General features: G+C 43.1%; 8 protein-coding genes across 21 annotated transcripts; 4 read left to right on the forward strand and 4 right to left on the reverse strand.

Moving 5' to 3' along the window:
* Nucleotides 1-998: 998 nt before the first annotated feature.
* On the reverse strand, nt 999-38,462 carry AGK (acylglycerol kinase). Of its 3 annotated transcripts, none has more exons than XM_010410394.3 (16): nt 38,371-38,462; nt 28,559-28,598; nt 26,706-26,799; nt 24,654-24,733; nt 23,306-23,381; nt 21,849-21,941; nt 20,885-20,917; nt 18,838-18,932; nt 16,707-16,776; nt 15,840-15,919; nt 13,733-13,790; nt 11,252-11,396; nt 10,056-10,153; nt 7,763-7,833; nt 3,399-3,483; nt 999-1,474 (listed from the first exon to the last, which is right to left on the reverse strand). In XM_010410394.3, exons 1-16 carry the CDS (start codon nt 38,408-38,410, stop codon nt 1,337-1,339), a joined length of 1,296 nt encoding a protein of 431 aa, XP_010408696.1. In that variant the 5' UTR covers nt 38,411-38,462; the 3' UTR covers nt 999-1,336. The 3 variants fall into 3 exon arrangements, with proteins under 3 accessions (XP_010408696.1, XP_039426502.1, XP_039426503.1); XM_039570568.1 differs by lacking the exon at nt 38,371-38,462 and adding an exon at nt 37,571-37,674; XM_039570569.1 differs by lacking the exons at nt 26,706-26,799; nt 38,371-38,462 and adding an exon at nt 37,571-37,915.
* Nucleotides 38,463-56,068: 17,606 nt separating this feature from the next.
* Nucleotides 56,069-279,918, reverse strand: TMEM178B (transmembrane protein 178B). The gene is made up of 4 exons (XM_039570570.1): nt 278,558-279,918; nt 222,738-222,851; nt 87,207-87,344; nt 56,069-68,841 (listed from the first exon to the last, which is right to left on the reverse strand). The coding sequence occupies exons 1-4, from the start codon at nt 278,937-278,939 to the stop codon at nt 68,591-68,593; spliced, it is 885 nt and encodes a 294-aa protein (XP_039426504.1). The 5' UTR covers nt 278,940-279,918; the 3' UTR covers nt 56,069-68,590.
* Nucleotides 279,919-283,205: 3,287 nt separating this feature from the next.
* Nucleotides 283,206-299,137, forward strand: MRPS33 (mitochondrial ribosomal protein S33). 3 transcript variants are annotated; one of them, XM_010410388.3, is made up of 3 exons: nt 283,206-283,594; nt 296,883-297,138; nt 298,805-299,137. In XM_010410388.3, the coding sequence occupies exons 2-3, from the start codon at nt 296,924-296,926 to the stop codon at nt 298,908-298,910; spliced, it is 321 nt and encodes a 106-aa protein (XP_010408690.1). In that variant the 5' UTR covers nt 283,206-283,594; nt 296,883-296,923; the 3' UTR covers nt 298,911-299,137. The 3 variants fall into 3 exon arrangements, with proteins under 3 accessions (XP_010408690.1, XP_010408689.1, XP_010408693.1); XM_010410387.2 differs by lacking the exon at nt 283,206-283,594 and adding an exon at nt 294,491-294,571; XM_010410391.3 differs by lacking the exon at nt 283,206-283,594 and adding an exon at nt 294,500-294,560.
* A 12,593-nt stretch (nt 299,138-311,730) lies between these two features.
* On the forward strand, nt 311,731-391,657 carry BRAF (B-Raf proto-oncogene, serine/threonine kinase). 2 transcript variants are annotated; one of them, XM_039570908.1, is made up of 20 exons: nt 311,731-311,891; nt 327,730-327,831; nt 339,022-339,285; nt 353,814-353,917; nt 354,626-354,728; nt 356,044-356,192; nt 357,247-357,366; nt 365,559-365,718; nt 367,321-367,357; nt 368,728-368,847; nt 371,510-371,646; nt 372,352-372,469; nt 373,179-373,263; nt 374,742-374,918; nt 376,072-376,118; nt 376,683-376,801; nt 377,530-377,661; nt 380,328-380,462; nt 381,315-381,468; nt 387,100-391,657. In XM_039570908.1, exons 1-20 carry the CDS (start codon nt 311,760-311,762, stop codon nt 387,120-387,122), a joined length of 2,418 nt encoding a protein of 805 aa, XP_039426842.1. In that variant the 5' UTR covers nt 311,731-311,759; the 3' UTR covers nt 387,123-391,657. The 2 variants fall into 2 exon arrangements, with proteins under 2 accessions (XP_039426842.1, XP_039426841.1); XM_039570907.1 differs by lacking the exon at nt 368,728-368,847.
* A 5,951-nt stretch (nt 391,658-397,608) lies between these two features.
* LOC104696190 (trichohyalin-like) lies at nt 397,609-409,870 on the forward strand. Of its 5 annotated transcripts, none has more exons than XM_039570910.1 (11): nt 397,609-397,672; nt 398,234-398,559; nt 399,567-399,658; nt 399,841-400,018; nt 401,127-401,355; nt 401,903-402,471; nt 403,374-403,515; nt 404,654-404,898; nt 406,478-406,641; nt 407,081-407,330; nt 408,127-409,870. In XM_039570910.1, the coding sequence occupies exons 2-11, from the start codon at nt 398,488-398,490 to the stop codon at nt 408,349-408,351; spliced, it is 2,166 nt and encodes a 721-aa protein (XP_039426844.1). In that variant the 5' UTR covers nt 397,609-397,672; nt 398,234-398,487; the 3' UTR covers nt 408,352-409,870. The 5 variants fall into 5 exon arrangements, with proteins under 5 accessions (XP_039426844.1, XP_039426843.1, XP_039426846.1 ...); XM_039570909.1 differs by having other exon boundaries at nt 397,609-397,654; XM_039570912.1 differs by having other exon boundaries at nt 397,616-397,636.
* Nucleotides 409,871-410,385: 515 nt separating this feature from the next.
* Nucleotides 410,386-419,106, reverse strand: ADCK2 (aarF domain containing kinase 2). The gene is made up of 8 exons (XM_019292412.2): nt 418,177-419,106; nt 417,353-417,499; nt 415,714-415,842; nt 414,967-415,062; nt 412,894-413,145; nt 411,942-412,070; nt 411,775-411,828; nt 410,386-411,191 (listed from the first exon to the last, which is right to left on the reverse strand). Exons 1-8 carry the CDS (start codon nt 419,104-419,106, stop codon nt 411,048-411,050), a joined length of 1,881 nt encoding a protein of 626 aa, XP_019147957.2. The 3' UTR covers nt 410,386-411,047.
* A 975-nt stretch (nt 419,107-420,081) lies between these two features.
* On the forward strand, nt 420,082-478,444 carry DENND2A (DENN domain containing 2A). The gene is made up of 20 exons (XM_039570840.1): nt 420,082-420,164; nt 443,777-443,875; nt 445,474-446,685; nt 447,693-447,820; nt 451,057-451,178; nt 453,535-453,732; nt 455,684-455,777; nt 457,045-457,095; nt 460,016-460,203; nt 460,901-461,010; nt 461,222-461,291; nt 461,909-461,986; nt 462,484-462,624; nt 464,898-465,046; nt 472,082-472,259; nt 473,067-473,108; nt 474,451-474,568; nt 475,729-475,968; nt 476,781-476,867; nt 477,724-478,444. The coding sequence occupies exons 2-20, from the start codon at nt 443,805-443,807 to the stop codon at nt 477,753-477,755; spliced, it is 3,309 nt and encodes a 1,102-aa protein (XP_039426774.1). The 5' UTR covers nt 420,082-420,164; nt 443,777-443,804; the 3' UTR covers nt 477,756-478,444.
* A 5,116-nt stretch (nt 478,445-483,560) lies between these two features.
* LOC104696187 (pseudouridine-metabolizing bifunctional protein C1861.05-like) lies at nt 483,561-508,175 on the reverse strand. 5 transcript variants are annotated; one of them, XM_010410379.4, is made up of 19 exons: nt 508,070-508,174; nt 506,340-506,439; nt 505,697-505,811; nt 504,231-504,405; nt 503,458-503,569; nt 502,354-502,460; nt 501,434-501,560; nt 500,767-500,887; nt 500,419-500,504; nt 499,245-499,372; nt 497,999-498,058; nt 494,247-494,313; nt 493,000-493,094; nt 491,584-491,712; nt 490,008-490,122; nt 489,096-489,233; nt 488,263-488,429; nt 487,737-487,825; nt 483,561-484,766 (listed from the first exon to the last, which is right to left on the reverse strand). In XM_010410379.4, the coding sequence occupies exons 2-19, from the start codon at nt 506,431-506,433 to the stop codon at nt 484,571-484,573; spliced, it is 2,121 nt and encodes a 706-aa protein (XP_010408681.2). In that variant the 5' UTR covers nt 506,434-506,439; nt 508,070-508,174; the 3' UTR covers nt 483,561-484,570. The 5 variants fall into 5 exon arrangements, with proteins under 5 accessions (XP_010408681.2, XP_019147913.2, XP_010408680.2 ...); XM_019292368.3 differs by having other exon boundaries at nt 487,737-487,897; XM_010410378.4 differs by lacking the exon at nt 508,070-508,174 and adding an exon at nt 506,855-507,020 and having other exon boundaries at nt 487,737-487,897.
* Between the last annotated feature and the right edge of the window lie 3,560 nt (nt 508,176-511,735).

Consider the following 511,735-nt stretch of genomic DNA (forward strand, 5'->3'; position numbering starts at 1 on the left):
GTATAGTTCAGGGAAGAATAACATTCAGTTTGGTTTCAGCATCATGCAGAAACCCAACCCTGCTTCCCCTTTCGAGGCATTTTTCCTTTACGATGTCTCCAGCAGAGGATGCTGTTGGAGCACAGGCTGGCAGGATTCAGTCCTGAAGAGCTGCTGGAAGCCAACTCACTTCTGTCCATATTTTGGTAACAGCGGAGAGTCAACAGGTGAACTTAGACTAGGCCACAGTGTAACACAGGGCTACAGACAATCTCATCAGAAAAATAAGGACAACTTTTCTTCTTCCAGTAAGCAAGGCAGAATAATGTGAATTTCTAAGTTAGAATAACGGCAACAGATAGGCTTGCCTAAGTCAGTAATACTTCCTTTCAGCAATTAAAGCAAAGCTACAAACAAAAGTTCATAAAAGCAACAAAACTAATTATGGTACTGAGGCTCCAGGGGATGGAGGTTGCATATGGACTGGTGAGCACTGTTTACATTAAAGAAGAGCAATCAGACACAATAAATAATAAATGTTATTTGGATGTCCTTACTGGTGTTATACTACTGCAGGAATAAAAGGAATACTTACAAAAAAAAGGACTCAGCTTGTTAAAGAGTCTTTCCACATGCACTTCACACAGCTTAGGGTCAATGATGTTTTCTAATTTCCTTCTGTGCAATATACCTAAATTGATCAAAGGAATATATTTCTACTATATAATTACTGGAACTCTCTGCTGTTGAATCTGGCAAGATGAAAAAAGTTAGCATAAATATCTTATCCAGATACATACAGGGAATTTTTAAACTTGCTCCAAAGCTTTTTATCACCAACCTCCAATATTTGTGTATAGAGTAGATAACCAACCATCTGTTTTAACATGGCAATTCCAGTGTTTCATAGAATTACTTAGCACTACTCCCCCCCAAATAATTTTTTTTCCAGGATCCCAGGTTTTGCAAGATTTCTACATGGGTAAAGTAGGTCTAAACTCTTAGAATACAAGGACAAGTATACTTTCATTTTACTTTAATGTACAATTGCATTACAGCAGTAGCATCTGGCACACAGCACTCAGCCTGCAGTGCTGTAAATGGAACAATGATGACTTCTTAGGGGAGGGGAAAAAAAAGATGCCATCAAGTTAACATGCACTTTTCAGAATTTTCATTTGCATTTTTAACCCCTTTGAGACCAGTCAAATCATACACTTCCAATGGAAGTACCTCACACATAAAAATAGCCAAAAGGCTTATTAGTCTAGTGGGGTTAATCAAGTTAGTTAGGTCTCATGTGCCTTGAAGAGACCCTGGTAAGACTGTTTAACACTGGCCCCTCTGCCATGAATTCTCATTGTACTGCTGCCTGCAGCATCTGCTCCCTCATTCTGGGATCACAGAAGAAGCGGAGTTTCCGGGGTAAGAGCTTCACCTCCACAGGCATAGCTTCATACTCCTCATTATCAATGCCAAAGGATCCCTCAGCGCCCTGTGTGCAGACAACAGTCAAACATCACACATCATTTCAGCAAGCCTGTAATGCTGATTTTACTAACAGACTACAGGTGAATACTTAGCTGAGTCTCAACCAAGATGCCTCTGTCTTCCAGCCCATTTGCTCTCCACAACAGGGAGACCTATCCTTCACTGCACAGAATGTGTTAAGAGTCTGGTGCATAAGATGTTACCTCACTTAGTTACTAATTAGTGATAATTAAACACTAGGAAGCTTTAATGACCCACATTGTTTATACTGAAGGATTCTTTGCTATTGGAACTACAATTATGTGCACTTAGATCTTGGGTCTGCCAGTGGTGACATAAACTAATCTGCAGAAATGCCTGTTAAGTAACTTCTATTAAATCCATGTTACAAACCCCTTTCAGTATTGTTTCACTATATTGATCTGAAACATGAGATGCAAAGTAATGTACTGGCCAGGAATTACTCAACAGTAGAATTTTCTCAAGTGTTTAATGCTGATAAAGTCACCATGTGATTAAAACCATTCATCAAAATGGCAGGCTGACTTTACGTAAAAACAACTTCAGTGACTGCTTTGTATGCCCTTGACTCATGGGAGGGCTGTGCTACATGGACACTCAAACCAACTCCAAGGGAACTCAGACACCAGAACAGCACAGACTAGAGGAACTTTTACAAGTTCTAGTACAAAAGGTACAGCAAAGCAGTCCACCTCCATCAACATAAGCTGGTGAGACTCATCTGAGCTGCCCCCAGTTCCTTCACTGGAGCTGGGCCATGGAGTTGAACAGCACTGCCCTGTACCATGCACCCATGTTCCAAAGATCTCAGCAGCAGCTGCAGTATGAACAGCTCGTTTTATACCACAACCCTTACTTATGGCCCAGCTGTACTTAGCCCAGCACTGCAGAGTGTTCTTTCAGAATCACAAATCTGCCATGATCTGAATTCAGTGCAAGTATTAGGATGCCAGTTAATCATGACATCATAATTCATTATTTTTACTTGGTAGTGACAGATTTTTTTGCCTTTCAACACATTCTATTCTCCCTTAATATGGAATTATTTTGCCAAATGATAGATCATTTGAAGACAGAAATTATCTATGAGATTGATTTGATGTCCTTGTATAAACAAGAAAATGCCCTCCCAGGGCCACAATAACAGCTTAGAGGCAGGAAAAGATGAATCTAAATTACACAGGTGGGCACAGCTTTGTCTTCTTTCTCAGCTTCATCATTTCAAAGTTTTGAGGCACATCCTTATACTGATCTCAGCTTCCTTGCCCTGTCTTACCCTCCTTTGTCTCCAATATTAATCTTCTTCTCTACAGCACAGTGTTTTCTAGGGCAAAATGTACACATCTTCAATGCTAAGGAGAAGAAGATCTGCATATCACAGAATCACAGAATGGGTATGTTGGAATCAACAGTGGATCATCTGGTCCAACCTCCCTGTTCAAGCAGGGTCATCCCAGAGCACATTGCACAGGATTGTGTCCAGATGGCTCTTAGGTATTTCCAGTGAGGGAGACTCCACAACCTCTCTGTGCAGTCTGTTCCAGTGCCTGATTATCTGCACAGTAAAGTTCTTCTTCCAGAAGTTCTTCCTCATGTTCAGGTGGAACTTCCTGTTCATATGCAATACACTCAAGTAAGAGACCCTTTAACCACCAGGACTGTCTTCATAAAAGATCTGCCACTATTTCCTGGCAGAACAAAGCTCCCCCTCAGGTTTACAGACCACCTGGGGAAGTGCAGTATGTCAGTCCTGGCAAGGGCCTCATTAGCTGCACTGTGGAACTGAGTGTCTCACCTGCAGTGTAATCAATCATCTCCCAGGTTTAGAGTAGGAATTTCTTCAAGTGCAGCATCAACAGGTACAAGAAACAAAGTGAAAGAGTTTTTCAGCTCTCTCAGCTTCTCACCTCTGGAAGTTGCAAGATGCATCTGCTGGCTTGGATGCACTGACTCCCTTCAGGGCACATATGTGGATCACGCATCTTTTGACTTCTGTCCAAACCAAAAGAGAGGTAAGGTAAGGACATGTTTCTCTCAGAAACAGCCTTCTTCAAGGATGACATTTTGTTGTGGTAAATCACTATGCATTTGGTAAACTTAGAGGTTACATAAATTATACAAATATTTGTGGGTTTAACTGTGAAAAAGTAGAAGAGTCCTTCCCTCTTCTGCTGCAGTCAATACATACCAGAATGCACCGACAGCCTCCAACCAGCTTCTGCTCTGAGGCTCACTGAATATATTTGAACATAGAGCACAGTTTTGTGCTCTTCACTTCCATGCTGAACTGTGAACTTCCTGCAGTGAATACCATCTCCTCACATCCCATGCACCTAAACTTACCAGCAACCTAAACGACCCTAAGCCAAAGAAAGATAGAATTATTTGAACCATTAAATTACTATCTCAAAACTAACAAAACCCCCATGTTTTCCATATCGACACCAATCAGCAGCATGATTGGTCTTATCAGCTGCTTCTGTTATCACTCATGAAGAAACCCCCATCATTTTATCCATTCCAAGTAACATATCTGCTTTTGTCAGTTTCTCTCTTCTGGTGCCTGTGACATTCTTGTTTATGTACTGCACTTAGATAAGTGCTGCTTCCTTTCCTACTCCTGCTGATGTCAAAAGGGAGCACATGGAAGGCAGTTTTCCAAGAAACTGCTTGGTGGTGCAAGTGCCACATGGTCTTTTTCAAGTTTTAGGCTGCTTTCCTGTCACTGGCTCAGCTAGTGTAACTTGTGTTACAAAACAGCAAGTTGTGATTCCTTTTCCCCACAAGTGCTGCTGCAGAGGGAGCACAAGCTCTGGGCTGTGCTGACCTTCCTCTGGCCTCCTGACTGACCACACACGTAACCTTTTGACTGGCAAAGGGTACACTGCACCCCAGGCAGAAACCTGTCAGCTTGGGCTCCTCTCCAGACACACAGCAACACACAAATAGCAAAGAGAACAGCACAGAATTACAGTGTTAATACACCATAACTCTCAAGCATGGCAGAATTATCACAGATGTTCCTCTGATGGGCAATGCCGGCTGTCCCCAAATTTCCATCTATCCTGTAGACTGATATGAAAGCAGAGTGTATTTCAGTATTGCCCAGGAGAAGAACTCACAAAAACATGTCAGAATCTCCCTGTATACCAAGTCTTCTATGCCCTGAGGAAGGCAAGCACCTCTTAAAGTCACAGAAAATCCCAGAGAAGGAACATGAGAAGAGAGGGTTGAAACAGGAGATGCTAATCAAAGACAAAAGGAAGAAAAACTAAGGAAAGGGCAGGGAAGGACGGAAGCAATACTAACAGTGCAAGTTTGGTTTTAATCAAATATGTATACACTAAAAGATTGATGAGTGACTGTGAGGGAATTAAACATCCTCCAGCAATATAAATTATAAATCATTGATGGCATGCAATACTGTCAGTTTATACAGTGCTGTACAAACAAGCAGCAAGATTTCCCACCTAAAGTTTAACCTGCTTGGAGTTTAACATACGGGGTCCTAGATACTAGATACACACAAGGCATACTCCGGGGAGCAAGCAGATTTTTTTGGTCAATGAAGGCACATGAAGCGCTCTCTATAGAGATGTAATTATGAGGTCAAGGTAAACTCAAAAAAGCCAAGACATGGAATCAAAGATCAATCAAAGGATAACACTGGTAGAAACAAGTAAGACACAACCCCACTTGCAGTATCATCCCTCTAGCGGTCCCACATAAAAATATCGTAATTCATTTCCCTTCGACTCTGCTCCTCACTCAAGACCAGACAGCAATGTGAAACAGGAACAAGACCAGAAGTCTAACAGCAAGTTTCTATTGATTGTTGCATCCCACTCTATATGCTGAATCACAAAAATACAGGCAGAGAGAGAACCACAACACCTACAGCACATAACATACAACTGGAACCTAGTTTTCATCTCCAGAAGCTGCCAATGTGAAACAATTTAGAGTGAGGCCTCTAACAAAAACACCCCAGTTTGCTGTACTGTTGCTGATAACTGTACTCATGCCCCAGAGTGACAGCTCTCCATACGTACATATACACAATCTAAACTGGCTACCAGGATGTGGATTACTGATGCCACACTTTCCATGCCTGCTCTCCTTCCCTGCAGCACTTCTTAGTAAGCTCTCCATTGCAAACAACTCTTCTTCCCCACCTTATCTAAACATCGGCTCTATGGCTGCTGCAGATGCTCTTGTTCACACAAATTTGATCCACAGCCAGAGGGCACTTTTATACACCTGGGATGACCTCCTCCTTTCTTTGAAATTCAACAGCAGCTACCCTCCAGCACACTGATGCATCTCCACACCTCCCCAGACACACACACTGCCTGAGCCTCCATGGTAGTTTCCTGCTGGATGCATGGTTTTCTCTGTGTGACCCATCAGTTCTCAGCAGCTCATGTCAGTGCCCTCTCCAATATAAAAAACCTTTTTATATCTGCACTGATAAGGTATTTCCCCTAAAAATCTTTCCAACCCCCCAAATTCTGGTATTTAAACTATGCACTAAAAAAGAAGAAAAAAGAAAGAGCTGTTTCACACATTTCCAAAGACAAACCCTGTTGTGCTAGGCAATGGGGGGGCCTCTGATAATGGGCTTGACTCAAAACCCAGCTGGCAAAGGCACAGTGGGATCTCTGAACACCCTGATTCAGCCTTGAGAAAACAGGGCACATTTTTTCTGCTGTGACTCCTCTCTGTACAACTAACCAGTCCCTCCCACTGCTCCCCCACCCCACACACCTCTCTTTGTCTTTCTTTGTTACCTACAGGATTTTTGGCACTATTTAATCAAAAGAGCTTGTTTCTCTGAACTTTGCTTGAACAGCTCAAAGCTTCCAGTACTGCCTCTAATTAGCTCTCAACAGCAGGGCAATGCTAATGCTCCTCAGAGGCTTTTTCTGCACGACACTAACTGTAGTCAGAAAATGTACCACACTACTGCAGGAAGCATGTCCAGTCAACACAAGAGGTATTACTTACAGTGGGAATACACTTGAATATGCCTCCCTCAAGTCACACAAGCTCATCTACCTTTTTCTGCTAGCAAAGTCTTTGAGAACTCAGAACAGCATCTCCTTTGTCTCGCTCCTTTAGGAAACCAGATTCCTTTTGCTTCTAATAGGAAAACCACCTCCTCCTTTCCCTCTGTAGCCTTCAAAGCAAACAAATCAGTCCCAAGCAACCATGGTCCACATGCTCATGCAATTTAAAAGCAGTTGCAGGTGGTAACCCCACTTACAGTGTTTGCATAGGTCAGAAACTTCTATTCCCACTGAGGCTCCTGGGATGCTGAAACAAGGGGCCTGAGCTGCCATTGGTATTATAAACAAGTATCTTGCGGGAATTATTAGGGTGATGACAAGCAGGTAAAACTGCACTGAAATCCTCCCATTGTTTTCACTAGAGGGAGCTCGAAGACTGAGAAAACAGCAAATTAAAAGGTAATATGGAGAGGAGCTCCCTCGGATTTAGCAGGAAAATCTGTTGCTGATAAAACCTGCACTGAAGCCGCAATGTATTTGTGAGTGGGACTGTAAGAAGGAGCCAGAAAAGGCAGCTCTGATTTGCATCTGGTGAGAGCAGGAGGAACAAGCACACTACAAGGCAACACCACAAGCACAAAGGAAAGTGAGTAACATTCACTTTCTTCACATGCTGCTTCCTCATTCCTGCAGCCTTCTTATTCCATGTACAAGCTGGACCAATACATTTGCTTAAAGTCCCTGTTTAAATTCACATCTTCCAAAGTTCTTCCAGCTCAGACCTAATTTCTCACAAGAGCTATTGAGACAAGGAAGCTTTTTCCTTAGGGCCAAGAACTCCCAGGTACCACTAGTACAAATACACCAGCTCTGTGACCCACCTCTCAACCCACTGAGCAGCTAGGGCTCAAAGATTCTGGGGTAAGTCTGCATGGCTGCCTATAGAACTCAGTTATGACAGTAATATCCAAGCAGTACTGACTTAGAGCAACAGGGGAAAAGATGAAAGGTATAGCAAACTCAGAAGCTAGGGAGAACTCCAGGTTCTGAATACCAACACTCCAGGTTCTGTAGTTCTGCCTTGTTTAGAGAAGCAGAAAATGAGTAAGAATTTTAAAGACCAAAATCATTAGCCCCCATGAAGCATTACTGACTGCTGTGCTTTGCAGTCCTCTGCTTCTGAATTTTGCAGCACAGCATGAGAGGAAACCAGTACACTTTTCTGAGATTCTGTCCCCTTTTCACAGCATTCCCATACTCACCCTCTGTGAACAAACTCCCCTTTGCTGATACTCTCTGCTTCAATGCAAATGTCCATGAAGTCCTCAGTGCGCTGTGCAAAAAAGGATTCAGAAATCAAGCAGTTAACATTTGAAAATGCCACACCCAGGATACTGCAATATGTTCACACAACGGCCAGTCCTTTGTCCCACAAAAGGAGGCGGAAGATGCATTTCTGCATTTCATGCTTTATTCAAATCTCAACTTGAGATCTGAATTCGAAATTATAGACAGTATTTTCCCATTAATGAATATTCAATAAATACCACAAGAAGCAAAATAATGAGTCACACATTTGGCTTCTTGTTACGTTTAAAGACAATAGCAGATCTCTTAGGTTTACTAATTTAATTTCTATTCAATGGGTCTTTCATGAATTTCAGCAATAGTACAATGATACAACATTTGGCCACCAAGCACCACAGTAAGAGCATTTTAAACAATACAAATTGGAAATCAAAGTGTCCTTGGTAACAATCCTTTAAACTCCTTACTTAGCTTCTTTCCTATTTACAGCCTGACCTTAAACTGAGTATACAGTAAAGCTTTTTCTGGGAAAGCAACTTTGATTAAGATGCAACTTATTTTTTCATTTATTTTAATATTTCTGTCCTGGAAAAAGTCCTAGTGCAGATGCAATCAAAATGACGAAAGTAAAAATAAATGCATCTATTAGTATAACTTGGTCTATTCCTTTGCTGTTCTGCAGATGTAGTCTTGGCACTGCTTGTGCTGCATCTGTATGGCTTTATCAGCTTCTCTTCAATGGGGCAGCCTAGGCACGAATCTGAGGTGAGATTCGAGACAGGAGTGGCTGGCAGCAGTCAGCAGATACGGCCTGGTATCGATTCCAGAGAGTTGCTATTCAGCTTTGAGGGCTACAGGGACAATGGTTACAAGAGAGGGACTTTAGAGCAGTAGTAAGGGTCCACACTTGTAGAAAAAAAGATGCAGCATCAAGATACTTCCAACTCTACAACAGGAAAGTACAACTGGTCTAACATGAACTTGTCCATTTTTCTAGGCTGTGCAAGAGACCTGAGAACCCTACATCACTTCTTTTTTTTCCAAACCAATATTAAAGTGCATCTTGAAGGCCTGAAGGAGACAAAACCAACAACAAAAAAAGGGCATAAGGGCTAGTTTGTGCCAATCAAGATACTTTTTCAGTTCTCGGCAGGTCTGTTATTACTTTATATCACTGACTCCAATCCAGTTCAGTAACCAAATCTCTTGTGTTTGAGTGCCATCTAGAAACCACTAAAAAAACCCCAAAATACTAGTCTCTGTCTAGCTTCTACCATTACTAGGACACTGACAGTCCAAATAATAAACCACAACAAAGAAGAAACTGAAGTTCATGTGGTACATTCTAAGGAGAAAACAGGAGAACATTTTAAAAACTATACTCTCCTGTTTGGGTTTTTTTGGTCTGATCCTACAAAATAACACATCAATATCACTCAAGTTTTCATGTTCTTAAAGACCCTGAATTCTAAGGAAGAAATATGCTGCAGTGAGTTCAACACTTCCTGTTAACCTGGGTATAGTGGCAAGGGTTTCCTGAAGCCATGAGGAGGAAACGAAGGGAAGCTCACAAGTATAGGATCACTGTGTTTGCATTTTCCAGTAAAGACTGACATACATCCAAATAGCTTTCCCAGAAGTAAAACTGCACCAAAACACAGGCATAAGCCAGAGACAGGTTCTAAAACAATGAATGAACAGCATGAACATGCTGAGAAGGTTATGACAAGAACAGTTCCTTTGCTGCCTTGCTTCTATTCTTCCACAGCCACTTGCATTTCCTTTCCTTCAAATCAGTGTAGCCCCTGTCTTTTCCCTAGTACCAATTATTTTTAACTCCACTCTGAAAGTCCAAAAAAAGAGAGAAAAATCAAAAATTCCAGCTAGACATTCAGGCTCAGCTTCCTTCTAGCAGTAGTTGATGAAACAGAATCACTCTCATATAGGTAAAAAGGAAAAGGAATGCTTCTTGGTGCTTAGTTTACTGACAGGCAATCCTAAAGCTTCTGTTTGGCTACTGAAACCTTGCTGTACAAATTCTTTCTGATCCCACTGCATCCCAGTTTTACATTGGTCTCCAGTACTTTTACACTGGCTCTGAAACTTGCCCATTCCTGGATTCAATCATGGACCTCTTCTTACACGAGGTAGTAAATGTTATTTATATAGACACAAGAATGGGAGTTCAGCAAGAAAGGAAAACTCTGAGCAGGCAGCATTTGGAATCCATTTATGTTATTGTCTTACTGTTAGATCAAGCTGCCTGTTCCGAGTTGCAATGGAAAGCTCAATAGTGGATAGCTTCAGTTCTTCCCAGTCCTCTGGAGCTACCTCCTGGGGGAATTCTGCATATCAGGAAGAGAAGATACCAATCATTAAGTGGAATTTAATTACACAGATCACTACGAAGCATGACGTCAGACAGAAAAATCAGTCAGAGCCATTTTGGCCACTAGTTTTGTTTCTCTAAAATGTCAAAATCTTAAAAAGGGAAAAGGGAGCTTGGGAGTACTGAGGAAAAGAAAAAGATACCATCAGCATTTACACAGTAGCAGAAAAGACTGTCAAGCACAGTACATCACAGCTCTGTGAGTCCTTATGTCCAGGGAGTAACAGATCTCCTGGGCTGGTTACAGGAACACTTAGAAAACCCATTAAATGCTGCTGCAAAAAAACCAAGAATCCAGTGTTCAGAATGCTGTGGTAACACATATTTTCTACAGGAGGAAGCTCGATAGTTCAGTTCTCCTATCCAGGTCACTTGGTTCATGCTCCTGCATGAATCACCTCTGCTAGCCAAGGAGGAACGAGGTCTTTGTACCAGACTATGCAAAATACCCACTCTCTTTCCTCCTGTGGCCTGCCACGTGCACTGCCCAGACAACAGCCCCACCCAAGAGAGGCTCAGAGAACACAAAGTTTATGGTACAGAAAGAATTTAATGCACCCAGAGAAATTTAGGGCTTCTGCATGGCCCAAATTTTACTGTTCTATTTAAAGTAACATTTGTTGCTCTGTGTCAGCAACTCTCCCCACCCTGGAAAGCAAAGGCTGCTCCTCTCTCCCCAGCTCACTAAGAAGCCATTCTGCTGGAAGAAGATTTCAAGAAGCTCACCCAGAAGTGCCAAGTAACCTCTATGGATGCCTCCACAGCAGTGGCAACTGTGAGTCCAGAGAATACCCTGGTCTCTTTACAAATGAGTATTTGTTTATGAGACCACAAACATTGGCAGGACCACTCTGTTCCATTTCTGACAGATACCACCATAACTATCTTGACAAAAATCACAGTTTAAATAAACGAAAAAAGTAAACAAACACATAAATAATAGTAATAAAAAAGAGAGCAGTAAAGTAGACAGGCCCTCCACACAACACACCCCTGGACCTATCAGAGGAGTAGAGCCTGTCTGTGAGTTCATGCCAGAACACACCCAGCCCACCTTTGGGAGATGACCAGTACGATCGAAGCCGTCTGTAAAGCCTCACATACAAAGGAGGTCTGGACGGTTTCTCATCTGGCTCTTCTGGAGGTCTCTCAGTTGGACCCAGGTACATGAGAGCAGCTTGATGTTTCTGAGGCCACTCCTTGGATTTACACAGAAAGGAAATACAGATGATAAAAGGGCATTTTGTTTAGCACTTACCTGTTTATTCTGTTTAGTCCTGTAGCCTTTTTATTGTGTACTCACACACAGTCCTGCAGAGCTACCCAGACCCCCCCGCTGCCTCAGCCTACTTTATGGCTCTCCAGTCTCCAGATTCATGGGTGAGATGACATTTCTGCAGTTTCAAAAAGATTACCCACAGTTCCCAAATCCACTAATCTAATCCTTCCCTGCACAGAAGTGAAGGCATTTTCCCCTCTGTGAACACAGGGTGAAGGGATGTTTTCCTTGCTGCTGATGTGTGGCAGGGTGACACAGCTGCTTCTGGCTGGAGGGAACAACCCAAACCAGCAAGGTCAACATTAATGTCTGAAAGCACAGTTGGTTTCTGTATGGCACAAACGCAACCTCAAAGAGCAACTGCTCAGCAGGATCCAGTGCAAACAGACAAAGACTACAGTGCTGTGTGCAGCCAAGGGGCACTAAAACCTGACAGGCCTTTGCTCTCCAGCAACTCAAACAATCCAGACCTGGCCTGATAGTCAGGTGCTTATAAACAGCAACACAACAGGTCTCAAGGCAAGTCACATGAGCTCCACAAAGCACCTTAGGGGAAAAAAAAAAAAAAAAGAAAAAGAAAAGTACTAACACATTATTCTTGGTGATATTTCAGATTCCAGTCCCAGGGCTACAGAAGAACCTTAGCTTTTGAAATATCTCCAGATGTTGACAAAGTTTATTTCCTGTCACTGTTTTGAAAATAATTTCCAAAATGCTCCAAACACAGGACTTAGGGAGGGAATAATTTCATTGGCTTTTCAATCTATATACGAAAACAACACAGCCAAGAGCCCACATGAACTCAATACCATTATTTTTCTATGTATAAAACTTGAGAAGTAGTTTTGGATCATGTAGCATAGGTTGTTAAGCTAATTCACCTCACACCTCTGAGAACAAGGAAAGATTTCACTCTCATACTTACATAATAAGCAGGACAAACAGAGGTTGTATCAGTAGGGCCGTACACAAACAATAAATATTAATGATTAAATGGAAAAGCAGCAATGCTGTGGTAATTTAAGGCTGTGTATTTTAGAAGAGAGGATAACACTCATAACAATGCCCCTACCAATATCAGAAGTGAGCTCTTTCCAATTACACTTTTTTCAGCTACAGGCCATCCTGTTTCAAAAGACACCCACAGTAAAAACAGAAAATATGAAGTATGCAACAGCAAACACCAGCCAGGAAGCGATTAAGCTCAACAGGCTGGAGCCACTTCTTGTAGAAATTAACGAAATGCTAACATACGAGGCACATAAAAGCAATGAATACCACCATCAGGGGAGATCAGGTAGAAACTTTTCTATCTAAATAGCCGAAGAAGTGGGCACTTCTCTTTAACCTTCAGCAGGTTAAACAGATCTTTTTAATGTACAATTAACGGCTCACCAGAGAAATCCACTACCACCACCCCCAAATGAGCCTAAGGACTCAAAGGAAGCGAGAAAGGAGTTGGACAGAAATGAAGAATAGGTTTCTACCTAGAATGCCAGCACACAGAAGCTTAACCTCAGATTTTCTGGGGATGGGGGGGAAAACTCACCCCAACTTTCCTGGATACCTTACTATTAAGCCCTCCTTTACAGCAGTTTGCTATAAGGGAAGCATTGGCACTGTCACAGACAGCATGGCTAGACTGCACTATTTGATCTACTGCACCAGCTCCTGGGTATTTCCACTGCCTTTCATGAGGTTCCTTGTATGTTCAGAGAACAGGAAAACCACGTGAATGAAAATGCCTTACCTTTCATGCAGGTCAAATTTTAATCTTTCCAGGATCACTTTTAAGCAACAGGAAAGTTTAAGGCAAGATAAAAGCTATTCACCTTCATTTTACTACACAAGGAAGCCTGATTATCAATGTGCATGAGCAGTCTAATTATAGATCCTTCTGCCAGATGAATAAATCAGAGTGAAATGTTATTACAAAGACTGTTGAAAAAAGGTGGTTGAGCACTTTAGCACTTCACCACCACTGCTGCTCACCAGTTTCACAGGGGGTTATTGGCTTCCCCTGGTGATCTTGCAGCAATAGATCCCCAGTAAAGGAAATTTTTTAAAAAAGTATTTCTCTTCCCCTTCCTTTCTTCAGAAGTCTATCAACTGGTAGGCTTTTTAACAAGTTGAGTTTCACTCCCATTTTATATTGTTACCAGAATCCTTCACAAAAGCTTGCAGATAGATTATACAAAACAAAGTCAGCCTGTTCATTTCCCAAACAAAAACACTTTCCTCACAATAAATACTTACCTTAAATGTGCTGAAAAAGTGAGCTGCTTTGGTTTTCAGAGGCCCAAGGTACCAGTACCTGAAAAAGAACAGAAACAGAACTTCTAAGATATCCTGGAGTCAGTATTAGGAAAGGGGGAAACTTTGCATGAAGTCAGAGCACACAGGCTTGTTTGCCACTGAGTTAGTGCTCCCTGACAACCTTCAGCTTTTTGATACTGTCAGATAGTTTCTACACATCACCAGCAGCCTAGCAGTGACAACCTTATCCTGAGTTACACACCACCAAAATGCAGTGTATAATCTTCACTACAGGCAGCAGGACATCTACTATCAGAATTTTACCTTGTTACAGGAGACAACTGGGGATGTGGTCTAACAGCTGGTGGTGTGCATCTCCACAATATGCAATACAGCGTTTCCAAAGGAGGGAGGAAACAAACAAAAAATCAAAAGTTTCAGCGACAAAAGAACCAGCAAACATTCATTAGTCCCAAAGGATTCTCACATCAAAATCAGGGTTTTACAAAATAAAAATCCTGCCAGCCACACAGCACTGTACAGAAATCTAAAGACGTGACTGCATTTAGGCAGGCCTGGCACACATTTTGATCACCATCTTTCACCAAAGAGGGTCAACAAAGCACATTAAACAGCACCAGCTCAAGAGTACTGCAGATCTAAGGATATCATTAACCATTAAGGCATGCAACTGTCCCACCACTCCCCTCGAGCCATGAAATTGTCTGTAAAATAGTAACATAATACAGCACCGGGTCTCCAGCAGCACGCTTAGCAGAGGGATAGTCAAGCACATTTCTGCAACTGTGTCTTAAAGCTTAACTCCCTTTGAGTTCTTTTCAGTTTAAGATCAGCTGCACTAGAACACACCAAATGTTTTTAGTCCAATAACCCATCTCTCACAGGGAGCAAAAGTGGATGAAGTGGGAAAGTATAAAAACAGGACAAGCACATGTGGATCTTGTTCCAAGCAGATCTGAGCACCTGTTCATTTGTTGCTGAAGTGCTTTCCAAGCTGGATATGTTTCTCTGCATTCAAAAGCATTTATAGAAGGAAGCAAGGCTTGAGGATGTTCGTGTGCCTCACATACAAAAGTGCTGTCATGCCTCCAGCACTGAGCCCAAAGGACTCTTACAAAACGGAAGTGCTGCAGGGAAAGATGTGAAGGCTGACACCAGGAGAAAACCTGGGCATAGGCAGGAAGCCCAGTAGGAGTGTAGAGCAGAGAGAAGTGCACTTCCTTGAACTGGGGGCTGCAATTAGCAGGAGAGCCTGCAGCACAGCCAAGTCAGCACCTACACAGCCTACTAAGAATGTCCCTGGCTTCCCAGGGACAAACAACATGACCATTTACTGCATCTCTCCCATCCCACATCACTTCTCAAACCTACTCAAATGCTTTCCAAACAGACTCCAAAGGTCTGCTACCTCTTCCTTCCCGACACAGATAGCTCATTCACAAAGTACATGGTATTTCCTTACAGCTGCATTTCCTCCATAAGAGCTTGGGAGGTGAGCAGCTTTGGCCCCGCTGCTCCTCCAGCAGATAATGCTTGTCATTTGATACACAGACAGTGACATGTTAAATGTCCATTTGGAGAAAGCCCAATAATTATGAGTTTAACATTCAGAGAACAGTCATCAGATAGCACAGTCCACGCCATTTCTGGCAGGAACTGAAGGACATCTCTACTGCATCTGATGTCCCTTGTTGGAATTGAGTTTCAGAGTCCGCATGCAGCTTTTCATTGGCAGATGATGAAAAACAATGGCCAATTACTTTACTTAGACTTTACTCAGACTTTACTCAAGGGAGAGATTTTCCCATCACAATCTGAATAAAGTTCCAGAAGCAGATACCACAAGGCAAGAAGAAAATAAATACATAAAGGAATAGGTCAGCACCAAATAATTGTTTATTTCAAATTACAGAAATTCTGATACATCTTGCACTCCCATGTGTGTAATGCAAGACCTAGCAAGAGTGGGTGCCTCTGCCTGTCAGATGCCTACACCCAAAAAAAGACTTACTTGAGAGAGGGGGATGTGTCTTTTTAGGCAACAGATGCTAAAAAAGGTACGGTTTCAAAAACCAGTTTTTCTTACTTGCTAACTTTAACTCCTGCATCTCTGTAAGATCCCCATCTTAAACCAGAGACTGCAAACACAGGCTGTTCCTTTTCTCCCTGTAAAGAAAAAGAAACACTGCAAAATTGCTTTCTCTTACCTTGTTTCCAACTTTATTTTCTGAAGTTGGAAAAATAGCATTTCTACATAAAAACTGATTTGTGATTAATCCCAAAAGGGAAGTTTAACAGAAGAGGTATGACAAACAGCTAACAGCAATAAAGCTTAGCAGAATTTAAGCATTGTACATTCCATCTGCTCCAGAGAGGAATATAAGAGGTGAAGTTTTGAAGAGGCAGCCTGAGTTTGACTGCACACCCAGCAATGGCCATTTCATTTTGTGGATTTGACTGTCAGCCAAAAGCAAGGAGCTCTGCACAGCGACACAACACTCTCACTGCAGAAATGTTCATTCTACAACTGAACAGAAAAATAATATTCAAAAACCATACAGGGCATAGTCAAAGGTTCTCCCATTTTGTATCTTTTAGTTTGTCAAAGAAAGCTATTAACTTCACAATACACACAAATGCATCAAATCAGCAGCCAGCTACTGCTACCTCTCACCATTGCTACGGAAATAGCACTGTTATTAAGTTTTGTATTCATCAATACTCTCTGAGTCTCAAGGAAAGGTGATGTTGAGGCATTCTAGTGTTTTGTTCTGCTTAGACTGTCTGATGCCACAGCACATGGTAGAGAAATGACTGCCACCAGAACTGCTGATATCATAAACCAAAATTCGTAACAGCAATACACAGAGGAAAAGCAGTCCATGTAAACATAAACACATGAGAACAGGAAAGTTTTAGGAATGTTTGGCTCCAAATAAGTAGATGCTTTCACCTTGATCTGCAAGACATCAAGTGGAACTGTCTCTCCTTTCAAAATGGCCAACGTAGCATTAGTAATATGCCTGCAAAACAAATAGGAAAAAAGCAAAGGAAAACAAACAGGAAGAAAGGAAATGTGTAAGCTTTAAAATTACATTTCTTTTTCAGCAAATTTCAGTATGAGTCCAGGTAGGGTTTTTTTTCAGCAAACGTAAAAACCCCAGGGAAACGTGCTGCACTTAACTGAAATCAAAAAGCAAAATGGGTGGTTGCAACACATGACAAAACCTAACAAACAGCAGAATTCACAAAAAGCAAAAGGTAATTATCAGCCTAAGCTTTTGAGAGATTCCTCCTTTTTGAGCCAAGCTGGTAGGTCAGAGGCCAACTGTGTTACTTGCTGTTTCAGATACTTAATGCACTAAGGACCCAAACCATGGTTTTATTTTAGTGGTGGCAAGTATCACAGCCTGGGAGAGAAGGGGGCAGCATGACTGGTCTCAACTCATGTGTCTGAGATTGAGCTGCATTTGTATGTGCTAATTTATTCTGAAGTTTTCAATCAACATAAATCTACTTATCAGCAGTGCTCATGTCGTTTAGGTTTCCATTAAGTTGTGGACAGTAGCCAGGGTACTTCGTCATTTCAAGGTGTAAAAATTTTGTAACCAAAGTGTCTAAGTCCACTAAATAGTCTGTGTTCAAACCTTAAAGCATACATTTGATTGAAACTGCTTCCTTGTTTTCAAAGTTGGGTAATATTTAGTTTCCACATTGCATACATTTCCAGGGTCTCAGCAGGACAAGGAAAAAATGCAGTTTTCAGATCCAGCCCAATATCCATGCGAATCTGGGAGAAATTGCCCTTGGTTTCATCAGGATTTGAATACTGAGACAGATAAGGAAGCTATTCTTCCCACAGCCCATCTTCTCTCCCAGCTCTTATCTTTCTCTAAGACCTTTACAGTTCCTACACTCCAAAGTAAGAGAGTGCTGAAGGAACCAAAGCCCAAATATTTATTTGAAAATGTCACTTCTGCACTTCTTAACTCAGGTTCTGTTACTGGTGCAGGTTGTTCAGCAGCCTATTGGCCAAATTACCTTCAACTTCACCAGTGTGCTGCAGTCCCACCTGCACAGTTCACTACCTTGGGACAAGATCATCCATTTCAAACAGCTTCTTTGGAACCCAAACATAAATTATTATTTTAATCTTAGCTGCTGATTACAGCCTTGTGCACTTCTCTGAGCTTCAAAGCACTCTGGTAGTTTTAATGAAGGATGTTATGCCAGTTGACTCCTGGGTTTTATGTATGATGGCTACCAGCAAGGGTTCCACAAAGAAAAATGATAATGAGTTAGTGGGAGAGTGAGAGTGAAAAGATTTCAGGATCAAGAAGAAATATATTTATTATGATGAAAAATATATTGATTATTATTTATATCATTATTACAAGGAAGGGAAGAATTGAAAAGAAAAGAAGTGTGGGGAAAAGAAAGATTGTTTGACTTCCTTTTCTCTTTATAAGGGGACGAAACAATCCTGCAACAAACTGGACTGTAGGCAACAGATACCACCAGACTGGATCATATCCAGGATGCTGAAGGTAAGAATTGTGTTGCTGGATTACTGCCAGCATCAGTCCCACCTCAGGGAAAAGTCAGTGCTGCCCTGCAAGTCAGTAATGGGATCCAACCTTTCCCATATTCTTGTATGCCTTACTTTGCAGGTGCTAACCAGGCTATATGTGGACTGGTTTCTACAATTCTTAGACTGGAGAAGGGTCAGAAAGAGGACTTATTTTTGGCTTATTTTGTCATATCCTCGCTATATCCGTCATACCTTTTTTGCTCTTCCTAAGATGCTGATCCTTTTAATCCCTCTTTCTTTTTAAACGCTGAGCATCACACGATCACAGAGAAATTAGCCACAGCAAATGATTTCTAATAATACATACATTTCCTTCTTTTAATTTTTAGTCAGTTTTTGGAAGTCATTAACTCAGGCAAGTCCAGAGAATCATCAGGCTCTGCCCAGAGACTGCCAACTTCTATGTAACACAGAAGAAAAAGAAAAGCATCAAGCTATCAAGAAGCACTGCTCCTTGGAAACAAACCGTGTCTCAGAAACATGCAATACTTACTGGACTTGATTCGTGCACTCAGGGTACAGTGTGTGGCTCAAAGTGCAAGTTTTTCCAAGGGGTATGAATCCTATAGGAATCTTACTGAAGGCAGCCTGGACATATGAGGAGAGTAAATTAACATTTGCATGAAGCTTCCTGTGTGGAGATCACAGCTGTGTCTGGCATCACCCCGTTGGCACTGAGCAGCCAGGCACTTCCTCACACAATGACTCAGAACATGGCACCCAAATCTGTGAACCCACCACTGCCAAATGGGTACAAAGGAGCTCTCTGTAACCATTAAGAGCATTGTTACATGTTACATGTTTGGCAGCCACATCCCAACTAATGCATGGATTCTACCAGCAATCCGCCATCTTTCTTAATACTGATGGTGGCATCACAGGCTCTGAATCTCATTTACCACTGCAGAAATCCCCCTCTGACAGAGTAACCTTGCATAGCAAAGAGATTTTCTCACTTAAGGAAAGGAAATTAATTGATTCCTCTGCCATCCAAATCATGAAGCAGCAGATTTTTGGAAGTCACTGACCATGCTATTTTTCTGTACCACTGTTCAGCAGAAGGGCTTGTTGAAGGAGCAAGTTATTACCCTACACCTCATCTTAAACCTCTCTTCTTGAAGCGTGTCAGCAAATCAGTGTAAATACCACATATCCCAGTGCACCCTCTCCCTCCTGGGCGATGCTGCCAGCAGCACCTGGGCACAGCCAATCCGCAGCCACTCAGGAATTCCCGTCTCACTGCACCCCCCAGCGCTCTCCCCTGCTGTCTCTGTGTCACCTGCGAATCCTAACACTCTCAAACACCCTGCTCTGATTCTCTTCAGCCCTGCTTTACACTGTGCAGATGAGAGGCTGCTTGCAGCTCCTGCAGTCAAGCTCTGCTCCCCTGGCTGCTAGGAACAGGGCTTCTGGAATACCTCGCACAGGCTCTTCTTATGCAGGCAACAGTGGTGTGACGCCCACAAGTGAAAAGGGAAGCAGGGCACAGAGAGAGGAAGCTCAAGTGCAGATCTCTGCTCCTAGGACAGAGTGACATGAAGTACAAGAATTCCTTGCCCAAAGACACAAAGTGACACAGTGGCAATACTACAATGCGGTATTCCACCTGTAATTGTGCTGGATGCAGAATTTCCTACACTACTGCAAAACAATCCAAGCTACATCAAGATAAGAAGCCAAAAAAATAAAGAGAAACTAGCCAGTAAAGCCTCTAAAACTTTTCTTCCACTATCTTTGGATAATAAAGGTCTCAGGATCCAACTATAATAATATTCAATTTAAAACTGTGATTTCTCAGAATTGATATAACTAGCCCTCCTTTAAAAATACTGACTCGGTTGCAGAGTTCCCCTTGTCACATTCAGACAAAGCAAATGCCCAAACAGAAACAATTCAAGCTGCCAAGGGTATCATCATAATCTCGTCTGGATCATTTAATTGAGTTTTTGCCAGCTCCTGCCAGAAGGTGCTGGGAACAATGATTCCCTCCTTTCTTCAATAACACTGTCCTCCCACTTTAAAAAGAAAAATCTTTCTCCATTTCCATTCAGAGTGATCCACCTTGAGAGGTTAAAATTTGCTTAGTACAGCCATCTGCATAGGTAGGTATGCACTGCTTGAAGAAACAGCAAAGCAATCCCAAAGCAGTAAGAGTGTGACCAGAACTGAATTCGGTTTCAAGCCTGTACAAATACAAGAAAAACACGTACTTTTGCCCAATGCTTTTGCCAAACAAAGTGGCATGCACAGCTGGTCCATGGGTCTTTGAAAATTGAGCATTTGGCTTCTCCACAATCCCTGCTCTGACACTGGAAACTTTCCAAAGCCATGCCTTGGGAGTCACTGCACTCCCTCAGAAAGGGAACAAAGAACAACAGGCAGCATTGCAGGACAGTAGCCCAGCTGGCTTATTACACAGCAAGCTGGCTCCAGATTAGTAAGCAACGTGTCTGCTGAAGGCAGCTGAGGCTAAGACATCACAATGGATGCACAAGACACTCCAAGAAATAAACACAATTTTTAAAATGACACCTTCTCACCTCATCTGCTCTACGGAGAAGTCCAGTTATGACCTGAAAAACATGGCAAATGCTCAGCTCTAAGAATTTTATTTTTCAGTTACAGTAAAAAGCTATGGAATTCTTAACCATGTTTAGTCTTTGAAAAGATTTAAGGAGCAGCTACTCTTTTATGGAAGGTGCTACAGTTGTTTACACAGGAAAGGAGGAATGTTCAGCCTGCAAACATGTTGGAAACAGCAGGGTTATGAGTGTGCCCGAGTACATGCTGGCACCACAACCAATGCCAGTGTAAAGGTTTTAACACTGGATAATGCTCTGCATAATGCAAAACCAGCACCAGTAAGTGCAATTAACAAAAGGCCAGAACGAACTTGCACGTGTATTCTTATCACTTTCTCTTAAGGTCATTGCATTCATTTAGCCATTGTCTTATGAAACCAGTAGCTGGCAACCAGGAATTGCTTGAATAAAACACAGTCTTACTTGAAAAGAGAATATCCCCCAGTTCTGCTCCTGTCATTAATCATCTTGACAATAGGCATTTATTAAGTATGTTCTGTGCTTTGTTGTCATTCCCACGTAATTTTTAAATTATCTGATTCCCACTTCGCAAAATATGCATTCCTCTTGGGGAGCATATAGAAAGGAAGGAACTTTGAAAATCAAACCATTACAACTACATTACACAGAGAGAAAAAGTTAGAACCATGTCCCTCCAAAGAGTTTGCTCATTCTAGAATAAAGTTCTGGAAGACAGTTATGTCACACACTCTTTTTGTCCCCACTCTTATCATCTCTTTAAGACTAATACCAATGAGCAGAGTGTTCTGCCCCCAGAATAATATAACATTTACTGAAAATACAGATACTGAGCGGGACAGATCTCTAAGAACAGCTGCTATGATGCTGCTACATTGCACAGACTCAATCTTCTTGCCCTCAGCCCAGCTATGATTCTCAACAAACCAGGCTCCTGCAGTACCTCTTGGACTGTGCCATCTCCTCCTGCAATAATGATCAGATCCGTGTTTTCCATTAATTCCAGAAGCTTTTTTGCTTGTCCCTCATAATCAGTCTGAAGAAACAGAAACCCAAACATGAGGACTCAAATGACTATTTCTAGTGTATGTCTCTTAGACTTAGACATACTCTTAGAAAAAAAATCATCTATCCATCTGGTTAATAGTTATTTTTATACAGGCACACAGTACTGTATATTACTTACAGTCAGAGATTTTTTTTTCAACTTATAAAACCAGTTTGATGCATAATATAATATGTGCAAGCAAACACGCACACACACAGGTTAAATGAAATATCAGAGCAAATCTTACTCAATAGATCTAGAATACCATAGCAATAATCATATTTTCAGGTAATTTTACATTGAAACAAATCCAGAAGCCAACCACGCTCTTGCAGAAAAACTCCCAGTATCTTTAACAGTAAAAGTGCTCAAATGCATCTCCTGAAACACAGCATCAACGACACAACAGGCCACTGCCTGACAGCCACTGACAATGTATTTAGCAGCAAAGAGTACTGACTTTTTAAACCATCAGAACTGTTTTCTGCCAAATGAATGTCTTTTGCAGAGCCATCTCAGCCTCACTTCCTTACCCAGTCCTGTTTTGCCAGCTTTTCAGGTCTGACACTACCAAACATCAGTTTTAAGTCTTGCAAAATAATTTCTTCTCTTAGGGTGGGACTAGGTATTTTTAATGATCAGAGAAAGGGACTAATAAAAACAGCACTTTAAGACTCAACCTTGTGAAAAAGATTCCAAGGCAGAAAGATGCATATTAGAGTACTTTGCTGTTAGGACACACTGACTATTAAGCAATCCACATGTCACAGCCGCAAAAACCTGCAAAAAGATCAGAATTCCTTCATGTTTCCTTGTTCTTCTCTTTCCAAAGAAAATCTGTTTGTTAATTCATACCATTTAGAGCTCAGTGTTCTGCTTTCATGATGGGAACGTTGAATTATTTGGAGAGAGACAGAAATAATTTCAGTGTACAGATAAAATCTTATTTTTAATTAATCTGAACAGCTCAACTGCATGTCAAAATTCCTCACTTTTGAATTCTTCAAGTTTAGGCAGAAATAACAAATTCAACAGCAATGGGCACACACCACTAGCCAGCACTCACATATTTAGAATTTTCTCTCAAACATGAATTATAGAAGGGCTGCTTTAGACAGACAAACAACATATGTACTGCTTTAGCTGAAAATTAAAATCTCACTACACTGTAAACTAACTGTGAATTAAAAAGATTAGGTATCATCTTAATATCTCAGTATTTATTTCTTCCCATAATATGTCTACAGGACAACTGAGAATTTCAAATGCATACAGCTTTGAATTTCAATTCTTCAAGAGGAGAAAGCAGAGCAGTCACTATTTCTATAGTAGCAGAACCTGTCAGTTCTTACCTTAACCACAGTTACATCCAAGCCAGACAAGTGCAAAATTGGTGCAGCGTTCTTTTCAAAAAGGTTCCCAGCTTTGCTAGAAATAAGAGTAAGAACTATTTAATGACTCTGGTAGCTGAAAAAAAAAATTTAAAAGGAAAGAAACAAATGAATAGCAAGAAGAAGTCTACTTAAAACCAAGCATTCGATCTGCACAATCAGTCACTCAACATGACAGTCAGGAAAGATGAGATTTCATGTGGTTCAAATGTATTACATTTCTAGTCCCACATCTCAGTTGTCAGGGTTGTGTTGCAGTTTTAACAAATGCAAAAGATGCTATCTAGCTTTTGCCAAAAATAATTTCAAAGACCCAGAAAAAACAAATTAAGATCTCCAAAAAGAAATTTATTAGAAAATTAATTACTTACAAAGCACCAGCCTTTAAGGACCACAAAGAAGGCCCATGTAGGTTTTCAGAAACATTTAAAAAATCCCACTTATTTATTATTACATATTATTAAATCAGGTTAGAAGCAAAACTCTATCTGATCTTTTTTGTTATAGGACTGATGCATTTTATGCCTCTCATTGTATAATAAAATAATTATACCACTAACCATAAATTGTTTACAAGTAGAAATACTTCGTGTTTTCCAGTCATGAGTGTTTTGAACAAAAGCATGTGAGTCCAAGCACTTCCATGCCAGGTATATTATTCTCTTCATATTGGTAGTAAAAACTCTCTGCCCCTCCACAAATGCAGCTATTCCAAAGCTGATCAGCAGAAAGAGACACACATCATATCCAAGACTATGGTTTCTCTGCTAATGAGCACATAAAAATAGCAGCCGACCTCTTCCAGGAGTCTTGCTCCCAGCCCATATTTAGCCTCTCAGTTTGTGGGCACAGCCCTTTCAAGGGCAGGTTCCCACAGAAGTAAGATTACTTCTTGCCAACTTCAAGTCTTGAAGCTATCAAGGTCATCTCTTACTTCTATAGATTTTGAAGATGGAAATATATCACATGCAAAAGTTTGGAAGGAATACAAAGGAATTCCATATACGAAGGAATGACAAAGGCCAAAAGACAGAATTAAAGAAAGAAATAAAATATATATATATATATATATGAATATATATATATATATATATGTTTAGAAATCATTCTTCCACCTCAAGCAACTAATTCTATTTCTCATCCCAATCTTTTTGGTGAAATAAAGTTTGGCATAGTAACATAGCACCAGCTTGGCATCAGAGGGAGGCAAAAATGAGCTCAAAAATCTGGCTGGCTTTTATAGTGGATAGCAGAGCAAAAATGCAGAAAGAGTGCCTCAAATGAGAGTGCTGAAAAGGAGGAATTTTACCCTTTGCAAGCTGCTGGGTTGAGGAACACTGTTGCTTTCTTCAATGGCACAGTGGCAGGGATCAGCTGGTTGCCAAAAGCCTAAGTAAGAGAAAAAGAGCAGGGCTCAGTTTATCTTTTAAGCACACTGCTAAAACAGTTCAAAATAATGCATCTCTACAAATGTCAATGGGCTTTCAAGCCTTATGACACTCAAATGACTTCCATCTTCAGCCATTGTACAGGTCTCCTATTCAAAGACCTGCACTCTTAGCAGCAGCTCACATCACTGTCATAAGTACTCTTTAGCTCATTTTTACAATTCCACCACCATTTCGTTCCTGTCAACCTCTGGTTTTCTGCCATGGGCAGAGATCCAGGGAGCTCTCCTTGACTCCAAGGTTACTTGATTTTCTTTCCTTATGTAATTCCCATACACCTGCCTGCCACCTTCTTTCTGCATTCTTTCCAACTTCCGAATGCTAATTCCTCTATCTCTTCTACTCATTTTAGTATTTTCTATGCTTCAGTTTTTGAAGACAGGAAAGATAATTACAAGAGAATCTGCCTTGACCTAAAAGCAAGTTCACTGTTCCTCACACTTTTTTTTAACTAATCTCTCTCTATAAAATCACTCAATTCCTCTTCAACTTTTAATCCAGTTCTGACGAGGTGCCTCAATTTTAAGTTAAGAGTTCCTCCATAAAGCCTCTTGCACCTTGTACCTATTTCCAAAGCTGTTCAGCACAGGAGAGGCAAGGAAATGCGAAACTTCCAGGCATGTTACATCCCACTCTCTAAGCCTCTAGAAGGTCACTTTGAATGCACCCTCACTAACACACCAAATCAAATTGGTTTTGAATACAAGGAAGACAAGGTATTCAGCAACACCATCCAGAAGCCCCAGAAACAGAGTAGGAACCAAAGACTACTGTGCTGAACGTGGCCCAGTCAACTGTCCCTGGCTTTTTTTTCCCCTTTACCCTGAAAGTTAATTCCCTAGCAGGAATTTTTATATTGAAGAAGGTGATACTGTACACAAAGAACAGTACATTTTAGTGGTTGTTAGCTGTTCAAATCTATTATTAATTCCACTTGCAAACTTTGCTCAGGAAACCTCAATTTAAAGAAGGGTACAGCTGGCTGTGCTGCTTAAAACATCCAGATTTCTTCTTCAAGAAACAAAAAGGATGAGAGAAGTTGCTGAGAGTAAAGAAATCTTCAAAGAAAGTGAAACAAATCAATAGCTCTTAAGCTTTACTCAAAGATCAGCTGGAAAACAGACCAACTTATTATATTGCAATTGTTGGGTGGGAATTGGGGAATAGGGTACCTCTAGCATGTTACAGCTGTTAGAAACAACTGATTATTTGCTTGGGGGGCACAATGTGATGTATTTGCATGCTCCAAACAATCTAACAAGGGTCATAAAGATTTTATGAGTAATGACATAATTGCTTCTTTATGTAATATACTTAGACACTTATGTTACATACAGGGGCATTTCTAAAGCAAATGCTGATTTGTGAGACAGCAAATAAAAAAAAAAATAATGCAACATTCTAGAAGTCTTTCAGAGCAGAACATAAGTAAAGACAACTTATAGTTAAACCATAAAAATGGTTATTAAATATATATATGAAGGTATAATTTAGGTAAGCCAATGCCTTTTTCACTTTCTTGTCAAATGCACACTTCCAGGTATTGTATCTCTGGACTTCTAAAATGATAATCACTATTCTACAACTATGTATAACCCTTTATTCAAAGTTTTTATAGTGCTTTATGAATACCAGCAAAGAAACTACATTCTTTTACAGAAAACTATCCTTGAGTGAATTGTTTTCCAGATAAACAGCACCTCTAACACATGCCCAGAGCTCAGCAACAGCAAGGTCAATCAGTAAGACTGATTGGTCAAGGAAGTCCAAATCAGCTGACACTGACTTATTCCAGAGATAGGGGTGTAAAATGTCAAAAACATGATAAATGGGTTCTTTACTATAGAATCTTTCCATAATCATTTGCCACACCAAGGCTGTCATCGTGAACTGATATTTAAATTCAGACACACCTGGTGGAACCTTTGCAGGAAATACCTCCGTAGTGGATACTTTGTCAGGAAGGCAGCTCCCTCATGAATTTGATAATGTAACAGGCTCAAAAACCTAAAAATCCAATGTAAAAATGGTAAGAACTTCACACACACTCCATTCAGACTAAACTTCTTCTTTGGCGAGTTTGCCTCTATTTTTTTCCAATACTTATATACTGCACTTGTATAAAAGCAAGCAGCATTTTTCAAACAATTTTAGGTTGTTGTTATTCTGAAGAACATACCAGACACTTAATGCCTTAATGCAGTATTGCTGTGTTTTTTCAAGCACTATTTGGCACTGACACATCAGTGAGAATGGAAATTACAGCAAGAATTGATTACTAGGCTTTTTGCTTCATTCCTTTATAATGCAGGAGTCTTCTGCAGGGTATTTTCCCAGGCTTTAACCACTAAAATTGTAGGAAGCTCTACTGACAGTGCTTTTGTATTTTCATTTGTAAGAATAAGCCATAATGGAATAGAACCTGTCACTTAATAACTGGATTGAAGAAATGGGAAATTCAAGATTTCCAGAACTGAACTCTCTGCTGGTACCAGTGTTTCCCTTAGCACTCACACCTTTTTGACAATACACACAAACCACTTCCTCAGCTCCTTTTAAAAAAATTGGTTTAATTTGGTCAGCATGCTTCAAATACTGCGGTATTAATAGCTATTTTTTGTGATAGGAAAAACCTCTATGACTTTGTTATTATGCAGTAAAAATGAATATTGAAAACGTAAGACTCTGAAATTACAAATATGGTTTGTGAAAGCAGTATTTTCAGGGAAAGATTTTCCTTTCATGAGCAGTGAGTTCCCTTACATCTATTCTGCCATGAAGATCCATAGCACAAGACAAGTTGCTGTGAAAGTCTTTCCCTCAACAGCAGACAGGCTAAAATTGGGATAATTCAGGTGTACAACACTTCTCTACTGAGAAAAATAATTTTCACCCTTCTACTCGGGCCCCAGGACGTAGCAAATGACGGGAACAGTGTTACACCCTGCAAAATCTCAAAGATGTCTCATGAAGAAGCAGGTTTAGAATAAACTTTATTTGTGGGAGGTAAAAACTCTTAAAGTCCTACAGAAGTGATGTCATCCATGGGCAGCAGCACTTACACCTCCAAAAGACTGCTTATTAAGGACAAGTTTCTTTGTGGGAATACTACAGTATGGGAGTTTGTTTACTGCTGTTTGCCCACGCAGGCCACAAACTACGAAATGCAACAGTCAGTACCCTGAGAGAGCAGCTCCCTCCCCCTGAACACTGGCCTTCTTGTCACTGATCAGCAACCAGGCTGTCCCCATTCAGTTCCCACTACATGGGTCTCTAGAGAGCTGGGTCAGACAGTCATCACAGCTGGCATCCCTGATAAAGCCACTCAGGGTCAAACAGACAAGGGCAAAGTCTCTGCAGCTGAGCACTGACACAAAGCGGTTTGGGCTGCTTCTGCCCAGACTATACCCCTCCTGCTGGGGCTGGGATTTCACTCTTATCAACAAATCATCTTCCTACCAGAACTTTACAGGCACAGAGCAATTACATGTGCAGCAATGGAGGTGTGGGTAGCTCCAGCAGTGACTAAGATCACCCCAAGGATAATGCTGCACTCCCCTGCAGCAGCAGCCTGGGCACGCAAGGGGCAGTACCCGGCTGCAGGCCAGGGCCCTGTCCACCCCTGGGCATTAAGGGAAAGAACACTGATGGCATCATTATAAGGCTTGTCACGTAGGAAAGACCTGCTGGGAAAATCTCAGGAGCCCTGCACAACCGAGATAAGAGGGAGATTTTAATCTAATTTTATTACTTTAAACAGTATTACCTGGGCTTCTTGGCATGCAGCTCTTCGTAACAGGTTATCACTATCAGGTAAGACAGAAAAGAGAGCAGACATTACATTATGTAAGTTTAAAACAATTTGCTCATTTTTAAAATGTAGGCACATACCTCTTTTACACACAGTTTGACAACACTAAAACAAACAAAAAAAGAAAACAACCCAAAACATTTTAAGGATAAAACACCCCCATTTATGCACACATGCATATTTTTTCCTGCATGTACATACAAACATTCTTTCTAGAGGAAAGAAAAGCAGAAAACAAAGACCAGGATGCCAAGTGTGCTGAGATTACATAAACTCTGGCACACTGTGTAACTGTGATTTATTTGTTAAATTGCTACATAACTGTACTCCAGAGCTCAGGTGTGGGTTTTTCCAATGTTCTCGCTGCCTGGTATTTACACTGAAGGTACTTACCATTCTGGCACTGTAGAAGGGTTTTAGAGAGGACTTAAGCCTTTGTGCATCACAACTGTGAACTCCCCTCTCCATCAGTTTGCAAGCCAAGCACACGTTAAAGCAGCACCTCCCACCCACCTGAGCATGGCCCAAAGCAGTAACTCAGAGAGGTGAAAAACACTCAACTTGTTAAGTGAAGTTTAAAAACAGAAGAGAGATGGTCAGCATTAGATATGTCACGGACATCATTTCAGAAATACATTCCCGACTAATCCTTGGGCTTGTTACTGGCAAGCAGGGTATATAGATGGCAAGCACTGGAGACAGAGCTACTGAGCAAGGAACAGATGTCTGTTTCTTCCCCAACCCCAAAAATGTCCTATTTCCCCTGCAGACAAAATGGGGAGTACTGTTCTGCAGTGCCCAAAGTCTTGCCTGTCCTCGAGGTACCAGACACTCCCCATCCTTCAGCTTGCCCTTGCCAATACCTGGCAAGACCATATATTAATGTCTCAAAATACCAAGTACCAAAAACCCCACTCACAGTCAGCATACCAAAATGAACACTATACCAACCAAAAGGATTAAAGGCCAGCCAGCCAGAAACAAGTGACTGGGAGAACAGCACACTTCTGTCCCAAAGTGTGGCTCATCAGGCCAAACCCTGCCATGGAAATGGCAGAAGAGAAGGCAAGGCGAGGCCAAACCCAAGTGCCATCTATTTGATTCCACTGGTTTACAGTATTTATTTGTCACTGGAACGACATAACCTGCTCTTTTTGGCATCGCCAAGAGATGTTGCAATGCCATAAAATGAGAAGTAGGGTGACTTCATGTGAGATATAAAACTGGGTTCTGAGAAAATAACTACGGTATAAAAGCCACAGACTTATTCCTGGTAATAATGAAAAGACAAAGGAAGAGTTCAAGCATGGAAAAAGAAAATATGTGAATAACACCTCATCAGGATGACAAGTAACTGGAATGTCTGGAAAAAAAAAATCCTCAGAGGCATGCTGTCATATTTGCTCCTTAAAACCAAAGGAGTAGATAACTTGTATTAAGCACCTGCAGTATTACAGGAGTGACAGCCTTGGGTTTGATTGCAGTAATATGATGAAAGTGCACCAGTTAAAACAACTGCCCCTGAAAAGGCTGGTGCTCCAAGCTGTGGGACAGCAGTGTCACAGCTAATTCCAGCTCAATCAAGACAGCCTGACAGGCTAAGTCCACACTGTGCCACTGAGGGCATGAGCCCTCACACAGGGACATTGCCCCCTCCCCGTGACTATGTGTGGCCAAAGCAAACAGAAAACAACTGCAATTTCTATACGTAAAGTTGAAATATTATGAGATATCAAGAAACCCCCACTATCAAATGATGGCCACGCAGCTGAGAAATATCTTTGAGATTGCTGTCCTAACCTTCTGAACAAATCCCAGCCAAACCCATGTTATCTGTTTACTTCACATTGATGCTATTTTGTTCAGAAGTCAAGCTCTGTCACATTGTCTGCCAGTCTGTTTTCCTGGTGCCCCAGCTTTATGCTGCAGTGTTAATTGCCTTTAAAATGGAGTCCAGCAACACTTTCCAAATGCAAGCAGAAGATACTGTACTCTCTTTCCCAGCCTGCAAAGATCCTCAAAGCAACTGTCAAGGATTCACCTCAGCGGAGTCTTACCCATAAAAATTAAGCTTGACAATTTAGATGTCAACATTTATGCTGATTTTCTCCTGCACCGAAGCACTTAAAGAGACAGAAGAAGTCTACTTTGACACTTACCATTTTGGTGTCAAAGGAAAAGTTTAGATTCTGTGACCAGAAGAATCATTTACCATCCAGCAATTTCCAGGTGATTTGTCTCACTTCTCCAGCAGCACAGCACCCAGAATCCCATACCATCCTAGCCATACTCACAGGATTTCCACTTACTCAACTACAACATATTTCACAGTCATCTGAGTTTATCTTAAGGATGTCCCAAGTTTGGTTTAAAGATGCCAGGTAACAGGAAATTTTTTATTTCCTTAAAATATTATGTCAACACTTAACTAGCTTCAAACTCCAGAAAAAACAGCACAAGTGCACTCACAGGGCACCTGTAAGAACAGCAGTCCTCCTCCTGTATCACAGCTGTTGTCTTTCTCACCTCATGTGGCTCACCTGAAGTACCACAAGTGGGCCTGCAAGTCCTCTGCAAATCATAACAATCCATAAATACAGCTAGAAAAATTTGAAAACCAGTAAAAAGGTAACTTCTTAAAATTCTCAAAATATGATTACTCACCAGCCCCCAGAGAAGAAGAGACTAAATAATAATCATAGGATTTTGTTGAGTTTTTTGTACTTTATTCCCTACTATTAGATAGTAACAAAGCCCTTTCAACAGTGCTCAAACACGAGCAGGTGGAGGCTGAGGGAAATTGCTGCACTGCCTTAAAGGACAGAGATTTCTTCTGACTTGCACCATATCCACCGCAAACTAAAAATCAATTTTTACTTTACATTTCCCCTAAGGGCTTATCTACACAATTCGGCCTTAAAGCCAAACAGACAAGCAGTGCTGCATCCGCTGGCCAACTCAGGGCTGTCTTCCTGCTGTGAGAATAAAGCATCACACAGCTTACAGCTGGGCCAACTTGCTTAAGCAGTAAAAAATTGGGAAACGGAGAGGAACAAACAGCGGCAGCAGGGTATGGAAGAAAGAGGCTGTCCTAGGCTGAACCCACAGACAGAACATTCCCAGTAAAGCCTCAAGGGCGGCAGCCACTGCAGCACAGACTCTGTGGAGAACAGAGCAGGCTCACACCAAAGGATGGAACCAACACAGAAAGGACCCAAGAGCAACTGTGCAGAGCTCCCCACGCCCCAACCGTGCCAGGCTACCAGAACACAACGCTCTGAGAGCACAACATCCATACAACTCGCCTGGGCAGGGCTGTTTTGATTTCTCTGCAACAGCCCTGGCGCAGGACTGGTGGCCACTGCTCCTGTCCTGACCGGTTTCAGCTGGAATAGGGAATTAACACTCTTACACATAAGCACAAAGATGCACACAATTTAGTATGGATGCTCCTCAAGCTGAGACTGAGTCCTGTGCCCAAGTGCCAGCAGAAGCCAGGGTGGAAAGGACAGCTCCCATGATGAAAGGTCACCCAAAGGCAGCAATGAATGCAACAAGCAGAAGACAACAAAGTCAAACTGAAGCTGTTTGAGGCTCTCAGCTGCAGCAAGGGTCTGCCTTAGATTCAACCAAAGCAACTCCCCTAAAAGCGATCACACCACAAATGTATAAAGAAGCTCAGGATCTCATTCCGAAATGAGTTATCAGCATTAAATCTAAGACTATTAAATATACTCAAGCATGAAGAAGCCTAAAAACTCTCCATCTTCAAAGCACAGAGTTTTGTGAGGAGAAACTTGACCAAAGCTGTGCACACAGGATCAATCCTCAGGAGCTATAACAGAACTCCTGAAAAAGATTTTATCTTAGCAGAGAGCTTTTTTGGCTGCTTCTAATACGGCAAGAGCACAGAATCCTCTTTACTGGATATTAGCATTTACTTCCATCTTGGCCTTGGAAGGGCATGAAAGACAAATCTTAGGTTTCATCAGCTTTACCTAAGACTCAGAACTTCTACTCTGTTTTTTTGACAAAGTTTTGATGAAATAAAGTCAGCTACTCAGGAAGTATATGCAGAAAGGTGACAAAGTGAGTTATCAGCTGGCAAACACGCAGAGACTAACATTCAAATTGTAGATAACAGTACCACTCAGTATTACTGGCAGGCAGTCAAAGGCTCAGGTGCTTTGCCAGCACTTTCTACTGAGAATGTCAATACTTTAACACATAGAAAGTAAAACTAAGTATGTGATGAGTCCACTGCCTCAGCAGAATATCCAGGGTCTCCATCCTGACATGGTGAGGATCACTTATGCAGTGACATCACTGGAACAATCTGGTCAAATCTGACAATCAGTTAAGCTGATGTCCATGGTGCTGGAGATTTCATTTCTGCTGATTTGACAGAGCTGGTAACTCACTGCACCACCTGGGCATACAAAGAACAGCTGCAGCTCAATTCAGGAAAGGTGACCCAGGACATAAAGGGGAGAGGGGATTCCAAACTTAGTGAAAATTTTAGAACAATCATTTGGTATCTTTATTTGTGATCAACCTCACCTGTGTTATGCTAAGCAGAAGTATGTTACTGTGTATGAGCACACATCTGACAATCTGCATACCCTCCAAGCTTTGATCCAGGATATTAAATTAAGTGTCCCTTGTGCCTGCAGCATGATATGCTATAGATTAAAATGAGCCTAATACATAAATTCATGCAATCCAGAGAAATTAAAGACAACCTCACATGTAGCAACACTGAGTTATCCTCCTGCTTCTCAGATACCACAAGAGTATTTGCTATCCTAAATGCAAGACAATGGATTTTTAAAACTTATTCTTTTATGAGAACAAAAGGAATTTTAAGATTCATTACTGTTTGCAAGAATGACAGTAGGGTTTTAGTTAACAGTAGTTCAACCAGACATAACACCTATCATTTCACACATGAAAAACCTTTGCCACCTCCTGACTGACACCCCTGTTGAAGAGATACCTTCTGTACTATCCCATGCTTAGAAGGGCTGAATAACATATGGGGAGGGGGAATCAGCACAAGGTTTCCTCCTTTTATTCTACCTGCTCATCCAAAACTCCTTACTTTTGCATCAGTCAGTATTTGAACAAACACCTTCCAAACTGAAAGGCGAATACCCTGATCCAGAAACTAAATGCTGCAGGAAGAAAGTACCAAGACTAAGCAGCTCCTCGACCTTTTACAGTTATTGCCATCCACAACCTTTAGACCAACTCAGCAATGATCCATCACGTTCCAGTGCCCCTCTTCCCTTTACACCCTAGGGAGCACAAGGGCATCCACATCAGGCTCCACAGCACAGTCTTCAGGGTGCAGAAAGGGGACATCCCTGCCCATTTCCAGGCAGGGAAGAGGTGCTGGGAACAAGCCTGGAAAAGGTAACATTCTTCTTGTCCATACAGCATCCTCCAAAGTTTTAAGGAAATACTTCAGAGCTCTTCTGAAGCTCTACTTCAGAGCTTGTAGAAGCTGACTACAGAAGAGCTGCCATTTATCTGCAGGACAGATTATTTACAAAAGCTCCACTTAATACAGGCATCACGGCTGCTGCATCCAAAAGAAGGAGAAACCTTGAGAAGTCAAAAAAGCAAATCATCTTCTCCTTGCAAGAGAAATATTTTAGAAAATCCACAAGGACGGAAAGAAGGATGCAGGATGGTAAACAAAAATTCTCTTCACTACAAAGAAATGAGCAACATCTCAGCTGCTTCCAAGAAGTCAGAGGCTAATCTGAACCAATGCTGTGCTAAAGCAAGGCCCTTCATCAGGAACTTGTGATGCCAGAAACCAAAGCACAAGACCTCATTACACTTTTAAGGTGTTCTCAAAGGGTAAATACCAGTCTAGTCAGGTATGGCTCACACATAGCAATTTAGCATCCTGCTGTGGATAAGAAGAAGCCTCAGGGCCAACACAGTCCATACAGATCCTTCATTAACCTCTCCCAGTGCTGCCTGCAGCAGTCTGTGCATGGGGCAAAAGGCACCTCTGCTCCCCAGCACAACTGGGACACAGACAAAGAAACTGGGAAGAGGGAATGTACAAAAACACACCAAAAGCCATCCCCACAAGCTGCAGAGTGGGATCCTGACCTATTCCCTGCTGTCCACCTGCCACAAGGTAAGCTCCTCACCATGCAGAGTATCACAAAGGGCTGTTGAGACCACCTTGGAATTGTTTTTCACACTCTTACCATCAGGCTCTTGTTGTTCCTTGTTTTTCTCTAACCTGGATAAAACAACCCCCCACAGAGAATGGCCCAGAAATTGCTAAACAGTTGTCAGTGCTTCCCAACAGGGTTTAAAACTCTGAAAGCAGTAGCTATGGCCTACATCAAAGTCTCACTGAGCTGTTTGTCATCACAGGACTTCCCACCTTGCATTTCCAGTGTCTGCTAAGGAAATGCTGTATTTTCCTTTACAGATAAAAAGGGAGAACAGGATATATAAAAATTTTTTTCTCCCCAGTCCATCACCTGGGTTAAAGCACCACGCCTATACTTGAGGCAAACAACCTCCACGCACTAAAATTTAGATACCAGAGATTCCTTTTTGGGTTGTTTGCCTTTCATATTTTCCTCCTTATTCCCCACTGCATCCCCTGTGGCACGCTCCACATTCTCTGTGATCTGAACACAACTTCACCGTTACCACACAAGAAATCAATGCACAGCTGAAACCAACAGCACACAGGCACGAACTTCCAGACACAAAAGACACAAAGGGGACACACTGGCTGTGTCTGTCACTGTTCCCAGGCCTCCTCAAGTGCCCACTCTCCATATGCACAAGGAGCAGGTAGTCTTTTGTTAATGTCTATTTCAGTAGCTGTCCAGAGGACCCGGGCCTGACTTGCCCTCTCCTGTCATCAGTATCTGTGGCAACAGAAGACCAGTGAAGAGGCCACTTACATAAGCTGGGTACCTGGGAAGGTCCCAGGCTGCTCTGCCCCACCAGCCAGCCCCTCATATGAATGCCACCAAGCAATTTCTTCTTCCTCATTTTGTACATTGCTTATTCTTTTGGCTAAGAGGTATTTGGAATGATAGAACTTCAAATAATTACTCATTTACATTCTACTATTTTATCCAAATTCCAAGTTCAGTTTATCAGAGGACAAAGCTGAATGCAAGTTCACTGACACTATATGGAAGCGTCAAAAAACCCCAACATGGAATCAGTATTTTCAAGGAAAAAAATTTGGAGGGAGAGTTTTTTGTTGCTTGCCCTGCAGTCACAGAATCACAGAATGGGTAAGACTGGAAGGGACCACTGTGGTTCACCTGGTCCAACCTCCCTGCTCTAACCTGCAGGGTTTTCCCAGAGTATATTGTACAGGACTGTATCCAGATGGTTCTAGAATATCTCCAGTAAGGGAGACTCCACATCCTCTCAGTGCAGTCTGTTCCAGTGCCCTGTCACTTGCACAGTAAAAAAGTTCTTCCTCAGTTTCAGGTGGAACTTCCAGAGCACCCGTTTGTGCCCATTGCCTCTTGTCCTATTCCCTGGCACCACCGAACAGAGCCTGGACCCATCCTCTTGACACCCTCCCTCCCTTCAGATACTGATAAATATTAATGAAGCCCCCTCTCAGTCATCTTTTCTCAAGGCTGAACAGGCCCAGCTCCCCAAGCCAGTCCCTACGTCATCTTTGCCACCCTCTGCTGGCCCCACTCCAGGAGCTCTGTGTCTCTCTTGTCCTGAGAGCCCAGAACTGGACACAGCACTCCAGACGTGCCTCACCAGGGCTGAGTAGAGGTGCAAGATCCCCTCCCTCGACCTGCTGGCAATGCTCTTCCTAATGCCCCCCAGGATTCCACTGCCCTTCTTGGCCACAAGGGCTCACTGATGGCTCAGGGGCAGCCTGTTGTCCACCAGGATCCCCAAGCCCTTCTCTGAAAGTCAGCTGAACCTCAGTGCTTCAGGTAAGAAGCAAGCAACTAAAGTAGATGTACTATGCAAAACAAAGACTGATTTAATGCCAAAGTCCCTAGGCAAAAGGATCTGAAGAAAGAGAGTACAAAAACAACATAAGCAGATTTATTTTCCTAACTTTCCCACTGAGACTCTAGCAGCATTTCAATGTAAGCAGAAAAAAACACTGTTAAAAAACCTGACTAAACAATTAAAAAACCATTAAGACAGTGACAGTAAACAGCAGAACCAAAAGTAACAGTTTTTAAAAATAATCTGGCTACAGTTGCATTTTAGTAATATGCATTAACCATAATCTTGAAGGACAAGTATTAACATATAAACCCAGGTTTTGTTTTTTTCTTTAAATAGGATTTTGCATACTGTAAGGGACATTTGTTCCACAGGTAAGCAGTGGGAATGACACCATCAGGTGTAACTTATGGCAGGAGCAGCTGATAGGCTCCTTCCGGTTGGGTGGGCGACACCAGCGAAGACCACACCAGAGAGGAACAGCACAAGGCCGCTGCCGGTGCCAGCCTCAAGAAAGGGACAAGGACTTCTGCTACAGCAAAAAGGAGGTGGGAAAACCCACAGGCACAGGATCCCCACGTTGGGACGGGCCACCCCCAGCACATCCTGCAGGCCTGGTTCCAGTCATCCTTATAATACAGGCTAAAGCAGGCAAGCTGAACACACACGTATGGCTCACGACATTCTTTTTTAGGTTAGAAAAGAGAAAACCTCCTCCTCTCCAAGAGGCCCTAAAATGGCTCATGCCATCCAGACATCCCCTCTGTTTAAACCTCCCGCCTGAACCCGCCCCAGTCTTACAACACGGCCGAGGAGGGAAGGCATAAAAAGGCATTGAGCTTCCCACGCCCACAGCTGCTGAAGCAGGAGGGAGACCGATTCCCGCTGGCTGCCGGGGCCCTCCGAGAGGCGACCCCCGTTTTAGGCGCTCCCCCCTCCCTCCATCTCTCCCGCCCGGCCCGGCCCGCCCCCAGCCAGCATTACCAGTGCTTCCCATAGAGCCAGTGCCCACCCCAGCCCAGCAGGCAGGCCCCGAACGTGGATTTCTTCCAGTGGTTCCTGAGGGCCGCCAGCACTTTCGCCATGCCGCCCCTTGGGCCACGCCGGCCGCCCCTCGGGCCGCGCCGCCGCTGCCGTGCCCGGGCCGGCTCGGCTGGAAACGGCTCCCGCGGCCCCGGCGTTCCGCGCACGCACCCGGCGCACTGCACACAAACACACAAACAAACAAACAAAACAGCGCGAATCCCAAGGAAAAGAGCTTTCACTCTTCCCAGAGTCCCGGCGCTCGCTGCCTTGCTCCAGCCCCCGAGAGGACCTATTGTTATGGGCTCTTGGCTGCCAGCGCTGACACTGCCGGGAGCATGGGCAGATGGAGATGGAGCGTAGCAGAGGACAAAAGTGAATCGGTCTTTTTTCTACATCGATAAAAATATCCACGGTGCTTCCCCCGTCCCCACAAAAAAAGACCCAAAAAACAGACCAACCAACCAACCAACCAACCAAAATAACCCACAAAAAAAAAAAAAAAACCCAAAACCAAAAAACAAAAAAACCCCAAGAAAACTCCAGACCCAAAAAACCCCAAACCCAAACCAACCAAATAAAACACACAAAAAAAAACAAAAAACCAAAAAACAAAAAAAAAAACCAAAAAAAGCCAAAAAAAACCCAAAGAAAACCAAAACAAAACCCACAAATAAAGCAAAATCACAAACAAACAAACAAACAACAAACCGAAAATATTTCAGAATAGTCAGTTAGAAGAAATTATATCTAGAAGGTACCTGGATTTTGCAGTTTAAGTCCAACCAAGAGGATGGCCATGAGAACCTGGAGAAATGTCTCCAATCACGTATGGAAAGCACTGATCTCACAAGGATGCCATGCAGCTATGAACAGCATGAACATCCTGCCAGGGGAAGGTGGAAACATAACCAAGGGGCAAGATCTGACCTCATCATGGAAAAAGCTTTAGTGGTGGTAGCCTCTCCTAGCATTAAGTTGTAACTAGTATAGTCTATAACTATTTTTTCCAAGGTAACCCACCCAGTTGATCAAGGGAAGCCAGTACTGTAATCCATTTGGATTTCAGTAAAGCTTTTGATGCTGTCTCTCATAGCATCCTCCTGGACAAAATGTCCAGCATGCAGCTGGATAAACACATCATGTGATGGGTGAGCAGCTGGCTCACAGGTCAGGCACGAAGGGTTACAGTGAAGGGGGTGACATCAGAGTGGTGACCTGTCACTAGTGGGGTTCCACAGGGCTCCATTCTTGGCTGTGACTTGGATGCAGGACTAAACTGGGAGGAGTTCTTGACTCCCTCGAAGGCTGAAGAGGCCCTGCAGAGTGACAAACTGGAGAGTTGTCCCGCTCTGCTCTGCACTGGGGCAGCCTCACCTCGAATCCTGTGTGCAGTTTTGGGTGATGCAATATAAAAAAACCACTTAGCTATTAGAGAGTGTCCAGAGGACCATGAGGATGGTGAAGGACCTTGAGGGGAAGCTGTAGGAGAAGTGGCTGAGGTCACTTGTTCTGTTCAGTCTGGAGGAGACTGAGGGGAGACCCCATTGCAGTTACAACTTCCTCATGAGGGGAAGAGGAGGGGCAGACACTGATCTCTGCTCTGGGGTGACCAGGGACAGGACCCAAGGGAATGGCCTGATGCTGCGCTGAGAGAGGTTTAGGTTGGATATCAGGAAAAGGTTCCTCATCCAGGGCGTGCTTGTACACTGGAACTGGCTCCCCAGGGAAGTGGTCACAGCACCAAGCCTGACAGTTCAAGAAATGTTTGGACAATGCTCTCAGGCACACAGTGGGATTCTTGTGGGTGGTCCTGTGTAGGGCCAGAAGTCAGACTTTGATGATCCTTGGGGGTTCCTTCCAACTCAGGATATTCTAGGATTCTAACTCAGGCCAAGGTTTCCCATGACACATGAGGGAGGGTGAACAGCTGCAGAGATTTCATAAAAGTGCCAAGTTACTCAGAGAGACCCCATCCTATAAGAAAGGAAGAGGGATGTTGGCCATTCCTAACGAACTTTTGGCTAAATGAGGTGAGGGAGTAATGCTGCTTTTGTAGACCACTCTTGACAGGGACCTCAGGTGCAGACTCAGGAGAACAAGGATGTGCTCTGGCAGGGACCAGCAGGTCAGGGTAATGAATGTAACACTGGACAGAATTTTTTTCTGAATGTTTTTTCCCTCTTACAAAATGCCATTTTAGCAATTCAAAAACATCAAAGTCCATAAAATGGCTTTTGCCTTTTTTTGTTTTTTTTTTGGTAAAAAGCTTCCCCAAATCCTTCTGCTTAAGAATGTCAGGATGGGATATGAGTAGTAACATAAGGTGGCTGCTTGAGGCCAAATTTGGGATTCTGGGTATGCAAAAGTCTGTTCTGCAAAAATCAAGTTGACACAGAAGATGGTCCAGAAGACACTCTGCTGTTAGTGATAAGAAAAGCTGATTAAACCCTATGAATTAGTTTCCCTACTATGTTTTGGGGGTTTTTTCCCCTTTATTTTGTAAAGCAGAAGATATGGGATTTTTTTTTTTTTTTTAAAGTATGAAAACATTAAATTATCTTCTCCTGATGAATATTTCAGGCATAACCTTATACAGTAGCCATTGCTTCCCACTTAAATATTCCAGGTTCATCTGTCCAGTGCATCTCAGTGTGCTGAGTACATGCACTTGATGCAGTGCTGAATGTTCCAGGTGTGGAGTGATTAAATGTCCTACTTTTCTTTCGGTGTTTGTCCTACTTTTTTAGAGAATTCAGGTGATATGGCCAACTGCTAACAGCAGTCATAGCCACAGATATTAGTACTCTCATCCTTCTTTCCTTTACTTATGAAAAGATTTTGTGCTGATAAATGCTTTTCAAATTCATAATTCTCATGTGGTGCCACAAATAATTTACAAAAATCTGTAACTTCCTATTTTGCAGCCAAGTCTACTGAGTACAGTTATGTTCATTAACGATGTTTCCAAAACAAGCTTGGACTTTTAAAATAAAGCCTCTTTAGTATTCTAATACTTGTTCAGAGCAGTCAGAAATAATGCTTAAATGTAGGAAAGCCCTGAGTATTTCTAAGATGGCTGAATGGAAATTTTCCTGTGTTCATAACCATAAAAACACATCAGAGTTAGTATAAGTGAGAAATTTTAGCTCAATTGCTAGTTGCCTTCAGCATCCTTAGCAGAGGGACTTGACCCTGCTTTGAGCAGGGTGGCTGAACAGGGTGAGGTCCAGAGGTCCCATCCCATCTCCCCTACTGGGACTGTGAGACACTGTCTGAGATTTTGGGTTGGTGATTTTTGATGTGGGGCTTTTTGAAGAGAGCTGCCCTTAGAAGAAAGAGACAGTGCAGACAGCAACAACAGATTGTGCACTTGTCTTTTTACTTGGCTTTACTTAGAACGCAGCGTCCATTCCGAAATTCCTCCTGGCAAACACGTATGTCCTAGTTTTTGGCTGTGGCTGTCTGATCACCCTCAAGGTAGATCACACCTGCCATGCCGCTGCATGTACCAGGTACTTCTCTTTTAGCTGTCCTAGTTTTCTGCATGTCAGATCAATAGAAGCAGGTATTAGAGTGTGTGCAATGGAAAATGAGAGGAAAAAGGACTGATCTTGAGCATCCTCTAGATTATGTCTCTATTATGTAGGCCACGTAAAATTCCTGCTTTCTTTTTCATAACACAGTTCAGAGGAGGCTGGAATATTGGATTTTGTTTTCTTATGATTGCTAGGTGGTTTTTGTAAACAAAAGAATAATCCAAAAAGCTGCTCTGCAACTCTTAATACTTGACTGGAGACGTGTCACCTAAAATTATCTCACCAGTTGTGTATGAAGACAGGTGAACACCTCATCCTGGTTACTAATTTCTGACCCTTTTATGATGAGTAATTTTTTATCATCCTGTCTCTACCATCACTTCCAAGCCTGTTAGTAGGAGAAGCTTCAGATACATGATCATGCTTCAGGCACATACTTATTTGTAACTTTGGAAAAGTCACGTCCTCAGTCATCTCAGTGATCAGCCACAGAATGTAAAGGGAACAGGAGAGAGGTTTTTGTCTACTGCTTGGCAATGCCCTGCAATTGGTAAGGACAGATAATCATTTAGTTAGTCTCCATTTCTGTCCAGCACAATCTGTGCCTATGTTTGCATAAAAATAGGGACCTCCCCAGTCCAGTGTAGTTCTTCTGTCATCCTTACAGCAATGGAGAATTGGGACCCCTCAGCTGCTGGTTATTCCGGCATTTGAGACTCATCTATCCACAGTCTGGGAGTATGGAACAGCAGTGCTGTCAGCACATCCCGTACCATCATGGTGATTCTGTCTCTTCAGGTGCTTTCTTACAAGTAAAATGCAAATAGCTACTTGTTTGCAAAGAGACCAAATTTATTGCTCTGCAGGAGCTGTGTGTTTACCACAGCGATGCAAGTCCATGTTCCTGCCAGACCGAGGCAGCGTTGTCTGTTAGAGTCTGCCCACGTCCCCCCGTTTTTACGTGATTAATATCCCTGTGGCCAGAGTGACAGGGAAGAGCGTCCTCACACAACCTTCAGGCTTTTGTGCAGCTGAAGAGGAGAAAAACAGAATCTAAATCTTTCCATGTCTCTCACACAGCAAGGGAGATTATAATTTGCTTTGTTTTAATTCTACAACACCCGAACACCAAGCGTGATTTAAAGTGAGGGAGAGCCCTTTCCTTGGTGGATGTGAGCAGGAGTGACTGAGTATCTCTCCAGATCAGGCCATGGGATGGGTGCTCCAACCTTTCAGGCACATCCACCTCTGACTTTTCTTTAGCACAAGCCACGGGCATAGGCTTGGCTGCAGACAGAACTCTTTCCCTTCCTGTCCAGGAGGGTCCCTGGGCTAGCTGAAATCTCTGGTGAGCTTCCCAGTCTGTGTCTCTCTGTTTCTTTTCTCCTGGTTTTGTGTTTAGGGCCTGAAGCTTCTCTTCCACCATGTATCCCACGTCCCACTCCGTTCTACCCTGGCCAATGATTTATGTAAGAGAGAGAAGCACTGCAGCCACTGAAGCTAATCAGAGAAAGTTCCTGCCTGTGAGAGCAGAGAAAGTTCATGATGGATTCTCTTGCCCTCATTTCCAGCTCTGCCTGGAGGTGTGATTCCCTGGGGCAGTCATGTCTGCAGTCAGTGCCTGCTCCACTGGTTTGGAGAAAGAACTGAATCACACTGGCAGGGTTTTTGGTTGGGTAACTCAGAGAAGCTCTGCACAAGAATAATCTCTCCTTTCTTCCCCCTCCTTGCTCTTCCTTGTCTTGTCTGTAAGCAGAACTCGACCTGAGCTTCACCCCCTCTAGAAAGAAATTCAGGAGCAGGCCTAGCATATTTATATGGCAAAACCAACCACTTTTGCACCCTGCCCCCTCTTCCCACATCTGAGCTATTACACAGAAATATTCCCTGATTCTCTGAGTTTATTAACCTTTTCTCCAAGGGAATGAATAGAGATATTCACAGCTTTTGAACAGCAGCAGAAATCCATTAAGTTGCTCTGTGGCAATCTTGTCAGGAACTTGTTCCTTTATCAGAGACACATTTCAGAATGCTCTACACTCACTCCCAAACCATTTGGATTCAGTAAATGCAGGTGCCACTGAGGCATTAGCGTGAGCAGGCCTGGACCCTAAGCTTTGAGCGTAGTTAGATCTCCTCATGGTCTGCTCCAAATGGAGGAATAAGCCCAGGGCCCTGGGACTGGGACCTACCCATTCACCCAGCAGCACAGGGCCCTGCACAGAAACATCTAGCAGCTCCTGTGCTAATTCTACACTCTGCTTCTCAGTGACGGTCTAAGCAAGAGCTACATCAAAGACATCAGTTTTGTTGCTGGTACATGTTCCTACCCTTAAGAAAGTCCTGCAGACTGAGGCTAAGGTCTCTCCTCTCTGAGCTCATGCTGTTACTATGGTACTGCTACATATTAGAGGAATGCACAGAAAACAGTAGGGTAGAGGGAGGGAAGGAGAGAGCCCGCATGCACAGTGCAGGCCTGCTTGCAGAATGTGCATTTCCCTCTAAACAGCGGCTGTTTGGAAGGGATGTAGCTGCCACCCAGCAGGCTGGCAACACCAAACCTCTCCTGGCCTTACATCTGCAGGCAGGTATTGTCACTTCTGCACACTGAATCTGAGTGAGGGATAGGGATATAACCCATGAGACTCCTCACTCAGGCATTTAGCTTTTGGCAGAGATTAATGCTCATTGTTTAACAAAAGAAATAAGTCATATTCTCTCCTTTTATCCCCGTTGTACAGCTGGATGAGAGAGAGGGTAGGAAACTAAGGCTTTTACACTGTTCCTTGATTTCAGTGCATCCAGAAATGTTACATACTAGTTACCTATATTCACACTGAGATACTCCCTACACAAAAATCCAGCTGCTGCTATATACCATCCTGGTAATATCCCATAGCCAGATGATCTTGTATTCAGAAGAGCTCCTGAAAACTACTAATATATCTGTAGCAATGGTTCATTTTTCACTGAGGCAGTGACATCCTAATCTATGGACCAGATGGAGTGGGGCCTTGGGCAATTGTAATCAAAGAGCAACAGCCACAGTTTGAAGGAAAGAGATTCCCTGTTGGTTTTCTATTAAATGCGTCTATTTTCATTTTCTTTTGACTCAATTGTGTGCATCACCATGGCCCACTGAACACATCTGGCTGGCATCTTAGATCACATACCCAGCACATTACTGTGTTTGCTCAAAGTTTCACTCCTTCCAAAGTCAGTGGCAATGCTCTGTGATAACGACTTGTTTTATCCTTGTCCTTAGGTGGAGTTTGGGGATCAACAGAAGGAGTAGCAGGCAAAGGCAGGCTGAGAAAATCCATCACTGTAATGATGAACCACTCCCATTCCTCTCCACCAACCAAATACCTTTGCTGCTGTAGAAGGTGGAAGATTAATTTGTCTTGGATACTGGAGTGCAAAATACGACCACTTAGAAAAAGTATAATCAATCCCACTGAGTTACTATAAATTGGTCTAGTTCAGTCCCTGCCAAAAGATACATTCTGCATCTAATACTGACAAGGACCTTTGCTCACAAATTGTAACTAGCCTTTTCATCAGGCTGTGAAGTAGAGGTCTTAATGTCTTCAGGTGTTGATGAACACGTAATTGTATTTTGTCTCTTTCTTTTCTTTAAGTAAATTAGAATAAAATCTGATATTCTGCCTTTTCATTGTCTCATAGCTTTCAACTATTTAAAGGTAATCATTTTACTTTTCCTGTGAGAAAAAGTTGTTGGAGTTACAGATCCTGTCATATATACTGCTTCCCTAGGTTTGGGAAGACATTAGAGAGCTTCTAAATGTTTTCTTTACAAACTCTGTACCATTTTCAGCAAATGTATTTCAACAAGCTCTGTGGCTAGTTTGGTTTTGAACAGTTTCACGTTGCATTTATCTTCCAGAAAGTTACTAAGTGATATGGCTTTAAAAATTGCTTTTGTTATTTTCATGTTGTTAATTGACATGCTAATTATGACTGACATGGGCATTGCTTTTAAATCCCATGTTGTTTCTTTCCCTGCATACAGGGCATATTCTTTGAATTCCTTTCACATTGTGATCTAGTGTCAGTTCAAAGACTGGCTTTGCTTTTCAAGCTGTTTAGACATTCTTTTCACTTAATATGCTGCTTTAAGGATCTATGATAAGATGTTGCTGAGGGCAGTGTAAGACTCTAGGACTTGGCTAGATTAGAACAGCCATGTATTTTACATTAAATGAAAGTGGTTTGAACCACAGTAACGAGCCAATACTTGTTATCCACGCTCTCCAAATGCACAGGCATTATTGACTCCATTTATATGACATCTTCGCTTGCTTTGTTTTCTTGCTTTCCCTTGCTAAGAACAGATGGGAAGAGTAATTTAAATACCGAATACCATAAGGTACCTGGAGTAAAGTAAATTAAGAAAATACCATAAGTGAGAGAATGAAGTGTTAAATCGCTAACAGGAGATTTACAATTAAGAATTAACAGAGAAGATAAGCTTTGCCAGGAGACAGAAATCACTTCACAGAGCGAACCTTGCAGAGGATGGCAGGTTGCTGCCATTACAAATGCATGGAGAATCCCAGGTCATAGAAAAGAGGAGACTCAAGATGTCCAACATGTAAAACGGTGTATGGATTTATGCACACTGTAACAGGCAACATAAGTTGGGATCATGTCCATTCCATGATGAAAGAGGCAAGGAATACCAGACTTGACTTTGCTTCACAAAAACATGTGAACACCAACAGAAGGAATATATAGGATGGGTAATGAAAACAAGGACAGCACCACATGCTTAGATGAAAATTATACACAGTGAAAATGTACAACATAGCAGCCAAAGATGAAATTACCTAACTGGAAATAAATAAGACATTTATTTTTTAACTGTTATACAGAAGCATATGTTTTGCCAGAAATACTTTTGGAAGATACTTGTAGGAGAGTCACACGTAGCAGGAAGTAAATATGGAAACAGACTGGACAGTGATAAGCTTATTAAGCACAAAGTATGTGAACAAAACTGGAAAATAAATGGGAAATATACTGGACAAGGCATAATTTGTAATATTGACCCAGAAAAGATCTCAACTCCCTTAGCATCATGCTATGCGCTCCCTGCAATTCTTATCTTTAGAGAAGATACTCTTAAATCAGAGGCAAAGAGGGGATATTAGTAGGATCACTGAATGGAGGATGTTAAAACCACCACATTAATTTTTGTAGGAACAAAGCACAGTTTCTTCTAGTACCAGGACAAAGCTAAGCAAACCAAACAGAAAATTGTAGATAATGCAAATAATGCTTGAATAAATAACATAACATAAAAAGTGCAATGAATATGTCACGGGTGAGATGGTGGGGGAGAGCCTGTCCACAGAGACAAGGAAGATATGTAAAGATTCATTGGGAAGGTTGGAAACATTTGCCCCTAATCTGGCTGCTTGCAGCAACCACCTGGAGCACTGCTGCTCGCTGATGTTTAATGGATGTGCAGTGTCAATATTAATACAGAGTCTGAGAAACTGAAGGAGTTTATTAGGGGACTCTATTCCAATGGTTCACAGCACAAGAGTTAGGTTATGCATTTATTTCCCCAAGGACACTATTAGTGGTACTGCAAAGCTTTGCTGAAAGCTGCAAAACAATGACTTCTGTGCTACAGACGCCAATGAAATGTGATATTGGCGTGTTCTAGTAAATAAAGAGATTTGGGTTTTTTTCACAGAAAACAGTGTCTGCTGAAATTGGCCATGTCACACTACTGTGATTGCCAAGCTAGTTCATCCTGGGAATTTCTGCTTGCAGTTAGATACACAGCTGGCAGGCATTTTGGGGGCGTAGACCCACTCCCAGCTACATGTGCGAAAATGCAGTAGGTACAGCTTAGAATTACATGTTGTGTGTAATGATATGATGTAGAAAAACAACCAACCTACTATCCAAAGTTTTGTCCAACCTTGAACAGAAGACAGAGATTGCCAGAGATATGACTGAGAGACTATAGAGAAAATGTTAGTAGCCGAATTGCTATTAAAATTATGTAGAAACTCTCATTAGTTAGGATCAAAATGGATCTGTGAAAGTCCTTAAGAGAAATATACCAAAACAAGCAAGAGATTTAGATGGTGGAGGATAAGCTGCAGAGTTGTGCGTCTGCTTGTGTGTGTGCACTGTCGTTCCCATCACTTTACTAAAACACTGGGACACAAGCAGCTGTGTACTCAGTGGAGTTTGTGACCTGGAGCACACAGTTAGTTGTGTGAACACGTCCAGACCCAAGAAGGGAGGGAGGAAGGGGATGATGAGCCTGTTGTTTCAGCCAGGACAGCTGGGCGGCCTCAGGATCTGCAGGTTCATGGATATGTGAATGCTTTGTCCCCAGTCAGCCTTGCAGATCCGAGAAGCAGCACATTCCTTGCACTAATACTGATCCTGAAATGTCACTAAGCATCAATTTAGAAAGGAACACGTGGCATTAAGGTGACAACTTTGATGGCCAAGCATCCCCGTCACTGCTGTGCTGTCAGGCTTTTGTGGCCATCACCCATGAATAATGGGAGCTAGACAAGATGGAAGGCACAGATCTAGAAAGCCAGGCACAGTTTGATCCCTTGGACCTCAGCACTCACAACCCAATGTGTTCATGCGAGTCCTGCTGGTCCCACCTCAGCCACCACATCCTGGGCTGTGGGGAACCATAGCTGCTTGCCTATTCACACCCTGGGCAAGGCTTTGTCCCACAGCCTCATGAGTGGATGGGAGAGCCTGGACCAAGCATCAGTCACTGGTAATCTCACTGTAATGAAATGAGTATCCTGGTAATTTGGGAATAATTGTATCTTAGGTTAATAGCCACTGATATCTTCCCTCATCAAGTTTATTTGCTCCATGACATAGTTAGTGTCTTAAACAGAAATCACCCTCAAGGTATCATCTAATCATCTTCTCATCATTCTGCAAATCTGTTTCATATTACCAATAATCTTATTACTACAACTGCAACATTCATTAAGCAAATGGAGAACAATAAAAATACATACAGTAATAGCAATCAAATTAAGTTTGAATCTCACTGTGAGTGATGGATAATTCTGGATCAGATTGTTCTCATAGATTTTTCCCCATTAGCTCAAAAATTTTAAATGACAAGGTTCTCTTCTAGAGTCTGGCCATTTTATGTGGCCTGGTTACCACAAAATGGCACAGTCAGGACCAGAACTGGTTGCAGAAGCTTGCCCTTGTGAGCAGGGAGACCTCTCAGCAGAGACAACATTGCTGGGTTCCCATGGCAAACACCAGTCCCTGCCAGGGTGAGCTCTGTGACAGTGATCCAACATCTCTTGGGTATGTCAGACACTTCCAGGTGACATCCTGAATGGGCTTGCATGGGACTGGGAAGCCATCACTTTCTTCTTGACATGTAGTGGCTCCTGATGTTGCACTGAGCAAAGCAAAACCACAGATTTGTTCTGAGCCATCCATATTTAAAAGATCTGGGTCTTGATCCTCAGCTCAGGGGAGTAAATGGAAATGCATTCATGAAGTGCAAATGGGTAGATTTTCAAGCTGTTCTTCCCTATCAGCTGTGCCAGTTTATATTTAGCTCTGCTACACCTGCACAGAGCCACTTGAACGTGTATCAAAACAATTCCTGTCCCTAGCTGTGATCCGTACTCTCTAGTCCAACAACAGATCATCATTTGTCTCACTGGTAAAATAACTGCTGAGGAATATAAGTGGTTTTTTCCATCTGCAAATGCATGAAAATATATTTGGAACATTTTATGTGTACATTGCACACCTGATGGAAACATTTGACTGCTTCCTCTCTGGGTACATCAAAAATATCCTCAGCCAACTTCACTGTTTTTATCAACTCTACTCTTTTACTTTATGTTCATTCTGGCCTGGAATTTTTTTTTTCCTGAGCATCACAGATGAGTTTGTGACCTCTTTGGTATGGTCTGCCAAATGGTCATAGAAGAAATCCAGCCTCTGAAATACGGTAGGTCCCATTAAATCAATGAGGGGATGGTGTGATACAGGCTTATATGCATGTGTAAATTGCTGTGTGAGAGAGGGCCAAGGCAGAGAGAGATGCCTGGATCTAGTTTGGACTCAGGAGAGGCTACTGGTCATTGCCTTTTTGTGCTGGCCCAGTGCCTTCCTAGTTTGTATTCCTGCAAATAATTAAAATCCCTTTTAGTTTTAATATGCATGTTTGCATTTACCTCAATAATTCAGTACTACTACTGCAAATATAACAGAAATACAGATATGCCCAGGTACATTTTTTAGCAAAATGGGCAGAGATAATAAATAAGAGTTTTTAAAATATAAAACTTTCCTGGATCCATAAAGAAAGAACAAAATGGGAAGTCGAAAGACAATATCCCACTGCTGCTTGTATGACAGCCTGTAAATCTCTTGTCCTTATTCCATTCATGTTGTGCGACCCTCCTGTCTGGGCTGTACTTGCCTATGACTGTGCTCCTGTAGAGAAATACATCCCAGATGATGTATGCAGCCAGTTTTAGGAGGAATGAGGCAGGTCCCAGGGGCTCCCACTACGCTGTTCAGAGAGACACAAGTCTTCTGGTGTGTGAGGAGGAACAAGAGGTCAAAGGGAATAAGCTCTCTGGCCAACTCCTCCATAACTCACATCCTGCATCACATGCTGCCAGCGTTTGTTCTGCTGCAATCCTATCTGGACTCAGTCAGGAAATGCAAAAATGCAGTCTACTTTAAGAAAAAAAGTGACATGTGCCCTTGGTTCAGTGTTTGCTGCGTGTTGGGAGCCATCTGCCAGCCCAGTGCTCTGCCTGGCTGGAGGTTCCACTCAGGACCCTTTTTCATCCTCTTCCTGTCTCCTTACTGTGTCTGAAGCTGCTGAGAGAGGGGCTTCTGATCTCCAACACCCTCACACGGTTTAATGTGGGCTCTCCAGGATGCAGAATTTGTAGGAGATGCCTTTCTAGCCAAGCCTCCTAGGGGCTGCAGGAGGGAACGAGGACAGAGCAATACTTTGTCAGCTCTCACTATGGTTCACAAATTTGGAAATGAACCATGAGGAACTGGAAATCAGTAACATGGCTCCTCCTGGCCATTCTCTTGGTAGGATGGAAGCTGAGCTGCAGACCTTGGGAATCGAGTTTGCCCTCAACCTCCTCATATCTCTGCAGGCAAAGGGTGTGTGTTTTCTGAGCTGGCAGGAGCTAATGTGACAGCAAAGGAGAAATGAGAGAGGAAGGAGAATGAAGGGCTCTGCACAGAGGTGACACCCTTGAGGGCAGTGCTGGCAAGCTGAGACCTTGGTCTATTTGCACCACCATTGCATACAGACAACAGTGAGGCAGTAAAAGGCCTTTTATTTAAGGTGATGACACCTCGGGAGAAAATGAGAAAAAGAGAGGTGCTAAAAGAAAAATACATTGCTTTTCATTCTTCTGTCCTTTCCCTTCTTCCTTAAATTTTATGGGATGAACTCGCTCAATTTAAGTACTTGTCAGCAAAGGTGTGACAGGACAATCAAGAGCCATCCACCGTGCCAGCTGGGAACACTTCCAGGGGCCAAGTGCTGGCAGGTGCCTCAGCAGTGCCTGAGGGGAGAGCACTGCTTCCCTCCTCCTTCTCCCCTGTCCCCTCCCCACCAGGCAGTGAACCTGGCGCACAACCTCCTGCATTCCCATTAGCAAGTCCTGAGAGCCCCTGGGCTGCAGGAACACACTCTTTGTTCAGGAATAGATGAACATGCTCCTAATAAATGTGCAGCTTGAATCTAGCTCTGCAGAGAAGTTGTGGGGCTGGTGAAAATTAATTTGTTACTGGCAAAATGGCAGAAAGGGACTGTTTTATACAGACTGGGACTATGCCACCTGGCAACATTTGAGCAGTGCTACCTCAGTAGTTTTCACAATAAGCTCTTGCAGGTGTTAGCCTCCATCCCTGCTTACTCATGGGCAAAGCAAGGCTGGCAGGTGGGTTGTAAGGTTTCCTGCAAGGCCATTCTGGATGGTGCTGTTACAGCTGGAGGAGAGAGGAAAGCCTGGCTGACTGCCTGTCCTGAGATACAGCTCCCCTCAGGGCATCTTCTCATCTCTGCAGATGTGTTTCAACTTGCCAGGTGTATCTTGGGAGCATTCAGATCCTGATTCAGACAATGTGGGTCTCTGTTCCAACCATGAGTGTTCCCATATCATCCTCCCTGGTGGGCTTCTCTTGGGGACTCAGTCCCGGAGCAAAGATCTCAACAACGACAGAGCCTCCCAAATGAAAGGAAGAGCCGATGTGACACACCTTTGGCAGTAACAGCAATGACAGCTGCAATGGGCAAAGGTGCCACCCAGGACACAGAGCTGCTGCTGCCACCTGCGTCCGCTGAATGGCTGGGCCTCCCGGGAACCTGCGCATCTTTACGGAAAAAGCTGAGCTCTGAACATAATATTTTTAGACTGGTTTCCTAAGGAAATGAAGATTCTGCCACTTCATGTCTGCCCATCTGTCCCCATCAAACTTTGGATCCACTGGTTATTTGCAAACAAGTTTGATGGAGCATTAGAAGTTTCAAAAATATTTAGATTTCTATTTGTGAAAATCGGTAGCTGGGAAGAGACAAGAAGTGCAAGGTAATGCATGAATCTCCATCTGACAGAGGGGAAGGAAGGGAGGACTCAGCAGTCACCTGTTCTGTCTGAAAGCTCTTTACAAACCTCAGCACGCGGTATTTCTTGCTGCAAATATGGTGGGTAGAGAATTCCCAAAGGGAACGAGCTAGGTTAAATGAAGCAGAAACTGCAGCCTGTCAGAAACACCCCAAATGTGAAATTGAGAACTTGAAGCTTTGTTCAATGCACAGGGCAACACATTTCACTCAGCCTCCTTTTCTCTGACAGGTTTGCAGGAAGCTTGTAAGAAAACATAGCAGAAAAAAAGGAAATCTGCATCACTGTGAAGGTGGCTATTTGGGGTTGTTTCATGTTTTATCCACTGAGGGCCTTGTGTACCTGCGTGTGTGTGCTCACTTTATTTAGTCATTAGAAGGCACTGAAGTACCAAGTGACTTTCTGTGCATTGTGGTTTCAAATATATATGGCCAGCTCCAAGTGCCAACTGCTGCTGTGAAGACTTTGCCTTTGTGTTTTATTCCCTTCTCTCACCCTTTGGCTGCCTCTGCTTTTCCAAATCACATGCTCCTTATGGCAGGGTTTATTATTTCTCCCTTTATGTTCCTGGCATGCATTTTGAGTATTGCTGTGAACAGTTAGCAAAAGCCAAAGCAGGATACCTAGTGCCTTCAGTTGTCCTGTTTAATATCTCCTGAAATACTCACCACCACATCTGACTGAAAGGGTTGTCTCTGGGGAAGTGAGCAGGGGAGAGATGATGGCCCAAAGCTTGGACTCTGTGATCTCCCTCCAGCCATATCTGCTGGCAGTAGAGCTTTCCTGCTGCTGGGCATGCCCTTGGGCCACCAGCTCATTTCCTGGTACAGAGCTGAGCTCTGTGAGAGGGCTTTGCTATCACAGGCAATGCAGGCTTCACTCTGAGCAGCCTGCTCCCAGTGACGTCTGCTTTGAATTTCAGAACTGAGAAGGACAAGGGTTTATCTGAGGATGGGAAGAAATAGCAGGGAATTAAACAGTCAGAGGAAAAGTGCAGTTTCTTACAAAGAAGCGGTCAGTGGTCAGTCTTTGCAAGTCAATAGCAGATGCAGGGTAGCACAGACAGAGTGCTTGAGGCATGCTGAGGATGCTGGGGCAAGTCAGGGGCCTGCATGGTGAGTTCTGGGATGGCAGCAGCCTCTGTCACTCCTGGCTGGCCACAGGCTCACTGCTTTGTTTGGCATGGGTTAGCAGGCTGATAAAATCAGAGTTGAGCTGGCATAGGTCTTCTACTTCTCTCTCATGCAAATGAACAAGACCACTCTCCCTCTGAGCAGGGAGGGAGTAAAAATTTTAGTAAATGTAGCTTGTTAGGTGGTCTGGTTTTGGTCTCTGCAGGAAAAGAGCTCAGCCGTGACTCTTTAGAGGGCCCCTGGGGAAGAGCCCGATAATGTAACAGAATAATGAGTGTCGAGCTATGAAAGCATTTCATTACCAGCATCCTCACCCCATGCAGCCCCAGTCTGCTGCAGTTATCATGTGTGTCTGACAGGAAAGGTCACCGGGAGATTATCCTGCCTCTGAAACAGAGCGCTTGCATTCCAGCGAGGGGGTCCTCACTCCTGGGTGGGCACAAAACATTAGCAGATACTCAAAGCAAAGGGAAAGCTGAACTTTGGGGCGCTCCTCAGGCACACAACGAGGGATTTCTCTGCTCTGAAGAGCTGCAGTTGTTGCTGCCTGTCCCTCTGTTCAATCTGCTGGGGCCCCACTGTGTTGTAGCTGAAGCTGACAAGTGGATTTCTTTCTCCTAAACCTAATTCTCAAAATTTGCTCTTTTTTCCTTCCTAATGCAGTAGTTTTTTCTTTTCACAACCAGCTGGAATCTTGAATAGATGGTGCTGATTCAAAACAGGAGTTGGACCACAAGAGATGAGCACTCCTCCTACACTTCCCAAACAGAGCTGCCAAGTCCAGGTCCCCAGAATGGGGGGGGGGGGGGCAGTGTCTGTGTAAGACAGCCTCAGCCCTTGCGTTCTGGACTGAGACAGCCTAACAAGGGCACAGCAAACCCCTGCTCTTCCATGGGTGGCTTGTGTGATGTTGGGTTATTGAAATCCCTCTGTTCATTTCCTCTATGGTGAACTACAGTTAATGAGTTTTCCCTTCTCTTGCTGTCTGCTTTGTCTAGCTGCACTGCAGGCTTCTGTGTGACCCTGTAGCTCTGCCTGGTGTATCCTTTCGTGCCAGAGAGCCAGACCCCAAGACGTGAGCAGCAGCCTGGAAAGCACCACAGAGCTGGCAGCAGCAGGGCTGGGCAGCTTGGGCACTGCAGGGAGCAACAACGAAAGGTGGGCTTAAAATTCAGCCCTCACGTGGCTAATGCAAACCTGGACTTTTCTGCATCAATCTTTCTTGAAGTCAGGCCACTTTCTTTCTGAAATGCAAGCCCTTGCATGACAGCATCTCTAGCTCAACCTTCCAGGAGCAGCTGGCTCTTTAAGTGCATGTCCTTTTGCCCCCTTCCCTGTACAAGCGCTGAGCAGCTGAGCCCTCTCCCCCCGCAGCCGCGCTCCTGAGGCTTTCCGTGCCGTCGCTGCCACGGGAGAGGGCACCTGCTTTCTCCCTTGCCACAAAGCAAGCTCTGCAGACTTCCATTTTTAGCACGGATGAATCACGCTTCCCCTGCTGATGGCAGAGAGCGAAGACCCGAGCAGCCCCGACCACCGGCATCGCTGCTAAACCCGAGGTGTCACTGAGCAGATGAGGATGGCTGGGCGGGCGGCTGTGCTTGGTGGCACGGGCAGGAGTGGACAAGGAGAGGAGACGTTCATCAAAAAGGTTTTAACATCTCGTGGTGCTGGATATGCCACTGGAACACCTTTGCTCCCTTCATTTGCTTTGGGGGCGTTGCCAGCTTCTGCACCCCCAGCCAGCTCTTCCCTGCTCCTGCTCTCTGCTTCGCCCCACAGATTTTATTTGTAGCTGCAGCAAGGTCATAAGCACTGGCAATACAAGTGGATTCTCTTGAAACATAGCAAAAATAGGCACATTCTTGGAGTTCTGTGTTTAGTATATCACCAAGATTTCTCCCTTCCTCAGCCATTAGTGCCAGGGAAGAGGTCAAGGAATTTATGCCAGTACTGATGGGGTTTTTGACAGAGAATTTTCTTTTACAGTTCTCCATTTTGACCCTTCATTTGGTTCCTTACTACTGCTGGTATTTTAGACAGGACCGCTTTGGGGGCAGGAGGGACTCCATCCTGAAAACTGCAGGAGACTGTTTTGCTACCAAAGTCTGTCACGAAAAAACAGCTTGGAAGAACCATCAGGTGCCTCCTTATTTCTGACTGTCAAGTACATAGGTACAATGCCTAAATCAGGTAAAAAGAGAACACAGACAATTTTGACATTTAACACCATAACCAACAAAATAATCATGTTTAAAACCTTCACCTTGCCATAATTTTTTGGTAACAGTTTAGTTCTAGATTAATTCATTTAAAACTCAATAATTAAAAAAAAAATTAAAGTTGTGCTTTTCTCTTTGACCCACTCTTTTGCTTTTCTTCTGCTAGGACAGTGGTAGGCACTTTTGTCTATTTCTTTTAACTTCTTTTTTCTACATTTGAGGTAGTTTTGATGCTTTTCCATTTGTTATGAATACCCTGACCGCTGTGTGTTCAGCCTGGGACACCTGCAGCCCGACTCTGGCTGCCCACTCCGAGCCCTACAGAAAATGTGTCTGATGCATGACTGTCTGCTGCATTGTTGTTGGCCTGAGGATACAAGTGCAGTGAGGAAGCACTAATATCAGTGCAGCGTTGCCAGCCAGGTTTCCTGAAGCCCTTACAGCTGAGCACTGGAAACCCGACAGGCTCCAATCCATATTCAGTTTTAGCTGTTTGTTTGCTGGGGGAAGGTGGGAGCTAAACTACTATGATGTCTCTATACATTTCAATCAAATCACAGGCTTCAACACATTAAGTGGCTCCAAAAAGAGATTAATGGTGTTAGAGTACATGCAGTACTCTCACATCAAGGCTCCAGCAGGAATCAATCCCTTCTATGACAGACAGAAAACCTCCTCATAAACCATCACGCTGAGATCCTGGTTGTGTCTGTAATGTTTCATACCGTGTTTCTGATCAGAAGCTGTCTAATCTTTATTATTGTTTGTTTTAAAAGAGCATTTCCAGTACCCCGCAGCTCAGACACCACCCACCTTCCAGTTTTGCTCTTTCTTTGCTCTGCTTCAGTGAGGATGGGGATGGTGAGTGGTGTCCAGTCCTGCTCTGGACACAAGCAGACACAACCTCTTAAAACACACAACATGATTTTTATTTGTTTAATCAGTTTACATTCCACAACTGACAGTTTACTTATTTATTTTTTAATTTTCCATGAACAAGTTGTTTAGTTAGTTACCAGACAAGATTTTAATTGATGGAAATACAGTATTCTGTGCCAATCTGAATAAAACCAAAACAAATCAAAACAAAAGGGAAATTGTAAGATGTAGCCAGTTTTTCGATAAAGTCCTGTGATGCTTTCTGCAACTTTTGTCTTTCAAAGTTATAGGGGTTTGTTCATTCCCCCTATTATTTCCCTGATCTCAACCCTCCCACTGAAATGTTCTTTTAGGGCCTCAGTCCTGCAAACAGTGATGCACGTACACAAACACACATGTGTCTGCAGATTAGCACCTTCGATTAACAGAACAAGAAATTAGGGGTTGTTTCATGTTTAAACAAATTCTGTTCACCTCTGCTGCAACAGATTACAGGAAGAAATGGAAAAGTACAATACACTTGATGTCACATTACTTGTGAAATTAGCCACCACACTCACATCTCACCAGAACAACCTAACAAAACAGTCAGTGGTTGTTGATGTATTGTTAGCACCGATGGCCACAGGAGCCACTTCACCTCTTAGCAGCACAGAGGTCCCAACCTCACAGGACATGTCACTCTCTATTACTTCTGACAACTGGCTGTTACTACCCAAAAGTCATAAAACTCTGTGTGTATTGGCTAAAAAGTGCTCCACTTGGTCGAGCAGCTGCATACACAGTTCAAATATCCTTTACAATGCCCAAACCATAATCAGAAATGGACACAGTTCTGGACTTTTCAAAATATGTTAAAGTTTTATATATTTCATTGTAATTCCCAGTCTAGCAAAGCACTTAGGCATGTGCCTAGCTTTAAGCATGGCAATAGCATCCTTAATGGGAGATTTATGCTTGAAATTAGGCAAGTGCTTTGTGGGATCAAAGCTCTGTAGCAGTGCTCTGAAGAAATCAGAATCCTGAGTGTCCTAATCCTGGCTTTCACATTTACAGCCACTGCAGATTTGAATAAACCCAGCTACAGTCTAGATTTTCAAAAGTGCTGAAAAGAGAAGGCTCCACCTGCAGCTGGTAGAACTTGTGAGGGGGCATCAAACCACTGAACAGAAGGTCTTTTCCCAGGCTTTTGGCTTCCCATCTCCAAAATGGCTATAATACCTACCTGCCTCAGACAGGTCAGATGGGACTTGTAAAACTTTCTAAAGATAAGTGCCAGATAAATGCAATGTATTGCTGCATTTCTCTGAATATGCCTGAGTATTGTGGCATTCTAGGTCTTTCTTAATCCAGCTTTGATGTGTTTGTACTGCACTTAGAGGAAACATAAACAGCTGGCCAAGATGTACCGGCATGACAAATGTCTTGTACCAGTCATATTATTTTACTTGGGAATGTCCTAGGAAAGTGCTGACATACTTCAATTTGCAGGCATTTAAGTGAATTATTATCCTAAACCTCCCAAACTGTCAATTAGAAACAGTGATGACTGCAACTTTTATCATCATCAAAGGATGATTATGGGAATTGCTTCATTTCTTCTGAGCAAGAAAAAAAAATCATAAGGAAAAAAAGACCAATGAGGAAGTCAAGAAAGGGAAACCCTCCAAAAAGTTTTTGCCAGTGTGGTAGCACATGGTTAGGCTGAATATTACCTGGGGCAGAAGAAATCCTGAAGAGCAAATATCTTCATGACATGTACCTACTGTGGATGGTGGGAGTCCAGTGAGTCTGGCTTCCCCCTGCCCCTTGTACCCAATGCTTGTGCCCTCACACTGGAGTGTTTTGCCACATCCACACACATTTCCCATGGGCAGAAGCAGGGGAGTGAGAGACAGAGCCACATGCTGAACTGGCCAAGAGGTTCATGAGCAGCAGGGGAGCTTGCAGGGGAAGGTCACCCTGGAGCTGTGATGGCCTGAGAGCTCCACCCATTCTCCTTCCTCAGCCCCAGGATCACTCCAGTGCCAGGCATTGCTCTGTGCCATGGAGCCTGGGCATTCGCTCCCAGCAGCAGTCACAGGAGTGGTTATGGCTTTTGTTAGGAGGTGAGACGGGTTTTTTGGAGAGAAAATGGAAAGTTATCCAAGAAGATAATCCAAGTGCATCATGGGGGTGAGAGGTCAGGCAGGCCCCTCTTGGCAAGCTACACCTTGGCAAAATGAACACAGCAGGGAGAGAATGTGCATGGCTAGACACACAGGACTGTTGTAAAGAACGGGAAACAAAGATAAACTGGTACAGAGTCACCCCTTAGAGCCTCCTCCCACATGATTTTGTGCATTGACTTTATCGCCTTTTAAACGGAGGTTTTCTTTGACACTAAAACTCTGAAACATCTGAAAAATCCTTGTGGGACACAGTGAGTCAACAGTTTTGGCTTCCCATCTCTTCCCAAAAGAGCAACCTTTGAGAGTCCCACATCCCAGTACCCTCCTCATCCCTCTCACAGAGAGGGAGGGCAGGAGAGTGATAATGAGTATTTAGGAACATTCTGAAAAATCTTGCAGAAAATGGTGCTGTATTCTTAAATTTCATATATTCTCAAGCTCCTCCTCATTTCCAGAGTTCACTCTTAAAGCCTTTATTTCTTTTTCACAGACATCTCAAATAACATAACAGTCACATATGCAAGAGCTGGTATGGAATGAGATTTAGAGAAAAATGTCTTTACAGGAAGCATGTCTGTATTCTCATACACAGGGAAGAAAAGGAAGAGAGGGAGACAGAGATATATATCTTACTCCTCAAAAAAGGGAAAGGGAGAACAGGAGAAGAATGTCAGGATGATACACTACAGCTTGGGCAAGGTAGTACCATGCTGAAAGATAACACTTGATCCCTGGAACTCAGCTTTATCTTCCACTTTCTAGCTAAAATCTTTCCTTAAGTACTAGTACACAGTATTGAATCTTCACTTTACAGGTCCCTGCAGGTCAGCTAAAGTTCCTCTTGTCAAAACCTTAACAGTATTTTTAAAAATAAAGTTATTCTGAGAGATTGGTGAAGATTGTCAAATCACTGACTTAAATCTAGTTGTAGAAACAAATAGTAGTGACCATACATTGGTACAAGATCCAAAGTTCATTAAACCTTAGAGTTTTCAGAAATCAGTTTAATTTTCCCACTCCTCTGTGTTTGTTTTATTCAGGTAATATATGGGACTACACAAGAGTTCCAAAGTTCTAATACTGGATTAAATTGCTGGTCCTTCTGGATAGACTCACTATCAATATACAATTCCAAATTTTGGCTCTGAGAGACTCTCACCATGAGATGGAGATGTACGTTCAGCCTTATCAGAGCAGCTTTCTGAATAATACAGCCACAGCTCATCCTCTTGTTGAGTCCTCAGTTTGGTTTTTCTGAGGACAACTATAATCCCAACAATAAGGGATGAAATTGCAATCTCTTTAATCTCCATGTAAGCTGTTTGTAAAGCAGTTATTAACATTGAAAAAAAGAATATGAAACTACCCAGACTGTATCTTGAAGGAGAAGTTTTTGATTATCACTACCAGCTAGATGACTTTTTCAGGGATAAAGCAAGAAAAGTAACCTTTGAACAGCTCAGCTGCTCAAACTCATAAGATGTAAATTCACTCTTTGAACTGCTTCAGCAATGCCCAGGACTGGCGGAGAAAGGTGAAGAGTTCAGACCAAAGACCTCTGACCTCCAGCACTGGGACCACCCAGTCGTCCGTGCCTGGAGGCCACCACAAGGCACTCACCTCAAATGCTATTTCCAGGGGTTGGGACAAGCCCTATCCTTTGCAGTCATGTTGCATTTTGGCAGGGGAAGGCTATTGTGAACATCTCTTTTTGTTCCAACAGGCTTTCACAATGAACACCTCTGTTTTACAGGTGAGCCCAGGACACGCACCCGAAGCACACAGACACAGCTGATCTCCATATGGATGCTCTTCTGCACTAGGTACCTGATTCACCTCACCAGGATTTAAGATCTTTTAAGATCTTGTGATCACCCAAGATAGGTGAGTGGTCACTCCATGAAGCAAGAAGGAGCTCCTAAAGCTGACTTAGATGTCAATTTTGCTGGGTCACCACCTGTAAGCAACTGTCTCTCTTCACTGCCTGTACAAGAAGCCAAGGGAGATGAGCCCATTAACATAATGACCTCAGTTAAGTGCCGAAGGTTAATGGGGACAAAGGCAGGTCAGAAGATCCCGGCCTTTGGGCAGCTCAGTGTCACCCACAAAAGTGCTTCTCCCAAATGTACACCTAATGAGAACAACAGCATCCATACAAGGGCCTCCCTTATATAAAGGACAAGAGAATCAATTGAGAGAGCTAATGCTGAACAGAATTCTACCATCGCTTTTTCAGTCTATTCCTTTTCCTTAAAAAAGCCCTTGAGACCCAGTCCTTTGACTGGATGTACATGTGTGGATGTGCATGCTGCCGACTTTAGTGTGGTACCCCTCCTCAACTGGTGCAATGGCAAAATTAGGATTTTCCTGGGAAATAGTACTTTTTCATTTGTTTTGGTTTAAATCTGAGATATGTGAGGATTGTGAAAAAGAAACAGTCCTTTGCCTGAAATTCTGTACATCAACCTCAGGTTATTTCAGGCAATCATGAAGATATGGACATTTTTCATAAATTTACAAATATATATACAAATATACACATATTTACAAGTATATGTGTGTCAGCCCATGGGCTACATTTACTACTGATTTATTCCAGCCACACACAAGTATAATGGTTGTTTTTTACAAAAGGAGATTGGCAGAAAATTAGAGTGACTTAGCAGTGACTTTTCCTGCATCTATGCAAAAGATCCTTAAGTGGGCTGACATGTAAGTGCAGCCCCCTTACCTAAGTCCCCTCATCACACATACACATAAATAGGACCCAGTCTTATATCTGCTAATGAAGCACATTTCTCCTTGATTCCAATGACCTCTAATCAAAGAGAATTTTACTTGAGAATGAACTGAAAGTTCAAGCCCACTTTAGGTACAGTTTACAGTTTCCAAAGTTGTAAAGTCTGTCATACTAGGCCTCAAAATGCTCTAAAATAATTTAAGTTACTGCAGAAAAATACCTTCAAAAGTTCCCAAATATGCTTTTCTGTGTAAGTAGGGGAAATTTTGTCCTGCAAAAGATCAAACCACAAATACATAGATATAAACACTCTAAGTGATGGAAATTGCAAAGTAAAAATAGTAACAGTTTAAATTAGATATCTGTGATTGCTGTTGGTGCCCAGGAGTTATAAATAATTCAGTATGCTCTAACTGAATAGTCTAAGGCTGCACTTTTGTTGTTTTGATTACTCAAACATTTTTCTTATGATCTATATTGTTAATAACTCTTTGTAAAAAAAATACAGCCTTATGCTCTACTGCCAGAAGAAAACTCTTCTTGAGATAAAACATCACAAGAGCTTAAGCAAATTAGGAGCATATATGTTTTTTTAAAAAAAATATGTAGGCACCAAAGGTATTTAGTGTTTTATTCACCATCTAAGGAAGAATTGGATGCTGAGGCTGTTTTGTGTATCTGGCCCCAGGAGACTAAGACATGACTGATTCACACTCCTTGGAGTCTACATCATTTTGAAACTGGGGCAAAATCCTCAGGTTTTTGAAGACATTATTCTTTATTTCACCTACTGCAGAATCACTGTTACTGCTTGGGTATTTCTGACCTGCCAGCATAGTAACAAGGCCACTTGAAGGAATTGCCTTTACAGAGGTATTCCTGTGTCCTGCTGCCACAGGTAGGGCTCAGATCCACGGGATGTGAAGCTCCCTGCTGTGCCCAGCAGCTTTAACTGCAGTCTTCATGCTGCTGACAGCCCACACAAACCCTCTGTAGACTCAGGGTGTCCTGCCATAGCACTGCCTCTTGGCACAGTGGGATTGTTACACTAAGAGATCATAAACATTTCTGCTTTGGAGGGGATACATTGGCAACTCTTCCTTAAATATCCAAATACTTTTTGATGGAAAATACCAAATTTACCCCAGTTGTACTGTGCTTCCTCATGCATCTTCAGCAGAGAGTTTCCATGTGATCTGCACGCACAACCTAACACAGACACAGATGGCATCTGAATTGCATTGCGACTCCTGAGTTGAGTATAAAAGAATGGAAAACAATTATGGTGCATTTTGCTATGTATTTTCTCTCTATGTAGGACACTTTTAAAGGTTCCTGGCATCCACATCATGTGGGATGTGCACATGTGTGTGTTTAAGGAAAGAAGGGCATGAGGGTGCCCATGTGTACACACTGTATGCAAGAAAACTTTTGAAGTCAGTTTTTGCCACTGTGCAGGAGTGTTAATCAGTGAAGGAAAAATATAAAAGTGCAGTCCCACAAGGGACTGACAATTCCTGCTGATGATGCTGTGGGTGACATTGGATTATCCTCACAGAATTCTACCAGTTTTGACCTATAGCAACTGCTGTTGGGTCTCCTTTTTTTCACTCCCCCACTTTCCCCTGGAGATAACCTATCTGAGACTGATATTTTCACTGGAAGTCTTCCCTAAGCAAGGGAAGGACAATTGATCTGTGATTCTGGAGTGCTTTACTAGAGGTGACCAGCATTTCATTTCCCTGTTGCAGCCTATACTGAGGCAGTCATCCAGACTCTTTCTCCAAGTTAAATCCTAAACACGTGCAAGGCGTACTGCAATTCAATTGACAGCACTGTACCAGGCTCCAGTTCTCCCACTAATGTCAACAAGGAGCTTGTCAGAGCCCCCGGGCACCAGCAGCATTTGTTGTAAAAAGGTTGCAATCTATAACTAAGGCTCTGAAGAAGGCTGTAGGATTGGGGTGTAGTGGGGCAGACAGGATGGAAACCTGAAATCAGAGTTGGGGGCTGATAGGGAGGGAGGGGAGGTAGCATCTGATGACTTTCTTTCTAAAGCCAAAGAAGAGATACTGTGAGTGTGCAAGCACACATTTCATTTTCAGTGTTAACCAAGACAGCACTAAAATATTTTCTAAGGCACCTGAGCTTTCTATGAACCTCAACAGACTATGGAATAGTTGCATTATATTCCTGGCTGTAACTGGAAACAGTGGGACTATAAGTTTTGAGCTAAGCCCTGGTTTTTGAGTTTTCACCTTAGACTGGCAGAATCAAGATTTTATGGATCTGGCCTGGAGTTTGCAATCAAAGTTTAGGCTTTTTTGAACTTTGGTTCCTGACCTTGGAAATTCATCTGTCACTAATCTTTGCATGCTGTTTGTGTTTCATGCCCATTTTTTACTCTTTTGGTACCTGGCAAACATTCAGAGCTGTCTCAGTTTTTCACCTTGAGTCTTCCCTTGCTGGCTGGATGAGCACAGCAGCGTGGACCACGAAGGAGTGGGAAACCTGGGAGCAAGGAAATGCAGTGTTGGTTCTTGTGAATGTGCCTGAGCACTCCTGTAGCCCTTGTAGGCCTATGTAGAGACACACAGAAGAAAGGGCCTGAATAATGCATGTCTTTATTTAAGCTATACTTGGTAACATATTCTTTTCCCTCCATTTTGCTGCTGGCAGTTAGTGTGGCACTCAAGAATTAAGGACAGATTACAGTGATTTTCTTCTGAGCTCTGCTTATCAGTGGGGCTCCAGGGAGGAGCCTGATTTGGAGGTGCTGCATGGTGGGTAAATGGACAGCCGTGGAGACACAGTCTTCCAGGAATGCTTGGGAACCTGAGATCCCCCCTGCACATCAATCCTCTCCTTCACCAACTTTGCTTTATTCACCATCCAATGAACTGCACAGCTAATGTGCCATAGATAAAAATGGTCCCAAATGAATTGCATGCACCGGAAAGCGGAATACCTGCACTCTCACAATTCACTCTGGGAAGGATGAAGATCCTCTCTTTAGAGGACTCTGAGGATGCTTTTCTCCCCTTTCATTTGTTATTGCAGCTGGAATAACATTTTAAAAAGTAATGACAATTTTTCAAAAGCAATATTTCAAAGAAATTTCTCTGGTCACTGGTGGTTTGTGATCCACTTGCAACTGGGGTAGAAGGAAAAGAAAAGCCCAACTAGAAGAAGAACTGGAGGGATTGTAGTATTTAAATGAGGAAAGATAAGTTGTGTGTTTGCAGAGAGCAAGAAGGGATAGATGATATATACAGGCGGCTAATATGGGTCAGGAAATTTAACACACAAACAGCTTTAGCTTGAGGAAGGAGGTGTCTATAGGGTACACAGGATACAGGGCACATGTGCTCCTGCCACACAGCCCCTTCACATGTAGTGTCCCAGCAGGAACAGGCAGCAGAACCCCTGTAGCTAACTCGTTACAGTCACAGGGCAACACAATGGAGTCACTACACACAAAACATCAGCCTGCAGATCACAGTGGCTTGAGCCAATTCATCCTGCATCCTTAGGATGGGCATTTTAGGATATCTGTGTTCACTGCACTCCAGTGGCTCTGTGGTCTCTGGAGCATAGAGATGCGTTGTCCCAGAAGTGCAACATGAAAGGCTACATGTGGGAAGAGCCTGCCAAATATGGATCCTGTATTTCCACCTCACGGAAAGGGAGACCAAGAACATACTGGTTGCTCAGGCTAGGACAGAGTGTCACCTTAGCTACAAGGGAATGATGGGAAAAGAAGAGCGTGGGCTGGACTCTGCAGGAAGCTGAATGTCATCCAGGAAAGCACATTCTTGACTTTAAGCATATGAGTAGTCAACCAAAGTTAAGGGGATTAGTCACATGCTCCAAGTAAAGCACATGTTTAGGCACTTGGCCAGAGAAGTTCTGAGGGACAGGGTCAAGCCCCATGATGCTGGGATCACTGATAACAGATTTCTAATTAGGTGCTCCTCCGACTAAGAAACCACGCACTAGTCAAAAAGCTTCAATTTCTGTTCAGAAAGATACTTCAAAGCCTCCCCGAAATGCAGAAACTCAGAGTAGCTGTGAGTGTGCTTCAGCTCACTAAGCATCACAAATTTGGATCTGGATGTATTCTGGATCAACCCTGCTCTAAAGACAAGTCTGAGCCGACGGAAGGCGTGGTGGGGCTGAGACCCCTATTCAGGGGTATGGAAGCACATGGGACTCCTCCCAGTTCTTTGAGAAGCACAGAGGGAAAATCACAATCTCCCAAAAGGGTTCTTCCCTTACTTAAAGCAATGATGAGAGAACTGGTGTTTGGACAAATGGTCCTTTTGGGGGTCCAGTTGGAGATTAAGGTGATATGATCACCTGCTGCCTCAGACATTCCCATAGCGTTTAAGATGCTTCACAGCCACACAGGCCTTACAGACTCTATGCTAGAGCAAATGGAAATCACAGAACTGGCCCAAAGATTCAGGGTCAACACTTTTCTGCTGTAAATAAAAGTAATCATAACCCTCTTCACCACTGCCACACACAGACGGACACACAGGCTTATATACAGCTTGTAAACCAACACCATCAGAGAATACTTCATCAAGGCAAAACTGTTTTTATGCCAGCTGCAGAAAAAAAGGAAACCTTTGAAAATCCATCAAACAGCAAAATTACTTCCATTTCTTTAAATCTTCCTGCTGTACCTCTTTCAAAACTGTATCTGTAGAAGAATACGCCCTGTGAACACTCATGGACCACACACATCATCGCAGGAGCTGCTGTACTGCTTTGCCTGCCACAGGGCCTGATGGTGGACTCCAGGTAGGTACCTCTGAGAATCTGGTTTACCTGTGTCACTCCAGATATCTGTATTCACATGAAACACCTTTCCTATCGCATTCAGCACTGCAGAGGAGGAAGAAAGTTTGCATTCAAAGCTGTTTTAATGAAACAGCTGTAATTTTCCTAATAATTTCTTACCGAGAAGTTGTTTCTTTCAAAACTTTTCATGCTTTGAAGAAATGGACAATTTTTATAGGTCTTTTTTGGTTTCCAGTTATTGGTTTTCTGCATTCAGGTTTCATTTAGCTTTCCAAGGCTGTTTTTGTTTTAAATTTCCTTCTTCTGTTCAATGGTAATTCATCAACCTCCTTACCAAGTAGGCACTTGCAGTCAAATGATTTCAAAACTTTTCAAAACCACTCTATTTGAGAACCTTCCCAGAAAAAAATAAATAAAACAATCTGCTTTAAAAGGAAGTTTCTTCAAAAGGCTTGTATTTTCAACTCGAATAAGTAAGTAATTTCTCTGGTCACATCTAATGGAAAATGAAATTGTGAAACTTCAGTTGACAGGAATGGCACTTCAGTGGCAACACACTGACTTAGCAGCTGGCATTGGCATGTTTGGGGAATCTGTAGACAACAGAAAGCAAAAGCTAGGTAGTTGAGCAAGAATGGAAGAAACCCAAATCTACCCTACTCCAACATGCCCTCCAGAAACTTCATTTCTTTGAGCACTGTTAATAAAGCTACATGTGTAAGAATTATTTGTTAGCTGGATATTTTTAAACCAAGCAATACTGTTTTTCACCAGCTGTGTAAATGGCATGACCTGGAAATTAATGCCTGCATTTCTGTGCAGCAGGCACAGGCTCCTCCTCCTGGTGAGATTTTTTTAGATGGAGAATATGACTTTTTATTGACTTATGAGGACTGATACCATGCAGCTATCACGTAAGAAAGGATTGCTGGTACTTTCCCTGAATTAAGAGCATGTTGGGTTGGATTGGTTTTGGGGAGACCTTTTTTCTTTGCCCTGTCTCCCTTTGCCTGCATATTTGTCAGTGGTGCCCTCACTCCTATATATGGCAATTCAGTCATCCTTCTTCAGAGTCCCTTTGGCTACATCTTTGGCCCTTCTTCCCCACCTTTCCCTCAGCCACTGGTACCCTGCAAGGACCCATTGTCCTCACAGCCAAAATGCTTTGCTTCCTCTAATGGCATTCACCCACCTCTCCAGACTTAGCTGTTCCTTTAGCTCTTCTGGGACCTATGACCTGAACGATGGGAAGAGCAGAGGGAAGGAAAAAGGAGACAATAGGAAGAGGAGTAGCAGGAAAAAGAGAAAGACCAAAAAAAGAGAGTTCCATTTGCAGATTCACAGTTATATCATACAATGCTTAAGCTCATGGGAAATGGATCTCTGTTCTCTGCATCTGACCCTTTCACATCCATCTGTACACAGTTCTCCCAGATGGAGAGAAATGTCCAGTGAACCAGGCAGTTTCCAAAGACAAGATGTGGGAAGGTCTTATTTGGCATACATGAACAAAATGAGAGGCATCTCTTACTTCTCTCTTACAGAAATTAGCTCCCTTTCCCTCCTCCACAATGGCTTTTGCCCAGTTGTCTCAAACATCCAAAGCAGAAACTTGATGAAATCCCATTCCAGCAAATCCCTGGGAAGAACAACTACCAGGCCTCCCCCCACCTCCCTTCTCCTTGGCCAGTCTTCCCCTGGATCCACCATCCCGAAGCTCCGTGAAAAAAAAACAACCTCTTGAAATCCACCAGAGAAGATGCGCTGTCTCCGACCTGACGGCTTTCCTCCCGCTTCTGCCGTTGCGGTGCCTCAGTCTTGGGCCACAAACACAGCATGGATGGTTTAGTGGACAATCACATTGCAATGTTTTAAATTTTTCTTTTTTGTTAAAAAAAATAAATAAAGTAAGAGGGAAGAAAAAGTTATACACACATGTATCACAGCATTTTCAAAAGGCCTTCTGCTGTATTTACATTAGCAGTTCAGCCTCGGTTGTAAGCCTGGATGTAAGGCAGCTGGAAGATTAAAACCGCATTGTTGGAAAGTCCGCTGAGATGTCCTCTTGGAGTTTTTTATTGTTTTCTGGTTTTATTTTCTTAGATGTATTTTATTAATATTAATTATTATTATTATTTTCACTTGTTTGCATCTCTCTAAAGTTTGGCAGGCAAAGAGAAAATGCTTTTCTACTTTTCCTCACACATTCTGTCCATTTTGTTTTCTGCGTTTTAAGGAGAAAAAAAAAAAAAAAAACAAAACCCCAAAACCAATGACAGGACAAGCTCCTGTAATTTTGTTTTAGAAAGAAAAAGAAAGTGGATGGGTTTCTCATAATAGCCTTGAGGAGGTACGTTGCTGAAGTGGCTCAAATGCTTCATTTGTTCCTTTGCTTTCTGTTTGCATTTTCCCTTCTGGCTGCAGTGGACATGCTTTTTGTGTCATCCCCCCCATGCCTCTGCCCCCACCATGTCCTGTACAGATTCTGGTTCCAGATTCCCCACATGGATCCCCTGTTCCCCCTCCCAAATGGCAGTAGGTAGATGCAACTGTAGGTTCATTTGACCTCTAAGGTATGATGCTGAAGTTAAGAGTTGGATGGAAGAGCCACGTGAGAGAAAAGCTTTCCCATCGCTGTGAGAAAGAATGAAGCAACACAGAGTCCAGTGGAGATGTGAGTGCCATGTTGGACTCAGCTCTACCTTGGCACTGGCATTAATTTGAGATTTTATATATATATAATTATATATACATATATATGCATGTATAGGCATACATAGGCATATATATATATATGTCTGTGTGTGTGTGTACTTGTTTGCTATTTGTTTTAGCACACTGTCCCATTCTCAGGTCTAGATTTGGGGCAGTTGGTCCTGGGGACAGGTTGGACAGAAGGGGCCAGAGTGCAGAAGAAGCCAGAGATCAGAGTGAGGCCCAGGCCCCCCCACGCACAGAACATGGACCAGCCATAGCCATGGCTGATGTCGTCGGGAAGTCCGTACAGGTAGCGGGGGTAGCGGGAGAGCTCAAAGTTGATTCCAGCCACGCACGTGCACAGTGAAATGATGCAGAAGGTTCCTGGAGGAGAGTGGGAAGGGGAGAAGGAGGAAGGAAAAAAACAAAGAGAAGTTAGAAGAGTGATAGACATACCCCTTTCCAAGCTGCCTGAGAAGAGCTGGTGCAAGCGGTAAGGAAGTGCCTAAAGGAAGATGTTTGTATAGAGAATGGCTTGGTCTGGAGGCTCCACGGGGAAAGAACTGAGTGCCACCAGAGCCTTGAATATTGATCTGCTGCTGAACAGAGCTGTATGGAGAAACTTCAACAGGAACAGTTTTTCATTATGAGCACTCCCTTGGGAACCAGAATGCTTCCTGGAACCATTGATTTTTCTGAAACTTTGCTTTAGACAAATACAGAGTGAATAATCTTGTTTTGACATTTTTGGGAGGGAAAATAACCTTGAATTTTTTGTTTGATTCTGATTTTTCAGTGATAGACTTTATAGAATATTAAAGTATACTTGACATATTCTGGCTCTGTTGAAATATATGTTTAAAATTACATGGGAGATTTTCTTCATGCTTTTCTTATACCAAAATACAGAATTTTTCATTATACAGTCTCCTTTTAAATATCACTGTAAAAATCTTTAAATCCTTCACAAAACTCAGATTCTGCCCTCTGCATGACTCCAGTTTCAATCTAGATGCCCTCTGAAGTGTTGCTGAAATCTTCAAAATATCCTGTTCTTGTTTTCCATCTCTGCAGCAATATTTCATTTCTTATTTCTTCCTGGGAACACTGCGAGGACAAACTTCATAACTCTGTCAGGTGGTGTTATGGAAAGACACATGTATCAGATGAGCTGAACTTTATCCCACCCAGATGAGTCTAATTTTGATTTTTGGCCTCCAGCTTCATCGAAGCTAAACTCTGAGCTCCTGAAATGTCACAATTTTCACCCACACACCAAATAATGGATAGATACAGATGTTACACACCTGCCACAAGAGATAACGACTCAAGTCAGCGTGAAGTTGGTATTTTATTTTTCCTCTCTAATTCCTCCCTTTGTAGCCTCCCTGAATTGCCTGGAGAGCCCTGGGCACAGAAGGCAACCTACGGGACTCGTGCTACAGGACACACACGGTCAGTCCTGTGTGTCCTCCCTCTGTTCATGCATGGATCAGTAACAGGTAAAGTGTGCTACCTGCGCAGCACGTCCTGCATCTGTTCACTAACAGCTGCTGGTGACAAATCTCCTCTTCTCCCTGGTCCCATCCCTGAACCAGCACAATCTTCCAAAGCATTCACAGTCAGCCTAGTTTCAGTGACAAGCTCCTGTCTTCTGGTGTCCTTCTACTCTTTCCTGCCCCTGGTCCTGCTTCTCTTCTGCAACACTTATGCCGCTATTTCTCTGCTGCTTTGCTCTGTTTAGTTGCAGTTTCATTGAATTTGACACTCCCCACTCTGAATACAGATGTAAGATTATTTGGTGAATTCACATGGAATTTGGTTCAGAAACTGGGAGCATTTTCAGGAACATATACACATCACCAAAGTGTGTGCACTTTCCACTATACCCACTTCCTTTATTTAGTAGGAACATCACATAGCCATTGAATCTACAGGCAAATCTCTGTCATGGACCTACTGTGAGATCACTGTCACAGTTCTCCGTTCCCTCTTCTGATCACTGCTGTGTCTGTTTGGATGGTCTTTTCTCCACTGTATTTTGGAATGTCACTTGTAGATAGTCTCTGCTGTAAAGGTCAGGTGCCTTCCCTAATGCCAGGTACAGTAAATACTCATATTATGGGAGTGTCAGTGCGTACCAGTGAGGACCAGTGAGCTGCAGCAGTAGGTACTATGCCTATTTCATTCAAAACAGCCTTCTTGCCTCCCACCAGCACCCCATCAGTCTGCAATCAGTGATCTGGATTCTTGCAAAAGCCTTGTGAGATCCCAGGCTCTGGAGCTGTCTTTAGAGCTGCCCTATACTACTTGAAAGCACAGAGCAGGATAAATGGGGAGATCTCCATCCCACAATCCATTAGTCAAAAATCAGGTTATTTGATTAGAAACCACATGTCCCTTCCACATTTTACTATGTTATTTAGGTTATTCAGTAATATGAAGGTGTCTGACAAGAATGTGGCTGTTCCCTGTGTTCCGTGTCAGAATGACTAGTACATTGTGGGATCAGGGAAAAAATGATGCCTCAGAGGCACTGTGTTCTGAGGCTCATTTCAAATGGTTGTGGTTAGAAAATGACAGTGAAGGCCTTTCTTTGCTAGTAAGAACATGGTAATTTCAGCTCTCTCAAAATATAAGATTGTTAAGAGAGGTGGGGGGGGGGGGAAATCTGTGTGGCCAGACTGCAGCTGCATTTGCTAAGGACAAAAGGGAAGGAAATAACTTTGGATTTCAAATACTCCCTGTGCTTTCACGCTTTGTCTTGGCGGTTTTGATCACAAGCTCTTCAGTGCAATAAGTGTTGCTTACTTTTTGTATTTGAACAGTGCCCAATATATTGGCACTCCACCTTGCTGAGGGTATTCTGTCCCTTAACCAAGGAACAACAAAGAAGAGCAAGTAACAACAGAGAACTAAGCAAATCACAAGCATGAGACTTCCCTAAAAAAAGCCTGCCCCCTTTCTGGAGAGTGTGGTAACCCATGATGACAAATAATGACTGCCATGCACAATGTCACAGAGCAGAGTACGGTCTTCAGCCAGTCACCCCCCTATGCTTCTGCAGGATGTCTTGTACAACACAGACTTATCTGTCTCTCTAGGGCTGTTCACTGCAGACACAAAAAATGCCATTTTATGCCACCTAGAAAAATCTTTATGGCCATTTTATGAGTCCTATGTGTTGCTTGTGTTCAGCCAAGCAAGGAAGTTCCCACTTATAGTTAATCTGGCCTCTCACCAGGAAGGCTGCTGATGAAAACCGAGTAAGCTTCCTACCTCATGACTGTTCAGTAGCTTTTCATCACGAACTGGCAATCATAACACAAAGGATCATCCTTGCAAATTGCACAATTGTTGGCCATTGTAGTGAAAGAGTAATGGGTAAAAGGGATGCAGAACCTGAGCTTACCTGCGGAAATGAAGCCTCTGCTAGTCCAGGTAAGACATGGAGCTGAGGTGGCAGGAGGAGGGAGGCTGTCACTCCTGCCCATGATGCTCTGCACTACAGATATGGTGCTTCAGAGGCAGCAGGACTGCAGGAAGTCATGAGCATTCCTAACCCTGTGATTCTTTTTCTCCCCAGAAGTCAAACTGAACCCTTATGCAGTTTCCTGCCAAGTTTTTGCTGTCAGTGAGGTTCCCTCCCACATGTGCACTAATGCCCCAGATCTCCTGGAAACTGCAGCAATACAAACTTTAATTTCTTTGTGAAAACACTCCCCCGTAGCTGTGGTTCAAGCAGATGACCAGACCTGAAGGCTGGTGGTCCAGCCATGGCCCTGATGCACAGAATGTGAATGACAGGTGGTTATAAGAGCTCACTGATAGATGAAATGCACAGGGAGATAAAGGCCATCTTCAGCAGCTGGGGGAAGCAGAACTCACAAAGTTCTGTGTGCTGGGATTTACACATTATCCTCCTAAGTGAAACACTAATGAATGAGACGAGGCAACAGTGGGATTTTTGACAGGTAATTCACGTGTCACTGCAAAATGCTTCAGTCAGGTGAGAGATGAAATTTCATGTAAAGCTGTGCCTGTGCCATAGAAACTGCTGTTTGACATGTAGTCAAACCTCCATCCTGACTCCTTGTCAGGTAGCCTCCCTTCATCTTGGCCTAGTTTTGACAGTGCCTGTCCTGCTAATGGGCTGATGATCATCAGTGGTTTGAGAACCTAAGATATTAAATACCTCTTGGTTATCTTGTGCCTGTCTTTCTTATATATTACAGAGAATATTAAACATTACACTGAATGTCTCTCTCATTTAGATTGGAAGGCTTTTTAGGACAGAGATGAACTTATTTGCTATATATGTATATAAGATGGGGGTCCTGCCATCCTTGCTGCAGGGGCAGACAGAGTCTGAAGAGGGATGGCAGGGAAAGGTAATATCGGTGTTGGTCAAAGCCTAATTCCATGTGGATTATGAGTCAGAGCCCTTTGCTGTAGCTGTTTTCAAGCATGATTATATCAAGCAGTGCCATGGGCCTCTGCTGCAAGGAATTAATTTTTTCTTATTTGTAAATGTCCCTTTCTTTCCAGTCAGCCCAGCCGTGTGAGGGTCTGTAATGTCTCCACAGTTTTTAAACCTCACCTCCAGGGGAGACCAAAACTGCTTGTGAGTGAACTGATTTAAACACAAACAGGCTCAAATCATCCATATTAAATCTGTTTGAATTTTCCCTGATGCTAGTATCCCCGTGAACCATGTCAGAAGCCATGTCCTTCACCACAGACCTGGCACAACTTCCACAGTGATAGAGCTTGAAGGATTTCCCAAGGTCCGTGGTGTTTTGTGAGACAAGAACTGGTGCCTTTCTTAGATGCACTGCAGATGAAGGTGAGCCTTCGTGGTGCTAGGGCACAAACAGACCCTGCTGGCAGGAGCTTCATCTAAACATCCTCATCCTTATTATTAGGGAAGAGGTGTCTCACTGGAACCTGAAGAAGACATCACCAATTTGAAGTCATGGGAAATCCAAAAAGCCAGTAATTAAAATGATCTGGGCACCAAGCCCACCTCTGAGACCCTCCTCTCTACAGATCATTTATCTCATGATTTGGAAATCTCTTCTTTCGCATCTGACAGAATGATGCTCATTATCTCCCTTCCCCCCACAACAGATAGAAATGACTCACGAACTGTGCCGTCAGATGTACAAAGTAAACAACCCCAAAAACTGATTTTTCTCACCTTCTGTTATTTTTTAAAACATATAGAAATGTCAAGTATTACTTATAAATTAGCAGATAAAAAGAGAACCACAAAGTTCTGGATTTTATGATGTCCTTTGAAACCATGCAGTTTTCAAATAAAAGTAAATCTCTGCCTTTTAAAGTATTTCTAGTAGCTTCTTGTGGCCACTAATGTATTTGGAAGGAGTGCTGTTTACTTAATTATCATCACTTTCTTTTATTATAGGGCTATGGGAGAAAAAAAATCTCACAAGTGAAACAACATTATCTTTACTTTCTCTCTGCCCTACTAACTTTTACTGTTTTCAAGGTACATCAAACAAACAAATAAAATTAGGTCTGATCCTACAGTGGAGTATGCAGCGTTAACTATTTAAATTATATCCCAGTCAAATGAAATTATTAAAGAATACACCGAATTCCCTCCCAACACAGTGATGACAAAAGCCTTTTGGAGGGAGGGAGCAGCTTTGCAGTAAACTCCTGTGCACGGATTAAACGCCTCAGCAGCACGCAGCTCTTGAGAACACTTTATTGCTCTGTGCATACACGCATAGAATATAAATTATTGCTTAATTATGTACTGTTCCAGCAGAAGCAGCTTGCAGCATCACCAATAGGTTGCAGAACAGCAAGGGGCTTACTGGAAAATTGCCCTTATGAAAAAAGAGGAGATGGAAGGATAAATCTGACTGGGTGATAGAGATTTAGTGTGGTGTCCTTGTGAGATTACATCCCCACCTGGGCTGGGACTTAATGCATTTTTATCTTATAACATGGACCAGATAAACTGCAGGGTCTGTCATGATATTGCATTATAGCCACTCTCAGAATGTGATTTGGCCTTTGGCCTCCTGCCTCACAAGATGCCAGAGGTGCCCAGTGCATGCCAGAGCTGTGCACCTGCTGTGTGTCACCTCCCCTTTGTGCCTGTCTATGATTGCTGCTGCACAAGCTGGACCGTCTTATGGCACCAGAGGATTATGTGTCCTCAGCCACAGCCCCAAACGCATAATGGGGACCATCCTTAGGCTTGTGTAAATCAGTATCATATACATAGGAACAGTGTTACAGCAGCTGAGGGCTGAACTCCAGTTTGCTCTGCTGATACAAGTGTCAGTCCATATTTCACACTGCAGATTTGCACACGGTGACATTTCCATGACCGTCTCCCTCGGGGCATAGGACTGCACTGGGAGTAGACACCCATGCTGTGCACAGCAGCAGCCGGTGAGCTACAGCGATGAGCAAGCACTCTGAAGCTGTGAGTTGGCAAGTAAGGCAAAAGCAACACTACTTTGCTAAAGGCTCGATGGTTTGATGGACTAGGGAGAAAAGAAAGCTTTCAGATCAAAGCCTGAGTGAATAACCCTCTGATTACTTTAGCAATGGTGATTGCTATGACCCACCCAAAATAACCTAACAATAATAAAGTGAGTTGACTACAGCCATTAAGCAAACATAATGGGCCATGAACTTGCAGCCACAACACAGGAGACAGCAAAAATTGGGCAAGTTGTAGTACTGTGATATGACTCCGATTTTACTGGGAGCAGAAAGGAAAGAAAGGACCTCAACGTCAAAATGTAGAAACATTCTAATCCAAGGTTAGTGAAATTATCCCATCCATGTGCTGGCAAGCACCATGCTTGGCAACATACAGAGGCTACTGGCAGGTTCTTTCATCCCCTGCAGTGTAGTGCTCACAGCATGACCCAGGCAGAGGCCAAAAGATTAAACAGAAAGGGGCACTGGAGAGCTGAACAAACTCAAGTGACTCCATCACACCTCAGATTTGCCTCAGATGACAGCACATAAGTTTAGTATCAAGCTGTACCTTAGGCAGGTGCTTCTCACCCTAGGCATTTGCCAGAGCTAAAGGGAAACTTGTGGAGTCAGGTTGGGTTTGCCTTCTCCCAGGACATGTTCTGTAGCATGAGGCATCTGCACCACATTGCATCTGGTCTTTTGCTAATGAGGTCATCATGCCTTTCTATAAGTAAGACCATTTTCTTCCAGTCAAAAAATTGGACATCTCTCAGAAGGAGCCTCAGAGGATTCATGTAATCTTTCTTTTGTAGGAAATTTTAAATTGCTGATTGTCAAGTGATAGATGTTCTTCAAGACAAGTGAGACTGGAGAACAGGTACAGCACAAGTAAATTCAGTGCAGCCTTCTTCCATACTGCCTAGTGTGTGCCACTATAAATACTCCTAGAGGGAATACTTTCAGGTCTAAAAGGATAGTCACTCACATGCCTTTTTAATCCTTTTGTATGCTGAAAGCAGTACTAAAGAAGCCATTGGGAGCTTGGGGTGATAGTGGTGGCTACCTGATTTGGATATTTCCCCCTTTAGGTGCTCAAGAAAAGCCTATCTACTAATTTTTTTTCAAGTGACCAAAGGACTGTTTGCTTGTACAACTTTCAGGATTTTTACTGCAAAAGTCTCTGGGCTCTGTTACTGTTTCCCTGAGTTGACCTACCAGGAACAGAAAAATCCTTTCTATACATGCTGATACAGTTACTGAGATAAAATAGTCGGAAATCAAATTAAGATGCAATTTTGTCTGGTCAACAAGAACCACTTAGTGCAGGACACCACTATGAAGTTCATGTCATCCACATGAATGCTTACAAGCAACACACTAGACTGACCCTGTATAGACTTAAAGGATCATGCTGAAATCTTCTTTCCTGTTGCAGGGGAAATACCTGCTCATCCTCTGTAGCCCACACAAGTACATTGGCATGACTGATCTCTGTATGCCATGCAAGAGCCAGGTGGGGCAGAAATAAGGAAGGCCCTACTCATTCACAGTTTCCACCAGGTCCAGTTGCTTTTTAAGTAGAGTTTCCAGTGTCCAACTGGACTCTGTCCAGGCAGATTAAACCAAGCAAGTGTGGCAGTGATTTGCTCAAGGTGACTATTGTTTTTCCAACCTGACAGCCTGAGGAGCAAAGAAGGTGAATCTAAACCTTGCTTTAGCCTCTGAGTTTAACAAAAAGATCTGCCACACACAGAGATTTCTCCCCCATTCCCTGTGTAAGGATGTCTTTCTGTCTAGCAAATCATGCCCGTATTAATAGTCTTTCTGTTGCACGTGCATTCTTTCCTCTTTTATGCCAGGCATGCAAACAACTCAGCAAAATTGCCTTTTTTACCAGCCCAATAATAAATGCCAGCTTTATTTTCATTGTCTTCCTTTGGCCTTGATGCATCTTGCCATTGGAATTCAGAAGCCAGCAACAGATCAAAGACCTAGTGACATTATTAAAGGATACAGGACAACCACTGAATTTTAAAACACACAGTACTTGTTTTCCAGGGCTGGGCAGGAAAGTCTTTTGTATTTCTACGGAATCTGTCTCCTCTGCTTTATTTCTCCTTCTGTCAGCCCCTAAAGACCTACTGACATCCCTGAGAAGCAATTTGATTGCATGCCCTTCACGGACTGCACTGAGTTGTCTGTTCTCATAACTTTAGAAGGTACTGATGCTTCTGCCAGTACCTCCCATCCTGGTGAGGGAGAAATTACAAGTCAGTATAGCTGACTTAAAATGAACACACAGAGGAATATGAACAGTTCTTCTCGCTGAAAGGCCAGACAGAACTGACTCCTTAATTTACTGTACACCAAGTTCAGGGAGACAGATCTGAGCTAGCACAGAAAAACAATGAATTTAGAGACGCGCATACACTACTTGCCCTGTCTTTTGCTCCAGACTGTAAGATCTCTGCACCTCATTAAAGAAGCTTTTTCTCTCCTTCTCCTAAGTGCCAGTGCTCTCCCGTGATCAGGTACAAGGTTGGTGGAATTGTGTTGGTATTTCTTCCCCCATAGCCTGCAAGTGCACATTTAGGAGCATCAGAAATAAGCCACAGGAAAAAAAAAATCCACAACACATTTGAAGGTTGACTTTGAAGTCAGCTGATAATGTTTCCATGGAGATCAAATGCTATGGAGTTGACAATGAATTCTCTTGTTGAGCCTCCCAGGGCAAAAAAAAAGGCAAAGAACAATACTTCTAAATGACTACACTCTGCAGCACAGTAGTGTTATTGACTTGCAAAAACCACATCTATATCCCAACCCCTATTTTCTTACGGGGATGTTAACTCTTAGGTCTCAACATTTCAATGCTAGGTGTGCCAGTATTCACCTAGAGAAGCAGATATATTCGTGAGGCACTGGAAAAACAGAGCGTCTAGTGAAAATAATATTCTATGAGAAAAAAGATATAACTCTGCATTTGAACTTATGCTGTAAATGAAAATTATGATTCCCCTTGAGGAGTATTATAACATGAAATTATAAAAGAGCATGTCAGTGGCTGATATGCAGTGACACACAGATGTCCGTACTGCGAAAGTGGGTGATCTTTCATATTTCCAGAGAGTATCCTATTTCCTTTTCAAAATGAGTGCCAGCATAAGTAAATAAATGCCAAATGTGTTGTTGGCTCACCAGAAAGCAGAGAGAACTACTAGAAGTAAAGATGTAACAATGCTCTGCTTTTTTAAGCATAAAAGGCAGAGCATTGAGAGCCTTGTCCTGCTGTTACCTGAGCAACTTCTTTCTCAGCTGGGAAATGCTCAACAGGCCATCTTGGCATTATATTAACCCCAAAAGATGTCAAAGGGGATGTATGTCTGCTTGGGTGATTTCCTAAATATTTATTTTTTGAGTGAAAATAGGAAATTAGCTAGCATTCAAAAGGCAAGGGATAACAATTGCTAAAAGCTGATTACTAATGGTTCACTGGTCTGGATGAAGGTGCACCTCCAGTTCTACCCCCGTATCAGGACACATATACATATAGTGAACCTGTATCCATATATATATGTCTGGACATGTATCCATCAGTGGCCTAATTTTGAAATACATAAAAAAAGAGCCACTCTTCAGACTCCAGAAACCTGGCCTAAAATGCAACCAAGGAACATGACCTTCAACCAGGCCTGTGAGAGACGCCACAAACTGTGCAGGGAGAGATGTTTTAAAGGAATCATAGAATTACTTAGGTTGGGAAAGACCTCTAAGATCATCGAGTCCAACCATTAACCCAGTACTGCCAAATCTATCACTAAACCATGTCCCTAAGTGCCACACCTACACATCTCTTGAATGCCTCCAGGGATAGTGACTCAACCTCTTCCCTGGACAGCCTGTTTCAGTGCTTGACCACCTTTTTGGTGCAGAGAATTTTCCTATTATCCAATCTAAAGCTTCCCTGGTACAATTTGAGGCCATTTCCTCTTGTTCTATCCCTTGTTATTTGGAGAAGAGACCAACTCCTTCATAGCTACAATTTCCTGTCAGGTGGTTGTAAAGAGGAATAGTCACCCCTGACCCTTCTTTTCTCCACAGTTAACAACCCCAATTTCCTTGGCCACTCCCCATAAAGAGGGACAAATCCTTAAAAGTGAAGAAAAAGGATATTTTTAGAAACAGGTCGACTCTTTTTTCCTGAATATGCATGCTCTTGGCCTTGTTACATTACTTCCTGATGGGCACAAAACCTGCATGACTGCTCTGAGCTCTGCTTCTCCTCACAGGTCCCAGAAGACCCTCATCAGCTCCTTTTCTGCCTTCCACAACACCCTTGTCATGTGTTTGAGAGTTTTAAACAATTAAGAGCCTTTGAGAGGTTTAAACATTTAAAGCCTATTAACGCTGTATATTAACTCAAGCTCATTCCAACTCAAAGCCTTAAATCACTTTAGAGCATAATGCAAAATTTAACCAAAAGCACAAGTAGGAGCCAGAGCGTTCATGTGTGTGGTGAGGGAGGCATGGCAAAGGAGGGACTTGCTTTGTTGTGCTGAGGCTGGTCTCAAAGACTTTCATAACCCATTTATGGCATCTCTTGATACAAACCAGCCTTTGTCTCCATCTGGAGGTCAATCCACATAAGTAAGTTCTCACAGTGGTTGGTAGGGAGTTTTGCCAAATTTTTAAGCTCCTCTGCAGTCATCATTAATTTAGTACCTCCCACAGGAATAAAGCATGATTGGTATTTCATTTTTTCCAGTGTTCCAACCTTCTTGAATTATAAATACTCTTATAGGTGGCCAAAGGTATTATGCCTTTGTGAAAACTGTATTTATCCCAAGCTTCACAGTTCACATTCCAGTAACTTACTGCAGGTCTTGATTTTTCTATAGATCACTTGCTGCTGTTTAAGATCTGTATGCACACACTTCTGCACACACATATGCATTTACACTTGCCTTTCCATAGGGAAAAAAATATTTGATGTAAACTTTCTAAAACTATTCCTTTTTGGAAAGAAGCACAAGAAACTGAACTTGCAAAGAATAACGTTGTGGAAATGAAAAAATTAAATATGAACACAGGAAATACCTTCCATATTCAGTGTTGTGATTGATCATGTCACTACAAGTAAACATTCTGAAGAATGGGTAGAGACCTTGATTATTAATGAAAAATAGAAATCCTAGGTGCCCTGTGGGACCGATCATATTTCCCAATGCATTCCAAAGAATGGCTCTTACTTTCTCCCTTTGTTTATCTTTCTCTTTCCTCTTGGCAGCTACTATGAAGGTACTTCATAACTGCCTAGGAGATGTCAGTCACAGAGCTTTGCCTTACACTTGCTGCATTAAATTGCTCCATTTTTGTTTCTTAAATTATTCAGCAGTGGAACGATTATTTTGAGATGACAGGACCACAGTTGTGTAGAATAAATACTCTTATTTTCTACCGTTATGTGCTATTTTCAAAGTACAGTGAGTCTAATTTGGGCCTCAAATGACTCAACAGCTGGTAACGATCCATGGCTGCAAATACACAGATGCCTCCGTTGTCATCTCCTAACTAATGCACAGCACAGGCAGAGGAAGCACAGCACAGAGGCTCGGGGATTTGGAAGACAAGGCTCTCTGTGGAGGTGGGAAAGAAAGAGGATATGGACGTGTGCAGCTCAGCTGTACTGACAGCAGTGCAGCATGGGCTCCCAAGCCCTGTTTTGAAGCCCTACTTTCTGATGGAGTTGGCATCCCAGTCTGGTCATCAGCTCCTGGGCACAATGAGTCACGCTGTGACAGCTGATGGCACTGGCACAAAGCCCTGGGTGTGTCCTCATCCCTGCTGGCACCTTGCAACAGCCCCGCATGAAGTGGGGCACGGCTAGGGCAGGAGGTGACCCAGCCTAAATCGTCGGTCCATCCTCTGGCTGGGAGGATAATAAAGCATTTTGACTTATCCCTGGACAGAGGAAAGGAATATTTTGGAAGTATTTCTGAGAAGGCTAGAAATAACTTATAAAAAGCTGCTTCTCCCTAGTTTAAAATATAAATAAGAACACGTTCATACATACATAAGTGGGTTTTTCTTTCTTTAATAAACATTCTCTCTTGTATATCTGAAATAAAGCATTGCATTATGCCAACACACCTGCATAACTTAACTTTTTATTCTTTCTCACACATATTTCCTGCCTGCTTATCTTTACTGCAGCATTGGAAAGAAGAGGTGTTCACCTCTGCTGTTGGAAAGATTTGAAGCTTTTCTAACCCTGACCTAGGTCCTCTGAGTATGGACAGGCTACAAAGAGTAATGTCTCTGCAGCACTCTTAGAGGGGGTCAGAAGAAACCCGAATCAGTGGCAGAAGTGGAACTGGCAAATGGCACTTGAAACCCCCAGACTGGTGAGGAGGGAGGAGGAGAGGATGAAAGAAATTCTTGATGTTTTTGAAAGCGAATGCTAGGACAAAAATCAGGCCAGAAAAACTCCATACTACTACTTTATGTGTGCAGCATGACTTCCAAGTCTTTCATGCCAGTAGAAAGGGGAGTTTCAGACTCCTAAGCAAAGCTCCAAGCCCAGCACCTCATGCAAAAATATCGCTAGGCAAAGACAAGAAATGAGCTGCTACATGAGCCTCCAGATCATTTTATTACAGATCTGCATGGTCAAGCCAAATCACATGAATAAGGGCATTTAACAGCTGGAATAATTTTCAAATAGACTAATTAGAGACTGAATTATTAATGGTAAAATTTCTAATTGGCTCAAAGCAAGGTTACAGCAAGAAACTCACTTGACTTTGCAAAGAATAATGAATATTTGCAAGGCTAGTAAAATTACATGCTTCTCTAAGGAAATTGTTAGTGAATGAGGAAAAAACCCTGAAGTCATCCTAAAGTGTATGTCACAAGACAAAACTGGCAGAGACCTGATATGAGTGAAGAGAACAGGTAGAAACAGTAAACAAGCGCAGAGATGATTTATTGCATTTATTTGCAGTAAATTTGGAACAAAATAAGACAACGCAGAAGTCTCTCCCTGAAGGGGCTGCCTTGTTAGGCATGCAGTAAAACCCCAAACTATTTCACTGAAATGTGTTCTCAGTGCAAATTACAGACTTATGAAGGGAAAATACATGAATGTGCAGCTGAAGAACAGAGCTCTGGTAAGGACGATAAAACGTCATTCTTTGTCAGTCTTTTAATACATTTACAAAGGCAAGTGATGTAGCTTTCGCCAGGGATAATTGTGTGCTGAAGCAAGTACCAGAACATGATATTGGAAGTGCCATTTTGTATTTCCAGCTGGGACAACAGACAGCAGTTCAGCAGGGAGGTACACAAGGTAGGGAGGGGGAGGATGCAATCACTGCCAAAACACTGGATCATGCCACCAGGAGGCAGCCACCCCACTTTCCCCACAGCAGGCACTGATGAGGAAGAAAAGGGTTTTGAAGCATTTAGGTACAAAGTCACCCCTGCCCTCAAATTAGAAATAATGCAAGCAGTATGATATTTCAAAACAGGTGACTGAAATCAGCTGACCTGGGAAAACATCAGGCTATCCGAGATTGTCTTTAAAAGATGATTTTATAAAGCAAGTACAATAACAGAAGGTGTGGTGAGGTTGGGTTTGCATGGCTGCAAAACTAGCAGAATCTGAGATGCTGAAACAAGAAAATCCTATGGATGAATGTGCAGGAGAGCAGGTAGAAAAAACTAGGGTTAGATGGATATACAGCTTGTTTGCTGATCATGATACAGGAAATATTCATAAACAACTTGATGGAGAGCTAAAATAAGGGATTCCTAGAGCCAATGGAATTTGCCTTGGTAGAATTACCAATGTGGCAATTCGTAGCATCTCAGCTCTTGGGAGATAGAAGTAAAACTTGATGATATTGGTTAAATTAGCTGTCGGGAGAGTGAAGACACCAATCAAAAGAATTGACATGTTTGCTATGATAATAAACCCAAAAAGGTCAAGGATTTGAATACATTCAAAAGAACTGCTCAAAGCCAGAAAATGTGAACACCACTTCCTGAGAACTGATGAGGTGGCCACGTCTAGACTTGAAAAAGCAAAGGCACAGTTCTGGTGCAAATAAAACTGCTTTGGTCAACACACAGCATATGAAATGCCCCACATGCATTTCCTCAGAGAGATGTTTAACTGAATTCCTGTTAGACTAGGTACTTGATGAGCATGAAAGCATCAGGTTTGCCACAGGACTAACATTTGGAAGTAGTGTTACAGATGCTCCTAAGGTTCCACAAATAGTTATAAAATTACAAAATTACTGGATGGGGCTTTTACTGGTGCACAGATTTTCAGTAATTTGCATGAAGAGAAAACACAAGAACCTGCAAGAGGATGTGCTTGGAGTCATGTATAATTTGAGTGTGACCCACTTCTGTTACAGAATTAACTAGTCTCAAGCAAGATGAATAAAATGGACTAATCACAGTGAAATTTAAGAGCACAGTTCCCAATGGAAAAACTCTCAAAAAGATAAACTCTCCCACCTTGCAGGATAAAATGATACTGACAATACTGAAATGAAACTACAACAGATAGTACAATTCTGGGTACAGGAGGCTGTGCAACAGTACCATCATGCAAAATGAGATAAAAAGTGCTAAACATAATTTACAGTATCCATCCGGCTCTGTACAACATGAGGGACTGAAAAAAAATCCTACTGTGGACAGGCAAACGCTGTCATTCAAGATAAGGGATCCAAGTATAAACTGTACAATAAAACCAAAAATTATGGAAAAGAACTTTGGAAGCTGTAAGGGATCTGTGATTGCTGTTGATACAGATACATTTGGACTAAACAGGAAAGATGAATTATTAATAGTTTTTAGCTTGTTACAAAACATGCAGAATAGCAGTGTAAAACACACTCTAAATCACAGTTTACATGTCCTGGATTCCAGATGAGCTAATACCAGATAATAGCCAGCATTTCGTAAATGACTTGTTTCAGCAATTTGCTTGAGAAATTAGATCAAGCAAAGCAAAGCAAGTCCTTATGAGGCACTGCCACATAGGTTAGCAAGAGGATGGTTTGGTAAATATAATAAAGAACCAGAGGTCCAAGCAAACCACGTCTGATCTCGTTAGATTATTATAGCACACTTCTCAGTGCTCTGTTGAGATTTCCTGTTCAAAGAATTATGGGCAATAAGGGACAAACCCCATAGATATGTTAAGCCAGCAATGTTCAAACATTGCAAAAGAGCTATTTTTCTAGAAATAAAACCAGTACAAATACTACAAACATAGCCAAAACAAGTGGTGTTGCAAATGGAAGGGAAGGTTAGATTTCAGTCAGATTCTATAGCTACCAATTGAACACAGTCTCCTGTCAGCTGCAATGAGGTCAGATGGCAGAAACCTTCCAGAGCAGTTTTCCCATTATTGGACCTGAGAAAGAGTCAGGCAAAACTGAGAGGCACTCTGGCTCCATGTAGTTTAAGAAACAGAATGGTAATATGTTGACAGCATTCATGGCATGACAGAAGCAGTTTTGTATTCAAACACCATCCAGCAATAAAAAAGTTTAAATTAAAAGATTCATTGGCTGTAAAAGGAAGGACTGTCTAACACATGACACAGTCTGAAAACATTGATAGCTACTGACTTTTAGATTAGATGGCTCTAGTTGTGTATTTTATTAACTGACTGCTTCGGTTTGTAGATGTTACTTTATGCCCATTTGCTGTTAAAGGAAATTGGTATGGCAGTTGCTACTGACTTGTGCAAAACAAGAAAGAGAGTAACCTTTGGGTAATACTGATCCACGTGTCTGCGCTGAAGCAGAAAATAAGTTTGATCTCCTCCCAGCACATCTTTATTTATAATATTACACTTCTTGACAGAATTTGGCAGATAAAATAATCTGGTGCCTCTCATTTCAATTAGTTTCAGGTTCCAACTGCTGGATCTGGTTATTATTTTGTCTATGCAAAGAGCATACTACTATCAGATGGCTTCTCACTGCATAGGTACTTTCACTCTGTGTTCAAGTCAATTATAAACCTTCTGTTAAACAGTTTCAAACAATTGGCTTACTGTGGCATGGTGTCTGTTTCTTGTTTTTCAAACCACAAGTCATTCTTACAGCTCTTCTGCAAACCTCTCCCATTCTTTCCACATCCTTCTTTAGCATTGACACCTGATTAGGATTCCAGAAATAGCTTTGCTTAGCCCAGAGGTAACACCACCTCATGGTCTCATTGTATATTCCATAAGAAATAACCCATTTAGCAGCTGCATTGCACTGAGAGCTCCTGCACAGCTGGATGATCCCAGCACCCATGATTCCAGAGACCTTTTCAGAGTCCCTCCTCTCTGAGAGGGAGCATCTTGTTCCGTGGGGATGACTGAGGCTGTTGTGTGACCTTGGCTCTGTCTCCACTGAAATGTGTATTGTTTGAGCACACCAAAAGATGGCTTTGCAAGCTGAGTGACCCATTCCACTACACGTGGTTATATTGAATCTCTTTTCACCTGAAAACTTTTCAGTCATCTTTCAAATCACTAACAAATAATGTTGAGCCAAAAGGTAATCTCTGCAGCTGCACTAGAAACCACCCCATATATAATGCTGATTTCCAAATAGTAAACAAGACATAGCTAGTTTCTAATAAGTTTAAGTTTTCTGTATTTATTTAGTATACTCTTAATGTTTTAATCTGAATGTTGTGCTGTAGTAACTTAAATACCACACAGATATCTGAACAGATTGGAGCAAAATGGCCCCTGTGCAAACTAAGCTTTTAAATACATGAGAAACCAAGCTCATCTGGCAAGCCATTGCCCATAATGTTTTGACACCCACAACAAAACATTTACAGACATCCTCACAAAGACCAGTGTGTGCTTGCACAAGGTCCTAGCAGACTTCAAATGTGTTTGCGGGCACAGAGAGAACTTATGTCTAATGTCACCAGCACAACATCACTAGAACATAAATACTTGTTACTCCAGCACTTAACTCCTCTTCTGGGACTACGGAATCTTTCCTCTATGTGACACACTGATCTGTGTCACACCACAGTACAGATAAACAGATGATAAAGTGCACTGAAGAGGTGATCTGCCTGGAGGGCAAAAACCCAGCTAAACAAAAATTACCAGCAGAGAAAAGAAAAGATAACAGAAGTAGTGGTGTTCACTTTGAGACATTCACCCAGAGCTGTGTTTGGGTCTTGACTCTCACACCCTTCATTTCAAGTAACTGTGCCTTGAAATTTGCTGCTAACAGAAATTTGGATGGCATCTGTAGTAAGGAAGGCTGGTACATTACATGGGAAATGTTGGATGACCTTGAGGGCTGCTGTAGTAGGAATGGGAAGAAGTTCAAAAGCACAGAGTGTCAGGGCATGTACCTGGGGAATAATAAACAGAACCTCTGCTGTAAATTGGGAGAGCATCAGTAGGAAAGTACAAAGGTGGAGAAAGGCCTGGATGTATCATCCAGCTGCAGGATGACTGTGGGTCTCCAGTGTGATGCAGCATGAAAAAGCAAATACAACCACAAAATACTTCAGGCAAGGAATTACCAGCAGGGGAAGAAAACCATCACACCACTTATACAAGGTCTTGATTAGACATTGTTAGGGAATAGTCCTTCTCATCCATATTTGAGAAAGGCAAGTATGAACAAGAACAGGTGGCAGTAAGGGCTGCTGGATTGATAATTGTTCTTACAGAGACAAGTCTACAAGACAGTCTATGTAGAGTGGAAAAAGGAAAACAGAATACCATTGCTCTTCATAGGTACAGCAAAGAAAGAGACATATAAACTAAAGGTTACATTTGACTCAAGAACAACTGATGAGTAATAAATATAGATTATAACTTTCAGCACAGTTTCTAGGTATCAAAGTGTCCCACTGTGAAATAGGATAGTGGTGAGACTAACATCTACATAATATTCAGATTTTTATTACTGAGCTTACTAAGTGACAGTGTTATTTGCAACAAGAGAATACTGTACTAAAAAACTCAGATGGCCCTTTCTACTACCATGAGTTACAGATACTGTTTTGTGATAGAAGTAAAATGGCTGGGTTACTATGGAAGTAACTATGGCTGGGTGATCCTTGATGTGCACCAGAAGGAGCTCAGAATAAAACCAAGTCCAGATCAAGTAAAACAACTCTGAAAACATATTTTCAGTGACTTAGAAAAGGAGGGACATGTGGAAAGAGGGAACATGAAAACAAGAAATACACATTCCTTCAAACACCATCATCCTTACCTCCCATGAGGAAGAGAAGCCCTGCCACATACTGCATAAGGCCTCGATCCCAACAGCACCCCAGCACGCCGATAATCCATCCAAAGAGGATGATGGCCACAGCCATGCCCATGAAGCCAGCTGTCATCCTGCGCAGATCTGCAGTGGGGAAGACAGAAAAACAACATGAGTGGGAACAGTCATAAATCAGCATCATCAGGGGTTCATATCTGTCTTAATCCAAAATGCTACTGATCTGCAAGGACTTCAGTGTGTGTTGGTGTAGGATGATGTGAGTATGGATGATTCAGAGCGAGGACAAACCATAAATTAAGTCACTAGCTTGGGCTGGCAGGAGAGAGAGCAGGTGACTATTTTACCACACAATGAAGCTCAGTGCAGATGCACTCAAGTGACTTGTGACAGCTTGCTCAGGAGCTAGAAGTTGTAAAATGGCCTCAGTGCAATACTGTGCCTAATAACTCCAGTCTCTGGGCACTAGCACAACATCTGCTTACATCTTGCCTTCTCATCTCTGTCCATTACTCCACGGCATCCAAAGGATGTCCCTGCTCAAACTGATCAGCAAAGCAGTTTCTATGCTTTGTGCCAGCACAAACACGACAGAGGATTCACCTCAATTCTGACCCCCTTGGTGATCTTGGGCAAGTCACTGAGCCCCTCTGGGCCACAGGTTCCCACATGTAAGCTGGGCTGTAGCATCCAGTGGTGGTAGGAGTGAAACGCAGTCCCTCCAGAACAGCGAGGCACACAGATACTCTGGTGTCAGACATCATTAAATGCACTCCAGATACACGGCTGGGACAGAGGACACATCATTGTCCTCTCCTGTACCTAGATGGTGACCTTGCCACATGATTTTTGGTGAGGACATTTTTGAGTGCTCCAGGGAGCACTGACTGTAGGAGGAGGGCAGGGTGCTGGAGCAAAACATTTTTGTATTCAAGTGGGGACTGAGTACGTCTGATGTGGGTGAAAGGCGTTGACCTGCATTTATTTCGTAAATAAAGGAAAAGAGTCCTCATGTCCTAATGACAGGAATCCTTAAACAGAGACCTGGTTATGTTGCATATTTGCCTTCTGCAAAAAGGATGGGACTATGGGACTGCTGGGAACCCTCTTCCTGCATGTTCTGGGAAAAAAAATTCTTCACAGTTGGTTTGGATGTGAAATCTGGGCAGTGAGACCACCTGGCAACTGAAAGAGCAAGGACTATGTGAGCTAAAGAGCATCTTCACACCCTCAGATAATGAAACAGATGGGGGCATCTTCACTAACATTTGATTATTCCCTGTCCCCCTTTCATGCACGCATAAAAAGTTCAAGCACTGATATGTCAAGAGTATACATACAGAGAAAATTCCAGCCAAGTCAACTCTCTAAACATTTGTTTCCTTCTTGAAACATTTTTTTTTTCTTTGCACAGCAATGATTTTAGTTTTTTTTTCAAGAAACAGAATGCTTATGACAGAGGAGAAAGATTTGAAAACTGTGAATCATCCACCAGTCTCTATGGCAGCTTTTCTCCTTGGCTGGCCTGTGACTATTTCTCAGTTTCTGTTGTTTTTTATGCTTTTCCCACAGTGGATAAAAGGACCACTAATACCCACAGCACAGATTCAGTGAAATTTGTGAAGAGTGATAAATTATCATAATCAGGGATCTATAAAACTTCATATCCAAAATGCTAAGCGTCCACAAAGTCTATAGATATGCTGGGACAGAATAACTTGAAGGCAGTTTACTCAGGTCCCTGTTCATTATAGCACTTTGTATGCAAGATCAAGTCGCATACAAACACAAGCCCTCCCTTGAAGCTACAACTCCTTCCTGTAGAGTGTCACTCATTTTCCGAGGCATCTCTCAGACAACAAAAAGATAACCAGTTCTTCAGCCCACCAGTAACCAGGTCCTTTTAACAAGATACACATCTTAAAATAAGTACTTTTATCTTAGGTTTTGTGACTGTCCCACCACATTTGACTATGTTCAAGGAGTTCTAGTACAAAAAAAAAGAAAGTTTTTCCTGCAGAAACTTGTACTTCTCCCAGGCAATGCTAATCTCTGTTCCTTGGGAATTTCTCAGAGTGCTTTTTAAAACAAGCAGTAAATATTAGTGAGCATCTTTGATGGCTGAGTGTCTTCCTACTTTTTCAGTCCACGAAGGCTGGGCTCAATTTGAAAGATGAACGAAAACATAAAGTCTTTACTGTTTCCTATGTCATCTTCCATAACAGCACAGCACATCTCTCCGAGGTGCTGCACAGCTCTTTGTGTCAGCCCTACAAACCCCTTCCAATTTACCTTGTGACTGCTGACTCCAAGTAACACCATTTGCCTGTCCTAATGAAAACATACCCTAACAACCTGCTTCTAATGAGCTCAAATTAAATAGCTTTATTCAGCTGCAAGATGTCCAGAATTCCTCAGATCTACCCCAGTGTCTGGCTGATGGACCCAGTTTTCATAATCCCCAAAGTGGATCACAAGCATCTCCATATCTTTGTATACTAAACTAAGGAATGGTGTTTATCCTGCTAAAATCTGTGAGAATTTTGCCATCAAACAGAAGAGTTAAAGGAGCAGGAGAAACATTTCTAGGCCAAATTTTGATGTTTGTTTCCCTTGACCTCTCTTGCTGATGGAGCCTGAAATTCCCTTTCTTACAATACAATACAGCAAAAATCCAAATTGAGCTTCTTTATGAACTCTTAGTTCTCACAAGTTCAGTGAGCTTAGTTTAAGATTGTCACTGCTTAGGCCAGTTGCAAATCTGCTCCTCACAAGTCCATCCATTAGAGATTATCAGAAACAAATAAAATATAAACCTTCTTTTCTATTTAAAACTGTTTGGCTTTTGTCTTGACATAACATGCCTTGAGGGGAGCCCTTGTGAATGGCAGTACTGGGAAGGGAGTTGTAAAATGGGTTTCAATAACAGTCTGCACTTGTCCAACAGCATCTTCCTGGTGCTCCTCACCTGTCAGTGCCCACATGAAGCTGAGGTCAGTGCTGGGATCAAGTCTACTCAAAGTGATTCTTTTATGGAAAAGTCCTTCATGGATGTAAACGAATCACCACCCTCAGGCTATTTAGAGGAACAGGAGCCTATATTCCCTGGACTCAATCCCTATTAATGGGCCTGTTTATGATTACTGTTTTGTTGGTGTGGTGCTTGACATAGAAAGGACAGAAGAAAAGCAAAGATTTGCATTGTGTACTCGAGGCAGTATCTAAATTCGTTCTGCTAATTTAGGATGGAAGGATGACATATAAATAAACAATAGCTCATCAGTACAAATTGATGGGGTTTTGTCTGAGTTTGATTGGCACTGATAAGACCCTTCCTGAATGCATCCTGCAAAGGTAAAAAGGGTCATGCTGTCCATGTAACACCATTTTGTGATGTTTGAGCACATTCTGGGTTTGGTTTATTTTTCTGAAATTGCTTTTATTTATTTTTAGACTATGAAATTAATAGTTCTCTACGTTCTTTCTCTTTTTGAAAACCTCTTGAGTAATAGGATCTCAGGGTCACGGCATGACAACACCAATCAACTGAAGGAGTGACTATGCCAGCAAAATGCATGCATTGTTGAATCTTATACAGCTAAATGGGAGCTGCAGCCGCAAACAACCCTTATCTCAGCGCATTCATGTGCATTGCTTAGCTGGTCCCACAGCTGATCCTCTCCTGGGTACCCATCCCAAGTCCTCAGACTGTAACAAAGTGCACACATTGCAGGGACACTGAGTTCCCCTTCTCCACCATCTAGCAGACCAAACCTTTAGAAATGTAGCTATGAGGTGAAAGTAAGGAATGTTACATTGCTTATTCCATAACACCTGTAATACAGAAGTTGATTTTTATGCTTTGCCTTCATGACTGCTAGTTTCAATGATTGACTATGTGGACATAGATACCAACATCACTTGTGGGTGAACATACAAAATTATCTTTCCACACATGTTTTAGAAACACCTTCTTCATCCCTTTTTCTTTTTGATGTCGACTAAAAGCTATGAGTGAATATCTTCTTTTTGGGAGACTTTTCATATCTAGCACTGCTACAGGTGCTGCTGCATGTAAAAGGCAGGGAACTCAGTCCTGACTCGAAAGCAATGTGGATCATCAAGCAAGGAATACAGGTATCACGTTCATGTAGGTTGGGAACAAAAAATTCTTGACTGATAACATTGGAGAAAGGACAGGGAATCGAGTAATCCAGGTCCTGTGATGGAAGCTGAAATGGTAAATTTGAAAGCCACAAGCTTTGTGAATCGTGATGAAAAGAGAAACGTTAGCATTTTAGACAATGTTCTTAAAATACAGACAGATTCTCATAAACCAACATGTATTTCCTAAAAGCATTTTAGTTTTCTGCTGGGAATATTAACTCTATACGTTTTCTGAAGACAAAGAAAGACAGAAAAGCTGGTTAAGAGTCATTTATTTCCAAGCAACACATGATGGAAGGTTCTCTCTGTCAGTTTGCAAATGCCCCTGCCCTTCCTTTCACCCTGATATCTGTCCATCTGTATTTGTTATGGGCAATAAAGTAATTCATGCTGGTTATCGCATTGTGGCAGAAGTTTCACACCCCAGCAGCTGCAAACATAACCTGTTCTGATTCAGCTTTGCTTCTTGAAAATTTCCATATGCCTTTTTGACTTCTGATGTTCTGTCCTCTTCCTTGAAATTGCAAGTCATCTTTCTAAAGCAAGGGCTCAGTCTTCCTCTTGATATCTCTCTTGCTTTCCACAGAATTTAACAGTGCTTCCAAAAAACTAGAGATTTCTTTACTCACAACACATATATGAAGAAGCCTCTTGTGAAAGATGGGGAAAACAAGTCAAGAATAGTCAACATGCCCCCAGCTACATGAAAAGTTTGTGGAGAGTGTATAATTAAATCTGTATTACCAGGATTTCTGGACAGCACTTGAACCACACAGCACTGGTTTTGCTTTCAGAACTGCTTGTTCTCAAGTGTTTGCTAGCAGATCAAGCTACAGTGCTTGTTATCAGACCCTCAGAAAGTGCAATATTGCTGCAAATAGTATTTCAGGTAGTCCATCCTACACGTCCTCCTTCCTTCTCCCAATAGAGGAAGGTCTGCAGGAACTAAGGACCCTGAAGCTTGTATCCAGAATATCTAGAACAGCTTAGAAGACATTCTGGGTATAACACAGTTCTTTCCTGAGGTATCCCAACAAATGGGAAAATCAAAAAGGAAATCACAAATGTATTTCTGTGCCTGTCTATGAACAGATGTCAGGATATACTAACGTCACAAGTAGAAATAGACTGGGATGGCGTAATTCTTTAGCATAATCCTTCATTGCAGGTCACTGTGATCTATACCCTCCCATATTAAATTCCCTCTGATTTGTCTTTACCAGGGATCAAGAACATTTATACTTGAAAAGAGTCAAAATCACTCCTTTTCCTTCTTTTTTCCAAACAAATGTATGTATTGGAAATTGTTCAAGAACTGCATACAGCCCTAGAGCACAATTTACCAGATTTCACTGAGCTTTGTTTAAATTGCTTCTCTTATAAAGAATCAGCAGCACAGAGGTATCTTTTCCTGACATAATCCCTTCTCTTATCTCGCCCCGGAACTTCAGAGGGGACGAGATAGAATTGGGCAGATATGTCTTTTATTGAATGCCAGCCCTGGCAGCTCCCAGGTACAATGAACAAGTGAGTGTTAATGCAGGTGATTTTGAGTGGCATCTTCTGGCTCTCACTATTCTCTCTGCAGAGCTTCAAACTGTATTTTGGATGAGGTTGGCAAATAGAGGGTGAGGGTTTTAATCTTTTCTTTCCGCTTCAGGTATGAAGAGATAAGAACAGAAATATGTATTAGTCTACCTGAGACTCTGTTAAAATCTCTGAGTGCCTTTCACTGCGGCAACCCAGTCCTCAGTTTAAAGATTACTCTAATGCAATCTCAATGAGTACAACCCACTTCAACCAAGGTAATAGTAGATTATATTTACATGTATCTGCACCCAAGAGACTCAGAGATACACGTCACAAACTTACACTAAAACACAACTCCCTCAAAGCTGAGAGAAAGAACAACAGAAGACCCTCACAAAAAGGGAAACCAGCTCTGTCAAGCATGAAGTGAACCTTCATATCTCAAGAGGTACAGTGGCCTTTATAAGACACATGCATAACTTCTCCTAAACCACAAAATCCCATCACCTTCTGTTGACTAGAGATTGTTATTTGTGTGATAAAATGTTAAGTGTTTGATTGCCGGCAATGTATGAACCCGCCTACATGGAAAAGCTGATAGGAAGCTTCTGTGGTCTGTGCTAGTTAACATGTCCCTCAGGATGAGGTGTATGGAGAATAGGCATCATGAGATTTATTTATTCTTGTCAGGACAGACCACCTATATGGGCTTCCTCTGTCAGAGTTCTTAAGTGTTCTTACAGTTATTTAAAATAGAAACAATCGCAAAAGGAAGGTGCCGGCTATGCACTGCTGGCATTACAGCCTGCCTTCCTCCAGAAGAAATCCCACAATTTCAGAGTCAGGTGAATCATTCATCAAGGGAGAAATGAAGTCATGTCTTCTACAAAGGCTGACACCTTTAGAGGTTTATGCTGGCAAAAAGCAAACCCCACATGAAACTGCAATTTCTTATCTCTGGTGAACTGTCATAAAGCACCAGAGGAAAGGGGGTGTCCCAGATCACATATTGGTGTTACTGTCTGAAAGCAATTCCTCCACTATTTGGGGAAAATTGCAGGGCCTAAGAAATTCTGCAGTGGCTGAAAGTACTATTTTATTCTTGCCTTTTGCTCATGTAGAGCAGAGAAGAGGCAAAAAAGAACCCCTAAACAATAAGGGAGGGACTTAAAGAGGCACTAGAGAAGGAAGGAAGGCTTGTTTAAGTACAGGACAGAGAAGGGTGAAAAAAAGCGTCTCGTGAGGGTGAAAAGATGGATTTGTCTTCAAGAGACATTATGATACGAATATTAGAGAGTTCAGTGCATAAAGGGGACACTTGTACAGCAGGAATTTAGTACATCTGAAGCAGTTCTACTGTAGAAGGTGGAAGACTTATGTCCTGGGAGAAAGATGGCTGTGAATACCATCCCATAGAAAGGTCCGGCCTTTTGCTCCAATCCTGCTTTCCCTTACGCTCAAAAAGAAACTTTGGCCAAAGAAGAAAAAGGATATTTTTGATACCTGTTGTGTTGTCACTCAGCTCTGAGTGACAGCAGGCTAGGAAGAAAAGAAAAGCTTTGCCCTTAGAATCCCGAATCTAGCGGGCCAGAGTAGCTGAGCCTATACCAAAGCATCATTCAACTTTACTCTGTCATACCCTATTCTACTCTACCCTACACCATTCCCTCTCCTTCTCTGGTTCTGGTGAGGAGATTTTCTCTAAAAGTACCCGAAGCTCATCATTTATATTTCTTCAGTGATGTTCAAGAGCAGATCTTAGAGAGTCTTTCTCTCTCCAGATTTACTATCTGTGCTTTTAGCACTGCAATATATGATCATCTAGGAATATTTCCAAGCTTTGGACCCAGCAGAGTACACTTGCAATTTGCCCAGTCAACCTTTTCATCCCTCTTTTTCCTCTCTCCTCAGAAATAGGGAAGGAAATCTGAGGCACCTGCAATTTTGGCCACTCTTCTTCATATTCATAACTTTAATCCTTCCTGCTCCTGCTAGGTGAGGCCACACAAAGCAAACATTTCTCAGTTGTGACCAAGCTACGAGGCTTTTCGTTACACAGCTTCCATGGATTATGCACGTGTTGAAAAAACTGAGGCATTTGAAATAAAATGGCTTCTGCTCAATTTCAGTGAGGACTTTGTGACTTTATGACATCAAAGCTGTGCCTTTTTCATTTTTCTTCCTTCCTGAACTTTTGAAGAACTCAGACAGTACACACTTCTTTATGCTGGTCATCTCTTATTGTAAGTGGCCTCTACCTGGAGCCACCAGAGCACAAGTATGATCTTGATCAGGAGCAAGGACAACACAGTCCCTCAGCATCACATTATCCTGCCTAGAGAGATCCCTCCTGGATGATGTGAGACACCATCTCCCTGCTCCCAGTACCTCTACCCCGGTGGTAGTGGGAGAGGCCAGGTGGAAACTCCAGCTTTCTAAATGGAAGTTTCCCTGTATTCTCCAATAGTCTGGAAGAAGTCTGTGATGGGCTCTGGGTTCAGGTGAAAGGTGACTCCCTTCCTTGTAAAGTGCTTTCAGTGCTGGTGAGAAGTGCTGCTCTGGCACCACTAAGACTCAATACTCCATTTATCCCCCCCCAAGGTACAGTGCACAGGAGGCAATGCAGAGCAGGGCACCAGGGCCAGCTTCACCACACAACCCTGCTGCCAGGCTGTCACAGGCACCTAGAGACCCCTCAGGGGCATGGAACTGAGCATCAGTGAAGAGCCCAGTGTGCTCTGCTTTCCTTGAAATCAGTGGGAGGGTTGGGTGCTCCAAAAGCTTTCCTCTGAAAATCAGACTTTCTCCTCTCTCCCGGGGGGGGGCATGGAGGCCAGTTCACCACTTTTTCTTCATTGGCATTCAGATAATAATGACATACAGTAACAGTTGTATGAAAATAATCTGGATAAAGAAAGCAGTATAACCTATTCTACACATTAGTTACTTTATTATTCAGTTTACAGAATTGCCCTTCTACTGCAAGCAGACTCTGCCCTGTTACAGTCTGCGTTTTATATGCTGGTCATCATCACAGTATCTACATATCCACTAATCACATGGAATTTTATTAAGATTTAATCTTCAGTTAGTATCTCTTGAATTACTTCTTGCAAAGGAGGATAAGGCTCATCAGGGCCAGAAAGAAGCAGAAGAAAAAACAGAATCACTGTTTTTCTTTCCTTTTTCTTTCAATGAGGAAAGAAGAATGGACAAAAACAGATGGATAATTGACAAGAGTAATGAGAAAAATGAAAGAAAAGCTTGCATTAAAGATGAGAAATGGAGTGTGACAGGATGCAAAAAACATGGTTTATGTAAACTCCAGTATCAGACAGTGTTAAGTGTCTCTTGTAAAAAGCAGATTTACCCTAAGCTTCTCTCAAAGATAAATGAAGTTGGAGATGTGCAGCAATGGAGCACAGAAGGGACAGGAGGGGTAATACAGAAAGAGAGAGATTTGGTAACAACTCCTTTATTTTCTTCCCCCTGCATTTGACTTCCCTCCTCTGCTGCCTATCCCAGCACCAAAGCCTTGTTCACAATCAGGAGCAACTAAAACATTATGCTAAAGGTTTTTCTTCCTTTTCATCCCCTGTCCCAACCACTGCACAAGCCTGAGCATAATCCCAGCACAAAGCATTCAGAGCAGCACATTTGATAAATGGCTGGAGTGAAAAAGGCTGGAGGTGGAGGGATGGCATCTCTGTTTTATCAGTGCCCCAGCACTCTGCTCAAACATACTCATTCCACAGATCCCAGCATTAAACATTTTCATTCAGGAACTCTGAAAGACGTATTCTTGTTTTTAAAAAGACTATTTAATGCAAGTGAGGCTGGGCTGAGGTGTAGGAAGAAAGGAAGGAGGATGGAGGAGAAGGAGGGAAGAAGTAGAGAAAGACATTTAGAGCTGTGAGAAAACACTGTCCCTTATAGAGAAATTTTGATTTTGAAGTTTACTCTTCTATTAACATTTAAATTGAAAGGCGTTTCTTCCAAGCTCCACATAGGAAACCAGAAAATCTGCATTTAAATGGATACCATTTAAATGTGGGGAAAAATACATATCAGCATTGAATGCTTTCCCATTTGTCTGAAAAGAACTTCTCTTATAGATGATTATTAATTTTTTTCTTTTTTCTTTGTGTGTGCTAAAAACAGAAATTGGAAGTACATTAAAATTCTGCTTGGCACAAGGAAGAGGTGGGGGATGGTTGCTTAATTGACCCAACCCCTGATTCTGAGCTCAGATTTTCTCCAGGAGGGCTGCTGGAGCCTGCAGGAGGCAGTCCAGCCTGCTACCATGGTCAGGGCCAAAAGTGGCCTCTCCTGCCTGGTCCTGGATACACGACACCCATGACCACGGGGCTCCAACTCCCACTGCAATGCCCATCTCACTGGGGATGTCACCAGGTCCCCCATTCCCAGCTGGAGAATCAGACCTTCTGCAGTTTTGTTAGACACCTCTTTGGCTTCAGGACACCATCTAGAAAACAGGGACAGGCACCTAACTTAAAAACCACCTGTGTGGTGTGGGGTAGGGTGTCATCTGCCATAGCAGGAGAGCTCACAGCTGAGGAGTCTGTGGGGTTTTGGGAGGCTGCACTCAGAGGGTTTGGAAAGAAGTCCTGAGGCAAAAGAAAATGTCCACAAGTTGATCCATACTTCACATCATGCTCTCATTGCGTCGATGGGAAGGAGGGTTGGTGTCCCAGAGGCTCAGCTATGGGCTCTGGTGACCTTCACCCTTAGGGCACTGGTCTGAATCTGGGTCAGGCTGGTGGTGGCTGTGAGCTACAGTCCAAAAGCTAGGGCAGTGGTTCCTGTGAAACAGCTGCTCCATACAAACCCAAAGGTCAAGTACCTCTACTGTGCTTTGGCTCTTTTTAGAGAGCAACAGCATAACACAGATTTAAAATTTTGGTAGGGTCTGGGCACTTCTTCACTTCCTCCTCATGTCTCTCTAGTGCATGGCTCCAGCGCTTCCACCTGACTCTGGGGTGACTTTAAAAAAACAAGGTGGAAAAGCCAGAAGAAAAAAAAATGAGGCATGAGAAGGATAGTTCAGTAATCTAGGTACTAACACGGAGCCTGTAAAGATGCAAATACTATTCTTTGCTGTCTCACCGACTTGCATGGCAAGAAAGTCAGGCTTCCTGTACCTCAGCTCTCATAAACCAGAAAAATCTCACCTCACTAGGTCATTTTGAAGATTAACACATTAAAGACTGCGAGCAAGTTTCTCTGCAGGGATAGCCCCAGAAGCCCTAAAAAAGCTTTGGACAGATAAAAACAGAAGTATGGGAATTTTTTCAGTGGTGATCTGGAATTCATTCTGATTAAATCCCCAAAAGCAGAGAGATGTAAATAAGCAAAACAGTAGCTCTCACCTAAACACAGGCACCTATAAACTTGGGGAGAGCAACTGGAAATCATGACTGGTTTTGGGCCAAGCTGATACCATGGAACCAAGAACCCACAATCTCCCACTTTGACACTAGGTTTTCATCAGATTTTTGCAGCATGATCTCGTCTCTAGTCACTGTGTTGGTGAAGATGAACATCTGTTGTCACTCAACACTCAAATGAATTTGGCCAACTTGCTCCCATTGCCTCTCCATCTCCCTCTCCCAGCTTGCTGGAATCTCACAAAGAACAGCCTCATTCTTCATGGGGTCTCCAGCTGATTTTTCTCCTATGCAGATGGCAACCACTTTCTAAAAATATATATGTGACAAGAAGAAATGTTTAGTAGAAAAAGCAGGTGCCTGGAAAATGGATTCCCATTTGTCCTTCCCTGGCCCTCTCCAAAACCCAATCATTTCCGTGTTAATAAGCTCGCTGACTATAATGTGGCACTAACCTTACACAATTGATGCCAGTGACATTTTGACAGTTCTACATACGGGTCTGCCAAAAGCAGAAGGAAAATAAATTTGTAATTTGGTAAAAAGCTGGGTGAGCAGCCAAAACAGCTTGGGGGAAGGAGAAGAAAACTGCCAAAGAGCCAAACAAAAGCCCACTGCACAGATGTTACACAGAGCAAAAAGGAAAAGCACATCCACAGCTGGAGTACCCCTGCAAATACGTGCTCGAAAAAAGCCTTAGGCACCTATTAAGCCCAGACTAGCTTGAGATGCCTCCCAATAGATTTTCCTCATGTGGCAAATTTAGAAGTCTTTCCTAGCAGAAGGGAAATGGGATATGGCCTTTAATCTGTACAAACTATCTGGTTAACATCAGATATCACAGGATTCAGTGGTTGCTCTAACAAGGAATCTTCAATATTTGCTGTAGGGAAACAACTATTTTCTAATACTGCTTTGTGGGGTATCTCCAAATTTACTTTTCAAAGTATCACTGCACAAAACATCACTGACTGTTCACAGGTTGACTCAGCTACTTGGTGCCTGTATCACATCCCATCTTCTTCAAATTACTTATTTTGAATCTCTGACTGACTTCCAGAAAGAGGTCAGATCATCATGTGACAAAATGAAGAGAAGAAGAATGTTGCACTTAGCAGTTTGTAATTAACCCCCAGTCTGGAGAGGCAATCTATTCTTTCAGTTGGATAGGTCCAGTTTCTGCTGCCACTGATAGTTGGCAAGGTAAGTGGTGATGTGATCAGTCCCCTTCCTTCTGATTCCCATTTCAGCAACACTGAAATAACTTTTTTTCCTGAAATTAGAGGACTGTGGCTTTTACTGATGCCTTGGTAGAAAATGTGAAGTTGTGTTTGCTGCATTTGTGTATGTAAATAGTCACGTGTTGTAATGGTGTAACTGATGTACATGGCTAACCAGAGATGCAAAATTCCTACTAAAAGATAATGGCTTATTGAATTTTCTTTAGGACAATGTGGGTCTTCTTGGAAGACCAGCCACAGAGGCATCACAAGGGTCTGGATAAGCATAGCCCAGCTTGCAACTCAGAGGCAATGGAACATACTCTTCCCATATTCAGAAACACAGAGCCAAACGTGGAGCCCAAAGGAGCTCTAATAAACCTTAAAATACTCCCTAAGCAAGAGGAGGGGGAGCCACAGGTCAGCAGCTGCTGGTGGAGGTGGGCTGACACTGAAAGCACAACTTCAGAAAGCTGGGTCTTTGCACAGGCCAAGGACAGTAAGCCTGATGAAAATGTGAGATGTACTCTGTTCAAAACATTTTCCCTGAAGTGCTTTTGTGTTGAAGAAATAACTGTAGGGTAGCTGCTGGACCACTGTATTAACCATGCTCACAGGGAGTGTGAACTCTAAGACCTTTTCAAAGTCACATCACTCGATAGGCAGGGGACTGTGGCCAAGGCTGGACCACATGTGGCTGTTTGATGTGACTGCAGGACACAGGTGACTGCTTCCAGCCTGACATTTGTAAGGGGTTACACCTGATGGAATTGGGAGGATGATGGAGGTCAGAAGTGCAGAGTGTCCAGCACTTGTGACAGAGAGCACATTGGATTTCACTATGGTGAGCTTGATTTGAAGCCATTTACCTGTCAGATTTCAGGAAACATCATGGAGCTGCTTCCAAAGTCAGTATACATAGCTCTGACTGATTCTGGCAACACATTCCTTCATCTAAAATAGCTGGTAGGATCCAGCCTGGCATGTGAGACTATCTGGCCTCATCAGATTTTAAAAAAGTGAGAACTTAGTCATTATTTGGCCACAGCCCTGCAAGCAGGTAGGGTTTCCACACCTGGCATGGGACGGAGTGAGCCCCTACCTCGTTCTAGCAATGCTGCTGACACAGAATAGCCTGTAGGTGTTTAGCCAAAGCTTTCTCCTAAAGTCAGCTCGTTTTCAGTTTTGCAGAGGGTCTCCCTGTCCCAGCACCCAGTTCCCACTCCCCAGAGCACTTAATTTCTTTCCCTGGCTTCCTGAGCCCTAACAAGCTGTGCTGCTATTCATGCTTTTTCAGGAAAGACCTGTCCTTGCACAGACTTCCCTGATGGCAGCAGCAGTGGAAGCACTGGTTACCGGCAGATTTTTCTTCAGGTCATTATCAGCAGTCCTGCTGCTGATATAATTTCACAAGCCTACACCAAACTGGGGCAACTGTGGGAGATTTTCTGAGAAATGACCACATGCTAATGGAAATTGTCCAGTCTAAACAGCCTCCATGCACTGACTGACAGTGTAGGAGATCAAAAAATCTTGGAGCTGTCTGTGGTCTCACAGGACCTGTTACCTTTTCATGGAAAGCACCCCTTGATCTTTGCTAGGGAGAACAGTGAGTGCTGCTAATGCAGCAGTCCTGTGGGCAGCACTTGGACTCAGTCTGACAGAGCGGTGTGAGGCCGTAAGAGGGGGCTTGAGATCTCTGAAGGGACTGATATTTGCAAGGCAAACAGGATGGAAGAGCCCAAATTCCTGAGGATACCAGTATATATTCTAGCAAATTATCTAAGATCACTTAAGCCCAACAAACAATTCCTCCACCAACACCACCAACAGACCCTGGTGGTGTTTCCTCATACCATATATTTTTCAACTATCATCCCAAATGGTGGATTATTGGTGTTGCCATGTACTCAACACCCCTGAAACCAAAGTCCCTGTGCACCTCTGTCTCTGAAGTCTGCAGAATGCACAGCAACATGAGGACAAATCTGACCATCCCCCACCTACCTCATCAATCAGCCAGGAGCAGGGCTGATTATGTGTTTGGAGACAGGCAAGAAGAGAGACGGGGAAAGCGGTGACAGTTATAAATGTTTTGCTACCTGAATGTGACATTAATATATGTATGCAGTGTGTTCACAACGTTAGGTATTTGTGCACAACCCTAATAAATACCATGTTTGACAGCAGTTTCACAAAACAACTCAATGAGCTAGAAGAACATGCCATGAGACACTGTTTCTAGCTTTACTGTGAAAAAAGAAATATCCCTGTATTAGTCAGATCCTTGACTTAGTGGAAATCTAGAGCAAATCCAATGAGCTCCATATAAAGTTTAATTACTCAAAACCATATTGAAATGACCAGATAAGTGATAAAACCTGCTCATAAGACACATTTCATTTCTACGCCCCAGAAGAGAGCCTTAGTAAGCTTCTGAGTTAGAAAGACCAATGTAGCATGCATGGCATTGCAACATCTCCATCTCAGGAACTCTTTTTTTTGGGGCAGGCACAGTTACCCTGTTTCTTTTACTGGATGATGATCAGGTGGCTGCACTCCAGAATCAGAAAGGTCATCATACTACATGACTTGCCTCATGAGTTCACCTTAAAGGCCAAGTCTGTGACACTGATATAGATCAGAGATGTTTTTAGCACAAGTTGGAAGCTGACTGGCAAACTACCCTGGCATTTTCCTCACACTGCCCAGGTGCTGTGATGCTGCATGTGGACACATGCACACATGTAGGCCTGACTCGGTGCTGTCCTCCCTGAGGGACAGCCTCACATCTCCTTGTCTGCAGAGCACCCAAAAGCAGTCAAACAAAGTGTCTGTGTAATTATCTGCCTGATTCTTCTTTTCTATTGTTTTTGAGATGTTACAAAAGAGGGAAAGTTTAAGTATCACTTAAAAATGCTGATATACTCCACATAAAAATCCAAAAGGTCTCATATGGGCATTTTCTTACAATGCTGCTTCTGACTTTTCATTTCAAACAGCCTTTTTTAAAATTGCACTTATATCTAAAAGAAAAAGGATTCAAAAGCGTTAAGACAATCAAAGCACCTCAATTCAGCCAAGATTCTATTGGCTGCTCCAAAATAAACTGTTTTTCATTTTGCTGAAGAACTTTTAAAAGCCACCTGCAGCCCTCCCACCATGCTGTTTTATTCACTTTGCTTTTCCAGCCAGAAATTGCTTTTATTTCACCAGCTCTGTCCATCAGTGCAGCTCCTGAGAAATGGCAGAGGGCTAATAATATCTCTGGCAAGAATGAGAAGGCTAAACTGGGAAGCTAAGCTTTGACAGGAGTGGTAAAACCAGAACTGATTCTCAAATATTTGGTTTCTGAGATGACATGGTTCCATTTTTGTGCCTACACAAGTGACTCAATTGATTTGGGATCTGAAATCCTTGTAGCACATTTCTCGCTTTTAAGAAGCATCTTAGTTCATCTGTATTGGCTGGCTTGCTCACTTCCTAATGGGTCTCCCTAGATCTGATACAGCATTTGAACATGGTGGGTACATATGTGAAGGAGGGGGAACAAATGGAGGGAAGGGCCCACTGTGCATTGCTAACAGTAACACATTTCCAAAAAGCAGTGGTTAGGAGATCCCTAATTCACTTAACCTCTTTGATCTCATTGTACAGTATGAGATGCTGAAAGGGAAAGAAAAGATTGCAGGCAGCTCTTCTACGTTTGCACATCAAAACACACGCCTCAACCTGGTACAGAGCAGCAGACAGATACAGTAAACACACTTGTGAGAGATGGAAAAACAGCTTTTCACTGGGAAAGAGCTTTCTTCCTGGTTGTGTAGTGCTCGTGTATGTGCAATAAGAAAAAAACCCAGAAAACTCGGACTGTTTCAGGAAGCAATGCACACTGGGGCCAGGATTCACTTCTACTGCGCTCCACCGGGCTACAGGCGGGATTCATCTCCCTTTTTCCCTTAGTAATTAGCAGTACAGCACAAGGCAGATAGCTGTGCCTCAGACAACAATGACATGCACATTAAAAGAGCCTAGTCTGCCAAATGCTCAGGCACCAAAAGATGAGATGCATTTTATCAGGGTCCAGAATCCCATTCCCTTTTCCTTTAATTGAGACCTGTTTATCTAGAAAGCCAAGACACAAGTCCAGTGTATGCCAATACCTGTATTTTAAGAAAATATACCACCCTTCCCTCAACAGCTGCCAACCTGCCCCCTCCAGCCATCTCCCCACCTTCCCTTCTATCTGTCCCTCTATCCCCATCTCTGGTGCAAATCCCTCCTTTTCTCAACCTGCTCTTCTCTGCTTGTCTTCATTTTGCGTTATCTTTCGCTTCTCCTTTCTTAACACACACCTCCCTTTCCTTCTCAACACCCCCCTATAATTTCCTCCCATCTCCTTTCTCTCTCTCACTAGGCTGACACATCTTAACACCCTCCCTGTGACTTTCAAGACATGTGAAAAGCTGTAGTCAGGTATTAGATTCCTTATCAGGTCAAAATAAAATATTAGGGAAGTCAGTGGACAGATGCAGTGATTATGGTTCAGTGTGGACAAGAATGACATCAGTCTCCATGGTCCCAGATGGGATTTAAATTGTTGGCAAAATGCATCATCATTGATTTTCCACTTCTTCCCTTTGTGATATCTCTCCAGGGCTACGGTAAGAGACTTTGGGTACCTTATCTCTGCATTTCTTATCTCAATGCAGTTGCTTTCTCTTATATATGAAGTCAGCTATGAATATCCTGAATTTGTGCAGTTAGATATTGTCCTCTACTATTTTTATTGCTAAGTTACTGATACTCTTAACTGTAACAGCACTTGATGCTTTGCTTAGCAATTTTTTTACTTTGTTTGCTTTTATTATTTTTTTAAATCACACCTAGTGAGGCATAAGAAAGCCAAAGAGAACCCTACCTTCTGATATTTCTAGTGGCTTGATGTCCTGAAGCACTAACTTTATATCACTCCTCCTAATTTAACCTTTTTAGGACAAGTTCACTGTGTTGCTGTGGTGTCACACACCCAAAGCACGTTCGTGGCTTTGGCTTTTCACCTTTGAACAATAATTTCATCTAGGGCCCTACACATAAGCGTATCACTCAACAAGGGGTGCAGAGGATGCTCAGCTGACTCTCAGTGTCTGTGTGCAGGCTCCATCTCCCAGAGGCCGTGCTCCAGCCACAGGGAGCCATCTCCAAGGCACGGTGGTTTTCTGGGTCCTGGCATATCCCTGCCAATGGGATCTCCTCCTTCAGGGAAGGGACATCCCCAGCGCCAGCAAGTGCCTGCAGACCACTGTCCTGCTGTGTTCAACAAGCCACAAAGGAAACACAGCAACAGCTTGGGCTCCTTTGTCTGCAAATGCAAGTGACCCAAGTCTGGCACAGACCCCAATAACCACAGCATCTAGACATCATTAACGATTTACCTTAATTACATCCTAATTTCTTTACAAAGAGCCTATAAGCAAGATTTCAATTAACTTTAACTATATATAAGTTTAACGTGTCTCTATCATTCCATTAAGATGATCTGGGACAAGACAAAGATAAACACAGATGTTAACATTCTATAAAGTATGAGATTTTTAATTAATTTTAACAAAAAAATTAATCATCAAGTTATTTATAAAGCTCATAAAATTAATTTTCTACTCACAGAATGTACTATCTGTACATTTGGGATAGGTTTGTTCTGTCTCTCAAACAAAACAGAGATTTTCAACCCCTTTTGATCTAATCTGGTTTTACCATGGAGCACAATCAGCAATTCTTATTAAAAAGAGCTTTGGAACCCTCACATCAAAAACCCATCTAAGTGCAAAGTCCTATTAATGTTTTCAGTGAACATTTTTATTATCATGTGAAGAGCAAACTAAGGTTTAGCTCAGGCAGGAGCCTGTCTGACTGAACCAAAAACTCATCTTGCTGAGAGTAACAGCTGGAAATACGCCATGCCCTTAAAATGAAGCTCCTTTAAAGTCAAGCTCTGCTCTGGCCCAAAAGAAGTGCCTACGTTCCCAGGACAGGATTTGAAGCTCTGCAGGCACATCATTAAGTAGGCGTTTTCAAGCAAAGAATTCGACATGATAAATCTGAAGATGCATCAGTCTGTGGAAGAGGATGTGACCTGTGTCAAGACTTTGGATTCATTTATTAAGAGGGCAGCTCAGCTTTGGAATTGCCAGGTCAGGGTTTGCTGGCCATTAAAGCTGCCCTGTTTGCTGGCTATTAATTTTAAACATGACTGCATAAGCTGCCAACAGCCTCCCATGTGCCACGGTTGAGCCAGCAGCCAGGTTTCCTGGGCACAGAGCTCTCACTTGTAGAGACGCTCAGAGCCTGGGGCTGGCATCTCGAGGGCCCTACCCAGGGACAGCCATTGCCCACATTTGGGGCAGAGTCTGACTGCACCCACCTGCAAATACATTTATGAGGACACTTCTCAAGCTGTGGGCACGTTTTTAGTGTCCCCACAGACGATTTTGAAAAAGCCTAAGGGATTTGCTCCAGAGGAGCCAGACTTCTCTCTGTGGCACATGGCAAACGCAGTTGTACCACTGGGCTTGGTGCACTGAGAAGCCCCAACCCTGAATCTCCTTCAATCCGCCCCAGACAGGCTCTGGGGCCAGAGGCTGGGTGCTGTCTCACAGCAGCCATGCCAGCTGCCATCCCTGTAATCAGGGCCATTAGCAGGTTGCTATGGAAGTTTCCTCTCCCTGGAGAAGGTGTCAGGGCACTGCTCAGGGGAGACAGGAAATTAAAGAGGAGGAAGGGAAAATGCAGATGACTGGTGAAAAAACACTGTCTGTTGAAACTCCCCCAAAGCATTATCTCCTTGGCCAGAGCAGACCACACACTTTGTAGTCAGGACTGTGTATTTTGTCTCCAGAGAAATGCTTGCCTTGGCATGACTAATACAACAAGCAAACCCAGCACAGCAGAAATGTCACCAAAGTCCCTCCCACACAGAACCTGTAATTACCATAAGTGAGTATTCTTAACCTGCTGCACCTTTAATTGATAGTTAAGGAAAGATGGGAAGGAGAAAACGGTGCTGAATTTTAGCATCTTCCCGACTCTCGGTAAAACATGGCTTCTGGAAAAAAAGAAATTAAAATCATCAGGCAAGTTCAATTCCCTTTCTACTACTGATTCCCAGCTTCCAAGCACTGGAAAGAAACAGAGAAAATCCCTTGCACAACCATATCTCTCAACTGGGAAGAGAACACAAAGAAGACTGAGGGAGAGGTTTAGTTCCCAGCCCACACCGACTGCTGCACCAGTGGCAAAAAGCAGCTGGGGAAAGAGAGTGGGAACGAAAAGTCTTTAAATGGTTTTTGTACCTCCAGAGTCACAGGGGGTGAGAATCCATAGTCTAGGTAAATCTGGATGTAAAATGAGCAGGGACCCAGCTGGAATCAGTTTAGTGATATAAAGACACATAGTCTTAATTAAGGGAATTGTGATTTGCCAATGAAATCCCAGCAGGGCGTCTGTCTGCCTGATCAAAGACTCGACTTTCTGATGGAATCTTAAGTGCATGAGCCATGAAATTACTTTTTGAAAAGGGAACATGCAGCACAAAGAGGCAGAGTGAGAGGGGAGGAGGTAGAGGGGAGAAGGGAGGGAGGTAAGGAGGGATGGGGAGCAGATTGGAGCTCCAAGGGATGCTACTGGGAGCCTCCATTCCCTCCCTCCAAACAAAGCTAGAGAGGGGCAGCCTGGGGAAAAAATGATGCCAAACTGCCAGCAGAGTCAGCACCTAAAATCATTACCCAGCCCACTGAATAAAGATACAGTCCTAACTTGATTTTCTTTATTTTGTGTTTTGGGGTTTGGGTTTTTTTTGCAGCAACACAACATATTTCCCTCCACTTTCTTGCAGAAGAATGAATCAGTAAGAATATCTGCTCCAAAAGATATCAAGTTTTTCAGTATACATGGGAAGAGTTTTAGATCAAGTCCCAAAGTAGGCAAATCCTGCATGATCTGGAATTATAATGCTGTGGGAGCCCTAAAACACTGAAAGCTCTGTAAATCAAGACACAAAGTTGACAGAAGAGACACAATCTACCAGCTTCATTTATCATGTGTGTACCACGTAAGCATTCCCACAGCACTCAATAAACTTTCCAAATCCCATCTCCTCACGTAGCAGACTCAGTACAAAGCTACATGGAATTAACCCAGAAAAGTCTCATCTCTGTTTATGAAAGTCTAACAAGGCATCCAGGGGACATGATGTTTCCAAACATCTTCACAGGTCTTCTCTTCTCTGACATTTAAATGTGTATTTTTTAAAAAGCTCTCTCATCGCAAGAGTAAAACCCAGTGTAGTGATTACAGAAACTATTATATCAGAAAAAGCCAACTGTCACCTTGTCATGCCATCTTCCTCAAAAATGACTAAAGCAAGGGCTTCAAAGGAAGAAATCAAACACCCATATGCACCTACTGTACAGGGCAGGGCTCCATTTAATGGAGGAATAGTCCCAAGCAAACACACTGGGCTCTATTAGTGGTCAGGCAACCGCAGGAACCTAATAAATCTCCATCGATATACTGATGCCATGCCAGGATCTAAAGTAAAAGAGAAAATAAGCAATCAAGCCCTATGAATTTCTAGCTGCATTCAAAATATCTGGAAGAAAGCACTGGATGTGGTAAAATTAAAATAATAAAATAAAGATTAAATCAGTGAGAGAAAACACTCAATTTTCAAGCATCTCCAACCATTTAGCAGAAAGCCTAAGGGTTTCTGACAAGTGGCTGCACAGCACAGAGAGCAGCTCTGATCTTAGCCTGGTGTAAGGAACATGGTGCTTCCACTGCTCCCCAGTTTTCTTGGTTCTCATTGATGCTGTTAGACCTACAAGGAAAACAAATCTCAGCATCATTCCCTGAGTCAGCTCTAAAGCTCTGCTTCAGGACCGTGTAGCCCTCAAGAAAAGCTGCAGGTTGAATAAATAAATAAGTGGATCAGAGAATTGAAACATTTATCATGATTATGCTATTTAGACATGTGTCTCCCCTCATGCCCCACTCAGTAAGTGTCAGTCACCCCATTAACTGAGTAAGGTATAGTCAGTGTGCAGCAGCTGCAGAACACCCACTTCTTGAGCCCCATGGGAGCAGTCACAAACCAGAAATGGACCTCCTGGGCACGGGCGCTTTGCTTGCCTATGTGGAAGAACTTTTGAAACTTGTATTGGTGAAAGAAATAATTTCCTTGCTGCTTTTTGCCCCATGACATCTGCTGTCACGAGGCCCCTCTCTGCACAGCTTCACCACTGTGGGATGAAAAAGCCTCCTTCACCACAGCTATGGCCACTAGCTCCCTTTCACTCAACCATCTTTTCTCACCTCTCAATCTTTCAGAGCCCACAGAAATGGATTTTCTCTCTTGCCTCTGTTCCCTCTCCTCTGCCACTCTTAATGCATGCCAGCTGTTCCTGTACTTGAAAATTCCGAAGAGCAAGTTTGTATAAGAAATACAGCTCAAAGAATAAAAGAAGGTGTTTTCCAGGAGCATATAACAACAAAAAATGTTGGTTCCAAGGAGGATTAACAGCCATTTCACATATGTGCCATGTTCAAAACACTTTCTTCTCACTATTAGAACAGGCTTTACAGCAAAGCAGCAGTTCACAAGCTTAGGTTTTCCAAGCAGGTTCTGCGCTGTGCTTGAGGGGCTAATTAGAAGCACCAAAATACACTATTAATTTGTGCATCCTTAGTCATAAACTTCTGGCTCTGCTGTTCATCCCCAAGCATGCTTAAGATCTAGAGGAAAAATATCCCAACATAACTCCACCAAGATCTCAGTTACTCACACTTCATTTTCTGAGCCAAAGAGCAGCGAGCAGCCGCTCAGGGTCAGGAGAAAATCTAAGTTTCCGGTTGCCTTGACAAACAGAATTTCTTGTGCCTGGGACTTCATTTTTTCTCGAGGTTTCTGACTCAGGAGCTCCCAGCACCAGCTGTTGAGCCACCACACAAGCCAGGCTGCTGCACGTGGCTGGTTACTAACACCATGAGTGGTTAAGGCACTTAACTTACTTAAGGTATGTAAGGGCAAATCAGCACAGCTCCACTGACTCAGCAGAGCTGGGGTGTTTTACAACAGCTACATCTGTGTGCGTGCATGTGTGTGTATGGCAACTGCACACATATGGCTGTTAGTGCTAAAATATGCACACTACAGAGTCTTTGAAAGTTTCTTTTAAAGACTTCCTTTGGGATACTCTTCTATATTTCCTTGAAAAACCTAAGAGGCCAGAGTCTTGTAACTCTGCATCGAGTGTCCTCTATCACTACAAAACCCAATCAGGAGGGGGATGGTTTTCTAGTCATGGCAAAATAGGAATACCAATGCTCCTAGACTTCAGCCCTCCACTCAGGAAAATGCACATCCCTCCTGCTTTCCTTCCCTCCATCCCATAGTACTAGTCTTGACACCTTTTCAGATGCTACAGTTACATCAGACAGAATGAAAACAGGAGTGAGGTGCTCCTGCCCTTCACAGACCATGGTTGTTTTCTGCTCTCCTGCTGATGTGTTTCTGAGTGCTTCTGCTTTCTCAGAAGAACTCTGTGAGTTCAGACAGCAATTTCTCCTTTTAAGAACAGGGGTTGCTTGTAGAGAAGATGTGATCAACAGTTGCTCCCTGCTTGCAGGTTCTAGCTCTCTTGGAGTTCATACTTGTTGTGCTCATCTGCAGGTACCTTCCCCGCAAGAGATTCCCCCTCCCCCACTTTCTTATATAATGAAAAAGTCCTAATCCCTCTCTCCCCACAAACACTCTGCTTAAAATCAGTGCTCATTGTAGTTAGTCCCAAGATCTCAAAGGGCATTAATTGCTTTGGGCTTCACCTCAGAGCTGTTGAATACTGATAATAACTGGTTTGCCTGGGCTTAGTGCCTAAATAGCTGATAATTACAGCCCAAGAACAGCAAGGAGCATGCTGTCTTTCTGCCACAGCCGTCTGTCTATCTCATTTGCTAGGCATCTGTCCACCTGTCTCTAGGCAATTGTTCCTATTTCTACTTGACTTTCTTCTCCATCTCTGTCATTTCTTTTGCTTTTCAGTCTCTCTTTTTTGTGGGATTTTTTTTTTCAGAGTTTTGACATCTTTGATCTCTTGTTGACAAAGAACACAGCTACACATTCAGAGATCCAAACATTTTAAAACCCCCCAGAAGCAGGGGTGATGTGCTCACTCAGGATGCGTCAGGTGAAACGTCAGAAACAATTAGAGAAGGAGAGAGACTTTCCAGCCCCCAGGGGAACCATCCAGGCTGCATTCTGCGCTTCACCTCCTGACTGCGGGAATCAGAGCTGTAAGCTGCTGCAGCACCCATCCAGAGAGACAAGTGGGAAGAGACACAAACATGCAGGGAAGATGTTAAAGGTTTGGAAGGATAAAGGGATGTGTGTCCTGCAAGGGAAACTAGTTGGATCCTCATCTAACTTCCTCTTTAGCTGTGACAAGATGCAGTCATCCCTGTGAATCTGAGACAAATGTAGCCCCAGCAGAGACAGTTTTCATATAACCTCACTGTGTTATTGTGACCATCTGCTCCCCCACCTTTGCCAGACTCCCATGGACCAAGAGGATCACCGTACAGACCGTACAGGGAGTCAGGCACTGGAATAGAAGCACAGTGTTACAAGCCAGAAGGGCAATGCAGAAATTTGGGTCCTGCTGTAGCTCAGTGCACTGGAAACACAGAAGGATAAAAAGAGCACAGAAGCCTATTGGTAAAGTAGGCCAAAACCCAGCGTTGACATATTGATTTGCAGACCATGGTGAGAATCCATGGAGCCTCTGATGTCTCCAGAGCCTGCTGGGTACAGCAAGGAGAAGAAAGGGTTGCCATGCCTGCCACTCTGTCACACCATCTGAAGAGTCACAGGCCACCTGGGACTGCTGGGATGTGTTGTTTGTACAACCCAGAGCTCCCCTACTAGGACTGCCACATGCTGAGGGCTTTTCTAGTAAAGGAGCTTACAGAACTTTTCCTCCCCACCTGGTTGCCTGAACAGTGTAGATGGGCAGCAGAAGGAGCCCTGGACACTGCTGTACACATCTTCCCACAACTCTAAAAAAGTTCTCGTTTGAATCCTCTGTGAAAGTTTAGCTCGTAACTCCCCTCCTGCCTTCATCTCTCTCTTGCATGCACAGATTCTAAGCAGACAGCTGTTGGCTCCTGGAAGGAGCAACCTATCTCTGCCCTTGGAAATTATCTCACTCAGCTCCTCTCTTTCTCCTGTGAGTTGTGCAAAATGGTTTTCCTGCACTCTCTTCTTCCCTCTCTTTTCCTCCATAAAACTGATCCAGCAAATAGTCCTTTTCCTTCCTGACAAATAGCACCATTGCCTCCTCTGTGTGTGCACCCTGCCAGATGGCAGGGGGAAACAACTATCTGCACAAGGAAGTGTTCTGGCTCTCTCTGCACAGGGACAAGCCAAAAGGAAAAGGAAAAACACTTGCAGATGATGTGCCTCCTGACACAGACTGATACAAATCCAAGAGACTGATAGTTAAGCCTCTTGCACTTGTCCTTAATTTCATTTTTTCATGTACTTTGATCTGTGGGAATAGATGACTGCCAACCAACAGAGGCTGGAGAGAAGCAAAGGTCCAAGCTCTTACAGATGCTGAACTAGGGTTAGAGTTCCATGTCTTGGCTGCTGTTTTCCAGCCCATGGCTGTTTTTAATAAAACGGATGGGGAAAGAGAAAGCCCTTCCCACTCCAGCTTGATAGGCTTTCTCTATAAGTCATGCACTCCTGTCCAGAGGTGGGATGGAGGCTGCATTTGCCTGGATAATTGTTGCAATGTCATGGACAGAATTCCTTGTTCACTAACTTCAATCAGGCTATCTGGGACATGAGAGATGTTTAATCATGTTCTTGTCACAACATTGTGGTTCTTTACTGAGGCTGTGATGACATGGATCATGACTTCTAAGTCTTCCAGGGAAAACAGCCCCAGAGCCACTTGTATCTTCATCTAACCTGACCTTAAAGACTCCACCTTGGATTTGGACCTGAATCTGCACCTTGAGGGATTTAACCTGATGCTGACGAATGTACATACAGCAACATTACTGCTGTGGCCTAAGGCACCTCAATTATACCCTCCACCATTCTGATTTAACCAGCTCTCAGTCAGTCTGTGGAAAATATTCCATATTTGAAAATCACCTTTAAAAATGTGTGTGGTATGTGTGTTCAGATATGACTTTCCCCTGTTGTTACTGGAAGAAATTCAGTTTGAAAGTCTCCTTCAATTCACACTGTACCTAGGAGGACAAGGACGGGTTGCTTGGGAAGTGCAGATCTCTGTATTTCTAGGCTGTCTGGAGAAGAAAACTGCCTGGCATCTTAAAATTTTGAATGATTCAAGCTTTAATAGCAGTGAATGCAAAACAAAATGAGCCTGACGCCATTTTCTCCAGTGATGTGCCATGGCTTATTAGGAAGGGGTTATAAGCTGCTTTCCAGTGAACTTGTTCTCAGACAGATAAGCTGACTAGTGGGAAATCAATCACTATGAATTTTGATAGCAGCGCCTGCTGAAGTAATTACTTCAAACATCAATAATGCTGCTCACCTGCCTGTGCAGTTTTCAGTCATGCTGAAGGTTAGATTAACACCACAGAGCTCCTGGGGACTTTCATTTGTTTTGTTTATGTTTTCCCTATCCTTTTCCATCTACTTCCTTAAATATTTTTCTTAAAACACTGATTTAATTGAAATGTCACATTGTCCATTCCTCTCGTTCTCTGTCTTCTCACCCAAGTCATCAACAAGAGTTTGCTCGTATCCATGAAATTGTCTCTGCAATTCTGTGCACACAGGAGCTGCTGCTGATCCCTCCTGGCAGACTTACTGAGCATTGAAAGCTCGCATCACATCTCTCCTCAGCTGTTTGTGCCTGTGTTTAAGTTAATGCATGTTTAGAGAGAAGGTCAAAAACACTTCAGTGCCAAATGTTCTTAGAATCATGGAACAGTTTAAGTTGAAAAAGACCTTCAAGATCATTGAGCCCAAGTCTTAGGCTAGCACCCCCAAGCTCACCATTACACCATGTCCTTAGGCACCACCTTTACATAGCACCAGAAATGGTGACTCCACTGTTTCCCTGGACAGCCCGTTCCAATGTTTGACAACTATTTCAGTAAAGACATTATTCTTATATCCAATCTAAAACCTCTGCTGGAACAATGTGAGGCCATTTCCTCTTGTCCTATCACTTGCTACTTGGGAGAAATGACCAGGCTCTGAGCTTCTTTCAGGCAGTGGTAGAGAGGGATAAGGTCCCCCATGAGCCTCATACCTTTGGCCTCAGCCCATTGATCTGGCCTGTCCAGATCTTCCTGCAGAGCCTTCCTTCCCTCCAGCAGATCAACACACCTGTCCATCTTGGTGTCACCTGCAAACTGACTGAGAACACTCATCCAGGTAACTGATAATGGTATTACACAGGGCTGGCCCCAGCTGAGGGGCACTGCTAGTGACCGGCCACCAGGTGGATGTAGCACCACTCACCACAACTCCCTAGGCCTGATCATCCAGCCAGTTTTTAACCCCCCAAAGAGTGCACCTGACCAAGCCATGAGCAGCCAATTTCTGCAGGAGAATGTTGTGGGAAGTGGTATCAAAGGCTTCAACTAAAGTCTAGGTAGTCGATGTCCAGAGCCTTTCCCTCATCCTAATTGAACTGAAGATCCTCACCCTGGCCTGTGTACGTGATTTTAATTCCCACACAGATAAGCTTGTGAGTTCAGGTTTTGCAACACAGACTGGGTGCACTGATAATCCATAACTTAAAGCACATCTTACCAAAATGTTAAGGTGATACAATATCACCTAAAATGCCCCTGACTCAAAATTAATTCCCTTTGGAAGCAACAAGAGAACGTTTGGTAAAACATGTGTCCATGCTCGCATGTTCAGCATATGGTAAATTAAAGAGTGTGTTAGTCCACAGAAAAAACTAGTTATTTCATCCAGTTACTAAACACCATGATAAAATTATAACATTATCCAAAATGTTTATAATTTTCATTTTAAATACAGTGAAAATACAATAAATGATCTGAGTTTTGGACTACTGTGCTTCACAGACTGCAACCTCCTCCACTTGCCACATCTCCTAAGCCCCTGGGTATCTCCTGCTGCCTTATGCTAAATATCCTCCAGGTCTCCCACTGCTGCCACTTTTATACCCAAATTTCATGCAGCCCCAGTAGTTCTGCTCTCTCTGCTGGAGCAGCAATATATTTATTACTATATTATTATTGTATTTCAGCTCCCAGCTATAGTAAATTCCATGCTGCTGTAACCCCTACCTCCATCTACCATTAGACAGCCTGCGATTCACACAGACTTGGCAGATTTGATAGATTTGTTTATCAGCTCATCAGAACTGATGAGTGCATGGACTTACTGCCTGACTGCAGTGGAAAGCTGGCAGAGATGTGCCAGGGGGTACTTTTCTCACTTTCCTCTCCTTATCTTTCTCCATCTAGTGTGGGGAGCAAACAATGCTGATACTCCAGGAAGCATTAGTTTGCATCCAGGTTTCATTCCAATAAACAGCCCACTCCTCTCAAATTAAACATTCTGGAAGCTACTTTTACTGTCCATTATACTGAGCTATTATAGCTAATATCTAGCTTATACAATGTCCTTTGTTTATAGCAGTGATTGAATACACATCACAGATTTCAGCAGAGAAAGTCCTCCACAGACCCAATTTCAGATCCAGAAAATGTCCTGCTGATGACTGCCCACATAAGTCCAAGCAAGGAAAAAATGAAAACCAAGTGCTTTCCTGTCCGAATGACAATTTCCACTCCCAGCAGATGATATCCATCATTTTAGCACCACTTAGCTGATCACCACAGCCACAGTAAGAAGGGGAGAGAAGGGCAGGGAAGAGCACTCAAAACCATGAATAATCTGGATTTTTTCATGTAGGCTTCTTGCTTATCACTTAGCTGAAGGCAGCCACATGCAGAAGTTGAAACTGTACCGTTATCTAAATTCTACTCCCGTTACCTTAATACACACCTTTACTGAAGTAAGGTAACTGAGAACTGAATTTGGTTTGTATTGCCCATAATATTTGCTGACCTCCTGTGAGACTGTCCATTCACTTTATTAACAGGAAAGTGCTCTTGGTTGACTTGACACTGTTTATCTCATTGTTGTCAAAACTCCTCCAAAATTAACTGTTAGGAGAAATGAGGACATCTCTCCAAAGAGAAAATGAAGTAGAAGAGAGAAGCTTTTGGTGGCTGAGAAGGGAATTTCAACACTACCCAGCCAGGTAACAGCAGGTTGCCAGAATGGTTCCTAACTCTGGATTTTAAAACAGAGTTTACACTACTCCAAAATACATTTGGGATCTTTAAAAAATTCTCTTCTGTCTTTGAAGTAGCAGGAAAATTGCATGATAAAAGATCTGAGATTTCTGGTATTTGTTTAGTACTTCACATAAACATGTTTACAAGGGATCTATGAAAATGAGTGAAGAGGAGATGATTAAACCTCCAAACAATGATATTTATTTTGTTTGATCAAGAGTGAAGAAGTTGATAAAGACTTTCAGCTGAACCTGGTGAACCTGTGAATGAGCACAAAGACAAGAAATGAAACATGGTGCTGAAAAATGTAAGGTACCAGAAGGAATCATTTGAACTCATTGCACACATTACTGACTTCTAAATCATCTATGAAGTCCATGGACAGTTCAGTGTGGAATAAAGGCAGTCTTCAGGACAAATTAAATATCAAGCTCTATGAAGAAAAGAGAAAAGAACCTTGAAATATGATAGTTTCTTTATAGTAATCCATGACATCCATGTAGGGAAAGAATTTAGTTAAAAAATTCGAAGGGTACGACTGGAAGAAAAAAATCAGGGGAGTCAGCTACAGAAAGAGCAACTGTTAGAAGTCTGGAAACACTGAGGGGAAAAAGGACTATAATGACTTTTCAGAAGAGTAAACCCCATTCTGTAGGGAAGAATTGCATGAAAATAAGAAATGGTGAAGAAAAATTAAGAGATTCTATTTCTCTCTTCTTCCCATGAGAAGATAAATTAATCATTGGGTTGAAAAATGACGGTTGCCTGGAAACCAAACTATCACAACCAAATTACAATCAATAAGGGCAACAAAAGTTCAGCATCTGCAAGCAATACTTACTTACCCCTACCCACATGCATACAAACTAGATGGGTACCACTAAAAGGTCTTAAGGCTTCAAGAGAAGGTATTTGAAGAAAATTTGAGTGAAACAGAGAAGGGACCAAAGATTAGAGAGTTAACATGACTGAAAAGTGGGAGTACTTTATATAACAAGAGTTAATTAACTACTCAAAATGCTGGAATCACAGTGAAAAGCTCACAACATTGGATAAGAAAACAATGCTTGGTTTGATGGCAAATAAAGCAGTAATTAGAAATTAAAGCAACATATGGCAAAATGTAAGGCAGCAGTTACAGGTGGCAGTCAATATAAATGAAAATTATGGGGTGTAAGTAACTGCTGAGGGAATCTGAAGAATTTAGGGAAAAATACCTTGCTGACAGAGTTAAGAATAACAAAATCATAGAATCATTAAGATTGGGAAAGACCTCCAAGGTCATTGACTCCAACCCTTGACTGAACCCCACCATACCAACTACATCATAGCACTAAGTCCAATCATTTCTTGAACACTTCCAGGGTTGGTGACTCCACCACCTCCCTGGGCAGCCTATTCCAATGCCTAACCACCTTACCAGTGAAGACTTTTTCCCAATGTCCAATCTTAAACTTTCCCGGTGCAGTTTGAAGCTATGTCCTCTTGTTCTGTCACTAGCTGTAAGGCAGAAGAGGCTGGCCCCAATATTCCTTGGTCCTGCTGTCCATCCTATTGCTGATACAGGCCAGGATGTCACTGGCCTTCTTGGCCACCTGGGCACAAGCTGGCTCTTGTACAGCTGCTGTCACCAGCACTCCCAGATGCTTTTCCTTTGGGCAGTTTTCCAGCCACTCTGCCCCAGCCTGTAGCACTGCAGGGGTTGTTGTGACCCAAGGGCAGGATCTGGCCCTTGGCGTTGTTGAACCTCACACAGTTGGTCTTGGCCCATCGATACAGCCTGTCCTGATCCCTCTGCAGAGCCTTCCTGTCCTCAAGCAGATCAACACTCCCACCCAACTTGATGTCATCTGCAAACTGACTGAGGGAGCACTTGATCCCCTCATCCAGGTCATCGATAAAGACATTAAACAGGACTGGCCCCAACACTGAGCCCAGTGACTGGCCACCAACAGGATCTAACTCCATTCTGCATCATCTCATTCTCTGGCCCAGTCATCCAGCCAGTTTTTCACCCCCAAAGAGTGCTCCTGACCAAGCCACGGGCTGCCCGTTTCTCCAGGACAATGCTGAGGGTATCAAAAAACACTCTGGGAACAAAAGAAATCTACAGGTAAGTGGAAGTATGATACTAGATAAAAGTAGCAAATTTGTTAATACCAAGGAGGCAAAATGTCTTATAACCATTACAGTGGCTGTTTAACACACAGTATATATTTAATATTTACTGAGTTGCAATAATTAATTCCAAACTTATTGGGAACCAGGGACAAGTTCTGTAGGCCAAACAGCCAATACCCACAATTCTTGAAAAGCTGGCTTACAAACATCGCTCAGCACCATGATGTTAATTTTTAATACACTGTAGAATGTTGAGGAATTTGGTAGGACTGGGGGAATCTTAATGTTGAGTCAATAGTCAAAAAGGGCAAGGGAAGAAGAGAGGGTCGTCGGCCTGACAATACTCCCAGGAAAGATCACAGAAATGCTGAGTCAGTATTAAATACATAAAACTGTATCAATAAAATTCATGCCAAGAAACACAGGATTGTGGGAACAAAGTATTTTTAAAGCAATAGAGTTTCACACTCAAATTACAAATGCCATTGACAAAGGTAAGTGAATATCCTACAGAAATTTTGGCTTTTGTAGAGTTTGTGACTTATTATCTCATAGCACTGTGATTTAAATTGCATTATACATTAACAATAAAGTACCTATTCAATGAATTGAGGACTGTCTGAGGAGTCTCAAAAAGGAACAAAGAACAGAATCATCATTCAGTAGGAGGATTTGGTGTGAAGTTCTGCATAGATCATGAGTAAACAGAACGTGATTTTACATCTCATCACTAACGTAGAAATAAATGCAAAACACTTGAGGTGAACTTTGCAAAGACTGGTAGAGAAGCAGAAATTTTAAATAAAGTGGATCCCTTCTAAATTATACCTGTTCAAACTGAATACATTTTAATTCAGCCAAATAGAGAGTATTATGTTAAGGACTAAGGAATGCAGACCATGTCTACAAAGCAAAACACTGCAACTGGGAAACCAGGGACCTTGAGGAAGACTAAGGTTCACTGTGGATAAGCAGAACTATAGAAAAATGGGTGAATAAAAGCCTGTAAAGTGAAACACCTTCAAATGAGAAATGAGGCACAAATTACACTGCAAGTGTTTAACTACTGGAACAAATTACCAAGAGAAGCAGTAACTTCTCCATCTCTCAGACTCCTCACATCAAGGGTTGATGCCTTTTTGGAAAATGTGCTTTCACCAAATACAAATTATCAGCCTCCATACAAAAGGAAGTCAATGAAATTAAATAGCCTGTGTTCTATAAAAGGTCCCACCATTACAATGTCTCGTATCTTCTGGCCTTCAGATCTTTGGCTTTGCAAAAGGAGGCTTTCAATGAACCAAAAGGATAGCAACATAAAAAATGCAAATTGCAGAGATTTTCAAACCCAGAACATGGAAACTTTTTTCCCCACACTTTGTTGGCTGACTATGCTATAAGCTGCTGCATTCTCGGTCTCAGCAAGGATGCTACCTGCAAATCACTGCTGGTCTCTTTCTGGGCTTCAAAAAACTCTGCAGGCTGTGCGCAAATCCTGACCCTCTGTAACCTGCCATGACTCAGGGCTGAGGTAAACTGAGCTTCCTTGCCACATCATAACAGAACTTGGGTTTGGTTGTTTTGTTTTGGGCAAGAAAGGAGTACAGTGGGATGGCACAGAAGGACTGCTACTCTCGTGACCGAGTCTGTACCCTCACAGCTCTCTGGCCTTTGGAAAGGTGCTGAAACTATGGGCCACCTGATGCAGTTAAGTGGGAAACAGGAGCCATGGGGCTACTGAGAAAGCACATCTGTCCCACAGAAGAGAGCTCAGGAGGATGCCAGGCATAGTCCCATATCTAGAGGAGCTAATGGACCCTGGCCAGCAGTGGATGTACATCTCAGAGCAACTTTCCCAAACAGATCTGCCGATGTTCAAGGAGTGATTCCTGCAGGGAATTCTCTAACCAATTTGGCCAAAGAGGTTCAGACTGAATTAAGAGGAAGAAGTAGCTTTACCTCTCATTCTCTCTCAGTGTTTAGTATGTAAACAGTTTCCTTAGAAAATTAGAGTAGAAAACATTCAGTATTTATAGTCTCACTTCATACCTGTACTAAGCCCCCCAAAGAGTACAGTGGCCCAAGAGGGAGCATAGAACCGTAAATGCTTAGAAACAAGCTCCATCAACATACAGTACATACAATCATTCAAAACCAAGTGAAGCTATTTATATTCCATTTGGACACACAGAATTCAAGGTCTACAGCATTGAGACATGCAGACCTCTGGCACACATGCTAAAAGATGTCTTGTTGGTCCTCACACCTGACAACAGAGATAACAGAGTTGTCTGTTGTCAGGTGTGAGGGCGAAGGGAGGGCAGTATGAAGAGGAGTGGGCAAGAGGGAGTGATGGGGATGCAGTGAGTGTCTGAAGCCGGTATGGTTTATCATTACAACTTGCAGTGCCATACCCTGTTGCACTAGATCCACTTGACAAGCTTTAGGCTGGTATTGCACTCATCAGCATGAGGCAGCCGGGATTCAGGAGTCCTATCTCATGGTGTTAGTGCTGAAGTAAACCAAGCCACTCATTCCCATGACTCCATCCTGCCAAATCACTGTTGGAACAGCAAGAGCTGTTCCTGGCCATGAAAAGAATATTGTGAGAAGACACTGGAGAAGTGTAATGAGACTGAATCCTCACATCAAAGCAGGCAGTTTGTCAACTACAGTAAGAATAACACCCAGGCTTCATCTTATGACCAAATTAATTAGTTCTGGTTCAGATTATTGTGTGTGCATATACATATACACACATATATGTATGCATTGCATTATTATGATATGCATATTTATATTATTGCCTGCATGTACAGATAAATAAATATACATATACATATAACAATAGGACCCTGGCTATGCAGAACACCAGAGCAAGAACCTCTAATTTCTGGACAAGGAAGAAAAGTCCATGAAAAAAAAACCCAAAGAGAAGTGTGAAAGAGAAAAAGGGAGTAAGGGAAAAAGGGAGACACTGGTTATGTGTCAGAGACCCTGGGGAAAGCCAGGAAGGATATGTAAGGAAAAAGGGTTTGGAAAGAGCTTTTGGCTGAAGCAGAACATAAGGAAGCAGAGGCAAAAGGAAAGTACAGAAGGAGCTGAACATAATGAAAAACCAGAGAAGTAAAATAACAAACATCAGAAGGGAATTCACTGATTAAAGGATAGGAAGGGAAGAGGACATTTTTCCCTCCCTGCTCACTGGTTATACTTCTCTATCACACGTCTTTTGTTCTCTCTCATACACTTTCTTCTATTCTTACCAGTTCCTTATAGATGTTTCTCTTTAGAAACATTAATCTGCACAGATTCCCTCACTGTACCTCTGCCCCTCCGCTTCCCTCCCTCCCCAGCACACAAGGATGATAAGATAGAAGACCTCTCACCTCTTCTTCTCCCCAGTGTGAGCCTTTGTCAGCTTATGAACCACTGCCAGGTATGTGATACAAAGACAGGACAATTTACCATCAAACAGAAAGTCTCATTTTGACACACCCAAAATTTGTTTCCTTTAGAAGATATTCCCTGGAGGATGGAATTTTACAAATCATATGCAGTGTAATGTTAATTTTTGTGTGTTTCTTCAAGCTGACATGCTCTTAGATGACTGGTTTTTCCTAACAGGACTATTCCACTGGGAAGAAAATTAACTCTTAATATGCATTTCTCCTGTACTTTGCCAGGTTCCTGTTCTCTCTCGCTTTCAGTCTGCCTCATATACTCCCTCCATCTGCCATCCTCATCCTTTTCCCTGATCACTGTATCCCATTTTCATCTTTCTTACTCCTACCTTCCTTATTTTTCTTCACTACTTTTATTCCTTCTTCCATCCTGCCTCTTTCCCCTGATTTTCCCATTTTATACTTTCCTTTTTTCTTTCTTTATTTTTCTATTTTGCCAGTTTTGCTTACTCCCTCTCCTGTCCCATTCCCCACAGTGTGCACTCAGAAAATAATGTTCTAGGTAGTTCTGCAGCCATAGAGCCATAAGAAGAGTCAGCCAACCTATTTAGAAACCCAATCAGTCATTCCCATAGAGTCTTCAGCATCACATGCTATTCTATAGGCTGGTAATTTCAGCTCCCACAGGCATAAGGGAACCAGAATAAAAACCAGCACCCTCTGGAAGCAAGCATTCAACATCTTTGCGAACCTAATGCAAAAGCCTGACTGGGGCTACACAGTGCTACAGGCTTTGAGATGGATGTGCAGAGACTGCCCTTAAACTTCAGTAGTTGTCTTGTCTAACACTGCTGTATGGTGCTATAATCAGTGGGAAGAGAGGAGGGGAACAGCTCCAAAGAAGAATTATTCCATAATAAATAGTTGTCTCAGGGTGGCTGTTAAGATAGCCTTAAAATTAGCCTAAATTAATAGCCTAACTTTCAGGCAGTAAAAACTGTGTAACATGGAACACCTGAGACAGAGGACAAAATAGAAAGGGAAGTCTGCATGAGGGCAGGAAAATGGTAGAAAGTAGAGGAAAATCAAGAAAGACGTGAAAGCTACCTTGTTTACTAGTGGACAGACTAAAAAAAAAGTCTTTGCTATATCAGCAATACATAGAGGGCCAGAGTTACAGACAAGCTGAACAGCTCCCATTGATTTCTCCCACATTTCAACTGCTCAGCAATTCTAGAAGGCAGAACCCTAAAACCTCTCCTGAGCTGGGGACAAATCTAAAAGACTTGCCTTTCACAGCTACTGCTCTGGCCATGTCACCCCCAAAACGCTGACTTCGTTACATTTTGCACGGGGCTGCTCCTACTGCTGAGAACAGAGGAGCGAAAGAACAGAGAATTAACGCTAACAGGTCTCACAGAAAAGCGGGGAATAGATGAGAAATCTGTCTCAGGTTATTTCCCTCACACCCTTTTCCTCAGTATAATTTAATCTCCTGACAGCACGGCCTGTCAAGTCCCAGAAGGGAGTGCATGTGCACTCACAGGCTGCTGCGTCTGGCTGCTGAGGCAGCGGCGGCTCAGCTCTACAGAGATGTACACAGCAAACTGCCTCTTGCCAAGACTGGGAAGCACATGGGCCTTGTCGGGGGGGTAAAATCAGTACTGCCTTCTGCAGCTGGTGGGAATTGGCCATGTCATGTGTTTATCCACTCTGTATGAAGACATAGGATTTAAATCATCAAACACAGTGTTTGAGTGGAGTGGAGTGGAGTGTTGCTTAGCCAGTGGTACTGTCTGCTCAGGTTCCTATTCAAGGCTTCTCTGCAAGGCAGGGTACACAAGCATGTAGGGGACAGGGTGAAAGGTAGGAGATGGAAATTTCAATTAAATTAAGAAAGGAGGAGGCAAATATAAACCTGCAGCAGAGGCTAATAACAATTCTGAGAATAATCAAAGCCTTCTATGTGCAGCATCCCAAACCACTGCAAAATTGGCAGGTTTTATAGATGGCTTAGTCCCCAACTCCTAGAGGTCTTCACTTACTTTTTTGCAATTAAGGGACCCAACACACTACAAAAGTAATGTGGTGTTAAGAATGTTGATTCTGGCTTAGAAACAGCATAACTGCATGCTGCCTGTATCAAGACTTCTGGATACGCACAAAACGTTTGCGGCCTATAGCCTCCAAAACTCCAGATCCTGGCTTGAGGATGGCTGGGAGGAGAGGTCAATGGAGAAAACTCTTTCAGCTGTTTTGGTCTACAGAGTATTTGCTGCACAGTACCTGGGGTGTTAAGAACCAAACCTCTTGTGAAGTAAAAATTGTATCTACAGAAAGAAAAGCAAGCAATTTTCAAAATGCTTTCATAGACAAAAAAGGATATAAAATGGAATCTCTAGTATAGAGCATTTTTTACTTTTCTGGGTTTTTTCATGTTTTATTTTTTAGTTTATTTTTTACTTCACTTGTGTAAAGTATCTTCAAAATAGCCTGTGAGCTAGTAAATCAATACAGCCCTTTGTCCAGGAATGCTTTTGGTTTGGTTCCCATGCCTGGTCTCTAAGCTACGCTGCCTTTTCACCAGTCTCTGACAAGTAAGAACATCAGGACTTTTGAGCTGAGTTTAGGACATCCCAACAACAGACCCCCAGTCCTGGAGTTCATTTTCTTCATTGGCCCTGCCCAACCTGGAACTGAAGAGCAGTCACTTATATGATTTATAAGGAATTCCAGAAATCTGATTTTACCCTAATGAGAAGGTTGTTTCCATTTTCTAATACCAGTTAGTGCATAGAACTGTGTGCTATTACTACCTTAGCCTTCATGATCAAAAACACGTGACTTGTCTGTAATTTTATATTAGTCTCATCCTGTGACTATTATCTTCTCATGGTTTTTCCTGCCATAAAAGAATTTGCACTGGAGAGGCTCTAGAAAACAAAACAATTACACTATTTGAGAGTCATGGATGCTTTTACTCTATGGTCACATCTATTAAGTTAACATGTAACCTTACATGTTATCATTAACATTTGGAAGATCTATCTGGCATTTCTTTCTTTTAATTCAGTGTTAGTAAGTTTAAATAGGAAGTGTTAGTCTTGGTTAGGAAGAACCTGAGTTTGAAGGAAATGCTGTGTCTGGAAAATGCCCCAAAGGAAGGAAAAAGGATGGGACATTAAAGATCTGCCTCACAAGTAGGGGGTATGAACAGAAGCACACACAAGCACAAGCCAAGAGACACATAGAATCACAGAATAGTTCGAGTCAGGAAAGACCTCTGAGATCATCAAGTCCAACCATTAATCCAGCACTGACAAGTCCACCACTACATCATGTCCCTAAGTACCAGATCTACACGGCTTTTAAATACCTCCAGGGCTCCCCCACTTCACTGGACAATCTGTTCAAGTACTTGACAACCCTTTGAGTGAAGACATTTTTCCTAATATCCAATCTAAACCTCCCATGGTGCAACTTGAGGCCATCTCCTCTTGTCCTATCACTTGTTACTGGGGAGAAGAGACCGATCCTCACCTCACTACACCTTCCTTTCAGGCAGTTGTAGAGAGCAATAAGGTCTTCCCTGAACCTCCTTTTCTCCAGGCTAAACAACCCGAGTCCCCTCAGCTGCTCCTAGTACAACTTAAAATACATCTATTCCAATTTATTTTGTATTTAATTTGTATTTCAGAGGAAGTGGTGAATACAAACAATAGCAATGATTTCACTATTAAATATGGCTTTCTGGAAAAAAAACCAAACCAAAACAAACCAGGCACCACCTATTAGCAAGTATGAGAGGAAAGAGGAAAAAAGAGACAGTGTTTGGGCTGGATCACCTCACTGATGAAAGGAGACAAACCATTGCTTGTGTATATGTAATTTAGTGGTTTGCGGCAAATTTTCCCTCCATTTTACGATGAGGGGTGATGTTCCTCAAAGGTGTTGTCAGTGAGTAGACCAAAACCCCTTTGACTTTACTTCCCACTGTACCTTTCCTTTCAATAAAAACTACCAGCTGTGGGCCGCCTTCTCAAGCATCTCATCACACGTGTACTGACATGGCTGAACAAGATCCTCTCCCCACTCCTCATTCAGATCAGGGGGTGGAATGTGAGGAGACAAAGGGAAGAGATGACACAGAAAGTGGAGCAGAGATGGGAAAAAGACATAGATAGAAAAAAGGCTAATAGAGTGACAAAGCTATTATACTCAGTTATAGAGAACACTCACCCTCAGGAAATTAGGTAATTTGGGGCTTTTCAACAGAATTATTAAGGAAAGGTAAGAACTATTATCTAATATAATTTATTTTATAGGGGAAAACCTGAAAATCTAAATAGGATAGCTAAATAGGAAAATCAAAAAGATATGCGCATAAGGTATCCTTTGTACAGCTGGATCACAGAGGACACTAGTCCTGGAGCCCACTGTAAAATACCATTAATATGGTTAAACTAAAAGAGGAGATATTTAGATTAGATATCAGGAAGAAATTCTTTACTGTGAGGGTGGTGAGGCACTGAAACATGTTGTCCAAAGAAGTTGTGGATACTTCATCCCTGGAAGTGCTCGAGGCCAGGCTGGATGGACCAGCAAGCTAGTCTACTGACAGGTGCCCCTGCCCACAGCAGAGGTGTTGGAACTAGTTAATTTTTAAGGTCCCCTTCAGCCCAAACCATTCTATGAGTGTGTGATTGTGAGACACAAATGCTCTACACACAAGGTGCCCACCTAAAGAGTACATAGGGAGTGCAAAAGGCAAGCAATCGGTGGTAGAGGATAAGAGAAACTCTCCAGATGGGATACAAGTGAGTACACATCTATCTGCATGATTTTTTTTCTACCATGTGTACTTAAGCAACTATTTAGGAACAACGGGACGAAAAATAGCATAATTAATAACAGAGTGATTTCCATGGAAGCTGTTCTGATTCTGTAGACTGACTCTGACCCAGGCAAAAGGCCCCTTGCTTCCACATGAACACCTAAACTTGACTGAAGACTGTATTTGGGGAAACAACAGTGAAACATTATCTAGGGAAGGGACATGCACTGATCACTGCACCTTAGAGAGGAACCTCCAAGCTCTTGCTAGTTCAGGTCTGGTTGGCACCATCTCCTTTTCCTCTTCCTTTCATACACAGGCTCATGAATGATGCTATTAATCAGCATCAAGTCCCCAGAGTACCTCCTGCTCTGGAATGCCACTGATGAGCAGATGGAATTTTTGGCAAGAAATGACCTGGCACGAAAATGAACAGAGGAGAAGAGTACTAGAGGGGAGGGGAACTGCCTGAAGCTCCTCATCTAAAAGAATGGAGGAAAAGAGATTTATCTTCTCTGCCGATACCACATTCCAATGTACAATCATATAAGGAATTATCAGAAGCCACCTGTGCACATCAACACAAGCCAATTTCCTTCCTTAAGGGTCTGGTATATCTACATTTGTGTGGATATATCTAATGGGTAATGCTAGCACCTACCTACAGTGGTTCAATGCAGGTTAACCAAAAAACATTGACTCAGCCTCCTGGCTGAGCTCTACAGCTCACACTGATGTCCAGGCAGATGCTGTGCTGAGAACCTACCTGGCTATTTCAAACTAGCAGGGCCACAACTGTCTGAACTGCAGCAGTGTCAGCCTAGAAGAAATGCCTGACCTAAAGTCTTTTGAAGCCTGTTGCTCATTGCTCTTCCACATCTTTTGCTCAGCAAGTAACAGGCTTCTCCCTGACAGTCATGAAATTCACATACAGGAGGTGTGAGCCCATATTCTTCAGTCATGAAATGGGCAAAATATCTCAGGAAGTTTTTCCACATTAAACATTACAGGAAACAGCATCACTGTGAGTGAAAAGAAGATTCAGAGCTTACAGGTCAGGGAAGACTCAGTTTTAATTCTGTAAATCTCACTGGTGGTAGTGGAAGATGGGGAGATACATCCCAGGTTACAGTCTGCACTTTTGGAGTGCTACAATGTTGAAATTCACTGTTACACATCTTGGATTCAAATATGAATATCATACTTGAAAGAGCAAAAAGGACTATTTATTTCTGACCTATTTCTCCTTTTTTTTAAGGAATCTTATGTCTTCTTGCATTTGCTTATTACTGTATCCTGCAGCCATAGGGAGGAGAGAAGATCCAGCAGGCAGGAATTGTGCAGCAAGATTGATTTATTTAATTATTTTACAAACTCTTTTATAGACTTTTTTCTTCATAGTCTAACTGGTCCAAGGATCAGCCACCCCTTGGGGTGATTGGCTAAAATCCTGAAACATCCATTGTCAAAATATTTTTCTACTGTACCATAAACAAAGCTCTGCAAGGTCGCAGGTGTTCATAGTTTATATAACTCTGCTAATATCTTCCGTGAGAAAGAAAAATATCTCACGGGACTGGAAAGAAGCAAGAAAAATTCTTGCTAGCAGCAATATTGTATCCACACTTGATGAATTAAAAACACACAGCAGAACACAGTTATTCTGTCAACAAAGCCGTGTGGGTGCAGCCTAGGAGACAAGCACCTGTTCAGGGATCATTAGTGAATGGAGAGGGAAATCCCTGTCCCACGCTCTCACTTCACACACACTTTGAAGAGACACGTGGTGCATTGTTTGGTGATGCACATGGCATAGAAATACTTCCTTCTATAGCTCATGCCATACAAGGCTGGAGAAACACTTTACAAATACTAACAAATGAAGCCCCATCTCTACGACATCAGGGTAATCACCTCTCTTGATTTTATCATAAGTCTCTCAACTTTACTTGTCCTACTCTATTTTATGTGAAGCCCTAACTCTCAGAAGTCAAATGATGTGCAAGATCCATAGCTATATAGTTTGGCAGCAGCTGGCAAAAATCAAGTCTTATGATTCAGAAATCTGAAAGTAATTGAAAAAGTTTCCACTTGAGGGGAAAAAAAAAAGTCTTGGTTCTTAAGTAAATTCTCTTACTGCATGGCTGGCTTCTGATTTCTAATTTTTAGGCTGGTAAATTGGAGCATTTCTCCATTAATGGGCAAGTACTCTTATCCCTAGCTGGCAGATCAGAAAATTACAAGGCAGCACTAAACCTGGCTACAGTATAAGTGAATGAGTATTCAATGCAGGTAAATTCCTGTTACAGGCTGCAGCATTGAGCTGTGCCTGTGAAAAGGGCAAACAATGCATTTAAGAACAAAACATGGGCAAAGTCTGGAGCAAAATCCAACTGTCTTACTCTTAGCCCAGTGTTTCAACATCCAAGCGTGCTCTTGTCTAAATTTGGAATTCAGAAAAAAACCCTCCTATTTTTAAATAAAAACCTGCAAGCCTACCTACAGGGATATTTGAGGAAAGAAAAACCTAGGAAAAACCACTGGAGCCTCTCAAACCTAATTAGGGACCTGAAGAGAAAAAGGAGTACATTTTTAAAGGACTTTGAAGGTATTGCCTTCTGTTTAGATTGCAATAAACTATGGATGACTTCCTAGCCCAAGCAGCAGCAAGAACAACAGCATCACTTCTAGACCCACATGCTGCAAACCAGCTCAAAAGACAGCAGACAACAACAGGATTAGGGACATTCCCAGGAGCTAAGGAGTTAAGCAGATTTCATTCCCATTCATTACACATCATTAAAAAGTCATTACAGATCCATCTCTAGCATAGCTGGGACCCAGAGAGCTTTTGTTTAGCTTGTGTGTGACACGAGCTGGAGCCCACACAGTGTTTAGTGCCCGCTGAACAGGGTGATAGGAGCCGGCTCATGCAGTGAGGAGGTTGCACATCATTCCCAGTGAGTTGCACGTCATTCCCAGTGAGTTGCACGTCATTCCCAGTGAGTTGCACAGCACTCCCAGGGCCACTGACTTTTCACGGACAATACCTTGCTGTACAAATAAAACAAGAACCATACAATCTCCTCTGACTTATCCTGCTGTCCCCCTCTGCTCCACTTCCCCCTGGGTGAGACTGAAAGCTGGACACCTGGAGGAATAGAGCAATTGGTTTACACCACCCAAATGCGAAGGAAAAGAAACAGCAAAACAAAAATTAGGCAAATGCAAAAAATAAACAATCTCTCCCCTAAAAAGCTTCAATAATAAAGAACCCTTTGCAGGCAGTTTAATTTCAACACCTATCTAAAGGGAACAAGAGGACTGGGTGGCATTTAGGTCCATAAAGTAGGTTATAAACAGTTACACAGGCACAACACTATATATTGTGACATACAATTTTATAGAGGCCTTCAAATGAAAATAAAAACACCTGGAAGTTGGGACTCTCTCACATGACTACAAAAAGTCAGGAAAGAAGAGATGATACCAAGAACTCATAAATTATAGAGGAGAAAGAAAGCACCAGAGAGAAGGAGCTAGTAAACACTTTATTTTAAGATATTGTTCTATTTGTTTCAAAAATAATTTGGTGGGTTACTTCAATAGATTTCCAGGTTAAACAAACTGAGTAAAGCTTCTGTGAGCTCTCTTCAAGGCATAGCTGTTAAGTAATGGAAAACACCCCCTTGAGTAATAAGTAATCAAGCCAGGATATAGGAAGGGATTTTAGGAACAAAATACCCTACACAAATTAGTTAGTAGCCATCTCTCAGATGTCTTCTGTTCTCTTTTTAACCCTGGGGAAGACAAGGGGTGAAAGAGATAAAGAAACTAGAAACAAAATTATAATAATGCTGTACCCTTTTCCTTGCATCTGTCAGGATGAGAGTGAAAGCTTTTCTTGGAAGGTGAAGGTCAGGGGAGACAGCTACAACACACAGGTGTGCAAGTCCCAGAGGTCCTTCAGACTTCCCACAATGGAGGAGCTTGGCCTCATGTACCCTGCCTTGATCCGCTGGCACTTCCACACATAAAAATTGATCAGACTGAATCTATCCATGCTCACCCAAGGGATTCTGCCTCTAAGCTACTTCTGTTTGCTCCCAGAGCAGCAGATAATGTGAGCAAACTTGCCAGAGCAACAACATGGGCACTATGGCAGAGCTCACTGCCCTAGTGATTGCTGCTGTAGTGCCTTTTGAACTGGATGTTGACAGCCCCCACCTCCTCACAAACCAGAGCTGAACCCATGAGAAAAAGCACCGACTTTACACCAAATAAGGAGGACCTTCCTGATCTGTAAAAAACATCATGTGTGAGCACAGAGTACCCCTCCCAAACAACCTATAGCTTCCTGGGATGTGACCATTATCACCAACACTACACATATGGCCAACTGGAACATGCGGACCAGGTTAAAGAAGGGACAGAAATCATCCATGCATGTAAGGACAAAATCTGTCCTCCAAATGAACTGTTTCACAGACTGAATCCTTTTCTGAGAAAGTACGTTTATCATTCCCACTTTCCACAATGGGAAACAAGTCCTCCTTCTTTTCTCTCTTCCTTTCAACTTCTCTTTTTCTCCCCATCACTGGCTATTGTGTGTTGTGTGGGCCACATTCCTGTCTACTGTAAAATCCTCTGATGTTGGAGTGGGGATACTGCAACACGCATATATCAAACCAGGAGTCCCGTGGAAAGGAAATATATATGGGCAGACGGATTCTTGATAGCTGTTTCAGAGAGATGTTTATTTCTCCAGCCGCATGGCCGGAGCTCTGCTGAGGAACTGTCCCAGTCACGGGACCAAGGGTCCTTCTGCCCGCGCAGGGAACACAAACCAACCAGTGGGAACGAGGCTGAGCAGGGACAGGGAAACCCCGTGTCTGTGCCCTCAGGGCCCCTCTCCCAGGGCTACACGGCAGGGGAGAGACCCCAACACCTCACCCGTTTTATTTTAATAAAAGGAGAATGAAAACAACTGGATAAACGTACCAAGAACAGTTTCAAAACAAAACAAGCCACCCTCCTGAGTCTTTAAATGTCCAAACAGATTCTGTGGAACATCTTAGGGCTGACAGAAGGGAGACAGGACTCTCTGAGCATGCTTTGTGGGGAAACTGAGGCAGGAGAGGGTTTAACTTCTTCCCTCCCCCTTTTCATCCCCCACTCGGCATTGGAAAGGGATTTTTGGGGAAACAATTGGCAAAAGCATGGTTTTGTGAGGGAAACCATGGATGAAAAAACGGATTGGGAATACACTGGGGGTAATAGGACATAGGGTAAAAGGGAACGATGGGATTAGGAAAGGGAGACTGTAGGGGGGACTTACAATTGAGATACTGTCTAACATGACGACGATTTTTTGCGTATATACTGCCTTTTACAGGAACACCATCAGGCCCAGTAACCTGCGATGCTTGTAACCCTTTTCTACCTAGCACAATTTTGAATTCCACCATCTCTCCATCTCCCAAGTTTGGGATGCATTTTTCAGGGTTATTCTTTTTAATAGCAGTTCTATGCACGAATATGTCTTGCTGGTTGTCACATCTTGTTATAAAACCGTAATTTTGCTTAACATTATACCATTTTACTATCCCTAAGGTCTTAGTTACTATGATCTTTTCCTTTTTTCGAGTGGCTGGTGTTTTCTGCCTCGCTGCCTCTTTGCTCTCTCCTTCGGTCGCTCCCGTGTTGGAATTGTCGGGGCTGCTGGTGCCTGCGCGCTCTTCCCGGGGTCGCGTTCGGGGCTGTGCGGGCCGGGGCCGGGCCGCGCCGCTCAGTTCTCCATGCATCGCCTCCTCTGGTCGCAGCTTCGCTGCCGCTGCCAGGCGCTGCACCCACGTCTCGGCCGGGCCCCCGAGCGACGACTCCCCCGCGCCCTGCTCCAGCGCGCGTCTCGGCTGGGCGCGGCTCTGCTCCACCGCCACCGCCGCCCGCCGCCGCCCGCGCGCCGCCTCTCTCGGCCGGGCGTTCACGGGGCTCGCTCCACCACGCGCTGTGCTGGGCCGGGCGGGCACCGCCGGTCCCGCCGCGCCTCGCTCCGCCACCGACACTGCGGCTCGCGTGGCTCCGCCCGCACGCGGGAACTGCCTCGCTGCTGCTCGCAGAGCGCTCGGTGCACGTGGCCTGGGTCGCACGGTCCCCTGCACCAGGCTTCCCTTCGCCAAGACACAGCTGACATTGCTCAACAGTCTCGGTAACTAAATAATATTCACGAAAATATTCTTCCATCGGCATATATTTTGGCTCCAGCATTAACTGTGTCCAAACGGTTTTCCAAAAGCCCTTGGTAATAATTAAATCCCAAGAAACATAGAAAAAGTTCTTAAACAACCATGCCAGGAAGTGTTTCAGTTCTTTTTGAGCTTGAATCGTTGTTCAAGAATCATTTTAAGATAAATGTCCATATGCGGCTCTGAGAGCCAAGAGTCTTCCCACGGTTCCTCCATAGTTTAGATATGGAACAGCAAAACAAAACCAAGAAGAGGAATCCAAAGTTTCCAGGGTTTACTCACACAAATCAGTCGCTTAGGGATCGGGGATCGTTCTGCCCGCATTCTCTACCATTATGTTGCAGTGGGGATCCTGCAACACGCATATATCAAACCAGGAGTCCCGTGGAAAGGAAATATATATGGACAGACAGATTCTTGCTAGATGTTTCAGAGATGTTTATTTCTCCAGCCGCATGGCCGGAGCTCTGCCCAGGAACTGTTCCAGTCACCGGACCAAGGGTCCTTCTGCCCGCGCAGGGAACACAAACCAACCAATGGGAACGAGGCTGAGCAGGGGCAGGGAAGCCCCGTGTCTGTGCCCTCAGGGCCCCTCTGCCAGGGCTACACGGCGGGGGAGAGGAGACCCCAACACTCTGACTGCAAAAGAGAAGGTTGCAGCAGAAATACAACTGGCACTGAGTGCCAATTCCCTCATTTCCTCCTCTATTTCTTTCTCTCCATGACTCAAGCTCTTGCTCCCTGCTTCCACACATGCACACAGCAGGGCACAGCACCCTTCTGTATGAAAGCAACATTTTGTTAAAGCAGCCTAAATTCTAAGTGAATTCCTACTCCAGCTTTTACCCTAACACTATTCTGTTGTCCTAAATCATGTAGCTTTCATGTAGCTTTTCTCTAGGTAGTTTCAAAATAACAACACTTCCTAACTGTACCATATGGCTGTCAAGGGACAGCCAGCCATAGGTCACACTCAAGACAAATTCCAGCAAAGGCTTAGTCTCTGCAAAGAAACATTTGAGCACCTTTTATTAACACTGCTGATTGCATTAAGCTATAGAGTCATAACCTCAAATAACAGGAAACATTTGCCGAGACAAATGAAAAAACCAACGGCCTAGGTAAGGTCTAAATGCCCACTCTTTTATTCTGGCTTCTGGTTTTGAAGCCTTCACTCCCCTTTATAAACTAATTAGCTTTATATACCTAAGCTAAGATTTCTTTTCTTTACTTCTAACCACCTGGCTCAGTATTCCCAAACACACTTACATAGGAAGAGGTAACTATGCAATTACAAACGTGTCCTTTTGTAGTTCATATCATTTCAGCTTCCATGGATCCCAGTTCTCAATATCAGACAGAAGGTAAATCATCATCTCCCAGGAGTCCATATGAACAGAGCCAAGAAGCTTATTCACTTGAGACCTTGTTTATCTCCTGTTCTGATGATTAACACTGTGAGCAAGGAGGGACTGATGCAATCTGGGTTAAAACCAATATTCATTAAGTGACAGTAATGACCCTCATTCCTTCAACAGAAGCGGACAGATGCTGTGGGTCAGGCTGTTGCTTTCCTCACATATTTTATTTCAAATGAGATAATGCTGTTAAAAAGCACTGTGCTAACAGCCTTAGAGATAGAAGTCCACCATGTGCATAGACAGGTAACACAGGAAAGCAGCAGTGGTGATCAAACATCTGAAAAACCTGACAGAGGGGGTCAGAGTTTGAGGGGAATTCAGGGTGTTTAGTCTCCAGGAAGCTGAAAGGAGATACAGCAGTCTTGAGACGTGTGAAAGGAAAACTGTAGAAAGGCAAGCAATAAGCAGTTCTCCTTGCTCACAGGGAACAGGTCAAAAAACAAGTTTAAATTGAATGTAGTGAGCAAGACACAGGTTAGATCTTAGGAAATTGTCTCCAGTGGGCGTTCACCATGGGAGCAGACAACCTACGCTGACTCAGAACTTCCAGCGCAGAACAAGACATGCAAACATCTGGCAGAACAGGTGTGAGTGAGGCTGGTTCTGCCTCCACACAAGGCAATGGCCTGCGTGGCCAGCAGAGATGGGATTCAGGCCTTTTTCCAGTGACTCTCGGATGTCAACATTATAACCTTTGTATTGCCAATGTTCTTGTACTCTCGGACTAGAGATGCCAACACCAAAGTTTATGGGCTCTCTCCCTGCCCATGCCATTCAGGGGATGGATGTACTGCTCAAAGTGCCAGCAGAAATGATACACAGTGTGATTTGCACTTTAGTGTTACTGGCATCAGTCTATTTGCAAAAAAACTGAGATCAACTAGTGATGGGTATTTCAAGTGATCATTAAAAAAAAGACTGAAACAAACCACAAGTAAAAGAAATCACTTCCAAAAATCTAAATAAACAACATCCACACCGCAGTCCTCCTCCTCTTTCTGTGTTTTAAGGACACGGTCCAGACATGTCCATCAAAGAGGCCAAAAACTAACTCATGATGTAATAAGGGAGTATTAAAGGACACCCAGGCTCCAGGGGTATTGCCGTGCACTGCTGCGAGAGAAACTTGCCGTGAACTTCTCCAAATACATCTATAGCTTTACCACAATCCTGGCTAATCCAGATAGCTCTGGACTGTACTTGGTGGCTATGGACCATAGTCCTCTCTTTTGATTACGTCGCTTATGCCTAAAATATGAGGTAGAAGTACCTACAAGCCAGCAACTTTATCCTAGCCACTTGGTTGCAAAAACTTGCTGGCTCATCCTCTACAGAAGTAGCTGGAGAGATTCGGCACTGGAAAAACTGGGTACACCTATCCATGCACTGTGGACTGTGCAATGGAAGAAAATTAAGAGGACACAAGAAAAGCCAATTTGTTAGAGTTCCCATTTGATTCCAGAAAAGCTACATCAGTCTCAACAAAGTAAAAAAATCCCTCTATTTTCACCAGTGTCACCATAATCTCTGCTGTTATTGCCACTGGGACTCAATGTTCCTAGAAGCAGAGTAGAATAATCTCTGTGATCTCTGGCCCAAATTCCTCTGGTTCCCAGACACCATGTTCTGCCTTCTGAACACAATGTGTTGGGAGAAGCAGGAGAAAAACAGAAAGATGTTGGTGTCAGTGACAATGGTCCCCTTGCTGCGAATGATGAAAAATAAAGATGGCATTGACACATCATGACTACTGTGATGATTATATTGCCTGGAGTTAAATAGATAAGGGAATAAATCAGTCTTCTGTCACTGACAGGATGACAAAAGGAGTTTGTAAAGGATGTAAGTGGCACTCAATTTTCCATTTTGACTATTTCTCCTCTTCCAAGTTCCCCCACCTCTGCAGTTGTGAGTGCAAAGAGAAGTGGTAACCATTCAAGGATATGCTGACCAAGCTAACTTGCTTTACTTGCTCCCAAATCCCTCATTCATCTGCTATATCTTAAAAGGCAGCTACTAATCCACTGGTCTAACGAAGACATTATTGTTATTAAAGCAGGGTCTTTGGCATTGTAGTGCAAATTAGCATAATGGCATATACCCTGTGGGGGCATTAAAACAACTGCTTTTATCATTTCAGTTTAGGGCTTCAGAGATTGAAGCCTCTGATTGTGAAACTGCTCTCAAAAGTCTCATTGAAGTCATCCTGCTGTATCTTATTACAATGAACCAAACTCCAAAGACCACATTAGTGATTTTCTTTAGGTAATACTGAAAAGATCCATGTCCTAGGTCTTATAAAATGTTAACACGTTTACAGCTACCTTGGCTTTCCAGTTATGTAAATACATTTTATCACAAAATGATAATCTGGTTAGTTACAGTGACTTGTGCAGGGAAAAAGACACTATATAAGTGGTTGGTCCTGCACTTTGTAAACTGCCTAAAATGCAAACTGAAATTATTCTTGCACTCAACTGCAAGAGAGTAAGTTATAAATCAGCAACTTTTCAGTTACTGAATAGCCATATATTATGCCCACACATGCCGTCATTAATTTTTTTCAAAGAATAGGAATTCCCTCACCTTCAAGCATAAATGTCAGGATCCCTCCTGCCCAGTGTTCCCTGCTTACAGAAGGAACCAATGCTGTGGAAATACCCTAACTACACCATACAACTGGGGCAGGAGTTCCAGCCCCTCCTCTTTCTGGTCCCCTTTAATTACCTGCAAGTAGACTACGTGGTTTGTGAATACACCAGACAACGGCGCAGAGATGCAAGTTAGTTCAGTCTAGCTCGATACAGATGCAGCCAGGAGGGGTAACCATGACTCAAACACACAGCCCTGCTTCCAGACCAAGAATCTGTGTGTGTGCTCAGCATCCATTTGTTACGTACGCAGCTCAAAACAAGGTTTCCTCTGCCCTGTCAGTTGTGTAGAGGATCCTCCTTTTCCATGCAAAACATGTGTCTGCCGGTGGAGCAGCCAAGAAATGTTTAAGCACAGAAGTTCACCCTGCAGGATGAGACCAGCCTTAACTGCCTTCCCAAGCCTGACTATGCCCTTTCTAGGCAACTCTTCCAGCCCAGCTGTTCTGGGAAGCCCTGCCCAGGGGTGGGATCTCCACCAAGCACCTTCCTGTTTTGTACAGCTCTAAGTACTGGCTCATCCCTGAGGAACAGGTACTGGACAGGACAGACCAACAAGCTTGGTCAAAGCACCCAAGCTAGCTCTGCAGCAGGCTTGCTTTTGAGAGTGGAAACTGACATGGTCTATGGTTTTCTGTACCTGGAATTCACACTAAATGAAATATCAGGGAGTTTTCAGTGTACAGTCAGCATTGATACATCAGTGCAATTCGAAGAGTAAGCTTTCAGTACTGTTCCCATGACTATTTTAGCTGCATCCACTTCAAAACAGCTGGTTCTTTTTCAGGCCAGACCAATACAAAAGAGAATCAGACCCTTCAATGCAGCGATTTCTCTTGAAGTCTAGTCTTTGGATCTTGTTGAGTTTAAGTGGTTAAGAATAGCAGTCGTTGCATTTCTGGCTCTGGCCGGGGGACTCCCTTTGCACTGCAGTGCTCCACTTCTCAGTGCTGGAGTGAATATCATTTCTGTTCCTGGCTTTTGAGTGAGTCTCCTAAAACCACTGAATTCCAGCTGTGACACTACTGTGCAGGGCAGCAAACTCCAGCACACAGATTCTCCAGAGACGTGCAACAAACCATGTGTGTCTTGCTGAGCATCAGCTTTTTGTTGGCAAAGAGCTGCCTGTTCATAGTTCCCCACCTAAAAATACATTACATGCCCTCTTAAAGTTACTTTTTTCCTCAGTAGGCAGTTGCCACTACTGTCACAAAGAAATAATGTGTTTTCCAACATCTGAGGGTGTTTGTGCAGGATAGCAAATTGGAAGGAGAAGTGCCCAAGTAACTTTTTATATTAAAATATGGTTTGCAGTTGTGAAGGACACTAAAAAGACCTGCAGTGCAGTAGCTCAGAAGGGGTCAGTGTTATGAATTACACCTTGTCCAACATGAATAACAAGTCCTGCAGTAGTCCGGCTCAAGTGGGCCACAACAGAATGTGTATCACAGGAGGCGGAATGCCATTTCCACTCTAATTTGAGTGTCTGGATGAGAATATAACACTGGGTGCTTTCTCAGCCGGTAGGTAGGTGATACAAAGTCACTTTCATGCTGCTTTCTGTGCTTTCCTCTTGCCTTGTATTTATGTAACTGAAATAAACTGTTTTCCTGTTTTGACTTTGCCAAAGAAACCATGAGCAGCTCTACTTTGCATGTGCATCTTGCAACCCTAAGGAATCAGCCCCCAAAAGAGCCAAGGCAGAGGGGCAGTATGTCCTGCCCCTTTCTTCTGCCATCCTGAGGACAGCCTGATCCCACCTGAGAAGCTTCCTTAAGAAACTACCCCTCAGAATAGAAGCAGGCCTACTACCCAATACTGTTAACATACCTGGGTAACCTAAAATCTGCAATCAAAACAACAAATACTGGTCTGTGGTGTCAGCTGTCCAGCTACTGTGATGACAGCTCAGAATGAGCTGATGCCATACACAGCCTTGATATGAAGGTAGAATAAAATATGAGGCAGGAAGTGAGAATATCAAAAGGAAACATGAGAAGATGCTATGCAAGGTAAAGTTCTTTGAAAATATGCTGAAAGACTGAAATAAGAAATAAGAAAAGTTTTCAGCTTCCCACAGTGAGACCTCTCTGTTTTGCCCTGCAATGGGGACTCAGTATGGACTGACCCAAGCTGGGTAATTTCCATCCTATCACACAGCTCTCTCCTAGAGCCTGAAAAATGATCTTTATGATAGCTTTGCAAAAGTAATGACAAAACAACCGCAACCCAGACGATGCAGTGAAATGCTAAATTCCTGCAAAGTGTGGTGGGCAGCACCAACAGGGCAAAGGGATTTGCAAAAAGAAGGCAAACACAGAAGACCATGTGTGGAGCACTGAATGTGGCAGGTGACTCAGGTAGAAGAAGTGAAGGAAAGTGTGTGGCAGCTAAAAATGAAGAAAAAAGAGCTGGGTAGGAGGCAGGAGGAAAAGGGCATGGCTGATGCAGCCACAGAGACTGATTCATTTCAACAGCAGCTACAGTGGCACAAACCTGGGCCGTAAGGGAGCGGTGAGTCAGTCCCTTATAATTAGCCCTAATTGGCAACCTAGTGAAAGAAGGGGGGGGGGGGGGCAGGGCAGGGAGAAGGAGCAAATTCTGTCCTATATGCACTCATGCAAATCCATGATATGTAGTTTTAAAATTCATCTTATCAATGCTTTGTTCAGAAAGACTAAAAAATCCCAATACTGTATAGGCAAAGGGTTTTTTGAACCACATGGAGAATCCTAAAAGTTCACCATTTTCCTTTTGCAGTACAGCCATTTTCAGATCTTCAGGATTAATATCATGGGAGTTTCCATATTTCTAGTAGTTTTGCAGGAGACATCACAAGTAGAAAGGAAGTTATTTCTCATAGCACAACACAGACACTAAAAAACAGCCTCTAACTATTTTTCATTCAATACAACCTATTTACTTGACAAGTTAAATGTTTCAATACAAGTTGAGAACTATATTTCTTTGAAGACAGATTTTAGTGTGGAATTTTCATCAACAGCTATTTACAGAAAAGAGATGGCCCTGTGAGTCAGGACACTGGCCTCTGGGAACCTGAATTCATACTTTAACTGAGCACAATGAGTTTGATAATTTAATTCTCAGCCAAAAGAAACCCATCAATACATTTCACAAACACACATCCTTATCCAGTGCGAATGGCAACTTCTCCTCAAGATCTAAGAGTGGAGCACAGAAGCAGTTAGTGCAAGTGGAATTGTTTGGCAGATTTAATGTATTTGCAGCAGGATCTTTCATCTGTCTACCACATGGCAGCATATCAGTGGTACGACCTCTGTTCCTGTACTAATTTAATGAGAGCTAAATACAGTCATGATGTACTTACCATAGAAGAAAAGCCTTTCATGCCTAACTGGTCACAAGGACACTCAGTGTCTATGAACCCTCATGGAAATTGAACTATGAGTTCTACTCTTAGAAGTAATGGGAGACAGGCTGGGTTATACCAGACAGAGACTCTTCATGCCTTCGAGTGTTGGCTGCATGTGGAGCCCCAGTGGCTTTGAAGCTTCTAAAACCAGGTAGATCTATAACTTTTCCATGCAGAATCACTCTCCTAACACTTCTCTCTTCCCCACTAACCCCAAGCACAAGAACACCCCAGAAACCCAAGTGGTTGTGCTCCTGGTGGAGGTGATGTGGCCCTGGATGTAAAGCAGCTTCACACACACAGCATCGTGCCTCACTTAATAACCCTGCTGGGTTCAGGCTGCCCCTACATCCAAACCATGGATAACCAGCAAGCCAGGAAACACCTATGTGTTCACACTGCATCATGCAGCAACAGAGGCAAGGCAGGGCTCTCTCAGCCACTGAACTCACAAGAGAAAAAGGGAGCCTTCCCAAACTGCTCCATCCATGCTGACAGACCCCAAATGACATCCACCAACTGCAAAGATAAGTCCAAACTTCTCTTAGAAGTGGAAGACAGGAGTAAACGTGACACTCAAGTAAAGGAGGAATTTATCTCATGGAAAGGGGAAAAAGTCAGCACAGAACAACACATTCCTTGCTGTCAAGCTCATCAGCACTGGAAAGGTATCTGTTCCAGAGCTGCTACCCAAAGGCATTTATCTCACAATTATAAGTAAAATCCAGTAGCCTATCTTTGGATGACAGGTTTTTTTACAAAAAATAAATAAAATGCCCCATTCTAGAGAAAGGAAATGAACAGGAGAAGCAGCAGAAAAGGTAAGTGAAGGTGCAAGGACAGAACTGGGACTGTTTCACTGCCACATTTCCGATTTGGAAGGACAAAAAAGTGGAGAGAAGCTTTTTTTTTTAAGTCTTCTATCAATTATTCTTTCTGACTTAGAGCCTTCAAAAATCAAAAATCAAATGGGCTCAACGGTGCAGGACACCTGCTGAGCCAGAGACCATCACGCCAAACTGACCTCCAAATGTACAGGTTATTTACAAACTAATGGAGGCAGCAAGCAATTCCACTGCTGCAAGGGCTCTTTCCAGCAAGAGGCGGATCAGGAGACATCACAGCCTGATTTAATAGATCGTCGAAGGCCAGTGATTGAATTTTCGCCTCAGACATCAATCTCACTCCTCAGTCAGTCTTTATTACATAGAAACAGTTATAGAAGGACCTCTTTGAAGAAGCCAGAGAAAGACCTGCATTTCAAAGGAGTGAGTGAGTCAAGGTGGAAAAATTATACCTGTGATTCACCAGAGAAGAAAACTGCTCTTTTCAGTCAGGAGGAATTACTGACTAACCTAGGCAGAAGGAGAGGCAGGAGATTGGGGTGGCAAGGGGACCAGTGTTTAATTGCTCTTTGGATTTTTATTGATGAATAAATAATTTCCTTTTACTTTACTAAAGGCTCGTCAGTGTCTTTTGGAAGGACTTATAATGGGGTCTCCTGCTGGAGAAAAGAGAAACTTAATTCCATCTCAAACCAGTCTTCCTTCTTTCTAATTCTCCTCATTAAAGCAAGAACAGATGTCACCAACAAATTCATGTCTGACTCTTAAAAATTACTTATTTTCTGCTTGGGCCCCAAGCCTGGGAGATAACAAATGTTCTCCACTGCTATTGGACAGCGAAGCTAGGAGGAAGCCCTTGGGGAGGATTAGACACCAAATGTCACTAGTCCTGATTATCTCCCCACCACCAACTGCCACAGAGAGAAGGTTGAGGATTCCCAAGGGTGAGTAGGAAAAGGCAGAATAGGGAATGCTTAAACAAACATCTCAATCAGCTCAAGGAAATCTTTCCTCAACCCAAAATTTTGTTAGGGCTGGAGCTAGTCCCATCAAAACTGGTGACAGAGGAAAATTGGAGTCATTTGAGGGAATGATAAACAGAGAAAAACTTTAAAGACTTCTCTTTCTGACCTTCTGTATTTCACCTTCTTGTACTTCACCTTCTTGTACAGCAATTTTCTTCTCTCCTCGGTCTTTTAGAGCCAGGGCCTACAGAGTTATTTAAACAATGTATATTAACACAGCATTCACTCTATGTGCTACCAATGAGCTATTTAAATACCCTCTCACAAATGTGCAGCTGTAGAGAGCAAAACAGGAGAAGCAGGTTTGGAGGAAACACTTGGCCGAAGCAGTGGGTGTGGAGTCTGGGCCCGGCTGTCAGCAGAGTGCATCTTCAGGGGGGCTGAAGGATGAAACTAGAAGTCCTTTTCTATAGGATGCTGCATGCTGAAGAAATGATGGCAGAGCGTGGTATTTGGAGGGACCCTGGTCACAAGTCAGTAACTGGGTCTCTACACCCATCTGTGGTTTTCAAGCACCAAGAGCAAACCTGGAGAATTCTGTGGCAAAAGAGTAAATACAGAACGGTCCAACGGTAGAGAAACCTAAATGGAAAAATAAAAAATCTTTTTTACAGAACACCGAAAAGTCACTTTGCCCTTTTGTGTGTTGTTTTTGCAACTCCTAGTTCCTCCTAACCCTGACAGCACAAAATAGAACCATACATGAAAAATACATGTAGTTTAAAAAACTCCCCAAGCAACCCCAAACAAACTGAACGCTTCAAGAAAATTTCTAGTTGGAAATCTAGAGAAAAGCTCTGCCTCCCGCCCTCCTCTTTCCCCAAACACATCTGACAAGAAGACACAGGTAACAGACACTGTCAGTTCCTGATCCACGCACTCATTTTTGATGGAGAGAAATTGGAAATTCAGTTCTCACCCACCTCCACCCACCCACTGGAGCTGAAAATGATAGTTCAAATTAAAACTATGATATTTCCCTTTTAGTCTCCAGGGGAGTGGAGAGTTTTGGGGGTGGGAAGAGATATTTTACATAGTCTTTTCATTATTTTAGCATTTTTTTCCTTTTTCTTTCTTTTTTTTTTTTTTTGGACCAAGTGTGAGATAGAAAAAAGAAAGTGCTGTATTTGTTTTGTTGGGTTGTGAAAGATGTGAAAATAACCATTCCATGAGATAAGTAAAGAGCTGCTTCCCCCCTTCCATCAAAGCTACTACAACGACAGCCCATGAAGAGCAGAAACCAGTGGGAATTGGGATATGGGAGCGTGAAGAGCAGGAATACCCTGTTTTTAATTCAGAAGTTGTCTCTGGCAGTCTTTTGCCTCTCTTGTCTCTGCTGGTCTCCATGGCAACAGCAGCCCAGCAGAAGCATCCTTCTCCTGCTTGCTCCAACGCAGATGAATTCAACCAGGGGTCAAAAGCAGCATGGCTTTCAGGGAAGCAGGAAAATGTGCTGTCTTCCTTCCTTTCCACTGCCAGCCACTTTTGTGATTGGTTTTTTTTTTTCTCTTTTGGGCACCAGGATGGGGGCTAACCTGTCACACTTGTTTTTCTTCAGAAAACAACAGAAAGAAATGTGTTTTCTTTTCAATCGTCTCTCCAGACAGCCTGATTGGCCATACTGCGTATGGGTGGGGATGCTCGGGACACAGACATGCCAACAGAAAGCCAGGCTGGGATAGAGGCCTCCAGCCCAGATGCCTGGACACACGTGCCAAGAGACACGCTGTGGGAGGGCTGCCCAGGCAGCCCCCACACTGGATTCATGAATAAAATCAGGGGCTGCACCACTGAACCATTAATAATTGCTGCATTGTTATTTGTTGCCTTGTTCCTTATATATCTTGTTTGAAAACCCAGGAAGCTCAATTGACATCATCCAAACTGACAAGAGAAATTTGTTACTCTCGACTCTCCCTCTGCATTTCTTCTACTTAAAATGTTTCAGATATCTGGTTAAAGAGCAAAAGCATCACCAGAAAACCTACTCCACAGACATGTCAGTGGTGCAGCAGAGAGCAGCAACCTTCACTGAGCAAAAAGTCCCACACTACTTGGACAGTACTCAGAAAGAGGATTAGCCAAAATCAGAATCAGTTTGCAGACAGAAATGAACCATTTTCACTGAATATTTTATCTGGAGCTAAAAAATTCTCCCAATTATTTTTCTGATTTCTTTGGGTTTGACAGTAAGCTTTGTGTAAGGCTACAGAGACATAAAGATAAATTGTTAAATGGCTCAGTATTTTCTGAACATGTCTGTTACCACAGGGCACTCGTGAATATAAGTACAAGGGAACAACATTAGTCCTACATGCAAAACATATCACACTGTGCTGAGTGGTGTTCAACATCGTGCTTAATCTGAAAGAGTCCTGGGAGAGAGGAGGGTGCTAAACTGCACCTTTGGTTCTCCTCCCCTTCCCTCTCACTTTGTCTTTTATAAATTCACCAGCCCTCTCAATCCCTACCCCAGCCTCTTGCAAATTTTAAACAAGGAGATATATCTAGGTCTGCCCTGGCTCCAAGGCCAAGCTGTTTGCTGTCCCACCCTCAATCCTTGCTTCCGTTGCAGGGGTGGGCAGGAGGAGCTGGTGATGCTGCTGGGAATCAGGAGCACTTCAGGCCAATGAAGTGTCATTCATCTGCATAATGGGGAACCACCCCTGGGCAGTGGGAGACTACAAACTGTGAGACAAACATTTTTAACGCTGTCACCATACATGATGCTGTGAGGCTCTGCTGCCAAGAAGTGTGGTACCTGACAGCATTCTGGGGTCTGGTTCCTTGCTGGAGAGCAAAGCATTTAAATGCTTCTGAAATGTCTCCAGTCCTCTCTCCATCCTCTCATTACCTTCAGATGTGCCTCAGAGAGGACACTGCTCTCCAACACTGAAAAGAGAGGAAAACTGTCAGAAGTATGAATGTGGTCTTTAGGTGGCTGTGGGCCCTACCCCCTCTTGCTCCATTCCCACTCATCCCATCCGCTCCCAAACTTGTTTTCACATGTCACAACCACTCCTACTCTACTTCCGCAGGTCCCATGTAGTCTTCCTCAGCTTCCACCTGCCTCCCCCTTGCTTCCTTTCCATCTCCACTCACTCGACCCACTCCTGTTCCAGTTCTGTGCGTCATCCCGCTTCTGGCATGGGGAAGGGTTGACAGCCTTAATGCTGAGCTGTTACAGACTCTCCCCACTCCCTTCCCTTCTCTCTTCCCAACCTTGCACCTATATATATTGATGATAAACTTCCATCTCCCCTTCAGTACTGCCCTGATGGCCTGCTTCTCTAAAAAGTGTAACTACTAATTTTGATTACCCATCTGGTCTCTGTTGCACAAGCAACCCTCATGGCAGAAACGGTGAGAATATTTTGGAAAAGCTTTAAAAAATCCAGTATTTCCTTAGACCAGAGGTCATCACTACATGAAGCCCTAGGGTTACCTTTACAGCATTAAAGACAGACAACCCCAGAGCCAGCAAGGGTTTTCAGGTTTTGGCAAGGACTGTGGTGCTGCCACAGAAAGTAAAACATAGCTTTGTTTCCTCAAGATAACCAATATCAAACAAAGCCAAGGTGGGATGAAAGGGAACACAAAGGGTAAGAAGGATTGTGATGAGCTGACAGGACCTTATTCCTTCCCTGTACAGGTACACTGAGGTGCAGCTTTTCACATTTGTGGATTTTGACTGACATCCAGCACACCAGTTAATAACGTCCAGAATAGCAAAGCCTTGGATGTTTGATCAGCAAAGCTTTCACTCACAAGCATCCTCAAACTATAATGGAAACAAATGTCAATTTACCTTGGGAGGTTTCACTGTAAGAGACACTTGAGATGTCCTGAAAGGGTGTACTGAAAAACAGGAATGCACACAAGCACACACACTGTCACCTTTTGCTCTTAAATAATCACAGTGGTATGGTGGAGGTTTTAAATCATCCTGCTGAAGGGAGACGTGCACTGACTGGAATGAGGTTGACCCAGGAGATGAATTTAGAATTAGAAGCCAAGAATAATATGTCTGTTCTTCTGATTTTCAAAGTAGAAAATAAGGTGGAAAGTGAAGAAAGAGAGAGGCTGGAAGAGAAGTAGAGTACATAATTGCCTAATTAACAGGATTTTCTCCACTGATTATAATCACTTTCAAATTAAAGAGGGTTTAACTACATCATAACCAAATTTTTTCTTATGCTTTTTTGCATTAGAGAAGTGCCAGCAGTGTCCAGAAGACCACTGCAAGTTTGGAGCTCCAGAGACAGAGCTCTCATTAGTGACCTGGGGCCAAATTTTCACAGCTGGCCTAACCTGGCATGATTCCAGTGAAGTCAGCAGATTAAATATGACCTCAAGACTCATTTGCCTACTGTGCTGTGGAAGAGAGGAAATGCAAATCTTATCTGGGTTGTTTGGCAGCGTCCAAGAATGTTCAATCAAACCTCAGAAAGGATTTCAGCAATTATTTTGGAAAAAGATCCTCAGTAAGCCATACAGTATTATGCTGTGAGATGGGAGAACAGGACAAGCTCTGCAAGGCAACAGCTCAAACTTCATGAGACAAAAATTTCATGCTATGCTCCAAACTGCAGAATTTTCATGCATGTTTCTTTACTGCTGCAGACTGGTATTTGGGCATCCAAACTTTGGACTGATTGCATATTCAGCCATCATTTATTCATGTAAGTGAAACATGTGACAAATTTGCATTCATTACCTTTCAAGCTTAGCTTGCTATTGTTTTTTCTTTCAACCACAAGCAGGCAATAATAACAAAAACACTTCAAAAGCATTTTCTTTGTGAAACTTCACCTTAGTTATGGCAAAATTAAAAACTGTTGCAAGAACAGCAGGATGTTGCACCAAATCTCTGAACATTTCAAGTGAAGAGCACCCTTGGAGACACATGATAGCCCCAAAAGGGGCAGTACATAAAACGCTTTGCTTGCCCTGGTTAATTTTTTTCCCTTATGATAGCTACAGAAAGATCCAGTGATAGCTCTTTTCCAGCTGAGGAGAGGCACTGGGCACTTTAAATTAAAAATTTTTTGAGTGAAATGGACTTTCATCACTTAGATGTGGAATGACCTTATACTGCAAAATGAAGAGCCATCCTTAAATAATGAACTGATGGCTCCCTGCAGAGCCCATAATGCCATACCCTGTGCTACACAAGATCTTTCTCTTCCTTTGAGGAACTATCACAAACATTATCAACTTCCCAGCAGAAAAGAAAATGACCTTAGGAAAGTAGACTTATATTTCTCTCTATTTTACAATAAAAATGCATCTGTATGCATAATTTCTTCAATAAATCCACAATATACTTATGTTTTAAAACAAGAATACACAAAGACACACATAGTGTAAATATGCAAATTTTACATGCAAAAGTCTTCCCTATAACTCGGGTATCTACAAGCACAGACTTGGGCATATCTAACATGCATTCCCACTTGTGAAACACACACCTTACTTTAACAAGCAGTAAATAATGATGGCAAGTGTTCACCATGCTTATTCAACAAGACATTTTCGCTCCTGCCTATTCCCCCCCACACATACCTGTAGCACACTGTGTTGTGATCCCACCGCTGTAAGGTGAGTTAGCACCATGCTGTGTGAGCTACAGCCACGTCCTGATAGAATATTACATTCCTATCATGCCACACAAAGGTCCTGCACCCTTTGCTAAAACGTGCATGTGCAAATAATCCCCAGGGAATCAAAGAAAGGCATTACAAGCACAAAATCTCTTCAGGTTACCTAACCCATTCTCTGCTAGTATGGTATAACTCCCTCGAGATTGCTTCCTATTTAACACTGTGAACAACAAAGGCACATCTGACTGTACACAGAGATGCAAAGCATTTCTGAGGAGCACTGAGGGCCCAAACACATCAAAAAGCCAAGTGCACATATCAGTCTTCACAGAAGGCAACATACTATGTATTGCCTCACGTAAAGTATTTCCCCCCAGAAAAAAGAGATATGATGAATGTCTGACCCTGGTCTTCTCCCTGGGGAGCTGAAATGACATCTCTAGTTGCCTGTTTATCACCTCCAGTCCTTGACAGTACTGGCAAGACCATCCATATTGCTGACACTTTCCTCCGCCCTCACACCACTGCCACCCTCGCTTGCTATGGCTGGGTAGTCTTGCTAATGTTGCCATTTACAAGAACAGCTGAGACAGTAGTGCTGATAAAGCATTCCTAAATTGCCATTATCGATTCAACAGGCGTACAGAAAGCCAGGGGGTGCTCACAATTTGTCTGTGTACTTGTGAGAAGGAGGGAGAGTTGCAGAGTGCAGAGCTGCCTCCCTCTGTGCCGATATGCCTGGCTCCCTGCATCTCCCGAGCACACACCATACACCCAGGCTGGCCCTGGATGCTGAACACGTCTGCCAAACCCATCAGCAACTTGGCCCTTTGCCATAAATCAATAAGTTCTCTTTAGAATTCTACCTTCCAAAAATATTTACTGTACATAATTTAATATAACACTCTCCTGGAAAAAGAGCTGACATGTTTAATTACTAGCTCAAGTGTTTTTCTTCTACAGAATACTGTACACCCAGCCAGGAACATGGACAAACACACAGCAAATTTTTAATCTGTTGTGAACTTGGGGAGGGAGAAATTTTAGCCTAGAGACTCTCCTGTGACAGTGTCCACCCCTCCTAGGGTGAGTTTGGGTTTGGCCCAAGGAGGGAGCAGTATCCTGCCCGCACAGCTGGAACAGGCTCTGCCTTCCCAACACCTGAGGGGTTTTCAGGTAGGGAAGAGAGGCTGAAAAGAAAGCCCATATTTTAATCAGCTCAGCAGATCACTGTTGTCATTGATTTGACGGTATGACCACTTACGCTGGAGGGACTTCGTGACTGAAAAGCACTGGCAGAGTTGTGTATCAGCCACTACTGCTTTGCTTCAAGTATCCAGGAGCCCTGTTGATGGGCCAGCCTCATCACACAGAAGAAATCCACCATGTTTTCCTCACAACTTTTAGACTGTAGTTCTGCTTGAAAACAATTTTTTATATTTAAACCCCCATTTATCCTTTGTTTTTATCTTCCATCTCAGCATGTACATACTGTTGTTTGTCAAATGTTGCATCCTTGTCAAATGCAGTGCCTCCCCTCCCACAGTTAAGATGCAAACTTAGAGACTACCACCAGCAACTGTGGCCTGCAGTCTCTTCTGCAGTCTCCTTAGGAACAAACAACCCAGATGAGGAGTTTTAATTTCAAGATCAGGTTCTTTGATCACTTATCCCATGCTGCCTGCTCTAAATTGCATAATCTCAGTGAACCACTCTCTGAAGGCATGGTAGGAACCAGGTATGAGCTGCTGAATACAGATGCAGGAAGAGAAGGTTACATGTGAGAACACTTATAGGAGCCCCAACAAATACAGTTCACACATGCTTTTGCAGACTTTGACTTCTCAATATCCAAAAGCTCCAAAACTTAGGAAAACTCAGCAGTGCACACAGATATAAATTATCTCACGTTCACATTTGTGGGAATGAAAAGATCCCATTTTGCATATACTGCTGAGAAGTTCCTAGTGACCTCTGTGAAGGCTTCCCTTTGATGAGCAGGTGAAATGGCAGCTCTGCATCAAAAGCCAGAAACAAAGTCAACTTTCACTTAGTATGTTAAGAGAAGATGTCTTTTTTTTTCCTGCATGATACATGTCAGCAAAGCTTTCTTGGGAAATATGTATATCCCGGTTCTCTCACATTTTCATGAGGAGGTCCAAGTGATCAAGGTGTGGGTGAAGCAGCTTCTCTTTTTGTATGTTTTTGTTATTAATATTGCTGCTGTTACTGTGTGTGTCTTATTTCATTGCTGTTGTCTTTCAGTAAATTGTTATCTCAACCCACAGTCTGTGCCTTTGTCCCTCTCTTGCCAAAGCAGGTGGGGGGAAGAGCAGTGGCTTATTTGGAGTTTAATTTCTGGCTAGTGTTAATCCACCACAATCCCTTATTCAAAATGGAACCCAAATTTCATCTAGTTCTCATAAGAATCCTTTGAACTAACCCTCAGTGACTTCTGATCTCAAAGCTTGGTGATCACTACCAAATGCAAAGCAAAACGTACTTCTAAAGTAGCAGACATGCACTTTGAGCAGAAAGGTATAAATTTAGACCCCGAAATGCTTTTGCAGTAGGAGCTTTGTCAGATTTGTTGACAAATTTGCTCCCTCTCTCAATAATGCAGCTATATTCTCAGCAATGTCTGAGGGTTTTTTTGTTTGGTTGATTTTGGGGTTTTGGCACCAAGGCTGGTCTTGGTTGGTCAGATTGGTCATTAGCTTGAACACAGCCTAAACCAAAATGGAAGTAAAAGTGTCCCTGCCTCCCTTACTTCTGAGGAAAGCAGAGTGGTCCAGCACAGCGCTGTGGTGGATCTGACACCTCATGTGCAGAGCTGATGTCATGCTGCTTTGCGTGTAACGCTGTCACGCGTGACATCCCATGGTGACGACAACATGTATGCCCACAGCTCGCAAAGCTGTGAACAGGAGTCACTACATAGCTCTTGAAATGCAAGGAATATGAAAGAATTTGGAATCTCTTCTGCTAAAAACAGTCTGAAACCTTCAGAATGGCCTATCTCTGGAATAGATAGAGAAGCTTATGTTACGTGCTCAATCCAGTCATGCACCATGCGATTTCTCTACACGTAATAATAGCTCACTCTCAACAGTACACCTCAGTCCTCATCTCCAGTGCTTTCTGCTATTCTTGTCCCCAGACAGCCTTATGCAGAGGCTGCCTATCATGCCAAATTTTCTGCTAGTGACAAATATCTCACATGTAAAAATAGCCCTGAACCAAATATCTTTTTTCTGGCCAATTCCACAGGGCTGAGAGAATACAAATTGAGAACAAACATTCGGATTTTGCAGCTGAAGTTTAAAATCCTCCTAATCCATGCACTGTATAAAACCAGTACTCTTATAAACTGCATTCAGACCTGTAGTCTCCAGACCACTTCTAATGACCAGGTCTAGAGAGAAACCACAGATTTGTTTTGCTTGTGACCTAACAAAGTAACTGAAAGCAAAGAGTGGGGGTTTTGCTGCATTAAGAGGTCTGAATCAGGCACTAGATCAGCTTATGAAACAGATTTAAGATGTAGCCATTATATTTTCCACTCTGTGCTCATGTATCCTTGTCTCTGGTCCCTCTAGAAGAGAAGAAGGCTTTGCTCCTCCATAACATGCTGCATACCAGCTCCCTGTTTTTCACACAGGCTAACTCCTACTCTCCCCAGGAATAGCTTATCAGAGTCTCCGGCATTGTTTAGCTGGCTGTAAACCAGCAAGCAAGTTCTGTCTCCATGGTGAATGATTCTTTGTCATCTTTTCCTCAAAGCTTTCTAATTAGACATCCTGTAATTTGCAGCTTTTCTATAACATATTTGCAGTGGAGTGGGTGGGTGTGTGCGTAGAGAATAAAAATTAAAACATGGCAGTGAACTGGCAGTCTGTAAATAATTGCAATAAATAAACTAATTTTTAATTTTTTTGTTAATGAGATATGTACTGGACCTTCCTTCCAGGCAAGCAGCTGGTCATTTTATTCCTTCATCCTTAAATCCCCACACCAATCTGCCATAACAAAGAACAACACCAGTTTTCACCTATTCTCAACATTATGGGATGACAAGTCCCATTTTGGAGGTCCATCCCACAGTCTGGGGGTGAAGCAAGAAATGGATGCAGAGAAAAGTGAGAGCAGAATAAAATAATGTGCCATTTAGGAAAACATGTACCTCCAATTTGGAGTTTCTTCACTAGTCAACAGCTGACCAAAATTTATTAGCATTTACCAGTCATCTAGCATCCTTTGCAAAATGTGCAAATTTCATCTGGTTCGCTTTGGATAAACATTTACCTCACAAAAGCAATCTTTACAGTGGGTATTGCTTATCAGGCCACAGAGACATGCCAAAATAAAAAAGGAGATACAAAAAAAAACCCCCACACTGAAAGGGGAGGGAGCAGGAGTAGTGGGACAGAGGAGAAAAGGGAAAAAACAGATCTAGTGGTTCAAATTACTGCTTCTCCCATGAAAGATCCACACAGCTAAAATGCTTATGGTTGTGTCCCTGCCCTTCTCAGGACTATTTGGCCTCCCAGAACAGGGAGTCCTGGACACTGGTGCAGTCTTCTGAGAGGGCTCCTAGGCTGCACCAAGGGAGTGAAGACTGCACAGTCTGGCAGTTCTCCCTGGGAATCTTCAAGCATGGAGCTACTTCAAAACCTAGATCTTCCCCATGGCATAAGCAATCCTGACAGAAGAATACTACCTACTACCAATACTTTCTACTGAGGAGTATCCACCCCTTATTCAAACAATGAGTAAGCTCTCTACTACTGCCTTCTGACCTTGTCAATAAAATATTCACATAAAAAATAATCTGTTTTTACATGAAACATAGGCTTATATGTATATCGTACGTGCTCTCTCAAACTTTTTTGACATTGCTAGGAATACTGCAAAGAAAAACTGAAATTTCATCTTTGTCTCACTCATTGTCTGGCTGGAGTTGTGACCCACTGCTTCTAATAACGCACTCAACTCCACAGAAATATATTGCATTGTCACAAAGAGGGGCTTACGATTTCAATTTAGGAATAATTAGATGGAACAGATGTGAATGTCAAGAGTATCTGTGTCTGTAAATTCTTCCAATAATGCGTCTGATGACCACAAAATGTTTTATGAGGTTCATCCACAGCTAACGGCTCCTAGTTAATAGAAGCAGTCAAAGGGCAAAGAAAGGAGAGGGGGCGTTTATGAATATTTATGAAGCAAAATAAGCAGCCAAGATACTCCCTTTTAACAGGCTTCATTACTTCTTTCACTCTCCTGATGAAGTATTAAAATCCAGGCATTTGAGCATTTCTCATCTGCCACTCATAATCAGACTCATAAAATCATTTGAACACACATATATTTATATCTACAAATGGAAATAAGAAAAATCAGACACAATCTATTGTTTTTAAACTATTTTGTTGCTTGAGGACAGGACCAGATTGACAGCCTTCTTCTGTGCCTTATTCTACAAGCTGCTGAGTGCCTCCTGAAAACACTTGAGCCCTCTCAGTGCCATGAACAGAAGATGAGTGCCAAGCTTTCCTGAAAGATGTTCAGCAGTTGGCAGGATTATTTCTTTCATCCTCAAACCAGAGGTCATCTGGGAAGGCTTTACCAACATGGCTTATGTCCCTGCCCTTGGGCAGCACAGCTAACTTCTAACAGAAGGCTAATTCCTTGTCAGCTTTGCTTACTCCTTAACAGTTCTGGTGAGAAAACTGATGGGAATGGGCCTGGATGCCTACAGGCATGTAAAAACTTAGGGAGATCAAGGCCTACCAACCTTTATTACACTTATCTATCAATAGCAATGATGCACTACTTCAAGCAGGTTGGAGTTGCCTGGAACCGTACCAGCCTGCTTCTCTGAAGCACCAGGCTAACACCAGCAAGCAGTTCTACAGCTGGACTTTCTTAATTTGGTACAGTCCCTGAATGCCACAGGTTACAGGAGGACTCCCTTCACCTAGGTACGATGCCGGGCAGCCATCAGCATGCTGGAAGGCAGAAAGCGATGGGTATAGGAGTGGACAAGCCCTCTGTGTGCCAGGTTTCTTCACAGCACCATCGTAGTTCACCACAGACTGCTGCGAGAAACTGCAAACACATCAAAGCAGGCATGGAACTCAGAGTTGCTGCCCAGGTCTGCAGGACCCACACTGCAGCCCTTGCAGGCACGCTGCAGACTGTAAGAGGAGTGTGCATGCAGAAAACACACTCCATGTTCTACCACAAGATACAGAAATTGACCTAAATTCAAACCACAGCACACCGAGGTGGGTAATGATTGTAACTGCAGTGCATCTTGTCCTCTCTGCTGCTCTCAGTTGCACGCTCAACAGCGAAATGGCTCTGCAAAAACAAAGTTTTGCAAATCCTCAAATAATACTCAGACACACTAATCAAAACAACCTAATTGATACAGAGAACATTCCCTTGGGCTGAAGGCCTTGGGAGATGAAACTCGGGCTCCAACCGGCCCTTCCCTGCCTCCCATGCAGTCTTGATCCTGAAAACCTGTGGGAAGATGAGGGTAACATGAGCTCCATATGCCTGGCTATGTCCTTGCAAGCTCTAAGGATCAAACAGAGAACACTTAACAGTATGAAAAGCCTCTGTATCTCGAGCTTTGAAAGTAAGTCATAGTTGGGTCTGATTCCAGACTTTTAAATTTGAGAATGTACTGATCTGGGAGGCTCTCAAACTAAGCAACCATATAAAATCCCCATATCCTGGCCCGGCACTGTTACCTAGTCCTACCAACTCTGTTCTATGCAAAAAAGCAACAAGGAAGACAGCAAAGGGGACAAAGACTATAGCATCTTGTCTCCTGGTGTCTTTCAGTGTCTTGGTTGCCATGATGAAGTTCAAGTGGGAATATTTATGCCCATTTCCTCAGAGACTACTGCCTAGACTGGTGTGTCAGTGATGCAGAAGGTTTGAAATGGCAGCTTGAAAAGATGCTGATTTTTTCAGAGCTCAGCGGCACATGCACACAATCTACTGACACAGCCTGGCACTCCCTCAAACACCAAGCCTTCAAAAGCTCCCAAAACCATGGTGCCCCACAGACATATTGCTCAGGTCAAGGCAAAACTCCTCACTGACTTCTTTAGCCTCCAAGCTCTTCAACATTGCAGGAGGCTGAAACATGGTTTGCTTGGGTTTCTTTCCTATGGACACTTTTAACTACAAAAAATTTAGATTCTTCTCATCAAAAACTTCTACAAGTAATGAAAACTTCCATGAGAAAATAAAATTTTATAAATTTAGGTTTGGATTAAACACTTGTGTCTACATGTTCTAGGTTTTGGCTAATTATTTGTAAACATTTTCTTGTAAGAAGATGCTGAAAACAGGAACAAAAGCATAGTTTAGGCCAAAATCAAATTTCACATCAAAAAAATCTCTTGATAGGTAATTTTTTTTACCCATCTCTACCCAAAATTGTATGCATCAGATATGCCATTTTGGCACCTCTTCCACATAGGGATAAAATGGTAGATCTTTTTAGCATTTTCCTAGGGCAGCTTCTCAAGCAGATTTCAACATCTACAGCCATGTATCCTACTGTTCACACCTTCTGTTTGTAAATCTTTCAGTCTTGATTACTCCCAAATTTTCAGTGTCTATACTTTGTCACAAATGTACCCAGTCCTTTTAACAGCTCTTGAACTCTTATCCTTACCTGCACATATAAACCACATTAATTCTGGAGATTTCTAGCAAAGAGTAGAAAGTTAATAGATATTCCAGAATTAAGCATGGATCAGCCATTCTATGTCATTTTAGCCCCCTGCTGTTAAATGTGCAATGCCTCAGCAAGATATATACCCTGGAAATGGTATGGTATGGTAGAACCTGTATGGTAGAACCCAAATTGTCCTTCTTGCAGTAGCAAAATGTTCCTTCTTTCTTTAAAGCTCCCTTTAGTACACGATATTTGCTAAATGTATTTTCTTTGTGTTTGAAACAATGAATTTCATCTTTGTCTTGCATTAACATAATAAGCATGAGGCTCCTGTAATATCCGTGCAGCTATTTTTAATTTAGTCCAATAGAAAGGCAACTAGGTTTTTGTTGTGCACTTGTTTTCATACACAAGAGATTTTTTTTCCACATATTCACCACTCCTGAAAGCCAGTGCAATCCTGATAATCAGATTATATCACTTATTTGTCTAACATACAACTTTTTGCCAAGATGAGAGGAATAAGCAACAACCTTTGCTTCAGTATAAATTGGGATAGATTTGGCATTCACAGCTCACATCTGTTACACGATGCTCAATAATGCAATACTGCAAAATGTACTTAAGTCATTAATGGATTCTAAAATATATATGCATGGTCTAAACTAGAGCTCATCCATAAAGTTTTGTTCCCAATGGCTGGAAATATTTGGGGTCAAGTAAAGTTGAAGGCTATTAGTCACTTCTAAGCTCTTGATTCCAGTCTGCTCCCTCTGACACCTAGCTGCAAGCAGTGGTGGCTTCTCAAGTATTTGTGCAATTTTCTATATGGATCTCAAACCTGCCCAGCACCTTTTAATGCCTTTAATAAAAGTTTTGCTAAACATATTTAAATGGATGCTTTGTAAATTTTCAATGTACGAAGAAAAACTTAAGTTTTCATTTAGACTTGCAGTGGCCCATCTTTTGGGTTTCACGTACCGACAGTACTGGAGCTTATTAGGAAACAAATTATTTCCCAGATTAATAGAATACTGGATGTCACACTGGTACAATTTAATTTCTGAAGGATTTTTACAATGCTCAAGCCTGACAGAAGTGTTTCCATAGGGCTATGTGTTAATTTTAAAAAGGAACAGAACAGTGGAGGAATTTTAAATATAAACTAACAGTCTGCTCCAGTGATTGCATCTCTGTGTTGGGGCATAAAATCTAAAATTGAAACTGAGCAGAAAATTACTATATAGGCAAAAATGAAAACCACTAACACCTCATTAACAGAGGAAACTTGCATAGTGGTCAAAAAATATGAATACTGACAAATGAAAACTATCATTTTAATCTTCAGTTTTAATCCCCTAAGGTTATTTTAAGTACCAAAGTAAGTGCATTTGTTTCATTATTCCTTTTAAATACAGAGAAATAATTTGCTGGAACAGCTCTGTGGTATAATAGCTGCCCCATGATTTTTACCTGATCAGACCCTTTAACTTCTCTGTTTGTAAGGAAATTCCACCCTCGTTTTGACAGAACCCACTCCTCTCTTTAGCCTGAAATTCTATGCATTTTTGTGGGATTCTCTCTAGGACATAATTCAAGAAAAACTATTTGGGGATCTAGAAACTGTGGGAAATCTGAGGTCAGAAGTTTTTTATTAGAGCTTTCTAGATGATGTATCAAAGGTACTCCCCAAACAGATGTGTGAATTTCCTTTGAGAACTTCTTAACTGTATCAGAGGCTGCTCCCATTAGCTCCTTTAGAAGTCTGTGACATCTAAACAAAAATACAGGAGAAGAATTTCCCTACTTAGCTTCTTATTTGCAAACCCTTTTATAAACCTGACCTGACACCTTTTGGTTCCAGAAGCTCAGAAGTGCCGTTGCCAGTAGCCGTTTTACTTCGTGAAGAGGGTCATGGCACCTGGAAGGGCTTCATAGACCAGTGCAGGAGAGAGTGGCTAACCACAGTCACCATCTGTGACTTCTCCTAACTGGATGGGCATGGGGACTGTAGTAGAGGTTCCTCCCAGCAGAGATGATGAGTACATGATTTGGGCATTGAATAATCTCACATTAACCATTAGGCAGCTGGGTAACACAGAAATCACAGCCCACACTGGTGACCTCTCAAGCCACCAGCTTCCATTTTCAAAGCAAGTCAGCTGAGAATCTGGCACAAACCCAGACTCGGGGCAGGGTGCTGGATGCTCTTTGGTGCCCTTTGGACCAACGGACAGCCTGAAGACAGGACTTGCCCCACACTGGGAGGAGGGACAGGCATAGTGTATCTATGTTCTTCTGGTTTTCATTGTCCTGTGAGGTTGCAGGAGTGTACAGGGACATCCTTGAAGCAAGGTTTATATAGAGAGATATCTTTTATTTAGACTAACTGATACAGTTGGAAGAAACAGAGAGACCAGCTTTGAGCTTGAAAAACGTTTTTGCTTGGCTTTCCAGCTATGCCAGTTGATCTAATAAAAGGCATTCTCTCCCTATAAAACTTTCCTTACTTATGTGTTTTAGACAATCATGACTACTGAAATCCTACCACTGTTTATTTTAACCACTCTGAAATGGCCCAGGGTCCTTCCTCTCTGGTCTGAGAGGTTAATTTTTTCTTCAGCCTCCACAGACTGTGTGGGTCCATTCCTCCTATGCAGGCTGTTGGTGTTAGTGACAAAACCATTCAGCATGCAGACAACTCCAGTACGTATTATCTTCCTTATAACAAAAATAAATAGCATTGTTCCCAGGTTTTTGAACATAAGCTTGCAGAAGGAAGGAAACACCCCAAAGACCTCCCACTAACACAGCAAGTCTTCTACCAACATGCTAATCCTACATGATCTTGCAACCCATTGCCATAACAGGCATCCTTGCCTCTCCCAGCCATTCACGCCCTTCACTGTCCTGTTCCTGATGGCAGGAGACAAGATTGAGAACCAAAACCACATGCATTTAATATATCTTAGGGTCACCAAATACCAAAATAATGAAGTCAGAAAAAATGGTACCTATATCCATTTGCTGCTATATGGATTACATCCCATCTCATCAGACGTATCTGACTATTGTGCCGTTATCCATGATGTCAATATTCGCCTGTGTCGTGGTTAAACCCAGCCAGCAGCCAAGCCCCATGCAACAACTCACTCACTCCCCCAGCAGTGGGACTGGGAAGAGAATCGGAAGGATAAAAGCTGGAAAACTCATGGGTTGAGATAAAAAGAGTTTAATAGGGAAAGCAAAAGCCACAGACACAAGCAAAGCAAAACAAGGAATCAATTCCGTATTTTGCTTCCCACGGGCAAAGGAGTTCAGCCATCTCCAGGAGAGCAGGGCCCCCTCACACATGATGGTGACTTGGGAAGACAAATGCCATCACTCCAAACATCCCCCCCTTCCTCCTTCTTCCCCCCACTTTATGCACTGAGCGTGATGTCATACAGTGTGAAATATCCCTTTGGTCAGCTGGGGTCACCTGTCTTGGCTGTGTCTCCTGCCAGGCTCCAACTTCCTCACCAGTGCTACCCTATGCAAAGCAGAAAAGGCCTTAGCTCTGTGTAAGTATTACTCAGCAATACCCAAAACATCCCTATGTTATCAACCCTGCAGCACAAATCCAAAATACAGCCCCATACCAACCACTGGGAAGAAAATTAACTCTACCCCAGCCAAAGCCAGCACAGGTTGTGACAATTAGTGGTGTTTAGTTATCCAACCACATAATTAGAATAAGCTTCAGTGCATGTAAAATGAACCTGCTTACTTATTAGTAGCTATATCAGGTCATTGTACACATCGGAGACTCCTCATTAAGTTTGAGACCATTTCAATTTCTCTGTCCTCTGCTCAAGTTTTATTTTCACAGTACTGACAGCAGCTACTCAAGGGACCTCACTGTAATCTCCAAGATAACAGCACCACATCTACGCAATTACACCACTGAGTAGCAGCGGGAGGCTCACAGGATGCAACTTCTGCACACCAGAGCCATCACTCACATATTTGTTAAAAGTGCAGGTCTGCCCACATTTAGAGCTGAACACAAACCACATCCCTGTTACTGCCCATCTCTCCATGGAATTGCAAGTTGTGCTTTCACCTGCTGCACTACACCAGATACATATGCATGTACATGCACAGGCTGTGGAATGGGAAAAATTACTACTAGTATTATTTCACTCTTAATGCCTTAGCAGAAGTTCACACACTTGATGTATGAGGACATATAAGCATTCATGTGATAGCTTGATCAATCAACAGATCAATAACTCAACTGATCATCTGTCACCTTTAATACTTCCAGGATTATATCTCTTCAGGCAAAAGACAGACAGTTCTTTCAAATACCTTACAAAAAAGCAGATGTATCAGCTGTTTCTCTGGACTAAATCAGTATTAACAATCACAGGATCCTTGTAAGCTTCTACTTGTCTTCTGTATCTTTTGCTTTCTAGCAGCATTCAGTTGCTGCATGGAAACAGGTGCGCTCACATTGTTTGCTACAAACACCAAGGATTTGAATGAAGTCACAGTTGAGTCTGTGAATGATGCTCAACCCATGTTTCATTGCTTTTTATAGTAGTTCCTGTGGTAAACTGAGTTCTTTGGCTGGATTAGTTGACCAGAATGCAATCATCAAACACTGGTGCTTCCTAAACTACTTTACATCGCTCCTAACACAAGTCAGTCCAGCAGTTACAGGAACAGAGCCTAGATTCTCAGGTCCTCCTTTTTTTTTTTTATGTGGTTGCTTGCCACAGAACTTGGGAAAAAATATCCAGTCTTGCTCTGTCCCCATCACTCAGCTTACGGAATGGGTGTGTTATAGCACAGTAAGCATGGCAGGCATTGCTAACCAGCATCAGTGAAGCTGCATGTGAAAACCTCATGTCTGGCTTACAGGAGAAACTGAACAAGGGTCTTGCAAGTACTGAAGGCACTAATCCTTCCAACTTCAGGAAGATGAGAGGTTACCTATACTGCCATCTCACCCAAAGGAGGAGGCACAGAGTGCAGCCCATGGCACAGAAAAGTCAAAGCTCCTACAGTCTTCTGTACCTACAAAGGGTCCTGGCCCTGGAAAACAGCAACACAGGGATGACAGAGGAAAAAGGACAGTTTGAAGACCCCTTTCCAAAGGCAAGTCATGCTCTGGGGAAGCTCACAGAAGCAGGAAAGAGGAGGCTCTGCAGAGGGCAAGGGTTCAAAGCAGCAGGAGCTGTTATCATGGACAGTGATACAAGATCCTTAATTCACAGTGAAAGAAGAGTGCTTGGAGCAGAGGCTGGCACTTCTCCAGTACCAAAAGAAAACAAACATGAAGAAGTGATGCCAGGTCCACCCATCATATTTGGATTTCTAACCACCCCACTCAGAGTGGAGGGTCCCTGGTAAAAGAGGCTTACCGTGTTTCAAGTGAAAACATTCAATGGCAAGGATCCTTACAACAGCAACTGCTGATTCTTTAGGTCGGGATCACATCTTGACACTAAGAGCAGGCAGGCGAGACACCACAGGAAGGAGTTAAAGTAGTGTGGTTGATTTCTAGGGAAGTTGTGTTATAAACAGAGAACAGAAAGGACAGCAAAGGAATCCTCTCCAATGAAACTCTCCTCCTACTGCCAAAACAGTGATAGGTTGTGTTTTTCAGGAATTCATTTAGTCTGAATAAACTTAATGTAGAATTGGTCAGATACTTGGGTCAGCATAAATTGGTGCAGCTTTCCTGATTTTTGGGTGCCAAAACTCAGCACAGGGGACACCCAAAGTGCCAGACATTCATCATTAATGCCATAACACATCACTGCTCACTGAAGTAAAGGTTTTAGTGCTGCTTCAAGACCCACCCCGATAGAGTACATTTATCTTTCCTGCTGTTCAGTTGTTCTCTGTCTCCTTGAAATTAATGTGCAGATTTGTTAAGCTATTGTTGTAGTAATGTACTTTACTTCTACTTATTTCTGGAAAAAGTTACACTTTTTTCATTTATCTCACGACACACATAGACATTTAGAGTGTACACTATCACTTTGTAAATGTCATGTGACCCAGCTGGCTGAGAGGTGCTCTGTATCATAAATCATTCTTTATCTGCCTTGGCTCTTTTTATAAATATCATGTCTTGGCTTTGTATGTCTTAAATGCTTTGGACCATTTCTTTTGTTTAGGGGGGAAAAAAGCGATAAGAATTTGTTTATGAACAGAGAAAGAAAGACAGGTATTAATATTTTTGTGCTGTGGCTGAAAGCACAGTCCCAACAGGGGCTGAATTTCCAATCTTTTGCATAAAAGCCATTGACAACCTTTTTCACTGGGCTACCTGGGATGTTGTTTAAAGCTCAATGCACACGAGAAATTCCATGTAAATTAGCCACCTGAGGGTATCAACACGGACCCGTGATTGTAATAGAAACATATTGACATAAAAAAGGCTAATTAACTGCTTCCTTTCTGCCAGTTGCACACTGTGCACACCATGCTCACCACCTTCTGGGCTGCTGCAGACACACCAGCAAATATCCTTATTCCACGGAGCTCAGCACAGCAGCTGCTTAAAAGGTCTGCACAGATGCACAGAGGAACAGCAGTATGAGGGGATGAGTGCTCCTCAAGCAAAGGGATAGAGAGTTCAAAGCGTATCCCTTTCCTTCATGTGAGGCAAAGCTCTCTTCATGCATGCACCATTTCTGGAAAATCAGGTTTGACTTCATACGCTTTTATTCCTCAGTACAAAGTGCCACTGAACTGCTGTAGTCCTATGCAGCATGTTTGGGGCTGATAAGACTAACAGCGTGTGGGGAATTTAGTCCTTCATTTCTCACAGAGGAAGACAGACTTTGTGGCATTTTCTCGCTTAAAGACAACCCCAAAGAAAAATGTGAACTCACAGCATCTAGAGGTTGAAGTCAGGTAATTCATCCAGGAAGTTGCACATTCTGATTAGAGGATCTTAAGGTGCTAAGTAAAAACCAGTACACTTCTATAAATGCAACTGAAATAAACTGTGAATTACTGAAGTAATTCTCAAGCCATACAGGGCTTGATTGCCTTGTATAGTGATTTGCACTCACACACTGTGAGTATCAAAAGCAGGTGTAAAATGCCTGCAGTGGAGAAATAGGGGATGCTGATTAAGGGCATTTTATACACACACTGCCCTGAACTTAATAGGTATGAAAGTGTACTACAAGGTAAAGAGGAAAAAAAAATCAGTCCCTAGAACTCAAAATACACATCCTTTATGGCTATTAAGCCCTTTATATTTGCAGTTGTCCTGATATTAATGCTTACTCTTACAATGCACTAGAGAAAAGTCCATAACAAAATCTGTTCTAAGTCCCAGAAAGATCTGGACTACCTGAAACCCATTCTCAGGCTTTCCTATTCATTCACATTTTTCCAGTTTATAGTCTCTACAGTGGTTTTTGACTTGTGGTTTTTCTGTTATGCACTGCAGAAGATGAGCTCCCCTTCAGTGTTTTCCCTGTTCTGCATCCACAGCATCACCTTCCACCAAGAGAACCTTTACATAGCCATGAAGATGATGTAAGAATGAGCAGCTGCATGGGTCAGGTCAGTGGCAATGGGACAGTAAGCCTTTCATATGGGGTCACCAGCAAGAATCTAAATCATCTCAACAGAAAATGAAAGTAAAATGAAAGTGGAAAGTTGTTCCATTTAATGACTTTTTGGTCAACTGTGAAAAAGGGGTTAGCAGCTTCACAACAGACTGAAATGTCACAGAAAATAAATAAGTACAATATATAAACAGGAAGCAGAGCACTCATGTGATACCAACACTACCACACAATAATGAAATCGGGTCTGAAAACCAAGCCAGCTTCTCACCTTTTGTCTTCTAGGTAAGGATGCAGGTGCTCTGGTGGGAGGCAGAAACATGCATTTCTGTTGCCTCTGCTGTCCTCATTCAGAAGTAAAGCACAGAACTCAGTGTCTGAGAATGCAAAGCCCATACTAAAGCTGCCACACAACAGGGGAAGAGACGATGGAAATACAGGGTACCAGCAAGAGAGATTATCTGTTTGTCCCTTACACAGTTGCAGTCCAAGGAGGAGCAGAAAATGCTTCTCTGTAACATCAGGTCCTGCTGACTTAGCATTAAGATGGACAGACACACTTCTAGGGTAAAGCTCTTTACATGTCAGAGAGCACCAGAACCAAAAAGAATAATTTGTAAGCAGCCAGCACCCCTACAAAGCTAGATTATTTCCCATTTTTATATTCTCCACACTCATCTTAGAGATAACACTTTTCCCTCTGGCTAGAAATTAAAACGTCTTTTTTCTCTTTTATTTCACTGGCTCTGAGTAAAAAGCAGTGTGAGAAAGATAATGCTGTGGCAACTGCATGCTGAAAATGATAAGAGTTAACAAAAAACCCTGGCTAGGAATAGGAGATAAGGTTAAGGGCAATGACCTTCTTTTTGCTCCCGAAAACGTAGAACAAAGGTTAGCTGTTCTACTAACCCTGTTTGCTGCTATTTTTTGACTCTTCATGGCCCAAAGAAGGCCCTGAAGCAAAAAAATGCCTCAAATCTCATGGCCTATTTGAGGTGCATTCTTTGAGAACCTCTTTCTTTTATCAGATACAAAGCAGCCAATGAATGAAGCCAGCTATCCCTGTAGAAATGAGAGCACCCAGCCACACACTGGGTTTGAGGTGCTTGGAGCACTGGCAGCCATCAGCAAAAATTAGGCAATTTATTTCCCCTGTTACATCCCATCACATTAACCACTGCATGCTCAGTTGGACTGCTGCAAAAAGAGGGCCAGAGCTTCATTTCATTAGCCATCACTGACTAAAATTCCAATAAAATAGGACAGGAGAATAATGCTGGAAGGCATACTGATCTGTCGCTATCCTAACACAACTCATACTGTAGCTGACTGTAAAAAAGAAAAAATATCTCACACAGCAACTCCCCATAGGCCTCCAGACTGATTCTGACTGCTGTGACCATTCTGAATTGGCTTTTTTATCTTATTAACAGCAGCAGTGATATCTGCTTCCTCTGTCTCAGAACTCTGCTTGATATTGGAGACTTGCTTTCAAACGCCAAACAGCTTTTGTGCAAGAAGCTTGCTTGCCTCTTTTCTTCTTAGATGTCTGTCTTTAAATGAAATTGTAAGGCTGGCAGGATTGGACTGAAAAAAAGAACCATTAAACCTTGATAATTTTCTGCTAGAAGAAACAATTTAAGCCAAAATGACAGTCAGATCAGGAAAAAAACATCCACTTTGATAAGCTGGTAATTAAACAGAAGCTGGTGAGGCAGTGTGATCAGTCATCCATGCTGGCCAAGATGTTACTGTCAAGTAGGACAGCAAGTTTAAAAGGCAAATTTTACTCATCACCCACTTAGAAGATGCCACAGATACTCGACTACAGAGGAAAGGGCATGTACAGAAAACCAGGAAGAATCCTGGCCTTACAAGAGAACCCAAACCACAAGGAACATGCCAATAGAATGAAAAAGCTGAAGCAGAGAAATGTTTTTAGTACTTCATTGATTTTGTCACGTGTCTAGTGATGTGTGAGCTGAAGGATAACTGACTTGGAATCCCTCAGACAGTGTATTAAGTATTTCAAATGTCCCAGGGCAATAAGCCATCAGCTGGAGCAATCATAAAGCTGAAGACTTGGGAAAAGATGGGTTTACATGGTATATTTTGTGAGGAACAGAACTGGCCCTGAAGACCTAGGACTTTTGGGAGTGATTATGTCCCAGAGGAGTCAAAGGAAGGGACAGTAAAGAAATCTATGCAGAGGAAAGGGTTCGAAATCACATCAGCTCAGCCTATGAAAACTGAGCAAAGGCAGGTGGGAGGGTTCCCAAGATTCAGGCCTGTGAAAAGAAGCAACTCACATTAATTGTCAAGCTTTGCAGAGCTCTCCCAACCCACTATGTTTGCTAATGCTGCCAAAGCTGTTGCTACCAGTCCCTTTGTCTCCTTCCTCAGCGCCAGTCCCCAGCATGAACAAGGTACATGTGGGGAGCCTTTAGTTCAGAGCTGAATCCCCTGCTTGGGAAGGGTGCTCCACTGGCCTTCACACAAACCCTCACATTTGCCAGAGAGAAGAGTGGGACCAAGAGGTGCCACTCACTGGTGTTGTTTTGGCACATCACCTGTTCAACCATGAAAGAAGCAGCCACAAAGCCCTAGTGGCACAATTGAAAAAGAATGCTGAAAATCCAGCCTTGGTCCATTTTTTTCATCTTTCCTTGCATGTCCAGCCCTTCCATGCCCAAAAGAGACTTGGCATACAAATCACTCATTAGCATGGACACCAGCGACTTCCCAGTCCTGGTAGGTTTGAGTGAAAAACAGATGTGTGGCAACTGCAACCCCTGCGACATTACAAGTTCAGTGTGCAGCTATCCAGGTATCTCAGTTGTCATCTATCAGACTGCTAGGGAGATCAGCTTTTTTTTTTTTTTTTTTTTTTTTTTTAAGTTAAAGACAATTTTAATTGGCACAAGCTAAAAAAACAAAAATTCTACTCCTTGTAACAATATTAAGGCTTACAAAGTCTGTGTATGCAACAAAGACCATCACAACTGGTCTATTCCCTATTTAATACAAAACATAAAGGGTATAGAACATGTTTTTCATAAAGCCCAAACAATGACAAAATACAAAAAATCCACAACAATCATTAACAAGATTAACCAATGATATTTGACATCACCAGAAATTTACATTGCCTCCAATGGATACTGGATTTGACTTTTGGAGATCACTGATGGATCACAGGGAGTGAAAAATGGAGGGGAAACAGGAAAAAAAAAATAACAAATGCATAAGGAAGCTTCAAAGCTACAAGGTTCAGTTCAAGTTTCAGACCCTTCCAAATGCACAGGGATTTGAATCTCTAAAATTTAGCTTCAAATTCATAATCTAAACTTCCCCAAAACCTCCAATGATTTTTTTGATTTAAAAAATGAAGCCATATGAACTTCAAAACTGATAGAAGTTTCCTTATTGCTCTGAATAGTCTGAAACATTAAGGACCAATAACGTTTCCATTACCACAACCACAGTTTCTCTCAGAGCAAGGAGTTTCTCACTCTTTGCTCTTAGATAAGCCACAGTTTCTTGAGTGTTGGCTGCTAAACAATTGATTATTTTCCTGTGGGCTTTTCCCCATCCTTTCTTTTATGTAGGCTCACTGTGTGCCTGCACAGACAATAGGATGCATATTTTGCAGCATGCTGTTTTAGCACGCGGCTCAGCATGCAGAGCACACGCTCTCCAGACTGACTGTCAGTGTTCCCAGCATCAGGACATAGATAAATAGCTCTCAGGATAGGGCTTATTAGGCTCCACCAAATAGCCAAGAGGAGCAATAGATTCCGTGAAGTGAAAGCATTCACCAGGTGGAAAACAGTCGTCACTGGATTTGAGCAAAGACACATGTTGCTCTTAAAATACTTCCTAGTAGCTATTAAAAAAAGAGGTAGAAAACCACATTTGAATTAGTTGTCTCTGGCTTCATCTTCACTGACGGGAAGGTGCATTCTGCAGCACACCTCCAAGTCCTGGGGTCCACCTAAGCGGGGAAATCACTGCATTCCCATCTGCCTAGGTTTACTGTCCAAGGAAACAGGAGCAAGTTGGGAAATGACAGCTGCTCAGGCCCTACCCTGACAGACAGTTGTAACACCAACAAAGCTCTTGCTGCAAAGAGCTATGAAGAATTCCCAATCCCATTGTTTAGATACATGGGAGCAAATCTTACTATTTTCATGCTAAGCTCTTTGTCTGCACCCCAGAGGTCTGAAAGTGGCCAAAATGTGAACTGCACATCTTGATTCCTAAGATGCACAACTAAACACTTGAATTCACCGAGTACGTTGGAAAGTATAAGAAGAAAACAAAGGAAAATCAAGGAAACCATGCATTAGGGTACACTGTGGCAGTACAGCTCAGAGCTGCTTCCTGATGGAAAGCTAGTTCCACATCTTTATTTATAAAGAGGAGGTTTCTGGTACTTACACTAAATTTGAGAATCTCTCATGCCCCACTAAGTAAATTTGCCTGACACAGAACTAACTCAGTACAAGCAGAATAGTTCTACAGAATATTTTTTTCTTTGTGTGTTTGTTGTTGTTTGTTTTGTTTTAAACCTTCTCAGGATTACTCTAACTAGATTTAGGGGGAACTTCTGCACAAAACAGTTCTCTGGACAGCCCATGTTTGCAGGGTGAATGAGAGGCTGGAAATTTCATGCTGGAAGCACCTTCAGTGGCAGAGACTTGGAGGCTCAAGAAATTTGCCTTCAAAAAAGCTCTACCCAAATGGAGCTGGAGCAGAGAGCTGGCTCCTGACAGCAAGGGATAAATAACAGCTTGGAGAGAGTTGAAGGAAACAGTGTCAGGTCAAAAAGTGAAATCTGTGAGGAGACTGTGAAGTGACAAAAACTGCCATGCCAGAGGCCATGTCATCATCACCTTCTACCACACCCCTGCAGAGGGGGCACAGCTGGTGCCCCACCCGACATCCCCAGGGACAGGAACAGAGTGGGAGGGAGCCATCCCTGACTGCCCTCATCTCTGCCCTAGTCAAGGGGGTGGCATCAGGACTGTATCCAGCCCTCTGATACCAGAGCTGAGTGCAGCACTGCATTCCCAGAGGAGCCTTTGCCCTGCTGCTGCCAGAGCAGAGACAAGCCCACAACACGTTTACTGAGACAGGGAACCATGGTTTTTGTACTGACACTGTCCCTACTTTGGGCTTTTTATCTTTTTACTGCTGATGCCTGCCCTTGCTGAGACTAGAAGTCCCATATTTACATGAAAATGGTTTCATTTCAGGAATTATTAAGTATGTTTAAATATTAAATAGTCAATAAATGCCAAATCAAGACAAATATTCATCCAAGATGTAAATAAAAAAAAGGTTTCAAGTCAGCAAAAGCCAATGAGACTATGAGATCCCACTCAGGGGAGTGCACAGGCATGACAGCAGCAGAACAGATGTCCCATCCCAGAAGCACTGTTTCAACTTCTGTTGGCACTTGAGGACTTCTTTATGGTTTTTGTTTTGATTGCAGCCCCACCCCAAATTTACCTTCTTTCAGGAAATAAAACAGTAATAGAATGGCACGCATGCAAAATACATTTCACCCCTCACCACGTCCTAAGGGGATTTAGAAGTAGCATATAAATCATCCCAAGCCAAAATCTTTGAATGTCCAGTGTTTCATGGATGCATGGGATGAAGCAGAGGAGCACTGAACTGGACAGGTTTTGCCCCACCACTACCAGCCCCAGATATGATGTAGCATGGCAGGAGGGCTCCTGCAGGCTGTGCTCAGCCTCTGCTACCTCACAGTGGATGCAGTTGGTATCAGGCAAGCACTGAACACCCCCCAGCTGATGTTGCTGAGCACAATATTCATTGCTGAAAGAAAAATCAACACTTTCTGTATTGCTCTGCCTGTTGTGGCATGCTCATGGTGCCCACTTTCCACTGTTGCACTCATCAATATGGCAAAGCTACAAGACCCTTTAAATTGCAACCATGATTATTCATGCCTTACCTAGCACTCGCCGGCATCCAGGTTTCCTTGAGAATGTAATGGGAGGCCTAAAAGGGAAAGGTGCTGTATAGAGAAGTGTCATACCAGAGAAAAAACAGTCTATGAAGGCAGTCTTCTCAGAAGAGGATATGGTTAGCACACAAGCACACAACCTGCACAAATTGCTGGAGATCCACAGCAAGACACAGGTCACAGCTGCAGTTAGAACACAACATCGAGGTGAGGAGCAGGAAAAATGCATGCAGGGTCTGATTGAAACTCCAGAGGATTGAATTCAGAGGACTTAGGCTAAGATTCTTGCTTAACAAATCCTCCCAAGGCTTGATTTCCACACCAGTGAGGTCTGCGTGATTTTACATCGTTATGCTGAATAGTGTATGAGTCACAACACCTGCAGAAGTTTCCTAGAGGTTCTCTCTTAGGTGTCTGTAAAGCACGTATTTAAACTGCATTTCCTAAATCATAAACAAATACATAAGGCTTCTTGATTTACATTCAAAGTGGGTTTTTTTTAACGTGAAGGTCACCTTGAAAGCTGCAGTGCAAAGAGATAACTCATTTTATCTCTAGCATCGCGGTCCTGCCTCTGCCTGCCATAGCAAGAGATCCTCACCACATGAAAAACTCATTTTTAATTCTTGTTCAAAACGGACCTGCCACAGATTTTGAATATACAGCAATGATTCAAGAGCACCTGCCTGGCCACATCAAAGAGCTGGCTTGGTAGGAAAGTGCAAGATCCCTTGGGGCTTTGCTTTCTTTTGAAGTAACTTTGGAGAAGCAATATGGTTTTGGAGATAAGATGGTGGCTCTAGCAATCAGAAGACCTGCATTCTATTTCTGGCTCTGTCACTGACCTGGTGAATGACTCAAGACAAATGACTTCCGCACATCTGGTAGGTGTCAGAGAGCAAGTGCGAGACTCGCACTACCCCATTTTCCCCCAAGCTGTCCCTTCACAGCCCAGCTTCCCACACATTTGCAGCCCAGTCATGACCTCTGTTATGCCTTCTGATACCTTTTACAAGTTACAGCTTAGCAGCCACCTCCTGAAATGCCAGACTGCTGTGTCTGAGGTGCAGAACCCCAAAGCAGAAGGGAAGGTTCAGTCCTACAAGTCAGTCTTATCAAAAGCACCTTCTTCAGCTCTCTCCAAGAATTAAAGCCTGATATATCCAAGGAGGCTTTATTCCTGGAACACAGCTAATGGACTACCATCAGCAGTGCATACTCAGCGTTCACCTGCATACATCTCACAGAGATGTGGGAAGTCAAGAGATCCACTTCCAACTCTGTACCTCTATTTTTCCTTCTGCCATTTCCACTGACCTGAAAAATCCTTTGGCACAAGGATAACATTTTCATTTCCCATGGGCTGCACAGAACAAAGAGGCTCCAGCTCTCCCAAGGACACCAAATGCTTCTGTACCTTCATGACTACAGATCCATTTTTCCACCCAGTAGACCCTTCCTCCACAAAACTATCTCTGCAACCACTGAAGTACATCACTAGTGATCCCATTTCCCAGGGCTGGCACTGATTATTTGCTGAAGGACATTTGAAAAGTATTTTACTGTCCTGGGCTTATGTATCTTCTACCACAAATACATCAGTAAGAAAGGAGTGCTGTAATCTTTGACTGAAAAACCTACTTGTGAGCCACCTATTATCATTATTGTTAAATACTATGATTATTTCATTAGTTACTTCAACAGAGGAAAATATGTACTATGACTAGGAGCCACTAGGGGATTCTCTGCCCAGTCTTATATCTGACTCTTGTCTGTAAACACAGACTGCCTACAGCATGTTGATTTTTGTTTACCTTTCACAATGCAGAGGTAAAACTCTAAGGCATCCATTTCTCGATTTTTTTTTTCCACCAAAAAGTGCTACAAAGAAACATAACTACCTGTACAAATTAGACTTCAGTGCATAAATTCATTAATGTTGGTCCTCATTTGGTACCACTTGAAATCAACATAATTCCTAGTGGTAAAAAGGGAATGGAGATTCTCTCTTGCTCTGAGGGAAAAGCCCACAGCAAGCAGCAAATGACCAGCCCTTTCTGGATTTTAGTCTTTGTGTGCATGATGTAATACCAAGAGCGATACCTCTCTTCTTAAAAATACATTTCAGTTTGAATTACTTTATGCAAAGTGTCCCCACAGCCCCTGGATGGTAACAAGAGAGGAAAACACATAGCACCAAGTCATCAGCACTATAAATGGCAAATACACAGGGGAAGAGAGGGGATAACAGAACACAGAGCAGGTGGCAGGGGAAGAAAATCTCAAAGGGAACATCAACTGTCAGTGGAAAAAAACCTTCACAAGGCTTCTCCCACCAGTACTTTTGTTCTACATGTAATAACAGAAATGCCAGCAAAGCAGAGGATATCACTGAATGGGCACCGTACTTAGACAGTGACGACAGCAAGCCTGAACAGTCTAAAAACTACATGATGAAGAGACAGAAAAGGGAAACAGAAGGAAGAAGCCATCTGATGGAAGAAATACTCAAGAGGTAATTCAACATCACGGAGGAAGCCTGTTTCAGAGGCAGGAGTTTGAGATCAAGGCAGTGCCCTTGCCTGGACAGTGCCCTGACATAAGAGAAGCTGATTGTCTCTGAGTGTCCTTCAGCAGTAAGGAAGTGGGAAACTGGAACTGACTGGGGAAAAGAGTTCACCTGGCTTTGCCCTAAAATGTCTGCATCCAGAAAGCAAAGGAAGTGAGAATTTTCTTTCCTTTTAAGGAAGGACATAACTTTAAGCAAAAGTGCAGGAGTAAATACTTTGACAGGTAAGAGCCAAAGCCCTGTAATTGAGAGGCTGGATTAACCACTCACACGGGCTTCTCTTAAAACCTTGTTACGTGATTCTCATCTCTGATAGGATAGTAACTATTTTCCACAGTTTTTACCAACCTAAATAGTCCTTAGTATTTGAAAACTGGGAAACATGTAGTTCCTTCACCTTGGCTTTAAAGCAGGGTCCACAGGAGAATAGAGACCATACATCCCACTGATCTTCATTCACAAGGAATCGAATAGCAAGAAAACACTCCATCCCAAGCTTTATTCCTCAAGATTGCATGCACAGTCTTATGGGAAGACTGCTCAGTCCATGTTCCTGCCAGCCCAAGGAGCCAGGAGTTCCTCAAGGTTGGAGCTTGAGGTCCTCCTCAAGCTTACCTTGTGCAAAGAGATGTTTGTGCCTCTGCCTGTGAAGCGTGTGCCAGCAAGGATCCCACAGCTCTGTCTTACTACTACCTATTTAATGATCTTCTATTTTTGTAATGCTGCCAATCCCAACTCATTGCAGACTATACTCAGTAAATTTGCAGATTTATCTAGAGAAGCTTCTGGCTGCTCAGTGCACGAATCCTAAAAACCCTGACCTTGGGAATGCAAAAAAATGCAATGGTAACTGTCAGTATCTCAGGTCAATAACATAACAGAGGGTGTGGTCTTCCTCTACAGAGCACAGCCACAGAGTGGTGAGCAAAGGGTCCCATGGCTTGGTTATTTTGGAGGGTCAGAATACAGTTAACTATTTACAGAGAAAGACCTGTAACCAGGTTAGCTGTGCATGCCAATGAGAAGAGGGAAGAGCAGCCTACAACAGGTGAGAGCACTGTGGATCTTCCCCCAGCAAGGCCGCACTCCCCTCCAACAAGCTCAAGGCTTCAGATTCCTTACTTCCAGGTGAGTAAAACACAAGCACTGAAGAGATAGGCATGTGTAACGGGTTGGGTTTGTTCCCGGGCAGAAACACCAATTTAGTGTACTGGTTTGGTCTAAAATACTCATTACTGTTTATCTTCTGTGAGATAAGAATTAGGAGAAACGCAAAGCAGGCACCAAACTTGAAAGAATATAAAGAAGCTTATTAACAGACCTAAAAGAAGGAAAAAAAAATTATACCACCTTCAGAACTCTCCTCCTCCCCCCACCTTCCTCCCTTCTCCCACTGACAATGTAAAAAGACAACCCTTAAGATGTTCAGTCTGTTTACCACTTCCACAATAACCTTGTTCAGTCCATTTAGAAAGAGAAGTCTCTTCTTGCTCATGCTATGAAAACAGTATCACAACGAGACAGCCGCCCACTTCCAAATACTGTTCAGTCCATTTAGGAAGAGGAGTCTCTCTGCCTGCATGTGAGTCCCTTCCCCCGACTTGCAGCTTTTCCCGCAACTGCTTTCGAGGGTCCACTCTTGAACGTTTTTGGGGTACAATTTTAAGGCTGAGCCGTTCAGAAACAAAAACAGAGGCCCTTCTCCTTCCCTGGGAGCAAAGGGTCTTCATCATCTTCATTGTTAGGACTATCTCTGGGAGCATCTCTAGGAACTGAGGTTTCTCCTTTCCCATTTGGAGCAAAAGTCCTCATTTGGTCCATCTCTAGGGACTGAGGTTTTCTCCTTTCCCATTTGGAGCAAAAGTCCTCATCTGGTCCATCTCTCCCTGTCCAAACTTCTCATGAAATTACAGCTGCGTCAGCATCTGCCTATCTCAGCGCAGGTGCTTTTGCTTACGAGTTGAACACTCCACCCCCATATCTTCATGAAATTACAACGGGATACTCTGATATATCATAGCTTCACAACAGAATTTCAGCTTTAAGCATCTCCTCTCTCTCTTCCCTCAGGTTTTCAGCTCTTCACAGCAATAAAAGGGTTAATCTCACCTCGGCCTTGCAGCTTTGCAGCTGGAATGTTGAATTTTTCGTATTGCAGTGGAGAGGGGGGAGAGCCGAGCCGCTCCGGCTGCCCACGGCAAGGCAGTGGGGGGGTTCCACAGCTGGAACAGGTCCATCGGCTCCAGGATGGCCGTGGCCCGGCCCGGCCTGGCCCAAGCAGGGCCTGGCCAGGCCCGCTGGCCCCCACACGGGGCCTGCAGCCACCTGTCCCAGCGCCGGAAACGAGAGAGAGCTTGGAGGGGGAGTTTGCCTGTTCTTAAATGTGGATCACAGAGGCGGTCACAACTTTAAGTGGCTTAAAGAATTGTCCATATTCAAACTGGCCAGCTGATAGGTTCTATCAGTTCCCAGAGGAAACTGTAAGCACCCCTTAGCAAGGACATCCCCTTCCAGGACTATGCTTGCTAACCTATGACAGCATGACAGAAGGGAGAATGGAGGATTACATGGCTCTAGCAAAGCCACAGGGAACCCATCCATATGAAAGTGAAATGAACAGTTCACAAAAAAAACGTGCTGTGGATATAGGGTCTTGTTGTCAGCCCCTTCACTGCTAGCTATTGATTTTACAGTATTTGTAAGATTTATTCCCTTTTATTTTCACCAGGGGAAATTAGGCTGTCAGGATCTATTAACCTGAAACAAGCCATTATCCCTCTCATGATTATCGCCTTCCAGGGCTGGCTGCAAAAGGCTCCCAGGCTCCGTCTGACAGGGAAGGAGGCTGCCAGCTTTTACACACCCCTCACAGCCACCCTGCCTGTCCCACTCAGGGTGTGACTGGATCCAGCTGACCAACCTGCAGAGGACAAAGCCAGAAACCTGTGCCTGAAGTGACACATGTCCCCCTTCTCCACTGACACCCAAGGCCCAGCAGTTGTGCCCTACAGCTCGGACAATCCCATTGAAAAGCATCCCTCTCTCATGTCCTTGTAACAAACCAGGAGATCCTCACGGCAGGCATGGACCAGAGACATGAGTGCATGTGTGGCTCGAGACAACATTGGCATTCACACTCAAATGCAATATGAGTTTCTCCATTTACTTTTTTTTACAGTGTCTATATCTGCTCATTTCATGAGAAAGAAGCAGAGTATCAAGAGATACTCTCAAAGCCACAGGAATATAAAGTGTCCAAAAATAGAGAAACTAGTTGGCTAAACCAACCACCAAAATGGTGCTATCCTCTCACCAAATTTTGTTTGAGAAGTGTGTGGACTCATGTTAGTGGCAGTTTGAGGAGACTGGGGACTTCAGTCTGCATCTGACCTTAGTCAAGGCACTTTTGTGGAGAACAGCCATCCTCAGGGGCTGTGTTAATTCTCCTATTAAAATCTCTGCTCTACACATTCAGCAGGGGATTTTGAAAACCCCTTAAAGTGGTCAAATAAAAATTAGTCACCGTTTGGATCAGGCCCTGTGCTGTTCCCCAGTGGCGACTTTTTCCATAACAAACTGCACTCACACTCCAGCTTGCCCAGCACCAGTCAGACACACTAAATAGGAGTTGTGAAGTACAGACCTGGAAAAAGGATTCATGCCCTCTCCACTTCTAGAGCTGAGTGCATTTCTCCAGGCAGTAAGGGCATTTTGACTAGTGGAACAGCAGGCACTATGGGACACACTTTTCTTACCTTAAGTTTTTCAAGCCCGTGAAAAACAGCCTGTGCTTTTAAAGCCCTTTTGAGGCCCACCCAGTTGACTGCAGACTGAAGTTAACTCACTCACGTACAGTGCCTCATTTCTGAGATGCACACTTAAGCCCAGGAAAAACACTCCACAGTACAGGCTCAGTATGTGCTTTTCAGTGCTAATAGTGTGGTAAAATCAAACCAAATTTCCTTTGGAAAAAGGCCACACATCACTCTCCAGTGAGGAGCATTACTGCCTAAATCACAACTTTCAAACATCTGCCATTACCACTGAAAAACAGCTTAAGGAAACCATCAGCACCTAAAAGACATACCCTCCTCTTTTATTTTTCTCAGGAATAAGTAACTAACTTTCCTCTTATTTGAAAGAATAGGATAGGAAAGAAAAGAAAAAGAAAAATTTTCAGACCAGAAAGCAAGTATGACAAATCTCTACCAACTGCAGAATGCCTCCCAGGCTCGGTCTGAAAACAGGATTTCAAAATTTCAAGTACCTTAATAATCTTTAATGCAATTCTAACTGCACCAGTCCCAGCTAAAAATGTTCATTCTCTAGAATTTCTGTCACTTAAAATTCCCAGTGGATATGGGAAGAGTGAATGTGAGAAGTACATCACGGCAGATGTTTGTTGGTCATTGCTCTGCTAAGTGAAGAACAGCCAGCTTCCTCCTAACAGCTGATCACCAGACCTGGCACTGCAAGCAAGAGCAGATCCAGCCTGGGACTCAACCACTGCAGCCAGGCCATAACTCCTTGGGAAAGGCTGAGCTGCACCATCTGGGGTTGGCTCGTACCTTTGCCATGGGGGCATCTGCATTCCTCTGATGTTCAGCCTCGCTCTGCAGACACACGCAAGAAGCAAAAATAGAGACTGTACATCCTGGGGATGTGGTTTGGGTTTTCCCTCCTGACAGCAAATGGGGATCAGCCCTCTAAGTTCTGTCCAAAGGCAGGTATGTTGCCAAGAAAGCCACCAAGACAGTGTGTTTCCATGCATGTGATACCAAGGAACAGGGAGACAGGATTAAAAATAAACCTTGTAGAGCAAGCTTTGATCATGCATTTGAGGCTCTATGAGCTGTGAGCATTACAGCCATACTCATGGATTGGAATTTGACTGCTCCAGCAAAGAAAATGGTGTCCTGGAGTCACTTGTAATGAGGCACTCCCAGGGCAGTCCTGATGGCACACAGAGTGTGTAAAAGCCCAGCTGCGAAGCTAAGGGCCAGCCAGCACCCCAAAGCCACTTTGTCTTGGGGATGTTTGAGCTAGGCCTAATGTGTTGTGGAGCTTGTAACACCAAAGTGCTCTGGGGAGAAAAAAAAGGAACAGTCTCTGACATACCATTCCTCATTTAATTCCCTCAGGAGTGGGATAGTGCCAGAGCTGGCCAGAGTAATTAAGCACACCATCTGGGCCTCGGAATCTCATGTACAAATAGACTAAGCCTGCATCTAGTTAACCCTTCTGCAACCAGTCAGACACTGAGAGAAGTTACACACTAGGATGAACAAATATTTGGAGTAGGCACAAGTGGTACAGCTGTAGAGCCTTACACAGGCACACTCAGCACTGCCAGGCTGAATTAGACACTCTTCAATCCAGCCATGGGAAGGGGCAAATGAGCCAAGGATGGACACAGGGGTGCCATCTGAAAATGATCAACCACAACACTAAAAACAATGGTTGTGATCTTTCAGACTTGTCAGTAAAGGCAGTCAACCCTTTCCACAGAATGAAATTTAAAAAACCAACAAAAGTGACCCTGTCAGCAAGAGCTGGGGACTGGCCAGATCACAGCTGCCTCTACTGAAGGGTTTCCGAGGTTCAAATGCTGCAAGTCAGGAGAGGAGCCAGTGTCCAGATGGTGCACTGCAGATAGAAAGCAGCAGAAGTCCTCACAAGAGAAACCCTGAGTAAAGGCAGCAAGTGGGCCTCCTTGGACAGAGATCATAAGAAGAAAAAACCTTGGGGGCTTCTGAAGACGCTTGGAAAACTCTCACTGTATTTTGTTTCACTGTAGTCCGAGAAATAAAATTTAGTTTAATTAACTTAGGCAGAAATTAGGTTACAGCACATCTTCTCTCAATTTATTTTATTCTACTGACTTCCAATCCTAAAAAGTCCTAAAGGGCCAAACTTCAGGTGGCCACAGAAAAAGCAGCATAGCATCACCCAGATAATAGAGGTGGTCATCAGGAAAACCTCAGCTAGAGAGAAGAACAGAGGTGCTGAAATATTTGTTTACTAAAACAAATACATTTGATCACTGAGATTTTCACAATGACTGGATTCAAGAAAATGGAGAAGGCAGTCAGAGATATTGTACTTCCCAGATGACACAGATTTGCAACTGAGGATATGACACTGGTCATGTTAAGAGACTATGGAAAGACAAAACAATAGACAGGTAACACTCAGGATTGAGGAGAGAAAGATTAAGTTCAGGCATAAAGGTCTAGAGAGTCCAATCTGTGATGTGAACTGTTCTTAAACGTGCAAATACTGCGGTTCATTCCAGCAGTAACAGGCCAACTCAGTTAAGAAAAACACCTGTTAAGCCCTGCCTGAGTCACAACAGTGTTAAGGCTTAAGAAACAAACGTTTGCTTCACCTTCAAAAATGCTTCCCTGAAAAGCACTTTGGTGCTGTACAAAAACACAAGCATCCCTGGGGAAAGTGACACACGTGATAAGCATAAAGAGCTCTAGACCAGCTGAGAAAGCCCACTGCCCTCTCTCAGCCTACCTTCAGACATGAAACAGTGGACATGCAGAGAAAAGAAAGCTGACCAGTTCAAAAACACACTCATGATGTCTCCAGGCTATGTCATACAACTTTCTGGATAATCAAATATTCCTCAGTGATTCTGGAAATGGCATTGTAGTAAAATACAGGATTTATGTTCTGTTACCACACCATGTATTCAAGCAGCTTTGGAAGCCAGGGAGCACCTTCCTCCAAGGATCTCAAGGAGCACAGCCTACATATGCAAAGGAAGGAGAGCAGGAACACCATCTTGTTTCCTTCTTTTACTGCCAGGCCACACAAAAAATGCATTGCTTTATTTTAATAAGCCATGAAGCTGCCTCTTATTCCTTTACAGTCTTTTTCCTTAATATGTGCTCTGCAGTCTTTGACATGCTTGAGTGCCTTGATGAAAGCAAAGAGCAAAGAAGGAAAACATGGAGCTGTGAGCAAGGGAACCAATAAATGATGTGCAGTGGCAGACACTGCTGAGGTTCCAAGGAAAAGGTACAGCCTGATGGATAAAGCAAATGGGCAGAAATGTGCATTCTTCTCCATTTTGCTGCTGGCTTCCAAAGTGGTTATGGAGCACCCCATCTCCTTCACCTGTTAAAGGAGAACAATAATGCTAACTTACCACAGGGAAGAATAAAGATGAGCAATCTCATGTCTTTGGAGGGTGCTTTGAGAACTTGAAATGGAAGGTATTATGAAACTCCATGTCATTGTTTTTCACAAACAGTGGAAAGTACAGATAAATTTGAATGGGAACCGCTATCCATGTACATTGCCTTCATGTGGTACATCCATGGCATGCCAGGATCTGTTTAGATCTATGTTTTATTTCAGTAACATGAGAAGGGAGATTTAGTGGTAGCACAGGAGGAACAAACGAAATCCCAAGGCCTTTCTTCATTGCCAGATCTTCCTCTGTAAGTCCTGTTTACTGCATTTTCCCCTGCAGCAACAAAACCACAGCAGCAGTGGCTATTACTGTTTCCATATACAAACCATATTAGACAGAATTTACAATATTAGCTGTCAAATAATATCCTTCCCTCTACCACCCACTCCTTAATATACAGCCACTGATGTGAGAAAATGAAAATTTGGGTATTGGGAAGGGGGGCATCTCTTCAGGCAGGGATATTATCTGCAGGGCATGCCAAGAAGAAACTCAGAATTGAAAAGGAAAGATAAAAGGGCAAAATCTGAAGAATTTTCCATGGAGGATGACTGTGCTTGAATTTTCTAAGGTATGTGCTGTTACACTGCTACCAACCGCCTCTTTCAAATGATGTGAAAAGCTGTGATCTTTCTGTATTCCTACAAGAAACTGATTGCTCAAACAATGCACAATTAAAAACAAATTTTTGCTTTCCAACAAAACATAATGATACGTTTTGTGTTTACATAAGTGCTTTCAGCCTGGGATCTCAAAATAATTTTGACTTTTATTATCCTCATTGCCATAGAGCAAAAAGCTGCAGTCCCTTTTTATCAACAAGACAACTGAGGCACAAAGATGTTGTGCGAACAGGTTATGGTCACAGAGGACAGCTGCAGGATTACGAGTGGAATCCAAGTAGCCTGACTCACAGAGCCACAAAAATACAGAACCTCATCCCTCGTCCTCCATGAGTTTAGCCTAAATCAATCACATCCCCCAACCCTGTCTGCTGCCACAAATATGCCAGCTCCAGTGCAAGCACAGCTCACCTTGGACACACACACACACCTCAAAGCAAGTACAACACACCCACCCTCCCTTGTGCACAACCACTTGCTGAGAACTTCCCTGGGACAAGTGAAAGACCCAAACAGCGCCACCATCACCTGCAGCAAAGAGAGGCACAGGATCACCTCTGGTGTCCCAAAGATGTCCTGTACTGTGCATCAAAAGGGAGACCAAGCTGAACCAATGGCCCCTGAAATCCTGGTGTAGCTCTTTCTTGTACAGCGTAATACTAGAAGAGTTTATTTAGAAAGAAAACCAGACTGTCCTGGCACCACGCAGAGCCGTTCACTGGGCCTTGCAGAATGCCACCAGATCAAAATGGTAGCACTGTAAAGTCCCTTTTGCAGTGATGTACAGGACCATAGATGGCACAAGGCAGCAAGGGATCACAATCTATCCCCCAGCCATTTTCCCTGAAGATAAATCTGTTGTCAGCCACTGAGAATCCTCTCACCTCTAAAGCTACCAAAAAAAAAAAAAAAAAAACCAGGAGTCTGGCCAGTGACTTGCAGTCACTCCTTGCAGTCCTATACATGTCTATCTTTCCACAAATACCAGATTACACGGGAAGGAAAAAGCTGATACCTTCAAAATGCAAAGCTTGTGTACATGAACACACACAGTGAAAGATACCTCTGGTTGTGCTGACAGCTTTGACACTCTCCCAAATTGCTTCTGCAAATGCAATTGTTCATCTTCTGTCAAAACACAAGGAAATAAGTTTGCTCTTTGGTGGCAGTTTCTTAATGGGGAAGAGGAATTAGCATCAGCCTTCAATACAAAAATGAAGGTCCACTTCATCATCACAGTCAATTCCGTGCAGGACTATGGGGCCTAAGTGTCCACCTGCTCTCAACCCATTGATCCAGCCCATAGGGAAGGCAGGAAGGCAGAAACTATGTCAAGCAGACATTATTTCAGGGGACCCTTACACTATACTGGGATTGTGTCACTGCTGGTATTTCTACAGCAGACTGGACTACAGTTCTTCTGTGGGCATAAAATAGAATGTTTGGTGAGCTAAAAGAGACAATCTAATATTTACTATCTTAACCACCCATCCAGATAACATCAGTGTCAAGATTATTTTCGTCTCAGGAATATTAAATTGGAAGGAACTTCAAGCACTAGATTCAGGTTCATGAAGGGTCAACATGTGACACCCCCTGGATTAAAAACTTACAAATATACACATAAATCAGTGTTGTTAAAACTAGATGAAGTTAACTTTTAGTTTCACTGATAACTCTTAACATCAACTTTTAAAATAATTCCAAAAATAGATGTAAAGTTTTAAAAGGAAATTTTCATTTAGAAATGAAATTGTCTTAAAGACTTCGGGGGGGGGGGGGGGGGGGGGGGGAAGAAACCAAACCCCTTTAATTTATAAAGTAATGCTTACAGGAGTTTCCACTAACATCTGATGCTATTAAACTTGCTTAATTTGCTTACCAGGGCATCTGTTTATGGAGGTGTTTTAGAGGGTGGAGGGGGAAGAGGGTTTGTTTGTCTAGGGGTTTTTTTGTATTTTGCTTTTTAGGGTTTTTTTCCCTAAATAAGCTGCAGGATGCTGTGGGAAGAAGCATCACCTTTAGTCACTGGAAAATTCTGCCTGTCCATAAAGCCTTTGCAAGAGCCAACCATCAGGGGGAAGCACTCTGCTTCAGGAATGTGCAGAATCCGGCACTTTCCCTTGTTGAATTTCATCTGATTGGTGATTGCCCAGTCCCCGAATTTGTCAAGGTCTCTCTGCAGGGCCTCCCTGCTCTAGCAACAGCTCCTCCCAATTCTGTATTGTCTGCAAACTTGCTCAGTATCCCTTCCAGCCCCACATCCAAGTCATTAATGAAGATGTTGAAGAGCACAGGGCCGAGGATGGAGCCCTGCAGAGCCCCACTAGTGACAGGTCCCCAGCCTGATGTCACCCCATTCAGAGTAGCCCTTTGTGGAGCCAGCTGCTCACCCATTGCATGGTGATCCAGCCGTGTGCTCACACAGAGCACCCGGCCACTGCACAGGAGGAGGAACATGGCACTGCCTGGGCCACCCAGGCAGCAATTCCCCCAAGCAACAGCTAAACCCTTTTCCTCCATGCTGGAGACAATAGCAGTACTTCTTTCACTCGAAGGACAAGTATCACATGGGAAGCAGATCCAGTATTAGCATGCTCATCTCTGCAAAACATGTGGGGATACCTGCCAGGGACACATGAACTGGGGACAGAGGGAATTAAGACATAGGGTGCAGCTACAAGTCACAGCATGGGTGCTTCCCCAGCAATATCTGATGTGGGCACAGCCCTGGGTTGCTCAGTTTTAAGTAGCTATATTTTACATTTTCCTGCAAATAATTTTTTTGATACCTCTGTCCATTTCCCACAGTTATACAGCACTTTACAGACGCTAGCATAATAGGTGACACCAACCCCTTCAAGAAAGCTTGCCTGATGTTTCTTACTCCATGTACAGTCCCTAAATATTACAGTAATAAGTGTTTTGTAAAGGGCAATAAATAGAATCTACAGATTTTGACACCTGCTACTGTAACAGGCACTTTTCAAAGATGAGGAACAACAAAATGTTCAGCAAATTTCCAGTGTCCGAAAACCTAATTCCCTAAAACAGAACCTGATGTAAAAAAGGCATATATTTTTGAGAGCTATTATCACTCACAAATCCCTTCTTTTTACCAAGGCAAAGGTACTGAGCTAATGGATCTTTTATAAAATACATTTTCACTAAAAGGTTTTCTTGTGACAATTTCAAAGCCATTACAGGTGCAAAGTCCCTTACAGAAATTACTAGTCTAGACTAAAAGACTCAATTCTTAAGATCAGTCATTATTTAATATTTTTTTAAGCATCTCTCTCTTTATTTATGCACCAACAAAAATGAAATTAAATGCTTTATAAAATATTCAAAGGCTTGTAAGAATCACAAAATGAAGACATTTTGACTTAAGCAATGGTTAACATTTCTAAATGTCAACAAAGTATTTATTCATCCATAAAACATGGATAACATCTTGGGACAAACAAGCAGTGATATTTTCTCAGGCATCAGTCACAAAATACAATACTAATCTAACTTGGAACTAAGTACTAATGTACTCAACACAACAACACAAAAAGCACCACCCACAAATTCTGGAGTTCTTATAACGGCTCTCATCCTTGTTCTGTCAGGCATCGCATGGGACAGTTTCAGAGGCAGGACTAAAATTAAGGAATATTTAAAGCTGGCCTGTGTGTATGAAAATTCCTCCCTGGGGTGCTAGGTGATCCTGATATGCCAGCTGAAACAAAAAACTTCCACTCCTCATTGCAGAGGAAAAAAAATAACAATGACAAAAAAGCACCTTTAATGTTCACCCCTTTACCGCACCAGCTGCTGACCAGCAGTGCAGTGACTCATGATGTTACCACTGAAGTTTTAGTAACAGCCATCAGATCTGCACATTACCAAGACACCTCCTGACATGGCTACAAGCTATGGTTGCCTTCAGACTCAGGTGGAAACTGATGACTCTTTTTCATAATTTTCATCACAGACAGGAAGAACAGTGACTTCCTTAGAAAAAATCAAGGTGTGAAACTGGAGAACAAATATGACCTGGTTCAATTCAAGCCCCAGGAAATAAATAGCTAAGGAGTTCATAAACTGCATTCTGCCCTTGGAATAAACATATTCTTATTAAGAGGGAAAAAGTACCTTTCATCACAGCTCAGAACCCTGAAGGTGGCATGTAAAGGGATAACCACCTCAGTTTTGAGCTCTGTTTTTATTGTTTTATGAACTATGATTTTTTTTTTTAAAATGCATTTACATTTTACAAGGTATTTTCCTGTTGATTTCTTACATGTGAAGTCTGGTTATTTTCTGGAAGCTGTTATAAAGACTTGAAAAATGTGAAAGGTTATTTATCATAAGTCTAAAGCCAGGGAAACTGTAAGAGTCATTAGTGGATAGGATTGCAATCAGGCTATTTAGAAGTTTGGGGAATTGGGTGGTTGTAGTTACGATGTGTGGGTTCAGCTGTGTAAAGAAGGCTGCTTACATATTATCTTACTTTCTAATATCAATTATACAGCATTTGAAGGAGAGTAACCTATTTTTAAAGATTCTGCATCTTCATTCAGTTGTACAAAGCAGTTACAAGCTGCTGCTGGCCCACCAGGTTTTGTACTTGATCCTGACACAGGCTGAAACAGGCTGAACTCTGGACACACACCAGTGTCCTTCAAGAAGATCAGAAATTATAGTTCCCCTATTTTCAGAACTGCTTTGAACTATCACAGGCAAGCTTGAACATTCTATTGCCAGTGGACCCAAAAGGTTTGAAGGACAGTCAAAAAGCAACACTGCACAGGAAGGACACAGTAACAGCCACTGAACATTTGCCTCAGCATTGCCAGCATCAAGAGATGCCAAAAGGCTAATATTGCCCAAGACCACAGATATTACATTTTCTGATGCAAAACTTGACCAGGTGGTAAAAAGAAGTATCTATGCTACAACATAGGATTTAGGCTATCACTACTTTCTAAAATCTTTATAATTGCTTCTTCCTGAATGCCTGCATTTTGTCTGCAACGCAGGAAGTACTTTCTCAAGCCTTAAACCAATTGAAGGAAGCTTTTTGGTTTGGATCTGTCTTGCATACCCAGCATTACAACCTTAGGCATTTGCAAGGCACAAGTTTAAATGTCTTTTCTGAACAGCAGTTTGCTAATGACCTTGCTTTCCCCACCAGAGACCTTACACACAGCTCAGCATTTAGTAGAGGAAGCAAGTCCATGAGTACAACTTCCTAAAAATCACAGCTCTGTGATGAACCACAGACACACAGCACAGAATAGGAAGACTGATGTGAGGATATACAATAGAATAGAGCTTCTTCAAAGTTTTTTGGCTGTGTAGGTAAAATGCACATTTTGAGCAACAACAGAGAAAGTCTGGGGTTGGGGAGTGAGAAGCAGTGGACACCAGAGGGGTAAAGAAGGCTGGGAATGAGATGAAAGCTCTTTGGACATAGTGAACCTAGGAGCCAAGAGAGAAGAAAGGAGTTTTAGGAAATCCCTTTATTTGTACACATTCTGAACTTCCCCTTGACCCTCTCCCCCTATCCCCATCCTCTGGGACACAGCACCCTTTTTAGGGTTTAACCTGAGACCCCCTAACCTTCTGCTTGCAACCCACTTCTACCATAAAGTCTCCTCCGCCAACCTTTTTCCCCAACATAAATCTCTTTTCACTCTCTCCTGCTAGAAAATGCTTGAGAGGAGGAAAGGGCAGGGCTGGCCATTACTCCACTCTTACACATTGGGCAGAGAAAGGGTAGGATCAGGAGGGACAATGTCTCCAGAGGGCAGGGATTGAGTGGAGCAGGAGCAGAGGTGAGGGCTGTGATTTTTTGCTATTATGAGACACAACATCTCAGAGCAGTTATCATCCCAACTCCCACTGTCCCATCCCTGGCTTCCCTAACAGCCTGCCTGAACCAGCACAGCTCTGCTTACACAGTGGCCTCTCAGAGCAAAGGGTCTGCTCTGCTTTGGGGCTGGTGGAGCAGACTGCCAGGAAGTCTTCTAGCCTGGTGGCAGAGGGCTAGAAGATGTCACTGGAATAAAGTATAGCAAGGCAGGGGATGGAGGTGCAGAGCCAGGAAGAGCTCCTAAAAGGCATTGCAAAGCAGGGGCAGGGGCAGGATGGGAGAGCTCCTCACCATTTCTCAAGAAAATCAGGCCAGCTGCCATTTCAGCCAGCCTGTCCTCTGCCCTGGGTCAGCTCTGGACAGCATGGTTCACTATGGATTTGTAACACTCTGGCTTTGAGGGAAATGCTGCTTCTGCAAAGCACCCCATGGTGCTGGGTGGGCCTAATGCCAAGCACAGGTTGTCAGGTAAATTCCAGCCCCAGGCCTCAAGAAGTAACATATCCTGAAAGAATGCCAAACCAGAGGCATCTTCACAATGGGGACTACACAGCGCAGGAGATAAATGGACAACATAGTGAAACAGAATAAATCCAACAAACTGCAGCTGGACTACAAGGAACTTATTGGAAAACAGCTATTTACTGCTCTGACTGAGCCTGGCCAAACAGTGCTGTGAAGCAAACCCTGCCTCAGAAAATGATACATAAACAGACAGAACTTGCTGTGAGAAATGAAAAGGCAAGAAAGGGTAGAAAGACGATAGGTAACTTCCAGAAGCTCTTCCAAGTTTTTTGTATGTCTAGAGAGAAAATATCAAGTGCCAGATTCCAGAGCTGGGGGCTAGGGATCAACTGCCATCTCACCACAGAGTAGCTGGCACCAGCAATGCTGTCACACTAGCTTTTAACTGCTCCTTCCAGCCCTACAATTGATTTGTTTTATGAGATTCTGTGAAATGTCTAAACTATATGGGACTCAGTTTCCTTAGGTCCAAAATAAAGCAGCTGTTTATCTTTTTCATTGGGACTTTGAATTTCTGTCATTCTGTAGCCTACTCCCTCAGCTTTACCCTCATGAATACACGTGGCAGCTTAAGCTCTAACTGCTACGCTCTGATGAAGGTTCAGACTTCTGTTCATGCTGCTATTGCCAAAACAGGAGGAGAGGGCAGAAAAAATGAGAGAAAGCAGATGCTCTCAAAGTGAGCCAGTCTGAGAGATGCTCCCACTGCTCACAGCCCCTGGGTGACCATCTTCATGAAGGGAGAACATAAGTAGTGGAAGAGGAGAAGGAAACCAAAGGAGAAGATGAGAGAAGACTTAAGATAGATGTTGAAAGACAAAAGAACCATAAAGAGATGAGGAGATGGAACATAGGATAAGGAAAAAGAGAAAAAAAAAAACAGAGAAAGGGGAGTTATCTACTGAATTAAAAGTAAGAGTGTGGCCATCCTACTGGATGTCATGTGCATGTCAGTGCATTTACCATGAGCATCTGTGAAGTGTGTGCAGATCATTTTTAATATGGATGGTACTCCCCTTAAAGGGATACATGTCTTAAAGAGCTGAGCACAAGATGAAAATGATTCACAGTTTCAGTACTAGTTCTCTGGATGCCCCTGAGCCTCAACCTTTGCATCAAATGGAGAAAATCCCATTATCCTCACAAGGGATTAGTGAGCCCAAATTCAACTTTTTGTTTCTCAGGAACTTGGAAGCCAGTTCTTGGCTTTAAACTTGTTTCAGAACAGCAAAAATAAGTTGACCTGTACTAAAAATCAAGAGACCTACTTTCTCCAGGCTTAATACAGTAATACCATTAGATGGCCTGAAAATTAAACAGATTAGCTCTAGGTAGTGTTAACAGATGGCATGGCAGGGCACACACATGGCAGAGCAGCAAGGCACCACTTGGTCATCTCCCTGCTCTGCTGTTAAACTTGTGGTGCTCCAAAGTTGTATTCAGCAATGGGCATTGGCCCCAGTTTGCTCCACTGGCAAAGTCATCTTTGCCTGGAAATAGGACAAAGACTGAAGCCCCGTACTTGTCATGCAAAAGAACACATTTCAAAAGCCACTCTGGGACTCCTTGTTACAGTTCCTGCTAAAGGGACTGTAAAGTGAACTCAACTAATACCAGCAGCAGCAAAGAAACTCAAAGAGACAAGGAACAATTAGAAATGCCAGCCAGAAAGGAGCAGGGAAGGAAAGAACAACTTAAGTCGTCATTAAAGGGTTGCAAGCACACAAAGAAAGGAGCACAAAGCCCCTTCAAAAGGGGACTGCAGACAATTTTCCAAAACATCTGTTGAGAAGACACTGTCTGTATGTTGCAGGGGCAGCCCTTGAAGAAACAGTGCTGAAGGAAGGGAGCACCTTCTTGCTAGCCAGGATGGCCCGGCAGCACAAGAAACAAATATTCAAAGCAAGCTTTGCCACTTCTCAATATCCCTCTGCAAACCCTCCCCCTCCTCTCTACCTGTACCCCAGCAGAATAAGGGAGCACAACAAGCCCTGCCAGGGGCAGATTCATTACCAGCTTTCAGGGGAAGCACGATGATAGGTTTTCACTTGACTCTGAAGCAGCAATACTATGGGCATGTGGTACACAGGCAGTCCCTGTGAGTGAAGTGCACCCATTTTCCCTTCGGAAAATGTTTTGCGCGTTGCCTGCAGCAGAGCAAGTGCACTGCCATCTCGTGGTGCTTTGGAATCACTCACACCACGTAAAAAGCCAGGCTAATCAACAAAGGCAGAAATCGTACTGCATCTGTGCTGGGGCCTGAGCAGGCACACCCAGGACCGTGAGCAAAACGCCAGTGTGGGTGAACAGTAACACAATCCCTGTCATTCCCATAAGCGGTGGCTCGAGGCTCTAGGTCTCAAAAAGATCTAGTTCCCCCCCGTTCAGACAACTCATCAGATGTGCACCCAAGGAAACATAGATTCTGTTTCACACAGAGATGCCCCAGGGACCAGGACAAATGACACGAATTTGGGCAGCAACATGAGGTGGAAATATCTGACAACACAGGGCAGGCTGTGTTTAACCCAGGTAGCAAGAGATGCTCTTCTCACTGCCCACCTTCCATAAAACCTTGTGCTGCAGTGTGGCACAGCATTAAAGGCATTTCTAATCAAGACTGATTAAAGCCCAGGATCACATGCAAGATCCAAGCCCTAGAACTGTACACATACTGTGGAGAAAGCTTTTTTTTTTAAGGCCAGCACCTTCCTCATCTGAGATTGTGAAGATCCAGGGAGTTAATATAAACCAGCAGCAAATAGGGAACAAAGACCTTGTATATAAGTAGCTCATCAGTACATAGAAGGACAGCTATGCAAAAGCAAAAGGAAACAGACTTGTATATCTTATTAAATTTCATTCATCAAAAGTAGTTTTAGGATACAGTGGTGGTTCCAAAGATGTCCTAGGATTACTTTTCCTCCTCAAGATCAGCACTGGATGAATGGGTGCACATATGCTTTGGTTATGTTCTGTTATTTTAAGCTACTGGCATGGCACTAAATCCCAAATTAACATGGCCTTAGAGACTCCATTTCACCTCCATACAGAAACCTGAATTCTGACTCTTTCAATTAGCAAATGGAGCTCATTGCTGCCCTAAGATGAAAGCCTCACAAACCTTTATAGCCTACACGATGTCCAGTTCTGCTGCTGTGAAAACACACCTGGCCTGCTCAGCACCAACCCTTCTGGCCTCTGCCCTGCTGTGGGCCAGCAGACATCCCTACCAGAGAGCAAAGGTAACATTAACTCCAGTTCTGCCATCAGTGAAGGTAAAAAGCCAAGTCTCAAAAGCAGGAAAAGTTTTCTTTGGTTATCTGTGACTCGGCTATTAATTCTCCAGAAAACAAAAAATGAACTCTGTCCCCACATTTCCTCCTTTTCCTGCATATGCCTAAACAATCTTTCCTACGTAGACACTACCTCCCTCTCCCCCAACCCCCCACTCAGCCCAAACATGTCTCCAAGCAAGCTTTAGGGATAGGAAGAGTGAGCCCACTTGACTCTACAAAAGGCTGTATAGATGCATTGGTTGTCTCTTCACCCCTTCATACACCTTCTTCACTCTTAACTTTCTCATTAATATATTAATATAGTTCTTGTTTCACTGTCAAATATCCATGTGCCAGTAAAACAGTCATCAGTCAAAAATCTATGTAACTCAGATTTGAAAAATCTCAAAAAGACAAAAATGAAATAACAGGCAGTACATGTGTATGCTTAAAAAGGAAAATCCTAAACTAACATTTTAAAGGACCTTCTAAAGAAGCCAGAAATTTTTTATCCCTTTTATAAGAGAGAAGACAGAGGCAAGAGAAAGAGAGTAAGAACCTTAAAATGGATGGAGTAATGCAATTGACCAAATTCCCTCAGTGCATACAGGACACACCTGCACCCCCATACACACTGTGTGAGGGGCCTCCACGTGATCTTGAGCTTACCAGATAGAAAATGCTACACACCAGCTCTCATATACAATAGACTTGCAAGGGTAAGGATTCCCTACATTTTGTGGGAATTCTGCTGGGAAGAGATGCAAAGCCTCGTGTATCTCAAGGGTGCAAACAATCGGCAGCAGGTTAGGAAAAAAAAATCCACACAGCCTCTGAGCCTCAAAAGGTTGGCAGCCAGAGGAGGGAGAAGAGAAAGCTGTAGTTGCTTTTATTATGGTTATTCTCCTTACTGAAAGCTATAAAAAGAACACCAAAGGGAGGATGAAGATGGCAGCAAAGACTGCCAAAGCTTACAGCAATTTTAGAAGGTGCCTAAATCAGGCTCAGGGCTCTAGCACCTCTCAGCAATCGCTAAAAAATCTACAGAGTGCAATAAAGTGTAGAAAATAGAGCAAATCCTCTTCCAGATGCACAATCTGATCTTTTATTACACATTGTCCCTCCACTTACATTTGCATACATGTGTGCCATATTAATAAATACTTACACGTACACAAAGGTTTAATAGACACATATATACATAATGCTGAAATGAATTCAAACCTTTAGTGAGAAACACTGTAGACAGTGAGAATACTATGAAGTTAAGCCAGGTAGAGCTTGTTTCAATGTCTCTCACCAGAGAAAAATAGTTCAGATGACTCCCTACAGAAAACAAGCAGAATGGAATATCTACAGATTTTGTCAGGAGTTTATCCTAAGCACAACTCAGATTTATGGAGCAAGTCTCCTGGTGACTTACAAGACACAGATTAGCCACTAACCCAGACATGTGCAAGATCTACAGGGTGGAGTTCCTCTTCTGCAACCTTCAACAGCCTTTTGCTCATGGCACAGAGGAAGGATGTGATGCTGGAGTGAGTGCAGTGCCTTGCCCTAAAAGGCTCTATGGCTTTGCCCCTTGTGAAAGTTGGAGGATATGGACAGGAAAACACCTCAAGTAAATATGTCCCTTCATATTTAATAGTCAAAAAGGGAAGTGTGGAACAGACATAGCTTCAAAGAGAAGATTAAATGAATTTGTCTGCCCGGCAGAGGTTACACAGAAGGCTAAACTGATTTTTTTGTGTGTCCTACTGGTTCATAGGCATGAAAGTAAATGTCTTGGTTTAGGGGCAGTAAGTGGCTGTAATCCTTTACTGAATGTGGCTCCATTATGTGGGCTCAACATTTCATTTAATTTAAAACTGTCACGTTCGTGTATGGGTCTTTATGCCTTTTCCCTTGTTCATCTGATTAGCTATCCCAGTGAAAAACTGTGTGCAGAGATGGCAAAACAACACCAGTTCAGAGGCCCATGTGTATGAGCAGCCCTGCCTTGACACAGCAAAGCCACTTCCCCAGCTCTCACACCACTCACTGCCCATCACATGGGCTGTGGGCCTCGCTAGTGATCTGGGCTGGGAAGCTGATTCAGAAGAAAAATAAGCATTTTTCCCCCTCTGTGGGTCCTTATGAAGTAGAATCAGCTCCTTGATCCAAGTCACTGTACAGGCACCCAAGGTTTGGTCTGGCAGCAGTGAGGAGATGGCAGAGAGGAAGGAAGAGTGGCAGGGAACAGCACGCTACAGATAGAAACATGCACATCACAGGACTTCAAGTGACAACATCACGAACTGCAGTGCCTCTGTTCCATACGAAGTAGGCTTCATAGCCTACTTCCAAAACTTTATGCTATCATATATTCTCTATATGCTCCACGATAAAAAAGGTCTTTTTAGAACAATACAAAGAGCTTTCTAAAGTGCTGCTAGGACTGTGTTACTCATTTTTTCAGCACAAGCACCAGGTGCCTTAGTTATAACCACTCCAACCACAGAGGGCTCAGAGGGAGCTGTTAAAACTGGGGGGGAAAGAATTTTTAAAAAGGACATAAAAATAGCTGTCATATCCAAAAATATCTTAACTCTTATCTCAGACCTTCTGAAAGCTGTAGGAGAGAGTTTTTCCCACAGGGAAAAGAGGGTGACTTCCCACACAACTCCCATCTCAAGCTTTGCACGGCTGCAAGTTACCTGACTTGCACCACATCCTATCATTTTGTCCAAAGGATCAAGCACAAAATGATGACCATTCTAGGCCATGTTAACTACCTGGCAGAAAAGAATAATATCATGGTAGGAGAGGAAGCATTACTCTGCCAGGCTGATTATTTTTTATTTAGTGTCAGTATTTAATTTTTTTAAGATGCTGGAATACACTCAAAAAAAATAAATTACTGAACAGAAGCCAGCTGACAACGTATTTAATTGGTATCACATGACTTCTCATTTTAATATCACCTCTACATCTGTGAGAGGACATTCATGTGCATCTAATCTACAACTGCTGCCAAGAAACATTGAAAGAGTAATTTTCTCTGTTTATGTAGGTCCTATGTTGTGTTATCTTTTCCAGCTCCAAAACAAGCAGAGGGAGCATCTGTTAAATGGAAAAAAAAAAAAAACCCAAACCAATTCCCAGGGCAGAGGAGATATTATCCAACATTGTGCAGGTGTCTCAAATAATGCATTACAGCCAGGTTAATTTTACACCTATTGGAAACAAAGAATTATGGAAAAAGATTTTAAGTGACGCTCATATAATGTGTTTCCATCCCACATATACTTCATGGCATAATGGCAAAGGATGGGAACGTTATTTATATCCCTCAAGAAAGTTGACAAATATGAGAAAATATTAAAAAAAAAAAGCAAAGTAAAATCTTAGTTTTCATGCCAAAAATCTGGCTCCACTTATTAGCTCATTCAGAGTTAGTTATACAGGTGTTTCAAAGTTCCCTTTACATCCCAGAGCCAGAATTTCACAAGGGCTCATAAAGCTGCTCTTCAGAGCTTTTCTCTCTAGCTGTCCAGTCATAATCCAAAATTCAGTCTCAAGTGTTGCATATTTACCATCACTGTGTATTACATTCATGCAGGTAAGAAATCAGACTGAAGAATATGCTAGCAGTTTATCACTGGGATTAAACTGACTCTTATTTTTGTTCTTTTAAGACTGTGTTGCTTGTGGGAGGAAAAAAAGAAACCAGCGCTGCTGCCTCTGTTGGTTTTTTCTCCTTTGAACAGTTGATAAACACAACTCTATTTTCCTGTTCTTTCAAAGCCTTAGATACCAATGTTTGGTTTCTGCTATGTCCATACATAAGCATTACTATCTGTTCCTTGGACTTTCTGAAGTACCTGTGACAGCAGAAGAGCAATGACAACTTTGATAGAAAAGGTGGGTTTTTGTTAGAGCAACTGATAGAAACACCAAGATGCAGTCAGGCACACAACCTGTTCTCCCAGGGAAAGACATGACCTCTTCCTAAAAACATCATCTCTTCTTGCAAGAGTTGATGCAATTATATGCTGAAACCATCATGCCTAAAATAACACTATCAAGAGTATTTGGGTGCTGTTCATAGATGACACTCAGATCACGTTCACATAGGACTGCTTATGGTTAAGCACTTGCTTCTGCCTTTATATTCACAGCTAGATTTTTCCAGATTCCCTTTAGGGAAGTTTTCGATGAAATGGCAGATCCTGCAGTGAAACATTAAAGCAGCAAAACCTGGATCTCTTCTTGATGTACCACTGGAACCTTTCACAGAGGATGCTTCCCACTGTCACACTTCATGCACTGCCTCTACATGATGGACTGTGTTTGTCTCTTGCAGGTTCATAACTGGGCTCTGTCTGCTGCAAACGCATTGAACAACTGCAGCTTTCTGCCATGTCCTGGCAGGCTCTGAGACCACAGAGCTCCCCCTTCCACACAGGACAAGGCTCATCACACCACCTGCCCATTTCATAAGCAGAGCTGCAACTTCAACTTGAAGTTAGTGCATTCCTGGAAACTACAGACTGTTAAAGTTCCTCAGTCTTTGAGTTCCCTCAGCAGTAAAAAGTGCATCATCACCAAATGCTGTTTCTATTCAACAAAATAAGAACAGACTTTTCAAATGTTATTTTTACAAGTCTGCCATTATGAAAAATATATTGAGCAAATTTTTTAGATATTTAGATATTTGAATGTTTAGAGCAAATTTAGCTCTCCAGCTCCAGTTCTGACCAACACCCCAGAGAGCTGTGCTCACATACCTGACAGCAGAATTCAGTCCCTACAATTCAGAAGCAGGCCTAGATCAAAATACAGGGTTTGAACCTAAGGCATGCTTTTGGAGGCATATTTCTTTGGTAATAACTCAAATGTCAGAAAATGAAACTGAACCAACTCATAAATATTTAAATTTATTTAGTGCTAGCGGTTTATGTCTAATCAACTCAAAATAACTATGGTTTATGGACTTTCTCATATATATTCACTCAGCAGACTGGAATTCTCCTTCAGGTTGAACTTCTTTTCATTCTGCTCATCCTTCCCCAGTTATGTTCATCTACACTTCTGCATTATTTACAGGACCTTCATTTACATAGTATTTAAGTACCTTGTAACAACATCAATCAGGGAAGCAGCATTTATCCCAATTCTACAGAAAACAGCTGAGGTGCTGCAGTTACATGGATTGCACGCAGCCACATCAGCGGGCATCAGTGATGGAATCTGGAACTTGAGACTAAAATCAAGCCTGCACACTGCCTCTCCTTCCAGCTCATTTCTAGGAAGGTAATTCTTTTCTATGATCCTGGTTCCCTGGTATCCTGATTGTCAGCAAGGTATGTTATCAGCATGGTTTAAAATGCAGTGGATCTGATAGCAATGATATCTGTCCAGCTTATCAAGTGGTAGTGATTGACACCCATTACCTCAGGGCTGAACAGAAGCTGAAGTTCCTCATCCTTGAAAATTAAACTAAATTATGGAATCAGCAACTGGACCTATATTTCTACTACACCACTGTCTCCATTCAACAAAGGTCAAAGCCTATCACACTGAAAAAGAAGGAACAGGGACCCCTCTTTCAGAATGCCCAGATTGCTGCACTGGTTTGCTGGAGTGATGGAAGAGAAATGAGGGAGTAAGAGACTGACTGTCCAGTGCTAAATCAGTGGGTTGGCAGAGGAATCAACCCTTTCCAATCCCATCATAAGGAATGTGCCAGGGACACAAGGAGTTGCACTAGAAGTGGCTTCTAGGGTGAAAGACATTTGATAACTGAAGAGCAGCTTCTAGGACTACCCCAACTCCTGCCAGGCTACCAAATCATTTTTCCCTGCTATTTCCTGGTTGGAGCCTGTGTGCTGCACTCTTCCAATTCGCCAGTGACTTTGGTAGGAGTGAAGCTGGTTGCTGGCACAGCACTGCCTGCTTTCAGCAGAGGCAAACACAAGGACCACAGATGGCTGTGATAGCTCCAACAGGGATGTGGCAGTACATGGTACCTCTTGCAGAGAGTGTTAATGAGCGTGACAGGGAGTGCGGCTGCAGCACAGCAAAACGAGATTTTGTCCAGAGAAATCCCCCAAGGTCCACAGGTGTCAGTGCTGAAGGAAGTAGCTCAGAGGCAAGAACCCAATCCCTTATGCTGCCAGATGTTACCTAAACAGAGATGTAATAGGCAGCACGTAGGTTTTGGGGGTTTTTTAATGAATAGAAACAATTAATCAAGCAACCCTCTCCTAGGTGCTTCCTATGAGCACTTCCAGTGCTTGCTGTGTTGCCCTTTTTGGCATGGATAAGACCCGTTCTGAACATTGCATGATATTAGCAGGGAGGTGATGGGCATGCTAGCAGCTCAGCTGGGAGAGAGGAGAACCAGCAGAGAGGCAGGAACTGCTCCAGCACACAAGCCATGGCAGAACAGAGGGCTATATCTCATCAGAAATCATATTCATTTCCTCACCACTTTTTAAGCAGAGACTTGCATGAAGGAGGGTAATTGCTGTTTTACACCACTTTCAGTACTGTCAGATAAAAAGAGATAATAAACGCATTTTCCTCCTCTCCTCTTTATTCCCTGACTCACTCTTCCTTGCTGTCTCCTGCACTCTGACACTCCATCCTTTGCAACCAATTTTCACTCCCTTCACTGATTATTTTTAGCTTGTGCTACTGAATCTGTCCTTCCTTCTCTTTTTTGCACTGTCCTTTACCCTCTATCTCACTCTACACAGTCACTGGCTCCTTTTCTGTCCTTTGCCGTCCTTCCTTCCTCTTACCTCTGCTTTACCCCTACACTGCACAGAAGTACAAGTCTTTTCCTCTCTCATGTTTTTACTGGCCTTTCTAGGAGATGCTCTTAAAAATGAAGGATCCATGTAATTATCTAAGCAAATTATGAAAACAACCTAGGACCCTTTCGGCAGGTGCACCTCATGGGCAGGAGTCACCTCCTCTCATTCAGTAGTGTGCTGAACACTGCAGAGTGACCCAGATGTGGGAGACACTTCAAGGCCTGCCACTCTCCCACTATTTCATGTACATCTGTACAAATGTAAGACATCAGCTAATCCACCTGACTAGAAAGCAGCGTCTTTACAGTGTTCTGGTAAACCTCTCCTTTGAAGCAAAAAGCATTTCTGTTTCAGAACATTTCTTGCTTTGCATTATTAATAACATTTGGCATGCTATAGCCCTTAGGTAACTAATCCTTACAACCACTTCTCACCTCCAGCCTGTCAGGTAGGGAAGTGTTATCATTTCAATTTTAGCATTACAGACACCCAGAGATAGCAACTGAGCTGGTAAAAACCACTGGAAGGGGAAAATCAGAGCCAGGGAAGAAGCCAGAAATACCTATTTCCCAAAACCATTATTCCATCCTACTCTCTGGGGAAGAAGGTGGCACTAATAGCATCTCATTAGCATATGTGTAGGAAAGCTCAGTGGGAGGTATGGTTTGCTATACTCCCTTGGGGAAAGGCAAGAAGGTGACCTAGAAGAGGGATTTAAAGGCTCTGACAGGCCTGATATATGGCAATCTAGAAACAGCCTAATTGGAGGAGAAAGCTTAAGGGTAAATCCATCCCAGGGATAGCGAGAAGCTGAAACTCAGAAATAGAAACACTGGAGCATCATGCAAAGGTGGCGGAGGCAGCAGGGGACAGACTTGCTCAGCTCCCAGTGTTTGGGAGCTCCTCAGTGCTGGCACAGCGCCTCAGGGAGGCACTTCTGCTGCCCCAGGTGCAAGGTGATGCTTCCAATGGGTTTTTCACCGCACTGTACCACGTGGAATGAATAGAATTCATGTTGTTCAGGGGATCCAGTACTTTACCCTACCATAAAATGCACACGTCATCCTGGATTCAGGATAGTGCTGTATTATCTTGACCACCTCAGAACAAAATCCCAGAAAAAGGTACAAAAATTAATCTGAAACAAAATCTGTGCAGCCCCTCTCAGCTCTTCAGAGCATCTGGTTGTTTATATATACTATTACAGCTTACTGGAAAGTATGTAAAAAAAATTATGTTTTAAAGTCGGAGCCTTTTAACTCAGCATTACTCAGAAATTACAAAAAGATTTTTGTTGAAACACCTTTTTAAATAGATAATTGGATTTTTGACAAAAAGATGTGGAAAGCACTCTCTTTTCTTGAGAAAAAAAAGGCTTTAGTGGAGAAGTAAATGCTGAAGACTTTTCAGCATCTATCTGAAGTTTGGGAGGTTTCGGGAATCTGTAATTATAAAAGAGCAAGATACAAAAGGGTTTTGCCTGAACACTATAAAAGAATTGCTGGGAAACACCAACAAGCTTCTTTTTTTTTCATCAGGACCTTTAATGGAAAAACATTTTCCACTCACTCTTACTATTCATAGTTGGAGCAGTCATAACTTGATTCATTTAACCAAGCAGCTCCAGTTCATGCTTTCTCTCGTACATGATGTTATACTACCCACTTGTTTTATTCATGCAAACAAGTTCTGTTCTACTACGCTAACACAAAAAATGGATAAACTGCATTCTGCCTGGCACATCAAAGCAACTATGAGCTAATCTATTTCTGATAACTTTCCTTCATATCTTCCTGCAAAAAGCACCCACCTTGTATTTCTGAACACAGGTTTGATTTAAAGGATTTTGCAATTGGATTGTATTTTAAGTAAATTCAATAGGAAAACCAAAGCAAGTAGAGAACACTGCTGCTCTTTCCATGGATACTCTTCTATCTACAGATTCCCTCTTTACAGCTCTTTCATCCCCTATCTCATTGTTAAGAACCTGTGTGGAACTGAGGAACAAAATCCTGGTATCAGATTTTTTATGAATAATAAGGGTTTGTTTTAGAAAAGGTAATCTTGGAGGTGCATTTCACACAAAATCAGCTTAAATGTGGAATTTAGAAAGCTGGAGCAGGAGAATTTTTCTGTTGAAGTGTATTTATTAATAATTATTTTCTTCTCCTTGCTAATGTAGTGCTCCTGGAAGTTGCCAGATTGCAAGCTCTAGAGGCACAAGTCCTATTTATTCAAAAGATAGGTCAAAAATAGTCATTGAAGCAAACACTTTCCCCCACACACATCTCAGCCAAGAATGCACTGGAGTTTGTGCAGATCCAGTAGTACCAGTTTTCTGTTCTCAGCTGCTAGCAAAGATTTACTCTGCTTAATTGTGCTGTGGACATCTCCCTCCTGTGAACTATATCAGCATGTCAAATCTTTAAAGAGGCATCACATTGTAAAGGCTTTTCATCAGTTTTTGACCTGATGATTTACCTTGAGGCTCTACATCCCCTATGAACATAAAGTTACCAGTCTTTCACCCTTCACAATTCCAAAGCTGTCAGCAGTTTCTGAGTTGTTGGGGGTTTTGTACAAAACAGATGTACATAGAAAAAAAGAAGATATCCTACTGCTCTTTCTGGTGCACACACCCTTAAAAAGCAGAAGAAATAGTATGGTCATCTGGGAATCCAAGTTTCTCCATAAGAATTCTTAAGCATTAGCAGCATCCTCCCCAGCTGACAACAGAGACAACCTTTGTTAGAAGATATTCAGTTCCATCAGTCCTCAAAACAATTCTGGCTCAACACATAACTACCACCCTACTCATCCAGCATTCCACACTCACCTGTTCTATCTCTTATAAACGTGTACTGACATTCAGCAACTGTAAATTTGGCTTGGCTGTGAAATCACAGCAAGAGACATTGAAGTGTAGAGGGAAAGAAGGCAGCTCTGTGTTTAAAAAGCCTATCTGAAAAAAAATACAGGCAATAAAGAAATTTAAAGGGAAGTGATAACACATCAGAAACTGTACTGTCCTTCAAAGAGTACACATGTCAAAACAGGAAGCACTTTCTCTACCAAGATCATGTCAGTAACAAACATCCTCATCTGTACCATGACAAAAATGCAAAGCCTTTCTGCCTTCTGTGAGACAACCTGGGCCTCAGCAAGCTTGCAGGGAGTGAGGTAGGGATTGCAGAGCAGCACAAGACCACACTGTGTTGCTCTGCACCCCTCCTTAGTGAGCTGTCAGTTTTCAAAAGTTGGTGAAAAGCCAGAAGCATCTCATATTATTAAAAAGGCCCAGAAACAGTTTACAATGAATAGTCTTGAATGAGGCACATAATTTTATCTTTTAAAGCAATTCCATGAACACATCTTTTTCAGCAGCACTAACCAAAGCACCTACCAAAAACTTTCAGACGGATGAGATGCTTTCTAGTTGCAAACAAGTAAAAAGATAGATGGTGCCCTTGGTGACATGACACTTTTATTCCTTAAGTAGTTCCTCCAGTACTGCTGACTCATAATTTAAAAGCCTCAAAAAGTGCAGCCATTCCAGGATCCCGCACCCAAGTACTCATGAGCCAAATCCAATATGCATGGCATACACATGCCCTTGCCTGGTTCCACCAGCCAAACTGTATTTTATGAGATTTTAAAGACGGGGGGGGAGGGGGGGGATAAATCTGATTTTCAGAAAATGTTTTTAATATTCCCACACATGGTGGGTGCCTCATACCTGCCACTCAGGTGGTGCAGTTTTATTACCAGTTCTCTTTCCCAGCTTGCTAAAAAACACTGTGTAAAGTCACTCTTCCCTCCTGAAATCTTCTGAGGAAAGGGCTAAAGCTGCAACATTATATAAAAATTCAGCTCAAGCCTGCTCTTTATATTTCAATAAAAGGCTCAGGAACCCGCTTCAAAACCCAGTTTCTGGGGTTTATCTCAAGCAAAGTTATCCCAAGCCTACTCCCTCTCTAAAACTCTCCCCCTTTCACAGGCCAGTAGAATCCAGATAACCTCTCCGAGCAGTGTAAATACTTCCAAAACATACAGGATGACAATGAAAAGCATTGCCAAGTAACTGTTGTTGTGTAGTTTAGCGTGGGTGAAAATTTGCTGTACTGAAGTCCCCAGTTTATTTACACAGCAGAAAGAGCTCCCGGGGTGGCAGCTTGCAAGCACAGTTAAAATGAACAAGAACTCATCTCAGCCGTGACCAGGAGGGAGCTTACCTGCCAGACTGAGACCAGCACAGTCTCCTGCTTGATTCAGCTCTTGGCCTCCCTTCTCAGGCTGCTACAAGGTGCCAACTGCATAGGTAGCTGTGTGAAACAGTTGTGAAGCTCGCTGAAGGAGCAGGGAGAGCACCTGTCTCTCCACACTGAGGCACTTGCTCTTCCCTGTCTGAGCACAGGGTAAAACTCAGATGTGTTCTCACCAACAGCATTTCTATGTCAATCTTAAGTCACCCACTTAAGGGCACTACAACTTGAGTAGACAGAAATTGTGTAAGGTGTCATCACACATGTGATGAAAGTTAGAGATACCATCCATGTCTCAGACTATCCACTTGCACTGACTTCCCCAGTTCTCAGTGCAGAAAGCAGTGTTTATAGTTAGCATTAATAACAACCAAATGTTTATATTCACCTCTTGCATACATGCAACTTAGAGGCAACATGAGTCTGCCCGTAGTCCCATCTATATGCAAGTGTATGTGCTACAGATAAAAGGGAGACAGCAAGCAAAGGTAACTGCAAAGAGACTGATTCTATCAGGAATGAAAACACAAGGCTGTAACCCTGGGAGCAGGAGGAGCATTTATTATCTACACTTCTGCACTTCAACTTGGGCAATCACACCACAAAGAAGGAAAAGGTTGGTGCCTTTGAGTTCTTGCTTGAAACAACAAAGTAACAGCAATACAGAGTCCTGTGATGAGCAGAGCACTGAGGACCAAACATCAAGTATGCTCTTGGTATGACTGTCATCCCTCAAACTAGAGGGGATTTAAGACTCAAGAGGATCTGCTACAGCAGAAGTGCAAGAAGAGAGGCAGCCTCACTCTGTGTGGAATAGTTTAGGTAAGCTCAGTGGGAAAAACAAACCCCTCATCTGGAAGATGGAATATGAACTGTGAGGAGAAAAACCCAAATTAATAGATATCAGGAAAGTTCTGCTGTCACTGCCCTGTGAGAAACCATATGAAAATTCTTGTAGGATGAAAAGGGAGTACTGAAGAATAAAAAAGATACATTCTCCTGTAGAATATTTATGGCATAGGAAAAGGTAGACAACTTCAATATAAGGAGATGATTGGGAACTGGAGAAGGGTTTATCCAGACATTTTAAGGCTCTTGTCACTGTGAGAGGCAACATCAGCCTGTGCCCAGAACCCCTGAGATTGTAGCTAAAAATTTCTGCCGGAATAGACCAGAAATGCCTCAGCCAGACTGTTTTTTAAGAACACTCAACCCCCACACACACTTCCAAACTTGAACTGATATGTGTGGATAAGGAGTTATGCTTCTAAATTTATCTCTAGCCACTTAACTAATTCCAAATAAAACACCTTTGATATTTTGTTCAAGCAGTCTGCTTAAATCAAGTGTCCTGAAGAAACCCCTGACTACAGATTAATCCCTTGGGTACTCCCTGGCTATGAGTTGTTGGTTTTTATGCTTATGCATTCTTCATGGAATGCTAATGTAAAACAAAATCTGTCTTCCTTTACCAAAGGGTTAACAAAAATTCCAATAATGAAATTAGCAGCAATCAGCTAAGGAGATCCCCAGTGCCACGTCTAGTACACATCAATTCCTTTTCTCCTCCGGGATAATGGATCAGGCAAGAAAACTTCCAACTGCCCCTTGCAGGGCTGTGGCTGGCACAAATGTGTATGTGCACTGCCCCATCTCTCTCCTTCCATCCACAGCTTGACTCCAGCTCCATGTGACAGATAGGACATTACATAAAATGGGCCAACTCCCTTCTGGTTTTCCTGCTTTCCCCAGGGCTGAATCTGGCCCAACAGGATAAGAGCAGCAAGTGGTTAGAAAGTGAGACTTAAAGTGTTTTAAAAGATCCAAATACGTATTTGTCCCAAAAAATTAGAAGTTACATGTGAGGTCAGGAGAGCACCTAGAACATCTTTCAAAATCCTCCCAACCTCTCTGACAAATGCTTTCTTTCCAGCATTACCAACAGGTGAAATTGCTGGGACAGGCTCTCTCCAATGGTCACTGTTCTTTCTAACCAAGAAGAACATCCCTCCCCCCTCTATATGTTAAAATGCCAGTTAAGACCATTGAGGTGGCAATAACCATAAGATTAGATCAGCCACAGAAACTTCTCCTACACCCTTTGGATGATCAATAATCTGTCTTGTTCTGATTCTTATTAAAGGCATGTTATAAACTGGGAAACAGAGCTTTCAAGAGAGTCACATCCATGCTGGAGAGACATCCCTGACAAGAACAGAGCACAGCACTTAGTGAATAACATCACCAGGATGTTCTTAGTCAACAATTAAGGGAATTGTGCTGCATCCTGAGCAATCACTCTGCCAGTAAAATATATCAGCCTATTTAGGGCAGAGCAGGATGCAGTCCCAGAGGAGGAGGGCAGCTGCTTCTGCCCCCGGAGAAGGAAACACATGGGGTCTTTTCCAGCCAGAGATCCATGGCTCACTGCTGCTGAGGGCTTCCCAAAGACATACTGCATCATCACATTCACCCATCACTCTGGTTCTGCTACTGCCCAAAATAGTCTTGTTTATTTGTGAGCAGCCACAGCTGGAACCAGGGGTATTTGCAAAGCTTGTGCCATTATATCATAATCCTGGCAGTGAAAAGCATCCACAGTGATCATGAAAATAATTTAGGTTTCTGAAGTACATTTATAAAGCACAGTACATGCTATTTGTTTTGCACTTGGGAGTGTATGTTTGTTACTGAAAATATGAAGGTGAAAAATTCTTTGTTGAATTCAGCACTTACAAGTTGATTTAAATTTTATATCAAATGGTTATACTACAGGGATTTTGAAATTTGGAAGAATCAACAGCAATAATCAATACTAGCTGACAACATCCACCTTGCTACATACTTAAAACATGCTGAGAAAGTGAAGCCTTAAATTTGTCCCTGAGGGAGTATGAGGTGACACACAACACAGTAACAGCAAACTAACTCCATCTTTGTCATCAATATTTTTAATGTAAACTGAAAAATACAAGTTTTTTTCAATAATAACTGCATCAAAACAGTAGTACAAGCACATAGAGTGAATTATCTTCGCATTACTATTAATAAATAAATTCTATGCACTGTGAATAAATATGCTAATAGCATTCAGCTCATAATGCTGATATTCCTCAGATACTAGAACTGTGTGACAGCTGTGTCTGATTTTATTCTGTGATTCAGCTAGAATAATAACTAACTAGTTATTTTCTTCTCTTCTGTAAGAAGAATGTAACAAAAGATATCCCTGTGATGAAACTAGCACAAGATTAAGGAAGTTACATCAGAACATTACAAAAGTAATTCCATAATACAGATAGCCCCCTCATTGCTAGGTTTTGCAGCAAGCACATTGCAAAAGCTCTCTACACTTAACACACCTCTAAAGCTGAGGTTCAGGAACACAGACAAATTTTCCTAACCAAGAAATAATTTGAACAAAATTAAAATTCAAACCCTGGCTTGCTGTACCACCTGCTCTGTTGTGACACTGCGGTAGTGGAGTTTCTGCAGCTCTAAAGATAGAGTTGTGCAGTCAGAGAGCTGCCAAAGCAGCACAGGAAGGACCTGAGCAGCCCCAGGCAGGAGCGTGGACAGAGCAACTGCTGCCCACAGGATCCTGAGGCTGACAGCAAGGAGATGGGGCTGGCATTATATTGCGTGCAACATGACAAAAGACGTTTTAGAAAAAGATCTAATCAAATTATTGAATAACAAACCTGCCACAGGAGCTCAGCTGTTAAAAAAACAGAAGTCAAATTCTGCTGATTTTGGCTGGGATTGAGTTAATTTTCTCCATAGTAGCTATTATGGTGCTTTCTTTTGGATTTGTGCTGAAAACAGCATTGATAACACAAGGATGTTTTAGTTACTGCAGTGCTTAAACAGCTCCTTTTTTATTCCTCACACCACCTCACCCGTGAGTGGGCTGGAGGTGCACAAGAAGCTGGGAGGGGACACAGCCAGGAGAGCTCACCCCAAGTGACCAAATGAGTCCTGTTCCCTCCCAGAGACATCAGGGGCTCATGTTGGGCAAATGCAATGACAGCACCTCCTGAAAAATGCCCCACCCCACATGCAGCAAGTTCATCCACAAAATATTAGTTCACAAGAACTGTCTTATTACTATTTCTAGTAGCAAATTGCTGACCCTGCCTCCCTTAGGAGAGACTTCCTTCAGCTGACAAATACTCTTATCTGATGGATAAATACCCAATACTCAAATGACAGCAGGATGATAAAGCCAATGAAAGCACAGGAACAGAGCTGTCAGGAAGCAGTACCAGAATTTAATAACCATATTGTCTCTTACAGGAAGCATCCACAATGACTTTTTAAGGGAAGGATTTTAGAGTCTGGCTGCTGTGACTTTTGCATGGTAACTTCTAAATCCTATTAAGGATTTTGTTTGTTTCTTTAATTGCTATGGATTAGAAGTCAATAATAGAAAAAAACTGAGTACTAGTTCATGCTACAGCTTGGAGAAAAAACAACAGATGAGTATGATTTCTTTGTAAATGTATAAATTTGAAAATTCAACTCATTGCAAGTATATGCTATTTTGTGTAATTACAGTCCTCAATCTTCTTGTGAAAGACAAGCTGTTTTTCCTATGTTTGGTCTACAGGGAGTTCTGAAAATAAGCAGTCATCTTTTTAGAAAAATTCTGGATTATCCCAGATTTCTCTAACATGCTCTCAAAAAAATGAAACTCAAGGATAACATTTTTGTACAACGGTGTGATTTGATGATAACACGGTCAAACATTTTGCTGGGCACATATCTGTGCAAACTCAAGCCAGTAAAGTCTATGTTGCCTGAATAAACAAGACTTTGCCTGCAGTACAAACATGTTCCATTTGTAGCTAAACTGGAGTTTTGTATTACTTAGTTTGAAACAGGTCTCTGCTAGTAATCGTGGTGATCTGAAAGAGCTGTTTCAGGACTGAAAATGGGGAAAGGGGACAACAGTATATTGCATGGCCCAATAGGAAGTACTAAGTTAGTCCTGCTACACTGGCCAAGAGCTGATACCAGGCAGGCTGCTACCTGGAGGAGCGGTCACAGGCTTCAGCAGCAACTGCTGTCACCAAATGTTGCTCCCAATCTCCCCATAATCCCCACTATGGGCCACCACAATGCTGCAGATTCTTATAATCATAGAACAGTTTGGGCTGGAAGGTTGACACTAATCTCAGGTTGCTGAGAGCCCTGTCCAACCCAGCCTTGAAAGTTTCCAGGGATGAGACATCACCACCTCTCTGGGCAGATGTGTGCCAGTGTTTTACCACCCTCACTGTAAAAATCTTCCTTATATCTATACCTAGCCTAATTTGACACAGTTTAAAACCATTACCCATTGTGCTGTCACAACAGGACAAGTCACCTTCTTTATAAGCCCCCTTTAACTACTGAAAAGCCACAATAACATCTCTCCAAAGCCTTCCCCTCTCCAAGCTGAACAGCTCCAGCTCTCTCAGCCTGTCTTCACAGATAAGGTGTTCCATGTCTTTAATCATCTTTGTGACCCTCCGGATGCACTCCAGTGGGTCCTTCCTGTGCTGAGAAACCTGGAGCTGGATGCAGTATTTCAAGTTGTCCCCCATATCCCTCTGTGAGAGACATGCTAGCAAGCAAATACAGAAGGGTCTATGTTGAACCTTCTCTGCTCAGGTCCAGCTGGTAGTTTAAATGGTTTGTACCAAGAGTTATGTTGAGCTCTTTGCCCATTCATCTCGCTGAGAAGTCATCTTTGCCACCTCTCACCTCCCTCAGATCAAAGGAATATCAATCTCTTCTCTACCCATTTCCAGTCACCACAGGCGAAGGCAAGGAAATGAACCCTCAATCTTAAATACCATTGTGCTAATAACCAAAAATTCTCTCTGGTAGAGGTACCTTGCTACAAAAAAAACCAAAATCAGGCAAAGAGAAATCAGCTGGGAAGTCATCCCACAGGTATATAGAGAAAGAACAGGGATATGCATATCTCAATAATTTAAAGTTAGAAAAAATGAAATATTCATGCATTTGAGATGGATTGGGGGGGGGAAGCAGGAAATGTGAAGAAAAAATTCAAAATATTTATTGAAAGGGAAGGAAAGGGAATTCTAACTAATGAATGAATAACCCACTCCCCCAGACTGATACTCAGGCTTGTGCTGCAAGATCATTATTTCAAATAGCATTCCTGAAGGACTCAAGGTCTGCAAGATACAGATGTAGCTGTAATTATAAATACTCATCTCAAGGCAAACTTCGCACTCAGGAGGTCCTTTGACTTATGCTGCCATTTGCCACAAGCCTCCCAAGCCAGTTCCACCACTGGCATTGCCCAGAAAGTTTGCATTCATCATGTTTCATGCCGGTTCATCTGCTCTGGGAACAAAACATGGAATTTTCAAGATTCACTTGTAGCTTTCAGGGTCATTTGGGATCCCAAGTAGGCTCAGCTGCTTTTAGAAACCAACACAGTATGGTAATTTACTTCAGAATTATAGTTCTCTTGCTTTTGGAACACCAGTATTCACTGTGTGTGTGGAGGAAGGTTTCCACACATAGCAAAAAAATACCCACTACTATGGTGCAATTTTTCAGCTTTTCTCCATGAGCTGGTTCCCAGCCAAAATTCTTTCCTCCACTGAGAAAGCAGCATCTTCACTAGCAATCTTAGATCTACTAACACAGAAGTAACAAATACAGCCAAATCTGCCAAAGAGACATCTTTGCTGGGTAACTGCCTATATACTAGGAGGTAATGCTGCACATAACCATAGCCAGATGCTGACAATCTTACTCAGCCTCCTGAGGAATGCTGAGCACTTCCCACTGGCTATCAGGCCCTTTCGAGCATATTTAACATGAGACACCTCAAAATCAGGTACCCCAATTCACTTCCCTCTGAAAAAGCCCATGCTTTTATAAGGAACTCTCTCACTGATGTGACAGATATGCTCAGAACTGCTTTCTATCAAAGCTGAGAAGCACAGCTTTCTCTGTTTGCTTTTCAATGGCAGCCTAAAGGTCACATTCTTCTCTACAGCCACTAATTCTGAATGTGCAACAGAGGGTATAAAATATGCTTATGAGGTTTTGGTCTCTTCTTTGTAAATATAGCCTAGAATTCTAGTACACACACCGGCTCTCGGCACTGAAGAGCTCAAGGACATGGGAAAAATAACATTCTGCTCTCTTCCCACTTCAAGGCCCAGGGCTCACCAAAATGTAATGACTTAGAAATGGATGGAAAGCAATGCCAGTGCCACGGACAAAAGAATTTACAAAAGAATTCATAAATGACTATCACTTCTCTTGCCTCAGGACTTTTCTGGGTAAATTATTACTCTTTAAAGTAGTGCACTGTGAGTAAGCTTCCTGACTCCCATTAACATTAGTAGCAGTGGCATAGCATAAGCTTTATGTGCCAGCTCTGAGGATTAATCACAAAGTTGTATCTGTAGGGCACTTGCTTTGAACTCAGCAAATCTGCAACAGAACAACTTTTCTCTGTCAGACTCTTCTTTGAAGAAAAATCACAAGGAAGTGGGTGGGCTGCCAGCTAAGCACCTTCTTAACCCACCAGCACTGCCCCCGTAACTCCAACAAAACACTAAAGCAACAAGTGAAAACATTAAATAGCTCTCTCCCGCTGTATTTCCAGTAATGTTAGCCAAGGTAGGGGAGAAAGAAGGGATTTTTTTTTCAGCAGGAAGAAAAAAGTATAAAAGAAATTGCACAAAATTAATGCACTAAATGCACCATCAAGAAGAGACTGGAGTTTTTTTAATACAGAATGAAAGCTGGAACACTTGAGAATAATTTCCATGCATGGATTTAGAAATCTAAAAATAGCACCTCATTTAACAAAAAAAAAGACAATAACTGACCCTAAAATAGATGGTGATGAATACGTTCAACATTAAATTTGCTATTTTCTCTTCCCTTCTATGCTTGCTGGCACCTTTTCCCCAGCTCACCCCTTGTCATTTCCCTAAAGAGGGAAGAGAGGCAATCGTTTCTGAGCAGCCTCAGAGCAGCTTTAGCAGAGCATGGCAGCCACGAGGGATAAGGCTTCACAGGAGAGCAGATCCATCAACTCGGTTCTTGTTATTGTTTGCCTGAGGTGCTGGGATTTTGTCTCACTTCATGCTACACTGACAAACATCCACCTCCTCTGGTTTCCACATGATGTTGCTCCAGAAGCTTTCAGACCTCCCCTTCCCGCAGCTCTTCTGTACTGCTGCTGAGAGGAGAATCTCCCTGGCACAGGCTTTTGGTTTGGTAAAACCCCCCAAAATGATCCACACAGAGGCACCATCAGGTGAAAGGGGAGTACAGGGATGCAGCCAGCCCTCAAACCTCAGCCTTCCCATCCCAGGGGCTGGAGAAAGGCCCAAGGCCCCTCTGCACCACTGCAGTGGCACCTTCAGCCCACTTCTTGGGCAGGTCATATCCCTTCAGGTCACAGAAAGCCAAAACCACTGACACTATGCTAATGGCATTTCTCCCTCTTCAAAACTGAACAATCCTTCCTCCATAAAGATCTTGCTCTCCAGTAAAGTCTGCTGGTGCAACAAGTTCTTGGGAACATCTCTCTCAGGCCCAGTTACAACATATTTGCCTTAGGGGCCAAAGTGCTTTTAGACAGCTCTAAGATGAGAAGCATATAAATGCATCACACAGACTCTCTGCCACCAAACCAGTAGCTGGACACAGCTGAGAACCTGAAGAACAGGGCCATGAATAGAACTCATACCTTACTTAGTGTTGAACTCCTCCAGCAAAACACAGCACTGAAGGAAGACACATTCTGACCTAAGTGCAGCCCTGGGAGCCAAGCTGCATGGCTGCAACTGCAATAGTTCTACATTTTGGGAATGGCAGGGCAATACTGCAGGAGAAGGCTCAAGACACAGCAGCAAAGCTGTCTAAAGTCAAGAGAGAGCACTGCACCAACAAGGGATCAACTTTTGCTAGAGCAATAGTTTGTACACAGTGATTAAGCACAGTGGCATGGCTGTAACTGGGAAACATGCCCAGTAATTGCCTGCAGTATGCCTGGGTTTAGCTGGTGCTCTCAGCTCTCTTGCTTTCATGAGCAATACATCATTTCAGCCTTCCCCCACACATATCCCCAAATAAAGAGAAAACTCATCTTATTACAGGAGCCAATGTTCTGTTTCTTCTGCCTGTTCATTCACACCCGAGGTCCACCAGAGCAGCCATGTCCAAACACACCTCACTCACTTTTACTGATGAGGCCAGCATTGTATGAAGAGAAAACACAGAAAATTCAGGACAACTGAAATATCTGTTTTCCACTCCTTCAGGAAAAAAAAAATCAGATTCAAGTATCAGCTATTAATATTTACTAGCAGCAATATTTCACTTACACTACTTACTATGCCATGCCATTTGTTGCATATCCACCCCTGACATTCACATTCAGGTGGGTATAAGATGGGTATATACAGCAGTATCTACAATAAAGTTTTTATAACGTGGTGCTCTAAGTAGCCAGAACAACCACCAAAACAACTATTTTCTTGACTGTTCTGTGTACTGACAGACATTTTAAAAATACTTCACCAAGGCCTCTGTTTTGATACTTGACAACAGTGGGCAAGATTTTCATTATACAGCACTTGGTCAGGAAACAAACCAGTGACTCTTACACACCGCCCTCAAACCATACCTGTAAGGCTTCTTGGGGTAAATGCACTGGTTTGACAACATCCCACATGGTTGATTGAATGTTCTAATGACACCCAAATTAACTCATCATCCCACTTCCCAGCCTTCTCTGTAAGTCAGGGAACCAGATGTGCTGTATTACCGGACAGCTACAAGTGATCTGGTACCAATGAACCCAAGAGATGTTGACTAACACCAAGTATAGCCCCATCTCCATGTCACCTGCAGCTCTGCCCTGGGTGCTGTGGCCTCAGACATACGTATGCCCAAAGCATTGCAACCAGTGTCATGGACTGGTCAATAATAAAATAACAAACCTAGCCCTAGTCAAATAGTTTGGCCAGAATTTTCCACACTCATGCCACAAGGCACATTTACATGTTGTGTAATCCTCAGGCCTGTCCAAACAGACCCCATCCCTCTGATAGGGTCAGTATAAATAATGTGCAGGCAAGAGCTCTCTTCTGTGTTCCTTGGTACTTTGGTTTTGGGAGCTGCTTGCTGGCTGTTGGCTGGCAGGTGCTAAGAAAAGGTAAAAACACTTTTAATAGCTGGTTTTGTTTTGTCATTCAGTCAAAATTAAGAGATCGATCTCTATTGATCGGTGGAAAGGCTCCATCTCTCTGTTGCTTATCAGAGTTGTGCTAAGAGCTTGACACACACAAGCAGAAGTAAATTTCAAAAAATAGTGAGTGAGCAGTGGCAAACTCATGCCAGTCTCATTCACCATCAGACTTTGCTGCAAAAGGAAAGTGACAGAGGCAACAACTTCTGGTTATTGTCTCAGCACTGCCAGCAATGTCAGGAATTTGTTTGATTTTCACATAAATCTAATGTATCCACATCAAGGAATAATAAACAGAAGAGAGAAGTTCTCTCTATACACAGGAGAGCATCTAGGCATCACATTTTTATTTCCCCCAGCAGCTTTTCCATTATGCTCTGTTTTCTCTTTTAGCTTCTCCCCAGGTGTTTACACACATCACCTTGGCTCCCTTATTCATATTCTTAAAGGCACCACTAAAAAAGCTCATCCAATTGCATTCTCAACTCTCAGAAGGAAAGGCAAATCAAAAAACACACAGAGCCTCCCAGGCATACAAAGAGTTCCTCTCTGCACTCACCACTCCCCAAGGCTGTAAGATTCCTGTTCCTACACCAGGGAATGTTTTCTCTACTCATGCCTACAGCACAGGAATAAAAGACTTGGAAAGCAGCAGTGTCCCCCCAACTGCCAGCCATACCACTAAACAGCCCAACCAGATGTTTTTCCCTTTCTATCAACAAGAAGGCAGCTGTCAAAGCAGATGGCTTACTGTCCCAAACTAGCTCCCCTCAATCCCACCAAAATGAGATTGCTGTGTGGACCAGATCCCTCTGCAGATAACTTGGGGCCACATTAGCATCCTATCCACATCCTCCTTGACTAACGCTCCTGCTAACTTCATAGACAAGTTTGCAATTCCTACAGGCCATCAACTGCCTGGGGATTGGCTCTCCATGGTTTCCCTCTCAGCTAATGCATCTTCTGAGGACTGCACCAGCAGGTTTAGGAGCCCCCTAGACCTTACTACCAGGTCTTTGCCCTACAACAATATTTACTCTGCTTTCTCTAAGCATTGCTTTGGTACAGCAACAGATCAACTCATCTGCTCTATAAGGAAAGGAGAGCAAAACACTCATCATGAATCCAACAAGCCAGTGACAAATGGCCTCTCTTCTCTGGCTAGTAAAATACTGAGGGCTCCCCCAGTTGCAATAAAAAAACCACAAATATCCTTACCTTGCACGTGTCATCTGACTGCCAAAAAGTGGGGATTCATTTACTTCTGGAACTGTGCTCTTGCATAGAGGATTGGTTCCCATTGAAAGCCCATGCCAGAACTGTTAATCAGAGAATCCTACGAACTAGCAGCCAAAGAGATACATCAAACGATCTAATCCGTCCATGCATCACACAGATTTTCAAAGTGCTCCTGCCTGTGCAACCCTTTGTCTTGTCAAAAAGCTTCACCAAGCAGAGCTGTCAATTCAGCTTTTCAGGAAACCACTGATTCCTCCTGGAAAACTGGGTGGACCACTCTGAAATACTAATCCTCTTGCTATATCAAAGGGGTTTTTCTTGCATTTCTCTGCCTGGTTTCTTGTTACAAAAGCCTTTCAGTCTCAATTACTTCCACATGAAATATCTGGTCCTCTGTGGACGTGATGACACCATGGACTTTTCTACTTCATCAACTACTAAAGTCAGTACAGAGGAGTCATGCCCCAGCAAAGGGTTAAGTGTCAGAGCCAAGGCTTATTTACTGAATAAAAACCCTGCTTTCATGTAAAGACCTAAACATCAATGAAATACAGCAGAAATAATCAACACATAGGTGTTGGTACAATGAGTTCTACAAGTGATTAAGATATTCCTTAAGCAAGCTGAAGACCAGTTCAGGCTAGGTTTTTGTGGAATAAATCACAGGTAGCTCTAATTCACCCTCTGGCAGCCAATGGTTCACAGCCAGTAATCATGGTCAGGACCATCCTTGTCAACTAATCATTTCCTGACCCATGCCATTTTGGGATGGGAAGTAGAGCTGACTGTGGCCAATCTACTGGCCAAAGAGGATTTGTCACCCAGAACAGGTTCTGCCCAGGCCATATTAGGAAGGCCATTTTTACATCATATGCCTACAGTTATCCATGAAGTATGCATTTCTTTCAGATTTTATGTCTCTGTAATAGGACTGAAAATTATTATTTCTCAAAATGCACTAATTTGATTATTTTTCAAATGAAATTATGGTTAAGATTACTTGCAGGTAAAACCAAGCACCAGCACATTATTTGCGCTTTGTCACACACAAATCACCAAGGACACCGGTGTAGAGTGCAACTTACACACGGCAGAAAATCCACAGCACCTACACCTATTCTAATGGACAACCTTTGATCCTAGTTCCTCACCCAAATATCTCCAAGGACCCAGGGTTTAGCAAGTTCTGAGGAGTCCCCACTTTGTTATACCTAGTCCACTAGCAACCTTTGAAGGGGGTTTTGCTATTTTACTAGGCAAAAATTGATACCAGTGTATGTATCCATTTGGATTCTGGTTTTGGTCAGTGAGCTTTCATTTGAAAATTAATTTTTTTTAGAAAGAAACATTCTTGATATATGGTTCTGCAAGGCTTTTCTTGGAGATAGGCTGCATAATCCCTGGCACTACAGGACACAGCATCGTCTAGCACTTATAGCAGTGGGAGTCCAAAGACCTGAGTTCTGTTTTTGGCACTCCCACTCACTCTCCACATGACATTTAGCAAGTCAATTCACTTCTCTCTAACTCTTTTTGTGAAATGGGTGTACTTGGGTTTATTCCTCCTTTGGTGCCCTGTTTAGGTCCAAAGGATACTGAGTGAAAACCATTTCCTAAGTGTTTCAAGACACTAGGATAGAAGGTGCACTACACACCAGCAGCAGTAACAGAAAAGTTTAATTGTCAGATCTGTCCATTTTCATTGAAATGCCAAAAAGTCCCAGATTTCAAGGAGCCCTTTTCTTTTCCCGGTATCTCTTGAGTATTTAGCACCCAGATGCTGATTACACACCATTTTCATCTCAGAATATTTCAGTAGAATTATTTCAGTAGAATTATTATTTTGGTATGAATATAAGCCAAACCAAACTCTTAGTCCCCAGCCTATAGCTCCCTTTTGATTAGGATCTGTCTCTATAAGGATTCATGCCTTCCTCAGTGGAAGAAAAAAGATTAAGCCCTGCCTTGGCAGTTTAACACTTTTCTTCCCTTGGCAACACCATCAGGCTTAAGAGCAAGTTGTAAGGAATGGCATTACATCATGCTCAAATACATGATTATAACATGCTGCAAAATGGATTCTACAAGGAAGACTGATTTAGTGTGTGCCTATGATGATGAGTAAAGAGCAGCTGGTACTGAACTAATCCATTGCTGAAGACTGTATCAGATTAAGCCAGTAATTCAGCCACCTCCATGTCCTCTCCCATAAAATTTTAATAAATCCAATCTTACGGGAGGAAAGAAAAGACAGGGACCCTACTGAATTATTTATAACCTTAGTTATGTATGGCAAAGAAGCCCCTCTTAGTTGAGCAACTGATATTCTTCCATTGATTTTCTTCTCTGAGAATACCTAGGTGAGAATCAAGTTTGGGGGGAAAAAACCCACAAAATACACAAGGATCCAAAGGGCAAGCCAGAAAAGACAAAGTTGATGAAGGAAGAGATGAGGCAGGGTTTGTATTTACAACAAAATCCAAAGAGATATTGATCAATTGCACACACCAGTGGCAGACAGACTCAAATTAGCTGCCATAATTCCAGTGATGCAGAGGGACATGCAAGCTCAAGCTCCATTAAGTATAACCTACATCCAGAGCAGCCAGATGAGATTTGAGAGACTGAACTCTGAATTCCCACAAGAGATACCTGCAGTTGATTTATATTCCTGATTTCTTATTCCCCCACCAACTGTGCAATCAGTTCCTGGAGGTGGGTAGGGAATAATTGAACAGCTAAACTGTGATTCACCCAGCCAATTAAGGAGTCTTGGGACGGGCCCCTAGACAAATCCTTCAGCTTCCTCTGGTCTTCATGGGCCAGAACTACATTCAGCTCTCACAACATGGCCAAAATCACAATGACCCAGTTAACACTAAGAATCTAAAGATGTAAAGCTGCATTAGGGTTTCTGCACATTAATACTGACACATTTTATATTTTTTTCAAAGCAGAAGGATGTCCTGATTGTACATGAGGATCAGGTTCGTTCTGTAATTCAATGTCCAAAGAGCATCGCTGCAGAACCGTAATTAAAATGACAACCACTGCCTAGTAGCTATTGACAGATAAAACCCACCTTGTTTCAGCCTGCAGCTCCTGTCAGGTCAGAGTCAGGTTGTTTGATTCCAAGTTTCTTGCCCTCTCTCTCATGCTGGCTGCTCTGATGTTTCCCTGTGGATGGTGCATGGCTTTGTGAACAAATCAGACTAAGCTCATTTCCAAAATGTTCCACTTATGTCTATCTTCTTGCACTGAAGTAAGGAAGCACTTAACTCCTCATTACTAACTCTGTTTGTGGCATGTAATCACCTTGAAATATTTAACTGCTGGGATTTCATCTCACTAACATTGTGGGGTGGGGCATCAGACTGAAGCATAAACAAACTGGGACATAAATCATCATAAACCAGGCATTAAGTTGGTATATAAATCAAAAATTATAGAAGTCAAATGGATGAGACCCATTAGAGCCTCCTGTTTGTTCTTTCCTCTTCTCTCACCCTAAGAATGCACAAGGCATCATTCTTGATTAGCCAAGAGACAGAAGAACACCCATCTCTCCCCCTCTGTCTCTCAAGAGAGAGGGAAGGGAAACAGAGAGCTCTGTATGCATATTAATAAAGCTATATTTTGACTGGCTGAATGACTGGAAATTATTAGCTATGGTATGTTTTACCTGTCAACATCTCCACACTGCAACAGGCAGAAAGTCTCTAATACTTCTTTGCAAAAAATCACCAAGTGAGACTGGAGGGGGTTTGCTCTCAATTTTCCTGCACTCAGAACAGCTCTGTAAACACCTTAAGACTCTCTTCAACAATGAAGATAAAAATGTCTTCTTTTTTCCTGTGTAACAGTGTGAGACAATGCAAAACATCACCTAAGACACAGTGAATCCAAGTGCCTGCATTTACAAATATAACAAAAAGAAAAACAAAACCAAAAAACCCAAAACCTGTCAACATGAAGGTTGCCAAGCCAAGTGTGCCAAAGCTAGGAAATACAGGAATGAGACCCTTTGAAAGGGTTGGTGTGACAGGTGAGAGCACAAGCAACTCCTCAGCAAAGAGCAATCAGCACAGAGATCAGTCAGTTGGCAACACCTCATTCTCCCTCTCACACAGGCACTTTCCTCTTCACTTACTCTTACACTCCTGGTCATAAGTCCGTCCAAGAAATTTCTTTAGAGGTGGTCCCTAGCTGCATTTTCCTCATTTACTCGGACCCAGTGTGAGTTGGGTGGCCATTTGAAGTTTAATTACAGAGTGTGGAGCTCTTATAGTTACTCTGAAAGTCAATAGGAGCTGTGCTCTGGAAACATGTAAAACTCAAGCTTTCTTTATTTCCAACTGGACACCCAAAAACCCAAACAAGTTATCTTTGATTGTCAGGCCTAAAATGAAAATTAAAGACAACAACAAGAGGTTATTGGACATTAATATATTTATCTTTACACACCCTTCTTCAATACAATGACTAGAAATGTGACAAAGTCCATTACAATTAAAAAGGCCAACAACCATACATTCAGCAATGAAAAAGAAACCAGAGGCATCATTGAATGGAAACAGAATATCCCGAATGTATGGAACAAGGCAAGAGTATGTGATTACAATTATTAAACACTCAATAATGAGTGTGCTTAGAGGAGATAAATTAAGGCCAAGTATGCAGCCCAAACTGGGTCATCTCCTGATTTTACATGCTTGTATTTACAACCTTAAAAATGCTCATTTGATTTTAAGTGAACTTCAAGCAAACATCAAACTGCAGACCCAGAAAGTCTAGTGTGGGGTTTCTTCCTGATTCAGAAGAGTGGCAAGAGGTTCATCAGCAGAATAAGACTGTTCTCATTCACCTGTGAGCCCCATTGTGTGAGCTGGGGAAGAACCCCCTGGCTGAGGGAGCAGGACAAGACCTCCCCTCTGCCAGTGTTTCGCAGTTGCAGTAGCAGTAGTGTACGGTAAGACCTCTGACTTGTGCACTTTGAACAGGGCTTTGGAGGGGATCCTTCCCTGTTTGTTCCCCAATTCACTCCAACACAAACAACAGAGTTGGACCATTTTTGCACCTTTTCTCCAAAATTGTTCCAATGTACCACTCCAACCTTTTTCCCAATTGCAATGCTTGGTAATCCCTCATCTTACCTCTCCCCAACTCTCCAGCACTGTTTTACCTCTTTCCTTGTCCTCATTTTCTCCCTTCCCAAATCTTGGCCATATTTGCTATTCAGGCACCCCTGTCAGCTCAGGACTGGAAGATCTACTGGCCTCATCCCTTACTCCATCCCTGCTCTTCTGCCTCTCAGAAGCAAATAAAAAGTGGTATGCAGCTGGGAAATTTATTAATTAGTGTAGGTATTAAGGTCACAGGCATTAGCAGATCCTAAGACAAAGCCTAGCAGAAGGCAATAAATTCCCTTACAGATTTCAAAATAGGTTAGACTTCAATGCCAGAATAAAATTATATCTTAGCTTGAAATAGCAGGATAGAAAGAAAACCCTACAGCAGAGAGAGAAAGAGAAGGGGAAATGAGAAGGTCTGTCACTACCACCTGGTCATTAGCTATGGGAACAATGAATGCAACAAAGATCCAACAACACAAGACCTCCAGGCATGTGAGCACCTGCTGCCTGACTAACCTCTGGGATGGCTGCCCTGTCTGTTGTAATAACCAATGCATTAAGGAATGACATCATATTGTCAGCCAAATGGCACTGACCAGCAGGATGGGGCCATACATCAGGGTGTCCTTCCATCTGGGAGCCCGGGTAGCTAATTAAAAATGAAACAGGATTTCCTTGCAGAGGCACATAGGAATGGAAGGAGGCAAGAAAATACAGGAGAGAGTGAAAGAAAGGAGCAAGAAAAGTGGGATGCCACCTATTTACTTCAAACATTGTTTTCCATAGTACCCATGGGAAAAAAAAGCAAAAATTTTCTGGGGTCAGCCCTTAAAGATGCAACAATTAAATATTTATTGTTGCTTATAAAAGCGGATGGGGCCAAGTCCATGAGCCTGCTGGTGTAACCAAGGCACTGTCAAGCTATCATCTGAGCTTCTGTGAAAATCTCAACTTCATATTCCATGGAACAAGATGGCTTGGGTAGTCTGTAGAAATTAGAAGTCTAGACATTACAGAAATTCGAAGTACAGACATTTTCTTGAGTGTTAATTGTTGCTGGATATTTTTCCAGTAGTTTTACTGGTTATAAGGCAGTATTTGAATGCTTTGTTGGCTCCTGCAAAATTCAGAGCATTAAGGCCAATAAAATCCACTCAGCTTTCAGCATAGATGCTGTATGAATTAAAATTTTACCATTCTGTACATCCTGTAGAAATTATTCATTTCCTCCAATACTTGCTCCTCCCAGAATGTGCCAGGCTATTACTTTTGACTTTAGAGTTCATATTTTATGCAAATAGCTTTTAGACCACCACAAACACAGGAGTGTTGCACTTGCACAGTGCAGATAAATGCTATCATTCCAATACAAAGCATTATGATTGTTCTGACAAGGCAGTTCACCATATTTGTACTTTAAATTCAGAGCCCATGTCCTGTGGCCCTGCAGTAGAAATGTGGGGGTAGAAGAGAGGCAAAGGAGATCTCACAGTGCCAGGTAAGGAGCATTTTTTAAAAGCTCAAGAAATTCTAAACACTTAGGAAGAATCAGCTACCTGTTTATGAACTGGTTCACTGTAGAGCAGTGTGGTGACAATTTCTAAGCTGTGCAGGAAAAAAAAAAATCAGTTTCCATAGCAATTCCAGCCACTTCCTACCCAGATGCAGCACTCTTCACATTCCTGGACACAAAACACAGCTGCTGTGGAAGACAGGCTGAGGAGGCAATGGCAAGCTGGAGAAGAACATACAGACAAATACCTTCTTTTGCAGCCGTGTTAAATTCAAAGTACAAAATCAGGTTTGTGACATATTAGGAGGAAGGAAAAATAAAAGACTTATAGACCAAACTATCTACCTCACATAATAGGCTCTGTGAATCAGCAAAACAAAAGCTTTTGGAGACAAGGAAGAATTTTTTTGTCTCTCTTCTGATGTAGAGACTTTCATGCAATATAACACAAGCCACTGGGAGCTGTGCCAAAGGCCCCGAGTGCTGTGCAGCAATCATCCCATTTTCAGCTACCAAGGCAGGAGAAAGGAAAGAGGGAGTCATTGCACTTGTTCTCTGAGCGAAAAACAAATCTCACTCTTCAAGAATACACATCATCAACTTGCTTGTTTGCAGCACTTTAAAGCCACAGTAGTTTCTTCACCTACCTTGGAGACAATATGGCTCTTTTACATGAAACTGTTAATTCTCAGAGTGCAGCATAAGATGAATATAGACCCTGGGTTGCCTATAGCCTGTTAAAAAAAAAAAATAGAACAAAACAAACACACCCACACAAAGCCAAACAGGGATGAAAGCAAAATGACCTTACTACAGTCCTTCTGATGGTAAAAACAAACCGGCATCAACTCGACACGTGTTTGTTGTTCTCCAAAGAGTAAAACAGTAGACTGAACACTCCCTGGGGGGTTTGAGTGCCTTATCCCTCGCAGTGGCTTTAAGAAACAGCTCTGTTGGCTGCTGGAAGATGCTAAACTGAATACAGCACAGCCCCTCATTGCCTTGGAGGTACTACCATTTTTGTTGCAAACACAGCCTTTCACCTGCTTTGCTACAATATACCAGCTAATGGTTTCATGAAGATTTTGGGACAAGAAAAAAAATTAACATCAACATAGCCTCCCTTTTACTGTCAGCTTCCTTAAAGAACAAGCACCCAGTTGAAATGCTTAATCACCCGAAAACACTTCTCACCTTTCCCAAAGCCTGCACCACATTCTAAAGCTCAAACCCCTGCCATGAGCACATTCCCATGTGAACATATCTGTAGTATAATGAAAGTGAACCTACAGGAACAGCATAAAACACATGGAATGATATGTGAATAAATGTAGAACTGCTCACATTTTCTTGGCTTTTTACTGTAATAATACACCTCCAGTTATAAGGGCATCAATGATGCTGGTCTCATTTTTCAGAAAACAGAACTATGGATCAGGTTTTGTACTCAAGGCTAGGGCCAAAGTGTGCCAAGGTAAATGCCTAATACTGACTCAGTCATATCATTATGCCAGCATCTTCCATAAAGACAGTTACTCATGCTCAAAGTTGTCGGATACAGCTTTCCTTTGCTTCTCCCTTCCCCTCCCAGCTCATATAGATACATGTTTTGTCTAATTAAATGAACATTTATCTCCTGACAGGCAAGAGCTGACAATACTACAATCATCCTTCCCTCCATCCCTGTTTAACCAGAGATAGTTGAGAGGAGGTGATTACAGAGAAGACAAGTCCTATTTTCCCAGCTCATACTGCCATAGGCAATCAATTTGGAGCAAAGGTTCCATCTTGAAAATGTCAAACAGAATGAAAAAAGGAAAATCAAAAATTGTAAAGTCAGTTTCAACCATTCCTCTAGGACAAGCTGGTCTCTCAGGCTCTTCTAGCATAGCTAACAGCACAGCTAGAGGAATATCTGCTTTGTGTGCTGACTGGTGCCATGGGGTCCTCAGCCTCAAATTAATTGTCCCTCACCCACTCCTGCAATTTAAGAGAAACTGCTGGAGCATCAGTCCTGCCCTCCAGTCCAAAAAAAGCAGTTTGTAGCCAATGGTGGGAGCCCTCTCTCCTCTGATCCCCAGACCATTGAACATGCAAAACAATGAATTTCCTTCCCAGGCAGCACAGTTGGCTGTCCATACACTAGAAAAAGAAAATAACCACTACTGAAATACAAATATATCAAATTACAACAGTGGCTTCAGCCTGGAAGAGGCATTTTTCTTTACTAGGGTGACCAGATATTCTGCTTTCACCTTTCCAGTTCCTCTGAAGTTCTCCAAGATGCCAGTCTGCCCCCATGTTTCTTCAGGAAATACTTTTGGTTTTTTCCCATATCTCATGCTACAGATCTGAAAAATAATCCATGGCAAGAGAAAGAAGATAGCCAGGCCTGGGCCCTGCTTCTTTTGCTGCTTGTCACGACATTCACTGAAAGGAACAGGAAAATAATGGCCAGGTTGACTTGGAAATATCAGATTGACCAGTGTTGAGATGAAGTAGCTGTTTCCTGGATGAAACCAGTCCAGAGGCATAGAGCAGAGTCAGCTGCTAAGGCAGGGGCTAAAATCACAGGAACTTCCTGAAGGGACATACCCCCACTTTGCCTACTGCAATGCAAAGGGAGAAAACCCCCCTCAACCAAAGCACAATTTGAAAAGATTGTTATTGGCCTTGTCTTTTAAAACAGGTTACTGTTCCTACACAGGAAATAGTCATACAGATTCAGTTCACTGTTAAATGCAGTGACCTCCAGAATCACCGGTGGTTAGCCCCATATTATCAAAGCACTCTGTTGCACCAACTGCTCAGGAGAGGAGAGCTTCAGCAAAGTATTTCTCTCCTCCTCTGTCTTTAGATAGGTAGATGCAAACATCAGTTCTATCTACACCTCCCTATGCTTATCTGACTCCTGAAACTGGCAAGAAAATTTGGGTCAGAAATATGCACCCACACCTACACACTCTGCACAGAGGGGACAAGCAGCCTCACCCTGAGAGTGCCTCAGACCACACCAGATACGTAAGTGTGTGAGCAGTGTCTAGACTGCACCTTTGGAGGCTGACAAATGCCCTACCAACATATCAGGCTCAGGAACTTGCTGATCCTACCAAGGGATGCACACAACCTTAGATGGCCAAGTATATAACTCTTTATTTGAGCCATTGCTGAGATAAAGATTAATATAAGAATTATTTTCTAAAATTAAACAGTGAGATTCCTGCAGTACATGGTTGCAGAAAAGTCATTGTTACTCAGTGGCAAAATCACACATACACAAAAAGCATAAACCAAAGTCCCTTCCTACTGCCCCATGAGCCCTAACAGAAGATGTCTTGGGTGGGAGATGCATTTCTCTTTTTGCCCATAGATGAGTATTGTTACATTTTACATTAACATAAAACTAACACCAGCAGAGAAGACAGGTGGTAGGAGAAAACCTGAATGGAACTTAACCACTTCATCTTCTGATTTCAGGGAAAAATTAGCACAGCACAATATTTTGCAAGACCTGCCTCTTAAACCTCCTGAGAGGCATAAGTTCAATTATTCCTCTTCCTTGTCATGTGAAAATAAAAATACGTATTTATCCACAGGGACACGTTAAAAAAAAAAAAAAAAAATCAATAGGCATTTAGCAAGACCCTCTAGAATGTTCTTAATTCTTTACCAGAGTGGACCAGAAAGGCCTACAAGCACCAATGAATCTCAAACCATTCTGGACCTCACCCTCACCAATGTAGGAAATCAATTACAGCATTGCACCTTCTCCTCCCCAGAGCTTAGAAGGACCCTCCCAAAGCAACAGCTACATAAGGGAGGACTGAGACAGTGAAAGCCATGGGAACACCAGAGGTCTGGCACAGTTCCCAAACCAACAAAGTAGCAGCTCACTATCACCTTTCAAGCTTCCCAGTCAGAATCAGCATTGCCTCAACCCCTGCCACCTTCAAGGAGATGTAACTGCTTCCACCAAAACAGAACTGCTCAGGACATTCATCCCTGACTATGTAATAGCAAGAGCAATCACAGTGGCATCCTTCCTTGTGAAATCCTACCTCTTGCATTTTATCGGTGAAAACCCTTTTCCATCCCCAAGATGAGAAAGACAAAAGACTTGAGGTCAGCCAGTACCTCCCAAGGCAATTCCATCCTTGTCAGATCTTGTCACTTCAGCAAACATTACAAAGTTGGTGACCACTGGCTACAATTACCACTGAGGGATAAGCTCCTTCCTTATGCCTTAAAGGATGCAGCAATTCTGTTTCTAGATCTTCAAAGGAGAGTGATGCCACACTCACACAGGAGCTGCTGGCAGTGGGACGTATTCTACAATAAAAGCCAGCAATGAATTCTCCTGGCAGCAGGAAACTCAGCAGCAGCAAAGGCATGAGAATGTGCTCACGTACAGAGCATTCCACTGAATTAAAAAATAGGGCATTGATTTTGTTATCCATTTTTGTATTTAACTCAATATTAATCTCTGCATACAAATGCCTTTTCCCCACCGCCACATTCTCATGCCTCAGCAGAATTTCCAGTCAGCAGCAGAAACAGAGATGTAGGTCCTAAGAACAGATCGATCTGTCTGCTACAAAGACAAACTGTATGCGAGATGAGGGCTCTGAGGGGGCTGTCACTCAAAGCCTCTGTTCTCATTTATCAGGGAGCACCTCCCACCTGCACACAAGGAGAAGGGTGAAGAAAGGCAGCAACACTTACGCAAGGCGTGCCACTCATCCTGGCGGATTGTCTTGGTGATGTTGTAGGTAAGGTTCTTGGGGATGGTGGCTGAGGAGTAGTGGTACTTGATGTACGAGCACCGCTCAATTGCTCCTGGGAAAGGCAAAATGCAGAAAAGTGTGGTTAAATGAATGGAACATGTCCTGCCAGCTATAGGCCAGATGGGTTTGACAACCAAAAGCAAAGCCTAGGAGCAAAGCAATCCCTACCATCCCTGCCCACTGTGACAACCAGCACTGTCTCTGGCCCATGACAAGTAAGCTCAGATCCAAACTTATGATACAGGAAGTTTATCTTTCACACGTTCCAGGGACCTTCCAAGACTGCCCTGGAGCAGCTGCCAGTGTCTGCTTTTACCATCAGGTATCTGTGTGGCAAATTACCCCTTCTTTCATGTCTTCTCTGAACTATGAGCTAGCAACAGCCATGCAGTTACTGTATAGAAACTGTAAATTCATGTCTTAATTCTTTGTGCAGTCATGGTCATGACTCAATGCCCCTACTTCAGGAGAGACAAAACAAGCCCCTTTAATCTTTCCTTAAAAAATAAAAAATAACACGGAAAAAATTATACATATAGATAGTGAACAATTTCCTGACCCCTCCACACCCCACAGCAGAAGGATACACGACTGGCTACACTGTCTCTTGAAGGTACCCGGACACTTTTACAGCAGGTTCAGAGACAGAATTCATTTGCATCCCTGAACAATGAGGCTCAGATGGCAACATCACTGGTTGAAATGGGAAATTTTTTCCTCTATTTTCCTCAGGATTTCACCTACATTCTGCAGAAAAAAACACCATATGCTGCTTCTGATGTTTTCTGGTCACATCATTACATCTCCTTTTACAAATACTTTCCTTCCTGTAAAATAATTGCCCTTCCAGGATCTGATCTCCTGGCATCTCTCTGCATAGTTAGTGTCCTTAGAAGAATGGGGTCTGGTGTAGTCTGATGCTTTCCATGAATTATAGCCTAGCCAAATTTCACATCTGATCAGAAACCTGTAACAGTTCTTGTATCGATGAAAGCCAGTTTTCCTACATTGCTTTGGCCAGCATTCCCAGCTAACACTGGCTTTATTAGACCTTCCCACTAAGCTGTCAGATTCAAAGCTCAGAGAAGTCATTTTCCCCACTAACATTGTTATTTTGGCTCAGGCCTTTGATAACTAAATAGGTACCCTTAATGTGGTTGGCCATGCTGTTTGTTAGTAGCTACCACTAGTCAGAGAAGCAGCTATGCTGGAAATGCTTTTATGTATTAAAAATACATTAAGACAAGCACTCAATAGAATAAATTAAATGAAGCAATGAATTATATAAATAATAAAGAGCACTATACACAAGGAGGCAGGTAGAGGACACTTACTGCCAGCCCGAACTGAAAAAGCAGACCCATTAGCCTTGTATCGACAGTTCCACTGGGTAAAATATGCTTTTAAACCACAACAAATACAGGTTTCTACTAAGGGTGGTAAGATGCTACTTGGCATGAACTTAGATGATAGACCATGAATTCACAGCATGAAGAAGAAAACCAATGAAACAAGTTATTAATTACATCACAGTCTACCAGCGTCTTCCAATGTTAGTGCAATACAAAAATTTGAGGTCTTCATTGTTTGGTTCTCTTAAGTATTCTTCACATTCTGCCTTTGACAGCAATTAGATTAGACAAAGCCAAATATTATAGGGGAAAAAGGCAAAATATTTACATATGTATCCGCCTGCCCTGACAGCGTGATGGGCTTCTGTGTGAGTCTGCACCATCTGGGCACCAAATGTACGCCCAGAATTAAAGTTTCAAACTAAGAATAGTATTTAAATAAAAAGACAGCTAGTGTGCAAAGAGCTTTAAAAAAAAATCCCCAAATCACAACCTTGCCTTCTTATAGGTTTTCCTATCCCCTTTTGCTCAGTTGCTTTCATAGATTAGAAGCATCAGCAAGAAAACAACAAATGGTCATTTGTCAGAAATTAATCTTTAAGTTATCAGATACCTGCCCAAACAAGAGATTTATATAGAATAGTAGAAAGGGACATAGAGCCAAGATACAAAATAAAAGCTTACAGAAGGAAGGGAGAAAAAAATCCTGTTTATTTGCAGCTTTTCTGGAACCAAAAAGGCTAATTTCTAGTAAGGTCCATCAGATTTCTAATTCTGCAAAGACCTTTGGTAGTAATGCAGCAAGCTGTTCAATATCACTTGTACCACCAAAGCATAAAGCAGAAAGAGATTATGGGCTGAATTCAGGTCATCACTTGACCATATACATAATTTTGGGCTTTTGCTTACTTCCCCATGGCTCTAATGAGACTTAAGTACACAAAAATATCAAATAAGGCATGGGTGGGCAAATAAGGCATGGTACAGCACTTGGCATGGCAGTTCAGAGAGGGCACTGAAGCCCTGCCAGCTCCACCAGGAAGCAAGGGTGTCCACTCAGCAGAAGCAGGCAGTATCCTACTGAGGAACTCAAGGTTTTCATGGTCCAAAATGACAACACTTGTGATGGCTTGGCATTTAAACGTGAACCACTTATTTAAACCCACTCTCACAAGTGTAGGAGAGTGACTATGCTGAGTCAATGCAAGTACATCAGCATATATCTAACTAAAGGTGAGAATTAGCTTTTGAACCTAAGAAAGAGGCTTTCTGTAGCCTGGACCTGCCAGTAAAAATTAGGAGAATGGTGAGTTTATGGGCAGTGATGACTTCACACGTCTGATGTTTCCCTACTTGTTCCACATAGAAGAGAACAATGTTCAAGATGCCCAAAGATCCAAATCCTGGAGGTCCCTGTGAGAGCAGAAGCAGCAAGAGCAGCAAGGATCAGAACTACTGCTCTGCTGGAAAGACTTCTCAGAGAAGTGCTACAAAATCCTTACCTTGAGAAGAATTAATAGCTATGCTCACTCCAGTCTTTGGGGCAGGAAGAAAAGCAAGATTTCCCTTCCATACCCTCAATAGGGTAACTGCAACTTATGGAGCACCTCCAGCCTTCAGCACTAACTTAGAACGACCAAATGCAACTGCAGCTGTGCTCTGCACTTTGTTTCAATAACTGGGAACACTATTTATAGAGCAAAGCAGTGAGTGAGGGTTTTTTCACCTGTGACCTGCCATAGCAAGAGTTACAGCTGGCCACAAGAAACACAAAACCCACCACAAAGCTGCTCCAGGGACAGATGCAATATATACCATGTTTTTCTGACCAAAGCGAAATGCTTACTGAAAATACTAAAGAAAAGGAGCTGACATCTTCCAATAGAGTGCTAGGAAAAGGATCTGCAGAAGGATGCAACTAGAACCATGCAGAGCAAACCTCTGCCATACCAGCATCACAAGCACAGATGCTCAGGGGATTCAGCAGCTGTTAACTGTGGCTGGCAACCCCCTGTTCCCTGCAAAGGTCAGATGACAAGCAAATCTGAGATAAGGAAACTAGAGATAGCTTCATCCTGAGCAGCTAAGTATTCACAGCATTAAACATGCACCTCCTCTTACTGACCCACTTACCCACTCAGTTTCCTTCCCATCTCTGCTGATCATTGCTCCATACTATTGTTCCATAATACCTCCCCTCTTCTCTCCATTACAAGAAAAACTTTTAACCTGGGCCATAGCAGAAATATTGCCTGCAAACACTGATTTTTTCTATTCAATTTTCAAAACTTTACCAACCAACATCCTGATGTTAGTTCAGCTGCTAGAGAAACTCAGCTACCACTGCATTACTAGGGCTGTAAACACCATCTCAGTAGAGGTCCCAAACTGTTTGGTAATGCAGGATGTGACTGAACCATTATCCCACTCTAAACAGAAGAGGACTGAGAACAATTAAAAGCAAGATCATACTGCTGGTGTCCATACTGTATTTGTCTGGTGGGTAAACACACACCTTTTTCAGAACTTTTGGACCAGTCTTTCTTCATCACCATTTGTGCCCCCACTACTCCCTTAAATATAGTATTTCAACTCTTTCAATCTGCTCCAAGTAACAGTCTTTACCATGGTTCATTTAAGAAATAGAATGGAAATTCAAAAATGCCACCAAGGTATGGGTTACTTCTGTCCTAAGTTTTAGATCTCAGAAGCACCCAGAGGCATTTGCCCAGTGAGGTCAGTTTGACTGCTGCAAAGGTGGTTGCCAGGTTTCATGAATTTACAGCATCAGTGTGATCATATAGTTTAGTCTTCTGCTTAATACTGACCAACCCATCTGAGAGCTGGCAACAGAAAGTAGTCCTTGAGATGGTCTTTCATCAAACTGGTAATCTGTGAGAACAGTTAAGTGACAGTAATATCAGCTTCAGATCCAGCCTGAGATGGCACAGAGTTACTTTGCATGGGTTATCTGAGTGTACATCCTGCCTGTCTTGAGGACTAGAATATTTCACATTTCCCTCCTGCCTCTGCTTTCAGGGCTGCAGATTGTGGAAGCATCCTTAAAGGTTCAACTACAGATTAACTCAATACCTGTGAATAAATTACCTTTGGTAGCTAGAGGACTTGCAGATACAGATAAAGTTTTCTCCCACACTAAGATTCTTTGCAGCAGTACCTGAGTTAGAGCAATCAGGGATCTCAGATGCAGGGAGCCAGCAGTTCATTCGCTCTGGATGAACTATGGTGTAGCCACTCCCCAGACTCCACAAGCTAGGACTGAGGGTCACCTTACATTCTATAACATGCAGAGATCTGAACCAGGGGGGTACCCATTCTTCTTTTATAGTATGCATATTGATTTGTAAGAAGGATCCAGCTGTAAAACTGGTATTTGTTTTGCTACATTTCCTGTCAAAGCTTTTGCTATTATGAGCTTCCCTGAAAAGACTGGTGGGATATTCTGAGCCTTCGCTACCTCCAGGCAGCTCTCCCTTCTTCTATATTGCAGATACCTCTGGATGAACTGTTTGCAGCAAGCAATTTATTCCACAAAATTCACCCTTTGTGCTAGTTCTAATTTTCACAAATCTGTTTGAGAATTACTACACAAGCATTTCCTAGTAAAAGGAATCTTAGCTTCTGGCTTGCAAACTACATATATTTGCTCTTCATTATGAGAAACTGCCCTCTGTATGAGAGATTGCCTTAATTCCATTGTTTGGTTACTGTTCCCTCATTGGGAGACTACCTCCATAGCAGAGAGATGTAGATTGGTCATTTAGTCTCTAATTATTTCACATTATCTTCAGAAAATCTGTAGAGCAGAGAAGGTTCATAGTGGGTTGTTTTTTTCTTAGCATAACATTTCAGTAAGGTTTCCAGAGGCTATAATCATAGTTAGGACCAGGATTAGGTTACAAAAAGCAATTCCGTGTGGCATATATATCTGTTATTGTTTTAGAAGTCTTCTCCCAACTGGAAAAGTTCATTGTTTAATTGTGTTAACATTTTTGCATCCTTCAAACTATCCGTCGTCATTCAGGCTGGTGCAATTTCAGAATTATGTATGCAGATGTATGTGCTGCCCTCAGTTACTTTAATCTTTCTTTTGAGTCATCAAAACTCATCTGGAAGTACCTTAATATAGGCAAGACTGTTGCAGTTTCAGCATGAATTAACTGGTCAAATTAAACCTTGGAGGAGGATAGAAGGAGAAATTAAGTTCTACTTTGACCAGCTGCTATGACAGAACTGCAATCAGAGACTGCAATCAAATTGCAATCATGCAATCAGATATGCTGACTAGTTAATGAACACAGGATGACTTTTTTTAATGAAATCAGATACTTATTAGAAAATATTGCAACACCTTTAACAGGATTATTTTGTTACTTCTGGAGTAATACTAACCATGAAAGTACTGGTTACATATTTTTTCCGTATCTATAAATAGATTAATATAAAAATGTAGGAATGCTATTCTTCTGCATTAACCATAGAATTATTTACATTAAAAGGGTTTTCTAGATGTCAACCAGTCCAATGCCGTGCTCAAAAGAGGCACAACTTCAAAGTTAAAATCAGATCCAGAGAGTCCAAGAATGGAGGTGCACATCCTTGAGCACCTATTTCAGCATCTGACCATCCCTAATACCTAATCAGGAATTCCCTTGGTGCCACATGAATATTTTGAATAATAGAATACCTAAGAGTAAAGGGCTAAAAATCTAGGAAGAATATGCAAAAAGCACCACCTTAATCAACATATCTGGTGAATATTCATTAACTTATACGTATAAATAGAAGCCAATGTTCTAATTAATGAAGCTCAACATAGATTTTCAGTTGCAGCATGGGCCAAATTACTAGAACAAGAGACAATGTTTCTTCCTGACTGGCTCTGGCATCATCCTGCACTGAAGTTCGCTTGATCTGCCAGTAGGACTTGTTTTAACTTGTCCTAGATAAAGTGAAACAACTCCTGGTGCTCATTGTTGCTTGCCGTGAGCTGCTAGGACATTGGGTTGATGCCTCCCTTCAGTTGATGAGTTGGAGTTTGTCTGTTTGGTTTAAGGCTCAACTGCTAGTCCCTAGCTGCCTTCCCTACAAGCGGGTAGAAGTGCACTGTCAGGTTCTACTCACCTTCTGGATATCTGTGTAAAATCAGAGGGGGATCTGATCCAGTGTCCTTCCCCATTCGCAGACTGACCCAAGGGTCACATACTGGGAGAGACAATGAACATGTCTATGGGAGCACATGACAGGGATCAGCAGGACACTTCTGAAAAGGACCACCTGATCATGTCTAGTTACCTTGCTTTGGTTCAGAACACAATGTGCTGTAATGAGATCATGTCCATTAGATTCTTCACAAATAAAGTTAAATCAGAAAACATGCCAATGGAAATTCAACTAATGGTACTAGAGCAGAGCCAGTTTAACATCCCCTCCTTGAAAACACAAAGTGAACATTAGGTCCTGAGCACAAATTGTTTCTTTTAAATTCAACTCCACCGTACCACACCAGCAAAAACAAAAACAACCAGAATTCAGATCACCAGAAGTTTTGTACAGCCGCAAAACTGCATTCATCTGTAACTTATTTTGATGTCTTTAAAGAACAATTTTAAAACTCTATTTCAACTGAAAGTCTGAAAAACATACTTGGAAAATTCTACAGCATTTTTCTAAATTTCATAGGTTTTTTCAGCTGAAACCATCAGCCACCTTAGATTAAGTTCCACTAAAGGTTCTGTTCCCTTGCATGCTTTTTGCTTCAGAAACAATTTTGTACATTAAAATAAACAACAATTTCCTAACTGTACCTAAGTGTAACTAAAAATGTACTTACAAGCACATTAAGCACCTATATACTCCCTGTGGGGTAAAATGCAGAAAGCCTGTAGTGCAGTCAGCTAGGTAGCGGGTGGCAAATGGATATTTCAGTATACAATATCATTTAAATTTGCTTTTTACATGATGCCCTTACTGACCACCAAAAATGCAATGAGCACAGAACTTTGGGGAAACATACTCAGAAGATAGCAGCATTATGTTTTACCTGAAGGAAAAGCTTGCTTGTATCCACTGAGTTGAGAGCCACTGAAAGGATGAGACATAAAATAAATATTTTGTCCACAAAATGGCACATACCCAGCAAATACATTAACAGAACGCACAGCTTAAAGATTTTCATTAGGAAAGTGAGCAAACTTTTTTTTTTTTCAGAGTGAGAAGCAGAACCTCGATGTTCTTTTTTCCTTCCATTTTTCTTTTACAGCTCATCTCACTTAACTTCCAAATAAAGACTCTCTCAGAGCCTCTAGTTTAGTGCAACTTGTTAGGCAATGCTCAGCTGGTAAAGCAGTCTTGTAAAAACTTAGCAGGGGGGATGGTTGAAAGGATCCAACATACTGTACTATATTGTATTATCCATACAGAAATGGGAAAATAGACAAGAGTGCACCATTCCCAGTCTTCCCAGGTCATCTAGGATGAAAACCTGCAGGCTACCTTTCAGTACTGACCCACTAGATCTCTAGAGATACAATACACACATGGAAAAGAAGCCATCCCTAAAGAGAACAGATCTCCAGACACACAACAGCTTTGTTGTGTGTGGGTTTTATGCAACCAGATTCCACAGAGTGACTTCCACAGATTTCAGACTGTTACACCTACATTTCAATTGCTGTTTCCACACTAAAACATCTAAAGTTTCTTTTCAACCACTGTGTGAGCAAAGACAGAGGTGCAGAAGATATGTGCACATGCACTGAGCCAACAGTAACATTTTCAGAGCAGAGAAAAAAAAAATGAAGTGCTTGAGCAGCTTTTGCCAGGCCTGTTCCTCACATGCTCTCTGGATAGCCCAGCAAATAGCAGCTTGCTTAAAACCACCAGCTGGCAGAAGATAAATATTCCACCCATGATAAGAAAAGAATCCAAGTATGAGACCAAAAGCTGAATTTGCATTGGAAAGTGATGAGCTCACACTTTCTCTCCAGGGACCAAGGAAAGGGGGCTGGCAAGGAAGCAGGAGCAAGAAGATGGTTATGAAACACTTTTTTACTTTAGCTATTAATAACAGTCTCCAAGCCACAGGGCACTTGAGAGGAGGAAGACATCTCCTTGCTTCTATTAATCTTTTTGTCCACCTATTTGCTTTGGGCTGGCCACAGGGGAGAGGGAAGCAGAGCACAAATGAAAACTTAAGGAGGTTAAAAGGGCTGAAAAATATTTTCTCCTACATGTTTGGAGGCAGAAATTAAGTGATCAATAAAAAGTCAGTGAGACAGCAATTACCAGTAAAAACTCACTGATGACCCAATAGCTCATGGAACAAAGTAATATCTCAGCACTGCTGTCAAGCCAAAGAAAAAGCACAGCAAAGGCTATTCCATGGACAGGTTTCTTTTATAGCAATGTATGTATTATGATTCTCATAGTAAGATGCTCCCATGAAGCTTGGTGTTGAATGAACCAGCTTTAAAACCTATTTCAAAGAGATATCGAAGAAGCAGGGTTCCAGATCACCAAGAAGAAAATAAGGGTGGATCCACTGATATCACTCATTCTGAGTATCAGTGATCACATGCAGTGAAGTCTAAGGGTGCCTATCTCTCTGCCTTGGAAAGCTATTTTACATGCTGCTTTGCAATGTAAATGTGGCTTTCTAGACACATTTAGTCCTCAAAGTGAGAGGAACAGAAGCACTTCTCTGTATCCCGTTAGTTTACAGCAAGCACCACAAATCGCTGAGCTGGAGAAAGCATTTAACTTTCTTGTAGCACTTCAACCTTGTGTTTAAACAGCAGAAATCACAACACAACAATCATTCAGATGCTTCCATGCAACCTTATGGAAATAAGGCTGAGACCTAACCCAGACAAATCTCCCAAAAAATCCCACTTACAGAGGATCCTACACTTACATTTAGCACTACAGCAGTCTCTTAAAAACATCCCTCAAATGCAAGGACTTATGCAGGCTATGCAACTTCTTTATGACATCATTTTCTCATCGGTTTTGTCCTGCAACTAAGTGCAGGGATGGCAGGCAGTTTCACAACTTTCACTAGAACATAAGTTGTGGTGAGGAGAAAGGAGAGGGAAGAATAAAGTTTGTGGCAGGAGTCACATGGTAGGGGTTTATAGCAATCAAACTAAGGAGACAGTTTTCCCCGTCTTAATTATTGGCTTATGGTCAGAAAGCATTTTGCTTATACACTGAAGTTAAGATGCATTTTTCTAACTCACATGTTACATATAAAAGGTGAATTGGCTTGCCTTAAATTTGGGAAGTGCACCACCATTAGCATAGATCCTGTTTTGCGCATTTTAAATTAAAAGTAACTAGGAGAAGCCACAGTATTTGAAATTTTATTGATAATTTGAAATTATCTCAGTTCCAAAAGCAGAAACACCAGCAGGCAACTAGCCTATCAAAGAAATAAGTGAGGAAGAAATCCAGCATCAGCTTTTTGACCAGGTTGGGCTTTTTCCCCTGTGAGCAGACTACAGCATGGATAGACCAGAAAGAAGATATCCTGCTATTCCCATAAACTGTTCTCTCTACATCCTGTAATAAGACAGATTATATCCATCCATTGAGGACTCTACTGAGAGTTTAAAACTGTGCAAACAGAAGACTTTGGAAATATTCTCCCTTTGGTAGAAAGATTCCATTCTTAAGTACACCCTTATATTCTGGATTCACTAAGATTCATTAGTCTCTTTTTGTGCTGTCTCTACTGTAGTTATTAAAAAAAAATAGGGTACTGTGGTTGGAATAAAGACATTTTCAAGGCATCACTTCATACACAAGAAAGTATTTCCCAGACAAAGATACCTTGCAGTTATCAAATGTACGTGCAGAGATGCTAACAGATGAGATCATTCCTAAGTGAGCAGAGTTTCTTCCTGCAAGTCCATAATGTCTCTTGCCTCAAACTCTGCCAACTGAATAACTACTTAGATCACATAGCCTGATGGACAAAAGCTACTAAAATTACCTTGAAATAAACACTGAGACTTTTTCCTGGTGAGAAGAGACCATTAAATTATACAGGCAGTATGTATAATGGCTCTCCAAAGTGAGGAATAGTTTCATGTTTGGGCATGCTCTTTCCCTGTAAAGTCATCCCCTGGATTGTCCGTGTTCAAATTATTAACTGGTGAGCCACCATCACTAAATTACACGGATACTCCATCTTCCTTTGTAAAGGAGTACACATTCAGAGGGACAAAAGTCTGCACAGCTCACTGCCTTTCCCTTGCAAGGCTGTTTGCTGCACTATTGTAACTGGACTTACTATTGTACTTGAGGGCTTGAATCAAATAAAGGCCTTGAGAAACTGAATGTTATGTAGATATTTAAAAAGATGTCCTTGACTAGTCAAACAAACTGAAAGACAACTAGAAGGAAAAGGAAAGGAAGATAAAGATGGTGGTAAGAAGATCAGACAACTCTACTGTGAAATCCAAGATGAGTAAAAGCACAATTTGGTCATTCTAAAACCTATGAACCACAGATATTGTTAATCTCCTTGCAGCTGTCTGAAATCATAAGTGGTTTCTCCTGTCAGAAGGAAATGATTCTTGAAGAAGTATTTGAAATAGGAAAAGTTGGTGGATGTGATCAAAAAAATATGTTTCCAATTGACTGGACTGTGCCCTTACTTATCCTATGATGAGTTTTGCAATACCATCATATGCCCTTGTGTACAGAAGGCTTAAGCATTGAACACCTCTCCACAAATGCTACAGCAATTCATTTCTGGTGAATCAAGTTCTTGCTGCACTCAAATGTACTTCAGTCAACAACTTTGGGCTAGAATCTCAACATTGCTGCAGACACTGCACCGAATGACAACAGGTTTCACAGCAGATGAAAACACTGGAAGGATAAATGCCCTTACATGGGGGTAGAGGGAACCAGACTCAGAGAAGGGACCAACTTACCTCCAGCCCCCATCTTCCCTTTGCTTATTCCCAGTACAAATGTGCAAGGATCAGGGTATGCCAATAGCTGCCAGCTATGGCAAAGTTAGCAGTGAGATGACCTGTTGCCAGCATTATCTTGAACAAGGAATTAAGCTGTTCTAGCCAAATCTCAAAGGTATTTAGTATCCAAGCACTTTAACTAAGATTAATTTCATTTCTCTTAAGACATGGATATGATGTGCTTTAATACAGAAAAAAAAATGGCAGAAGCCAGCCCAACTTATGTAACAGGGGAGCAGATCAGAGTAGGGAAATCCCCTATAGGTCTAAAAGCATCTTATTTTTTTCCATGCCAAATAAAGTTAGATGGTTATAAAATCATGTGACCCTAGCTTAGGCTTAGAGCTGGTGTATAATTAAATGTACTAAGGTGTGGGATGAGAATTTCTCATCCCATTTACTGCTGGATCAGTGCAAATTGGAGGGCATATTGGAATTTGCTTTGGGAAGCTATTGTGACATGATGTTCCCTTGCCTATAACGTCCTCTTGTCTTTCAGTAAACGTCATCTACCACTTCTTGCACTTTCCCATCTGAAATGTCAAATCAAATCAGAGGGTCACAACATAAAGATCTCCCACTCACTGCAATGTAAGATGTTCTGACCAGGACAAGCTGGACTAAATATTTCTGCTGCCTGTCAAGAAAAATGTATAGACTGCAAGACACAATTCAAAGTGCACTGAGCAGCATTAGATAATATAACTCCATGGATGGCAGCAATAAGCATTGACTGAAAGGTGAGCACTGCATATCTGAAGACCCTTGCCACCACCCAATGCATCCCACCATCCCTGTGCCTGAAAGGCCAGCAGAATCCCGCTGGAGTTTATAGCCTGAAGTGTTATTCAGCCCTTTACAATTCAAGAACCTGCTTTATGATCCTCATTCTGACAGAGGAGGAGGCAGCCATATCCCAAAAGATCCATCACCATACACGGAACCAAAGAAGACCTCTCTTCCGAGCACCACTTGAACAGTACAGAACAGGCCTTTAAGACCACACTGGTGAAATTCAGATTTGGAGAGAAGGGGCTATGGAAACAGGCATTTATTCAGACACTGTCAGCTCAGGATTTATGTTTTTTAATCTATACTCCTAGCCTGAACTTTAACAAATGCTCATGTCTCAGTAGCCTCTGATAACACCCAATGGGACCAATGCTGTACAATTACAGTGAACAGAATCTGTGCCCTGAAAGACTTTTGCTGATCCTGTTCAGTACCTCCCCTCCTCATCTAGTTCATTTTGTATAGTATGTGAAGATAAGCCTTGAACTGCAGTGTTTGATCTTAGAAATTATAAACTCCATGAGTCAGCATCCTATGTGCTTCCAGACACATTTTTATCTGTAGAATTAATTCTAAACCCAACTGTTGTTATAGATTATTGTATTCTATGAATGCTTCACTTTCTATTCTCGTTACTTCTCTAAAAATACCTCGCACAGTCTATTTCTCAATAATATCTCAAACTATTTATTAAAGACAGTATTGCTGCCCAGCATTAATTTACATACTATTCCCCTCCCAAAAGTCAGGCCTTCTGTTTCCTACCTCTGTATACCAACACACAGACACTAACTCACAGACAGTGCAATCAGTCCCCTTTGCTATAGGTCTAAATGCAGACTTAAGTCCATCATTCTATTAACTCTAAGTTATTTAATGCAGTAGATCTCTATTCCACCCCTCCAAACATACCAATTACAAATTGAGGCAATAAAATCATGAATAGCAAGTGATTGTCCAAAGGCAGGGACCAATATCCTCCTACAACATGAAACTCTTCCTACACTAAATTTCAACATGGCTTAGGAGAAGGACTGAGCAGATGTTAACACACCCTCCCTAATTTTCTTTCCTCTTATTTTTTCAGGGGCTGTTCAGCTATTTTTCAGCTATTTGTTCAGCCGTTTAGAGTCAGAGCACAAGGCTTCAGTTCACTGAGTGCAGGATGAGCTGAAAAAGATCCAGGATGATTCTAAACATGCCTCCACTGGACCATCAGCCACTCTGATGAAAAGGATGAAGACAACATGCCAACCTAATAGAAAACACATTCTTTGGAAAACATCTAAACCTTTAAGAAAATATGCCATTAGCTTTATTCTTAGCTCCTAGGGTTCTGCTATATCAGGTTTAATTACAGCAATTGTGACAAAAACCATAGTAAAGAGCTATAACTGCAAGCTGATCTTGCCCAGAGATTCCACCCACCAAGGTAAGAGCCAAATGCAGCACCAGGAAGAAACTGCAGTACAAGCTCAGCGAGTTGTACACGCAAATCAGTTTCATCAAAAATATTTCTGAGTACAGCCTGCCTTAAAGGCAACAAGAGATTAAGGTGGCAGGCACCAGACAGATTCAGGAAGCATCCCCAGGACAAGAAGACTTCGGAAGGAGAAGCAAAATGCTCGTCTCATACTGCAGTAGAAATACAGTAAGGGTGCACAAGTGCCAGACTCACTGGCAGCACAGTCAATACCCCAAAACAAAAAACCTAAGTCTGTTGTACGACATCACTGGAATCAGCTAAAGATGACCCTTACACATCCTCAGGCAACTGATCAGCCTGATCATGTCTAGAGAAAAGAACACCCAAGTTTAGATGGTTAACAGGAGGGGTTACAGCGCTTAGGCTTGTAGCTACACAACTAGGCAACAGGCATAAAATATATGAAGAAAAAAAGAGCTAACAGCACAGAGCCCTAAAAGGAGTGAGAAATAAAAGACAAAATAGCCCAATTTCTGGAACTGAAAACATTATCATATATGTTTGTATAACTCATTTGCAAATGTGGTAGATTTTATACCATAAGGATTAAACAGTTTTTCTGAATATAGCCACAGCAGATGCAGGATAGAGGGAGAACCATTCTCAGTACAGGGACACAGTTCAAGTAAAATACTCCAATCCTGGAACAGCAGTAAGTGAACAGCTCTCAAATGTGCAGGAATGTGACTTCATCCACACAAGAGAGAAGCCTTTGCTAGGAGCACACACAAAGGCAAGACTGGATGTTGACCCTTCCTAATGGACTAAAGAAAAGATACTTGGGAAATACAGAATCATAGAAGAGGTTGGTTTGGAAAGGACCTTAAAGACCACCCAATTCTAACCCCCTTGCCACAGGCAGGGACACCTTTCACCAGGATCAGGTTGCTCAAAGCCACATCCAACCTGTCTTCGAACTCTTCCAGAGCTTTAATATTTTTCTGAGATTTAATAAACAGCTTTCCAAAATGAGTGAGCAAGTGGTCTAGAATTGTAGAGAATGGCAGAAAACACAAGTTTCCACATAGTATTTCCCACATTCCAGCAAAAAATCTTTCCCACAGGAAAATAACCAAGTTATCTTAAGAAATGAAAAATAACAGTATTCATCTGTTACTCTACAGACTTTCAACTATGGAAAAAAGATTTTACTATGAAATTGCATAACAATAACTTACTTTAAATAAGAATACGAAGTACTCTTGACATATAGACCATGATATTTAAGAACACTTAGGTTGTCTTGAAAAGGAGGGAGCAAAAGAAAATACCGTGGTTCTCTGTTTAGATTTCCTACAGACCTGGTGACATTTATTGTAATTCAGCAGTGCTGTGGCAATGACTAGGAACTTTGGTCTTGGACCAGGTTCCCATGAGCCCAGGTACTCTGTGATTGTGAAACTAATACTGCTCCAGACCCAATTTTTTCACCATTTGAAAAAAATTTCAAGTGCTTCTGCATGTCTCCAACATCACACCTATAAGCTGATTTTCTACTGGGGTAGAGAGATGTACTTAAACAGTAAAAAATAATAGCTACATATACTACTAATACTCAAGATCTAAGAAAAGACATAATCAAGTGGAATTATCTCATGATACTCAAACCATACATGCCACCCACAAGAGCTGCTACTTGAAGCCAAGTCTGTAATTTTATTATTCATATTATACCAGGGCAGAAAACAGAGTCTGAAATAGTCCTAGTTGTTTAGAAGATTTAGAATCTTGTACTCCAAAAGGCGGTAAGAACATGTAGACTCTTGAGGTCCCACAAGGAAGGAGGACATAGCCATGTAAGCTGCACATTGCCTCTGTGACCACCTTTAAGCCTCAGCTCATGCTCCTCTGATTTAGTCAGGTGCCTTTTGCCCAATTAGGATAATTTAAATCTGAGGCCTTGATCATTCTGGAGCCCTGATTCCATGCCACGAAGTACAAAAACAGTAAAGGGGTTTACTTCAAACAGTTGCACATGACCCATGGCAATAATATACTGCTTGAATCAGTTCAGCACTGGACAGCTCTGCAACTGCTCAGCACTGACACTGCAGAACCAGAGGCCCAAATATGCTGACCTGGACGCGAAGCTGAGCATGATTTCCCCTCAGCTATTACTCCTAATCCTATAAAGTGAATCTGAGAAATAATGTGGCCATTGTGCACAACAGAAGTGAGACTGGCATCCTTCAACTAATAGGAGAAAAGCAGACTCACATCACCACAGATACTCTTACTGGGAGAATATTTATGAGGAGATTTTTACATCATTTTTAAGCTATGCCAGATATAGTCAGTTACTTATCTGTATCTGGAGAACATCAGTGCCTGCTGGATCCTCAGCCCAGAGATAGAAAGGACAGGGATAATCACTCACAGGCCTTGTCAGAATTGGGTACCATCATACTTTCAGCAAGGTGCACACTTGTGGCTGTGCTGCATCAGGAATGCAGTCAGGCATTGTGAACTGCATTGCTCTGCCACATCACTTGAAAGCATGATGGAAGGTTCTGACAGTATCTTTCATTAGGGTTAGGGCTATGCTGCTCCCATTAGTCAGAAGGAAAGTGGAAGCACTGTCCTGCCAGAGTCCACAGCATGTCTTGGCAAGCAGGCCCAAGCTCCTGTATCATGAATTACCTGGTTGGAAGAATTGCAGCTTGTTGCAATATTAAAAATAAATATCCTTTCATTGGTTTAACCTTTGGTTCCTTAACCCTGCCGTTCACCTCTCTGAACTACAAACAACAATCACAGCTCATGAGTGTTTAGGGAGGGGCAGTAGCTTCTCCCTATTCCAGAAAAGTAAGGGTGAACTGCACTATTTAGCATGAACCCACACCAGATGATAATGAAATGAATTAGCAATAAAAATTTATTTCATGTATAAAAACCTTTTGAAAGAGGAATAAGCCAGGCTCCAAATTACCATTAAAATTAACTTCCATTGATGCTCTGCCAGTGCTGCTGAACTAATGTTCTTTGCAGAAGCTGAGTGGATTGATGATTGAGTGGTATCAATTAACATGAACTGTTGTGCTAGTTGCTTCATCTGGAGATCAAAGCATTTTGTTTTAAGGAGAACAGAAAAATGCAGCACCACTAAGGCTACCCCCTTCTGCATCTCTCTCCATTTCCAATACCTAGTCTCCGGCACGACTAGCATTCTTTCCCAAGCATAACTCTCTGTATTTAAGTAACCAACAACCATAAAGTCAAAACAAAAATTCCATCTTCTGGGAATTAAAGCTCTAAATAGCATGGTTCCACGGGGACCACAGGCAACCAAAGCATTGTATTACAGAGCTATGGCACAACTAACAAGTATTGGCTGAGTGATGTTCAGGCAACTGGACGCAGCCTGTGCTGGTTTCTTTCCCTGTGGCTGCCTGTTTTTTCATACATTTCCAGGCAACACTACTGAGTCTTTCAGCCCTCTTCCTTGTCAAATATCAATTTGAGAGTGTGATGCTTATATTTTCCTCAGCTTATAAGCCACCCAGTTTTTTTGATCTATGCCAGTGATCTGCAGCTGGAAGCACCTAAGCAGTGAGCAAGTTGTGACAATAGTGAAGGAGCATCAAGAAGGGGAAAACTACATACTGAAAAAGTCCTGACTGCCCCAGAAGCTCACACACATTCTGTCAGGTCACTCAAAACACTCCCAATCAGCAGCCTAAACTGAAGCAAATGTCTAGGGAACAGTGCACAAGCTATTTTGGCCTTTGTGATTAGTGCCCAGTCATTATCTGAGTGTTTTGCCATTGACCCCAGCAGGGTAGAACAGGTACACAGGCTCTGTCTCAAGGCTTGGCCTCACCAGAGTTTCTCTGTACTGACTGCAAGTCCCACTGTAGTAACCAAATTCAACTAAGTAGTCTATCTGGACTACTTACTACTTAGTCTACCTTTCAAAGCAGGCAAATTCACTACATTACACTCCAAATGTGGGGTGTTAGCAAACACACCTGCTAAAGCCACAGGAAACAGATTAATGAGATTTTTTAATATTAGCATCTATATTAGCACAAGAGTTATACCTGCAAGGAATGGGCAACTTAATACCTAAGTACATCCACTGCTTCTCTTTGCTCTTTAGGGGCAAAGAAGGATCTACTCCAGCAGCTGTAGCAAAACATGACTTCACTTGGCTCTAGCATGCTCTCCCTGCTAAATCCCAAAATATCCTGTAGAGGCAAACAAATAACAGCAGGTATGGAAAAGAGTTAAGGAACTGAAAGGCCACATTCTCTTCTCAGTTTCAAGATGAGGTGGAAAGTCAGTAAAAGAAAAAAGCTCACGCTGATGGCAAGAGCTGCAACAAAGACAACTCACATCAACAGGGCAAGACTATCAGCTATGAGAAGGCAGAGGTTAAGACTGAAGCCAAACCTAAAAAACCCCAAAGGTGCAGTCCCACATTTCAGAGGCACCCAAGAAAAAAGGGCCAAATTTTTACTTTTTCACATGTATCTTGAGACATTTATGGCTGGGCTTATACATAGCAGTTGCTTGCAATAGCAGAAGACTACACTGATTTAGTAACTCTTCCTAGTCCTGCACAGAGGTGTCACAAGAAGACAGTAAGAATGATCTGAATTTCTAGGATGTGAACAGGAAAAAAACCACAAGTGTAATTAAATATTTTAATTCTCCTCTGTAAGTTCTGCCACTATGACCTCACTACATTATTTGAAGTACTCTCTACTCAGCTAACATTTTTAATAAGAGTAAACCACCTCTAGCCTCCATTCCACTATAACCACCATTACCCACCCATAAGACTTGCTCAGCACAGCCATTCAAAGTCCTCTGAATAGGATCAGATCTATGCTGCCTTGTACAACAGAGCAGCAGGGAACACTTTAATTAGTGTTTTCTTCTGAAGGGTAAAAAAATATTCTGAAATTACTCTGCCTGATAAACTGCATCTTTCACACTACTGGAGAATTGAAACTGATTCCTACTTCATGTACTTTCCTTAGTTGAATTTTTCTGTTTTGTTTTACAGATTTGCTTCTATCATTATGAAAACTACAGGAAATATTACGAAAGCAATGGAGAAGAGAATGTCAATATTAAGGGAAATTAAGTTTTCACTTACCCTGCTAAAATAAATTAGTCAAGATGGATGGGAACAACCCCAGTAGAAAAAGAAAGCCTACAGACTAATTTATTTCCCCAAATTTCCTTTGCCTCCTTCATAGGGTGACTTGGTTCATTGACTCTGAACTCAGAGTGAAACAGAGGTCACTTCTACCTTTCAAAGCAGGTATGGCTCACACACACACGCCAGCATTGGAAGTCTTTACATGGGTCAGGTTCTGGAGCCATTCCCCTGCCAAGCTGGGCATCCAGTCACCCGCAATTACAGAAACAATTAAATACATGTTTTCCTGCTATGCAAAGAAGTGCATTTCAATAACATTCCTGCGTACTTATTAAATGTTTACCACTGGAAGATCTCCAGAATGATAAACATTCATTAATCACCACAAAACTACATGAAAACTACATCAAATAGGTGATCACAGAGCTAGAGGCCATTATGTATTAGGTCAACTTCATGCTGCTCTGCTGACACACAGCCAACTTGCTGTGAGCCATTCCAGCCCCAGAATTACCTTTCTTGCAAGAAAACACTTTGGCCAACAGCACCAATTTTGTCAATCATCCCAAAAGAGCTGGCCAAGAGAAGAAAGGGCAGATCCAGGCATCCATGAACTGATAATCTTCAGCTAACTTAGCAGCTGAGCCAGACCACAGATTGTCAGCACAAGTGACCTTCAGGAACCCTCATGGGCCAGGGGAGAGGAAGGAAGGGCACAGCCAGATCCCACATTTTCCCACAGGCCATGGGATCACAGATTTAGAGCTCAGCTAGTTGAGTCACCCACACCTCAGGAAAAGATGACAGAAACCCTTGCCATTGCAGCAGGTGGCTCTCACTGCCCACCCCTGACACAAAACATTCTCAGTGAGCTGCCCAGAGCATAAGACTTGACTGGAGTTAATAGAATCCCAAAACACACTCGGGGTAGTCTGCATTGAAATAAGGTGTTTTTACATGATTTTTGCAATAAAGGTAAAATTTTTCCTGAAAAATCATACTAGCATAAAATCCAGTACACTGTGTTACAAGCAAATCACTTGATCCTAATATAGCTTATTTTTGCTCCTGAACAGGAACAAGCTATTCTAATGGAAAAGCTGGAGTTGAAATAAGAAAGCTCAGACACTAACATTTTTTACAATTAGAGAAATTGCTAACACATCACTAGACTGTTTAAATTTTATACCCATGTAGAAGACAAGCCTTGAAACGCAGTTTACAGAGAATTTGCACTGCAGAGTGCTGCTGTGTCTGAAGCTCAATCAGAAGAACATAGATGTTTTGGTACTTTCATTTGTATACATGAGTATTTGTACAAATGCATGTTTTAATTAAGCCTTATTAATGTACTTAGTCTATTTTCTCACTATAATTATACAGTTATACAGAAGAACATTCAAAAGCCTAGATGACTCAGGAGTTTGACAGCAAGATACGAACTGCCAAATTTAGTCAACAGTACAAACCCAGCTACCCAGCTTAAATCAGTAATCTGGTGCAGACAGTCATTTAAATACAACTCTGACAAGTTTTATCCTTTTCTCTTTGTTAATTGTCTGCTAACAGGCTGCAAATAAAATCTGAAATTTATTCATTATTCAAAATGATTCATAAATGTCTTCACTGACTAACCCTCAGCCTACAAATATCTTAAGCTATGGCTGTCACAACCAAGTAAACAATTTGCAATTCATGGTGTAACTTATGTAATGAATTTCTTCACCTTATGTAACCAGCTTGAACAGTTTAAAGAGCTGACAAACACAGCATACATTTTTAATTGCACACTCCCAGTTAACAGTCAGGGTGGTTAGAGGAATCACCCTCCCAGGAAACATACAGTGCCATGTGATTTAGGTTGCAAATGCAAAATCTTTCACTTGAGAACATGCTTTGAAACTCACCTTCTTTGCCCACACCAAATGAAGCAGGCAAGCCTTCAAGCTATAAATGCTTTTCCACATATCCTTATGCTGCAGTAGTAGTATTATAAAGCTTCCAATTTAAGAGTGATTTTCTAAAACGCAGAAAATGACAATTTATCCCATCTTCTCTACAGTACGGCAAGATTTGGAAAATGCACATTTACCAGGAAGCTAATGCATTCTTTCTAGTACCATAAAGCATGCCCCATAAGCTCTGCATCAAGGGTTGGGGTCACACTAACATGGGCCACATGCTACTCTGCTCTCCTCCTGATGCTGCACTTCACTTCAGGAGTTAAAAACTAAATATATGAAACTACACTGCAGAAGATGGCTTAAAACAGTTCCTCAAACAAATTAAAAGCTTCAGGCAAGCTGAGTTTACCCTTTGTCTCAGAATCCAATTCCACAGTTTATCACCACACTCAATGCAGTCTTGTACTGAACTAAAATTTTACATTTCAGTTCATTATTAATCATTTTTTCTATACGTTTCTCCAAACTTTATTCTTATTAGAGCCACAGAGTTTGATAATCTCCTGTGTTTCCCTCCTTTTTTTGTGCCAAGGTACAAGCCAGATTTCAATACCATTAATAGGGCTCTTAGAACCCTTTAATTGTATGTTAAGTCAGAAGAAGGAAAGCGATTTTAATGGGGCTACTACTGAACATGAATAAAGCTCTGAAATCTGGACCTACCAATTTAGCTTTAAAAAAAAAATTAACTCCTAAGCCAATCATCCCTGTGTCCCAGTTTTTAGTGTTCTTTGATTTCCCCCAGTATTACTCTGACAAAAAAGTGAAATATTTCTGTGCAGCAAGGCAATAGCTATCATCAGTTCTGGAGTACTCTGATGCTTTGCCCCACTTATAACACACTTTAAAATCCAGTCAGTTTAATATCCATTCTGACACAGGTTACAACTCCTATTTTTTACTAAAAAAAACTATTCCTAGACAGGACTCTGCCCAACAGCAACAAGAGCTTTACAGGAGCCCAGGCATGAGACAGCAAGGCCCTTAAGGGCATTGGCATCACATCTATGAAGTATCTCTTGACAACAAGTATAGGGCAGTGGTGAATTGGATCCCAGGACAGTGGCCTTAAATTAAAAAAACACTTTTTATAACCACATAATCAAAGTCCTCCATGTTGTTTGGGGTTTTTTTTATTTCTGCCAACTTCCATTACTATACTTCTACAGTAACATTACTGAAAATTTCAATATAACAACTAGAAAAGAAAAATTTCATTATAACAGCTTTAAAGATTTTTAAAATGTCACTGAAATTTAAGGGAGGAAAAATAACTACCAAACTAGAACTACCAAAAAAAAAAAACCCTATCTAAAATGTCTGGTACTACCTTTCCACAACTATGCTCTCATTTTTCAGACAGTTCTCACCCCTGGGACTCTGTCTGTCCTCAAGATTTTCTTTTACCACGGGTAACATGTTCCTGATGATTTGCCCTGAAGGTATAAGCAGCCCTGTGTACTCCCCCCCATCAACACACACTCATATTTCTTTCCTTCCTTCCTGCCCATGTTCCACTGCTATTTTAGTCTATTCTTCTGTCTAGACAAATTTTACAGCTATTCATATTACTGGGCTTTCCTAATAAAAATACCCCTGTGCAATCTGCCATCACTGTGCCTGTGCCACTTAGGATAAATGTAAACACACAAAATAAAGCTGAAAAGGCACATGGGCCTCATATCTTTTGGATATACACGAGTCACATAGATATGAAATCCAAAAACAGTTATTACAGTTCTCCTGAGGAGGATTTATTAGACTGTTTTCTGAAGAAAACCCCCACAGTATAGATGATGTTCCCACCAACCCCAACTCTAGCAGTATATCCCAGGAAAATGATCTTTTTAGACAAGAGTATAGCACTAGAGTAGCATCAAATTCTGCATTAGGAGCCAACTGCAAAGCAGTAACTTTTTGTATTTTACCAACACTTCCCACAGTATTTTGTCTGTTAAGACTCAGCTCCAAGAACCTAGCAATTAAACTCATGGAGGACAGTTGAAAACCTACCCTGAATATCTGGTAATTGATCAATAACCAGAAGAAAATAAAAATAAAGCCAATATTTTTCAATCACATATATTTTTTAAATCTCAAATTTTTTAGAGCTAGATTGATTTTTCTTGCACATTTGGAATGGATGTTGTCAAATAATGCACAGAATAAAATTCAAATATCAATGAGAGTATTAAAATTCAGAACTTAGACATAAATCCTTCATGAAAGATACAGCTAAATACTTTCGCCATTTATACTATTCCTCTCAGCAACATCTGGCACAAAGTAGCAGTTATCCCCCAAAAATCTCACACAATGCGATACATATCACAATAAAATTAATTTAATATAATCACTTATAATACATAAAATGTCAATTCAATTAGACTGCCACTATTACAGCTTCCTGGTGATAGTTTGCTCTACAAAAGTGTGACCTAGTACTGTTCCTATTTGTTAGTCTAGGGAGGAAAAAAGTGGCGATATTGCACTATGTAAGGGACCATCAGAAGGTAAGAAAGCTGTCAGAGCCACTGATTTCAACCTATTGAAACTCATGGACCTATAAAGCATCTCAAATGGAGGTATGGATCCCTGAATAATGAATTCCAGCCTAATGACAATAGCCTCACTTTTCTCATTATCTTTCACAAACCCATAGAAATAGGTCCTGGACCATTGGTCGAAGACCATTACTTTAGGGCAGCAAAGAATTACATGCTGACACTTACAGTACTGCTGACTGAGTCATAAGGTGAATAATTACACACACTGCAGCAAAGCACAAACTCCTGGGGCTGGCCAGTCTGAGGCTCTGTGCTGGCACACAGGGACCTGTGTAAACAACTCCCCAGTAAGCAGAGTCAGGGCAAGAAAGGAAACTACACACAGGTGTTAAATTGCACACAGGAGTATTCACTGGGTGAAGACCTAAACAATGATGCAGGATGAGAGCTTTTAACTCCCATCCCCTCTTGCAAGGCACCAACTCCACACATTCAAAAACCCCAAACTAAAACCACAACACTAAAGAACTAGAAGAGTCCCATTAACTCAATTGAACCCACTTTTGCTGATCCCTTTGGCCCCTGAACCTTTTATGGGAAACTGTTGATAAATTCTCTGTTGTTAGAATCTATTTTCACTGACTCTGAAGTAAACATAGACCAAATATACACAAAGCAGTGTTCCCTTACTGCTCATTCACCAACTCCACTAGCCCAGTCATGCCAGGCCCTGATCCCCTTCAAGCCCATGAACACGGAGCCATCATGTCCTGCCAGAGCTGCAACAGCTTCAGGGGAAGCTCTAAGACACATGGAGATCCCAAGCTACAACCTCCCCAGATTGAAAACAAAGAAGCTGAACAGACAGCCTGCCTGGGGACAACCTCACAGGCCACTGGTTTTGTTACCAGGATCACACACAGCTGTTCTACAAGCCAAGCCTGCCCTGTGGAATCGCCCAACCCTAGCACTCCCCAGGTGGATGCCATTACCTTACGTGGCTCAGGCAAGAAACCCCCACAGCTCCTCCTAAGAGATGATGATCCCCCAAACCAACAGCCAAGTCTCCCTAGACCAAAAGAAGAGCCAGGAAAGAAAAAGATACCATGTCATGCCCAAGCTAATGTGGTGTTTCAGTTTATCAAGCTTCACAGCTATGGGCTACACAAGCCCTGAGGACATGGGGGAGGTACCTGCAGTACCATCAGGTCCCATGTCACCTCCCAGACCAGGGAAGCACCCCATTTGAGGGAGATGTCACTTCTGTACCACAGAACTACACTCCAGGGCACACAGGGGGCCTCAGCCAGCTGCTTCTTCTGCTCACACAATCCACCTGTAAGAAGAGCTCTACCCAGTCCAGGACATCACCAAAGCCTACCCTGCTGGTTTAGGCTGCAGAGGCCACACCACCTTGGTCCCCAACCCACAGAGACACCCCAGCACCAGCTCCCAGCAGCCTCAGGGGAGCCCAGGTGCACAAAACTGGGCCCTGCCTGTACCCAGCCACGCACGTACCTTGTTCAAATGGAAGGCAGAGACTCACAAGAGGCGCAGACCCACAAGACAGAGCACGAAGGGCTAATATTAGGGTCCATCATCACAGCAATGAGCAAGCCAGGACCATGGGACCCCTCAGAGTGTAAACCACCACCTCCCCAGCAGAGCTCAGGAAAGAGGCAGCAGCTGCAGGCTGAGCTGAAATGGCCCCTGGGATGGGTGTGGGGGGCCCAGGTGGTGCCAATCAGGGCCATTAGGGCCGCCAGGGCCCATGATTGCCCCCAGCTGGCACCGCCTCTGCTGCGGGGGAACTGTGCCTGCCACCAGACCTGTGTGGCGAGAGGGGCTTGTTTTCCCCACAGAGACTTGGAGGAGTCATGCCCAGAGCGGAGCTCCCCACCACTGCCTCACTCGTCACCCACAGCGCGGGTCACTGGGCTGAGGGATCGCAGCTAGTGCAAATGGCATCCAGTCAGGATCCGGCCCTGCGATGGCCAGGCTTGACTGAAATGTGGTGTTTCCTTTTCCCTCAAGAAAACTTCTATCTGATAAAAGGCAAACAAATTCCCTCATAAATTTTCCTAGGATTATTTACAACGTTCTTTCGGCAGAAGCGATTAACAACTAGGGGCCTTATGTATCTCCCCTTCCAGCAGTAAACAGCCACTGAAATAAATGAGTTGTCAAGAAAAGAACAAGAGAAAAGTGCCCAAAAATTTCCACCCCTGCACCAGTGCTCAGATGATGACATTTGTGCTTCTGTCTCTTACTTGCCTCACTCCTCCAGAAACCCCTGGCATGAACATCCTTCTGGTCATGTTCTTGGATTTTTGTCTGCACCCCACCCGCAGTCCTGTGGCAGTGCCCAGACAGGTGTCATGCCCACCGAAAATACCCTCTGGAGATATTTAGCAAGCAACGACCAAAGGACAGTCCACTGTGCTGCAGATGAACAAAATTAAAGCAGTCTGAAGTTTACTTGGGGAAGAAACCAACATTAAGAGTAACAGGGATCTCATCCCTGACTGTGTGGGGGCTCCTGCTATGGGCTACACTCAGAAGAGAAGCTGGGCCTCTGCATTGAAGAAATTTGTGAATCAGCACAATGGAAGAACAAAAAAAACAACTTTTGTTCTTTTTACCTGTGTGGCACAGTACCTGATGGGTTAGCTCACCAGATTTTCATGGGTTTAGACTAGATATTTAGATAACATATTTGAAAGATTGGGCTAAATTAACAAGATTCCTGACATTTCTACACTCACTGGGAACGTAATATGGATGTCATAACCATGTAGCAATACATTAATATGCAAGTGAGATGTGTTGGGTTAGAAGAGGTCATTTGAATAACTGGTGCAATCACAAAGACGGTATTTTTAATATTTCTTGATCATCTTGTTCTGTCAGGACAGAAGTTCACTAGTGTGAAAGGGATAACAAGCCCCTACGAGGTCTGTAGCACTAAAAGGCTCCTTTGATGATACTAATGAAGCAGATGACTGTTACTTCCGTGACTTTCCATAATATTCATTTTTGCAAATGTAACTAGTATTGATCAGTCTATATCATCTCATATGTGACAATCAACACTTCGGCATATTTTTGATTGCCAGAATATATGGAAAAGAAACTGGTAGTGTTGGAAGAAACAAAATGTGTGGTAGAGAAAAGCTCTCTCAGACAGGTGAACAGGTTATCTCCAGTTCACCTCTCTTCTAGAGCAGGCTGACTCCATGCAGCACAGCCTCCCAAGTTTTGCTTCCAGCGCCTGTTACCTACTCTGTAGATACTTCACTGACAACACAGTACTATGTGTTTTGACAGCAGAAGATTCTTTGTAGTTTTCAGACTATTTTGTCACTTCCTTCTGTGTCATTTCTTATGATATACCCCTTTGAATCACACAAAGTAATTCTTCCCCTCTTAGCATTAACACCCACCAAATATTTGTAGTCTCTTAGTGCATGCCCGCCTTCATCATCTTTTACCCACATGAAGCACACCTAATCTTTCAACCTAAATCAATTCTGAAGCCATCCTGATAATTTTTGTTGCTTTTCTTTGAACTCCTCTCAGTTTGTTGAGACGCTGCTATTAAAGTTTTGCGCAAGGCTTGACGTGATGGTTTTAGATGTGCATGCATCAGAAGTGTATAGAATTAATCTATTACCACCTTGAACTGCACTATAATGCTTCCTTATATGCAGTGCAAACACTGCTTTGCAAATTAACATAGAATGTCCTATCCTGAGTTTCTGAGCTGATCTCTAGGCTTTTGATTCTTTTTGAGAGGCATGAGTTCCAGATTATTTTCATATCTTGCTTTTTCCATTACTAGAGACACAGGCTCTGAAAAAATCTCAATAGAAGGAGCATCAGAATACAGTATAATAATCAGAAAAGAAGGCTTCAACATATTTTTCAAAGTCTCCATGGCATTTTTCCCTAAAGAAAAAACTGGTTTTGGCTAAATTCTTGTTTAGTCTCTGTGTATACAATGATTACTGCTGGGACAGCAAAGGACCACCAAATCCCACAAGCACATAATCCTGACACCACTGCAGAGCATCATCCATCACTATATACAACTCATATAGCCTTGGATTATGTATAGCTGTGTTCACATGGTGAAGGAAGCTCAGTGACAAGATCACAAGGAGATATGTGGTACAAAGTCTTGCTGATAGATGGACAGGAGATTCAGAAGACAGTGAGAAAACAGTACTGGGGCAAGGAACTCAAAGTCACCCAACTCATACATAGGACAAATGAACAAGTACACAGAGAAGGATCCTCTAGACCTCTTTAAGAGGCCCAACCTTGCCTCGTTGATAAGGTGTAAGTCTCCTCTCTTACCTGAACTGATTGCTGCCCACTTACAGTGTTGAGGCTCCCTAAGAAACCAGTTACCTGTGTGTTCCTGCTGCGAGAGGCCACGACTGCTGTGTGCTGGCCACCTCTGGTTCTTCCAAGGTAGGGAATGCTATGAGTTACACAACTTGCATGGGAAGACACAGGGTCTATGCAAAAGAGGCAGGAGATAAAGACTAGAAATAACAGGCCAACTTGAAAGGACAAGACTAATAATAACAAAATGGGACTAGGGAAAGGGACAGAAAGAAAGGGAGCAGAGAAGAGCAGGGATCAAAGGAGCAGGAAGAATAGCAGTATGGAGGCTGAGAAGAAAGGTTGTGACAGTCCCAGACTGTCACACCCCAGGGTGGCAGACTGCATCTGGCCATTAAGAGCACAATTTAGTGTCACATACAAATGTGATCCAAAGGAAGTCCTGGCAGCTTCCAAAGGGACAACCTCTGCATTTCAAACACACAGCAGGGCCCCAGACTGAGCCACTAGTAAGTGAGCTGGTGTTTGAAGGCAATAGCCAACAGCCATTTCTGCTGAGACAAAACCTGGCCACACATCTGTTCAAGAAGCCAACAAAGATCTCATCTTTCTCCAGACAGAAACTGAGTAACTGTAATAGCACTGTGACAGTAATATTCCTTTCTCTAATAGCACACTCTTTGCTAACAGATTTCAAATGCCCTACAAAGGAGGGATTTCCATTGTCACTAACAGGTAAGTTGGCTGAGGTGCAGGGGATGAAGATGCTTCTTAATCTGGTCTAGCACAGATCAGGAAATAGAGACTGGCCACCTCTCCTCTGCTCCAGTGTGCTACTTGCAAAGCAATGCCTCCTGTAAGCATGATCTGTTCCTATCTCTACTTACAGGGGATCACTTCTTCCAACTGAAGGTTTCATACAGCTACCCTGGTGATAGGATAAAAGCCAGGTGACATCCACTCTTCCCTTTAACATTCATCATCAGACATGAGGTGGGGAAGGGCCAGAGCCCTCCCAAGCAGAGAGATACCTCACTTACCCTGCACCCAGCCAGCTCCCCCCCCCTTGCCTGACTACTCAGCATGCTAAGTACATGACAAGTGGATTAAAATAACATTTTAGACAAGACCTAACACTCATTCAAAAGAGGGGAGATCTCAAGGCAAGCTCAAACTGCATCATCACCTCAACCTAAAGAGATGGAAGATGGTAGCTTGCCACACAGACTGCTGGTGGTTTCTGTCACAGCGTGTGTCAGGCTGCCACACATGTACATTAAATACACAAATGCACATGTCAAAGAGAGCAGGAGGGTGTTCAGTATCATGTGCCATACTCCATGAGGCACCATGCTCAACAAAGAGAGCTCTGGGGCCGGAAACCCTAAATCTGACTTCATCTTCCATTGACCAGCTATTCCCTTTGCCGAACAAAGCCCCAGATATTCCTATCTCGTCCCAGCACCCCCACTCCTTCCCCTTTTTAATCCCATACACACATTTTGCTTTGGAAGCTAGAAGATGGGCACAAAGGTGAGGGGAAGGAAGGCAAAGGGGATTTCTCCCAGGCCTAATACACCAGGGGTTCACCAGTGGATTTGTCTGGGAAGTACTTTGTTAAAACGAAATGCATTTGTGGTGGAGGAAAGCATTGCATAAAATCAACTCCATATTAGGACATCTGCTCTTCGGATCATCCTGTTCTGGCTTGCTTTACAGATAGCACACATTAACCAGGTAATGATGAAGAGTCAGCCTAGCTATGGATGAATGGCTTGGATTAATCTCTTTTGTCTTGTGTATGATAAACACCAACTTGTCAGCTAAATCCTGTCTATAGAACCTTTATTAAGGATGATTATGCATGAGTCAGAAAGGACACAGATTGACTTTCAGATCCTGATTTGAGTTTAAGGGCTGGCTGGTTAGAAACATCACCTTGAAAACCAAGTAAATTTGATCTGGATGCCACCGAAGAGAATAAACACGGGGTCTGGTGATGTCATTTTTCTCCAAAGTCACTTTTCTGTCTGCAGCAAAATTTTACCTTTATTTGAAGAAAAACTTTTCTTGTGACTTTTCTTGTCTTTGTACTTTATAAACTATGTTAGAAGAAAAAGAAAGCAAAAGACAGAAAAATGGAAAACATAATTGTCAGTTTGGGGCAATGACATTCTTAGCTGTGACACTACGTATAGCTGCAGAGGACAGAAACCAATAAAAGTTATTTATGGGGATTTTAAGTTGAGTAGATAAAGGTCAGGATGTTTACCTGGCCCATTACTAGAGTCAATGGGCTGGAGGATGTTTTAAAGGAACCAAAGAGGGATGAAATATTTACGTATCCATAATAAAGTTACATATTATGAAACTTTAATGCATTTAATTTTCAACTTCTTTTTGCCTTTTTTCACATTCAAGTGTGCAAGATCAAGCTACCAAAAGTTTAGATGCTGTTTTAGTAAAGAAAGATCCACCAGAAACAGATGGGAAAATGAGAAAAATCGGGAAAAAATTAAATTTGAATCAAGCTGAATAAAATTTTTAACGCTTTTCAGTGAAATGTTAAGATAAAAAATCATTTTAGGTCAAATCAGAATGTTTTGGCAAAACAATAATGAAATGCTTTGGTTTTTAACTGGATCAATTTTTCCTTGATAAATATTCCCTAAAAAATGGAAGTCTGTTTTTAGAATATTAGAAATTGTCATAATTTCCACAATTATATCTGGCATGCTGAAAAAAAATTACTTTTTCACTGCCTTGTTTCCCTCAACCCTTCCTTGACTTCTGACACTACAGTGATTATTTTGTCACTGTGCTTGACAAAAATTCACAAAACCCTCTGATTCTCCCCCACATTGATAAGCTTACCATTTATGAAAAAAATTGGACCAGTTCTGCAATGCCAATAATTCAACCATGTCATAGAGACATCATCCTTCTTTTTTTTGTATGTCTGATTACATTGACCTGAGGCTTCATTCAGAATCATAACACTGGAGACAAGAGTCTCCATTTCTCTTCATTCCCTAAGCAGACCATTACTAGAGCTATTCAGGAAGAAAGGATGCTTTTATAGCTAAAGCATAAGACTAGGGGTCAAGAGTTTTGGACACACTTCCAGCTCTAGCTCAGATTTTGTGAGACTGCAGACAAGGCACCTGAGTTTCTTGGCAAAAAAAGGAAAACTATTACCTCAATAATTCTTTCACTGTTTAGATTTTATGCTTTAAGGCAGTCTTTTTCCTCAGGACAGTAGTCAACTCAAAATTAGATACACAGTCCTTAATGGAGGACTAGGCCTTCTGCTGGCCCCTTGGTAGGTTTTAATGTTTTGAGGTGAATTTTAATGTACCCATGACTGCAGGACTACGCACAGCTGCAGAAGGAGCCTGAGTGCAGGCATGGAGCAAAGCTTTCCCCCACTGCAGGGAAAGCCAGAAGGACATGATTAAGTAACAGCAAAGAGTTGGCCTCCAAGAAGGCACTTCCCAGTGCTATCTCCCTATAGCTGTGCAGAGAGATGTTTCAAGCATGGTTCAACTGCCACGGCTTGGTGAGAGGAGAGTGGTGGAAGAGAGGAAGTTGTGGGGGTTTAGCAGAAGGTAGTACTCAATAAGTGTTTACCAAGATAAATGAATTAATAAAGCAAAATCAAAATTAAGTATCTCAGTTACTAAAACAGGGGGTTTCAGCTGACCCAAACTAAATGTCTACTTTGGTGTTTCAGTTCTGAGAAAAATCCATTATTTTGAATTTCCAGGTCACTTCTTGAAAGCCTTTCCCGGATTGAAAATCTGCTGCCTGTAGCTTAAAGCAAAATGGACCAACTGCTCTCTCTCCTCCTGGGCCATGGCTCTGGCTCTGTATCTCACCCCATCTGTACCCCATCAAAGCTGAGTACCTCTGGGTAGTCACAGCAAGTCTGATGGTTCTCTGTGGCTCAGAAAGACCTAGCATCCCTATTTGTCCACAGTGTAATATTCTGTGTAGACCAAGGCTGAGCGTGTTTTTGCATTGGCACACTTGGTAAAAACTGATGTGCTGGGCACAGCCTGGGCTGCTGGTCTCTGCTCTGCCTCAGCAGAGATGGGGGCAAAGGCTGCCAGAAAGGCTTTGTGCCACCTTGGTATCTTCTGAAGATGGGGACTGTCTGGGGAGTGTGACTGTCCCATGCATAAGTCAGAGCAACCCCAGAGACTGCTCTAATTTATGCAGACTTGAAATACCTTTTACAGCTATTTTACAGCATGTGTTACTTTCATTCTGTTGAAAGTGAACAAGCACAAAACTTAAAGTCTGTTCTCCTTGTGCTTTTGCTGATGTTTCAGTCCAACTATACTGACCCTGACTGTGCTTAGGACTTCCCAAAAAAAGCACCATTTGGGATGATGGTTTGGTAATGCAGACTACTGTCTGCTTAAAATTGACTGAGACCAATACATTTCACATAAGCCACTTATGGTAATGACTTTTGGTCACTAGTGATGTGAGCAAGGTCAAGTTAAAACCCATGGGTAAGAGACTGCAAAGCCCTTTCTGAGTCCCTGAGGACATCTGTTCTGCAGTGATGATAACCAAAGTAGCAGGGTGGCTTGCTGGGAAAACTTAATTTGCAAGCAAGAAAATATCTTGGAGCTTGTGCAGGGCTGTCAGCAAAGTGACTCTGCTGGGCTGGAAATATTCTGAGCGAATATGATAAGGTGAAACTGGCCAGCACCAAGGCCTCAGTGCCATGTCACTCCCAGAGCTCTATTTTAAGGATTTAAGAGAGATTTAAGTTGTGTGGAAAAGTTAATTTCTCCCCACAGACAGAAACTGTCTATCCCAAAAGCAAAACAAGCACCAAGTAGTTTTAATTTCTTTTTTCCCTTTTACTTGCATCCCCTCCTTTTAACTATTTACATACCTTGCTTACTCTTCCAAAATGAAACAAGGTCTGAACTCCATGTTCCCATAATGCCAGTAGAGTAGGAAACAAAAACTGACCATCCATGACCTGAATCATAACTAAATGACTCCAATCATAAAGCAAAAAGTTCAGCTCATCAATGTTTAAGGGACTTGTGGATGCTGAAAGCTTGATGCAGAGAAATTTTCCAGCTTTCTGCCAGCATCCATGTGAAAGTTTGCTTTCACACACACGCTCGCTGGGAACAGTGAAAGGTTTTTGTAAACCAATCTTTATCTTCCACCTGTAGCTTGTTATGCAGTATTGTTATGTTACTGACTGGAGAAATATTTTGAAATGGGTGTTGTAGGGTTTAACCAATCATTCTAAGAGGTGGATGGTCAAAGAACCAATAACCTTATGCCATTCAAGCAAACCAGGTTACATAAACGAGTTTGGAAATTAATAAATAATTCCATTCCCTTCTTCTGGACTGGAGTTATGCTGCTTTTCTCGGTACAACAGCGACAGAGATTCTTCCCTTCCTTTCATTTCTTGCAAAGCAGAACCATGCAGCTTCTCCAGAGGCCACCAGCTCCTCAAGAAGCATCCCAGAATCTGCTCCTGCAAAGAAGGTGCCGAGGGCAGGGGATGTAAGAGCTCAGGAGCTAAATATGGGGCCCAAAAGCACTTGTTCTCTTCTATGGGTTGCTTGAGAGGGGCTGGGCAATGAACACTCCTGAAGTTTTGGCCAGTAAGTGCAGATTCCCAGCAAACTGCACCCCATGAACACCTGCAGGCTATGGAAAAAAACCATAAATTAAGTTCTTGCTTTTTAATTGAAATACAGCAAATCTCTGGTTTTTTAATAGTCTGGTTTCCCATGTGGTATAACATCCACATAGCACTTTTTAAGTGACATGATCCAGCATGTTTGTGTTTAAAACAACAATAAAAACAATCTTATCTCAAGCCCTCAGGATGCTGAGGGGTTCAGCATTGATGAAATGTCACCCTTGCAGAGGATAGGCTGAGGAATTTGTGTGCAGTGGTAGCTTGCAATCTGAGCACAGGGGTTTAGAAAAGGGCTGCATTTCATGACCTACAAAAGAGAAAAAAATGAGATTTACATTCCAAATGTGCTGAGCAGCCCTTTCCCTTTAGTTATTAGAAGCACTCGGCGTAATTCATAATCGCCTGATGCCAAGGGGAGGGGGGAGTGCCCGCTGCCATTCAACATCAAAATCCCTCCAGGAACAGCAATAACGGGGTTCTGCTCTTATTTATATCATGACAATAAATGGTTGGTAGAAAGTTACTAGCAAATATCAGAATAAATAATTCAGTAAGTGTAACAGAAGGTCACAAAGACTAACAAACATGTTTCTGTTTCTTCTCCTTTTCTCTCTTCCCATCTTTTATGTATATGCTCTTTCCCTTCCCTCCCAAATTTCCCTGGTTTTGTGCAATACTTCTCTCCCTTCTTTTCCTTATGTACATAAAATTATGGCTTAAAATACAGCTTTCCCATTTCTCTGCTTTCTAGCCTCTGTTGTGCTGCTGATGGTTTTCCTGCATCTGTCCTTCCTTTCTAAATTTCCCTTGTATTCTTTCCCTGTTTTACTGCCTTCTCCTGTCATCACCCTCCACATCCCTTCTTGTGGGACAACTGGCAGTGCTGACTTGCCAGGCTAAACTCAGTTCTGAGTTATGTTACAGTAAAATGCTGATGACATTGATAAAATCCTCTTGGCTCAATCTTGGAGCAGCAGCAGAACGTGGCACTGCATTAAGAGCACTCCTAGGCTGCATTGCTATGGCACCAGATCCACCCAGTTACCCAAAGTGTTTATGGCTTTGGGTACTTACACACATAAAATACTCCAGTTGTTGCTCTACATTTGGGAAAGCCAGAGAACCCTCTGACTGACAGGTAAAACCTGAACTCTTGGTGTCAGGCACGCATTTTGCAGAGCCACAGCTTCTGTGTAACGTTCAGTCATAAATTATGAGTGCAGAAGGCAGCTCTGTGATCTCTCACTCAGATGCCCAGTAGAGGCCATGGGACTGTCTGGAATTCATTTCTGTTCAAACGATACAATCAAAGCTTTCAATAGAGAATTTGCCACCTCCAAGAGCAAGCTGTTCCTGGGCTTAGTACCTTCCCCACTAAATGGGCATCATTGGCCTTACATCTCTTTTGAATTCAGCTGGTTTAACCTCAGCCTTTCACCTGCGATGAACCTGGTACATGCCGGCTAGATAGAGAGTCTTCTCTGAGCAGGTTCTCTTTCCATAGGCAGTTTTATAGCCTATGATGAAGCCATCCCTCAATCCTCTCTTTGTTAAGCTTGGCCGGTTGAGCTCCATAAGCCTTGCATTACCAAGCGTGCTCTCCTCAACGATTTCCACAGAGCTACCTGGTTTGCATTATTATTTATCACTCCCCAAACTATTATTAGTATACTTTATGGATCACTTTGTCATGTTTTTCCCTAGTTCTTTAATAAAAATGATAGCTAGCCTAATGCAAAAAGCTGTTACCTGTAACATCCTGTGAAATCTGTTTTATGTCTATAGAAAATTTAATTTTAAACTCCATAATTTACCCAGCCTTTTAATCCATTTAACATGCATCGTATTGATTTCTGTAGTTTATTAATAAAAATGTCATGTGGTACCCTGTCAAGTGCCTAAAAAAAGAGAAGGAATATTCAATCAACACTAGCGCCTTTATCAACAAAAATTACTTTAATGAGATCTATTGTTATAAACCCATTTCAATTAGCATTAGTTAGCATATCTATATTTAATTCTTTATTAATTTATTCATTAATTACATTAGCTGCTACATTACTTTTCCTAGTATTGTTATATTTACACTTTTCAAGAGTTTGAAAAATATCAGCTTTCTCTAGGTCTTTGATATTTCATCAGTATCCTGGCAAATTCTAAAAATCACCATTTATATGAATTAAGTCTGGACATTTCCTTAGCCAGCCTTTTAAAATTCTTGGAATCAAATTATTCAGATCAATTATATTAAAATGACTGAATTTATTACCTGTTCTGTCAGTCTAAATTACTGCTGGAGAAGAAAGTATTTTGTTGTCATCACATGGCAAGAATATCTCATCTAGGATGTTCCCAAAAGAGAAATAAAAATTAAAATTAATTAAGCATTATTAAAGATATCCTTAACTTCTACAGGTTTTCTTAATCATTTCCATTTGGCAAAAGATAAATACTACTGTTAGCATTTCTATCATTAATATGCTTTGCTATTACAGAGCATATAATAATAATTTACTTGAAGTGTCTGAGTTTTAATAGCTTTTGGAGCTTTGCTTCCTGTATCGACACAGCTACCTATAGTTTTCCATCCTGTACTTCTTCTCCTACCTAGCTGTTATTGTTCCACGGTTTTAATTTCCAGATATTTCAGTATGTTGCCCTTTCTTCTTCCTATATGTGAGAAAAGGCCCATTCACAATTTTTATTTCCTGCTATTTTTACTTCCCCTCATAGTGAAGCTATTGTAGTTTTTAACAATATTGTCTTCTTTCTCATATATAGCACTATGGTTTTTTGCAGACATGTAGTAGAAGGTTGTGATAAGTTCCCAATTACCTGTCAAGATTGTTTAGATTTTATGTCCAAATTAATTTGGTCCTCCATTATTTTCAGCTTTGTGAAATGTTACACAGTTCTTTCTCCTTTTGCTTTCGACCTTCAGGGCTCTATTTTGTTTAGTATACTTGTGCGGTTCAGTGGGATCCATTTCTCAACAGGCAAATATCTACAACCCTTCAATATTTACCTGTCTCTGCATACACAGCTGCAGACATGCAGAGCAGGGAAATGCTCAAGCAGAGGGGATAGGAAATGTGCTGGATCCACTCTTCCAGTGCCAGACCAGCACGGAAAGACTTCACAGGCCTGAATATGCCGTCATGTCACCCCTGTGCTGCTAGCACCGCACCGACCCCAGCAGTCAGCAGCCTGGCTTTAGCTTTACTTCCCTGTACACAACTACAGAGTCATCAAAGTGTACTGAAAGCTATGAATCTCTGCTGAAAGGAACAATTTTAGTGAATTAGGCAGAATGATTTAAGTCACCCCTAGCTATGCAGTGCTCTGCCACCCATGGGTAAAGCAAGCAAGTTTTGTAAGCAAATCCTTTCCCAGCACAAGGGCTTAGTCATCAGTGAAAGCTGCTGGCTCGCTCCCATCCCAACTGTGGTTCAGCTGCTGCTTGGAGGTCAGCTCTGCAGGCACTTGATAAAGCTTCAATTAAGTGCTCTTCTTGCAGCACTCGCTGATTTACACATCTTGTGCCCGCATCGGCCATTTGCTGAATAAGCCTGCGTGACGGCAGGGACCGCACACGCACAAGTGCCCAACTTCCCCTGCCTATAGCACAATTAAGCTCCTCAAGCCTGGGCATCACCAGGCAGCTTAAAATAAATAACAATAATCAAAGAAGTGCTTAAAAGGGTGGGGGGAAATAGAGCTGCAGAGCCCATATTACAAATATTATTACAGTTGCTTCAACTGGGTAACTAATAATACATGGCATATCTATTCCAGACAGTTTCTGAGCTGGTATTTCCTCACAGAGTTGTGCATGTAGGTGTTTAGGTGCTACTGTGACGGGATGGTATAAAAATTTCAGTGACATGCGCATCATGGTATGCTTCTCTAGCCTGTGTAATAGCCTGAAAGATAAGCATCCCCCCTAAAAGGTTACGATGGAAAGGCCTGACCTTACCTGCTCATAAATGGGGGTCACACTTATCTGCCGTGAACAGCTTTTATCGAAGCCTCACGCTTGTGTTCAATTGCTTGGGCTACAAGTCAAAATGGAAAGTGACTCGTAATGATTGCAAACCCCTCTGGGAAAAATGAAAAAGTAGCAAGCATAAGATGATGGAAATTGTTTGGTTGACACAATGTGCATCAAGGAAGATCTGTGTTATTTATTTGTGAGTGAGACTGGTTGAAAGGGAACGTTTACATTCGCAGCTTTCACCGAAGAAATGAGTTCTGCAAGAGACCGCAATGTCAGAGATGTACTGGATTATTCAAGTAAAGACCCAACATTTTTATTTGTAAAGGTAGTTATATGAATTGATATAAAGTCTCAGATTATTTTTGCTTGAACTTTTTTTGGGCAGTGGTTCAGAGTAATAACCTCAAAAAATTCACTCAAACATTTATCAGCCCTGGCACAAAATCTTCTTCTTTGCCAGGAGCATAGTAAAGAAACAAATGAACATAATTTTACTCTCTCCTCAGGAAGAAAAAAAATACATATCCCAGCCAAACAGGCAAATGGAATTTGGCAAGACTGAATTGTTGACATGCTTTTATTATACCAACAAATAAAACATTAACTGCAAGTGTTACGTGGCACTTGCCTTGTATTTAGGTCATTTTCTCTAGGCAAACCTCCTGCTCCACTTCAAGGTAATATTTCATGGGACTCACATGGCAGTGGACCTATGCAAGAAGGAGTTATTAGTAAGCTCCTGGGAGGTTTAGTTTAGAAGGCCTTTCTCCATTTTTTCTTTAAGACTTTTCACAAGCAAAAATTAATGCTGGGCAAAATCTGTGTCCCACTGAAGTCAAAGGCATGTTTGCTTCCAACTTCAGCAAGGCTGACTTAGCTCCCCTGGACTTAAAAGCAGTTTTGCTTGAGCAAGAACAGAGTAAAAGCTATGTGTGATCTTCAGCACGTTGCCCTGGGCTAACTCCAGGGAACATGATCTTCTCAAAGCCCAGCTGCAGACGTGAGAACTTATTTAAGACTACTTTAAAATGCAAATTACATTGGCGTGCTCACCATATGCCTATGGATCCACTAACATGAAAATACGCACAGTTCAGAAATATCCATGATCTAACTTAATTCTCAGCACCAGGGTGCTGTGAGTTAAGAGTGAAAATCCCATATAAGCATCCATCCTGACCTTACACAACAAAGTACAGTCTATCAGCATGGATTTGCTCTGATATTTCATGCTTTTCTGGGTTTAATTCTGAACCCCTAACCTCATTTTAGTATAGATTTTCTGCAGACTCACTGACAGAACAAATGACATCCGAGGGCTGTGGTGGCCAGAGCTGATGCAGTGAATGATTACTATCACCAATTGCTTCTTGGCACTGCATTTTGTAGAAGCAATCTGATCACTGATTATTCAACGTAGAAAGGAAAGAAAACGGCACCACAATTACTTAATGATTTTGGCAACCTAAGCCTGTTCTGCCATGTTGGTGCTACCCACAGTGCCAGACCCATGGCAATGTCCCAAGGCTTACAGGCAGGACAGAGTTATCCAGGTCCCATGGAAATGGCCATCAGCAAAGCAGGAGCAGTTCCCCATGGGCAGCAGGAGCCCACACAGGCATAGCATCGCAGGGGCTCACAGTCTGCACAAGGAGGGGGTGTGTGCCACATGCCACAGCACACAGAAGGTACCAGGCCGTGCAAAGGGGAGCTGTGAAACCAGACTTCCTCCACAAATCACCCCACAGTGATGGCTGTGGAAGACCTGCATTGCCAAACATGAGCCCACAAGAACTTTGCCAGGGTTGGTGCTGACTGAAGGCTATGATCCGTCTCCTCTTCCCCTTCCCATGCTTCTTGGTCCAAGGTAAAGCTGCAGAGACCACAGAGTCCTGGAGGGTTTGTCCCCAGCCTGAGCTTGTTTGAAGGGTTAATTCCAAAAGGCTCCTGCATCCTCTCACACACTCCTCTGTACACATGCTTTGCGTTAGTCACAGCTTCCTAGCAAAGCTGTGTGCTTTGATACAGGCTAGACTCTGCCCATGACTGAAAAGGGGACATATTCAGTTATCTGTCCTAGCCCTGATGGAAACAAGCTGATGCCTGCTGTATTTTCACGAGAGCTATGTCCCATCTAATTTTAAATGTCACTTGTAATAGCTGTTTTTTCTTCCCCAAATAACTTTTGCAGCCCTGCACTTGAAGTCATCTGAAACCACAGGACTGGAGTTTGAATGGTCCCTGATATTATCAGTGAGCCGAGCCATTGCTCTGCACCTCAGCCACCATTTTCCCTTTCCCTCCTTTACTGAGATGTATGTGCAAATCCAAAGGAACCATTCAGTCAAATGTGGTGAAGCTATCAAACACACTGCTTCTCTTCCACAGCAGAAGAAGCCTGCCTAAAGCCAAGGGAATATCTAGGTAACTGCAGCCAGTAGAGGGATTTAGGGTTTTCACAAGGCATGACAAAGCTGTCATTAAAGCAATAGAGCAGTCCTGGGATCTTGAAAAAATGCAAAGACAACAGTGTAAACAATGAGGAGGACTTGTTTGATAATAAGTTATTCCCAGCAAACCACAGTATGCTCTTGAGCCTCCTGAATTCACTGCCATCTGCAATACTCGTATCCCCTTGGAGGAATTGCTGCACTATCCAGAAGCTCAATTACGCAAACTTATTCAGATCCCTTATGATGTTTGGGTTATAAGGCTCATGCTGTATATTGATTTGTCTTCTCCTCCTCCCTGCTCACCTCGGGGCCTCATTTCCCATTTTGTGTGCATTGGTTTCCTGGATTGCAGAGGGAATTGTCTCAAGGTCATACAAAGAGGCTTCAGTATGGCTCAGCTATGAAAAATGTATGTAGCCAAAAATATTGTTTAAAAGCAATAGACTGAATATATATTGCCTGTGGCCCAAAGGAGCCCTGATGTATTCAAGATACAAGGATATCGAGGCAGACTTTTAAAAACTACCCATACTTCACCAGTTAAAAGGACGAGAACAAATGAGGCTGTGATCTGTCAAGTGATCCTTCATCACTCCCAGCACAGGCCCATAATCCTCTGGTTGTGATTATGCAAAGGAATATTACATTGATCCTGTAAAATATCTCTGATTGGATCAATGTTATTTTCTCTCGCATTGACAAGGTCTTACCAGAGAATGACTGTAATTCCACTGCTAACACTGTCTTAGTGAAATCCCCCAATAAATCCTCCAAGCAGCACTGTTAGTAATACCTTTATTAGACTAACTAAACAAGATATTTATATGCAGGGCTTTCCAAAGGACTCTGGCTCCTGCTTCAGTTTCTGGAGGAAAACTTGATCAAAAGTGCTCTGCTGGAAGAACTGCCCCCAGGGAGGCTCTACAAGGACAGAAATGGCAGGTGAAATTACCTTTTGAAGATGAAAAAGGTTGGTCCCAGGTTTGCCCTTGTCCTGCCCCTACTACAGCAAGGACCCAAATGCAACTTCATCAGAAAAAAATCTCACTGTGAATCTGGTTCACAGGCATGACTGCAGTTCAGGCTCATTCCACAAACATGTCACCAGTACAACAGTTTGCTAACAGCCAAAGGGGAAACATGGTCTTTATGTACCTTTTATCACTTCAGTATTTGTTCAAGGACAGATCCTGGCCTTCACACTCAACCAAAGGCCTGCTTCCCTTGCAGCCACTGCTGTCTCTCCTTACCAGTGCTTCCATTCTCTTACACTCTTCCCCTTCTCTCTTTGCATAAGTTTCCTCTAATTTTGCTACCATTTTCTTTTCTCCACAGCTCCAAGCTTTCAGCCCCAGTGGTTTCGTTCCCACACTGACCTCCCCTTCATCACTGAATTTGAATTTTCACCTTCTGGCTTGAAACATGGTGCTCCAGTGAAATGACTGTGATCACCTTGCTAAGTCATTTTTTCAGGCTGCCCTAGGGCTCAGGCATCTACTGCATCTCTGCTTCCCCTTGGTTCACTTCAATAAAGTTACTTTAATTCATGAGAGCTACAAATTTATTTCAGACTTATCTTCCTAAACCATTAAATAGAACCATAAGAATCATGCAAAAACGAAAGTAGTGCTTCTAACATAAAGCTGGAGCACAGCTGAAAGACCAGTATATACAGCCATACATCAATTAGCAGATGAAAAAGCTACAAAGGCAAAAGATCAACAGAAAAATATCAAACAAAAAAAACAGCGTGGCAGACAATAGGCCTTCTTAAATCCTTTGAAACCAGATTAGCATCTGAAATTGGTAAACTCTGGCTCTTACACGTTTAATGTGAAAACTTTCTCCATATTCTTTACAACAATATACTAAAATGTCAGAGGAGTAACTTCTCAGCTCCCAGGCCCTTAGAAACAAAGGAAAAATAATTGATATATTATCTTAGAAAAGGAACAGCCTGATGGTAAAAGAAATTGTTAAAGACCATAGAGGGAACTCCTGACCTACTTCTTCCATTCACATCCAGTTTTTTACGTTGCCTCTACCTTTCGCTTCAAGTATTTGTGCATCAGATGCCTAAGCAATGATGTCAGCTTTGAAGATCATTGCCATAGCTTTGATGGAGAGTGAAATTTTCTCAAATTAAAACTTAAACTCAGGAGCACTGACCTGCATTTTAGCACAGACCAAAACCCTGGAAAGAAAGCATTGAAATGAATGGAGAAGTGTTCATATTTGATCCCCAAGTATTAGAATCAAGTCCTACCCTGGTGTAAATTGCCAGCAGGATAGATATAAGTGGGGCAATTTGTGCCTTCTGAGAGCTAAACAGTTAGATCTCATTTCAAAACACGGATCCTAAAGACATGCAATGAAACATTATCACAAGCAGCCTGAAAAGACTTAGTCCTCAGAGGAGGTATTTCAATGCCAAAATCATTTGCCCAAGAAGAACATTCAAACAACTTAATTTTCTAAGTGATAGGTACAATGTACCATCCAACCACAGCAATAAAGTACAAGTAACCTTAAATTTCAGGTTCAGAAACTCCCATAATGCCATGAATTACATTCAAAGGAAGGAGAATCTTTAAAGAAGCTGTGCCCGTCCAGTCATCTTAATGCCACCAGACAAAAACTCCACCCTGGTAGGACAAGCAAATGGACACCAAGACCCCTCACATGGAAGCAAGGCTGGTAGCAGGTGAAGCAGAGCTCAAGTTTGAAGATTTCCCCAAGCCTCAGCACTGTGAGCAACTTTCCATTAAAGGAAGTCCTGCATCTTTCCCCTTTCACTCTCTTTGTGCTTGTATTCTTCGTCACGTAAGGGCAAAGAGGATTTTGGTGCTAAAGAGTTCATCTGCTTGTGCTCCTGCTGCTTCTTCATTTGAAGGCATTGACAATGCAATTAGTTGCCATGTGGGCTGGATGCTAACAATAACTGATGAATAAGAGGGGAAAGATATGCAACAAGTTTTGGTGTGGCACAGAGTGCAGGGGACACCGGTAAGAACAGCGCAGGGGACAAGAAGGAAAGACTGGGGGAGAAGCAGAGGCCACCCTGTAGTGCCATCACTGTCAGTGTGAGGGAGACCATACACTGACATACACCTTTCCTCCTTCCAACCAATCAAGCAGCCTCTCCCTCCTTCCCTGGAAGACACTTAACCAAATTGCCACACTCTTCCTAATGGAACCTTCTGTTTAAAAAAATGTTTGAAAGAAGTCCCCATGCTTCCTCCAAATGGAATTTTCCAGGTGCGGAGACCAAGACATTGCACAGGCTCATTCTGCAGCCACTTCATCACTGAGAAGCATGGACCTTATGGAGTGGTCAATGAGATTTGGTCCTGCTCCCATCTCCACAACACTGAGATTTTTTTGTCCCACTGGGAGCCTGTGACTACCTTTCCCACCAGGACCAATGAGTTAGAAGGAAAAGCATTTGAAAACTGGAGGCTCCTCAGGACATCGGGTAGAAAGGATTTCTCTTTCCTCTTGGACACGAAATATTATTTCATGGAAAAAGGATGGTTTAAGTCTACACAAATGAGCCAAGAAAACCACTTATCTCTGCCCTTGTTCCAAACCCTCAGTGGCGTACAGTGGCTTAGCAGAGCATCCCTCTGCCATAAATAGATGTCTCCCAAAAAGCAGCTGTCTCATTCACACAGCTCAGCACACAGGCAAAGGATCTCACATCCAGCTGCTCCCACATATGCAACATGCCTGTAGAGGCAATGCCATCAACCTCCAGCCTCCCCTCCCTTGGTGTCTGCCACCACCCTTTCCAGCCCACTTGAAGCAGAATGGGGGCTCTTCATCAGACTGTGGTCATTCCTCAACAGAAGTAGAAAACAGAAATTCCTTCTGTGGTCCACCTTAGATACAGACCTGCTCCTACAGGTGCTCAGGCAGAGGGGCTGGGTAACAGCTCTTTCCAGTAATGCAGAAGGCAGCTTTGCTACTGGGAGTGTCAGACAAGGTTCTCTGAACTTCCAGACAGGAAGAGCATCTGCGCTTGTCTTGCTCCATACTGATGTAATCATGCTTCCACCTTTCCTGGGAGCTGAACTATAGCCCCAAAATGCTATCCTAGATGATGTTTTCTTACCTTTAGTGCTGTGGAGCCTTTATGTTCTCTGTAGGACCTTTCCCAAAAACTTCTTTGAGGATTGTGGTCTTCTGCTTCACACACAAGTGAACAAGGCCCATAGTGGGTCCTTTAGCCTTCATAAGGTGGTGGATCCTGTGCCAAAATCCACCCCACTACATGGAAATTCACCCAGCATCACCAGCCAAAGGGTTGAACATTTTGTGAACTGAAATACACATCTCATGATAATTTAAATATGCGTGGAGAAGAGTTTAATTCCGCTGCTACCAGCCATTCTGAGCACTTAAATATAGTACAGACATTCTCTTTTATTTTATATAAACTATTTTAATGAAGAAGCTGAAGGTTCTGCATTTTCCTGGCTTATGAATATAAATAGCTGAGAATCTAACAGGGTTTTGTTGTTGTTGAGCTAAGGCAATCTGAAATGAAAGCAGATGAGGGAGCCAGGAAACAAAGACCCTACTAACCACATTATTTCAAGGAAAAGTGAAGTAGGCATTAAGTGCACAGAGTCCTCATCTCTAGTCCTGGATGTGTGGGGTGACACAGGAAGGAAACAAAGTGTGGCTCAGATCTAAGTGAAAGACAAAGCAGCTGGGATAGTGCAGCTGGATTTGCCTTAGGTCCCTTCCCTCTCACCAGACACCTGTGGCTGGTATTAGGCAGCCCAGTAACAAACACTCCTTCCATCAGGTCCTGCTTGATACAGAGCTAAATATGATCTTTCTTAGGGGAAAAAAAATAAAAAGAGGAATTAACAATAATAGTAAATTAATCCTTCACAGTCCTACAGATGTTTCACAAATACAAAGTATTGGAAAGGACTCTGTTTTTCTTGCATAGTAGGCAATATATCATAGAATCATAGAAATATTTCGGTTAGAAAAGACCTTTAAGATCATCAAATCATTCTAGCTGGGCTTTGGCCCTTCTAATTTCCTTCTTGCATAACCTCATGACATCCTTGTGGTCCTCCTGAGTTGCCTGCCCCTTCTTCCAAAGGTTGTAGTCTCTCCTTCCAACACACCACCTGTGCCTTTACTGCCATATGGATCTCCATCTTCTACCCCCACTGCGATAGCAAACTGAAGGGCCTTGCTAACACACTGTCCCTAAAATATTGGTGTGCTGCCCTCAGACTTATCTCTAACAAGCCAGGTTTTATCTCTTTCCCCCTTCAAATCTAGCTTAAAGTTCTTTCAATGAGCCCTGCTAACTTCTGTGCAAAGATCCTACTGGTCCCCTACTGCAGGAATTCTACTGTTGACTTCATCTTGATCCTTCCCCTCTCAGCACTTTTTGCCTTCCCTCGGTCCGTTCCTTAAACACTCTGTAAATTGTGTCCTAATTACCGTAACATTGCAACAAACCATTTCCTTAGGGGCAGAACATAAAATCCTTTACCAAAATCCTGATAATTTAGGTATAAAGTGTTTCCTTACCTTAAACCCCAGTTATCTTCCTAGCAAAATATATCTGGGTAGTTTGGCAGACTTCAAATAGGAAAACATACGTTGCATGTTTATTTCATTTTCCCCTGTGCATTTAATTAATCTCTCCTTTAGAACTTACTTAAACACTGCTTGGTATTATTATGATCAACCTAAAAGGTCCGCTGTGGCCCAGACAACTTCTGCTCCTTTCTTTAAATATAGATTTGCTACTTTTCATTCCTAATGTACCACCCTAATTAGACAGATTTATTGAAAATCCTTTTTACTGGACTTGCAATGTCACATCTTTCAGAAGACTGAGATGGAAATTGTCCAACTTCCCAATTTGAGCCCATTAAGTTATTTGAGTTTTTTTATTTCCCCTGTTCCTGTTGGCTGGCTCCTTTGTCCCTCTGATCACTGTAACTTTCCTTCCTCTCTCTTTAACCATTACAGAATTTCATATGAACAAACCTGGACAGTCTCGGGAACTGGTAAATAGAAAGGGGGTGAAATTTAACATAATATATGTAATTAAGGATCAACAATGACAAATTTCTTTCCAATGTGAATTGTTGTCCTACAGAACTTTTGCATTGTTGAGCAACTGTCCTCTGTGTAAAACAGGGATAATTCCATTCTTCAAATTCCTTTATGTTTAAAGATCAAGAACAGTATTCAGGTACTTTCTTAATCAGGGCCACTCAAGTACCTAAGACAAAGCAATGTAATTGGATCATCAGCTACCATAAATCATCACCTCTTCAAAATCAGTCTAGTGACCCTAATTTACACCTGTAACATCTGAAAAAGTTTTTGTTTCTTTTGTTTGTTAGTTTGTTATAATATTTATGCCATTAAATGACCATTAGGCAGAAAGAAAAGATATCTACACTATAAAGGCTCTTTTGCATATTCAAAGATAGGCACTGATTAATACAGACAGAGAGACAAGAATCATACATTCATATTGAGGCAGAAAGATCTTTTCAAATAGCTTTTGTTATCCAATAAAATTAGCATAAATGTTTCATCCTATTAGAAAGTCTAGAAATACATTTAGGAAGCTTTTTTCAAATGTCAGCTGTTAAAACTCAAAACCAACAAAAGCTCTCAGAATTAAGTAAGGGCTGCAATGAGAGTTTCAGTGTCTTTCACTCGATCTGGTGTGATATCTTAACAGGATCCACATTGCTGGACACACAGGACATCCTAGAACCCCCTTTTCCTTATAAGCCCCCAGCTACGCAAATACCATTCTCCACACAGACACACACACCCCCCACTTTGTGGAAAATATCCTGAATTACTACTTGATATTTATTTATCTTCTTTGAGGTTCAAGATGAGACTGGAGTATGGCTGTTCCAAGCACTGGAGAAACTTGTTGAACTCTGCAGGAGGGAGTCATGCTTACACCTCTGTAAGGTTACACAGGATAAACCCACAGCACGAAGGCAGAGCAAGTTATAGAAGAGGCAGTGGTAGTGACTTCTCTGCCCTTTAAGCCATATGTTTTAGTGTCTCCTCTGTTCAGTGCGCAACTCTGTTTGATCCAGTCAGTCACCAAAAAGGCAGGACTTCATACTGAACCCTTTGTTTTACCCCCATTCTTCTCCTCCACCACTTGGAAAATCCCCTGGACTCTCAACAATCACCAGCCACCTCTTCACACTAAGCTTTCTTGGCCTTTTGTCACCTCAGATCATCAGCATTAAGGACTTCTTGGCTGCCCTTACTCATTTATCACCCTCTTTATCTTTCCTTTCCTTTCTCCACCTGTAGATGTTATCCGTGCTGCATTCTTTCATTCACTGACCTTTTGCCTTGCATTCCCCTAGCTATTCCTGCCCTGTACCCCAAATCCCAGCTGATCCATACCAGCTGGTCTCTGCTATGTCTCACATAGCAGAGCATCTCTGCTGGGAACCCTCCTGCCTGGCTAACTTTCTCCACTATAAATGCATTGTTTCCCCATTCAATTCTGCTCATTTCCTAGACTTACTACTCCAGCTCAGCACAGTTGAATCTCTGACTCACAGTCACAATCACCTCTCTGCCACATTTGGCTCACTCCTCAGACCCTCCTGCCTCCTCCAGCCCCCACTTCATCTGTCACACAGGATTTCACCCAGTTCTTCCATGAGAAAATGACAAACCATGATCTTCCTCTTCCAGCAGCTTTGCCTTCTGTTTCCTCTTCCTCTCCTACAGATGAAAAACCTCCTATGGGGCTCTCCTCCTTTTTTTTTATTTGCCATTCAGCCAGTCTTACCCTGCCTCCTGCCTTTCCTTATGGCTGCTCTTGTCCTCTTGTTCTCTCTTTGCCTTGACCTCTCACACCCCTCTGCCTCTTTACTCTCGTAACACAAATACCATTCAATCTCTTTCCTCTTAAAACACTCTCATCTTAAAAAAAAATTCTTTCAACTTAAAACATTTATTTTCCTCTATAAATACCATGTCTTTTCTTCTCCTCTCTTCCTCACCAACCTCTCTGAATATGCCAGCTACAAATGCTGCCTGGAGTCCTCCCCACTAGTTCACTGCAGCTTCCTCTCCTTTGCAATCACTGCCAAAATCTTTACTTAACATACTGGGCAAACTTCAGCATAGTCTGAATGCTCTGTTCTCACCTGCTGCAGCACACTGGCTACCTGCAGTAGTCTCTTGTGCAGTTTTAACCTGAAGTGCTGTCTCTCTTCAGCAACCATGGTGTTACTCACGTCTATTGCACCACCTTTGAATCTGTTCCTTTTGCATGCCCTCCAGAAGACGCTTTTCTTCTCCCAGCTCTGCTGGAGTTCATGGGGCTTTTCTCCTTCTGTATTGCCCTCCTTGATAATTTCAAGCACAAACACAGATTCCGCGCTGATCTCCACGTAGCAATTTCCAGGCTCACTCCTCTAACACAAACTCATCTCCCTAGGTCCATACCCACAGCATCTCTAATACTTTTTCATGGACACATGTATATCAAACTCAGCTTATTTTCACTAAAACAGAGTTCCTAATGGCCTTCTTCCTTCTTTACTGCATGCTCTCTTCAGTAATTCCCCTCTAGATCATCACAGACAATGCTATTAGTTTTCTTGATGCTCTGGTCAAGAACTGGAGTAACATTTTCATCTCGTATCTCTCACCATGTATACAGATCCAGGGGATGTCTAAGGTTTGCATATTCTTTCACCATCCAGGCTCTCATCACCTCGTGCCTTTATGACTACAATATTTCTTTTTCTGACCTTTACAAATGTGAACTTGCCCTCCGTGTATCCATTCAGGATGCTGCTAGAAATATCATTTTCCTAACACATCACTCTGACCACGTCATTTCTCTTAGCAGCTGTAGACTGCTGTCCCCATATCTATCTCATTAGTGTAATCTACTTGTCTTCATTAAGAAAATGTCAACTTCTTCCTACAGTCAACCAAAGAGGTCAATCCCCATCACCTACTGATTAATTTTTCAAGCAGACATGACCCATGATTTTTCTGGTGCCATCCCTCAGTCTTTGGAAGACCATCCTGTAAACATCCATACTTCTTATTCATTCTCCTTCTTTACAGCTCCTGTAGGAATCCCACACTTTGTGGTGCTCACAGGAATGTGGTTTGCCTCCTGGTGTTCTAAAGCCACTACCGCTCACGCTGAACATAATTACTTTGTAGTCTCGTTGTACTCTCTCATAAGGCTGCATTAGTTGCCAATATTTAAAGTGCAGCCACATGTCAAAAGGACAGGGACATCTTTCTGATCCGTGATTTCTGATCCATGATTAAGGCTCGTAAATCTGAGGGTAGAACACCAACTGGCATGAATAACAGTGAACGAAATCCCTATTGTACTGCTACTGAGCTGAGGCATGAGAGATTTAGTCCCTTGCCTCAGGTCATGAAGAAAGACTATGGCAGAGCTTGGACTGAATTATGGCTTTATAAGCCCCTGCCCTAACTGCAGTACTACCTTTCTTTCATCTGTTTTGGTAGTGATCTACAAAGGATTATGATTTCAGCAGGCTTAGCCGGGCAGTTCTGAGTATTTATTTATAAAAGAATTTGGCTTAATGAGAAAGAAAATGGACAAATTTCCATTTTTTTACTCTGATTTCTCTCCTGCAGGGAGAATATTTTAGTTTATGCTCTTTTATTTTAAGTGGATTCTATTCCAAATGATCTGCTAAGGGAACTTGGATTCAGAATTCACATTATTTATTTATTTACTTATTTATTCCTTAAAAACTAAGAAACACAATCTCCTATCTTTCTTTTGGTCCTATAGAGGTAAATGTGTAGTTAAGAGTTCCAGCAGCACTTTGTGAGCAACGAGCCATTAAGTAAGTCACATTATAAATGATTGTCATCATTTCTGCTAAACCTACAAAACATAAAGGCCTCTTATCTGCTGGTTCTGCAATAGTTAATGAACTCATTCCCCTCTTGAAGCTTTTCTAAATGCACAGAAATACTTTTTCAATGAGAAAAAGCAATTTTAATATGGATTTTTATTGCAGGAGATGGCAAAATAGTTCAGACCACTTCATCTCTAATAAAGTAAAATAATCTTTCATATTTTTATTTTTACTGCACTCATATGAAATCCTTCCTTCACAGTTTTTACATATTTTTAGCAGTCGGCAGAAAGAATAAAAATGCTGAGATTTCTCAAAAGGATTTGGGTGTTCAATTAAATGAACAGGAATTAAGCATGCAGTCCTGCAGGCAGCTCTGCAAATATCAGTTTCTCTTGAGAAGGGCGTGATCCCATCATTTTTGCTCAGGCAAAATTTCCATTTGTCTTCACTCACAAATTTTTTTGAAAGCCAACAGCTTGATTGAAATTTGCTCTTTAAAAAATCATGATTAAAACTAGTTGCTGTTCTGTTAAATTACATATATGTTCTCAGTATTTTTAGCAGATATATATTATCAAACTAATTATCTCAGATGTGTCAGAGGAATGTGTCAGGGTCTTATTAATTGTGGTAAAGAAACTTTTTAATGAATTGCTATTTAAATTTGATGCAATTAAAATATTAAATTGCTTATTCAAAATATGATGGGCCAAATCCTCCTGGAACTCACACGCATGAACCAGTGATTTCACCCACTAAAGGATTTCAGAAAATCCCTGAACAAGAGGATGGCTTTGCTGTATCTCAGTTGTTTGACTTCCAGTCTTACATCAACAGACTAAGAATAATTTGAGCATCAAAAACTGCAAAGGCTGAATACCTGGATAGCCTAACTCCAGTGCTGTCTACTGCTTGAACTTCAGTGGATGCCTCCAGCAGAACTCCAGCTGTGACAGGAGGGAGCACAGACCTCGCGCTGGCCTTTCTATCCAGGGACAATTTTAACCTCAAAGGAAACACTAAAGGCCTGAACTTGCTGCATCACCATGTTCAATAAAACATTTACTACTGACTTCTCTAGGATCAGAATCAAGACTTCAATAAAGTCCCTTTTTTAATGAGTCCATTTGGAAAACAATTGGGATTTCAAGCACAGATTTTAAACAAGGCATTTGAGTCTTTAATGTATAAAGGATACATGAAAAAAATGGCTGTCCTAATTTACCTGTCAAAACCACTGCATTTTAAAAGTCAAATCTAGAGCATGGCAAGTTATAGCAAGAATCTCTACAAAAATTAATCTTTTTGCTCCTAGATATAGCTGCAAGTAGCCTCTCTTCAGGCTTTTCCATTTGTGTATAAATAATCCCTAGTGACGGCTAGAGTAGTCCTGTTAAGCCTTTCTTCCTCAGTTATGCTGTGCATCTGACAAACCAAGCCAGAGAATGCTTTCATCCCAGAAATCTTGCATATTATTTGAGGTGGAGGTAGGCTGCACAGGAATTACTTAGGGTCTGGTTTTTTTTTTCAGTGGTGGCATGGCCTAAGTATACTCACAATAAAATGTTTTAAAAATAGGATTTTCTGTGACTTCCATGGATCTCGGGGGAAGAAGGAAGGTAAAAGGAGGGTTGAAATAATAAGGTCATTGTAAATTCTATTTTTTTTTAAATAAAAATTGGATTCCAATGGCAGGCAGCAGAGCCCCATCCAGTCAGGTTTAACTGGCAGCCTTCCAAAGGCAAGATGAAAGGTCCTCTGAGTAGTAATTGTCTAAATGGAACAGACTTTGGTTATTGTGCAACTTCTTCATCTACTTTATTGTACCTTTAAAATTAAATGATGCAATTCCTTTTTTTCCTTTCTTGTTTTCCTCTCATCTACTGCAGGAAAGCATCTGAGCAACATTGCCATAGGATGGAGACAGACTCTGTGGCTCCCCATATTTTTTCTGGGTCACTACAGGTTGTATACAAGGAGTTGTGAGCTGCTGGTTGCCAAAGCAGGACACAAACTCTGCCTTCTCCCAGACAACTCACCTGCATTCCAGCTCTCTGCTTGCTTAGTGCTGGAGGTGGTTGGCTCACTCAGAGTGGTTGCTTGGGTGGGGGATTGCTGCTTTTGCCAGAAACTCTGTGGAAACCAGGCACACAGAGGATCTCATAGGACAGGGTGAACACCATGCTCAAAGGGGCCTCCAGCAGCAAGGCTATTCAGTTTGTAGAGGAGACTGGACAAACATCTGAGAATAGGAAGAATTTTAGAATGTTGTGCTGAACAACCCCAGAGCCAGCATTTCCTGAGGCTGCAAGGCTTCAGGGATCAGGAGTGAGACTCCGGTCTTGAGATGCCGAAAGGCTTTCTCAGGTGTGAGAGCAGAATCAGAGCAACAGCTCTGTTAGCTCTTTCTTTGTCACTGATCCTTCTGTACCAGAGTGCTTTCCCTCACTCCAAGTAGTCCATTCCCAGAAATATGGATTATTCAGATGAGGAAAAGTTAGCAAGAGTGAGACCTCAGTTTGCATGTTCAACTCCAATAATTTCTTTACTGATTGTAACTTCCGTTTTTCTGATTTGGTTTTTTTTTCATTATGACAAAGAGAAGAAATGAACTGCCTAATTTTGATGCAGCTTTAGAATACTCCTCAGGTCTTTGGTCTCATGCTTGTCTGCCTCTCCCTGAGTATTCTTACTTGTGACAATCTCTTTTAATTCACTGCCTATTTACCTAATTGTATTATTTTGAAATATGCACATGGCTTCTATGAAAATACAAAAAAAAAAGGATAGGACAAATATAAATAGGACCAACTAATTTATTTATGTATTACTATCTATTATACCTATCTATATTAAACCTGAAGCAACAGATCTCCAGTTTTTCTAGCAAAATCCAACATAATGGCCTTGGTATATTTCCCAAAAAGTAAAAATTAACAAATACAGAACAGAATTACAGAAGTTACCCAGCCTATTCAGGAACAGAACGGGTTTTGAAAATCTCTGGTATCAGAATATTGCCAAGTACCACAGTTCCTGATCCTGCCACGAGCCATTGCCTATAGCTTGTATTAATTTCAGCAGAGTTCATAAGCAGAATAACTGCAGGGTATTTGCAAAGCTAGTTAGGCTCTTAATGACCATTTTTTGTTATCCTTTGATAGACAAATCTCAATAGACCATTCTCAATACCGGAAGTTTGGCTTAGGGAAAAATGTAGGATCTGTTTTAAACTAAATGGTTCACAGATCTTGCCCAGCTTTAGAAACAAACAAACAAAAACCCAAAACACTTAATCAAATTTACATTCAATTACATATAGCATTACGCAGAATATTTGGGGCCAGAACCTGCATTAGTTTATCCAGTTCCGGAAGAGGTGTATTACATTAAATTAACAAAGGAAAGAGAGTTAAAGCTCTATCTACCAATAACATCCTCTTTTATAAGGTATTTGCCCTGGATCTCACAGAGAGGGATTTAATCTGTGCAAGAATATGTGCCCCAGTCAGGTTATTTCAACACTACACGTGGAGAATATCTGCAGTCCCTCACACCTGCACGCAGCACGCTCTGTCCACACACCCATCCCTGAAACCTCTAACTCCCAAACAAGTATCTGTCACGGAATTAAAAACTACTTCTAGTTTTCACTTTCATGACAGATCCTGTTGGTATGAACCTGGAATACCTGCCTTGTTTTCAACTCACAGCTCTTCTCAACATTGGACAGCAACAACACTTAGTTCGCTTTCATCATGTAAGTGAGGATCAAAAAGGAAACATCTCCATTTTTATTTCTGAGCAAGTCAAACACTTTATTTTATCAAATTGCCATTACACTTGCTTTTTCTGTGTTTCAGTCTGGAGGTGCCAAAGGAACACACACCTCTCTATCATTTGTGTGTGACTCCATCATGGCTGAGAGCTATAGTACAGGCAGAAAGGCCATCAGATGAACTAAAATGCTGCTGTTCAGTGTTACGAGTCTCCCTCCTTTAACACTTCTCTCATCCTACAATGAAGTTGGTTAGAAGTGTATGAGAAAACCTCTAAAGGAGGCAAGGAGTGACACACCCCAATACTTGCACACAGCTCCCTTATGTGCACGAGTTGCACTTCTGACCTGGGGGCAGTGACTTTGCGAAGTGGCTCTCTGGCCATCTGCAGACACACACATCGAGGAGCGTGTGCGCAGGAACACTCACTGCACCTGAGCCCAGGGAATCCCTGGCTACCAGCTGGATGCTGTATGGCCAGAGGTAGTTCACATACTCATGCACACACACGAACACAAGCAGACTACAGCAAAGACTGCATTTAACCACTTCATCTTGATTTGTCACATCTTCCCTATGGTTAACACTGAGCAGAGCTGCCATTACCAATAACCTAGCGCCATGCAATTTCAGCTGTTTCTGGCAGGAGAAATGGACGTTCCTGATCCCAGGACAAAGCAGGTGGAGAAAGAGGAAAGAGTCTCACTTATTTCAGGATGAAAAACCTCTCTCATAACCGCAACTCCATTTGCAAAGGTGAGCTCTGTTGGCATGTTTGCCTGCTGTCAAGGTTGAATTTGTTTATGCCCCGAGCACAGCGAGCACACGTGGCAGAGCAATCCAGCTCTCCACGGCCAGCCCAGCACATACCATTCTCACCTAGGTGGAGAATAGGAATCACTCCCTTGGCACTGAAACCAGCAGCAGGGTGTCTGGGTGCTGACAGGCTTTGGACATGTCCACTTGTCCTTTACACATGGAGCTGAAGACACCGATCTGTCTCCTAGGAGTTGTAAAATAGCAGCTGGATATGAAGGGTCCCTTGCAACACAGGCAGGATCCCAAGCAGTGATCCAGGTACACTACCTGTTTGGACTGGTTTGGTACAAGTCTCTACCATGCTACTCACATCCACTGCACGCTCATAAAACATACAGAACAAAACCTGTAATGGGCAAAGATGTGAGAGAACACCCCTCTTGAATAAGTAGTTTTAAGCAATAATTCCACTTGTAATGTCTGAGGAGGAAATTAATGAAGGCTATCAAGAGAGTTTGGGACAGAGAACACACTTGGAGGACAAGTATTTTGAAAGATGGCACTGTGTGAGAAGCAATGATTTCACTACAATGGAAATAAACCAATGGGGAATCTTCTGATTGTAACAGAAGAACCATGGGAGGGAAATGTTATTTTGCAGTACAGAGGAACCATGAGGTGGATAGCAAAGACGCTGTCATCCTTTCCTAAAACCCTCATCATCCTACAAAAACATGCATCCTCTGTTTAGGTAGGGGGTTATGCATGTGGCCCCTTCCTAAACTTTGGATCAAAGAAACACGTGGGGCAAAATGACCATCACCTTGAACCACTACCTTGGGGGAAAAATTAAGACAAAGGATCAAAAGACTAGACAAAAAAATAGCACAAAAATGCTACAGGCGAACAGATGCATCTCCACCCCAAGAGAAAATGATTCCTTTCTAATACATTCATGTAATGTTTTGTAGATATTGAAAATATTCCAAAGCACAGCTCAGTGTAAACAGCAAGCTGGGTTTCCTCCTGCTCTTTAGCATTTCTCTTTGTTTACTCTCCATTTGAGGACAGAAAAAGCCTACATGTGAGCACTGCAAATGGTGTATTTCAGGATGGATGGGGCATTGAGAAAGGCAGTGATGAAACACAGACTTATGCAGCCTCCAGTAAAATACTATGTACTTTGCCTGAGCCACCAGGGTCAAACAAAATTTATAAAAAAAAAAAAAAATCCAGTGTCTGCTTTATGAATACTTCTTACTTGTGTGTGGAAATAATCTGATACCATGGTGATGGGAAGACTAGAGAGAGCTAGTCGCAAGCTTAGAGAGAGAGATGTGAAAAAGATATTCTGGGGTGTGTGTGTTCTCACCCCCATTGCCTTCTTGCTCCCACACCCCATGTCTCAGGATTAGAGATCCCGTGGGAAACTGCCCTGGCAGTGCTTCTGGAAGCAATGCCCAGCCAGGCCAGTTCACCCATTGCGAGGAGAGGTACTTGGCTAGAGACGCCAGCTCCCATCTGCGAGCCCAAATGGCTCTGCTCAGCCCCTGCTCATCTCAGGAGAGCCTGGCATGCTCATCTGGTAAAAAAAACAGCCCTTACCTTTGGCAATCAGCTCCTCCAGCTCTTGGTCGAATCCTTGTCGGTGGCATTTCCTCCAGAGCCCCATATTGGTGGAGTTGTACTGTCTGTTGCACTCATCGACTGCGCTCATAGCAAAGATCTGCCTCCTGTTTCTTGCCAAGAGGAGTTTCCCTTCCCAGCGGTCCAACCTAGACCTGCTGGCCCTGAGAGGCAGGTTGTTGTTGGAGTTGTAAATGAAGCCAGGATCATTTCTCTTAGTGGTGATGCTCTTGCACCTCTCTCTGTGCTTCCTGGCATCAGTTTCGTACCAATGGTCAGAGCAGATTGCCACAGCCAGCATGCCAAGGGCACACAGAGCTAAAGAGAGGCCAGCATAGAGCAGTAACCTTCCAGCAGCCATGCCTCAGCTTCACAGAAACACCATGGACATCTTCACAACAGGCAAAGCCGTTGGGGGTGAGACCACGCACAAACCTCCGAAGCAGCTGCTAGGTGTCACTTGGCAGAGACTGCCTCAAACATCCCCAACTCCCGTGGCTCACATCCACGCTGCAGAGGGATGCTGAGAGCACTACAAAGTTCTGCCCTCGAGGCAGTCTTGGGGTCTCATCTGCCTCTTCTCTGCAGAGGAGACCTAGTGAGGAGAAACACAGCCTTCCACCAGTGACCCACCTACACAAAGATGTCCTGCTCCCCTCACCGCGAGCACCCGGGCGACGGGGGCTGAAGGGATGTATCCCCCCTGAAGAGACCTGATGGCTGATCAGTCCATTAATCTCTTTCAATCTGGCCCGCTCAGAAATCCAGAAGAGATGGCTTTCAGATCAGCAAGCTCACTACAGCATCATCACAGGACAGAAAAGTTCAACAGCCTGACATCTCCCACTTGCAAAAAGCCAGTTGTCCCGGGTTCAGGAATGGGTGACTTCCCTTTTCTTTGTCAGTGGCTCAGCAAGAGCATCATCATCTGGACGGCCGGTCACTTGCTTGGGTTTAAAGCGGGGTCGAAAGGGAGGGAGCACGACGGGGGGAGCAATCTGTTGTTGTTGTTGCTGCTGCTGCAACTGCTACTTGCTGCTGCTGCTGCTGCTCCTGCTGCTGTTTGAAATCGTGGTTAAAACATCCCCTCCCCGGCTGGCTCTGGGAACGCGGGCACGCACGGGTCTCTCCCTCAGCACACTTCGCCGACAGTCACTGGCATCTTGGCTTCGGAGACACCTCGGCTTCTCTCTGCCAGCCTTGCCATTCACTCGCCTGCTCTTGTCGCCGGCGCTGTCATCCAGCAGCGAGCGTCGCGCTGCCTTCCCTCCCCGGCGCGCCGGGCAGCGCTCCGGCAGCCTCCCGGCTCCGGGCCGGGCAGGGGCGGCGGGAGCAGCCGCAGCCCGGCAGGAGCCGCCGCCGGCCGCGCACCGCCCGCTAGGCAGCGCGGGGGACAGCCCTCGGCCCCGGCATCCTTCTCCACACACACACACACAGACACACGCTGCTGCCCCCCCTTCCGCCGGCAGCTGAAAAGCTTCCTCCGTCCCCGGCGCTGGGATGTGTTGTGCACAGTTTTCCTAACACGGCGGCACGTTAGCCATCTGCAAGATGAAGGCAGGCAGGGCTACGGCTGGCGGAGAGGATGCTGAGGAACGGGGAGGGGAGGGAGGTCGGGGGAAACCGAACCAAAACAAACCGGGGCGGAGGGGCGGAGGTGGGGGGGAGCTACACACCTTACACGGGGAGAGGAAAGCAGCCCCTAACTGTTGTCAACAGCTTTCGGGCTGCACCATTTCTCTGCCATATGGCCCGATCTCCTCGGCGGAGCTGAGATTTTCTAGCACAGCAGCTTCATACGAATCGTATCCTCGGCATCAGTAGTTATATATTCAGACATATTTTTCTCTCCTTAAATTTTCACTCCCTTTCTCTTTAATGGGAATAACTCACCCATCTTGTAGAGATCAAGTGCAACAGAAGGCGAACTGGAGTCCCCAAGCTTTAGAAATCTCATTTCACCGTTTTTAACCCAAATAATAGCAAATCCAATCTTCTGTACACCTGGGAATCTTTCCTTGTTCAAACACCGAGCCCTGCAGCCTTGGCCGAAGCCTACAGACCGAGCATACAGAGCGCTGAGCCAAAAGCCAGTGATGTCACCCATGCAACGTGAGACTCATTTCTTATTTCTCTATCCTCCTTAAAGATAAACTGCACCACTTCCCAGGCAGGAAATGTCGAAGCCTTAGTCTCTTAAGAGGGAAAAATGTAAAACCTGGATTTAACTGAATCCTGACCATTCTTGATCACAAGCCCTTACATTATGTCAACCAAATCCAAAACACACAGAGCTATTTCTCACTGCACCAAAAAAAAAATCCCAACCTGCTTCAAAATACAGAGAATTAGCTTGAAAAAACCCCTGGATTGTAGACCTGTGTGATCCAGAAAGCTGAGGCCTCCAGACTGAACTGTCTGAACTGAAAAGGAAATACACATGGTCATTTCCCTTGCACCAAAAAGGTCTGGATGCTGGCACATCCTGATCTGTGAGTACCACAGCATCCTGGAGGTGACAGAGGAACCAAGTCAGCCCCATCCAGTATTTGGCTCCCAGTGATTCCACAGCATGAACAGCAAACAATGCAGTTGCTCCTACTGCACCAAAACATCCACAGCCTAATGCCTGCCCACAGATGCATGCTGCAAAAATCTACATCCATGCTGGATCCTACCAGCTTTTGGCCCCTGAATCCCAAGCTGTGTCATCTGAATTGAAAATAAGCACAGCCTTTCTGGGGCTGGTGACAGCCCTTGGCCCCAGGAAGGGAGTCCTGCGATTTCACTAGCTTTTAACCCTAGCCACCCAAATTGTACTTGCTCCAGTGGGGAGAGCAGATGTGAAATGTAGTAGCTCTTTGTGCATCAGAAATACATACCTGGATTGTCTTGTGGAATACAGTTGCAACAGGAAAAAATTAACCCACATGGCTGGATCGTAACAATTTTTGGCCTTTTTTGATAATAATTGTATTATCAAAAAAGGCAAAACAACTCCTTCCATTTTACCTGACAAAACCAGGGCCCATATCCACTGGGATTTGCAGCTATGGAAGAGTATCTGTCCCATTAAACCATTTTTGGTGTGAAATATACTGTATTCTTTAAACTCCTTGCGGGATTATGAAACTGGCAAAGAAAAGTCACTCATCCAAACCATAAAGGTTACAATCATCTGCATCTACTGAACCAGGTCTATTGCAAAATTTCAGCGTTGCATGATGAATATTAACTGTATCTGGAAAGCTCTAGGTAAAGTTCATTGTTTTACTGAAACATGGGACTGGTTTATTTTTTTTAGCAGTAACTTCCCTCTGGTGTTAATAATAACAGCCAGTACTTAAGGGTCTAAGGTTTTCTTAAAATTAGTTCTGCACAGATGGATCTACTTCTGTAACTGGATTTTTCAAGCAACTACATGTCAGTAGATAAGAAGAATTAGATGTTACAGTGGGCCTGGAGCAGCCATACTTGTTGTCTGTTCCGAGATAAAATGTAGAGGTTTGTGGTCAAAAAGCTGTTGGCTCCTATAAGAAGATGATGAACAGGTTTCTTGTATCACACCCACACAGAGATGAGAGTGCACCTGGATTTCTTTGTCAATTTTTAGCGTCAAGTCCCAAGCTGAAGGATGAGAACAGGGAATAGGCCTAATTTTACCAACCATGTATTTTGGCTGATTGTTGGATTTTCTATTTAAGCACGAGATTCCGCTGAGTTTATTCTCTATTTAGACTGAACTGGTAAACAAAACTGTTCTCTGTCTAAACACCCATTTTAGACAGAACTGGAAGACTGGGGCTAAGAGCAAAATGGAGGATCCAGCTACTAGAACTGTTTTTCTCATTATACTGGCCAAAGATATGTGAGGGGATAAGAAAATAATATAATGGAATCACACCTACATTTCTTTTTATGTTAAGCATTAGGATTACAGTCCGAAGAGCCAAGATTTGGTTGGACCCAGGGAGGTCCAGGTGCCAGGTTTTCCCATCACACTCCAAGACAGTAAGACAGTTTGGGGCAGGGGGACTTTTGTACCTGGAGAAGCCAGACTTGTTCCCTCTTCTCATTTTTAAACATGGGTTTGAAAGCCAAAAATTGTCATTCAGTTCCAGGTTTTATCTTTTCCTCTGAAAAGGCATTTCAGTGGCAGTTTCTATGCTTTTTTTTTTTTTTTTTTTTTTGCTTGCATTTGTAGCTTTATCAGATGGCAGTCTGTATCTTTCTGCAAGTCACCTTAAACATATAACTGTAGGAGAAACTGTTGGATTTTATCCCCATTTTAACTCTTAGAATTAAACATTTTTCTCCATCATCATCATTATTCCCTTCTTTTCAGGAGGGGCACAATATTGCTTGCTGCAGGCATTAGAAACCTTCCCTGTGTCTCTTCCCGGATTTTTACAGACAGCCCCTTTCTCAGCACAAACAGATCATTATTAAATTCTCCTCCTCCCACCCCACCCCCGCCTCACCACAGGGGGAAAAAAACCAGTCCTTGTCGATCTTCAGCTGCGAGAATGACATTTAAAAAAAACCCCACAACCCCTCCACCCACACTTGGGCACGCGACATGGAAACCGCTCCCGACAGTGAATTAAGGGCATCTCAGCACAGGGAGCTAATTCACGGGTCTGAAATAAATCAGGGAGTGAAAATGCACTTTCAGCGGCGGATTGAAAGCTGAGGCTTTCTTTCCTGCCAGTTACGATTTCAGTGATCCAGAGAGAAAGCTAAAGCACACGGTGCTCAGGAAAAATGTCTGAAGGCACGGGACAGAGGAGTGGAGCCCGGTGAGTCTGTTCAGAGCCAATTCCTTCTGACAAGCCGTGCGCTGCCTGCTACACCTCACTACGGATGGTGTCTTACAGCTAGGGCCAGTCTCCTCTCCATTCCCTCCCAGCATCGTCTCCGCTCTCCTTAGCATCCTCCAGCGACCATCGCCCACCGCCTCTCCAGAGAGCTCCAGACACAAAAGCAAAGCGAGCGCCTGTACAAAGGTACACAGAGGTGAGGTCTGGGGCTAGGAGGGGGGAAGGGCAGAGTAAATGGACAACCAATTGCAATTTGCTTTTCTTCGTCGGTTTTTGGGGTTTTTTCTGTTTTGGTTTTTTGGGGTCTTTTCTACATCAAAATGACCTCCACCATATTTTTCTTCCTTCGTCTTTTTTTTTTTTTTCCTTTTAAAGAAAAAGAATTCAGTGCCATCTAGTGGGGGAGGGGATTGAGCAAGTCAAGGTGCTGCCCCTTCCCAGGGATCTACACTTCTAATTTAGTTATTCAACAGAGAGAGATGACCCTCAGTATTTCCCTGCTCTCTCTGTGATCTTCACCTCCCCAGAAGTGATGTTTAATTTACATAGGCTCCAGCCTTCGTTCTTTGAAAAGAATCACCTACTGAAGTCACAGGAACTCGTCCTAGTGTTATATTACCTGAAGCAGTACTGGCTCTGGAGGCAGTTCGCTGCCTTAATTACAGGATTTCAAACACAAGACAGTAATCAAACCAAACATAGATATAACAAATTATGCCTACTAATATTTTTTATCATTCCAGTGCACCTTGGATACTGGTGTACGTGACTCCTCAGCATGCCAGCCCTTCTAATAACACAGCCATAAAAGATGCTAACATAGAAGCATCTTATGATAACTCCCACAAACACTTGACCCATCATTCAAACAGATTTTGGGTGTTCAGGTGACTCAGAACAAGCAGAGGCTCTATAAAGGAAGATCAGAACCACAAAACACCATATAAAAGTTTGTAATCTAAATCCCAGGAATTAACCAGTTGTCAATGTCCCTTCTATTTATTTTTTTAATAGAAAGAGTTTTTCAAAGGGAAGCATCAGCCAGCTGCATAAACATGGGCTGGCCACACACGCACATACACACGTGGAGACACAGAGAATAGGCACACAGCTGTCTACACACTCATGTGTAGCTGTGCACACACTGATATCTAGCTGCACACAACAGCACCTCGCTGCATGTCCTCTGCCCTCCCCACCAGCAGCTCCCAAAAGGGATTGCTTTCGCTCTCTCTAAAAAAAAGAAAACAACCCACCAACATTTGGATTGTAAAGTTAAGCAAGTTAGTGAATGCCAGATTTAAGACCACCCATGGAACACTAATTTGCCCAGCATGCAAACACACTATGATACAATCTTTAATAACATGATTTCTGTTTCCATGGGTCTCCCATTTTTTACAGTGCAAAGGATAAATGTTGCTCACTTAATGAACACTATTCAAATTTTCTCCTATCCTTATCACCCAATGTGTGGTGCATGTACTATTTATTACAGAGCATCTAGATCCTGCATTGCATACAGAATGATTAATTTCCTCATGAGTTTTTCTATAGTGGTGCTCTAATTGTAGTGTTGGAGGGCTGGGGGTTTTTTACAAACATCAAGGAACTTACCTTCACAGCTCCCTGCTGAGGAACAGAGATAAAAGGCAGTATTTTCAAACATGTCAGTGTATTTTGGGTACTCTATTAAAGGAGCTTAGAACCTAAACTTCCAGAGTACTTAGCACCTTCCTTCCTCAGAGAGCAGCTTGCAGACCCCCTGGCTTTAGACACAGTGGACAGTATTTCCACAAATTAGTGCATGGGTGACTGCAGCTGGATACACAGAAAATGGGCACCACATGGACAGAAGTTGGGAAAAATGTAATTTTTTTGAGTCACCAAGCTTCATAACAGTAACTCTCACAATGGGTGAAATAAAATCCAATTTTCAGTTTCAATTCAAATGCCCGTGACCATGATTTTTCCTACCTGTATTCATCTGCTAGGCTCACTACAGAGCCTCCAAACTGTCCACCAAACAGCCACCATCTCACGACTGCAGAGTCCTGGTTCATCTGCCATCTACTGTGATCTGGGCAGAAAGCAGGATGTGATCATGTATTTTACCTCACGACCACAAGTCACAAGTGAATGGCAATCCATGGGCAAACTTTAGTCTGGTATTCTCTTAGTCTTGATTTACTGACCTGGAGTTGTGACAAACAGGGGAAGCACACATGAGCTGAGTCAAAATTGATCAGGGGTCAGGAGCTGAATGGAGTGAACCATCAAAAGGACAGATTTGCTTTTGGAGGAAGCAAAATGAATTGTTGGGCAGAAGGCAGGAGGATGGGTAGGTGAGAAGTCCTATATCATATTTTTCAGTAAAGCAGAGGGAATGGCCAGCACCAAATGGCCTCAAACAGAGACAGGTAAAAGACAGTACACAGAGGAAAAGAACCATAGGATAATGTTGTTTTTCCAAACAGCAAAACAAAAGACTGGTGGCTTTTCCCTAAAATTGCTTCCTCCTGTGAAAACTTACTCTTCAGTATTTAGCTGTCAACTGTCAAAACCACATCACTGTTGGCCACCTAAGGCTGCACTATGGACACAGCTATGTATGATAATCACTGCTGCTCATGAGAACATCTCCAAGAGTGCTTTTAAGCTCAGACAAAACAAGGATGAACGATTTTAAACAAAACTTTTCCCCAAGCTTCCCACTGTGGACATTGTGCTTGGGAAATGTCAGCCCAAGAACTTAAAAGTGTAGCAGAGCTATAAGCTGCAGAAAAGAAGGCCTTGTAGGCAAACTCATCCCTGGCACCCCTGCACTACCTCCACACAGCCCAAGGGTCCATGGGCACTGTGGTGAACTGCAGAAGGACCTGGGAGATATCACTCCATCTCTGAAGGCATTGCCAACAGCTTTAGGTTTTTTTCAGCCAGGTGGTAGGATCTAAATCTAAATCTAATGGTAGATCATGCCACATTTAACATGTCGAGTTCTAAAGTAAAACACTGGGGAAAGACATTCCTGTCTCCTGAGTAAACACTCAAGTGCTTCCAATAACAGAGAAGCAAGAACAGATTTAAGAAAAAGAAAAGGCCTAAGCTGTACAGGTGTAAGCCTCCATTGAAAGAGAAAGTTCTGGTAGGAGACAACTCAGCTAAAGCACAAGGGCAATATTTAGCCCTCAAGGCTCTTTCAAATTCATCCCCCTGCAACAGAAAACAGATCTTAGCCCCTGCATTCACAAGCAGAGATTCAGCTCCAGTCTGCTGCTCTCTGAGATCACAGCAGCCACTCTGTGTCCTGGTTATTGTCTTGCCAGCTTGGTAATCAACATCTTCAAATTCTACAGCTTCTTCTCCTCTGAGCTTTCACACGAGCAGACCTGTTTCCCCAAAAACCTCGCTAAGAGGATTGCTGTTTCATATAAGCCCATCTCTGCTTCCCCCTGGTTACCTTTTGGATACATCAAGCCCAGCCTACCACCCAAAATCCTGCTACAGGAAAAACCCATTGCCTGCTGCAGTGAGGAAGGTGACATTGCTTTGAATGCAGGAGTTGTACAGCAAGGTCATTTGCTGCCTAAAGCCAGCTACAAAAGCAAGATGGCTCTCAACATCCCCACCATTGGGCTCAGCTGAAAACAGGAGATATCACTTCATTAAAATTCATAGATCTTGTGACTCTTACAGAAATAGCAAGAAGAATCCAGGATGGCAGAGACAAGATATTAGGGCCAAAGAGTACTGATTGAGAGCAAAAACTCAGACTTCTGTCTGCCAAAAGTAAGCATATTTGGTAAGAAGCAGCTTTTATTCCATAAGTTACATCTGATACATTGACCTTCAATATATTACCTGATTAATTATATATACCTGATTAATTCTGGTTTTTCTGAACTGCATCAATATGTAGTTCATATAGGCAGCCTAATATGAAGGTGCATCTGCAGTACTGTTAGTTTGCTTGACATGGCAAGTCACACCTTACTTTCCTAAACTTCTGACAGATTTCAGAATGCATTGTTCATTCCCTGAGAGATTTTCAGACATGGTTTCTATCAACAGTGTTTTGTGAACTAATCCAGTGAAAGACAGAGCCACAGCCTCTGTAGATGCATAACACGGTGTTTCATTGTGAGTGTATCACATCTGTGATTGGCTCCCAGCTACCAATTCAATTTGTTGCTTCTTTTAGTCACAAAAGAAAAACAAGGATTAGCTAAAAATCCAAATTCATCGATCATAAGAAACCATCACAGAAGCAACTGGAGAGAAAACCAGTAAGCAAAACAAAAAACAGCACCTGCTTAGAAAAACTATATTCTCTAAAAGCACTCTCCTTCTTTTTGGAACACGACTCAGAAGCAAGACCTCAATCTTAATTTATTCTATTTGGCTGTGAAGTCCCAGCAGGGTAGATTAATTTAAATAACTTTTTTTTTTTAAAAAGGCGTATACAAATATATTGTGTGCTGCTGTAAAAGCAGCTGACATGTAGGATGATAAACTCTCTATTAAGACACAAGCACACTGCCATCTTCAACAGTTTTGCATTTACTTCTCTACAGTTATTATCACCAAATATATTTGTATCAAAATAAAGTAGTTGGTTCTTCAGAGTTCATCCATTTGTACAGTTCATTTCCCCACCTCAAGCTTTAGAACTGTGATATCACAATTACACCTCGTATGCTGAAGTTGTTCCAGGGAAAACTTCTGGGCCCTGAAAGACAGGCACTTATTCCCCTTTGCTGCAAAGGCCTTCAGTAAGTACCCACCAAAGAAGAAACCATGGGGAGTACCAAGCTTCAATGACCATACCCTGATCATCCATGATAAAAAAACTGGCCTGCAAGAAGTTACTTCTCTTGTTTCCAGAGAAATAATGTTTCCAGGACTAAGGAATAAAATTTCCCAAGGACAAAAAAAATGAAAAAAAAAAAAAAAAGAAAATTTGGGACTCACAGAGATAAAGTCTGAAGAAGGAATTTTTCTCAGGAAAAAGGGAACAAATGTCCAGAAAGCATGTGTAGGAGCACGACTTATTCAGCCTGGGTACTAGCAAGGTCAGAGAGAAAGAACTGAATGAAAAACAGCCTCTGCAGAATGCTTCCACAGGCTGAAGCAACTGAGGCTGAGAGGTGCGTGCAGGATTGATTATGATTCGCTAGACAGGCAAATTCTAAAACAGAGAGCAGCTCTGGTTACATAACTAACAGCAGCCTCATGTCACCCACCAGGACTGCAGTGAAGAACTTCAAACTAAAACCAAAAAAAAAAAATCTGTTTCCATAACTCTGCCTTCAAAAGACTCTGTGAGGGGGAAAGATTGATCAATGATGCTTAGGTCTACAAAGAGCACTACTGAAATGACTGGGTACCTGGGAGTCCAGACAGATTTGGGAAATTGGCTGACTTACAAATCAAGGTAGTCAGAGTGGCTAACCAGAGTGCTCCCAAAGACCTAACCATGTGTCCTGTGCTCAGCACTGATCAAGATACCCTAAGACAAGAAGGGGCCTAAACCAGGAAAACATGGAGAGAAATCTCCATTGAAATGCACCATTAAAGGTCAAGAGGGATATACAATATCAGTCTGCTGAAACTCAGGGGAACCAACAGCTCACATACCCAAGAGGTCTAGATCCAAGGCAGTATCTTGAAAAGAGTTCAGCTTGAAGAAACAGAAATGTGAACTCAAACAGACCCGACTAGTCTCCTTGGATTTTCTGTTTAAGAGATTGATGTATTCCTGAAAATTCTGTTGCTGGAACATTTTTATTCACTCTGTTTTCACACTTGGTCAAACAGAATTAGAGATGAACAGTTTTTTGACCCCAGCTGAAAGCCTTGGAGGATGTCCTTTCAGATGAGGGTTGCAAGGAATGATGGAAGAGAAACTACAAGAGCTTTTATCAGCAGTGAGCCAGATGTCTCCATTATTTCTTCTCTTTTCGCTGACTCTGTCATTTTAATATTTTTCCTTTTTTTCCTCCCCTCTGCAATACTCTGTTCCAGCCAAAAAAGATGTGTCTTTGTTACTGTTGCCTTTAAAAGTTTTATGTGCATGTTGTTAGTAAAGTAACAACACTACTTCCGTAGTATGTTTTTCACTAGGGGAAGCTGAAGCATTTTCTAAGAATCAATTATTCTTCACAACCCATTTCTGAAGCAGACATCATTTTTCCCAGTTTACAGAGGGATGAAACGGCAGATAGGTTAATTAACTTGCTTAAGGTCATCCAGTGAGTTTGAAATGGAGCTGCAAAAAAACCCCAAGATTCAACAATTCCTATTCCCAATCCCTTCATCTAACCACTGAGAAATATCCCTTCTCTTCAGTCTTAAGCACTTCATTGAAATCTATCACTGACCATTTATCCCCACATATTGTTGAGCTACACATTAGTCAGTCTAAATGACAAACATGTAAGTGTGTGGAGATCCACAGCATCCTCCATCCCATGCCTGTTCAGCCTCGTGCAGCGCCTGCTATGCTGGACAGCTCATCTTCCATTAAAAATGGATGTGCCAGAGTTCTCCCAGAGAACTGCCAATATCATCTCAGGCATCACTCTGAGGGCACTGCACGAGAGACAAACAGCACTGACTCTCTTTCCCCAGGAGGAGGGAAGGCTGCCTCAACAGCCCGGCTGTTGGGGAAAGCAATAAACTCAAGATGCCAACTAGCTTTGAAAAATCATTTCTGTTTTTCTCTTATGCTGCATCTCCCTCCCAAGTGTTCCCAGTGCTAGATAGCTGGAGCAGCAGTATTTAATAGCAACATCTTTGTGGATTTCGCTCTGGCATTAGTTTGATGAGTTACTTTAAAGTCAAAATACCCTTCAAATGCCCACCCAAAGTCTGTCAGTCTCTTAACACTACACATTCTCTCCAGAGGGATTTGCAATGCAGATGTCTCCGTGGCTCAGCACGAATTGCTGTGCAACAAAATACAGTTGAAGTTTGCCAATTAATCATGAACACATAATGAATAACAAATTATTTCTAAACACGTTTGTAGCCAATGCAGTTTTAACAAATGCTCAGAGGGTCCTTCTGCTTACTCAGATGAAGATGATTTTGTTCCCTGATGTCAGTATTTATAAGAAGAAAATGTTAGAGATGATCTTACAGCACGATAGTTCTAAACATAAGACTTAGGAGTGAAGAGTTGCTCACTTTGTCATACAGGTACTACTCAAATGCCTCATTTTCAAGATCAAATGATACAAGTTCAGACTCTTTTTTCCTCTAAATGTCAATAAACAAGCACCAAGGAGCAAACTCTCACCCTGATGGGTTTTTTTTCTGGGTATACCTTTGCCTTCTCAGGACAAACAATGGATCAAGTGTTGCATTTTGTCAAAATTTTGCCTTAAAGCTGTCATTCAGTTAAAACTAAAATACATACACAAGATGAATTAACCAGATAAACAATTCCAGATCACTATTCATCAAATAATATAATTCCAGACAAAATTACTGCCAACTATTTGTAAAAAGATCTTTATTGTACTTCATCATGAGGTCTCTTCCTCCTTTTTTTTTTTTTCTATTTTGCTGCTTTCCATGTGTTCCATGCATGTCTCTCTACTCCCTTGATTTCTTTCCTCCACAACAGTCACTGTACCTAGAATGCCCATGTTGTCTTCTACCCCATGTCAACTCACTCTCCTTTAACTCCTTTCTAGGGTTTTCAGCTTTTTCACTCAGCCATCTCCCACTGATTTTCTTGCAAATAATTGCTAACAAGTCCAAACACTTTGCTCTGCTTGCAACAAAGCGCTCAGGAGGATCTAACAACAAATTCACAGAATTCAACTCATCACAAATCCATTCCCATAGTCAGTCTCTGCTGCATCCTTCCATTCCCTGTTATTATCAACCCCTAGCATGCCAAATCTAATTTGGACTGTGAAGACCTCAGAGTGGTGATGCTGAGTTTACAGTTGCTGGCAGAATCTAGGGACACACAGTGTCCCAGATACAGTGAGCAAGACCTTTTTGGCTCCATGGATTGCAAACCAGATCATTCTCTGTCTCTGCAAATTTGCAGATGTGTTGAGTTGTTGTTCTGTTGACTGATGTGACCCTGATTTTCCATCCTGAGTGTCTGTACGCTACCTTGCCGGCATGCTAACCCTGGCTGGGTGCTCTGCAAGCAATTCTCCTCATAACCACAGCAACAACAGTGCTACAGTGACATACATAGGCTTTTGCAAGTGCATATTTTTACTTAGATTAATTAATAATAATAATGGCTGACAAGGAGAAACAACTGAGCAAAAAAGGCAGAAAAATTTAACAAATGCAGAGCTGTTCATATCTGTGCTTCCATCACACCAAAAAAGCCATGCTGAAGCCTGCAGGTATAGGCAGCAACAATACTTGGAAGGAAAGAGGAAGATGTTTTCCAGTGGCCTATATGCCAATTTTCAGAGTGTGGGTAACATGCAAGTAGAATATTTTCATTGATGAGGAGGAATGAGATCAAACTGATGTAATTACGGAATCAGGCAGGATAATTTACCAAAATGGAATATTAAAATACTTTGCTCCAATCCTTTAACATAAATAAAGAAATTTGAAGACTGAGAAGGTCAGAGTGCTTATGAAACCACCATCATTATTTTAGAGGTGCAGAGACAGTAACTTGTTCAACCTAATCCTGTTGAAGAGGGGTGGAATGGAGTGGGGATGGCTGCAGAGAAACAGGCTGCTTATACCTCCAATGTACAAAAAGTGTGCTCAATTTGAAGCTGTGTGAGGAAAAAACCCCAAAAGCCAGAAGCCATGTCTCATTACACTTTCTAAAAACTCATTTTCTACGACAGAAGTTATTCCAGTCTGCATGGAAGATGTATTTTTGAACTCATAATGTTTAAACAACTTTATCATGGAACAAAAAGGGGGCGGTTGTTTAGGAGCCAGCAATCATAATTTGATTATAGCAAGGACATTTGTTATAACAAGGAAAAAGGACAGTCCCAGTCAGGGAAATTCTCTCTCTCTCTCCCTCACACACACACACACAGAGACACACACACACACAGACGGTTCAGGAAGACCTTCTCCATCAAGATGGGAGAAATGACGAGAAAATTGCGATTCAAAAATAGAGATAGAAATGCAAATGAGAATACTTATGATCTTACTCCATAAAGTCATGATTGCTTAATTAACAAAATGGCCAATTTTGGCGGAAGGACAACTTTGTCTCAGAAGCAAGGTGAAGGAAACATTCAGAAGTTAAAAGTATGGTATAGAACAACATAGAAAGGCAAAAATACAGGAAAAAAAAGTTCTGTTAATACAAAAAATGAAGACTATAGAAAATGCATAAGTGGTGTGACTACAGAAAGCAAAATGAGGAGTGCAACAATGCTGATGCACATCTAGAGATGGTAAAACAGCACAGAAATGGCAGAAATGCTAAAAACCTCTATTTCCTCCTTAGAAAGATTAAGGAAGAGGCACTTTTCTCATCGAGTAGAAAAAAAAAAAAGCAGCACTTTTCAGTCCATTAGTCAGTAATGAAAATGGTAAGCAGGATCTACTAGAGCAAACATTTTAAAATTAGGATATTTAGAGAACTTTTATAGGACAGCGTTTGAATACCTGGCTAAAGAAATTCCACGAATGTTAATTCTTAATCACAGAATCATAGAAAGGCTTGGGTCGGAAGGGACCTTAAAGATCATCTAGTTCCAATCTCCTCCCTGCCATAGGCAGGGACATCTTCCACTAGATCAGGATTATAAGGAAATTAGAGGATCATACCAACATTCAAAAAGGACAAGAAAGGGGACTGGGTTGCCCAGGCCATGAGGCTGCTCTTCCCGTGACAAGCACGGAAAATGTGACAGAAAATTAATCAGGGAAGGATGACAGAATAACAATTTGTTCAGTGCTTGGCAGAATCTGCTCTTCTAGAAAACAGGCCGAGCCAGACAAACTCAATTTCTTCCTTCGATGGCATTACACGTTTGGCATATAAATGTAATCACATAATTGTCATTTACTCAGATGTTTGCACAGAGTCTGATTTAGCACCTCCTGGCACTGATTAAAAATTAGCATAAATCAAGCACTGGGAAAGCTCATGTCTAGTGGGATTGGCAGTGGCCAAAGGGGTGCCAGGGGAAGTGTAGCAGGGTCAGGTGCCCATCTGTGTGCCTCAGGGGCTCCCCTGGGCACGCACCCCTCTCCGGGTTTGGGGCACGAAGGTGAGTGACCAACTCACCAACTTCACCAGTATCAAGAGACCAAGAGGACACTTGTGCTGAAAGACTGAGATTGTGCAGGTAAATTTGCCAAGGCAGATATATTTATGCAGCTGAATAACCATCCTTGAAAACAAGCAGCAGGAGGGAAGCAAAAGTTACGAGGGTAAGGACTGGCAAGGAGCACAGGAGACATGCGCCCTGAATTTGGAGTAGAGAAACAATCTCTCTAAGTGGTTTGGAGACAAACATTTGTGGCTCCCAAACTCTTCCTTTCATCTCCTTTCAGTAAAACCAGATTTTGACATTTGTCCCAGTTCACAGCCTGGTCAGGGCTGTGAGTGAAGACACCCGGCTTTCAGCTCTTTATGTAAACATATGCCTTCTCCCAAGAGTAAAACCAACTTGGTTTTACTAACTTCAACGCATGCTCTTATGAAGTAAGGCTGCTGACTGGACGTGTCACACCACCCTTCCCTGGCAAAACCAAAGAATAAGGCTCTACGTAGACTTGCCATCAGCTTTTAATGAGGATAACCGCTTTTCTCATTTCATTATTAGATTTAAGCATATAACTACAAAGCTGCTAACGGGAAGGCGGGGGGGAATGAGAGGAAGTCACAGCGAAAACGTTTTTGACTCAAGAGGGTGTGACCCTCTCATGGTGTGTGGCATTTCGGATTGTAGTGTGCACAGAGCCATGATCCTTGTGGCTCACTTCCAGCTCAGGATATTCTGTGATTCCGTGATTCCATGACCGCGGGGACAGCACCCGACCAGCCTGCACTGCGTGCCGGGAAGGAGGAGAAAAGCACCAGAAACCAGAGGGTGAGGAAGCAGATCCCTCCCTTCGCCGCCCGTCCCGCCCCTCGCGTCACTCGTGCGCGCCGCACGCCTCTCCGGCAGCGGCCGCCGCTCCTCGGGCCGCGGGTCAGCGCGGGGTGAGCGGGGCCGAGCGGGGCAGGAGTGGGGCTACGGGCTCCGAGGTGGCCGGGCTCCGGGCTACCGGGCTCCGAGGTGCCGGGCTCCGGGCTACCGGGCTGTGGGGTGCCGGGCGGCGGCCGTGTCCCTGGGAGCCGCAGCCCTCGGGCGCGTCCCGGCGCTCCCCTCCCGCGGGGAAGCGGGAGCCGGCGCGGGCTGACCTCCGTGGCGGCCTGGTCTTCCCCGTGTGCTCGTGGGAAAAGCCAGAAGGAACGCGGGGAAAAGAGCGTTCTCCTGGCGTGTTCCAAGTGAGAAGGGAGCGGTGTGAAGCAAGCTGGTGGATCGGGAATAAAAAATAACCTAGACCAGGACGGGAGAGCTTGGCTTTGGGTGGGAGTAGGGAGCCGGGAGCAGGTGGAGCGGCAGCACTGAACACTGGTTTTGGTGTAGGTGTGTTAATCCCCAGAGGGCGATCCTGAAGGTATCATTGCTGAAGGTGACAATAACAAAACTGCTCTGGTAACATCTCACAGAATTACCCTAGAACAGGCTTTGGATAGCTCTGGCTCTTGGGAGTCTGCAGCCTTTGCTTTGCTTCTCTCTCAAACGTTGTTAGGATTAATGGAGGTCTCCAGCCTTGGCTTGGGATGTTAAGATTCCTTTAGCGATTCAGAAGTGAAAATCAGGTTCCTCAGACCACAGGGTTGCACTGTTCAGGAGCTAAAGGTGTTTTCATTTTAAGGCTGCAGTAAGTAGAGATTAAGCAAGCAGTGTGTTTGAGTCTGGTGGTGAAGAGGTGCTTTCCAAGTCCTGTGACAAAGAGGTTGGGGGACAATTTGTTGCTTTGTCTCTGAATGTAGGAGTTCGTTCTGAAACAGATGATTTAGCAAAACTTAGTGATTTTTTCCCCCTGTAAGAGATGCTCAAGTTGAAGTGCTGCCCTGCAATCATTTAAGAGCTTCTGTCTTCTCACACTAGGCCTACTGCCTTAGCTTGAGGTTTCTGATGCTTTGCCTTCCCTTTTGTTACTTTTTCCATTATTCTCTATTCTCAAGTTACTTGTATTATTTTCATGCTTGATATTTTTTTTTCCTGCTTCCTTTAGAGTGCTTTGCTAACAGGAGTAAATCAAAGCAGGTCCTCCAATGGGCAGATATATGTAAGTGAGGTTAAGAATACTTCAGATTTGTGTTATTAAACAGCAGGCTCTGTTTAATCATACTGAAGTGGACTTAGCACTGTCTGTCTGATTACTCTTATCCATGCTCTTTAATTTGTTATGCTCATCTTCTGGAATCAGCTGTGCAATGTACTTTAAAACAAGAATTTTAAACTTTAACCTCAGTGTAATGCTCTTGAATGAACCTGCTTAATTTGTCTGAAGACTTATATTATCACTCATTCAAAAATGCAAAGTACAGACAAGATACAGCTACAAATACAGGATTATGGGATTCCTGTTCTTGTCTACTAGAACCCAAAGAAGGAGTAAAGAAGACTTAAAATGGGGAGAGTTAGAAAAGCTGAGAGAACACCCTTCTCACACTACTTTAAGAGAGTGGATGTTGTCTGGTGGCCTAATAACAACTGTTTTGTCTTCAGGGCATTTTTGTTGCAGAGGTCTTCAGGTGGGAGATGACTAAAAGAGAATGGGAAGCTGCTGATGGATTGTCTTGGAAAAAAGAATATTTTTTCATGGGAAAACTACTTTTTTCCTTTCAAAAAGAATAGTTATCATGAGAGACTGAAAAGAGAATGGAGAAAAAGCTGATGGAGATGATCAAGGGAAGGGACTTGAGATGGGAAAGATCTGTGATTCATATAAAGAAACATGATTTATTTATAGGCCATTGTTGTTAGATGGATTATAACAATATTTTAAATAGGGTGAGAAATTTTCATGAGGAAAATCTTCCAGGTTGTTTTCTCTGTATGTTCAAGTGGTGCCTTACCTTGTGTGTAGTCGGTGTATCGCACAGGTGCTGTTTTTGGCAGAGCTCACGCTGTAATTGTTCCTGTGGCTGGAGTTTAAAGGTTGTCTTGAGCAAGCTGAGAGGGATCTGCTAGTAAACCATGCTAGCCATGGCAAATTGTGGTGCAGTGTAGTTACTTTTATAGTTCGTATTGCTGTCTGTAGGCTGGGAATTGTACCTGAATTCATGTCGATGTTCTTTATGTGCAGGATTACGTACTAAGGATTAGACTGACTTTATGCGAGAAATGTGTGATGTCAAATGAGTGATCAGTGTATGATACATTCTTTTGTTTGCCTTAATTCTGGGATGGCTTGTTCTACTCAGCCATCTTAAGAGTTGTGGCTCTGTTTTGCAGGAAGGTCCGTCTGTCTGTGGGAGCCCACCGTTCCTGGGGAGATGTCCAATGTTTCCAGCTATGCCCTTCGGATGGCCCGGCTGAGTGCCCAGATATTCGGTGATGTTGTCAGGCCAACTGACTCCAAATCCATGAAAGTGGTGAAGCTGTTCAGTGAGCAGCCCCTGGCCAAGCAGGAGGAGGTGTACAACTGGTACCCCCCTCACAACACCTACTATGCTCTCATGAAGAAACTCCGCTTCCTTGGGCTCTACAGGTGCTTCCTGGGCTTGTAGGGTGGGAGCAGGACTGAACTGGGAAAGGGGTGGGTGGGAGTCTTGTTGCAGTTGTTTTCCTCAAGGGAAAGAGGAGAAATGTTTAGTTCTGAATATGGTACATGTGGAAATAGGCACGTGATTGTTGCACGGAGGGCAAGGAGAGCTAAGTGATTGCTGTGTAATTTTTACCAGAATTGGAATCTTTCGTGAGAAAGACTTGAGGTGTAGTTGTGGGCAAGCAGTTACCTAAGAAATAGTTCCTGCTTTGGCTTTGTGGGGAAGAGAAAAAAGCTTTCTCATAGACAAGAGATGGGTCTGTAGTTCTGAATATGGCAAATGAATGTGCTACAAAGAGGTGATGTTAGCACCAGTCTTACCATATATTTCTTAATCACTCCACAGGTAATAAATGAAACTTAGAAGAGAAGAAAAGTCTCTGTTAGGCCAGAGGGCCTTTTTATTCTTTAAAATAAATTAAATTCAATTCAAGGGTGATTTAAATAGTCTTGTTAATTCCAGCTTCATCCAAACTAGTTGTCTAATTTCTAAATGAATTTCCGCAGTCTGTGGCAGGGAGAATTGCACTGCTGAATAACATTAGCAGGAGTCAAATGTAGTTCTTTCACTTCAACCAGGTAGCACTAAAAATATCCTTAAAAGTGAGGCTGCAAACCCTGTATAGTCGAAACAGATTACCTGTTGCTAGTATGACAATACTAATCATCAAGGATTGCATCCAGGATGCTCTTGCTGTAGGTGGGTGTGCCAACACTTTCTAGAATAGCTGTTTGTTTAGGAAGAAAGCCTCAATGTGATGCTAATGTTCTTTACTCTTCTCCTTCCCCTATTAAGTTCCTTCTCTAGCTGCTGTGTATACAGAGTTGCTAGAGGATCAGGCTTGCAGCTCAGAAATGTGTAATGAAGAATCATAGACTAATGGGGCCGGTAATAAACCACAACTTTTTTGTTTCTATTTAGAGAAGTCGTGTTTAAAATAGCAGTGCAGCTATCTTAGGCCGCAGAGGATGCAGTTATGATTTTTGAAAGTCACTTTGCACTAAAAAATACAGGGACAGATTAATAGAGCTTATTAGAACATGATTGAGGATTAATTATCTCTGCCAGCTCCTTCATCCTCCTTCCTGTTTTATTCTCTTCTGAAGATTCTACCGGTACTGATGCCCTCTTCATAACTCCTTCCTGAAGTCACCTGAGAGCAGTGCCATGTGCTGTAATTACTGCTCAGCATGGCCCTGTTTCCTTAGGAGCTAATGACCTGAACACAGGAACACAATGTGCTGTGGCTACACTGCTGAGCTGGATAACAAGGGGGAAATCCTTATTCTTGTCTCTTGCTGATTTTTGCATTTTACTGCTCATTTAAACAAAGGGGATCAATACATGCAATTGAAATAATACATCTCTGCACACACCATATGTTGCTGAAAAGGTCAACCCTCTTAGTTCTGAAGGTATCAGAGGAAATATCTCATGTTATTATTCAGTGATACTGCCAGCAATAACATGCAGCAAGCTTCAGTATGGACTTCTTGGTTACAAAAAGTTTTGAGTTTTGTTTTCTTTATTAGCATATAGTTCAAAGAACCTTTCATATCTCTGCATCCCAAGAAGAAGAGTAAACTTTTTTCTCTCTTCACCGTCTAGGGATGAGCATCAGGACTTTAAGGAGGAGATGAGACGGTTGAAAAAGCTCCGTGGGAAGGAAAAACCAAAGAAGGGGGAAGGAAAGAGAGCTCTCAAGAAGAAATAGTGCTGTTTGAACAGTGTAACTGACTGCTCTGGAAATGCTGGGCAACAGCTGGAGAAGGCTTGGCATGTGAGCTGCGTGTGGGGCACAAGAAACACACTGTGAAATAGTGGACTCCACCTTGGGAATGCACTTGGGCCTTTGAAGTTTTACTGGGTTTGAATTTCTGTACTTTAAATATACTGTATATTGTAACAGTAATAAAGAAGTGCTCAGTGTTTTTCTCAGAACTGTTGTAGCTATTTCAGTTTTTCTTGATGTGGCAGTCTGTTTGCTTTTCATTGTCTGTTTTGCTTTCTTGTACTACTACCAGCACAATTCTGCATGTGGCCACAAAAAAACCCAAGGATTCCCACTTCTGCTGCTGCTTGTCAGTCTTACCTGTTATAATGAGTTTCATTTAAGGTAGCTCTAGTGCTAATTTTTTTTTTCAAGTTTTTTTAAGTTGCTGTTACTGTTGTTCTCTGCTTTTCACTGGACAATACTTCACAGACCACTGCTTGCCCACAGCACTCTCATCGTACCCTGAAGTTTTAGATACTACAACAGAAGAGGCTGAAATACTAATTCACTAAATCCATATAATAGTGGAACTATTATATGCAATAGGAATTTAAAATAGTTTTATTACAATAATTTTGATTGCCTGGAAGACATGTACAAAACACTACGTAAGATGATGAACATTTTTATTAGCCTTCAGTAGGGGTTTTATCACTAGGCTTCTTTGGTTACTAATATTAATGATCAGTGGATCTACATAAATTTGTAACACCAAGGTTATTAATTGAAGAGGTGCTGATTGTGTTAAAAGGTATTTCTGGTAAGCTGCACAGTTCTTGTTCAGTGTCCTTACTTCATGTTACCTGCTTTTCTAAGCTCTAAGAGAAGCTGATTTTAGGAAATCTGCAGTGTTGTGGGAGAAGCACCTGAGTTCTTACAGCAGTCAAAAAAATGCTGTAGAAGTTAGTATTTTATATGTATCTGCTCTGTACTGCAGTAGTAAGTTCCTCTCTAATTTAAAATCCTTTTAGTAACTTAGAGCCTTTGCTCAGTTCTAATGTGCTTAAGACATTTTTGTGTTCCATGTGTTGTCTGTAGGTTGTGACCTGTGTGGTACTGAAGTACCCAGAGCCTGTGATGGGCCCTCTGAGAAGTTCTTGGTTCCTGGGACATGTGCATGCAGCTGAGGGGAAGGGGTCTGGTTCCCTTGAATTCATCTTTGGCAAGAAGGGCAGCATGGAGTTGCACAATAGGAGAGGGAATATCCAAGTAGAAAGGTTGCTGCTGCCTGACGCTGTCAGGCCATCAGTGTGAGGGGTGAAGTTTTTCAGGTGCTTTGGTGAAGAGAAAGACCCATTCTGAACCTCTTCAGCAGAGCTACTGCAGCAGCTCTGCACAGCTCTTGATGCCTTCTAAAATTAAATCCAAGATAAATAAAAATGCTTTCCCTGCTACTTAAGATGAAAAGTCAGCAGCATCTCTTCTGGTGCTGTGAAACACTTAAAGCTTTCATGATATAAACAGGCAAGTGACCAAAAGTGTGCATGCATCACAAAGGGAACTGTGGCTCTGTAAAGGAAGTATGCATGGCCTTAAACTTTGTGTGTGTGGGGAGACTTGGTTATGAGTACATATACAACAATATATAAAATACAACATGGTGAAACTGATGGAAGTGCCTGTGAAGTAAGAGATGTGAGACAAATGGACTGAATTGTTGATTTTCATGTTTTTTTCTGCAGCATTTACAAAAGCAAACTGATGGAGGAAAAAAAAACCAACCCACTTTCTGAAAAAGTATGAGAGAGGTTGCCCTGCCTAATTTTTCATGATTTTTCTTCTGTAGTACTCATTTGCTAGAACTTGATCTTTTAAAAAATGGCCGTTCCCTTCCCCTAAGACTTCACCCTAAAATAATGATGACTCAGCCAGTATTGGAGCATATCCTAGTGTTAGTATAATCCATTGCTTGCTGGGAGCATTAGCATAACTATTTTCTTTCAGAAAATACAGCCTTCTGCTCTCCATAGCTGGGATAGAAACAGGCACTTTCCTGCCTCCCTTCTAAGCTGTACTCTGTCGTTTAGGAATAGGCATACCCTGAAGAAGGCTACATTTTTTGAATCCCAGGGTCTAGACAGATTGGGAGCCCATCCTGAAGCATCACACAAGGTGTATTTAGGAGAGGAAGAAGAGTTCCAGCCACATGCTGAAGGGTAAGGATAGGAACACTTATGCTTTACAGCTATTGGTATAATGGTGTTTTATGTACATCCATTTTATGTACAAATGACCCAGTTCAGTTAGATCTTTATTTTTGGCTTTCCCCTTAAAAAGTTTTTTTTCACCATTGAAACTGCTGTGTCTTATTACAAGATTCACTCTTTTCCTGATGGTATGAACTGACTGCCCTTAGAAGATGTTTAGATTGATGTTTTAATTCTTGATCGGAATAAACCTGGTTAGCTGGCCTCCAAGGGACTAACAGAGTAAAAACTAACCTCTTCCCAATCCTGAGCAGCTTTATTAAGTGCCACTGTTTCCTTATTTTGCAGTGCCTTAGCTATGCCTGTCTTTAATTAGACTCTGCTATGATGTATTCATAGCTGCTGAGCACTGCTGTGATAATCACAAGCTATTTTGTAAACAGGCTGACCCAGTTGCTGTATATATCCTATAGGGAGTGCAGCTATTGCCAAACCTCTTACTCTTGCACACAGGCAGATCACTTGCATGTGACTGTACTTTGTAATGGGGGAAGGAAAAAAAAGCCCTGTCTAGCTTTCTGGCAGAGGTACCAGTGTGTTAAAATATATGTGCTCTTCTCAGAAAAGTAATAAGTTGAAAAAAGTTTCCTCTAATTTGGAAAGAGTCTGTTTCTACTTCTTAAAACAGCATGCTGAGTTTACACAGCTCAGTGAAATGCACCTGAGTTACTCTAAAGTTTTAGATAAATGCTTTGTCTTGCTTCCCTTTGCTTCCCCAAGAGCAAAATTAGAATAATGATCACTTAGAGAACAGCGTCACAAGGTTAAGCTGCTTCTAGGATGGGAGTTTACCCCAGGAGAACCCTTTAAAGGGCAGCTTAGTCTGGTTGTGGTAGGACTTGTAGCTCTGTGTGTTTCAGAGAGGTGGTTGTATGCAACAGCTGAGGACATTTTTAACACATAAGATAAGCTGTGGTATGTTACTTTGCTAGCTGTTCTGCTTTAGATGTTTAAAATGTCAAATGCTGAAAAAAAAACTTGATTTGGTCAGAAAGTAAAAATTTTTAAAATCACAGTTATTTCTTAAACTATAAACATTTTTGACATTTTGAGGCATCTATGTACATCTTCGTCTACCACTTTGAAAGCTATTTTAGGATAATTTAAAAAAACAACAATCAACAAAGACTATGTTTTGGAAAAGAATCACAAATCTGAAAGGCTGCTTTGATGAGGGAATGACTGCTGTTGTCTGTTTTTTCTTTATTTTAAAGCAGAAAGGATAAAATGCAAGGGAAAAAATGCCATGGAAATCCCAGATCAAATCCCTTAAATTCAGTTCTCCTCCGTAACTGATTGTGGCACTTCTTGTACAATCCCTTGGCAGTAGATTCTGGAAACAAAATCCTTCAAGGGGACATTCTCTGTTCATCATCATGATATTGAGACATGTGAGAGCAGAAACTCTTCCTGGTTAACCTCTTCTAGGGGCAGCATTGTTTCTCTAAACTGTCCAAACAACAATGGAAAACTCAAAGGTTCTAAGAAAAATTTAAGAGAAAAAAAGGGATGTATGAGGCAAGTTAGAGAAAGCAGAAAGGAAAACAATACCCTTATCATAAATCCTAGAGGTATAACTTGAATTATGTGTGTGGGCCAGCTCTTTAGAATGGATCTTTCTGTGCCTGCACAGCTGGGGTTGCATGAAAAAAGATGCTTTTGTCTTTTCACGTCTTTCTTCTTTCTTTTCCTTGTCCTTTTCCTGAAGTGTAATAATAATAATAAAAATAATAATAATTTCTTGATAGCAGAGAGGAAGGAACAGACAGGAAAACATCTGAAAGAATTTCTTGAGAAGGCTCAGTCACAGTAATAATGTGTTCAAGTGGGGAAGAACATAACTGTAGCCAGATGTTAGAAGGACATCACCACCACACTGCCTGGGAAGTTGTTTAGGGTTGTCTAAGGGAATAAATATGAAGTCAACAACATAATGATCATGACATCAAAGTGTCCTTATACATACTGTGTTGAGTTATTCTGGGTGGAATACTGGGGAAAATTCCACAAAATTAAATATTTAGAAAACTGAGAAGATTCCAAGAAGTGGGTTTGGTTTATGTTGTCTGAGTCAGGCAGAGCTGGGCTGAGTCAAGTGTTATAAAATACAGCACTGGGACCACTTCTCTTCTGGAACAGGAGGAGGCAGACTGCATGACCTAATACATATTCTCATATCATAGCTAGGTCTGTGAAAAAAAATCTCACCAAGAGCTAAAAAAGGATTTTTATATCCATTAGGTTTTTTGTCTCTGCTTGAAAGTACTTCACTTCATCCCAGGGCTCCTAAAGCTGTTTGTAAATATTTCATAGAGTTCAGAGGGTCTCTCTCACTTCACTTGTTGTTTCTGTGTGTCTGATGTTTGCCTCATGGGCTGCTTCAGTAAATAGGCTTTTAATGGTATTGGAAGCAAAAACTGCCTGAGGTCCAGAAAGTCTAAAAGCCATCCTACTGCCACACACCGTGGTGTGTTGCTGCAAATACGTAATCATCATTGCATCACATTGCTCTGTTTCCACTACAGTCTTGACTGGATAAAAGTGAGTGGGGTCATTTGACTCCCACCTTTCAAAAGCAGATCTCTAAAATGTGATTCCGGGTTAAAACATCTCCACAAGTGGCCTCACTTTAGAAGCTGTGTAAATATTGAATATCTCCAACTGGTATCAATGGGATTTAACTCTGTATAGCAGGCAGGTAAATCCAGTGCCAGCCTTTGGCTTGATAGTGGTCTCTTCAAGACAGGGCTGATGAAACCTCATGTCTCCAGAGACTTGTCTGTGCATGCCAAAGGTGCTTCCCCAGGGATATTCCCCAGTTGGACTCAATGATCCTTGTGGGTCCCTTCCAGCTCAGCACATTCTGTGATGAACAGAGTGATGTGAGGCTGTGTGGGTGCCATGCAGAGAAGAGAGCCTCAGTGGCTTCAGGACAGCCTCATCTGTGCTGGCACTTGGGTGATGCTGACTTATTTACAACCAGCAACCGCTACGGACAAGGTGAGACATTTCTAATTTCTGTACTTGCATGCAAAGGAGCCTTTGTGCAACAGGCAGCATCAAGCTGCTGCTCAGAGTATTTCTGGAGGAGCAACAAGCAATGAGGGTATTGCACTCAGTATTGAACTGGCTGGTTAACACGGAAGTTTACTGTATTTTTTTAATTGTTTCTAAGATGTCAGAGTTTATGCTGGTTTTATATTTAAGTAAATGAGATATGACTGATGTTTCAGCTGATGTTACTTAGTATTGTGTTCAGTTTGTAGGCATAGGAGCATTTAAATGAAGGCTCCAACCTAAAGTGGTCTCCGTGTACTTGTCTAAACTGGCACATTTATATTGGGGAGGAGCCTGGGAATGAGGCAGTGCAGATGCCACCAGACAGAGACATTTCTGGCGTGAGTGGATGCCAGGCAGTTGATGCCCAGGCTGCATGCGAGGCAGCATGTGGTATTGCTTGGCTATTGTCTGTCCTGGGCCTGTTCGCTGCCACTGATGAGCACGTAAGTGTTGTTCATGAGCTCTAAACCTCACAAATGCTTTCTGAATCAACAGCATAAACTGAAAAGTGAAAATTAGGCTACAGAATGTCAGAGTTGTTACTGGCAACTAGAAAGTGACACTGTAGCCTCTTAATTTTTCTTCTTGTGCGCTTAGTTCTGCTTATATGCTGTGATGTTTGCCAAAATACTGCTCTGTTGCCTGACACCAATAAAGCCAACAACGTGGTATGTCTCTATTTTCAAACTCAAGTTGTTTGATAGCTTCGTCAAGTTAATTAATAAATATGATTGCCCTCTGAGGACAGATAGTAGGGTATTGGCTAGGCATGCAAACCACTTAAAAATAAGAAGAAGATCTAAGCTAGAGTCATTGTCATGGTTTCACTCCAGCTGGCAGCCAAGCCCCACACAGCCGCTCACTCACACCCCCACCAGTGGGATCAGGGAGAGAATTGGAAGGATAAAAGATGGAAAACTCGTGGGCTGAGATAAAGACAGTTTAATAGGGAAAGCAAAAAGCTGCACACACAAGAAAAGAAAAATAAGGAATTAATTCACTGCTTCCCATGGGCAGGCAGGCATTCAGCCATCTCCAGGAGAGCAGAGCCCTGTCACACTTAACAGTGACTTGGGAAGACAAATGCCATCACTTCAAATGTGATCCTTTCTCCTTCCTCCGTGCCTCCTTATCCCTCTTTCCCCCACCTTTATATACTGGCCATGATGTCATATGGTCTGGAACATCCCTTTGGTCAGCTGGGGTCACCTGTCCAGGCTGTGTCTCCTCCCAGGCACCCCCAACTTCCTCCCTAGCCTCACAAAAAGCAGAAAAGGCCTTGGTTCTTTGTAAGCCCTGCTCAGCAATAACAAACATCTCTATATTATCAACCCTGTGTTCAGCACAAATCCAAAACACAGCCCCATACCAACCGCTGTGGAGAAAATTAACTCTCCCCCAGCCAAAACCAGTAATGTGGAACACCCCAGAGGGGGGTAACAGAATTTGTGTTCATTTACCAAAACAAATGTTTTCCAGAGAAAGAGGTCTCATTATATCAGAAAGGAATCACCACATCCGAGGGCCTTCAGCATAACAGCAAGCTTCAAGCAATCCACAGTATCGAAAACATTGAGAAGCCACTGGCCACTGCACCAGAAATTTTGCTTTTGGCCAAGGGCATACTCGCAGGAATGAGTATAGAGCAACGTGGTTAGGAGACTGTCCCAATTCCCACTTGCTTGGTGAGCAGCTTTCTTTTATAGGAGAGACTAAATGTCTGTGAGGCTTGTGTTGTCTGGTAGTGAGGATTAAAAGACAAGGATGGATTATGAACTGTGATACTGACTCTGTCTGCAAAAGACACTGATGTTTTAAAACATTGTATATAAGCATTCATTTAGAGGTTATCCATCCTATCTAACCTATCCCTGCAGAACAATAACTCTTAAAACTCCAGCAACGTGCGATATTGCCCTGAGAAACATGATACGTCACCATGTTCTCTCTCTCCCACATCAAAGCTGCAGTTTCTGTATTTGATTCCTGTTATTGATTTAGGTTTTTTTAAACTCTTAAAATATCCTCTCTCCAGGCCAATACCAACCCTGATGGACTTTTTCTGCTCAGAGAAGAGGCTAGAAACTGAAAGGTGCAAGTTAGTGTCTGAACTTCTATTAGATCACAGATGTATAGTCACCAATATATCTGTAAAGTACTGGAAAATCAAATTATAGCAGGTAGTCAGGCCAGGGGAAGCTCAGCTACCCTGGATATTATGAAGGGAAATCCTAAGATTGGAACATAATTGAACAGTCATTTTCTGAACAGTAAAATGATTTGATTGAGGTGGTATCCTTTCCTGCCCTTTCTTGGAACACACTCAATCACATTAATGGGGGTTTTTGTGCCTAAGTGGGATGGGTTTGAGTTGTAGAATGTGATTATTCACACTGGAATGATAATGTGAGGAATATAAAACTGTTTAGTCCTTAAAGCTGATCAGCTTATCACTGTCCAACACAAAGGACTCAGAAATCAGATATCCAAACAAGCTGAACATGTTAAAGCGGTGACCAGGGATGCTCTGGGAACAGGAGGGTCTGGACTAATCTTTGCAAACATGAGATATGGTCCCGGTCCTAGTAAAGTACATCAGGCAGGAAAACCAGTGTTCCTTGCTCCTTTGTTTCCCTGTTTTCATCTGCTTCTCGTTTCCTAGGAGAGCTGCATCTTCTTCTCCAGTGTCTACTTCGACTACGTTCTCCCTCCATCTAATCTTTTACCCCATCCCTCCCCTTCCTTTTCCACTGGCTGCCACTTTTGTTCCCCTAATGGCGGTTTTGGGGCTTATGCTGTCACTTGAGGGTCCCTCAGATGCCACACAGGTTGGTATTCACACTGCTTTTGAATAAAATGTTGGTTTTTTCAGCTTCCCCCGCATGTACGCGAGTGAAGGCAGGAAGCAGCAGGGAGAGCAGCAGAGCCCTACAAGGCAGCGCTCACATTGTGGACCCCAAAGTCACTACTCATATAAGGAAGGAAATAGGGTTCTGGTGACACCAAACCATGTGCAGGGTATGCAAGGGGCCTAGATGTAAAGTCACTCCCATGTCCCAGTCCCAACAATTCTCATGCCTCCCACAAAGTCTCCAAAGGAAAATGTTTTGCTTTTTACTTTCTGAAGGTTTGGGCTGGGGTTTAGGGAGAGAAGAGCAACAGTTTTATAAATAATGACTGAAATAAATTACGCTTGAATCAAATGAAAGCTATGTAAATATTCCAAATATTATTACAAGAAAGTCTAGAATAGGTTATTATTTGTATATAAAATAAAGCTTGTTAGGTCAACATTGCTTTTAATGGTAGAATGAAAACAAGTTAAGAACCTGGTGGATTCACACTTTTTTCTTGTTTTCCCTATTCCTGTTTTACTGGTAGTCTCCACCCAGCCTCACCGCTTCTGCTCATGTATTTAACTCAGAGGCAAAGAGCTATGAAGTCCCCATCAGATGAAAATAACACAAATAAGAGTGTTCATCTGCAAAGTTCAAATCACCATCTGAATATTATCTAATTTCTCACTGGAGATATGAATGTTACAGAATGCTAAATGTCCTGAACTAGTTCTTAGGAAGTTCCAAAGGAAACAATACATATGCTCTGTACCAAAATAGTTTAAAGCAAAAAGGAAAAAAAAAAAAAAAAGGAAGAATCAGCCTTGTTTTCTCTATTGCTTCACAGTGGATCAATCAGACAGCAATTCCTAGAAATAGGAAAATATGTATAGTATATCTTAGAGTGGGAGAGATAATAAACTGCTATAGGTGCTAAGGAGATGCAAAAGAAAAAAATTATCTGGGTTATATCCTTAAAAAATATCTCCAACATTCGTTTCCTAGAGAGTGAAGTAATTTTCTTAAGTGTGTATTATTCTGACTAGTAATCAGAAAATGACTGAACTCTGGACAACAGCCTAATTTTTGTTCTGCTTCATATTTTCTGTCCGAGGTAACAGGGAACACAACTGGTGTCATTAGAATCTGTGTTTTTGTAAATCATCCAGACCTGTATTTCTACTGCTATGGCTCAGAATTTAAACCAGCACTTTCAAACGTGCATGCACCAAGCACAAATGCTACAACTGACAGGGCAAATACTGTTTTTGCAGTATATGAAAGGGCTAAGCAGTTTTTTTAAATTTAAAATAAATTTTAAGGGCACTTCAGACATCCTGAGTTGAATGTGTATCAAATTTTCACACCACTTTAAAAAATCATACCAATTATCACACCAATATGCAAATCTTGTAATTGTTTTCATTAAGAAACTGGAAGGCTTGGGATTTTTTGAGATACTGCTGTCTATTGAAAGACTATAATAAAGGAGACCAAGATTAAGTTTCATCTAATATCTCTTGGATATTCACATTTTGGAGCATCTCATAAAGATTTTTTTTTTTTTTTTTGAGAAGAGATGAAGTGTCCAAATGCTCATAAGGAGACAGCTGCTCTCAGGTAATCATATACATTTTCTTACTGACTCATTAAAACATTGTTCTCTGAAAGTGCAAGTGTTGATTAGGTCAAACAAACGTTCTGGTGCTGGGCAACCTAGCTGGAGAATCTTGGTCTTTTAACAGCTGGATTTGTTTTCTCATCCAAATTCAAATTAATAAAACAAAATTCTGAGGAGGATCAAACCCCAGTGGGTAACCAGGAGTTTTGGTGGGAGGTGGCAGGTTTTACATGTACAAGTTTGCTTTACCTGCTGCAATACCAGATAAACTGGCTGTGCTGCATTGCAGGAGTCAACCAGCCAGTGCCCCACAGATTTGATAGCAGAAACCTGCCTTTCACATCTAGGTTGTAATTTGATTTTGACCTATGTTGATCATGAAAACTAGTCTCTGTAAAAGACATGGATGATATCAATTATCAGTAGATAGGATTTCATATCATCAAGAGGTAGCTACAGTTATTAATGATTTATCTTTCATCATGGTGGATTAAGTAGAGAGACCAAATGGTCACCACGTGAAGGAGTAGGAAGTTCCATTTATCACTAGGTGTGGATTCCCCCAATCAAAAGGAAAGTACAGTATGAATAGTCGATTTCTGTCTCCTTCCCACACAACAACCTTTTAAAATAGTTCTTAGGTGTTTTTTTTAATCTCATGTATTTCGGGAAGTAACTCTGCTGTGTTTCCAGCATTGGACATTACTTCTCAGTTTTAGGGTTTAGAACTGCAGCTCTTCAGTGGTACATCACATGTGATAAGAAAGTCTAGCAGAATTCTAAGGGAATGAAAATCTTCTGGAAATAATCAGAACCTCAGAAAGAAGAGACCCAACACTACTAAAAGCAGTAGGAAAGGTATTAGAAGTTACAGATTGATAGTAGTCTACTAATTCCGCTGCTAGGGTTATGCCCTGGACGTAAATTGCTTGGGGAATAAAATAGGGCTATGACTATGTTCTCTACATTGAGACTAAATTATCCCTTGGTATAAATTTCATGGAAATGAATGGACTTACTCTGTTAGTTAACCTATATTACTCTGTTGGCTTTTCCACAACAGGCTGTGTGCTGGGAGAACCATCTCCTATTACCTCCGCTGCCTTTTTCTTCAGAGATCAGAGAGATTTGTCCCAGTGTTCAGTCCTCAGCATGGCTGTGATTTTCCAGAGTTTGTGTGCATTTTTTCACTACCATTACACATTCCCGCCGCATAGCAGGAATGGCTGATAATTATCCTCTTCATTAGTGGCTATTAGGGAGAAATTTCTAAACTTGGCCAACTGCTTAGTCTGTACATTAGATTCTTATGTACTCGTGTAGCCTTTCTGTTGACTGCACTGCAGGGCTCCAGTCACAGGAAACCCCAGGCTCCTCTCTTAGCAAGTGTAGAATGTAAAAAAAATCAATTAAAATCCACTGAAATATTAAATTGAAGTTGCATTTATTCACCAGTTGCAACACTGCCAGTATTGAACTGCATTTGAAATGCTTTTCCACAGTGATGGCCCCAGTGTGAAAGGTGAAATAAAAACCTCAGTTCTCTCCCCAGAATTATTAGGTTAAGAGGTTGTGTGGTTACATGTTCACAACTGAAGTGAAACAGAGAGAAGGATCTTGCACTTGCAGGATTCAACCTAGTGTCTGTTAGCTGGCTACCACAAAATATACCAGGCTGTGTTAGAACAGCCTTTCTCTGAAGTCCTGCTGCTGTTCTGGTACATCAGCTGTTCTTTGCAATGCCCTAAAATACTGTTGCCATTTTGAAATTTATAATAAAGACCTTTTCAGCAAGAAAACGGAAAACACCTGATTTAGCAGGTGTTTTATCTGCGTAAGCAGTATTTCAATGGGTGTGGCACACAGGGATGAGACGGGCCAAGGTTTTACTTTAGATGGGAACACACGGCCACTTTGGGGAAAGATGGCATTGGGAACAAGGCGGGGAGCACCTTCGGGGGACAGCAGTGGCTGCTGGCTCCAGCTCCTCCTCGCCTCCTGGCTGGAGGGAGCGGCATTCACCAATGCACCACTTTGGTCCCTGTGTCATTCCCACTAGGGCAGTGAAGGCCACGGCGATGCTGCTGTGTGCGCCCACCTCTGATCCCTGGTCAGCCAGACGTCCTGCCATGCACACCCAGGGAAGACGAGATGGACACTCGGCAGCTAGGATCTGCTCCCAGAGCTCCCAACCCAGCCAGAGGATGGCACAGCGGTGTTCCCGAGGATTAGAAGGGGTCCCCACGTCTGCTGAGCCAGACCCGACCCTTCTCTAGCTTGGAGCACCCCGTGTGAACAGAGCACCAGCTTGGGCAGCCCAAAGGCCTAAGTGCTGTCAGTGGAAAAAACACGGATGTTTCATCGATCCTAGCGATCGATTCTTTTAGTTACCACTACAGTTACAGCCAGCAGGTTAACATGGGAATTTTGGAAGCGTCTGGCGCTGCCGCACGGTTCGTGTTTGTGAGGATTCACCCCAAAGCCGCAGCGCTGCTGTTTGCTGAGGGATGCCCCGCATCCCACTCGTTTCTCGTTTGAATTCCGCCGGCACCGCGGTCCCGTGTTTACCCCGCGTTTCCCCGCTGCCGGGAAGGACCCGCAGACCCCCCGGCAGTGGCGTTCCACCCCATTCCACAGCCGGGTGTGCGCAGGGCTCCTCCTGTCCCGGCGCTCGCGGTTCCCGGCTCCCGCTCCCGGGACCGGTCCGGCGGGGGCGGTGCCGCCACTGCGCTCCCGCGCCACCAGGGGGCGCTGCTGCTGCGGCGGGCGGGGCCGCGGCGGAGGGGGCGGGGCCCGAGCCCACGTCCGAGTTCCCAGGGCGACGGGGCGGTCGCGCCGTGACGTCACGGTGCTTCCCGGTGACGTCAGGCAGGCCCATTCGCCGTGGCCGCGGCGATTCTGTGTGACGTCACGGGGCCGGTCGTGACGCGCCGGCGGCGCTGGGAGCGCGCCGGGACCGCGCTCGCCGCCCGCCCCTCGCACTACGGGTCGCGGCTGGGGCCGCCCCGGCGGCGGGGACGCGGCCGCCCCCGGCCCCGCCCTCGCCCCGGCGCTCCGGCCCAAGATGGCGGCGCTGAGCAGCGGCGGCAGCGCCGAGGGGGCCTCGCTCTTCAACGGGGACATGGAGCCCGAGCCGCCCGCGCTCGGCGCCGGCTACGCGGGGGGCGGCAGCGGGGACCCGGCCATCCCGGAGGAGGTGAGGCCACGCGGCGGCCGCGGCGGCCGCCCGCCCCGGGGCTCGGGCCCGGCCGTGCCGGGGGCGGCCCGTGCGGCGGGGGCAGGGAACGGGGGCCGCGGCGGGGATGGTGCGGGTCCCGGCCGGGTTGCAGAGAAGCCCGGCTCGCTGCCCCTGCGGCCGTGGCTGCCGTGCCCGGCGGAGGTTTTATGTGGGGCTTTGCTATCGTTTCCCCCGATGGTTTTGAAACACTCGAAATGCATCTCAAAACAAGGTTGGGTTCGCTTCGCTTTGTGGACGTGCCTTTTGTGGACGTTTCGGCACAAAGCGTCTTAGGAAATGTAGACGGACAGGGCACCGTGGAGGCAGTGAGGATGTCAGGCCTCTGGTTGGTGTCTTTCTTACATACTTCCTGTGTTTTTGGGGCTTATTACTTAACTTCCCAATCCCACGGGGAGCGAGCGGTACTACCTGTTTTGCTGGGGTTGAACTGTGAGTTGCGAACGCTTCTGAAATGTTTTCGGAAGGGGGAGTAAACTGTGCGGTAACAACACAAGGTGCTTCGCAGATTCAAGCACTGTAGGCATCCAAGGCAGACCAAACTGCCATATGCCATGCCTCGAGTCTGTTCTGGAGGTAAATACAGATGCCAGAAGCTCTGCTGTTTTGTTCTCAACGTTACTCGCTGGAGAGTGTTTCAGCTCAGCTTTCCCTGGTGTGTCTGTGCAGTTGGTACGCGACCTCTCATCTCTGAGCGGCCCTGTGGCCCTGTGAGGAGCCCAGCCCACCTGGTAACCTCCCCTTCTGGCTCTGGGGGGAGAGCTTCCAGCGGGGAAAATGAGCTGGCTTGGATCAGCCACTCTCAGAGGGGTCCAGTTTGATTTTATTTATTAATAGTATACTGGATTGTAATTGGATTAGTGAGTTGAGGAGTTTGAGAAGTGCTAGAGCTCATGCTGGGTAGATGGCCAGAAAGGAGAAATAGGAAAAGAGTCCGTCCCTTTGGATGTTTGCAAGACGTGAGGTTGATTCCCTCATCTTAAGGAGTTCCTGACTTATTTGTTGAAGGCAGGCAAAACTCAGCAGTACACATCTATTTTACACCTACCCAGCATGGTGAATAAATGCCTTGAGTAATGCCAGTCCAGTATGAACTTTCCTGAGTAAGGAGAAACCCTCAGCTGGTTGAGAAACCCAAACACCTGAAGAGTGGGGTTTAACAAACGCACGCTTTTAGCAGCAAAGTGAGGTTAAAAAGCTTCTGAATTTCTCAGTTATTTCTGCCATTTAGAATAAAATCTATGGAATTAATCCAGAAACTGGTTTATAGTGTGGCCCTCGAAACAATAACATCAATACAGCTGAGCTGCTTAGTTAAACTGTAGTATAAGAGAGAAGAGAGGGAAAAGCAGTTGCAAGAGGCAAGAATTTTTTTAAAAGTAAGTTTTCATACTAAAGGGGGTATTTGTGACACTGCACTAAGTCACTTGAACTTCAAAAATGTTTTAGAGTACGTCAGTCATTAGATTTGATTCCAGTTGGTAAATTACATAGTGTGGCTGCTTCTGCTCTCATCCTGAATATCTCCCCTGGATGAGGCAGAGAGACAAGTGGTCCACCTGCCAAGCAGAAAGGTTGATATGTTGTCAGTATGGGTGGAAGTATTTGGGAAGTGTGTGGGGGCTAGTCTTGTATTATTTAAAAGCCAGCTTCTTCTGTGTTGGAAATACTGAAGCACACAGGTCTCAAGGCAGAGCTGGTTGTAGAGTTTTTGTTTTCTGATGTGGTTTTGTTCTGTAGTTAGCTAGTTCTTCCTCAAGTTGTAGGTAATTAAGTTTTGTTTACAGTATAAGTCCACCTATTACTTCACCTAGATCTGTACCTTAATGAAGTTCAAGCCCAAAAAATTGCTGACACAGTTAAAATGGAAACTATCCTTAATACTAAAACAAGCCAACCTAAAGTGTAATGCCAGTTCAAAGTGACATAAGTCAGAAAAATACCGAAGTGCTTGTAACTGACTCATGCTTGTAATATAAGTACATGTTCTAGTGTTTTGTTTCGTTGCTTCAAGACAAGGTAAATCTAGGCTTAAAAGTAACCTTGCTATGGAAGCCTGTCAAGGAGCATGACCTTACTTACTTAAGGTGATACCTGAAAGTGTTTCAGTTCCTATAGTCTTTAGGGAAATGCAGTCCTGATTTCCAGAAGGCAAACCTTCAGTCCTGCACTCAGTTTCTGCTTTTGAAAGGGGAGCAGACAAGAAGAATTTCTGACAGATGTTGAAGTCATCTTACACACACTTGTATATTAGAGCCCTCTGGTAGAGGACATGTTCTGTACAGAGATTTTAATCAAGTGCTCTCTGTTGGTTACAGCTACATCACTGGCCCTTATGAATTCTTAAGGGTTGGAAAAAGAAGTTTAATCGATGTTGTTCAGCTCATGACCAGTTCTTAATCAAATAGTGAATTTATGTCTTTAAAAGTTGCTTTGGTAGCCTAAGTACCATTACTAAAAATCTTCTAATAGTGAGTATTATAACTCTTCTAATAAATAGTATAATAATTGCTAAACCTTTTTTTTCCCTATATAAAATTCAAAGTTGGTAAGGGTAGTTGCCCATGCAGTCATAGAGAACATGTAGGAACTGGGTACTTACTGAAGACAGAAGGATTTGGAAAGGGTAGGGGCAAGTGCATTTAGCAGGAATTTTTTCCTCTCCCACTCACGGTTTGGTTGCTGGTCCTGGGAGGCCTCGGATGTGAGCTGGCGTCTGCAGGCACAGAGGTTGGCTTCTTCCCCAGCATGGATTCTCGGGACAAGAGATTGTTTGGATGGAAGGTTTTCAGAGCATTACAGGGTTGTTGATAATAGTAAGGAGTGTGTGACAGCTGGGAGGAAGGGTTCTGCTCTTGTTGCTAGAGATTATTTACACTAATATTAAATAATTCAAATGGGATTTTCTGTACTCGGAGCTTCGTGCCCTAAACTGCTCTTTGTAAGACAAAAATTACTTTGAAGGCTGTGAAGTGAGGGCCTGAGCTGCTGGATGGTCATTTTCTAGGCAGCAGTGCTGGAATTTATCCTGCATGAATATTAGTTATAAATTTAGAAACCTTAACCCTATGGAACAGATTTAAGAGTAAAATGGAGAATGGATGAAAATATATATAACATGAAGATAGAATGAAAAGGCACCTCTAACCTTACAATATGAAGTAAGTGGTGGGTTCTCATAAGGCAATGTAGGTACATGAAGCAAAAGTGGCGTTGATTTTGTTGCAGTAACATTTAGGGAACCTCTGTTCCTGGGTATTAGAACAACTTTTCTTTAGAGTATCTATTTCTCTAAAGAGTTTACAATTAAACATGCTATTTATTTGGAAACTTGAAACCATATGAGTGGTTTTTTACTTCACTGCTTTTACAGTTTTGGGAATACATTTTATGTTCAATCTCAATTGTTTCCTTGCATTTGTATTTAGTTGTTGAACTAACTTCATAATCTGTGAACGGCATCCTATTTAATTGTGAGGACAAGTTAAAGTGGAGCTGCATGTGAAGCATCTTGTAGGTAATATTCTGCAGCAATATATCTGAAAAGATAAGTGAAATAATTGTTTCTTTTATATAGCATGGGAAAGGCCGTAGCTGAATACTATGTCTGACTTTGGGTCACAGCTTCAAGAAATGTGTGGTCTAGCTGAGGGGAGTCTAGAGCAGAATACTAGCAGTGATGTCAAGTCTGGAAGGTCAAAGCTTTGAAGACTCAATAAAATCTGAAGTTGTTTTAAAAAGAAATGGAAATTGTCAAGTCTGATGCAAAGAAGAATGCAAATAACCTGTTTGCCAGGCTTGTAGTGATTACTGCCAGAAGTAGTGAGTTTAAGTGGTGGCAAAGGAGATGGTTCCGTGTTACTATGAGATGTTTTTCTTTATGGCTAGGAATAGTGAAACATGAAAATAGACTTTCCAAACTTATCTATAAGCTGTTCATTAGTAGACTGTCACCTTAACGGGCAAATATATGTCAGGAGTGATGGGGGAAGGTTGATCCAGGTGTAAAAAAAGACAGAGACTTTGGTAACCTCTCATCTTCTTTTCCATAGGTTTTTTATGATTTATTTCTGGCAAGGTAGATTGAACATTAGAACACAACCTTGAAATACTTAGGTTTAGTGGGGGTAGTAGAAATTTCTGCTTATGATGCTTTTCCCAAAAGGGAATAGGATTAACATCTCTGTCCTGTGGTGGCTTGTTTGATTACACAAAACTTGCTTAATAGAGTGGTGGCTCCTTCTGGAAAGTTGTGATGTCTTGGGAGGCTTGTTTCTTATCTGTGTGAATATCTACAAACTGGTTGGGAACAAAATGTTTACTACTGATTTATTTTTTTTCTGATTTATGGTCTTGCTTCTTCATTCCCATTTGTATTTTGTTGTAGTTTTTAAACTCAAAGATCTTTTATTTTTAAAGCTGTTCTAATAATACCTTTCTTGACACTTGCGTAGCCAGGAACGGCAACTCTTGTTGTATGAAGTTAAAAGTACTGTAGACCAAATGAGATTTGGTTTGTGGTTGGTTGTTTTGTGTTTGGTTGTGTTTTTTTAATGCAGCTATCTTTTAACACAGACTGATAACCCCCAGAATTTCCTTAAGGCTGCAATATTCCACTAACAAATCTCTAGTTCAGTTTAATTGTTATATCTGTAGAAAAATTTGACTGCATGAAATCTTTTGGAGGGAAATTTATTTAGAAAGAAATCTAATTTTATTTTTACTTACAAGGGAAAAAAAAAAAGGTTTTGATTGACCATTAAATTGCTAATTCTCTTCCAGTCCAGCCTTCCAAGGAAGCTGTTTCAGGTTTAATGGAGGGGATTTTTTTGAAACAGTTTTGGCCAAGTGTAAGTTTTATTTTCAGTTTGAACCACTCACTTCTGAAGGGTGGTGAAATGTACAGTGTATCAGAAATGCCCTGTCATAATTGTAGTCCCTATGGTTGCTGCTGCTCCCTGTCACTGCAGTTAGATCCAAGTCAATCAAATGGCTCTGTGACACGCAGAGCTGGAGGTTTTGCCCTTTCCTGTGCCCACGTTACACCTCTCAGCCAGATCTACTCCCTTGTGCCCACGTGGTACCAGTAGGTCCTGTCCTGAATTGACTGCACTCACTAGTACTGAAGAAAATCAGCATCGGTTTTGCTGGATTCATTTTCTGCAAACTCAGTGAATGCAACCTCCTCTACATGAGGTGCACCCAGTGAGTTCCAAAATGCTTGTGACATCTGAAACTAAAGGAACGTGGTTAGGGGGAATAGTGGTAGTATGGTGTGTGTGTCCCCCCTTTTCTCTTTGGTTTTTGTAAATCATTTGTCCCTTAAAGCTGCACTGGGGCCTTAATTTTTTTTATATTTGAATGAGAAGTTTCGCTCAGATGAAACTTCCTTAGCTGGACTTGGCCAGGTTTAGGTCCTGACACCTTAGACTTTATGGTCTTGAGCTTCTCCTGCCAGATTGTAACAATCTTCTTTGGTCTCTCTGGAGTCCTTCTGAGCATGCCTTTTACAGAAATAGGATTGCATGCCATAGCTTTGCCAGTGTGCCAGGGATGTGAAGGTGTCTGTGAGCTTCTTGTGTAGCAAGTGTTCGTTTCCAACAGCCTTGACCACGTGAGAGTTCTGGGTACAGTATTTCGTTTTGTGAGGTGTGAGATGCTTTTCATCATTTTCAACTGTTCACACATCTGTGTGTGAACACAGCTACTTTCTCATAGCTAGTGCAGGATAAAGTCAGCCTGCAATATATACATTTTCCTTTGCTTCAGCTTTTTTATTCCAGTTGCTCTTGAGCTTTTTGGGCATACAATGGAATCCTCCTAATCCTCCCTCCTGTGCACGGCTTCTTTCCAAAACGATGAAACACATATTCATTCAACTGATTCTCTCTTCTGTGGCCAGTGCTAACGAAGGCTGGTTGATGCAGAATTACATGCCTTTTCTTTTTTTTTTTTTCTCCTGCTTAAGCCCCCCCTTGCTGCAAGGGTTTGGCTTGTTACTCTACCTTTTTAGCATTTGCGAGTTTTGGAGGAGTGGCAGCAGTGCCTTTCTTTATTCTGTTTCTGATGATGTTTTATGAACGTGGACCCTAGCAAGAAAGAGTAAAACAGGCAAAAGTCTAATTTGTAACCTTTCTCTTTGACTAGGTGCTGTCAGTTCAGGCAGGAGTTTTGAGGGAGCAATGCCGCCAGTTATCCCACCATGACACTCCCCAACCAACATGAGCATTTAAGATCAGAAAACAGAAACTCCCTTCAAAATGGAGTTTGTTGTGCAGTGCCAGATACAGTGCTCAGTATCAAATGAATTTTCCACACTATCTGTATGAAATTCAGGAGATCATGTGAGTGTGTTTGAGCACTGAAAGGCACTTTTGTTTTTCTAAGGTTCTGATTGAGTTAAATATTTTCGTGGGTTCTCCCAGTATACCTGCACAAAGCTTAGCATGAAGGGGCAATTCAACTTCTACGTGAAACATACCAATTTTGTTTAAAATCTTTCTTCTGGGAGACAAGCAAAAAAGGCTGGTAATGAACGACTGAACTTAGTTTTCAAAATGTATTGCATAACTAAGTGGCTATGAAATTTTTTTTTTGACCCTAGAAAGGGGGATACCAGCTCTAATATCTTGATCTGTTACATAGTGAGGCCTCTTGAACAGTATAGTTATTAGTAAAGCTGTTGTTAGATGCATCCATAAGTAATAAAGTAAGTAGTAAATACTTTCCAAATGCAGTTACATTGTGTTCAGGTAACATTTTCTGACACTTGGAGCACAGACACGGTAATTTTTTTCTCCCCTTTAGCTCAGATAAAGGGTTTGTTTTGAAGGCAGGCATTTCTGGAGGCTGAATAGTGTGTCTAGGTTTTTTTCCTCTCTTTAGTACAAGTTATTCATTAATGGTGTTTGAAAAGCGCTATAAAATCAACCTGAAATAAAATACATCATTATGATTAGGAACTTGGTAGTATCTATATGTTTGGAACTGGATGGTTGTATATTGGTACCTCAATCTTTGATCTGGTTTTGAAAATTTATTCATTAAACTTAATAGGTCAAATATTCTCTATAATAGGTTTAAGTAATGTAGATTTAAATATGAGTCTTTAGTATCATCTGAGGTAGCTTTCAGAAAAGATTTCTTTAAGCGTTCTGTGATTCTGCTAGAATAGTTTGTACTGTCTCTTGTGACATTTTTAAGCCTATGTAAATCATTGAAAATTGATGTAACTTTTTCCAGATTCTAGGTTAGGTAGTTAGTGTAATTTTTTTTAACTCTCCTAATTCTACAATGGGTGGCAAGGAGCCAATTCTGCCCTTTAATGTATTTCATTTTCCAAGGTGGTACTGGAGTTGCTAAGGCAGGGTGGTCTGCTGAGTAGAACATAGAGTGCCATTTAGGAGAATGTGGTTTCTGTGGCAGTTCCTGTTTGACTGTTTCCTTTGACTAGGAGCATATTACTTATGTTTTAAAAATAAAAAAAATAAAACAAGTAAGTTTGCTCTATTTCAGCGTGGAGATCTGTTTGTGATAAAAATAGGATACCTTAATTTCTTTATTGGATCAGACATATTTCTAAACAAGCAGAATATATTTGTACTCGACCAACAATTCCAGCTGTCTTACATTTCTAATCAGTTGGTAGGAATCTATGCACAGTAGTCACTATGTAGTAACAGTTTAGTGGTGGAATATTGCAAAGTGTATAACAAATTATTTTATGGATTGATAATATGAACTTTTAAATAGGTGCTGATTATCTTTTCTGGATAGTCTAATTAATTGTGTATTCTAGCAAGGAGAGAGAAGAATTAAATTCTGTAGTTCAGCTGAAACTGAGTTTATTTGTTTTGTCATTTTAATGAATGTGACCCAAGCTGTGTAAGAGCTCTGCTGGACGAGCATTTACTTCTCATAGGCAATTATTGTAATTAGCTGTCTGGCTGCTTGCTTTCCATCACAAATGTGACTTGTGTTCAGCTTAAGGTGTTCAGAGAAATACTCGGGTGTATTCATGATAATCTTTTTTAAATGTCATGGATGCATGGATTTAATGTTATTGAGATTCTGTGGTAGTTACCTGGCTAAAGCAAAATTGCCTTCTTAAATGGGTTAGAAGATCTGGATAGTTTATTTCCTCTTTTATTTTTTTTTTTAAGCCTATTACTGTCTCAGGAGAAGGTGTTGAATTCATGCATGTAAATACAGTGAATTGTTCCCGAACTCCGTCTGTGCGTGATCCTCGTGACTACTGAATTAGTATCAAAGTGAATAAGAGGGACTAGTAGTACTGCAGCACAAAAGCCATGAGAAATATGGAATTAAAGATTTAGTTGTGCAACTGGTGGTTAATGATTTAAATGAAGGGTAGAGGCAGCTCTTATTTTTCCACACACTGCTGTTCTACTGTGGTACAGAACATTTGTTAACTTTCCTTTTTATAGAGCTTGGAGGCAAATTCTACTTAGTGGCAAGCAGCAAAGATGGCAGGTGGTGGAAAAAGTAGGAGAATGAAAGAGAATTGAAACCTAAACAGGAAGGCTGCTGCTTCATGGTAGCCTGAATCCATCTAACTGTGAGCTATAGAGAGGAAAGGTGACTTTTTTCACCAGCTGAGGTGATCACTGGGTCCTTTGCCAAGCTGTTTTAACACAGGAGACTGGCAGAAAGCTTACCTTGACAAAGAGAACAATTTTTTACTTGTTTAACATACTGAAATGGTTCAGCCAAAGGTTTGTGTTATGGAGAAGGAGTAAGGAAGAGAGCAGGGGTAAATAGCCAAGGACAATATGATAATTGCACCCTCCATCTCAGCTGGTGTGAGCTGCAAAGCAGTCAGTGCCTAAGGCTCTGGGTGGCTTCATTCTTACAGAGAAACTGCTTGGTTATTGTTGCTAGCAACAGGTTATATTGCAAGGACAGACTTCACTGAGCTTTATGCTTTGTAATTTTTGAATTTATTTAAAATATGTTTTTAAACACTTGTAAGGAGCATTTGAAGTCTGAATTCCTTTGTTAAATAGGAGGCAACTTAAGGGCCTGACGGACTGAAAGGCTGTTTATTCTGCTTTAAGAGTAAAGCTGAATGATGAGCAATTGAGTTTGTGTTTAGAATTAATGAAAGCAGAAGACATAGATTACTCTCAGTTGCAACTGATGGTTTGCAAAGAAATGAGTTTCTGCTGTGAAGTCTTCGAAGATGGTACTTTGATACTTGAGTGTTAACTTAGTCAGATGCTTCCTAGTTTTTTGGAGAAGGGTGGAAGTTTTTGGGTGTTTGGTTTTGGTGGGATGGTTTTGTTTGACAGGAGCAGTGTCAGATGCAGCTGGAACCTGCACTGCTAGTTACAGGTTAGTCTTTCCTTCCTAAAAATTGTTACCTGTTAAACGGAAAGTAGATTCTCATCTTGAGACCCTTTTAATATTTAATTAACTGCTGTGCTTACAGCAGATGCTCACTGATCACATTACTGTATTAATTGACCTAGTTATGATCCTAGTTGTCAGACAGGATAGTACTGAAAATGTTGTACCTCTTCTTGAGGATTTTCCTTCCTAAACATAGTCTTGTACATCTTCCCTAAGGCCATTCGTCGTGAGTCTAGAAAGATACCTTCATAGGCTTTTGTGGAAAAAGAGGTAACGAATCCTTTTTCTCCTGGCTACAGTTACTTCTGTAGATATTGTTGTTTGTAACTTATTTACTAGTCTGTGGTTGTAAATTTTACTGACTCATTTTGAACTGCCTACATACAGACTTTGAGAGTGTTTCATTGTTGGCTATCTCAGACATTGTAAAGGACCTATAAATAAAAAGGATAAAAATGATTCACTGAGTTTAATAAAAAGTTGCAAACTATGAACTAGGAAAGGCAAGCTTGATGTTGACCTTCATGTCACATGTGTAAACTCTCATGTGAAAGCCATTGCAAGCTGGTTTTCAATTCAGTGAAGTTTTTCAGCTGTTGTTTTCAAGTGTTGTCACACTTGTTTTATAAAAGTTTTAACTGCACTGTTGAAAATGTGGTAAGCATGAAGAGCCAGGAGAGTAGGAAAAGTGGAGAAATTAACACAGTGGATGTGCAACTTGCAAGAAGCTTCCACGGAGGGATGGAGAGGAGCTATAGCGTGGAATATTGGCAGAAGGAAAGGACTCTCCATCCCACTGGCTGTGCTTGTTGCAGCACATGCCTGCAGAAAATGAGAAGCAAGCTTAGTAAGAGTTAAGAAGAGGACTGGGACCAAGACAAGTGAGGGGGGAAAGTACCTGAAGGAGGTACCAAAGTGTGAGAGAGAGGCAATAGTGATTGTCAGCATAGAAACTCAAACCCACATATTCTGCGTCTTGCCATGCAAATGGTTTGGTGGAGCACTCTGTTATTAACCCCATTCCTATGTCCTTTTGCCTATCTTTCACCCAAGCATCTCACTTTCAAGTCAGTTAATATGTTAGTCCAGCTAAGGACAATCTCATACATGACAGCATTCTTAAGTGTTTTCTGACAAAGTGGATCCTTGCTCAGTGGAGCAAACAATTGAATTGGTTGTGTAAGAAAGAAGCTTGAAAGGACTGATTGGAATAGTATTGGATAGATATTGATGATTTTGTCCTTCTTATGAAGCAGTTTCCAAATGAAATGCTTAATTTTTTAATTTGTTTGTTCTTTAATTACGTTGTTAGTTCTATCAGAGTATTCTCTGTCATCACTAAGTGTGGTAATCCAAATTCAGGACATACTGTTCCTGGACAAATAAAGGCTTTTTTTTATTTTCTTACAGAATAGATTTGAACTTTCAGTGTCTTCTACCAAATATGAATCATACACCTTCGAGGTGGGATGTGCTGCAAGATTTGAGTAGTGATGCCAGGTGCAGAAAGTATGAAAGATAAGTTTGCTTTGTGATGTCTCAGGCACTGCACATTTTGACAAGCAGCAAGGGATGCGAAAATAACTTTGTAACTTAACCTTGCATGTACCCGAGATTATTGTCCAAAGGCTTCTTGAGCTCTCTCAGGCTTGGTGTTGTGACCACTTCCCTGGGGGCACTGGAACAGGCTCCTGGTGTGACTCCTGGGGATGGTCCTATTCAGGGCTGGGAGTTGGACTCAGTGATCCTTGTGGGTACCTTCCAACTCAACATATTCTGTGGTTTGTGCAGCCATAGTCTTCCCTGAATAGAATGGGTTTAGGCTTCTACTGTATTTGACTTGCCTCCGGCTTGAAATAGGTCATCATCTTTATTGCATTGTAGGGGAGTGCTTATTTGCAAAATTAATGCACAATTATCCACAATAGGCAGATTCAAGTTGATATATTCCAGTGTATCTGGAATATTTCCAGTTGTCTGGCTGCCTGTGTCTATGTTAGCCTGCGTCAGCTTCCTTGTGTCAGCAGCACTAAAAGGAGAATCAAATCTAATCTCTTGTGATAGAGAATAACCTTAACCTAATGCTACAAGATAGGCCAGAAACATTTATTTGATGCTTTTTTTGGAAAAATGATATGGTTATCCAAGCTGTAAAGGATTCATTACTTTTTTATAGAACTACAGTTCAGACAGTGTCTCAAATCCCCATTCCGTTTCCTATGGAAAGGGACCGGACTCGCATGCGGGCAGTACTGGATGCACTGCAGGTTTACTTTAAAATTCATTAAGATTTCCAGCAACTGTCTCTGAGGCTGCCATCGATTTTTGTATTTCTGTAAGATACTTCACAATTGTGGTTTTACAGTTTCCTACAGGTGTGGGTTTCATAAATATAGTGGAGTGCTCATAAGAATAAGAAAAAAAATAGGTCTGTTCTTTCTTAATAACTTTCAGGCAGTTTTCTTTTACTTCTCAAAAAGTGTGAATAAAGAGTGGATAAAGGGATTACTTTAATCTTTAAAAACTTGGGTTTATCTTGTGGTGTAGGAACAAGCTCTTTGGTCCGGAACTGATTGATGAAAGGATTCCATATGCCATGTTTTCGGTGTCTCTGTTAGGCAGTTCTTTGCTGCTGTCCTGGAATGTATGTGCTTATGGGCAATGAGACCCTTGCTAGGCCAATTTTGCACAGTTGGATTTTATTTGGATAGTTTAAAGGAACCTGTGTATCTGTGAGTGCTGCTGAACTCCAGAGGTGTAATTCTTAAGAACTTAGTGCTTCAGGGTGCTTTCCACAGGGAAGATGGGGCTCTATCTTGGCTCAAGTTCTGCAAGGCTGGGCTGTGCTTATGCCACAAACTAAGCTGAGTTGTCTGAACAAGCAAATCTGCAAGGAGGAAAGATGGGCTGAAGTTGCTGGCTCTGCTGGCTGTGAAAATGCAACAGGGATGGTGAAGTTTTCGTGAAGCAAAAGCTGTGGGTGCTGTGGTGGGCAGCAGCAGACTTTTCTGAGTCACGTGAGGTCATTTGTTTTGGGTTCCAGTTAGGAAAAGACTCGAGTTCCTTCAATTGAATTGAAGTAGCAATAGATCCTACATAATAAGATGCAGCTTACCTGCACAGGGGTTAATTCTCAAGCCAGCTACTTAAGGATTGCTCTGGACCACAAAAAAATATCTTAGAGTATTCACAGATGTGGGAAGCCAGAAGGTAAATTTGCTCTAAGTAAATATAAGTTCAAGTTCTCACTTAAAAGGAAATTGTGAAGCTTGGAAATTTGTTATGGCATATGTGTTCTTGTGCTAGAATATGTGTTCTTAGGCTAGAATATGCTAGTCAATACTAGATTTGTGAAAGTTCTCATCTTGTCAGAAGACTTTTGATGAATATGGCACACAAAATAGCTTTTCCATTTCTATGAGCAACAAGTAATTATTTGTTGCTATGGCTGACTTTGATAAATTTCCTTCTGCCTTCAGCGTACTTTTAACTGTACGAGGAGCCTTTCTAAGATTATAGAAATCCATATTAAGTTTGACTGTAAGATTCACTTGTGAAAAGGCTCTTGGTTTACTGCAGAGATATATACTAGGTAATTCAGGGCAATGTTTTCTGTTCCTCTGAGAAATTTTGTCTTCCATTAAACTGTATTTTCAGCTTCTTCAAGTGAAGATATTTTTACAGTGATTTTAAAATTTCTTTCATCGATCATAAGATCACAGAATGGTTTGGGTTGGAAGGGACCTTAAAGATCATCTTGCTTCAACTGCCCTGTAATGGACAAGGAGCCTTCCACTAGACCAGGTTGCTCAAAGCCCTGTCCAACCTGGCTTTGACCATTGTCAGGGATGGGGCACCCACAATTTTGCTGGGCAACCTAAATTAGTCAGGTTCCACTTGTCATGATATTAACTTTGCAGGAAGATCTCTGCCCTTGTTAGAGGCTGTTTGATTCTCTTGCCAATGTTTTCAAAATAACGTGCTTCCATTGTGCATATTGCTGGTTGTGTTATATTTGTTATTTGGTATTTTTACTGTAAGAGAAGAGAGAAGCAAGGTTCTGGTTATGGGCACAAAACAGAAAATAACATGAGCAGGGAAGTTACTCATTGATAATGAAAAAAGTATTTGGAAACTCATGTGGCAGGGGCTCATTCTCCTTGGCACTGGTGAGGCCTTGCCTGAAGTACTCTGTCCAGTTCAGGGCTCCCCAGTACAAGAGAAACATGGTTATACTGGAGAGCTGTGCTGGCTGTACTATCCAGTGAAGAACCACAGAGATGATGGGCAATGGAAAATGGAGCCAGGCTGTCTTCAGCAGTGCCCAGTGACAAGACCAGAGGCCGTGGACACAAAATGAAACACAAGGAGGTTCCTTCTGAACATCAGGAAATATTTTTACTGTGAGGGTGACTGAGCACTGGCACAGCCTCGGGGAGGTTGTGGAGTCTCTATCCTTGGAGATGTTCAAAAACCATCTGGACATGGTCCTGGGCATCCTGCTTGAGGAGGAGCATGGACCAGATGACTTCAAGAGTTCCCTTCCAACCTCAAATCCTTCTGCAATTCTGTGTTGCTTTGTCAGTGAAGAATCTTCCCTCTTCACCTTCCTCATTGCCAGGCAGTTAAACAGTAAATTGTTCATTTTGATGAGGAAAACCTATGCTGGGTAAAATTGCCAGAATAACCAAACAATAGACATTTCATTAGGTACTAATAAACCTATTCCTGAAGGTAATCCTGAGGTAATTCCTAAGATTGCCAGGAATTTTCAGTATCTGCAGCCCAGGTTAACAGCAGCATGTTACCAATTACATGGTAAGCAAACATCCTGAGTCTTACATCGAACAGGTTAATTGATTCAGTGTTGATTCATGCTTGTTCTTTTCACCAAGCATACAACTAGCCCTTGCCATCTTGGGAAAAACCAACCAAATACAGAAAACCTTCTCTTTGCTGCTGGCTGTCAGTCCTAGGTTCAGTGATAAATGATTGCAAGTTGAGAAGCAAGTTGACTCCCACCATTGCCTCAAGGGAATTTACATACAGAATACTTGAGTAGCACATTCTTTGGTATCCCCCCACTCTCACTTTTTGTAGTTTGGTTTGCTTGTTCCTGAGTGAACTATTTTTGCTCAACTGTAGCTTCTTAATGAAACCTTTGTTCTGGTACCTGTTCAAAAAATTGGGCTAGAAGTGGATCAGTCATTAGTTTACTTCAGGAAATTGCTGGCAGATAACTGATACCTAGAAATAGAATGGGTAAATAAGGTGATGTGCAAAATGCAAGTTCAGTATTTTAGAATTTGTTTATATGTGAACTTCTCAATTTACATATTAAAACCTGGTTTGGTCCATCTTGGATTGCATCCTATTAATGGTGCCTACTTTAGAATATGAAGTTATTTGCATAGGTTTTTTTGCTGAGGTAGGTTGTCACAATTTGTACATGCAGACTTGATCTTGAGACTATGTATTATATGTTATAATCCATGAAGTAGAAAAGAGTTATCTGGAAAAGGTAACAGGAATCCTTAAACTATCTTTGGAAGAAGCATCCTAGGGTGACCCATCCTAGCTCTAAAAACTGATTGAATAATTTTTTCTGATAAGTAGTCTGAATAACAGTATGTATGAAGGAGCAATTCTCCTTTCTTCCTTCCTCGTCCTCTGCTATAAGTTTCTCATTTTGCTTGGACTTACTTCTTACATCAGTGTGGCATTATTGCTTTAAAGGTTCGGTCTTGTGCTTTGCTGCCTTTTTTAGGTATAAATTTGGATTCATAATACTGTTCACCTACAGTAGTGTCCAAGTCCTAAAGTGAACTCTTTCCAGTTGTGAAGAATGAGTAGCAACATGAGTGCTTTCACAGTTCAATGCTGTAGGTCATCTCTGTGTACAGGAGGTGAATGTCTTTTTCAGGTCATGTCCAAGGTCTGTAGCTCGCAGGGTAGACTGAATATGGAAGTTGAGATATAGAAGGTGCTCTTTAAAATCAAGACATTCTATTGCCATGTAAATTGAACACTAGGTCTGGGTTTGTGAGTGTTGTTTACATACGTTGCTTAAGGTTTCATAGTTTTTACTCCTTAACTAAATGTTGTAGTACTGTACAAATTGGCTTACTAAGTCTTGCAAGGAAAATACTTAATATGATTGATAAACAAGGAAAACAAGCCATTCTTAGAAGTTGTTTATTCAATAGGTCCTGAATTTTAAAACTAAATTTAAGGTTTTTTCTGTTTATTTCAGAAGCAAGCTGTTACTGAAACTGGATGGACAGGATAGCCTTTTGCACTCCTTTATTGATAATTAAAATTTTTATTATGGACTTCTCTTACTAAATATCAAGATATTCTTGTTTTGTTCTAGGACAGATTCTGTAGGCTTCTTTTGATGATTAAATATTTTAATTTTCTGTTCTAGGTGTGGAACATCAAACAGATGATTAAATTGACACAAGAACATATAGAAGCACTGCTAGACAAATTTGGAGGAGAGCATAACCCACCATCAATATATTTAGAGGTAAGTTTACATTCAAACAAATGTGGTTAGATTAATGTTGTGTTATCTTAATCTTACAGGAGGCATCTGAGGTCAAATCTAAGAATACCTGTAGTAAAAGGGAATATTCTCCTTGTGCATTACTTTACTCTTTTCTAAGAGATAGAAAGGAACTGTATGGGATTCAGTAGGGGAAGATCAGTGGCACGGTGTAAAATAATGTTGGTGCAATTGAAATGTCAAGCCCCTTTGTAGGGGCCAAGGGAAAGAAGATTGTGTTTATAATGGAGAAAGTCATGCTCTGTTAAAAGCCAATATATACACATGAAAACATTTTGTAAGACTAGCTTTGCCTTTAAAGCAGCTGACTTCCCTTTTTTTCTCTTTGAAAAATGATCACGTATAATCCAAAAAATTGCATAAGTAGAAGGGGACTTCTTAAAGAAATACATAAAATTGTGGGGTGGAATAAAATTTTTAAGCCATTTTTAATTTGTAAACTAACTACAAATTCAATGTCTGTATTCTTTCATCATTCCAAATTCATAGAGTTTCATTGACATAGGACCATTAAGAGCTTAAAGAGCTGCATGCAAAAGTTACCTCTATTAGGAATTAAATGGGCATCACGTGCTTCAAACCTGCCCTTTTCATGCTTCTCTCAAGTGTTGAAATAACTGGAGGTCAACCAGATTTCTTTTGTAGTCCTTTTATTTGTAATTGCTGCCTAAAGGTACTGGGTAATTAAAAATAAAGATCTCATTATTTGAGGTACTTCTAGCTTTTAGCTTAATATGTCAGAGCAGGGTGCTAGGTTGATTATACAAATGTTGACATTATGTCCTTAAGGTCAAATGAGGCCCTCAGGAGTTGCTTTACTTATTGCTAATGTGAAATGGGAGTATTGAGTCAGTGCTATCACTATTTTATCCACTCCGCTATATTTAAGCACACCTCTGTTTTCACGTGAACCAGTTCATTCCATATATCTAGAATTATTATTGCCACATGCAGTGGGTTTTGTTAGGTTGTGTATCAAACCTCAATAATAATAATGAACTTAGTCTGGATTTCAGGTAGGGAAGTTGTTAGTTCATCACAGCCATTTGTCACTTGCTTTTATTGAAACTATAACCAAGATCCATCACTGGAAGCTCTATGTTTGTTCTGTGGATCAATGATAGGGAAAAGAGCATTTGCAGTTATAAATATGTACTGGGAAATGATTACGGCAGCATAAAGAGTAAGTCTGGACTAGTTGGTGACCATAAAGCGTGAAGCTGAAAGCAGATGAGCACGTTCAAGGGATCCATGTGCCACTGAGATGAAGCTGCAGCTCTGGCTCATCAGCATGGTAGGGCAGCCCTGTGAGGCAGAGCCGGGTGTTCCTCTGCTGCAGCGAGTTCTGCTGGATCATGAGCGGGGCTTGGGACGAGTAGTGCTGGTACTGACTAGGGACCCACAAGCCATTGGGAGGAAGGTGAAAGGGGCTGACACTGTGCTTTTTCAGTTGAGTTATCCCATGGGACAGTGAGCCCTGTGGAAAGAGCCTGCCATTGTTGAAATGAAAAGCTTGTTCTTCCCAGCTCTTTGCTATGTGGTTCTTCCGCTTCCTTTGTTCACGTACTTGCAGTACTGGCAGTGACTAAGCCACTGCCAGTCACTAACCTGTAAGGAAAATATTCTGGTTTTGCTTGATTACTTTACCATCCAGGTAGTAGTTTGAACTTGATCATGATGAAGTCAGTGAGCCCCAAAGCTGGGGTTGAGATTAGGAAAGGGAAAAGAGTTTGCAGCTGTGAGCCAAGAACTAGAAGATGGTGTGAGAGAGGAAAGGAACCTTTTATTTGGATGGTCACTAGCATAGATTAGATCATCCTCAGATGCATTTATCAAGGTGAACAGGATTAAATGCTGCAGACTTGTAATTTGTTTAGTGTGTAGACTTCCTGTGGTAGAACTAAAGTGTGAAAGAAAAAAAAAGAAGAAATCTATTACTGAGTGCCAGATACAGTTAGAAGCAAGATTACTCTCTACCCTTGACTGTTCATTTCAATCCAATAGCAGTTGTCTAATGTGTCCTTTCTTCACCTTTCCCACCTTTTGGCTGCTTTTGGCTTGGTCAAGACAGGACTTGCTTTCTGTTCTCAGTATTTACTTGGCAGCAATTTATCTGAATCTAACCTGTCACTGCTAGGGCTCATGACTTTCTGTATTCCATCACTTGTCAGAGAAAGGGCCAGAAAAACTCTGGTTGCAGCATGGAAGGACAAAGCTATATGTAAAAAGTTTTGAATGTAGTGTGATAAAGTGTGAAAGAATGTGTTTGCCTCTAGGAGATGCAGAACTAAGAAAACACGGTAGTTTTGATACAAATAAAAAGATGTCTGTCTGACGTGTTAGAAATAGCAAACTTCCCATGTACAGAGTTAGTGTGTGATAGCGAGTTTGGGGCTCAAGTTCTGTACCTGGGTGTCATCACTGGCTTCTGTGGAGGGCTCCTCTTTCCCCTTAAGCTTTTACCTCTAGTCTGTGTCTAGGTCTTGGTGCTGTGGTCTGTGTACTCTCACCAAAATGCTCAAGTGGGAAGGTAATGGAACTTAAAACTCTGTCCATCATCTTCTGAGCTTTCTATTTTTATTGCTTTGCCAAAGATTCATTTCTGGCTGTAATACAGTCCTGCTTTTACACAGAATCTTTATGGGTAATTTTGCTAGTGTGTTACTTGAACTGCATCATCCTTCCCTTTGTTGCCTTAGATTCATAGAATGGGTTGGGTTGGAAGGGATCTTTAAAGGTTGTCAAGTTTAACCCCCTCTGCAATAAGCAGGGGCATCTTCAACTACATCAGGTTGCTCAGAGCCCCATCCAACCTGGCCTTGAACATTTCCAGGGATGGGGCATCTACCACCTGTGCCAGTGTTTTACCACCCTCATCATAAAAGTTTTCTTCCTTATGTCTAGTATGGATCTAATCTCTTTTAGTTTAAAACCATCACCCCTTTTCCTCTCACAGCAGGCCCTGCTAAAAAGTCTGTCCCCATCTTTCTCATAGATGACCTTAAATATCAAAGGCCCTTTAACTATTCCAGGCTGAACAACCGCAGCTCTCTCAACCTGTCTTCATAGGAGAGGTGCTCCAGCCCTCTCACCATCTTTCTCACCTTCCTTTGTACCCTCTCCAACAGGTCAATGTCCTTCTTATACTGGGAGCCCAGAGCTGGATGCAGCACTCTGGTGGGGTCTGACAAGAGCCGCACAGGGTGGCAGAATCACCTCCCTTCACCTGCTGGCCATGCTGCTTTGGATGCAGCCCAGGATGTGGTTGGCTTTCTGGGCTGAGTTCACTTTGCCAGCTCATGTCCAACTTTCCATTCACCAGTACCTGTTTTGCAGGGTTGCTCTCAATCCTTTCATCTCTCAGCCTGTATTGATACTGATTTTAAAATCCTTCTGCTGCTCTAATCTCTTTGCATTTTCCATAAAACGTGAGCGACTCTTAAGGACTCCTGTAGATTGTGTCTCTTGATCATCTCTTGAGGTTGCTATCAGCAAGCATGTTGTCTTCTTTTAGCCAAAGTTGAAATTAGCCAGAGCTAATTGCTAGGTAAGCATCTGCAAATGAACACTATTGCTTTCACCTATATTGTCTTTCACTAGATGTAAACATCTAGTTTTATTGTAATGCTTTTTGCAAAAACATGGCTTTTTTTACGCTTCTGACAAGTTTGACAGCTGTCCATCCATCTTCCAGTGTGTAGATTTTCAGTACCATAGGGTTTGTTTGGTTCTTTTGTACTCCTGTCTGGCTTTATATCTGTAATTTACTACAGTTCTCACTACCAGCTCATGTTCAGAGAACTTGCAGCACCCTGTGCACTGGCTCCTGGCCTGTGTTGGAGCTACCTCTGAAGACCTGTCAAGTGAAGTTGTGGTTGAACCTAGTGACAGCATTGCCTTCCAGTTAAAAGTGAAAGGAAGGGGTGGGGGGAGCAGAAGCTCATGAGAAAGCAGAAGAATTCAAGAAAGTAATTCTGAACATTTAGCATTCAGAGGGTATAGTAAAATTATTTGTGCATTGAATATAAAACATACATCTCTTTTTAAAAAAAAAAGGAATTTATGCCTTGGTTACAGCTGCTCAAGACTTTTTGAAGCTTTTGTTTCTATGTTCATCTGAGATTGAAGACAAAATTTTCACCCCCCTCAGTTTTTTTTTTCCTCCAAATTCAGGAGAGGGTGTCAACGCATTTTACGTCAAAAGAACGTTAAAACTGACAGCTGTTGTTGGAGCCATCATTTCGGGTTTCATCAACTGACTACGAAAGAGGAATGCTTTCCTTGAAATACCGAAAGTGATTGACATGTGCTGTGTTGAGTTCAGCATATATTTAATTATTCCTGCAAGAGGGAATACTCAGATGTAGGGGTATCTCCCTGCTTTGATCCATCACTCCTCAGTGATGGTCTTATAAAAGTGAGTGTGGAGCAGGGGGAGTAGAGCAGAGCGTGCAAGCCTGGGTGGAAAATGTAGTGTGAAGCTGGAGGGCAGCAAGTTGCTTGCCTTGGTCCTCCCTGGGCAGGAAAATTAGGGCTCAGGAGGGAGACCAGAGCTGCAGAGAGACTTCTGAGTGTTTGTCTAAGGTACAGAGGCAGGAAACAAAATGTACAGAAAAAAGAAAAGAACATTTGTCATTAACGACACAATTTTCTTCTAATCATTATAATTAGTGATAGCTTTGGGAATCTTGTCAATGTTCTCTAATATGATGTTAAGAAAACTTCTCTGTTTGTTCTGTCTGAAGGAAAGAATCAATCTAGTAATCAATGACTGTATTAAAATCCAAAAATGGCTTGTAGCCAGATTTCCTTCTTATGTAATCTTGACTTTTAACTTTTGCCAATCACTGTGTGTGACCTCAGCTCAAACAGACCCCTGGAAATCACTGTCAAACCACAGAATGGTTTGGGTTGGAAGCAACCTTCAAGATCATCAAGTTCCAACCTCCCTGCCGTGGGCTGGTAACCTTTCACTAAACCAACTAGACCAATGGCTCAAAGCCCCATCCCTAGAGCAGTTCAGGGACAGCCCGTCCTCAGTTTCTCTGGGAAACCTGTTCCATACATCACCATGCTCAGAGTGAAGAATTTCTTCCTAATATCTAATCTAAACACACCCTCTTTCAATTTAAAGCCATTGCCCCTTGTCCTGTCACTACATGCCTGTGTAAAAAGCCCCTCTCCAGCTTTCCTGTAGGGCCCCTTTAGGTGCTGTAAGGTCTCCTGGAGCCTCCTCCAAGCTGAAGAACCCCAAATCTCTCAGCCTGTCTTCATAGGAGAGGTGCTCCAAATATTTGAAATAACTGCTTGACTCAGTAGATGTAGAAATATCATTAATTGTATTTTATTTTCTCCTGGAAAGAGGCTGCAGGAGCTTCTCAATAGGTTTTACCACACTTTTTGGAAGCACTCTGTATCTCGGTAGCTGAAAACATCAATGATTTTTGTCTTCCCACATAATTTCTTAGTGCCTTATATCAGTCCTTGAAGTGCTGTTTCCCAAAATACATAGTTTGTGACTCACCATGGAAAAACCCTTTTCCTAAGGGTTTTTCTAAGCATTGTAAATATTGGAAATCTTTACTGCAAAGAAGGCTGCTATTATGATACTGGGAAAACCTGGGATTCACTAGCAAAAATGGTTAAAATATGCACTTATGTATTCTTTGGAACATCCATCAAAATTTGTATTTCTTTTGTCTCTACCAACAAAATACTGATGAAAAGGGTAACCTGAGTTAAGGCAAGGAGAATAAAGGCCTGTGTATTGGTAACAAATGTAGTGTACAAACTGAAATGGGTTGCACAGACCCAGGCTGGCCAAAAGCACTCAGCTCAAACTCAGAAGGTAGGGATCGTGGTTAAATGACTTAATCAGATTTGTTAGCTTTTGTAGACTCTTAATGACTGTTCAGGGAGGCCTTACCTTTTTAAACTTCCCAGCTGCTGTGTGTCCTTTTTACCCCATAGTCATGTGTACAGTATTACCTACCAGCGCTTCCCTCTGAGAACTGAAAGAGTTTTGGCCCGTTCGCATGGAAGTTCTTGTCTGGGATGGGGTTGCATTCTGGACCAGTAGGTTACTTCAGTTAACAGTCCAAGACTAAGCTGCCAGGTCTTTTGAGGTTTGTTTGGTTTGATTTTGGTTTTTTAATTTGGACTCCACACAAAATGGAACACTATGCAAATGCACAGAATTACAGTGGTATCAAAATAAGTTTTAATACTCGGTCAGCTTTCTAATACTGTCTTGAAGGAATCATTCTCTTTCTTACTCCTACTCTTGGAAGCAATTTAAAATGAGAATCGTGGAGGTAGAGGCATGTTTGCCCCCAGCTACCGTGATTTTTATTTTTTTCCTGGCTTTCTCTTTGCCTGGATGTGTTTTATTCAGAGGCATTGCTGTTCTCAGTTTTGAGAGTTTGGCTGTTGAACATCAGGAGGGTATTTAATTTCTTATTCCTGTGTATCTGAAGAATCGATGCAGGAGGTCAAATTAGTTAATTAAAGAAGATTACCTCTTTGCTGATCTGAAGTATGCTTATTGCAACAGCAGGCAGATACCGTCTGAAATAGATCTTGGTGATGAATCTCAGATTGTTCCAGACTGTGGGATTCCAGGAAAATGCTAACACTGCATACAGACACTGGGAAACCTGGTGGCCCTCTGGGGAATTTCAGATTGGTTTTTACCAGGCTCCTAACAGATGCTGTTCAAATATGTTGGACCAAAACTGGAGTGTCTAAAGTTAGACTAAGTACAGATTTAGGAGTCTTACTAAATGAAGAAGTCGTGACGTATGTTACTGTCTATCTTCAGCTCCCATTTAACTTAGTGGGATTTGCATTTGATCAACAGCCTAAAAGGTCAGACATGTTTTAAATAGAAACACAATCTCAGTTTCAAAGACCAGGAACCTGCAGTTCAGGCTTTTAAGTCTTGCACTGTGTGGATAGTATCTAAAGTTGACTGAGGGAGAGAGAGAGCATGGCAAAGACAGTTACCTGCTTGAATTTAGACTGGTGTTCTAACCAGATGTAGTAAGGGGCAGAGAGAAGGAGAAATCATGTTTTTCTACTTAGGTTTCTCACTGATTAATTAAAATTTTAAAATTGTTGCTTTTTATTTCCTTAGATGATGTTACTAGAATGTATAGCCTGGTCATGGCCCAAGAAAACAAATTTCAAATATAATATAAATTATATGTAAGAAAAAAATAGGCGTATTTTTGAAAAAACCCTTTGTCCTCATCTTGTCATCAGAACTCTTTTGGCGTATCTGCATTACATCTTTCAAATTCTGTTGACTTCTGAGGTCATTTTCTTTTGTCAGTAGGTTGCAACGTTTAAGAAGTAACTTTAAGGCTGCTGCTCCTGAGTATACACAACAGTTAAAACTGCAGAATGTATACAGCAGAATAAGACAGCAGTTGTATTTCAGCATGTGTGCACACTGAATATAAACATGCCATCTTATAATGCTTTAGCTGGACTTTGCAGCTTATCAGGCCTTGATGCATTTTACTTAGCTGAAGTTTCAGGGGTATTCTCACGTGTATAAGATTATTATATGGTATGCAAATATACTGATATGCAATATAATTAAAATTCACTTTTTGTTCTATTTTTGATAGCCATAGGATTATGTGTAGATTGACAAGTTCTGCCGATTTTAATCTAATATTCAACTTTTCAAATACATACTTTGTGAAATAAAACTGTAAGTTCACACTAAGCTGGGAGCAGTCTGAGCTGTCAGTGACCCACCCTGATGATACCAGCAGCAAACTGCACGCTGGGCTGCATCAGCAAATGTGGCCAGCATGAAGAGGCACCCATCCATCCACTCATTACCTGTGTGGCTGCTTTGGGGTGGTGTTCAGCACGGGGAAGAGAAGGTTCAGGAGGAATCTGCAGGCTCTTTCAATGTTAGGAGAGGGTCAGACCTATGCAGACATGCACAGCAAATGGGGAAGGGACAATGTCACACACAGTGAGCATCAAGTTCATTTCATAAGAGACAATTCCTCATCACGAGTGTGGGTTTTGAGCTCTGGAATTGGCTGCTTAGAGGTTGAGGGCTCTCCATCTTTCAAGATTTGCAAAGCTTGAAGGCTGAGCAGCCTCATTGAACTTAAAAATTTTTTTTGTGCTAAACACTTGTTTGGACTAGATGACTTCTGCGGATATCTTCCAACCTTTTTTTTTCCTTTTTTTGTTTTCTCTCTTGTAATTCTTTATCAAGCAAGATTTAAGTTTTATGTAGAACATTACTTCTTAATGGGAATATGTAAACTGATTGGATTGCAGTCTTGATTTCATAAACTCTTCCTTCTGAAATGCCTTTGGAATCCTTGATTTAATGATTTGTTTGAATATTCATCTTATTGATCTGTGACCTAATTTTAATTTTTACAGTTTGTTTTTGAAAAACACTGTCAGAAATAAACCTCATAGTTGACGTAGAGGGCCTTGGCTGACTTGAAGGTTTGTGTAGCTGTTGATGCCCATCTGCTAAGGTGGCTGTGCTGCTGCAGATCAGTTTTGTAGATAGGCCAAATCTGCAGTATAATCTTTCTTTCAGCTAGAAATACTTGCCATACGTCAGCTTTGCTGATGTAACAATCATTGAATTTAACTCTATAGAGTAATTCTTGTCTTGACTTGGTGCTGTTGCCTTAAAGTCTATTGGTGCTAATCATCAGATGAAATTTTGTTTCTCCAAAGTACTTAACCTTAGTGAAATGAAATTTTATTGGAGGTATTCTGTTTCTGCTGCACGTACTGTTGCTCTTTTTGTATAAGGAGAATTTTTTTTTTCTTTTTTTTAAAGAGCAAATTGTACTTAAAGTTCAGCAATGCATTTCTGCTTCCTTTATGTTTTACTAGGGGATCTTCTGCTATGACACTGAATTGCTGTAGCATAATTGAGAGCTTTTGTTCTCACAAAAAGTACAGAGCTTTTTGCAGAAATCGGTGGTATAGAACCCAAAGCCAGCAGCAGCTCCCAGCTTTCCATACTCATTGTTTATTCTCTTAAGATAAATCATTTGACTTTGAGTTTGCATTAGTGACAGATTAAGCTGCCAATATAAACATTGTAGGATTGAGTATTTTGAAAGTTGTGTGTAATTTTGTGAAGGAACTAACCCACAAGTGTCCGGAAGCAATGTAATGTTGCGTGTGTTTGAATAATATTTTGCAATGTTCATGAGAAAGGGAAGTAAGTATTTAGAGAAGTATTGGTGAAATGGTAACAGTTTATGTTTCCTAATTTTTGTTTACTGAAAATAATTCTTGACACATGGAGCTTTTACTCAAGTTTCCATGAGAAGTTGGTCCTGGAAGTAGGAGAGACACTTGTGTTACTCTACAGCCAAAAAATGCCATTATTTATGGTTGGGTAACCTTTCAATTTATTTTTTGACAGTACAATTGGGTTAGAGTGAAGATGTTTTGATTTTAAGTCTCAGAGTTTGGGGTCTATTTGTGAAATGCTAGACATCTTCTGTTTTTAAAAGAAATAGAAAATAGTTTTCAGTTTCTTGCAGCTTATATATGTTTATCAGAAGTGGAACCCATAAAATTTAGAATTTGCAACTGTGATGTTCACCACCATTCTTTAAAATGCTTTTTCTTTCTTATTCCTCACTGTCAAATTATCATTTTCTTTGTTAATGCTGTGGGGGTGATGACTCATTTTGAACATAGGTCCATCCTGGGAGGATGCTAAGCTTTCTTAAAAAGGGAGGGGTGAGCCACTGTTTACTCAGCAACACCAGTTTGGATTAGATGAGCCTGCACATTTAACCTGGAGAAATAAATCGGAGAAATAAACTCCTAATAAAATGTAGTACTTGTGGCTACAGTACTGAATGCTGGTTATTTTTTCTCTATTTTTCTTTTTCCACATGTAGATGCTGCAGACTTTTGGTCAGTTAAATTCTCCTGTAACTTTAATTAGCAACATGTGATGAACAAAAAACTAGGAAATCAAATAAAATAAATAATTTTAAACGACAGAACCAGAAAGTATTTTTCTTTTGTATAAATATACTTGAAAATATCATTGAAGAATTTATGCATATTGGTATCGATCTTGGCCTTGCTGTAGAGAGAAGTAGAAAATTCCGTTCCCTATTGCTTACATGTTAGGTTTGGAAGATCTTTGTTTCTTCTTTTCTGTAAAGGTCTAAGCATTCCAGTTAACACTGACATGCTTCTGTAGCGTGAAACACAGGTTGCTAAACTGTTTCAGGTTTTTAAAGATATTCTACTAATTTATATACTGAAGAAATGGTTCTAGTACTTGGATACCGACCAAAATTTTCTTGTTACAAAGTTGTGAGTAACAAACTTGAAATAAAAATATATACTGATTATGTATTTGTTTTATAGATCTTGGCACTATTGCTTAACTTCACTACATTTAATAAAGACTTAATGGGCAAATTTAATATTACTGATTTTTTTGTTTGTTTGTTTAAGAAACTTGATCTGTGTAATCAGGTTTTACATAAACATGCTGAAAAGATGTTAAAAAACTTTCAAAGGAACACTTTTCCATGTTTTTTGTTGGCTTTGAAACAGGGCAAACTATGTTGTGTTCTAAATGAAAAACATTTTTTGTCCCATTTGGTATGAAAGGATAGTGCCAGAGGTGAACGATGGTGAACAGTGAGCTAGGTGAGTTGTCAGATACAGATGATAAAAAGCAGATCTGAGCTTTCTCTTAGTTATTGCATTAGAGGTATTTAACTGTCATTCCAACAGAATGATAAATTTATCTGGAGCACAGTAATTCAGCAGTGCAGCTGACAACATTTGTTAAAGATTTCTGGGTTTTTTTAAAGAGATTATGTATTAGAATCTTCAGTGCAGGTGCTCTGAAACTGTAACTTATGATTTCTTTTATCCATTTCTTCATCTAATTTATTAAAACATTACTTGTTGGTTCAGAAGGTTTAACATGATGTATTGAAAGCCATTCCTTCATTGTGTCCTGAAAAATTTGACCAGGCCATTTTGTTCCTATTCCTGGGAAATTTGTATTAGTTTAGGAAGTGTTTTGTTTCGTGTTTGTTCCAAATTTAGATTTCTCGTTTTGTCTGAGGCTACTACTTGATTAAAACAGCTGCTGTTCCTTTACAGGCCTATGAAGAGTACACCAGCAAGCTTGATGCTCTACAGCAGAGAGAACAGCAGTTACTGGAATCCATGGGGAATGGAACTGATTTCTCTGTCTCCAGTTCAGCTTCTACAGACACAGTTGCATCATCTTCTTCCTCTAGCCTCTCTGTAGCACCTTCATCCCTTTCAGTTTATCAAAACCCTGCTGATATGTCACGGAATAACCCTAAGTCTCCACAGAAGCCTATTGTTAGAGTCTTCCTGCCCAACAAGCAAAGGACTGTGGTGAGTCAGTTTCTATTCACATACTTGTAACTTCATTATTTCCTGTATCTCTCTCCCTCTGTATGCAAAAGTTAATTTAAGAGCTGAAAAGCTACCTGTGAGGAGGTCAGAGAAAGTGTCATGATAACTGTGCTCTGCCACACTCAGTTGTTTTGATCTTGTGAATGTTTTTGACAGGATTAAGGCAAAGAAGTCCATTAGAGCAATAATACAGAATACAGAACCTTCAGGAGTTTTATAACTATGAAGATACCTCAAGAAATAGTCTTCTCAAACCAGCTTTTGGATAAATAGTAATTTACCATTTTACAATAGTTAGAAAGGGACAGTAAGTGCTATTACTTGTATTATACAAAATTATTGACTAGTTTAACAGGGCAAGATGGAGGAAGTGTTTTCTATGTTGTCAGAGTTACTAGCAGCATTGGTTCTTTAGAGCAAGAACCAGCCTCTTGCAGCTAAGAAGGGCTGTGCAGGATTGCTTGGAGGTTTTTCTTTTTTTGTTTTTCCTCCCTACTTACTGGGGTGAGTGTTTGTGTGGAGACCATGATGCTCTCAGACCTTGTGTAGAGAACTGGCATGGGGAGGGGCATGGTTGCTATTAGAGGGGTCAAGAAATGTTGCCCACAAACTGTTTGAAACCTGGCGTTTATCAGTTTTGACAATGTTACAGTGATTCCTGAAGTCATGGAAGAGTAGTTGACTTTTTGCTGCTAGAGAAGGGATTTTTTAATCAGTTAAGAGCTGCCAACTGAAGAGCCTTGATATGTGCTTTAGAGTAATACACTGCAAACTGTGATACATGAAATTATTGACAAGCCCTAGTCTAGGCTCTATTTTGCAAGGTGGTACGTAATCCAAATTTAGCAGGGGAGCTGTGTTTCCAGAGAGGGTGGGAAATGAATGGACAACAAGAGTCCATGTCAAACCAGGACGTTTTGCAGCGGTCAGTCAGGTGTCAGCTATCTCTGGATTGTTACTGCCCGTTGAAATTGAGTTGCTGGTAAAAAGAAGATAACATAAACTGAGTAGTGCTGAGCATTGGAACATGCCCTCACCCTTTCCCTACCACTTTCCTTTCATTCTTCCCCCACCCCACTGAGCAAGAGACTTAAAGTGGGAACAGCATTGGAGGGTGGTTGTTGTCACCTGATTTTCTTTTTTAATATTGCTTAATTGTTCAAGATATTGCTGAAGATTGAAAGTAATATTTGGGTTTTGACCTGGGGAATGGGAGTTTAGTGTAGACTGTGACCACTGCAGAATGTACAGTGTAAAGCCAGGTGATTCTGTTGTCTGTCTCTTGAGGAAAGTCTAAGCACACAGTACTACCCACAGAGTGAAATCTGGAGAGAAGGTACTGGATTTTGGAGGGACCCTGGTTTCTTCATGTGTTCTGTCCCACCCTGTCTGGCTATTTGCAGCCCCTGTCATGGGACTCACAAGTCGGTTTTGTTTCTTTCCTGTAAAGGATCACAGCATATCACTTCCTGAGCTGTTCTGTGCATTACCTTTTTTGTCTCTCCTATGTGTTCTCCTGTCCTCTAAACCACATAGTCTAATTCTACTCTTACTCTTTTCCCCTCATCTGCAATACTCTTGTTCTGCTTCTTTGTCTCTCCTTTTTTATGTCCTCCTCAATCCTGTTCTGTTTTTCCCAGCACTGAATCTAGGTGCTCCTTCTAGCAGGTAAATGTGGTTTAATTTCCGTATAGTCAGGTAGAGGCTCTTGATTCTGTCCCCAGCTTTCTACTGGAGGCTGAACAAGTCCAGCTCTGCAGCTAGTTTCCAGCTTGCTTTGGTTCTTTTTATTTCAGTTTTACACACTGCTTAGATCAAGTTGTATTACTAAGTTGAACTTTTTTCCTTATTTTTTTTTTCAAATACTGTTAAGTTATCTCTGGTTTAAAGCTGAGAAATGGTGCTTATAGGAGCTCTCGAGTGTGGGGGTTATTGGCCTTGGAACTGAAGTTCATTTCTCTGAAACTTGAACCAGTGCTCATTTTATTGAGAAAGTCAGGAATTTCTTGTATGGTGACTCTTAATGTAATTACTTTGTTTTTAGTATTTATTGATCCTACATGTAGTCTGTTGGAAACTGAGGAAATGCCAGGAGCAACCACAATTCAGAAGGAACTGCATCAGCTTACTGAATCCTGGGGAGCATCAAGCACAGCATCACTAGAGGTGATTCTCCTCCTCTACTCAAGTGTGGCCTCACCTTGAGCACTGTGTGCAGTTTTGGGTGCCACAGTGTAAGATTCTGTGATTTACAGTGCAGTTTTAATGGCTAGCAGTCAGATGATAGGTTACTAGCCTAAAAAAGCACCCAGCATTTTTCAGTGAACACTGAGACTGCTTCCTTCATTCTCTCAGTGGATAGAGAAGTGTTGCACACATTTGTCTTCCTTCGTAACCTCTGGCTTCAGAAGCAGACCGGTTGTGTCTCACTTGTGCCCATTAACTGAGCCATTTGCTTATGTAGCTGTGATGGTAGTTCAGGATGTTCAAGTGTACCGGGCAGCTTGTGATGGGTTGAAGCCGGAAGAAGATTCCTTGTGGAAGTACATGGTACTTGCCATTAGAGCCTTCCCCCTGCCCTAGTTCCCATTCCTTATGGCTGTTACAGTAAGGCTGATGTGTTCTACAGTCAAGCAGGTGGCTGGAAAGGAGAGATACTGGTAAAGTTGCAGTGTTGCAGCAATCTTCTCCCCACCTCAATTGCTTTCAATTAATACCTTCTTCTGAAAGAAAATCTTGTTAGTATCACCGTAATAATTTCAGTCTTTACTTCCAGTTCAGGAGGGGAGAAATGTTGTCAGATCCTAACGGGTCTGTTTATTTTTGTCTGGGAATGCCATAACATTTCTTAAACTGACTTGAAGTGACTGGAATTGAGTTGGTAATGGAGAAACAACCTTGTTATTTATCTTTGATCACTCTGAAGCAATCCCAAGTGCTCCAACAGCCTTCTGCTATTTGTTTAGAGCTCCTAAAAATGCAGGAAATGGGGGGGAGTTGCTTGCATATCTTACATTTTTGACTAGCAACTGCCTTGTTAGTTGAGAGTTCTCTATGTGTTATTGTTTGTGTAGGATCAAGCAAATACATCTGTTGGAGCTAACTCCAGTTCAAAATACAATTTAAGGAAACTGATGGGAGTACAAAGAAATGAGACCGTGGTGTTCAGTGTGATTGTGGTGCAGAGGTGGTGTAGCTGATAGGAAGTCTTTGTGTGTGTCATGACAAGGCAGAGCGTTCCACAGACCTTTTCCTAATGGAGGACAAGGTGTGAAGGTGCTTGCCTGAAAGCCTGACTGGTCTGTGGCAAAGCCTAGTGCTGCTCATCATTTGAAGTGAGCATTTTGGTTCAGCTCACTACAGGACACGGTTCAGAAGTAACTTTTTTTTGAAAGCAAAACCACATAGTCACCTCAGTTAGCTGGAGGGGAATCAATGAGTAAGTAGTGTCAGAAAAAAAGATTATTTTCCTTGTCCTTGGCCTGGAAAGGGATGAAGAGAAGTTTCTTTCTCTGAACAACTTCCTAGAAGAAACAACAGATTGTTTTTTCTTCTCTGTGCTGGGGGAATTTTATCCCCTATAATGCAGAGAGATAAACATGTATACTTCTTTCCTTATTGGCTTAGTTCAACTGGCAAGACACATGTCCTTTGGAGAAGCATTCCACACAAATATGACTGGGATAAGTCTGTGCAGGTGGGTTTGTTCCTTTTTGTTCTAGGCCAGAGAGGAGGATGCTGAAATCATAAAAATGCAAGATGGTGAAAGTCCACCTGAGATGAAAAGTTATTTTGTGGAACAAGTTGACGAGGCTTATCCAAGCAGTGGCAGAATTTGGGGAAATACTAGTTTAACACTTGTTTGGGTTAGGAATCTAAATGTCTGGTATGCGTAGTAACAACAACGCTGATTGAGGGAGAGCTTCTGGAGGTGGAAGGAAAGTATAGGAGCTCTGATATCCTGCTGGGTGCTGTAAGTCTGAGAGATCACATTACATGCTGAGACTAGGTTTTGGTAGAAGGGAGCACAGCCTTGGGCAGTCTTAGTTGTGGTGTGGATTAGGATTTTTTTTTTTCCCAAATTGTCTGATTGAATGTGCATGCAGAGAGAGAAAAGAGACAGAAGACAGTGCTCATGCAAATAAACAGAAGTAGACACATAGCTGCTTGTTGAGAAGGGACAGTAATTCAAGGAGAATGGTGATTATCAACTGATCCAGAGGTATGGAACAAATAGGATGACTTCAGGTTTATATAGGAGGAAGAAGACAGTGAAAAAGTTTAAAATGAACTGAAGGAGTTACAGGCAATGAATATAAAAGCTTTCTGTGAGTGTAAAGAATACAGGAATATGGTATTTGCATATAGGGCAGAATTTAAGCATTTTGTGGGATTGCTTTGAGTTGTGTGGGGGGTTTTTTTGGGGGGGGATTGTTGTTTTGGTTGTTTTGTTGTTTTATTTTTTGTTATTTTTTTCTTTGAGGGTTGCGGGAACATTCTTTGAGGACCTGGGTAAAGTATCTTTTGCACATCAATTTTTAACTGGTAGATTTGGGATAAGGAAAAAACCTCCATTCCCAATTGCAAAAACAGATCCAAGTTTTGCTCTGTGGAAGCTGACAAAATAGTTTAAATGATTAATCCAATTACATTGCTTGCTCACTGTAGACCTTAAAATGCTAGTACAAATTTTTAGACAGTTTTCCTGTGGCCCAGCAGTTGATGCTGGTCTCTTGGAGGAAAGCATTCTGAAACCTGGAATGGAATAAACATTTTGTGGACATATCTGGAGTATCTCTCTGTCATGATGAAAGAGCACAAGAATAGGTCAGGCATGTATGGTATTTTCCGTGGGTTGTCTTCCAAATTTGAGCTATTTGTCACTCAGGAATTTTAGGAGTTTAAGTGTTTTCTATTTGGAAACGCTCTGTTCAGCCTCCATTAAATGCATGCTATGGATGCTAGAAATTTGTGTCTTGTGGTTAGGAATTCCATGGGCGTGGTTACGTGTAGTGTGCGTAATCAGGTTCTGTGTTTGTCTGCCACATGCTACTTTATACTGAGTGACATAAGGGCTTCTGAGAAAAGCCATTTAATGCAAGGCCTGGTATAAAAAGAAGTAGCTAAAACTGGTCGTAACTCTGCAGAGGAACAATATTAGGAAGTTTTTGATGTTGTAGTGAAGTCCTAGTAAAAGGAAAGAAGGAGAGTATTCTAGGAAAGGAGAGTGCAGTGAGTGGGATTCTAACTCAAGTACTTCATGAACAAGATCATATAACGTGCTGAGTAGCAGCCCTGAATATTTCTGATTACCCAAGAAATCCCTTCTGGACAACTACTTAGAGTGGGAAAAAAACCAGTCTGAAAGCAAATGAACTCTACTGAGTGATGGTATGGCACGTGGAAAGTTACAGGAAAACAGTGTTGAAGTGTAAGAAATGATGGGCATTTGAAAGGCATCAGGTGGTGATAGGTCTTGTGCTTCATTGCTGTAGTCTGTTGCTGCTTTCTGCACATTACCAGCTTCCAGAGGAAGTGTTCACTTCATGTCTTCTGGCCTTCTTGGTGGAGTGGCTGTGAGGGTGGTAAGGAGTCTCCACTGCTCTCCCCAGTTGCATTTATAAAGGATCCTCTCCCAGCTCCAATGCCTTCTCTCTCTCTCTCAGCATGAGCAAGGAGTGGATTTGGTCAGTTTGAATTCCATTTCTATCTATAGTGATCTGGGGGGGGACAGTGAAGCAAGGGGGAACAAAAAAAAAAAACCAGATGCTGTGCATGCTTTGAGAAAGCTTGGTGGCCTCCAAATACTTCAGTTGCCTGCAGATTCTTGATAGGATCAAACCATTGTGTGTTATCACCCAGCACAAGGTCAAAAAATTTCCATGGTAGCTTCTAAACTGAAAGTAATGCTTCGGGTAACAAAAGAAGTTACCCTTTCTTCTATGTTCAACTATAGAATATTGTGTGGGCTTTGGTTGTTCTTTGTTTTGCTTTATTTTGAAGTTTAAGAGTAATTAGAGATGCTTTATGTAAAAACTCAGCATAAATCTGGGCCAGCAAAGCTTTTCTGCTTGGTTTTGTGTTGGTATGCTTCATATGTGTCTCATAGTTACACATATATTGGAAAGTTAATGGAAGTTCTCAAAATGTGAATGTGAGACTGAGTTTTTAAAAGTGACAATTTGTACATTTAAGAGTTAAAGGAACTAAACAGGACTGTGAGTGCTGTGCATGGGGACAATTCTTGAGTGTCTCACTCTTGTCACACCTTGGTTTATTAGTACATCTGCCTTTTAATTAGGTAAGCAATCATGTGATGATCTCTGCAGTCATGAAGACTAGAAGAATAAGCTATTTTTATTCTATGTAAATTCTTAGCATGAATTAATTCATCATGCATGCACAACTGGGATCCTTCAAATATTGTGTTTTTAAATCTGGTACTTGATTCATTTCTGTTGACTTCAGATTTGCATCTTGCTTTCTGTAGTTTATGTTGTGAGTTTGTGCCTCAAGCTCGCTAAGTAGTAAGCACTGGATTTCTGTAGGCATTTAAGCTGCCCTACCAGTTTCACCTGTCAAGTATAAGGAAAATTTAGAGAAGGGATGTTCAGGCAGCTGAATAAACCAGTTTCTTGCTTTTAATTACACACCTGGTTTGACATGATTAGGTTTTTCTAATCAAAAATACAATTAAAACCTCCCATGTTATATCAAACATGCAGCGGAAATTGAGTTTATTTTTAGCCTGTGCCAATGGCTGGTTGCTGAATGTATCTGAATACTTTGGAATTTTATGCATCTTATTCACAGACTGGTGGCATGAAATAAATGTTAGTTTACTTTCAAGTAAACTTCACTTGATACTTCTGTATCACTAGGAAAATTTATTCTGTCACTTATGAAATTGTCTTTTATCTTCCCAAAGGAGTTTTCTTTCTTTGTCCTTCCAGTTCTCTTCTCCCCTCCCACTGAAAAGGGAGTGAGCAACCAGCTAGGTGGTGCTTAGCTGCCTGCCAGGGATAACTCACCACAAGCTACCCTCAAATGCTGGATAAATTCAAAGGCATATGTGTTGAAAAGAGAGTAATTTAATCTACTACAGTTTTATTGACACACTGTCTTAGATTGCAAAGTGAAACACTTTTGAAAACTTGCCATTATAAAACTGATGGCCTGTCATCTGGAATGCCATGTGCAACACTGATCGCTGTTTTTTACTCAAGTAAGGAGTGTTTAGTGATTCCTTATGAGATGAAAAGTCTTTCTGTAGAAAGTAATGAATGATAGAAAAAAAATACTGTTTGGAGCATGCTTCCTTTACCTCATAATGTGCTAGGCAGGCACTCAGTGAAATGGAATGCAAGTCACAAATCTGAAAATAATCGTAATAAATGTTTTAATTCCATGTCTAGTAAGTAATACTTAAATTCATGCTTCTTGTGTTGTTTAAGCAAAGTAGCCAGAGAGAGTTTTAATATTTGTAGAGAATGTGTATACTACCTGAAGATGGTTTTAGGATCAGTTGCAAGAGTTTAGAGAAGGATGTGAATTTTAGCCCTTCTGCTGTAGTTTCTTGCCCCCACGCTGCCTTTAAAGCACTTGGAGTGTGATCAGCTGAGACAGGAATCTAAAGTGCACTCTGGGTCTGACCCATTACAAGGATTTATTTCAACTATTTTGTACCTTATATTTCTAATGCGTGTGGGTTTTGGTTTGGAGAGCAGCCAGCTGACTTTTTTGTCTCTTGAACAGAAACCACAAGGTCCTGGCGTTTCATGCCCGTTTGGTGGCTACAGCTATTTTTCTAGATGAGCATTTCTCTCAAGTCTGAAGTCTAAAGCCATATTTTCCAAACTTTATTTTACTAGAAGGTCACTGTCAGTCTTCACAATTTCTGCCACTGGTATTGACCCTAACTAAAATTTGAAGATCTGCTCTCCACTGTCCCCTTTAAAATGATCAGTACTCTCCAGAACACAGTTCAGGAGCTGTCTCTCAAAAGCTTGAAAAATTATACGTGGAGGCCATTGATTAGGTACAACAGGTTTCATCCAGTGTGGTTGAGTGATGGTATATTCTTGAGGAAGTATTTCTGCACTGACATAGATCAGTCTGTTGTGTTCTACACGCAGGGACACACAATTGCATCGGAGGTGCCAATGGGTGCTGGTAACCCATGTCTTTGCAAGTTAAAGGAAATGCATTTGATTGAATGGTAACAGCTTTGTAAAACGGGTAAATTCTGTTCAATTTCCATTGGAAAAAAGATTTAATGCAATGAAACTGCCTCTCATTTGTCTCACTAATATGCTTCATTAAGAATGTATTTTTTTGCTGCTTTCTCCTGGAAACTGGACAGAGCTTCATGTCCTGATATCCAGAACAGCTGTTTCTGAAAGCTGTGTTCTTTGTTTTCTAGAAGATGTGATGTTCAATGTCATCTTATGTCCTTTTTGCCACAAAGGAGGGTAATTTTATCTGTTAGTGCTGTAGGAAGTGGCTGACTGATTTGGTGAAGTATTTGTCCTCCCTAGGTAAGATGAAAAATTAAATGTGGATCTCGTGTTTGGATTTTACCAGAAAACCTGACATGTTGGAAGGCCAAACTAATTATTTGGCAAAAGTACAGTTTAGCTTAACTTTCTCCCAATGCAATGAATTCTATGAACATGTGGCTGAAATTTTTTAGTCTTGGGTATTGAGGGGAAAAAACTGTGATCTTTCAGGGTGTGTATGTTGTGGTAAGCAAATACTTTGAAGTGATATTTCAAATCCATTCTACTTGGCGTATTTCCACTGTTGTACCCAGTAGTCTGCTTGATTGTTTGGAATTGCTCTGAATCTCTAAGGTATATTACACATACCTTACATACCATACATACATTACACTTGGCTAAAATGAGCTGAACTACAGTGTTAGGCTGAGGGAAAAATAAAGCCAGCTAACTAGTTTTGAGAAGTATAATACTGGATATTCAGGGCTGACCAGCCTCTCCACTTTCAGGGAATACCTTTGCATTGCTTTTTTGAGGTGCTTCTCAGTCTCTTCAGTCTCTTTATTGCTCTAAAATATTGGAAACTACACTGGTGTAAGGAAGCATTTTTAACTTACTGAGACTATGCCAGTTTCTAGTCTGATGTTAGAAAAGTGATGTAAGAGTTATTTAGGGACATAGCCCTGAATTTCTTACTGAATCGGGAATGACCTGATTTACAGAAATAAATTATTTATTATGCATTGCTTAAATACTTGTGGCTGCAGTACTAAATATATATCAATAATATTGTTACAAATACTTACTGTCCTTAGAAATAGGTCAGGTGAGTAAAAGAAATGAGGACATTAAGGGCTACAGTTCTGTTTAATCTGTCTAGGTAATAAGACTGCTTTGAGAATTTTTACAATCTGGAATAATTTTCAGTCTTTTTCCCTGGAGCTCAACACTTGCAAACTTGAGCATGTGTTTTGGTGTCTCCCTGAGTTGCTACTTGCCCAATTTAGGATGCTCAAGCAAATTATCTTCTCTGGTATTTTATTAAGCTACACACTGAATACACCTTGCAGTGTGTGTTGGCAGCTTCTGTACTGTTTCTTAGTGTTGTATAGCCCACACTTTCATATTCTTCACTTTTGAAAGTTGCTTGCTGAATCAACTTTCTGATTGCTATAAAAAGCTAAACCTTTTCTGGTCTACAAATCTTAGGTATATAAGTAACCTGAAAAGAAAGCCCTTAACAGTCACAATTTGGAAGTATATCCCCTGCTCAGCGACATGAGTTTCTAGGTGGTAACCGTTGTGAAACATATTTCAATTCTCTTAGTTTTAAAACAGAGGGATCAAGAGATAATGGATGGATGCAAACAAAATAGATTTTAAATAATAGTAAACGTTGTATGTTTCAATAAAATACCAACTTTGTCCAGTGTAGTGGACTGCAGGCATAAGAGTGCTGTGTATTTTGGAGTCGATGAGAAATTTTCTCCTGGGGAACTGATTTTGTCGAAAAATGCTGATGTGATTCAGTTAAAAGGCTCTGTGGGAATCCTGGCAAAACTCTTGATGGAATTGATAACCCGCCTTGGTGCCTTCCTGCTGTGCTGGAGCTGCCGGCTCCTGGCAGGCACACGGGGGCTGCGCCATGTGGGGCTCCTGCTCCCCGCTCCCCTCCCAGGCTGTGGGGCCACACACCCTCCCTCTGCCTGGGGGTGAGGAAGAAGCTGTTCCGAAACTCCTGCTTTGGAATCAGCAGGAGTCTATTAGCCGGGAAAAAAGAGCTGGGTTTGGTTTTTGTTTTTCTAAAGACCGAGGTGGTCTCCAAATCACTTTCTTGGAACCAGCTTTTTCTTTTTATTGCCATAATTTGGGGGTGAAAAGAAGGTGGGGGCAAAAAGAGGTTTCAGAGGGAATGCTTTGGAGGGTGAGATTTCTGATTTACAGCAGGCACTAGTAGGGACTGAAGGAGGGGGCTGAAGGGCTGCATGCACAGATGGTGATAGACCATGCTGTACCAGTCTGGGAAAATGATTAATCAATACTACAGGGACTTATTCTAGCACTAAGTTCTTTTAATTTGGCCTTATGTTTCTCTGCTCAGGAGTTCTGTAAGAGAATGTTCTAAATGCGATGCTGATTCAGGATCATGATGGTTTTTGAAAGCAATAAAAACAGTTCTTTGCGTTTTTGCTGGATCTCGATGCAAATGGCAGTGAAGAGAACAAATGTTCTACCCATGTTTCTAATTGCAAGTTGCATAAATAGGACTTGGATTTTAATGAAGGGGACTTGGGATACTAATACTGAGGAGTAGCAAATGATAAGTGGTCAGGATATTTAATGCACTTGTGTTGCTGTAGGTAACCTTCATTCTGACACTTCCCAAATTTTGAGAGTTTGCATTTCCAACTTTATTGATCTCTTAAAAGAAGCCCTATAACTTCACTAGTCTTGTTTTTAGCAACATTAAAAGGAAAAAAAATTACACCAGTGTAATTAATTAATGCCATTGGAACTTTTAGGTTCCTGATGCATTTCTTTGCTTCATGAGTTACTGGAGGATGTTGTCATCATTTATGGAGGATCAGTGCTGCAGGAAGAAAATGTTTTCCAGTGACCACAAGACTGCTTATCTCTTCTTTAATGTTAGTCATCTTCCTCCTGCTTGGCTTTTCCTCCTTGTCCTGTTCCACTCCCTCACATAAGTCAAGATTTTACTAACCTGGTTGCTTTTAATCCTTACTGCTTTGGAGTTTTCTGCCTAAGCTAGAACCTCTTCCTGCTCTGTGCTGGGCTCTATTGCTGCTCTTAGGCACTTCCTTCCCCCAATGTTCCTTGTCCAAAGCAAGCCACCTTTTCTCCTAATCATAGCTTGAAAACTTCCTGTTCAGGATGTACTCCCAGTACTTCCCCAAGTGTTGGGAAACAGTTCTCCCTTCAAGGTGGTTCATCACATCTTTTTTTTTCCTGCCCTCAGCCTCAGCTCTTCAGTCTGTCCTCCCTCTGTCTTGCTTGTCTAATTCCCACCAACCTGCTGATAGCAATTCCCTCTCCCAGTATACACATGCTTTCCCCAGTAAGTTCTTAAAGTTTGTCCTGACCCTCTCCTCCCATTTCTCCTTCATGCCCAACCTCTTTCCTGACTCTCTTCATTCTCCTTTCTGTCCCCATCATCTGTCTCCCACCTTTGAAGTATTTCAGTTTCTTCTGCCACTGTGGATATCAGTGGTGAAGTGACTGAGGTTGCTGGAAAGATAGACCTGAACTATCTGTGGGGACTCAACCTCAATCCAGCAGGAGCTATACTTTGTGGAAAAATAGCCTTGAGCCAAAGAACACTTGTTTCCTGCATTGAAATGGCTCGTGACTGGATCTAATGTGTGTGGGAGGTTGGAGCACACCTCTGAAATCCTCAGAGATTTTAGATTCTTAAAAATATTTACTCTCTTGTTGTAAATATGTATATTGGAGGCAGGGAGAAGGACACTGAGGGGACAGACAGGTTCTTTCAGGGATCTTTGGCAGAATGACGATGGCACTAAATCATAGGGACAATTAAAGAGTTATTTTCTTAACAATATTATGATTAGTATAGCACAGAATTTATTATTAGAATGGCACATGAGTTCTACAAGCAGAATCAATATTGTGCAATTTATAAGTAGCATAATACAGAATTTATAATAGAACTTCAGTTATAATTTCTAATCACTTTTGCAGATTAAGACGAATCTTTAATACATGTTTTACTGTATCAATACAACAGTCATAATCTAGACTCGATATCTGTATGAAAGAATACAAGTCACACCTTCCATCCTTGGAGAATGGAGAGGACTTCCCAGGCACTGGTGGGTCCCCGGTCTCAGTGTCCAGCAGCAGCTCTGGTCCAAGACCCCCATTTGGACTGGTAACTGCTCAGTTTATACACAGTGCTCTGGGTGCTGTTAGCCATCCGTGTTCTGTGACCAGGCCAGCACCACCTCCTGGTGGCCATGTGCCCTTGGGACCTTGAGGGTTGGCAAGGGAAGGAATAGTCAGCTGGGTGCCCACGGACCTTGAGGCCAGTGGGGAGGGGAAGAAGAAATCTCTTCTGTTGGTCAACTGGGTTGGCAGGACCTTCAGTATCTGGTAATGAGGGGAAAGAGAAAAAATGTACGACCCACTCAGTCACAGGGAATGACTGCATGCCTGGTAACGTGGTGCTGGTTGTGCTAACCACGTTTCCAGGGCTTGGGAGCAAGGGGTACCCGTCACAGAACAACCCTATGAACAGTTGGTTTCAGTGTGAACAATTAATTTGAAAAAGACATAAGCAACAGAGGGCTGGTTTACAGTGGAATGTTTTTGAGCATGTTGACAATAATAGGTGCTCCCAGGCTCCCTCTTAATACCAATGATGGTATTATTAACAATTAAGGATGTTTTATGCTGGAAGAATGAGCTACAGGTGATTGAATACCATGGTGTTAACTTGTGGGATGGGAAAAAGTTACTTAGATTAATAAAAAGATACATTAAAAAAGAATGCAATGTGTAAACCAAAGTCACCTAAGGCTGAATATCAAGATTGTAAAGTAGTACGCTATAGAATGTTCTTTCAAGGAATTAATAAAAATTCCCTTTTTTTTAAATGTTTGTGTTGACCAATGAAATGCACAAATATCCTGTAAAGAGGCACTTTCACATTAATGAGAGGAAGATAGTGAAGCAAAATACTCCTTTAATTTGTATCTTCTGAAAGATCATATGTTTGAGTTCTAGAAATGCAATAGATAGTGTAACCTGAAGTGGTGTTCACAAAGCTACTTGAAACAGACTGCTACCTTGCACTGTCATGCTTAAGTAGGACATAGAGCCCCTAAATACCCATGGAAATTTAAATGCAAGGAACAAAAACTAGGCTCTGATCCAAAGCCAGCTGAAGCTGATTAAAAGACTGCTTTTGGCTACTGAGTGCTCTGGCTTAAGCCACTTGCAAGCTAGAATTGAGTTTCAGGTGTTCAGACAGACTTGTCAGGTTTGTTAAGTTGGTGGGTTTAATCTTCTGATCTGTGTTCGAGGTACTGTCCGTGATTATAGGAGATATCCCAGTGTGTACAGTGCCTGAAGCCTTAAATATTTTCACTATTGAGTTCTAAAAATAGTAGATAATATTCAATACCTTAACTACACTTAATCACCAGATCATGTATTACTCTTTTTTTATGGCTTGTCACTATACGCAGTTAAATGACAGGTATACCTAGAGATGATCTACTTACTTGTGTAAGATATACCTACAATTACAGTAGAGGTGAGGAAAATACCTTTACTTTATGTAGTGTGCAGTTCTTGATTTGGCTAGTTTTAATGTGCTCCTCCATTCTTCCCATCCTGTTAGTTATCTGAACTTTTCAAGCAAGGAAACAGAAGAGAGTAATATGTTTTTCATATAAGATGTATCTGTAGAGTTACAAATATAGGTTAAAGTGAGTGGTGATGGTCTGCCTGACTCAGATGACTGTTTTGTTTCACTTGTTTGCATGCTTATCTTCTGTTTTAGAAATAGAAAATGAAATACTTACATTTTATCGTAATGGTTTTTTGAGTGCAGTCCAAGTTAGTTCCTTCACTTAATTTCACTTGGCATGTTTCCCCACTTATGTTCAGGCCAGCCTGTAACATTAAAGCTGTATGTGGTTACTAGCTATCTGTGAGCCGTGTCTCCAGTTTCTTCTAATTGAGTGAAGTTTGAAAGTCACTTTTGGAACTGAGTGAAGATTTCGTTCTAAATGTTAAAAGAAGTGTAGAGCTTGTTCTCTCTTCTAGCTGAGCTCCTTTCCTCATATACTATTCAGCAATAAAAATTTCCTCAGTACAAAAAAGGTTTTGAAAAACTCTGGCCTACAATTCTGTAAAGCATCCTGAAGAGTGGGTTTTAGCACTTGAGGGTTAAAATGTTTGCATCAGTTTGGGGGGATAAATTGGAAATTGTTTTAACTCATTTCTTTTGTATTTGGCTTCTAGGTTCCAGCAAGATGTGGAGTGACAGTCCGAGACAGCCTAAAAAAAGCGCTGATGATGAGAGGACTTATTCCAGAATGCTGTGCTGTTTACAGAATACAAGATGGGTATGGTTTGTGTAGGGTGCTTTTTTGCTCTTAGACTCTCTTACTGGAGCTACCCAAGATGGCGAGTTGTATCCAGAAGCTGTTTACAAAGTTCAGAATTATGTGATACTTTGCACTAAACAGTTTGCACATCGCAGACGTGTTGAAAAGAATGTCTAACTCCTAGGAAAAGGCTCAGAGAAAGGAAAAATAATATGAGATTATGGCAAAACACTCATTAATCAAACTCAGGCTAACGAAACAAGTATTAGATAGGTTGTGTTAACGTCTTGGTTTTGTTTCATTTGTCCATAATGCATTCTTAACTAAAGACAGAGTTCCCTTGGGAGGAAAAGAGAAAGAGTCTTCAGCCCTAAAAATTTGTGTATTATCTTCATGTACACAATTAGCCATCTCTGTGGAACTCTTACACAACAGGTACCTTCACAAACACTCTATCTGATCAAAAAGGCATCTGCCACGTTGGAAACAAGGAATTGGCCGCTACTGGAGCTGGTTGAAAAAGTGCATGTCCTTCATGCAGTTTGTCCAGGGAAGATGTGTTTTGTTTGCTATGTACTGAGCCTAAAGTCTTGCTTCTGAAGTTTCCTGCAGGTAGACTGTGTAGCAACCCCCCACAGTGCAACTTTTTAGCTGTCTCCCAGCTTTGGCAAGAGACATGCAAGGGCCTGTGTGCTGATGCTAATGAGAGGCTTATTTGCACTTTAGAGAGAAGAAGCCCATTGGCTGGGACACAGACATTTCCTGGCTCACGGGAGAGGAGTTGCATGTGGAAGTTTTGGAGAATGTGCCACTTACGACACACAATTTCGTATGTACTGGGTTTTGTGAGATGTTGAGTGGGGTTACATCAGCTTCGTACTTTCAAATTCAAATTACCAACTTGGAATATTTTGCATCTGTGGGATGTGGTGGGAGTTGCAAAAGAAGTTTTTAATCACAGTAGCTTAAGTGAATTAGATAGAATTGTATTTGAAATAAGTGATGTTAGAGTACTTGATCACCCTTAAAACTTTCACATTTGGTTGGAATACACCCTCTAAAATCTATAAATGTAGGGGGTTTAAATCAGCACTGCATTGCAGAGCTGTAATAATAATCTACTATTTTTGTATTGCTGTATCTATAAAATGTATTCTGGGCCTCCCTGCTGGCTCTGCAGCAGCAATTAACTAATGAACTAACTATTCCCAGAGCGGTGCTGACATCATCAATGATGCAGTGCACAAATATGTTTTGACCTGATAAGGCACCAAGTAAATGGAAGCTGCTAAACAGAATCTGTCTAAATGTTTCCAGCTACATACAAAATCCTGGAAATAATGTTTGTCACATCAGGAAGAAAGACCTTCTATTTCAGTTTAAAACAGCAAAATTCTATCTGCAAGCTGAGTCAACCTGTTTAGCTCAAACAAGCTGTTTGGGCTATGGCTAGTCAAGTGTACTCTAGTAGGCTTAACATTTTGTATATCCCTCCGAAATTCTGATTATTACATGTAATAATAGAACTAAGAATGTGTTTTTAGGGTAGGTATTGCTAAATTTGAAAATTAACTAAATCATTTCCCCCCTATAATTTGGGGATGATGCATGATCACTTTTCTGTGATTCTAAATGTTTCTGAGTTTCAGTAGTCAAAATTACAACTCTATGTGTAACTGTACACTGAAGCCCTGTATATATATATATATACACACACATATATATATGCCAGGGTGTATTTCCAGTCCTGTGAGTATTGGATAGAAATGTTCTTTGGCTTCTGGAAAAATCAGAATATGAAACAATATTTCAGCAGCTTTTGTTTTTATAGGTTGTATCCAAATAAATTCTGAATGTTTATGTCTAACATGATAATAGTGATGTTTTGCTTCAGGTTTTTTGCTCTTATTCTTACTGCTAGTGAAGTAAGCATTAATTCCAAGAAACAGTTGGAAAAAGTTTTAATGCATGAGAACTGTTTAAAAAGGAGACAACCTTTTGTGTAAATCTGTTTGATACATAAAACTGTAGCTCCAGCATGACAAAAGAGGCTTGTAATTACACCTGAGGGAGGTAAGAGCAAATAGCCTATCTTGGGCTTACAGAAGGACTCTAGGTAATTGTGACTGTTTTTGACAATGTAGGTACGAAAAACGTTCTTCACGTTAGCGTTCTGCGACTTCTGTCGAAAGCTGCTTTTCCAGGGATTCCGGTGCCAGACCTGTGGCTACAAATTTCACCAGCGCTGTAGTACAGAAGTGCCACTGATGTGTGTTAATTATGACCAACTTGAGTAAGTAATCACAACTGATTTTCAAGTTGAACCTTTTAATAAGTGTACAGCTGTCAGTGATTTCTTGTGTTAAATCTGTAATTCAGGAAGTCAGAGGAGGTGCCTGAAAAAAAAAAAACAGGAGTTCAACTGTTCTTGTGAGACTGCTTAATTCATACTCTTTCTGTGCCAGCTCAGACAACCAGTTCATATTTCTTTGCTGGTCTATGAAGTGGTTTTTTTTGAAGCATGAATAGGGTTGCTGAGTACTTGACTGTATCAGACAGACTTCTCATTGTTCACAGTTGTTATTATTAATCAAAACTGGTTCTTTATTATGTGATCGCTAGGCCCCTGTTTAAAATTTAGCTGTGGGTTTATTCTCTACAACCTTAGAAAGTGTTAAGAGACACTGGTTGATTATAGTGAAATTGCAGTTGCTTTTACAATAATTGAAAATAAATCTGCTAGCAAGATTAATGCCTAGGTAAGAAACATGAAAGAGAATGTCCCAAACAGTCCAGTGTTCTTGGATTGAGTTACTGATCTATTTGTGTAAGTCTTTGATGTAGGTTTAGGATCTGGTGTAAACTGGCTCTGTTCTATTTGATTAGTTTCAGCAGAGGCTATTAAGTCTTTTAAATAGACTTTTGTGTAAGGAATAATTTAAAATGCTATTTTTCTCCCCAAGAATGAATTTAATTTCAGTTTATTTTGGTATTTGTAACTGTTTCTGCTGGCATCTCTGGAGTTTGTTCTCAGGGTATAAGTTTATGTACTCACAGATAGAAGTTGTGCATTCTTGAAGAACCAGATGTTTGAAATTCCAGCTAAAAAATTTAAAAATTAATTCCACAAAGTTTATATTTCAGGCATGATCTTTTGATCCTTTGTGAAGTAAATAATACTTCTAACAAATCTTGCAGATTTAGTGTGTTAGTGTAATCTTTACTGTAAAATTTAGAATTTAATCAATGAGGTTTTGGGGTCTTTTTTGAAATCTTTGAGTATTATATTGTGAAACTTCTGGGTTTTGCACAAGTTAGGTTGTTCTTGTTTTGTTCTTGCCTCACAGTTTGCTGTTTGTCTCCAAGTTCTTTGAACACCACCCCATACCACCGGAGGAGGCCTCCTTAGGAGAGACCACCCCAGCATCTGGATCATACCCCTCAGTGCCCCCCTCAGATTCTGTTGGGTATGACCTTATTCGTGCTGTTTAATAACATAACATTTCAGTACTGTGCTAAGAAACACTCAAATACTGCTTTGCAACTCTGCATTTTTGTAATCTGGCTTCTCATGCAGGTATATCCACCTATGCTTAACCTAAAAAAGTGAATGTTTTCATTCACATGAATTCTGTAAATTAGTAATGAGCCTAAGTTAAATGTGTGTGTAACTGTCTGTAGAATTGGGGCATTACCTGTTAAACTGATTTCTTCTACATGATACCTTAGACCTGGTCTAAACTGGAAAGATTTTATACTTAAAATTAATATAAACCAAAATTATATTCTCACAGATTCTCTTAGTTTGTTATCAAACTACAATTTATATGCCTTGAAGTGTCATACCTCAGTTTCAAAATAAACCACATTGCTATCAGGCTGATGTGAACAGGTGCCAGTTTCAGGTTCATAACACTGCTTTAGTAGCTTTTCCACATACACTGCTCTAGTATCCTCCAGACCAGCTGTCTTCTTCCTCTTCGTGTTGGGGCATACCAATAGCAATTGTTTGCTGCAGCTCCAGGTTTTGTAAAAGCAGACCTCTAAAACTGACCATACCCCTGTATTTCCAACAAAGATTCTGGACCCTTTCTCCTCGAAGAGATAAGAGACCATATTTAGATTATGTTCCCAGTAGCAAAGAGATCAATGACACCATCCACCATTAGGTAGTTGAACAAATCTCCAGGGAAGAGTAACTCAGGCATGTATATCACACTCAAGAAATCTGATGCATATTTATTAAGAGCACCAAATACAGAAGCCTTCAGAAAACCATTCCCAGGACATGTGTGCTGTGTGGAGTTGAGCTGAATGTGGCAGAAATGCTCTCCTGGAATCGTGAACATTGTTCCTAAACTAAAGCAGAAACACACTGGAAGCTATGCAGGCACTTCTAGACTCTCAACCAGAAGATAAATTCTCTGGACAGCCAAGACTGTTTTATGGAAGATCAAATACAATGTCTCCCAGGAAAACAGATTGACAGTCCTGCAGAGGATACCTCACTTGGTAAGTACAGAGATTATGTTCTTATTTGTTCTATTTTGTGCAGATTCAAGTGAATTCAAAAGTACTTCTTCAAGGTAATGAATGTTGCCTTTAGATCCTGTGGATATTAGTACACCAGAGTGTGGACAAGGCTGCTTGTCAAGTCTTTGTCAGGGTACAGCCAAAATTGTAGCTGGGCTAAAACTATTAATTCATGAAGAAACTTGTTCATACCAATTGTGTTAAATGCTAGTGGATGTCAAAGGCACTATATAGCCCTAATCCTGATATTCTGAATTGTCGTGCTTTTCAATTGCCTTAGCCTCACATTACCAGCTTGTGAGGTTACAACAATATGGATTGTCTTGATACATGCACTACTTCAGGCAGTCTTAGTTTTGTGAAGTGAAAACAGAAAGAAAAAACTTGAGACCGAAGCTGGTTAATGCCATATATGTATAAAAATGTTAATATTTAAATATACTTGCTAGTTGCTGTTTAGGAGCTTTTCCCATGTTGCATCTAGAAGTGTTTGTAATTGCAGAAGCTGTAAAAGGTTTCTAGTTTCCTCCTTTCTGTTTTGCTGTACATTTTGTTACACAAACCAAAAAAGGGCATACATCATGCCTGCAAAGCCATGTTCATTTTGAAAATGGTTTATGATTATCAGCTGGTGTTCATATGTAATATGCATGTTAGTCATACAGTTTTCCCCAAGCATCTGTGTATGTAGTATTTCCTTTCCAGAAGTAGCTCAGATGTTACTGAATGCGCATATAGCACTGTCCATCCATCTTTCCAGTTATCTTTCTTGCCTTTCTTTAATAATACTTCTCTGCTTTTTAAAAACATAATTGAGGAAATGTTAATCTAGCTGAATTTAAAAAGCTTGCCTTTTCTATAAAAATGTATACTCACCTGTGGTTTTGTTCAAGATGACTGCTACAATATGGGAAAACAGCTCAACTGGAATAAAAAAAAGGCTGACATATGAGCTTATCTTGTCCAGGAGGAGAATACAAGATTGAAATTTGAGAGTTGAAGAATGGGATGGAAAATATGAGGAACTAGCACTTTAATAACTCTCCCTAGATTAATAATTGTTCCTTTGATTTCTCTGTTCTCCTAGCATCTTTGATGGCACAGCTCACAGAGGAGGGGATGTTACTCATCGTTTGGTAAACCTGAGGAAAGAGAAGGCAATCATCCCTCTTCATCTCTAGCCTTGTGAAGGGATCCCAGCAGGAGGCAAAGTGCCCAAAAGAAGGAATTTTGTGTTGCAAGACAAGTTGGAGAGCAAAGGCGTGTGTGACATGCTGATGCACTGTCAAGAGATCAAATGGAAAAGTTTGAAAGAGAAAGGAACATAAAGGAAAAGACCATTGGACATGATGCAAAAGCTGCTAAACATGCTGGAGAACTGTTTCACTTTGCTCATGTGTAACATCCTAAAGCAAGCCTTTCATTCTTCCAACTGTGAGCCATAGGCAGTTCCTCCAGGTTTTCCACCCCAAGATGAGGGAGCACATATGGTCCCATTTCACATTTCTGAACCCCTTATAAAAATGTGTCCGGCCTCCACATTAGGTTTTGTGTCCCATTTTGCTTCTTTCCATTTGCACTATCCTGTTGTGCCAAAACAGCCATTTGAGTTACAATCTGCAGTTAACTGGAAAGAAGAGAAGTGTAGGTCTCCCTACTGAGAGCCATTTGTAATAAAATTGAAGTAAGCAAACTGTATATCATACATTGTATTTGTTTCGTTCGTTGCACTGTCATGAAGTTTCTTCTCCATCTTGGCTTGTAAAATATGAGCACAGAATTTCTGTCAACCCAGTTCCCTCAATCTCAGATACATGAAAAAGAGAGAAATAAGCAAGTTGGCAACATCTTGGCTCTTTGAAAAACAACATTTCCCAATATGCTTCATCTTCTAAGTTGGAGGAAGAAAAGGGGAATGTCTGGTGCACCATTCTTGGAAGCTTGCCAGTCCTTGCCTTTGAGCAGGCTCCAGCTTGTGATTAAACACCTCTGCTTTCCTTTCTGTCTTCCAAATGTTCACTGATCATTCTGCTTCAGCCAAAGATACTTGAATGTCTAGAAAACTTCTGAAAAGCCAAGGAAGCAAAGAATACAGTCTTACGATATTACATTTTATACTACAATGCCATTTAGATCCTGTGGTGTGTAAGTTAGCAAAAGCTTTGTGTTTTAATTCATAAAACAATGAACTTTTTCCCCTAAAGGTTCTGGCACCAGGCCTTTTCCAGGCTTCTCCCTGTAAATGTTCCCAAAGTTCCTAAAATATGCAACTTGATATGCATTCTTGCTGCACAGAAAAGGTTTGGTATCAGAATCTTTAGAAAACCCTTTCAGTCCATACAACAGGTGAGGGAAGCCTCTTGCTCTCCAAAACTTTTTTTGCAAAAACATGCTAGTGACCTGGAGCTGGTTGGAAGGACTAACAGCAACAGTGTGGGTCTCTTGATAACCCCTGGTATGTGAAGCTATCAGGAATTTTAGGTTCATCAGCTTTGATATGTTCCCAAAGGCCACTATAAATAAGTGCACCGCATTGTGATCATCCTGGCAGCTGTTTTTCACCTACAAGCCAACATGGATGAAAACAAGTTATCCTGGTGTAAAAATCTGCACTAATGTGTGAGGTAATGGCTGTTACAGAGCTGTCCCATGATGCTTCTAGACTGACTTCAAAGGGTGCTGCAAGAATGATTTTTACCTTGTAGTTCCAAATTGGTACTGCTGTCCATTTCTCCAAATCAGCGTTTGATTTGGGATTATTGAGTATTTCCAGGCTGCAGGGATGAGGAAAGAAAAAAATTAGTGTTTTCTGGCAATGTCTGTGGAGTACCTCAGTAATTAAATCAGCAGCTGTTTGGCCTCCACAGTTTAAATTTACCAGCTTGCTACTATAGCTGAAATACCATTGTATCCCAGATCCTTAGCAGTCTTTAGAAACTACTTGGAACTGGAAGTGCACTGTGTTCTTCATTAACAGCAGTAACAAAAACCAAATCCAGTCTGATGTTAACACTCTGGTGTAAAGAAAAAAAAATTAAAACCTTGATGCGCATTTTAGCTTGCAGTAGGTTTGGTTTGGATATGAGTGTGCAGCCTGCCAGGTAAATAGTGTGTGCAACACTGAGCCCCGTGGCTAAACTAAGGTGGACTTGTTCAGGCTGTGAGGAAGATAAAGAAATCTCAATCCAGGAGAGATGCTGTCATTTTAAAAAGGAACTGTTACATGCCTTATAATTGAAGCTAGGTGAATGTGAATTTTCAGTTCAAGCATTTGCTCAACTACAGCAAAATAAAAATGCAGTCAACAAAAACTTGAATCCCAAATATACCTATTGTAAGAAAAATTTCAAGAAAAATCTTTCCTGAGTAGACCAGCTCTTAAACACTTGAGAAACATCACATTGGTGAGTAAAGGACATTGAGGAAAATCTGTATTAAAATTTTCTTTTGCATTTGTAAAGTGAACTAATTTATATCATTGCAAGTTCTAAAATGAAGTAGACATACTGAATATGATTTTAAAAAAATGTTTGTTTATATGTAACATAACGTGCAGATACTTTCCTGAGTTACCTTACTGTTTCTTGTGGACCCAGTTTTGTGGAATAGTAAATCTGTGGACACATGGGCACTTGCTGTACTTGGTAAAGGGTATAAAAATTTTACATCTTATCAGTTATCCTTGTTTCCTGATAAAACATCTTTCTGTTTTGCCTGATAAAAAGGGAAGGAGCAATGTGCTAATCACAAACATATGGTCCAAGGTAAAAAGCATGTTCTGTCATACTGCCTGGAAAGGTTATAACATATTAGATTGAGATTTGATAACTATCAGCTTGTTGCCTCAGAAGCAGAGAATCGTTTGTTAAAAGAATGCCCACATCTAGGAGGCTGGGAGAAAGTGATTCATCTACTTACTTGTAAAAGGTCTCCTTTACCAAGGTGGCTGTAAACCATTCACAAAGGCCACAGGAACAACAGAAGCTGAGCTCCTGATATTCAAACTGCATGTTCCTTTAAGTCAGTTATTTTTTGGGATTTTATTTGATCTTTATTTTTGGAGAGGTTGGGTTTTTACTTGTTGGGGGTTTTTTGTGTGTTTGGTTTTTCTTGGGTTTTTTGGGGGGATTGGGGTTTTTTTTTGTTGTTTCTTGGGGTTTTTTTGCAGTGTGTTTTGTCAGCACTGTGCTTCCATAGCCTAAGAACTAGTTTTGGAACTGGCCTGGAATAGACAGTGTCACCCTTTTCCAGATGGTGAGATCTGGCCCTTTGAGCTCCAGTGTCACTTCTACTCTTCTCGAGTCGTTACAATTTAGGAATACTGTAAGAAGGGCCTTTTGGTAGCTCAGAGGATCACTGCATTCTTTGTGGTGACGTGTTCTAGATAGGTCAAGATCTTGATGCAGATCAAGATCCAGCTTTTACCACACATGGGCAGAAACTGAGCTTGTGATCTCAGTAGGCTGTCTTAGCTAGCAAACCCCTTGTCTCTTTTACTTCACTAGTTATCTTTTTCAGGAGAAATTTCCATTTAGCAGAAATAACCTACTTTTTTTCAAAGTGTCTCAAGGACACCCATTAATAAAATCATTATGGAGCACATGGCTAACGGCTTATGAGGTTCCCATCTCCAGATTCTTTGTTGTCTAAAGCCCAGAGACACTCCAAGTAATAGCTTAGAGACTGGGGAAAAAAAAAAAATTCTTTACCAGCCTGTAATTATTTTCTAAAGATCTGGACTTCCCCCAGTAAGAATTTAATTGTTAGAAAAAGCTATTCAAGTTGTTTTTAAACATGGTATGATGTAGCATGCTATCTGTGTTAGCAACATGATGGACATGATGACCTGTGACCAGAAATACAGAAGTAGCAGATGACCATTTATGACTCAAAGGAGGATGTAATTGAAACAATATTGCCTCAATCTGGTTTTCTCTCCATCGGCTTACTCATGATCACAGAATATCTGATGGCTTCTGTTTTTGTCATGTGGCAGAGCTCAGATGGTGTGTCACAGTCACTCCTGGTGCAATGTTCTGATGGATGTTGTTATATATTTCCCTTAGTTTCCTTGTTACCTGAGAGCTCTCAGGAAGTTTAAGCAGGAGTTACCTATGCCAGCAGTGACAGTACTGGCCTGGTTGAGACACTTTTTAGACTTTTGTTCTGATTCTTTTGTGTAGCATTTGACACGCTTTAATATGAAAATAGAGTGCCTTTAAATGTCAGTCAGGTCCTGCATTTGGATCTGTGCGGTGTCCCATGTCTTGATGTGTGTTCTAGTTGCATGATTTACATACAAAAACATTCAGAAGTTCAGAACTTCCTCACCTACAATATTTTACCTGAAGGCACTTGGGTAGCAGTGAATGAAGACTTCAGCTTATGTGTATGTACAACTGCATTTTAAAAAATAGTTCTGAAGTTATAAACAACTTCTGAAATGCTGGGCTTTTCAAGGCCCTTTCTCAGAGATTTGAGTATTGGTTTTTTGAGTTCATTGCTTCCCAGTATCTTTCCAATATCTATATTCTGTCATGTGACAGTAGGTAACTGCTTTTTTTTTTTAAGTTAAGCAGGGTTAAACCCCCTGCCTCTTCTCTCCTGCCCACTTCCCAATCATATTCAAGTATTTCATTGGAAGACTTACTAGACTGTTACTTGAGTTAATTTGCAAGCACCTTGTTTTGCCATTTTCAATTGTGAGATTGTTGGCCAGGAAGGAAAAGATGACAGCTACTTGGGATACAGATAGCGCTGAGTTCTGGGATCAGTGCCAAACTGGATAAACTTTTCAATGAAAGGTAGGATAGTAGGCTATAAAGCAAACATGTTGCTGAAAAAATGCCAAGGTGTCCTACTGAAAATGTTAGTTTCCCCAAAGACCTTTGGAGAGGCCAAGGAGCATTTGCTTACAGGAGGTGGCATCAGGACCTATTGCTACTATATGCTGCTGTCTGTTTTATTTCTGAAGCTTCTCCCTGTGGATGTTGCCTTTGTGGTCATGGTAATTAATCCATGAGTCATTGAATGGCTGGAGGACTCCACTCCTGTTTTAGAACTGACAAAAAGAAACCAACTCTTAAAAACCTTGTTGTCAGATACCATGTATATTTTAACATAAAGTTTTCTTTGGCAAAGGTGGCAAATGTTTTCATTAGCCTTTTGCCTTACATCCATTAGATTGGATCATTAGGCTTAACAGTGACTGACCTTGACTAGACTAAGAGATAATTGCCAGTTTATTGCACTTTAACAAAATTATGGATAACCAAAGAAGTGACTTTCTGCCTTTTTACAAACAACCCAAATGTTCAGTTGTTTTGTCTTTTGAATATTCAATTCATTATACCACAAATTAAAGACTTTATCTACATTTATGACTGGCAGCGTTTGCATTTCTTCAGGAAGCTTGTTTGTGTATTCTGAACACTTATCTTTTAAGTCAAACCTATTGCATTGTAGCACTGTAAATAACATTTGAAATGTTGTGCTATTCAAAGTTATTTCTTAAAGGTTGAGGTTAAAAGGTGATATGTTTATTTTTAGTGTCAATAATACATTGGCCGTGTTATTTTTAGTATCAATAATACATTATTATTAATCAATTAGGTTGAATGACCAGATGTAATTTTCACTCTGTCTTCTCTGAAAAATAATCCCATCCATACGTTTTGTTTTATGACATTTTCTGACTGTAACATTAATATGAGATGTTAAGCATTTTTAGTTCTCAATTGCTTACCATTAAAATGAGTGTATTGCATTGACTCAGAGGTGAGGAAACTGCAGAATACCTTGCTGTCTGCAATGCATGTTGGGCAGCATGAATTTTTCAGATCAGGATTTATTATTGCTAGTTTGGTATGGTATGGTAGAGTTTTCTTTGTTTTAACTCAGAACACTTCACAACCACGTAATTAGCTAGTTGATGCAACAGAGAGTTGTTGCAATTGATCATAGGGGAGTAGAGACCGTTCATTATCAATTGTTTTTATTCAGGGCTTTAGATCAGTTTTTTTGTGTATGTATTATTATAGTTGAAAAGGACTTACCACACCCACTATGCAGTGTTTGAAGCCATTTGTAGACCTAAATCCTCTTTTTCCTTGACTTTGTTTCTCAGACCACCAATTCTCCCTAGTCCTTCTCCTTCAAAATCCATTCCAATCCCACAGCCCCTCCGACCAGCAGATGAAGACCATCGGAATCAATTTGGGCAACGCGACCGATCCTCTTCAGCTCCCAACGTCCACATCAATACAATCGAGCCAGTCAATATTGATGTAAGTATTATTAACAATTAGATCAGGAATAGTAGATTTGATGTGTTCCTTGTGAATATCAGTGTGTTAAATTCTCTGTGTACGCACGAGTGCTGTGTTTCTAAGATAATCCTCAGTGGTCTGTCAGAATCTTCAAAGATCATTCATTTTTCTTTTTTTTCATAGATTCTTTTTTGCTGTTGACAGCTGTAAGAACACAAATAATCCATTCTCCAAAAGGAGAACTGCCTTTTGACAGTCCTGTCCTTTTCATTTTCAAAGAAACATTCTGCCCCAAACAACTGCTTTTTTTTCCCTGTCATTAGTCCCAAGGCTCATGGTGTTAGCTGTAGTAAGTAACCACTCTTGCAAACCATTCTGTGTGTTAAACACATTTTTATGCAAGACAGGGATTTTTTAGTATTTTTATTCCAAGTAATATTTTTGGCATTGGAGAAAACTAAATAATTAAATTAAGCTGAGTTCACATATACTAACAGTTCCTTAAGAGTTTAAGGAGCCCAGTATATGTTACTCTGAGACTTCCTTTGGAGTGTTCAGAAACTGCTACGCTTAAGTTTTTTTCCACAATTTTGAAATCTCTGGATGGTGAAATGTAACTAATAATAATGGTTGGTGTTAGCCTAAGAACAGTTAGGACCTTTCAAGATGTTGCCTTTTGCTGATTTTGCTAACATACACAGTTCGTATTTTAGCCCTAAGTCTGCTCTCTAGAAATTAGTCATTTGTCAGAGGAGCAGTCTTGAAATCTGCCTGGACACTGAGGCACAAAATCTGTTTTACATGTGAGCTAAGGGAAAGGTGAAATGTTGATTTTAAGAGTTGTGGCTATGTAGACATTTGCATGTGGTATATGGCAGTGGTGCAGCTGAGGCATAGCCAGTGCTTTTGGCAAAGCATAGGTGTGTAAGGGAACAAATATGATTATGGAACAAGAAGGGAACAAATATCATAATCTAACCAAAAAAAAAAAAAAGCTTCATTATGAAAACAGACATACAGAAGGAAACTGCTAGAATTTTCTACTTCTGTTTATAAAATCCTTAGTATAGTTTGCTTTTGGTCTGGACATGTTGCAAAAGATTCTCTCAGTTCACAGAGGATTGCAAATGAAGCAAGCCTTCTGCAATTAGTCATTTCTGAGAAGAACAGTGTGCCCGGCTATGCAAATCAGGTGTGTTGTTACAAGAAAAAATGAAGTAGGACTCATTTGACTGATGTACCTCAGTACAGGAAATTGATGTCCCAGGTTCTGATAAGACAATTCAATTCGTTTGTGCTACTGTAACAGGAACATTTGACTCAATATTTCTTTGTATGTTTTGGCCAACTGCGTTTTTAAATCAATATTTTCCTGTCAGCATCTCTTTTGAGTAGTGTACATTTCACTTTACTACTGGGAGATGCTGTTTTAAAGCAACTTAATTTTGAGAAATGCAGTAGTTCTTTGGAGTTATTGATATTAGTAAGTCAGGGTAGGAAACCACTTTTATTTCATGGGCATCATATGACACTATGAATTCTCAAACTTATCAGTCTCAATTGATTCCAGAATATAAATGTTAATACCTAAATTAAACACAGTTTTTTAATTTTTTACAGGACTTGATTAGAGACCAGAGTTTACGAGGAGAGGGAGGTAAGTGGCATTTAAACTAACTACTGTGTTACATTTAATTACACAACTGCTTTGTCCCTTCCCATTACCCTACTTCCTTCTACAAAACACAGACACGATGCAAAATATGACTAGAACAAAAAGTGAATTTACATTTGCTTGTCCATGAACTTAGTATTTGTTTCACAAAGAATTGAGTCATTTGCTGGTCATTCTGGGAGTGGGGGAGACAGAAGGAGAAAAAGTTTTGAAGTAGTACTTAGTTTTTTTTAGTTTTAAAATTACTTAGTACTTTCACTTTTTTACTCTCTCTCTCACACACACAGATATACACCCACACTTATTCACTCACATGGCTGCACACAGATACACTACAACTTCCCAAACATTTTTATGCCTGGTGTTACCTCTTCACCCATGGAAACAAAAGGGGTTTTCAGCGAAAACCATTGTGGTAATGGGCCTTCCATATGAACTGCTGCATCCTAAAGCGGCTTGAAATACTCCGGTTCTTCTCCCCCTCTACCCCTGCTGAAGTTGCTGCTTTGCTGTACTGCATGCCTGTGCTACTCTTGGAAGTGGATTATTAGGATCTTACACTAAAGCCAGGTCTTTTTATGTTTCCTTCAGTAACTCACTGCTCTAATTCACAGTTAAGTCAGAACTAGTGCCAGGAGGTTTATTTTTCTTCATGTGTTGTGCACGGGCCTCTTAAGTCACTTCTCCCACTGGTTGTCAAGGTCCTGAAGAGGGCTTCTTATGTGCTGTATTTATTCCTATGAATATAATAAAGCAGAAATATTGAAAATAGAGAAATAGTAAGTAGGGCAGGCATATGACAGTTTTTCCAACTCCAAATCAGTAACACAGTTGTCTCCTACTAATTATAACTTGCTTCAGCCATAAGTATGGTCTGAATTACTATAGAATACCCTTTCACTGACTTTGTTTCTCCCATGCAAATCTGGTATTTGGTAGGATGTGTTGTGTTTGATGGAGCTGTCTTTAATAATGCCAGCAAAATGCACTTTTAAAAAAGAAACTTCCTTTACTCCTGCAAGCTTGTAATTGAAAGTTGCCAGTTTAGCTATTTTTGTATGTGTTGATAGGTGTGGCTCTCCAGAGTTTTGCCCATTTTGTCCAACATTTAAATGTTGTGCAATCATGTTGGTTTTAACTTTTGATCATAAACTGTCTGCTTGGCGTCTGAAAACAATTGGCTATTCCAGTCCTGAAACGGTGTTCTTGGGAATTGACTTTTTTTCCTTCAAAGTACAGAAGCAATCTATGATTAGGAGTCAAAGCATCCTAGTTATTTCCCATGACTTCTTTCATTTCTTCTATGTGTCTGTCTTTCTGTCTCTGCCTGCCCGTCTCTTTCTCTCTAACAGCCCCTTTGAACCAGCTGATGCGCTGTCTTCGGAAATACCAATCCCGGACTCCCAGTCCCCTCCTTCATTCTGTCCCCAGTGAAATAGTGTTTGATTTTGAGCCTGGCCCAGTGTTCAGAGGTAGTTGGGCTCTTCTTTCTTGTTTTCACCCAAACAAAATAAGTAAAACCACAGATGCTGTTTGTGCCTCACCCTCACACCGTGTGTATGTAAGTGTGTGAGTTTATCAAAACACCTCTGTTTTTTGCTTGGCCTGGCTGGAATGCTTTGAATGTGCTTTTCACACATACCCACTTTCACCTTTACACGCTTGAAAATTATTGTAAGTGAAGTCTGACTTAAATCTTCAAAAGCAAGGAATTTCATAGTTGAGGTTTTTCTGTGGACCTTAACATAATTTTTCTAAACAAAGGTCATTGGATTGCATTGCAGTGATTTTAAAGATAAAATGATGCCCTTAACTTAGAATTTCCTTGACTGTTCAGTTTAAGTCAGTTCAGTGCTATAACAGTCTTCTGTATTTAATATTCTTTGTTTTGAAAAGTAATGTAGGAAATCAAATGTGAATTACGAACATTTCCATTGATATCTTGTTAGGTCTCAAGCTTTTCAAGTAATGTGTCATGTCAGCTTTCAACAAATACTTCACTTTGACAATGTGCTGTTGACACCACATCAGGGCTCTAGATGGTTTGAGTAGTTTTTATTTAGTTAGTAAATTTGACTGAAACAGTATTTCTGTCCTGTACGATGTCAAATAAGACACTTAGATTTTCATGTCATTGACCGTAGGGGTAATTCAGGCCTTAAGCTGTCAATGGATCTGTTGTATTGCACAAAATCCCAAAAAATCTCTGTGGGATTTCACCTGCTGGAGAAACCAACTATTGAGTAATAGCATGAAATGTTTGTACTTGTGTCTATACATAATACATGTAGAAATGGTTAGTTCAGTGCATGTAGTGTGGTTTTCAAATGCTACCATCTTGGCTGTTTCAAAGACTTTTGTTTCAGAATATATCAAGAGCAGTTCACCTTTTGAACTTGTAAAGATCTTCCAGAAGTCTTTGTAAGAAGACAGGTGTTCCCAGCAAGCAAACTGGCTACAGAATGAAATATGTTACATGCGGCTTCATAGTCCAAGCTATTGACTTAAATCCAGCATTATCTGAAGTGTTCTACTCTAATAACTTGGAAAACAGGCCATCTGGTATTATTATGAACAGATTAACTACAGTGTTCTGCCGTGTGCTGTGAGCGTTTTTGGTGATGGGTGAATATTGTGTTAGTGTTCCTATATTGCAGTATTAAAATCGAAGTAGGAGATTTTAGTTACCACAAAGAAAATGCATCCCAGATCTTTGCTATTGCAGAGAAAATCTGTAGCCCACTAAACTTTTGGAAAATTGCTCATGTTCTGGGAACATCATACATTTAATTCCATGTATGTTTGATTTCAGATGAATCATGTAAGAATAAATGACAGTGTAGTGGCCATAACATGATCATGAGTCCATCCTTCAGGTCACTGGCTTCCAACTGCTAATAAAAGTAGTTAGGATGCCCAATATGCATCATTATTGTTGCTTTAGTATGTGGGACAGAGTTTACAGATGCTGTGTCCCATTTTGTATTGTTGGTTGTTATTTTGTGCATCCACTTCTACGTGCATAGATTTTAGCTTACTGAGTCCAGTGATGGATACATATAGTCTAATAAATTAGCATGCACTGAGTGACTGAACTTAAGCAACAGTTTTAAAAGTCACAAAGTTGGGTTTTGAACTCTAATTGACATTAGGAGACACTTTTTACTTAAGAGGAGAGCTTCTAGGAGAATGAGGAGGAGAATTGTCTTCCACCACTTCCCAGAGCACTGATGTGAGAGAAGGCAGTGGAATGTTAGAGGTCTTGTTCAATGACATACATTGTTTAGCAAAGCAGCATGAATTTAATTAACAGTTGACCCTATTTTATGTCCTTTGCATTGGAAGGGTCAGCATAACCTTGTTACGAATAATTGTGATGTATTTTAAAAAGCAGTGTCTAGGTGAAGTGCTCTATTTGAAAAGGGCCACTGGGGCTCTGAAACAGCTCTCTTAGTAACATTTTCCTGCATAGATTTGTTTAGATAACCTACAGGCTACAGACATACTGTTCTTTTTGTGTTTCCTAGAATATGCTTCAAATAGCTAACTAAAGTACTTGTTCTTTTTTAATCCTTTCTAAAGTCTAATATTTATTTTTAAATCATAGTTCTCTGCTAACAGATAGCTTTAAAACAGCCAAATGATTTTCAGGTGGCACTTGGAGACTCAATCAGAAAACAGTTCAATTATTTGCACTTAGTCTATTTTGATTCCAAAGTACAGTAGTTCAGCTATTTGTTGGGTTCCTAAAAGCTTAGCTACAAGAACTATCAGAAGTAGATGCTGCTAACTAAAATGCTACTGTTCTTCTCAAAGAAACAAATGGAATTTAAAAAATACATTTTAAATTATTTTTTTCTTACTTAAAAAGACATTGTCCTTTTATTAATTCATGAACAAGAGACTGGGGACTATCTATACAGGGATGTTTGGTATAGACTTGTCTCTTCCTGAAATCAGACTTGAGCACTAATCTAATATTAGGGCAATATTCCTGTATATGTTTGTTCTTTCTTAACATTTACATTGATGTTTAGAGATACTGCATCTTAAACACAAATCTTGCAGCTAATGTCAATACATTCTTGTAAACTGCATTCTTACAGATAAAACTATCCTGTTTCTGAAATTTAGGCTCAGCTGCAGGCTTGTCTGCAACACCTCCCGCTTCTTTGCCTGGGTCACTAACCAATGTGAAAGCGTTACAGAAATCACCAGGACCCCAACGGGAAAGGAAATCATCCTCATCCTCAGAAGACAGAAATAGAATGGTAAGGGAAAGATCAGCTGTTTTCTTTTGTAGAAGTATTACACAGCCATATTCCTCTCACTTTTCTTTCATCCAAGTTTTCTAAATTATTTTGAAGCTGACTATGACAATGATCAAGCCTTGAAACCGATAGATAATGGAGTGGGATAACCACTTTAAAACCACTTTAAACTAGTAAATAATTGTGGGACTGATATATAAATAATTTAAATAATTGACTAAACTCACTTTGACTAGTGTGCCTCATATTGTAATGCCACTTTCCCTTCATATAAGAGCTTAACTTTTCCCACCATGATTCATAAACTTTGAAAGTAACGAATGTATGTAACAAATTTTTATGTAACAATTCATAAAAACATAAAAACATCCACTTATTTAAATTCACAGTTTAATATTATGATTAAGAATTTAAAATCAAATACTGCTTTCTTTTTGGTAAGCATTTCTTAATATTTTCTGGTTTTAACACTGCCAGAAAACTGTTGCAAATGTTTCATGCCAGGTAATAATTTGGCATACCTATGTCCTGAGGTTTTGTGTGCGGCTAACTTTAAAAGTCAAAAGACAACACGTGAAAAAGAAAACCCTTTTAGGACATTAATGATGGGAAATGCTGGTGAGAAATTTTTAACAAAGGAGCTGTTTTCAGAGACATTAATGCACTTGTTTTCTCCCTTTTTATTGTTTTTGCACATACATGAAGAAAACTCTTGGTCGACGGGATTCAAGTGATGATTGGGAGATACCAGATGGACAGATCACAGTTGGACAAAGGATAGGATCCGGATCATTTGGAACAGTCTACAAAGGAAAGTGGCATGGTATGTGGCCATCGCAGCAAGCAGCTGTTCTTGAGGAGGTCACAGTGCCTGCCCAGGCACACCCAGCTGGACAGCAGCTTCCCAGAAACACACCTGGGGTTCTGGTGGGCACCAGGCTGAAAGGGAGCCAGCACTGTGCCCATGCCACAAAGAGGGAGGATGGGGTCCTGGGCTGCAGTAGGCATTGCCAGCAGGTTAAGGGAGGCAATCCTTCTCCTCAGCACTGGTGAGGCCACACCTGGAATGCTGAGTCCAGTTCTGGGCTCCTCAGAACAAGAGAGACATGGACATAATGGGGAGAGTGCAGTGAAGGGCAGTAAATATGATTTTTAAATTAATACGTAGCGTGCTAAATAACTAGTGTAAAAACTTTATATTGCTTAGAAACTCAACTCTTGCATGTTCTTATGAATGGAGAAATGATTAGGGTAAAGATGAAACACAGAAAGGCAGGAAGAAGCATCCATCTTGATGAATGAGGATTTCAAATGTGTATTTTTAATAGCTTTGGCTTGGCTATGATTTCTCAGAGTAAAGTAAGAAGAGTATTTTTACATTTGACTGAATATTGACTTTTTTTTAAATTGTAGTGATTTATTTCATGTAAGCTAAAAATCAGGGTATCCCAGAATTTCTGATGCTCTGTATAGCATTTTCTCAAGAGAGGAGTATGTATCAATGGCTCTTACTAAAAATTGCTGTTTTAAAGGTGATGTGGCAGTGAAAATGTTGAATGTTACAGCACCCACACCTCAACAGTTGCAGGCTTTCAAAAATGAAGTAGGAGTGCTCAGGTAAGAATATTTTTAATGGCATAAAATAATGTGTGTAGATTTGTGCTTCATTAATCATTGAATTTTAGCTCTCCATTAGAACATGTTGGTCTCACTCCTACGTGACGATGCTTCAGGCAGAAAAAATAGCCATTTAAAAATATTTCTTTGTACCCACTGCTAGTCCTTCCCTGTATGTGTTTGTCTGCACATCTGTGTTGTCAGTACATGTATGTCCAAACACTCAGGACTGGTTTTTGCTATTGTACTGCCCCCAGGGTACAGTCAAGCCTAAGTGCGAGCTGTAGGCCTTTCTTTCCTCTCATTCACATTTTGAAATTGAAGGAGAGCATGACTAATGGCTGGTTTTCAGCTACAGTACTGCCCATATTATCTGTTGTTTAATAGTTTCTGTTCAGTAACATTAATTTCTCTGAGGTTTTTTTTTTTAAATGTAATTCTCATAAAGTAACTTCTTGATTTCCTTTTCTCATGTCTACTGCTTCTACTGTCTCAGAGGAGGTATTTGGTTTGGGTTCAGCTCTTAAAAGAAGATCCATCAGCATGATATGATAGAAAATATATTGTAAAGAAACATTACATCAAAGTACAATCTTGACTAGTGTCGAGCTTAATTCTGTTTTAAGAAACAAAATAGCAAGAAGGTTTTTACCCCTGGAAACCTGATGTGTTGACCTGGGCACCCATGCTGCAGAAGCATCCCAAATAAGCTACATGGTGAAAGGGAATGGTCAGCCTTTTACCCCAGGAAAATGTTAGTTCCAAAAACTCTTAAGCTCATGATTGTGGAAGTAGAGGCATTCTGAGGTGTGCAACTTTGGATATCTCTTCATTTTTTGGACAGAATTTTGACAGAACTTAAATCAAACATTTTAGTCCAGCTTTCTGCTGGGAGTCCCATAGATGGAGTCCAGCATTTTTGTTTGTTGATTGTTTCAGCACTTACATAGTCACTTGTTCTATCCTTTGACCCAGACAAGGCATATAGTTGTGCCTGTAGTTGTGCCTTCTCCATTATGATTCATCATTACATAGCTTTGTGGTAGGATTTGCAGGGAGCTGCTTATTTTTTGTTTCCTCAGCAGTTACTCTCAGCATCACTTGACAAATTCTTGAACCTGAAAAAGGCACAGTCACATAGCATAGAACTGTCCTAGTCCACATTGCTGCAAGGACAAAGGCTCTGGGACACTCTGGAATCCCATGTTAATTTTTTCATGTAAGAAATCATAAAAGAGCTCTGACATTTTTCACCTACCCCAGAGTAGTTATTCCATGTTAGTATGATAAGAAAGGCTAACTTGAGGAATCATTCATTAAATGAATCTAGCAAGAGGTTATCATGTTATCTTAGTAACAGTTGAGATTGACTCAACCCCTTCTGTTTGGAAATACTTATGTAGACTGTGGTAGATCTGCCTGGCTTTTCCTGATTTCCTGATCTGATTTCCTCCTGGTTCTTATTTTTTTGTAAACAGGAAAACACGACATGTGAATATCCTGCTTTTCATGGGTTATTCAACAAAACCCCAGTTGGCCATTGTTACACAATGGTGTGAAGGGTCCAGTTTGTATCACCATCTACACATCATTGAGACCAAATTTGAAATGATCAAGCTAATTGATATTGCACGACAGACTGCACAAGGCATGGAGTAAGTATTGAATTACTTGTCTGCAAATGAGCACTGGGGCAATGTTTACTTATCCCCTTCACACTGTGGCTGCCATTGGCAAATAAGGCCAGCTCTCTGCTCACTTTGCTGAGCCCAGGGTCCTGTGTCAATCATCAAAGCATTTGGTGAAAGTATCAGAGCTCTCTAAATAGCAGGTTTCAACATCTGAAGAAAACATACCTATTTTGTTCTAAGGATTGTAAATAATCCTTACTCCCAGAGAGGGTCATTGAGTTAGAATTTACAAAACTAGGCAAATATTGTGTGTCAAAATCAGAACACTGCTGTAAGTCCAGAGAAATCACACTCCAGCTGAAAAACCACTATGATTGCAGTTCATTGTGCCATTTTTCTACTCAGTACTCCATTACATTTTCAGTCAACAGGTGTGGAGGTGTTTGCAGCAACCAGCCTTAGCCTTCTGTTAGCCTGTGCATCTCCCCAGGCTCCATCTGTAGGTAGGGGAGATGCAGAAGCTGTTTTATGAACATGATTCAAAGCAGAGACACAAATTGGGGCTTTTCCCACAGTTTTGTGCCAATCTCATTGACTAAACAAAGAGCCATGGGAGACTAGTTGCCTAATTCAGGCTGTATCTGCTGTGGGGCAAGTACACTCCCCTGTGTTCCCTGCCATCTGTTTATCCAGGCTGCAGTCAGGGGATCTTTTTTCCACTCCTCTACTAAAAAGCAGTCAGTGTATCTGAGTACACACTGAGACTGGGAAAAACATTTAGCTCCTGCAATTTAGAAACACCGTATCTAAAGCTGTGACGGGCTCACAAAGTGTCTTGACAGTCACCATTAAGGCTGGAAGGCAGAACTTTCAGCATGGAATTGCATAAAAAAATTACTGAAGTTCTTTTTACTGTGAATATTGAGTTAGTATTGAAAAGCAGAAGTTGGAGCATAATTGTTATTCATCAGTAGCATCAGATTTGAGCTGAAAATTTTTAATTTTTTTTTTCCTGTGAATGTTGCAGAAACTGTCATGGGTAACCGAAGTTTTACTACCTGCATAAATGTGCAGTTTGAATGTCTACAGAATTTATGTTTCAGTAGTACAGTGAATTTTGAGTTGTTGATTAGTGAAGTATTACCTAACCCACCTGATCTGTGATGTTACTTTTCAGTTATTTGCATGCCAAGTCAATCATCCACAGAGACCTCAAGAGTAATAGTATCCTTTCCCAGAGCTGTAAATCTGGAAAGCGAAAGCATTCTTGGTTGTTTTTTATTTTTTTTTCTGCCAGAAATTAACTTACTGATGTGAAAAGCTGTTCATGTGTGAATATTTGCCAAAAAGAAATTTTGTTGAGAAGGGGTAATATCACTAGTAACAAAATAAGAGATGCTTACTATGTCTTTTGATTTGATTGCAATAACATAGGGAGTTTTAGTTGATATCACAAAGATTTTTCTGCATCCTTTGGTTTCTTCATGTAATGAAAAATTACGTGAGCTGGCTCATGGAACATTTTCAGCTTTTCTCATACTTGGCACTTCAAGAAGGCCACCTGGCCATGGTCTGTTCAGCACTGGCCCAGTCATTACTTATGTAACCCTTACATGCCATAATTCACCATGCTGGCTGCCTAACACCTGTGTGATATGGAAACCTTCTTCAGTGACAGTGAATGGTTAAAACTGTCGTGTTCGTGTTGCAAATTTGTACCTGTTTATTGCTTTTTTTAGGACAGGCACAGCACAGCTTGTCTGTTTTCCCTTAACATTCCCCCCTTAGATATTTTTCTTCATGAAGACCTCACAGTAAAAATAGGTGATTTTGGTCTAGCTACAGTGAAGTCACGATGGAGTGGATCCCAACAGTTTGAACAGTTGTCTGGTTCCATTCTATGGATGGTAAGCAAGGGGGAAATGGTGAGCTTGTTTCAACAAATTTATTTACCTTTGGCCAAAGTTTCTGCTTCTATGCCTCTGGCATGCTGGCTTAAGCTGGGAAAGACAAGCAGTAATGCAAAGTAGTAAATGAATGTTTTTCAGTTCTTCTTTAAGCATGTGTTTTCCAGTAGTCAGCACAAAAACTTCAGTGTCTCCATCTTTTATTCTGAGGTTTAAACTGAAGTGAAAATGGTGGCTAAGGAAAAAGAGTATCATTAATCCAGGGCTGAGAAGGTGAGAAAAGCCTTGCAAAACATCCTGCAAAAGAGTAGAGGAACTAGCTCAGCGAAAAGTAAGATGGTCTTAAGTTTTAAGGATTCAAGAAGAGTTACTTCATACTGCAATCTCCTGTGCAGCTCTACTTCCTCCTTTTCTCCCTGGAAAAAATTAAGTTCTGTTCGCTGACATTATTTTAAGTGTCATTAGAATTACAGTTTCTAAATACCTTCTCAGCCTGGACAAGGTCATTTTGATCTGTCATAGAGGAGTAAAAGGGATCAGCAAGCTGAAATGAAGCAGTGAATTTTGAGATTCACGTCAACATCCACTCTGTCTTAGGACCCAGTAACATCTGAAGGCAAGAGTGGGCCTTGCACCTGTACCCTGGACAAGTCCATATTTGTTCCTGGTATGTGAGGTGCAGCACAATGTAGAGAAATAAAAACTAATTCTTGCCTTTTATGATACAGGCACCAGAAGTTATTAGGATGCAAGATAAAAACCCATATAGCTTTCAGTCGGATGTGTATGCGTTTGGGATTGTTCTCTATGAATTGATGACTGGACAGTTGCCATACTCCAATATCAACAACAGGGACCAGGTAAGGGGAGGCATTGACTTCAGTCAAGTGTAGCCTGAAACATAGATTGATTCAGCCTTGGGTGGTGAACATTCTAATGTTCTGTGTGTTTGGTGTTTCTGATTCTGATGCTGTGAGATGACATTTCTGCATTTTCTAGATCTGCCTCAGCCACATAGCAGCAATTTACTTACTTCTCTTGAGGTATTTTTTGTGTTCTTTTTATTTTAAATATAGATTTTCAGCTTCTGAACTGGTTGCCAGGATACTTATTAGGGAGAGAGCAGATTACTTAATAGTGATCTAGTTTAGAATAGTTCTGCAAAGTGATCCCCCATATATGTGTTCAGTTATTCCTCTTGTTCCCCCCACCCCTCCACTTGCAGTGAATAACAAATAGTGCAGCTACAGGATTGACAAAACAGAAGAGCAGTCATCTCACCGAATGTTTTGTATTCATTTCTACTTTGAGAGAGCACACACACCATCTAACTGAATTGCAGGATACCAGCATTTCTCAAATCCTGCTTGATGGACTATATAACTTTCCAGAGTGTGGGAATCCTGTAAGAAGATTACTTAATTGTTAACAAATATTCCTTAAGTCTTAATGATCCCACACGCTGTAATACGTCTCCACAGGATAGGCACGTTTGGGAAGGCATACCTGATCCATTATTTCTGTCTAACCTGAAAATAGTATCTGTGCATCAAGATCTTCGGTGTAAACTATTCTGTGTCTGAGCAGTGATGTATTTATGTTGCTTCTGTGTCCTCATCCCTTGTTTTTTCACTGTCAGTACTTGAGAATTGAAACCATAGCAACGTTCATCTGTGAATGCCGTTTTAACAAGGCTGCTTCCATATCTGCCAGAACACTTCATCCCAATTCATCAAATTTGGAATGACTCCTTTTTAATTTTTTTTTTTCTTTCTTGTAATTTTGGTTTTGCCTTTTGAAAGAAAGGAGACGTCTGGATTCCTGGCCAGATGGATCCAGCCTTCTAAAAACAGTATTTGGCCTTGTTTAGCTTTTACCTTTTGAGATCTGAAAGATGAACCCAGTGATGTGGGTGCTTACAGGGAAGTGCTGAAACAAATCTTAAAATGCAAGTGAAGCCAACATATAAGATGTGATCTAATATCTTGAGTTTTGTCACTCCTTGTCTATTATCTGAGAAGTTGTGAATATTCTTCACTCTCTGGTGCATCTACATAAGCTACTATGACACAACCAAGCTTCTTAGTGAGCAAAGTGTCATTCTTGTTATACCTCAGAGTGTTTCTCTCACTTTAACAGATTTTTCTAGACTGTTCTTGTAGTGATACTCTCTTTTCTCTGGTTTAAAATAAAAGATTAGCCCCTATATTATTTGTAAAGAAACTATTTAAAACATAAACAGTAATGAATTTTGAATAATTTCAACTTGTACCATTATTTAGAAAATACTAGCTGCTAGATAATGGTAAGTCTGATTCCAGTAGAGGTAAGGGATGCAGTACACAAGTCTCTACTACAAAATCCTGCTCTGGCACGTGGGGATTTCTAAAGAAACCATATGGGAGTTTTCTGTTCCTCCTTGATGCCAGCACAGATGCGACTGAAGCAGAAAGTTAAAAAAGGACTAGGATTGTGTTAGTATAAATAACGTGTACAGCATGCTTGAGATGTGAGGGTTTTCTGTTGGTGTTTTTTTTCCCTAGTGTCAAGGTATGAAATAGTTACACTTCATTAGATAGAAGGTGTGGTATACCTGCTGGGTCTGAGTACTCAGAAAAGGCAGTGATTACTGCTGCAGCATGAATGGGTCTATGATTAGCTGGTTTGGGAGGGCTTTTTAGTGTCAGTGCTACTGCAGTACTCAAACCACGTTACAATTGACCTTGGCTTGACATAATGATGTTTGATGGTTTTTTATATATACAAGAGATGATTAACCATATTTGTTTTGTTTTCCTGCTTCCTATCTTTGTTGTTTACTTTGTTTTATGCTTAAGTTTTATCCTTAGGTGAAATATAACATGGCCTTCCATGTTCGAAGAATTACTGTAAAAATACCAAGCCTGTCTGTCTCCTCTTCTACAGAGAAGAGGCAGTTTCTCTTTTTCTTTTGTGGGTTTTTTTTTTTTCTATTTTTTTGTGGAAGTGGGGGAGGTGGTCAGATGTCAAGAATAAGCTTTTGTGTTGGAAAAGTATACGATGGAATTAATTCTCAGAAGGTGAAGGGTTTTAATATCCGAAGTCCATGTGTTTCTTAAAATACCTTTCAATGTGAAGTTGTTGTTGATTTGTAATATAAAACAGAATATTTCTTTTTACAGAATCTTTATTTTTAGACATTCTGTTGCTGCCACAGAGTTGCTTATTCTTGTTTTTGTCAGTTTTTGATACCATAGAACCATTCCTTAGATGGTTATTGCTATAAATGGTAACCATTTACTAGTGTTCAAGTTTCACAGAAATCTCCCTGAGGAGGAGGAAAGATCTGATTTTTTTTCTCTGTACTGAATAGGTTAGCAAGGATTACTCTAAGAAATTTGTCAATTCCAATACCAGATAATGCTTCCTGGGAGCAGAAAGCTTGCTGCTGCAGCTGAAATAGTCTAGCAAAATGTTCACCTTTTGTTACTGTTTATTTTATCAACTCAGCTTCTTCCTCTTTCATCTTTTTTCCCCTTAAATAAAGATAATTTTTATGGTGGGACGAGGATACCTATCTCCAGACCTCAGCAAAGTACGGAGCAACTGTCCAAAAGCTATGAAGAGACTAATGGCAGAATGCTTAAAAAAGAAAAGAGATGAGAGACCCCTTTTTCCACAGGTGAGAAATGTTCCTCTTTAGCTTTCAACAGACTTTACAATTCAAAGTTGTGAACTCACTGGCCAGTGAAAAATTTTTTTTGATTAGTGCTATAGCAGGATTTCATAAGAGCACTGGTTCGGTACCTGGTTAGTTCTGTTTAATTAGAAATGCTCATTTTAATTTCAAAATGCAGGTATTAAAATGACCTGTGTATTTGGAAAAGTATTTACATGTTGGAGAAAGTTTCAGCTGGGAGATAATGGAAGTAATAGTCACAGTTAGACACACAAATTAGTACTTGGTATATGTGCTCAGAAATGTGTACACTGCCCTCGTTGCTCTCCCCCAAGTTTCATGAGGGGAAACCGATAGTTTTGCCACAAAACTTGATTTTTATCATGCCTGCTGAGGAAGGTTTGGGTTGAAAAAGCTTGAGGAGGAGGAGGGCAGTAATCTGATTTTTTCTGTTTTAAATGTAACCAAATCGTTTTCGAAAGATAAGGAGCTCCCCCTGCTGACTTTGCGGTGAATGTTATTAAGCAAAATGCTGCCGGGGCTGGGTTTGTTTGCAGCAGTGGCAGGTACGGGTACTAGGGCACAGACAAGGAGCCCAGTAAAAAGCAAGGGTTTTCACTGTGCTTAGAGGGAATCGGTGTATCTTTATAAACGGGGAAATTCCCCAACTGTCCTTTTTAACTTCCTTAGAATATAAACATCAAGAGTGCAGTGCAAAAAGCTGTATTTGAAAAATTCTTTTTTTAGTATGTGTTTAAATATTTTTCTGTAGTGAATTGATATTGTGCCTTTGGTTTTAAGAGAGAGTTACATCTTTGGAACACCAGGTTTGATCACTTATTTTCTATGTTTTAGATTCTTGCCTCCATTGAGCTTCTGGCCCGGTCATTGCCAAAAATTCACCGCAGTGCATCTGAGCCCTCATTGAACCGAGCTGGCTTCCAGACAGAGGATTTTAGTCTATATGCTTGTGCTTCTCCAAAAACACCCATCCAAGCAGGGGGATACGGTGGGTTTCCAGTGCACTGAAACAAAATGTGAAAGCATGTGCCTGTGTGTCCGTGTGCTGGTGTGTCCTGTGAATGCAAGGTGCTTTTTCTCAGTTCCTACCAGCTCCAATTCTAAGGTTTACTGAGGGAACAAAGACTCACTTCCGAACACTGGGCATTGAATGTTCCCAGCACAGAGTCTGTGTTGGTAACGAGTGCCCTGGGAACAGCTGGCACAAGAAGAACTGTAATGTCACATAAGAGACATGGGAAAAGTCACTTCAAAAAAAGCAAAAATCTTCTTAAGGTCATCAGGTGTCATTTTTGCCTAGTTTATTGATTGGAATTAGTTACTCAGGAGTGTATTTGATTTTAATCTACTCGAGCTGTGGTGGTGTGTTGTTTTGGGTTTTGGTTTTTTTTTTTACTTCAGTTGAGGTCATTATATTTGAGCAATAAGCTTTAGATTCTTCATTTCATAGTGCTACTCATGTGGGAAACACTTGGAAAAATAAACTTAGCTTCAAAGCTGAACACAGCCAAAACTTTATTGTGGTCAGCAGAAGTAAGCAGATACAACACAGAATCCAAAGAAAGCCCTGAATTACATGTGACTCTTATCTTGAAAGTTGAAGTTTAAATTAGTGCTGTTCAGGGAACATCTCTTCCCGCAGAAGAGTGGTGAATGGGTTGGGGTTTTCTTATGTTACATTTTTCCCTAAGTGTTCTGACCTGCTATAGTTTAGACCATCTCCAAATGTTCTGTTACAATGCAACACAGAAGAGATTCTGAATCCACTTTTGCCAAGCTGCAAGGCTATTACTGGTAATGGTGCCTGTATCCTTCAATTAGCACGGATTTCAAAATTTAAAAAAACATTTTAAATCTCAAGCATGACCAAATGCTTTAAGAAAAAAATGCTGCTAACACCTGTAATAGGAAAAGATGATTTGAAAAAACAGTTTTGTTCATGGAAATCAGTGTTATACCACGAATTTTGTTAAGATGAAAGGTGTTAATTATTTTAATATTGTTAAGAATACACTGAACATGCTTCTCTTCGGTGACAAATTGATTTTCTCACTTCCATGTAAAAGCTGCTAGTTTGACTAGGCAGAAGTGAATCAGTTAGACTAGATATCTAATTGAGAAAGTTAGATACCTTACCAAAATCCTGCCAGCTCACTTTGGAGACTGTATTTTTCTCTGAAGCATTGCTCAGAAACAAGTGCGTCAGAGTAGTGGTTCAGGTTATATCAGCCTTTAATGTCAGATACAAAAAAAAAGATGTACTGACAGTGTTCTTGCATGTTTTGAGATGAGATATGTGGTTTTACTTGGATTAAGCTGCTGAACTGTTAATTTTCACAGATTACTCTGCATTAGAAACAATCTATTGCTGCTCTTGTTAGGACTTCAAGGGCCAGGATTGTTCATAGTGGCTTCTGATTTACATACTCGTGGAGAAGTTTGCATGTTGCTAGCAATACGTTTTTGAAATAGATCAGGAATTCCAAAATGTTTTGGTTTTCTGCTGTCTGGCAGCTGAGCCTTTTAAAATGGGAAGCAGAGTTAGCTTGAAGAGGTATAGGCAATTTTTACATTTTCTGGATGGATTATAATGGTCTTTTTGGCTTCTGCAGTTTGAATAGTTTGGGAACTAACTTTTCTCATTTTCTTAGTCAAGAAAATTTAGCTGTTGAAATCTCTCTCTATGGAAATAGTTCTGGAGGACAGAAGTTGTTATTGTTACAGAAAATCTGTTTCCCATGTTCCTGGTAGCTTCACTTCATTTTGGCAGGCTTACCTTAAAATGAAAACAGGGCTTAAGTGTTGTTTTCCTCTCTCATTCTTTATGTATCTATTCTGGCAGTGATGAGGAGTGCTTCCAAAGCTGTGGGGCATGGTACTCAGTACAGAGCAACAGGATGCTACTGGGTCTCCTGCAGAATCTAGAAATGGGGCATCCCACGCAGAAAAGTCTTAACCACACAGGGAGTTGCAGAGAGTGCAGAACCATCACCATTGCCCTGCCCATGCTTATTCTTTTTCAGGTCTGCCAGATCAGTTCAAACCAGTTATTCCTCGGAGTAGTGCTATCCTTCTTGTTGTGAAGATTGTTCATCTGTGCTTTAGGAGCTACAGTTATAGGGGGGGAAAGTGCTTCCATCCTTAGGCACGTTTGGCCCCATTTCTGCTGTATGGTCAGTGCATTCTTCCTGTGTCACCTGTTCTTACACACTGAGCATTTTGGGGTCCGTGGCCATCATGTGATCTTAGCTTCTCCCTAAACATTTTATGGAGCCTAAAAGGAGGCTGTGTTTTGTGGATCATTAACTTTATCTGACAGAGAGGCATTTAGAGGCCTCATTTCTGTAAGTTGTAATTGCTGCTTCAGTGAGATTTGGGAGTATCTGTGGGGTGAAGATGCCTAACTACACCTGTGGATTTGGGTCAGAGTTCTTAAAAGTGCTACTCAGCTGTATTGTTTAGAAACAGATACCTTTTGGTTCAGAAAACAGGCCTGTAGGATCCTAGGTTTTTCTAGAGGAGTAATTTATACTAGGTGAGATTCCTTTTTATTTTACTTCCCTATATATCAGTAGAGAAACAAAATCTGTCTTGGTATCTTCAACAGGTTTCAAAATTTTACTTACCCAGTGGATAGTATCCATACTAAAGATGAGCACAAGGTCCAACAGAAAACTACCTCTTTTTTTTTTTTTTTTTTTTCTGTGTCTGTGAATGTGATGCAGGCATGGTGTTGGAATTTGGTGTTTCCCTTCGGGAAGTCAGTCAGTCTCTACTTCAGTAGATAAGGCTGGCACAGGCCTGGAAGGGAACCATTCTTCTCCTTATGATTCTTCTGAGAAACATGGCATCTACCCCAGGATAAGGAGTACAGTTATGATGTGTGTATACCTTAGTAACCTCATGAATTTAGGTAACTTACAAATTTGTGAGAGTACAGGATGGTAGCTGCATTTTAAATCCTTCCAGGAATCGGGGGCAACAGGTTCACTCAGAACATGCCCTTGTTAATATATAGTTGGAGGCAACGTGAAAGATCTTGATCATCTTTTTAGTACTGATTTTTTGAAAGTGTGCATTTAAAATAGTTTCCACTTGCTCTGCATGAGATGAGCATGAAAAGACTGTAGTAGCTGACTTGAAAGGCATTTATAAGAAGTGTGTATTTTCAGATGCTATCCATTCTTTGGAAAGGAACTGCTTTGCTACCAGTCAAAGCAAGTATGTAGTTCTGCTTGATAAAAAAGCACCTCAGATATCTGGCTCACAATGAATATAAATATCTGGGGTTTTTTCACGTAGCAAGTTGCTAAGCATGTGGTTTCATAGCTTGATGTGGATAGGTATAGCCATGTACATACCTCACCTAGGGAAAGCTGTCACTGGCAAGTGCATTTTATACATGTTCAACCTACATAATCCCCTTATTAGATGACCATGTTACCTATTTTGGTCTCCTGTTGATTTGAGATCAGATTGACACTGCAATTTTGAAAGGGAGATTTAGCATTAGCTTGTCAAAGAAAATGTATTTGCTAAGGTTTCATTTAAATGGCAGGAAAGTCTGAAAATTACCTTTTTAAAGCTACCATTCTATCTCAAATAATTCTTTACTTCTGGTGCTGTTTTTCCATTGCCCTTTCCCAATTAAAGGTTCATCTTTTTTTTTTTTTTTTCTGAAATCCCTATATGACTATTAAAATCTGAATTATTACCAGAAATGGGCAGAAGGACAAGATGAGTAATGAGGGAGCAATCTCTTGTTTATAAATTGATCTTTAATCAGCAGTTTAGAAAGGCAGACTGAAAAATAAATTAAATAGAGCATGTTTTGAAAGTGCAGCTAAGCATGAATGTCACACTTAAAAATTGGCCTCACAGGCAATACTTGATGACTTTTTTGTCCTTCTCTTAAAAGAAAACATGTACAAAACTTGAGGTGTTTCTAGAAGATACTGTGAAGAGAATTGGAAGGTCAGTGAAATGTAGCAGAAGGAAGCAAGGAAAAATGATCCTATATTTAGAGTATTTAGAGCAGGAGTTTCATCTGTTGGTGGAACTAGTAAAATAGGCAATTAGATCCATCATGAAGCTTTTATTCTACTGTTGTTATAACTTAAGCCTGCCATCACAGTCTATAAAGACACACAGAGGTTGACGTCTATCACAACTCCCTGTGCCACCCTTACTTTGGACTTCAGGTGTACTCCCTTCTCATTTCCTACAAGACACAGTCCTTTCCCTGCTTTCTTGAAGTTCCCTTAGAACTGGGTCAGTTGTTCCTCCCAGGCCTTTTAGATGCCTTCCCCCTCCTAGTGCAGACTGCTGACTGCTCTTCTTGGTTCTCCTCTTTGTAGAGGCAAGGCATTCCACAGAATTAATGCTATAAGCCTAGAATTTTGTTTGCAGGGATGTTTCTCTTTTGTTTCCAATATTCAGAATAAGAATCTTGAGAAAAAACAAAGCCAACAATACAGTCACTCTTGAAAAGATGGAAGGACACCAGATAGGGAGCAGCTGTTTGAATGTAATGGCTTTCAATACACTTGTGTTGAACAGAACAAAGGCTCTCTTATGTCTGCTTATCATTCCTTCAGTATGGAGAAAGCTCAGAGAAGTGCTGTCAAGAAAGTGGCATAAACTAACCCAAAATGCATATGAAGCCCAACATGGGAAAGTTATATGTATGTTTCTTTTCTTTTTCCTGAGTCCTTTTGATTATGCTTAGTTAGACATCCCTCACTAAAAATCCTATAGAATACAATTTCTTTGTGGGTGGCAGGGAAATTTCTTTTATTAAAGTATAGTATTAAGAGGATTAATACCTTAGACTCAGCTTCTCTTCAGTCTCTGTCAGACTCCTTAAAGACTTTGGGCAGCAGTTTTACTCTGTGCCATAGTTGCATCCCCTCAGAAGTGGGGCTACAAGTCTGTCTCACGGCATGGTGCCACTAAATAAATTATGTAGGATTTCAGGACATCATCACATGTGAAAGCACTGCGTATGATTATTCAGTAATTCTGAAGGAAGCATGGAGTTGCTTTGTTATGTTCCATGTTAGTGAGGCCTAATTTCTGGTCTGGGATTGAGTAGACAATTTTTACATTTCTCTCAGTAGGTTGCTATGTTGGTCTCTAAACCAAATCCTAGCACTCTGTAACACTGGTTTTCTATTCAGGCGCTTTACTTTATACAGTCTTTAAAGCGTAATGGATGTGTCATGTAGTTCTTTGTTATTAAAGTAGTTTTACAACGGACCAGAAACTAGTTTGCAGTTGGATGCATTTATTGAAACTGTTGCTTCTCAGGAGGACATATGTGCAATAAGGAATCTAACGTAAAATTAAGCTGACACGTTTAATTTTCTAAATGCATGATGACTTAGACTTTGCTTGAACTTTCACTTTCTTGGGAAGAATGGGTATGGCTTGCTTTCAAGAAATCCTTTGTTGGTTAAATATGCTGGGTCTGTATTCAATGTTCTCTCACTGTGTATTCTCTTGTGCTTTAATTTTAACAGTTTGCATTTTTTAACATCTTTTATATTCAACCTGATGTTCAACTAGTCTAGTAACTGAAATCACCTTTTTAAACCAAGCTCTTGTCCTCCCTCTACAGGAGAATTTGCAGCGTTCAAGTAGCCACAGCACCATGGCAGCACCCACTCTGTTATTTAAGTCTTGTGTTCCTACAGTTTCTTAACATCAAAACTCCATTCTGCTCCGCAAAACCTAAAGTAATTTAGAAAAGATATCCATAAGCTTAAAAGTGGAGCAGAATGGAACTGCCAGTCCAACACAATGGGAAAAAGTACCTTTTTGGGAACCAGAGTCCTCTGCTGCCAGTGTTTCTCCTTCAACACAAACCACCACGTGCATTCGGAGACCCGCAGTGGCTGCCTGTGCCGTTGGCCTCATTCCCAGGAGAGAGGAGAGGGCGCTCGTGGTGTGCCTGTGGTGCTCGGGCGTGAGGGGATGGAGCTGCTGCTGCTGCTGCAACTTAGGAGACTTGCTTTGGATGGTCTGCCAGTCGGCTTTCTCCCTCTAACAGTGTAACCATCAGAGGCTGAACGTCTGATGAGTGCTAATTTCAGAGAATCATTTTCCATTCTGATCCTTTTTTTCCTGGTGTACTTACTGATTTATGGACAACGCAGTATCCCCTTTTCACTGTATTACAGTGTCAAACACCTCAATCTGTGTATATTACTGGGTTTTATTCCTTTAAAATTAAGTGTGGGGCAGTGGGAGCTGGAGATGTTATTCTGAAGGCAGAGAGGTTCATCTGAAGGAAAAGGGGATGCTGCCACACCTCTTCTTCAGATTTACTTTACCACTTCTTAAAAAGAACAAACAACAACCACCATCCTTAACTTTTTTCCTTTTCCAGTATTTTCTTGGTGTGTGCATATACATCTTATTGAAGGATTAGGTCAATCCTTCTTTTGTTGGTCCAGCAACAAACTGAAGTTTAAAAAAAATGTAGCGAGATTGTCCTCTCTTTTATTTTTTTTTGTATCATATGATACAATGTATTTATCAAAGATGCTACTGCAGCATGTAAAGTCTGTAGAAATCCTCATACAGACTGTGAATCGTGTATGTACCTACTTTAAAAGTTTTATTTTAAAAGAGGGTGCAGGTTAATGCCAGGTACCTTACTAATATGTAATGTTTTCATAAATGAGGAAAAAAGTTCTCAGGTTGAATTGAATACAAATACAAACCCCCCTAGAATTAGACATTCCAAAAATTATGTTTTGGTACTTTCAAGAGCTTTTTTAAAGGATTTTTATCCTGTTAACTAAACGTCCTCTGATAAGTGTGTGTGTAAATGTGGAGCATCTTGTCCTAATGGCAAGTTGTTAGACCAAAACAAAACGGTACTTGCTGGATCCACGCTGACTACTCCTCCTCTCATTGCTTTCCTCCCTCTCATCTCTTCCCTTCTGTTTGTCTTTCCCTTCTGTACACTTTGCAAACGAGGGTGAAGGTGGCGGTATCTCCATTAGAGAGTTTGTTTTCCTGTCCTCCAGTTCTGGTTTTCAAATGGTAGGTAGCTTTTTGACAAGTTACCCAGTCAGGGAAAACAATAAGTCATAAAGTTCTGCACATCATTTACCTCTAGTAGAATATCTCGTGATGTGATCTGTTTGCAGAGTTCTCTGGTATGTGGTATTACCTGTAAATTATTTGTACAGAGGCAAGGCAGACCACATTGGAAAGAAACTCAAGCTCAGACAGAAGTTTCCAGAATTTGATTTGTATCAGCCCTGTACCACTCCAGGTGAGGCAGGAGAACTGACCCCCCTCTAGCAGGGAGGTTCTCGCTGGGAGGAGGTGGGGAGTGTTTAACAAAATCATCACAAATAAATGAAGGAGTTAAATGTGTGTGAATGTGGTGTCCATGCTAAACATGGATTTACCAAGTGAGGATGCTGTCCTTCCCTGCCTAGGGAAAGTTGGACTGTTCCTGTCTGCAGAAGGTTGCTCCCAGATGAAGGGAGAAAAGCACATTGAAAGTAGAAGGTGCTTTTAATACCCTGGAATTTTGCGGTGTTGCTGGTAGTCTGTTACGTTTTCAGTAAATATTTACTGGGGCTATAGGGACCGGACTAATCTGAAGTGGGAATTAAAACTGAAATACTGTGTATTCATATTAATTCCACAAACATTAGCAAGATAGCAATAGTGAATGACTTAATAGTCACTACAAGAATGAAGTGATTCATGTTGGTACATGAATAGAATTGATTTTGTGTACAGGACTCATTTTAAAAACAAAGGGAAAAAAAAAGCACAAATTCTTTTCTTGTCTGCTGTGGGTCTTCAGATGCTGTAAGGTTTTTTCCTTATTGAGATTGGCAGGAATTTAAAACGTAGCAATAGCCACTTTCCAGTGTGGAGAAGCTGATGCACGAGCAGTGCTGTGCAGATGGTGCAGTCAGAGTGCTCCCTGGTGATCATCTGAGGCCAGTGCCTGGGAGGTGGAGGGAGCCTGGAGCCACTGGTGTCAGCAGGCAGGTGAGAGCATTTACCAGATACAGGCTCCCGGAGGAGGAAGCAGTCACTGCTTCTCCTTTCACCCCGTGCTTGGCTCCAGCCCTTCTGTGGGCTGTGGCCGCAGTTGTACGTGTCGGGGATACTGGGGTAAATGTTCTCTCGAAAGAACAGAGCAAGTACGGACAGGTGGTTCAACACTCCTTTGTTTCACAGAGCTTCTTGAAAGCCCTTGTTTCCTTCCACAAAGTCATGCTGGCAGAAGATTTGCTGTTAGGAACTTCATTCTATCTTTGCTTAAAATGATCTTACTTTGGTGAAGATTCATTACCATTAGTCTACAATATGCTTCTTGAGCCCATAGGAAAAGCACAAGGAAAATTGCTATCCTTGTCCATGCAAAGCACTTTATAAGTAACACATGATCTCTGGGGGTTTTTTTATTGGGGTTGGTTTGTTTGGAGTTTTGTTTTTCTGTTTTGTTTCTGGTTTTGTTTTATTTCTTTTCCCTGAGGAATGTGCAAGTTGTTTGGCTGCTGTTTAGAGAAGTCCTTTCAGGATGCATTTCTACTGGTTTTCTCTGTTTGTTTGTTTGTTTGTTTGTTTCCCTCCAGATAGCTGTAGTAATGTGTGTTTGTCTGTAAGAGTTCCCAGGTAATGCTCATGCAAAACTTTGGAAGAAATGTGGTTTGTAAATAATTGGGATTATTTTTGGTTTTATCTTTTCCTTCAGGAGTTTTTTCTGGATGTCTTGCATGCCATCAGAACCAGTCTTAAAGATGCCCTGTAGATGTTTAGTGAATGGGGAAACAAAAATAGATGAGAAATGAGTACTCTCTGTAGCAGTGGGATGAAGGAAGTAAACTGAAATGACCAATACGTTCATGCCTGTTACCCCAAATTCCTTAAGCTTCTTTGAGGTGTCCCAACCACAAGCACATGCCATAACATGGAAATGTGAGTGCATATTTTGTGTGCACATGTTGGGACAAACTTCTAGAGAGTCATACTGCTTATTTTAGCTCCACAGTATCTTGTATTTCATAATCATTTGCAAAAGTACCAGTATCCAGTCCCAGCTATTCATGTCTTTATCAGCCAGGCACAGACCTTCCCCTCTGCCTCTCCTTTTCCATTCAGTTGACAGAGGCCTGTTACCTGTTACACCTTCCTGATCAATATGTGTTTGCTTCCTCTGGCATATTTGCCAGAACTGCAACATTGTGAAGGAGCTCAAACCAAATGGGAGGAATATACAGGCCAGGTTACTTTGAAAGTAATTTCTGTGTCAATTAAGTCCTACATGGCCCCAGATACAATTAGCCCAGTCATTTCTTTTTTTTGCTAAACTCATGCAAGTCATTAAATGAATCCTCTTCTGGTTTTTATGCTTACCCAAAATAATCTTTTCTTGTACTTGAATGCTCTAGCAGCTGATGATGATGCAGAATGTTTGAGAACAAACACTGCCATTTTACAATGGCATCTTAGCATCGCTTGGATTAGTATGTGCTCATTAGAGGCAGAATTTGGCCTTTGTGACATAAAATTAGTGAAATTTTGATTGTTGATAAATACCATGTCTTTCCATAAATGCCCAAACTGGGGGAAAAGTACCCTGAAGATCACACATAAATAGCTTTTCTTCTGTGCTTGCCTGGTGATATAAATGCATCCAGCATTTTACAGAAGGCTGAGGGAAGCCAGATCCCCAGATGCCTCGCAAACAAGTACCAATTGAAGCTTCGATATCTGGAGGGGCTAAATTTAGGGAAGAAGCATGTGGACATTTCAGACTTTTGCAGCCTCTAGATTTCATTCCCTTCTTGACTGTGAGTGCAGCGTGTGTAGCACAAACTCTTCATAGTACTGTAGACAGCATGTCCTCTGTTGATAAAATGTATCACCAGTAGCACAGTGGGACAGGCAAAGCTTCTAGGTACAGTCAAGTTAAAAAGCAGCTGCGTGAGTGGACTCCTACGGCATCACTCTGAAGGTGCTGAGTTGTTCTGGTTTTCTGTGATGCATTTTACATAGAAGTTTATGAAACAAACTTTGTTTACTGCAGGCTTGTTACTGTGCATTTGCACTTGGTGTTTGTTTTGGCATGCATCTGAAATACCTTTCTTCGCTGCTTCATTACTTCATACCAACTTCATACCCACCATATGAAGTTTAACAAGGGCAAGTCCCGGATTCTGCACCTGGGATGGGTAACCCTGGTTGTGTGTATAGACTGGGGAATGAGAGGCTGGAGAGCACAAAGGGACCTGGGGGTCCTGGTCAGTGGCAAGTTGAACATGAGTCAGCAGTGCCCTGGCAGCCAGGAGGGCCAACCCTGTCCTGGGGGGCATCAGGCACAGCATCACCAGCCGGGCAAGGGAGGGGATTGTCCCCTCTGCTCTGCACTGGGGCGGCCTCACCTCCAGTGCTGGGGGCAGTTTTGGGTGCCACAGTATAAGATATAGAGCTGTTAGAGAGTGTCCAGAGAAGGCCTTGAGGATGCTGAAGGGTGTGGAGGGGAAGCTGTATGAGGAGCGACTGAGGTCACTTGGTCTGTTCAGGCTGGAGAAGATGAGACTGAGGGGAGACCTCATTGTAGTTAACACCTTCCTCATGAGGGGAAGAGTAGGAGCAGATTCTGATCCCTTTTCTGTGGTGATCAATGACAGGACCCAAGGGAATGGCCTGAAGTTGCATCAGAGGATGTTTAGGTTGAATATCAGGAAAAGATTCTTCATCCAGGGCATGGTTGTACACTGGAACAGGCTTCCCAGGCCAGTGGTCACAGCACCAATTGGGCCTGACAGAGTTCAAGAAGCATTTGGACAATGCTCTCAGGCACATGGGATGATTCTTGGGGTGTCCTGTGCAGGGCCAGGAGCTGGACTTTGATGACCCTTGTGGGTCCCTTCCAACTTACCATACTCTATGATGCTATGATTCTTACCTAATAAATTATCAGAAGAGCAGAGCCAGGTTGTTAAAATGAAAAAGGTTGCATTTAAGTTTCAAGGATGCTAACACAGAAGCTACTAAGTCAGCACGGTGACAGCAGTAACTACAAGCCTGTGGAAGGAGGAAGCTTTAAAAGCTGCAGAATACAGACTACACCGAGAATGAACGCAGATGAAAACTAACATCTCTCTTTGGTTTAGAAAAGAGAGTTACTGAGACCCTCTGTTCAATGGTTTACATAGGGATCCCCCAAACCAGATTTTGTAGTTTGCCAAATGCTCATGTGCCTTTGCAACCTTAAAAAGTACAATGGAATGTAAACCAGGTGCTTTGTAACTAGAGCAGTGTCTTTGGTTTACATCTGCTGCAGTAGTTTTGTATATAGCTATCCCTGTAGGTAGGTAGTTTGGAGTTGGTCAACTCCTGTAAAGGAGCAAGGAGGGCAGAGAGCATTCCCCAAAATACCTATTAGCATTTCAAAGCTAAGAATTGAAGGGTACCAAATTTAGTTACAGCAAACCTTGCTGCTTGAAATCTGCTCTGTCAACAGTTAATGAGGTTCATTTAACTTAAAAACAAGCCCTCCTTCCTCTCCAAGGACACAGAGATCTTGTTAAAGAAAGCTCCAAAGAGGCCCAAAGTCACACTCTCATAGCATCTTGGAGTGAGATGGTAGATGAAGAATGAGAGCTAGATGAGGAGAAACTGATGACTAGTACTCATGTAATCAAAGTTCACATCTATCAGGCCAAACAATTAGTTCCTTGTCCCAGAAAATGCAGTAAGTTCTGTTTCTGGAATGTCAACAGGTTTCCTCAGTTCTTCCTTGGGCCTCTTGCAGCTGCTGTTCAGTGATCACATCCTGTTATTGCACATTAACTGTGGGAGATGGTAGGTGTCTTGTCAGCTGAGGGACAACCAGTAGGTGTGAATTTGAGTTGTTCAAATTTCAGACTGGTTACGTAGACTTCTGGCAGTACCTATGTATCAGTGTCATATTTAACCTACTTGTCCATGAAGGACAAAATAATCGGTTTGGATATTTGTGCTTTTTCAGATCTTTTCCTCTTCTTCCTTGGGGCAAGACTTTTGGCATAATTGTAAATTATGAAGTTATGTCTAAATGCACAGTTCATATGAAATATCAGACCCATTTTAATTTGGGTTTGTTCCTTTTAGAAAATAAAGCTTAAAGATGTTTTACTTAAGTTCCAGTAACTATCTGGAATCCTTCTACCTACTCCAAATTCTGCACTAAAAGTACATGTGATGGTTATTTTGTCTCTTTTTTGTTGTTGTTGGGGTTTTTTTGTTTAGGAACTTCTAAACTACCTAATACTTGCTTCATAGCATCCAGCAGCAGTGTGTTCAGCTCACCCAGCCTCCTCAACAGCCAACAGTGGCCTGTCCAGTCATTTTGTCTAGTTTGTCATGTTTGCAGCAAGCAGCTGTACTTTAGAATAAGCCTTGTGTGACATTTACTTTTGAGCAAGTAAACCACAAAAATAACTGTTTTCTTTTTTTGTTGTTTATTTGGGTTTGGAAGATGGTCAGGTTTTGTTTTGATAAATGTCATTCTGTGTTGCATTTGTGTATTCACCCTTGTTGAAGAGAAAATCCATCTGTGTGTCTGGGAGTTCAGTGGAACATTAGAAGAAATGGAGCCCATCATCTGGGCACAGATGTTGTGTCTAGGGGGAAAAACGGACCAAACTTGGGTGTTGGGTTATTTTGGGATGGTGGGGGGTTGTGAGAGCATAATTTAAATTAACTCTGTCTAAACTAAAGTGTAAGTGCAATAAATGTGCTTTTTTATTCAAAGCTGTGAACCTTTAGGAAAAAAAAACAAAAACACACAAAAAAAAATCAACCAAAAAAAAAAGCACATCATTCTTTCATGAGCCTTGTGTCCTACCTGCCTCCCCTTCCTCCCCCTGTCCACACTTCTCAACTGACAGAAACCTGACAGTGGCCAACTTGCATGTGTTGGCAACCCAAATTAACATTGCTGTTCTAATCTCATTTGTTGGGACTGGGGAAAGTCCTGCCCCTACTTCTTTTCCACTCTTGAAATCCTCTTGGGATCCAGTACTGCCCTGTGCCTCTAGAACAGGGTCTACCACTACCTGGGATGCACGAGCTAGCCCATCTGCTCTGTGGTCATCCTGACTCCAAGTGCAGTGCTCCTCCTGGCCCTCCATTCTCCAGGTGTAACCCTCCTCCCCACCTCACTCCAGGTGCAGTGATGGGTCTCCCCGGGCTGGGCAGTGACATCCTTCTGGAGCAATTGCAAAAGGAATCAGCCATCAGCTGCCTAATTGGATCCCTTTTTCCCTGCCCCAACACACATCCAGGCTGGCCACTGTTGCCTTCTGTGACTCTGCCTTGTTCTGCAGGAGCAGGTGTAGGTGTGTGTAACCTGTTGTGCATTACTTGCACTGTCTCTTTTCTTACTTGAGCACAGGCTGCTTTTCCTAGATTAGGAAAGGGGCACAGGTCTCCTGGGCTTCCCAGGAGAGCGCCATGCATTGAGCAGTGACCGAAGGGGTAGCACTCAGTGGTTGGACCCCAGGGGGGAGTAAGAGACGACTGGCTTGTTTAAAGTTTATAGATACCCAGATCTATATCCTTTAAACTTTATTATTTTTATATATAGTCAAGACAATGGCATTACCTCATAATACAGAGGCTTGTTTATGAGAGGCAAAGTACGTAATAAGGAGAGGAAAGGGAAATTTATATACAGATTTGATTTCTTTTGTTTGTTTGTTCCTTAGTGCAATGAAATGTATGTCCCACCACTTTAAACTCTGTGCTAACACATTCCTTTCAGCTGTATTCTTTTTTTTTTTTTTTTTTGACCACCAGAGGTTTGCAAGGGGCTTATGACTGCAAAGTAGAAGGTCCAGTCTGGTTACTTAAAAAAAAAAACAACAACCCATTGTGTTAGTAGATTTCCATAGCTGCTTTTTAAAATCTACAATGGAGTAATTGTTTTGAAACCTGTATTTATTTTTTAATTCATAACAAAATGTTTATTTTTGGTTTCCTGTTACGTGGGTCATGGCAACTCCCCTTTGTTCCTTTTCAAGCTTCCCCTGTAATTGCCAATACAACTTATTTTTCTTGTTTGTTCCTTCTCCCTTTACTTTTGTTGTCCCTTCATTTGTACTTTGGAGTTTTTCTCATGTAAATTTGTACAATGGGAAATATTGTCCAGTTTGGTTAGAGAGCATGGAGACTTAAAACATATTAAAATTTGATAGCTGAATTCAGATTGAAGAAAACTATTTCAGTGTAAAGTTATTTAAAGAACTCTGTATTATATGAAAGGCAAAAAGTTCTATGTACTTGATGTGAATATGAGAATACTGCTATAATAAAGATTGACTGCATGGAAAAGTCTGAAGGAGATTGTTTATTGTGTCACGTATGACTCCGCCTCTCCATGAAGTTGGACAGGTGCAACTAAGGTGGCTAAGGGGAGTCAGAAAGTTACTTGAGGATGTAACTCTGGAAGGGAAAGAGAAGGAAAATAATACAATCAAGGGTCTCCTGCAGTGTAACCCCTCTCCCTTCAGCTTCCTTGAGCTGGATCACTGCCTCCTTTACTGCTGTGCTGAGCCCTAAGGCATTTTTACATTTACTTTTCTGAACTTTTAAGTACCCAAGAGGAATTCTCCTTCACCCTGGGAAAAGCCTGGCACCAGCTGGTCTGGGTTCTCTTCTGGGTAAATTCTCCTGCTTCTATGCAATTTCCCCTCACCTCTTCATTGGTTATTTGACAGAACCTTTATTGATGACTGTTACCTCCTATGCTTTTATGGACCTTATTTCTTGGGGCCAACACATTCTCTATCAAGCAGGCATTACAGAAGCTCATGTGTACTCAAGTACCACAACTTTAGAGCTGTCATGGTCATTTTCCAAAAATTCTACTTAAAAAACCAAAAAAACCCAGTTCAGCTTAGACTTTGTTTACAGTTTTATTGACAGAAGGACCCAGGAGCCAAAGATTTGGTTCCAGGGGTCTCAGTTAGTTCCAGGAACCTGAAAGTAACAGAAGAGAAACCTGAGAACCTTTTCGCTCATCCTATTCCCACGAAGTTGAGCCTAAGGACCTCCTCAACGCTGCCTTCAGCAGTAGGTGAAGCTGTTGGTTTAGAGCTGTAATGTCTAACACAACAGCTTAAAAAAGACTCGGTAATTAAAGAAATGGAAACAAAACCCTCAAACGTTTAAGGGGACATCTGGACAGATCTCTCCAGACAAGGTTAGATAACGCTGGGTCTACAGAACAGCATAAAGAAAATAATTTAGAACTGGTACCAGGTAAGCTACAACTCATAACAAACTCAGTTGTTACACTGCAGGCAAATATATTGCCAAAACCAGGGCTACGTGGTCTCAGGCACCCGAGACAAGTGTGTGAAAGCAACGAGCAGCGCGGACGCTGCCTCCGGTACTGCTGAGGGTGGGCAGCGCACCCCGGGCAGCGCACAAATGCCTGCTGCGAGCAGGGCCCCTGCAGCGGCACCAGCAGGCGCCGGAGCCGGGCACGGGGCCCCGGGGCTGCACCGCAGCCGCGGGCCGCGCTCAGGGCCGAGGAGGGGCGACGGGAGCCGTACCGGTGTGCTGCTATTCCTCATCGTCCGGAGGGATCCCGAGCTCCTCGTCCGTCCAGGCCGAAGCGTCGGGATACGGGAAGTGTCCCTGGGAGAGAGGCCCGTCAGAGCGCGGCCGGAGCCCGGCCCACGCCCCCCGCCCCGGGCCGCCGCGCCGGCCTCACCAGCACCATGTCCGAGTTGTGCCAGAAGTGCCAGAAGATCCAGAACCACATGAAGCCGCTGAGGATCTCGCCTCGAATCACCTGCGCCCGCGTCAGCTCCGGGAAACTGCCGGTACCCGCGGCGGGATGTGCACCCCGCCGCCCGCGCTGCAACACAGCACGGCCCCGCCTCACTCCGGGCCCCGCCGGCCCCGGCCCGCCCGCTGCCCGTCCCGTCCCGTCCCCTCACCGCCGCCGCCCGGGCACGGCGGCCCCGGCCCGCAGCAGCCGCCCCGCCGCCCGGCCCAGCGCCGCCACCACCATGGCTGTGCCCCAATGTCACCCGCACCGCCCAGCAACAGCCCCGCCGATTGGCGCGACCGCCGCCTTCCGGGGCGGAGACAGCACCGAGGTATCCCGGGAAAGGGAGGTATCCCAGGAAAAGGAGGTATCCCGGGAAAGGGAGGTATGCTGGGGCGCTCGGGAGGGGCAGCTCAGGGCACGGAGGTGTCCCGGGGCACGGAGACACCACACACTGCCCCCGCACATCTGCCTCCTCACTCCCCACAGCACTTGGGAGCGCCGGGGCGGCACCGAGGGCAGGTTCTCCGTGAGTTCTCCCAAAAGTTGGCGTCGCCCACGAGGGGCGCAGAGCGGGGCGACCTCCTCAGCCAAGCCGCTCCTTTTAGGGGGCGGGGGGAGAAGGCGGTTCCAGCTGCTGGTCTGTAAGGAAGGGGCTACAGGAGCAGCGCGTCCCTCTTTCCCAGCCCGAGCTGTCCGGGGTTGCGCAGCAACGGGGCACGCGCGCCATGGCGGGGCCGGGGAGCGGGACTCGCCCTCAGGCCGGGGTGGCGCGGAGGAAGCGGCGGGGGCGGAGCCGCTTCCCGCCCTGTGGGGCGGCTGCCGGAGCGGGAACGCAGGGGCGACGCCTCAGAATAGGAGCACCCAGTACAGAATTCCCACCTGTCCCCCCTCAGCGAAGACCTGCGCACCTGAGAGGGTTTTATTCTTCTTTCCCTTTTTGCAGCTCCCACAGGCGTTACAACGGTGCACCTGCCCGGTTAGTGCTCACTCGGCAGTGTTCCTGGAGCTGCAGCCTGGTTTCAGCCGCAACACTTTGAGGATGATGGAAAACCCACCCTGCCGGTGGTTGGATCTGTTCACTGACATGTGCCAGAGCAAGGGTCGGAGGAATTCTTCCAACTTCTTGTGGAGAACCAGTTGCATCCAGTAGTACAATGTGGTATGCCTTCTGGGACATTCAGAAGCAAGTAAAAAATAATGAAGAATGTAGCCAGACTATCAGGGGGATCCTTTCAAGGAATCAGACACCCCCCTACTCCTCCTGACAAGGTATGATGCCAATGTAAGATTAATCCATACTTGTTAGTTCCTCCTGAATCTTTATTGGATAACACTCCACAAAGAAGAGTTTCTGCAACCCTCCTGAAGGCATTTTAAATAAGTAACAATATCTTCTCAGTCTGCTAACATCTCAAACACCTGACATCCTCAGCTGAAACAGCAGTGAATGGCCTTGTAGTTAAAGGATTTTGATTTCCCTGCTCCTCTGAGCCTTGTAAGAGCTCTAATGCAATTTCAGCAGCCGGTTACAGGGAATAGCAGCAAACTATTCAACCACTGTTTTTACTTACCACGTGCACCAACATATTGCAAGCTTTCAAGGTGCTCCATACCAAGTTTATGGTTTTCCATAAAAGCTGAATGCTTTGATATAAAGTTCATAGTTTTATTGTCAGCTCCACCTTCCAACTGCCTTGTATTTTGTCTTTCTGCCTTCTTGCAGTCCCTGGCATTCTGTTCCCTGTGTCCTTGTTCTCAAGCATCTCAGGTTTCCCATCTTGCTCAGGCCAGACGTTTCTGCTGCTGGCTTTGACCTGCAGAGGCAACTTTGTCCCCCTAAATTCAGCCCCCACCTTCTTCACTCTTCCTTGACTTCAGGTCCTTTCATTGACCTTTCAGCTTTGCTTGCCAGGGGAGCTTGGAAGCTGTGTAAGCAGCAGCAGCAGTGCACATGTGGCCACGGGCTGCCCACCCCTGCTATGTACCCTAGCAGCTGAATAGAAACCAGGTGCAGCACAAGGAGGGGTTTATCATATAGTTCTTACCTTTTTTTAAAATATTCCTTCTTTCTGAACTTAATTTCTCAAAATCAAAGCCACTTGTGATGAATTTACAGATAAGCAGCATAGTACCACAAGATATGGTGGAAGATTTATAGAGAGAAGTAATAAAGTGAAAGTAAATTTCAACTTTATGAACAATATTCCTGTTTAAGGATTTAAGTGTTCAAAAATCATGCTCATTTTCTGCTTCCATCTCCTCCTTCCCCCTTCCAGGTAAGCTCCACGTCCATCTCACGTGTCCAGTGCTGTCACACAGCTGATAGAGATTCCTGTGGCTCTCTGCTGCCAAGATGTCCAGTAACACAGTAAGCTCATAATCTGTAGATGGGTCACCGGAAAAGCAGAGAAGAAAAAGCTGGGAAACTAAGACAGTTATTGCAGAGTGGGGGGTGTGTTCCACATTGATTTGGTTTGTTTTCACTGCAGTAAGTTGCAGAGTATCTGTTGCCAAGGTTTTCATTACTTCTTGTGTTTTTGTTTTCCACAGCTGTCCCGTTTGTGCATGGAACCCATGTCCCTTTTGCATGGCCTTGATGTCCTCAACCAAAAGGAATCTCATGGGTTTGTCCTCGGAGGCTTCCCGCGTCCTGAGGGGAGCTCGTGTGTTGGCAAGGAGAGAAACTGATGGCTATTACTACCTGGGCCACATTGTCCAGGAGGTGAAGGTAACCATTTATTGGGAACTTGGCTGAGAGGGCATGTATGGTTTTTCCTCTGTTCTTCCCATACCTCACCAGTCCCAAGCCCTGTCTGTGGGGTGGCCCTCCAGTGTTACCGTGCGCTTCATAGCCACTGTTGCCTCTGCACATCCTATTTTCATCTGTTACCTGGTGCTGACTGGCTGTTTGCTGTGAGGAGCCCTGCAAGTAAGAGCAGCCTGGAGATCAATCCATTTTTGTAGTTATAATGAGTTTTAGTCAGAGACAGACAAAATGGGTCCCTTATCCCTATTGTGTACTTTTGCCCAGCATAGCAGCAGAGTTGGTTAGCTAAACAGCAGCTAGTAATCCAAAATACTTGTCTCCAGGGTCCACTTCCTCTTTACCAGACTGAGAGCTTTCCTCATTCTTTTCCATCTGCATTTCTGGGAATTGCGAGATGATTTTGAATGCCAGATGGAAAATCCCCCCTGCAGGTTTTCTTTAAAAATCAAGTTCATTTTGCAGGTTAGTTAAATAAATTTTGGTGCTAGTATAGGTGAGGATGTCTGTAAGCTCTTGTGTGGGGTAGAACAGATGGAGACAGCTACAGGCATGAGTGGCATCAGCTGGAGTAGGAGCTGACAGCATTATCTGTGTAAGTGCACTCAAAGATCTGCAAAGAAGGCCGAGATTTTGGCAGTAGATCTTGCCCTCACCCACTGCTGAAGGCTTCAGTTAAAGTATTTAAATTTATAACAGTTGTGACTTTTACTGTTTGTTTTCCTTCTGATTGTAGTGAACTGCATCATACACAGTTTCTTTTGGTTCCTTTTTCTGATGAGAGGTTTTCCTGGTAGAGTTCTGCCTTAGCTTGCTAACTGTGTTCTTACTAAAATCTAAGTCCGAACTGGAAGGAAGAAAAAAGTCTGTCAGCCCCTTAAGCCCCAGCTTTTTATTTACTTTTAAAGTGGTATGGACACAGTACAGTGAAGCCCTGGTAGAGGAGGAAAGCTGCATCCTGAGATCATGTTCCACTTCCTGGGATTTCTGCCACTTCCCTCTTAGCACTTAAGCTTGGCTGTTAATTGGACCCAGCTGTCTGCCTTGCAAACCACATGTTTTACTCTTGCAGGGCTCCAGGGAAGGCTTTTTAATTGAGTTTGACCAAAGTCGTGCTCTGAAGGGCAAGGTCCAGCTCGGCCTGCAGGAAACACCTCTCTATGACATTCTCCACTACGAAGATGCCCGGCGACAGCCTCTTGCTCCAGGGGACAGAGTCTTGGCACCATGGGAGGCTCCAGCCAAACGTTTTGGCCCTGGCACTGTGCTAAGGGTTGTGGAGAGCAAGGAGGCACCTTTAGGTACTGGGTGTTCTGGTTTTCTTAGCAGCACTAGGCTCACCATGGGTGCTGGTTACTGCTGGGAGGAGAAGAGGCTCCGGCACGGATAATTGACCTCCTGCTGCTCGGGTTCTCTTCATCGTGTTTTTATCATTGGCACTGAGCCACTTTTTCAGGGTCAGAGTTAACGCAGCTCGCAGAATTTACCTTTGCTTTGTTCTGTGGGTGAAAATTTCCTAAAAAGTTAGGGGTTGGGGTAGCATCCTCCCAACACAAGGCAAAAATTCACCTGATTATCTGTTAGTCTGCTTTCCAGCTATTTCAGGGTAAAATCCCACCCACTGTGACCAGTGAGATTTTTTCTATCTGCTGTCTTCTCGCAGGAAATTCAGAAGAAAGTCAAATTTTAAACCTATAAAGAATAAAATCATGGAAGTTGTTACAAAACTGTCTGAAACACGAGTGAGAAACACTTTTACGTCCTGCTCTCTGGGAGATAAATCACACAGACTGACATGCTGCTAATGCATTACTTGCCTTTGTTTTGTTTTTCCCCCAATATGCACAGCACACAATGAAAGAGGAGTGCTTGTGAATTTCTGGAATGGGCAGACTAAGGAGGTGTCTTCTGCCCAGGCTCTGAGGATTCCCCTGCCCTTAAGCGAACGCATCATCCTGGAGCTGCAGATGCCCTTAGCAGCCAGGCAGATGGTGGTAGATTCAAGTGTGGATTACCCATACCTTGTGACACCGGGCTATAGAGCCTCAGGGCACTACAGACAGGGTCACCTGGACCTGGATTGCTGCCCAGGGGCTCTGTATTCCACTCATCCCTGTGCAAAGTGTAGCTGGGGATGTACCTCACTTCCCCAGTGCTGCCTTGGAGCCTGGGAACCCACACGGCCTGCAGGCTGCAAAGTGCAGCAGGAAAATGCCTTCATCCCAGGAGGAAGTTTGACTGAAGAAAAGCTCAGCAAGAAAATAGAAGAGGAACTGTCTGAATTGAGGATTTCATCTTCAGAAAGTGTTTCTAGAGAGGAAGAGAAAAAGGAAGAGAAGAGTTTGGTCACAGAAGATGTTGGGAAAGATGTTTGGTCTTGTTTGGAGGAGGACCATGAGGTTATAGAAACTGAGAAGGTAAACAGTGCTTCACCCTGGTTCTTCTGATACCGTATGGTCTGCTATTTGTATAAATATCTGCTTTGTTACTTCAACTTTACTGCACATGGTACCAAACAGTTACTAGAGGTTTAAGGCCTGGTCCTTATGCCTGCCTGCTAAAGAATGGAGAGACTTTGCACTGTCTTTCTGATTCTTTGATTGGGGTACGAGCTATAATCTGTCATTGTCCCTGGCTGGAGCAGGCTTCTAGAACCTCTTCCATGGATGCAGAATATGAGAAGTGTTGCATAGCCCAGCTCCTCTCCATTCTGCTTCTGTGTGAAGGAGGTAAGGCAAAAGAGGAAAAAGTGTCAGAAGACTTGACACTGGATAAGGATTACAGTAAGGATTGTTCCAAACCAAGGCAGTCTCTTGCATAATTCAATTAAGATACTGCTCCACCCTGTTAGAGGTGTTCCCATTCCCAATCAAGGACCACAAGAGGCTTATGTAATCCTGAGCAAGTGCTTTGGTGCTTGTGAGCAGGGCACTGGGTGAGGATCAGTAAGGAGGAGCTTTATGTGCACCAGCTCCTGCCACACTTATCTCCATTGCTCTGCAAGGGTTAGAATCCAAATTCTGGCATGTGCCAGAAGCAGTGCTGTCTTTCAGCCAGAGCTCTTCTGGCCTGATCTCTTTTGTACCAGTTTGGACCCAAAGTACTTTAGGTCATTTGAAGACATAGAGAAACTCAGGAGGTGATCAGAAATTAGCTATGAGGTGTTTCTTTAATAAAGAACGTCCCCCAAAATTTGTTTTTTTTCATTCTCTCTTAAACTTCAGTTACAACTTAAGATCTTATGCTGTAAATTCATTAAACGAACCTATTCTTTTCCTTATCAGGTCTGGATTATGATTGCATTTCTTGTTATTTCTAGGGCCCTCAGAGGGAGATGGTTCATGCTATGGTTGATGCTGCTGTCAACACAGACAGCTGGTTATTGGAGACAGATCACAAGGAAGAAGCAGAGAGCAGACAGCAAGATACTGAAACTGAAGCTAATTTTGAACATGAGCATGGTATTGGAACTGTAGCTCTTTCACCCAAACATAAGACTTAGCACATAATATCAGTGCAGGATGGCATCAGGTATAAGATCTGTTACCATAATTCTTGGTGCTTCAAAAGAAAATACCATAATGCCATAGCACCATTATGTAGTATCTTTATATGTAGATATTAATGGTGCTATGGCTTGAGAAATTATTCATCTTCTTCTCAAGGTGAAAGAATTTTCAGATGGAAGTTGGGAGTTTTGGGTTTTACAGCTCAGCTACTGCAGTAGCTTTTGGGGTCTCTTAACTTATGTCATAGAGCTCAGTATAAATAAAAAATTCCTTTAAAACTTAATATGTAACATTAACTATGACTGTGTATAGCAACAAGATCTCACCAGAACTGTTCTGCAGAACAACCCTCTTACCTGTGCTAAAAATCATTGCTTTGTAACGGCACTGAGTAAAATTTGTTCCTTTAACAGCCAAAAGGGGCTGGATAATGATTTTAATCAATTTGTTGCTGTTTTCTCAGCTTTGTGACAATTGCAGGATCTAAGAGAGGATTCTGAAAGCCTAAAGCTTTCTCTGTTACTGCTTTGTGGCACTGCTGGAAGAGGGAGAATGAAAGGTCAAATAGGAATGCGTATTTCCTCCCAGCTGGTGTTCCATGCAACAGCTGCCACTCAGGTCTGCCCTGTCTTTAGCAGAAAGGTGTGAGCAAACTCTGCTCATGTTCTGAGTTACCCAAAAGCTGCGTTAGCAGGGTTGTGCCCATGCTAATGTCTCCTGTCTCTCAGCAGGATGTAGAGCTCAGGCTTTGCCCTATCAAAAGACTTACCATTTTTATTTGTCTCAGAGCAGCTCGTGCCTGCTGTGAGGTACCACGTAAACAATCCTTTAATCAGAGAAGCTGTAAGAAGAGTTGGTGATCTCGTCTTCCCAGGCAAAACTCATGCCTAAATGCAATTGCAAGCTTGTTTCTGGAAAGCTGGAACCTCTTTTGTGGAGACTAAAAAATGTCCCACTACCCCAGAGGAAAATGTTATAAAATCCTTGCTCGGATATATCTTATATGAGCAGACCTTTTGTTCTTTTAATTTGCTTTCTTTTTATAAGCTTCCTATATTCTCATGTGTCCTTGTCCTAATTTATTTGAAAGGCCTTTTTGAGTCCCAAGTGGCAGAAGCTCCAGTCCAGCATTCCCAGAGGAGCCCTTCCGTGGGAAGCAGTGCCTTGGTTCCTTTTAGGCGCCAGAGCTTCTTTGCCCAATTGAATCAATCACTGGAGAAAGACAGCCTGACCATCAGATCAGCCCTTTGTGTGCAGAGACCACACAGTACCACCAACCTGCGGGCTGGGAGATGCACACATCTCCCAAATCTTCTAAAAGACAAAAGCATCACAGTGAGTATTTGGTCCAAACCAGATTTATTAGGATGAGGAGATTTGTTTATGTCATGTGAGAATGTTCTCTCCTTTGATCTTTCACAAAGGTTTTTGCTGCAACAAAAATGCCTGTGTAGAATAATGGTTATGTATAAATAGAAATTTAAGGACTCCACTTGGGAACCCATGTTGTACAGGACAGGGCACTTGTGGTAGTTTTGCTCAGTGCTTTTGGCAGAATGTTTATTTAAGTTAGATCTAATCTTTTCTAACTAAACTTCTCAGCCAGCTCTACTAGATAGCAAAAAAAATTGTTTCTCTTTTACAGATACTGAAAGCAAAAAAAGAGAAAGTTTAGGTAGTCATCTGAGTCCCATAGCAAAGAGTGCATGTTAGGGCAGGGGTGGAACTAGAAGTCTCCTGATCCTTAGACCAGTACTTTACCTGCTGGAAAACATCATTTTTTCACCTCCCACCTGTAAACACCTTTGATTCTTTCTTTGATCTCTCCTTGTGTGTGTCATTAAACACAAACACCCACAAGGTACATTTTTTTTGCTAAGACTAGCAATACACTGGAGAACAAAGCTGTTTACAGCCCCTGGGAAGCCATGCAGATCAATGTGTTAAGGGAAACCAGTCAAAATGCTGTGTAAGACTGGCAGGAGCATTATTTGAAAGTCCTGTAGTGTTTTCCAGCTTGTGGTATTCGAGTTGTCCTCAGGAAAGCACTGGAAGGAGACATTCTGTTTGCAGAGCAGCAGCTGATATCAGGTGCATGCTAACTGCACCTGGGAATAGGAGGAAGGAGGATGCATTTGACAGAGGAAAATATTTTGGGGGAACTTTGTTCCAACCTCAAACAGCTCTAGCAATGTAAACTGGAATACACGTCTGAAGTTACAGTGGTGTTTACTTGCACTTCCCTCATAAAGGGCACTGTAGGGAGTACAAAAACAAATAAGTATTTCACTGTGGCTGTGAAAAGAGGCCTTGTAGGTGCTCCTTCATCTCTGTATATGGAGCAGCGCATTTAAAAACACAAATCAGCAGCACTACAGCATTGGAATGAAGCTACTACTGAAGAAAACATAAAGCCTGCTGGAGCGTTGGTAGAAATCTCACCCAACAGGAGCTGAAGAGTTGGACCACCTGCAGAGAGCTCCGGGAATGTTCTGGGTTTGGCCAGAGGGGGGCAGGTATTTCTTTTGCTAATAAAATCTAGTAAGGAATATATAGTATGTTTTGTGGTCCAAACCTGGATTTTCCATCCAGTCCAGAAGTTGACCCAAAGACTGGGGAGTTTTAAGCATTGGCTCAACACCAGAACAGCACAGCCTACTGACCTATGGAGAACTCTTAAAACTGGATTTCAGGTGCCTCTTTGTTGGTTAAACCTAATGTTTTCTACAGGTTTTAGCATCATTCTCAGCTTTTTCATTGATAGGAATCAACAGCGCAGTATTTGTGAGCCTTTGTAGCTTCTAGGCCTCGGGAGTGACATTGGAACTGGGCTGTTCTGGTTTTGTGTGTTTACAGTTTGCATTAGAAAAGTATACTGATGGGACTAAGGGTCAGTTTGGTTTTTTTATCTTAGAAATCAATCCTTAGTGCTGCATCTCAGGAGAGGTGGAAAGAGATGGACTTAAACAGAGCCAAGATTGAGCACAAAAGGTGGCAAGAGGAACAGAGGCAGCTGAAGAGGGAGCAGTGGCAGGAGGCAGATGGCATCCGCCGCCAGCTGCGCAGGGACAGCCAGAGGTGATGCTGGGAACTGACTGCTTTGTGTGCTAAATGTTGGAAGGTTGGTAACATCTGCTCCCTGCTGCTCTCCTTCAGTCCTGCACATCCCATGTTGTGCTTATTCTGGACTTTGCAGAGGAGTCACAGTGGTTCCTTAATGTGAATAAAATTGGTGCTTGAGGTGTGAGGGAGTGGGTACACAGCATTATCTCCAAGGGCAAATTCCCTTTAATCCTCTTGTCAGACCACAAGTGCTGACATCAGGCACCAGCTCATTTGGGGATTTTGCTACCTCTGTTTGGGACACAGGTTTAATCCTCCTAACCTAGCAAAGAGTTCTGGAATATTAACTGAGCACGGATTGCCAGAATATCTGCTTTGTGTCTTATGCACTGTCTTTCTTTTTTTTATTGCTCTTTCTTTATGAGAAATTTGAGAAATTTTGTTTTGGAAACAGGCAGCGATTGCGTCAGAGAACATTGCAAGGGCTGGAGAAACAGCTGGAGCACAAAGAGAGAGCTTTGCAGCACATGGCACTGCTCCAGGCTGCTGGGGCTGAGAGGAGCAGGAAGGAATCCTTCTTTCGAGAGGAGGAAGAGAGGAAGGCAAGGCAGAGACTTCAGTTCTTAAAGACAAAGCATCTGCAGAGAGAGGAGTTGCAAGCAGAAAGCAATGAAAGGAGCTGTGAACAAGAGAAAGAAAGGCTGGTAAGGGCAATCCCAGAAGTTATTTTCCTCTTCTGCCATGTTTCCAGCATTATCACTATCTGGAGTATTTGTCTTCCACCTGTTTTACATCCAATATAACTATATCATTTAGAGATAAAAAAGGGTAACATTTTTTTGACATGTGTATAAAGATGAAAGGTGGAAAGTAAAATTCCCTATCTGTGCCATAAAAGGAGTCTTTCTGCATGCAAGGAATGAATTTCCATAGATTATATCCATTTTTGACTTCTACTAGTGAGAATCATAGTATTGTAGGATGATTTGGATTGTATTCATCTAGTCCCAACCCCCCTGCCATGGGCAGGGACACCTTCCACTAGAGCAGGCTGCTCAGAACCCCCTGTCCAACCTGCCAGGGATGGGGCATCCACAACTTCTCTGAGCAACCTGTGCCAGGGCCTTTCGACCCTCACAGGAAAGAATTTCTTCCTAATATCTAATCTAAACCTACTCTTTTTCAGCTTAAAGCTATTTCCCCTTGTCGTATCACTCCATGCCCTTGTAAAAAGTCCCTCCCCAGCTCTACTGTAGTCCCTTTAGGCACTGGAAGGTGCTCTAAGGTCTTCCCGGAGTCTTCTCCAGGCTGAACAACTCCAACTCTCTCAGCCTGTCTCCATAGCAGTGGTGCTCCAGCCCTCTGAGCATCTTCGTGATCCTCCTCTGGACTCACTCCAGCAGGTCCATGTCCTTTTTATGCTGGGGACCACAGAGATGAAAAGTGAGGATGAAATTTGGCATGAAGGCTGACTGTGCAGTTTTCAATGTCTTTATGTAGGACTTCCTGAGGAGCAGAATGCAGTCACGGCAGGAAGCGCTGGAACAAGAAGCCCAGGAGCAGGATAAACAGCAAAACCAGCACCAGGCTGCCAAAGTGAGAGTGTTCCAGAGGAGAGACAGTTCCCGTCTGAAGATGGAAAAAGAAGGCCAGAAACTCCGTGCCCTCCAGCAGTACCTCAGGGAACAGAACCTTTTGCTGCTCCGGGCATCCCTGCTCGCGTAAGGAAGCCGCACAGTGGGTGAGCGAGGCCTGGAGCAGGGCACAGAGCTGCTCTGTGTTGTCAGGTGTGAGTCAGTGTGCCAGGGCAGAGTTGTGACAGGTGGCATTAGGATTCCTGGAGAGGTCTTTAATCTCCCTTTCACTGCAGCCAGAGTGCACTTCTGCTGCTCTGTCCTTTACCTGCCTTCCTTTCTGGGGTCACTGGCTTTCCCCTCCCCTGAGAGGGAGCAGCAGGGCACATCTAGAGGTCCTTTTCTGCATTAGAAAGGAGGGGTTTTCTAGTGCATCACAGTGTGGTGAGTAGAGGTGCCAGAGAGGAGGAGGAGGAGGTTATACTGGTTGCATCCTGAAGTGCTCCCTCTTCCTCACGTCATCTAAGGTACAAAATACAGTGGTTGTGTTTCAAGGAATGCTCTAATCAGCTCTGGATAACCAGAAATTTCAGATGGGTGTTTAGGAAAGGAAAATGGACATGGCACAGTTTATTTGCTGAAACAGTCAGAGCTATATGGAAATACCTTTATTTTACACAGAATTATGCTAAGGTAAATGCAATTTATGTGATACCTTGTTTCAAGTAATGCCTAGAACCAAACTGGATACAGAATTTAAATTCTGCCCGACATTCTGTGTACACTTAGAAACATGATACACATTTTCTGGCACATTTTAAAAATTTATGCCTCTTACAAGAATATAGCACCAGTGATAATGGCAGTTTCTTTAAAAAAAAAGAAAAAAAGTAAAATTAAGAAAACTTGTAAAAGGGAGCTCGTTTGAAATCCTGCCAAATCTTCTGAATGGCCAGCAGTTTCCTAGCAGTGTCAGACTGCATTCCTCCAGGGATAATGGAGAGGCTATGCCTTCAGCTTTTCCCTAAAAAGACAAAGTTAAGTCTCCCATCCAGATGTTTACAAACTACTCTGAGGCCTTAATAGCTAAAATGGGTATTTTTAAACTTTAGGATCCATAATGTGCATAAGCCATCCTCAGATTTTTGCTTAAAGGAAAGATGAACCTAAATATAAGGTGAAGGCTTTAACAAACAAAATGTCAGAGTTAAGGTCTGAAAAAAATATAACTTGCATCAGATTATGGAAACTACATGTGAGGCACAGTTTTGCATTTTAGACATGAAATCCCATTATTTGGAACAGTTTCCACTCTGTTGACTGTCTGGAAAAGTTGGCTGGAATTTGCTCAGCAAGAACACAGATAGTTGTGCCCCAGACCTGGCACGCACCCTACTGAGGGAATGTGGGTGCTGGTGGCACATGGAGATTTTCTTTAGGGTAATGTTTGGGGGTTTGCTTGCTTCTCTTCTTGTTTGAGTTCTTTTACATAAAATCCTGCGCTAGTTGGGACGATGCCTGCTTATGACTCTAACTACACTTAAAGAAATCAGCCTAAAACTTAAAAGGTGTTAAACTCTACTCCTGCTTTTATCCTTATGCACTTGGAAATGGAATATGCAGTGATTAAAGGAAAGTATATGAAATATACTGAGCTGAATCTGAACTTATTTTTCAGACTTCATTTATGTGCTATTAATCATTACTTTATAATCACCATAAAACAGCAGATTGTCTGCTTATGTACTTTTTCTTCATTGCTTAACCACCTGAGAACAGACCACTGCAGAGACCCTGCTCTACTGCTATTTCACACAGGGTAGATCTGGGAATATATTTAGTACCACACTATTTCCAATCATTCATGGACTCTACTTCTCACTATTAAAATGCAGCCATAAAATAATTTTAATACTGCTATTAAAATAACTGACTGTAAATGCCACGTATAATCCAGTTCTTCTGCTGGCTTTGATTTTAAACATTTGCAATGTGGTTTTGATCCAGTAGGAAAATGCTTGGACTCTGGTTTGAAAACTGCTGGGAAAAAAACCCTAAGTATCTGCATATCAGTTAAGGTTTTGGGCAGAGTGAAACCAGGGAGGGTAGTAGAGAAAATCACACAGAGGGGAGAAAAAAAACCTCTTAAGTTTCAGAAACAGAAAAATTAAGACCAGGACAAATATTCCCAGAATTTGTTTTTTATTATGGAATTAGATTTTTCTGCCTAGGTAGATATTTTATTATGCTGTTTATAATTCAAACTCCTATCATAGTGTACTGGAGTACAGAAGTTTGAACAAAAATTGAAATAGTCTGTTTTTGTCATCCAAAATGACTAAGAACAGACCACTACATGCAGGCTGTTAGGACACTTCTACAATAAAAGTAGAAGTTAGAAGTACAAAAGACAAACAGGTTTATTGGCTTTTTTCAGGCTGAAATGTGTTGCTTAGGTGGTGCTAGAACATCATTTTTCATACCATAGTGACAGATAAGTCAGTAAATTAAATATTTAACCTGGTATATTTTAAAACAGACTTGATCGATGAACATCTTTTTGAAGATGTTTTTAAAAACTACCAGAGCACATTATCTCTTAGAACTGTGCAATGAGTGGGAAATGTCCAGTTGTGCAAATTCTTCCTGCTTTCTGGAATAGACCTTTCATGGATCATCCCACGGCTGGTGCTTGGCTGAAATGACTGAAGGCAGCATTAGTGGAGAGCAACCACTACACAGCATCGCCCTGGGGTACACGTGACGTCTCCCCTTCAGCTTCGCTCTGTGTCAGCTCACAGGCAGCACAGGTATCCCCCACAGGGAGAGGGCAGCAGCGACAAGAGTCTATTTGAGGGCAGAAGCTGCAGTTTTGATGAGCAGTGGCTTAGCTGCTTCCAGGATGTCCAGTTCAGGGTCCAGTGAACGTCCTAGTCCTTCCAGAACCATGATGGCAAAGATGATGGAAGCAAAATTGCTCTCGAGCTTCACCTAGAACCACAACAGACTGAATGGACTCAATGGACCTTCTTTTCTTCTGTACCCCTTCAACCAAGGTACCAGCTCTGCCTAAGCTGAGAGGGAAGAGAAGAGGCTGGGGAGAGCATTTGCACGCCTGAAACTATAATGTAACTCCACCAGTTGGACTCTGAAGCCCTGTGGCTGACAGCCTTCTCACCTCTAGGTCTCTTGATTTCCAAAGTTGTTTGCAACTGTGGAAACTTGTCCCCCAAGTAATCAGTTTTAAGGAGGTATCTATAGTCTAAGGGACTATAAAAAAGATAGGAAAAACTACGTGTTACAAAAATACTCCTTTTGGTAAACAATATCAACCATTAAATGAAGTATTGAGACAAAAAAAAACCCCAACAAAACAGAAATTTGGCTTGGCAGAATGTGTATAAGACCTGAGAAACACCATGCCTGCAACACCTGGATGCACTCCAGCAGTTGCTCTCCTAGCAGTTTGTTTCAGAAGTCAGTCCCCCTCCTTGTTAGCCTGTCATGTTCCCAGCAGTTCTCCCTCCCGAGATGAACTTGCAGCTATTAAAGGCAGACAGTGACAGGACCTCACCTTATGGGTCATCAATAGTTTGAAGACACTCGAGAGGAGATTTCCCACCTGAAGCTGGAATACACAAGGAGAATTCAACGGCTGATCGAAAAACCCTTTTGTTTCAGTTTTCAGTGCCATGTTGCACTGAATTGCAGGTAGGTGAGGATGTGACATTGTGCACTTGCCTTTCCCAAGGCAATGGTGCTCCCCCGGAACTTGGTCACAAGTTCTGCCATCTCAGCCTTGAACTGCTCGATGTCCTGGCACTGGTTGGCACGGGCGTGGTGGAGGATCAGCTCTGCCACCCTCTCCCCCTGAGAAACAAGTTGAAAAGCACAATCAGAACTTGCTCACTGGTGACTTGCAATCAGATGCTTGCAGTTCTTGCATTTAGTAGCTGAGAAGTGCCTCTGGCAGCACAGGATGGGCGTGGATACAGGGTTTAGCATGGACTCCTTGGCATGCTTCAGCAGACCAAGACAAAATGTGTCCCTCTTGAGGTCTGTTAGCGAGCCCCTCACCCTGCAGCTGAGAGACAGCGACAGGCAAGTAGGAGCACAATGTTTGTTCTCAGAATGAGCAGGAGACACCAGCACTGGGTTCTCTAGTCCATGTGACAGTGTGTTTCAAGTGGGCAGGAGGATAAAGTAGTTCCCCTTACATGGAGGAACTTAGCAGGGGTCAGACCCACCCACACACACACACACCCCCGTTTTGCTTCCTCTCTCTACAGAGACTGACACAATGGAGGAAGGCATTGTGGGCCTTCCAGCAGCAAGGCTGCAGAGGGGAACACTATGTGTGGCAGATCAAGATATTAACCCATTCCCTCTTCTTCTCTAGCAAAACCTGACAGATTCTGTAAGAGTGGCTCCCAGGCATTCATAACTTGCAGCAGAAGCCCTTCTAAGCAGGAAGTGCCAGGCAGTGCTTCCCATTTAGCACCTTCTAGTTCCTGGGGCCCTGAAATTGCTCTACTCTGGTGCCCTCCCTGCTGTAGCTGAACATCTTCTCCCTCTGGTTGGAGATAAGATGCTAGCAAGCCTTCTTGCCCCTCTTAGCACTTTAAGGGGAAATGGAGAGAAAACTCTCACTCTGGCTGTCAGATTTCCCAGCCCCATGCCCGAGGGGCCTCACCTGGCCCTGGACCACAGCTGTGAACACGGCACGGAAGTTCTGCATGTCAGCGCTCTGCAGCTCGGCCACGATCCCAGCATCCAGCAGCACCAGGCGCAGCTGCCGCGGGGGCGGCCGCACTTCCAGCACCAGGGTGTCACACAGGTCCACCACGGCCACCTGCTCTGGGTGGGGGCTGCCCGGCCGGGCCGTGCCTTGAACCAGGATGTTCCCAGGGTGCAGGTCAGCGTGGACAAAGTTGTCAACAAAGATCTGGAGGACAGGTAAGTCTGAGAGCAGCTCCTTCCAAGCAAACCTGCCCACACCAAAGCCCCCAGGCAAACGGCAGAGACTTGTTTGTGGTCTGTTCTCTGTCATTACCAATGATGGGGCATCACCCTTGGCAGCACCACAGCAGGTGGATTCTGCTGGAGGCCAGCTCTGGTGACAGGGCTGGTACTCAGGGAGTCAGCAGAGCTGCGTGAAGCAATCCAGTGTGTTTGCTAGAGGCCAGTAGGACAGCCAGGAGTCCCAGCAGGGAATGGCAGTGCCCTTTGGCAATTAGCCCTAAATTAGGGCACACTGGTGGGCCTTAGCAAAGAGTAATGCAGTAAGAATAGGCCATTTGCCATTCAGTGGCAAAGGTTATAGTGAATGGTTAAGTTTGCCCAGTGCAGGACACCAACCCACATTACAACTGTATTGAAAAGTAAGGAAAACAAGAGAAGAGGAAATAAATCCGTGTAGCTCTTCTCTGACTCTGTTAGCACTTAGCACCAGAAAGGAGTGGCAAGATGACAAGAACAAAACAGTACTTCCCCCCCCCCCCAACCCTCCTGGCAACCTGGGACTGCAGGACTTCTTGCCCCAAGGAGTTTCTTTGTATTTCATTGATTTCTCCTATGAATTTGTTCAACTGCCATGTAAAAAATTGGAGCTGTGTGGAAAAAAAAAAATTTTGGTGTTCTCTGAAAAATATTACTTCTGCTAATTTTATGTCCTCCTCATGGAGAAACTGTACACAATAGATCCATATTCATTCTCGTGCACTCATGACTGTATAATCTCTGTCATAAGCTACTCATCTTTCTGCTTTCCAGAGTTAAGAGTCCAAATTATTTCACCATTCTGGTATGGAAGCCATTCCACATGAGTAATCATCCTATCTGCCTTCCTCTGCACCTCTTCTAGTTCTACTACAGCCCTTGAAATGGAGGGTCCTAGACAGCAAGGGACTAGAACTGCAGAGTACTCAAGAAGAGGTATTTGTTTTACTTCCAGACATAATGTTGTTTCTTTGCTCTTTAATTCTTTCCTACTCCTAAAATTTGAAACCAATCTTAGCATAAACTATTCTAGTCCCATCATTGCTTTTCTGAGTGGTAAAAGCTATTTCAGAGCCTGTCATACTACATGGAGCCAGAACTGGAGGCTCACTGCTGCCCTAGCACAATGCTGCAGTTAGCAGCAGCATTTCATCTGACACACACTGCCCACTCACTCAGTATTGTCAGGAGCTTTTGCAACTCTTCCCTGCTGGTTCTCCTGGCTCCTCACAAGAGACTTGCACCACACTCTCAACACTCCTTCCTAGATCATTTGGGATTATCTCAGATACAGAAGAACTAGATAGCCAGAAGCTGAATCAGCCTGGTTTGTTTTCTTTACTCCAGATTTAGTTCTCCCTTACAAAAACACCGTTTTAGAGGAGTTGATAAATGAAGAAACCAGCTCACTGATTTCCCTCTGAGTCACATCCATGATCTCTGCAGAGCACATGACATTTGCTAATAATGTTGCACTTCATTAGTGCAAGGTACTTGGGCAATATGTGAATATTCATTGAATGGATTAGTGGGTGTCCTAAGCAAAGGCTGACCAAGGTGCACAGGTCAGTCCTACTGTGTGCAGGCAGACAGTAGTGACAGAGCCCTGTGTCAGAGCCTGAGCAGGGGTGTATCCAGCCCAGGCTTTACACAGACCAGGTACAGGTAGGAAGCAAATGGGTTCTCTCTTCAGCTCCATTGTCTTATCCAAAATGAATAGCTTCTGCAGGAAAACAACCTTCACTTGCAGCCCCAGCCAAGTGCCTACCATCTTTAGCAGCATGTCCATGCCCATCTTGGCCAGTCTCTGCCGCAGCTCTGTGCCAATCTCCACGTGCAGGTAGCGCGAAATGGGCTCACTCTCCTGAAACAGAGACAGAGCTGGGGTCAAACACCCCCTGCATCCCACCTTCAAACACACCTTTACCTGGGTGCCAAGAGTTCAGGGAAGGTGATAACAGTACCCTACAAAGGACTGGCCAGAGAGAGGCTGTACCTAGCGTGATGGAGAATGTGAGAGAACCAAGGGTTTGTTCCTTGGAAAGACAGACAATATTCCAGGGCCAGAAACACCCTTGTCAGGATGACATGCAGGAAAACTAAGCCTGAGAGTAGCTTTGGTCTGTTACTCAAACATCCACAAGGGAAGTGAGGCAAGAATCAGAAACTGTCAGATTGCTGAGCTCCTTGCTTTGACCCACCAGAGAGGAGAGGAGAAGTGTGGTGTTGGTTTGCAAAGCACAGACAAGCACATGGTGGCTGGACACACTGCTGGTCTGCTTGGCTTCAGGCCAAGTGTTCACTTCTATATGGAATTGTCTGCTACCTGTCTTCTGGGATCCACTGCTTGCAAACAAAAAGAGTGGAATAGACACTAAGGACATAAATCTCCTTAGGCAGATAAAAAAGCATCCTTCTGCCTCCAATCCCTCCTTCTCAAAAAACCACTTCCTTGCCACGTTCTCCTTGGGGCCTTCTCACTGCAACCATCGCTCCCAGACCCTGCAATTCTTACCTCAAATGTTTCCACTAGAACATCTGCCGTTACCAAGGGCCAAAGGGGAGTTGGAAACTTCACAAAATCGACATCTAGGAAATTTTGTCGGAAGCGCTCCAGATTTCTGGCTTCATAGCGTAAGTCAATCTCAAGGGAGAAATAGAAAAGCAGGTTGGAAATTAGATCAACTAGGATTAGATCTTCAGGATCCTGTGTGAGGTGCGATACTCCATACCAACAGAACTAGTCAGAAAGACAGAATGGAAACAAAATAAGAGTTGTGCTTCTTACAAGCTTATAGCTTCCCTGATGGAAGAGGAGCAGACTGGGTAATGGGTGCTCCACAACCCAACACCTTTGAAACAGGGGGGCCTTACTAGAGGCATGGTGTCTCAAAATAGACCAGGAACATACTATATTCAAGGATACAACAAGATCCTGAACTGAATCCTATCCTGAACTGAAGCTTGCTGTCCAAATAGCTGGGCAGGCAGACAAAAGAACTGCAGCCCCAGCCTCACTTGACAGAGAGGCAGCCATAGCAGGAAGAAATTTAATGTAACGTGTACAAAATAATCCACTATGCCAAGTCCAGGCCCTGGTTCTTCAGCGATCCAGTGTCTTGACACAAGGGCATCTCTCCTACTGTCTGCTGCTGCTCAAGGAGGAAGGATAACCTTACCTCACCTCCCTTGTCTGGCACTGGGGAATATCCCAGGAATACTTCCTGTTCACTCAAAGCAAAAAAGCTACAATGTTCTTCTAACCCTCAGTGTTCTGCACATCCACCCAAGCTCTGCCGAACTGGTACAAATGACCTCGAGTCACATTTGACCCCAGTCAACAGTTCCCAGCATGGATTTACTGTGTAGAGGTTTTGCAATTGTAGAAAATAATTAGACTTCCAGAAGCTTGTTACAGACTTCAGACTCTGCAATCCAGACACAAAAATGAAATTAGCAGATAATGGCTCATTTTATAGAAATGTAAGCCTAATTAAGCCTGCAGTAAGATCTTTGTCAGTTTGATAGCAGCAATGTTTCAGGACTGTGTCTTTTTAGAAGACATTAGCGAATCAGGATGTTTTCAGATCTGTGTGCAAAATTTTAATGACACTGGGAGTCTGATAATACAAAATAGAATGTGTTATTAACTTATGTAAAAACATAGTATTTATGCCTCTATAGATATATATCAGTGCTAACAGACATGACTAGTGAGTACAGATTGCAAACATATATGTAGAATTATAGAAAAAAACCCACGTGCCTGACCACTTGCTTGGATAGGTTATTTTCTTAAGGACATGTGCTCACCTTTCACAATGCTGCAAGAAGGACTGTGTCTATGGCTAGTTAGCTGTTCAGGCTGTCCACTAGAAAACACATTCAAAGTCTAAAACTTATTTTCAAAGTCTAAAAAATATTTTTAGATCGAATAAAAACTGCTTTTTCATTGCTTTTCTACTTTGTGAGCGTATCAGCTTTCTTACAGTAACATTATGTGATTTGATTATACTGAAGAAGAGAAGTAAAGAACAAGCCAGCCTTCATCTAACCATTTAAAATGTAGTGGTGTGAACAGAGTTAGAGCCAGCCAGTAGCAAGACAAAGGGCAGTTTTGTTTCAGTAGCTGGGGACCATGACATGGCACATACCTGCTGCATCATAAGCTTCTCAAACTCCTCCACAATCTCTGTCAAACTGAGCCACTTGAACCCAGGGAGAAGTCCAATGATGCGGCTGCCCATCTTCATCAGAAGCAGATCCATCTGCACTTGCTGGACCAGCCCAGGGTGCAGGACCTGCACAAGAATAAGCAGTGGCAACATTAACCCCCCAGATGCTCCGTGCAATGAGCTCAAGTGATACATTTCAAATACACAGAACCCAGGTTGTTAGACTGGGAGCCAACCAGCTTCCTCGGCTAGTCCTCAGAAGAATTCATATTTTGCTATTGATTAGGTTGTAGAGAAACATTTTATCATTGCCAAATGCAGTGTATCTGTGGTGGAGACTACAGTCTCACACAAAGACATTTTCCACCACTTTCAGTCTTTTGCCCTGTCCCTGACTAGTATTTGAAGCTGCTCAAATACAAGGTTTCTTTAAATAAACTTTATATTGAAAGCACTTACATGTTCCAGATTTCTTCATGTGAGAAAGGGGATCAGTCTCTGGAAGGTGCAAGCAACCTTAATATTAATTCTTTTAATGTAAATTGAGCCCTTGTAGGCATTCCTAGTACCCACATGCCACATCAAATCTTGAGCTCTCCGTTTGGGAAAAGCTGGGGCCACTGCAAGTGTGGATTGTGGCTGGCTGGAACAAAAGCCCTGAGAAAGGACACCAAGAGAGACAGCATCCCTTCTTGTTCTACCTGGCCCTAGCCAGCTACTCCTCTCCATGGGAATTAAAATCTGACGGACCTCAACCAGCACACTCCGTTTTATTACACCTACCATTCAGGCACATGACTTACTTTAATGGCTACGGGCATGAGATGTCTGGCTGATGAAGGATTTGCATTCAGGAGCGGCTTGGCCATCTGCTCCATAAGGGACATCCTACTCACAGGACTTCCCTGGGAGCAGTCTGCAGAACTCAGTTCCTCCCTGCTCCTCTCATCCCGTATCTCCTTGCTCTTCCTCTTTCTCAGCCACCCGAGGAGGCCTCTTAAGCCTGACACTTCCCACGCTTCAAAGGCGGACCTGAACTCCGAGTGTTGCTCCAGCTCCTTGGCCCGGGAGCCAGCAATAGCAGCGAGGTCAGCATAGGCTTTATACACCTGGGCAACGCAGCCCGAGCCGACCGGCTCCCGGCTCTGGAACTTGAGGATGCCCATCCAGTCCTCACCAAAGGCCTTCCTCAAGAGCTCGTCGGTGTGGCCCCATGGGTGGGGGCTCACCTCGACGTGCAGCTTGGAAAACTCGTCACAGAAGGCCTCGGAGAAGAGGTCCCTGCGGGTGCTAGCCCACTGGCCCAGCTTGACACACGTGGGGCCGGCAGCCTCGGCCGCCCGGCGCAGCAGCCGCAGCCATCGCGCGCCCATGCCGGGCCACAGGCGGCTCAGCGGGTAGAGCAGCAGCAGCGGCCCGAAGCGCAGCAGGAGGCCGCAGGCGCGGACACCCAGCCGCAGCACCAGCCCCAAGCGCCGCAGCAGCCCCCGGGGCGGCCGCTCCGCGCCGCGCTCCGCCGCCCACGCCGGGCCGCGCTGCCCCGGCCTCTCCTTCCAGCCGGTCCCAGCGGGTACGGCCGCGGGCACGGCCAAGGCCAGGGCGCCCCAGCGCCCGGCGCGCAGCCCGGAGCGCCCCGCTCCCGCCCGCCCGGGCAGCGCCGGCCTGATCCTGGCCGCGGCGGCGCGCGCGAGGACCGGGAGCGGGAGCAGCCGCGCGGCGCCGCCGGCCACCATCGCGCGCGCTCCCGCCACCACCGCGCGCACCCACCGGCCGCGCCGGCCCCGCCGCGAGCAGGGGGCGGGAGGGGGGCGCTCCCAGCCAATCAGCGCCCCAGAGCGCGGCGGCGCCCCGCCCCTTAAAGGGCCAGCAGCGGCAGCCTGGCGGGAGCCCACGCGCGGGCACGCGGGCGGCACCCGAGTGCCGCGAGGGAGGCGCGTCCCCGAGCTGTCCCCTCCGCACCGGGAGCGTCCCCTCGGGATCGGGCTGTACTGGACGGTGACAGGCGGGAAGGGGCTGCGCTTGGGCCGGGGCCTTCACACCTCCGTCTGTTTTGAATCATAGAAACATTGAATATGCTGAGCTGGACGGGACCCATCAGGATCATGGAGTCCGACCGCCGGCCCTGCACAGGACACCCCAGGAAAGACACCGTGTACCTGAGAGCGTTGTCCAAACGCTTCTTGAGCCCTGTCAGGCTTGGTGCTGTGACCACTTCCCTGGGGAGCTGGTTCCAGTGTACAACCACCCTCTGGGTGAAGAACCTTTCCCTAACACCCAGCCTCAGATCAGCTGATAGAAATCGTGTTGCAGGTTTGAGGCATTCGTGGCCAGGTGCTCCCGCGCGATGAGTGTGTGACCCGATCAGCCTCGGGAAGCCGTGGCAGTGACAGGTGCTGGGTTGATAGCAAGTCAGGACTTTCTACGTTTCCTCGGAAATCTTTCAGTTTGCAACCAGAACGGCGGGTTTTCACTCAGCTCTGCTTTGTCCTGCTGGCCTCGACACCGGCAGCCCCCGTCGCCTCCCTCGGGCATCCCCCTTCACCCCGGGTGGGCAGCACAGGACGCTCCATGCCCGGAGCGGGGGGCGGGCGCGGCTGCCTCGGCGGCGGGACGGGACGGGGCGGGGCGGGGCGGTGCTCCCGCCGGAGGGCGGCCGGGGCCGGGGCCGGTGGCGGCGGGGGCCGGGCGGGGAGCCCCCAGCCGCGGGTCCGCAGCCGCCAGCCCGGCGCCGGGCGCCGCCGCCGTCATGCCGGGACACGGCCCCCCCGCTCCGCCGCCGCCGCCGAGGAAGGTAGGGGGGCTCCGTTAACGCGGGAGAGCGGGCAGAGGTGCCGCTCCAAAAAAATTTCTAATTCCGTCTTCCCTGCCACCCCACAACTTGCTTTTCTTCACCCCTGTGCTGCGTTCGGCTGCAGAGAGGGAAAGCGGAGGCCGCGAGCCGAATCCCCCCGCGCTCCCGGGCACCGCCGCTTTCCCGCCGGGACGGGGAGGCTGCTGCTCCCGCCGGGCGCGGGAGGGCCGGGCCCGCTGCCCGAGCGGGTCTCGGCCGGGGGAAGAGGGGCCGAGGGGACGTGGGGAGCTGCTGAAAAGCCGACCCGAGCGGGTCGGGAGCTGTGGGGCGGAGGAGCAGCGGCAGCCCCGCCACCCAGCACGGGGCCCCTGGGTGAACTCAGCCCTGCCTCGGTCTCCAGCACAGAACAGAGGAGGAAACGCTAAACGCATTCTTTGGGGGAAGCCCGGGCCCTGCTGGAGTTCTCGGTTCGGCAAAAACCTGAATCTCCCTACGACATTAGCCCTGCAGTTCTCTGTCCCTGCTCTGGACAGCCTGCTTTCCTCTTGCTTTGCCCTCGGCTGGAAGAAGCGCCTGCAGTTGTGTGCAGCCTGCGGGCTTAACAGGGTGGCATTTCTGACTCCCGCTGGGGATCGATGGCAGTATTCACCTGTCCTGGGGAGAAAACCGCTCGCTTGCCTTCTCGCTCTTGTACGCAGCAATGATGAGTGCTAATGGGTTAGGCATGGAGTTGGTGGAGGGCAATGTTGTTTGGGAAGGGAGCAAGGAAGAAGTTAGAGCTGGCTGCTGCTGTGGTCCCAAGGTGTCAATTTCAAACTGGGGGGTAAAACCATGCCAGGTGTATTTGGGATGCTTTCAGAGGTTTTGGCTTTATGAGTATCCAAGAAGCATGGCTCTTGATGGTCCGTGCTGGAAAAGTGATGGTCATGGTGGAGTGAGACTTTCTGACTGCTTGGGTCTGCACTGGAGCCTCCTCACAGGAGCAGGGAGTAAGTGCTAAACATGGGCCCTTAATCCTGCTCTTTACAAGAACACAGCTTGTTTCCAAGACAGGTCAGCGAGTTGTTCCTGACCCTGAGGTACTCCCAGGCACCTTTGCTCTTGCCATTTAAGTAGTTGTTTAAGTTTGTTGCTTTTGGAGAAGAACATCTCCAGCCTGGAACTCAGCTGGGAGGATATAGAGAAGACCAAAGGGATTTCCATGGGGCTTTAATTTGCTACTGTGAGGGGAGCTGCTGGTGTTGGTGGTGGATTAAAAAGCTGTTTTCTGTGTTGGCTGCCACCTTACTGACCGCTGGTTCTTGGTGTGTGGTAGTGAGTCCAATAATGTGTACTGGCTCTGTTTCCTGATCCACCAAAAACGGAGTTGTTACTGCATCCTGGCAGAGGAAAGGAATGCATTTCTTCCACCCTTGTGTTGTGTTCTGAATTGTTGTCATTGGGGTAGTGTTTGTGGGGTTTGGTGCTTGTTTGGTTTGAGGGATTTTGTTTGGTTGTTGTTTGGGTTTTTTAAGTAATCCAGACAGTGTTTCAGCCTGTGAAAATGGATAACTACTATGTTGGGTCAGGCTTGGAAGCAACTGAAAATGCTAAGTATGGAAATGAGAGGAAAGCCACAGGACTTCCCAGGGTAATAAGGCGCCTTTTTGAGAAACGGAAGAGAAAGCACCGAAAACAAAGGGCGCTGGAGTGGCCGAGGATGTAAAAAGCAGACCAAAGATTTATGGCTCTGCTGGGACCACTCTCTGCCTGCGTGGGTGAGAAGGTTGTGTGCTGAAGCCTGGGTTGGCCCTCGGCACATCCATGTCCTAGCAGTCCATGCAGAAGACACTCCCTGTCCATCAACTCAGATCCAAAGTGCGGTGTTCGTTGTAGACCAGAAGTGCATGTGGAGTGTCCCAAAGTACTGCCCCCAGCTCGCTGCCTTGGGAAATCTTTTAGGACATTTTGTCTGCAAAGACAACCTCTGTGTGTTCTTTCTGTTCTCCAGAAACAAGAAGAGCATTTAGATCCTTTGTTAGACACTTACAATAGGCTTGTCTTTCTCCCATGCCTGGTATATTTGCCTGTTAGAAATGTTCATTTTGACAAGGAGATAATAAATAAAGACCATGTAAACTGTGTTTTTCAGACATGATCTTAATTCAGGAGTAGCTTTTCCAATCAGTTATTCTTGATATCAGCCGTAACAACTAATTGATATGGACAGGACTTAAAATCTCTATTTTGCTGGGCACTCTGAGGGCACAGAAGCAAGCTCAATCCTTCCCCAAGTTTAAGATATTTGCCAATGAAATCATCACACAACAGAGCCAGTCTCTTAAACATGGAGAGGTGCTGGGCATTTCAATAGTGTCTGATAAGTGTCATATTCTTTTGGATCCCCCTGACTGCATTACTCAAAGCAGCTGGTTCTCCCTTCCTTTTGTAGCACCTGACATTTATTTCCTGGCTGGAACTGTGTGGAAGCTGCTCCTTCCTAAGTGGAGGCCAGACCAAGGGGAGGAAAGGCTCTGTAGTGCACTATTAAGCCCACGAGAGTGGAGAAGAACCTCTCTTAAACTCTTGTTGAAACTGGTTAATTGTGATGATCTTAGGCCTCCAGAACTGGGGTATAAGCTCTTTAGGGAAGCATTTTTTAGCTGAAGGATTTAAGTACTAGTGGCTGATATGTCTGTTGGCAGGATCCCAAGAGCTGGCTGGAAGAGGCCTCTACTATGAAAGAAATGCTGAAATAGGACTTTTAACACACTTGCATAGCAGTTCCTTACGGGCTGAGGAGACTCTCTGCAGGGAAGAAGGGAGTGGGATGTAGCTGGAAAGAAATTTCTTGTTTCATTCAAGTCCTGACAATAAATGAGTGATCCTGGCTTTGCTTAGATACAGCTCAACTAACATTGTATCCGAGGTATCTGTAAGCACCCTTTTACTGCACAAGGCAGGAGAAGAGACAATGTCTTCTTGACTGTAGCTCTGAAGTGCAATGGAGAGGGCAATAACATCTTGTTCTTGCTTATGGGATTTTTTTGTTCCGGTTTTCACCTTGGAGATGCTTTATCAGCTATTGGGAACTGAAGCAGAGGCTGAAGTGTGAGGATATGCATGGCATCTGGGGGTGGCTTCATCCCAGGTTTTAGTGAAGATGACTGTATGGCAGAACCCCTGGCTTCGTGAAGGCTGTGCTTTTGAAACATAGCTTCTCCAGGGGCCTTGGGTCACCTTGAAGTTGGGTGCCTAAGACAAGCTGGAGTCCCTGGAGCATCTGACCTCTACAGCCTGGGATTTCAGCCGAGGTCTGTGTCCTTCGGTGAAAGCCTAGCACAGAGTGGGCTGAGGACCAGTGCAAGGTCTCTGTTAATAAAGCACTAAAAGGCATCATCACTGTCTTACATAAATAAATACTTAAGGTCCTATCGGCTGGTCCTATTCAAGATCTCTCCCAGCCTTTACATGGTTCACCACCCAGCCGGACCAAGGCACCCTGTGTCTCTGGACATGGCACTGATGAGGTGAAAGTCACAATTCCCCAGGCCTTTCCCGATCAAAGCAGTGATTATTTACCAGTTCATGTCTTTCAGTGAGCTGGGAGCTCAGTGGGAACTCATGGCAGCAAGACACCTTTGGGGTTTTGCCATCATGATGGTCCAGTCCCTCCTGTGCTGAGACAGCTCTGAGCAGCTCGGAACCAGATCATGTGGTTCCAGCCTGTCATCCTTGCAGTTGCTCACAGAGGCTGTGCTCTTGGGATAATCCTGGCATGATGGCTGGGGTGATCCTGTGCTGAAACCCCCTAAGTTTGTAGTGCTCTGAGGTAAATGCACTGCCTAAACATTTTCTGGGCAAATGTGGGGGTGCTGTGTGTGTGCAACAAAAACTCCAAAAGGGGGCTTATGGGAAATCTTCGTTGCAAGATGCTTGAAACACTGGTACTCCTTTCTTTAATGCAGATAACATGTATTAAGAACATAATTTCTCTCTTTTCTGAAAATAGTACTGTCCCATGGTAAAACTGACGGAAGTCAAGCATAGTTGGAAGGGCAGAGGCTTGAAAGAATAATGTCCTGCTGGAATGAATGCTGTGAGTGCTGGTATAATCTTCATTCTTTGCTTCAGTGCTTTTTCCCCTCCCCAGGTTAGGGAAACCAGCTGCAGCTGGCATATTGTTATTTTCAAGGATTTAGAAAGCAGATGCAAGAGTTAGTGGTGATTAAAGGTCATTTTTTACTGATTAAACTTGTTAGGATCCAGTACATCTCTGAGGCCTTCTTGTATGCTTTAGGCAAGATGGTCATCCCAGTGCTGGGGCACTGCCAGTCAGGTTTGCTTGGGATCTCCTGGTTTTCTTGTTTTTAATAACTGGTGCAAACAAGAATTTGTCTTGACTGTTACCTGTTACCTGCGTGTGCTGTTACAGATGACCTTTGCTGAATGTGAGATGCTTCTGTGTCTGCCATCTAACAAGCAATTCCTTGGTTGGGAGCAGGAGGGCTGGGAAGGGAGGTGTTTGCACTGCAGCTGAGCTGCTGTGTCCAGCCCGGGCAGGAGTTGTTGGTCCTCCTCTGCAGGCAGAGCTCTGGCTCAGCCCTGTGCTCCTGGGCTGGGAACTGGCAGTGTTTACGTGATGAAACAGAGCAGAAGATGGCTTTTCCTGAGCTCTGCCTTTGCCCATACATGCACTGGCCCAGAGCCAGGATGGAAACTCTGTCCTCATGAGCAGAGAGAGGGAGATGGGAGGAGCGAGAGATGAAGAGGGGCCCAGAAGCAGAGGGAGTTAAAATAAGAACACCAACTCACAAAGACCAAAGCCTGTACCAGATGGGCCTGGCCATGCCCTGGGCTCTTCATGCAGTTGGCTCCACGTGCAGTGCTGACAAGATCTCATCTCGGAGTGTGGGTCAGGGGCCTGGACCATTCTGAGATGTGTGATGGAAGATCAGAGTAAAAGGCAAAAGGAAGGAAGCTAGACAGGTAAGCCAGCTGTAGTTCAGCCTGCTCTTTGGTGTCTGGACTCTGGGACTTGCTGCTACTGGTGCTGTGCCACTAAGAAGGCAGGTGCTGCCTTGTGAGCCTCTGTAGGAGCACTGCTTGGTTTTTAAGTATGGCATCCTTTAACTGTGGCCAGTCTTGCCTCCTCTGTAACACAGCATTGCTGATGTTGGTGGAGGTTTGCTCCACTGCTCTCATTCCCTCTAGAATATGTACAGCAGAGAGCCATTGATCTGAATGGAGCCTGGTGTAGGGATAGGTTCTGCCAGGAGATGCTGGCAGCTGTGTTTTCTGATGCCCATCTCCTTATCAGGCATTGTGGTAAGTAATCAGATTGGCTGAGCAGTTCAGCATATGGGGTGCTGGCCCTGCTTGGAAAGGCTTTGCCTTGGTTGGATATCGGTGCAGGAGACTGTGCCTGGCAGAAAAGCTGCTCTTGGAGAAGCAGTCAGAAATGCTTTGCTCTGAGCTTGTTTGAAAATCTGGCCCAGATACTTAAAATGTCAAGAGCTGATGATGGTTAGGGGTAGCTTGAGTGGGGAAAGGTGCCACCTCACTTGGAAGTGGATGAAAGAGTTCTGGATGAGACCCTGCCAGACCTTGAGACTCCTGACCCTACAGATCCCAGAGAGTAGATGGCTCCTGACCAAGTTCAGGCACATAAGTTGTGTTACCAGTAATTTACTGGGGACTCTGGCAATCCACTGGAGAGACTGTTTCAGGGGGTGAGGACTTGCTGTTCTTTGCAACCAGAATAACTTTAAATGGCTACATGCTCTGTGTTTTAATTAAATTTCCCTTTGGGAATAAAAGTGGTGAAGTGTTCTGTGATCCTGCTACACTTAAATATTCTGTACTGTGCCCCCAGTCTGGCAAATCGTTTAAGCAGACATGTAGGTCACGGCGCATGCTTAAATCCACCCATCCGAGTGCTTTGGCTCCCAGTGCAGTACATCATTCCTGCTCTGGGGAGTTTGGGCTGGACTTCATGCAGCCTAATTGAAGATAGTGGGCTTTGAGCATAGACTTAAAATTAAGCATGTGTTTAGGTGTTCTCCTCATCACAAGTGGTCTCTCACTCACCCACTTGTATTCTGTAGAATCATTTTATATTAACAGTGCCCTTGAACATGGGTCTTCTCTTCTTGTCCTGCAAGGCCTCTTGCTAAGTGCTTGCTGATAAGCCATGTTACTGTGAGCAGTTCAGGTGAGATGCTGTCACAGGCCTGGTATTTTGGAAGCATTGTGAATAGGCACGCATATGTGAATGATTAAATCAACTCATCAGGGTGTCATCTGGAGAGGAACAAATGCTGAGCTTGCTTTGCAGGCGGAGAGGGGGAGGATGAGATCCCCCTCTATTTTTTGCTGAAAGCTTTTCCCCTCTGCAGATGTGCAGCTGCTGTAGTTCTTTGCCAAAAGGCAGCCGTGACTTTCAGAGCTGGGGAACGTGCACACATCTGGTTGCAGAGGAGAGCAGCAAAGGGGCTCGGGTCTCCTGTCCCAGGGGATTATGTTGTCATGATAGATAGGGCTGACTGTCATGGAGGGAAATGGCAGATTTCACAGGGCACTGAGAGGGCACTTCATAAATATGAGTTTGCTTGCCAGTGTCAGCCAAACACCACCTTTCTAAATTAAAAAGGAAAGAGCTCCCAGAGACTTTTCAGACTATTGGAGATTTCTCTTTAAAAACATTAAGCCCCTGCAGAAGATGTGTGTTTCCTACATACAAAAATACAATGTGTTTCAGCTGCAAAGGATGCTGTGATCCCAAAGGCTTCACAGGGGATTTTGGGTAAGACTTGAATCTTGGGTTATCCAGAGCTCAGAGTGGCTTAGTAGCAAAGGGAAATAAATGTCCCTTACTAAAATTCAGAAGGAAGTCTCTGCACCAGCACACGTAGCACTTCAAAAATCAACATCTGGCCAAAACCAGACCCTGGAGCATCCTCCACAGTCTCCTGGTCCATGAGAGCTTTTTCCTTTAATTCAGGGAGCTTGGGATTAAGTAACTGAGAATCTGGTTTTCCCTGCCTTGACATGCTAGGCTACAGGTACAGCAATCCCTAGTCAAATGCTACAAGACAATTTGTTGCTGTAAAGAAATGTGTAAGGTACTGAGCTTTTTCCAGATGATGTCAGAAGCCCTGATCTATCTGGTTCTTGTTTCTCAGCTTTCTCAATCTCTGAGAGGCCTAAGAGGTTTCCTACTGGGAAACCAACACATGGTAACTGTTTTTGTGTCAGATTTCTGTCTCTGTCCCCTGAGATTACCGTGAGTGACTCCAAGCTGAAGTTTTGCCATGGTGTCACCTCTCACATAACAGTCCTGTACTTGTGGTGGTGAAGGATACTGACAGCTATTGCTGCTTAGTCTGTGCTAAACCTTGCCCCATCGGTATCCTCTTGTTTGCACAGCAGGAAACTTTCCTTATAGAATGATTTAGCTTACTCAAATTCAGTGGGAAACCAAGGCTTTTCCCCTGTTAAATTCATAAATTCCTCCACTAGTCAAAGACAATTTTGGGTATGTTTCAAGGAAAATTAGGATCACCTCTAAAAGGCACAAATTTCATAAAATGTTGTCAGAATTTGAAGAGGTGTTTTTTTGGTTGTTTGGGGTTTTTTAATAACTTATTCTGACATGTAATATATTGCTTCATGTTCCACTTGCTTAATGTTTGTTTGTATGGGGTAAAGTTATTTTTCTCATCCAAAGCAACTTGGAAACATTATCAGAAACAGAAACTTGGCATGTCAGAGCAGTGAAGGACTTCAACTGACCAGTAACCACTGCAGGAATACAAATTCTAGCTTTTCTGTCCTTCAAACCAGTATTCCCAGATGCCTAACCCAGTCCCTCTTGCCATTCATGCTCAAGGCAGCCTTTCATTAGAATTTTATTATTATTATTACTGTTAATAGACTAGACTAGACTATTTGAGTTTGAAAGGGACCCACAGTGATCAGCATGCCCAGCTGCCTGACCACTTCAGGCTGACCAAAAGTTAAAGCATGTTATTAAGGCACTGACCAAATGCCTTTTACACACTGACAGATACAGGACACTGACCACCTTTCTAGGAAATCTGTTCCAATGTTTGGCCACCCTCTTGGTAAAGAAATGCCTCCGAATGTCCAGTTTGAACCTCCCCTGCTGCAGCTTTGAGCCATTCCCATGTGTACCATCACTGGGTACCAGGGAGAAAGGCTGAGCATCTCCCTCTGCACTTCCCCTCCTCAGGAACCTGTAGAGAGCCATGAGGTGTGGTTTATTTTTACTTCAGATCAAGATCTGCTGTTTGAAAAATCAAGCCTGACCTTGGATTACATTGAGCTAGCTTGCTTTCTTTTCCTATCCTTTTCTCTCTCTCTCTCCTTTTCTCTCTCTCTCCCCCCTCTCTGTCTTTCTCTTTCCCTGGAAACAGGTAATCACCAACCCATTCTTTTTTCCTGACAGACTTGAGCAGATCAGCTGTTTCACTGTCTCTGTTGCATATGTAACTTTTTTTTCTTTTAACGTGTAAACAATGGGAGGTTTTTTGATGTGGGAGATTTTGATATGATTTGCCATGAAATCCTTGAATGCAGAATTAAGCAGAAGAATGTATAATGCACCTTTTCTTCAGCAGTAGTTTCACAGAGTCAGCATGGCTTGGGGATACAGTGATAAAGCATGGTGAGACGTGTGGATGAGGTCACCCAGAAGAACAAGGTGATGTCACTGTCATTGCTCCATTAACTTAAGCTGAGCAATGACCTCGAAGTGAGGTTAGCAGCTTTTTGATGCTTTGGAGGAAATTTTGTGGTATTGGTTTTTCAGTTTCATAATTGAATTTAAAAAATTGTAAATAACTATTTGGAGAAAGGTGGCAGGGTAGCCCCATCTATTTTCTTCCCTCCTTTTTTCCCCTCAATAAAATAAATAGGAAGGAGAGAAAGCCTAAATAGTGTTTCAGCTCCTTGTAAAGGGAAGGTTTAACACACACCCCCTCAATTTAGCTAAATTTTGGTAAGTAATGTCATTTCACAGTAAAGAATCTGACTCTTGTAACCTTCCTTCAGATTACCTCAAATATTTTCTTGAAAGTTTCTCTCTCTATTGGGTTTGAGGTTTTTTTGGAGCATACTGAATTTAGATCAAACTTGGCAAAAATTATTTAAGTTAGTCAGAAACCATAAGTAATTTACTCATCCAGCAACACTCAAACCTGTTTGTGATTCATGCAAATTGAATTGCTGAGACCATGCAGCTGCATTTCAGGTATGTGAGTGTATCTTGAGCAGGTAAGTTAGTTTCTGGACCATTTCTGATCAGGTAGGAGAAACAGGCACTTTGACACCGTGGTTCGGAGTTTGTGAGATGCTACTTCAGGAAGAGAGAGTACTTTTAGACCTCTTGGGAGTATTCTTCGTTTTCTGTGTGTCTTGGTTTGAAAAACAGGTGTCTGCCAAAGAAGGCAGGAGCCTCCCTTGAAATGAAAAATGCAACCCCCTTCCCTCCGAGCTATTATAATTTTGAGCTTAAGGGGCTTTCAGGCAAAGATATGAGGAACAGGAACTACAGTTCTTTACTGTGATATATCTATGTGTGTATAACCAGTCAAACAAACAACAATAACTATGGCAGTAACAGCAATCACAAACCCAGTCCCAGCCTTCTCGGCTGTCGGGCCCTTTCCCCTCGGGTGCAGTTCCGCTCGCAGCCGGCAGGGGCGCTGGCGGCTCCCGGTGAGCAGGGCAGGTGCGATGGTTCCCCCGCGGCTGCAGGGGGCGCTCCGGAGCGAGCTCGGGAAACCCGCGGCTCTGGTGCCCTGGGATCCCGGGAAGGGATGGAACAAAGGCTTCACAAACCCCTGGGCAGCCGATCCTGGTGTCCGGCTGGACCTTTGGGAGCAGCAGGCGGGAACAGCAGGGACGAGCACAAATCCCGGGTGGCTGAGGAGATGTATGGAACTCCAGAGCTGCAGTGGGAACCCCGGGAGGTGTCGGCAGGCAGGGCATGTGCGGCTACAGAGTAGCGAAGGCTCGAAGCAACAGCAGGGGCAGGGAAAGGCGGGTTTGGGAATCCCGGGGTTTCTCCCTGAGGCGCCCCAGCAGATGGTGAACAGTCCCTCTTCTAGTAAGGTGGGATGTGAGGGTCCCGGTGCAACAGCCGCTCCAGCGAGCAGGCTCCACTCACGGCAGAAGGAAGGCGGCCGAAAAAGCAGAGGCCCGCAGCGCTGACGAAATCCCTCCACAAAGATGGCAGCATCTCTCCCTCCGAATGCCGGGAGCACCAACCAGCCCGGGCTGTACCCAACCCCCAGCTGAAAGGGAGTAGCCAGATGGGCCCCCCCCGTGGCCAGGTCTTTTGTTTTTCTTAAGCACCCAGTAGTTTTTTGCCCTGGTAACATATATGGGAAAAAGTCTTTAAGAGAAAAAAGAAAACAGGAGACCTCCTAAAAACCCCAACACTGTGGTAACTGTATTTGCAAACACTGTGCCTCTCTAATATCCTTTTTGCTTGGGAAGGTGTATAAGCAAAGATAACTTCTTGCTAACCTATTTTCAGGGCTGAAATTTCTCCTGTGTCTTACTTATCTTTTTAATATGAATGCAGTGAACACACTTAGGGAAGGTTTTTATTAAGTAGATGCTAGGCAGTCTGAACGTTTGAGTTATTACATGCAGAAGAGATGGGAAGAAGAATGCCTACTTGAATGCCAAACATTTTTTCTTACCAACCCAGAAGTAAATCAAGTATAGCATTACATAAGCTCTTCTTGTTCCTCTTCTAGTGGAAGAAAATGTTTGGGGAATTTCCCCTGAAAGATCAAGTTTAGGTTTAGTTTTCCAGTTATGTTGGTAGACATTCTCTTTTCAGTAAATAAAATACAGTTGTTACCAAAACATCCATTGTGTTCAACTGCCGATAACTGAGGCAATGTTGGGCAGCTTCTACCTTTGTATAAAGAACGTGGTTCTGGTGAGGAATACCTAAAAAAGTATAATCTAAAAGAGGGAAGATTTAGATTAAACATTCGGAGGAAATTCTTTATTGTGAGAGTGGTGAGGCACTGCAACGGGATGCCGTGTCCCTGGATGTTGTGGATGCCCCGTCCCTGGAAAGGTTCAAGGCCAGGCTGGATGGGGCTTTAAGCAGCCTGATCTAGTGAAAGTTGTCCCTGTCCATGGCAGAGGGATTGGAACCAGATGGCCCTTAAGGTGCCTTCCAACCTAAAGCATTCCATGCTCTAACTGCTCATAGAGTATTTAATGTATGGAAAATGTGCATTTGCTGCAGTCACCATCTTTTACTGGGGGGGGAAACCCATTGATAGACAGCCTCTTTCCTGAGCCAGATCTTCAAAGCTGAATGTGTAACGCTGATGCTTTTGGAACACTGGGGATGGGAATTTCACAGAGCAGCTTGCAAGTCATCAGGGTGTTATACCAGGTGGGTCACCCTAGTGCTGGCCCTCTGCTGTGGGAGACCTCATCTCTTGCTGTGCAGGAAACCTTTGCATTCTTCTAACATCACATGAGAACCTGTAAGAGTTGTCCCATCTTATCCAAAGAGGTTTTATGGACTTGAGCAGAGGGGGCTCTGCTTGTGTTTCTGTAGGTACATGTGTGTTGGGGATGAGCAGAAATGAGGTGAATGTGGAGGGTGAAATGAAAGCCACACCATAATCATTGCAGTCACCTTCAGTGCAGCTGGGATTTCCCCTTGCATTGTACTGGAAATGGCATCTTTATAAGCATTTAAGATGAAAGGAGATGATGTTTATTGAATAGTTCAGCGGACAGGGCTTCTGCAAAGGGTTTAACTCCAGAAGACTCCTACTTTGATATTTTGTTCCTGTAAAAAGGGCTCTTGTGAAAGGCAGTCAGTGCTGACTGCTTTGTAGTAATGAGGTTTTTCTGTGCACAATAAACAGTATCAGGGCCCAGTTCAGCACATCCAAACATCTTGGGTGGAGTATGCCCTAGTGGTTACCCTGGAATACAAAACTTGGATGCACATTCCCTGGGTTGGAAGCTTGTGTACAAATAGCTCTGCTTCAGTTGTGAGATAAGGGCTGATGGAGACAATTGTGCATGAGTGCTCTGTTTTTGCTCCGTTATCCAGCAGTGTGATGTATGTGAAAGAAAGTAAACAATGGAAACTCAAGTCCTTTATGTATGTATTGGCTTTAGCACGCGCCTTGGAAGAGAGCAGTGAACAATATGTTCTTGTTTGATAACTCTCCAGTTTCTAGGTTTTCTGCTGCAAGAAGCCCAAAGGAACACTTCAGCAAAGGAAAAAACCAAATCTCCCAAATAAGTGCTTTCAGTATTTCTCACTTTTGTTTTGTAGTTGGTGGGTTGGTTGGTTTTTAATTTAGTTATGAAGTAACTTTAAGCTTTTCAAGAAATTGTACCTTGATCTCTCTGAAAGTGGAATGAACTTCGGAAGAAAACATTTTCCTCTTCTAATAGTGAAAATTTATAGCATTCATCAGTATTTGCTGCCAAGGCAGCATTATTGGTAGATTCATGGCCTCCCTAATAGCTTCCATGGAGCTGTTGGAGTTTGTTAGGCACTGCAAAATGACTAGGGACAAAAGACAGTGGAAATGTGTTAGGGATAGCATAATTATGTGTCTTGTTTTGGCAGCCATTTTTTACTGCCTCCTTGCTGATCAGTTGGAGGAAGGCAAAAAAATATTACTTGGGGAGGAAAATGTCTAGTAATAATGTTTTGAAAGGGATTTTTTTGTTGTTATTTTCCACAGAGAAAATGAGAGTGATTACTCACTTTTACAGTAATACATGACATGTTAACATAGGATAATCCAGATTTGGAGGGATTACAGGAGGCCTGTACTCCAGCCTCCTTCTCAGGTCTGAGCTCAGACCAGGTTACTAAGGGCTTTGGTTGGCTCTTGAAAACCTCCAGTAATGGAGACAGCAGGGCTGTTCCAGAGCTCTCTTTTCCTCATGGTGAAAAGAGCTCTTTTATCCTCATAATGAAAAAAATTTTTTCCTTATATCAAGTCTCTGTGTTCCCTCTCATCTTCTCTCATCCCCCAAGAGAGAAACAGCCAAGGAATTTGCTTCAGGTCACACACTGTGCTACACCAATGGTTTTGTTTTTATGAGGAAAAAAAAGATTAAAAAGTCACAACAGAATGTGGAAACCTGAGTCATGTCTCTGAAAGGGAGCGGGCACACAGGTCTCAGTTCAGATCTGACCTGGACACGCTTAGGTTTAGGTTTGTCAGTCTGTCCTCCAAGCTGCCAGATATGAGGAAGCTCTTTAGACATATATAGATTAATTCTTTTTTCTGGAAGTTCCCTTTTCAGGACTGTGATCTGTTATCTGAGGCATCTCCCACATTAGCAGGCTCTGCCAGCTATGTGGAGCTGGATCTGGCGCCTGGTAAGCACCAGAGTTTACGAAGGTGCGGAGAGATGTGCTCTGGATTTCCCCAGCCATACCTAGATCTCTCTCCTGTTGCAGTCAGTGAAAAAGGAATGTGTGCTTAAAATTCTTTGAAAATGTTAGCTACTTCTACAGTCACAGAACCATTTAGGTTGGCAGGGACCTCCAAGATCACAGAGTCCAACCACTAACCTAACACTGCCAAGTCCGCCACCACACCATGTCCCTAAGCGCCACATGAATACAATGTGGAGCTAATTCAGTCAAAGCTGGGACTTACTTGGGAGTTAAAATAAGGAGATGGAATTGCAAGTGTAAGTGCAAGCCTAGTAGGAAGGTTTGTTTAAAAAAAAATCTGATCCTTGGTTGTGAAAATGGGTCTTAAACTTCAAAGTCGTGTAGTCACTTTTGAAAATCTTACAGTTTTCTATTTTATTTATTTCTTGCCCTGGGGCTTTTCTACCACAGAAAGTGGCAGAAGAACATGCCACCAAGCCATCATGATGTTTTGCCAGCATTTTTGCCTGACAGTACCAGGAGATCAGATCTTTTCTCCCCTCTCTTACAAAGTTTCATGATCAGAGGTTGTATTGAAGCCCTGGGGCAGAATGTAGGGATGGTTATCTGCATCAGACTTGCTCCTTATTCTCTGCCCTTGTCTGCTGGGGTTCTGCTGGGGTTGGGGAGCCTTTTAAGAGCAAAGGGTCGTTCCTCACGTTGTTTTGTGCTCAGGTTGCCAAATTCCTGGTTACAGAGAGGGTGTGGGCAGACGAGCAACGCGGTGATGTGAGTTGATTTTCTCTCTGTTGGTTTCTTGTCCGGGCTGCTTTGTGCTGGTTTCCCCAGGCCATTGCCCACCAAACCCCCTCCTCTGCCGGGCCGCCTCAGCGCTTCCTGTGCTCGGGATCACCCTGCGAGGGAGAAAGTATCAAACCGCATGTGAAAGGGTGGAGGAGGAAGAGCGATTTTTCCCTAGGATTTGGGGGTTTTGGTAGGACTTTTTTTCCCCGCTTTTATTGGCCACGAGTGCAATGACCGCTTAACCACAGGGACCGGGCTGGCTCCCTCCCCCACGCTTCCTCTCCCTGGCAAAGCAAAGTCGCTCAGATTTCCTCCCAGCACGGGCGGATGGCGGCTCTCAGCTGCATTCCTCTCAATACAAAAGGAAAGGAAAAACTGCTCTCTGCACGGGCAGATGGCCGACTGTTTCCTGGCAGCTCCGCTCCACTGTCCTTTTCCCCATTGTCCTGACACAAACACACGCACACATGCACGCACACACCCACCGACAGCAGCCTTCCTCCTGGAAAAATAAATAAATGCAAGCCTTCTTTGCAGAGGTTTATTCCTCCTTGGAGCTGAGCAAGTTTCCTCCTCGTGATGGCTAAATTTTGGGCAGCTCACGTGCTGCCTGGCCCTGCTCTCTGCTCAGGAAGGCTGAGCGAGGGGATGATGTGCTGTACTGTGGTTGGAAGAGTTCCATAAAGAATAAGATCTGCAATAAACAGCTTCTGCCTTTGTGATGGCCAAGATACGTGGGAGAGTGAGGGGGAGCAAAGAGGAGGTTGAACAAGCCAGAGGGAAGCGGGGTCTCCTGAACTGAAAAGCAATCTGTGGGTGACTTTTTGCTTGAGCTCAGAAGGTGATGCTTGATAGAGACAGACTGTGGTGGGAGGTCATGGACTTGGAGCGGGTACAGGAAGGTCTCATGGAGCACGCAGATGGTGCCCCAAGGTTGTGGTGATGGACACTTCAGGAAGCTGTGTGCTAAATCCTCACCAGGAGGGACAAGAGTCAGCATCCTGCAGGGTGAAGGCCACCGAAGGAGAGATTTGCTGAGGCTCCATTTGTCTCCCTGATGATAACTTATTTTGGAAGAAGTTGAGGTTCTTCATTTTAATGCTCTCATTTCCTTTCTGAACGTGAGACAATTTGTCTTCCTGCCAGGAAACTCTTTACGGAGTTGCTCTCGAATGGACCTCTTTGGGTCCCATTTATGTTAGAATAGCAGAGATTATCTCACCACATCAAAAATGAATTCCAGTGTGGTTCATGAGCTGAACACTATTTTTTAGTGACAGGTTGTTTCCTATGCTGTCAAATGTTTGGGTTTCTTGTAAGCATAATAACCCTGAATTCTTTCCAATTCTTCTACATTAGAGGTGATTTACTGGTGTTGTAGGACTCGTATGTTTGTAACACAGCATTCCTATTAGAGAAGGGAAAAGCACCTACATCAGTTAGCTACACTGGTAGAAATGAGTATTTGCCAACTTATTTTTGACTTTGTTGGGGCCTGAAGCCAGTTCCACTGCATCTGCTGGAATCCTGTCTCTCCATGTGGCTGATAGATGATTCTGCTGGCAGATGTGTGCTTGTGTGAATCTGGGCCATATTTCTTTTGTTTTATTCTGTATTGACTACAGTCGTCTTCTCTGTGGGTAGTTTCAAAGCCAAACAAACCAGGTATGGATCACCATCTCCACTGATGTAATCAGCAAGCAGGAATACACCACCAGTGTCTTCTTCAGCCTTGACTTCGGGTAACTGAATTTTCATTTATTAGGCTCCAAAGCAAAAACAAATACTATCAGCCCTTCAAAGGGGATGAGCAACCCCATTGTGTGCACACATGAGCTAACACAAGGCCTTAAGCACAGGGAGATGATCTAGTAATGCCAGGAGCTGTCCCAGAAGAGTTGTCCTCGACTCCTGCCCTCACTTCTCAGGGTCTTGGTCTCCTCATCTGGAATTACAGGGTTTTGCAATCTTTTTTCATTACTTCCTTGTATAAAGCATAGCCTGAAACACAGAATTGCACTAAGCATTGCAGTCATTTTAGCAGCCAGATTGGAAAATACCGAATCATTCTCTTCCTTTCCATGTGAATTTTTTCTTACTATTTGTTAACCTACCTGCAGGACTGAAGGCTCATCATGTCTCTAAGCAAAGTCGTACAAACCAGGATGAATGGCAGTATTTACCTTCTGTGCATGCAGGACTAAATCTGTGACTGGGAGCAGTGAATTAGAAAATGAGTGTTTCTGCTTCTTTTGACAGGGTCATGTAACATCCCACAGCTAACCCTGAAAATGATGCGTTTTTCAGCTGAGGGTGTGTCTGCCGAAGGAAACTGAAGAGTTGTCAAATACCTTTTGAGATGGTTTTTTTTCTGTTTGTTATGAGTTTCGAGGGAAGAACAAAGAGAAAATAAGACAATGGGAAATGTGGGACAAGCTTAATAATAGTGGGTGCAACGAGCCCCACCTTTAACAGAAGACAATTCACATTGTGAGACCTTGTTTTTGGTTACTCTCTTCAGGTCAAGATTTTATTTTTATTTCAGTCTGCACTTTTCCATGCTGAGCATTGCCTCTGGCTGAATTACTTTTGAAAGCCTTCAGCCAAAATGGTTCAGCTGTTTCAGCGTGGAGCCTGGGGAGAAAATTGTTGCTACTTCTCCTGTGTTTAAAAAGAACATCAGGCTTTTCTTTTGCTAAAACTTATCCTATGCTTTGAAACAGAAGTGCAGTTTGGATCAGGAATTTGTCCTTTGCCATTCCTCAATCATCTCTATCCTAATTTTTCCGGGGCTCTGTGGGAAGAGAGTTTCAGCTGGCACATGGTCAGCAGAGGTTTTTATAGCTACCTTGTTACCAGATGTGCTGTCCTTCCAGCTCCCTGTGTCAGGCAGGTGATGCTGGTGATGTCCCTGGGGAGCTTGACCTACAACCTTCAGCAAATGGCTGGTGGAGGGAAGTGATGGACAAGAGGTGAGAGTAGTTTCTCAAGGGTCCATCTGCTTTACTACAGAATAAGGATTGTCTCGGGATGAAGTTGAGACCTGGGGTGACCTCATAATATTGCCCACAGCAGGGCCTGCTAGCTCCCTCCTCTCATTTCTGTGGGTTAACTTCTTTACAAGCAGAGTCTTGTTGCCAGCCCTGGCAAGGGGGATTGGAATTCAATGATCTTTAAGGCCCCTTCCAGCCCAAATCATTCTATGATTCCTTCCATGTGCTTCAGTGCTCATCAGGTTTTCCCTGACAGGTGACTGATGTTGCTTTCTGAGTAGAAAACTTTTTGCTTCCCCTGCCTTTTATTTCTTTGCTGGTTTTAGTGAACCAGGCAGCTTGTAAGCCTATCCTAGCTTGAAAGGGCTTTACAAGCATTGGAGCTGATATACAGCAAAAGCAAGAAGGGAGGAAAAAAGTAGACACACCTTTAGTCAATGGCAACCATCAGATGTGATCAGGCACAAAGGGCAGGGATGAGACCACCTTGCTGGCAGCCAAGGGAGGAGCAGGGCAAGCCCTTGAACTGTAGTAATCCTTTCAGTCAGATTAAAGACATGTAAGCAGGCAGAGTTGGTTCTGTGTGCTTAGAGAAGGAGAAGGTCAGTAGAGTGAATTATATCATAGAATTAAAGGCATGGCATAACAAACATTCAGCACAGCTCTTCTGCACGCAGGCTGGGCACGGGTGAGTTCCCGCATTCCTCGCATTGCAGCATTGTTCCCCTGGCCTGGGGGGGCTTGCACAGAGACAGAGGTTGTGGTACATCGGTTCCACTTGGGGTTTTTGAAAATACAGCTTGTTTTGACACATGGGGTTCTCCTGACCCCCTTGTAAGGCCTGTGGTGTAAGATATGATAGATCAAAGGGAAAAGCTAGGACAGAGTGGGGTGAGGGGAGTAGGAGGCTGTGTGGGATTTGGCTCCAAAAGATACTGTAGGAGTATGTCACTTCCCAGTCACTGGTCATTCATCAATATGTTTGCATAAGTTTATCCTGCTTTTTTCTCTTTAACAAATGACTTGGTCCTGATTATCTAGAATTACCTACAGTTAGGATCCCATTACAAGTGTGATGAACTGAACAATCCTGCTGTTTGTGTCTTCAGTCTTCATGAGATTCGCATAGCCAGGCAATCAGTGTCTGCAAAGAGGTCCTCTTTTGCCTTAAACCTTGCCCTAAACTAACCATGCCCAGTACAGGATGGCAGAGTAGCTGAGGTGGGAGATGGCAAGTACAGCCCCATGCTCAGAGTGCAGTCATGTAGAGCAGCTTGTTTGGGACATTGTCCAGTTGGGTACTGGGTATCTCCAAGGGCAGAGCCTCCACAATCCCTCTGGTCTTGGTCACCCTCTTGGTAGAAGGGTTTTTCCTCATGAGTAAGCTGATTCATCCTTTCACTGGATGCACTGAGAATCCCTGTTGCTGTGGAGGTGGCCCATCTGCAGGGCTGACCAGGAGAGGAAAGAAGTGGACTTTGTGTAAGTTGCCTGAAGAGAAGCTGTTCGGGCCGTCAGCTAGGAAAGGCTCGTGGCACGTGTTGTGGAGCTCAAGTCTGAGAAAACCCTCGCCTTGCTGCTGCGTTGTTGTTGGGCACCTCAAGTCAGTGACTCCCCCATGGAAGCATCTTGTTTCACCAAGGGAGCCTCTCCTGGGTCCTGTTGCCCTTCTCAGCTCTGGCTGCATCCCTGCCTGGCTCATGTCCTCCGTGCTGTGCAGGGACTCGCTCCCTGAGGTTACACTCTGCCAGTGACCTCAGGAAGGCAGCGTGTTTGTGCTGGGAACACGGACACTGCCCGGTGCTGGGGCTGTGCACGGGGCCCACGCAGTAGCTGTGTGTGTGTGTGAGCCCAGGCACGCATCCTCATGCCTGCTTCTTCCCCCAAAGGAAAACAGGCTCCAAACAGAGCAAGGGCTGGGGGAGGGAGCCTTGAAGGCTTTAACTGTTGGCTTCCCCTTACTCATGTTTTTCCTGTTAGTGTTTTGTCTTCTTGGCATCCTTCCTGTTCTTTATATATATATATATATATATATATGTTATATATTGTTGCCTCCTTGTTGCTGTCTGTGCTGCACCTTTGTTCTGTAAAGCACTGGAGCAGGGAGGCATTACTTGAAGGCTGCTCGGAGTTACTCAGTTTTTGTGAGCACCAAGGAGAAAGACAACATGTCTTTTTTCCTTCTTAGAGCAGAGTTGGACCACCTGCAGGTTGCTCCTGGTGCTGTGAAGCCTTGCTGTTCATATGCACCAGAATTGTGTCTGGCATTCGCTTGTGGATGTGGATGAAGTTTTTGAGGTGCAGGGTAAACAGAGCAAAGGAAACGTTGAGGTATGGCCTCCAGCACGCAGCAAGGGTAATACCCGTCCCCAAACCACATACCTTCGAGGTATGCTTGGTTTATTCCCCACGAACAAAATGGCAAAGAAGGGAGGCCTGGGAGGCTTGCTGCCATCACTGCCTGACCTTCTCAGAGACAAGGCTCTCCGTGTATGGCCTGTGTGCTGGCTGTGTGCATTTCTGGGGATATGGACTGCAGGGCGTTTGCGCTCCCCTGGCTTTTGTCATCATCTGATGGCTGCACCAAGTGCAGTGGGCAAAGCTGGCGTCTTCCTCTCCCTGGGGGTGTTCCTCTGGAAGCCTTCTCTGCCCTTTGAGGGTGGGAGCATGCCTCTTTTTTATGCACTGGTTGCTCTGGAAACATCGCGTAGTATCCAGTGCCCTGAACCAGATGTGTGTACTCCGAAAGCGTTTGGATCGGAAGTGGGGAAGAGGGCACTGGGGGGGGGGGGGGGGGGGGGGCAGAAGGAAAACTTAAATTAGAAGAAAGCCAAACAGCTATTGCTGGAGACAGATGACTACAGCTCATGTCAAGGCTGTTTCCTGCATGCCAGTGATAGATCAGTAAACAAACGCCTCTTTGCGAATACAAAGCAGGCAGGAACTCTGTTTGGAAGAGAGAGGTCGGGGTAGGTCTCCCTTCACTTGGTAGCAGGAAGCCCCAGTCACATGGCCCTGGGAATTGCGAGGCCGGGTGCATGTGGGAGATACGCTGGGAGACTTCACATCCTTCCCAGGGTCCAGCCAACAGGTTTGAGAGCTCCCTCCCCTCCCTCTTTCCTCCTGCCTCCTCCCCTGTCCTTCCTTTCCCAGTTTAATTTTGAAACGCTGTCAGATGACTGCTTTGTTCCCCCAAACAATGGCAGGGATTACTGAATAAATTGCAGTGGCAAGGTTCTCCAAATGGGGCTCAGTATCTTCTCTCCCCTTTTATGGCCTTGATGTCCCGCTCCAGGATGTACATGCCAGGTGCAATGGTCTCAGGCTCAGGTTGCTCTGGGGCCGTGCCTCCCATTGCTGGTAGAAAGTTCTGGTGTGGTTTTTAGAGAAAGCAGCAACCATCAAGGAGTACCAGCTTGATGGATGTGTGTATGTCCTTGTCGGGTCTCCTACTAACTGAACTCAGCCCTGCTTGTTTCTTCTGGGCAGTTTGTGGGGCCCTGGTCACATTGCTCATGAGGCAGGAAAGCAAAGCATTTCAGGTAACACTTCTCAGCCTCTGGCAGGTCGCCCTTCCCTGGCCTTACACACACACTCGTGCTCCCTCCCCACTGCCCTCCATCTCTTTGCCTGCTGTCCACACAACCTCATTACCTCCCTTGTAACAGATTGGGTTTGTGTTGGGCCCCTTCCATGTGCTGCTTTGTCAAAAACTTTCAGTGAGCTGTAGCAGGTCACAGAGATGCTCCAAAGAGCCTGAGCCAGCACACAGGGTAGCGTGTAGTTGATTGTAGGAGAGATGTGGGCAGTCAGGAGGAACAAGAGTTCCCTTTGCCCTTCACAATGAACTGTCATGTTAACTCTGGGTGCCTTGTGGAGCCAAAACTTGGAAAACAAAAGTAGATATTCTCTGTCTACTGGAGGCAATTTTCCATCATTGCCATCACAATTCCTCTGGTCACGTGTTGGCAATGCCTGTGGGTCAGGCCTGCAAGTTATTTCTAGTTATCTTATTATTGGAAGAGATGATCATATCACCTCTGAAGCTCATTTGGGCTGATGCTTGGCCCCAGGAAATTATTTGACTGTTGGACTTATTGAGAGATACCTTATTATTTTCTGCTGTTTCATTCCAGAGGTGTCTCATTTTCCCCTCATGTGTCTTCCAATGTGTTTGGATAAATATTTACTCTTTTGAGCAGAACCAGCTAATGTGCTGCAGTAATCCTGTAGGTGATGCTGAGGGCACCATGTGTGCCCTGCTACCCAGAGGGAAGGTGCAGCCACCCATGTATCTCCTAGGGATGACTTTACTCCCTAAGCAGTGAGTGTTGTCAGTGAGGGTGTCAGTAGGTACCTGGCTGTTGTCACAGCTTTGGAAGCTCCTGGACCACTCTTTAATCTGCCTAGTGTGAGTGTGTTCCTTTGGTTACTCCAGCCACCCTTGTGCCTGGGACAGACTTCCCTGTGCCCTTGGTTCCAAGTCATGCTGATCTGCTACTTGCAGTGGTGCTCCTTTCCCACAAGACTCTTGCAGCACTCAGCAGCTGTTTTGTGGCTCACTTCTGCAAACCAAAGCTGATGGAGTCTGTCCTATCCAGCACAGATGAGGAAACAAGTGCCCCTCTTATTCTGCATCCTCTTCTTTTCGGCCTGTCCCACAGGGGGCCCATCAGGGAGCTGGCTGTGCTGAGCATCAGCACACATCTGCTTGTACCCTGATGTCCATTTTCAAGGCAGTGTTTGTTAGGGGGGTGTTGTGAAAGGCTGAGAGATGGAGTTTCCTCATGGGGAAACTGAGTGATGTTATGAAGGCAGAGGAGTGCATCCCCAGCAAATATTCGATGTTTCAGCAGAGCCACAGGGATTGTGTGTGTGGACACAAGAAATGTTGTTTTTCTTACTGCGAATGGCAGTGATGAGGAGCTGCAAGGCACCACATGAGTGCTGAGAGAAGAGACTGTCCCTGCTCTAGGGGTGTTGTAAAGTGCAGAGCAGACTCTGTTGCAGCTTTGCAGGAATCTGCTTTGGCTGTCTGGGTGAGTCATTCTTTGGCCAAGGCCACAAGTATCATTAGTTTTTCATTATTTTCGATCCATAACAGTTAACGGATAGATGAATAGATTTTGTTCCTTGGGCTGGTAAATTTTCTTGACAGTGTTGCAAGGCTGCTCTGTGTCTAGAAGTGAAGTGGGTGTTTGTTCCAGTTACTAATGAGAGAGAGAAGCCAAGGGGGTTTATTGTCTGGGAAAAGAGTCTGCTAAATGGTTAGCAATGAGCTGCCCCGAGTGTGTACACATTGAGTTGACCCAGAGTTCACTCCTCGCCTCAGGAACATTGCCAGTATGGAATAAAAGGAGGGAAAGAAAACTGTGAACAAACAAAACTGATTTCCCCCCACCCCCTTTTTTCCTTTCTCTGCCCAAAAACTTGAACAGTGGAAACGAGAGATCCTTTTGTTCTCTGCTGTTTCTGGTGTGGTGGGCTATATTTTTTTTAATGACAAGAGGCACTTGGTTTTTTCAAATGCCGGGCATGGTGAGGCAGCATCTGGCAGACCAGCCAGTGGACAGATCTGAGAGCCTTTTCCAAGTATTGCCTATAAGATGGTGAGCCTGGTGTCATTGCAATGCTTTAGAGCAGGCAGACCACCCTTTTAAGTGAGCAGAGATGGTGCTGCAGAGTAACAGAATAGCTCTATTTTCTGTTTAACAAAAAAGAGCATTGCAGTGCAATAAAATGGAGATGGAGTCTGTTGCATTGACCAGATAACAGTGGCACTCAAAGAGAGGGACAGTCATTCCATGAGTGCTAGAAATCATGAGGCAAACAGAATGACTCATTTTTGTGAATGATTTATCTTATCCCCACGAGGAGTTGTCCTCTGAAATGAGATCAGTAGCAGGCTAACATGGCCCACCAGAGAGAAGGCCAGTGGCTGCAGTGCAGTGTCTCTTCAGGCTAAAATGTTTTCTGTCCCAAGCTGCAAATGTTGTGACAGTGTTATATGCCCAGCAACCACTTCAGACATGTGGCCTTAACACAGGTTGTTTTAAAATGGTTTTTGTTTTAGTCTTCTGCAAGGGGGGGAAAAAACCCTAAATCTGCTGAGATTTTGACAACAATAAAAGCCTTCTTGAAATGTGCTCCATATTTAAGTCAAGGTGCAGCAATTGATGCTGAATTAAAGACAATTTTTGCCCTCAAAACCTGTCAAGTCCTCACTGGGCTTCTGAGGGGTAATGCTATCACCCTTCTTCCCATTTTGCAGGGGAGGTAGCCTGGACTGTCATCAGAAAGCTGTCATGTCTTGCTTCAGCTCCTCTCCTGGATTTCAAGGAGAAACGTGTGTGTGTGTAGAAGGAAAAGAGAAGGATGCTGAGCAGAGAGCAATGCTTCTTCCTTGTGTCTGTCCACAGGTGACCTGCTGCCCTGCTGTGTGCTGACATGATGACAGCAAGCAAGGCGGCCGATGTGAGCAGCAAGTCTGGGGGTGCTGTCTGCAAGTCTGTTGAGAGGTGAGAGCTTTCCATGTTCCAGTGCCAGTGTTTATTATCCCCAACACAAAGAAAACCAGAGGAATGAAACCTTCCCTCTGCTGGGCACTGTCCCTCTCTCCTCCCACATTAAAACTCACTCCATAGGTCCCATCTTGTGATTCTGTGTATTACATCATTCAGTCAGACTTCCAGTATTCCAGACTCATAGTGCTGGAAAAGGTCTGCCCCAACGCAAGACCATTTGTGCTGATGATATCTCTGTTAGTGTTTGCCCCGCCTGCACTTGAAATCTTCATCCCTGGGGACTCCTCAGACAAGCCCCACTGTCCCCACCCATTGCAGGGTGGCTTCTAATCTGAGGTCCAACCACCACTGGCACTGTTAAGCCCATCTTGGGAAAGACCTTGGTGTTCACAGTGCTAGCTCTTAACCAAAGCACAATGTCACTGTCACAGCCAGGGTTTAAATATCTGTGAGTCTAAGGAAGAACAGGTCTGGCTCAGGTCCTGTTTCCACTCAGAAACCTGTCCCAGACTCAATTTGCACCACAACCAAGTCTGAAATGGCTGCCAGCATTGCTCAGCTTCAGGACAAAGTTCCAAGCCTGCCAGCACACAGGGTATCCCCATGGATGCTCTTAAAAGACTGCTAAGTTCTGGAAGAGGCACAATTGACACATTTTAGTTAATGGGACAATTTCCCAAGTTGAATCTTAGTGTTGGAATTGTGGTTAAATGGGACTAATGATATGGGTTTGCATCCCAGTAATTACCTTTTGTTGTCCTGGTGCTCTTTCCCAGGCAAACCTCAAAGACATGGCCAAGTACTTCAGGTCAGAAACATTTTGTGTTGTAGTAACTGCCTGTTCAGCTGGATATTGATAAAATACCACAGTACTGATACTGTGATATCACACACTTGGAAATCCCTAGACTAAATATATTTGGGGTTTTTGTTGCACTTTGGACCCAAACAGTGAAGGTGTTTAATCTGAGAATGTTGAATCTCTCTGCTATGGGAGTGTGCCTGGGTGCATGGGAGCCTAAGCCCACGTGTGGACTGCGATGGTAGAGCCCATAGAAATGGAATAATAAAAGTGCAGTCTTTGGGCATCAATATGCACTTGGGGAACATTAGGATGGACTGAGGGAGATCCTCTGAGCAGGCACTGGAGGAATGCCAGCTGTACCATATGCTTTCTCCTCTGTGTAACAGCAGTAATTTTGCTGCTGTTTGCAAGTGGTCCACTTCATGTTTGCTTAATGCCTCATGATGTCCAAAAACTCTGCTGCACTTCTACACACACACGTTGGTGAACCTCTCATTGGGATCAGCATATCTGATGTACAAAAAATACCTCTCTCACCTGCAACCTACTTCTGCCACAGAGAAAGGCTCCATTTCAAACCTCGTCTTAGTTTTAGTGAGAGAAGGGCAGTATGTTCTCGCTAGAAGGAGCTTTACCTGAGCATCCTCCCCTCTAAGCCCATGTCAAGTGCTTGATTTGAGCATCCTCTGCCATCAGCTTTATGAGTAAAACTTGAGGAGCTGATGAATTAAACTGAGGATGAGCAATGGCTGTGAATGTTTCTTCCCTTTTTGTCTTTGATATGCAGGATCAAGCTTGCAGATAAAAACAGTACAGCAGCTGTGAAGGAATTAGAAAGACCTTTGTGTGGATTTTTGGGTGAGAAATGTTCTGAAGATTCCTCTGTTGCCCTGGGTTTAACACCCGAAGCGGAACCAGTTTCGCCTGTGGTGAAGAACCCACTGGGAGCCTTGGAGAACTTGATGCTGGATCCAAGGCTCGACTGCTTTCAGCAGAACATGCTTAGTCCTAAAATGATCATCAGTGACCCATCTGTGGATCTGAATGTCAAAGAAAACAATAAAATCATCAAGAGACAGATAGGAGGCACTCAGAATATACGGTCACCTGGAAAAATTGGCTTGAGGAATAAGTCCTTCAGCATCAAGGACAAAATTTCAGAATGGGAAGGGAAAAAGGAAACGCAGTCTGCTCCTCGCAGAGAGGAGGAGCCGGGGGTTAAAGAGGAGCACAAGATGCCTTGTGTAACTGAGAAGATGAGTGGGGAAGCACTGGTGACTCGGAAAGTGGAGACCAAGAGACTTACGAGCTGGGAGCTGGAGTGCAAAGGGGCAGGCAAAGAGAATGAGCGGAAAGCAGGAACTCAGAAAGGCACAGGGCAAGCAGCAGAGCGAAAGGGGGAAGCGCCGAAGGATGAGGAAGTGGAGTTCAGCCCTGGAAAATGCAAGGAGGTGAAAGGTGGGAAGTGGGAGGTCCAGAAGGAGAATCTTTCAGTGCTTAGTCAGGTCAAGAAGCTAGAGCAGGCTTTGAAAGATGGCTCAGCAGAGCTGCAGCCGCAGTTGCCTGGTACTTACTATTCCCCACAGTGCTTGCAGGAGAAGGCAGCACAAGGGCACACCACTCCCGAGGGCCATGAGGGCACATGTGGGGCTGAGCTCAACAAAAGGCTTCTTGGCGTGGACTCTGAAATCAGTGAGCCAATTTTTGGGACTCTAGAAGAGATAAGATCTTCTCATGTGAAATCCAAGCACTGCACGGTGGAGAATGTGTACACAGAGCCAGGGGTGCCAGAGAAGAAGCCCTTCATCAACCCCCTGCCCAAGCCTCGGCGGACTTTCAAACATGAGGGGGAAGAGGACTGGGTGCCAGCAGTTAGGAATAAAAGAAACTTACCCCCTCTGCCATCCATTCCTCCCCCTCCTCTGCCCTCGTCTCCTCCCCCATCAGCTGTCAGCAGAAGGCTCTGGAGCGGGAAGCACAAGAACAACGCTGACCACAGGTATTTGGGCTGTGTTTCGTGAAGCTGTTGGTCTTCATGGTGGAGTCCACCTTCCCATCTTTCTCTGAGAGAGACAAATCTTCCCTTTTTGCTCAGAATCTCCAGCATAACCAGCACTCAGCATCTCTCCGAGAATGTATGAGTGGCCAGCACAACTCCGCAGGGTAACTGTGGAGGAATAAGTCATGGCAGATATAAGGTCACTGTATTTACATGGCTTAACCTTCAAGCCTAAAATTGAAGGGTTTGGGGTTTTGTTTTGGTTTTCTTAGCAGAAACTATTTAATTACAAAATGACCACAGCTGGTCTGGAACAGGGTTTGCGATGACAATCTCTAATCTCTGCTGCAGCATTTTCACTGTCCATAGTAAACCTCAGTGAATCTGATGCATATATATTCTTCCGGAGTGCTTGCTTGCCTTTTATCCCCTCCCACATGATTGTCACACATTTTTGGGGTGGGGAACATAAAATATACGGCTTTTCTAATGCCCTCTGGATAAATTGTCACTTAAAAATTCCTGGCTCAGTTGCAGAAAGGAAATCAACTTGCTAGGTTTGCTCATGAAAGGCACGGTTTTACTTTCTACTGTTCTGCAAGCAAGTTTTGTTTTCCTGTGCTGCTCAGAGAGCTGATTTTGGGGCCCTCTTATGCCTTTTGAGGGCGGTATCTGTCTGTAAATGGGACCTCTCATGTCCTAAGGTTCTGTGCAGTGTTCCAGGATGTGCCTTTTAACACTTGCATCTTCACAGTGTGCTATTGCCATGACAACCCAGATTATCTATGGCACCCCCAAATGCCTTTATTTGCGTGGCTGATAAAACCAGCCAATCTCAGTGTTGCTTTTTCATGCTTTATATGAGATGAGGCTGTGAAATGTTCTCAGTAACTTACTTTGCCAGCTGTGTGGCACTTTGGAGAAGTGAATTAGCTGTAATTTGGTTATAAATGCTGGTTAACTGCATCAGTCTCCTCTCTGCTCCTCCTCCCCTCTCTGTTGTGCAGGAAATCGTATGAGTTTGAAGACCTGCTGCAGTCATCATCCGAGAATGGCCGGGTGGATTGGTACGCGCAGACCAAGCTGGCCCTCACACGCACTTTATCTGAGGAGAACGTCTATGAAGACATCCTGGGTAGGAACTGTGGCCAAGGAAGGGAGCTGACTGCTAGTCCTGAGTAACAGGGACTCGTGGTCAACAGGCATTCAGCAGAGGTGCTGAATAAAGTATGTTTATTATCCAAATGTAAACCAGGACACATTTTGCACATATTATTGGCAAGTAATAAGAAAAATGGATGGGGTACTTCAAAGCTCATCAGCTTCAAAGACAAACCTGAGGCATATGGGAAGCAGCTTTTATTTTCTGCTGGCGTCTCTCCTTTGCCTTCCTTTCGTCCTGTGGATTAATTCTCACAGCTCTGATCTGTCCATCGTGGTGATTTTGTCAGTCTGAACAGTCTGAAAACATAGCCTTGAAGTCAGTTCCACAGCTCAGGAATAGGACTGTGTATGGCTTCAGGTACCATTGCAATTAAGAATCTAAGTCCCACAGTCTTTGAAATTGAGTTTCATTTAGTTCTCTAACTTCAGTGTCATATCAATGCCATTTTGAAGATTATTTCCTGTAACTCTCTCCATGAATATAGTGTTTTTTAATATTGTGAGTTAGGTGGCCTTTGATGGAACATAGAATAGAAGTGTCCCTCTTGAAAAAGCCTTAATGAGTTTTAGTAGCTGTAGGCTGGTGCTGCATGAATCTCTTGGCTGAGTTCAGCAGATTAGGAAGGGAATAGCTGCATCAGCTCTTGCCATGCAGCTGTAATCCTACAAAGGTGCTCTGTGTTGTTCAGCGTGGGAGGAGCTGCACTTTCCCAGGAGCAGGCCAGGCATTATTATTTTGATATGAATAAAATCTGATCATAGTTGATGAGAAAGGACTCTTAGAGGAATTGTGTTCCTTTGGGACTGATGGCAGACAAGGCAAGTCCAATCCATTCTTTTTGACATTTTTGAAGCTGTTGGCCTCATTTGTGGAGCTAAGGGCCTTGTGTTTGCTTTTTTCCTTCTCTTCACTTGGGGGCCCAAAGGAACAAGGAGTGTCTAAGCAGCTGCTGTGGGTTTTTTGTATTGGGGCATGATGGGAGGTCTCAGAAACTACTGAGTAAGGGTCACCTTGTCAGCTGGAATAACACGGATAGCATTACAGAGTGGCTGTGAAGGCAAATCCATCTATTCAAACACAAGCACACGCCTGTGTCCCAAGTGTGCAGGGAACTCAAATATCAGCCTGAAATTCCTCTCCCCTCTGTCTTTTAATTGCAAAGATTTGAAGAAAACAAGGTTATGGGTAATTGTCAGCTAACAGAGCAGGTTTGGTTTTTTGTTTTCTTGCTGCATGTTAAGGCTTTGCCTGGAGTCAGTGATCTTTAATTGGTTCCTGCAATCCTGATGGTGTTACCATGGAAGCTTGGGAGAAGGGGTGGACAGGGATAACTCAAAATCAAAAGCTGCAGTTTTGTTTTTCACAAGACCACAGACAAGTTTAATCCACAAAACAAACAACCTGTGCAAACCTCACCAGTGGAGGGGGAACCAAGACTTCAGCCACAGGACACCGCTGCTGGCCCACAGACAGTCACATGTGTCCATCAGGAGGTGCAAGCACACACATGCACACACTTGTGTGACTTAGGGGGGTTTGGCTGCTGGTGGGATAATGGTTCCACTTCCCAGCAAGTCACACAGATTTCCTTCATGCACCCTTTTTTCCCCTGTTCACCATTGCTTACCTGGAATATTGGAAGCTGGCAGCTGGATGACTAGGTTTATTTGTAAAAAGGAGGGACATGGTGTCCTTTCTTCTAGACTGAAGCTAATTGGACTTATTTAGCAGTTTGAGGGTGGGACAGGCAACAGAACCCAAGCTTGTTCTTTTTTCTCTAGTCTTCCCAGCTGCATGACAGCTGAAGTATGTTTTCAGTACTGAAGAGGCCATTGAAATTAGGAAGTGGAGCCAGTTTCAGGGACAGGAGAATGTTTGCTGACCAAGTGTTAGTGCAGCCTTGCTTTGCTGGTGTCACACCCGCCTGCCTTCTCCTGCATGGTGAATTTGGATCCCCCTCTTGAGCACTGGGTGTCACCAGCCAGTGCAGAGAACAGTGCTGGGAAAGACTTGGGTTTGTGTCCTTGTCTCAAGAGTTCAGCTGCGCTGCTGCCCCAGCTGGGCAGGCAGGTGGGAGTGCACTGGTTAGACAGATCCCACAGCCATTGCTGCTCCTGCTGCAGTGTCTTGCAGCACCACTGACTCCCAGACTTTACTCTCAGCCAAGCATTATGTGACAGCAAGAGAAAGGCAGGTGCTTCGAGTCCCAGCTGTCCACTGGGATGTGGCATGAAATGAGGGCAATGAAGAGACAAGGCTCATAACACATCATTTGCCTGTGCAGATGCTTGGGCTAAGCCTTTGTCAGTGGTTTCTTAGATGCTCAGGTGGAGATGTCTCAACCTGCTTTGTCAGAGTTGTGTTCTTTTTGAACACGCTTAGGCTTACAGTCCCCAGCACTGCTGAAGAGTGGGATATGAGAAGTTCATTATATATGATTTTGGGTGTTTAAAACTCAAATTAGTTGTGTGCCTCATCTCCAGAATTACTGGGAAGGAAGGAACCTACATCTACTTCAGAGGTGTGTGTTGTGTCCCACATCCCCTCCCCCCAATCCTCTTCCAGGGCAAGAGCATCCTGACTTTGGGTGGCTTCATCCTTCCCTCTTTCTAAAGTAAAGTGTGTGAAATTGAAGTTTCCATGATCGATAGATTTGTTTGAAATCCTGGATTGTGTGATAGATACCCATGTTCAGAGAGTGGATTAAATCCTTTGCAGTCAGCCCAAGAGCAGGGCACCACTTAAGCCCCAATTAAGTGTTGAGCAGGGGTCCCCCTAAATGTGGTGCTTAAACAGAGAGAGGACCTTTATGCTAGGCTTTAGCTCACAGTTTCATTTGAGCAGCTCTAAGCAGAGGACTGGAAAGAAGGAAATACAGTTATGAACTAATGTGCATGAGAACATCACAGCTCTTCTGGAGACAGGAGAATGAACTTGAGGGCTCACAGAGTCTTTTCCATCTGTAGTATCTATAATACGTTTCTATGGCTACATTTGTCTGTGTCAGGGTTTGGACACTGCCCAGCAAGCAGCTGGACTTCTAGGGCTATGGAGAGAATGAAGCAATTGCAGGAATGCTTGAGAACAGGTCTTTATGTCTGATGTGGGAAGTGGGAGAAGACCAGCAGATCCCCAAACAGATTTTTATGGCAAACCTCAGAGATTTTCTGCACTTACAATCTCTTGCCTTTGGCTCTTTGCTGCAGATCCACCATCAAAGGAAAACCCTTATGAAGACATCGAGACCAACAGCCGCTGTTTGGGGAAGAAATGTGTCCTGACCTTCCCAGCATCCCCCACCTCTTCTGTACCTGGGACTCCCACAAAGGTACTTTGATTCAAGTGGCCACCTCTTCTGCTCCAGAAAGTTTTTGGGTAAAATCCAGGTCCTGTGTGGAAAAAGTGAACATCTTCATCATGTTAGGGATTTTTCCTTTATGTCTTTTGCCACAGAACACAGTGTGATAAGAGATTTACTGCCCTTCAGTGAGGTAAACAAACAAACCAGCATTCCCTTATATAAATGGTTTGTTTGCTTTCACTTGTTTTTTCACTCCAGGATTGCCTTCCCTGGCGGTGTGGGAAGACCTTCCTCCCCTCAAAGAGGGCATGGAAGTATTTGGGTAATCAAGGCCTGCAGCAGCCTCCTCTCAGTGTCTGTGGGCAGTGCAGTCTGCCCATGCTGGTGCCCGGGTACCTCTGCAAGCCCCCCTGCCTCAGGAGGCATTTTTTGCTCTCTCCATGCTGAGACAGGTTGCTGGTAAGTAATGCAGTGCAGTGGAGGGCCAGTCTAGAAGGGTGTCCCCACCACAGCCCAGCTCACAGCTTGGTGCCTTTTTCCTCCTTGTCCATGGAACCAAAAGAAGAGGTAAAACTTTGGCTGGCACCGCTTGCTCAGAGCTCAGGGTTTTCCAAGGCCAGCCCTGCTCTCTCAGCCTCCCAGGCTGCTTTGGTTGATTCATGTTGTCTGTTTAGATAGTCCAAGCCTGGGACAGCATGACAGCCAAAATCATCTTGGCAGCAGCTGGGTTCGGAGTGGATAGCAGGGATCTAAACACAGCTTTCCTGACCAAGGGGTTTTCTCATGCTTTCCTAGTAACATCTATTATTAGAGCTGTTATCCAACATTTCCAGAAGTTTTATGTGCAGTGTTTCTTGACATGCTGCTCTTTTCCAGCCACCTTAATCAGCAACTAAGGTGTCTTTGGATAATTCAGCTCTTTAATGTGACAATTGTTCTGTGGTTCTCAATCCATGCTCCTTGTTGCTAGTTAGGCCTAGAGCAGCAAGGGGCTATGTGAATGAGTGTTGGGATGAGGTTGATTTCCCTCAGAGAGCTTTGCAGTCACCTGTGCACCCAGATTTCCCACATGTGCTATCGAGAGGGGCTGCAGCATTGCCCAGGAATGCCTTCCACCAGAGCTACTGTTCCCAGCAGGAGAGCTGAACAGGAGTAATTATGTTACAGCACAGTGCTTTGGGGTCTAAAAGCCACCGTCTGCATCAGTCAGAAAAATGCTGCAGCTCTCTTGGCAGCTAATGGGTTTGCAAATGCAGCATGCATCCTGCTGGAGAACCTGGCCAGGCTGCAGTGACAGGGAATGGGTCTGGACAGACTTGCAGTAGCAGCTCATATCCCTGGTGCAGAATGAGATTCTTCAGTGCAAAGACTCCTTACAGCCTCATTTTAACATGACTTCTCTGTGGGTGGCAAACGTTTTTGTGAGCTGAGTGTCTTCTGCTGAATCCAGAGACACCTGAGCTAAGCTGAATGAATTAATTGGTCTGACTAATAACTGCTGAGTATGTCTGCTGGTGGAGTCAGATGGTGATGCTGCCTCAGCTACCGTCGCAGTGCTGCTGTGAATTGTTCAGAACCAGGTTGGATAACTCTCCCCCACACTTCTTAGTGCCATGTAGGTATGTCCTCTGGCATTGCAGATACAGTTCCCACAAAAGGTGCAATTTACCTTGTCATAACTACTGGGAAATTCTGTAGGAGAAGATAAGAAGTGTTCTTACTGATCATCTTTCTGGTGAGAAGTGGTTTGCCCTTTATCTGGAGCTGAGTTTTCTACTTCTCTGATGCTATTTTTGGTCAGAGACTTTAGGAACTTTACTCTGCTACTTAAACATCTTCTGTTGTGCTCCCACTGGACCTGCTAATGAGTTTAGGAGGAAAGCAGTCTCCATAATTGTCTAACAGCATTTCTTGTACACTCTGAAATATCTGATTCTGGCTCCTGTCAGAGGCAGCCATACTGACAGTGCTTTTTGCCGGCTCTCACTGCTCTCAGTTCCTCCTGGCTAGCTGCTCCTTACCCCAAATGCTTGTGGTTGGTTGGTTAGTCTTGCCCTGTTTACAATCCCAGCCTCTGGATTACCCAAATCCTGAGAGATTTTTTTTCACACTGGAGCAAGGCCTTCTTGGCCAACCCCTGAGCTTGTGTTCTGTTCTGGAATGAAAATGGGATGGTTCAATTGCTGGTCAAGCTGGTGCTGGTGTAGCCCAGTGACTGCATGGGTTTCTTGCGTGTGCAGAAATCTGTGGGCACTCTCAGGCTGTTTTGACAACTGAATGCTGTGGCTGCCCCGCTGGACTTACTGCTGTGACAGTGTTAGCAATCTTAGAGTAAAGATACACGAGGTACTGTGCTCATTCATTCCTTCTACTTCATTTCCAGTTGCTTTCCAAACCCATGTTTTTCCGGCAAAACTCAGAGCGGCGGAGTTTCAAACTGCCAGACATATGGAAACTGAGCCGTGATGGGACTGGGTCACCATCCAAAATCAGCCCTCCCTCAACCCCCAGCAGTCCAGATGACACCTTCTTCTCCTTGGGAGACTCCCAGAATGGCAAGAGGAGAAGGAAGATTCCCAAGGTAAATCCAGGGCTTTGTCTTTTTTGTTTGGCTTCTTCCAGGCAGGAATGTGAGCATGAGACCATGTTTTCTTTAGTTTTCAGTGTGGCAGCCCTGCAGTATAGCTGATGTCCTGGCTGTTGATTTGACTTGTGTTTAACCCCCTTTCTGCCTGAAGGAGAAGGCACACAAACATGTCTGCACCTTTTAAAGAAGTTATTTTTCCATCTGAGATTTCATGATTTTCTGGATAGATAAATAATAAGGAAAAAAAAAAAAAAGCATTGTAATTTACTGTAATTTTGGGATAGAAGTTGAAGTATGTCCGAGGGGAAAAAAAAGGCAGAAAAGTAGTTCATATTTTGCAAAAGATAAACCCCATCATACTTCCTTCTGTGCTTCCTGGATGGGACAGTCAGAAATTGTCTGTGTGTTGTGTGTTTGTTTCCTTCTGGAAATGTGTTGTTCTTTGCTTGGTTTGATTCATGCACTGTTTCAATTCCAGGTAAGGTGTGATTGTAGGTGAGCAATGAACATAACGACAATTGAGTGACAAAAGGACTTTTCTCCAGTTCTGAGCATTTTTTGCAGCAACATTTCCTATTTCTTACTTGGATGCAGCATTACTCTGTTTAAATTTTATTTTCTTTCAGATCTGGCAGGATGTGTATTCAGCCCAAATGAGGTTTGGCAGGAGTCTATCTATTGAGTGTTTCAAAAACACATTATAAAAACACAGTTGCTTATCCCGGCCTTTGCAGGACAAGCAGAGGCTCCTGGGGACAGTCTGTGGTGATTTTTTTCCAAACCCACAGTTTTAATTTGGGGAAAATGGGATGTGTTTGTGTATCTTCTCTGTTTCCTGGTTGCCAGATCTGTGTTCATGTTTGCATATCTGATTTTTGAATGCCCTCTCTGTGTGCCTTTCAGGAGTGAGCCAAAGACTGCACATGTCTGGGGTTTCTTTCCCAGTATGTCTATACATCTGTGCAAGGGCTTGAGCTCTGTCAGTGTGTTCACACATACTTTTATGTCAACTGAAAAGAGGATTCCAAGTATTTATTTACCCCACAGTGCCACTGAGCAGTCTTGCTTGAGGGCCAGCTCAGAACTGAGGTTTACTGTGTCAAGGGCAGCATTACCTGGGGCTGAGCTGGGCTTCTGTGTGAAGGCTGCACTGCCACATCAGAGCATCCTGCCTCCCATTTAAATATTTGCATTCAGAGATGCCTGACCAAGTAGGTGGTGGGTTTGTCTCACCTTGAGCTCTCAGGACATGTGTGGAAGGATCACAGGCTTTATGGAATAAATCTGAATGCTGTGGCCATGTCCTGCTGCTCCTGCCTGGGACCTTGAGAAGGAGGCAGGTCTGCTCAAGCAGGAAGCCTGGCATGGTTCTGCTGCAATTCCCGTCCCCTTCAGGAATGGACAGGGACACCAGAGGCACTGAATGAGCCACTAAGCCCAGCTATGCCCAACACTGAAATGTCCTCTCTCTTGGTCAGCTGGGAGGACAGGGATGACAGGATTTGCAAAGGAAACCAGTAGTGTAAAATACTTCAGTATCACTGGCTTCCACCCTTCTCAATTTCTTAGTCATCCTCCAGACAGTTTTCTGCTTCCAAACCTGCAGACCAGGGCAGTGTGCCAAGGGACCCTCTGGTGCTCCCTGGAGCATGGATCATGGTATGGAGAGATGGACACTGTCAAGCTTATACAGTTGCACAGTGTGGAAGTGCATTAAGGTGTGGCCTTTCATCAGGCCTTGTTTTCCTGGGCTCCTGCTGTACCAGAGGGAGCGTGGCCACTGGCAGTACAGCATAAATCCTGGGAATTGTGCATCCTGGAGCATGAAATGAAGAGTTTCAATATGGCCAAGGTTGGGAAAAAAAAACACTTAGCATGAAATCCTAACTTAATTTCTTGCCTGGGGAGGAAATTAACCTTGTTTGTTTGTGTGTTTGCTGAGCAGCTTGTGTTGAAAATCAATGCCATTTACGAGGCCCGGAGGGGAAAGAAACGTGTCAAGAGACTGTCACAATCCACAGAGAGCAATTCAGGGAAAGGTAAAGGAGCTCCAAACCATCCTACAGCTAAGACTTCCTGAGGACTTGCCTTGGACTTTAGACTGGCTTAGTGGTTTATGTGACACTTTCTAGCACTTCTTCCAGTCCAGACTAAGGTTGAGTTGGGGTTTCCACTCTTTTTTTTTTTTGGTAAGATAAGAGCTGTTCCTCTGCCCAAAGGACTTTGATTAAAATGGAAGTTTTCTGTTTTTCTTGCTTCATTTTCATTCCATGGCTTTGCATGATAACCTTATAGGTCACACCAAACATGTCCCCTCTTTTTGATGTTTATTTCTGGAACATGCTGGAAGCTATGGAGAGGAATGTTCTGTCCAAAAAGTCTGATTTGTTGAGATCAAAATATTTTGTGGGAATGTGTCACTTCAGTGAACTGTCCAATGGAAGAGAGTAGATTTTGGAACAGCCCTGGTTCTTTCACCATCCCAGTAAACAAATAGCCTCAGTTGGGAATCAGGGTTTCTACAATTGACTGTAGGACCATCTCCATCATAGCAGGATTGAGACTTTCAGGCTTCCTCTGTCAGTTAACAACTTGCCCAAAGCAAGTTCAGAGCAATTACTTTTAAGCATCTCTTTAAAAATTAAGATTGTCTTTCCAATGCAGTGTTTTTTTCCAAAACACTTTAATTTCCAGCAAAAGGTGACCACCTCTATTTGTTTCCCACAATTATTTGTTACTGTTTATCCTATTTCATAAAGCATAGACAGCCACAGGGTGGATGAGTGTGTTTATATGAACTTTCAGAGGAGGCATCCCAGACTTTTTATACCCCTCCCTGAAGCATCAAAAGCATCATTCAGAAAAATAGATCACTGGACCATATAGACCTTCAGTTTGATTCAGTCTGATAATTTTTTTGTTTCTTTCTTTCTTTTCTTGGTTTTATCTCACGTCCCACAAACTAGTGCATATTAACAAGTATTTTGCCTTGGTGTTGTGCTTATACAGACTTGGATAAAATACTGTCCTGGCATTTATTCTTATGCAACTCTTCTGGCTGTGCAAAATTGATTTTGTTGTTGTTGTTGTTTATTTGGGTGTTTTTTTCCCTAAATGAATGGGAGGATACCAGGGTTGGAAAGCTAAATGTCTGTGGGCATGTGGACTCTTGAAAAGAACAAGGCCCTTGGGACCTAAACTGCTTCCCCCTGAAGTTTCCAGGCCTGGCTTTCTCATGCCAGTGATAAGAAATTTACAGTTATAAATATTTTCCTTAATTCATCTTTCCCTTTCTTTTTTTCCTAGTTACAGATGAAAACAGTGAATCAGACAGTGACACTGAAGAGAAGCTGAAAGGTAAGGCAAAAGTGTGAAGAGAGCAAATGGCTCCTGATAAACTCTGCTCTGAGGTCCTGGGACAAGATCTCTCCTCTATGTTCTGCCTTTGGAGAAGGACCTTGTTTCTGCATAGAACACAGTGAGAAGACAAAGATCTCAATGCTGCAGAAGAAAATCCGTGGGCTATAGGAGCCCAAAACAAACATCTCTTCCAACTCCCATCAAAGCTCCTTGTTGACTGACTTTCCCAGGAGGAGTATTGGGCACTGATGAGATACAGTGAGATTTCTTTAAGTGTAGAGTCAGAAATGTGTGACCAGACTGGCAGAAGCAGTGTTGCATGGGACTGGATGTCCAGACACCTCACCACATGCTTACTAAGGGAGAAAAGCCACCAGCCAGACTGGCTAGCTAGGAAAACAGAGTTGCACTATGTGATTTATTGCTGGTTAAACTCTCCCGCACTGGCTGGGTTGGGATAAAGCACTGCATTGCTTTCTTCACTCTTGTAGGATTATTTGGTGTAGTGGTCTCCATAATACTCTCCTGAAACCTTCTTGTACTGGTAATTAGCCCATGGACATGATGAGGACATTGGTATCTTTTGGGAATTTGTGTGGCAAATTCAAAGTCCTGGCAGAGTTAGAATGCAAGATGGAAACTCCCTTACATTCCAAAGTTCCCTGACTCACAGGCACATCTGATCTGGATAGCAGGTCAGTTCCAAGCCGAAAAGACAGGCATGAGCAGCACTTGGGCCATGTGTGAGCCACAGTGCATTGTGTGTGGGAGTGCTCATTCTCACCCTCTTTCAGGTTTTCAGAAGTGAAAGCTCAGACCGAGTTCCCTCTTGTGAGCACAGCTTCCCACTCAAGAGCTACAGTATCCCCTTGCTTTCCTCTGCATTGAAATCTTTCATCTGTGTTGCTATGTTAGCAAGATCAAGCTGAAAATTGCTGCCACTGTCTACCTTTTGACAAGTCCTGAGGCTGGCCTGGAGACAGGAGAGAGGGTTTGCACCACGATGGTGCAGAAATTACATTCACAACTGTCCTGAAATGTGATGTTGTGAGATACAGACCATGTTCAGATTTAGTTGAGATGTGGCCAGGAAGACTTGAACTCTTGTCTGTTGCTGGTTGCTATAGTGAATCATGTGCATCATCCTGTGTTTCTCTGTAACTGCAGCTCAGAACTCCCCAGAGAGAGGATGATGGAGATCATATGAAGTCACCTCAAATCCAGCAGCACTGGGCTCTGAACGATACCCAGATCCAGACCTGGGTCTGAGTGACTATGCAAGTCTACATAAGTTTGAACAGGAGCTCTGGCACTTGCTGTTTGCTCTAACTACACCTGTATTTTGCTTTATGCCTTGTTGAACTGTCGACTTCCCTATTTTTAAATAGGAAAGTGAGATGATTTAGCAAGTCTCTTGTATCTGGGACTTTGTTTTAAGTACCAGACCAATCGCACCAGCCAGTTACTGCTGCTCGGCAGGTCACTGTACATCATCTGAGACACAGTAAATCATGAGGCTGTATGTCAGAACTGGAAGTGCTGACCCTCAGGAAGGAAAAATGTTGGAAGACAAACTCTGCCATGATGACAGCAGTAAAATTCTGGTATCTTTAGAACATAAACAGTGCAGATCTCGAGCAAGCTTTTCAGAAGCACTCAGCATTGCTGTGACACTGCTCCTTTTGAAGTCCGTGGTGAAACAGAGACCACTTCTGAAAACTTTTGAAGCTTTACAGCCCTAGAGCAAGTAACATAATAGGTGACAAGAGAAAGGAGTCTAAGCCATCTTTCCAGGGCTTTAACTGTCCAAGATTTTTTACACTTTCTGATTTAAGAGGCACCTCAAGATTGCTTTAAATTACATTGTCTGGAAGAGCCCATGAGTGGCACAACTTTACCAGACAAAAGATCAACAAGTATATACTATCTCTCAGGGAGTCCTGTCTCCCAAGCAGATATCTTGTGTATTGGAGTTCCTGTAGTGTCTCTGTGGTTGTTGTTTCCATCAAAAAGTTGCATTACCACCCACCTTCCCAAAAAGCAAAGCTGTGAGAATGTGCTGTAGTCTCTGCTTGTAGTTAATTCTTTCTTTCTTTTGTAGCAGGGATAAGGGAGACGTCATGGAGATTTAATTTGGGATGCAACTGTAAAACGAAGCAGGGGGGTGGTCTCAGGGAATCTCATCTGGTCTCTTCTCAGCAGGCAACTTTTCATTACTTTCCATGCTGGAATGTTTATTGTCCCATGGCTCATGTGTGTGTTGCAGTTACAGCTTGCTTGGCATTTTTTCTTGTTTTCCCATTGTTTTGGGTGAACTTGTAGAAGCATGGCACTGAGAGATTAGTTTTAGGCACAGGAAGAACTGGCATGAGCTACCATTTTTCATTTGCACCTCTTTTCACATGTTTTTTGTTGTTGGCCTACAGCCCAGCCTGTGTGCTGAAGCTGGGAGTCCCCAGCATTACTCAGACAGCAGAGCCCTGGCCTGACCCAAGTGCTGGCCTTGTAAAACCATGGGGATTGCTGCCCACAGCCTCCTCTGAGCAAAGGTGGTCAATCACCTCACTGTGCTGGCTTTGAAAAATGCATAAATGTGTGCTAGGATGAGCACCTGGACATTATCTGTTACATCATGTCCCCTATGGGTCTCAGCTTGGGCTGTTTCAGCTGTAAAAGCTATCCATGAAATCCTTCTGCTGCCAGAGTTCTTCAGGATGATGGCACAAGGTTATGGCCCATCTCTGTCAGTATTTATGGTGCAGCTTCCAAATGGTTCCCACCTCTTACTCAGCCACTGACAAAGCCACTGCAGTGAGGTGTTTTGGACTTTATCCCTCAGTCTCTGCAAAGCACTGTGCAAAGACGCTCTGTGCATAGGGCCAGACAAAGTCAGAATCTCTCCCCCTTGTTTCTGTAGCTCACAGCCAGCGCCTGGTGCACGTGAAATCCCGGCTGAAGCAAACCCCGCGCTACCAGACCTTGGAGCGGGACCTGATCGAGTATCAGGAGAGGCAGCTCTTCGAGTACTTCGTCGTGGTGTCGCTGCACAAGAAGCAGGCTGGGGCTGCCTACATCCCTGAGGTCACCCAGCAGTTCCCACTGAAGGTCTGCCTGATCTGTCTCGGGTTGTGTGGTGCACTTTGGGAGCTGGAAGAGCTGCAGCTTCTCTGTTGACCACACGTTGTATCTGCTGTGACAGTATTAAGGGACACTGAAGGGGGGGGTCTCCCTACCTGAGAGCTGGCACGGTACTGCTCACTGCTGAAAGAGCAGCTGACTTCGATCTTTTGCTGCCCTTGGCTATGGCTTTTACGTAGCTATTCCCTTTCTCCCCCTTTCCTCTTTAAAGAAAACTGATGGTTGGGAGAAGATACATGTTCTGAAAGGGAAGGAGCAGCTTTCACTGATAACCTAGCTCAAAATGGGGAAGGAGGAGTGGGAGAAACACAGAGCCAGTGTGACAAGAGTGTTTGTAAGTGGGATGTGACCAGAGCTGCCCTCAGACTTCAGTTCTTTTGCCACTTGCTAGAAGTTGTGTCCCCGATTAGAGGCACAGTATAGCAGGGGCAGGTGCTGCAGAGACAGGGCTTGGTGGAACTGGGGGCACAGAGTTACCTTGAGATATCTAAAGATTAGATATTGATTGGATTGGATTCTGAGCCAGAATCACAGAAATTTTAATATCTTCCAGGCAGAAGCTTAGCCTCTGTCATCACCTCTTCATTTGTCACAAGAAAAATATTTGAAGTCATTCCATCCCCACATGACTAATTGGAAACATTCCCTCTCTCTGTTCTGCTAGCTTGAGCGCTCGTTCAAATTCATGCGTGAGGCAGAAGATCAGTTGAAAGCTATTCCTCAGTTTTGCTTCCCTGATGCAAAGGACTGGGCCCCCATCCATCAGTTTGCCAGGTAAGTACAGTACTTTATATCCTGATCCATGAGAAACAGATTTCTATATCAAGCTAATTAAGTACAAGAGCTGTTGCAGTAGAAGACTGGGCAGAGCTCTGAGAGGGGTGTTTGGGAAATGCAGAAATGCTGTGGGTATATTGGATTTGTATGGCAGAAACTGGTAACGTGGCTGATGGGTATCTTGTCTTTCTGGTTTCTCTTTCTGCAGTGAGACATTCTCATTTGTCCTGACCGGGGAAGATGGAAGCAGGCGATTTGGGTATTGTAGGAGGCTGCTGGTAATTATCCCTGGGTTTTTTTCTTTTCCTAGAGGTGCAGCCTTCTGTGGGGTTGGTGTTGCTGGCACCCATTCTGGAAAGTGGAAAGCTGCTACTCTTCATTCCAGTGTGGAATGAAAAGAGCAGCAGCAGAGCAGCTTTGCTCTCTTCTGTTCAGTGCCAAAGTCCCTGTCTGCGTCCCATCCTCCACTCCAGGCATAACTCTCTTGCATTTTCCTTGCACCAGCACCCGACCATGACCACGGACTGTTGTTTCACCCCTAAGCTGAAGACAGGGTTCATCCCCTTTAGGTTTGGGTAGCTGTTAAACAGTTGTCTAAACCTGTGCTGGTCCTGTGGGTTCAGAGTTGTCTCTGTAGAGCAGTCTGCCCTGCCTTTGTCATTTGGTTTAGGTAAGCTGGGACCATACTGTGGATGTACCATTTCTCCCCACTGTTTCTGGTGTACCAGGGTTTGAGCCAGGTTGTCATCATCACCGTACTGTCAAATGTCTGCCAGTTTCCGAGCCAGCCAGTGAGATGCACAACTAAGAGACCAGTCACTCTATCTTTGCAGTAGTTATAACTCTGACATTTCCTTGGTGTTTTTTGTGTGTGTATTTGCGTTTGTCTTGAAAGCCCAGTGGGAAAGGGAAGCGTCTCCCAGAAGTTTACTGCATTGTGAGTCGCCTTGGATGCTTCAATCTCTTCTCTAAGGTGAGGGGGGAGAAAGAGAGGGAATTTGTGCTGTAGGTCAAGAGGGACCTGAAAGTGAAACCAGCACCTGAAGAATGGGGATCAGGGAAGCCAATATCTGAAGAAAGGGTCTGAAATCGTGTAGGTGAGGCAACCACATGCTAATTCCAGAACCTAGCAAAGCACAGTTAATAGGAAAACTAGATTGTCAGCTCTTGCCTTCTTCCTTCAGCAGAACTACCAGAACACAAAAGAGTTTAAAAGGTGGAGTCCTGACTCTGAGTGTAGCAGAGAGTTTGCAAATTTTCAGCTCTACAGTGACCTCACTGGAGCCGTGTTTCTCATGATAAAGGAAATGAAGGGTCTTCAGTTGCACCTTGTGCCTTCTTTCTTTTGATACAAAGCTCCATGTCGATACTGGGTTGAGGAGAGGACATAGATGCTGGTGCACTTCATTCCTGGTGTTATCTTCTTCCTCCTGATTTGCATGTTTTTGTGTCTTCATGCCTTTATTTCAGATCTTGGATGAGGTTGAGAAGAGACGGGGCATTTCCCCAGCCCTGGTGCAGCCTCTCATGAGGAGTGTCATGGAGGCACCTTTCCCAGCTCTGGGCCGGACAATTACAGTCAAGAACTTCTTGCCAGGCTCAGGAACAGAGGTAAGGACACTTCCTAGAGAGGGGGAAACAGGCCAGCAAATGGTGCAGGACTAGCGACTGGAAGTTGGGACCATGGCATAGCACTGGGGATCTTCAAGGACAGATGATCTGACAGCTGTGGGGGGAAAGTGGGGAGTAAAATAGGGGACCAGAGGGGATGGTATGGAGACTTCAGTGACCTCGGAATCAAAATGGAAATCCTATGGTAAAAATAAATGTAAGGACACAGCCTAATATAGCAAAAGGAAACAGGACATTGGCCTTGAAGCCAAGAGGCACAGACAGCAGGCCCTGTGCTGCCCAGCATATGACCTTGGATCTGCTCAAGGACACCACACTTAACTTCCTAAAGACAGCTTCGTACAATGTGCTCCATCACCCTTAATACAGAACCTCTGTTTGCGTGGATCAGGTCAAAAAATAATTGAAACCACACCAGGCTAATGTTGCAGCCTTTGAGAATGGCATTTTCACAGTGAGGAGGTGAGGATCTGTGTTGCATCTCATACAATGCAGTGTGAGGACAGCAGGAGGTTTTAAGAGTGCAGAGCTTTAGGGTGTAGCATTGAAGGACTGTGGGAAGATGGAGACAAACAAATTGAATGTAGTTTTGGCCATACTTGCTGCAAGGCATTCATGCCTTGAATGTGAGAGGGAGGAAAGTGAGCAAGTTGATAAAGTTGTGTCTGAGGGCTTTCAGCATAGCGCTACCTGAGGACATCCTCTTCAACCCTACTGAAAACAGTCCCAACTAAATGAAATTACTGCAGAGAACATGCAAAGCTGGTTAAAAATATGTGCTGGAGGAGCAGAGTCTCAGTGGTGTGCCACGAGAACGTTGTGGCTGGTTTGTGTCTAGGATCCTGTTCATCAATTATCTGATTGATGGCATAAACTCCATGTTTACAGAGTACAGCACTGGGATTGGTTGCAGGCATTTTGGAGAGTAAGGGATTAAAAGTCAAAGTACCCCACTCCCCTAAATTCAAGAAGCACATTCAAGTTTTCAAGAAATGCCAGGATGTGGCACTGTGGTCTAGTTGTCATGGTGGTGATCAGTCAAAGGTTGGACTCAATGATCTTAGAGGTCTTTTCCAATCTAAACAATTCTGTGATTCTGTAGATGTAAGGTTTGGTGTGAAAATCAATACAGACGAGCAAAATGCTGGGAGGAAGAAAGGAGTAGTCTAATACAACATGAAAGTAACTGAGTGAGCAGCAGTACCTCAGAGAAGGATCTGGTGGTATAGTGGGCCGTAAAGTGAGCAAAAGTAACAGTGTGGTATTATTTAGACAAAATCCTTCGTTGTGAAAGCAAGTGAAGGGACTGCTTTCCAGTACTGATGGAATTTTATTTAGAATATCATTTTCCAAAACATGCAACCACTAAGAGAAAGCCCCAGATGGGTAGTTCTGCTTACTAAGTGGTCTAGAAAATACAGGCAGAGCTTGAGAAAATTGTTTACTTAATATAGAAAACAAAGGACAAAGGAAGACACGTGATAACCTTTCACTACACAAGCAGTTTCCTATGGAGAGGAATGTGACCAGTTGCTCTGAGTGTATACTGAGAGTAAGACAACAAGTAATTGAAGTAATTTGCCACTGACATGTTTCAGCTGCAGGGTTGGTCTTGGTGAGGGTAGTTCAGAACTAGAGTAATTTTCTTGTGGGATTTATGAAATGTCTGGTGTTGGAGGCTTTCAAAAACAATTTAGATAAGCATCTGTCTAAGATAAGGAGTATGAAGTGCTAAGGTGCTATGACAGGCATTATTTAAGTAGATATGAGCAAAGAAAAATACCCACAGGCTGCTCTTGTCTGTAACTGATATAAAAAATTTATGGTCAGGAGGTTAGACATCCAGATTCTTGCAGTAAAAAAATAAATAAATCGCAACTGTAAAAGTCAGAGTGTGGATTTGAAAGGCTCCGTGACATTCTGCTGCCTGAATACCAGAAAGCCTGAAAACCACTCCTCGCTGGACACAAACTAGTTTTCCTCCTTATGAAGAGCTCCCTGTCCTCAGTTCAGTGGGAAGAACTTGTGGTTGATCTCATGCTGTGCCTATTGGAGTGGACTCTGGATCGTCTTCATCTGGAAGAAGGATTTATGGGAGGCCTTTGGAAAGACTGTCTTTAGGACTTACTGCTGCATGGTGCTCACCAGGAGTCAGTGAGGGCTGCTAGCTGTGAAAATACCTGCTGGGTCCTTGCTTGGCACACTCTGGGTGGGCAGCAAGAGCTCACCTGTGCTCTTTTTGTCCCCAACAGGTCATCGAACTGCGGCGGCCCCTTGACTCCCGGCTGGAGCACGTTGATTTCGAGTCCTTGTTCACCTCCCTCAGCGTGCGGCACCTGAGCAGAGTCTTTGCCTCCTTGCTGCTGGAAAGGAGGGTGATCTTTATCGCAGACAAGCTCAGGTACCCTCTTGCATTTCCTTAAAGAAAGCACTGGCAAGGGAGGGAGGCTGGGAAGGCCTCTGCTTTGTTCTTTTCCTTCTCTGCCCTTTTCCAGCCTTGTAACGACGTGAATAGGGCTGTTCTTCCCAGGAATGGGGAACTTAGGCCATGAACCATAATTTTGTTTTGCAGCTTGCAAAAAGTGCTGCTTCTCATCCCCAAGGAGAACCAAGTTCCACTTCCTCCAGACAATTTCAGAGCAGATCCCTGGTGCTAAGGAAGCAAACCCCCTCCTTTTGCTCCATGATGTTGCAGTGTTCCCTGCTGAGCTGTGCTTGGGATTCCAGGCTCAAGCCTTGTGCAGAGATCACTGTCCCTTCTGAGTTTTTCCCTGATGTCACAAAATCTTCTTAAATTTTCAGCTTGCATTTTCATATTGGTTTCTGAAGACTTCTTTTTTTCTTATGGGGATGAAAGTAAAGGATGCGGCAAGGGGAAATGAGACAGAGGACTTCCCCCTTCTATTCTGAATCTGCTCAACTCGCTCTTTTAAAAATGCATTTGTTTGCTCCCCTAAATTATGAAAAATGGGTCCGGGTTTCTTTAAGATCTTGTGCAGCTGGGGCTGGCAGCTCTCCAGCCCTTGAAGCACTTGAGGATTCAGGGAGGAAAGTTCGCCAAGGCTGGGGAAAGAAAAGCTGCCTGGATGAGTAATGACACTTAGGAGCACGCTCAGGTTTCAGGAGTGTACAATGCCCCTAAGCTGTCTGTTTTCACAACTTCCAGGCAGCGGCCTGCAGCTCTGGGACTGAGCACAGGGGCAAAGAATGGAGAGGCCCCTTCCAGAGGAAAATGAAGGGGAAAAATTCATTCTGCATGGATCCGGGGCTCTCTGTGGGCAGAGCTCAGGCAGTCTCATCACAGCAATAGGAAGGCTGGGGAGAGAGAAGCTTGTAGCACTGTCTACTTGCAGATTTTGGCAGCTGTCTTGGTTCAGAAAGGGGAAAATTTGCCTCTTTATAATCACTGATATATTATGTGTGTAGAGACTTAGTATTCTGGATACTTAAACCACACATTTCATGCAGAGCATTTAGACTTGTATCAAAAGTGAGAGAATTCATCCAAGCACTAGGTCTCTATGTAACATATGTGATTTATGACATAATCTATGATCACAGGCTCTCAAATATTTTTCTCTTCCTCTGTAGGATAGATTTTACATTCTGAGAAAATTTGTTAAGGACACAGATTGACATTGTAATCTCTACATGAGAGCTGGCTGGTATCAGGAAATGGCAGGGAACTTTTGGGGGGTGTTTGAAGCATCACTTTAGAATGAACATTTATTTACCAAATCTTTTCTTATCACGCCTTTATATGACAGCACAACACTGTGTATCCTGAGCATGGGGTGTGATAGCTCTGATTCAAAGCACCTCGATGGGTTTTGGTGTTCTTTTCCCAGCCCTGTATCTTTTGTCAGGTTATCTGGGGTCCTTAGGAATGAATCCACCTGCACAGGCATGTAAAGAGAGTGGGAGAGAGGTATAGAATCATAGTTTCTAGACTCTCTAAATATTTCATAAACTGCTTTTTTTCCCTGTGAAAAAGGAATTGTTGTGTTTAAAAGACCCAGGGTCTGTTAGACCACAGGGCTCAGATTCAAATATTTACCGTAGATTTGCCAGCTCTCTATGAGACTTTGAATATTTGATGTTTCTGAGAAGACCTTGCTCTGAGCAATTTCAGGAGAGTCTTTTCCTCTTACAAAATATGAAGTTTCTCTGGCTCATTTTTGTGGAGCAAAAGCTTGGAAATGATCCCAAAGGACTGTAAAGGCGTGAAAATCAGAAAACAAAGTAAATCGCCTTCAAAATTAAGTAACTACTGTATTTTAATCCAGTTCAGTGACTTGAATGGACTGGCTTGGTGAGGCTTTCCTAAGGTGAACAGTGTCTTCTTCTCATTGGTGGACATTCCATGTTTTGAAAGCTGATACTATTGTAGATACAGGATCTTCTGTCCAAATTATACTTTTCCTGGGACAGGAACACCTAGAACTCAATGAGTATTAAGTAGTATTCACTCTAGGAGGGAAAATGCCAATTTCAGAGGACAGAAAATAAACACTTTTTGGAAATAGCTAAGAGAAGGAAAAAACCTATAAAAGCAGCTGTTGGAAACTGCTCAGAGGTTAGGAATGCTAGAAATAATCCAGCTGAGATGGATTAGCAGGAAGAGTACAGGTGACATGGTGAAAGATGCACAATAACTTATGTTTATCATTCATCTTTGTGGTTGTTCATGTGGGCACTATCAAAAACTATCTCCATGTTTGTAAAGGTGTGTCTGGGTGTGAATGACAGAGAAATTATGTGTGCAATTTATTTTCATCTTTTAATTGCTATAAAATCACTCTGTGGGAAAAGAAAGCTGAAAGGTCTCTTGCCAAATACTGCATGAACTGCAGTTCAACTGTTTTCAAGCTGAGCCAAAAAAGGCATCTAACAAGTGTACAGCAAGTGAAATACTTTGTCTTTTCCATCTTTAGAATGAGCATTGAGTGTTTAAATACCTGTCAATCCACAGCTTGGCAGCGGAAAAGGAAAGAATTTGGTTTATTAGTTTTTGGGTGGGTTTTCTTCTCTGTCACTATGGATACTGGGGTATACATTGCCTCACAACCCAGGAAAATGACTTTGTTGAAACTGTGTTGGTCTGTGTAGTCTCCCCCAGCTTTTATTCATTCCTGCACTGTTAACTTTAGTCCTGGGGCAGTGGAAACCGTGGCACAGGTTAGACACTGCAGCATGAGAGCTGCTTTTGTTTCCAAGGGATGTTGCCTGGGATGCAGCTCCAGGCACTGCTGACCAGCCTTTTAGAAGGCGTCTTTCAGCTAAAATCACCTGATGTCACAAGGTACCTAGAGCTGGGCAGTTTTTACTGGCCTGAGCAGGAGATCTGTGAGATTCAGAAGGCTTTTTAAAAAGAAAAACTTGCACAGGCTTAAAATCAAGGCTTCCTTTTTCCAGATCTCAAAAGCTTGTTGTGGATCTGACCAACTCAGGCAATTGCCTCTGTCCCTGCCAGAAACCACAGCTGTATCAACAACACAAAGTGGTCATTGTTATCAAAGGCAGATCTGAAAGAATTAGAGTAGACACTTTAAATGTGGTCATCCCCAGCAAAAGGTAATTAATCATCAAGAAGAACCTTTTACCATGTGCTACAAAAACAAATCTGGGACTGCAAATCTCAGCCTCGCAGGTTTCTCCCTTTTTGCCTGCTGATTAAGGAGAAGAAGAAACCCAAGGATGAAGTTTGGATGTCAGATAATAGTGTTGTTTCTTCAGATCATCTTAAAGCTCACTTCTTCACCTACATGAACCTGCCACGTTGGTGAGAGTCAGTGAGGGTCCCCACAGAGCTGGTGGAACTTGGCATCCTCCTGGTGGGATTTGCAGCAGTGCTGTGTGAAGTCATGGGACAATGCTTGGAAGCTCCTGTGCCTGCTAAATGTTGTAAACCAGATCTGTAATCCATCATAAGTAAATCCAGATGTGACACAGTCTCAGAAATCTGAAGGTGTTTGTAAAAATGAATCCTACTGTAGCAGAGCTTTTAAAAAAAAAAAATTAAAAGATACATATTCAAACAGTCTTAAGTTGCCAAATGCCAGCATATTTTGAGCAGTTTGGTTAGTGCAGGGACCACAGGACTTCCTGGCATTAAACTACAGCAGGATGTTTGACTCGATGGTGTTTTTCAGGAATCATCCAGTATCCTAAACCCAAAAAGGGATTCAGCTTTGGGGGCTTTTTATCACACATGCTTGTCTTCGGAGTGGAAAGCAACCAGGCTGAACAGCAGGTGTCCCTCCGCAGAAGCTGTTGCAACTTGTCAAGGTGCCTTTTAGAGCAAGTCAAGCTAGTCTTGGAGCAAGTTTTCCCAGGAGAGGAAGGTTTCTATGTAGTTGCAGCTGTGGTGTTCAGTTTCTGTATTGGCCACCTGTGTCCCACCTGTGGCTACCAAGAAGCAGCAGCTTCCTAGGATGCTGTATGGTAGGTTTGTGCACAGGGTGCTGTGTGGTGGGAAGGCCTGTTGTTTACGCAAACAAATGTCAGAGGTGACTGCAGTATCATTGTTCTGACCAAGGGGTGCTTAGCCAGAGAGATCTCAAGTCTCAATCCAAATAAGCCCATTAGGGAGGGATCTGAGGGTTCTTTGTGTACCTCAGTACTTTTCAGCCTCTGTACTATTGACATCTCAGTCTCAGCTGTGAGCAACATGCAGCTCAACCATGTTCCCTGCAGGAGGCCGAATGAACCTGTGAAAATGCATTCAGCATCTTGAAAGTGTTCTTCAAAGACCTGCAGTACTTTAAAGATTACTGATGAAACCAAAAGCCTTAAAATGTGGTGTCCGTGTCCCCTTTGAACAGCTGGACTGAACTTGTGTGGCCTGAGGGTAGTGCATGACACTTCCAGAGCACACTGCAGTCATGTGGCTGCTGGCTGAAGAGCGACATAGTCACACAGGTGGCATAAATGGGATTTATCATGCTGGATTCTTATGCAAGGCTCAGCAGCCTGGTGTGAATCAGCAGTCCCTTAGTGCTTGTTGCAGTGCCAATTGCAAGAGAAAGAGAGAGCTTAAGGCTTGAGTCACTCCAGAAGGCCACGGTTCTCCTGGGCTCCTGGCAACCTGCAGCTCCCTGAGACTACCTGCAGAGCAAGTCTGACATGTGAAAAAGTTACCTCAGTGATACCTCCTCTGTGTCCATCCCTGAACTGCTCTGCCTAGAAAGGAGGCTCAAAGACCCCAACCCTACCAGTATTGTTCCCTGCAAAGGTCTTCCACAGTGAGAAATGTTGGGGAGCAGAGATCACTGGGTTTCACCCTGGAGGCGATGAGTCATCCACAGATGGAGGGGTGGAAGGGGAAGTTATCTTTACTTCCCACTGCCTGGTGTGTACAATTTCAGACTTAACACAGCTCTGTCTTTGACTTCCACTCACTGGAGCTCAGCCATCTTTCCTCCCACTCAATCTCTCACGTACCATGTGTACTCGCTAGGACTCGAGAGCTGGGCTGAGGGAAGAACAAGCCACCATAAATATAGTAGGAGACAGCTTGCCATAATATCTCACCATGCCATAAATAACCACGTACTTCAGCTGCTCACTGTTCCTCTGTGGAGCTACCTGGACTCAGATGTTTTCCACTGGTTTTCACATGCTGTCTGTAAATTCAGGTCCCACGTTGAGGCAGAAAATTTGGATACACCTTCAAAATAGAGGATTTGTGACAACTGTAAAACTTCTAACACTTCCACATTCACCCTCTCCTCACAGAAGAGGACCAGTGGGTGGTGGTAATGCCCCACTGCTGTGCACAAGTGATGAAAGGTGCAGTTCTTTCAGCTTTCGCTATGCTGCTGCTGCTATTACCAGGGCTATTATCAGTCAGAAATCGAGGAGTGGAAAGTACGCTCTGCAGTAATGGAGAGGAGGAGAAGCTCCTGCTTTTCTATCTGCTAACATGACCTGAAATGTATGAGTAGCACAGCTTTGAAGGAGATGGTTTTAAAGGATCTCATTAGCTTGGAGTGCACTTCTAAGATGACACATTCGCTTTTGTTGCAGTTCCTTTCAAGATTAGCTTGTATGAAAGGTACAACAACAATCATCTACTTTGATATTATTCCCACTTTTTTTCTGGGGTTGGTTTTTTTTTCAGTGTTTCTGTTTCTTGCTAGGTCTGTGTTTTCTCATTATTTTAATTTTGCTTCTCTCAGATTCATTATCTACCTTGCATTTGTGATAGACACAGCAAGGTGTGGGCTTGCTGATGGTGGCAGGCACAGCTGGAGAGCAGCAACAGAGAGGCAGCCTGGAGGAATGAATGCAGACAAGGGAGGGGGATACACTCAAACCTTCCCAAACAAGGATGTGGAACTGAAAGTTTTTTCCCATTTAAAGGCTTAAAGCTACCAGTCTGTTACACAGCCTTTGAAGGCTCTTCCTCTGTTTTTACAGAGTATCCCCTTAACAAAAGACAACCCTCTGGGAGCGAAGGGAGAGAGAACTGTCCCCATTTTGTGAAGAGACTTTCTCAGACACCTCCCAGGCATCTTTCCCAAGTGCCAGTTCCCCACCTGTTGCAGTCCCAGATAAAATTTTCAGGTTAAGCAGATTCCAGCCTCTCCCCTGGGATCTCCTTATCTCCAAAAAGTGTCATGTGTTTACCAATGTTTGCTGCCTGATTACTTTGTACTGTCACACTGGTGTCCCAGCAACTACGGTTTTGTTCTGCTAAACTGAGTTTACGTGATGGAAGCCAGCCAGCTGTCCCCCAGCCCCACCACTCTGCTCAGCGTGCCCTAGTGATTCAGCACAAGGATGCACTTCCACCAAACTTAACTGGAGTGGGGAGGGGAGGGAAAGCAGGCTTCACTTTCAGAGCAAGCTCAAGTCCACACCCACCAAACCCCCTCCCTCTCAAATCAGCAATAAATCTACATGACTCCTCCATGCTGCACCAGATGCCCTCCTCTAGCTCCCCTCCTTTAGTGGATACTGGTAAAACAAAATGATGTTATACACACAGGGTTTATAGCAGCAAGCCTTCCCCCTCCCTTGACACATAAAAATGCTTCCAGACCCAGAATAGATGAATAACTGATGCCCTGTGGCAAGCTCTGCCGTGGCTAACTGGATATCCTGCCTGACTCCTACCAGAGAGCTGTGGGAGAATAAACTCATTTCTCCAAGGAAAGGCAGTGGCATAGAAGATGCCGTGTTTGTCTGATATTTTCCATGAGGACACTGGAGCAGCAGATCTCTGATTCTGTGGGACCCATCTCTTGTCATATGGGTGTGGACTGGGGTCATCTTTCAGAAGTCATTGCTTCTGAAGCTGAAAAATGTGGTCAGAAATGTGGGGAAGCCCCTAGTAATTAGGGAGATCAATCGGGGAACAGTTGATTTCTAGGAAGCACCCCTCATTCCCTGACTGACCAGCCGTTGTCCTTGGTTGTGTTTTGTCTTCCAGCACTCTCTCCAAGTGTTGCCACGCCACGGTGGCCCTCCTGTACCCCTTCACCTGGCAGCACACCTACATCCCTGTGCTGCCGCCTTCCATGATTGACATCGTGTGCTCGCCCACCCCCTTCCTCATCGGCCTGCTCTCCAGCTCCCTGCCCCGCCTGAAGGAGCTGCCAGTGGAGGAGGTGAGCTCTGCATCCACACCATGGCCTTACTTGAGGGTGCTTCCCATGGGCTGAGCTGTCTTCTGTCCCAGAAAGGCTGCTCTCAGAGCCTGCCCTGGCAGCTGGCAGTGCCAGGGAGCAGAGCTCCCGTCCTCTGGCTGCCGTGAGCGTGGGGTAAGGGCAGAGGCAGACATTCCCCCGGGGAGACAAAGGTCTGTGTTCTGCCATGGCCACAGCTTGGGAAGGCAGGGGGCTGGAATCCCCCACTGTGGGGCTGCTGCCCATAGGAGATGGTTTTATTAAAGTTTGTGCTGGTTTCTGCATAGTGCTGTCTAGGGGCCATGTGCAAAGCCTGTCAGTCTTAAAGCGTGATTGCTACAGCCTGGCCAGGATAGCTGCCCCTCGGGTTAACACAGGTGCCTCGTGATAGCAATAAATAACTAAGAATTGGATTCCTGGTGCACAAGGGTGAGCACAGCAAGGCTGAACGTGGTGAGGGAGGGATTTCCCTCCCTGCCACCCAGGAGAAAGTGGTGCTGCACACAGGGAGAAAGGCTGAAGCTCTGACCCCGCTGTGCGGTGAGGAGCGGTGGGCTGGGCCTGGAGCACAGCCTCCTGTTGTCCAAGCTGTGCTGTGGTGATATCCCAGGAAGCCACAACAAGGACTCTGCTCCTGGGTCATGTTGGGTTCCTCCTCCAGCAGCAGTGGTGGGTAGGAGGAGCAGGGACAAGGCTGAAGTGTTTCCTCCAGAGCAGTTACAGATTAAGATAAACTCTGATGATGGAAATAATTACTTCCCGTTTTATTTCTTGCTCTTTCATTCTTAGGTCCTCGTTGTTGACCTTGTAAATAACCGGTTTCTGAGACAGGTGAGCAGAGCTATTTCATACCCTTTTCTCCCCTTTTTCCTACATAACTTACCTCCACCTGTGTTTGCTGACCTGCCTGGGTGGATGGATCACTTTCTCCCCACTCAAAAACCGAGGCAGGACTTGTGGTTGGCAGTGTTATAGGGGTTGCTGTGTATATATGTAACATCAGCGTCCCAAACCACAGCTCTTGAGGAATAAATCATTAGGAATTACCTCTTTCTTGTTTAATTATTGTAAGAGAAGAAATGGTGGCACTTGAGCCCTGTGGATCCTTAAGTGTTATCTTGTAAGGCAGAGGACAGAGCTGGAAGGCCTTGGCTCAGCACTGTGTGCTGGGAAGCAGTGGGAGCTCTTCCAGCCTGCATCCATCAGTCCATCTCCCATCACATCCTCTGCCCTGAGTGGGAAGGGAGCCTTGATGATTTTTTTAAATCCTTACTGCCTCAGGAGCTTGTGGTTCCTCACTCCGGTCCTTGCACTGGATGGATGGGTCAGAAACAGGAAGGTGGTACATGGGAACTGTCTGTTGCTCTGTAGGCAACATTGTCTGCTGATTTTCCCTTCCCTTTGTTGTGGAGAGGATGAGTGAGAAGGGGAGGAGGAGGGGAAGAGGATAAATGAGCAAACATACTCCTGGCCCAGGAAGCTCATTTTCCCAGAGCTCTTTGGCAGATCACTGAGCAGTGCTGGCAGCATCGCTCTCTGCCGTGCCTCAGCCCCATGACTAAGATGGGATGAGTGCTCCTCCTGCTGCAGGGAGCAGCGTGTGGGTGAAGGCCAAGCCTTCCCCCAGTCCTCGCCTGCCAGCTGCCTTAGCTCTGGGGTAATGCTTTACCTTGCACCTCTCCTCTGGAGGTTTAAGCTAAATCAGCCGACTCAGCCAGGGCTGGTAGGAGCTCTGCACAGTCACTGGCAGTTCCTTGGCTCCGTTGCTGCCTGCGAACTCCTTATGCCTGTGTAAGAGGATCGGTGCCTGAGCAGGGGCTCTGTTCACCTGGCCATGTGCCAGCATTGTTCAGACACCTCCTCTTTGTGGCGCGGCCAGTGCTCGTGGGCGGATGGTGGGGCCATGGGTGAGCCCTGCCCAGTAGCCTCTCGGGTGAGGCATCTAAAATTCCTCCAGAACAGGGGAATATTTAGAAAAAGATACCCCCTTTCTCCTACCTCTTGTGCTTCTTGATAGTACTGCGCTGGGTGGTGCTGGGAATGTGCCAAGCATATTATGCCTTCTCCCTCTCCTCACGGTTCATTTCTAGTACTCCCCCTGCTGTGCTGGGGACAGGGTAGGAGAAGGTTTTGTCCCAGCCCCAGTTCCTGAGGAGTCGGCTCTGTCTTACAGATGGAAGATGAGGACTCCATCCTGCCCCGCAAACTGCAGGCCGCCCTAGAACACATTTTGGAGCAGAGGAATGAGCTGGCGAGCGACAAGGAGGAGGGCCCTGTCAATGGCAAGCAGGGTAAAGCACAGTGCCTTTCAGCTTAAAACCATGTCTTTTCCTGCCCATTTTTTGTCTGTCACTTCTTAGAGGAGAACTAGACTTGTATTGAATTTAACACCACAGGTGTTGGAGGCAGATCAGGATTTTGGTTAAGTTATATGAAATATTCCATCACACAGGGGGCAGTTCTCTGTGTGAAGAGCAACAGTACTTATCCCTTCCCAGCTCTGTCCTTCCCTTACAATTCCAGGGAACACCTGTACTCCTTTTCAGAGGGGTTTCTTAGGCTTCTCTCTGCCATGAGTGATGCAGGCCCCTCCAGGGGACAATCACCTGCAGAGCTGCAGACTCGGCGATGGCCATGTGGCTCATGGGCTGAGACAGCCCTCTTAGGGGGACAGTATGGGCATCTCCTTGGTGCAGAGAAGCCCGGAGAGTGTGCTGGTTTTGGCTTGGACAGAGTTCATTTTCTCCATAGCAGCTGGTTTGGGGCTGTGTTTTGGATTTGTGCTGGAAATGGTGTTGATAATACAGGGATGTTTTAGCTGTTGCTGAGCAGAGCTTGCGCTGAGCCAACACCTTTCTGCCTCTTATCCCACCCCACCAGTTAGTGGGCTGAGGGTGCACAAGGAGTGGGGAGGAGACAGCCAGGACAGCTGACCCCAGATGACCAAAGGGATGTTCCACATGGAGTCATGCTCAGCATAGAAAGCTGCAGGAAGGAGGAGGAAGTAGGGGGAACATTTGGAAATAGGGCATTTTGTCTTCCCAAGGCACGTGTACTGGAGCCCTGCTTTCCTGGGGAGGGCTGAACACCTGCCTGCCCATGGGAACTGCTGAATAAATCAATTATTTTGCTTTGCTTGCGTGCACAGTTTTAGATTCATCCATTAAACTCTCTTTATCTTAGCCCATAAGTTTTCTCACTTTTACTCTTCTGATTCTCTCCCCCATCCCACTAGAGAGAAGTGAGCACCAAAACAAAGCTTGATATCTTTCAAAGTAGTAGCAATTTGGTCTACTCCCATGGCAAGCACTTCCTAGGAGGCTGTCTCTCTTGAGCAGCTTTTTCTGCTCGGGCTGGATCTGAAAAAAAACCAGGGAATTTTTACCCAGGGATTTTCCTAGCACATCCTTACAGCACTGTCCTCACCACTGCTTCTTTATTTTTTCCTTAGAAACCAGCCCTTTGAACGAGGTGGTGTCCGAGGCCTTTGTCCGTTTCTTTGTGGAGATTGTGGGCCACTATTCCCTCTTCCTGACCCCCACGGAGCGAGAGGAGCGGACCCTGCAGCGTGAGGCTTTCCGCAAATCTGTCTCTTCCAAGAGCCTCCGACGCTTCCTGGAGGTCTTCATGGAGACACAGATGTTTGGGGGCTTCATTCAGGAGCGGGAGCTGCGGAAGCAGGGGGTCAGAGGTGAGGGGCTCCAGCTGGGCTCTGCTGTGGTGGAAACTGCTGCTGCTCCTACAAGAGCACGGAGATGCTCCCCAGCCGCCACCTCCATCCCCAGTTCCACGGCTGCAGGCTGCAGTGTCTGTACAGGAACACTGGAGGGAATCTGGTGGTTTCTTGTTGGGATTGGGATTTCAGCGCCTTTCACCCTTGCAGTATCCTCCACGTGTGTACCTCTTCCATCTTACACTGAATTCCAGTGTGGAATGACATTTGTTCTTGCAGTCCCTCATGTCCTCTTCTTGTGTCTAGAGGAAGAATGGGCTGGATTGGTCATGGTTCTTTTGTCAAGTAGAAAGCTTGGATGCTCATCTCCTTCCCAGAGCTGCTCCTGTGGTTTTACTCCTGTTACTCCACAGTCCCAAGAGCTCTACTGGCAGCTGAAATTTCTTATCCCTGCTGCTGCTCAGTGCTGGCTTAGCAGCTTCCTCCCAAGCATTAATAAGCAGGGGATGCTTGAATAGGCGGCTGAGTAAGAGGTAAATTCTGCATGATGATTCCTCAGATGATGTCACTCCCTGGACTTAGCTGTGTTCATAGCAGAATGAAGGGAGGTACATTCTGTACCCTGAGCAAGGTACAGCAGCTCAGGGAGGGGGCAGACCAAAGCTTCTGTGCCAGATCTGGGCTCAGCTGATGGAGGAGGTGGGGTGAGTTGTTCCCTCTCCTGTGCAATAATGTGTGGGTAAGCTGGGACAGTACACTTTCAGGTGGGCATTCTTACTTGGATTTATAGAGACACAAAATAGAAGCTGTTGACTTCTTTCTTTCTGCAGGTCTGTTCGAGGTACGGGCTCAGGAGTACCTGGAAACACTTCCCAGTGGGGAGCAGAGCGGAGTCAATAGGTTCCTGAAAGGCCTAGGTAAAGAACCAGCAAAACCCTTGGCTTCTCAGGAGGGCTGGGCTTCTTGTTGCCTTCAGGCTGGGCAGCACAGAAGCTGCCCAAGGGTGACAGGGCTAGTGACGATGTGTGGCATCCAGTGCCATGTATCCCTGTGCTGGCACGTTGTTGGCTCTGGCCCTGGTCAGTCACTGTCTGGAGGCTGGTGGAGAACCAAAGATTGGGCCATGAGCTGTATCCATGTCTTCTAAAGGAGACAGGTGGATCTGAGGAGGCAATGGAGCAACCAGTGACTTGGGGATGGTGGCTGCAGGTCCTGATGGGGGGCTTGACACAGTTTTCATTGCCTTCACATTTGCCCGTAGGGATCAGCAGTGGGAATTGCCCAGGAGTATTCTAAGATTGAATCTATTTTCCACTGTAAGGGGAACTAGACAAGAGCTCCAGACTGGGGTTAGAAGTCCTTGGATAAGTTATTGGACACTGTGGCTGAGTTTGGTCAGGTGTTTAGATCACATCCCTAGCTCTCTTTTCTGTTCTTGGCCATTTAAGAGCAGCAGTGCCTGAGGGGCTGGTGTGCCCTGCCCACACATGCTCTGGCCAGGTGAGCTTAGTGCACCTTCCAGCACTGCTGGGCAAATGGGCTCTGGAGGGTGTGCCTGGGGGGCTCACAAGGTCCCAGCTTGCAGCACTGCTCCCAGGGAATGGGCAGAGCTCTGCAGGCCCCTGCTTCCACCTTTGCAGAGCAGTTGCCTGTGGACAAGGAGCCAGGGATGGCAGCAGGGCCAGTTCACTGCCTAGGCCAGAGGTGGTGGGAAATGACACTTGTTTTGCCTATCGCTGTGGGGAGTCCATTTGCTTTTCTCTGTCTGTACAGGCAGCAAAATGAAATTCCTCCACAAAAAGTAAGAGCGAAGCACATCCTCATTCCACAGAAGAGAATGGCTTTACCATTTAGCAGCAATAGATTGGACTTACCAACCATTCCCACTCAGCCTGCTCCCAGGAGCCAGCAGCCTTGGGCACGCTGGCCACGGCTGGGACGCGCTGCGCAGACCTGTGGTGCTGCAGGAAGATGGGATGGCTGCGGGGCTGCCGGGACACGTTTCTGGATGTCTACAGTAGCAAGCACTGGACCAAGCACTCTCTCTGAACTCTGCACTAGCACGTTGCAGGCATCCCGGCGGATTGGATCTCTCAGCTAGTCAATTCTTTATTTGGTTGTATTTTTCTATTTATATTGGGGTTAGAACAATTATTAACCAATGAGTCTTGGCCTGCCTCCCCTCTGCCTGGTGCTGCAGGAGGCCGAAGCGGGACTCTCATGGGACTGAGCAAAGGCAGAGCTCAGGCGTGGAGGGGAACAACAGAGATGTATGAAAGTAGGTCTCTGCAAAGCAAGGACACTGAGGGCTTCAGGGATGATGTGAACTGACCAGGAGGGCATCCAAGCAAGAGAAAAGGGTGAGGGGGAACCACTAAACCTACTGAGGACTTGATGGGCCAGCCAGCTCCTGGGTGGCTGTACCAGGGAGTCTTGGCACGAGGAGAGGCCTTTCCTCATGCAGCGTAATTAAAAGCGAGTTGTGTAAAAGGCACGTGGATCTATGTTGTTTTTGTGGAAAGGGATGAGCTGTGTCTTCCCACCATCCCACCTAGCACCAAGCATGAGCCAGAGAGGACATCAAGCAGCTGGACCCATGACTTGGCCAGGCCCTCAGCTTCCCTGTGAGTCACAGAGGCTGGGTGGCCTTGTTCCCTCACCTGGCTGCTTGCTGGGGGAGCCCAAGCTGGAGCTCACCTGCAGGATCTTGTCTGGGAGACCTGCTTCCTGAAGGTCAGATGGGCTCTCCCTCTCCTCTCATGGGTGTTGCTGCTGGGCAACACAGCAGGAAACAGGCAAGGCCAGAGTGTCTGCTGCTGCCTTCTGTGCTCCTGGCTGGGGAGGAGGTAGGGCCTCCTGCTCGCCTCTCCTCTGTCTGTGGTGACCTCCTTCGGTGAGGAGGTGTCAGGGAAGTCGAGTGGAGGTTGAGGCAGGGTGAGGGCTTTTTTGCAGCTGGCATAAAAGCTGTTACACTTGCACTGCTTGTGAGGGCAGGGTCAAGAGCACCTGGAGCATCCTTGAGTCTGTTCTTTGGAGGACAGTCTCTTTCCCAGCTGCCATGGGGTTGCAGGGTGAAAGCTGCATAGAGGTACCTTTGCTGCAGCTGTGCTACACTGAGTTGCACAGGACTCAGAGGTTTTGAAAATGATCCCCATGCTCCTGTGGTCTGTGGGCTTTGCCAGGTGAGAGGACCTTTCTGACTAGCAGTGGGGTTCAGAGGACCTAACCTCCATTCCACACTGGAGCAGAGGAAGTGGGTCCAGTGCTGCTCTGTGACTCTCTTGAAAACTGCATTTCCAGAGTTTCCTACAGCAGCCCCCTCTTCCTGTGTGGTGTTTGAGGACAGAGGAAGTGAGCTGTGATGGGTGGTGGCAGGAGCACGTATCTGTGTGGGTGGAGGGGTGAGCACTGGGGCAGATGGTGACATGTGCTACTCTCTGGGGACCAGGTAGGTTGGGCAAATGGCTCTGGGTAGCCCTGCTTGAGCAGGTGCATGGCTCAGGTGACCTCCATGCGTCCCTTGCCTCCTCAGCCTCTCTGAGGTTCTGTGGTGGGCACAGTAAATGCTGGAGAGCCATGGTGCCACACCAGGCAGGAGGCAGGCAAGCAGCACCTGCAGTTCTGTGCCCCCCAACTTCTGTGCAGGGACAGAGGAAGCAGCAACAGAGGGGCTCAGAGAAGCCAGCAGCATTTACTCCCTGCCCCCACCCAGGTCAGGCTCCCACAGGGGTGACCAGGTGGAGGGTGTGGGGGCTGTCCCTCGGGTGTGCTGAACAAAATTGGTACCATTCACAGTCACAGGAGCTGGTGGTGGCTCACTGAAGGGAACCGCAGTGGGGTTTGAGGTGAATCAAATGCTGTCCTTTGGTTCTCTTTTTAGAAGGAGTTTTTAATGGAAGCATTATGAGGCTTCGCAAAGCTGAGGTGCACCCCCACACGTGTAAAGGTGGCCAGGATGCCTGCAAAGCTCTGTGGGGTGCTAAATAAAGCTGATCTGTGGCTCAGCTCCAGCCTTCAGAAGCAGGTCTCCTACATGGTCCCACAGTGCCAAGCCTGTTCCTGGGGACTCCACATTCCTCTCCTTAAGTGATGTTTTCAACAGCATGGGACTTGGCCTTCCTTGGCAGGAGCAGTGGTAAGGAGCAGAGAGGGATCCCATGCTGCCCAATGCTCAGCTCAGCTTGAGTTTGTGTGTGAGCATGCTGAGATACTGGCAGCTTTTACTACAATATCCTAATGGCTCAAATTATTGTGAAACAGCCCTGTTTGTCTCACTGGGGAGCTCCAAGGGGGTTCTGGCAGCACAGGGCTCCATGACCACTCAGTGCTTTTATTGGCCACTCTCAGGAAGGTGGGAATCAAGCCTACACAGTGTACAAAATCCAAAGGGGGTGTTAAAAAGCAGCAGCATGAGAAGTACAATGAAAGAAACATTTACAACTGTGTCATTAAGGATTTAAAATCAAACTTGGACAGGAAGTGTTGATCTCCAGCTGCAGGACAACCTCTTCAGCTTTATTTTGACCTGTGCTGCACCAAAATGAGCTTGACTCCCCATCTAAGGTCTCTGTATGCTTTGGAGGAAGCCACCTGTAAAGAAAAGCCATAAGATCATCTGTGCTGGGTCTGTGTGTCCTCCTATGGAGGCTGCCAGCAGCAGGTGACCAGAGAAGACTGAACAGAGCCATACACTGGGGATGCTCTATATGCTATACACACACACACTATACTGTGCACCCCCAAAGCATTAAACTTGCCTACTGTACATGCCACAACCAGTGGTTTCCTGCACCAGGGCTGGGTCTCTGTGTATAGTAGCCTTGGATGAGGTTTCTATTCCATGACCATGTGCATGTGGGTGTAGGCAAACATGCTGAGGCAGGAGGCCAATGTGGGGACAGTATGGATTTACCAAAGGCTACTGGAGAACCAGGACACTGGTTAAACATTAAAAGGTGTGATCTCTGCTCCCTGACAGTTCCTGCCTAATTAAGCAGTTCTCACACACCAATGCAAGCAGCTCTGCAGGGCCCATGATGTGCAGGACTGCACTTGCTGACTCCCAAGCTACTGGCAAAATCCCAAGCCCTGTACCCCTCCTTGGTTTTCCAGCACAGGCTGTTGGTGTCCTGCAATAGCTCAGGCCACCTGTCAAATCCCAGCCCTCACAGAAACGTTTTGGAATGTCCCATCCAGCATGCAGTTGTTCATTCTGTAGCTACTGCTGGCAGGACAAGCCCTGGGCAGTCAAGAGGCCAGACCCAGCCCTGCACGGGGCAGTCAGACTTGGGATTGGAGTAGTGCAGCCAAAGGCATGTGCTTGCACTTTGCTGCATGTGGGGATCCCTGGGGCCAGTTGCCAAGGGACTTAGAACTTACCTCTCTGCCTGGAGACGGATTTCAGGCTGCAGGTGCCAGCAGGCAGCTTGCAGGTGTAGAGCCCCAGGCAGCCACCACAGTCAGAGGGCTTCTGGCAGGGCCGGGACTGGATGCTGTGGCAGGAGTGCTGCAGTGAGAGGGAAAGTGGTGGCTGCAATGCCCGTGGCAGCCATGCCCAGCCTGGGAGCAGCCCAGTCACAGCTGCATCATCACTCTGCAGTAGCAGGACAAGCAGCTCACCAGGGTCTAGAGCAGCAGCTTCATGCAAGGAGCTGGAGAAGCTGGGGCCCAAGGAAGCACTTCCAGGGGCAGTTCATTACTGGTTTTGGCTGAAAGCACACTAAGCTGTCCCCCACAGCCACAACACACACACTTCAAGTGCCTCTGCTCTTTTGCTGAGTGGCACCTGGCGCAGGATCACCCAGCACTTCATGGTTAAGGCAAGGTCTACTTGTGTGCCACCAAAGTGCAGTTTGGGTTTGATAAAGGAGAAGTTGGTTTTCTGTGAGATGCTGTGCTGAGCCCGTGGAGGAGATTTCCCATGGGCAGAGAAAGGCTGTGCCTCCCTCAGGGCAATGCTGAAAGGAGCTGTGCCCATTGGGGCATCAGGGCATGGTGCCCCATTGCAGAGCTCGGAGAGCTTTGTTAGCACTGCAGGGAGTGAACACGAGGCTTTGGAGAACACTGCAGGGGCTGGAGCTCGAGCAGGACTGTCCCTGCAGCTCTGAGGGCAGCACATGGGGACAACTGCAGCCAGACCTGCACCCTCCTCCTGAGCTGCTCACCACCTGCACTCACAGCCATCGGCTCTGCTCTAAGCCTTGCCAGGTACCAGCTGGGGTTCTGGGGGTGCCACTGCCCAACTCCCTTCTCAGCACCCAGAGAGAGCCACGCTATGTTGTGAGGCCATGTTATGACTGGTACATTTACATGCAGCTTACAAGGAATGGCCTTTGAAAACACATTTTCTACCTGATGTTTGTGGGATCATGGCATGCTCAGCACCTGCTCCTGCTGCCCTCAGTCCTGTCTGATCCTGACTGGTACCTCTGCTCACCCTGCTCACCCTGCAAACACCCACCACAAACCCTCTCCCTCCTGACCAAGCACAGGCTGTGCTTACCGTGTCACTGTTGAACTTCCCGTAGTCCTTCAGGTGGTGGCTCAGCCTCGCGATCCTGCTGCGGGAGGGCTGCAGTGGGAGCCCCCAGGGCTTGCCGGGGATAACCTGCTCCCCACTGCCCAGGAGGGCTTTGGCCGTGGCCTTGCTGGGGGACCTGGAGCTGGGGTGTGCCTCTCTCATCACTTTCCATGCACTGGCCAGAGGATGGCTCCTCTCTGAGCCCTGCCCAGGCACCTTGTTCCCTCCATCTCCAGGTGGCCAAGGGACTTCTCCAGGGCCCCCAGCCCCTGCCTGCCTCTCCAGGTTGCTGGCCTGGCTCCCCAGCACCCCAGATGGTGCTGGGGCTGAGCACAGCAGCACCAGGAGGAGCATGGTGACTGTCAGTGCCTGGACCTTCATTCTCAAGTCCTGCCTTTGCTCAGGGTCCTCCTGCCTGGACAAGGCTGTCGGAGTCAGTAGCAGAGGTGGAAGCTGCTTTTTTCCTCTGACTCTGGATCCAGCTGAAGTAATTTTTATAGTGCATGGACATACCTTGGGGGCACAGCTCTTTTCCCCCGCCCCTGCTGTGTCCCACCTCCCAGCTCGCGAGCAAACCCAAGTGCTTATGTGGGCCCCATTCCCCCTCCCTTGTGTTCCCAAACATCCTAGCACATTTCTGCCACAGCCACCCTGTGCCAGGTACACACATGGGTGAGTGGCATCTGAGCACAGAATCTTTCAGCTAAACCACAGCTGCAAGCAAGGTCTTGGTAAAGGGAGAGCTGATGGTAAATGTTTGTGTATCTGATGGAAGGGTGGCAGGCTCGGAGGGAAGGAGTTGCTATGAACCTGGTGGAAGTGGTCTTGGGTAGAGGAAAGGCACCCAGGTAATGCCTGCATCCATTGCAGTAGGAGCTCACTTGTTAAACAGCAGAACCCCCCAAGGACAGTGGTGAGAGCTGCCCTGTTCAAGGTTTGGTTGACTTCAGTGCCATGTCAGAGACCAGGGATCTGCTCCTCAGCCAAGGGGCCTCAGTGATGGGTGGTCTCTGGATGAAACAGAGGGAGACTCTGTACTTCAGGTTGGCTATCAGTCAGGTTCAAGAACCAGCTGGCACCAAGACCCAACTCTACTAGAAATCAGTTTTAATGAGTTTCAGTGTTCACTGATCTGTTGGCACCTGCAGCTGCATCCTGTGCACATTACATGCCTAGAGAGAGAAGGTGACTTTTCCTCACTGCTTCCATAGGAGGTGTCCTTGCTCCTTCTGCTCTCTTTCACTTCAAGAAGGAAGGAAGCCCCAAGCTCAGAGGAAGGTGTGTGGAACAAGGGGCTGTCATCTTTTAAAGGCCACCAGCTGGTCCCTGGTCACTCTTCTTTACTTCGTCTTGCCTACTTTCTCCAGGGGCATTGGACTTGAGAGCAAGAAGGTGTGGTGTTTGCTGGCTGGCTTGGGAAGTCCAATGAGGTTATCCTACAGTGTCCTGTTCCTGCCAGCTGCACCCTGCCACAGGTTGTGGTCCATGGGACCTCTTGGATATGAAAGGGTAAAGCAGCAAGAGCAGATGTTGCTGCTGGGCCCAGCTAAAGAGACATGGTCCTGAAGATCCCGGAGTTGATGACAGAGGAGCTACTGTGATAATGGACAACAGTGATACAAGGTGGAGGAAGAGAAAATTCCCTCAATAGAAAATCTAGAAGGCCTGGAGGTCTGAAGGACCAGAAATCAGATTTTCATTCCACAGAAGTTCCCTGGGTTGGGGCCTCCTTCCCTGAGGGTTTACTCAGGACCAAAACAGATGAGTGTTCTGTTAGAGTGGGTGAGATAGACTGTCAATAGACAGTGCACAGAAGAACCAAGCTGTGGTTGGTTGTAACTCGCCAAATAAAAATAAAAAAGAAAATAAAGTTTTAAAAAGGAGAGGACACAACAGAAGACAAAATATAAATGTGAGCAGTGCAATATCAGTTATCACCAAATGCACTCCACAAAAACTTCACCTTCCAAAAAGTACTGACACAGAAAGTCCTGTGATCAGAGCCCAGCTTTTGAGCTCAAAGCTTAAAACACAGTCCTGTTCCTGGAAATAGGAATGCTGGGAGTGCAATGAGGTGATAGATGAGAAAGCCACAGTGTTCTAGTCCATCTTCCACACCTTCACCTCTGGCCAGCTCCTGCTCTTGACCTGCTCCTGGTTGACACTGGAAGTGCTGATTTCTGGGGAAATGGGCTCATAGGAACGGAGAGACAAGCTGGCAGCCAGCAGACCCATCCGGACACACGTGCCTGTGTCGTGTTTAGCAAGCATCCCTGCAAGGATTCCTGCCATTAAGCTGTGGAGAGAAAGAAAGGTGGTTTTGAACATGGCAGGAACAGCTTTGAACCCAGGAATGTGGCTGATCATCTGTAAGGGCTTTCATTTGGACTGCAACTAGCACTTACAGGAGCAGAATATGTCACATAGGAGGGCTGAGGTTATAATGAATGGGGTTTGCTTTTTCTACATCTATTTTTGCATTTTTTGTGCTTCTCATCTGAGATGCTGAGGTACTTCTTCTTGCATTATATTTTCTACTCTCCTCAGTTTTCCAGGTGACGTAGGAGAAAAGAAAGGAGCCTAAGAAGGGAAGAATCCGATTTTCCCTTGCTCTCTAGTTATTTTGTCACTTCTCTGCTCCTTCTCGGTGTCTTGTTATATCCTCCTTATGTTGGTGCCTCCTCTCCCCAAAGGATTGAATGGGGTGAGAGATGAAGTTTCCATATCTATGTGAGAGGGACAACATGCACAGCTGGAAAAAGAAATCCAAAGCTGAAATTACATTGGAAAGCCATATTTTTGGGAAATATTTGCTATGTTTTTTCATTTGAGATTTCCCAGTAAAAATGATGTGAGTGCAGTGTCTGGGATAGATTGGGAGCAACTACTCTGTTCACAGCAACTACTGTAACAATGTTCAGAAGCTAAGAGAGGACAAAGGAGAAGGGAAAGAGAATGGAGAAGACAAGCACATTTTAGAGGAAGAAGCAAGGACAGGAAAATGTGATGGCAGGGAGGATTAATAAGCACATCTATGGGGAAGGTAAAAGGAGCCCTTACTTTGTGCTCCACCTGATTATCTCAACATCTTTTTATCCATAACAAAGGCACAGAAGATTATGACTTTCACAAAGTGTTCAATCTCTCAACAGCTCCAGGAGTTGAGAGTAAATATTTGGGGGAGCATCCCCTAGCAATGCCATGTGTGGGCATGTGGTGTTAGGTTGTCACGGCAGCCGGGGGCAAGGAGCAAACAGACACTGCACACTTGCTCAGCTCATGGGCAGATCTCTGGAGCTGTGGAAGAGCCACAGGCTGGAAGGGAGGCATGAAGTGCCCTGGGTCACTGTTTCTGGATTGCATTGTCCCCTGACCAGTGCTTCTAAAGTATGAAGGTTCACGGGGACTAAGCTGGGGAAGTGTTACATTTTAGGTATTAGGAGGAAATTCTTTACTATGAGAATGGCAAAACATGAACAGGTTACCCAGAGAGGTGGTGGATGCCCCATCCCTGGTTGGAAGGGGCTCTGAGCAACCTGATCTAGTTGAAGGTGTCCCTGCTCATTGCAGAAGGGTTCAAATGAGATGACCACTAAAGGTCCCTTCCAACCCAAACCATCCTGTGTTTCTAAAATAGTCCTTTGGAAGTGCCACCAGGCTGGGCTTGGGACACGTTACCAGTTTATGTGTTGCGAAGATGGCTTGTATGGCAATGCAGTGTCCTGGCATTTCCAGCCTGTTTTGGCACTCTTACACTGTAGAACAGGGATTTGTGGAGTTCAGGGGAGCAGTTGGGTTTATTAGTAAGAAAAACCCTGGATGAACAAGGGGACTATGAAAATTCCCCCACATGGCCTTGGGGACTCTGGGGAGAGGAATTTTCAGGCCAATGTTACTTCAGGAATGGCAGCAGCAATGGGCCCCTGGCTTTCATACAGGTTTGGAAGGAAAAACAAGCTTCCAAGTTCTCCAGTATAACTCAGTGGAGGTGGTTGGCAGTGGCACATTTTATCTCACCTATGGTCTTCCCTTGAACTTTATAAAGGGAAAGGAACCCCTAAGAAAGACATTTAGTTTACATTAGCCTCTAGAAAAAACTTGTCCTGCAGTAAGGAGTACTTGTGTTCTGAGCAGGTGGTGCAGAGGGGAGGCTGTGTCCCTGAACGGGCTGGCTGGGGACACCTGCCAGAGGTAGTGAGCAAAGCTGAGCTTTCCTTAGGACAGGCTGACCCCACGAGGCTCCTCCAGCCCCAGTTCCTCTGCTGTTATTACACCTATTGCTCCAAACAACCCTTTGGTCTTCTTTGGAGAAGACCAGCTTGCAGCTGCAGTCAGCTCATCTCAGAGGTGATCTGGGACACAAGCAGCATGTCCTGGTGTTAAGCAGGCTAATCATCTTGGCAAGAAGTTATTGATTGATTTTAAGTAAAATATTGAGGATTCTCTATGTTAAGAAAAAAAACCCAAACACAAAAACCTTTTCATTCTGCCCACTGATTAGAGAAAAAAGAAGAGTTGCTATGTTGAGTTATTGGTAGGTAAGAGTAGAAAGGAAAAAGGAAATATCTGTCCCATACAGACTATTGGTCTAGCCCAAGGCAATGAAAGGACAGAATCAATTACTGCACCTATGAAGAAAGAAGAAAAAAAACCAACCTGACTGCTACATACAGTTTGTCAAGTTAACAAGGAGCATAATAAAATATTACTCTGACAGACTGAGAATTGATCACTGGGGGTAGGAATAATAGCTGTCATTTCCCACTTCTGTGTATGGCATTGTGTGAACAGCCAGGCGAATTATACAGCAGACTCTTTTGAAGCAAGAGCTTCAAAATTGCCAGAGGCAAATGCAGAACCTGATGAAATGCTTTTACAGGGCCGTTTTAGCTCTTGAGTGGCAGTTCCACTTCCATTGGAGAAGTGTGGAAGTAAGGCAGTTAGTTAGTAAGACAGCTTTGATGTAAGGTGGTTTACTTTGCTTTTAGCAGCTCAGCCCGGAGTAATTCAGAATTCTTAGATTGCCAGGAAAGGCTTGGATCTTGAAGAAAAGCAAAACTAATAATGGCAAGCCTGGCTTCCAAGATGCTTCGGGGGACGTTTTTAGCAAGCTTTGCAAGGAATCACTGTAACCAGCCCTGTTCTCACATCCTTAGCGTCTCTTCCTCAAGCAGCAGGGTGTCGTTACTTTTACAAGGGAATTTCAAAGGAATCCGATCATGGCCCTTTCACATGCAGCTGGAGAGGACAAAGCGGTGAGCGATACCTGTCACCAGCTCCTGAGACGTTGACTATCTCCTCCCTGCTGATGGGGATGGCGGGGTAGTGGGCAGCACAGAGCCTGGCAGCAGCAGTCTGTGGGGGGAGGGAAGGGAAGTTAGTGGGAATTGCCCAAGCTGATAAGGCCTGATGCGCCTGGTGCCAGATCTGCATGGATGACAAAAAAAAAAAAAAAAAAAAAGAAAAGGCTGAAAAAAAGGCAATAATCTTTTTTCACACTTCGGTCATTTAAATGAAGCTTCCTGCAAATGAAGCTCGCACTCATGAATATTCACATAAGCACATTTAATTCTAGCTGACTCTAAACACTGCTGCTAGGAGCCAGCAGTATATGGACAGACAACTTGATTTTCTTTCAGAGCTGTGTATTCCACCCCCCCAAACACATACATTTTCCAGCAGTGATGCTATGTTTCCCAGGATTGCTGCCATGCCACCAGAAATAGTAACAGTGCCATATGGTCCAAGAAAGAAGCAATTGAGAGCTCAGAGTTACTTTTCCATGCCCTTACCTGTTCTTGAGCTCCTGGATAAAGCGAGATGCTCCCTCCCAGGCTCTTGCCACACAGGAGGACACCGTGAGCACCGAGGGTCACCACCACACAGTGCAGGTGGGCCAGCAAAGGGCAGGCCAGGGCCACTGCAGTCTGGACAACATCCTCCAACCTGGATGGCAGCTCTTGAGAGAGAGGGGAGGGGAAAATGTGCTATAATGGTAAAGGTCCACAACCAGCCTTTCTGTGGGCTGACAGCCTATTTATGAGCACTTCTACTACTATTTATAGGCACTTCTGAAATGTGGTTGGTAAAATTTTTTTTCTTTATATTATTGGAAACATGGAATTCTCCAGAGTTAGACTTCCACACTGTACTTCTATGCTGAGGAACCCAGCTCTCAAGGGACTAAGCATATGTCTGTAGAGATCAAAATTCTGTCTTGAAGAATGGCTTCCTTGTCTTAATGCTGTTGGATTTCCACCTGCATTTGGTGGGGTGTTTCATTTCTGCACAGGGTGGTACTGCTGGGACAGGTGCCCTCCAAACATCATGTTTCAGGGACATTTTGACAAACCAGATACTGCTCCTGTTTAGGTGATGAAGTGAGGCAAATGGGATCTCTGGTTTTGGGCAAGGAGCTCTCCCAGGCCTGTTGTGGTCTCTGATAGGTCATCAGTCCATACAGCCCATGCAGAGATGGCTGTAAGGGGCAAGACACCATGAGCACTTATGAATCCCCACTGTGTTATAAACCAATTTGCTTGTATTATGGACTGAAGCAGAAAATGCTCTTCTCCAGGATCTAGGTTATCTAAAAGTCTGACTGACCCTTCTGAGCATTCAATACCTGCTGGCAGAGGGTTCCCGAGGGTCTGATTTATTGCTCTCAGCTCTTGCAGGTTGGGGGAAATGTATGTGAGTGCTTTCCAGCTGTCCGAGAGGAAGGGCTTGGAGGCCTTGTTCTCATCTGTTGGCTCATAGCACACTTCAAAAGAACAATGCAATTGGTTAGTTAATTAATTAATTAGTGGCTCATCTCTGCGTCAGAGCAGGATGCAGCGTAGAACACTTAGAATAATTGGCACAACTGGAGTTACACATTTAAACTATTAGAAACTTAAATATTATTTCCCCCAAACTTGGGACAAGGTTTCCCAAGGTTTCCTTCTCAGTGCTCAGCAATGAGACAGCTGCTTCTGGCCCTGGATGATATAATCAGACTCCACTTTTATTACTCCAATTAGCTGGTGTTGGAGCCTCTGCCAGGTTTTTAGATCACTGTGTCCTTCTTTGGGACTTGATTTTAAAAAGGAAAATGTAACTCCAAAGGTTTAGGAAAGGTCCACAGCATACCAGTGGAGGGAGGCATTTATTTTATGGGAATGGAAGAGAATTCTTCTCAAAAGATGCTTTAGCACTTTTTCTGAGAAGCAAACTATATTGCTTCTATCAAACTGGCAGAAGTGCTCAAATTGCCACTTGTCTTGAGATTAAAAGGCTCAGAGAGCAGCATTCCCTGGCCTTATGGCAGTGCTCAAGGGCTTTACCAACTATACTTCAGGAAATGTGGTTCAGCTGCAGAAACAGGAAAACTCAAGGGAAATCAGAAGTGTTTTATCCATTTGAAGCAGAGTAGCAGAGTACAGAAAGAGGTGCTGAATAACCCGGCATGTCAGACAGTAATGGATGTCTCCAGCAAGCAGCAGGGGTGTGCCTGGGCTGTCTTGGCACACGTGCTGTGGGGGCAAGTTCTCCTTACCTGCTAGCTGGTGCTCTCTAGCTAGCTGGCAGACGTACTGAATAGTGGAAAGAGGCACATTTCCATCAATGCAAATGAGCGGGGCCTGACACAGGTTCTCCTTGAACTGGGACACCTAGTTAAAATCCAGGACACAGAGGAGAGACAGCTTGAGTCATTGCAGAGGGACAAAATCATTGCTAGTCAGACTCGATGTAGGATTTTGATTTGTATTCCAGCCTTTAGGTGCAGGCATGAACCTAAAAGAGTGATTCCCTAAGGAAAAAGGATTTTTCCATTTGCCCCATCTCCTCCCCTTCTCCTTCCCCTGCTCCTGGCCATTAAGAGCTGGACTCAGTTGGCAGGGCCGCTCCAGCAGAGAAAGATAATCGCTGGTCCTCACTAGACCACTACAGGGAAATGGAATGCTGCTGTTTAATGCCACTGCAGGATTCCCTGGGCCATGCCTGGCTTGACTACACCTTTGCTTACTGTGCATGTGATCTGGATGTCCTCTCTGCACAGTGCCTCCTAAGAGAGGTTGTTCAGCAGAGTGTTTTATACCTGGGCCCCACTGAATCCCATAGGGATGGGGTACAGTGGAGCAGTGGAGTAGGGAGCTGCTGTCCTCTCCTTTGGCTCTCTGAGGCTGCACAGCCATTTGCTGGGATGCCAAGCCAGTGCTATGGGCATTCCAGCAGCATCCCCCCATGTCTCTGCCAGCCCTGGTGGAAAGAGGGGCTGCCAAAATGCACTTTGCAGCACAAGACTGGTTCGGAATTTCCACTAGTCACAGCTGCTTTGTAGAGCTCAGGAGAATTAATCCCTCATGTAATGGTTTTCTGTGCCAAGGCTTGGGGGAGGCAGGGTGGGGATGGAAGTGGGAGCAATGACCATATTTTTCTCTAGGAAGGCTCCACCTCACGGAGATGCCACTGGTAAGTAAATTGCACTTAACTTCCATGTTGCTGTCAGTCATGAAGCGCAGGCTTTTGTTCTGTCGATAAAAGGTTGAGTAGGAAAGGAGGGTGCAGTGATGGGGCTTTCACTGAATCACTCCTTAATCACTGCTGCCATTATGCTTCCCTGATGTTTTTGAATGTTTGGATGTGCTGAGCAACAGTTTCTGTTGATACAGCTCAGCATGTAGAAACAACAGGGATGGTGGGGAGGGGATGGAACAGGAAGACTTGCTTTAACCAGTGTTCTGTCCACCTTTTTTTCTACTTTTCCTGAAGGGGTGAAATATAATTCCTGTACGTGGACCGGATTTATTGCTGGCTTTAAGGTGCAAAATTATAAGTTAGCTTGGACAAGTTAATGAAGAGGATTCTGGCCTACATATCATGGATGATGGTAATGGAGATATTTATAAACCAGAAACAGATAGAAACTCCATCTGGGTCAGCAGCAACAGAGGGCTCTGGTAGCTTTTTACGCTGCTATGGCAGTGGCCAGTGTCTGGGGTTAATGTCAGCCCATCCCATGTCCCTCTGCACAGCCACTCCCTCCTGGTACAAACTTCACCCGTGGCCCTTTGTCACAGGCCCACACTCTCTCTTGTAAGAAAAGCTCACAAATCCAAGGAAGTGCATACATATTGCTCCGTTATCTGGTGGTGGATGTCCATGTCTCCCAAGCCGATACTGAGCTCCCCAGCACTGGTGATCACAGCACAGTAAGAGGCTGTGCTCTTCCCCTCCAGCTGAAGGACGCCTCTCATGTCCTGGAACACGGAGGACAGTTACACACCGAGCATGTTGCTCTTCCCTGCCACACCCGGCTCACTCTTCCTGTGCCCACCGGGTCTCCAGCCCAGCTCACTGCTCTCCCTTGGGACAAGCAGCATGTCAGAGGTATCTCAGTCTAGACAATGCTGGCACATGGCTATTTGTTAATGTTTGCAATGCAACAAATGCTGCAGGTTAAAGCAATCCTTTAGTAAATGAGTGGCAGGTCTCTGCTGTGCAGTTTCACAGGTTGTGTCTCCTGTAGCAGAAGAGTGGTCTGTCATGTGGATGGAGAAATGTATCTAGCTCAGGAGCTGACAGAGCAGCTGGAGGTTTTAGGGAAATGGTGGGAATGTGTTTTGTTACAGGCAAGGATTGCTTGGTGGCTGGCCAGCAAGTCCACCTTCCCTTGGGGGATTGCTCACTTGGATGGCACAAACTGTGCTGTGCAGAGAAGAAGCCATGGTGAAGCCTTTATAACCCAAAATGGGGTCCATGTTCTCATTGCTTCATTTGCCAAGTCACTCAGGCAGCCAGAACTAAGGCCCCATGGGCTCTGTTTGGATCTCAGGGTCACGAGGGCACTGGTAAGAGTCAATGACCTTGACCAGCCTCACCTGGGGGCTGCACTCACACCCTGCCTTGCCTTCAGTCCTGCCTTTTCTCCATGGAGCTGCCTGATGCCCTAGGTTAGAGCTGCCCTCCTGGCTGTTTTTGTTCCCTGCTGGGGTAGTGATATTCTGTATTGCTGTCCTGGGGAGCTCCTGCTGCTCCCAGCTCCCTGACTGTGGACAAGCTGCTGCTGAAGCCAAGTATTCCCCTGGGGCACAGGTAAGAGGTGGATGCAGCTCTGCAGAGGATCCTGTTCCTCTGAGCTGGGGAGGTGTCCAACCTGCAATTCCAGTCTCACATTTTCTCTCTCTTGGGCTTTTACCAAACCAGGTTAATTTTGGCAATGCTTAGCGCGTCCTCAGGTTCAAGGTTTACACATTTCTCGCTATGTTTAGCATTCACTAGAACTGCTCATGGTTGCTCCTGATTTACCTCTATCTCCTCCAAGCACCACTTCCTGGAGCTGAATTCAGACTGCAACGTAAATCTAGCCTGTGCTTTGGAGGTGGTTCCTTGCCTTCTAATTGTCTGTAGCTAAAGAAGCATGGAATCATTCCTACTCTTAGCCTGATGGAAGGTGGCTCTGACATCTGCCAGGGTTGGGAAGAATTTGCCCTCTGTGTAATGTCATCTCTCCCATGTTTCTGAGGTGTCACCTCTGTGCAACGTACCATGTGGTGGCAGTAGTGCAGGACAGACTCTAAATGCTCATCCTTCCCCACAGCTGATAAAAGGAGAGGAGCTTGTCCAAGACGGCTTAAACAGTCTAAAAAGCAAATGGAAACAAAAGCTATTAAATCCACCAGAGTACTGTGAACACAGTGACAGCCTGCGCAGCATGGGTGTCTCTAGGAAAGCCCTCTCCTGAAAAACTTAATTCTCATCAGTCCTTGCCTAGAAGGATGTTCAAGATGAAATTGAGCTGTAGCTGCTGCAAATGACTGTTTGGGGCTGAGTGAGGTATCCTACAGAGAGTTGAACCAGCACCCTGAAACTTAGGATTATTTGGAACATCTGGGAGGGGAGGAAAAGAGGGGGAAGACAATTCTGCTCTTTTCTGGCATCATCTCCTTCACCATTACAGGCATGTGGGTTTTCCCACACTGCTACTGAGCACAGCACTTTCTGGTGCTGGCCCTCCACACTGCTGTTCCCACCATGGTATCTTACCAGAACCACTGAATCTGAATGCATTAATGGGAAACCCTTCCTCCTCTCCTCTCAAGTTGCCACAGATTGTACCTCTGTAGGCGGCATGGGTATTTTGATTTTTTTTTTTCCCCACTCAAGCTTCTTCATTAGTGATCTGAAGTGACAGTAGATTTGTGTTAGGAGATTGGGAAAGGTCTAAAAGATGGAATAATCCTAAAATCTTTCTGTAATCTGTCCCTGTTAACTTCAGTACAAGAATATTGGTCTGCTGCTGCTCATGGTGGAGCCCCAGGTATTGTGTGATCCTCTCCCATTGCCAAGGAATGTACCCTTTTCTCTTCTACAGTAATGCCCGTACCCCACTTCCTTTTGCCCATGGTATGTGGTTTATCATTTTGGAACTGTGATTATTCCTTTCAACTTCTGGCTCTAAGCATGCTTCTATAGTGACTATATCCTGGCATTAATTAGTCTGAGGCTGCTCAGTAGTCATTGGAGACGCTGATGCTTATTTCCCTTTGATTCGGGGTTACCGCACTATGTGCTAGTTAACTTCAGATTTGTGGACCCTCCTTTTCCCAATCTTCACTCCCTCCCCTCTTATTTCTTGGAATGGGCCCTGCCTTTTCCAGGCAGTCTGCCCACTGGTATATTGCCTAATGTGTCCCAAATCTTGTCAACATTCACCATCTCCTGCTGTTGAAGGAATACCAAAGGACAAATCACAGCTGGCATGCACCCGCAGGCAAACCCAAGCACCAGGCACCTGCCAAGTTCCTTCCAACACCGCCAAAGGTTCGTCTCACTCTTCCAGCATTTGTTTGCCCACCACCCTGGAAGAAAAAACTGTTAATTGGCAAAACTGGGAGGGCTGCTTGGCATAGTTGCTATGTTTCCATTATCATGTGAAGTTGATATTGCTGAAATATAGAGCAGCAATAAGAGGGAGCAGAGGGCATCCAGCTCACAGATTGAGGGCAATACAAACTTCTAGAGCCATCTACTGACTTAAATCTCCATGACAAAGGCCTGCTTTCAAGGAGGGGAGACCCACTTGACCACCCCATGAATTGCTAGTTTGGTCTCATTTGCTAAGACCTCCTAGAATGGCTACTGAATGTTTCAGTCAATGCGAGCAGCCCTCTGAATTTACCTGCTCACAACAACCTGGGACTCCAAAGTTGCTGGGGCTCTGCCTTCCAGGCCACTCAGCTCCCACCTTAAGCAGTTTGTGGGAGTTATTTATTTATTTATTTCCCTCTTTGAATGTAAAATGAGATTTGTTATCTTTGCTGTACTGCCTCTGTACTTTATTCATGGAAGGATCTGTTTCAGAGACTGAAGGCTTTTTCTCTCACCCATTGCTTCCCAAACATCTCTCTCATTAAAAATACCCTTCTTTTCCACATGTGCGGCTATCAAATTCTTTTCTCTTGCCTCTGCCTTCCACTCCTCTGTCCATCTGCCTCTTTGTCACAGATAAATTGTCAGAACGCAGGCAATCGTTCACCCATCTCATTTCAATTCTTCTGCCGGAACAATTACATCAGTAAGTGCTCAGATCAATTTGGGCTTCATCTGACTATCAAATGGTTTTAGAGCTCTTGTTTCATAAAATCCTGAAGAACGTTTTCCATGTCTGAAGACAGCTTGCCACTGGCAGTCCTAATGCCTGTATGCAGAAGCTCCTGGCCCAGTCCCTCTGCCCTACACCAGCCCAGGTGCACAAGAACACCCCTGCACATACACATTTTTCTTGCTTGTTAACACCACTATCTGTTCTAACCAAGAAAATGTATTGCCATCTCACTGTAAGACATGTCCTGCCCCCAACCCATCACTGTGCTTGGGCATTCTCAAAATTCATACTGAAGCTCCCCTAGGACTCTTCTTCCCCTGTGTGAAGCTGCACATCTGTCCTTTGCACAGATGCCTTTTCCTGCATCCAGCCCTGTGAGAGGCTGCTCTCCCATCTAAATATGATCTTTTATTTCTCTCCTCTGACTTCCAGGCTCTTTTTATTAGCTCTGACTCTCCCCAGTTCTGTAGTTTGTAAGACTTGGTGCTAATTTTTGATACCTTTGCTTTTCTGTCTGGCAGTTCTCCAACCTGTTTGGGCCACCTGAGCAGAACTGCCTGTATATAAGCAACCTATGGCCTTTATCCATCCTGGCACTGCTTGTCACTCCTCATTAACACAAATGCCCCTCCCTTACATTTGCTTGCGCTCCCTGGGAATTGCCACTGGTACTGTTGGGAATGAGGATATTTCCATCTGCATCTGTAGCCTGTTGAGAGTTGCAGATTTCAAAAGCAAAGTGAGCTTGGCTATTTTAATTCTGAAGCTCACTCTGTAATACAGGCAGCCAAGGAAAAAAAAACCCAAACCCCAGCACCCCAAAATACAAAGCAAGGTGCTTTTTTAGGCAAGTCAAACAACACGGCTTTGAACACTGGCCACTATTTCAATCTTAAAAGAGGGTGCTAGCTGCCATCAGCAATAAGCACAAGCTGCAGTTTATGTAATTCCATTATCTGTGTTTTAAAACCGATGCCTGCAGGAATGGTGAAAATACTCATCAGCTCCTTTTGCTGCCTGGCATGGTGATCCTCTCTTTTAGTTCCCCCTACACCCCAGAGGCAGAGTTTCTGGGGGGGGTTTATGCCAAGCCTTGCCCTAAGAACAGATGTAGCAGCCTCCTGCTCAGGGATCCTGCTGTGGGTGACCTCTGCCGTTGTACAACCCCAAAGGGCCTAAAAGAAATGAAGATGCTAAATCTCTCTTTAAAGTAGCAGGTGGGTACAGTGAGAGAGAAACCAGCAGCTGGCTTTTAAAGAAAAAGAAATGAGCAGCTCTCATCACACCTTACCAACTCAGCTGTAACTCCAAGTCTGAGTGGTATTCAAATACCTCTTCTTGGGTTTGGGTGGGGCTGGCTCAGATTAAAGAATTTAGGTGAAAATGGTCTTGCTAAAAGTGATCTGAAGTGAGGCTGGGCTGATGCTTTCTGGCAAAGTTTCAGAGAATTGAGAAAGTCTCTGGAACTTTCTTCCATGTCCTAAGAGATTTGAATTCTTAATGTTAAAAGGAGACTCTGCTCAGTTTCTGGGTATCTTGAGAAAATTATAACCATAATGCTTTTTCCAGCAACTTTCTCTCAGCAAAATTGTTCATCCTTCTCAGCAGGTCAGATAGTTACATATTAAGCATTTAGCTTCTGGGTAGCCTTGAAAGCCATGTGGGAATTACAACCAGGTCAGAATACTGCTGCTTTCCTGCTGAGACCGCATGAGATGTGAGCGGTACCCAGTGCTCTGCAACAAATCCAGCAGGCATAAAGGTGGGATCTGCTGGGTGCCGAGCTCTTTGAAAAAAAAAAATCTGTCTTTAAAAAGCTAAAACAGTGATGTTGAGAGGGGCTTTTTCCCTGTGCAACATTAAAAGCCTCCTTTTTCTCTTGTCAGCTGTTCCCAGCAGGATCTACACTGATCCTTGGCCCCCTCACCATGCTGTCGGTGGTCCAGGGATCTGCACTCGTGTCTGACGTGCCAAGGAGTGCCTATCCTTCCTTGGACACAGCTCAGCTCCTTGTCCTGATGGCTGAGTGTGGGCTGTGTATGGTATTGGTTACATCACAGCTGAAGCAGTTGAACCTTTGCTTTTCCAAGCCTTTATAACCAGTGCCACAGCATGTTTTACCCTTGACCACTATAACATTGTTTGGCCCCTGTATCATTAAATAGCCAAATTCCTTACAGACAGCTTTCCCTGCACATTTTCCCTCTCTGAGTGAGAGGACTTCACAGGCTGCCCTATCTGATGGCAGAAGCTTCCTGCCTTGGCTATCATCACAGACTGATTTGAGACACCAAATAGTTTTTGAGTAAGCTTCACCACCTCAGTCGGCAGTACTTCATACAGCTCGACAAAAATCGTACAGGCCATGCAAATAGCTCTCATTTGCATGGGGGAGTCCCAGGTTTGGTCCACTTTAGCTTCTTGTTTGCTTCTTGTTCAATCCAAACCGAGAGGAAGGGGGTTCTGGTAACATTCAAAATGTTCTATTTTTTTAAAGCTTTTTTTTTTTCTTTTTTAATGGGGGGGGCAATGTCTGTGCGTGTATGAGACTCAAATCCTTCATGCGTACTCTGCACAGAGTCTTGCTCCTATTCATCCTGCTTTCCATAGCTAAGACAGCCTCAGACAGCCAGAGCTGGCTTTTACCTGAGGGTTTCCTCCCTATGGGGAGATGGTATGGATGACACATTGTTTTGTCCCTCTCTTGAGTGTCAGGGATGGTGATTTTCACCATGGGGACAGAGTAGGTCAGGATATATCGCTCCATTATCCACCTAACCAACCCCAAACATGCAGCATTACACCTCCCAAATGTGTGCATACACACATGTGGATATCATACATGGATAACACCTTCCCCCCAACCCCTTTGGCTTGGCAATCCCGTAAAAGTAGCTGGAAATACATTGGTGCTAACAAAACTACTGCAGATACAGTACCAGGATGTCAGGGTTCTGTGCCTTGGCTATAAAATCAACGTTGATACCTCCAATCACCACCTTTAAGAGGGAAGAAAAAGGTAAAAAGTGGTTGGAAGGACTTCAGGAAAAAGTTTCCAAGTCTTCTTTGCTTTGCCTAGTCACTTTTCCCACCCTCTTGAAAGCTCTCTCACTTACAGTGTAAGGGCCAGTGCTTATTTTGAATAGCTAGACACAGGTTTGTGCAATCCCAACCAGAAAGAATCAAAATCTCTTGTATTTGTTGCTTTCTGAACTATGCCTGCTGACAGCCAGCCCCAGCGTGGCAGGTGGGATGTTACAGAGGACACACAGGGATGCTGATGGTTTCTCTGTGTGATATACCAGGCCTCAGAAACATTCAAGCACTGGTGTGTAAAAGAAAAGAAAATGGGAAAAAGTGGGCAGAAAAATGCAGCCCTTTCTTGCAAGCTCCCAGGAGAAACTGCCATACCCAGTGACACTTTACAGATCACTTCTTTTATTGTCCTTCAAAGCCAGAATAAGCAGTTCAGCTCCACAAACAGGAAGTTTCCAGATTCTTTGGGGACATACAGCTGGTTTTTTTCTCATCAAATGCTGGGTTATTGCCTCTGGAGTCACTGCCCTCTTTTATGTTGACAAATCCTATTGCAAACGGGTTTCAGAAAATCTTTCATGTCTCTAAAGACCACCAGAATAGATTTCCTGTAAATTACATGGCATGCAAAAAATCCAAGAGAGTGAACAGAGTATTAGGGTTATAGTAGATCTTGTTCAGGATGTGCTGTAACTCTTGTGATTTTGTCAATCATGAGCAGGAGGCCAACAAAAAGAGGTATTTATAAACATTTATGGCTCAGCAGCTCAAAATATCTCTCCCCACCTTCTTCCAGGTCTACTCCTGTAGTCACAAATTCCCTGGCACTAAGAGCAAAAGAGCTGAAGCTGTACGTAAGGGCACAGTAAAAGGTGAAAAGGTGATTAAAGTTTTAACGGCCTTGATGGCCTAAGACTTAATGAGATTAGGCCATTGTCAGTGTTTACTCCTTGTAAATGTGGATAGGCAGAGGGAGAGAAGACACTTATTTTTGAAGAATAAAAAGGGAAACTAAAGGGAGAATGTCTGAGAGTGTGAAGGAGAATGATTAGTCCCTGGCTGAGTCACCTTTTACTTTTGGGAACAGATATAAATTTATCTTGTGCTGTCAGCAGAGAGGCCTCATTTGGAGACCAGCAGAGGACTCACTGGTTGGGGTGGGGTCATGTTCTCTCCTCGTCGAGGCAGGTTTCCCTTCCTTCTGGCTTTCTGTAGTTTGCTCAGGGCCACTGCAATGCAGCTGCCCACTCTGGCATTGTTCTGGATCAGTGCAAGGTCTGTTTGGCATTTCTTTGAGGAAAATTAAAAATACCAGCGAGTCTGACCTGTTAGAAGCTTATGTAGGAACTGTTTAGAGGGAGAAAGCAGGAAATACATGCTGAGACTTGATAGGTTTGAATCCCCCATACCATAACCCTTTGGGGACAAGTATAGTGGGTTACAGTGCTGCATGAAAACTCTGATTTTTCTGTTGTTGGTGTTCACCTTCTTCCCCCAGTGTCCACAGAGAGGAAACCTGTCTTTGACAGGTGGGGAATAGAAGCAAAGGCTTCACGGAGAAAAGAGAAGTGTGTAAACTACAGCAGAGAGCCTAAAAACCTTAGAGGATCTTGGTCAGCTTTTCCAGAAAGAGATACCTACTGAGATTTTGCCAACTCACTATAAGCAATTCTTTTCTAGCAATTGCACTGGGAGCAGAGTATCAGAGGCTTTGGAAGCCCTACTTTGCGGCTGCATATAGCTCTTATATCCAAAAATGCCTTTACCATTCTGCCCTGATCGGTCAGGTCTCTTAGAGGGCTGGCAGCAGAACCTGGATGTGAATCTGGCTCTCCCAGATTCCCAGCCAGTACATCTGCTTTCTCTTGGCTGTGCAATAGCATTCCTCCTCACCCAGGGGTGTTTTCCCTCCAAGCTTCTCTTTCTCTGTACCCACACGGAGTGTTGGATAAGGCAGTGTGATGTGCAGCACAGCGCTCTGGGAAGCCCAGGGACCTCCCAGTGTGCAACCCCAGCACAGACAACAGTATCCAGAGATTCCATCACAGAGCAGGCAAGCTCTGGGTCAGATGTGAGGGATTTCTTTGGGCTCTGGAACACCTGCCATCTGTGCTGCCCTCCAATTTTTAATGGAAAAGGGGATGAAGACAGTAAGGATGTTCCTGAAAAATCCGGATGCAGGTCTCATCTATTTGCAGACCTGAAGTGTTTGCTCCTTGCTAGATTGTCAATAAAGTGACAGTGTTTCCTACCAGGCATTATCAGAAGAGATAGGAAATACACTGGAGTACTTTCTTTTCCCCCCCATTTAGTAAAAGGATACTGGAGTCCAGTGATTTCCCATCAGTTAATTGTGTGAGCTTCTGTAACAAAAAGGGGGTCACTTCTTTGCCCGTGATTCCTTTGGACCTTCAAATATAAAAAAAAATGCCCACAGATGAGCTGAAATGGCATCAGAGGAGAAGCACCGTTGCCAGCAGATACTTTATCTCCATAACCACCTACCATAACAAGTCCTGTAAACAAGCTTTGGGTTAGATAAAGCTACAGTCATGGGCTCACCCATGGCCAAGGTTAGGCTGTGCTACGGCTGCTGCAGCAGCGTCCCTGAATTTGTTTACTTCCCCAAGACCGTGGGCTGAGCAAAGGAAAGGCTTAGGTTGCTTCTCACCTGGCTTGGCTGAGAGCTTGCTGGATGGCCTCCTCGATGGCCTGGCCCTCGGCAGCTCGCTCCTGGGGACAGGGCACTGCTATCAACACCCCACTGCTCAGGCCCAGCCCCAGAGCACTGTCTGGGAGAGGATGGGAATACTGTTAGTGACACTCCTTGGAGAAGTCAGGTGCTGAAGGACAAGGACAGAGGAGAATGGGCACAGGGTGTAGGAGGCCTCAGAGGTCAAGCTCCAGTTCTTAGCTGACCAAGATTAGGATATTCTCCAGCTACCAACCAATTCTCATCTGCCTATTTTGAGTATGGCTGTACAGTAGATGGAGCAAAGGGTTTGTTTTTTTTTTTAAACTGATCCCCCTTCTAAAGGCCCAGAAGCTGTTTTTGTCAACATATTATTATGCGTTGCTTCCACTTCACTAGGGTGAATAAAACATGAATGAACATGCCAAGCTGGCTGCAGCTGGCTTGCAGTTTTATTTGCTGTAAAGGCTGGACCTCTCTGCTACTGTATTTTCAAAGCACTTTTGATGCAGGAATGGGGGAGGTGGGATGGAATATTTTTCAGGGCAAATTTTTCTGCAGACTTAAAGAAAGTGCCTCATCCAGGGTGATTCTTGTGTCCTTCTTTTCCAAGACCTTACATGGGCCTTTGCCACGTGAAACACACCAATGAGTTTAGCTGCCTCCTCTTCATCCCGGACCTGATATGGTGCTTGGAAGCCACTCTGGCGTGAGAAGAAGGCTGGGAACTCTCTTGATTCTCCAAAGGCAGCCACGCAAACACCCTGAGTCTCCTGCAGCAGTGGAGGTGAGACAAGCAGGTGATCAGTGGAGGGAAAGGGGAGCCAGTTAAAGAATGGGACTTCTTACTTCTACCCAGAAAGAAACTGCCTTTCTTTGGAACAGGTCTTGGTTATTTTTATACATCCTATTCTATTCTATTCTCTCACCAAGAGCCAGACATGGTAAGTGGCTAGATCAGATCTGGCTCACTGAGGCAGGGGAGGCATGCACATCCTTTGTGTGTGCTTGGAGCTGATCCAAAGCCATGCAGCTGTCATTGGCACCATCCTGAGTCCAAGATAACACCCTGGGATCTGAAGATATGTCATGAACTGACAGGAATATAAAAGAGTTCTGCTTGAGATTGAGAAATATCAATGTTGGCTGTCACACGAATTGCTGGCTGTGCTGGTTTCCAACATGCCAAACCTTAAAAGGTGACTACTGAAAATCATTCCCTTTTTAATTCTGATTTTATTTTAGTGTTTGATGGATCTAGCTTCCCTGATCCATCAGTTTCTGGGAGCATCATCCCAGAAAAGCAAATCTCATGCCAAAGTAAAAGGACATGGCTAGCACTACCTTTGACCTCAGCTGGAGCAGCTGCTGTAACAGCCCCTTGGGCATGGTTAGATTCATGCTAGGGAGCAGCCAAGGACTACAGAACTGTAAATATGGCTTCCCATCCTCTCAATAGCAATTTCTGAAAATCTTTGGCTTAGGACCCATCCCAATGCCACTGGGCACTCTGTGCACAAAGAACAACATTATCTGCTTTCGGACACCACAGCCCATGCTACCTACCAGATATTCCAGTGTCCTGCCAATATCAAGGATAGACTTGGCTCCTGCAGATATAACAGCAACTGGAGTTCGTCCTAGCTCTGTCAAGTCAGCACTCACATCCAGAGCTGTCAAGGGACAAGCAGCATTGTGTTGGTGATTGTGGTGTGCTCCAAGCTGAAGAGATCTGACCTCCCAAAAAGCCATATATGCCTGGGATGTCACAGCCTGACTTTATAACTGCTTAGATCCTTAAGCAAATATTAAAGGTTTAGATTGTGCCTTTAGGTGTTGAGATTGAAAGAGGTATTGACAAAAAGAAGTCACATGGCTAAGGGCAGAGGTGCAGCCTTGTACTCCATCTCTTGGCTCTTTGATCACATTGATAAAGAGCATGCAAAAATTTGGTAGAAAAGAAAGAAAAAGGTGTTGTATGGCAAGGATGAAGTTCAAGGAGATGGAATATCATTGAAGTAGATTTTGAGTTTGGAACTGACAATGCTTGCAAAAAAAGAAAGTACCACAGGAGTTGACCTCAGGAAAGTTCCTGTTCTGGAATTTACATCACAGCTGAAAGGGATGGCATATGACAGGGCACTGCACTTGTGCTGTGCTGGAAATATATATGGCTGAGAAGAGAGAAAGCACTTAAAAGCCACAAATACACAGCCAAGACTGGGCCATTTTCCAGAGAGGAGCACACACCTCTAACACAGAGCACACTCTTTTGTGGCAAGGCTCTTCTCCTCCTCAGCTGAGACAGCTGATAACAACACTGTGCTTGGCAGCCAGTATCAGGTTATCCAGCCATTACAAAGAGGGAGAGGCGCAGTCAGCTCCTGTTGCACCAGAAAACAGTATCAATATAACCCCGTGTAAGCAAAGGATAAAGAGAAACTTCCACCCCCTTAACTGCAGGAGACAAGTCCAGGGCTCAAGAGGAATATTTTGAAGCTTCTGGAAAGGTGACATAAGGGAGAAAACAACCACAGTTGTCATAGATCAAGAAGAATTTTAACTTTACTCTTCTGAACAGACAGTTACTGTAGGACCAACTGGGAAAAAGAAGGAATTAAAGAAAACTGTAGCAACAGAGAGAAAAGTAGAAGGTATTGATGTTCTTACTGTTCTCCCCATCCCGATGGACACCTCCTATGCCACCTGTCACAAACACGGGAATTCCTGCTTTGTGTGCCGCAATCATTGTTCCAGACACGGTAGTGCCACCAGACAAACCCTGTCAGGGAATAACCAGTCACAGTCAGCACGCAGGGTGACATGGAGAGGCAGCTATGGCTGTGGTCTGCCACACAGCAGTGTGAGCAGCTGACCAGTGAAATTCTAACATAAATATTCTTTTAGGCAAAAAGGCAGAGGAATTCACTTAGGAGTTGGACTCTGTAATCCTTGTGGCTCCCTTCCAACTCAGAATATTCTGTGATTCTGTGAATCATCTGTTGTCCCTGCTATATAAGCCATTCTTGCCCTGACAGCAAAGGCCTTTGCTCTCCAGGGTGTTCCACGGGCAGCTAGTTGCACCTTTAGCTGTCCCTTTAAGCTTGGGATGGCCTATGTGTCACATAGTTTACATGCAATGTGAAAATGTCTTATCATGCCAGTAAGAATATTCTTAGCCAAGTGCCCATGGCTTGCCAGCACATCCAGAACGACTTTTCAGGAGCCCTATTTCAGGTATGTTATTCCCTCATTCTTCTGTATTTTGACTCTAGTTAGGAGCACTTTTGCGCTTACCAATAAGATACCACTTTCCATGATGTTTCTGAGAAGTTTAAAAGCCAGCTGGCTTGAAGCTGCAGAGCCCTATACTGTCACTAGAAAAGCAATAGACCACTACACTTCACTAGGAAAGACCACCCTAGAAAGTCTGCACACCATACCTGGCTGAGGACAAAAGGAAAATCTCTGCGAGACACTTTAACTGCGTTTTTACTGCTTGCCAAGAACTCGAGTTCCTCGTCTGTGAGTCCCACGTGGATTTGGCCCCTTAAAATACCTACAGTGGCTGGCACTGCTCCATTTGTTCTTACAATTTCTTCCACCTCTCTGGCCATGCTAAAATAAGATAAACAAGACAACAATCACAAAATTAGGGGTGCAAACAACCGGGTGAGAAAACTGTCATGTTTGATGGCCATCATTCACAGTTCTTGTGATTTCAGCTACGTCCTATTCCTCTTGTGTCTGCCTCATGGCAGAAGTCTTTGCACTTGAACTTGCAGAAGTGAAGAGCTCCCATTTTCAAGGATGGCAATGTCTGAGCTCTGCACTTCATTTTTGAGAAAAATCATTTGGTTTACTAGCAAATCTGGTTGTACAATAGACTACTGAAAAGAGAGAACTTCTCAAAATAGAACTTTTCTGTATCTTTTACCTGTTAGTTCTCTGACATCATAGACCTTCACAGAAACGCCAGGTAGTTCAAGTCCTGCTCAAATGACCAGGATATATTTTTCATAATACAGTCAGATATAGAGTAATAACGGTGCCAAAAAGCTGCTGCCTTAGGGTACTCCACGGCTGCAGGCCAAGTCTTTCTAAGTTTAACAGATTTTGTACTTGATCATTCATACACTATCTTTTTTAAGAGGAGCTGCTTCTTCTCCCCTTCTGAGCTATCTGGACATATGCTAGGCAATCTTTAACTACTGAAACTACCTCTCCCCCAAACCCGAGGCTTTAGAGCTTCATTTTAAGACCGAATGTCAGGCAGAATAATGGCCAGGTAAAAAGCAAGATGGAAAATCAATATCAAAACCTTTCTGTGCTTTCTGGAAGCAAGGATGGAGGCGAGAGTGCAACGATTTCTGGAACTGTAACACAATGAAACATGAGTCTACTGAAAATTGATAAATAAAGAGAAGAGGTGTGGGGGGTCCATTCAGGGTCCAGAAGACAGTGAGAAGGGACCAGGAGCTCTCACAGTAGCTGCTCTGAGTGGGTTAAGGAACAGATTTCACTTTTGTGTTTCAATCCTCTTTGCATTACAAAAGAGACAGGAAAGGAAACTGCAGAGCGTTTTCAGTGTCTGTACAAACCATGCAGCTGAAAAGGCTGATAGCTCTCTTTTAGAGCAAGTGGTGACATTATCTGCTGCTCCATTTTAAAGGAAGAAGGAAATTTAAGGTGTTGGATAAGGAGATAACTAGGCTCGGCCATATTCCTCCTTAAAAGTCCAAATACAATTGTTTTACACTTGAGCTCATCATCTGCTTGCCTAACGACCTGACATTTCCATTTGTTCTTGCAACAGCTTTGGCTTGACCAAGAATAGTGATATCAATCCAGTAAGTTATGTGCTTCATTCTTACAACTTCACTGAATGAGGAACATCAAAATCCACCACCTCAGATTCAGAGGATAGGCCATGCCATGTGTAATGATGGTGCTTTCCAAGGCTACAACCGGTCTCCCCTCCACCAGAGCTTCCTGTACAGAGGGATGAATCCTGACATAAGCACCTGGGGATAAACACAGAAGAGTGAGTTATTTGTGTGGGTATTTGCAGTAACTACGGAGCTGTTTTATAAAAAGCAAACTGTCGTCATCACAACAAATTTATCCCTCTCTTCAGCTGTCCTTTGGGGTGAATTTACAAATAACTTTAGGAAGACTAAAGCTGTGTTTTATCTAAGTGAAATGTGTGCAAAATATGTCTACTGTTAATATGAATTACAATCCTCACCACCATCACTGAAGGATCCTCTGCCACCATCTTTGCAGTTGTATTGTTACTGGCTCCAGTAACATTACTTGAACACTACTGTGAACAAATGAGTCCTGCAATCATGCCTAAAGATGGGAACATGTTTTAAAAGAGTGGAAGCACCAAGGATACCATAGTAACTCAATATATTTTAAGACTGTCGTACACCAAGGCTCTTGTGGCTCTTTGCTGTGCTCCGAGAACACTGCCAGCAAGGTCTCTGCTGAATTCAGATGAGGAAAATGCTTTCCACCCAGGAACTGTTTCAGAATGCACTACTCACCATGCAGAAGTCTTCTCACCTGGGTGGTCCCACGTGCCATGGAGGACACATGTCTTCCCAAGCTGTAGGTTGTCTTCCTAATCATCTTGTGCATATGGTCCTGAGATAACAGATGCCAGGTGAAAAGGAAAGATGCAATTTACCAATGATGTGACCCTGAGAAGCTAAACATATGAGCTCTTGCCTCGACCTTGGAAGGTAGATAGCCCTTGCCCAGGAGATTGCCTGGAATCTCCTGGTGTTTCCAGTATGAACCAGGGTGTCAAAACAAAATGTTAAGCTACAGAAATGGAGTTGGAACGGGTCAACCGGCCCATTGTCAATGCTGGGCTGAAATCATGGAGCAGAGAAAAGGATGAGGAGTAACAAACTAGGGAGAATTCTGAAGTAGAAAACCTTTTAAATTCCAAAGTGACCTGCTCATGATAGATTTCAGGCCCAGCCACTGCCACCTCCAATGTGAAAGGTCACAAGGAGGAATCTACAAGGCAGAATAGTGCTATAGGGATATGAACCTGGTTTTTGCCGGTGTCTAGGAGAAAATAAGCAGCTCAAAAAGGAGCTGAGAACTGACAAACCAGACTGGAACTGCAAGGAGGAGAGAGAGCAGCTTTCCCTAGACCGGGAGTGCTTTATGCAGGCTCAGGTTACATCATCCTTCTTAGCGCAGTGCCTTGGAAGCAGAGCGGCAATTCAGCCCCAGCAACAAACTCCAGAACTCCTCTGGTCTCTTAGCAACTCCTTTTCACTCTAATTAAATTCATTCCCAAACAGAGAAAGAGGGGGAGAGAGCTGTAAATGTTAAGAGAGTGGTCTGGTCTGAGCCTCGGGGCAGTTTCACTCAATGCCTGGCTGCTTCACATACTTTCCCTGGGCTTTTGGCCATATCCTTCCAGTCTCCCTGTTCCTCACCCCTTCATTAGGAGGAACGGATTGCCTTCCTCAGTCCTCTGTACCTATTGATAATTCAGATAGCAAATTAATTAAAATACAGTACTGGGTCATGTTACAGTTAGCAGAATATAGCTCTGCTCTCAGTACAGTGTGTGGCACTACAGCTATACAGAAAATTCTCATACCTGGGGAGAGTGTATTTGCCCAAATCTAAAGACTTCAACTATACAGGACAGCTTGGGCTGTGTTATTTAAGAAATGTGGGACTGGATCAACTAGACACGACACACACCTGACTGAAACACTAAGATTTTCCACTTTCCAAATCCTTTTTGTGCTAAGCTCAGCAGCTTGAGCTGTTCATGGGTTCATGAAAATGTTCTGGTATTGCTCTGTGTGTGCCTACACACCCCTCGCTCTCTGGGGCAAAGTCAGCTTTGGAATAAATTCATTAAGCCAGCCAGGGATCTGCTGAGCTGCTCGAGTTGTGCTCTGAATTTTAACAACCCCTCAAACTCTGAAGCACAACAGCCAGGAATGCCCAAGCTGTGCTGGCCAGTGGATAAAAACCAGCTGCTCACCACCTGAAACCCAACAGGGCTGAGCTGATATTCACGGGAAGCTCGGCCAACATTCAGCCTGAGCTGGCTCAAAGATTTTTGAATCTTGGCAAGTTTCGCAGCAAGACCCATACAACTTTTTGCTTTGTAACCAAATTTTGCAGATTCATAGTGCAAGTTTTAGGCAGCTCAAGCACAGAGCTGCTCTCCTCCCACCTCCCCTGTGACCCCTCCAGCATATCCAACCTCATGGAGCAATGGCCTGGTGTCCCTTACCTCTGGGTGTCCGTCTCGTGGAGGGAGGCTGGGTGGGTACTGGAGCGGTGCCTGGGCAGCCCTGGGAGGAGGTGGAGGAGGGGGTGCGCTGGCCAGAACTCCTGGCCAAGAGAGTCTATTTATTATTAACCACAGGCACAGCTGAGCTCCACAACTGCTCCCTGCCCAGGGTGCAGGGGGCCATTTCACAGCAGGGCCACGAAAGCTTCTGTGATTATTTTTGTTCACGCAGAGCCAGATTTCCCCCTTGCTCTTTAAAAGACTTTTCTCATTTTTCAGATTCCTTTCCTATTAGATTTTTTTTTAATCAGTGAATTCCTTGCTCTCTAAAACAATGCCTTTGCAGACTGAGCCCCTTTGTGCTTATTCCTAAAAAGCAGAGGAATCACATTCATGCCTCCCCCGCAACTCTGCCAAATGCAGCTGTTAAAGCTCTTTCTTCTCAGGGTGAGAGCTCTACCCAGCTCTTGGCCTCTCCAGCGAGGAAAGCTGTAGGTCTAAAGACAGTTGTGGCCACAATTTTCTCCCATGCAGTCACCTGGCTACATCAAGAACACAAGCGGTGTTCACAGCAAAAAACTGTTTTAGTCTTCTCCTATAAAGACAGCCCATTCTAGCAGTTCAAGAGCAGCTTTGAACAAGGACTGTGAAATTAATAAATATTTGTCCCCTCCTAAAAAAACCATGATACTTTGATATCTAATGCACTGGTATTGTACATGTTTCAGTTTTATATTCTGGAGGAAATATCAGAGGTGCGAGATGTCCATGAAGGAATTGATTTACAGGTTAAAAGACAGACATGATTCTGTGCAGCTTCCATGCACAACATAAAACTAGCTGAAGTAATTACTAATGTATTGCTGAAGTAATCAGTGTCAGGGAACTGATTTTACTGCAATCCATTCATCAGGAAATTGTAAAACATAGGTTGCTAAAGCAGTATTGGAACTCTACACTCGTCCCTTTCAAAAGAAATTTCTCACAACTTTTGTTTAACCCAGCAGTAACAAATTGTGTCTTATTTTCTACATCCTTCCAATCTCTTCAACTAAACACATCCAAGGAAACTTCAAACAAAGCTTGCTGAGTTACAAAGACAATCTGCTTCTGACTTCTGCTACTCAGTCTGGAGGGAATTTAATTGCAGGAATGATAGATTGCATCCTGAGATACCATAAATGGAAGCTGAAGATTTTGTGAATATTAGCTTTTTCCTGGGAGGATGGGTAGCCAGATGTATTGGAAAGAAAATGTGTAGGTAAACTAACATTTGTTAAAAATACACACAAATTGTAATGACGTAATTTTGTTTTCCATTAAATCTATTTGGAAAGACTTCAGTATTGTAGGAATCTATCTGGACCATCATATTTTTGACATACTCTCAGACAAGACAGTTTAGTGACCAAGTTGGTCACTCAGTTTCCAATTCTCAACATCATCTCAAGGCGATCTTATGCAGTGGGCACCCAAGTTCAGCCTGTCATATTAGGTAAGTCAGGTAAGGATGTTTTGCTTGATGTGCCTTTTTTTTCCCCTTAAACCCAGTGGAAAATCAGCCTGTTGGATTTTCACCTCAGCTTTCCAACATGAACCTGTAGGTCTCTGAGGACATTACTGCAGTCTTGTGCAGCTTCCCAGCTCTGGAATTGTTCCCAGCAGGCTTCTGCAGTGTGATATATGGCTGATGATAGTGATGATGGGGTTTGGAAGCAGCCAGTGGCAGGAGAGAACCCCCTGGAGAGGAACTGGAGACAGGTTTGTATGAAAGTCTGGGGCACTGCACAACTAGCTCCAGCATTAGCTGCCTTTCCAGTCCTGTCTGCCTGCTGTGACCCGGAGCTTGCTGTTCCTACTTCCCCCTCCAGGCCTCAGAAGTAAAAGTTAATATTAAACAGGTTCCTGAGTAAAATGGGAGAGGCTGGGAACAAAGAAATTGCCATGGCAAATTCCTACTGCCTGCTGGGAGCTGGGCCCTCGGGCCACCCTGGCATTTTTCTTTCTGAGTGATTCCTAGAGTTAACATCTCCCCTGAGACCCTTCTTCTCTCAGGGGCGTCACTGCAGAAGGCATTATGGAAATGGGAAACTCCACATTACTTATTAGGTGTCACTCTGTCACACCTACGATGGGACAGTATTTTCCTTTCCCTGTGTGCCTAAGAGTCTGTTTACAGTGGTTAGGCTGGGATTTGCTCACTGGTGTTCCTCTGTTTTTGAAGCTTGCTTCTAGGTTGCCAATATCCAGGAGACCTCCTAGAGACATGCAGAATCATACAGAACACATTTAACCACTCATTTATTTTACCCTAGTGAGAACTATGGTGCCTGGAACTCTCTGTCTTGTCAGGACAACAATCTAACCAATATGAAGGTCTGACAAAGTTGGTCTTTAGTGATTTAACTGTCTGACATCCTTCCACTTTCATCAACAAATTTTCATGATCATTCTAATGGATCCAAAATAACTTCCCAGATTACCGTAATGGCTTAAAAGTATTTGTTGTTTTTTTTCCTAATGTGCAGTATTTTTTCCTCCAGCTGTTTCTAATAGAATTAAAGACTGAACATACACACCTGCTGCAGTCTTTGAACTTTTATTTCAATGCTGAACATTGCATGAAAAATGCTCTGTGATGAAATCAGGTGCAGAAAATAAGTTTCTTCTTTCATATTTATACTGAAAAGGTCTTCCCAATTCTCCTGGGACAGTTTTCCATTGAACGTCCAGGCTTTCTCATAACAGGGATTTGTGGAACTGAATTTATAAACTATTTGGCATTGATCACTGTGCTGATAATATCAGGAGGGAGTCTGCTGCATAGAGAGCCTGGATGAAGGTCTTTATTTGGATGCTCCATGTCCTGGATGAAGGTTGGTCTGATACAATCATTCATAGAAGTTGGTCATTCCAAACCTGTTGGAGTTCAAAGTTCATTCCAAGAACTAGCCTTCTTCTTCTTTTTTTTTTTTTTTAATGCATACCTGTACCTTGGTTTGAAGTCTGTTAAAATTGGTACGTATATTTCACCTCCTCTTAATTCAGAGCTGTGTTAACCCAGGTCTGGATTCTGCATATTCCAGAAAATGCCAGCAAGTATTCCCATTGCCTTATTCCTTAGGTAGTTTGAGGGCACCCAAGTCATGGTTTCAAGGCAACCTGAAAACAGATTTACCTCTTCCCTCCTGTCTACTGCTCTTCCTAAAGTCCAGCCATCCTAGGGTGTTGCCTACGTTTAGAACAAAGGCTTCATCTTAGTATTTTCTGGAGTGACTGATGGCTTGGATACGTTTAATTTTTTAATATATTTCCAGGGAGAGAGGCAAAGTATCAGTAACACTGCACTGACAGGCTTCTCCATTCACCTTGCCCCTGCGCCCCTGCTTGTCGCTGTCTTTTTGGAATGTGTGAAGCTCAAGCAGGGTCGTCCTGGGGCACATGACACAGGATCGCGTCCAGAAGGTTCTAGAATATCCGCAGTGAGGGAGATACTAGGGCAGAAGGACGCGATGTGTCGCAGCCAGTTAGTGCAGCACTGGGCGGCTCGGTGCCAGCTTCGGGCTGGGCCTTTGCGGCGCCACTGTCCCCTTTTGCTCCCCACCCCACCGCCGGCGCCACATCGCCGTTCCGAGTTGTTCCCGCCTGGAAAAGGCCCTTTCCCGC

Source organism: Corvus cornix, chromosome 1A (genome assembly GCF_000738735.6).
Source record: "Corvus cornix cornix isolate S_Up_H32 chromosome 1A, ASM73873v5, whole genome shotgun sequence".
NCBI classification, from domain to species: Eukaryota; Metazoa; Chordata; class Aves; order Passeriformes; family Corvidae; genus Corvus; species Corvus cornix.

Excerpts from the sequence above, each read along its gene's own strand:
- AGK (XM_010410394.3), bottom strand. The coding sequence starts at position 38,410 with ATGGCCATCCTCTTGGTTGGACTTAAACTGCAAAATCCAG. Across the intron at positions 26,800-28,558 it reads CTGCATGCCAAGAAGCCCAG|GTTTTTGAGCCTGTTACATT; the intron begins GTAATACTGTTT and ends TTGGATTTTTAG. Across the intron at positions 10,154-11,251 it reads GTACTGGTCATCTCCCAAAG|AATTCCCCCAGGAGGTAGCT; the intron begins GTGGGCTGGGTG and ends CCTGATATGCAG.
- TMEM178B (XM_039570570.1), bottom strand. The coding sequence starts at position 278,939 with ATGGCTGCTGGAAGGTTACTGCTCTATGCTGGCCTCTCTTTAGCTCTG. Across the intron at positions 87,345-222,737 it reads GGATGAGTGGCACGCCTTGC|ATCTGCGCAGGATGACAGCT; the intron begins GTAAGTGTTGCT and ends TCCCCACTGCAG. Across the intron at positions 68,842-87,206 it reads GCTTCTCTTCCTCATGGGAG|GAACCTTCTGCATCATTTCA; the intron begins GTAAGGATGATG and ends ACTCTCCTCCAG.
- MRPS33 (XM_010410388.3), top strand. The coding sequence starts at position 296,924 with ATGTCCAATGTTTCCAGCTATGCCCTTCGGATGGCCCGGCTGAGTGCC. Across the intron at positions 297,139-298,804 it reads CGCTTCCTTGGGCTCTACAG|GGATGAGCATCAGGACTTTA; the intron begins GTGCTTCCTGGG and ends TTCACCGTCTAG.
- BRAF (XM_039570908.1), top strand. The coding sequence starts at position 311,760 with ATGGCGGCGCTGAGCAGCGGCGGCAGCGCCGAGGGGGCCTCGCTCTTC. Across the intron at positions 339,286-353,813 it reads CCAACAAGCAAAGGACTGTG|GTTCCAGCAAGATGTGGAGT; the intron begins GTGAGTCAGTTT and ends TTTGGCTTCTAG. Across the intron at positions 354,729-356,043 it reads CACTTACGACACACAATTTC|GTACGAAAAACGTTCTTCAC; the intron begins GTATGTACTGGG and ends TTGACAATGTAG.
- LOC104696190 (XM_039570910.1), top strand. The coding sequence starts at position 398,488 with ATGAAGAATGTAGCCAGACTATCAGGGGGATCCTTTCAAGGAATCAGA. Across the intron at positions 403,516-404,653 it reads TAATTTTGAACATGAGCATG|GCCTTTTTGAGTCCCAAGTG; the intron begins GTATTGGAACTG and ends TTTATTTGAAAG. Across the intron at positions 407,331-408,126 it reads AACAAGAGAAAGAAAGGCTG|GACTTCCTGAGGAGCAGAAT; the intron begins GTAAGGGCAATC and ends GTCTTTATGTAG.
- ADCK2 (XM_019292412.2), bottom strand. The coding sequence starts at position 419,106 with ATGGTGGCCGGCGGCGCCGCGCGGCTGCTCCCGCTCCCGGTCCTCGCG. Across the intron at positions 417,500-418,176 it reads TCATGCCCGTAGCCATTAAA|GTCCTGCACCCTGGGCTGGT; the intron begins GTAAGTCATGTG and ends ATTCTTGTGCAG. Across the intron at positions 412,071-412,893 it reads CAGCTGTGGTCCAGGGCCAG|GGGGAGAGGGTGGCAGAGCT; the intron begins GTGAGGCCCCTC and ends CTTGTTTCTCAG.
- DENND2A (XM_039570840.1), top strand. The coding sequence starts at position 443,805 with ATGATGACAGCAAGCAAGGCGGCCGATGTGAGCAGCAAGTCTGGGGGT. Across the intron at positions 451,179-453,534 it reads TACCTGGGACTCCCACAAAG|TTGCTTTCCAAACCCATGTT; the intron begins GTACTTTGATTC and ends CTTCATTTCCAG. Across the intron at positions 460,204-460,900 it reads CCCAGCAGTTCCCACTGAAG|CTTGAGCGCTCGTTCAAATT; the intron begins GTCTGCCTGATC and ends CTGTTCTGCTAG.
- LOC104696187 (XM_019292368.3), bottom strand. The coding sequence starts at position 506,433 with ATGCACAAGATGATTAGGAAGACAACCTACAGCTTGGGAAGACATGTG. Across the intron at positions 500,505-500,766 it reads CAAGCTCTCAGCCAAGCCAG|GTCCAAAGGAATCACGGGCA; the intron begins GTGAGAAGCAAC and ends TTATATTTGAAG. Across the intron at positions 498,059-499,244 it reads ACATGACCCCACCCCAACCA|GTGGTGATTGGAGGTATCAA; the intron begins GTGAGTCCTCTG and ends TCCCTCTTAAAG.